Raw genomic sequence first — 494,214 nt, 5'->3', positions numbered from 1 at the left:
GTCTAGTATTGTCAACTCATGGCAATCATGAGTCTTGGAGTATTTGGTGATTTTCTTATAACCAGGTAATTTCATGAGAATTTGACTCTTTAAAAAAATCTAGCTCTCTTGATTGCAGAGAAAAGCTTGTAAAACTTATAGTTCAATAACCATAAGACAAATAAGATTAAGTTGTTCTGAGTTTCATGTTGCTGCCTGTCTCATGACTGAATGCTTGCTGTTAACAAAACCACATCTAAGATGGTTCATTAGCAGGACTACTTGGGTAGACTCTTTCTCCCCCAAACACACACACCCCAGGGGCCAAATCTCAACATGTTCTGAGCATCTGCAACTCCCTGCAGAGCAGACTGCAAGAGCAGACCTCCCTCAACCCTCTTTCAATGGGAGCAGAGGATGTATGGAAAAGCCACTCACCACCCAGAAGGCTCAGGTCCTCAGCAGTCAAAAGTAGGCAGACAACATCCCAGAGAAAAGAGATGTCTGCTCCTTGCCCATCCCAAGCTACATAAAGCGGAGTTCACAAAAAGTGTTGGGGGAGAAGGGATGGATAGAGAAATATAGCCCTAAAACTAGCACTTCTCTGTTGCATGACCCCCTATCCCTGCCAGCTGGGCTCCAAAGAGTTCTGTTACCTTTTGTTTTCATAAGCAATGGAGAGCATGGCTGTCATCTTCTCCTTCTCCCTTCCCCATCCCCCAAGGCCTTTCGGATTTAACTAACCATGAAGGAAAAAATAATCTGATATCTTTTCTTAGATTCAGCTATAGACAGGTGTGAGAGTATGGATGAATAAGTAAACTGCCAGCTGCTCTTATATAGTCTTCCGCAAGAAAGCTTTTGCATCAAGTTGCCAGTGAAAACCCATCTTTAAACAATACCAGTATAGCAGTCTAGGACAGATCTGAAAAATACAGAGTGCTATTTTACTCTATAGATGCAGTTTGCAAGCCTATACATGCCTTCCAGTTGAGTCAGTGCACACAAACTTTTCAGCACCATGTGCAAATTGGCAGGCCTTTCCCAGCTCCACCTAAACTTGTTACACTTCATATGCAGAGTACCTTTTGGCTTTACATTAGTTACTTCTCATAACTAAACAATTTGTATCCCCTTTTTACAGTGGACAAGTAGAAGCCTTGTTTCATCCTTGGTGGGACTCCACTGAACTCTGTGCAGATGTTACTTCACCCCAGGAAGCATTAATGGAAACCCAAGTAACTCCCTTACTCAAATGAGAATAATGGTTACAATCTAAAGGGCCAACAAAACACAGTTAGACATAGAAGGCCCATAGTTCTGGGGTAAGAATACTATCGTGGAGTAAGAAAAAGAAGAAAACTGTAAGGAAGGACTGACTATGTAATTAATACAAGGAGTATACCAGATCCCACAAGGTCACCTTCCCTCATTCCCCCACCCCAATGAATAAGTCTCTCTACAGAAGGGCCAACATAGTAGCTAGGATTACAGTACTTAATTATCCCATTTGGAAAAGAAGAGAGGGGTGCAGAAAACAAAAGCATAGAGATCCCTTCAAAACCATTGGGTTTCTGCACAAGGGAGGATTAAAAGTATACACATGAGGATGCCTTGACATTACCCAGATCACTCATTGTTTCTTTTCTTCTTAAGAACTTGGCTCCTGCTCTAGCAAGGAGCATCTCTGGCCTAGCATTCTCTTCTTTTCTCCTGCCCCGCAAATGTTTCCAAGGCAGTATGCAGAGTCTTGGGTGCCTGGTATGAGCAGAATCTGTCATTTACTGAGGATAAGCTGAGAGCTCTGGCTGAGCCCTCCATTTCCCCCCATCTGAAGATGGGAAGAGCCAGCAACACTTTTCCCCTCAGTTTTTTACACCATCTCCCTTTGGGGAAAAGATCCTTGGCTTTTTATTTGTTCAGAAGCTCTGACTTTTCCCCAGCTTCCATGGGCTGCTTTTTGGGGAGGTGGGCTTTCATTGCTCTGGTTAGCGTGGGTTATCCCTAAAGGACAAACAGAACTCGCTGATTATAAAAACCTCCATTACCTTTTAAATCCTAAGACTAACTCATTCATGTGTCTACATTCACTTGCTTTAGCCTTGTAAAAATTCTGTAATTTTCACTTCCTATTTAATAAATCTTCATATAATTTATTATAGGATTGGTTACAAGCTTTGTTCATGGTGTGAGATCTAAGGCACAACTGACTTTTAAAGCTTGGAGTAACCTGAATATTGCTGTGATTCTTTGTCTTAAGGGGCCATCTGTCACAGAGATACCCTCACATATCAAGATGGACTGGAGTATCCAAGAGGACTGTCTGTGACTCCATGTTAAGGCTGTTAAAATGCCTGAGGAGTTTGCACTTGCTGCAGCTAGTTGGTGAAATCTAAGTTCAGGGCACAAATCCCAAATTGGTTGTGAGTTCTGCTTTTTTAAACAGTCTGCCCTGAGGTTGGTACTCACACTTGTGCCACTGTTGGGAGTGTCACATCCTGTTATTAATGTGCTGACTAGCATGAGCCTCCTCAATGTTAGAGTATTATTGCAGCTTCTGAATACAGTATCTAGCATTTTTACCCATACAAACATGCATTCCCAGCTTGTGTGCATGCAAAGTTCTTGTGCAACCTACATTTTAAAAAGTAAATGATTTTGGGTAACCAACTTGAGTGCACTTGAAAGGGGGCTCCTTCAGAGTACCTCAGGTTAGTCACCAAAAGACTGACATACTCCCAGTCCTTAATTGTATTTGAAAACTTAGGCCTACATGTATACAAGGCAGCATCTCCCTCATTCAGTGCAAATGGTGCATTAGAACTACCTTAAAGCAAGATCACCCATCTTCAGATTAAGACAATACCCAACACTGAACAACAGATCAAATCCTTAATAAGATAGCCAAGTTTTGAAGACATTGCTATTATTAGAGCCAATAAATTGCAAGCTTGCCTTAGTCATCACACTGCCCACATGTGCAGGTACTTTATCAGGAAACAGCTAACAGGAACCACAGAAAAACTCAATTTAGAACAAGGTAGGAAAAAACTCCTATCAAAATAGTACTCTTAGGGAATCAACAGAAGATCAGCACCTTAAGCTAGATACAGAGTAGGGTATCGGTTTCAAAGGGACAAATATTCTTACATTCCTAGACTTGCCCAATTTCTCTGGGATGTCTTAACAGCCTCTCATATTTACTAGGCTTCTATACAGTTCCCTAGTGGGAGTGGGGGAGGGAGGAGGAGGGCATGAGGGAAATCAACTGATCTCTAGATTTTCCCTTGCCTTAGAGAGACTGGCCAGTCTTCCCCATTACCAAGTCCCTTTACCTCCTGGAAGCCCCACTGATTCTCTCCGTCCAGGAAAAAAATTATTTTCAAATACCTAATATATGTCCTCCCTGGCATAACAAGAGAATTATCCCACCACTTAGAAAGCCTGCTTCTTCCTTCTTATTTCTTATTCCCCCCTTGATCATTGATTCTAGTGGGCAGGCATTGATTTCTAGCAGATGTTAAAGGGAGGAGTCAACCACAGCTCCTCTCAGAGCATTAACCCCTTCTCTCCCTAACCCCATATAAAGTTTCTACATCCCAATACACCATGTCACTTTGCTCTTCAGTTTCCTCCACCCTTTCACATCAGCACAACTCTGAAGTCCTTTTTCCTCTGCTCTTTGTGCCTCATCACCTTTTTTGTAGCCTCTTCCCACTCTCATCTCTGTGACTTCTTCCATGCTCTCACCTCATGCCTAGACTTCACTTGTTTTCTAATACTGGAGATGTTTACAAACTCCTCTTTCAACTCTTGCCTCAAAACAGACTCTTTTCCCTGAAGCATTAGTAAGCCACACAAAGTACTAATATTTATTTAGAAATTAAACAATTTAAAAAAAACTTACTGCACTAACGTGATAAACCCACCTTCTGCTGACGTGTACGTTGTGTCAGAGTTTTATATTCTCTATTTAGTGCTTCATTAATTTAATCACACAGATCATTCCAATGATTTCAGTGGGACTACTTGCATGAGTCAGTGCTCCTCAATGTGAGTACAAGTTGCAGAATCAGGCCCTTTGATTGTAAGAATTTTGGGGAAGGGACAGCCTTCCTCTATATTCTGTAAAAGATTGAGCAGGCTGTTGCTGCTCAATAATTAATTTATGACCAGATATGGAAACTCTTTTTGAAACTGTATGGTGAAACAAGTATGATTTAGCATAGGAAAAATTGCTTATAAAACTCATTTCAGGACATTTCAGCTGCATTTTCTAATGGTTGCCTGCTGGATAACTTTTATTAGTGTCATGCTCCTTTGTCCGCTACCTTCCCTTTTCTATAGTCTTCCCAAACATTTCCCATACACTGGAAACATAAGTGATGTTTTGAAACATGGAAACATTTTGGAGATTGAACTAGATCAGTGGTTCCCAAACTGGGGTTCATGAACCCCTGGGGGTTCACAAAATGTTACAGGGGGTTCTCAGGGAAAAATTCCCTAATGGCGGACAGAGCTTCCCTAGGACCCCGGGCAGCAAGGGACAAGCAGCTAAGCAGATCAAAGCAAGCATCTCTATCACACTGAGGAGATTTAAACTTCAAGACTCCTTATAAGAAATGGAAAGGGAGGTGGATATTTTTTGCTGTTTTTAAAATTAAATAGGCAGCTAGTGTTGTTTTTAAAATTATTATGAAGAACAAGTTTAAGCTTTGTTGTAACGTGCGTTGTTTGCCTGGACTGCTCAAGCCCTGAATGCTTGTGTAGGAGGAACTCTTTGAGTTGGCTTCTTAAATATCTTCATGCTGTTTCACATCTGATACTCCTTGACGAAACATAGGAGCCTTGTCTTATAACAGGCTTATTCAAAGTGATACAAGCTACAAAAGTGAGAAGAATGTTGTAATTTTCATAATGTAATAAAAATACTGTAATGATAAATAATAATTAATAGTGTGTAATAAGCATGTCATAAAAACAAATTTTATATTTCCAAGATCACTGCTTTTATAATTTATACTCAGGTAAAGGAGAAAATACCTAGAAATATTCATTTTTGGGAGGGGGTTCACGAGACTTGACATTTCATTGAAAGGGGTTCACAGGTTGTTAAAGTTTGGGAACCACTGGACTAGATGACCTCCTGAGATCTCTTCCAATCCTAATATTCTATGATTTGTAAACACCAATTAGGATTTACATAGTCAAAGACAATCTTCACCTGGGATTAACCACAACCAGCCAACACCATTGCCTTTGTCTGCACTATGTACTATGTGGTGTTTAAAATTGTGTCAAATAGAACATATTAGCTAACACATTTTAAAACGCTACCGTGGCATAGCTACAGTGCCATAGTATGCTGCTGTATCCCTGTAGTGTAGACACAGATTACAACAATGGAAGGGGTTTTCCGTTACTGTAGGAATTCCACCTCTCAAGTGACTGTAAGTAGCTTGACAGAAGCATTCTTCCATCAACCTAGCTGCGTTACACTGGGGGTTAGGTAAGCATAGCTACAGCGTTCATGGTGTGGATTTTTCATTCTTCTGAGTACCGTAGCTATGTTAACCTAAGTCTGAGCGTAGACAAAGCCTAATTTTCCCACTGTAAACAAACTCTTATACAAGGCTACCAAACTGGGAAGAATAAACTCTGAAATTGTACTTTCTCATTTATTTGCAAAGGGGAGTAATAGGCTGGGGCCAACATAAATTAAAAATTCTGTCAAAATTGGCTTCAAATAGAACAAACTTCTGTGAGTTTTTTCACTGAGATTTCATTGTTGCTACAACGTAGAACTCAATTAAGATCTATTCCATCTGTTTGTAAATGATAATTTACCATACAAATCAGACTTCAGTCCTAATGGAATGCTATGGGACATTAGTGTCTGGGAAAGTGCAAGAACACTACACTCAAGCTGTTTTGTGGAGTAAATATCTTTTAAATAAATAAAAGTAAAATTACACTGCCCGTGCTGCCTTTTTTATTAATATTTGCAGCTAAGATACTGTCTCAAACACAATGATAAGGATAAGATTAGTACACCCCGCACACAATTCGAGGACATGGTTGAGACTCAAACACCTAGTAAGTGGCCAAGTTTAATTATTATTAATAATAATCATACTTACAAAGATAGTACCCAGAGACTCATCGATAATAGGGCCCCATTTCCCGAGCGCCGCAACTCCCCTTCTCCCCCCTCCCTCCCAGGCTCGCTGTGCAAAAGCGCTGGGAGGGAGGGAGAAGCGAGTAGCAGCGCGATCGGAGGAGGCGGAGCAAAGCTGAGCTGGGGCCGGCGGGCGCGGGGAGTGACTCTTGCGAGGTGGCGGCAGGGAACTGCTCCCTGCCCCAGCTCATCTCCACTCCACCACTGCCATCCCCCGAGTGCGGCACAACTCCCCTTTTCCCCCCTCCCTCCCAGGCCTACCGTGGGGGAGCAGAGGTGAGCTGGCAGGGGGTGGGGGCGGCAATTTTTTGAGGGCCTAGGGGCGCCAAATTTGTTAATCCGCCACTGGCGCAACACACAATAGCTGAAAATGACATTAATATAGATGCATAGAATTTAAGGCCAGAAAGGACCACTAGATCATCCAGTCTGACCTGTTGTAAAGTACAGGCCACCCAGCATTTGCACACTTATTCAACAACCAAGATGAAACCGAAGTATTACAACCCCCAGGAGAATATATGTTCTGAGTGTTTGTTTCAACCAGTTATTGAAAAACTACAAATATAAAAAGTAAACGTGATTTTACAGTTCTTTTTAAAAGGACACTATTTTTTAAAAATCAGTTAACATGCCATTAGGGATGTGGAAGACAAACATTGCCTCACTGTGCTAGTGCATGAGAATGTGAAATCGAAAAGATCTGAAAACAAATTATGAACAAATGTGAAGTGGACTACTGTAGTTACTCTTAACCTTTGTAAAATTCCCTCAGCTTGAAAAGCAGGTATATATTTACATTCTTACTTAATGACATAATATTTAATTAGTAACATGGTGGAACCATCCACTATTGCATACCTTATGTAGTCATTTACAGCTGCGCAAAGTGGGTGTAACACTAAGGGCACGTCTTCACTGGCAATGTTAAAGCGCTGCCATGGCTGGGAAGAATGCCTCTCGTGGAGGTGGTTTTTTAAGAGCTCTCCTAGCGCTGGTGTCTACACCGCAATGTTACAGCGCTGAAACTTGCAGTGATGAGTGGGGGGGGGGGTTCACACCCCTGAGAGAGAAAGTTGCAGTGTTGTAAAATGCCAGTGTAGACAAGCCCTAACACTTCAAAGTGTTTCATCACCATTCTGCACAGGAATGAAAGACTACATAAAGGGAAAGGCAGCAGAGAATGAGAATCCCTTTGATTCCCACTAGAAACTAATACTGGCCTTTCTCATGTGATGTTTTTATTAGCTTCATAAAAGGAAGAAGTTTATCTGCAAATTGTCTAGTGAGTAGAGTTGACAGGATCTTTAAAACAGCATATTTATTTCACTAAATCCTTTTCAGGTATGTTCCATGCTTGTCTTGTTGTACTGTTTGTATCAAAAGAAAATGAAATAAAGAAGAGGAAAACTAGGCTGACATCACCTGATGGGAATTTTCTGTATAGCACTTCCAAAAAGTAAAAATAATAATAATAAAATGTTTGAGAGGAAATAGCTATTTCATCTCTGCCTCCTGGTTTGGTTTTGTCCTCTCTCATATAGTATGTTTTGAACAGAGCAATCTGGGCAGATGGTTGCGCAGTCTCCCACATCACCAAGGAATGAAAATGCCTGAATGGAAACAAGACAATAAACAGCCCCAAAATTTCACATAAATGAAAAAATGTTCTACTTTCCATAATGGAATTACCATTAATCTCTATGGATATAACTTCCATGTTGTCAGTCAGGTGGCAATAGTATACAAATGGAGAATTTGTTGCCATAGGTTCGTAATTCATATTTTAGGAAGCCTGTTCCTTTTCATAAGGCTATTATTAATTTTTTAAGTGTTCCAAAATTCTCTGTTCAAATCTTACATATATTGAACATAAGCTTCTTGTAAACAAAGAAAATCCTGCAGAATGGATGTATGGGAGCATCTCTTACCAGATCATTTTTTTACCATTTTCAGAAGAGGCGACAGGCCTGATACCATCACATGCTCCTTGTGGGAGAGAGAGTGAAAACTCTGCCACTGGAGAAATATAGCAGTATCTGTGCTCTGAAGCCTCTGACAAGACCCATAAATACAAGACTGCATCAGGGGAACAGGATACAGCCCAGTGACTTAGATCCCGGGCTATGGAGCCAATCCAATGCATGTTCTCTGTCTGTACAAATGATAACATCATCTACCAATGAAAACTCTTGGTGCATGTGTACATTTCCCCACACGCCAATCTTTCATCAGAATTAATGATTCTACTTAAGAATGGCTTGAGCTGTTGTACCAGCCCTGACTAATTCTAACAGCTATAAACAACAATAATTGATAACTTTGCTTAATTACAACCTATTTTAAAATCACCTATTCAAATGATTTTCCATGAGTTTTAAATATATAGAAACGTTGATGGGTTAATATCAAGCCCTTTATTAGCTAGAAAGGTCGAGGGGTGTGTGTGGAAGAGACTCAAATACTAATTTCTTTGAAAATACACAGTTCAGGGCAACTATACTTGTATTTCCCTTCTGTCATTTAGCTAGGGTGCCTACTATCTGCTTCCATGTCCTCTAAGCTGTTGCCTTTCTGGACAGAGACATGCATTTCTCTCCCTTCTGACTGGGGTATTCCCAGGCTAAACAGTTCCCTGCCTTCACTGTGTATTGCTCAGCAAAGATACTCTGCCTAAACAGACCTGCTTGCTTTCTCTTCATTTTCAGAGTCTGATAACAGTGTGATTGTTACAGATTAAAGTTACCACACAGTTCTTTCTAAGCAAGCTGACTTTATTTGTAAGGTAAAAAGCACTAAACCTATTAAACATATTAAAAACAATAAAAGAACCTACATGCATTCTAATAAGCTTACCAGGCACCACTCCACCCAAGTGGTTTCTTTTGCGGTTACAAGCTTCAACTCAGAACAAGCACACAATCTTATGAGGCCTCAGTAGCCCAAGCCCTTTCCCCATAAGAAGTGTGGTCCTCCCTGGACCAGGATTCCTGTTCATTTGCTGTATCAGGAAGAAGGCCGTGTGTCAGTTTAAAACATCCAAAGTATTTTCTTTGCCTGTTGGTCTCTGGAGAATCCAGTTGGAACTAGTACATGCATATCTCCCCAAGCGGGTGGCTTCAAAGGCTGAAAACAGAGGAGGTTCATAAATGTTCCCCTTCCGTACGAGAGAAGGTACATGCAAATCCACAGCACATACACAGTTGCATTTTAATATACTTTACCACAAAGGCATTAACCCTAATTCAATAAGGTTTCACTTAATTCAATAAAGTTAAATGAGAACATAAGAATGACCATACTGGGTCAGACCAATGGTCCAGCTAGCCCAGCATTCTGTCTTCTGACAGTGGCTAGTGCCAGATACTTCAGAAGGAATGAACAGAACAGGGCAATTAACAAGTGATCCATCCCCTGCCATCCAAGCATCTGGCAGTCAGAGATTTAGGGACACCCAGAACATGGGATTGCATTCCTCACCATCTTGACTAATAGCCACTGATAGACCTATGCTCCTTTTTTGAACTGAGGCCTTGGCTACACTTGCAAATTTGTAGCGCTGCAGCAGGGTGTGAAAACACACCCTCTCCAGCGCTGCAAATTGCGGCGCTGCAAAGCGCCAGTGTGGTCAAAGCCCCAGCGCTCGCGCTCCCAGCGCTGTACGTTATTCCCCACAGGGAGGTGGAGTACGGACAGCGCTGGGAGAGCTCTCTCCCAGCGCTGGCGCTTTGACTACACTTAGCGCTTCAAAGCGCTGCCACGGCAGCACTGCTGCGGCAGCGCTTTGAAGTGCAAGTGTAGCCATAGCCTAAGTTATACTTTTGGTCTTCACAACGTCCACTGGCAATGAGTTCCACAGATTGACTGTGTATTGTGTGAGAAAGTATTTCCTTATGTTTGTTTTAAACCTGCTGCGTAATAACTTCATTGAGTGACCTTGTTATGCTGTCTGGAGTAATTCACAACTATGAGTGCCAAATTCAGAGCAGACTGTCAAAAAGCAGGGCAGAAACCGCAAACTAGTTGCATGTTCTATAATTAGATTACAGTAACAAATGTGAACTCCTAAAGCACTAGAATAGACAATCCCTTTGGGCATTCCAGTCTATCTTTTCACCTAGGCAAGCTGGACTGTGATAGTCACTTTACACCAAAAATCACAACATTATTCAGGTTACTCCCAGCCCCAAAGGACCAGTCACTTCCCCAGGTCAATTGTTCTCAGATCTCAAACCAAAGACAACGCCTGTAGCCAATCCTGTAATAAACTAAGGCTATGTCTACACTCCAGACCTTACAGTGGCACAGCTGTACTGCTGCAGCTGCAATGCTGTAAGGTCTCCTGTGTAGCCGCTTTATGCCAGGAGAGCTCTCCTGTCTGCATAATTAAACCACCCACAACAAGTGGCAGTAGCTATGTCGGTAGAAGAACATCTTCCGCTAACAGCACTGTCCACACCGGCATTTTTGTTGGTGAAACTTATGTCAGTCAGGGGGGTATCTTGAATACTGCGTGCAGATGTGGTCGCCCCAGCCCAAAAAAGATATATTAGAATTGGAAAAGGTTCAGAAAAGAGCAATAAAAATTATTAGGGGTATGGAAGAGCTTCCACATGAGGAGAGATTAATAAGACTGGGACTTTTCAGCTTGGAAAAGAGATGACGAAGGGGAGATATGATAGAGGTCTATAAAATCATGACTGATGTGGAGAAAGTAAATAAGGAAGTGTTATTTACTTCTTCTCATAACACACGAACTACGTGTCACCAAATGAAATTAATAGGCAGCAGGTTTAAAACAAACAAAAGCAAGTATTTTTTCACACAACGCACAATCAACCTGTGGAACTCCTTGCCAGAGGATGTTGTGAAGACCAAGACTATAACAGGGTTCAAAAAAGAACTAGATAAGTTCATGAAGGATAGATCTATCAATGGCTATTAGATGAGAAGGGATGGTGTTCCTACCCTGTTTGCCAGAAGCTGGAAATGGGTGACAGGGATCACTTGATGATTACCTGTTCTGTTCATTCCCTCTGGGCACCTGGCATTGGCCACTGTCAGAAGACAGAATACTGGGCTAGATGGACCTTTGGTCTGACCCAGTATGGCTGTTCTTATGTTCTTAAGTTCTTAATGGAGCACAGCAAACTTTGTAAGAGGATAGGGCACATAGTCTCTGCTGTGATGAGGCAAAGGGAGCCTGGAATGAATGTATATTTGCATGATATTGCCTATTAGTACCTTGCAAATCAATCAGTCAGGGATGCTCAGAAATGTTATCCAGCTGACAGACATGGAAAGCATTTTGGCATCTTATCACAGTTACTTCTATGTTAATTTTCTGCTCTCTTTCAAAGTTTTCAAGAAAGTATTGTGATAGAAATAGTCCAGTAATTCCACATGTCAGAGAGCATTTCCATTCCAATTTATACTAAATAACTTCCGTTGTTAATTTTTAAATGGCATTAACTCTCAGGATGAACATCCACAAGACATTCAGCATCTTGTGATTATTTAGGACAAATTAGTAACAGGACACGATATTTCACGTTCAGAAATATATTAGTTTAGTTACACTAACTGAAGTACCCCTAATATATAGCCTCCATAGAATTGCACTCTTGGGGAAAACCCTACTGCACCCTCTCCCATCTCTCACAAATCCATGGGTATTTTAAATACTGTTTATTTTATGTATATGGTTTCCTGTGGTCCTTGTGACCATAGTATCTGAACACTTTACATACTTTAATGCAGTGGTGGGCAACCTGCAGCCTGCGGGCCGCATGTGGCCCATCAGGGTAATCTGATTGTGGGCCGTGAGACATTTTGCTGATGTTGTCCGTCTACAGGCACTGCCCCCCACAGCTCCCAGTGGCCACAGTTCAAAACCTCTGAGAGCAGACTTATTATTACCCCCATTTTACAGACAGGGAAAGTGAAGCACAGGTTACCAGTAAGCGATTTTGAGCAAGCCGCACAAGAAGTCTGTGGCAGAGCAAGAAATAAAGACCCAATAATTCTGGTGCCTAATCCAGTTTCTTGACCATGGATGTATGGAAGACCAGATAAGCAGGGCCGGTGCAACCATTTAGGCGACCTAGGGCACTAGGATTTAGGGGGCGCCATTTTCTTTGGCAGCGACTGCGGCAGCCGGATCTTTGGCGGCCCGGGCGCCGACGGCATTTAGGCGGAGGGAGCTGGGGCAGGGGAACGCGGGGAGGGCCGCCTGCAGCAAGTAAGGGGGGGCAGCATGCAGGGGAACTCCCTGCCCCAGCTCACCCCCGCCCCACCTCCTCCCTGAGCACGCCATGGCTGCTTCACTTCTCCTGCCTCCCAGGCTTGCGGCGCCAATCAGCTTAGGCGCTGCAAGCCAGGAGGCGGGAGAAGTGAAGCAGCGATGGCGTGCTCGGGGTGCTCGTGCTCAGAGCAGGGGTGAGCTTGGGCAGGGGGGGGGGTGCCTCAGGGCGGAGGGTGAGGGTGGGGAGCTGCCGCAAGGGGGGCGCCTCAGGGCGGGGTGCAAGGTGGAAATTTTGCCTAGGGCACGAAACATCCTTGCACCGGCCCTGCAGATAAGCAGGAGAACAAGTGCCATGAGAAGAAGCAGGCTGTGGGAAGCTAGTGCAGGGATCCTCCATGCTCCCTGATGCCTCCGCCACACACACACATCCCAGGGCTGGCCCCAGGGGTTTTGCTGCCCTAAGCAGCCAAAAAAAAAAAAAAAAGCTGTGATCACGATCTGCGGCATTTCAGCGGGAGGTCCTTCGCTCCGAGTGGGAGTGAGGGACCCACCGCCAAATTGCCAAAGAATAGCTGGACCTGCCGTCCCTCTCTGGAGTGGCCGCCCCAAGCACCTGCTTACTAAGCTGGTGCCTGGAGCCGGCCCTGCCCAGAGCTGTGCTTCACCAGGGCTCCTTGTGTTATACAGGCAAAATTACACAGGATCTTTTCAGGGGGCAAGGCAAAGATGCCACATTTATTATGATAACAATTTGATTTATGACCAATAACTAATATCTTAATCCTTATACACACACATTATACCTAATACCTATACACACACACACACACACATTCTCACACACACACACATCCATTAGATGTTCTGCAGCTGCTGCATAGTTACCAGTCCTGAACATAGCTTGAGTTCGTGGCTTGATTTTGCAGCTTGGGTTCATAGCTTGTGGCGGCTAACTGGCCAGGAAAGCCGGGCACAAGGACGAGCTGGGTCTCTGTTGGGCATGCACCGATACCCTTTCATGTTGGCAGCAGAATGTTACCCTCCAAAGTGTTCCATTTCACCCATCCTTTTTGTAGGCTTTAGTTTGAATCCAGAGTCGATAGGTCTTGCTGTGTCACGCTGCCTCTGGGTTTGGTGATTGATCACCCGTCAATTGCAGGCGTGACTTTCAGCCTGGGACCTGGCTTTGATCTTCCTTCTATTGTACCTTTTCTTTTTAGGGTGGACTCTTCTTACTTTGTTAGGGCTCTTGTCTGCATCTTCAGCCTGTGTTGTTTGAACTCTATTTCATCAGGACAGGCTGGGGCTGGAGGCTGATTCCATAATCCATACATACCTCAGTCACACATCTAAACTAAACTAATAAGAGTACAGCAGGATTTGCAAAAATGAAGGTTGGAGGAAGCTTTTACAAAATGGAGTGAGCGTTTTAAAATGGGGTTTGAATTACAATATGGCAAACAATGAACAGAAGTTACAATATAGACAAGTGTAGTGGATGGCAAACAGTAAACAGAAGTTACAATGTAGGCAAGTGTAATAAATGGTGAACTGAAGTTACAATACTGAAACAGTGCAAGTGTCAGTGATTTAAGTAGGAATTGGACTGAAAGTGAAACTTACAAAGGCACTTGACTGAACAGTTATGGCTCTTAACAAGCATTTTTATTGTCAATTATCCAGTTATTGGGGTAACTGGTTTTATGAATGAACGTTGTTTCATTCATAAAACTTTACTTACGAAGTTACATTAATAAAATGAACAATTAAAAACAATTTCATTCATCAGTTCTACACTTGTGCACCAAAGAGGAGGAGAATAGATGTGGGACTCATGGTTCCCATGACTGGCCTAATCCACCAACCAAACCCTCTTGCCATGGAGGGTTGTGCAGCATCTATGAAGGTTACTGCACTTCCAAGGCTGCAGTAGAAGTTGCAAAGTCACTCTGCTTCTGTAGCCTGAGGAGATGCAGGGATTCCTTCATTCTTGCAACTATCATGGAACTCCCATCCGCTTGTGCCAAGTCTATTTACCCTGGCTTGGTACAGGGACCTGGGTTTGGCCCTTACAGGCAGGGCCATCCCTAGCTATTCTGTGGCCCCCCGCAGCTCCCCCGCAAGGGGTGGAAGTGGGGCCCCAGACCTCTGCGGGGGAGAGCGGGGGGGCTGGCCTCAGGCCTCCGCGGGATGGGGAGTGGGTCCCAGGCCTCCACGGGGGTGACAGGGCTGGCTTGGGGGGGGGCAGGGCAGGGCAGGGCCGCCGGTGAATGCAGCGCTCCAACCCTGCTGCAGAGCTCAGGGGAGTGGGGTTGGGGCTGGGCAGGGGTGGGAAGAAGTGGGGCAGGGGCAAGGGGCAGGGTGGGGGCGGAGCAGGGAAGGGGGCCCTGGGGAAGAGGTGGAGCAGGGGCGGGAGCAGCATGCAGCTGCACAGGGCACCAGGAAATGTGGCGCCACAAATTTCCTGGTGACCTACGCAGCTGTGTACTTTGCATGTGGGTAAGGATGGCTCTGCTTACAGGCTATACACCAGTAAAAGTCTCACAGGAGGGTGGCTGAGAAGTAACATTACTGGGAAAGAATTTGTAGCGCCACTTTCCCAAACAGGCACCCTCTCTCTACCCTCAGAATGTAAACAATAACACTAACTTTTACAGACTTATTGTGTTGCCTTACAAACAGCAAACGCTAGTACTATAACAGTGCCGGGGCACTAGGTTTGGTTTGCAGTTTCTATGAACACAGGCGCAGACTTTTCCTTGTCCCGGGGGCGGGGGGGGGGGGTGCTTAACCCACACGTCAGCCAAGGCCCTGCCCGCACTTCGCCCTTTCCCTCAAGGCTCCACCTTCATGCTGCCTCTTCCAGCCCCTGCTCTGTTCCCTCTCCCAAGGCCCTGCCCTCACTCCACTCCTGCCCTTGCTCCTCCTCTTCCTGCCCCCACTCCACCCCTTCCCCAAGGCTCTCCCCCATCAGCTGAGCCCCGGAGTACCCATGGAGTCGACATCTATGTCTATGAATCAAAACCAGGGACTTCAACTTGCAAGAGTTCACAAATCACAAACTCTCCTGTGCTTTGAGTTCTAGTTGCAATTTCAGCTTCTTGTGAACAAAAATTCCAAATGAAACTGGTGCTAAACTGTGAAACTTGTCTGTTTTGTATGGAAACTTCAGTGAACTTCGAACCCCCTTCCTATAGCAGTATCATTATGCCCATGTGTCTTGTGAGACCCTTCCATTCCCTCTTAAACACAACCACTTTCCTCTTCAGACCTTCTAAGACCTTCCATGCTGCTTCTATCCCCACTTATCTTCCTGTCAGCTTCAACTGTTGTGGTGATGGTGAGACAGATTAGACCAAGGGCTTGTCTACACTACCAGCCGGATCGGCGGGGTTGATTTATTGCATCTAGTATAGACGCAATAAATTGACTTCTGAGCGCCCTCCCGTCAACTCCAGTACTCCACCAGAACGAAGAGCACAAGCAGAGTCAACGTGAGAGCGTCAGCTGTCGACTTGATGATGATAGGCAATCACTCATTACCAAGTATGATCATCTTCCATGGGAGTTATGGGTCCTCAGGTGGTTAATAAGGCCAATCCTTCAACCACAAGTTCTATTACAATAATTTCCATAATCTACTTTATCCCCTTTCTTGAAGAGAGTGACAATCAAGGCATCCCTCATTTCACTGGGTATCTCCTCCTTTATCCAGATTTTAAGGATAAGCAGGTAAAGCTGCCGAATTAGCTCTGGTCCACCGTTTTTGAAGATTTCAGCGGGGATCCCATTAGATCTGCTGCCTTGTTGTTCATCTGCATGGTGGCATTGTGCACCTCATACAAATTGGGAGGGTCTCTGAGCTCATCCCTAAATGGTCGTTGAGGGATTTACTCAAGGACTTCATCTACAAACATAGAATTACAGTAAAGGAGATCTTCAAAATGTTCTTTCCAGCGAGAATTGATGGCTTTGTTGTCCTTCAGAAGTGTGGTTCCATCCTTAGAGCGAAGAGGATTCAGACCATGACAAACTGGCCCATAAACAGCCTTGATGGCACTAAAGATACCACATGTATTGTGGATGTCCGCGAGATGTTGGAGTTCTTGCACTTTCTCAGTCCACCATTTGTTCTTAAGTTCTCTGGTTGTACGTTGTACTTCCACCCTCACCTTGGCATGGGCTTCTCTCTTTATATTACAATTTATGTCATTCTGCAAAGCATGAAATGCCATTCTCTTCTCATTGATGAGTTACTCAATTTCAGCATCATTCTCATCAAACCAGTCCTGATGTTTTCTAGTGTGGTAGCCTATGGTTTCCTCACAGGCATTGATGATTACTGCTTTCAACTGGCTCCAATGTTCCTCAGTTTCTTCTGGAAACTCTGAAGGGAGCTTTTCTTCTAAGACTGCTTGGAAGTGGTCACACTTAATAGGGTCCCTCAAATCTTGAACCTTTAGTTTGAGTCTGATCTGCTTCTTTTGCAGCCTCCATTTGGGAGCGATCTTAATTTTTATTATGGATCGAATAAGGCGATGATCAGTCCAACAGTCATCAGCACTTGTCATTGCTCTTGTGAGAAGTACATCACTACGATCTCGGGTATGAACTATGATGTAAGTCAAGGAGATGCATTGACCATGGGTGTCTCCAAGATGTTTTGAACTTTTCCTTTTGTCGGAAAAGGGTGTTCGTAATAATAAGTTCAGGTTCAGCACACTTGGTCAGGAGCAGAATTCCATTTGAATTACTTTTACCAACTCCTTCTTTCCCAATTGTTCCTTTCACAGGTCTGAGTCTCGTCCAACACGTGCATTGAAATCCCCCAGAAGGATGATCTTGTCTGCTGCAGGGGTCTCTGATAAAATGGTTTCCAACTCAGAATAAAAATCTTCCTTTACATTCTGATTGGCATCCAGTGTTGGTGCATAGGTACTCACAATAGTTGTGATTTTTGGTGAGCCTCAGTCGGAGTGTCATAAACCGCTCATTGATGCCAACTGGTACCTCAGAGAGTCACCTTACAAGCTTGTTCTTAATAGCAAAGTCCACTCCATGCAATCAGGGTTCATCTATAGATTTTCCCTTCCAGAAGTAGGTGTATCTTCCTTTCTCCTCCCTCACCTGTCCTTCATAAGCTCTTCTAGTTTCGGACAAAACAGCAATATTGATGTTAAACCGACTCAATTCATGAGCAATAATGGTTGTACGCCACTCTAGTTGGTTGCTGTTTGAGTTGTCCATCAGGGTACGTACAATCCAAGTTCCAAAGTTGAAACGTTTCTTACATTTTCGACCGCTGAGATGGTGATCCCACTGGATGCAGCTATCCAGCCAGGAGAAAGAGAGGCAAGACTATTTTTAGAGTACCTTTTCTTACCTCCTCCCCATGTGAGGTGAGCAGAGTGGATCTTAAAAAGGACTGCTCGGTCGTGGGTGCAGCTGTCAAGATGCTCGACCCACCTCAATCCTCGAGCAAAACGATTGTATCACATACTCACTGCCTGTGTGTCAGTTTGTGACTAGGAACTTCCGGATTTCACTGTCCTGTTCCCGTTACCACTCGCCGACTGCCACCAGACTTTTGACTTGTGCAAATGTTATTGTCCCAAAAACTGGAAGATGCCTGTGCAGGACATCTTTTAAAGTGGGGAGACTGATGCACAACAGTCACCACACTACCCTTGACAGATAGAGGACTTGAACAATGGCATGGACACCATGATTGGAAATCCTCTATTTGCTGCAGCCTTCATCCCACCTTCACAGCCGTTGTAACATTATGCAACAGTTTCACCTCCATTGTGCAGTTATCCTCTGCCTGCTCTGCTGTTAGGGACTTCTTGGATCACACTTTGTCTGGAACCTCGCCCTTGACCGTTCTGCCATGGGTGACCCTAAAGGCACCATCGCTCTCGGGGTCATTGAGACACGCAAGCCTCTCCACCATCACAAGGTGGTGATCCATGGAGAGGAGCTGTCGACTTACCGCAGTGAAGACACCGCAGTAAGTCGATCTAAGTATGTTGACTTCAGCTATGCTATTTACGTAGTTGAAGTTGCGTATCTTAGATCGAACTAGGGTGACCAGATGTCCCGATTTTATAGGGACAGTCCTGATATTTGGGGCTTTTTCTTATATAGGTGCCTATTACCCCCCCACCCCATCCCGATTTTTTACACTTGCTATCTGGTCACCCTAGATCTACTCCACGCAGTAGTGTAGACAAGCCCCAAGTCTTGTCCCAGTTCACTGAATCTTGACAAGTTTGGGGAAGTTTTGCCGGCATCATGTTTCAAAATGGAAGTTTTCCCACATTCTTAATTGGAACTTAACCAGAAATGTGTTAGAAGCTCTTCCTCGTCCTAGGTAGATAGAATTAGAACTTTAAAGGTGATTGTATTTGTTCTACGTATTAGCTAGAGCTAGTATCAATGCCCTAGTTTCTGTTGAGACACTTATAAAATTTTTCTGCTGGGTCTGTCTTTAATGTTTTTTTCTTGCACAGCCTCTATAACAGTTCTTCCCTATACATTTTCTACATACATGGATGCTCAACTGGGTCTTTAATTGTCATACAGACCTAGATCTTGGTATGAGTAGCTGTGTCAAATGTGTTTCGCTAATGTACTCCTGTTTTTCTTCCTTTTCATGTCCTCTTTTTTAAAATGATGAATTCCAATTTCATATTATGCCAAAGAGAATGTCTTATCTTGATTATTTTATATTAGCTATAAATTAATACAGATTTATGGTCCAGCAAAAATATTATTTATACTTGGAACAAGCTTGGAGGATTTATTTTCCACAGTCACAAAGGCTATCTTCTGATAACTTGGGAATCAGCTGAGAGAGAGAGAAATAGAGAGGCATTGGTCGCCAGTATAGGAACGTATCACTTTATACATCCAAGGAATTCATGATTTTGCTTGTTTTTACACTTGCTTTTTGCCTGGCTATTCATAGTCTGATTATGTAATCTTGCTGGTGCAACAAAAGGTGTTTGAGTCAGCTAATAAATACTCCCTTAGTAGCATATTTTCCACTACAAATAATGCAAAGAAGGGTTTGAAATGTTTGCTCAGAGGATACTGCCAAGTTCATTAGACCCAAAATGTGAGCCACATAGACATTTATACCTAGAGTGAGTTCCTTTAAGGATGCAACCGATCTCTGCTGCTGGAGTGGGAAACGGATAAAATGCTTTGATTTTCAGTACAGCTTACAGACTAACACAAGTGGGTGAGTTCTTACTGTAAACACAGATGGCTGTGAGACACAATAGGTCACAGTGAAAAGTCAAGCATTTATGTGCTGGTTTCTTATTTCCCACTGAAGCAAGGATTAGCAAGAGGAGAAATATATGCTTATATATATAAAATAAGACCTTTTGGACTGGACCATTTTAAAAAATAGATTGAATTTTAGACCCAGCAAGGCAAATCTTAAGAGTGAGACTATGTTTGATCCTGTATCCCTTACTCACACCAGTCGTAAGAGTTGCAGGATCTGCATCCTGTAAAGCTAGGGTGACCAGATGTCCTGATTTTAAGGGACAGTCCCAATATTCGGGGCTTTAATCTTATATTGGCACTTATTATGCGCCACTGCCTGTCCCAATTTTTCCATACTTGCTATCTGGTTACTCAATTTAAATCTTGTATTTAAATGAAGAACATTATGATAGAGACAAAAGGCCAGATTAGTGTATGTGCAAATCTTGGTGCAAGATTTTATGCCTTTGTGGGCCAGCATAAGATAGGTCACCTATGGCAGAAAATAAAGCAGAGAACTACACTGCAGCAGCACAAATTGACTCCAGAGGGGAAGGATGGTTGGTGGTTAGGATGCTAGCTTGGGGCTTGAGAGATCTTGCTTTGATTCCCTGCTTAGCCTCTGTATCTCAATTCCTCATCTGTAAAATGAGGACAACAGAACTTCCCCACCTCACAGGAGTGAGGATAAATATATTAAAGGCTGTGATGTGCTCCATTAGTATGGTGACGGGGGCTATGTAATACCTAAGAGAGATAGAAACTACTTATATGGCATCTGTAAGGGGACGGCAGAGGCCGAAAAGTGGGAGGTCTTAGCAGCAGTGGGTTGCTGCCAGAGTGTAGATGCAGTTATTCTGTTCTGTGCTGTGGTTCCTGGAGCTGGAACTCCTACTGAGCCCTGGTCTATACCACAAACTTATGTCAGTATAACTACGTTGCTCAAAGGCGTGGATTTTCCACACCCCTGAGTGACCAAACCCTTGGCTTAGACAGTGCTATATCGATGGGAGGGCTTCTCCTGGGAACATAGCTACCGCCTCTCGCGGAGGTGGAGTACCTATGCCAACGGACGCAGCTCTACACAGCTGTATCGTAGGTAGCGTCTTCACTAAGTGCTAGAGCGATGCAGCTGCACCTCGGCAGTGCTGTACGTGTAGACAAGCCCTAAATCCCAGCAGAGATTAAAGCTGCCCCCACTACCACCCAGGAAAAAAAATTGAAACACAGAGATGGAAATAACTGCTACTTTCCAAAGAGGTGACACATATGTGGATAGCCCACCTAAAAGAGAGGCATTATTTCCCATACGCCAAAGCTGTGTTGTCAGATGATGGGAAGTTAAGGAAACAGGGAGACAGCTCGCAATGCAGCAGCTGCTCAATTGTTTCCTCCCCTTCCCTTTCTGAATTTGGGCACTGACTCAGAGGAGGCATCATTATATAAGGAGCCTTTGGTGACGCAGAACCAGTCAGGCAGCTAACTGCTGTACACAGGGCATGTTGCTATTGGGAACAGCAGGACAGATTCCAGAATGGAAGTAACTAGAGAGCTAGGAAGATCCAGACAGCCTGGGAGTTACAGACAACACTATAATGATTCAGCCAAGGAGTCCAGGATTCTGAGGGCACAGAGCAGTTCCCTGAGGACACAAACCCATCTACCATCAAGGGAACAAATCCATCTGCAGACCCCCAGAGCCTTACTCTAGCCCTCCAAGCACTAAGGATGGGTTTTTAGCAGAACAGCCAGTGCCATGAAGACATCTTCTAGGAATTCAGCTCAGAAAAGAACTGACTTTTCTTCATCAGAATTGTATGATTCTACCATTGTTCCATTATTTTATTTATTGAGACACTTAGATTTAGCAGGCACTTTAGTGAGGTGTGAAATCCTCTAAGGAAATATAATGACATTTAACACTGCTTAAGTGTAGGAATTTTTCTCAAGCTTATAAAAATTAGTAATATAGCCTATGAAAGTTAGGATACAAAGGACTCTGTCTATGTATGTGCATCATTTATAACATTACACAAAGTAAAACTATTTCCCCCATTCTAATTTTTCCCCTACTGTTACTCACACCTTCTTGTCAACTGGTGGAAATGGGCCATCCTACAAAAGTTTTTTTTCTCCTGCTGATAATAGCCCACCTTAATTGACTAGTCTCGTTATAGTTGGTATGGCTACACCCATTTTTTCATGTTCTCTGTGTATATATATATCTTCCTACTGTATTTTCCACTGCATGCATCTGATGAAGTGGGTTTTAGCCCACGAAAGCTGATGCCCAAATAAATTTGTTAGTCTCTAAGGTGCCACAAGGACTCCTCGTTCATTTGTAATGACTGTCTTAGCTAAGGACCTGATGAATTCTTAATTCTGTGTGTGTTTTTATGACTATGACCCTTTATTAATATTTAGTGTGAAATACTGTCCACAATAGTGTGTTGTCCAGGAACTCTAACCTTTGCATTTTAAATAGGGGAAATGAGTAAACTGTGTCTGTTGTCCTGCCCACTACAGGTATTAGCAAAAAAAGGGTACATACACAATGGCTTGGCTAGTGCAAGGGCAACCCTGGGAGTTGCTTTGCACCCCTCTTCACTAGTTTTGATTAATTTGGCCCAAAGTTGGAATTTGTTTAAACACAAATTAAGAAAATGTTGAAAATCAACCAGCTGAGAAATTTAAAACAATAATTTAATTTAATATGTTAGTGATCAAAAGGGTACATGTAGTTGGGTTCAGGGGAGAAATTCTCTACTGACACGACCAGCATCAGAGTGACCATGCTATGCTTTTATTATTTACTACTACTCTGTTGAAAAGCAGTGTGTGACAGACCTGCACAAAAATCACAGGATCTACACCATGGTGGCTCATCTGTTCATGGGAGACAATCAGGGTCCAGACATCCCAGGGGCAGAACAGGGGTTCTGAACCCCAAGAATAAGTAACTGAATTAATTGAGAAGGGGTTGGATGGGGTGGCAAGGGGCAGTCAGAGGACAGGGAAGGGGGGTGGATAGGGCACGGGTCCCGGGGGGTGGCTGTCAAGGAACATGGGGGGGTTGGATGGGGCAGGAGTCCCCGGGGGGGGGGTATGACCCCTCATGGGGTGAGGAGGAGGGATCCGGTTGTTAATATTTTGGCAGCTCATCACTGGGGGAGTCCAACCTGTCACAGTAACATTCCCTCAAACTGAAGTTCTGGAAATCAAAAGGCAGTTTGGCAAAAAGAAAATGGATTAAACATTTGAGTAGGACCTGACTGAATACGTATTAGGAAATCAATACTGAAGGGTGCCTAACACCTGGAGAATGTAGTCTGCCTAATCAGAGCACATCCTGAGTGAAAGGAAATCTTTAATCTATGAATCTCAGAAACAGTTCATATGTCCTAATTGGGGGTTCTCACAATGGAACATTGAAGCCAAATGTGTCCTAAGGCATCCAGCAGCTTCTTTCTACAGGTCACTGCAGAGTGAGGGTAAACATGATCAGCAGCACGGCGGAGCTCATGTACAAACAATAATCATGGTTATCTTTTTTTTGTTTTTGTTTTTCAATTTAAATATTCAAGTCTGCATAAATTAGGTGTTGCAATCAGGACTCTGGCATGTTACCAGTGCAGGCCTTAGTAATGTAAGGTTTGCACACACCTACTTCAACATACTCTTCAGATTGATTAGGACTATCACACATCTGAAAGAACAAAACAGAAATAAATCAACAATTGGGGCCCTTGCTCTTGATCTGACGCTTGATTTGAAACTAGTGTGGATTATGCATATTCTCATCTTCTTATTTCCTTTACTTGCCTTTTTATGTTTTCCTGTTCTTGCTGAAGCGCTATCTACTGTTCCAATATCCAGGAGGAGCAAACATATCTGTGAGACAGAACCTAGAGAGAAAATTGAACCTCTATCTCCCAAGTATTGTGATCTGAAACTATTTTCTGTACTTCAGGGGTATGGAGCCTCAATCTGTGTGTATGTGGGGCTCAATACTGGAAAGACAAGGCCAGATCCTCAACTGGTGTAATCAATATAGCTGCTTTGAAGACTTACATCAGCTGAGGGCCTAGCCATATGGCCTGTATCAAGTTGTGTGTGCCATCTCCAGTTCATTTTTTTTTCTGGTGGAAGAGAAGAAGAAGCTAATTTAAACACACAATTGCCTATTTTGCATGCCTATGTGACCATCTGTACATGCAAATATAGGATGTGCATGCATAATTTATGCAATCACTTTTGAAAACTGTTCCCATCCTGCAAAGATTTAAGACACTGAACATAATTAGGACCCACACATTAAGTTCCACGGATATCTTGTACTAGACTTATTCCCAATTCCGATATCTTTAGGGAAGGATGACATCTTCACAGGTTACCATTCCCTCTTCTAATCCTCAGGGAGATGCACAGGGCTTTTTTCTTGAGGTTCCTCCCCCCCGGCCTTCTCTGTCTCTTGCTTACCTTTGGTCTCCTATTACCTTTCTGAGTCTCTTACTATTGTTCTTCTCTCATGTTTCTTCTTTTAACAATCTGCACAATCATTTATACCTGCTCATTTTTAGCATTTTCTAAAAATATTAAATCTGATAAAGGATTTTTGCAACTCAGTTGCCAAAACAGGCCTTTGGGACAGCTGGTCAGGAGATCAGCCCAGTCAGAGTAGCCTCAAAATTGGGCAGCACGGACACTTTAGTGCCCCACACCCAGCTGCACCAAGTGCTCATTAGCCACAGCTAAGGACATGGCCCTTAATGTTTTAAGCCACTTTTGCCACAGATTAGAGCCCTGCCTCTGTGACTGCTTGTTATTTATGTAACGGTCCAAAGGGACTTTGTAGTGTGCAATGAGTAGATATCCAGTTCTAAATTATGATACAGAAGATAAGGGGAAAGCAAGAACCTATAATTAAATTGAAATGTGCATGCATGTGTGAAAGCACCCACCCTTCCTAGGAGCCTTCACCAACTCTCGCAGCCAGGAAGCCACTGCCAATCCTTCCCCAGACCTTGGTTCTGTGATGCTACCAGGGTGGATAAAAATCAATGATTAAAAAAAAAAATCAGATTTTTTTTAATTTAAATCGGATTTTTTTGACAAAATGATTTTTGAGGAAAAAACCTATCTAAAGATAGTTTTAATTAATATATATTATAGCTCAAAGATATCTCATCATGGAATAGGGATTATAAATTCTAATTCTATAGTATGAGGCAATATATTCATGTCATGTTTAAGAAAAGTTTTGTAAATGAGTTCCAATAGTTCATGGATTAGGGACCCAATTTTATGGGGTTCCAGGGGCTTCTGTATAGATTATTTAGGTTAATCTTTCTATCTACCCAGTAGGATTCAGTGCTCAGTCTAGAAGATACCATCAAAGATGCTTAGTTTTGCAGTTCTCAAACTGTGGATTTGTATCTCCAGAGATAACATGCTTGTTAGCAGCAAAAATGTTTTTAAACAAACAAATAAATAAATAATCGGTAAGAAATAAAAGACCTGAACCCTATTGTCCTTACCTCTCTCTCTAAGTTTCAAAAAGTTCAGTGAATAGAAGATTGTTGGGGGGCGGAATAGATCTGGGCAAGGAGAAGAAGTCTGGAGATAAATGTGAGAAGGGAGGGACAGTAGAAACAAAAGTGAAACTGTTTGAGCAGCATATTCTAGAAGTCTTGAGGTCTTTCTGAGTGTGGCCTTCTTGTTTTGAGATCTACACCATTTTCTCACTAGAAGGGAAAACCTATAATGGCAACAGGCTGTAAGAGAGACCCAGTTTGGGAATAAGAACCATCCAAGAAATATAAGTTTGCTGATGATGTGTTAAAGAAAGTCACACCAGTGAATTGGTGGAAGTCACTTAAGCACTTGGATTCAGAGACTGTTGAAGTGATAAACTCACTTTTAACAGCAGTAGCTTCTTCTGCCGGTGGGAAAGGATATTTTCTTCCTTTGGACTAATTCATTCCAATTTGAGAAATTGTTTGGGACCTGAAAAAGCAGGAAAGCTTGTTTTTCATTTTCCAGATTATGAACAAACAGGAAAACAAAGGTGAAGACGACTGAGTTAGCTGCGGAAGCTAATATTTTAAACTTCTCATGTTGACATAGTCAGTTTAATTTTTTTTTAATATTTAACAATTTTAGTTAAAACAATTTTTAAAAAACTGATTTTAAAAAATTTGAATGTTTAAGTAAATTCAAAAATTCATATGCTTCTTTTGTTAAAATATTATATAAGAAAAAAATCCAGAATACATAACGTTGTTGGTTTAGTTAAATAAAACAATTTAAATGTCTGAGTGGTGATATTCTCCTCCTAATACAACATGGCAAGAAAATCCTCCAAATATTAATGATTAACCTTTTGAACTGGAGATAGTTCATCTCCCAATGGCTTAATAAATATCCGCTTCACTTACCTTTGGTAAATGAAATAACCAAACAATCATTCGTTTTCTGATATAGCTGTAAAACTAATCTGAAAAGTTTTCAAAATAAATTACTTAAAAAATGTATAGTGTGTACCTTCTAAAAATGAAACCTACATCTATCTCTGAATTGTAAGAATATGTATTAAGGTTATAACAACCAACAAGAATGCACTTATATGTAGAAATCCATGATTAAATCGAGTCTTCCTGACTAGTCATCCATCCTGGATGCTACCCCATAAGAGCAGCCATATTGGGTCAGACCAAAGGTCCATCTAGCTCAGTATCCGATCTTCCAACAGTGGCCAATGCCAGGTGCCCCAGAGGGAATGAACAGAACAGACAATCATGAAGTGATCCATCCCCCAACACATTACTGTCATGATCTAGATAAATAACATACAGATGAGACCAAGTCCAACTCCCCTTACTGGGTCAGATCAATCTGCGACAGGATTCAAGTCAATCTCTAACTAATAGAAATTAGGAAAAGACTTGCTTCTCCCTCTGAAGTGGCTGATGCTGGCCATTGCTGGAGATAGGATACTAGACTGAATGGACAATGGGTCTGATCCAGTACAGCAATTCCTTTTATTCCCTCATTTTTACATATGAGACTCAAGGAGATAAAGGACCTGATTCGAAGCTCATTGAAGGTCATGGGAGTACTTCCGCTTACTCAAAGGGTTTTGGATCAGGTCTTACGTGACTTGCTCACAACAACATGGAAAGATGACAATGAACTTGTTCATTACCCTTACATCTCCAGTTCAAATAATCTCAATTCATTTCCTTGGCACTGTTAGTTTGTAATGGGTCTTGTGATTATATAAACAGAGCAATTAGTGTATCTAATAAGAAAAATGCAAATCAGAGACAGTAACAAGACACTCATGTGGCTTCTTGAGCTGTCGTCAACTGAGTCCTCACTTTAACTTTAGATTGAAAATGGTCTTATTCACAGTTCAAAGAAACTATATTAGTTACAACATAAATGAAAGTATTTTGGAAAATAATTAATTAAGCTTGTGATCATGTGGAATGTAGCCATGCCAGGATATGCTTTTAAATAACTTTTACACATTTGGTAAATATAAAATATCATGACACAAAAAGAAGAGATTAAACAAAAATATGGAAAACAGTTGAAGAAGATTGGTGAAATCATAACAAAAAAAATTGGGAAAGCTAAGGGACAAGTGAACAATGACAATTATTATACTAAAATTCTTGTACACTTAATTATTTGGACTTCTTCCACCTGAGAATCATGAAACAGATTACAATAATTAATTAAGCTTCAAAACACTACTCTAGAGTGGGAAAATATCATTATACATAATTTATGGATAAGTGACTTTTTCACAATCACAGAGTAACTAAGTCAGTGGTAGAGATGGGAATAAAACACATAGCTCCTGAGTAGCTAAGCTGCATATTTTAACCATAAAACTATTTCCTCCTGTTAAAAAATAATCTTGTACACTCTGAAATATTCCTACTTGCAAATCCCCTAACCAACATATATTTTTTTAAACTGCTAGCAATATTGGAATGAACAATAAGACATATTTATCAAACCACTAAGGGAAATTGGATTGCACACATCCATATTCTCACCTGTGACAGATAATAGGTAATATTCTTCATCTATGCTATAATTCAAGATCAAAATACGTAATCGAATAAAGGACATTAAAAACTGTCTTCAGTTTATTTAACAGTTTCTGAATATGCTGTGTGAGAACAGAACAGAAAGTGCTATGCTTTGGAAGTGTTGTCTTTTCGGGAGATGTAAGATAAAGGTCCAGACCACTTGTGGCTATCAAAAATCATATACAACTTTTCACAAGGATCAGTGTTAACCTTGGTATCCTGCCTAAATTGGCATCAGCACTGCCTAGCCTGCTTGATGGCCCATTAAGGACCATCAGCTATACAGTTGACCCATTAAGAGAAGGCAGATACACCTTATGACTCAGCAAGGCATGCAGGGAAATGCCTATGGAGAGAACTCTAGGCTTCCAAGCCACGTGCTGGGAAGCTTGTGTTTGAAACAAAGGGAGCACAGGCCGCATGGCAAGACTATAAAAGGCAGCTGCATCTTCTCCATTTAGTCTTCAATCTTGCTTCTTACCTCTGGAGGAACCTTGCTACCAACTGAAGCTCTGAACAATGGACTGCATGACCCATCCAAGCTGTGGATGGACTCCAGAGACTTGACTTAAGCCAGCAGTTTATTCCATCCCTGCTACAAGCCTGAGCCAAGAACTTTGCCATTACTGTATGTAACTGATTCCTTTAACCAGTTTTAACTCTCATCTTTCTTTCTTTTTATAAATAAACCTTTAGATTTTAGTTAATAAGAATTGGCTGTAGCGTGTATTTGGGTAAGATCGGAAACATTCGTTAACCTGGGAGGTAATGTGTCTGATTCTTTGGGATTGGTAGAACCTTTTCTTTTATATGATGAAATAAGATTTACAAAAATTTTCATCATATTTGAATGGATGAGGCTTGATCACTTAAAGGGAACTGTGTTGTTTGGATTTCTGAGCAACCAGTAAGATAATAAAGAAGATGTTTTATGCTGCATTGGTGAATCTAAGTATTGGAATATCCACCAGCTTTTGGGGGTTTAGCTGCCCCATTCTTTGCAGTTCACCCTAACTGAATGATCATAGCTGGTGCCCACTAGGTCACAGAAACTTATGAGAATATCAGAACAGACTGCAACAAAAGACACACTCAGGGTATATGACGGACTTTCCAGAGTGTTGGTAGAATAGGCTGGAGTGTTGCACATATGTGAAAACAGAGAAGTTGCAAACATTTGAGACAGGTGTTTGGGCTAATAAATCTGCTATAAATACCACCATTTGGGCTTTCAACAAAAAAAAGAACCAAGTGTGAGACCTGCTGCCATCAGCTTTCATGTACATTACTGTGTCGAAATCATCATTCATATCCCTGCCTTGACATGTAAAAGCCAAACAAAACAAAACAAAAAGTTGTTTACATTACAGGACTCAGGACTGAGCCAGTGATCAAAGATGGAGTTGGTTGTTAACTTGCATACGAATAACAATGCTTTGCACTCCTATAGTATTCCACCACAGAATCTTAACATGCTTTGTTAAAAACATTAATTAATATAGTTTTACAACACTCATGTGAACTATGTAAGTATTCTTAATCCAGTGTTACAGAGGAGGAAGTTGAGGTACTTAAAAATTTCCCAAGTTTAACAATGTGATTCAGAGATAGAAGTGGGAATATACTATAGGTTACATGATTTCCAGACTTATACCTTAACTACATTACCATCCCTTCACCAGCTGTAGCATGACAGTGTGCTGGGGCTCTGTGTCTAGGGGTCTATTGCAGGAGTGGTGGTTGAAGTTCTGTGGCCTGCAATGTGCAAGAGGCCAGACTAGATGATCATCATATTCCCTTCTGGCCTTAAAGTCTATAAGTCTATATTTTTAAGGACTTGTGCATCAACTGAGGAAGGATGATCTTGTGGTTAAGGCACTAGCCTGGAACTGAGGAGTTCAATTCCTGTCTCTGCCATAAACATCCTGAGTGTTCTTGGGTCAGTTACTTGGGACCTGGCTTATCAGTGTCTGAGCACCCAGAGCTTTTCTTAACTGCAAGTGGAGCTGTGGATACTCAACAGCTCTGAAAATCAGATCCTTAATTTCTCCATGCCTCAGCTTCCCATCTGGAAAATGGGGATAATACCAATGGTGCCAAATCAAATATTTCTTTGGAAGGAAGAGAATTTCAGCCTCCTCCCCTGGCTGGGATTCCATTCTGGTACTTGGTCTGCCTCCAGGAACCCCAGGTCTCCTTCAGCTGGAAAGTATTCCCTCTTTCTTACTCACAAAGTGCACAAGCTAGTGCCACCAGGAGTAGAGTTCTCAGCTGACTCCCTTATACTCCACTGTACAGGAACAGAATCCCTGTGTGGCAGATCACAACACCACTTGGGCCAGCTGCCTTAGGTCAAATCTGGGTGGTGTTGCAACCCTGGATGAGCCAGGCTGCAATGCCACTCACTGAAATTTGACCTGGTTACACCTCCATCTGTGCATTCCCACTGCCTCCCACTGCTCCTGGTTTTTATTCTTTGCTGTTGATACTGGTATTTTGCAACTCAGCTACTTCTTTGGCGGAGGCACAAAGAAACTCCACAATAAAAACAAGGTGTGGATGGAGACGGCTCCTAACATAGTGTGTGACCTCATGGTCTCTTTCTTGGTGGGTTAGCACAAAGCAGGCATGAGCCCAACAATGACAGAAGAGGGGACAGAGGCAGCTTCCCAACTGTTTCTGGGACTGTTGACTCCAGAACACTTTCATTCACTTTCCCTGAGCAGGAAGCACCCTCTCCCCTGACCTTCCTCCCAGTGTTACTTCCTGAGAACTTCCCATCTGGGAGGAGCAGTCTATTGATATGCCACGTGCACAGACCCAGTCAGCACAATAACTTGGTTACAGTTAGGGTTGCCAGCAGTCCTTTATTAGAAGAGATGTGCCATATTTTTTCATCTCTGTACAACAAGATGGAGAGTAGCTGAGTGCTACAAAAAGCAGCACGAAATACCCCTGGCGAATGTAGGTGAGTCTGCTTATTATTAACAACGATAATAAATAATTATAATAAAGACAAATAAGAATATCGGGAGGAGAGGTGGGGTGGGGTGGGGGTGCTAAAAAAACAGTCCCTTATTTTTTAAATACAATGTTGGCAACCCTAATTATAATACACTTGACTGAAACAACCCTCAAGGGAGCATTTCAACAGCAAGAATACTAGAGCACAGAAGGCTTCAGCCACAGATCTCATGTCTGGACAGCTCTGTCCCATCAGAGGAACCCTCATGGGCTGGCAAAGTCCTTGATGGCATTTCTCTTCACTTTAGGCTAGATTATACCCATTGAGTTCCATACCTCTTATTGTGTTGGGTCTTTCAGAGAACTTCAAAACCAATATCCTGTTTGCTCTGCATGGACTTTAAAGATCCAGGGAACCTTTTATAAGACATGGAGTTTACCCCAATTTCCTTGGCCAAAATTTCCCCTCTCTGCTCACCACAATATCATGCTATGTGTTGGTTTTATGCCAGGCCATCATCCTCAGTCCCAAAGATGGCTAAGTCTCAATGGTGCTGTGTTTTCAGTATGTAGATTATATTATTATTCATGTAGTGCTGGTGACGCACAATGTGTAATGTGTGTCCAACAGAGATAAATGATCTGCATCAAAGAGAGGTTACTACACAATAAAGAACAAAGAGTGAGGTGTGTTTTTTGAAACTGGAATGAATGACTCATGAAACATCTATATTTTTTGGGGGGAGGGGGCGTTTTAAACAGGGGGAGAAAGAGGTAACCTTTAATCAAGAGGCTGTTGCAAACCTAAAGAGTGGCACAAATGCAAGAGCAGGGGGATGATGCAGAGGGAGCAGTCAAAAGGAAATGATGAGCTATGAACACAGCATATAGAAAGAGGATGCAAAAGATGTAGGTGGAAATAGAATTTTGCAAAGCCTCAACAGTGAAGATGAGAGGCTTTAATTTGAGGCAAGAGAAGAGTCTTCTTCATCTGGCTGATGTAAATGTAGTGCAACAACTATAACTTTACATTTAGATGGTTAACCCAGATAATTGCAATTGAAGTAGCAGAGTGTATTACTGTGATGCCTCCTTCCTATTTGTGAATTGGACATTGAGTTGTTATATGTTCCATAGTCTGTTCTGGGTGGCCACTATCACACATTGGAGAGTCTTTACATTTTTCATTTATGCAGCAAGTAACCACCTCTGCCATGGCTTGTGTGGATATGGTTTGGGGCTGCCCATGAGCTTTGTGGGAGATCAAAGCCAGAGATCTTCTGCTTTGGGTCTTTCACAAGGTGTTTATTTTGACTTCTTGTGAACTCCATTCGGCTTTCCAAGCTTCATTGGGGTTGAAGTTGTATTGATGAAGGTTAAATATGTGGGTCCAAAAGGCCTTATGTGTCTTCAGGCAGTGGTAAGGGATGTTGTTAAGGTCCTGGTGGATGGGCAGCCGTTCATTTCCCACAATCCTATGGAATTCCCAAATGGTTGCAGCATCACAGCAAATGGATGGGGGAGCACTGGCAGCCAAGGTGTTGGGGTCGACTTGAGGGCTCCAGTGATGCACTGCATTGCAGTGTTCAGTTGGACATCAACAAGTTGAGTATGGCTACTTCTGGTCCATAATGGTGTACAGTACTCAGCTACGGAGTATACAAAGGCCATCGCTGATGTCCATAACACTTATGCTCCCCAGCTTGTGCTTGCCAGTTTCTGGACCAGGTTGACCCTTGCCTTCGTCTTGGCAGCTACCTTCTTCAGGTGGTCGTGGAAGGTTAGCGTGGGATCCTGCTTCATTCTGAGATAGGTTGGAATGGGGTCATGTCACACAGTGTTGCTGCAGAAGATCACATTTAGGGTGCACTTAGTCTTTCTGTTATCAAGATGGAATGCAGTGATTTTTGTTTTGTGAGGATTTGGTTTGAGCCTCCATTTCTGGAAATATTCCTCCATTGTGGTCCCTATTCAAGGTGGACTTGATGTTGCTGAAGGTGCTACTTGTGCTTCCAGGGCAAGATCATCCGCATATCCAAATTTGTGTGACTTCATTGGAGGCTAAATGAATCCCACAGTGGAACTTGGCCAGAGTCGACTGGGATTGCTATAAGGAAGCCATAGAAAAAGTGGTGATTTGAATCCCCATGACACCAGAATGTTATCAGATACGCTGGATTCCTTACTGCTGCCGCCAAGAAGAGTATCCCCCGGGGCTTCCACTCCCTGCTGGACAAAAGAGCACCAGCAGTACAACCAGTCAGGCAGCCGACAGGTTGCGAAGGCCCTGTTAAGAGTCTCAAGACTCAGCCAGATGCCAGAGGTGGATTGAATGTGTTGAAGGTTTGAACTTCACACACTCTAGTCACCATGCCTGAGCCTTACTACAACATCTTAGAGCTGCTAATCTGACAGAATACCGAACCTCAAAAGTTCAGCCCAATTTCATAGCCTCCAAATTGGGAAGAGCACAAAAGGACTACTCAACAAAAACACCAAGCGAGAGATCCATTGTCAACTACATCGGACAGTGACCTCAATCCTTCCACAAGACCCCATCGCCATCAGTACAGACAAAGTGAAAGACAGTTTAGCCACAATGAAGAAAGGAAAGATGACCAGTAGAGATATATCCCCTTGGAATTTCTTCATCAACTAGGCCACAGGAGAGTCCAATAGCTGGCAAAACTATACACCAAAACCATGGAATCCGGATGCATCCCAAAAGCGTGGTTGGAGGCAGTAGTTATTGCCCTACTCAAACCAGGAAAACCAACCAATAACCCAGGAAGTTATAGGCCGATATCACTCCTGTGCACTACCTACAAATTCCTGGAATGTATAATTCTCTGGAGAGTCAGTCCTCTCGTCGAGTCAGTGATCCCCCGAAGAACAAGCAGGATTTCAGACTAAATGCAGTTGTTGCAACCAAGTTTTGGCCCTTTGTAACACGTGTTGAGGCCGGATTCTGGAAGAAATTTAAGACTGGCACAGCCTTTGTAGACCTGTCATCAGTCATCGATACGGTCTGGATTAAAGGCCTGATGCGGAAGCTTGCAAGACCCGGCTGCAAAATCTTCGCCTGCTATGAAGAGAAGAGTAGAAGCCAGTGAAGGAATTGAGCACTGCTTTATAGCTTATAAAGGTTGTTTTTTTCCTGTCTTTCCTCTTTAGCCTCTTCCCTTTGCCAAAGCTGCAGGACAAACCTCACTGTGTGTCTCCTACACTCCATTCCTTGCCCCTATCACGTAGTAATCTCTGTATGGACCCACTTTCCTGACTCCTTTTGGTCATGTACTCTCCTCTTTCAAGCTGCACTCTAAAATATACTCTTTTCAAATGGCCTACAGTTCCTAGTTTTTTTCTCACGGAAATACTAAGGGTGGTTTGCTGAAGCATTCTGATGGAAGCTTGGGAGAAACTTCCCCTAGGTTATTCAATAATTGTCCACAATTGTCCACATCTTCCTCTGAAGCATCTGCTAGGAAACCACTCATCTCATATGGGAATGCCTAGGTTGTGAGGATGAGGGTGGAAGAGGTCAATAGAGAGAAATAGGCATTAGATTTTTTTTTTAAAGTATGCTAGCTTAACTGCTCAGTCCTTAGCTATTGTATCTCATCATTTGTTTATTGTCTACTAGGGCACCAACCCTAACCAGTAGGGCTGGTCAAAAATGCCAAATATAACATTTTCATTTTGTTCAAAAATGTCATGTAATTTTTCAACAAGACAAAACAAAATTCTTCATTTTGCCAATAAATACAGAGAAATTTGAAAGGAAATGAATGTATTGTGTGATATTTCATTCGAAACATTATTTTGACACACTCTAGTAAACCCATGCCACTGGAAGTAAATTTACTACTGCGCGTGGTCCCATTTGTACAACCTGCTCTGTGGGCCACAATCCTGCAATATGAGCCTCACAGCTGGGCCGTCACACTTGTGTGGTGCCCCACTGAAGTCAGTGGGGCTCTAAATGGGCACAAGAGTCCACTCACACGGATCAGGTTGCAGTTTGAGGGTTTTTGATTGTAACCTTTTCTAGGCAGGGGCCTTCTCTCTCTAACTCTCTGGAAAGCACCTCGCTTACTTTAGAAGCTAGCAAAATACATAGACTAATAATAAGGGTTTGGGGATTAAAGGCGTTTTAATAGAGGGAAGCTATTATTAAATCTACTCCTTCCAGTAGTAGTTTTCTTTAAAAATATTTACAAATGCAGCATTGTCTTGACATCCCACATCATTAGGGTGACCAGAGAGCAAGTGTGAAAAACTGGGGCAGGGATTGGGGGGTAATAGGAGCCTGTATAAGAAAAAAGACCCCAAAATCGGGACTGTCCCTATAAAATCGGGACATCTGGTCACCCTACACATCATGGCACATGAGAGCCCCTTGCGATCATCAATCACTTTGGTTCTACGGAGAGCCTGCAATCGGTGCTGTGCTCACTGTTAAGTGTTTTTACTAGGCAAGCAAAGAACCTTTAAAAAAAAGAGAGAGACAAATATTAAGTAGTTAAAAAGAAGTGAGTTTCTTACCAGACTATTTAATAGTCACACGGGTTTTGGCCTGAGAACTGTGCTTAGCTGGCTGGCGCTGCTGTGTGCAGACTGTGCGGCCCAGTGCAAGGAAACCAGGGGGCTGGGTTTGTGGGCAGTTGCTAAGAGACGGGAGAATGGGAAACTACAAATCCCAGAATGCAGCGGGCGCTCGCTTCCCAGCCCCCTCTCCCCCCGCCCCCGGGGTGCTGTAAACATGGCTGGAAGCAGCGGCAGCGGCAGTGCCGGCGGCGCGGTGCCGGAGTACGAGGTGCCCGAGTTGCACACGCGCGTGTTTCACGTGGGTTCCTTTGGCGCGCTCTGGAAGCAGAACCTGCACCGGGCAGACCTGGCGGTGCAGGGGGCGGTGGCCGAGGACGGGGCTGCCGCCGTGGCGGAGGAGTTGGGCTGCGGGCTGGAGACTGCAGCAGAGCTGAGGGCGGTGTGCAGGTAACTGCAACTAGTGCACGGGGGAAAATCCTGATCCCCCCTCCCCCCCGCCTCCGCAACGCACTCCCTTATTGTGTGGGTCACTCAGGGCAAGCAAAAGCCTTTGTACTGCATGGAAAGCATGAGGCTCTGGGAGAGAGGAAGGCGGGATCGGCGTGCTGCTGGGCTGACCCAGAGTGGTGGGAGGCGTTTATTTAGCCTCCGCAGAAGCAGCTCATTTTCGTAGGCCTGGTCTATATTTAAAAGCTTTGTTGGCATAGCTGTGTCAGTCAGGGAGGTGCCTTTGTTTTTGTACACCCCCAACTCCTGTCTGACGGAGCTGTGCCCTCTGTGTAGATGTGGTTATATTGGCAAAAAAAAGTTGGCTTGTGGCTATAACTTAATCTGCTTGGGGAGCTGGTTTAAGCTATGCTTGGTGGTGCAAGTTGTGTATCGATTAGGAAGGGCTCCAGAAAACCCTTTCAAGTGTAGACATGGTCTTAAAGTGCTTTTGTCAGTATAGCTTATGCTAGTTCCCTGAACTAAATAAGTTATAAAAACAAAACAAGCAAGGTTTTGCCAGTACAACAACTGTGCCTACACTAGGGCTCTATTTGGTCTGAAAATGTTATATTAAAAAAACCCACCTCTAACTGATAGAACAGTAGTGGCAAAAGTTTTAAGTGTAGATTTGGCCTTAGTCTGCCTTGCATCCAGGGCTGTCTTTAAGCACAAGCAACACAGCTGACTCTTTGGGGCATAGACTTGCAATGTGGGTGTGGGGGACGGTCTTACTTTCCCATCTCCATTGTTAAGACTGGTGAGGCTTCACTCCTTTGGGAGCCTCAGGCCTGCTTGCAGACCAGTAAATTGTAAGGCTGGGCACTAGTATCAAGGGAGAAAGTTGTCTAATGGCTAAAGCAACAGATTTGGAGTGAAAAGTTAATAGATTTTTTGCCCAAAAAGGACCACTATTATGACTCTGTAATGTACCCTCCTTCCTAAGAAAGGTCGCAGAATTTCATCCACTCACTGTTGCAGCAAGCCCATTAACTTGTGGTGAGCTAGAGTATATTTTGTAGAAGTGTACCTGAGTTCTGTTACTGACTTGATGTGTGGCCTTGGGCAAATGTTGTGCCTCAGTTTCCCTATTTGTAAAGTTAGGCTAATACTTATGGTGGGTGTTGCAAGGCTAAATGCATTTATATTTGCAAAGTGTTTTAACATCAGAGTGAAAGAAGTTGTAGTTCTCCAGAGTGTTTTTAATATGTACTGTGTAGAGAACTGGTGATAGTGGCTCAAGTTTATATGGTTTGATTTTAATTTTTTGGAGTTCTTTGCGAATGCTAGAAGGAAACCATTCACTTTTTCAAGCTACACACATTGGGCTAAATTCAGATCTGGTGTAAGTAGGCATGACTCCATTGAAGTCAATAGAGTTGCACCACCTTACCCCAAGTATTGCGTTTGGCTTGGTAAGTTTCCTTCAGCACCCAACTGCTCATGATAATTACAAGTAAAAAAGAAAGCACACATACGCTGAACAGCATGCTGTAGTAATAAAGGCTAATAAAGCTGTAATACAAAATTACCCCTGTACCCACCGCCATGATAGTGAACACAGTGTTTAACATTATTCATCATTTAACCAGTGCTAACAAAACTGTCATGAAATGACAGAACTCATTTGTTAATTGCAATATTTATTTCAAAATGTGTGCCTGAGTGGAAAGCCAAAGCTGTTCTGGCAGAGGAAAAGCTGCTGGAATGGGGTGACAAGAACATCTCTTGTTGCAGTTTGAAGACAGGAAGTAGTAACCATGAATACAGGGGGGAAACTATGAAGTACTAATCTAAGGGTCAGATCCATGTGTCAGATATTAGAGCTTAGTAAGCTATTGAGGAAGGAAGGCCTGCAAGGATAATTCAGATGCTGCAGGAAGGAGTGTCTGTGATTCAGTAGGTGGTGCTCTTCAAACTTGTCTTCGCTGGAAAAACATACCAAAAATTACCACCATTCTCTCACCAGTTGAATTGAACCAGTGCTTGCGCTGCTAGATGCTTTAATGTAGATAAGGTTTCAGTGCTAAAATCATTTTTTGACTGTTTTGATTGGACTTTGCTTTCCACAGGTCTATTGAAAAAGAGAAAAGGAGCTCAGACCACTGGAGCCTTGTCTACGTTAGGGCTCCTGTTTGTTTTAATACTGACTTAGCAGAACCAGAGGGAATTCTTTTGTAAGCCTTCCCAGTGTAGATACAGCCTCTGAGGTTATGTCTACACAGAAAAGAAACCCACGGCTAGCCTGTGCCAGTCAACTCAGGCTTGTGGGGATTGGGCTGATGGGGTATTTGATGGCTGTGTAGACTTCTGGGCTTGGGCTGGAGCCCAGGCTCTGGGACTCTCCCACGCCACAAGGTCTTAGAGCCTGGGCTCCAGCCTGAGCCTGGAGGTTTTCACAGCTGTGAAACAGCCCTGCAGCCCAAGCCCCATGAACCTGAGTTGGGTGGCACAGGCCAGCCATGGGTTTTTCTTTGCCGTATAGACATACCCTGTGTCACTGCATTGTGCTAGGTTGTACTATGCTACTAGAATTGTAATCTTCTGGATAAGACATACAGTGTAAGTCTTGAGCACTTGCAGTTAACTTTAACAGAAGCAGTGTCTCCCTGGCCAAATTCCAGTTTGTCATATTCTGCCTACCTAACATATCCTCTGTAATTTCAACTGGACACAGAGGTCTTCACTTCCTGCCTTAACTAGATAGTGTGTCTTTGTGCTGTCAAATAGCTTCTGTTTTTCATCCCAGGAGTGGCTGTGCCCTGGTTGCTGCTGAAAATGGTTCCTGTTTATATTTTGTGATGTGTTTTGGGATCTGTCAAAATGAAAGGTGCTTGTGATGCAGGGCCTGCAGTCTGTCAGTATATATTTCATAGCAAGGGAAATTGATAAATCCTTGCTACTTCTACGACCACTAAAAAAGAAACAGATCATGCCCTTACACTAGATTATCTTAACTCTTAAAGCCAAGAATGACAGACATGCAAATTTTGACCAGTGAGAAATATTTATGGAGGCTGAGATCACAATGGCCTGTGAATGGAGGAATTGCAGACAGGAATGCTGGGGCTAATGACAAGATGCTAATCCTTGTGTTGGTGACACAGACTACGTTATATGCTCCAGACCATGCTTCTTCATACACTTCTATGTGAAGCTGTTCATGTAACCTCACCGTGATATGATAATGAACTCTAACAATTGGGACTTGACAAGCAGGTTAGGTGAGGGATAGAGGCATGTTCTCTGCAGGCTGGGGAGAGGCTGTCAGGTTGACGAGGAATGGTCAGTAAGGAGACTTGACATCCAGAGATAAGATTTTATTTTCTTTCTTTAAGTATCTCACTGGGCTTTGCAGAGTATTTATTTGAGGTATGTTATTCAAACACTTTTATTACCAACAAAGAGAAAACAGGAGTAAAACAAGTCTTCAATTTAACAAAAAAATAGTTAAGACTACTGCTGTTGTACTGCGTAACTTCATGCAGAGTGCCCCAAGATAAGAATCTCCAACCTCTGTTTATCATTGTGGGCCACATCCAGTGCTACCTGCATGACCTTGAGGATGTCACATGGGCCACAGCTCTGTGATGATTGGGCCACAGGTTGAGAACCACTGCTCTAGAGAGAGGTGCTATGGGGTGGAGTTGTTGAGCCTGACCCCTTCTCCCTCCCAAGCTCATGGTCATATCCGGCATAGCCAGGTATCCTTCCCCATTAAAGTTTACCACAAACAGCTGCAGCCTGTGCCCACAGGGGAGAAGCCATATCCTTGGTAACAAGTTCCATGGGCTTTTTAATTTTTCAGCATCCTTCAGGTTCTACTTGTTTTTCTCTGTATCTTCTATGTGTTGAGTTTTCCTCCTGCAGATCTCTCCTCCTTTATTTTCTTTCCCCCCTGCAGTGTTGCCCCATGTGTTGTCCCCCCCAATGTTACAGAACAGCACTCCCTTCATGTTGTCTTGTGCACTGCAAAGAGCTGTGAACTCTAATGCCATCTAGGAGAAAGGAGTGGGAGAAAACATGGGGCAGGCATCAGCTGTCAAGGGTAGAGAACAAGTCACCTGACAGCAGCCTATTGGTTCCTGTAGCAGAAGGAAGGCAGGTGTGCATACCCAGGAATGGTCTGGCACTGCTGCAAATTGGCTCCCTAATCTCTCATGTGGTTGTTCTCCTCTCAAACTAAATAGCCCTAGTTTTCTGAATCTCACCTGATCTAGGCCTTCCCAACCCCTAAGACTACCTCTGATTACTTTCAATTCCTTCCCTTGTATTTTTTCTGTCCTTCTTTCTTTGGGATGAGGTGACAACTTGAATGCATCCTTCAGTCTGTATTAGAAGCAACAGGCCACATTCATCCCTGTTGTCACCCTGACTTCACAGGACTTCTACTTGAAGCAGATGTAATCACTTTCAGTTTTATCTACAATTACTGTTCTCGTAAACGAAACAGTGATTTCAATGAAAAGGTGAATTTATGCCCCATTAGACTAGTGTGTGAGGGAAAGAGGGAGAAAAACTCCTCCCACACCTCCTTTAAATAGCAACAAAAAAGATAATGAAAGAAGCCTGTTTATGATGGGCTGAAGGAACTTAGTTAAATCCTGTTAAAATACATTACATGGTTAAATGTCTATTCTTGACAATCTACCTTATCAAATTATCTGACATTAAGAAACAATGGAATAATATTTAACTTGGTGCATGTTCTAGCATCTATACCTATATTAAATCTCCTAAAAGACCTACCAAAGCAGACAAATTGGGGTATCCGGTTTCCATGCATGTATCTGGTTTTGATTTGTATATTAGTCAACTTTCACTTGCCTACCTACTAATCTTATCAGGTTGTATGTGGAACTGATTTTTATAGATCCTTCAGTTTCTCCTGGATTAGAAATTATATATATTATATAAAAAGCTATACTTATCCTACAGATGTCATCGGCAATTATTGTTTGCTTAGATAACCATTGTTATCGTACTTAGGTGGCTAGGTTCAAATCTCTAAGTGTTAAGAGATCAATTCATTAATTTAGAGATTAAATAGTTAATGTTGGTCAAGTGCTTTGAAGATGGAAAGTACTAAGCTTCATTATTCTAGTTCACCTGCTGAATTATTCATTGTGTAAATGTACAGCAGGCTTAGACTCAAAGATCAGTGTGGATTTTAGGTAGGTCAGGCGAGGTGCGGTTGCAGGTACCTTATTTCACTGCAGCCCCAATTAACCTTCTTGTTTTATTAGGAGGTGTAGTTGTAAGTATCTCCAGGCATGTGTTATAAAGCTGTATTAAGAAAGTATTAGTGTCTTAAAGTGTTAGTACTTAGTGTCATTAGTATTAGTGTCTCAAAGGTGATAAAAGTACTGTCTTGAAGAAAAAATATGTAATATAAAGGGCAATATCTTTGTATCCAATTACAAGGAATAAATCTGCTAAAATATTAAAATGTTCTAAATAACTTAAAAATTTAACAAGCGGAGTTTGCTGCTGTGGTCATCCAATGTAAGTAAGGCCACAGTGAAGGGATAGCTTAGTGGTCTTCTATTTCCAGGGACCGCAGGTCCAACTTTGTGCAAGTTTGACTCAGCTCTTTATCCCTAATAGTATTTATACAGCTCTAGAGTATCTTTCCAGAGGAGAGCAATTAAATTCCTGTCACAGACCTAGTCAAATGCCTCCTCTTGGGCACTTAGTGGCTGGATGCACTCACAGCAGTCTGAATCGCTGGGTGTTTTAAGACTCCAGCATCTGAACAGAGTCCAAGCACTACCCTGTCTTGGGGCACAGACCCTCTGTTTAGCACTCCCCTTTGAGAGCTGGATACCAAATCCCCAGACTCCGAACAAAGGTTAAACATGAGCTGTCCCAGAACTCCAGCTGTGTGGGTGTTCTGGGTCCACTCCACAGGTGACTCTTCAAGGGCATGTGTTAAGTGTAACACAAATCACAGACAGACTGCACAGGATTCTGAACCACCATTGCGCTGTGCTTACCATTGCACAAATACACAGATCTGTACAAAAATAATAAATCCTTCATGCATTTCCCTGTCTCACCACTTCTGAGCATTCTTTGGACTGGGTCAGAGTCCTCTGGGGCTTGGGAGAGTCCTTTCTGCTGGAGTACATGACTTGTCTTTCAGTTAGGGAACCTCTCTAGCCAGCTATTCTGACCATGGCTGGTCTGTGCCCTTTCTCTCTCCAGAATCCTATCCAGAGCTTCTTGTCTTGTCCCAACGGGATAATGCCTGTTCCTTTTTTCCCCCCCACATTCTCCACTTCCCTTGCCCCCAGGGAAGTTGGAGAAACTAGCTTCAGCCAACCTCTTTAACATACTCATTGTTTGATCAAAGTACAGTCGTTAAGATTAATCTTTCTCCATTTTATCTAGTCTGGGAGAGACCTATTTACAGTCTTGTCTGCAAAAGTGGCTGTATGTAGACATAGAGGCATTCTGATACAACAGTTTTCATAACCACTTCACAAGATCAACTTATGAATTCTGATTGTGCAAACTGATTCCACAAATCACCACAATTCCATGTAGATCGCTGCATTGTCTTTCAGATGAGACTGTCAACTGTTTGTTTTGCACTGGTGTTGAAGAGCTCATGGCACTGTTTGTAAAACAGTTTGTCCTGTTTTCTTCTGCTAGAATATTTCTCTGCAAGGATCATTAGTGTGCTGTGAACCAGCTGGCTGTTGCACTCCCATGTGTGAGGTAGCTCTGCATGCACCTGCTTGTCCAGCATTAGTATAGGATGACCATCTTTTTTGCAAATGGCAGAGTGAGTTACACCTCTGCATATGACACAAACGATATAGAAAAACTTGTTTTCAGAAATATTTCAAGTTTTTAAATGTTAGATACTACTTGATTATATACTCTACTCAAATAAATCCAGGCTCCCACGATACCATGGGCCTAATTATTCCTGTGTGACTCCACTGACTTTAATGAAGTTATATAGGGACAAATTTGATCCCAACTGTATGGGCCCATGCGGGAGAGGGAAATTATAACTAAGAAATAAAAAACATCTAAAAATGTGACTTCCATGGAAAGTGATGCAATTCTAATATCTGATATGTCTCAGACTACTAGATCTAGAAACGAAAGCATCACCCCTTTAGAAAATTAGTGTTCCTGGCTTTCTTATGTTATGATGCTTCTGTGTCAGTATCCTTTGACACAGTTGGCCATGCTCTTCTTTAAATCTTGTCCTACCTTGGCTTCTATAACTCCGTTCTCTTCTGGTTCTCCTCTGACCTCTCTAATTGCTTCTTCACAATGTCCTTCAGAGAGACTTCCTTATTCTGCCTCCCTTCCAGCTTTCTGTGGCGGGTTCCACAGCATTCTGTCCTTGGTCCTTTTCTCTTTGCCCAGAGATAAGGTGTAGAGGGAGATCTCATCCATGAACACAAGTTCATCTCCATGATGATGGTTCCCAGATCTACCTTTCTATTCCAGACTTGTCCTCGTCTGTCCAAATTAAAATCTCAGCCTTTTGTCTGACATCTTTGTGAGTGTCTAGCTGTCACCATGGCTAAAGAAGCACTTCTAATCTTCCTTCCTAAATCCTCCCCGTTACCTCCTTTCTAAATTAGTGAGGATAATACCACCATTCTGCCTGTCACTCAGGTCCATAATCTGAGCATCATCTTTGACTTGGACCTCTCTCTGGGCCTACCTCATGTAGGATAGTAGGATAGTGCTCACTGACAGTGTGAGCAATGCAGTGTGGGTACCTATCCCACAGTCCTGTTGCTAAGGGTTGTGGGAAGGTGTAGCAGATCGTGGTGCATTTTGGGACCGGGCTCTGTTCCGTGATGCATCGCTTTCTGTCCCAACACTCCATGGGCTTCCGGCTTTCTTTCGTGGCATTTTTTTTCAATGGCTCTTCTTTGTTGACCACCCTGGCATCTTTGTGAGAAGGGATGGATCCTGCACTGCTTTCCTATGCTCTGTTAACTGTCATGAAGACATGGCAGAGGGCAGTGCAGTTAATCGTGAAGTTCCTAACTGACAAAGACTTGCAGGCGCCCGACATTCTGCGCGATATGGATAGGAAAACTCATCTTTGCTGCAACACCTACTAAAACCTTGACACTTGTTAGGCTGCTGAGGTGCTGAGACTACTGCCTGTTATGCTGACCAATACTGTCTCATCGTTTACTTGTGCTCCCCCATCTGTCTGTATCCATCTGTTGTCTTTTGTCTTGCATTTAGATTGTAAGCTCCTTAGACATCTCTTTTTGTTCTGCGTTTGTACAGTGCCTAGCACAATGGAGTCTTGGGCTGTGGCTAGGGTTCCTAGATGCTACGGTAACACATATAATAAATAACTCGTTGCTGGTCTAGGACCGACTGTTGCTTCTCTTGGTCTGGTTCTGTGTTCATGGGGGGAAAGAAAGAAGCAATTTATGTGGCAGGATATTTTAAATGGCATCTGTTTGAAGCTGCTCAGGGGTTTGGAATGTTAGACATCTCCACAGGGAAGTAGATTAGTGTGCAGTGTGCAGATGGAACAGTCAAAAGGGCCTGACGAATACATTTTCTCATGGCTCTGCAGTTTGGCATGTAGATATCTCCCATCTCTTATGTGGGGAGTGTGGGTGAATATCGCTTTATTTCTGGAGTAGAAGTCTTGGATAGTCAGGATAAAAGATGTGATATACGTGTTAGATGTATTCTCCTTATTGGAGTGAATGGGAAACTGGAGACTTTCAAAGTTGCAAGATAAACTCTTTGAAGGGAGGGGAGAGGATATTGGTTGTGGGAAGGGAAATTTAAAAAATCTTTCAGCTTTCAGCAATTGCAAACATTTATTTTTATTCAGATACTCTCCTGTAGTGCTAGCTACTTCCCTCTAAAAAGTGCATTCTGAGGAAGAATTAGCAAAATGGCAGCTTTCAGAGAGATCCAGCTGCTATTCATTAAGTGGAAATACTGAGTACTGACCAGTAAACTGTCTAAGTATTTTTAATATAGATTTACCAGCTACCTAAGGGCTTAATTGTGAGCAGCGTTACTCACCCATTCAAGTGTCCTTTGATCCATATCACCAGTCTGTGTAGAGGAGCTGGGGAGCCACTTCTGTGGGGCCACTTATTCCTCGCTCCTGTGCAAGTAGGTGAGGAGGGGATACAGTTATGACTCGGTCCCCTTTCCAACACGCTAGCTCAGGGGTTCTCAAACTTCATTACACCGCGCCCCCTTCTGACAACAAAAACTACGACATGACCCCAGGATGGGAGACTGAAACCTGAGCTGCGCTGCCCGAGAGAGTCGAAGCCCAGGCAAAGGGCCTATAACTGAAACCCTCCGCCCAGGGCTAAAGTCCTCAGGCTTCGGCTTGGGCCCTGGGCAGTGGAGCTTGGTCCCTGGGCGGTGGGGCTCCGGCTTCAGCCCTGAGCCCTAGCAAGTCTAAGCCAGCCCTGGCGACCCCATTAAAACAGGGTTGCAACCCACAGTTTGAGAACCACTGCGCTAGCTGATACAGGTGAGTTGGTGCTGAGGGGGAAGTAATCTGCATCAGGTATAGAGTCAATATAGCTGCAAGCAAGGGGGGAACCAGGGACCAGATTGAGAGATTGAATCCCAGTCTTATTCCAAGACATTATAACTAATCACTGAACTTTTCTTTTCAAAAGGTGCTAGTAAATGAATCCCCCTGTCTTAAAGCTATTGCCATATTGTTGGATCATAAGAACCTCACGAGAATTTGTTACCTATGGTGAAGTAAACCAAAATCATCTCAAATTAATATAAAACACCATAAACTGGGTTATTACAATTAAGGCATCTGACCAGAACCAAAGTTTACTTCTATGGAAAGATGTTTCTACACAAGAGTCTTCATGTTTGATAACAATTGGATTTCTTTGTTGTGTATCGTTAGTAGTTAATCTCTTCCTAACAGCTGGGTTTATCAAAATGTATTGCAGCAGGAAGAAGCGAGTCTGATGTTGCAGCCAGCACTGACTAAAAGCTTACAGCCAGTGCTACTCCATTAAATAGAGGCTTTGCTAGCATAAATAACATGCACTCTGAAGTTTAAAGGGATACCATAAAGACTTTAATGTATGATTTTTCTCTGTGGTTAATAACTCAGTTCTTCATTTTTGTCAGTTTGTACAAGAAAACTAGACCAGTAAATTCCAATTTTTTATTTTATTTTATGTTACAATCTGTTAACGGTCAGTTTCACTTTGAGTCTCATGCCTTAGCCCTTGAACAAATAAGGAGAGTGCTGTATTATACAACATCTCACAGATACTTTCTATAATTTTAGGATCATACATGCTGAACTCAGCAGACTTCACACACAGCAAACAAAATAACAAATAACATCCTTAATCTAGCAGAGTCTCAGTCCTGGAGGACTGGGGATAGCATGGAGGTCAGTAACTCAATATGGAGCCTTTCACTTCTAAGATACTGGATCAAATCTGATCCAGATTAGTAATGACAGAGAGCCTTTGCTGTAAGACAGTTGTTCATTGGCCTATGTAAAACTTTGTGCCAATCAAAAGAAACTGCCCATAATAATTGTCCTCCTTTGCTGTGTCTACACTAGCCTTTTCTTTTTTTAATGTACTCCCTTTTCTACCACAGATGTAGTTCCATCACTGTAGCAAAGGTGGGAAAACTGTGGTCAAGTGGCTGTCGGTATTTTAACTACCATGTTGTGTCTCATGGTATGCATGGAGCAGATCAATGCGCCTGGTGGTTGCATTTCCAATAGTCACTTGTGGCTAGCGCCTGCGGTGAGTGGGAAATTTTTAGGACAAGGTGTATAGACTAGACTAATTATTGCCAGTTTTTGCAGAGGCACCAAAGATTGAATGGAATTGAGAACTGAATTACTTTTTCCCTTTTAGAGATGACCGCTCCTAGTCAAGTTTGAGGCATTCTAACAGGATAGGGAAACTTGCACGGTGACTACTGTACCTGTTGTATGGATAGAGAGCCACATGCTCCTCCATTTGTCAACCTGAACAGGACAGGAATAGTTCCTGAGCATAAAAGACTCTTATTAACTAAAAGAGACTATAAAGTGTAATGCTTTTAACTAATAATAATGGCAATGGTGAAGCCACCAGACAATTCCTACAGGTATCTTACACCTGCAAGTGCTTGAGCACTTAAACATTTTGAAAGGCAAACTTTCAAAGCGATCTTTATTCAGAAGAGTGTGCAAAATCCTTATCTTCACTGCTTATTAGCCTTAGGGTATGTCTGCACTGGCAGAGTTTCTTCACCAGCAGTTACATTGCCACTCAGAGCGCTGAAGGGAAACCACTGTTGTGTGTTCACACTTTCAGCTGCCTGCACAATAGTGTGTTCGGCACTTGCATCTGTATTCGGAATGGTGTACTCTGGGCAGCTATCCCACAGAGCATCTCTTCCTCTTCTGCCACTAACTATTGGGAAGGCAGAGGGGGTTGCCGGGCATACTGGGTCCTGTCCCAAAGCCCTGTGATGCATTGCGTCCCATCCCAGCAAACCCTGTGCTTCCGTCTGCATTTGGTGCCAACTCTCAATGGTTTGTGTATTGCACGCTCTGCCTCTTCTGTCTGCAGGAGTGGATCCCGAACTGATGACCAATATGCTGCTCGCTCTCACTAACACGTGAGAGGTAGTGGAGTTATTCCTTAAACTGCAAAGGCAAGAGGTGTCTGACGTTGATCTCGCCACATGTAGTAGCTACAACATGAGTGCTTGTAGCATTCACGGAGGTGCTGACAACAGTGGCACACTGCTTTTGGGCTTGGGAAACAAGCAGTGAGTGGTGGGATCACATCTTCATGCACATCTGGGATCACAAGCAGTGGCTGCAGAACCTTCAGATGAGGAAAGCCACTTTCATGGGACTGTGTGATGAGCTTGCCCGAGCTATGCAGTGCAAGGACATGAGAATGAGAGCTGCCCTGTCATTGGAGAAGTGCTTGGCGATTACACTGTGGAAAGTGGCTACTCCAGACTGCTACCAAACAGTCGCTAACCAGCTCAGAGTGGGGAAAGTCTACCATTGGACTTGTGTTGACAGAAGTGTGCAAGGCCATTAATCGCATCCTGCTGCAAAAGACCGTGACTCTGGGCAACGTGCGTGACATGGATGGCTTTGCACAAATGGGCTTCCCTAACTGCGGAGGGGCAATAGATGGCACACACATTCCAATTCTGGCACCAGACCACCTAGCCAATGAGTACATTGGAAGGGGTATTTCTCGATGGTTCTCCAGGCGCCTGTGGATCACCGTGGACATTTCACGGACATTAACACGGACTGGTCTGGAAAGGTGCATGACGCTTGCATCTTTTGGAACACTGGCCTGTTCAGAAGATGTAAGCAGGGACTTTCTTCCCAGACCAGAAGATCACCGTAGGGGAAGTCAAAATGCCCATTGTGACCCTGGGAGACCCTGCCTACCCCTTAATGCCATGGCTTATGAAGCCATACACGGGGAACCTTGACAGCAGCAAGGAACGGTTCAACAATAGGCTGAGCAAGTGCAGAATGACAGTTGAGTGTGCTTTTGGCCGTTTAAAGGCCCGCTGGCACTACCTATATGGGAGGCTGGACCTTGCCAATTACTATATTCCTATGCTTATAGCTGGATGCTGTACGCTCCATAATATTTGTGAAGGGAAGGGTGAAAGCTTCACTCAGGGCTCAGCCTGGATGCTGAATTTGAACAGCCAGAGACCAGGGCTGTTAGAGCAGTGCAGTGCAGGGTCATAAGGATCAGGGATGCCCTGAGGTAGCAATTTGAAGCTGAAAGACACTAGTATTTGTTGCTATGCTTGGGAGTGCAGTGCATGTAATGCTAGGTGATTGTGATTGGTGCAGATGATGCACTGTGAAGGTTTAAGAAAATTGTCTGTTGCTTTGCAGGGCTTTCTTTCCTTTCAGTTAATAGAATAAAGATTGCTTTCAAACCAAAACAGTTTTTATTAAAAAACAACAACCAGAAGGGAGAGACAAAAAATACAGCAGCACTGAGGGGGATGGGGGAAGGGAGGGTCCCAGGAGGAGGTGGGGTCCCAGGACGATTAAAGATTTGTGTATGTCCAGGTATCATATGCAACCTTCTCCTTTGGAGTACAGTGCAGTGGGTACTGTACTTCAGCAGGGCTAAACTGCAGAGGGATGGGTGTTAAGTGCAGTGGGCTGGACTGACGGGGCAGGTGTGGAATGCAGCGGGTACTGACTGGAGCAAGGATGTTGACAAGAGTGTGTTGGCGGTGTGTGTGGGGCACATGGGAGTTTTGTGACAGCAGCTTCATGGGAGGGCGGGCACAGAGCTGTTCGGTTTACAGTGCTAGGAGCGCCTGAAGCGTGTCCAGTTGGCGCTCCATAATGTTTAAGAGCTGCTCTGTGGCTTCGTTCCGGCGCACCACGTTCTCCTTTCGTTCTCTCTGCTCGCTGTCCCACTTCTCGTTCATTTCTTGTTTTTCCGCCACGGAGTGCAGCATGACATGGAGAAGATCCTCTCTACTTTTTCGTGGCTGCTTTCTAATCCTGTGCAGCCGTTCAGCTGGCGATAACAAAGAGGGAGGCTGGGCTCCCAAAGCCATATCTGTGAAGCCAAAATGCAACATTTTACAGAAGCAATATTGTTTGCAACACACAGACCACTGTATCAGTGTTTTAAAACACAACCACTGTTCACATACCTATCACTAAATGGCTGACCCCAGGCAAGCACGCATGACCCACAAGTCCCCCAAAATGGTGAGTAGCCGCAGGTGCATGGGAATTCAGTGTTCCCGGACAATACTGTGCACTGGGCATGTGGCTCTTGGGGAGAGCTAGCACTGTAGGGGGGGGAATAAAAATCATTCCTGTTCCCACATTTTGCACAGGCTGTATTCATTATGGAAGATATCTCGCTGCTGAGGGTGAGCAGGGAATCAAGGAGATGGTCTTTTCCAAGGGTGTCACTTCCACGGCTCGCCTGTGTGCAGCAATGGTCCGTCGCGCATGTCCCCCCGCCCCCCTCAAGTGACGGCAGAGTGGCGTGAGAAAGTTACCCTTAATGGGGCAAGAAACAAAGCAGCTCTGCCAAAAAAAACTGCGGGATTGGATTGCCCAGTATCTCCATGAGAGTTTCGTGAAGTGAGAGAGTCAATCAATACCCTGTTCCGCCACTCTAACTAGGCATGTGGTGGTACGTGCATCACACAGACACAAGCCTGCCTTCTGCAAATCCCTCCCCACAAGCTGAGCACATAGAAAACAAGCTGGCTTTCTGCAACCCTCCTTCCCCCAACAACTTGCTTCAGTGATTCCCAAAATCAGAGTCACTTACCAGGGGCCTCCTCTCCTGTTTGTGGTTTGCCAAGCTCCAACTGCTGTGACTGGCTAGCTGCTTCCAGGATGGAGAAGAGCTCCTGGCTGCATGCATCTCTGACCTCCAAGTGGTCCTCTGCCTCTGGGTCCCCCTCCACATCCCGTCCAAGATTTCCTCCTCCTGGCTCGGTCCAATCTCAACTGGCACACAAGCCCCCAAAGTATCCACGGGGCCCTTTGCAGTGGAGGTGGGGTTGCCACCAAGTATCGTGTCCAGCTCTTTGTAGAACCAGCAGCTCATGGGTGTGGCACTGGAGTGGCGGTTTGCCTCCCGCACCTTGTGGGGGGCGTTCCACAGTTCCTTCACTTTGACCTTGCACTGCAATGTCTCTGTCGTGCATTGTGAAATCTGTCCATAGGTATCATAATTGCTAACAGCTGGGACTGGACAGCCCTCGCTCCCCAAATGCTGATGAGGTCCAGCAGCTCGGCATTGCTCCAAGCAGGGGATCACCTGGTGCGCGAAGCAGCCATGGTCACCTGGAAAAATGCGCTGAGACCACTGCACGCGTTGCTGAGCAAACAGGAAGGGGACTTTCAAAATTCCCAAGGAATTTAAAGGTTGGTGCTGACAGTTGGTCACCTGAGAGCAGAGCAGTAGACTTCAAACCGATGACCAGAGAGGTGAAAACAGGCATTGTGGGACGTCTCCTGGAGGCCAATCGCAGCACTGTAATTGACCAGGGTGTCCATACTGGCACTGCGGCGCTGTAGCCCCGGTGCAGAAAGCTGTACACCTCTTGTTGGGGTGGTTGTTTTTTTTTTTAATAGCATTGCAACTGCGCAGTTTCTGCGCACAAAGTGGTTTCCCAGTGTGTACACTTGGGGAGTTTCATTGCAGAAAGCGCCTTTACTGCACAGAAACTTGCCAGTGTAGACAAAGACTTAATCTTGTCCAAATTTTTGCACAGATTTCCTGTCTCAAAACAGGGAAGCTTTATCATTTGTACTCTGTTCATATTTTAGTAAACTTTTGGAAGACTAACCTGGGGTTCAGGAGAACTAGGGTCTTTCCAGTATTCTACAGCTGACTCTCATAGAGCGGCCTTGACTCAATCATCTGTGTAAAGCACTAAGAGTTCCTCTGATGAAAGGCACAAAACCAAAGGAATATTTATTTTCACTTCCAATTTCAACACAACCTTAGAAGGAAAGCAGGAAACTGGTTGACTTGGCTAGGCATGACTCTAAACCAAATACTAAGGAACTACTATGAACTAATAAGCCTTTGCACTTCTGTAGCCTTTTTCCTCCCAGGAGCGCAAAACACTTCATAAGCAGTAACACATTTACCTTTGCAACACGCCTGTAAAATAGGTAAGTAGAACATCCCTTAGTTTACAGATTGGGAAACTGAGGCATAGATTAAACAACTTGCCCAGGTTTACATGTACAGTTTGTGGCAGAGCGAGGTGCAGATCCCAAATTTCTTGGCTTCCAGTCCTGTGTCTTGACCATAAACCATCCTTTTACCCTGTTTTAGCTGTTCATTTAGGTCTTTACAATATAAATATCTGTTTCCTGGTGTTTTGTCTATACAGGCAGTCCTCAGATTTACGACACGATTGGTTCCTTAAAATTGCTTTGTAAGTCGAAACGTCGTAACTCAGAACCGCAATTCACTCCATTGCGGGACCGAGCATCGTAAAGTCAAAACCAATTGTTGTAAGTCGAATCAGGGTGTCAATTCAGAAACGCCGTTAGTGCCGTTTGTCTTAAGCTGAACGTCATAAAGTCGAGGACTGCCTGTATATATTTTGTTGAATAGCTTAATTGATTTTTAATTATGAAAGAAGAATGAAAAAATATATAACAGCTGTTCTTATTTTCAGTATTGACATGTTAAAGTCCACTGATAAAGAAGAAGATCCAGAGATTATTTCTGAAGACAGCAGCCTAGTAACTCTTCGGTATGTTGAATTTTGATGCCATTATCAGAACCTGGATAAGATAAATTCTTTAATTGCTATAGTACCATATTGTGTGTGTCATTCAGGCAATAGTATATTTGCTGGGCATTTTCTAGTAATACATTAAAGATCTGGAAACCATCTTTGGGGAGCATAGGTTGCACCAACTCACTGCTTTATGTGCTTCAATAAATTCTGGAGCAAAAAAATATAGAGATTTTTTCATGCCATCTGCATTGAAGGATCTCATTTAATAAAGACTATCAGTTATAGTACATGAGATTCTGATATGGCTGCTGAGCTTTAACACCAGATGCTTTTGGACTTTTAGAGATGCTTAGAGTATGAGGCCAGAAAGGACCACCACATTATCTAGACTGACTTTCTGCAAATCACAGGCCATCAACACCACCCAGCAACCACATACTAAACCTAACCGCTAAAATTAGACCAAAATATTATAGGCCTCGGGAGGCTAAATTATTGTGTGCCATAAACAGAACAGGGGGACTGAGGTGTGACATTGCCTGAGGACCCTTCAATGACAGGGAATTAAATGAGCTATTCCCAGGTGAGCTTGTCAAGAGATCTACACCCCACTCTGCAGAGGAAGGCAAAAAACCCCAAGGTCATTGCCAGTCTCACCAGTTAGAGCCTGAGTGTGTGAGCAAGAGCCAGCCAACCAAGCACCGAAGAGAAAATCCTCAGTACCACTTCAGAGTACTGGCTTATTCCAGGGTTCCATCGACAACTGCGGCCATCTCTAATTCTATAGAGACAAAAAAACAAACCAACCACACCTACAGTGGGGGTCGAGGGGTAATCAGTCCCTTTCTGACTCCCGCAGGTGACCAGCTGAAGCCCTGAAGCATGAGATTTTAGGAACATCAAATGCTCAGGAAACGGGAAGTTAAATATGAATAATAAAGTGGACCTGACACAAAGGTGGGAGAAAGATTTCCCCAAAGTATGAGGTGGGTCTGAGGCATGCTGATCCCTGGTGATAGGATGGTTATGTTGCTATGTCCAAAGAAGCAGTTCCTAGGTTGTAACCAGATCACAACACTCTGAGCCCTAAATTGCTAAAACGCCATCGTGGTAGTAACAAACCCAGCACTTCTGGTCCACTTTAAACCTTGATTAAATTATCCCACACTTGGCCAACACACGCCTTGATTCATTGATGGTACTTGACATTCTTTTTTCCGGTCTAGAAAAAAGAAAATGCGATCTGTGGCTTAAAGTTAGAATTAGTGTTGGGGGGTCTTGCTACTGAAAATAACACATCTGGAAAAGCCTGCAGGTAAATAGACATGCATATATAATGAAAATTAATGTGTGTTAATATTAACTATGTGAACACGTATATTTAATATTGTTATGAGCTGGGTGAAACCTTGTTATGTGTTGTTAATACCTCTTTGAGATTGGATGTGAATGCATCTTTCAATTAACATAACAGAGAGACTGAGTTAATCAGAAATCCACCAAGTAAAACAAAAGGGGCTTGTGAACCCACCCAGAAGCTTTGGACTGAGTGGTTTTGCTGAGGGGTGCATGAGCGAAGGCAAAAGACACATATCAGAGAGTGGGCCTGGTGGATGGAGGTTAAAAACAAGCCAACCAGCAGCCTATAAGCACAGTGTGACCTGGAAAAAGCTAGACACAGCTTTTGGGTCTGGTGTTGAGGTTTGGGGCTGTACGCTAAGAGACTGCTTCATTTGTTCTTGGTTCCTCCTGATTTCAGACACGCGACTTTGTACATTCCTTGGAAATAAATAGGATTGCATCAAAGAAAATACCAGATTCCACATTTTCTACTTCCAACTGGAACATTGCAGGGCAACAGTATTATGCCGTACCTGAGATTTGTAGTTTCTTCTAGGAAGGGATTTACAGTATGCTTTGAAAGGAATTTGTTATACTTCTTTTTATTTTACACTTCCCTTTATATTCTTGTTTAAATGAGACTGAACAGAAGTAGTTTGGATTTCTATAACTATGAGAGAGAGAATGACTCTGTAGCCCAATGGTTAGGGCACCCACCTGGGAGGTGAGAGACCTGGCATCCAGTCCCCCTGCTCCAGTCATTCTTTCATTATTTATCCACAGTGGAACAGTTTCAACAGAGGAGACTGAGTGCCTCCACATCAGAATATTCTATAGCCCAGTGGTTAAAGCATCTTAAGAGATGTGAGACCCCTATTCAAATCCTTTCTCTCCCTATGGCAGAGGGGGGGAAATTGAATCTGGGTCTCTTGCATCCCAAGTGAATGCTCTAACCACTGGGCTAAAAGTTATAGGGTGGGCACAACCTCTTCTTCCTCCAGCTGTTTTGCATGGAACAAGGCAGCTGCCTAACTAATTCACTGGTTCAGGAAATATGTTAGGCATCTAAGTCACCTGACTCGAGGCAGCGGGTTCCCATTCATGGATCACTAGGAGAGGTAGGTATCTCCTTGCAGCCTGGATTTAGGTGCCTAACTCCAAGAGGTGGGGGGCTTAGCACATGCCCCTGTTGTCAGCATTGTTCTTCAGCTAGCTTTGGTGGCTCCCTGCCTGGTATGCTGGCTTTTATGGATCGCATTCATAGGCACCTCTCTCTTCCCTTTTATAGTATAGGGAGCTTAGGTACTTGGCCTTGTGGACCGCAGTGTTGGTCTTTTGATTTTCCAGGTGTTTGAAAGTTAGGTACTGTAATGCTCAGCATTGCAATGCCTAAGTCCCTTCCAGGCTTCCACCCTGGATCTTAACCTATTTAATGTTCTTTGTAAACTGCCAAATACGTTGATGGTTTGATATATAAAGATAAACATACATACATACAATGTTTGTTCTAGAAGATTTCAGCCAATCTAGATGCTCAACTTTCAATTAGTTTTTCTGAACAGGTGGCATTAGCATAAAGCCAAGTGAGTAATCAAGACATTTATGTAGGCTTATGACAGCATGATGTAATAAAAAAGATAGGCTGCTGCCTACATCAGAACTTTATTTCTGGAATATTTGACAATATCTGACCATGGTCAAATAACAGGTGGTCAACTGATTGGTCAGTTGATGTTATTCAACTGGTCAATTGACCAGTTGGCCAAGCCTCATCTCTCTGGAAGTGTTTAGGCTGTTCCATTTTAAACCAGCATTGCAGTTCCCATGTCGTTTTAAAATCTACCTAGTTACTCTAAACAGCAGGCTTTATAATGCCATTTTGCCTTGTCTCTCTCTCTTGTTGCCCTCTACCCTATCAAGAATTAGAAAGAAGGCCCTGGAGAGGCGAGAAGAAACCATAATTGTAGATCGCACTTGCAGACAAGAAACATTTACTTATGAGATGGTAAGATTTTCCCCTCTTCTCCTCCCAGACTCTCAAGACAATTGAACCCTGTCAAGAAAACCGCTCTCAAGGACTTCCTTTGCTTTGTGTTTTTGATTTGCTGGTGAAGCCAACTATATCATTCACACTGTTGTACTATGAGTTTGCAAACAATGACTAAGATGACATATGCTCCTATAAGTGGGTAGCCCACACTGCAACACTTTTGGGGCATGTGTTTGTAGAGTCCCTAACACAATGGGATTCCAAACTTGGCTGAGGCTTCTAAGCATTATCACAGGGGTAGGCAACCTATGGCACGTGTGCCGAAGGCGGCACGCGAGCTGATTTTTAGTGGCACTCACACTGCCCGGGTCCTGGCCACTGGTCCAGGGGGCTCTGCATTTTAATTTAATTTTAAATTACGCTTCTTAACCATTTAAAAAACCTTATTTACTTTACATACAACAATAGTTTAGTTATATATTATAGATTTATAGAAAGAGCCCTTCTAAAAACATTAAAATGTATGACTGGCATGCAAAACCTTAAATCAAAGTGAATAAATGAAGACTCGGCACACCACTTCTGAAAGGTTGCTGACTCCTGCATTATCATAATATTATGATGATGATAATAACATGGTTACTGTTTTATATGGGAGCCCCAATGTGCTGGGTGCTGTACAGACATAATACGATTAAGGCATAGGCACTATAGCAGGGGTTCTCAAACTGGGGGTCGGGACCCCTCAGGGAGTCACGAGGTTATTACATGGGGGGTTGCGAGCTGTCAGCCTCCACCCCAAACCCCACTTTGCCTCCAGCATTTATAATGGTGTTATAAATTAAAAACACTTTTTATATATTTTAGGGGGGGGGGAGGGGGTTGCACTCAGAAGCTTGCTATGTGAAAGGAGTCACCAGTACAAAAGTTTGAGAACCACTGCACTATAGGCAATGCCTAGAGCTCAGGAGTCATGGGATGGTGTCATGACCTCATCTTTAATTTAAAACAAAAATATCCACAACCATAATGGACAATTTTTTTAAAATGAAAGGTGAAATTATCCTAAATTTCCAGCTCCTGGAATCAATTGATTATACAAGGAAAAAGACCAAACATTATGAGAGCTAGGAATTGCCCTGTGTGGCCCTCCTGCACGTGCATGCACTTAACACTGCTGAGTCCCCTTGCCTTGTCCTGTGTGTGTGTGTTAACATTGTGTAGTATACATAAGAAACAAATAAAAAACAAATTGGGGGTAATGAGTTGGTACAGATATTTCCTAGAAAACAATGGGAGCTACTCAGCAGTCTTGCGAGCCAAGCTCTTTAAAAAGAAGGCATGTGTACGGCAATTGATGCTCTAATATGGCAATGTCAGTAGTTCCAATGGAATTTATTATTGAAGGTAAAACATACTAGACAGTCTGAGTTTTGTTTACATTAGCAAAAGAGACTCCAGTGATAGAGTCCAATTAGCTTGTACTTCAAGGACTAGCACTTATCTCTGCACAGGGCTACAGCAGCAGAAAGCATCTCTGCTATTAAAGCTAAAGAACACTTTGTGGTGGTCGGATTGCAGTGAAATCCTTTTTCAGCCAGAAGTCTGTTTTCATTTGGGGCAACGCTCCCCAACTGTTTGGGGAGACTGGTTGTTAGAGAAAGGAGAAATTACCTCCCTTATTCTGTTTGACAGCTGGGGTTTCATCTTAAGGAAAGAGCTTAACAAAAATGCTTTCAGCTCATATCCAGAACATGCTAGTTTGTACTATAGGAGGTAGTGCCTGAGGATAAGAGACATGGTGGGGCTGGATTCTTGGCTTGGATTTGCTTGACATTTGGATTGAGTAAAGAGGCCTCAAATCATGTACATCATTAGCAAGAGTCTCTTGTTTTCGGACACTTCTCCCATGTTTAGTTTCTGGACCATTGTACAGTTTGCAGTAGAATGCACTCGGACATATGTATTAACATTTTATCTTCCTAGGAGTCTCATGCAACTGGAAAGAGGCCAAAAGATCCAGCAAATCTAATTGAGGAAGGAGAACTTTTCCTAACTCTGAACATCTTCTATCCTGTCATATTTCAGAAGGTTGGTATTAAAAATTCTCTGGGTCAGAGTCTGATACATTTTCCCACCTTGAATAGTGTCTCACTCCACAAGCACTCTCACTGAAATCAGTGGGATCATACACGGAGTAAGATGCTGCACAAGACTGAGCATTCTTATTTCTCAGTTAGCCTGTAGGTGGTACTACAATTTATCCAAATTGGGGGTCCTAGACCCGGTATAAGTATACCATAAATCACACTCAAAGGCTGCCAGAGACTGGCTTTCTGTGGTTCAAGGTGGTAGTTGTAAAAGTTTCTTTTCTTAATGGTTCAGTAGTAACTTCGTAGTTTTACTGCAGATCAGAATGTGTAGCATTTAGAGCTAACATACTTTCTATGGGGCTGGCCAACAGCTGGACGAATTCCTGGAGATTTCATCACATGCCATAATCTTTAATTCCTGGAGACTCCAGGACAATCCTGGAGGGTTGGCAGCTCCAGTTACTTGCAATCATGAAAAGCTTAGGGTCTGTGCTTCAAATTAGTTCCTTTGCTCTAAAAACTGGAGGCAGCTTTACAGGGGCTGTGGAAAGCTGATGTCAGCCTTTTATGGGGAGGAGTTAGGCCTTGTGCTGCTAATGACCCCAGTTAGGCATTCTGTAGCGGTGCTGGTGGTAAAGACATTCTGGCCCTGTTATTAACTGAAGGCTGCTCACTGTTTCTTTTGTAGCATAAAGATCACAAACCTTATCAGACAGTGCTTGTGTTGGGCAGTCAAAAACTCACTGAGCTCAGAGACTCCCTTTCCTGTGTCAGCGACCTTCAGATGGGTGGTGAGTTCAGCAGCCACCCTGACCAGGCACCAGAGCACATTAGCAAGGTACAATCATCTAATGTAAAGGGGATGAAGGTGTATGTGTTTGTGCTTGGTTGGTTTTTTTCCCCACCAACAGTGAAATGTAATGGTGCAGTTGGATTACATAATTCTGTGAGTATCCAGATATCATGGTGGGAGGCCATATTTCATACCAGGATACATCTGTAATCAGAGAGATTTACTGACCTTTGCAGAATGCTTTTTGAGATGCATGGCTAGAAGATGCATTAGTATAAATTTCAGAATGCTCTGAAGATAAACAATGAGTGTTTAACTATTACTAGGGTCTATGAAATACCTCACATGTTTCTGAGCACTAGAATGTAACCATTACAGCTAAAAATATTTACCAGATGCTTGTCAGAGTGAGACATCAGTTCTTCTGTTTTACTTGGCAATTAAAATATGGAAAAACCACACATTCTGCACTTATTGTGACTTCTTAAAATTACAGTTAACACATGCATATACACACAAAGTATGCATACATTATTGTATTTTATATCTATGTACAATTACACATGTAACATATGTAAAACATTCCTGAACCACAACAAAATTATTTGAAGGGCTACATTCTTAAAATATGTTTCCATATAGAGTTCAGCTAACATCCCAAAGCAGCCTTCTGCTTTCTTTACAGAATTTTACCTTTGTAAATTAAAAAGGTATTAGTCTGAGAATGAATTGATCAGTGCTTAAAGTTTTGAATGTAGATAAACTACCTTTCTCTGTCCCCATTTAAATGATTATTTAAAAAATAACTCCAGCTTCTCCAAAAAGTAATCTATAATTTACTGTGGGATGTTCCTAAGGGGAAATTGGCATCTGCCTTATTTATGCAATGGTTTCCGCTGTTCCTTAGTTATACACCTCTACCCCGATATAACGCGGTCCTCGGGAGACAAAAAATCTCACCATGTTACAGGTGAGACTGTTATATTGAACTTGCTTTGGCCCTCCTTGTTCCCTGACCGCCCCTTCCAGAGACCCTCCCCGTCCCTAATCACCCCCAGAATCCAACCCCCCTTCTCCCTGTCCCCTGACTGCTCCAACCCCTATCCACACCCCCTGACAGGCACTCGCTGGCAGCGGTGGGAAGCAGAGCAGCCCGGCCCCAGCCCGCTCCACTCCGCCACCTCCCAGCCGCGGCGCTCCGCTTCCCGCCGTCGGTGAGTGTGGGGAGGTTGGGGAAAGGACATCCTCCACACTCACCTGCGGCGGGAAGCAGAGCGACGAGGCCCCAGCCCACTCCACTCCGCCACCTCCCAGCCGCGGCGCTCCGCTTCCCGCCGTCGGTGAGCATGGGGAGGTTGGGGAAAGGACGTCCTCCACACTCACCTGCGGCGGGAAGCAGAGCGACGAGGCCCCAGCCCACTCCACTCTGCCACATCCCAGCCGTGCTGCTCCGCTTCCCGCCGCAGGTGAGCGTGGGGAGGTTGGGGAAAGAACACCCCCCATACTCACCTGCGGTGGGAAGTGGAGCACCGCAGCTGGGAGCTGGTGGAGTGGAGCGGGCTGGGGCCGGGCTGCTCCGCTTCCGCCACTGCCGGTGAGTGCTGGGGGGGGATCCCTTCCCCCAAGCGACACGGCTGGGGCCGGGGCAAGGGAAGCAGAGTAGGCTGCTCCTGGCCCCCCGCTAATCCCCAGGGCCACTTTTGGACTGCGGGGCCCCCAAAAGCGTGCCCCCACCCCACAGCTCCTGCCTCCCAGACGATGGTGGGGTGGGGAGCCCAGGACCACCCCTGAGACCCTCTGCCCCTTATCCAACCCCTCAGCCACGGCCTGGCCCAGCACCCTTAACACGCTGGTCAGAGCAGCATGTCAGAGCTTTACCGCGTTGTATGCAAACCCGCGTTAATATCAGGGTAGAGGTGTATATATATAAACATCTCTATAGAGAGAGAGCCCTTGTGCAGGCTCTTCACTGACTTTAAGCTATATATTTGTGAGGTTAATCTATTTCCTTTTGTCTCCTTTCTATTGTTTTAAGTTCCCAAACCCATAATAAAAAAAATGCTTTATGATTTGACTGTATTTTCTATTCATATAAATACTACTCGCTGCTAATTTTAGCTTGTCCAAGTGTACAGCTCTCAGTGTATTGTAAAGCGCAGCTGATTAACAGAATAACCCATGGTTATTTTGCCAAATCGTTATTTCCTCTTTTTTTATTTGTTCCTTCCTAGTTGATATGAAAGAGCTTAGCAAAGAAGCTCACTCTTTTATATAAGAGTTAGTCTACACAGCCTTGTCACAGAACTTGTTGCATAAATAGTGGATACTCATTGGCTAGCCTCAGTAATTTCTGGTGATGCAGAATTCTGTGAGCCCCGTTAATGCTGATATGAATGGCATAAAACATTATCCTCTGTGAGAAAATGTGTGGTACAAATGGCCTGTCTGTGTGACAAATTGTGTAATTAAGAGAGCATTTTGAGGGATGCTGGATCTCTTCAGAGCACCCAAAAGGGGATGATTTTACCTTCCAGAACAGCACGTCTGTCTTGTTTATGGAGGTGTGAATAGTAACTATTACCACATGGCCACCTTTAATTTATGTTTTGGTGCAGGATTGCAATAGAGTTGATGACTTGTCTTGTGGCACAGCCTGCTCTGACCTGGCTAGTTTTTAGCACTTGAAGAGTTGTGCCTAAATTCTGTAAATGCTGCTCATAGATTTTTAGAAATCTGGGAATAGCAGAATGGGGAGATAATAAGAAAAGAAACATTATCTACTGAATGATCTATCAGCGTGATCAGTTTGCCATCAACAGAGTAACTCTCCCCTAATTTTTAGTTCTGTATTGTTTTAAAAAATCACACACTGTAGCCAGTGACTATGCAACAAGCCATATTGTGACATCAATATTTAAGCCGAACTCCCCAGTGAGGAGCTCTGCTTAAAAACTGATAGAATGATACCACCAAATGTAATGTAAGTACATAAAGTGCACCACAAATAAGCTTCATTTTGCAAGGTTTCTGTTGTTTAATCTATTTTTTTGTAGTACTAATGTTGTCTTTCTCTCTCTCTCTCTCTGTCCAAGGATCTCTACAAATCTGCTTTCTTTTATTTTGAAGGCGTTTTTTACAATGATAAAAGGCACCGAGAGTGCAGAGATCTGAGCAGGTACAGTATATACAGTCCCTCAGTGGGAGGAGATCCTTAGGGAAGAGAAGAGAAACTTGACTGATTCTGCTGCTGCTGTGTGATGTTTCTAGGAACAGGAACATTTAATGCCTGTGTGGAGCTAAAATACTCCCCCTCCCCCCCCCCCCCCCCGTTAATACATTTTAAAGCTTATCCTTCTTGCCTCCCTTATTCTTTATATTCACCTTTTCTCTCCATCTTAGAAAATACCCTAATTTCTCTCCCCTTCCATAACCATCCCCAGCACTGAACTGATCTTCCTGAAGATCTAAAACTGCTTCCTCTGTGTGAGCTGGGCCCACTTATTTCTTGGGAATGGGTTCTATGAAGGGAAAAGGATTGGCAGCTGCAGTTTTGCCTGGACTAGACTTTAAAATGCCCTGACTATTTACAAAGGGGTTGTCTACACAGTGCCATAGTGTGAATTGTAGAGCGCTCTGCCTGCCTCACGTAGACCCTGCCAGTGAAAACTCAAAGGTGGGCATTGATGTAATCCCATTTCAAACAGGACTACGTCAGCGTGCACTAGCTAACTTTCAGTTTATGCTAACACTGTCGATGTGGGGCAAGTTGGAGTGCTCTATATTTCATGCCCATGTAGAGCCTACCAGGGTGCCATGTAGACAAGCCCAAAGACTGTTAAAGGGCATCTTTAAAAAAAAAAAAAGGGGGGGGGGGCAATGGTCAGCTAGACTACAAATTAAAAATGTGCCTTTGTCAGGAGCTGAGCTATTATGGTGGGCAGTATAGAAATCCTCAGAGCTTGATTTGGTTCCTTACAGTGCCACAGCTTTACTGTGCAATGTTGGGCAAGACGCATAATCTCTGTGCCTCACTCTCTGCTCACAAAATGAGGATGATCATAGTTTCCTAGCTCAGAGAAGTGTGTATAAATGCTACTTGTGGTAGTGGAACACCTCATAGCGATGAGCATGTTCTAAAAAATCCAATAAATAAATACATGTGAGCTGAGTTCATAAATTAATGCAAAAGGTGATTGAGGCTTGGCATGCCACAAAACACATGACTTCCATGCATATCCAGGAAAGTCCTTAACTTGGATTTCTTTAGAAAAATTATTGGCATTGGATTCCGGGCAGTCTCAAGGCACAGTGTATAACTCTGTGAAAATGTGTTAGTCAACAAATCCCTGCACACTAATATAAGAAATGTTGGTGACTTTTTTTGTAATCAGTGCCCTGATGAAGAGTTTCAGACACACCTAAAATACAAAGTGTATAGATAACTTTCATACATTTTCAGCTTCTAATATAGCAATCCTAATATCTGTCCATGAAATTTCAGAACAATTATTGAGTGGTCAGAATCTCATGATAGAGGCTATGGGAACCTTCAGACTACTAAAATGGAGGACTACACGTTTAATGACTTGTCCATCAAAATTGGTTTTCCATACCTCTTCTGTCATCAAGGAGATTGTGAGCATATCATTATCATCACAGACATAAGGTAAATTATTACTATTTGGGAGTGCTCATGCAGTTACTATAAGTGCTTTGCTTTCTCTCTTACAAAGCCTGATGTCAGAGGGTGCTTGATAAACACCAGTATCAACACTACTTCAGAAAGCTGAAGTAGAATAATTTCTAGAGTATAATAGTGTAATTTTTATGCAGAATTGGCTTAGTAAAAAGGTTTTATTCTGTATGCACCTAATCCTCTGCAGCAAGAAAGGAGATAGAAGGGAAACGAGAGAACATCGTGTAGTAGAACAGCCATAAAACTAATATGGGATTGGCCCATGTCCTGCACTCCTTTGCTTTTTGTTAACAACCTGCTCCTGCAAGATGCTCAGTGTCTCCCATGAGTTGGTGAGCATTCCTGTTGTCCTCAGTAGGAACGCTCAATGTATGGCAGATAGGAATACTCCTTCAGTTCTCTCTCTTATAGAGGAAGCCAAAAAGCTTTTGTTCCCTTAAGCCTGCTATACCTCGGATTTGCACTGAGTATCTCTTAGGTGGCATTTGACATCTCCCAGGATAGGGCTGTACATGTCTAATGGAGATTGGCTCTACCACTGACCATACTAGTGAGTCTGTGATATGATGCGACTAGTATTCATGTCTTAAGATTTGTGTTAGTGTTCCACAATTCTGAATGTGACTTTTCCTGGTCAGCATTGTCCTCTAACCTGATTGTCCGTGATGGTATTCAGATACAATAAAATGATGAAATGTAGCCAAGCCCTTATTCTGTTCCTCTCTGTGCCAGGCTTGTTCATCAGGATGACTGCCTGGACAGAACCCTGTATCCTTTGCTAATCAAGAAGCATTGGTTATGGACTAGAAAATGCTTTGTATGCAAAATGTATACAGCCAGGTAAGTGACCAGTGCTATTTGGTTAGCTTGGTTTCTTCATGCATCTAAGACTTCTGTTAACAGAAATCTTTCTAGATGTCTTTTTTTTAATATAGTATTTTTTTTTTAAATCAACATCCTCTGTCCTTGTACTCCGGGTGTTTATATCCTTATGGAACTAATTCAAATTATTAGCCAGGCACAACACACTTTTTTGTTATACGCAAATCCTTGATTATTAAGTCTAATTTTCTGAAGAATGTCACTGTTGTGCCCATACTACAGACTGTTGAACAATACGGGAATCTCTTGTAGGACAACCAAAAGAGTGGAAATCTTCAGGGTGGCAAACTTCTAGATAGCTCTTATGTTTTGACACTTAGAATATGAGCACAGAAGCCAGATCTATTTATTTTAAGGTTTTTATAGCATTTATGCTAGATTAAAACAATGATTATAACAAGACAAAGTCAGTGTCTCTTTTTCAGGAGTCCATGTGTTGTATCTGTTTAAAAAAACAGTGTCTTCCTTAAAGTATAGATAGTAGAGGAATAGGAGTGAAGCTAAGACCCTGATTTTACTATGCTGCTTGAAGTATCTCAGTGCAATCATTTTAAAGGCTAAAAAGACAAAAAATATAGTTTCTCTTCCTCAACAGTTTAATGGGTTGTCTTTCCTCCTCTCCTCCTCCTCCCCCCCCGCATTGTCTCTTTAGGCTCTGTGTGCAGAAAAATACATCTGTGGCCATTTGTGCTAATCCACACCCAGGCTTTGCTAGCTGTTTATTCTAGTTAGAATAAACTCTCTGTCCCCTGCAGTACTTTACATCCTATTCATCTGGTCCTAGGAAAAGCCCATCTGCAGACATGGTAGAAATCTCTGTATTGGGAAAGTAAACCGATCCCAAAGGCTAGATATGACATCTCAGCGTTTCATGGAGTTTTGGCTAGGTCACTTCAAAACCAAGTTTTGGCCGCTTGCTCTAAGTGGTAGTTCATGCCCCTTATCCCAGTCTGATACATGGACTGTGGTCCTTTATCTTCAGTAGTTTGTCATAGACTCACTAAAGATAATCAGGCAGAATGTTTTTGGGACAGCTTATCTTGGCATTCTTAGCCAGTCCCCTGGGTGCCATCAGAAGTGGCCATAATCCATCTGAGTCGTGGGACCATAAGGGGAGGTGGAGCCAAAGGTTCAATGTCAGGGAAAGACAGGGTGGGGAATGCATTACCAGAGGTGATGGTCTCTAACTGCATTAAATTTAAAACCAGGATTAAGCATTAAGATTAAGTGGGGAGATTCTGAGCCATGGCTGACCAGAGCAGCTTTGGCTGGACATCTCTGCACATTCTAATCTGTGTTGGATAGCATCTTCAGTCACTGTTTTTTTTAATGAGTAGCAAAGGCCTTGTCTACAATGCAAATATTTGCACCAGTGTATCTATGCAGCTTTAGTTCACTAGTGCAACACCCCTAGTGTAGATGTGCTGCACTGGTGCAAATAGTGACTGGTAACAGTACAGATTACCTTTCTCTTTTGCAAGTCATTTCTTGCATTAGTGCAGTCCATCTACATTCAGGGTTTATACTATGTTCATATAATACTTCAGGGCACTGGGTGTGGGTGTCTTGATCTTTAAGTTCTCTAAGTGCTACTATATAATTATTTCACTGCACATCCACCATTCCTCATCTTGACAGCTGTATTGATGCTCTATACTTCTCAACAGGGGTGAAGTTATCAGCATCCTCCCTATTTAACCCAGTCTCCCCTGCCTCATTCAAGACTGATTGAAAGGAAAATATTGTGTCCCTGTATGTGTAGATGCACACGTGGAAACAAAATGTCATAAGTGACCAAACTGCATCAAAAACAATGCAAGATCTTAAATTAACATATATTTAAAACTGCCACTCGTCTGCTAAGAGACGACAGTAAGTAAGAGAATTTAGAACAGATGAAAAAATCAATTCTAATGACCGTGAGGAGAAGCACTAGACTTTGGATGGCAGTGTTCAGTGTCAATCCCAATGATCTCAACCTCTGTTTCTAACAAAGTGTGTCTCCCCACTCAGTTGATTCCCAATTCTCTGAACAGATCTGGTTGTTGCTCAAGCAGTTTGCATAATCGGGCATGCTATTATATATCTACATTCCTCCCCCTCCCCAGGCAGTTTGAATTTGTTACTTAAGTTGCCAGGCAATGAACAGGAGCTTCCTATTATAATTTGAGTACTCAAAAGTTTGCTAAGAGCTTCACAGAACAAGTAAGGACACAGCCCCTGCTAGATGTTGCTGCAGCAGCAAGTTTGTGGATGTGATTAAGGGAATGCGGTTCTTGGCAAACAGGTTTGGGAAGGAGCTGCCTCTGTAGGGAAATGGAGTAAGATGGCAAGGATAAGACTCACCCCATTGGGTTATTGTATCTTTCATATTTCACTGCATGTACAGGTGTTGAATGTAATGAATTTAAGAATAAGATTTTGATGGGGGTGTATCCTATACACATCAAATGTGTCAGTTTAAAGTGAAACACGTGTTTTAAAACCTGCAGGTGGGTGACTAATGAGGACAGTCTCGCTCCAGAGGACCCCTGTTTCTTCTGTGATGTTTGTTTTCGAATGCTCCATTATGATGCAGAAGGCAATAAACTGGGAGAGTTCCTTGCTTACCCTTACGTTGACCCAGGGACTTTCAACTAAGGCTTCAACAAGAATGAATTCAGTGAACTGGAACTATGAATCTGCTGCAGTGGCGGTTGGGTGGTTCTGAACAGATGTAGTCTGAAATACTGCTTAGGCCATCGTTTCTTTGTTCAGTAGCGAGGGTTCCTGTGCACATCAAGTTTTTGAATCTTGTTGGTAATCTAGAAAGGGAGCATTTACTTTTACACAATGGATTAGTGTGGAGGAAACAGCCTCAGCCATGCTTCATTTTAACTATGAAAATGTAAAAGTATTGTTTACTTAAAAAAAAAAAAAGTGCCTACAGTACATTAAATGTGGAACTATAGACTTCTAGGCAGAGAGACTAACACTTACAAATCTGGGTGTCCAAAGCTAGGGTCCTGAATAAAAGAAATCTGATCTTTAAAAGCTGTGCTCCTTTGGCTTCCATTAACTTCATAGTATACTCCATTGAAGGCACCCTGGTTTGAAAATTCTGGCCACAGTTGCCTCTGAACAAGGGCAGATGACTTTCATTAACTCTGATGGCAGTAATCCAAACCAATCAAGAGGAGAGAATACATCCTAAGAAACCAATCACAGAATGCTAGTTTATTTCCAGGTCTTGCTTCAAGCAATGGCTGCTTGTTGTTAATCAACACATTTTCCTTTCTTCTCTCTCTCTGAAGGAACAGGCATTTGTGAAGAGTAAAATATGTTGAGTTAGCAATGCACAGTGGCCTACATTTCAAATTAATTTCCTTTTTATTTCAATTCCTATGCTCCTGAGTTTATCAACTCAGTTAAAGTTCATAATGGGCATTATTGCAAGTGCATCGTTGCTATTTTAATATTACTTGACTTCTCTTTACTGAAACTTAATAAAGTCCTATAGTCTAATTAAAATGTGACCTGTCAGCCAAGTTTATTCTGCTCATGGAGTATTACATAAGTAAGAGTACCTCTGCTTGCTGAAATATATTTCAATCTTCCAGGGAGCCTAGATGTAGAGGGTTTTTTTTGTTTTTTAGTAGTCTGAAATTCTGGGAAGTTGAACAGAACCGACCTCTGCTGTTTAGTAAGAGTAACAGCATGAACTGCTCTTCTCTCATACATTTCAAAAAGTCCATCAGTTTAAAAAAAAAAATCAGCTTTGCTGGGCATGGAAGTGTATATATGAAAAGAGTTTGTCAGAACTGATTCTGTATTATTCAGGTTTTTATCCTGCCTCAATCCTGCCAACACTTACTCACAATAGTGAGGTTAAGCATATGTGTAATCCCACTGACTTAAAAAATTAAGTATCAGCAGGGGATCGGGGTCACACTGTGCCCATCACTATTGTATCTGAATGCCTTCTTGTGGCACATTAAGCATTGTGACTAGTATCAGTCACTGGTCCTTTCTCCTTTCCTCTACTGTGGGAAGAATTATTTGAAGTTTATTTTTATTTTACTCCTACATTTGCTGTGCTATATGTCCTTTGAAAATAAGGTCAAAGAAGTGCACCTTCCACTTGGGATAGAAGGTGGGGAGATTTGTGGTAGTTCTTAGTGTCTGCTAAGTGCGAGTTGTGGTACATTCAGTGATTGATCCACCAAACTCAAACAGTTATTATCTTAGACTGGGTAGTAGTAGTAGTAGTGGGGGAGAAACCAGTCAGGTGAAAGCAAGACTATAGGAAACATTTCACCAATATTCCAGCTTTGCAATTCATCTAATTTTTTTCTTAAAAGGTCTTAATAGAGGCAGAGAGACGTCATGGCTGGAATCTAGAATGTGGATGGGTGTGAGTAGAAAACACATTTGAAATATGCATGCTCTTCAGCCCTACCTAGTGTTCTGTCTCTTTTCACAGTAGGCTGGTTTGTGCTGCTATAACGGCTTTTCAAAAAATACCCTTTAGAATGCAACTTTCATGTTTCCTTCAAAGAGGAGCATTACAGTGATGCTTACCTTCCCCAAGCCCCTCTTCTTTGGCTGCCTTCTATTAACATATGGGCTTTCCAATCCTCTTTAGCACTGCAACTGTGATTAGATAGACAGCTGGTGTAATTTCTAAAGCTACTGTTTTGTTGTGTGATAGCTTATCCATCTGAATTCTAAGAGGCCAATCAGTACAGGTTTTCTTACTAGAAAGAATAGAGAAATTCTGAGATAAGGAAACCACAAATTTAAGTTTGGTCTATAGTTTTAATAATAAAACTCTTTCCTATCCTCTTAGCTCTAAATAACCTGACTAATTAACCACTTCACCCTCTCACCTCTGCAAGGCAAAGTCTCAGACAAACTTACCTTAAAATGACTGGTTTATATAGGTTTAAAAAAAACCAAAAAAACCAACTTGCTAGAGTTACAGCTCTGGTTGTGAGAATTTGCTATATTTATGTATTTTGAAGGGGAGATAGAGGAGTGCTACTTACCTTGTATGTGTTGTGTTCTGGCCCTATCACATGCCAACTGAAGTGACTTGAATGCTATATTGAGTAAAAATCACAATAAATTATATTTTGAAAAATCCTTTAATTCCTTGAGTCCCAGGAGCCGTCACAGGACAGCTGGGTCTGGTTTTGGTTTAGTGTTTTCTTCTGAATGAGCCCTCTGAGTCAAAGCCAGTAACTGCCCCAGCTGTCCATTTATAATTACATTTCTAAGATACCAGCTGGGTATTTGTATTTTGGCTACTTGTTTAATGATGTTAGCATTTAAATGGTCACAACTTCAACATCTCTAACACCCCGTGAAGATCATACCTGTTTATAGTCTCTGGCTTAGCCCCTCATCAAGAAGAGCAGAGTAACATTCTGAGATGGAATGAAGCTGACTTGTGGCTGTAGTGTAGACACAGCCTTACAGCAGCACAGCTGTAGCTCGGTAGTGTAGACACTTGCTACAGTGATGAAGGGGTTTTTCCATTGCTGTGGTGAATCCACCCCCTCAAGAGGCAGTAGCTAGGTTGACAGAAGAATTCTTTCTTTGACCTAGCTGCACCTGCAGTGGGGGTTCCTGTAGATGTACAAGTTGTGAAATTTTCATAGTCCTGAGTGAAGTAGCTAGGTCAACTTAAGTTTTACATGTAGACCAGGCCTTAGTACCTAGTGTTTTTAACTAGTAATACTTTGTTTCTTATGAATACCTCTTATATGAAAAAATGTTACACAGTTGGCACTAATTGCACTAGGGGCGGGAAATGCAGAATTAACCTTAATTGTGTCCTCTTGGTACCTAAACATTACAATAGGGCTTTTATTACTTGATCACACAACATACAGCCAGTGATACATATGAGCATCCAAAGCTTCCCATCAAACTACTGACAAGTTCTTAGAGCCTATATTATTATAAGTGCAGGCTTGCGACTTTTTTGGATAGTTGTATTAACTGAAGCCCTCAGAAAAATAGAAGCAAGAATTGAAAGCAGGGCTCTTGCACAGCATTGAAAAGCACTAGAACCATGTAAGCATGCAAGAAATGCACAGGTCTCTCATCCAAAAGGCTTACGGACTAAATAGAGTAGGTGAGCAAAGCCTGGAACTGGAAAAGGAGGCAGAGACTTGCTCAAGGTCACACAGCAAGTCACCTAAATAGCTGTGTAGAAAATTCAGCTCTCTTAAGTCCCACTTCAATGCCCAACCCACTGGACTGCAGTGTTAATTTTTATTATTTATATATTTAAAAAAATCTCCACCTGATACCAGTAGCTGTTGCCATGACACAGAAGTAAAAACTAGGCATTGTCAAGGTGGCATGTATCCAGACACACAGCCTCACTCCTACTCAATATCTAAAATTAGACCAGATTGGGCCTCTTCAAAACAATAGTCATCTGCTTTCAAGCATCGGTCACTGCCCCTGATATGACATGTGACTGTGACTCCTGCATGGAGTGCATCTTAAACCACCTTCCACAGGGCTGTGCCTCAGTTTAGGTTTGTTAGAGTTTTAGAACATAAGCTATGAGCAGATGTGAGCTCTGCATGTAGGTGACAAAGGGCAACATTAGGGCTTGTAGCTGAGCAATGGCTGTCCTGCCTAAAGCATTCAGAGTCTGGAGACCCCACTTAGTCTAGGAGATCTCCTTGCCTCCTCTCAGGAATAGAGTACATGCACAAGAGAGCTCTTGCAACTAGTTCTGCCTGGGATCAATCAGAGCAGTGGCTCTGAACCTTTCCAGAGTACTGTACCCCTTTCAGGAGTCTGATTTGTCATGCGTACCCCCAAGTTTCACCTCACTTAAGTTACCTGCTTACAAAATGAGACATAAAAATAGTGTCACAGCCACACTATTACCAAAAAACTGCTTACTGTCTCATTTTTACCATATAATTATAGAATCAATTGGAATACAAATATTGTACTTACATTTCAGTGGACCTGGACACATTTGGGGGAAGAGACCCCCTCATGGTGATCTGCCAGAGTATTTTGAACTCCCAGAAGGAGTTACATTTCAGTGTATAATATATAGAGCAGTATACACAAGTCATTGTCTGGATGAAATTTTAGTTTGTACTGACTTCGCTAGTGCTTTTTATGTAGCCTGTTGTAAAACTAGGTAAACATCTAGATGAGTTGATGAACCTCCTCAAAGATCTCTGGGTACATATACCCCTGGTTGAGAACCACTCAACTAGAAATTCATCAGGATGCTTTTTTTTAGCTTCTGAAGTTTAAAAAAACTAAAAGAGGAAAATCCACTAACATTATTCTTGTTGCTAGATCTCATGAATAAATCTCTAAATAGGTAAAATTTGTCTTACCTATAACAAAGTAGTCAAATGGGAACACAGTCTTGACCGTCTGCTGCCAAGCAGAACCCATTTGTATAATGGAAATCACAGACCAGAGATTGAGATACTGGCTAAGTCCTACTGTCTTCAGTTCCTGCAGGGAAATGCATGTACTATGAAAATGGCAACTGAGCCCAGGCATGGTACTGATACAGTGAGAGAGATTGCTAAAAAGTATTTAGAATGATCTTTTATCCATGTACTACAGTTTTCCTTTAAGGAAAAGAATATTTTGTGCTGATACAACATGTTTCACCCTGAACTTCTCAAGAACTTCACAAGCTAGCAAAACCTAGCTACACAATCTCAGTTCCTAGCTTGAGTGTTGTGAGGAAGAGGTAGAGGTTAGTCTATTAAACACCAACAACGCTTGTTTCTAAACCAAGTATTTTCAACCTTGCCAAATCTTTTGGCATTTCCCACCCCATAACATTTAGCACTTTGCCAGCACAATGGTGAGGTAGACCTTTGCTTCTCACATTGAGGGAAAGCAGGAAACCTAGAATACCTTAGTTCCTCCTTGATTTTACTAGTGCTGTACAATCTCACAGTAAAAAGTGACTTGAACAGATCAATGTTGCTTTCTAATCCTGCTCACGCACTTGAGTTTACATCACAAAAGCACCATTTTGCTTTACAAAACACCTAGTTACATGGCCCAATTGCATGAACCCTAGTAAACTTGTGGTTTGAAAAGTATGGCTGTAACTAAACTTATTCTGTATTCAATTGCACAAGTATAATTTGTGAGAAACCAAGAGCTATTGTTGCCTCTTGGTTATCTCACCTCCATTTCATGAAAAAGATTTGGAAATAATTTGTTCCTGGGAGAATAATAGAAGTTTAATGTCTTTCCCCCAATTCCCGGAATGCATTTTAAAATCTCCCACAAGACACTTAGGAGGGAGTTGTTCTTGGGGAGTTGTTCTTTTCCCCAAGAACAACTCCCTCCTAAGTGTCTTGTGGGAGATTTGAAAATGCATTCCGGGAATTGGGGGAAAGACATTAAACTTCTATTATTCTATTATCTTTCCATAACTGTTATTCTTCAAGATGTGCTGCAAATGTCCATTCCATTGTAGGTGTGTGCGCACACCTTGTGCACAGTTGGAGTTTTCCCCCTCAGCAGCACCTGTCAGAGTAGTGTGATTGGCCTCAATAGAGGACCATACTGCCTCTGACCCTTGTCTGTTCCTTTCTAAGAGACTCAGAGGGGAAGGAGGGTAGGTTGTGGAATGGGAATGTGCACCACCTCTCACAGAATGACAGTTACGGAAAGGTCGGTAACTGTTTTTCTTCTTCGAATGATTGCGCATGTCCATTCCTCTGAAGGTGACTCTCAAACACTTTGAACTGGAGGTGGGTTCGGTGTCTACTTAAACAGGGATTGTCCAAATCTGGCATCATCTCTAGATTGATGAGAGATGGCTTAGTGGGAGGCAAAGGTATGGAGTGATGATCACATTGCCATCTTACAAATGTCCAGGATGGACACATGAGCTGGAAAAGCTGCCTGTGACCTAGCTGAGTGAGCTACAACTTTACTTGAAGGAGCAATATCAGCCAATCAGTAGCATAAATGAATATAGCTGGAAATCCAAGCAGAGATCCTCTGAGTGGCTCTTTACTCTGAAACTGCAATGAAGAGCTGAAACACAAACCTGAATGGCCTAGTCTGATCCAGGTAAAAAGCCAAAGCTCTTCCGACATTTAGAGTATGGAGTTTTTCCTCCCATTTACTCAAATGAGGCTTTGGAAAGAAAGTTGGTAAGTAAATTGCTCAATTAATATGAAAATCAGAAACCACTTTAGTCAAGAATTTTGGGTGAGGCCTAAGGAAAACCTTATCCCTAAATAAAATTGTATAGGGAGGCTGTGATACTAAAGCTTATATCTCCCTTACTGTCCTGACCGAGGTTTTAACAACTAAGAGAGCCACCCTCATAGACAGGTTTAATAGAACAAGTTGCTAGCAGCTCACCGGAAGAACCCATTAACTTTGCTAGAACTAAATTTAAATTCCACTGTGGAACTGGGCTGTGAACCTGTGAGTATAATCTGTGCAAACCCTTTAAAAATCTGATGGACATAGGATTTGAAAAAATAGATTGGTTATTCATGGGAGGGTGGAATAGTTGTCTGGTGGAGTCAGATGGAACTAAGAGCTAACTCGTTTCAGAAACAAGATAGTCCAAGGTATGGTAAACTGGAGCTTGAACTAGGGCGACACCTCTTTTTGTGTAGACCCAACAGAGAATCTATTCCATTTTCAAGGTAAATAGACCTAGTGAAAGGCTTCCTGTTACTCAGCAGAACTTTCTGCACTCCCTTAGAGCAATCTCATTCTGAGTTTGTCAACCATGGAGCATCGACGATGTCAATTGTAGGGGCTGAAGGCTGGGATGAAGGAGGTGGTGTAGTCCTGGGAGGTCACATCTCTCAGGAACAACAGTGGAGGTCTGACTGACAGGTCTAGTAGAGTTGAAAACCAATATTGACTGGGCCATCCTGGGGGTGCTAGAATAAAGTGAGGAATCTTGCTTGACTTTGGCCAAGACTTGGGGCAGGAGCAGAACTGGAGGGAAGGCATACAACAGGCCTTTTGATCAAGGTAGGAGGAAAGCATCTGTCAGTGAACCCAGGCTGTGACTTGCTCAAGAACAAAACATGACATTTTGTTTGCTCTTACTGCAAAGAGGTCAACTCAGGAAGTTCCCCACTGCTGGGAAATGGACCTGGACACATTTAGGGGAAGAGCTGATGTGTGTGGACCTGCAAAAGACCTGCTCAGGTAGTCTGCTAGAGTGTTTTGAACTCCCAGAAGGTAAGCAGCTTTCAGGACGGAACTGGCAATGCAAAATTTCCAAAGGATTGCCTCCTGGCATAACTTCATCGATCGAGCCCTCCTTGTTTGTCTACAGAGAACATGGTTGCTGTGTTGTCTGAACATCAATAAATTCCACTCCAATATGTTGAAAGAACATCAGGCAGGCAAACAGATGGCCTGAAGCTCCCTGATATTCATATGGAGGCTTAGACCTGTGGAGACCAAAGCCCCTGAGTCTGAAGGGGACCTAAGTAGCTCCCCAACCTAGATTTGATGCATCTGTGACTGCAGTGTCTCTCTGCTGTGGAGGGTCAAAGGGAACTCCCATGCAAACATTCAAGGGTTTTATCTACTAGTCCAGGGAGGACAAGACCTGAGCAGGTTTTTGAACCACCATGTCCATATGGTGATGGGTCAGTGAACAAACCAACCAACCAACCAACCCTACAGTTCTGATGTGCAGTCTGGCATGATGCACCATGTAAGTGCATGCCTCATGTGAACCTAGACGTCTGTGGCAGAATCATAGTGCCAGGGTGCACTATTAGGTCTAGAGCAGTGACCTGCCTTATTTGTAATCTCTGCTCCAGTAGGAAAGCCCTGACCTTTGTAGAGTCCAAGACAGCCCAATGAATTCTGTTCTTTGAACCGGAGTCAGGATAGATTTCTTTGTACTGATTAGGAGACCCAGTGCATCGAAAGTGGACTGATTAGTCTATGCTGGAGAATACCTAAGACCTGAACTGGCCTCTTACTAGCCAGCTGTCTAGGTAATGGAATACGTAGACTCCCAACCTTCGCAAGAATGCTGCAACTACTGTGATGCATTTTGTAAATACACAAGGGGCTGCTGGCAGTCTGAAAGGCTGTACTGCAAATTGGCAGTAGGATCCATTGACCATGAAACTTTCTGATGAATCGCTACATGAAAATAAACATCCTTTAAGTCAAGAGCCAATACCAGTCCCCAGTAGCTAAGGAAGGGATAATAGATGCTAGAATAATCATCCAGAATTTTGTTTTCTTTACAAAGAAATGGGAGTAAAATCCCTTTGGTCTGAATGACATGGGAACTTCCTGTATGGCCCCCACAAGAAGGAGAGACAACATCTCATGAAAAGGCACACTCGTGAAAGTGGCCTGTGAAGAGGGACTGGAAAGGCAGATGGAAAGGGGGAACAGAAATAAACTGAAGGGTGTATCCCAGTTCCACCATGATTAACACCCACTGATCCATAGTGGTGTAGGTCCAAGCACTTAGGAAGCAGGATAGATGGTTGACCAAAATGGTATTCTGGGAAGTGGTAGACTGCTCTCAACCAACAGGTCGAAATGTTTGTTTAGAAGACCCGGTTTGCCTATAAGAACTGGCAGGTGCAGAAGAGGGGGAGAAATGGATGGTGCTTCTTGTAACTTCTGCCTCTTTTTGGACAGGTCCTGGGTATGTGGCAAGAAGGGATGAAACCGCTGGGACTGCTGTGGGTGAAACAGTTTTTTTTTTTTTTTTTTTTTTTTACACTAGTGCATAAATCACCAAGACTTAAGATTAAGCAACTCTGTGGCTGCCTCAACAGCCTTGGGTGTAGAGAGCACCAGAAAGGGCTCTTGAGTCTGCAGTACCAAAAGGTGCACTGGGCCTTCAAGAACTGGTCTGAACAGCTCCATTCTGGGCTCCAGAGTCAGCAATCCCTCCTGATTTACGGACTGCCTCTAGGGTTGTCTCTTCTTTGACCACACTTTCTGAGTCCTTACCTCCACTCAGTGCCTTCACCATAGATTTCAAAGGCACCTTTAGCCAATCTTTGGAAGACTTATGTAGCCTCTCCTTAGGTACTACTGAGAATCTGCCTCTTGCCTCAGTCGGATCAGGGAAGCACTCCTAACAGATGTGGACACACAGACTCCATAAGCAGGTACTTAAATCTGGCAGCCCCCCCCTTTTTTTTATTGGGGTTTGAACCATGTACAGATGGGACACTTGTCACTCACACGCACCTCTCCCAGACACTTAAGGCAGCTGAGGTGTGAGCTGCTCAATGGCATAGATTTGTTACATGAGCAACAGGCCTTGAAGCCCGGAGAAGAAGGCATTAGTCTGGTACTGAGCCTGGTACCCAAACAGGAACTGGTAACACCACTCTAGAAAAATACTACTCTAAATTTATTCTTGTATCTAACTGTGTATGAACACAATACAATAGACTGAAAACTAATACTATAGGTACTATGTACACTAAAAGAGGGAAGACTTGCAAATGCAAGGATCACAGCTCCAACAACAGTCACTGGCAGTAGGAAGGGACAGTGTGGCCCTTTATACCTGTGTGCAGTGGCACGAGGTACCAGAGGGCATTCACCCATGGGTACCACAGAGGGGAAAATCTGACAACTGCATCAGATGCACACACACTTACAGTGGAAGGGATATGTGCAGTCACTTGAAGCTGAACTGTGGGATCAATACCCAGAACACAGTGCAATACTGCACAGGTATAGGGACACATTGCAAAATTGCATGGGTAGACAGTGCAAAAATGTTTTCTTCAAAAATTTCCTGAGCAATAAAATACACTTCCTGACCAGCTCTAAGCATGTGGATGGTGTACACATCTCAGTATAAAGCCACCATCTACATGTATAAAGTGAGTGAGTTTTTTTGTTTGCAGATTTAGCTGCACAGCCATGCCTCTGTCCCATCAACATTTGACTGCTTTAGTGCACTCTACACAAGAGTGCATTTTGATATCACATAGAAGCTGAATGTGGTGACAGTTCGCTAATGGCACATCTGCACAGGGAATGATTCCAGAATAGCTGCTCCTGAGGAACTCCATGTGTTGATGCTCTTACTCCAGAGTAAGAGTGCCTTATTCTGAATTAGTTTAATCCACTTTGGAAAGAAACAAGTGGAAATAATAGTTTAGGGGAACCATGACTGTCTTTCATGGACTTGAAAGACAGAGATTAGAATGCAGTACAAGATGACTGACGAGGGAAGGATTTATACCTTCCCAGACTCTACCCCTGTTATTCAAGCAAAAGAAAATGATGTGAGAATTGTAGGACTGGAAGGGACCTCAAGAGATTATCTAGTCATGGCAGGACTAAGTATTATCTAGCCCATCCCCGACAGGTGTTTGTCTAACCTGTTCTTAAAAATCTCCAATGATGGAGATTCCACAACCTCCATAGGCAGTTTATTCCAGTGCTTAACTGCCCTGACAGGAAGTTTTTCCTAATGTCCAACCTAAACTGTCCTTGCTGCAATTTAAGTCCATTGCTTGTCCTATCCTCAGAGGAGAACAGTTTTTCTCCCTCCTCCTTGCAACAACCTTATATGTACTTGAACTTAAACAACTTTTATAGCCAAACTCTTACAGCTCTCTAATAAAGTACAGAGGCCAAAATTTTCATCTGTACACAATATCAAATTTTAGGCTGCAAAGAAGCCATTTGCAGCTCCCATGTTGGGGTTGATTGCAAGCCTGTTGCATAAAGTAGTTTAGTGTTACTCTACCCAGCTGCCTGTGATCACAAAGAACCAGCATGTAAGCCAGGGATTGCTGGAGCAAAGTGATGGTCCAGGTACTCCCTTTCACCTCACTACGGCCACTATGTTCTCTATTTTGAGGGCCAGATGGATAACAGCACAGGAGCTGAACCAACAGTTTATATTGGTATCTGCGTGGAGTACCTGTCTATTGCTTTAGAAACAAGTGAACTCCTAACCATCTCCCTTAATGCATTTGGCCAACTGTACAGTGTATACATTTCATATGAGGAAAATCTGTTTTAAATTCACACCTTACCTTATTCTGAATTAATTTTGATGTGTAGACAGTTGAGGGTTATACTGGGAGCAGCAGTGGCTACTGTTGAATTTGGTGGTGGAACTCAAGGTGGTGTTTTTAATATCCTGTAAGGAAGACATTTTTATTTTACTACACCTAGTACAAAATTTAATATTTTAATTCTATTAAAAAATCAGTATACAAAGATCAATGTTCAGTTCTGCAAATTGATGCATTGTTTAGTTCCTTAATCACTCATTCAGTGTCAACACTATGGATGCAAATTGTGTTTTCTATATATTTCTCATTAAGGGACAAAAACTGCTCCTGTATAGGAGCTATATATATGGATGTACTAAAATTTAGTACCTTAATAGGTTTCATATCTTCTAGTGATTATTTAAGTGGATTCTGGTATATGTAAATATACAGATCTTAGCGTTTATGTGATCAAACTTTTTAAAGCTCTATGTGGCTTGTGGACCTAGTACTACTACAACTTAATGGTTTTCATCACAACTTGGCCCCTGATCCTGCAAGTTACACTGAGTGGGTCCATGGTCCAATTATGCATCTTAATCTGCCCGACTGGGGCCTTTGATTGTAGGCTTCTCAAGGCAAGGATGCTATAATCTCTATTGTAAAGGGTCATGCACAGCTAGGGCACTATATAATTAATAAAAATGTGAAGCATAATAGACATGGTGTTATGCACCTTGACAACAGAAATGCTAAATTTAAACTCTAATACTTAAGGCTAAATATTAGTTTACTGAATATATACTACCTGTCTCCAGGTTTAAATGGAAAGACCCATCTACACTATGAAAACAATATAGTCTAGGAACGCACTTACAACACAATTAAGTTGTGCCTCACAATAAATGCAACAGGGTCAGATAACTGGACTAAATATTTAAGTGAGATTTAGCCCACTTTTGTGACCTAGTTACAACACTGCCTGTCCCCACTGCAAACTTTAACAATGTCTCCTGACTTGATGGCTTGTCCTTTTAAGTTACTAAGTATTTTCTAAAAGTTGAGATGGGGCATTCAGGAGCCCTCTCTACTTCACTTGTTCTAAACTCCTGATCAGGAAAAGAGTGGAGACTTTCCCTACATATTACATATAGCTATCCCTGTTTTGGTTGAAGGGGGTTGGGGGACCTAGGGAGAGACACTGCATCTGTATTATTTTTGATGCTAGGTTGTTTTATTACTTAGTCTTCATGAATATTGTTAGAGCATAAATATGATAGGGAAAACTACTAATGCAAAAGTTAATTTTTTCTGTGTAATAGATATGAGACAATACAGACATATCTCCATCTATACACATAGGTATCCACTTAAAATAAACATTGAGCTATCCAGGGACTCAATTTTAGTGCACATTAATTCAGATTATATACAAGGAGTTTTTTCCTTAAACATGTAGGAAAATAAACAAATTGCTTGCATCTATAGTTTAGACACTGTGTAATTAAGAGAAATTTAAAAAAATGGAGCATAAGTTTATAGAATTGTATGTTAACTAATTTGTAATAGAATATACTTGAGTGCTAGTGTAGATAAGTCTTGCTTACAAGACACAATAAAACTGAGTGATTCTGAAACTTTCTATCTACACCCTACAGACAGCTAGGAAAAAACACAGTGCTCTTGCTCTTCACATTAATACACCCTACACTGCTACTGTTATGAAGAATGACAAGAAGTTTGCTCCAAAAAGCTAAGTTTAGTGTAAGCATTGAAAAAATGTTAATTTCCATTTGACTCTCCACACTACATCACTCATTCTGTTAGTTAAGCTGTTTCACAGGCACATGATACTTTACATATTTTGTTAGGTGAGCAAGCAGCTGGCCACAAGGATTTATTTTTCATAAGTGTAACTCAAGTTTTTTGCCAGACCAATGTGAGAGTTCAGCTGGACATTGTTATTGACCTGCACTAAACAAAATGCCCTACTACAGATGCGCCCAACTAGAACGTACATTAAATTATCTTAAACTTTTTCTTAATGGCAGTGTGTTAGTATCATTTCTACAGTGTTGCATTTAAAGCCTGGCTGAAGGATCATGTTCAGGTTGTGGAAGGGACACATGAGGTTATAGCAATGCACAATGCGCACAAGACAAGAAAAATAAACCATGCCCCAATAGGTTTAACTACTAGTTTTGCCCAAAGCCAACAAGAATATAATAAGTTTACATAAAGACTCCCAATGCAATGAACCTCAGGGAATTGAGGCTCAACTACTTAAGGCATTCTCCCCTCCCCTTTCCCCCCATTTCTCCCAGTCACTCTTTTAGCCCTTCTCCTGAGCACCTAAGCAAGTAGAGGCAGAGACTGAGCAAGAGTTATAACCTTACAACCAGGCAGATCTACCACTTTCATTTCACGATTTGATCAGCAGCTGATCTTTAGTTCTTTGCAGAATGCAAGAAAATAGTGCCTACGGGGCCAACACCTTATAAGAACCTTTTACCTGAGGGTACATCTACATCAGAGCTGGAAGGTATAAATTCCATCTCAAGGAGACATACTCACGCTAGCACTGATCAAGGTAGCACACTAAAAAAGGATAGTGTGGCCACGGTGGCATGACTGGGGAGGGACTAGCCACCCTCAAGTACAATCCAGTCCAAGACCGTAAGTACATACCTAGGGAGGGGAGGAGGGATAGCTGGTCCCTACCATCATGGTTACATTTCTACTTTTAGCATGCTAGCTTGATTAGAATTAGCATAGCTGTCTCTCCTCAAGCTTGAATTTATACATTTGTGCTTCAGTGTAGACATACCTTAAGTTATTCAGGCCCTGCTCCTTGCTTGGGGGGCCGGGGGGAGGGGGAGGAGAAAGAGGAGTTAGTTTGAAGTTAGATCATTTTGGTGCTTGATTTCTGCATAGAAATGCTCTAACCGCAGAGCAGATCTGCCCTTTCTGGAAAACCTCCCTATTTTAAATAATTCTGAAGATGGGCTGTGCTATTTTAGATCAATATGACTACTAAAACTCTTACCTAAGACACTTTCCTATTGCTCCTGTATTGATATGGTAAATAAAGTGGTGTGTAGTATTTAAACTGTACCTTTTCCTTCTAACAATGGATGCATATGTAGTAGCTTTTTCTTAGAGTCGAAGGTTTTGTGATTATGTAATGAAATATGCTGTTGTAATGCATACAGATAATGGGTAAGAGGGGTAAAGCTGCTGTCTTATATCTCAAATATGATTTTACATTAGTGATTTCTTTTCCCTACATACAATACAGACTAAGATGTACTGAGACTAACAGTGTAGTATATCAATTCAAACAATATTTCATATTGCACTGCTCCTACAATTGTTAGAAAACATTTTTATACAATATCCAGAACAGTCAAATTAATTTGAGGGGTTGGTAACAGACTCATGACAAGTCAGGGAACATGGAATTAATCTCATCAGATTCAGTGATGAGACCAGTGCTTCTGGATACAGAAACTCAAAACTTCAATGACACAGCTATAGCATCTGCCTGACTGGATCAGTAGGTATATGTACCTAGTTATACAAATACCTTTGATTAGATTCACTCAAGTTTGAAAAGTTAGTGTCAATAATGCAGTTACTATGCTATTAAAAATGTATACTATAAAAAAACAATTCTGTACAACAAACTTCCTAAATGTTATCGGACGAGCATCTGTAATTTTTTTCTTTTGGGGCTGGCCAAATAAAAATTCCCTTCACCTGAACACCATAGTAGGCGGAAGGAAAGTTCTGCCCCGCTGGTAAACTTTCACAGTTTTGCAAGACTGTTGCACAACAGCGAACAACTTTAACTTTCCAGTACTAGAAACAACCTTCTGATAAAGTACTAATGGAACAGAATAGCCACACTTCTCTTAGTGATTTTGATGAAAGGATAACCTACTGCTTTCATACCTACATTTGTCTATCTAGCAGCTTTTGATATGGAAAAACATGACTGAATATTGGGTAAAAACACTGCAATCTATGAAGTAACTGGACACTATATACAGAACAAATCCCTGACACCTAAACATTTTCAGCCTCCCACAGATTATATATAATTATCAATTTGATGGGACACTGGCAGGCGCAATGCTGAGCTTGGATTTCTAAATTCACCAGTCTCCTCTCTCTGTCAAAGGAATACTACATTCATTTTCTTAAATTCAGTCTATGGGTATGTCTTCACTACCCGCCGTATCGGCGGGTAGCAATCGATTTCTCGGGGATCGATATATCGCGTCTCATCTAGACGCGATATATCGATCCCCGAACGCACTCCTGTCGACTCCGTAACTCCACCAACCCGAACGGCGGTAGCGGAGTCGACATGGGGAGCCGCGGACATCGATCCCGCGCCGTGAGGACGGTAGGTAAATCAATATAAGATACTTCGACTTCAGCTACGTTATTCACGTAGCTGAAGTTGCGTATCTTATATCGATTTTCCCCCGTAGTGTAGACCTGCCCTGACAAAGCTACATCCAAGTTCTGCAGTTTTGAAAATCTCAACTGTCTAGGTCTACTTCCCAAAATAAGTTTTAAAATAAGACAAAGGTGTCATTATAAGGTATGTTAATCTTTGTATTTCATGAAAAAAGGAGAGAAAAGGGGATATTTTCAAGGACACAAAGGAGAGTTCAGTAGGAGTTGGGTGCTTTGTCCCCTTTGTGGCTTTGAAAGTCTTCCTGATAGTGTTTCCTTGATGTATTTCAGGAAACTTAGGTCTTGCCTAAACTAATTCCAAGACAAACTCTTGGATCAATCTTCTTTCTTGTTCCTTTAGGTGTTCAAAATTAGACCTGGGGTTGGCAATGATACTTATGAACCATATGAACACCTGTTAATTTAAGCAACTCTCAACACAAAAAAATATGCACAATCACTTGCTTCTGTATCCATTTAAATTCTTTACTTTTTAGAAATTGTTCAAGACAATCTTTTCTGATCTATGTGCATCAATAGGTACAATAGAAATATCAGGTCAGTTTTTTCCTAGTATGACATCTATAATACCAAAAGCATACCACGGAAGGTCACCTAGCATTATATATTGGCACAATGAGGTTGCAAGAACAAAACTAAACTTTTGTTTAAAAAATGAGTGATTAAGTATACTTATACATTAACATTTTAATTGCTATAAAAATGCTTTCAACTCCTACAAAACACAGTGAAAAGACAAATCTGACAAACATCAGAGTTTTGAAAACTATGCACAAACGGGTCAGTATTTTAGGAAGAGGATAGGTTTATACAAATGAAGCAGACTGGCAGTTTAACAAGGTTATTTATACTTTTTCCTGCCATTAACTAGACATTAACATACAGCAGTCAGGTAAAAATACAGTTCCAACTCCTGTGACATACAAGCATTTTTTCAGTTTCCTAAATGGACATTCTTTTCACATTTGAACTGTGTATAGCCTGTATAATACTGGACACAACTATCAGCAAGAATGTTTAAATACTGTATATACTCATTCATTAGCCTGTTAATTTATAATTTGACCCCTCAAGATGGTTAGGTAAAAATAGCAAAAAGCCGACCCTAATATTTCAGGGGTTGGCAAACTTTGGCTCCTGGCCAGTCAGGGTGAACTGCTGGTGGGTCGGGATGTTTTGTTTACTTGGAGCATCTGCAGGCATGGAGCCCCTCAGCTCCCTGTGGCCGCGGTTTGCCGTTCCCAGCCACTTCCCACAGCTCCCATTGGCTGGGAAAAGCAAACCGCAGCCACAGGGAGCTGAGGGGCTCCATGCCTGCAGATGCTTTAAGTAAACAAAATGACAATGTATTAGATATTCAATTCAATGATTTCATAGAGGTTAAAATCATCAAATTTTGGTGTAGACCTGTTTATAAACCAATCCCCGCTCTTTGATGCGTCACTTTTTTTTTAACCAAAAATATTCGGCTTATGAATGAGTATAACAAAAATTAAAGGGGACTTTTATTCCACAAAAATTAAAGGGGACTTTTATTCCACAAAATTTTCAACATTAAAATACTATGCTTATAAAATTATTTAAAACTTTCAGCAGTCTACATTTGAAATCCAAAACTTAAACAATCCTCTTATTTATACTTCTAAAAAAATTCCAGTGGCATCATTTATTTTCAGAGGAAGAGTCCTTTGATGTTTTTTCAAGCTCTCTTTCTTCACCAGATGTTCTAGAGAAATAATAAAGTAGAAAGAGGTTAATACTCCCCTTACACCAAACGTGAAGTTACCCATGCAATAACAATAAGTAAAGATTACTAGATCCAGAGTAGTTTTATAGACTAAAAGCCTCAAAGTTATTCCCTCTTCCCAGCTAGTCATGCTCATTTAGTAACTAATCCTCTTTGAACAATTTGCTAAAGACCTTGAGACTTCTCTCATGTGAACATGATGCATCACATTGCTTTAACGTAAGTTACTAGTTGTAACTTAATATTGTCCCAGTGCACTAATTATTCAACGTGACCAGATTTTTTCCAAGATATTTTAGTTAAATGGTAAGTATGTCTATTAAACCAAACAGACCCCCGCCCCTCCCAAAAAAGTCCTCCTTAATCTGTCCCTATTGAACATATTTGGGAAAGATGCAACTTTCCACTGTTTTCTCAAATTCTTATAATACATCTTCAAAAGGTATGAAAACACAGATGTCACAGATTTTTCTAGCTAGCAGATGGGTTAAAGATGCATCTGTGATTACTTTGTATAGTAGTACAGAACTGTTTACACGAGCACTATCGTCCATTAGACTGCAGTGTAAATTTAGAAAAAAGTTTATGGACTGTTTGCTCAGATACATAACCTTGGGTGTTTTGTATAAAATAATGAGGAAATAAACATGTGAATATAGTAAACCAGGTGAATAGAAACAGATTAGTAAAGGTGATTAATACAAAGATTAAGTCATATGGTGCATAACACAATTCTTTCAGTTGTATTATTGTGAAAAACAACTGACAGTAAGAAAATTTCACTTCCCAGCTGGAGAGACAGCCTATTTGGTTGCCAAGACTGTATTGCATAAGTTTAAGGCTGGTTTTAGGACATCTAACCTGAGAATGTCATAGTTTTATCATGGAAAAGAATCAAGTTTGTAGTCTTAAGGGCTTCTCTACATGAGAAAGTTGTGCCAATTTAACAAAAGTTGTGAATTTAAAAACCGATTTAGTCTAATTCTAATCCTAAACTGATGCAAATGGATGTGTAGACTCTTATTTTGGTTTAAACCAGGTTTATTTCAGTTTAGCATAAATTGTTTGGGAACAGATTTAAGCTAAATCAAAATAAGTTTTTCCAGTTGCTCTTATTTCTTAAGAGTGTCCACACAAGGGTTTGCGTTGGTTTAACTAAATCTGCTAAAAATTACAAATTATATATTCTTAATTTGAACTTGTGTATACAAGGCAAAGAGCACCCTCTGCTAACCACAATTTACAAAGTTTCAGCCAATGCTCCCAGGATAACCAGTTTCATTCCTCTTCTCTACTCAAAAGAAATAAAAGTATCAGTGGGAATGCAGGTGTGTGCTGAAATAGTCATTCCACTCTTAAGGGAATCTTCCCATGTATTACAGAGAGATACAGAAAGCATGAAAGCCCTGTGAAACTCAAATGCCAAGAGCTAAGAATCTACATTTGAGAAAGTTAGCTTATTTTTATAAGCAGATACTTGCTTTCTCTCGTTTGAGTTTTAAAAGGGGAATTAGTGAAATATTAAAACAGTGCATCAACGAGTTTAAGTGCAAATGCCAAATAGCAGGTAACTGTGCTTCTTCCGCATGTGTCGTACATATATATTATATATTTTCCACTGTTGGTACACAGGTGCCCAATGAACTCAAGTTCATTCTGGCCAGCAGTATCCATTGGAAGGTGGGGCCTCCAAAGTATCCTTGTATCTTCAAAGGCATAAAGGGCAGGGCCAATCACCTGTTAGTTCCTTCACAGTACCAAAGCCAGGTGGTAGACTTCGTAGTAGCACGGAAGGGAGGCCAGTCATGGAATATATATGGAAAATACATCTCAAAGAACCACAGTTACTGCAAGGTTAGTAACAGTTTCTTCGAGTGTTTGTGCATACATATTCCACTGTTGGGGACTCTCGACCAGTGACCTAGTTTACAAGAGGTGGGTGCTAGGAGTCTACCTTAATAGTTGTAGGACAGACCTATTAAAATTAGCTTCAGATATTGATGCTTCCACTATGGCATAATGCTGGGACAAACATGTCCACTCAACCCCAAGGAGGTGCCCTACATATTTCCAGTGTGGGAATGTTTCTCAAAAAAACGAAATAGAATGGGCTGTCCCTCTCAATGATGGGTCTACACTGGTCAATTCATAGCATAGCTGAAGAAAAGCAGAAACTCCGTCTCTGTTGAAATTGCCTGGTCTCTATAGGCTCTGAACAGTCTCAGTATATTCTAACTGACTTGGTTCTATCTACGAAGAAAGAGCACCCTTAGAACATTTAGGGTGTGAAGCTTAGCCTTGCCTTTGTCTGAAAGTAGTTTTAGGAAAAAGTACATATAGGTATATAAGCTGATTAAAAAGAAACAAAGATTACTTTCAGTAAAATCTTAAGACACCATGTCTTAATGAGAAGACCTACATGGAGGCCCTGACACTAGCACTTGCATTTCTCCTATCTTTCTGGTCGATGTCATTACTACTAGCAAAGCTGTTCTGATGGAATAATGAAATAGGAACATTCAGTTAAATGGCTAGAAATATGGACTATTAACCCTGTCAATACAAATATTTAGATCCCAAGAAGATGGAGGTTCTTTAAGTGGGAGATATACTCTCATAAGGCCTTTTAGGAATCTGGCCACCATAAGTGTGAAGGTGTGGAGTACCCCTAAATTTGAGGTAGTGGGAATTGTCTGATACTGGTAGTGGGACTTGCCCACTTGATGTCTCAGATACCTTCTATGGCAAAGGTGAATTGCTATAAGGAAAAGATGGTCTTGGAAATAGAGATCTGTCTATTAGTCATGTGGATCTAAGGTTGGGACTAACGATGCTGGAGTCACCCTCTGAACTTCAGCTTGCAAATGAAAGTGTTCAGCAGTCTCAAGTCCAGAACAGGATTACGGCACTCCCCTTCTTTTTGAGAATCAGAAAATAAGTAAAACCCTTTTTCCCTATGATCTTGAGGCACTAACTCTACTGCTCTGAGATTAAAAAGTGATTGCATCTCCTGATGTAACATACTTTCAGGAGAGGGGATGGAGAAGATCTGGAACTGGATGCATTAGACCATCTCCACAATTTCCAACACGTCGTGGTCCGTAATGGTGGTGCTCCAGATTCCCCAAAAAATTAAAAACTGATTCCCAAATGAAGAGGATACAATAGGAGGATTCTATAGAATTTGTACATTGCTCCCATTAAGAAATCGTATCTGCTATCTTGAGGACAATGAGGGCTGATGATAACAGGGTGGTGGATAAAGTTGACTTCCTTCTGGGGAATTTTTGGCACGTCTTAAGTAGATCAGGTTGCCTGTATTGAGTGTGTAAAAATATTGACTTTGCTGTGCTTGAGGTGCTTACACTTGGAGGTCTACATTCCCGCATCAAAGGATCTCAACATAGCATGGGAGTTCTTCAAAGAGTGTAAGGCCTCAGCTGTTTTAGCACGGAAAAGCTCACATCTCTCAAGGAAGAGTCTCAGTTATAATTTATTCTTCTTTAGAAATCCCTGGTGATTGGAGCCATGACGACTTCCTCATATCAACTGAGATAATTTCTAGATCTATGGCTGTATCTGCAGCATCAAGCATTGCTTGGAAGAATGTATGCACCTTTGCCAATTAGCAACAAACTCCTTCACGTTGTGTTAAGGAAGTTTGTCTGCAAAGGTAGATATGCAGTCTCAATTAAAATAATCATATTTCACCAACAGAACCTGGTAATTGGCAATTCTAATTTAGAGATGATGTAGAATAGTTTTACATCCCAAGTAAATCTTTTTGGTTTTTTTTTTTTTTTGTCTTTTGATTGGCTCTGTCCTGATCTCTCATACACCACAGTAAATCACATAAGACCTGGGTGTGGGACGAATATAAAAAAAAAGTCTCAAACCCTGTGAAGGCACTTGGTAGTGATGTTCTGCTCTCTTTGATGTTGCAGGCATCTGCAAGAGCAACTTTGCCAGGTCTAAAACACTTTCACTGATGAGCATTGCAAGCAGTACTAGTACCAAGGGTCATAGGATGTCCAGGAACTTGTGTGTGTGTTATGGGTTTATTTTTTTTACTGGACTACCTCAGCTGGAATTGTCAGTGTGTCAGCCATTCTGTGTAACAAGTTGTGGAATATGTTGTAACCATCTGGGGTTGAGGTAAATGACACAAGAACCACCTCATCCAGGGATGACTAATGAGCTAGAACAGGGTGGTCCTCTGCTTATGACTACTAATCAGAGCTATATCCAGTCTGTTTAGCAGGCTGTAAGGCTCTCAAGTGAGGCAAAGAGGGATCTAGCCCTAGATTGAGAGGCAGACACTGGCCTTCCAGCATGATGCATTCCCCACAGAGTCCAATAAGGCCAAGGGGGAGGATTCTAGGTCTATGGTAATAAGACAGCTCTTGATCCCCTCTCTCTCTCTCTCTCTAGTGTATACTGGCCTGAATACTTTGGCTAATTCCATGGGGTCTATGAAACTTCCCTTAGAGCCTGAAGAGAAGAATGAATAGTCCTCCTAAGGAGAAGCAACTGTACCAGCTAGTGTATAGGAAGCACCCTCAGACTGTGCTCTGGCCAGCACTGCTGATGCGCTCAATAGTGGTGTAGGAGCAGCAGTCAGAACCAGAGAGATACCTTCACTACTGCTAATAATGGGAAACCCAGTACTGAATAAACCAGTAAGGATCTTCAAATAATGTATAGGCCTTTGGTACCAAATACACTGGTACAAGGCAGACAAGTAGATAGATGTCAGTACGAAGGTAGACAGTACTGTAGACATCAGTACCAGAGGCTTCATGCTAAGAGGTCAGTACTAGGCATTTTATGCAGTACTGAGGAAACTGGTCAAAGGTACAGTGACCAGTGCCTGACTGGGTGCCAGAGACACCGGTTTTTAGGCCTCATGCTACCCCTTTTTGTCTGAGGCTTGAGAGGGGGATCTGGTAAAGGATACCTAAATCTCCTCTTTCTGTGGAGTTGGTGCTCTTTCTTCCTCTGGCCTTGGAGATTTTACCAAGCATCTTTAGGAGCAGGAACTTCAGCTCCAAGCATAGAGGAGCCATCAGGAGAACTTTTAGATGACAAGTGCTCAAAAGTTTAGACTCTGATGAGGGATGCCTTAACTTCACTCAAAGGAGCTATTTTAAACAAGACTACCTCCCCAGCTCTCTGGGTTCTTTTAGAAAAACATTTACAGATTATATTGTTCTGTAAAGTGCCCCTTATCCAAACTCAATAAGCATCAACAAACTCAACAAGCATTACAACCCCACACAAAGGGCAATTTTTAAAGCCTGGAGATTCGCATTCAGTCATAGTGACTAATCCCAGTATTAGTGCTAATTCTTAGGCAAAAAACAAACAAGTGAGTCTTCTTCTGAAGGAAGAAAAACAATCAAACAAAACCTCTAGAACTAATCCTAAAGCCAAACTAATTACCAGGCACCTTACTCTCTATAACTATTTACATAAGAAGAAGCTGCATAGTAAGCAAAGATCTCCCGCTTCTACAAATTTAAACTTGAAAGTGATGAAATGGAAGAGAGAGGCAATTGAGGTTGCCCTGCCCTTTATGCCCTCTATTGGAGGCACAAGACACTCAGGTCACAGGCACGGCCCCCAACATGGGTCACCAAAAGAATATGAACTCAAGTGCACTGGGCACATTCACCACTAGTAGAATATAGTATATGGACAAGCACCTGAAGGAGGCAGCGTCAGCAAATAACTGATTTAAAGTTTCTTTCATCTTTTAAAACCCCATAATATAGCCAGTCTACTCCCCACACACCAGGTACTGCTGTCCCAGCACACAACATACTGCTGCCATCCTTGTCTATACGGCACCATATTGACGGACAATGTTGTGGAGGAGGTTTGGGGTGATAAGTAAGTATTAATTATTTTCCACCTATGTCATTTTACAAAGCTTTCTTTTTAAATATTTAGAGCATTAAGGAACACAAACAAGCAGAAAACAGCTTGATCATAACACAACACCTGAACCTCTCAAAACTTTTAATAAATCTGCCCCCCTTCACCACAGTACTTTGAGATTTCATAGTAAAACAGTTTGAATAAACTGATTGTATTCTGAAAATTTTATAATTAATTAGCAATTTAACAGGTTTATTAATCAGTGGATGTTACATGAATTACACATATTTTGTAAAAAAGTTTTATGGTAGAAATAAAGCAGTTTCACATAATTTTCTATGTCATATTTTCCCTTTGACCTAGGCTGCCTTTGCTTCCAGGTTTAAAACAGTTTCCACCTGTGTTTGTATTAGACAGCCTGAAATCTAGTAAATCAAGACTGTTTATTGCAGTGTCATTGTCATACCTGAAATGGTCTGTCCTCTACCTTTACTTTCTGTAAAATCAGCCCCGACCTTCTAGACTAAGAAATATCAAAATAAGAGTCCAAAGCATTTATTTTTATCCTACAGTTTTTTCCTCGCTTTAAGTTTGAACGTTGAGACAAATATTAACTTGGCGCTGTTTTTCCCTACAATCCTTAGGAAAAACCTTGTAAAATATCAGTCACATACCCAAAACATGACTAAAGTAGTAACTTAACAACATTGCTAATTTTTATTACTCATTTTTTTTTAAAAAAGCCTTCTAAAACAGAACTGTTCATTGTTACAAAGATTAAAACTACCCTCACTTTTTCTTAGTGCCGACTTCATGCTTGTCTCTTTTTTCTTCAGTGCTGTCTCCATTGTGCTGTGACTGGTTACTGTCTTGAGCATCAGGCCCTCCGTTCAGTATCTTTGAACCTTTGAAATTACAAAACTGTAAGTTACCACAGAATCCTTTTGTGGCTAGCATCAACTTCTGTGTTGTGGGAGTTTGTCATACTTAGTCCTGAAACTTTAAACTGAAATAGTATTTAAAAAGAAAAAGCTAGTATTGTGACATGTTTCATTAGGTTTTGGCCTATTTTATATACCCAATTCAGCCTCATAACTTCCTTGAATATTTAAATAAAAACCGCAAGCATTCCCCATTTTATAAAGAATACCTAAAATATCATAAACATTAGGTATATAAATTATTGCTGAAAACTACTTTCAGTAATCTTTGTTCTAGTACTTCACCACACACATAAATAAAAACTCAAGGAGGTTTGGAAAAAAGTCTCTAAGTTCAGAAGTAATAGATTTACAAAAGTTACATTGGAAATATCAAGAGAACAAATTTGAAGATTTCCAGTTCTTACTGGGTTTGGCCAGACTGGAGATACCAAGGACAACTATTTTTACTATGGAATTGCAGTAGGCTCCCCCTCCACTTGAAATGGAGGACAGTTTCTACAGGAGGGACAGGTATGTGGAGAGACTGCAGTGAGGAAGAAGAGTATGAAGCTGATTTACTGATGAAATTTCAAATATTAAAAAACTGTTATACCCTGAGAACCCTGTCATCCACGTCAGGGAGAGGGATAGCTGAGTGGTTTGAGCATTGGCCTGCTAAACCCAGGGTTGTGAGTTCAATCCTTGAGGGGGCCTCTTAGGGATCTGGAGCAAAAATTGGTCCTGCTTAGTGAAGGCAGGAGGCTACATTCAATGTCCTTTCCAGTTCTAGGAGATTAGTATATCTCCAATTATTATTATTATTTTTTATTATTTTTATCCTCTAAATAGTCTGTTGCTCCAGTATTTTGCTGGAAATTATGAGAAAGCAGAAATAAAAAGGTAAGCATGATAAAGAAACATGTGTTCTTTTGTGTTCTTTATTAGGATTGGTGGCCTAAACAGTGAGAATGTTAAGTACCTCCTCTGACTGGGTCAAGCCGTATTGAAAGTAGCTACTAATGAGGAAGATGGACATCTGTACCAAAAGTTTTGCCACAATTTGACTAAGTGGACAATATCAACCTAGTTGGTATTATTGAACCGGGCATTGGGGGCGGGGGGAGAGGAGGAGGAGGAGATGACCGTAATGACCCTATGATACATCCTGGAAGCTGCTTTTCTGAATGAATTCCTGATATCAGCTTGCTTACTTGTCTTCTTCCTCTTTTGCATAAAAGTAGAGTGCAGAATATGCAATCCTCCTGGGCAGTATGCTAGTCCCGGTTACTATATGGAAGATTTGTAGTGGAAGATATCAGAAATGATGGTTAATAGAGCTTTCTGGTTGATAAAGTACCGGATATCACAGCTTTTACTGTATTGTACACAATAGTTTCCTAATCAAAAAGTGTTGAATCCAACATGGGGGAATTCTGTATTAGATCTTATTTTGAGGGATAAAAAAGAATTGATATCACAACTAAAAATTAGTGGTGGCTTAGGTTCAAGTGATCATGATTTGATGGTACATTTTTATGTGAGCCCAGAATAAAGTCCAAACCAGTAATAAACACAATTGGTGCTTTAAAATGGCCAATGTCTCAAAGCTGAAAACAATTATGAGCCAAATCAGTTGCGAGAAAGAATTTAAATGGTAAAACGTGAATAATAACTGGGAACTGCTGAAAAACATTTACTACATGCTCAAAAAGCAACAATCCCAATAGCAAGAAGGAAGTTTCTAAGCCAGGTTGTTTTTAGAGAACATGAAAGCAAATTTTCACATGCCGACTCCCTATGGAAGAAAAGGGAAGTTAATAGTATGGAATATAAATCAGAAGTTAGGAATTGTAGAAAATAAATAATATCTATCTGTGGCCAGCAGAGTTAAAGAAAATAAGGAATATTTCAAATATATTAGGAACAAAATGAATTCTAACAATAAGATTGGCCCATTACTAGATGGAAATGGCAGAATTGTCCATTATAATGCAGAAAAAGTAAAAGTGTGCAATAAATATTACTGTTCTGTATTTGGGAAAGAGCCAGATGATGTAATCGTATATCATCATGATGATGAAAAATTTTCCATTTCACTAGTAACTCTGGAGAACATTAAACAGAAGCTATTAAAGCTAGACATTTTTAATTCAGTAGGTCCAGATACCTGCATCCAAGAGCTGTGAAAGTGCTGGCTGAGGAGCTAATGTAGATTTTCAGTAAGTCTGGAACTCTCCTAATATTCAAAGAGGACTGGAAAAAATCTGCTGTGCTAAAATTTAAAAAGGGTAAATGGGATGACCTGGCTAATTATAGATCTGTCAGCAATCCTGGGCTAATGGAACAATTAATATGGGACTTGATTAATAAAAGAGTTAAAGAAGGGAAATATTTATTAATGCCAATCAACATGGGTTTACGGAAAATAGAAACTATTTCCATATAACAGTTGACTGTCTGGGGTAATATTGTTAAGCTGTCCAGAGGGAAGTTTGAGGATACCACCACATACCTGTTTGCTCTTTTTCCATTTTCTTGTTTTGTCCTTTCTTCCACTGTTCTTTGGTTTTATTTGCTTCCTCATGCTGTTTTTGCTCAGCAAGTGATTTATTCAGCACTTGTGAGAGGACAGAATCTCCTTCCCCAACCAGAAACATGGTCTTGAACTTGTTGTACAGCATAGTGGATTTCTCCATGATAACCTGGCTAACTTTGAACTTCCGTATCTGAAGATACATGTGTGAGATGTAACAAAATAAATATAGGATGTGCACAAGGTTGGTTTTTTTGGTTTTATTTATTTTTTACACACAAATATTTGCTCATCCTTCATTAAACTAAGTGCAATTAAAATGCTTAACCCACTAACTATAATCAGACTTCTAAAGAAACAAAACAGGAACTTTCACAAGGTCCAATGAACTGAATCAGCTTAAATGGTAACTCAAGAGAATAGACAATACATTATACTTTTAGGATAAAGATGCATTATGCTGTTTAGAATGAAGTTGCAAACCTTACTTTCTTTAGTGTCAAGATCATCTCTGTGTGCTTCTGAGCTTGTTGCATTGTGACCTGAAGTGAAGATAGTTCATCTAGGGCCTCAATACATCTATTCACATCCTGTTAAACAAGAAGCCAATTTCAAGTGTTAACCTGAACTTAACTTTAGCTTTTTATATTTTTGTTTAAAATTTATAAAGCCTTGGTTTCTGATATTACTTATCAGCAGTACTAGAATATATATACACAGAATATTAGTTTAAAAGTCTTATCAGTAGTTTGGAATGTATAACAATGTACATAAACACAAACCCCTTAAATCTGTATACTCAAAAAAAAAAAAATCTACAAATGAGAAAATTAATGTTTGACACAAACTGAATTCCAAACTTTTCCCAAAGAGAGTACTTCATACGTTCATAGTACAAGAACATTCAGTAAAGTCTAACTCAAACTTAACCACTTGTTTCAACACAAAGCAGTTCGTGTCTCAAATCCTAACTTTTTTCCCTAAAAAGTTCCCTGTATCTTGGTACTACGAAAGTACTAAGAACAAAACTTCACTCTGCTTTCTGTTGCTTCCATGAATTCAATACTTCAATGCCTAAGTATGAAAATTTTGAGCTAAAGTTTCTCCCCAAGTTCAGCTTGTACTAAAGCTTCCCTGCAGGATCCCTGTGTCAGCCCTTTGTTTCCTTTTCCTCAGAGAGATACTCCAACTTTTTATATCTGAGAGTCCAAACCTATTAGGGCTATAGGATAATCTTGGGTGGGTCCTTCTCAATCTCTCTCTGTTGAAGCCACTCCACTTTCTATCAATTACTTGAATAGTCAATGGAGCAAGAGAGGGAGGAAGGGAGAGAAAAAAAGAAAAGAATGAATGTATAGCCTGTTGGTTAGGGCACTCACACAGGAGGGAGGAACACCCAAGTTCATGTCCCTGCTCCAATAAATTATACTATCAAACAGGTTCAACGGGACAGACTGAGAAAGAGTCACACCAGAATAGCCCACGGGCTAGGGCACTCTCCTGCAATGTAGGTGACCATTGCATTCTCTAGCCATTTTGTGACTATCACCTAAGTTCCCCCAAAAAAACATTGTGTGCCAAAAGTATTCAGCAAATTCATGTCAAATCTGCAAATAGTTTTGGGTCAGTCGAACCTGCTTTTTTGGCAAATAAGCTATTTATCAAAAACTTCTGTCCAGCTCTAGCTGGGAGGGAAAAAGTCAGGACTATTGTCTCTGCACAGTATACTATATTTCCCCATGTTTGCTTAATGATAAACATGATCAGTTAGATTATTATTATTATTCTGCAACCAACTTTCCTTGTCTTGATAAGAACATTGCCACCAAAAAAGGGTAAGAAAAAAGCCAGTTCAAGTTTATAACTCAATAATAAAAAGCCTCTGAAAATGTCTGTTTTTTATTGATTTGGAGTCAAACCAATGGTCTGCAGAATAAACCAAAGATTTAGATTTTGTAGAACTGGACATATTTTTTATAAACCTAATATCAGTGGAAGTATTTTAATTATTTTTACGTCAATTTCAATTAAAAATAGTCACTTCCCTTCTTGTAACTGTTATTCTTCAAGACGTGTTGCATATGTCCATTACAACTGAAGATGGGTGCAGCTTGACCCACCTCCTGGCTCCTCTTGCACAGAATGAGCGTGCAGCTGCCCTGCCCTTCCTTCAGTTCCTCTGCAGGGAAGCCAGTGATAGACTTCATCAGGGAAGAAGGGCAGATCACGTAATGGACATATGCAATGTATCTTGAACAACCGTTACAAGAAGGGGAGTAACCATTTTTCTTCAAGTGCTTGCATATGTCCATTACACTGTAGGTGACTCCCAAACTGCTAACCCCAGGTTATGGGATTTGAAGTCTCATCAGAAGAGGGACCACAGAACGGTTTTTCCTACATTTGCATCCTCCCTTGATGCAGTGGGCAAGTGTATATCTCAATGGAAGACCACATCATATGTCCACAATAGAGACATGCACCACAAATGTTGCTGAGACTGAAAGCACTCTGGTTGAGCATGTTATCAGCTTATCTGGAGGCGCTACACCTTTGGCAGTATAATACATAGCAATGAAGCTGCTAATCCATTTTGAGAGTCTCTGTGTTGTAACTGATTATCCTCTCATATGCTCTGCAAATGAAACAAAAAGCTGTGAAGAAACCTGAAAGGCTCTGTCCATTTCAGGTAAAAATCTGAAGCTCAAACATCTAAGGTGAGGAGCGCCTTCACTTGTCCTTGTCAGCATGCAGTTTGGCTTAAGCGGAACCTTTTTTGGTAAAAAACTGTGTAAGATAGATCATTCAGCTCTCTCGCTTGCCTAGTAGGGGTGAGGGCCAATAAGAAAGCCACTTTCACTGGAACACATATAAATGAGCACGACACTAAAGGCTTGAAAGGAGGATCCATTAGAGCCAACACCACTAAATTCAAATCTCAAGTTGGTACAGATCCCTGACAAACTGAAAATCTAGTTAGGCCTTTCAGGAACTTGGTCATGACAGACTGAATGAAAACTGTCTTACCGCTGATCTGAAGGTAACATGTTGAGATGATGGCCAGATGCACTCTAATGGAGCTGGGCAACAGGTGTTATGTCTTAAAATACAAGAGGTAGTCTAGGATTGAGTGTGTCTTTGCCTAAATAGGCGGCACGTTACCTGAGGCCACCCAGCTGAAGAACATTTCCACTTATTCAGGTGAGCAAATCTTGTAGAAGGTTTCCTATGATTAAGGAGGACATTCTGAACTGCTGCTGAGAGAGACCCTCCTGGGCACTTAACCACTGATGTACCATGCTGTGAGGTACAGCATCTGAGGATTTGGGTAAAATACCTGGCCATGGTTCTGTGCAATGAGGTCTCCGATTAATGGCAACACCCAGGGCTCTCAAGTGGAAACCCTGTGAAGGCTAGAATACAATGGGTGCCCCAGGCTTGGCCAGGCTGGAACTTTAAGTATTACTCTGTCTTGATCTTGCTTTAGCTTGAGAATGAACCTGGGAATCGGGGGGAACTGGTAGATATACATATAACAAGTCCTTCTCCCATGGGAATAGAAATGTGTCTGAAGTTGATCTGGAGCTATGGCCCACACTGTAACAGAATTGAGGAAAGAGACTGACTGATGAAAGACCTCCTGTGTGGAATACTGAAGCTAGATTGGTTGTGTTGAGAGACCATTCATGGTCTAAACTGAAGGATTGGCGTAGGCGTTCTGCCAAGCTGTTCTGAACCCCTGCAAGTAAGATGCTTCAGAATGATCGAGCTCTGAATGCAGATATTCCACAACTTGACAGCTTCCTGACAGGCTGTCTGACCTGGCATCTCCTCGTTTACATAAAACACTGCTGTGGTGCTGTCGGTTAGCACTTGGAGAGTTTTCCCCTGAATATGAGGCAGGAACCACTGACATGCACAAAAAAAAAAGTTTGCAATTCAAGAATGTTTATATGTAACCTTAGCCTTGTGGGCAGCCCACAACCTTTGGGCCTGAAGATTGCCCAGAAGTGCTCCCTAGACCATGGTTGAAGCATCCATTACCAGAGTCACAGAAGGGAGAGGTGGAGCAAAGGAAACTCCCATACAGATTTTGTCTTGACTCACCCACCAGCTCAGAGGTGACAAAACCCCATCCAGGATACACATACGATTGTCCAAGTTGTGAATGTGAGGGAAATATACTGATCTGCGTCATGCATGTAGCACTCTGAGGTGCAGCCTGATGTGAAGGATCATACTGGGTATGTCTATACTGCAATTAAAAACCTGCAGCTGGCCCATGCCAGCTGACTCAGGCTCAGACTAAAGGGCAGTTAAATTGAAGTGTACATGTTTGGGCTCAGAGAGAAAGGTTCCCTAGGACCTTCCGGCAGGTGGGTCGCAAATAGAATGTCTCCCATTTGGAATACTTGTACCTTGACAACAATGCCTGAAGACTGGCAATGTGGAGCTGTAAATTCACCGTAGAATAAATCTTTCTACCAAAAAGATCAAGATTATTGGCATCACTTTCTTTTGGGGAAGCTTTAGCCTAGCCTTAATGACCCCTTTCATTCACGACGGCCACTACTAGTGAGTTTGACATACGGCAAGGATCGGCAACCTTTGGCACGCAGCCCACCAAGGTAAGCACCCTGGCAGGCCGGACCGGTTTGTTTACCTGCTGCATCCACAGGTTCGGCCGATTGCGGCTCCCACTGGCCGAGGTTCGCCGTGCCAGGCCAATGGGAGCTGCAGGAAGTGGCTTAGGATGAGGGATGTGCTGGCTGCGGCTTCTCGCAGTCCCCATTGGCCTAGAGCAGTGAACCGCGGCCAGTGGGAGCCATGATCGGCTGAACCTGCATACCCTGGCGGACCGCGTGCCAAAGGTTGCCAATCCCTGGCATAAGGTGTAAATAAAACTGCTCAACTCCTTGGGACAGAACCTGATATTTATTTCCATTCATTTGGCCACAGGTGGGATAGAAGAAAGGATTTGCCACCATGTTTTACAGAGCAGTGTAACGGCATCATTTATAGGCAGGGGTACCTTTTGCACAAGGGTGCGATGTACAATGTCAACCAGCTTGTGGATGTTCTCCTCCACTAATTCCACCTGAATGCCAAGAGAAACTGCCATTCTCCTAAGTGATCTAGACCTACATCATGAATGCAGTGCCAGAGGCAGCATGAACGTCTTCCTAGATATGGAGGAGCTGGTGAGGTTGAAGAGGGTTGCACCTGGCTTGTAGCCAATGGGTCCAAAATAGAGTCCTGATGCAGACATCAGCACCTGCACGGACATTGGCCGACAGTCCTCACCCTAATGTAATGGCAACAGTGGTAATGACAAACATAAGTCCCTTGCTTTGCCACAAACTTCAGACACTGTTGGCACCGACATGGGTGGTTGTCCTGCTGTGATCAGAGAAGTCTGATCTGTCCCAGCCAAAGAAATAGCCCATTTCAATGGCCCAGAGAGGGCACCAGAGTCAATGGCTCAGGTCCCGCTGTATGAGCTGGTACCAGGGAGCAGAGAGTCCGAGGGTGCACTCTACCACCAGTACTGGACCAGCCCTCTCTGAAGGAATTCCAATTCCTGATCTTTGAGGAACCTGATGCCAACTTATTTTTGTTTCTGAGGCAAGAAACACTCTGAAGCCCTCGACCTAGAGAAGACAAGTCCCGGTGATGGGGACCTCATGTGGCCCCTATGTATAGAAACAGCTGGGGGAATGCTCTGGGAAGGAGTCATGAAACAGCTTCCCTTGGGCAATCTAGGAGGTTTGGATGCCAATCTAAGTGCCACCTCCATTAAGATGTAACGAAAGCACTCTTTCCTCAGAGTTTTCATCCTGGTCTTGAAACTGCAACAAATGGTGCACCTGTCTCTCAAGAGACTTTGCTTAAGCACTTGATATAGTGTTAACGAGGGTCTCTGTCAGACATGGGCTTCTGACAACCTGAGTAAAGTGCCAAGATATGGGGGATCTTGGCATAGACTTACCCAGCACTGGGTGAGGCCTGAAGACGGTGAACTGAAAAAAATTCAAACTAAAACAAAATTAGAATAAAGAAAAATCAAATGATGGGAAAAAAACAAAAGGAGTAACATTAGGTAAGTGACCAAAAAGCAATAAGTTTGTTCACTAGGAACAAGATGGTCCAACCACTGTCCATGGATGGTAAGAATGAACTGAAGGAGGGGCAGGGCAGCTATGCCTTTTCTGCCCTTGTATGGAGCACAAGGATCTAAGAAGTGGGTGGGGCCACCCCTACATGTACTACTAAGGAAAACTCTCCAGCACCAGTGTGTGGGACATGCACACACCTACAGTGTAGTGGACATATGCAAGCCCTTGAAGAAGCACCATTTATTTGGATTTCATGGTTGCCAATTCTTGAGATATTTTAACAAGTCCTGTGATTTTTGACTATTTTTACTTGTCTCTTGCAAAAAATTTCTGGCAGCCCAGGATTTCTGATTGATCTGAAATTCATGCTACATTTGTTGGTTCGAGCATAAGAACATAAGAAAGGCCGTACCGGGTCAGACCAAAGGTCCATTTAGCCCAGTATCTGTCTACCGACAGTGGCCAATGCCAGGTGCCCCTGAGGGAGTGAACCTAACAGGCAATGATCAAGTGATCTCTCTCCTGCCATCCATCTCCATCCTCTGATGAACAGAGGCTAGGGACACCATTCTTACCCATCCTGGCTAATAGCCATTTATGGACTTAGCCATCATGAATTTATCCAGTCCCCTTTTAAACATTGTTATAGTCCTAGCCTTCACAACCTCCTCAGGTAAGGAGTTCCACAAGTTGACTGTGCGCTGCGTGAAGAAGAACTTCCTTTTATTTGTTTTAAACCTGCTGCCTATTAATTTCATTTGGTGACCCCTAGTTCTTGTATTATGGGAATAAGTAAATAACTTTTCCTTATCCACTTTCTCAACATCACTCATAAGATACCAGTGTTGGCAGACTGAGCTTCAAATGCTGTACTGCAGCTCAGACTGCCACTAGCAAAGACCACTGAAGTGCTCGCTGCAGAGTCAGCTTCTCCACACAGCAGATCAGTGCTGGGCAACCTGTGGCCTGTCAGAGTAATCCACTGGTGGCCCGCCAGTTTGTTTACATTTGCACGGCCACTCGCAGCTCCCATTGCCCGCTGTTCCCGGCCAATGGGAGCTGCGGGAAGTGGCAGCCAGCACGTCCCTGCAGGCTGAGCCGCTTTCCACAGCTCCCATTGGCCAGGAACGACGAACAGCGGGCAATGGGAGCTGCGGGTGGCCGTGCAAATGTAAACCAACTGTCTGGTGGCCCACCAGTGGATTACCCACAGGTTGCCCACCACTGTTGCAGACTGTTCACGTGGGGCAAACTGAGCAATGAGGAGCAGGCACTGGGCTGGAGGCAACACCAGCTCTCCTACCCTTTCCCTTAATTCCCCAGATAGTGCTATGATGAGCAATGAGGAAAGGGCAGAGAAGGACCTCAAACCAACATGTCCACTCTCTAGCCCAACTGCACTCTCCCCCCTCCCACTGCTGCTGGAATATATAGTGACAACAGAAGGAGCATAGCATCTAGTGAGAAGGCAGCAGGGAAGCAACCTTCCCCATCAGTCACAAGAAGTGTAAGGAAGTTACACAAAGGGCCAGATTTTGGAAGGAAAGAAATAGGACAGAAGAAGTCAAAGTAATGTGGCTGACAAAAGTCACTGGTTCAAATACATATAGAGGATGAATGAAGAGCACCTGCACCTGTGAAGACAGCATTGCAGGAGGAGGAGGTAGGCGAGAGGCCAGGAGGAAAGCTGAGAATGCAGTGGATGGATTGCTTCAAAGAAGAGAGTAAGCAGTGAACCTTAGTGCCACTTTGGACAGATGAAGATGGATTCTCATGCAAGAATCTAACTCCAGTTGATGGGATAAGGAGATGGAGTAGTAATACTAGTTTAAATATTTTTTTAAATGGTTTTCACCCACCTCCCCCAGTGCTTCATGATTTTTGACCTTGTAAGTTGGTGACAGTAGGATTTAAACATCCCCTTGCATTCTGTGCAACCCAAATTTCACAGCATTATCCTGTACAAACTTCACAGTGCACCAGTTCCAAAAAGTGGACAGATAATAGAAAAATGTGAAAACAGGTTAGGTTTCTTTGTACAAGGTAAGTGAAGTGCATATTTTAAGAATTTAGATAAAATAATGAAAAGTAAGTTAGAATTTTAGAATTCAGTTTTAAAAATCTATTAGTATTAATCTTAAAGTCAAGGTTTATTTTTTTTAAGATGCAAGTTTATCTGATGGCATACCTTTAAGTGCAACAATCTGTAATATTTCAGAGGATTCCAAAACATTTTAGCTGACTGCATTGTAAATATACACGTGTTATTAAACAACATACTTACGAGATTGTCAATTTTGAGGGAATTTTTAATTTCTGCATGTATCCTTTGAAGCCGAGAATCCATTGATGTTTCTAAAGATTAAAAATAATTTTATTTGAATGATGTAGTGACTATCAAATCTATTAATGCAGAATATCTTTCAGAATAAGATTTCTACAAACATGAAATTGCTGATTGAATGAAGAAAAAAATGTATGTATGGATAAACAGCCATATCAGTTAACCATAAAGTACTCTATTTTGATCAAAACCATTAGTGTATTGGGTGCTGCAACACAATTATTTTTAAAAATTGGACAATATTTGGCAATCTATGCAATGTTCTCCGCAGCAGCATATGCTACACATTACAACAATTTTCCACACCTATGTCTAATTGTCAAAATACAATTGGAAATACAATATAATTGTTCACCCAGGCAAAAGAAGTCTGGATAATAAGATATAAGTATTTGAACAGCCTTTAGATAAGGTGCCTGGCACCCTACAAAGTAGAGGAAAAGAGGTGGCCAGACCCTCCTCCTACAAGAGTCACCCTGCCACAGGTGGTGCTTCTAGGCACTTGGGAGTAACCGGTCACTTAAAGTAGTTCAAATTTATCAAATAAGATGGCTGGCAAGCAGGCAATGCATGTGCTTTGCCATGGCAAGTTTATTAGTGATAAAAATTAAATGGAGGGGTTGGTTCTTTGACTAATCCATATGTGCTGAACTATCTTCTGTACTTTCCTCAGTTAGTATATGGTGTGTGTTTTGGATATACTACAGAAAAATGGAAAATTTGTTCTCTCTCACTTTTCTAGGACTCCCATCTCCCCTAATTCATAGATTCCCAGGCCAGAAGGGGCCATTATGATCATCTGATCTTCTATAACAGGTCACAGAGCTGCCAAAAAATAATTTCTAGAGCACAGATTTTAGAAGAACAACTAATTATGATTTTAAAAATTTCTAGTGATGGAGAATCCAATACTACCCTGAGTGAGTTGTTACAATAGTTCATTACTCTTACCATTAAAAATGTACACCTTATTTCCAGTCTGAATTGTCTAGCTTCAACTTCCAGACATTGGATCATGTTATACCTTTCTCTGCTAGACTGGAGAGCCCATTATTAAGTATATGTTCCCCATGTAGGTACTTAGAGACTAATCAAGGTACCCCTTAACCTCCTCTTTGTTAAGCTAAATAGATTGAGCTCCTTGAGTCTATCACTAAAAGGCATGTTTTCTAATCCTTTAATCATTCTTGCGGCTCTTCTCCAAACCCTCTTCAATTTATCAACATCCTTCTTAAATTGTGGACACCAGAACTTGACCTACTATTCCAACAGTAGTCACACCAGTGCCAAACACAAAAGTAAAATAACCTCTCTACTCTTACTTGAGATTCACGTTTATTCATCCAAGAGAGTCACATTAGCCCTTTTGGCCATAGCACTGCGTTTTGAGCTCCGTTAAGCTGATTATCGACCCGCAAATCTTTTTCAAAGTCACTGCTTCCCAGGAGAGTCCCCCTTCCTGTAAGTATGTTCTATATTATTTGTTCTTACATGTATACGTTTATATTCAGAGACATTTGGACAAAACAGCTTCCTATAAAATACTGGAGGAATCTCAGATTTGTCTTAGTCTCTGCAATATCACCATGCTCAAACCAGTACACCTATATTATTTTTGTTAAAAGCAGATCTTTAAACTGTAAAGCCTCACTCATCTGTATTAAGGGATCCTGAAGGGGCTACTGTAGAAGCATTGAAAGGCTTCTCATGGGGGTGTAGAAGAGTACAAGTGCAGGGGACCAATTCCAGAAAGGAAATAAAGCAACCAGTTTTCCATTATGGATTCTGAGCCCGCCTCCAATCATAGACAAATCAGGATGTAGCAAATATTAAAGAATTTTACTAAGGTGGGAGGGGAGATATTTGGACAGGCCCCCAAGAATTCCTTTTTTGTGAGGACAGTCAACTTTGCTGAGCCCCAAAGAATGAAAAGGAATGACCTTCCCTTGCAAAGGTGTCTGGGTTAGCGTGCAAGGATGTGGAGGCCCCAGTAAGCTGTCCAGAGCCTAAGCCCCTTCCCTTGGCAGAACAAGTATCTGTGAGTAGTTGTGATAGGGCTCCTGAGTGTGTCGTCTTAAAGATTAAAACGCCTTGTCAACTGCTCTGCTATGATGGGGCAGAAGAGAAAAAACAAATAGAGCACAGGAACTTCCTGAGTAGTCCAGTTCAGGGTACAGCGAATCAGACATTTCTCCTAAGAGATGGAGAAAGACACTGCTCCCTGCTACCCACATAAACAGCTTTAAAAATGGAATGACAATGGATAAAGCGGGAGTACTGGAGAGTGGCTTTGTTTGCACTGCTGAAGGCAGAGAAGCACATGGGAGGTAGGGATGTAGCAAAAGACTTGGAACAAAATGCACTGCCTAAAGTACTTGCAAGAAGCAGAGTCGCAGCCCAAATATCTTGGATTGTTTTAATCCAGAAACCCCTCACTAATGAAGTTTCAGTTTATAGATATGTTTCATTTAAAATTAAAGAGGCTAAAAATATTCTGTATATCTTCATTAAACTAACCTCGCTTCTTCTCCATCTTCTTTACTTCTGGTTTCTTGGTTTCCTCTTTACTCTGCCTATTAAAAATGTTAAACATTTTACAACATGTTTGTCTTCTTTTAAAGTCTGTAATTTCAACTTTTTAAAATGAGATATGCTGTTTCATGACTAAGGCAGTAACTCAAAACATTAGCACAAGAAAAGGACAAACACTGATCTTGCATAATGAAGTAGATGATTAATTTAATAACGACAGCATGGATAGCAGATTCTTCCAGATTAACAAATTGCTTTCAATAGCAATCGGCGTTTATACACAGCAAACCATTAAAGGAAGGATAAACAAATTAATCAAGTCACAAGGAATCGTACAGATTTATAAATTTTATTCTCTGTGCTTTTGTTGCACGTGAAAGTTAAAAAGAAAAATGCACTGTATGAAAGATTCACACAACAGAAAATTTTATGACTTCAAGAACACTTTAATGGCTCACATCAGACTTTAAAAGTGGCACTTGATTCTACACCAGCTACACATAGTAATGGGGGTGCAGGATTCTAACAGTCCCTATCATATGGCAACTTCCCCCACCCCAAAAACCACACAAACATTGCCCCCACCCCCAACAGTCAGCAGTGGAGGAGAGAAATCTACAGAAACACTGTAAGTGCCCTAATACAAATGGCCATATTATGTATTAATCACATTGAAACACCTTAATAAGCAGTGTAAATAATTTAATTCCTCCCCCCCAGTATTTTTACAAATCTCATGGCTCTTTCCCTTAGGATGAGTGAAAATACTAATACAATACAATAAAATGAAAATAAGGACTTAAAGGAAAAAACTTCAGGATAATGGCATGGCCACCCTTCAGTCACAGAAGGAGGAGAGAAAACATTACAAAGTCGCAGTGTCTTATTTTGGAACAAAATAGAAGTATTAAACTCTCAACCACAAAGTTCAGGAACCACTATAAATCCCTGTTTATCTAGTCTTTAGACCAGTGGTGGGCAACCTGCGGCCCGTCAGGGTAATCCACTGGCAGGCCATAAGACAATCTGTTTACATTGACTATCTGCAGGCACGGCCACCTACAGCTCTGAGTGGCTGTGTTTCCCTGCTCCCAGAACAATGAGAGCTGCGGGAAGCAGCAGCCAGCACGTCCCTGTGCCGCTTCCCGCAGCTCCCATTGGCCAGGAACAGCGAACTGTGGCTACTGGGAGCTGCGGATGGACAATGTAAACAAACGGCTTCACAGCCTGCCAGTGAATTACCCTGACGGGCCCGCCGCAGGTTGCCCACCACTGCTTTAGACTGTATTATTGTTGGTACTACTTCTACATATATACAAAGTCTTACTTTATGTTTGGAAATCCTAACATGCAGAGGAACCACATTTTCTGCAATGCATATTCAGTATATTTTTGATGCAGTTGACACAACAGATATCAAAATCTGTCCAAAAAAATCCATTAAAAAAATAAGTCATTAAGCATATCCTGGATGATCCTCTCATTCTAACCAATTACAGGTTCACAGATTTACAGGAACACAAAACAAATTTCATAGAGCATCTTTCATGACACCAGCAGCCCAGAACAAAATACAGTTTTAAATATAAAGGAATAATACAGAGGCACAGTAGAACAAATTTAAGATGCATAAGCAAGATTGTTCCGTCTGTTTAGACTATTAGTTCTGTGAGGAATAACAGACTTCCTTCTTATCAACGTGCAGGCAGAGAGTACTGCAGAAGTAAAGAGCACATTTAAAATTTTTTTTTTTGGTTCTAGGTTTATTGTTAACATTAGTCACTAGCTATAATAAAGGCCTGCATATTCCAGGAAACGCTGAATTCCAAGGCTGAAGCAAATGCTCTCCTACCTATTATAATTTAAATGCAACTATTTCTAGCTCCCCAGAAGCATAAAAGTAAACTTGAAAGATATTTAAAATGAGTTTATTTCATTAGTATTAAAATGAATAACCAAATCAATACATTACAATTTGTTGCAGAATTAGAAGTGTAGCACAGAATTAAGCATTAACAATACATTAAAACCAGCTGTTGAGGAATGGTAGGGACAGAGTCTAGTATCTTTGGGAGCTGGAGATGCTTGCAATTTGGCAGCTAGCAAAAAGGAATAAGTTTAGGCTGCCAGGAAAAGGGTGGTTGAGGAGGACAGAAAGATAGAGTTTGCGTTCTTGTTACTAGGCATGGAAAGGTTAGAGGGGAACCGGTATATGTTAGACGTTGTCATTATGTGGAGAGGGAGGGACTGTTTTCTCATCTCCTTTTCTCCCAGAGTTTTGTTACCTTGTTCTCCCTTTCTTCCTCCCTCCCACCAACTGTGGGGATGGGGACATCATGATCTCTTGGTGGTTCCTTCTTCACCCATTCCTGGAATTGCTCTCCAGAACAGGACAGAGATGTCTTCCTAGTGTCCTTCCCCCCACCCCCCCAACAAGTTTCTGGCAGCATCTTCTCTCCATGCTGATGCTTGGTTCTTTTGTGATAGTTTCTCTTCTGAGTGCAGACTGCTCTTGAAATCACTCAACTGGCTTTGCAGAGCCCGAGTAGCATAAGCCAGAACCTTTTCCTTGTTCTGTCTGACGGTGTGGGCTCCAGCTGCCAGACAGAGAAGGAAATGTTTTCCAAGGAACCCTATGCATTCTATAACCTGATCAGAATTCCACAGCCATGGAATTAATGAGCCCTAGCACTCTCTCAACCTCATATATTCAAGATTTAAGACCCGGTACATGGATCAGAGTTAAGTTCTCTTTCTTCATAAAGGTAAGCTTGAATATAGGAAGCATTAATAGTCACAATAATTCTAGACAGAACCTGTCAACTCTGCCCTGATATTGCGAAGCCTAAAATATTGCAAGATTGACAATACTTTTTATATTCTCTGAAGTCCAATTTTCTCCCACTGTCTCCCAAATTATATGCATCCCTTATATTAATCTATGTAAATTGAGGATATGTTACTAGGAAAGTTAGAAAAAAATATCACTAGAAAAGGGGAAACCACCACCAGATATTTCACACACTGAAAGGATTTTTCTTCGCTAAAGGAATTTTTCTTCAGATTTTGTCTCTTCATGTTATTCTCAGTCACTGCTATCAGCTTGCACAACCACTACATATTAAAGAATATACTCACGGCTCTGATTCCATCAGTTCTTCTTGCTTGCGTTTTCTTTCTCCTACATCTCGCTCGTGTTGGCCTTTTAGTATATTCCTCCTATGAGCACCCTGAAAGTTTCTTCCTCCTTTTCTCTTCTGTTTCGTTTAACAGAGTTTAAAGATTGGGTGGGAAGAGAGGAATACTTAGGTTACTACAAATCAAAAAAATGTCAGCAGTTAAAATTTCAGAACTAAATCACTACATTTGTTTGATAAGGGCACGTGGACAAGGTCTAGAATTCCCCACAACTACCTTTAATAAGTGAGTGGTAAGAGATTCTTGTGTATGTGATGGTAATAAATTTAAGTTTGCTGGCACTCATTTTCTTCTCTCAGATGGAGCAAGTCATCTGTTATCGCACATATAGGTGGTAGGTGGGTGGGGTACAAAATCCATAGAAGGAATCAACTCTGAAATGATCAGAGCATTCTAGTTTTTTCTTTCAAAATAAATCTCACAAAACCCTTACTATGCTCTACAAAAGCAATTCTAGAAAAAGCCCTATGCAGTCAAGGTTCTATTATACTTGCCTAAATGGCATTTTTTCGTATTAAAAGATGCTACTTGCCTAAGGGTGGATTTAAATTAAAGCCACTTAAAAAAATTACTCTTAGTTAATTCCAAGGATTGCCTTTTGGAAGAGAGAGTTCTGCAACTTCTCATTCCATAGCATGCCTCTGTATGGGAGTCTGAACACTAGACTGCAACTGTTAATGCCCAGGATTAAAGACCTGGAATTAGCTTCAGGACATATCTTCACTAAACCATTGTTTTTAGTGGATGTTTCCCCCCATTTTAGAAGAATAAATAAATCAACAGCCAAGATATAAACTAATCAAAGAAACATATCTTACCTTATCACCTTCCTGCTCTTCTCCATCCTCTTCAGAATCAGAGGCTGATGTAGAACCCACTTTAGTGGCACTTTTCCTTTTTGGTTCAGTCTCTTTTTTTCCTTCCTTTTTGTCAATATCTTTCCTTGGTTTGTCTTCTTCCTTCTGATCCTCCTCATCTTTTTTCAGCTGTTTTTTGGGTTGTTTTTCTTCTGGTACTTTTTTCTTGGTCTTATCCTCCTCATGAACACTAAAATATAATAAAAATTAGTTATCTTTCAGTCAGTGTCCATGCTTAGGCTTCATAATCCTTATCTATACTGAGTGTACAATGGAGCCAAGTACTCTCAATAGCCAAAGGAGAAATGAATGTTTACATAAATGGTTTTATTAAAAAGCGTGCTTCCTCACTTCATCTTTACAAAAAATAGGTCAATTCCCAAACCCTTTTGATTATGAAGATATCCTTTAGAAAGTGGGTTTATCCCCTGTTGTTTCTGAATTCACAGAGACAAATAACAGTAATGTTTAATACTTGGGCCCAGCAAACACTTATGCATGTGCTTAATTGTATGCATATATGTAGACCTACTGAAGTTAGTGCAAGGAGTCAGTGAGACTATTCACGTGCATAAAGTTAAACACGTGCTTAAGTATTTGTAAATTTAGGGCTCATGAGATGCAAACTCCCTCTTCTCATTTTAACTGACTTAAACCCCAATCCTGAAAACCCTTGCTCACATGATTAACTTTAAGCATGCGAGCAGTACCAATTACTTCAATGGACTGGCTTACACACTTAATACTAAGCACATGTATGTTTGCAGTAAATACTAACTTTTTAAATCAATTATACCAAGACATTTATTTAAGGCACATATCTAATGTAGATGCACATATGTCCTATAAACCTTCTAAAGAGAACAATGTAAGTTTAGAATATACAAATAGTTGACTATTCTTTCAATTTTTAGGATGGTTAAGAGCTAGTATGACCCTAATATAGGGCAAAAGGGATGTGTACATAGCACTATCCCATTTCAAACAGCACTTGGATTCCATGGTGTTCACTTGTGGGATTCTGGGATACAAACCTTAATAAAGCATCTGTAAAAGGTTAGTACAGGTTTTTTGCATGATCCTCCCTATTTCTTCATCACAAAAATGAATATCTGGTATTAAGATATAAATGTACAGACAAACTTAACAGAAAATAAGGCTCTTTGAAGAAATTTTTCAAATTAGGGAGAAAAAGTGCTTTCAATCATGCCTGAGTTTGAGCTACCTTGGCATACTTACAGCTGATTTAAGTCTTTAGTAACTGCTTCATCTACCAAAGCAAGCAACCACCTATATCAAGTATCCCAGGAAAAACAGTGCTCAGGCACTCAGTGACACAGTTATGCTAGCTTCTTGAAAACAGCCATTTGATTTACAATATATAAAGAGATTATATATTAAAATCCAACTCACATGTCACTTTCTGAAGGACAAGGTGGTTTCACCAATTTGGGTCTTCCTCTTGGTTTTGGAACCTTTACTTCTGTAGCTAATGTTCAAATAGAAAGATCAGGTTAGTCTACAGCCTCTACCTGTTTCTTATTTAAAATCAACTATTCTCATAGCAACATCAACTGATAAAACAACATCAGAGAGATAATACTGAATGGGATTGATATGCTGACTATCACCTTTTCAGAGATTAGGTTAATAAATGAAATGAGTTTGGTGGTTTCATCCTACAATATAGAAGATGATTTTCCTCATTATAGGCTATCAACAGGGCCAACTGCTATAGAACCATCAGGATGTTGTAAACAACAGATAAGATGGGTTGGTAAAGCAATACGAGGCTTACATAACATGTACTTGTTATGTATGGCTATTGCCAGAGCCGTCAGTCATACATTTAATGGGAATATCAATTCACAGTGTGTGACACTATAATGATACAGATATAGATGTATCTTGTTCAATTTTGGAGACTCTGGCACTCTCACATGTTTAAGTTACAGAGTATGAATTTTTATAATAGCAAAGTAGTGCAAAATGTCTGTTATGGAACTTTCAAAACTTCACTTGGGAGACTATTTCATACTGTACAGATCACTGTCAGGAAACTCCATTAGGCACCCAGAGATACACAGCACAAAGTTTTCTTAATTTCACCATATATTTACAATATGCTAAATAATTTCTCTACCTAAGTACCGCAAGATGAAAATATTGTGCACAGTACCACTTTAGATTAAAATCTGCAGGAGATGCTATCCTGCTGCCTCCACTGAACATGTTGCTAGGAAATGTACTTCCCAATATCTGAGATGCCACTGGAGTTAGTGTGCAGCATTGCTAAGCAATATATGTACATGACACACTAATGCCAGGGGATGCTGTGTTGCACATTGCCTAGCGATATGTTCCCCAGAGAAGGCCAGAAGGGTTTATTTAATTCCATCTGGCTTTTATATTGACTCCTTTTATTGCTTACATTCTATGTATAAGCATAACAGATAATATCTCTTATGTTCTAAACATTTTACAATTCATTTTAAGTTGCTAAAATTGTATGTTTTGCTAGGAGAGATTGAATTAATTTCTTAAGTCATCCGCACAAAGTGAAATATAACTTCCTAGCTTCCATACCAAAAAAACCCTAAAATCAGTTAAACTATGGCTGCATTTAAAAAACCCCTCAAAACTTATGTTTTCATAATGCCAGAAAATATAAATGAGTATCAGAAGCAACTTATCTGTTGTCCACACTATAAGCTAATATGATGTATATAATTGCTCAAAGAACTATTTTCTCATGTAGTATTAAATTGTGAATTTTAAAAAGCTTTTACTTACAAGTATATTTACACAGTAAATATGACTTTTCACAAATTAAAAACTGCAGTACATTAAATCTGGTTATTTTCAAAAATAGAGCAGAAGTGTTAGCAATATTTTCATATTATACAGATTTCATAGACAATTCTGTTCTCTCTTTCACTTGTTTACTAAACTTTTCACAATATTCACTGCTTTTAATCTTCCTAAAAAAAAATCCCTTCAGTCCCTCAATTGTTTTTCTTACTCTTTTCTGAGCTCCCTACAGGTTTTCTTGTGTTCAGGTATCCAGAAATGAATGCTTTATTCCAGGAACACTCTTATCTAAGCTGCACAAAGAAATTACCACCTACATAATGAAAAGATAAAGCTTGTCTGTGAAGGCGACAGAGCTTTCTCAAGGGCTTGCCCAACACTGCAGAATGAACTCCCGAAGGAACAAAGGACCATCACAAATTTCAACAACTTCTGATCTTAGTACAAGGCACATTTCCTTGACTTTGCTTTCCCTAACATACAGCAATGTGTGTGCGCGCATTATATATATCCAAAATAAAAACCAAACACTTCATTGCACCTACTTCTCCTTTGGGAAAGAAAATGAGAGACCAAACTCATGGCAGATATTAGTTACGCTGCTTAATTCACTACTCAAAGATGCTCAGACACTATGGTTATGAGTGTGGTATATACAGAACAGAATTACACATGCAGCTCCCTACTAGGTCTGAGATGCTTTTGCACATCACTCTTCCTTATTTCCTAACCTTTATATTTGATTCCCCATCTTTGGGATATTTCAGTTTTGTCTCTGAAAACCTTTTATAAATATAGGTGCATCTTTACTGATGGTAACTGACAAGTCCTAAGTATTCATTCATACTGTTTTTTGTATCTTTTTTTCAGTTTGGTAATTTATAACATTTAAGATACAACACAAGTGTTCCTTTTTTCCCAGCATAATAAAGCCTGGTGAACTTTAATGAAAGGTGAAATACATCTAGCAGCCATAAGTATACATGCTTTTATTAATAGTCAGATTAAAGAATCTACAGTAATAATATTAGGTATTATTATACAGGACAGCAATCAAATGTTTCTATCTCTTATGTAGCATTTTTCATCAGTAGCTGTCAAAGCACTTCACAATCTTTAGTGTATTTATTCTCACAGTGGCGCACGATATGAAACAATTGTACTATTCCACTGATGGCAAATCATTCCAGGTAGATATTTAGTTTGTTACATGTCTTCTTCTGGAATTACACAGACACACTGGGTCCTGCTGCAAGTAGCACCTCAGTATACCTTATGCTAGTACTCTCACAACTAAACACAGATCCCCAGTAACTGATAGTGCTCTCCTCACCGCCCCCCCAATCTTTTATTTTTTTAATTGTAGCCCACAGGTATGCGTTTGCAACCTGTTTTTTAAAAGTATCAGTTTTATAATCTTTGTGATAAAATATAAATCTTTGTAGCTATGCCACACGGCAATAACTAGTTCTTACCAGATACTCTATAGACAAGCAGGGTTCTGCAACAGTTGTGACATCAACAGCATGGGTGAGGGTGATATTTGTATCACAATGTAATAAATATATTAACTCAGAGGACATCACAAAGTCTAATAGTTGAAACTCTTATGTGCTGAACACTTCACCGTCTGATATTTGGGACATTCAGCACACAACCCGACAACTAAGCTGTTTTATACTTTGAGGTCACCTTTAGCATTAGGCTATGTCTACACTATCACTTATGTCACTCGGGGTGGGGTGGAATATTCACACCACTGAGCGACGTAAGTTACGCTGACATAAGTGGTAGTGTGCACAGTGCTATGTTGACGGGAGAGCTTCCCCTGCCAATACAGCTCATCACTCTGCTTGTAGGGGGTGGATTACTTATGTCAACGGGAGAGCTCTCTCTTTTCAGCATAGGGCGGATACATGAGAGATCTTACAGCAGCGCAGCTGCATTGGTACAGCTGTAACACTGTAAGCTCTCTAGTGTAGACATTGCCTTAGAGAGCAAATGTGTTGTAATACTTCTTGTCTACAGAAGTAAATTCTTTCATTCTCCATTAAAAAACTTAAATGAAAAAAAAATTAAGTCAGACTTATGGTGAGGTTACCTGCTGGTCTTCCTCTTTTAGGGCTCACTTTAGGAGCCGCAACTACTGCAGTTGTTGCTGCTGCCACTGTTGTAGCTGTTGCCACTGCTGCCTCCTCAGCTTCTGCTTGTTTTTCAGACTGTTTTAAAGGATACAATTCATATAATTAAAAATGATAATCTCCCTTCACCCCTGTTCTTCCAACTACTTCTCAGGGCTTGATTATACTTATGGCTAAATTGGCACTGCTGCAATCAATGCAGCGGTGTCCATTTAGTGGGTCTGGTGAAAACAAGCTAAGTCAATAGCACAACGCTCTCCTGTCGAGGTCTCTATTCCCCCTCCCTCAGAGGCAGAAGACAAGTTGACACAGCGCGGTGTAAACACCACTGTAAGTTATGTCAACTTCAATTATGTAACTTACAGCTTCAGTGTAGACCAGCCGTCATTTCTGCTCAGACGTAATATACACACCACTCAAAGAAGCTATAAATGCAGTAACTGTTAATGTTATTTCAACCATGACACACATGCACAAGCTGGGTATCATCTGAAAACACTTGTGATAAGTTTTAACAATTGAGGCTACACTTAAAATATAGTTGGTTTATCCATACTGCGATTACCAGACCATACAACCACCATTTTCAGATATAAACAAAAACTACACATACATGAACACACACAGAACATTAGCCACTATATCGCACATACTCAGATAATTTCAGAGCAATAAGAAAAAGAAACGAGACTCATTCTGTAAAAATTAAGTCTTTGAAAGATTACTTACAATATACATTCTTTTACCGTTAAAGACTGCTTTTGGCACTCAGAAGAAAAAATTATGGGTAGGTAACTGAACTTTACCTCTTATTCTTCTCTGAAGTGGGTACCCAATGCTCGGTGATCCATTACAACTCTGTAATTAATTCTCCCTTATCTTCCCTACAGACACTTCCTTTTAAAAAAATAAACCTCTCTCTAGTTTCACAATATAGTAACAATGGGTGGAGCTATTCAGAGAACTAAATGCATCCCTAGTTCCCCAACTAACAGCCCAAACTGAGAAGATATCTATACATTCAGATTAATAAACATCAACGTATCGTGCCTGGAGATAGTGAATCTATCTGCTTATTAATTATATAAAACAAATGAAAATAAAGATTTATGGCAAAGGAAGATCCTAATGTAAGGGAAACCCAGGATTTCTCCATCTCTCTCTGCACAAATACCCCATAAAGGTGAAAAAGAAAGACTGAGAGAATATCCCCTCCAGCTGGAACTTAATGCAAGTTAGGATGCCCTGAATGGAGTTTCAGGGAGCACGAGGAGTCCATTTCAGAGAAAGTAAGTTATAGAAAGGTAGGTAGATTTTACTTTTCTCTTTTGTGGGCACCTGGTGCTTTATAATCCACGTAGAGCTCGAATGTAATCATCTGTAAAACAAATCTCCACAAACAGGAGGGAAACTTAAAATAGCAAGGAAACAGAACCCAAAGGAAGAACAACCTACACAACTGAACCCTCAAATAAGAGTTGTTTGTTCATTCTGAAGGCCACATGCCTGACTGAGTGAGCCCTCACAGAAGGAAGGAAATCTCTGATGAACAATTTATAGACCTGACAAATTCCTGAATGTATCCATCTGGAAATAGTGGATATGGACACACTGTATCCCTTCTTAGGTCAACCACCTAATCTTAAAACGTGCCTGATTTTCTCCAAAGGTTAGTTTTGTGTAAAAAGACTGTCAGTCATGACTACATCTACGTTTGCAATCAATATCCTTGTGTGGAAGGGCTTAGAACACGAGAAAGACAAATAACAAAACGCAACATCAGAACAGCAGGTCACCTAATGAAATTAATAAGCAGCAGGTTTGAACAAACATAAGGAAGTACTTCTTCACACAATGCACAACCTGTGGAACTTGTTGCCAGGGGATGTTGTGAAAGCCAGAGGTATAACTGGGTTTAAAAAATAATTTGATACGTTCTTGGAGGATAGGTCCATTAATGGCTATTAGCCAAGATGGTCAGGGATGCAACATCATGCTCTGGGTGTCCACAAACCTCTGACCTCCAGAAGCTAGCACTGGATGACAGGGGATGGGTAACTCAACAATTGCCCTGTTCTGTTCACTCCTCACTATCAGAAGACATTGGGCTGGATGGACTATTGGTCTGACCCAGTTTAGCCATTCTTATGTTTAAATACATTGGTTCAAATTAACATCATAATTTTTGGAGACAGAAAATTTTGGTGAAGGTCTAAGAATCACATCTGGAAAAAGTTGCATGTAAGGATTCCAGATGAATAAGGCCTTCAAACTTATTAACACTCCTCACTGATGTAACTATTAATAGAAAAACATTCTAATAGGAAATATGGGGAAGACTCCACCATATATTAAAAAAACCCAACAACAAAAAAAACCAGGTTCAGCGATGCACATAATACACATAGACTCCAGATGTTGTCTCTGAAGAGATATAGGTTTAAAGGATTAGGAAGTGTGAGGCTAAAGGTGGAAGGAATATACCGCAAAGCTCCTAAACAGTGAGACTTGGACTTTCAGAAAGGTAGGACTCATGTCCAGTCAAGAGCCATGTCTAGAAGAAACTCCAGGTTATATAGCTCTGGTTGTCAGAAACAATGGGATTTTTGTTCTTTCAAACGCATCATGAGTACCAAGTTCTCAGAATGGATTTATGAACAGTTTCAAAATGTGAGCAACAAGTCTACATGCTCTACCAAGTATTCATGCTCTAGAAAGCAAAATATCTCAGGTTTCAGGCCAAGTGCCTCCAGTGCTGATGGTCTGGGAATTTGAGGGGGTCCTGGACTAGAAGTTCCTCCCAGACCAAGAGGTTCAAAATGCTGGATAGCTATAGGAATCAGTGTCTAAACCACTACATTTCTGTTAACTACTTTAGGATTCAATTATTTAGTTTTTATCTTATGGGTCCAATCACCATGTGTTTAATCATTGGATACAAAGGCTAATTTTTTGCTTAAACATAAGTGGTTTTAATCATTAGATGCTTTATATTGCAGGCTCCTCACATAAGGGACTGCACTTAATGAGGGCTTGGAAAGCACCCAGTAGACACTACTGAACACAAAAAATAAATCTACAAAACTTCCTGCTGTAGTAGCAGAGAGCTTCCCTTGCTTTATTCAGGATTTTTTAACTTTACTTTCTTGTTCCAACCTGAAGTGTCAGTATGCCACGGAGGTCCAATTGTTGCTTTTCAAGTAAACAGCAGTAAACCCAGAGGGAGTCTTAAGAAGAGAAAGTCAGAACCACCTTCTTAAGGGTTTGCAAATCTAGGAAGTTGTGATTAACTTCATAGGACAACCATTTGCCTGAACTAAATGGGGCCTATCTGAGTTTCCTCAGGTGATGCAGAAGATAATCTGCTTCCTGATTCTGGAAAGTCCATTATTAAAAAGGAAAATTTGTAGAGAAGTGCATCCCCACCATAGAAAAGTTTCCACTTCTGGTAACTGTCGTTCAAAATGAATGGAATCATCAGAGAAAGAAATTGTGAAATCTCTCCCTGGGCAACTAGAACCATAAATGTCTAATAGAATACCCAGAGGTAGACCAGATCTTGAGGAGGTACTAAGGGGCAACTCTGAAAACAGATGAGGCGGCTGCGGAACTCAAGTAAAGATTCTTCCCATTGCTTATTGACCGGTTACATCTCAGATGGGTATCAACAAGTCACCTGTTGTAGGTGGGGCTTCAGAGTTACCATCAGAGTTGTGAGAAAAACAAGGATCATGAGAGAAGCAAACAGTACTGCCAGGAACTGGTAATGCAATGTTGCAAAATGTATGTAGCATTGGTGGTCCAGGCAAACTGGTGCATGGAGATGGGATTCCTGGTAGGACAATGAAAATTATGAGGAAATTTTTTTGAGACATCTCTGTATCAGAAAGGCCTGGACTCCATAAAGAAATGGGCCTTGCACACTGTTAATCAGCCTGGACAGAACCAGCAGTGGCACAAACTAGTCTGTTCTCTTTCGTACCAAGACGACTCTTGAATGAAGACCTACAAAATAAATTCTCCAGAAAACATAGCTCCTTTTTCCCTCGAGAAATTAGAATGGCAACGCTATCCTTCAGTGTTTTTTTTTTTTTAACTGGCTCAGAGGAAGAATGGGTGACAGGATGGAAGATGATGGGGAACCTGAAAAACTTATTAAAAGACCCTGTGAGGTTTTTTTAAGCTTGATTTGGAAGGCTTAAACTTTGAAGAAAGCTCTGTTCTCAGTTCTTTTTTCTCTCTTCCTCTTTTGGAGGGCTTCTCTGGTCACAATACACAAAGGCATATTACTGAAAACTTCAACTAATGACCTCAGAAATGACAGAACAACCCTCAATCTACTAGGCTACATAGTCTCACAGATGTAAATACAGCTTTTTGCTTCTGCCCCTTTGAAGAGATGGGGAGTGCCTTTTAAAAACACTGGTAGAGACTAGGAATGATGAGGAGCAGAGGAAAGTAGAGCTGGTCATAAGCACTCATGACTGAAGCTCCCTGCTTGTGCAGTAATACTCTTTCAGGTTTAAGTCCTTATTTAAGTAGTTCTACAGCTGTACCACAAAATCGCACACTCAAAGACTACATCTATATTGCAAATAAAACGTGTTCTCAACTTGGATTAGCTAACCTGAGTTAGCTAACTTGGGTTAAAATAGCAAAGACGACACAAACTAAGTTAAAAGCCAAGTTGTTAACAGTTCAAGTTAAAGCCGGAGTTCAAAGCAGAGTTGCCATGTCTTCACTGCTATTATAACCTGAGTTAAGAATATACTTTTTTTTTTTGGCAGTGTAGAAATACCCTAAGAAGAGAGACTTGCACAGAAAACCTTAATTATGCGATTTAACTTTTGAGGGCTTGACTTAATAAAACCTTAAATACACTTTTAAAGAGTTGGGAATGTAATTTCCTAGGTTTTTTTTTTTTTTTCCTTCAGAAAAAAAATAAATTACATTTTGTGCAACAGCAACAGAAGTTTTATAATAGAAAGAATTACACAACTAGTGTTATACTCTACCCGTACAGAGAATAAAAAAAATAGAGCATTTGCAGAATTGAGTGAAAATATTATTTTCATTACTATAACCTTTCACTGTCTAAAGTTAGATGGTAAGAAAATTGACTGTGTTGTGTGAAGTGCCTACCACATTTTTGGCACTGTAAACATTTTTACCTTCCTGTTCTTGGTTACTCCACCCATGGAGTAGAGCTGAATTTCTAAAAATCAAACTGGACACAGCTTATACTATGCAGAATTAAAGCACATAACTGCTCAACAACTTGTTTTGAACAGCGAAGATCAAAATCCTCAATTTACACTGACTATAAACATGTCAACAAGCACCTAGCGCAAAGAACAGGCACTCTCTTTTATGGAATAACTAAACAAATCTTTAAAAGCATGATGAGATCAGTTGATTTGGGAAAGGGAGTAGAGAAATGGCACCTACTTACATGAAGCTATTAAGTATTAGCATCAGAACAATCTTTAATGAAACAGAGATGAAGAAAAAACCAAAACAGGGGAGGAGTTATCAGAGGAAATCAGTGGCATTCCATCACGTAAGAACAAATTGTGAGGCTCAAATTTTCGACTAGATTGTGAAACCCTTACTTTTATTGGTGACTGCTCACAAATAGTTTCATTGACTTTATCTGGTCTACTTGTACAAATAAGTGCTTACCAATATGAATTCAAATGACAAAAAACCTACATTCATGCATTAACACAGTTAAAGTTGCTTCATAGTATGTCGTCCCCTTGTACAACATTGAGTTGAGTAAAACTCAAACTTCTGAAAGCCAGGAAATACAGTTAAGGTTGCCCATGCAAACTAAATTGTTCCCTTTCAGTAATGCCCAATTAACACACATATTGATATTCTGCCAGCAGTTGCTGAAATGTACACGCTCTTCTCCACCTTTTACAGTCCATTCACTCTCACTCATAGGATTCCATCTTTCCACCTCACATTACTAAAGGACCACCAAAAAAAAAAAAAAAAAAGGAAGAGCTGGCCCATGCCCTCTTCGAGAAATGCCTCAATATGCACAAACTCATGTAAGATTCAAGAGGTTCCAGATCCTAGCATACACACACCCATACTTAGCCAACTACCCAGAAAGAATACCATGTGTACAATTTAAGAACGAATTCACAGACTTTTACAACCCCCTTAACACTTATAGGATACCATCTCAACCTACACTTTCACTTCACCATCATTAAAACATTTGAATTCTTCCATATTCCACCTCATTGCTGACAATACCCTTTGTAATAAAAGCCTTATGTCCTGCTACTGACATAACCTACACAATTCTGCATAGAAATAATGCCTAATGCAGCTTGAAGGTACACATGCAACTCTTCCTTTTCCTCCCACAAGACGAAAAACATCAGTGTCAGTGTGTTCATCAATAAAAACAGCATCAACACGATCCCTCCAACTACCCAGGCAAGCATAAAGTGGTTGCACAGAAACCCTCTCATTTATTTTTTCTTTACTGGAGAGTGTGCACTGTAATCCTTCCAGGCTGCATATTTACGCAAGCAAATAAGTGAACATGTTCTTAAATACTGTTCACAATTTGGGGTCCCCAAAGACTTAGTTGATCAGTTTTTACCCAAGGTAGTGCATGGCACCCAATGAGAGCATTTAGACATTTTGAGCATTAGCTTTGTGCAAAAAAAAAGGCCCACTAGAAACTTTTTGAAAAATGGCTAGTACTTCAGGACTTGTATTTCCACAATTCCTGGCTCAAATGACCCCAAATTTGGGTTGCTCACCCTAACCCAGAAGTCATGACACACCCTTAACTACAGTAGCACTGCCATGCCACTATGATAAAGGAGCCACAATGTAAAAAAAGATTAGTCAGTCTCATCTCTCTTGCTTTCTCTGATCTATGTCAATCCCAAGGAGATAGATACATATTGAAGACATTCCTTAGATCTAAAAAACTTAAATTTGGTACACTGTTTTTGTGTAAGCTTCCAATGAAAGGGGGCTTTTCTGGACTATGGGATTTACTGGCATTTTCATTGTATTCTAAAGGGATTTATTAAGTGAATGAATTGCTGACATACTGCTGTACAGTTTTGAATTTATTCAAAAAATCAAATGAAGATTAATTTTGATTGGAATATAATTTGTTATTGAAAAAATGTGAGAATCCAATAGGAAAGCCACCATCACAAAATGATTGATAGGTAGAGAAATTAAGTATATTGTTACCTTTCTTTTTCTCCCTCTTCTAGCAACTTTAGGAACAGGTACATCATTAGCTTTCACCACACCCTGAAAAAGTAACACTTAGAATGTTAACAAAACATAAAAGAGTTAGTTTAAGTTATGATGATGCTTGAAGGATCATTTTACCATAGCCTTTAGTATATACAATATTTTAGTAAAAGACTATGCACACATGAAGGTATCTGTTATCAAGTATCAATATTAGGCAATTTAAGTTTCTTTCTAAAACTGTAGTAGAGGATTAAGAATCAGTGACACACCTCTTCAAAGAGACAGATAAAGGTATCATGGCTTGTTCCGAACGTTAGTAAATTGCAAATTAAACACTAATTAGGATTTTGTTTAATATGTATGGCCATATTTTATTGAACTCACCAAGTTACATCTAGTACATTCAATTTCTAATGTGTTTGTTTCCCAGTGTGTATTAAGTGAGATACATACATTAGCTTAATTAACTTTACCCAACTTGTATAGGTGGCTTGATATTTACTCTAATAATTAAGGGCCAAAGTCCACAATCAGATACACGTTCTTAACTCCCACTGACTTCAGTTATATAAACATTTAAGCAGAACTTGACCTTACATTTTAATCCACTCCCCAGACATGGTCAGATGATTATTCTGTTAGTGACTGCAACAAATTTAGAATATTTGTACTTAGACTTAACAATGCATCTTTGTAGTACAGAATTAAATTGCTGAGTTTCTTCAGAATTTAATATTCTCCAACTGTGGTACACATACTACTCCACTTGTTGTCAGTGGTATGCCAAAAACTTTTTAAACTGAGACTTTTTTTTTTTAAACACAGTCATCACATTATTTGCGGGGAGTCAGAAAATGACCAAGCAACAAAATGCAATCTCTGGCCGCTTCCAGCCATAATGGTGAATAACACTTGGTTGACCATGCCAGCACTGCAGTTTTATTTAGCAGTGTGTTGTGTCATGCAGCTGGTCGCTGTACTCATTTGGTATACAGCTGGCTGGCTTTCTGATACACCTAGCTTTCAGCTTCTGCTGTGCTGCACAACTCAGGTGAATTTGCAAGGTTTTATACCACACCACCAAAGCTCATTTCATCTGAAAAGACACACACAATTCACACTAGCTGCAAAACCTGCAGACGCAAGGAGCCCAGTAGGGGGATCCACTGTGTAGTTTGCCCACAACTGCAGGCATCCATGGGCCAAAGCTGTCAAGTAACAAAAAGCCTCCTGGGGCCAAAGCTGCCTGATGCTCAGGTAAAGCCCACCACTTCCAGTCAAGACTCCCCCCACCTCTGCCACTTCCCTCTGAACCCCCTTGGGCCCTTTGACACACATGCACCTTTCTCATTAATGCCACTTTTTTTTTCATTTTCTCCAAGAGCTACTCAAAATGTTTTGTATTTTTCTTGATTTACATTTTGTAAAAAAAATTGTAAAAATTAAAAATCAAAGTGAACTTCAGCTTGTGTTCAATAATAATCCAGATAAAAATTAGTGGGAACTCTAAATTTAAATTAAACAGGTTAAAGAAAATATATCAAGTCACTGAATATATTTCAGCAGTACATCAAAATATATCAAGACCTCATTTATGACGTTTGTTCTTGTAATTTGAGTATCATAAAAGACAAATAATAATGGCTGCTTCATTGTGTTTCTTTTTGATATATTTGCTAAAAACCTGAGATGTTTAAAAGGATGCCATAATTAGAGCTGGCCAGAAACTTTTCAATTAAGTGTTTTTTGTTGGAAAATATAGATTTGTCCAAACAGAAATTTTGAAAGCATCTTATGTTTTGATTAAACTTTTGTCAGGAAGATTTCTCAGACCCAGCATGAAATTTCTGGTCAAATCAAGGGAGAGAAAGACCTCAAAACAGCCCACGGCCCAGTGGAATGCAGAAGAACCAGGTTCAAATCCCAAATCAGATGGAGCAGGAACCTGAATGTGGGTGTACCACATCCCAGGTGAGCACCCTAACCATCCGACTGCTGGCTATTCTGGGATGATGTGTGTGAGTTTCTCTCTCGGTTTTCAACACGTCTTGGTTTCCTTCTGTACTGAAACAAAACTTTTTTTATATAAACATTTTTTATAAATATTTTTTTATAAAATGGAATTCCTGTTTTCAAACCAGCCCTAGTTACAAATTAACATTTTAGGTTTCCTTATTAATTTATTTTACTGTAGTCTGGAAATACTTAAGCCTGTATTAGGGCCTAAAGCGTGTATAAAGAAGGATAAATGTGCATGTAGTATTTCAAACATCTGCTTTAGGCAGAAAGAAAAACATCCCACATACTTCACTACTGGGTTTTTCTGAAGGGATATCTTCTTCCTTTGCAGCATCCATCTCTTTTTCTTCTGTTTCAACTTCAGTGGATAAATTATCCTGTTTTGGAGATAACTGTAAATAGAAAAACCAAAGTCGCTAAATTTCACAATTTATATTAATCGAAATCTAAAAGAACCCAAAAGGACAGCAGCTGCAACAGACTCATTGCTATCAAGTTGCTTTCTACCTTTAGTTGAAATAATTTAATAAACAAGTTTCAGAGTGGTAGCCGTGTTGTTGTTTTTGCTGATACAGACTAAGGAGTCCTTGTAGCACTTTAGAGACCAACATATTTATTTGGGCATGAGCTTTCGTGGAATAAAACCCACTTCATCAGATGCATGGAGTGAAAAATACAGTAAGCAGAATATATATTATAGCACATGAAAAAAGGGGCATTGCCTTACCAAGTTGGGGGGTCACTGCTAATGAGCCAATTCAATTGTAACAAAAAGTTATTGAATTGGCTTGTTAGCATTGCCCCCCCAACTTGGTAAGGCAACTCCCCTTTTTTTGTGGGCTATAATATATATTCTGCTTACTGTATTTTTTCACTCCATGCATCTGATGAAGTGGGTTTTTAGCCCATGAAAGCTTATGCCCAAATAAACATGTTAGTCTCTAAGGTGCCACAAGGAGTCCTAGTTGTTTTTAATAAACAAGGTCAGTTTAATCTACATATAAACTTCCTCCATTTTTGAGGCATACCCTAAAACTGTTTGTTAAGATTGCTCTCCATCATTCCCTACAGTTTTCCAAGCCTAATTTTGTGGTTTTACACTCACCCCCCGCCCCCATTTTTTTTTAAAAAGCAACCTCTCCCTTTCTTCCATACAAAACATTCACGGAAACAAAGGAGACCAAACTTGACTATACAGGGGTGTGATGGGGTGCCTACTCCACAAGGCCTGGAGGGGTTAAAGTGGCTAGGCAGGCCAATTAACTGACTACACAAGTGATGTCAAATCCACAAACTAAATGAACTAGAAAACACTAATACTTTTCATCCCCAATATTAGACTGTATTTATAGCAGCAATTAAAGTAGAAATTTCAGAAAGGAATGTTTTCAAAAGTGAAGTGTATCCCTCTAAAAATCTAGTCAGTTTACTTAAAAGTCATTTATACTCTTATCCTTACATGTCAAAAATGAAGCCTCATCTATACTAGAAACTATACTATATTACTGATAGTAACACACTGATGCAAAGTAAATTAATATAAGTAAGGATTAAGTCAGTTTATAGGCATCCACATTAGAGGTTTGCACTGGTTTAACTAGACAGACTTTTTAAAGAAACAGACATAGGTCTTGACAATCATTTCTCCTTCCACTTATCTGAAATGTATCTTGAATCTCTGACTTGTTTAATATCGGACTTGTTTATTATTATTTTAAAAAAATTAAGTCTTGGTAGTTGTAAGAAATTGTTTCAAAATTATATACAACGGCTTAATACATAATAGTAATTACATAAGGACAAATGTCAGTGTTCATGCCTGAAAAAAGACGACTTAGTCACAACACCAATGCACTGTTCATTTAAACTAAATATGTAGAATTGTGTTGTTAAAATTTGTAACTGAAAAGATTTCCAAGCAGATACTAAAACAGTTAATTTATATAGTCACTTACTTTGGGAACTGTAGACTTTCTCCTTTTGGTTCCTACTTTTTCTTCACTTCCCTCAGTAGGCTCTTGACAGCTTTCTTCAACAGTCTCTTTAACAGTATTGTTAACAGTTGGATGAGACTTTAAGACAAAAATATTACCACATTTATGAAGTCAAATAATTTACTGAAGTAATGAATAATAAGGACATTAAAGTTGGATGGTTGGGTTTAAAATTAAAAATTAAAAATTTTCTTTACCTGTGTTTTAAGTAGTCCCATAGCTTATTAGAACTGATTTTTTTAAAAATCTAGTTTTTTCCCACTATAACTGATTTTAAAATTTCTCTCAGCTGAGACAATGAAAAAAACCCTTTCAAATATAACTTTCACGGTTCCCATGCACTAGCAATGTTTGTTGTCTAAATACAACTTACTGCAAGGGAAGATTTTAAAAAGTTTCCACTGAAATTTAATTAAAGACTGGAAAAGTTCTGAGCCACATATAACTGAGTAATATCCTTAGCACACCAGAACTCAATTCCACCATAGGGTGACATTTCCTAGGCCCTGCTGAACATAAGGCATACTCTACAAGCATTTTCTTACACATCCTTATGCATGCGATTGTGCCATTTAGTAATTCCTCAACAGATGCAAGAAACTGACAACCATTATTTAAAACTTCTTTGGCTACAACCTGATCCACTTCCAAGATTGGCTATCAACAGTAGGTGAATTATAAGCAAATGGTTATTTTTCAGGAAAGGCATATGAATCAAAAATATTCTTTGATGCAATGAAGGTTGAAAGGACAGCACTAGAACCATGAAAATATATAGAAGAAAAGGGAAAATCACTTACCTTTAATTTTGCTTTTCTGTAGAGAATATTGTGCATGAGTCTCACTTCTAGGACTCACACCCTCTGTATGAGAGTAGAATGCCCCTCTTAATTTCCCGCCCCCCATGAGGGCAGTGGTTTTGGATTAGAGCCCAGAGCTGCCATACTAGCGGCTGAAAGCTATCCCCAACTAAGGGTATGTCTACATTACGGGATTATTCCAATTTTACAGAAACCGGTTTTTTAAAACAGATTGTATAAAGTCGAGTGCACGTGGTCACACTAAGCACATTAAGTCGGCGGTGTGCATCCATGTACCGAGGCTAGCGTCGATTTCTGGAGCATTGCACTGTGGGTAGTTATCCTGTAGCTATCCCATAGTTCCCGCAGTCTCCCCTGCCCATTGGAATTCTGGGTTGAGATCCCAATGCACGATGGTGCAAAAACAATGTCGCGGGTGATACTGGGTAAATGTCATCACTCAATTCTTCCTCCGTGAAAGCAACGGCAGACAATCATTTTGCGCCCTTTTTCCCCTGGATTGCCCTGGCAGATGCCATAGCATGGCAACCATGGAGCCTGTTTTGCCTTTTGTCACTGTCACCGTATGTGTACTGGATGCTGCTGACAGAGGCGGTACTGCAGTGCTACACAGCAGCATTCATTTGCCTTTGCAAGGTAGCAGAGACGGTTACCCTCCCTATTGCATAGTCTGCCATTGTAAATTGGCGATGAGATGATGGTTATCAGTCATTTTGCACTGTTTGCATTTGGAAATTGGTGATGACGGATATCAATCCTTTTGTACCGTCTGCTGCTGTCATGGGTGCTCCTGGCTGGCCTCGCTGAGGTCGGCCAGGGGCGCATGGACAAAAATGGGAATGACTCCCTGGGTCATTCCCTTCTTTATGTCTTGTCTAAAAATAGAGTCAGTCCTGCCTAGAATATGGGGCAAGTGTACTAGAGAACCAGAGAGCACAGCCGCTCCATGTCAGAGCCCCAGAGATCCCGCAGAAATGATGAGCTGCATGCCATTCTAAAGGGTGCCCCTGCAACAACCCCACCCGTTGCTTCCCTCCTCCCCCAACCCTCCTGGGCTACCGTGGCAGTGTCCCCCCATTTGTGTGATGAAGTAATAAAGAACGCAGGAATAAGAAACACCGACTTTTTAGCGAGATAAAATGAGGGGGAGGCAGCCTCCAGCTGCTATGATAGTCCAGGGAGTACAGAATCTTTTCTTTAGACATGAAGGGGGGGGGGGGCGCTGATGGAGCTCAGTCTCCAGCTGCTATGATGAGGACAGTTACCAAGCCTTTTGTACCATCTGCCGGGAATGACCAGGAGTCATTCCCATTTTTACCCAGGCGCCCCCGGCCGACCTCACCGAGGCCAGCCAGGAGCACTCACGGGATGATGAGGACCGTTTTCCACCATTTTGTACCGTCTGCCATCAGGAAAGGAAGGGGAGGGGATGCTGCTGTTCAGCGCCGCGTCTACCAGCAGCATGCAGTAGACATACAGTGACACTGAAAAAAAGGCGAGAAACGATTTTCCCCCCTTTTCTTTCACGGGGGGGTGGGGGTGTGTGTTAAATTGACGAGATATACCCTGAACCACCCCGGACAATGTTTTTGACCCTTCAGGCATTGGGAGCTCAGCCAAGAATGCAAATGCTTTTCGGAGACTGCAGGGACTGTGGGATAGCTGGAGTCCTCAGTCCCGCCTCCCTCCCTCCATGAGCGTCCATTTGACCTGCTGTGGCCTCTGTCTATCCTAGCCTGGAGATTTTTTCAAATGCTTTGTCATTTCGTCTTCTGTAACGGAGCTCTGATAGAACAGATTTGTCTCCCCATACAGCGATCAGATCCAGTATCTCCCGTACGGTCCATGCTGGAGCTCTTTTTGGATTTGGGACTGCATCGCCACCCGTGCTGATCAGAGCGCCACGCTGGGCAAACAGGAAATTAAATTCAAACGTTCGCGGGGCTTTTCCTGTCAACCTGGCCAGTGCATCTGAGTTCAGATTGCTTTCCAGAGTGGTCACAATGGTGCACTGTGGGATGCCACCCGGAGGCCAATACCGTCGAATTGCGGCCACACTAACCCTAACCCGACATGGCAATACCGATTTCAGCGCTACTCCCCTCGTCGGGGAGGAGTACAGAAATCGGTTTAAAGAGCCCTTTATATCGATATAAAAGGCTTCGTTGTGTGGACGGGTGCAGGGTTAATTCGGTTTAACGCTGCTAAATTCGGTTTAAACGCGTAGTGTAGACCAGGCCTAAGTATAAATGCTGCCCTCTGAACATCCAAGCCAGTTTCTTCAATTGTAGCAGAGCGGCTGCTCTGCTATAGTAAGGTTAAGACTGGCTTTCTGCTTAAAACTCAACTCTGAGCTCTAAAATCCTACGGTTGCTTGGATTGCCTTGAGATTTTCATGGCCAAGAGGGGTGAAAACATTATCTAAGTTGTCTCAAAGGAGGCGTGGAATTGGTAGTTATCCAAATTTGGGGCCATTTGACCAAGGGGATCCTGAGATACAGCACTCTCAAAAAAGAAACCAGCTTTCCTTAAAGTTGACAAATTCTGCCAACCTATTTGTGCTCACAGATATAGATCAAACGAGGGCTCAGACCATTGTCCTATGATCTCAAATGCTCGAGGTTACCCCCAACAGAATTTATGGTCCTTTGAGGGAAACCAAGTTAAAATGTTATTTCAAAAAGAGTTTCCTTCTCCAGTTAGGTGCTTGCAAAGACGTTCAGGCCTGTTTGTATGATTAGTAGATTAATCTGAGCATATTCAGACAAAGGCTAACTATCTGGAAGACTACCCTTTTAATCACAGGACCTGGAAGGCTCTGAGGGAATATCACAATCCTTGAATCCAAACAGCACCCCACACACACAGCTCAAATCCAACCTAGTGCAGAAATCTGAAGTAAAAAAGCAGGTATAGTGCTCCAATCTACCTCTAGCAAAGGGGATTTTAAAGAGGGGGAGCAGATGTGATTTGAGTACAGCAGAATATTCAGAATACCTTGAACCTATTGTGAGAAAATACACCACACAAGAAAATTCTCACTGGGAAAAGTGATTAGTAGTGAAGAGTAGGTGTGAATAGGAGGAAAGGGTTTGGGGGAGGTCATGGTGATTAGAGGGAGGGTGTGACACAACTGGGAAGATGGATATGGCAGTGAATGACAGGAGGACTGGGCTGAAGAATAGAGGTAGGGGAGCCTGCCAGCCCCACATTCCCCTTCTGTGTGTGCACCACAACCTGAAGCCCCCACCCATCTATGGTGGTCTGTCCCCTGCTCACGTGAGCCAGGTTCTGGGGGTAGCTTTTCTGTGGGTATCTGAGCCATGCTCCCTACTCACTTCCTGTGATCCAGGGGTAACTGCCCACCTAGGGGTGTTTGAGCCCTGCTCCATGCCTCTACTGTGTGCCTGCCAGAATCTGGGGGCCCCTGCCCATCTATGAGAGTCTGACACTCACATCCCTGTCCTCCTCTCATGTCAGCCAGATTCGGGGTGGCAGAGCTTGCTTTTGATGGTGTCTGAGCTCCTCTCCCTACATGCATGTGAGCTGGGATCTGTAGAAGCCCTACTCTATCCCTCTGGGTGGGGAATTTAGACCAGATATGCTCAGAACAGGCATCAACAACACTGCTGAAACTAAGATGAAGAGCTGAGAATGGGTGTTTGACACACATCAGAAACTTTCCAGCCCTGGGTAGAGGGGAAGGGAACATTCACTGACTCTTGATGCCGTTCACACATCTCAGAGCTATTATTTCAGGCTGTATTCATCTCCAGTAGGTATTCTCTTTCATCTGAGAACATATCATTGAGATTAATGATAGACTCTTGGTTTCAAACTTTAAAAGTTGAAGTCTTACTCTGGTCAGAAATCTGAGAATGAACTGTAAATTATAGGGAAAAATCTACTTCCTCTGAGTTGTTCGTTTATGGGTTGTTTTTTTGTTTTTTTTTTTAAATGAGTACAGCAAAATATTCTGAAAGTGCTAAGCTTTCTGAAAAGAAAATAAATTTGTCATAGGTCTCACCCCCACTTAGAGCTGTTCGGTTCCAAAATGGGGACCTGCATGGACTCCTCTAAACTAAAATTCTAGTTTAGATCTGGTAAAAGCTGCCACCACCCAATAATGTACGTGTATTGGGACACAGTCCTTCCCCAAAATCCTTGGGGATCCCAAGAGCCCCAAATCCATGGAGTTCTTACACCTAGGAGAAATAAACCATTCCCCCCTGCTTCCTCCCCCCTCCCTTTTCCTAGGAGAGATACCGGGATCCAACTACAGAGGGATGCCGTCCTCCTCCCTCCTTCCCTTTCCCTGAGAATTCACCCAAGGAAAGATCAACCAAGTCCTTAACAGAAAAGATTTATTAAAGAATAAAAAGAAAGTAACTGTCTCTGTATTACCAGGATGCAAAAATACAGGGTCTAAACTTATCCATCTCTGGAGAGAATCCCCCCTCCTTTCTTTCTCAGTAAAAGCAATAACAGTACAGAAGTAAAGAAATTCTATAGCAAACACACAATTGCAAATGTAGAAATCAAATTATAAGACTAATCCGCCTTTCTAATTAATACTCACTATTGGATAGTAGGAACTACTCCAGGAGAACTTGGAGACATGTCTGGTCTCTCTTAGATCCAAAAAGAGAACGCAGAGCAAACAAGGAACACAGACAAAGGCTTCCCTCCACAGAGATTTGAAATTATCCTGTCCCTTGATTGGTCCTCTGGTCAGGTGTTTCTCAGGTTACTGAGCTTGTTAACCCTTTCCAGGTAAAAGAGACCTTAACCCTGATCTGTTTGTTTATGACAAAATTACATGAGTGCTCAATGGGAGGCAAGGAGTTATTGGAGTGCAGTAATGGGTGGTAATAAGGGGGAAAGGATTTGGGTCTGCAGCAAGGGTTGGGGGATAAATGGGAATAGGTGTAGGGGAGGAAGGGATTGGGATACAAGGGCTAGTAGGGGAAGTTGGGAGTTTATGAATGGAGAGGCCTGTCAGCCCTGAATTCTCCCCTTCTATGTGTGTGCTAAGAACTAGGGGAGCCCTATCCTCTGCAGGGGTCTGATCCCTCTCCCCTCTTGGGCAGCAGTTCTCAGGGGTTTGTGGCCCATTAGGGATCCATGAGATGTTTCAGGGGCTCGGCCAGCCAAGGCCGCTCAGAGCCCCCCAGGAGAAGCTTCCCCGTTGGGCTGAAGCCCAGCACCCCCCAGCCCTGTGAGACTAAAGCCCTGAGCCACCTCACCCTCCACAGGGGCAGAAGCCTTGAGCCTCCTATCCCATGGGGTTCCCAAGGCTCTTTCCCAGCCCTGCAGAACAGAAGCTCCCCATCCCCCACACAGCTGAAGCCTAGAATACTCTCCCTCCCCCACTGGGCCATGGAGTTTTTATAGCATGTTGGTGGTGGGAGGGGGCTCTGAAAGAAAAAGGTTGAGAACCCCTGTCTTTGTGTTTGAGCTCTTCTCTGCCTTTCCATGTGAGCCTGAATGGGGGGCTGGAGGGGGGCAGAAGGACATACAAAAATGTAAACATCTAAAAATCCAGAAAATAAAGAAAGATACACATCACCCCAGTGTGGGGAAGCAGTTTGGAGGAGGAGTGGACCCAGTGGACTTGGGGCATGGCTTGGAAAGCCTGGCTGAAGCAATCTAAATGTGCAGGTTGGACTACACAACCAAGGTAGCATGCAGCCCTCCAGTAAGCTGTGGCCTGTGATGTGTATGCAGAAGCATAAGGCAGATAGCAGGGAGCAAAGTCTTACACGTAAGCAGTTTCTATAGTGCCAATTAATGGCTCAATGCAGGGGTTCTCAAAGCGGGCATCGTGAGGTTTTTATGTGGGAGTGGCGAGCTGACAGCCTCCACCCCAAACCCCGCTTCACTTCCAGAATTTACAGTAGTGTTAAATATTAAAAAAAAATAATAAAGTGTTTTTCATTTATAAAGAGGGGTTGCATTCAGAAGGTTGCGGTGTGAAACGGGTCACCAATACAAAAGTTTGAGAACCACTGGCTTACTGGGATAGGAAGGGGAGTGAGGAGCTGGAAAAGGGCAAATATACTGCCCATCTATAAAAAGGGAAATAAGGACAACCCAGGGAATTACAAACCAGTCAGCTTAACTTCTGTTAATGGAGCAAATAATTAAGCAGTCAATTTGCAAACATCTAGAAGATAATAAGGTGATAAGTAACAGCCAGCATGGATTTGTCAAGAACAAATCATGTCAAACCAACCTGATAGCTTTCTTTGACAGGGTAACAAGCCTTGTGGATAGGGGGAAAAGCAGTAGACGTGGTATATCTTGAGTCTCATATGATCTTCTCATAAACAAACCAGGGAAATGCAACCTAGGCTAGATGGAGCTACTATAAGATGGGTGCATAACTGGTTGGAAAACCATTCCCAGAGAGTAGTTCTCAATGGTTCATAGTCATGCTGGAAGGACATAATGAGTGGGGTCCTGCAGGGATCAGTTCTGGGTCCAGTTCTGTTCAATATCTTCATCAGCGATTTAGATAATGGCATAGTGAGTACACTTATAAAGTTTGCGGACGATACCAAGCTGGGAGGGGTTGCAAGTGCTTTGAAGGATAGGATTAAAATTCAAAATTATCTGGACAAAGTAGAGAAATGGTCTGAAGTAAATAGGATGAAATTCAATAAGGACAAATGCAAAGTACTCCATTTAGGAAGGAAAAATCAGTTGCACACATACAAAATGAGAAATGACTGCCTTGGAAGGAGTACTGTGGAAAAGTATTGGAGGTCATAGGGGACTACAAGCTAAATATGAGTCAACAGTGTAATGCTGTTGCAAAAAAAAACACCCACGAACATCATTCTGGGATGTATTAGCAGGAGTGTTGTCAGCATGACACAAGAAGTAGTTCTTCCGCTCTACTCCATGCTAATTAGGCCTCAACTGGAGTATTGTGTCCAGTTCTGGGCGCCGCATTTCAGGAAAGAAGTGGACAAATTGGAGAGCGTCCAGAGAAGTGCAACAAAAATGATTAAAGGTCTAGAAAACATGACCTATGAGGGAAGTTTGAAAAAATTGGGTTTGTTTAGTCTGGAAAAAAGAAGACTGAGAGGGGACATGATAACAGTTTTCAAGTACGTAAAAGGTTGTTACAAGGAAGAGGAAGTAAATTTGTTTTTCTTAACCTGAGGACAGAACAAGAAGCAATGGGCTTAAATTGCAGCAATGAAGGTTTAGGTTGGACATAAGGAAAAACTTCCTAACTGTCAGGGTGGTTAAGCACTTGAATAAATTGTTTAAGGAGGTGGAATCTCCATCATTGGAGATTTTTAAGAGCAGGTTAGACAAACACATCAGGAATAGTCAAGATAATACTTAGTCCTGCCATGAGTGCAGGGGACTGGACTAGATGACCTCTCAAGGTCCCTTCCAGTCCTATCGCTCACTCACTCATGCCCATCACCCCAATCGGGGTATGGGCCGCCAACCACAGATCTCCAGAGTCCTCTATCCTGGGCCATTCGCTCTAGCTGGTTCCAGGTATAGCCCATTTTTTTGCTATCAGCCTGAAGGTCGCGTCGCCAGGTATTTCTTGGACGGCCTCTTTTCCGCTTGCCTTGGGGGTTCCACCGCAGTGCCTGTCTGGTGATGTTGGTTGGCTGCTTGCGTAGTGTATGTCCTATCCAGCCCCACCTTCTCCTTCTAATTTCTTCCTCTGCTGGGAGTTGACAGGTCCTCTCCAAGAGGTGGATGTTACTGATGGTGTCTGGCCAGCGGATCTGGAGAATCCTTCTGAGGCAGCTATTAATGAAGGTCTGGATCTTCCTGGTGGTTGTTTTGGTTGTCCTCCAGGTTTCAGCTCCATACAGTAGGACTGATTTCACGTTGGAGTTGAACAGTCGAATCTTTATTGCCAAAGACAGCTCTCTGGAGCTCCAGATGTTCTTGAGCTGTAAGAAGGCTGCTCCTGCCTTACCAATCCTTACTTTGATGGATCTACTAATGAAAAGCACTATATAAAAGCTAGCTCTTTTGATCACTACCTAGCCATGGGAGCACATCAGTTGCAAACTTAGCTGAGAACTACAACTGCCTTAATGACCATTAAACTTCCACCAACAAATATTTTTATTTAAAAAAAAAAACCCTAGGAAATTATGAGGCAAAAAACTTGATTAATGCAGAGTTAAGGTTGCCCGGTGATAGTTTGTGCCTTTCCAGAGCATCAAGTACAGCAAAATTCAAACTTCTGAAAACCAGGTAATATAGAGAGCAAATAAAGATTTATACAACATACTTTCTTGCACTCCGCCTTTTCACTCTAATGGACAGGAATTACTTCATTTGCCGTACACTCAAACACTGAGTCCACTCCCCTGACAGAATACCACATTTGTAAAATTTAACGATTTCATATATTTTTTTTAAGGCCCATTCACACTTGCACACCGGATAGTACCTAACCCTGTACTTTTTCCTATTCATCATTAAATCAACAGACTGCTTTCATGCCATGGGTATTGTCAATAGTGGTAAGAGGATCCCAGTGCCCTGCTACTGACACAATCCTGTGTTGAAATGATGGAGACTGGAATCTCAAGGTGTATATATCTCTTTCCTTTGATAAACACATGGGGAGAATCCAATGCAGATCTCCTCCTACCACAATCACAGCTCTTTCAACCTATTCCAACTTATTCCACCACCATTCAGCAGTTACACTTAACAGTGAAAACAGCTGGAATGCATGCCATTCCAATGGCTACTGACAGTTCCAGGGGGACAGAGTTAAGGTTCCAGAGGTGTTTACCTTAACTCTATTTCCTTGTTTTAAGAAGTCTGAGTTTTGCTGAATTTGATGTTCTGGAAGGGTAAGACCTATCACCTGGCAACCTGAACTCTGCATTAAGTTTTCTGCCATTTAGCATAGCACAAAGTAAAGCTTCCAGGAAAAAAAAAAAAAAGTGCTTCAGGGAAAAGTACAATAGAGACATCTCTGAACATCAAACAAATTCAACTATCATCTCTATGTGACAACTCACAGATCTGCCTCAATACTCTGTACTCATCTCCTCTGCAAACTAAAATCTCAGTCTTTCGGACATCTCTTTTTGGATGTCTGTCATCTTAAGCTCACAATGACCAAAGCAGAATGCATAATCCTCCCACCCCTTCCCAGTAAGAGTGCACACCACCACAACCAACAACCTCCCTGTCATCGATCTGTAACCTGGTGTTATTTTTTACTTGGCCCTCTAGATCCTCATATCTAAATCTTGCTGGTTTTTCCTGCTTAACATCTTTTAAGATGCTTCTTCTCCATCCACACAGCTAAAACTTCATTCACTCCCTCATCTCCTCACATCTTGACTACTGCAATATCATCTCTGGCCTTGACAAATGCAGTCTTACCCCACTTCAGCACATTGCTACAAAATCACTCTCTTGGCTGGTCACTTTGACCATATCACCTCTCTTTGCATCTCTCCCCTGGCTCCCCACTATCTCAAATACCTCAAATACAAACTACTTGTGTCTTTATTTCAAGGCCCTTCACTGCCTATCCCCACCCTCAGTATCATTGCTCATAAGCTATCAAGAGCTCCCACCTCTGTTCTGCCAATGTTTACAGCCTTCAACACCCACTTGTAACATTTTCAAACAAGTACTTTCATGCTTTCTCCTAAAGCATGGGAAGAGTGCTCCATAAACATCAAGAAAGCCACCTGATAACCCCCTTCAACTCCCTCCCTGAGATTCTCTTCTGCCAAGATGCCTACAAAAAAACCCTTAACGTTAGGCAGTTGGTGTGCTGAAACCACTGACTTCCAGCTTTGTGCCCCCTCATGAGTCTGTACCCATCTATTGTCGCTTATCTCAGATTGTCAGCTCTTTGGGGACAAAGATGTTTGTATTATAGTGTGTGCTTGTAGTAGAACGGGACCCTAGTCCTTAACTGCTTTCGGAGGTGCTACTGCAATACAAATAAATGAAAATAAAAAATTAACTCTGCGTGGTAAGTGGCTAAGTGAATATCCAATAAGATGATCTCGTCAGAGAATCAGGATAAGAAGGTAACAGCTTTTTCTTTACTAAAGATACCATCTGCCCTGGATTCTCTCTCTTGTAGAGTAAGCTAGAGCAGTGATTCTCAAACTGCGGATTGTGACCCCAAAGTGGGGCATGACCCATTTGAATGGGGTCACCAGGGCAGGCTTTAGACTTGCGGGGGCCCAAGTCCGGAGCTGAAGCCAAAGCCTGAGGGCTTCAGCCCTGAGCAACTGGGCTCAGGCTTTGGCTTCAGGCCCGGGTTGGTGGGGCTTGGGCTTTGGCTTCACCCCTGCATGGGGTCCTGTAGTAATTTTTGTTGTCAAAAAGGGGTCGCAGTGTAATGAATTTTAAGAACCGCTGAGCTAGAGGAACATCCTCAAAAGGGAGAACTGCTGCAGTGCGATGCAGAGAAGCATATATAGATCAACAGATATAAGGTACCTCTGTAAGCTCATAATGCACAGCATGCCATCCAGCTGAATAAGCCCAGAACCAGAGAAACAATAATACGCAGAAATTGATCAATAAATAATGAGCACATCCTGAAGTAAAAAACCTCTCTTTTTGTAGAGTGAAAGAATCCATCTTGCAAATGAGTTCTGGAGTATGGAGAGATCAACACAGAATTCCTCCCTGGAGGCTGAATCCAAGCAAGAGTGCTTTGTGAAAATGTGAAGGACAACATGGCAGCTTTATAAATGTCTACAATGGAAATGTGAAATCTACAAGAGACTGCAAAATCTACAGGGAGGAATACACTGCAGGAGGCTGTCCAGTTTATGAAGGTTAATCAAAGGACTATTTTGATATATCAGAGGTTGCAAACAGAGACAGTATTCTTTATCTAAAGGACAAGGTGGCAATGTGTTTCGTTTAAGGAAAAAAGGATCACAGCCAGGCCTGGCTGAAAGATCTGTGGGATGAACTTTGCTTTATAAGACATGAAATTATTGAAGTCTAAGTACTAGAATGCATATTATAATTTTATTGTATATGTAACCATTTGTTCCCTATATTTCTATTTACTATCATTTGAATCTCCCCTCTTTTTTAAAATCAACTTGTTTTTACTATATCAAACGCATCTAAGTTCTGTGTATTAAATGGAGCAGTGATCATAGGCTAATCTAGTAAATTGGAGTGTATAACTTCTTTGAGAACAGTGTATCTGTGAATATTGGGAGCGTACAGTGGAACAGGGGCTGGACACTCAAGGAGATGCTCAGAGGTTAGAGTTTGACTATTGCTAGCCTGCAGAACGACAGAGGAGCCTGCGCAGACTGAGTTGTGTTGCCCATTAATAGTGGAGTCAGGGACTGACCCATGTCAGGCACAGACAAGGCTACCTCACATTAAGGGGAGGTGGTAGTGAGGTGCCTCACAACCTGGGTACCTCCAGGAAGCATCACAATATCCCATAATAAAAAGGGTTTTTTAATTAACTAATGGGGGAGGAGAGGAAGGAGTGATTAAGAGCATCTAGCCCCATGTAATCCAGATGGCAAAGGTCTACAAAGACAGTAGCTGTCCAGTTCATCAAAGGCTAAAACAGCTATTAAAATGTACCCTGATGCACTCAGTCTTTAACACATACTCAGGAAGATGCATACAGCAGCTTTCGAACAGGGCAAGTAACGGAGTCCATACGTCCCGACTGCATCAAACTTCAGGTCTTTCCATTTGGAATTGTAGGCCTCTCAGGAAGGTTTTTTGAGATGCTAGGAAAATGTTCCACCTGCTCAAAGTGACCATACCTCTGGTCAGGAGACAATGTCAGGGAGAGTTCCTGGTTTGGCATTATCAAAGGCCAGACTCCCAGCCCATCTGCAATCATGTTGTTCTTCCTTGCTAGACATATAGAATCAAGAGATGTCTTATGGGGCAGAGCCCACTCCCACACATGCAGGGCTTCCTGATGTAGGAAGTGGCAAGCTGGTGCTTCCCTGCTTGCTTGTTTGAAAATTGATTCACAATAGTACCTAGGGGTTCCAATTATGGCTCAGGCTTCACTGTCCTAGCCACTGTCTACACAAACAGAAGATGGTGCCTGCTCTCACAGCTTACAAGTGATATATCTGGATATAAAGTAACCCTGCGTGGGCTTCCAATCCCAGCCTAGTCACAATTTGGACAGCAGAAATTTGTACAGAAGTCAAGAGAAGAGGAATCTCTGACACATACAAGGGACTGTATCAGTAGGCTTATGTGATGGCTTTTGGAAGAGAGGCAGGGATAAAAGAGAGATGCCACATTGCTCCCAGCCCCTGGAGCAGGACAGCACAAGATAATAAGGTAAAGGAAAACATGTGCCAAGAGATCACTTGTTGAAATGTTAAGATAATATCTGTAGAGCAAAAGTGCTTGGGCATAAAAATTGAATTATGTAAATGGAAAGAAGGCCAGTAAGCTAAGGTTCCATCAGATCACTGACGATACCATGAAGCTTAATTCTTAAAAATTAATAAATTTAGAAGCTGAGACCTGCAATGTTAACCTGAAAACAATCACAAGAAAACTTGTTCAACATAATGATTTCTGCGATACCCATGAAACCATTACCAGGACTGCTTCTAAAATTCGCCACAGTAAACTGACATCACTGATCATACCAAAAAATTTCCTCACTCCTACTTATTACTGAAAGCCTTAAAGACCAATTCTAAACTACAACATTACTGTCAGTCTGATCTGCCATTGAATGAAATTGAGCCATGATTTAGCTCAGATGACATAGGTGGGATAACACTCTACTTTTTCACAACAGCAGGACAATGCAAGGTATTTGACCAAATTGATTAGAACACCAATAATGCTTACAAGTTTGTTAGCAATGCATACAAAGATCATTTACCTGTTGATGAGAGAATTTTACTTTGGGGTTGTTGTCAATTTCCCATAATCCTTCATTAAAGCCTTTTCTTTTATTTGGTTTACCGTATTTATCTTTATTTTCAGAATATGGGAATATGTCCTTTGGTCCCAAAAATGCCCTGTAAGAAGTGAAAAAGAAAAAATTAACAGGTAATTTTTTCTACTCCAACAATTTGTTTTAAATTCTTAATATTGTCATATGAGAGAGAGAGAGAGAGAGAGAGAGAGAGAGAGAGAAACTAGATATGTATAAACCAAACTCAGTACTTAAGTATCTGAAGTGATGGAAGCAGTAAGGAAGTAAAGAAAAAGAAAATAGAGGGAACAGTCCTTAAATCTTGAAAATGTCTTCAGATAGTTTCCTTAGCCTGAAGCCATAATCTCCTATACTATCTTGCAGCAATAAGACGTTTCTGCTCTAAGAAAATGTAATTAAAGACTCATGATATTTAAGATGCATATACTGCTTTCAGTGTATTCTGTTGTAGTTGCCTTAATTATATTACACAGACAGTCCATATGCAGTTTCCACTGTCTGTATACATTTTGCACTAGTACAACCCTCTTTCAGTACAAAGAGGCACACAAAAATTTTAATTTGTGCTAACTTAAAATAAAAAAAAAAAATGTTCTCAACACCTGTGCCTTTAGTGCATAATACATAAGAATAGGAATCTTATCTAGGAAAATCAAAATGAAAAAACAGGTTGCAAGATCATTATACTTTTAAAAAGTGTGAAAAGCATTTTTTACTTTTAAATGATAGTAGCTAAGAAAAGTCAGAGTATGGGGCTATAAAAAGATACACGTTATCTGATGTACTCATATCCTGGCCAGACAGTAAACTTTTCTACTTTAGATATCCAGAAATACTTACTCATAGATTTTACCCAAACCAATAGTGATTTCCTTAATTAGCAGCTGAATGTTAAAAAAAAAAAAAAGAGTAAGAAGCAGTTTTTTGGTTGTTTTTTGGTTGTTTGTTTGTTGCTGGAGAGACCAAAAAGAATCAGTATTTCCTCACTATCTACCTCCCAATATTTGTTGTTTTAAAATAATTTTTTTCAGTCATGTAGCTTTTTGTTATCTCTAAGAACTGGTCTCCCCAGAGTTAACCAGCAAATACAAAGGGCATTAGAAGTAGCCTCTTCAGAGGTAGACATCAAATATAAAGGGCATTATTGGTGCTTCAGATGCACAACTACATCTCCTTTTCCTTTTAGTATATTTCCTGTTACATCAAAATCAGAGTATCTACAGTGTTCCTTTTTCCAAAGGGGACCTGGGAGAATAAGATTTAAAAATAAGTACTCAATACTAGTATTTCACTTGACACTGAAGAACACCAAGACACAGTAAACTTCTCTTTGTATTCCTAGGTTTCCATGTTAGAATTTCATAATGCCAATGAATGTGTTCATAATAGCACAATTTAAGAACTCAGTGGTATTTTCTCATGTTCAAACCTGTGCCTACAACCCGCTCAGTTCAAAGTATAAACCCAAGACTCAATCACTTAAAACAAGGCGATTTCTTTTTTTTTTTTAAATGAAGCAGTGGTTCATACCAAGGTTCAATACATAAATTCCAATAAGCTCCACTTTCTCTCTTTTCCACCATCTACGGGCAAGTCTCATCTTACACGGGGGTTCCGTTCCACGGTTAGCGTGTAAAGCGAAAACCGCATATAGTCAAAATTACATTGAGTTGAATGGCAGGCAGAATCACCTGCACTACAGGTACAGTATTAAAATTGTTATTTTTCTCTTTTTGTTTTTTTGTTTTTGCCAACCGCGTAAAGCTGAAATCGAGCATGTTAAATGTGCGTAAGATGCGACAGACCTGTATAACAAGATCTCTTTGACACGGATGTCCTACTCATCTAGGTCAGTGGTTCTCAAAGCTGGTCCGCCGCTTGTACAGGGAAAGCCCCTGGTGGGCTGGGCCAGTTTGTTTACCTGCCATGTCTGCAGATTCGGCCAATCGCAGTTCCCACTGGCCGCGGTTCGCCACTCCAGGCGAATGGAGGCTGTGGGAAGGACCGCCAGCACATCCCTCGGCCTGTGCCACTTCCCGCAGCTCCCATTGGCCTGGAGCCATACTGGTGGGTCTACTCTTTCTTATGTTTATTCGACACCCTCTGCCTATAATATAGGCAGAGATGCAATAAGAAGGAAGAAAACAGACCAAGCAGTATCAGAGTTGCACTTGCCACTAATTAAATGTTCAGGAGTAGGAATGAAGAACTCTGGGTTAGGAATAAAGGTTAGAAGGAGAGAAATGGTGGGGAGAAGGGAAACATATTGCACACTGCAACACTGTAAGGTATGAGAGCATATGAGAAATTTGTAATAATGTAACAGTGAATTTACCATACTACCAAACATAGCGTTGACCATATTTTAATTTTGTAACAGAATTTTTTTTTAAAAGGCGCCTAAATTAGGAGCCTAAATCACATTTTAAAATGGAACTTTTGCTTTTGAAAATTTTGCCCAAGATCTTTGAATGTTATTTATGTAGGCTCATGCAAATTTCTTACTGCTCTACACGTGATCTGTGTCCCTAGAATCAGTATGCAGGTGCATTCTGGAATACTAATGAAAAGCAGCAAGTGGTGGAATCAAGAACAGCATTTCATCAGTGTGGGAAGGAACAGATGGGTGGTATTCTTATTCATATTGCTGTAGTGCCAAAACAAACCAAAAAGGGTTGGGCTCCATTGTATAGAACTTAGCTCACACAGATAGGAAGACATGGTCCCTGCCCTGAAGAGCTTTCAATCAAATTTAAGGCAAGATACAATAAGCGTAAACAAACCTGATCCTGCAGAGAGCTGTGAGGGAGGATAGGATAGTGATAGGAATTGGATAAAATGAACCAAATATACACACAACATATCAGTTCTAACATTTTTTTTTAAATGAGTATAAAGTGGAAACCAAGTGGGGATTGCTGCCATTTTTGTTTATTTAGATCCTATAATTTAAGCATTACAATTTTCTTTTCTTCCCTAACAAAATAAAGAACGAGGATGACCAAGGCCAAAATTAATACTATAGTTCAGCAATTCTCAAACTGTGGATTGGGATCCCAAAGTGGGTCATGACCCTATTTTAATGGGGATGCCGGGGCTGGCCTGGCTAAGACTTGCTGGGGCCCAGGGCCAAACCCCAAGGGCTTCAGCCCTGGATGACAGGTCTCAGGTTACAGGCCCCCTGCCTGGGACTAAAGCCCTTGGGCTTTGGCCCTCCTGCCTGGGGAGGTGGGCCTTGGGCAGGCTCAGGCTTCAGTTACCCCTCCGGGGATCCTGTAGTAATTTTTGTTGTCAGAAGGGGGTCATATTGCAATGAAGTTTGAGAACCCCCGCTATAGTTTAAAAAAAGGGGGGGGGGGAAGCAGTCACTCAAGTCATAATAACTCTGTTTTTATTGACTAGGAAAAGAGCTCCCTGACATCTTATGGAATGGTTACAGTCGACAGCTCCCCTCAGTATTTCATGGTAGATGTGAAAACCAAGCAGACTTATTTTAAGCTGCCTATCTTTTTGATAAAGTTTAGGTGAGGAAAATTTTGCCTATCTCTGAATATCATTTGTGAATGCCTCACATACAGGTAGGCTGTGAAATTACTGTTAAGAAATTCTGCAATGAAAGTGATGTGCTCTTTAGTCTAAATAACTTACGTCTCATGTGTTCCAAAAAAGAAAATAGGCATTTTATTTGTAGGAGGTTTCACTGCTCCATCAGGAACTTCATCCACCTAAGGGAAAAAAATTACATTATGATAAAATATTTAGTAACAACCAAAAACAGTGTGGGGGGGGCATTTAAAAATATCATTAAATCTGAAAAAACACAAATGCTGCAATTTTTTTTTAATCATACAGAAATCTCAAAGATATGTTTCTTACAATGTAACAGAATGCAGATATCAAGTATGACTTTCAGATTGATGTTAGCAATCCTTGTATCAGAGGTTCTCAAACTGTGGTCCGCAGACTGAGCTCCCTTCAGGTGGTCCACGGATAGTTCCCTCTAAGGTGCGCGCCTGGGCAGCCGCACACAAGAGAATGAAGAGCCACCCACCTAATTAGTGGAACCGTGCAGGCGTGGATCCACTAATTAGGTGCCTGGACCCTGGAGAAGACACATGTAAGGTGAGGTGGTGGCCTTGGGGGCAATAGGGGGCTAGGTGGGAGGGGCCAGTAGGGTGAAAAGAGGGTGTAGGGGGGAATTTGGGACATGCAGGGCTGTGGCAGCCAGAGAAAGAGGTGACTTTCCCCAGCTCCAGGGCTGCGGCTGCTGGGGAGAGACAGCCCTCCTTCCCAGCCCAGCTCTGTGGCTGCTGTGGTAGGGGAGAGACCGCCCCCCCTCCTTCCCAGCCTGAGCTCGGGGGCTGCTGCAGCTGGGGAAGAGACCCCCCTCCTTCCTAGTCCCAGCTCTGGGCAGGGGCGGCTCCAGGCCCCAGCACGCCAAACGCGTGCTTGGGGCGGCAAGCCACTGGGGGCACTCTGCCAGTCACCGCGAGGGCGGCAGGCAGGTTGCCTTCGGCGGCATGCCTGCGGAGGGTCCGCTGGTCCCGCGGCTTCGGAGCTGCGGGACCAGCGGACCCTCCGCAGGCAAGCCGCCGAAGGCAGCCTGCCTGCCGTGCTTGGGGCGGCAAAATGCCTAGAGCCACCCCTGGCTCTGGGGCTGCCACGGCAGGGGAGAGAGGGCACATCCAACGCATTAGAAAGGTAAGACTACTAATATTATGAGTTGTGTACTTTTATTTGTAGAACAAAAAATATATATATTAAGGTTTTTTTCATATAACACTTTTATCCAAAGCGCTTTATAATAGTTAGCTAACAGTACAAACGACTTTTGGAAAGATCATTAAATGGTCCATCGAGACTCTCAGCAATTTTCAAGTGGTCCATGGAAAAAAAAGTTTGAGAACCACTGCCTTATATATCAAAAAGTCCAATAAATGTCAATATACTTCAAAATTAGCGTGTGCTTAAAAAAAGTACACACTATGGTAAGTAGTATTATTGGCTCCCTCAGACACAGTATCTGCTCTTCCATCTGCCAACTCTTCCACAACCATAGCAATGCTTCTCACCCCATTGAACTGATGACTTGCACTAGCACAATGCATTACATTTAAGAATGAGATAGGACACTAAAAAAAATCCTTTACAGTTCTTAATCCAGCACTACATAAATATAAATTGTACACTAATCTTTCATCTGTAATCTCAAAACCACCAACTGAAGTATGGCAGTCTCAAAAACTTCCATCCTTTTAAAGGCTCCTATTAAGGCTGGTGGAGAAAGCAGACTGGCTTACTGTTCAACAGTGAACAGAATACTTAGTGGTAATGTTGCTCCAGCAGGTTTCAGAGCATAACGCATACCTTCACAGCAGTATTTTTTGTCAAATAAGGCCCCAGCTATTTGGGAGGAGTACTTGGTGTCATCCAGGCCCTTGCATACTCCCACAACTTGTTACACTACCATACTGTAAAAGCAGCAAAGAGTTCTGTGGCACCTTATAAACTAACAGACGTACTGGAGCATGAGCTTTCGTGGGTGAATACCCACTTCGTCGGATGCATGTACCATACTATAGTCTTCATTACTAACGTCTAACTTGAGGGTCACCTACTTAATACAACAATGCAGTGCCACTTGATCACAATAAAATGGTAAAAAATTGAATACTTTGTTTTGTCTGTAAATATCTGCACTCTTTCCACCCCCAAAAAATGCTATGTAGAAAAAGTTTTAGATGACTGAATGTAACACTGAAGGAAGTTCACTAAGAGATGTTTGCTGCTTCAACATCCTCTCTCAGTAAACTCAATTTAAAAAATTGGTGTATCATAGAAAATCTCCCATTGGACTTTGGCAAAAAGTCACAGAAAGCTAGAGAAACTAATGAGAGCTGATGAAAATACTGCCATGTATGTTACAAGTAGAGAACACCCCGGGGGGAGAGCCGGGAACAGAGTAAAAACCACAAGAGAGCCAGTTACTTCCAGCAGCACCCCCAGGCCGGCCCCTCCACATGAGGGAAACCTGCTCATGTGCCGTATACATCTACAGATACACACCCGTTAATGTGGGAAACAAAAACTGCACCACACAATCCCCCACCCCAAGACTAACGTTTATCTGCCCTGGAGCGATGGACTGAAATGAGGATGGAGGGACACGTAGGGAAATGGAGAGGAGGAGGACGCGCAGGTGAGAGGAGAAGGCGGCGGCGGGGGGCCTTACCCTGGCTGGCCAATGGGGATAACCTTTCATCTTGGCAAAGATCAAGTCTCCGGGTTTGAAATCTCGGCTCATGTTTTCCGACCGATGTGGCGGTGGCGGCGGCGGCTGCTGCTGCTGAGGCGAATGGCAGAAGCGCTCCCAGCCGCGCTGAGATCCCGCTGCAGAGGTGGACAAGGCGAGTCAAGGGAGCTGGGTCTCCCCTCAGGGCAGCCCCGCACCCCGGCTGGGGGCGGGGGGCTCATAGGAAAACAAACCCTCTCCCCCACCACATCCCGCCTGCCCCCTCCCCTGTGCGCGCAGCCCCCCTCCCTTCCAGTGCGCGCGCCCACCTCCCCATGCGCGCAGCCCCCCGCCCCCGCCTCGCGCGCAGGCTCCTTCCCGTGCGCATCGCCCCCCTCCCCTCACCGGCTTCGCCTCCGCGCAGCCCTCCCCTAGTCACCCCGCCACCCCCCTCTCCGGCTGCCCCAGGCCAGCGCTGCTCCCGTCCCCGCGCGCGCAGAGGAAAATCCGCCTCCATCTCACCCGCCGAGCTGGGGAGCCGCCGCGAAACGGCCGCCCGCGCCCTCTTACCTGGCGCGGCCCCGCAGCCCGCTTCCTCCAGCCCACAGCGGCCGCCGCGCTGCCTCCCGCCAGCCCGGCCCGCACCACTTCACACGGGCCGGAGGGGGCGCGGAGCCCTCAGATCTCTTGGGCGGGGAGGGGAAAACGACAGAATTGGTTCAACCCTACCCGTGCGAGAGAGCCGGGGGAAGCACGAGCCCAACCACCTCCCCCGGGAACGGGCCCCGACAAGCGAGGCGGCGGGGATTGGGAGACGCTCACGCACCTACCGCCCCCTCCCCACGGACGTGGAATGGTGCGCTCCTCCCGCGGCGGCGGCGGCGGCTGCTGCTGCTAGGTAGGGAGGCGGGGCTTGGGTGTCTGGTGCTGCTGCAGCTCGCACACTGACTGGAGGAAGGGGAGGGGGAAGCGGGGTATCTGATGCTGCTGCTGCTGCTCACTGGGGAGGGTGGTCTGGTCCCTGAGGTACAGGGAGCTGCTGGCACAGGTAAGGCAGCAGGCTCCAGGCTCTGCAAGGCTAGTCCTGAAAACTGCCCTCGTGCAGATCCTGTACCGTGCCTGAGCACCTCTTATGTAAGAAGGCAGCCTTGGCACACGCAGTGAATGACAAAACTACATGACCCAAGGGCTGGTGGTAGGAGCCAGGGCCCTCTCTTGGGCTATCTCATAGCAGAGCCCCTCTTTCCCAATCAAGTCATTTATGCTATTTAAATCATAAACTATTAAAAGCAGCTCGGGTACTAAGCAATTCAGCGGATTTTATTTTAGGAATGGCTCGCACACAGTATGGGACATAAAGATACCACATGCTGCAGATAAACCCAAAGTCATCTGCAAATATAACAGCCTGTCGAATAATCGGAGTTCACTCACGCAATGAACTCAAAATTAATCATGATTTAAAAAATCACAATTAATCACAGTTTTAATCATACTGTTAACCAATAGACTACTAATTGAAATTTCTTAAATATTTTTGGATGATTTTCAAATATATGGATTTCAATTACAACACAGAATACAAAGTGTACACTGATCACTTTATATTATTATTTTTATGACAAATATTTGCACTGTAAAAATGATAAAAGAAATAATAATTTTCAGTTCACCTCATACAAGTACTTTACCACAATCTCTTTATTGTTAAAGTATAACTTACCAATGTTGGATTTTTTTTTGTTACATAACTGCACTCAAAACCAAAACAATGTAAAACTTTAGAACCTACAAGTCCACTCAGTCCTACTTCTTGTTCAGCCAATCGCTAAGACAAACAAGTTTGTCTACATTTATGTGAGATGATGCTGCCCACTTCTTATTTATGTCACCAGACACTGAGAACACGTGTTTGCATGGGACTTTTGTAGCTGGCATTACAAGGTATTTATATGCCAGATACGCTACACATTTGTACGCTTCATGCTTTGGCCACCATTCCATAGGACATGCTTCCATGCTGATGACACTTGTTAAAAAAAGTAATGCCTTAGTTAAATTTGTGACAACTCCTTGGGGGAGAATTGTGTGTCTCTGGCCCTGTTTTTACTCACATTCTGCCATATATTTCATGTTATAGTAGTCTCAGATCATGACTCAGCAGGTGTTGTTCATTTTAAGAACACTTTTGCTGCAGATTTGACAATATGCAAAGGTTTTGACCCAAGGTTTAAGAATCTGAAGTGTCTTCCAAAATTTGAGAGGGATGAGGTGCGGAGCATGCTTTCAGAAGTCTTAAAAGAGCAACACTCCAATGCAGAAACTACAGAACGTGAACCACCAAAAAGGAAAATGAACCTTCTGCTGGTGGCATCTGACTCAGAGGATGAAAATGAACATACATTGGTCCACACTGCTTTGGATTGTTATCGAGCAGAACCTGTCATCAGCATGGACACGTCTTCTGGAATGCTGGTTGAAGCATGAAGGCACATATGAATAAGTAGTGCATCTGGCATGTAAATATCTTGCAACGTCAGCTACGACAGTGCCAAGTGAATGCCTGTTCTCACTTTCAGGTAACAATGTGAACAAGAAGTGGACAGCATTATCTCCTGCAAATGTAAACAAACTTGTTTTTCTGAGCAATTTGGCTGAACAAAAAATAAGACTGAGTGGACTTGTAGGATCTAGTTTTACATTGTTTTATTTTTAAATGCAGGGTCTTTTTTGTACATAATTCTACATTTGTAAGTTCAACTTTCATGATAAAGAGATTGCAGTACAGTACTAGTATTAGGTGAATTGAAAAATATTATTTATTTTTTTACAGTACAAATATTTGTAATAAAAATAAACTGAGCACTGTACATTTTGTATTTTGTATTGTAATTGAAATCAATATATTTGAAAATGTAGAAAACATCCAAAAATATTTAAATAAATGGCATTATTGTTTAACAGTGCAATTAATTGCATGATTAATCACAATTTTTTTAATTGCATGATTAATTGCAATTGATTTTTTAAATCACTTAGCCCTAAATATAACATTTAGGAGACAGGTGTGAGGGCATTCCATTATGCTTGGATGTTTGGCACTCTGCACTCAGTTACAATTCTGGGCCTGATTTCCAATAGGTCCTTAAGTGAGCAAGTATGTAGACTTATAGATGTGCTTGCTAACACTTTAGATTCTCATGCATATAGCTAGGAAGATAATGTGGAAGTTACATCCATTAGGTCCACACCTTTGAATGCTTCCTACTTTTTTTTTACAGCATGTCTCTATACTCCATTATCTAACAATCAAGATCAGTTGGTTCAGGAGCCACATTATATGCATTGTCTGGTAGGAGCCATGTGAAATGCTATACCAGAACAAAGTAATGTTCTTCCAGACCAGTGTTGTGTCTGATCGTGACTGATACCAGGTGCTCCAGAAAAAAATGCAGAATCTACATAGTTTAAACAAACAAAGGTGGAAGAATTAAGGTGTCATATTCAATCTTGACTTTAGAATCACCTGATACTTGAACGTTTAACTCTTCAGCTTTAACATTCACATAATAAGACGTTGCACTTTTCATAGCACTCAAAGTGCTACTCCTGGGGGAATTCTGCACCACTGCATGTGCACAGAATTCATGTCCCCTGCAGATTTCTTTGCTTCCCTGCAGAAAAAGGACTTTCTGACAGAGAAGCAAAGAGAAGCTGCAAGAGGAGTCACACACCACTCCCTAGCTCTGCAGGTACATCATTTCAAGCAGCCAGTTGAGAGGTAAACCACTGCAGGGCTTGCAACACCCCAGCCAGTGGCTCCTACCTTGAGCCGGGATCAGCTGCTAGTCCTGGCTGGGCTGGAGGAAGGAGAGGACGGAACTGCCTCTTCCCCAGCAAGGAGTGGATGGGGCTGTGTCAGACCCACTCTCAGAAACCTCCCTCAGCTGCAGGAAGCTCAGCATCCTCCCCTGCTTCCTGCCTCCATTGCTCCTCAGCTGCAGAGCGAGGGGTCACTGTACAGGGAGCTGTCCCCACATCCTCCTCTTCACATCTGAAGACACCCTCGACAGTCATACACACAAAAGAACATTAAGGTTGCAAAATCAAGCACTGAAAAGCTAGGAAATGTCAGAATTTAAGGTTGCCGGTGAAACCTTAATTTGGCCTTTCTGAACATATAACTTAATATAGTCTCCTTGCTGGGCCAGCCAGTCCAATTCCTGCCCCTCCCTGTCCCAGCTTTCCTCTCCCCACTACAAGCCTCACAATTCCAATCCCCCATGTCCCAGATTCCTTATCCCAATCAAATTCCCCAGCTCCATCTTTCATCTCCTCTGGAATTTTGAACAAGGCAGTTTGCTCCTCCATGCTGCCTAGGCCCGGCTGTGGAGGCATTGACAGCACAGGAGAGAAAGGATCCCTGTTCTCAGTTCTGGTGCCCAGATCCAGCCGGGTCCACAGCAGCCCAGAACTACAAGTGCAGGAAAGTCCTTCTCTCATGCAACAGCAATTTCAGGGATTTTTAGCTCTTAGGCCCTAGAAAGACTACTGAGCATGTTAATAAGTTCACTTTTTAGTTTTGATATCATGCTTTTGGGGTCTTTAGAACAGTGGTTCTCAACTTGCGGCCCGCATGCAGCCCAATTAGCACACAGTGGGGGTCCAGCTCAGCAATGTGCTAAAGGTTCCAGGCTCTCAGTTGCCCTGATGTTGCAGTGGGCTCCAGACTGCCGGCCTCTCTGCACTGCGGGGTCCGGGTTGCTGCCCGGCCCCACACAACAGGCTCGAGATCCAGGCTGCTGTCCAGCCTCACACAACAGGCTTGGGGTTCGGGCTGCTGGCTGGCCCCCGAACAGTGGGGTCCAGGGTTGCGGCGGAGATTGGGGGCGGGGTCCTGGCTGCCCCACAGCCCTGCACAACAGGGTCCAGGGTCAGGGTCCCTTCCCCCCACCCGGCTTTCTGCTCCTGGCCCCGCTCTGTGGAGAGGTCTCTGGGTAGAGGGCACTGGGCATACGGGTTTGTAGGGGGCACTGTGGTTCTCAACCTGCAGCCCAGATAACACTTTGTGAGCCGCATATGCGGTCCACAATGATAAATAGGTTGAGAATCACTGCTGTAGAGAACATTACCGCTTTCTCAGTCTTTGGAAGTAGTCTTTTGAAATCTGTCATCTCTTAGAAATTTGAATTGTAGGACTTTTTCTCTACAACCTTGCATCTTGTGTAGTGGTTCATAGCTGTGCAAATTTAGCACAGAGTGGGTGTAAATTTTTTCTTTTATTTCTGACTAAAAAACTGACTAGACATATTCCAGCTGCAGGCAAAGTGTCTTCAAAAGAGGTCAAAAACCGAGTTACTTTAAATGTGAAAACATCAAATACTTCTTGGCATCTGAAAGGATTAAAGAATTTGGTTTTGTTTGTGAACAGGCTCACAATTTTGTTGTGAGTTAAAACTGGTAAGCCATTCAAAATGTGTCCAGCTATTATGCCTAGAGTATGATATTTATGCATTCTTAGGTAAATAAAATAAAAAGACAAATAAACCAAACACATTACAACATTATTCTAATATAGCCAGAGTTAACAGTTCCATATACGGTACTATACTAAGACAGATAGATGATATAGCCCACAAGGCAATTATCATATTTTAAACTTCTATGTGCACTATAAAAAACTCTGTAAAGAGCACATGCCCCAAAAGAAAATTAATATTGCAATTCAGCATTCATTATAAACTTATTTTTATTTGATTCCATCTTTCTCAAGGAAATCTCTGGGCTGAAGGCTGAAGCATTCCTCGAACCAGCACAGCAAGCTCCTGCAAAGGGCTTTTCTACAGGGAAATGCCCCTCCCCCGCCCGCCCCCATTATACAGTTATACTAAATTGAAAGACATTGGGATTGTAGCTATTCTCCATATCTTGAGGGGTGGAATGGTATGGGAATTGTCTATCCTTTGAAGTCAGGAGAGCATAACGTGTCTCCCAGTATCCTGTGTTCACAACAGGCTACTTGCATGGGGTTAAGCTGGTGTGTTACATGTAAGGCTAAGATTTTGTCATGGATATTTTTAGTAAAGGTCACGGACAGGTCATGGGCAAAAAAGAAAATTTAACGGGAAGCCGTGATCTGTCCCTGACTTTTGCTAAACATATGCTTGGCAAAACGGGGATGTGCAGATCCCCACACCACCTGAAGCAGCTTGGAGCCCCTAGGAGCTGCCTGCAGCAGCTGCCCTGCCACCTGCAGCTCCGGGATTCCCTCGCTGCCCATGGGGGCTGAGACCTGTGGGGTGCCCCCGCCTCCCATGTTGCCTGGGAGCTGCAGGGTACCCCCATAAGCAGTGGCTGGGAGCTGTGGGGTTCCCCCACCATAACCAGGGACTCGGGGATTCCCCTGCTGCTGCCAGCAGCCGGGGGCTCGGGAGTTTCCCTGCTCAGGGCTCCGGTGTCCTCTGCCGGGCAGGGGCTCAGGGATTCCCCTGTTGCCGCCGGTCAGAGGCTCGGGGATTCCCCTTGTTGGTGCCATTAGGCATATTCCTAGATAATTCAGGAGGGTAGAAAACCACAGTATTAATGAAGTCTTTCTGTACTAGGCCTGAATTGAACCAAAGTTATTTTATGCTGGTCTAAGAGTCCCTTTATGTTAAACTCTAGTTGAATTCCCAAGTTAGAAGTGAGAATGGAATGTGTAACTGCTTCTTATCAGTACAACACGGACAGCAGGAGATAGTAAAAAGAGGCCCCTTTTATTACTTGTGTTTAGTTTATAAAGAGGGGAGACAAGATAATAAATTCCGAAGTGAACCAGGCTAACAGCCTTGAAAAGTTACTAGCAGATAGATTGTTTGCTATCAAGAATGATTTAACCTGTTAATGTAAACGCTAGCTATACAATGTGTCTACTATATGGGAGGAGGAAGGGGGGGGGTAGTAAGGGGAGGAGTGTGGGGGGTAATAGAGATGTGTAACTGAAATCATGTATAAGAAGAGACACACAGCTTCTATCTGTGTGCAGGATTTGAGATGGTAAATATCTCCCTGGCACCTTACTTGAGCTCAAATAAACTTTTTCTGCATTCTCCACCCTGGTGTGATAATTAGTGCGACGCACACCGGGCAACGAACCACTGTTTGCTGCCTCAGGCCTTTTTGGGCCGGCAACAGTCTTGGCGTCCCTGGGTGGGCTCGAGGCAAAATTATGCCTTGCCCGGACTCCTCCAATGGCCGGTGGACGACAGTCACAGCCGATGCCAGCGCGCACCGGTGCTTTTACCGGGGGCCTCGGCAGGGACGTGTCAGACCGACCTTGGAAGGCACAACGGTGCAACGCACTCAGATAGTGGAGAAGCAGCTGCGGGCGACGGTGAGGAACCGGTCCTGTGGAAAAGGTAGGAACAGTTCAGTGCTGTTAACCTTTTGTTTGCCTGTTAAGACCTGGGGACGCCCAGTGTCTTCCCATAGGTATGGGGCAGGGATAGAGTACAGGCAGGGCACGGTGTATGCCCCCAGAATGCATTCTAGCAAATTGGAAAGTGTTTGGTTTGGATCCAATGATTAAGGGTAAATTAAAAAGGTTCTGTACAGTAGACTGGCCTCAATATCAACTAGAGAGCCAGGAAAGGTGGCCACCAGAAGGATCACTTAATTACAACATGATCCTTCAATTACTTTTGTTTTGTTAGCGAATGGGTAGCTTTTGAAACTCTTTGTATAAAGAGCTCTTGTAAAAATCCCCCATCATATGCCCCAGAGCTGCACTGGGAGGAGAACTGTCCCTGGGGATGTCTGTCTCTGTTGGGCTCATGCCATCTGAATTTATTGACTGTGCAGCAAGATAAGATGCATCGTGGTAATAGGAAATAATGGCTTTGGGGTGTGTGTGTGTGTGTGTGTGTGTGTGTGTGTGTGCACCCCCCCCCATTACTGGAAGACGCCCAGATTACCCTGTGAAGCAAATGCTAATGATCAGGAGTAGTCTAACGCAAGCCCAGTAACTAGTGGATCTTTAGGAGATCCGACCCACGGTGGGCTGACTCAGCCTGGCATCGTCCGGCGAGGAAGCTGCCTGGGTCTAGGAATGTGTGAACCCATCTTCCCTCCCCCCACTTCCTTTCCGTGTGGGCTACTGACAGTCTGATCATCTCACTGAATGCAATTAGAGTAAGCGGCTCCTCTCCCAGAGACTAGCCGAAGCTCTTTGCTGAAAGGAGATGTAGAAGAGTCAGTCATCCTCGTTAATCTCTCCTGTGTGAGTGTCCTGTAGGGAGAGATTCTTAGTTTATGAGCCGCTAGCGCGGACAGGGCCCCCTCTCTGTGTGTGTAAGTGGAAAAGGGGGGAAGGGACAGTCTAAACGTTCTACCTCACCCCCTAAGGGTACCCCAGTATAGTACATGTACGTACATTATGGTTCTGAAACCTGCAGGTATTTAGAGAATTGGAATCTTTACACGCGTGAAAATCCATCTAAACAATGTCCATTAGAAGGTACCTTCAATCTAGATAAGATCATATATCTCAGAGGAGCTTTTAATCACCAAAAGAAAAGCCTCTGACACAGTGTGAGCAATCTGTCTAGGAATGGGTTAATTTGAAACTCGCCCAGAGATAAAGAGAGAGCTGCTCTGAGTCAACACAGGCTATGTTAAGTACAAAGGAAAACTGCTTTTAGCCCCAGCTGGCTGTGGGAAAATATAGACAGAGGTAAATTAAAGGTAATATAAGTTACAGAACTGAGATTGCATTTGCAAAGCTTAACTGTTCAGTGAGATTTAACAGTCTTTGGAATCCCAGAGTTGGTATGGCTTGGTGACCTGAACTGAAATCTCTGAAAGAGACACTGCAGGAGATTCCAGGGTGTAAAAGAACAGCTCTCCCAAGAGTGGAAGCATGTTGGAAATACTGGATAAGCTGTATACAGAATAATTTCCTGTCCACCTATTCCCCTTCTCTGAATGTTATACACAGACGTGGTCAGTCTGGATATGTGTGAGTATTAAAGTGGCTTAAGGCTTGGGGAAGCTTTGGGGTTTGGTTATATGGTGTGTTTTGTCCTCCCCCAACGTCCTGCAGTAGATAAATTGGTAACAGATTTGTCAGAGTTTGGTGAGTAATTGAGAATGGGGGAAGCCCTATAGAATTTACACCATCTATTTGTTTTACCTTTGTTATGTTGTGTTTCTTTTGTTTGGAACTGTTGGTGTTATATGTTGAGGATTGCATGATTAAAGGTGAGCCTACTCTCAGCTGCAGTAAGTCTGAGAACTAGAAAGGGGTTCTACCCCCAGTTGCAGCAGGACTGGGCAATAGAGTAGTTGGAGAAAAAGAACAAATATGTACTTGATAACTAGGATTGAGCAATTAAGAGCATAGATCATGACCCAGACAGCAACTCAAACCTGCGCTCAGGGCAAGTTGCAGGCTTTGAGACAGGATTTCCAGTTAGAAAAGGAAGCCCTGGTTAAGCAAGTACCAGTCCTTCAGGGACTTGCCAAAATTTAACTATTTGTGCTCAGCATACGCCGTAATAGCAGTGTGTTTGCTACAAGGGGAAATTAAATAATTAAACACCAGTGGGCCATGTGTTTTGCCCAGGTGGCAAGCCTCACAAGGGAAGACTCAGGTAGTCTTGTGAGTTAAAATGTTTTAGGGAAAAAGACCAGAAGGGTGGGGGCTAGTTGAGAAGCCAACCCCCCCCTTAGTTAAAACTGGCAGTGGAGCAAATTGGTGTCTAGGGAAAGAATGGTTCAGCTAGAAAAGAAGGATCGGGCCCAGGCAGGCAGGCAATAGACGGAGAGATTGAAAAATAGGTTGGAAACTTTTGAGGGTCTAGTGGAAGAAAGGAGTAAATAGGTATAAACATGGGAATTTCAAATATCCAGGAGGATACTTGTAATAGTGATTTAAGTTGAGAAAAATGGTTGTTGAAGAAAACAAGTGAGTGATTTTAAGGCAGTGTGAAAAGTTAACTCCATAGTTGCTGGAGGGAACAGCAGTTGAACTTTGTAAAAATGCTAAAGAGACAAATTCTTGGTGTTTTGGAAATGTTTGTAAATAAATTCAGGCAAAGAAATTATTAGATTGCAATCATTTGGTTATGACCCATTTAGTTGAATTATCTAAAGAATGTATATAGTGCTATGTAATTGAAATCTTATTAGGTCCTAAAGGCACTATAAGTGGTGATGTTTTCTTTCAGTGTTTAAAAGCAGGAATTAAAAGTACAAAGCAAGTCAGGAAGCATCTGTATTGATGCAAGTTATCTAACTGATAAAGTAGAAGTCACTGAGACCTAAGCTGCCTATGAAACATATATATGAAAATATGGGGTAATTCCCCTGTTTTGCCTGAAATCAACGAAGGTATTTGTATATTTTCAGTGATGATTGACTACCCAGAAAGGGTAGACTTCTGTTTTTGTCTTTCAGATAATCAGAGAAAACTGATGCTAGCTGAATAGCATTCAACATACCATGCCTTTGATGGCACAGCAAAATTATGTTTTGTGTTTTATGTTCTGTCTTGTGGTGTTCGTCTCGTGGCCAAAATTATTTTGTTTATGGGATGGTCTGGATTGGAATACAGATACTTGTTTTGTTCAACTTGGAATACAAAGTGCTTGGATAAATTGGGAAAAATGTGATATACTAAAGTCTAATACATCTCCTTAAGTAAGAGAAAGAGAAACTTTATTGGCCAAATCTTTTAATTGAAAATTGTTAATAAAACTTGCATACTAATAGTTTTTGGAAGCAAAGACATGGAAAGTTAACCCACTCCCCATATTGTATTTGGATCCTTCTGGCTATCTCAGATTTCTAGCCAGAGGGCTGAGGATGGTGGGAAACTATTGGACTAGAGGTTGTATGAAATAAACTCGTCAAAGTGGGTGTGCTTGTCCTAACTTGTTGTCCCAAAGCTCTGGAAAAAGTTATTTTAGTGAAAGGATAGATGTGACAAACTTTAAATAATAAGACTAATGTACTGTATAAAGGCAATGTATATGTGTTCATTGTTAGAAAAAGATGTATAAGTGAAGACTAAGTTTCTTTTGTAGGTTAAAAGAAGCCAAAAAGGAAAAAGGAAGGACGAGTTAACTGAGGGAAAATAGCTAACATGCTCCGTTTAAAAATAGGGCATTAACCCTATTCAAAGACACTGCACTCAGCTAAGACTTAGCTAACAACCAAGACAAGGGAGGCTTAAATGTGTCCACACAGCTGTAGAGTCTGCAAATCGCTGACAGGCACTAATGCAATGTGTTAGGTTTCTTTTTTCACAGGTAAAGACAAACTACACAAAGACCCTAGGAGTCCTGCCACCCTTGGAACCAGGAAACTGGATCGATGTAAAGCTCCACCAGCGAAAGACTGCTTTGGCTCTATGCTGGAAAGACCCTTATTAAGTCCTGGTGACCACCAACAGCGTTGTGAAGTGTCAGAATCCAGGATTTCCTGACCAAAATGGACATTAAGGACTGACCCTGGTGTAGAAACCAAGAATTATACACTGGCAGGAGGAAATTTGTGTGACCCCTGTTTGAGACTGTGGTATTGATTAGATTTTGGGGTTTATTCTACAGGCTGCGCCCTGTGGTTTGGATAAATCCTCCAGCATGTATTGCTCCCAAGGGGCTGCCATTAGATTAGTACAACAGAAAGCCTGGGTTGTTTCCTCTGCAAGAAGAGGGAATTGACCAGATCTCTGTGGACTCAGACCAATAATACAGCAGCCATTTGAAATATTTTTAAAAGCTGGGAACATGATAAGAAATTGGGCCAACTAGAAAAGGCCACTAGCCTTATTTTTAAAGCTCAGCTATCCCAAATACAGGCTGGAGTTGGTGGGTTACATGTCATTTCCACCCTTAGTTCTATGACCCAGAAGTTGCTGACAGAGATGGTATTGACAATCACTGAGACTGGGAAGGTATTGCAGTGGGATCTGGTATATTTAGATGGATCTTGAGCACCGGACTTGGCCCACTGCCCTTACAGACTATCAGGAACCATCTGATCTGTGGTCAGGGGGATGACATACTTGGACACTTTCTGGATGGAAGTATGGACATTCACAATGCTCCTTCCAGGCATGAGGACCGGTTAGGGTGGGTGTGGGCTTCCACATACCGAATCCTACCGGGTGCATAGGGAGGATGAATGTGGGACTGAATACCCCAGCTCCCTAGAGTTTAATTGTTTTTTGTCTTCAAAGTATGAGAAAACTCAACCAAATGTTTGTTGAGTATTCTCAAAGGGGGGAATTGTTGGTGCCATTAGGCATATTCCTAGATAATTCAGGAGGGTAGAAAACCACAGTATTAATGAAGTCTTTCTGTACTAGGCCTGAATTGAACCAAAGTTATTTTATGCTGGTCTAAGAGTCCCTTTATGTTAAACTCTAGTTGAATTCCCAAGTTAGAAGTGAGAATGGAATGTGTAACTGCTTCTTATCAGTACAACACGGACAGCAGGAGATAGTAAAAAGAGGCCCCTTTTATTACTTGTGTTTAGTTTATAAAGAGGGGAGACAAGATAATAAATTCCGAAGTGAACCAGGCTAACAGCCTTGAAAAGTTACTAGCAGATAGATTGTTTGCTATCAAGAATGATTTAACCTGTTAATGTAAACGCTAGCTATACAATGTGTCTACTATATGGGAGGAGGAAGGGGGGGGGTAGTAAGGGGAGGAGTGTGGGGGGTAATAGAGATGTGTAACTGAAATCATGTATAAGAAGAGACACACAGCTTCTATCTGTGTGCAGGATTTGAGATGGTAAATATCTCCCTGGCACCTTACTTGAGCTCAAATAAACTTTTTCTGCATTCTCCACCCTGGTGTGATAATTAGTGCGACGCACACCGGGCAACGAACCACTGTTTGCTGCCTCAGGCCTTTTTGGGCCGGCAACACCCTGCCACTGGCGGCTGGGGGCTCAGAGGTTCGGGGGCTCAGGAGTCCTCTGCTGGTGGGGGCTCAGGGATTCCCCTGTCCATGGCTGGGGTTTGGGGGTCCTCTACCAGCAGGGGTTTGGGGATTCCCCCATTGCCCGCCAGCATCCAGAGGCTCCCCCACCAGTGGCTTGGGGGTCCTCTGCCGGCAGGGGCTCGAGGATTCCCACACAGCAGCTGGGGTCTTGGGGATTCCACTGCAGCTGCTGGGGACTCGGGGATTCTGCCGCCAGCAGCTGGGGGCTGAGGTTCTCCCATTGGTGGCCAGGACTTGGGGTCCTCTGCCAGCACTGGTTTCCCCTGCTGCCACTGGTAGCCAGGGGTCTCAGGGATTCCCCTGCTACCACCAGTAGCTAGGAGGCAGGGGCGGGGCTCAGGGATTCCCCTGCTGACCACAGCGGCCTGGAGCTGCAGGGTACGTTACCCTCAAAGCAGCTTGGAGCTCCGGGGCCACCAGAGGCAATGGGGGAACCCCGCCACTTCCTGCCCTCGCTGGTGGAGCGGGACCTGAAGCTCCCGACCACCACAGAGGGTGACCAGATGTCCCGATTTTATAGGGACAGTCCTGATTTTTGGGTCTTTTTCTTATATAGGTTCCTATAACCCCCCCCCCACACACACACACACACTCCCGTACCCAATTTTTCACACTTGCTCTCTGGTCACCCTACTACAAACTGAAGTCACGGATTCCATGACTTCTGTTACAGCCATGACTAAACTGTAGCCTATGTGAGCACATTACAACAGTGTTCTCCAGAAATCTTATCCAGCGGTGCTGGAAAATTTTTTATAATGGCCATGCTGATGATGGAAACCATGTATTTGGTGTTTGCTATTACTACTTCAGTGGGGGCAAGGCATCAACACCCCTAGTTCCAGCACCACTGGACTTGTGGCTTCTGCATCATGTCAAGATCCTTTCCTGTATTTCTTTGTCCAATGGCTTCAGTCTTTCCCTTGACAATATCTCAGCATTTTCCTTCCCCCCCCCCCTATTCTTCTCCTACAACATGACCCCCTTCCTCCCTTCCTGAGCCTAACGCATGAGGCCGGCAAACATCTTCTCCGTGTCCTCTTCCTGCCCTTCCTCGCAAGGCGAGCGGGAGTTACAGAGCTCAGCGCGGGAGGAGAACTCACCCCCTCCCGGCCCGGGCCCCCCTCCCTTATAGTCTCTCCAACAGCACCCAGTGCGCAAGCCGCCTTCCCCCAGGACCTCAAGCGGCACCTTACTGCGCATGCGTACCTCTCTCCTGTCGGGCCGAGACCGAGGCCGTTCGTTCTGTCTTCAGCCATTGGGAGCGTGATGCGTCACAATGCTCTGTCCTTCCAATCGGAAGCACCGCTGTGGGGTAGAGGGGTGGGACAAGGCCGCCTTGGTGGTGTTACCGGAAGTGGCCGTTGTAAATTTCTCCTCGAGCTGAGGGCGGGGCGGCGTGGGGTTTTTTGGTCATCTCTGGGTCCTAACGCCTAGCCCATCCCATCGTCCGTTCCCACCTAGCCCGGGCTCCGCTCTTCCTGCCGGCCGGCCGGCCCGGTGCTGCCAGCCACTGCTCCCCGGCAGGGCTGCCCCGCAGAGGTGGGAGGTAGCGGGGAGACTGGGGAGGGGTTGGGCGAGCAGGGGAGGGCTGATGGCTTTGGGGGTGGGGCTGATGGAGCTGGGTCGGGAGGCAGATGGGGCAGGAAGAGAAGGGGGCTGATGGGAGAGGTGGGGCTGAGGGGCCGGCAGCTTATGGGGGAAACGGGGGTGCAGGGGACTAATGGGGCCAGATGGAGCAGGGGGCGAGGACATATGTGGGAGCAGGGGAGGAGCGGAGGGTGAGAGGGGAGCATCATTATTATCTATGAACATGCAGTTTCTTTTTAATGTCCTTGTGGCTGAGAATCCTGCTCCCCAGAGCCTCTTTTTCTTGTCACAAATATTTAGGATTTGGTAACATTTTAGACGTAGACACCTCTCATCCTGAGTAATTCCAATGTGCTTTACTAGTTGTAAACATATTGCCCTGTTCAAATGTAGCCATTTCTGGGGTGTAAGGCAACAAGTTGGTGCATAGTGCAGTGAAGGAAGCAGAAAATAGGAGTGGGTGAACTTGTGTTTTCAGGGAGTTGTGGTTTGGGATTCTAATGCTTAGACTACTGAGCACTCAGGTGGAGATTTCTCTGGAGGGAGGGTAGTTTGTAATTGGATTATAAACAAAATCAGTAAAATGCTGGGTGTATATTAGTTCAGAACTTTGTTTTCTTAAAATGTTACTGTACAGAATAGAAAACAAAATAGCTAGTTCTAATCAGTGTAGATCCAGGGGCTGCTTCTTGTGGTGGGTTTTGTATACACAACAAATGTTCCTAAAAAATAAAATCATGGTAATTCTTAGAATGTTCACTGCATATTTGCAGAGCACTGATGTTCTCATTTTGTATGGTTTTGTATCCTAATGCTTACTGATCAGGCTATCTGAGGGTCAGAAAATGACAAGGCAGAGCTGACTTACAGGTGTGACATTGATATGCTCTTGCTCAAGTATACACAGAAGTAGCAAAAGTTTTATTCATTTATATGTATGTTTGGTTAAAAAATGTGTAGATCTTATTTTTATCACGTTGTATCTAGATATTGATGATGTGGCATTTTGAACAATTTCTAAAATCCAGAAGATCTTTAGTCATTTTCCTTTATTTAAAGGGATTCTGTTATTAACATTGTAACAAAAAATTCCTTACCTTTTGTAAATTACCTTTGGATTATTAACAGATTCATTTAAATAATATTTCAGTAAGATATATAACTTCAGTGGCCTCCTTTATAGATTTCAAAGCAAAATATGATTTGCAATAATAAAAGTCTATAGATAGTTTTGGCAGAATCTGCTGATTGGATGTTCAAGTTTGTAATTTAAATATACTAATAACACCTATTCCAATATTATAAGGCTGCAATCCTGCAAAGACTTATGTATATGCTTAACTTTACTGAAATCAATGAGACTATATGCAGTGCATAAAGTTAAGCATGTGCTCAAGTCTTTGCAGGATCGGGACCTAGTACTGTATACAGATGTAAATCACAAGAAAAAATAATCATAGATATATATTAACTTACTAAATTGAACTTTTTTGTTGCTACTTGAACAAGTATTTTACTGGAATCCCAAGAGATTCCAACAGTTCATGCTGCCATCAATTAAATACCATGTTTGTTTGTTTGTTTATTTACAGCAGTGTAGTAGTAAATCAGGCAGTCATTTAAATAAACTAAAGAATACTGCATATTCAAAACTAGTAGCTTTCTACTGAAACATACTTCATGCTTCCTCTTAACTTTTTTTCAAACTAAATTCAGGAACATTTTCACACTGCCTCAACTTTAGTATGATTCCAATTACTAAAGCGATTTCTAAAAATTACTAGTTATCTGGACAATGTGATTGGGACAAAATGCGTTAGAACCAAACTTAAGCCTGCCTGAGGTTCTGGCTTAAGCTACCACGTTGCCTAAGCCCTAGTTCAACAGTTGTTTGGTGGTGGTATGTGACTCCATGCTTGAGAAAAAGCAGTTCAGGTTGGGAGCCATTTAGTACTATTATTATTTATTATGTGTATTACTGTAGTGCCTAGGACCAGTGTTCCCTCTAATTTTTTATGTCCATGTGGAGAATGAATTTTGTTATGTGCACCAATATGGAGGTGATGTGGGGCTGAGGAGTTTGGAGTGTGTGTGCTGGGGCAGAGGGTTGAAGTGCGGGGGATGAGGGGTTTGGGGTGCAGGCTGCCCTGGGGCTGCAGCTGGGAGAGAGGACACCCCCCAGACTTCTCTTGATGCAGCAGTTCGGGGTCAGGGCGGGGCTGGGCTGGGGGAGGAGGCTGAGGCACCTCTCCCCTGCTGCAGCAACTCTGGCTTGGGCTGGGGGAGGGGTGCCTCTGCCTAGCTGTGGCTGCTCCGGCAGGACCAGGTAGGGGGAGGGTCGCCTCTCCCCACCTGCACAAACCTTGATAGCCTACTGCGTGGCTGTGTAGCTTAGAGGGAACTTAGCCTAGGACCCTGTAGTGCTAGGTGCTGTACAAACCCAGAACAAAAAGATAGTTCCTGTCTCCAAAGGGCACACAAACTAATTATAAGACAAGAGACCGATGAATTTAGACAGATGGGGGAGTACAAGTAAACAATGAGACAATATTGGTCAGCATCATATGCAGTCATCTCAGCACACCAGCAGTCTAACTGTTGTCAAATTTTGTGTAGTATCCTTGCCAAGGAAAGTTTTGAGGAGGAATTTGGAAGTGGATAATGAGGTTGATATATGGACATCTATGGGGAACATATTTATGGGCAGTATCGGACAATGCACAAAGGTCTTTGTTTGAAAATGTAATAAGTGAGCGATGGAGGATAACCTCATTGGCTAATCAGAGGCAGGAGCTGACAGCTTGATAGCAAATGAGAGAGGATAAGTAGGATGGGAATTGATAATGAACGGTCTTGAAAGTGAACACAAGCATCTTTTGTTTGATTCGATAAAGATGCGGGAGCTAGTGGAGGGAGTGAAAGAGAAGGGTGACATGGTCAAAGTGACGGGCTAGGAAAATGATCTTAGCAGTAGTAGAATGGATATGAGTGGAGCAAGATTGTATTTGACAAAGCCAAAGAGAAGGATGTTGCAGTAATTGAGATGCGAGATGATGAGAGTTTGAGCTGTGGAGTCTGTATCTTGCTGGAGCAGAAATAATTTGCAAGATTTAGACATAGCCTGGATATGAGGACCTAGAGAAAGGTCCAAACCAAAGATGATGCCCAGGTTACAGGCCTGAATGACAGGCAGGATGGTGGCACACAGTGTTAGATAAAAGATGCAGTGGAAGGTATTGGAGAGGGAGAGGGGAGGATTAGGAGCCATGTTTAGTACTACCATTTCTGAGTTCCCTAAGTTCAGGATGGTAGCTTTGACCTCAGAGTTGGTTGAACATCCTGATTCAGGGCCCAAGAAGCAGTTTCTGCCTCTGATGTTGCAAAAGATGCTAACCTTGCAATTTAAGAGGACTTCTTCCATTGAGCAGTCATACCCACTCACTCGAAGGTGACCAGATGATTACCCTGATGTCTATCTTGGAGAAGAGACTGTGCTTGATAGCAACCTGGGCAGTGTTCCTGGGTCGACAAACTCCTGAACTGTGTTTGCAAGGAGCAGATGGAGGCAGGAAACCCATCCTCCATGCGCTGGCCAGTATTGTTGGCTGGATGTGAGGTGTCATCTAAAAAGGTGATTTAGTATATGCCCTTTTCCTCCCTGAAGCAATACAAAGGGCATGCTGCAGGGAATGTGCCTCTCTGTATCAGGGCTGTGTCTTAAGGGCTAGTTTGCACTTTAATAAGAGCCTAGTTTCTCAAACACTTACTACTGTTTACTATGAGAAGCAATCCTATTGACTTCACTGGGACTGCTTCTGTTATTTAGCATTTTTGAAGGATTGAATAGTTATACAACTTTACAAGGTTTAGAGACAAGTGACTCAATGACCTTGTCTATCATAGAATGTGAGGGTTGGAAGAGATCTCATCTAGTCCAACCCCCTGCTCATAGAGGACCAATCCCCGGACAGATTTTTTGCCCCAGATCCCTAAATGCCCCCCTCAAGGATTGAATTTACAACCCTGGGTTTAGCAGGCCAGTGCTCAAACCACTGAGCTGTCCCTCCCCTATACTGTAGTTGCTGATGTAACAATTGTCTAGCAACTGTATCAGAGTGTGTTATAGTTTTAAAAACATTTATTACATATTTAGCTATTTTTTCAGGTGGGATGGAAGGACGGCTTTAATCTGTAGAGGGAGCCTTCTTGTCAGTGACAGTTGTACATCAGTTACGTATTTGAGTTTTAAATGCATGTACTTGCTTAGAAATAATTTTTGTGGGCACAACTTATAAATCAGAAATAAATAAACTAGCATAGCTTGAAATGTTTGATTAAAGCAACTGGAGCCAAATTAATAAATTAAAAGTCAATTTCTGTTCTCATTTGCTTTAGATTTACACCCAAGTAATTCCAATGTATTTAACTTAGTTACTTTAGATTGGCCTTAAATTATTATTAATCAGTATAATAAAGAATGAATAAATAAAGGTAATAGGATTTTTTTTGTGGGGGCAGGGAGGAGTAGATTCTGTCTTCTGGAGACAAACTGCAGAATGTGGTTGAATTAAAAATAAAGACAAGAAAACACATACAGTTTTTTAAAACCTTCAGAAATAGTATAATATAAAGTGATTAAATAGTCCAATTTTGTTAATGCTGAAGACTGCTACGTTAGGTCAGATGGAAATAGATTATGGCAAACATGTGGCTGCAACATTTAGATGGTAAAGATGGCCTGCAGGCTAGGTCCTAGGCATGGGAGTCCATCTAACATGGCATGTAGAAATCTTCATGGTTAATTAATCGTTTTGCTGAATCTAGCCTGTGCTGACCGTTTTCTCTCAGGCTGTCTTGTAACAATTTGCCAACAGAACTGTAAACGAATTTATTCTGCAAGCTGAAATAAATGTTGGCTTTTTCAGATTGAGTGGTGATATTTTAATACTTGTTTTGTAAATATGCTTGATGTATTAAGTGTATTAAGAGAATAAACCTGGATTTCTTCTATGCAGAATTTTTGCTAAAGGAGGCTTCATGTTAATCAAATTTATGTTTGATGCTATAATCCATGATACTTTATAGTGATTAATTACCTCAGCGCAATAATTGGTAGAAAATGTCAGGTTTCTATGTTATCTAATGGCAGGAGGACTTGCTAAGTTAAGGGTCACTATCACACAGTGAAGGCCCAAATATTGAACTACCTTAAAATTGTTCTACCATGGGGCCTATTATCTGTATTGTGACTTTAAAACCAAAACACCCCAAACCCACAGATGAATGAGTCATCAGGGAAATGGAGGGATACAACCTACAAAGAGACAATTTTATGTTTCACTCTCCTTCTATTATCAGAGAGGTAGCCGTGTTAGTCTGGATCGGTAAAAGCAGCAAAGAGTCCTGTCGTACCTTATAGACTAACAGACATATTGGAGCATGAGCTTTCGTGGGTGAATACCCACTTCGTCGTCGTTGACATGCATCCAATGAAGTGGGTATTCACCCACAAAAGCTCATGCTCCAATACGTCTGTTAGTCTATAAGATGCCACAGAACTCTTTGCTGCTTCTCCTTCTATTGTAAATTTAGAATCAAATATTTTCCTCAAAAACATGCATTTTCAGCTCCAGGGTTCAGGTTCAGTGCCTGATCTTGCAAATGCTTACTAGGGGGTATAGTTCTTTTTGCTGTCTCTGATTGGCTTCAGTGGAGCTATATCACGTGTTAACATGACTGAGCCTAAAGTAAATACAATTGATTCCTTTTGTTACAATGAGAAATAAACTGCCCTTTTTATGTTATAGGTTTTAATAGATCCATATGATGCAAAGAGAAGAGTTATCTCTGAAGTGTCTCAGTTTCTGTAAAAGAATATAATTGAAGTTCGTTATCCAGACACTATAAATTAAAAAGTTGGAGATTTGTCATCATGAATTCTACCCCTCCAATCAGTTACACTATTCCTGAAATCAAACGGTGAGCTTCAGTTCCTTATTTTAAAATCTGGTAATTTATATTGTCTTTCTGTGAGAATTTACATATCATTTGTGCTAATCTGATACAACTTGTTTGACAACAGCTAGGCCTGAGGGCATAAACGATATCTCCAATTAAGTGTAAGAAATGCTAGGAAAGCACAGAAGGTATTTATTTAAAAGGAAAAAAGGCAGTGAGGCAGAAGGGGTCATCAAATACAGTTAGGCGCATTTGCACTGAGTTACAGAAGTCTTTCCTTTGCCAGACAAGATGGCATTTGGTTACACTTTCTATAAAATTCAGCTATAGTACTAGTCCTAGATACTTGGGGACTGGGAAAAATCTGTTCAGGAAGATTGTGTATTGAAATGAAACTTTGACTGTCTTTCTGAAAACCTTGAGGCATGTCCCATGGGACTGAGGGTCCTCAAATTCAGACAAGTAATTCTCTGTCAGCATCCTTGCAGTGGACTGTCATGCAGGGGAGAGAATCAAACAGTTGGCATAAAAGCTCTAAAAAAACAGTTGAAAAATTAGGCTATGGTATATCTGTCATTCGTCACAGTTCTGTACCTAGACAAATTTTGTACCTAATTTTCAGAAGTAATGAGCACTACCTCCTAAACATTTCTGCCTTTAGTTTATAGTTAAGTAAATGATGTGGATTGCCCTCTGGAAAACCAAATAGTTTATTGGTTTCTCAAGTACTTTCAGTTGGTTTATTAGAACGAGTGGGATGCACAATCACTTTTTTTTTTTTAATGCACACCATGGAAGGGAGAGAGGAAGGATGCATTTGCAGATTTATGGTCATGGATATGGCCCTTATCATTCACATGAATATTTTTGTTTTGTTGAGTATACATTGTCTTGAAACAATAGCACCATTAGCGAGAACCTTGGTTCATAATAATAATATTGATCCTAAGTACTAGCTGTTGTCATTTAAATCATGATGGTACAGGACTCCCAACTGCTTTGGCAGTGGTAGCAGAATTCTGTGGTAGATCCTTTTTCCTAGAAACATGATCTTTGGCCTGGTCTACACTACACGTTTAAACTGGTTTTAGGAGCGTTAAACCGATTTAACGCCACACCCGTCCACACTAAGAGGCCCTTTAAATCGATATAAAGGGCTCTTTAAACCGGTTTCTGTACTCCTCCCCAATGAGAGGAGTAGTGCTAATATCGGTATTGCCATATCGGATTAGGGTTAGTGTGGCTGCAAATCGACGGTATTGGCCTCTGGGCGGTATCCCACGGTGCACCACTGACCGCTCTGGACAGCAATCAGATCAGAACTCGGATGCAGTGGCCAGGTAGACAGGAAAAGCCCTGTGAACTTTTGAATCTCATTTCCTGTTTGTCCAGCCTGGAGCTCCGATCAGCACGGGTGGCGATGCAGTCCGAAATCCAAATCCAAAAAGAGCTCCAGCATGGACCGTACGGATGTGATCGCTGTATGGGCAGGCAAATCTGTTCTATCAGAAGACGAAATTCCAAAGCATTTTTAAAAAATCTCCAGACAGAGGGCACAGCAGGGACTCAGCACGCTGCTGCGTGACAAACGTAACGGAAAGCCAAAGAATCAAATGGACGCTCATGGAGAGAGGGATGGGGGACTGAGGACTCAAGCTATCCCACAGTTCCTGCAGTCTCCGAAAAGCATTTGCATTCTTGGCTGAGATCCCAATGGCTGTAGTGTCAAACACATTGTCCGCGGTGGTTCAGGGCATAGCTCATCAATTTACCCCCTCACCCACCCACAGAAGTAAAAGGGGAAAAAAATCCTCTCTTGACTCTTTTAAATGTCACCCTCTGTTTACTGAATGCTGCTGATAGACACGATGCTGCAGCCATCAACAGCAGCATCCCCGCCCCCATGGGTGGCTGATGGTACAATATGGCTGATATCCATTGTCATCATCAGCCTTGTGGCCGATGGTGCAGTGCAAAATGACTGGTATCTGTCATCATCAGCCCGTGAGTGCTCCTGTCTGGCCTCCAGTGAGGTTGGCCGGGGGTGCCTGGGTAAAAAACTCCTGATTATTCCTGGTAGATGGTGCAGTATGACTAGTAACCGTCTTCATCATAGCAACAGGGGGCTGAGCTCCATCAGCCCCCACCCTTCATGTGTAAAGAAAAGATTCTGTTCTGCCTGGACTATCATAGCAGCAGGAGTCTGGGCTCCTCTCCCCCACACTGCTTAATGTCCTGTCTGGACTATCATAGCAGCTGGAGGCTGTCTTCCCCTCATATCTCACTAACAAGTCACTGTTTCTTATTCCTGCATTCTTTATTACTTCATCACACAAATGGGGGACACTGCAACGGTAGCCCGGGAAGGCTGGGGGAGGAGGGAATCAACAGGTGGGGTTGTTGCAGGGGCACCCCCTGTGAATGGCATGCAGCTCATCATTCCTGCATGATCTGACACGGAGCTGCTGTGCTCTCAGGCTCTCTGATACACTGGTTCTCTAGTACACTTTCCCCATATTCTAGGCAGAACTGATTCTATTTTTAGATACCATAAAGGAGGGATTGACTCGGGGAGTCATTCCCATTTTTGTCTTTTGTGCCCCCGGCCGATCTCAGCCAGGGGCATCTATGACAGCAGCAGATGGTGTAGTGCAAAAGGACTGGTAGCCATCATCTCATTGCCAATTTACAATGGCATGGTAGATGGTACAGTACGGCTGATAACCATCTCTGCTATCATGCAAAAGCAAACGAATGCTGCTGTGTAGCGCTGCTGAATCGCCTCTGTCAGCGGCATCTAGTACACATACGGTGACAGTGACAAAAGGCAAAACAGGCTCCATGGTTGCCATGATATGGCGTCTGCCAGAGCAATCCAGGGAAAAAGGGCGCAAAATGATTGTCTGCCGTTGCTTTCCCAGAGGAAGGAATGACTGCCGACATTTACCCAGAACCACCCGCGACAATGATTTTTGCCCCATCAGGCACTGGGATCACAATCCAGAATTCCAAGGGGTGGGGGAGACTGCGGAAACTATGGGATAACTATGGAATAGCTACCCACAGTGCAACGCTCCAGAAATCGACGCTAGCCTCGGACCGTGGACGCACACCACCGATTTAATGTGCTTAGTGTGGCCGCGTGCACTCGATTTTATACAATCTGTTGTACTAAACCGGTTTATGTAAATTCGTAATAATCCCATAGTGTAGACGTACCCTTTGGTTAGGATAGATATGCAGAATCCCCTTTTGGCTATACGAGTTTAGAAAAATCCCATAGCTAATTAACAAGTGGAAGAAAAAATCAATCTCTTAGTTGTGACAGATATGATTACTCTACTTTTTGTCAGGTGTGAAGAAACCCCACTAAGACAACTTTTACAATATTGTAACCAATATGATAGCAGTACACAACTGAACTTTCAAGTCAACTTATTGATTTACTGAGTTGCCTATGTTAAATTCTCATTACCCTGCAATGTAGTATTCAATAGCTATTTCATTTGCTCTTGTTTTTCTTAAAGAATTTTAGTGTGTGTGTGAAGGATGGCATTTTGTATATGATTTTGGTAAAAGCATTTTTTCTAAATATGATTATCAGGAATATTAAATAATGCAAGAACACTTTGAACAAGGCTGTACAGTCATGTCACAGTTACTTTTTATAATAGAAACAAACAGCTTCTGTTTGTTCTTATAAAAATCCATTTGTATGTATGTTTGTTCAGCCTTACCACTTTCATTCTCTTTAGTTATCTCATCTAGTTATCATTGTCATTGCTTTAGTTAGAATCCTCTGTTCATCATTATATATAATGTATGTGCAAGGAATAGCTCCCACACAGGGTGCATGGAAGGTGTAAAATATTAGCAAGTCTTGTGTGTTGGACACTCTGCCATTGTTGTTGTGATTTATTGCATAGCTGAGGCATATGCTCTTCTGTATCTGCACAACTTCTCCTGTTACTCTATTTATTTAAAAAAAAATCCATTTCAGTGTTAATAGGTTGTTTGACTTCATTACACTTTTTGGCTTCCGCCGCTCTTCGGTGGTCAGCGGCCACCCCCTCCACCCACCAGGCGGAGCCGGTAGTGTGGCCCTGCCCCGACTGCAGAGGATGGGCCGTTTCTCCTCGGCTTGTTCGCGCCACTCTCCCGCGGTCAGCGGCCACCCCACCCCTATCCCCACCCCCGAGGCGGAGCCGGTAGCGCGGCCCTGCCCCAGCTGCAGAGGACGGGCCACTTCTCAGCTTACAGCGGCGGGGACAAGACGAGGAGGAGTGGCCCGTCCTCTGCAGCTGGGGCAGGGCTGCGCTACCGGCTCCTGCCTTAGGGGTGGAGGGTGGCTGCTGACCATGGGAGAGCGGTGGGGCCATGTTCCCCACTTAGCCGGCTCCCTGCCCCGCCGCACTCGGCGGCAGAACAACAGGATCCAGCCCAGGACGCTGCTTGAGGTATGAGCTGGGGCCCCAGCATTATGCCGCCCCATATATTTTGCCGCCCTAGGCACCTGCTTGTTTAGCTGGTGACTAGAGCCGCCCCTGAGGGGAATAGCTCTACTATTTCTCTTCTTCGCCTTACAAATCTCTTGGCTACTTATTCATCTCCACTCTTCACCATCTCAGGGCACTTTACACTCCTCACACCAGTACATAGAGTACATACACTGCATAGCCCCTAGCTGGGTATAAGCAGCAGTATAGACAGCAAATCACTGCTTAGGTGAGTAAAGACACAGCAGAACTTACGCTATGTACCCTACACAGCTCTCTACGCACCCAAGCAGAGCCTCCCACTACGTTTAGCAGTGTAGTGTCATGCTATCTTAGCCTTTTCCCTGCAGCACGAGGGAAAGTCTGCGAGACACATACCCTACATGTTGCTGCTGCCATGAGAGAGCTTCAGAAGTGCAGGGTACTTCACGTGCTGTTCTTCATAACTCCTCTGTATGTGCCATGGTTACTTCACTTTGAAACAGTATACATGGGTAATAATGCAGCCTGATGTTCCTGCTCTTGACAGCCTTGTCTTAATGCTTCATTTGGATTATATTCACTGGATTATAGTCTTTGGGGGCAGGAATGAATGATTCCCTGATACAGACTGGGGCCTCTAGCACTGTTGTAATACAATTAATGGCTCTTTGTACACACACCGATGATTCCACTGACCCCTTGTGGTAGAGTGAGCCTCTACAGCACCCCCTTGTGGCAGTATTGAGTCTGCCTCACATTCCCCTTTCCCAGGGAAACTCTCCTAACAGTTTTCTCTCTCTCTCTCGGCACCCCCCAGCAAGGTGCTAGTTACAAACTTAGAGAACAGTCTCAAATGCAACATAAAAAGGGCCTTCTGCCTCCTGGTTCAGCTCATTTATTTCCTGCTCTCCTACAGAGGTCCAACTCATAAGGCTTTTTCCATCAGGAGGTGTCTCCCTTCTTCCGGGACCTGTCACAGGAGCCAGCATTTCTCATCCAAGTGCTCTATCTGAGAGTTATCCTTCTCTAGGGCCTACCATCTCCCACCAGAGGTCTTGCAGCCTTTGTAGAAATCCCATGACCCAAATCCAGCTGGGCCTAATAATTAAACAAGGCCATCTGATCTGCTTCACATCAGGATCAGCTGGGGAGGGGATTTGTGAGGGGGAAGGTGATCCATCACGGGTGAGCCTGAGCCTGACTTGCCTTAAAGGCCTTTGACACCCCTTTTGTAAGATTTCTGCTGGATTCACATCCGTCAGTATTTGCTATAAAATCATTCTCCTCATCTTCAAAGCTCTTAGAGCTATGCTGTTATCTAACTTGTTCCCTTCTTTCCCTTTATGACATACTTTTTTAGCTTCCTATATTTTCTGGTCTCCTCTCAGTCCCACACTCCCTCTTTCTCTTAGTTGGAGGCTGATCCCTTGTGCTGCTGCCCCAGAGATGGTCTGCCTCCCTACCATCTCTGATTTCCCCCCCCATCCATTTTAGAAACATCAAAAGCCCAATTGTTCTATGCTGCCTACAGCCATGGAGGTTTTGCAGTGTTCCTCCCAGTAGCTCTCACTAATTCTAGCCCTCCATACCGCTATCTGATTTTCCTCCACACTCCTAGCTTATTGTAATGGCTGTGAAATGTGAGATATTTGTGTATAATACATTATATTTTAAGTTATTTCATTTTTAGCTACATTATGAATTTCTTGTCACTGTGCTTTTGCCTCAACTATTTTTTACCTCCTCCTCTCTGTTGATTCCTTTGGGGATAGCTCCCATAGTAACACTATATAGCTGTTGTGGTTCTGTTGCACTGAATCCAGGTGCAGTTTTGCAAATGTTCATTATCTCCCATATTTATTAAGTACCGTACATTTCACCCAGAGGAATAATTATCTGTGACACAAGCAATTGGCCTGATTTCTTATAAAAACAATGGACACTGTGATATGAAAGTAGCCACAGTATAAATATTGGATCTTAAAATATATATGGGACACTGTCAAGACAATTAGATGCTTAAAATAATAGATTTTTGCCTAAATTACTAGTAACACCTGGAAACAATTAAAGTTGACAACATTTTAAAAAACAAACGTAGTGTTTAGCTATTATGCTGGGTTTTTTTTTCTTCATGTTATCAGATTGGACAGCAACGTTAGACCAGTAAATATCTCTCTCTTGTTCTCATTCACTGGAAACTGTAGTAGTGTTTGGTAAATAGGATAATGTTTATTTTTATATTTAAAATTACAGCAGTTTTTGGTAATATTTTTAATACTTTGTTTAGGCCAAAATACACAAAACATCAGTGTTGCTAATTGTATGGAAAATCATGCAAACTTTTGTAGGTCACTTAAGGTTGCCAACTTCCTAATCGTACAAACCCCAACACCCCTTCCCTGCAGCCCCGCCCTTGCCCTGCCCCTTCTCCAAGGCCCCGCCCCTGCTTGCTCCAACCCCCTTCCTCCGTCGCTCACTCTCCCCTACCCTCACTCACTTTCACTGGGCTGAGGTTGGGGTACAGGAGGGGGGTGAGGGCTCCGGTTGGGGGTGCGCGATCTGGGATGGGGCCGGGGATGAGAGGTTACGGGTGCGGGAGAGGGCTCTGGACTGGGGCAGGTGGTTGGAGTGCGGGGGCGGGAGGGTATGGGCTCCTGCTGGGGGTGTGTGGTCAGGGTGAGGGGTTTGGGGTGCAGGAGGTGGTTCAGGGTTGGGGTGTTGGGGGTGTGTGTGGGGGGGGGCTCCGGGAGGGAGTTTGGGTGCGGGAGGAGACTCTGGGCAGGGTTGTGGGTGCGGGGTCTTAGCGGCGCTTATCACCTTTCCTGGAAGCAGCTGCCAGGTCCTTGCGGCTCCTAGACACATGGGCAGCCAGGGAAGCGCCGCTTGCTTCCCTCGCGCCTGCAGGCGCCACCCCCACAGCTCCCATTGGTTGCAGTACGCGGCCAATGGGAGCTGTGGAGCTGGCATTCAGGGCAAGGGCAGTGCACAGAGCCTCCCTGGCCACCTATGCATGTAGGGGATGCAAGGACCCGGTGGCCACTTCCAGGAGCTGCACGGAACTAGGGAAGGCAGGGAGGCTGCCTTAGCCCCAGGCCACTGTTGTGCTGCAGACCAGACTTTTAACAGTCTGATCGGCTGTGGCAACCAGAGCCGCCAGGGTCCCTTTTTGACTGGGTGTTTTTGTGGGAATGCAAGTATGCAAAATATCCCCTCCCCCCCTTTAAAAGGAAGAGTCACAGAAAGGAATGATGGTTGCAAATGTGTGGTGTAGTATGATAGAGGAAGGTGCATGATGTAACAAACATTTTATAGTTGGTGATATAGTATTGTATGGTAAACAGAAAAATAAGTTTGAATCTCAGTGAAACAAAATAACGGAGATCTGCTGGACATCTTTTTAAAATGGTAGGGTTTATGCCTTTGCAGTGTCCTAAGATTTAATCAAATCAGTAACAACGAAAGTTGATATAATCAGGGAAGCAATGATAGTTAAAATATACTTCTGTTTTGCAGCCTACACTGTATCCAGAGTGAGTTGAGGCTACTGCAAAATAGTAGTCAGTTAGAGCTGGATGTTACTGAAGATCTGAGAAGGAAACTTCATCAAGCCAAAAAAGAAAAACTGGACATAACCACTAAACATAACCAAGATGTAAGTTTTTATTCCTAGAAAAAAAAATCAATGTTTTTAATTAAAATACTCTTAGCACTACTGCCTGCACTTTAGAGACTTCACTGACTTATTTAAAAAAAAAAGTCAAAGGAAATTGCATAGTGGTGCCCACTTCATGTCTCTTGAACATTTGACCCTGATTCTGCATGTGCTGACAGTCTCACTGATTTCAGAGGACTTGTGTGTGTGTGTGTGTGTGTGCGCGCGCAGGGGCTTACATGTCAGTCTTGCAATGAACTCCATGTGGGTAAGTGAGGAAATCTTATTTAACCAGTAAGGGATCACTCCTTTCTCTCCTCCTCAAACCCCCTTGCTGTGTGGTAGTGCTGGTCTGCTCTGTTTTGTGCTTTGCTAGTAGTGCAAGCAAAGTGAATTGTGGAGACCTGATGGTGCGTGATCCTGAAACATGAGGTTTGAGCCATGCACCCAGAAAACATGTACACCTGAAGCAGGGTCATGCTGACAGGTTTCAGACTATCCACACCATTCAGCTTGCTCCCAGTACCATCCCTCTCTTTCAAGTTTAAATGGTACGATTATCTACTGTAGATAAGGCTTTGGCCAGATCAGTGCAACCTGGTGAAATTAGAAGCACCTGTGCAACAAAATTACCACAATAGAATGAAATGCTGACTACATGAATTGTTGTTTTGTATGAAAATGCATCCTGAAGAAAATCCTTACTGGGATCAGAGGAAATTGTTATTTACCTATATCAACAAACCCTGTATGGAATGTTTCACTTTATTTAATAACGGCTCTGACAACAGCTGTAATGGGTAGTAATAAGTGTCATCGAATGAAGTGTCACTTTCCAGGTGGATGAGGGTAGAGGATTGCTGCTTCCAATAATTCACTGACTGGGATTGCTTAATAGTATACATGATTACAAGATACAACTCAAGTCAGTCTTCTTAATAAGCTATTTGTTATTTTGCAGGCTATTAGAATTTGAATGCAGGTTATGTTTTTAATCCAGCTGGAAGTCAATTGTAACTTAATTTACAAAAATCTCCAAATTGCTTGCAACTGCTCAGCTTGTGTAGTTTTGTAATTCCACATAACTAATATTTTAATAATAAAGTGTATAGAAGAATATTATGATGTTTGTCAACTTACTTGCATGTGCTATTTAATGAATATTTCCTTTTAGTGATTTCACTTTTATCGTATCTTAAAATCTTATGCTTGAAAAATGTTTTACAATCTAAGTATTGAAATAAAGGAACAGTAGAGAAATTGAGAAGATTTAAAAAAAAAATCTATTAAAATGAACTTGAACATCAAGCTTAGCAGTATAAAGCATGTATATTAAAAAGTAAACTTGACAGTCAGTATAGAAACAATGGTAATCAACTTTGGACCCGTCTACACTAAAAAAAGTTTTCTAAAAGTGTCCCACTATTGCTATCACTTAGTTCAGCCCCACAAATGGTCAAAATGTAGGGAATCCTAGTAAACATGTTAGCAGCTGCCAGAGGTCTGTTGGTTGATTAGCCTGAGAAGTTTGTGCTACTTTTTTGAAAACCTTGGTGATGGCTAGCAACCCATCTATTTTGGGGCTCCCAATGTTGCTAATGCTAGTATAGGTGAAGTGGTGTCAGGGATGGTGGGAAGTGTTTGCAAAATTTCCCCAGTGTTCATGAGTATATCCCCTGCCTCCCAAACTTTTTTTGCAAAATATCTCAGTATGAAAGGAATTCCAAGGTCCTGGGTGCACTAGGTGGTGAACCATATTTCAAAACTGAGCTTGAATTTGGATCTGTTCCAGCTAAAATATATTTCAAGTACAGCTTGGCTGAACATTTTACGCCTCCTCCCCATGGTCACTACCAATCTGACCTGGGAAAAAAAAATCCCTCTCTTTATTAGTGTTTCTTTGAAAAGTTAATACACAAGTTTTATAATTAATGATAGATACATTAATAGTTTCTAAAACTGATTCCTCTTCTAGCTGTCCAACTATGAAAGCCAGATTGCTAGGTTGCGATCTGAAGTTGAGAAAGGAGAGGCCATTCGACAAAGTCTGGAGTATGAACTTGTCATTGCCAGAAAAGATGCTGGTCTTGAAAGATACTCCGCAGAGGAAAAATTATGTGAAGCTAGCAATCGATTTCAGCAGCTGCAAGGTATGTTTCAAAAACTTTAAACACCCAACAGTGACTAAGTTGGTTAGTCCAGAGCCTCTGTATTATGAGTCAAGCAGACAACTGGGATGCAGTGACTTAATTTGGTTCTTTAGTCGTCACTGGTTTGGGTTGGTTTGGTTTTAGCTTTATCTTATATTTCCAGCCTCCTCTCCAACTCCCTTTGTGAAACTATCCTGGATATCCCATTGCCAAATTAAAATCAACATACTAAAACTCCCATCTCCTCTTCTTCAGCTCTCCATTCCCCACTCACGACCAACTCTTCTCTTGATCTATCCTTTATATCACAGTCAAATTCCACTATCATCCTTGTTGTCCAGGTACATAACCTTGGTGGTATTTGACTCCTTTGTCCTTCTCTCCCCACATCTAGGTTGTTACTATATTTTGTAGTTCTTCCTTTCTTCTCCATTTCTATTGTAGAAACCTTTGCCCATGCCTGGTCACTTCTCATCTGGTCATTTCTCTGGTCTACATGTATCTCATTTTTAACTCTTATAAAACTGCTTCTCTTTCTTCCCTGCAACTCTAATAATGAGTTACAGTTCTGGTAAAGCTCCTCCAAGTAAATACAACAACTTGATGAGTTCTCTAAGTTTCAGCATGCTAGGCCTGTGTGCTGTAAGCTGCCTGAACCTGAATAGGCTACAGAGTGGCCTAGAGCATACTTCCTAAGCACAGGCTGTCACCCCTTCACGGAAGTGGGACCTCACAGTGCTCCTGCCCTAATCTCCCAGAACTAGTGCTGACCCCTCCATGGGCCATCCAGTACCTTAAGCACTCCCAGAGCTCCAAGTTTGTGGGCACCATAGGTTACAGTTTACTTGTCCAGTGACACCTAATAGTCAAAGTATACAACACACAGACATCGTAAGAGGTTCTAAAACCAATCACTCTTTACTTTAGAGAGCACAAGATATATACATATTTAGACAAAACAATGAAGTGCCTTTTTATATTTCCCTTTCTCAGTTTCCTCACCACTTTTGAGATGTTCTTTGGGATTAAGTCAGAGTCTTTTAAGGAGTCTAGGGTTCTTTCTCTCCCCTTCCCACCTGCACATGGCTTCACTTCTGGAATATGGAGTCTAGACTAGCCATCGTTAGCATCCTCATCTTCTTCTCCCACCACCCCCTTTTAAATGGCTGATGGGAGATTTTTTTTTATTACCTCCTGTCCCCTTTGCCAAGTGACCCATTGATCAGCTTCATCCGATGACCATAGTCTCCCAGCAATTGATCCATTCCTTAGTTACCAGCCCACCTGGAGTTCAGACTTGAAAAACTGGTTTGCTCTGGGCGATAGCCATTGTAACAGGGTGCACTCACCTCCTGCTGGCTATCTTGGGAATTAGCTCTGCATGTTAGTGCACCCTCTTCAGGTAGTGCTTCACTACTGTCACTCCTGCTCTAGGACCCATGCATCTCCAAGGGCTGCAGCATCCTCTTCAGCAACACCTCCCTCCGGCCATGCCACACACTGTCCTCCCCCACCCCCTTCCGGGGGACCTGCAGTCCGCTGTTCAGCCACTTTCCTTAGTGGCTACTGCAGCTAATAATTCCTTGTGGCCCCAGCATCCTCTTTGCCCTTACCTCAGGCCTCCACCTGCAAACCTGTCTCTCGCTCCCCTGGTCCCTGCTCTGTCCAGGGGGCTGGCAGGTCTCTCAGCCCTCCAGAGACACAGTCTTTACTTCTTGGGCTTCCAGCAGAGAACTGCCTTCCTCTGTCCTGCAGCTCCCTTTTTACATGTGCCTGCTTGGCCCTGATTGGGTTCTCCCTTCAGCCTTCTCTGATTGGCTGCCTCCTGCACAGCCTCCCTAAGGCTCTGTTAATCCCTTAGAGCCCAGTGTGGGGCAGACGCCCCATCACAGCCATCTTTTTGTCTGAGTGCTCTATATCAGGGGTTCTCAACCTTTTGCTTTCTGAGGCCCCCTCATCATGCTATAAAAACTCCATGTTCTGCCTGCCACGACAACTGTTTTTCTGCATATAAAAGCCCCCTAACACTGGCCCTGGTAGCAAACAGGGAAGTTGCCCAGGGCCCCGCACCACAGGGGGCTCCCACGAAGTTACATTGCTCAGGCTTCAGCTTCAGCCCCGAGTGATGGGGTTCAGGGCCCTGGGCTTCAAACCCATGCAGTGGGGCTTTCGCTTTCCATCCTGAGCCTCAGTGAGTCTAATGCTGGCCCTGCTTGGCAGACCCCCTGAAGCCCATTCACGGGCCTGCACAGCGCCCCGGACCCCTGGTTGAGAACCACTGCTCTATTTGAATGGCTCATCATCAAGATTTAGCTCCATTTTTAGCCTGGTGTAACCACCACTTGAAATTTCATCCAGAAATGGAGGTAAAAAACAGCAGAGAAAACAGAGACTAGCTGTACCATCAAAATGGAGTTTGTAATTTGATATAGATACACCCAGAGTTCATAATATCAAACATCCTCTGTATATACATTTCCCAAAGCAGCACATAACACTGCTCTCTTTGAATCTTTCTTCTGACTTCTGCAAGAAGTTTAAGCTTCTTCTGCTCAGTCTACCTCTCAGCTGTCATTTTCAACTTCTTTTTCTCCCATTCTTTATTCTCCTTCCATGCAACATTCCTTACATTACAAGTAACCTGCAAAGTTTTTTTTTTTAGAAATGAGTTTTGTGCTCTTTTTCTATACTTGTAACGTGTGAAGGAGGATTGAGAATGGTGTTTGCGTGTTGTTTTTAATGAAGCTTTTTTCTACTTGTCTTTTATGTGGTCTAATATACTTTGAAAGACTGAGTGGATGAGTGGAGAACTGGTAGGTTTATGACTGAAAAGAGAAGTGATTTGTTTTTGTTAAAAAACACCACCTTTTTAGTTTAAAAAGTTAGGATAAAATATATCTATGTTAAGGATTCAACAACCCCACTCATTCAATTAAGGATCTAGAATGCTCTTAATACATATTTTTGAGTTTTCCAAGAAAGAGCACTGGATTTGACATGGCAATTACCTTAGAAATACCAGCCAAGTTGATCTTCTACTTCCTTGAAATAATTAAAAATCCTTTGGCTTTCAGGGATGCCATATACATTGTAAGGAGAAGGGGTGGGGGGCACAAATTCAATATGGTTTCTTTTGCAAGCTATCATTAAACACTGCAAGTTAAAGACTTAGTTGTTAGTTTCCTATTTATAGAAATGTTCTCTATGTTCCTTCCTATACCTACTAATCAGCATTCTTTGAAATATCAGCTTTACAGCATCTCCTATTTAATCATTGAACATTGTAAGACACAGTCTACCCAAAGTGCCAGCTGTCAAAATCTTGTTTTGTGACTTATTTCTAGGTTTAAGGAACTAATTAGCTGATGAAAAGAGTCAAATCAGGATTATGTTGCTTCTCTGTTCTCTATCAGTTTATGGCTTAACATTCATTCTCCCCAGGGGTTTGGAACCTTCTCTAGTCTTGTCTTGGTTGCTTTCTGCTTTAATGGCCAACATCTCAGTGGTTTGCTGCTTTATTAGATGGGCCCCTCTGTGAGCTTGCAGTCTTCTTAAGATTGCCAAGTGTCTGGTTTTTGACAGGAACACCCAGTCGACAAGGGACCGTGGCAGCTCCGGCCAACACCGTTAACCGAGCCGTTAAAAATCTGGTTGCACCCCAAAAATGATGACATGTCCCTTTGCTCCTAGGTGGAGGCTCAGCCGGGGGGGCTCCATGCGCTACCCCTTTGCCCTGAGTGCCGGCTCTTCAGCTCCCATTGGCTGGGAATCGTGGCCAATGGGAGCTGCAGGGGCGGCACTTGTGGGCAGAGGCAGCACATAGAGCCACCTGGCCGCACCTCCACCTAGGAGCCGAGAGACATGTCACCATCTCCAGGAGCTGCCTGAAGTAAGTGCCGCCCGCACCCTACACCCCCTCCCTTACCTCAATCTCTTGCCCCAGCCCTGAGCCCCGTCCCACACCTAAATTCCCTCCCGGAGCCCACACCCCAAACACCCTCCTGCACCCCAACACACTACCCCAATTCTGAACCCTCTCCTTCATTCCAAAGCCATTGGCCCCAGCCCAGAGTCTCCCCTCCTGTACTCCAAACGCCTCATCCCCAGTCCTACCCCAGAGTCCACCCCTCCACCCCCTGTCTCAGCGTGGAGCCCCCTCCCACACTCTGAACTCCTTGGCCCTAGTCTGGAGCCTCATCCTGCACCTCAAACCCCTCATCCCTGGCCCCACCCAGAGCCCTCATCCCCCGCCCGTGCCCCAACCCCTTGTCTGAGTCCCCTCCCACACCCTGAACTCCTCATTTCTGGCCCTACCCTGGAGCCCACATCCTCAGCCAGAGCCCTCACAGCCCCCCCCCATCTCAACCACCAGCCCCAGTCCAGTGAAAATGAGCCAGTGAGCGAGGGTGGTGGGGAGTGAGCAACAGAGGGAGGGGGGGATGGAGTGAGCAGGGGGAGGGGCCTCAGAGAAGGGAAGACACCCCAGGGAAGGGGCGTGAAGGGGGTGGGGCAAGGGTATTTGGTTTTGGGCGATTAGAAAGTTGGCAACCCTAAGTCTTCTCCAGTCTTTCCTATGGATTCTCCTTTCTCCTCTGGCAACCTTTGGTTTGTGCCATTCATGATCTTTTCACCTTAGTTTATCCTGTCTGTAACCTTTTTTAGAAAATCTTTTCTTTTGCACTTTTAAAATTTAGAAGAAAGCAGAAAATGATAGTGGAAGGGAGGAACTTGTGAAGATCTCTGTATCTGAACGTTGTGCTCACCTCTCAGTACCACAGTGTGCATTAAGTAAAATGAGAAACTGAAATAATGTAAAGTTCGCTTAATATGAAATCCACATCTGAAAAATGAACCACTACTTCGTAGCTGATCAGCCATATACATAAAATAGTAATAGTAACATGGGTTTCAACAAACCATACTGACAGCGTCTTTAGTTTAGTTTAGGGCAGGAGTACAAACACAGATACATACAATCTTGACTCTTAGGAAATCCCATGCAGGATATGATGGTATATTATATCATGTAGGTTGAGCTTCCTTTAACAACAGAGAGTTTCTTTAGAAAATGTATTCCTTTTCCGTCCAGTCTAACTTATATTTCAGGATCTTCAATAGCTCCTGCACATGCATACCCCAGTGCGAATCTTCACTGAAGTCACTGAGGCTCTGGGTCAGTGTAAAGGGGCCCAATCACTTGCATGCAGTTGTAGTGTTGGGGTCAAAATGTTTCCTGCAGAATAAGAAGATTTTTAAAGAGGCTAAATTAGGACAGGGAAGACTGCATACGGGGCAACAAAGAAGCTCAGAATAATTTAGGATTTTTTTTTTAAGTGGGTTAAAATTTAGTCAGGTAGAAGAGTTGGGTCCTGTGATGGGATTTTAAGAAAATCAAGTGAAATATAGAGAGTCTATTCACAGTTATGGGAAGGGAGAGAGATCTATTATACCCAATGTGAAGGGGCTGGAGAAAGAGACAGAAGAAAGTCTGGTATTCAGAGAGTATATAAAATTGTTAGAAAAGGGTGTTGAGATTAGTTAAGGGAATTGATCCTTCGATTAATTTTATACTGGATTTTGAACTAAATGAGAAACTAATTAAGATTTGGGGATACAGAGACTATGTGTTCTCCCTATTGGACATAGTGATCTTTAGAGAGCTGGGAATTACAGTAGTTGGAGACAGGAGAAGGCAGTATGAATCATGGTTGAAAGGAAGAGTGCTAGAGTATTGGGCGGGGCAGTGTTACAGTTATACATGTGACAGAAGGCAGATGTGGTGAATTCCTAGCTTCTAGATGGTATGTAATGGATACCGGGATGCCCAATTTAGAAGGGAGATATAGTTGGTAGAGCTTTCGTCGAAGGATACTCTTATATGTTAGCAGACTATCAATATTGAACTGGGTTGAAGGAAGTTAAGGTGAAGACAGGAGTTGAAGCTGAAGAAAGAAAGCCAAGTAAAAAGACATAGTGAAGGAGATACAAAAAGTTATATCTGTCTACAAGCGATACCCAGAACAAAACATAGAACTCAGTTGGGCAAGGGGAATGAACTATATGGAAATTTGAAGTTAACTACTCCATGTTTCAGTCTCTTTTTACAAATGGAGGTAATTCTTAACTATTCCTAGAGGTGTTGTGAGGTTCAATTTATTAAAGTCTGTAAAGCATTTTGAGATCTCTGTATGAAAGATGCTACAGAACTTCAAAATATTGATGATATTGCTACAGTATAGATCAAAAGTAATTTACAGGTCCGGAATCATTACTATTCTGACCCTTTTTCTGTTATATGCTTAAAGGATCAGAATATATAGGCGAGCTAACTCTGGTTTTACCTTCTTTAAAAAAATAACTTAACAGATGATGTTTCTCTTTTAAATAATAGCCATGAATGCAGAGCTTCAGCAGAAATTGGCTGAGACTGAGAAAGTGTTTCATATTTCTCAGCAGAATTGGAAGGAACAGCAGCAAAGACTTACAAATGACTTAGAGGAGAAAGATAACATCCTCAAGACCTGTAATAGTGAATATGAGTTACTTCTGAAGGAGAGGACTAAACTGGAAAACGTTATACAGGTATAATGTTTAAATACAAGTAATGAACGGGGTGACGTAATAATGTCTGGACTTTTATCTGTGCGTGAATAATTTCTTTCTGAACAAAAGAAACAATTCAGACAACGTTCCATAGAATGTGAAATATTTCAGCATAGGCTTACAAAAGTACAATCTTTCTTCCTTTTGAGGGTTATACTGTAGCAATATACAACTCCCGAGTCACTGATTCTTATATAAAAATGTCTCCAAAGTTACTTACACAATTCATTTTTTTAAAAGTATCTGGCCTGTATGAAATGGTGAGAAGCTCCACTGGTGGTTACAGTGGAAACACTAATGTAGAGAGGGCTCGAGTTAGTTGCTGGTGATCTAAACACTCAGAGCAGGATGACACAGTGGTTAAGACACTGATGCCTTTCAGTGCCTTGTCTATGTTGGCATTTCTGCAGGTGGTGGTTAACTGCTGGTGTCAAAATGTCCTGCCATTTGGCAAAAACGCCTCGTACATCAAGACAGATTGTCAGGATTCTTCTTATATTGCAGTTGCATGCTGCTCTTCAAATAAGTCTTTGCATTAATTTGTATTCCAAAACAACAACAAAATATGTTAAAATGGAGTTAAGATTGAGAGTATGTATAAGCGATGTAAGGGTAAAAAAAAAAAAAAACAAGGATGTAATTATTCCATACCCAGTCAGCTCCTGCACATGTATACCCCCAGTGCGAATATGGGGAAATGAAACCCTGGAAATGAAAATTTAAGGTTATGCTTAACAGATATCCAAACACAAATGAAAATACACAATTAAGGCACCCGAACAACTTTATTGTGCCCTGTGGTGACATCTTGCAACTGTGCAACAGGGTACATCTACATTTGAACTGGAGCTGTGAGTCCCAGCTTGTGTAGATATACCAGCATTAGGTCTTCTCAAGCTAGTGCACTAAAAATAGCAGTGTAGCTGGGGTAACAGGGGTGGCAGCTCAGCTAAATCATATCTCCCAGTTCAAATGTAGACATGCCTGATAATTAAGGCATTTTAGTGTTTGTGGTCCCAAATTACATAAAACTGATGTATCGACATATTAGATCCTTTCCCCTCAAATGTTGTTGTTTATATTTGAATACATAAATGTTCTTTATGCTTTTAAGGAATGGAGCCACAGGGGTTCTTGTGAAGTGAAGAAGTGACTGTCAACAAACATGACATAGCCAGAGAGAAAAAGAGCAGATCACTCCTTTAAAGCCCATCTTTGTGTGTTTAGACAAGAGGGGAAAATGTTGGATATTCCCATTTTCCTCTTTTATTTCTCCCTTTTAGACTTCACATTTAACTGAGAACAGGTGCGCATGGTTTCTTCCAATCCAATCAACTCCATTCCTGAGCTAGCAGTAGGGGGCTCTGAGAAGTAACATGAAGCATTCTTGGTCTTGAGTAGCATGGATGCTAAATTCCAATCCTTGCAAGACACTAGTCATGGAAGTGAATTTTTAAATATACTTTCAGCCAAGGTCTATATGTCTGTAAGGCTAGACAGCAAGGATTAAATGGTTCTTTGAGGCACAGTAGATTTGATATTATTATATGTAACACTTTTAAATAGGATTTTTTAACTTTTTATGAGTTTTAATAATAAAACAAGACTATCTACATCAAGGAGACTCTGGAGCATCACAAGGAGCAGAGGGATATGATGGAATTGCAAATCAGAGAGACAGCAGTAAAGGAGTTCAGGTTTCAGTTAGAGCAGTGTGAAGCAGAAAGAAGAGAGTTCCAGTTTATGTTGCAGGTATTTTAGTTATAGTAAAGCACTAACTAAAAAAAATGCCTATTATGTACATAGTATAAGCCAAGCTTAATACCATCACTTAATTTATTTTATTAATAAGGAGATCATTTAATAGCTGTCAAGGCTTTAGTTAATTTTAAAAATCTTGTGAATGTAGTAATTTTGAAAGGTGGTGGCCTGTTTGATCCCTGGAGATTGAAGTCCACGATTTGTCCACAGATCAGGTAAGAATGGGCAGCAGTACCTTTCTTCTGTGCAGGAGAAAGTCCACAGATCCAGTACAGTGGGTCTTCCCCTTTAAAGGAAGAAAATTAATTTTTCATCTCCATTTGAACCCAGGCCATTCTTCTGAGACTGTCAACAAGCATGCTGGTTGTGTAATTGACTTTGAAGTGGACATTGTCTCTGACCACTACAATTAGTTTTGCATAGGTCACTGAAGAGCCATCAGATAAATCTTGGTCACTACTCACCTGAGCTGAATACAGATCGGTTAAGCTAGTGGTGAGAAGTTCAGTCATATCACTAAATCACTGGTCCCCCAAACATTCAGACCCCTATTTTTGAGGCTTTAGTTATAACAACAGTGATATTTAGTTACACATTATATTATGCATTTAACAAATGTCTGCAGTGTCCCGATGGAACAATTACTATGTCCCTATTTGTATCAGAAGATGTATTAAGAAGTGTTCTGATTCAACAAGTAGGAGGACTACAAAGCCAGTCTGAGTAGTTACATTAGACAAATGCTGGATGAAATGCCCCATAATGAAACTTTATTTACTCTACCTCTCTAACTTTATTAAAAATGCTGAATCTTCTTCTGTGTAACTTTAGAACATGGTTATTGACCCATACCACTCTTTGTAAATAAGTCCAGAAGTATTTGAGGAGTGGGTTTTTTTTGTTTGTTTTAATTTACCTAACCCCCCCCAAACTTTTAACTAAATGGTTTAAATTTAGACCCTGGGTCAGATTTTTGCTGTGACTTCAGGAGCAATGTACAGGGGATGGAACAGGGAGAATCACTACCCATATTTTGATTCCCAGAACTACCTTTACTTTCTGTTTGAAGGAAGGACCTAGAAATGATGCTGTGCTGCTAAAATGATGATGAGCAGAAATCAAGTAATATGCTGGTGCTGTGTGCAGTGTATGTGGGTCTTTCCTGGGTAGCATTCATTTCTTTTTTCTACCTCTGAAGGTCCTGTATAGAGGTTATCCATAAGTTACATAAAACTTTTTGGGGGATTTTCAGGACCCACCCAGCTGTCCCTTGTAAAACTGTCTAATACTGAACACACACAATTAAGGACCCACCTACCCCTTAATGTGTTATGTAATTTATGGATAGCCCCTTAGTCGTAGTAGTGGTAGTAGTAGTAGCAGTAATAATAGCAGTAGGAGCATGGACACTAGTCATCCTGTTGGTATCCAGGAAGTGGGCGGGCAAAGCCCGCCCACTGCGAAAGAACCTCCCCCCAGCGTAAGGGGAGGATCCACACACTAGTCATGGATCAGGACCTGTGATGGGGTGTTCGTTAACCCCTTCTACTCTTGTATGGGGTAAATAGAGGCCTCATGAGCCTTCCACACTCTGTCCCATAAGAGAGCAGTGGAAGTGAGTCCTCCAAGCAGCCTAGAGAGGCTGTGCAGGAAGCAGCCAATAGGAAAGAGGCTGTACAGAGCAGCCAATCAGGGCCCAGTGGGCTAGTACAAAAGGAGCTGCAGGGTAGAGCAAGGGTCTGTTGCAGCTGGGAGCCCAAGGAGTGAGGATTGTGTTCTTGGTAACCTGCAGCAAGGATAGCACCTTGGACAGAGCAGTTGCTGGCAGGGACCTGGGGACCTGGCCGGCTGCTGGGACTTGCTAGCTTGAAAGTCCTGAGGAAAGGGTGAAGGAGGTGCTGCTGCTGTGGGAAGGTGGCTAGGGAATTGAAGCAGCATTGAAGGAAGTTAAGGAGACTCAGCAGGAGGCTGCTATCTACAGGCTCCCTGCATTGGGACCTGGAGTAGTGGGCGGGCCTGAGTCCCCTCCATTAGCCATGGGGGAAGTCTCTAGAATAATTGACTGAAACCTGGAAGGGAAAATATAGATGATGATTTGCCTGAGGGCTGAGTCATAAAGAGGATGCAGCAGTACTTGAATTGAGGCAGGTCTGCAGGTGTAGATGATGATGGGAGAGGCACTACCAGGAGAGGGCAAACTGGCTGGCAGAGCTAATCCCTGTGACAGCCACCAGGAAGTGCCGCCATGGTGAGTGGACCCTGTGATAAGACCCTGTTAGGCTAGATGCTGTACAAACACAGAACAAAATGGTCCATGCCCCAAAGAGCTTACAAGTTCAATATGAGACAAGAGACAACATTTGAAGACAGACAGATTGGTGAGTACAAGAAGACGATGAAATTATATTTGTCAGCATAGAGGCAGTGGTATTGGTGCACCAGTGGCCCAACTGTTATGATTTTTGTAGGCATCATGGCAAAGGAGAGTTTTAAGGAGGAGTTTTAAAAAAGATGATGCCCAGGTTATGGACCTGAATGGCTGGCAGGATTGCGGTGTTGTCCACAGTGATTGAGAAAGGAAGATCAAGGCAGATGGGGAGGAACCTCCACAGGATATGCAGAAGGAATAATTAGAGAGATGAAAGAGAACCAGGACAGGTCAGAGTTATGGAAGTGAAGACAGGACAAGATTTCAAGAGGAGCATGGTTGACTATGCCAAAGGGGTTGACAGGTCAAGAAGGATGAGGATGGAGTACTGGTTCTGAGCTTTGTGTAGGAAAAAAGGTCATCAGAGACTATGGTAAGAGCAGTTAGTCAAGTGCAAGGAGTAGAAATCTGATTGGAGAAGGTCTAAGATGGAATTGGAGGAGAAGAACTCTAAACATGCCATCTATAATCCAATTATAGGGATATGGTGGAATAAAGATATGGGGCTGGTTGGGAAGGGTCCACCATATTAAATGTACAGAGGTCAAGGAGGTAGGGTTGTTAATCAGCTGGAGTAAAGATGATAGCTCCGCATTCCTAGAATAGCCCTGAGCTTCAGTGTCTTTACCCAGTAGCACCAGCAGGCTCCTTTCCTCACAGGGTGGCTGTGTTCTCTCCATATTACTCCACTACTTTGATTTGAATCTGCATTTTCCCTCATGGGCTTTCTATTCTTCCTAAGATACCATGTAAATATGGATTTTATTAAATATATACTGTCTCTGTTACTAGTTGATAGTAATTATCTGTGGTTTAGTTTTATAGCCAGATTTGACAAGGAGTAAAAAAATCAGCAAGCAGCCACAATCATGGAAGTTGACCTCAGAAGTGTGCCAGTCTCTCTGACACTGAGCACTTGCAGCTACATTTAAAATACTGATCTCTAGTTGTGTTCACAGTTATATTTGGGTGTGAATTGTTGAGGTTGAGGTTCCTTTTAAAAATGTGGGCCTTAATCTGTATATTGAAAGCTAGAGGCACAATGTACTGCATAAACTCTTGAAGACAGGCTTGGAGTTAATGTCCATAACAGGATACAGAAATGAATCCCGCTTAAACTATTGAAGTGTGTCTCTAGGAGACAGAGGGAGAATAATCTGCTTTCTAACATACTGCAGTGTGGCTCTCCCTAGTGTACTTGGAATGCTGGCTGGTTTACAACTAAGCATAAATTCAGTAATAAGTGCAATAGCATCACCTTGTGGTTAACCTAGAAAATACTTTCCCAGTGAGTACTATAGGGTTTTTTGTGTAAGCATGCCTGCACCTTCTACATAGTTAAATTATTGTTGTACCTTTTGAGTATACATGCTACCGTTACTCATTTAAGAGTTGATTCTGCAAGGTGTGGAGCCCTCCTGTGAGCTACTGAGAGCCCTGAACTCCCACTAACTTCAATGGGAACTTGCAGGATAGCTCAGTAACCTTCAGGATCAAGTCCATAATGTGTGAATAAAAAAGTCAACTGTATTTATGGCTCTTGCACTATAGAATATTCTTAAAATAACATTGTAATTGAACTTTTCATCAAACTTCCCTCCTCCTTAGTGTTCTCTGTACTATATTGTGAATATAAGGGATGTTTGTTCAAAGGGAGCAATATCACTATATATCTTCCCCACAGTGGAGATAATACTATATCTATTAGTTTATGCACAGCTAATATAGACGCAGCACAAGTTGAGAGATCAGTTTTCCTCCATTTCTCATAATTATCACCTGTTCCAAAAAACATCTCCTAACATACTGATAAACATGCAGTTGCTAACTTCAGTGTCACAAGAGTAGAAAATAGGATTTTAGCTCAAACTTTCTCTAGTGTAGTGTTTTGGATTATTTTTAGCAGTGCCATAATGCCTTGTCCCAATTGCTCATATTTTTGCACATGCATTTTACACTAATGGTCATCTTTCCAGGGGACACTAATGAAACCATGGCATGCTGCCTATGAATAACCTAACTGAAAGAGAGACTAAACTAATTTTTGATTGTTAGTAGCTCACTACATTTGGTGGATCTCAATCTTTTAGGTCATGATAAAATTTTTGTAGTTTTGTTACATTCTTGTGGCTCAATTTTTTGACTGAGGTTTCTAAAACACTCAGTTGGAACTGGTTTCAGGAAATCCATTTTAAGCTTTAACAAAGGGCTTGTGTTTCCTCAACCATTGCACATGGGTAAGGTCTTGTCAGTTTCACTTTCTGCTAAAGGCTTGTGTAAATAGTTCTCTCTCTCCCACTCCCCACTTTGGAAATGCTCTATAATTAGTAATTTCTAGCTATAAGTGTACATGACACAGCAGTAGTAGCAGAATTTGAACACCAAGTGCATATCTCTCTGGTAACTTTTTTTTGTTTTTACTAAGTGTCTCTTCTGTTGGTGTTGAATCGGAGTAAATGGACAGGAGGGTTTATTGCGTCGGTGCTGTTTTCTGCACAGAAAACCATTTTGACAAATTGTGTCTCCAAAGATCCTCTATCTAAATCACTGGATTTATGTCTTGCTTCTGATACTAGTTATGGAAAAGCTTAGAGCTGCCCTCCAAACCACAGCTATTCTTTCTGGCACTTTTGGGAGCTCCTGCTTAGCTATGTGCAAGGGATATTGGGGGCTCATTACTTGGATGGTCTTTTTTTTTTTTTTTTTTTTTATCATTAGTGGGTTCTATAGATGTAACTCCACAGAACTGCTGAGTGTCTGCAGCTAGATTAATAATAATCCCAGTGGTAGTTTAGTGTGGTAGTGCATTCACCATACATGGAAATTTAAACAATGGCAGCTTGGTTAATTTATAGTACTATAAACTTTAATTATTTATAGTTCACCTAGACTGTTTTGTAAAATAGTTCAATCAGTTTCTAAACAGAAAACTATTCCGACTCAGAATCTCCAGAAACCTGAATTATTTACAACCTGTGGAGACAATATTTATAAACAGTTGAATCAGTTTCCAGTAGAAATATATGTATTTTTTTCCTTTCCAATCTCATCAGCTGGGATTTGGAAACACACTACATACAGTTCACTTAGGAAATGATTTCAAATTTCAGATAAACTCTTATCTTGTTCTTTATTAACTATATAAATGAATATCCCAGAGTAGACAGACATTTTACAATTTTTCTAGCTGTACCTAGGCAGTATATTTGCTCAGTATGATCCACTTGTTGCTGCCTTAAAATGCCATTTAAAAAAGTCTGCCTCTAGACTATGGGTGAAATTCTGTCTCTTGCTCCAAGCTTATCTTGGCATAGGAGGAAAGAAGATTAAAAGGTACCATCAGGAAGCTGGTTACAGCTCCCTGAGTCTCAGGTTGCCTCAACTCAGATGCACAATAGCATAGAGCAGCTAGCTAGGGGCCCTAAAGAGGGAAGAGCCCCTTCACCTGTGTCATTACCCCCTGCTCACTTCCCCTAACCATACCCGGCTAAGCTGGAGGGGAGAGGAGACTGACTTAGGAGCGACTCTGCAAGCTTTACACATTTTGAGAATTCCCCTCTACCTGGGAGACTGGATTTGGCTTAGAATGTGCGTAAAAGATGTGTGCATGATACAGTGTTAGAAATATGTGTGTGTTTTTCATTTGATTTAAACTTATTCCCTAATCTTACCTAGTTTGGTATAACCTTTGTTCAATCTCTGTAATGATAATAAAGTGGTTATCAGAAGAACAAATATATAGCAGATTTTGGGGACACTGAAGCAATATTTAGGAAGAATCATCTTGTTTCTTGACCAATTTGGAAACAGTTGGAAATAAAGAAATTGAGCAAGAGAATAAATTCTTCAATTTAGCCTCTTTTGTAAAAGGACAAACTGTTTGTTAAACCTTGATGAAGTTAACTTGATTGCACATTTGCTGCTTGAAATATTTGAAGTCTGTTTTGAGACAGAAGGATAGATATACAGAATGAATACGGCAAATTATGCAGCTATTTTAGTACAGTTATTCTCACCTTTTGCTAGCTCATGACCCCATATCCACAGTATCCATCTTAAATTTTGCTTTTTTTCTGAGGGAGTGAGGGGAGCAGAAAAGACCCAAAATACTACTTCCCTATTCTTATTGGTTTGTCTTGGTTTTTGTAAAAAGAACAGGAATACTTGTGGCACCTTAGAGACTAACAAATTTATTTGAGCATAAGCTTTCGTGGGCTACAGCCCACTTCATTGGTTTTTGTGTTACAGTATCACAAGTATTCAACATATTTGTACATTTGTCTCATGCTGTATTGTGATACATATTTTGTGATTTTTTTTTTCCATAAAACATGCTCACTTCAACTTTTCTGGCTCCCTTTTATCCCCACTCCGACTTTGCAGCATCTCTTTCCACCCACCCACCCAGACAGACAGCCAAGTTTCTCACACTCCTATCTAGGGTGATACTTGAGCGTAAGGAAAAGGTGGTCCTGAGGCCTAAAAAGGAGCCGCAACTCTGGATACTGGGCGGAGAGAGGAGCCGAAAGGAGGCAACTCTCTCTAGGTGTTGAGTGAGCCCTGTTGGCTGAAGAGTTCTGTGTGCTGAAGTGGAGGTCAAACTCCCTGTATCAGTGGAGAAGCGGATGGCAGGGGTGGGAGAGTAAAGGCTTGGGGAGTTAGTGCAGCAGCTCAGCACTAATAGGCAGAAAACCAATTTTATCTTCTTTCTAAAGATTGATTCTGACCCTGACCCCTCCTTGACCCATCTTGAGCTTATGACATAGCCGTTGAGAAACAGGGATGTAGCGAAAACAACACCAATTAACAGCTACTAAGCACAGTTTTAAATATTCTGAACTTGCAGCTGAATTGTTGTCAAGCAAACTAGCTAATCAGTCCTCTTCTCACAGAGGAGCTATATGCGTTTGTTACAAAATGCCTTTAGAAATTAATGAAGGAAAAAGCTTTATATAGGACAGTTGAATTACAGCAATAATCACACACAGAGGTTACTTTAGCTGAAGTAACAAAGCAGTGTGCTGTGCACACTTTCAAATCTAATGTGCAATAATCAGTTTTCTAAATTGATTGTAATATGCAATAGTCATTTACCTTTATAATAACTCGCAGATCTGAAACTGTTCTCCAGAGAATCTAAAATCGCACAACAGTTTTGGTTTTAGGTTTTTTAATACAAACTTGGGTCTTGAATTGTGCTCTGCACCCATGTTGTGGGGCAGGAGAAAATGGTAGAAGGCAAAGTAGTATTTACACTGCACACTCCCTGACATTCTGCAGAAAAAGGGTTTAAAGTGTGAGTCTACTTTGAAGAGTCACTTTGTTTAAAAAAAAAGGGGGGGGGGAGGGGTACCTTCTTACCCCATACATCTGCATTGCTTGACTTTAGTGACAAAATAAACTTTTGCTGCTCTTCACTCTGTTAGCCCGACAGAGGCAAGACAACTACAGGAGACTAAGCTGGAGTCTGTGCCTTTTTATTTATCATAAACCAAATTATTTATTAGATTTCAATCAGTTTTACTTGTACTAACCTGTGAAGAGGTGCACAGGAATAAATGAGGAAATAATTTTGCCCTCAGAATCTTTTGTCATTGGTGGTATGTGAGAAGGAAAGAGCCCAGTCTGACTTTCAGATCTCAGAGTCAGTTTTCAGGGCCTGAAGTTAGGAAAAAAAACAAAACAAAAACCAGTTCAGGGCAACTGCATTTATATTCCCCCTCTATGATCCAGCAAGGGCACCCACACCAGGCTTCTGGTTCTTCTGGCAATCATCCCCAACCCCCTTGAGTGGAGATGTTTCATTCCATTTAGACCAGGATACTTCCAGGCTGCACAGGGTCCTGACTATACTGTAATATCTCATCAAGAGACTCTGCCTAAGCAGGCCTGCTTACTTTCTCTTCAGAGACTAATAACTAAGTAAGGTACCAGACAGCACCTCCTGTGCAAGCCTTTTTTATTCAGAAGGTAAAAAACACTACAGAGAAAACGTATTAAAAACTGTAAGAGAATCTATGTGCATGCTAATAAGCATACCAGAGATCACCTCAACCCTAACATGGGCTCTGGCCGGAGCAATCCTTCAGAACCCCCACCCCAAAGGGTTTTCTTGCGGTTCCAAATTCATCAGAGCTTCAGCTCAGAACAAGCACAAAATTTAATCCATCATTTATATAGTCCAGGGATCTTTGATCTGGAATTTCCAGTAGTAGGTAATAGTAGACAATGGGTCTCTTCCCCAGGGTTTAGCTTCTCCCAACTACCTCCTAGGAAACCCACTTCACATATATTGTGAAATAGTTATTTGAAATTCTTAACATTTACATTAGTCACATCCCTAGAAAAGTTACAAACAATCTACAATAATACATTGCTTTTTTTAATGCAATGAGACCAAAGGTATTCAACCTAATTCAGTAAAGTTTATCTTCCATAAGGTTTGTCCAGGATATTGTCAGTCTGTCCCGCCCTTTTTACTTGTAAACTGAGCAAATTTGAGCTTCAGACAGTGAAAGATAAACATGGAACCTTTTACAGTAACTTTTCGGAATAGAACCACACTTTAACTTATAGCTGGTATTCTATAGGAGCCCCTCCATTGGAGTCTACCTTGGTGACGTGCTGAATTAGCCCATATTTCAGGTGCCCTGTCCGTGCCTTTCTCTAACTAGCACCACTTTTTGGACAGTGGTGACCATTTCCAGATCCCCAGGTTGATTGGGGTGTTGTGGCAGCTTGCATCATTGGTATCTTTTATCCTCTGCTTCAGGTGGACTTCTTGCCATTGGGGGGCCTATACAGAGACTCCCGCTGGCAGAACCTGGAAACAAATGTATCCATCAGTCTTTACCTCCTATGGTACTTCTCTTTGTTGACTATGCTTACTGAAATAAAGTATTGTAGTAAAATGCACATTGTTTTCAGGAACGGAACAATGCACTGCAGAATATGCATAAGAAAATACAAGATCTGGAATTGGAACATAATGACTGCACTGACATTCTCCGGCGACAGGCCAGTGAACTTGAATACAGTACTGAACGAGAGGAGAGACTTAAAAAAGATCTTGAGGTAAATACTTTTCATCTGTTCAGATTCAGTGGTTTTGTGTGTGTGTTTTCTCCATTTAATGAGATTACATTAATCCTGGAATTCTATACAGGGGCAATTTCTCAAGTTAATGTTATATCTTTTTGAATAACTTGTGAATTGTTCATGCTTGACTTTCATTTAAGATGGAACATGACCTGTCTGTTTTGTAACTTATTGAAAAGCCCAGTAAACCAACACAACTAACTTGTTGTTTAGTCAGAGTCTAGTCTGCTGTGGGACTGGAACACTGGATGGAAAAGGGCTCGAAGGGGTAGTGTAAGGAATGAGCTCAGTGCACTGAATAATAAATAATCATCTATTTTGGTATTATTTTAAGAAAAGCATGCAAATGTTATTCACCCACTGATGGCTCTAACTCACACAGTATCTTGCTGAACCTTATCATCATTATATTCGCAGAAATCATGGGCTGTTGAACAATATCTATAACGTGTTGAATGGGAGGGGCGGTAAGAGTTTCCAGTGGATGTGACAGACTGCTTCCCCTTACTGAGTTCCCTAACCAGTGAAGTGCCAACTGTGCCAGATGGCTCCATGGAGGTGAAGGCCTCAGGGCTTTTGCTGGCTTGGATGGTAGAGGAGCAGCATCAGTGGTTCTGTACAGGGCTGGCTCCAGGGTTTTTGCAGCCCCAAGCGATGGGGGGGAGGAAGAGGGGGAGAAGCTGTGATCGCAATCGGCGGCAGCTCCACCGTGCAGTTTTCTTATTCGGCGGCAATTCAGCAGTCGGTCCTTCCCTCCGAGAGGGACCGAGGGACCCGCCACCAAAGAGCCTGACGTGCCTCCCCTTCCCCTTGGCTGCCCCAAGCACCTGCTTGCTGGGCTGGTGCCTGGAGCCGGCCCTGGTTCTGTAGGACTCTGACTTGGACAAAGGCAGCAGTGTTTCTCTTCCTCTTTTCCCCGCCCCCCACCTCTTCAAGCCAGCAAGTGCCCCAATCCTGTATCTCCTTCACCAAGCAATTAACTAAAAGGTCTACAAGCCCATCAGTCTCTTCCTATGTACAAACTAACAAAAATAGCACCCTACTCCTGCCTGATCAGATATCAGTGTTCCAGCATTCAGGATAGAATACTTGCTTTATTGTGCCTGCTGGACGTCCTGCCCTCTTATATGGAGTGGCGTTGTCTTATCCATCATTAGTAAAATGAAAGGGATCCTGCTATGTAGCCAGAAGTGAAGCGGAGACCTCTGAAGAAAGAAATCAGAGGTAAATTTACATTACAGCTTAGAAGATCAACATAGGCTATTATATGTATTATAATAAAAGTATAGCAGGAGCTGGGTAGTGATACTGATATTTTGGTTGTTTCTATTATAAAAGTTTCTTGTGACTTCTTCTAGAGACACTGTAACACCATCATTGTTTGCAGCAAGTATTTGAAATTCATAAAGGAGAAGTGCCTTTTCTTTGTCCCATGAAATTCCATTCCAGTTTGGCTGTGATAAAAGCTTTTGAAAATTGCTACCTCCCTTCTGTCATCAGTGTTGTCAGCAAAATTTTGGTAGCATACAGCATGCACGTATTAAGTTGTTCTAATTAGGGCTGTCAAACAATTAAAAAAATTAATAGCAATTAATCATGAGATTAAAACAGGTTATTAATTGCACTGTTAAACAATAATAGAATACCATTTATTTAAATATATTTGGATGTTTTCTACATTTTCAGTTATATTGATTTCAATTATAACACAGAATACAAAGTGTACAATGCTCCTTTATATTATTTTCTATTACAAATATTTGCACTGTAAAAAGGAAATAGTATTTTTCAGTTCACCTCATACAAGTACTGCAGTGCAATCTCTTTATTGTGAAAATGCAACTTACAAATGTAGATTTTTTTATTACATAATTGCACTCAAAAATCAAACAATGTAAAACTTTAGAGCCTACAAGTCCACTCAATCCTATTTCTTGTTCAGCCAATCGCTAAGATAAACAAATTTGTTAAAATTTACGGGAGATAATGCTGCCCGCTTCTTATTTACAGTGTCACTGGAAAGTGAGAACAGCTTCCATGCTGAGGACGTGTTCTGCTCAATAACAGTCCAAAGCAGTGCGGATTCACACATGTTTATTTTCATTGTATCAGTCAGATGCCACCACCATCAGAAGACTGATTTTCTGATTTTGGGGGGGATGGGGTGGGGGTGGGGTGGAGGGGTTCAGGTTCTGTAGTTTCCGAATTGGAATGTTGGTCTTTTAAGACTTCTGACAGAATGTTCCACGCCACATGCATCTCAGATTTTTGGAAGGCACTTCAGATTCTTTAACCTTGGGTCAAGTGCTGAAGCTATCTTTAGAAATCTCATACTCATACTTTCTTTGCATTTTGTCAGATCTGCAATGAAAGTGTTCTTAAATCGAACAACATATGTTGGGTCATCATCCAAGAATGCCATAACATAATATATATGGCAGAATGCAGATAAAACCACGGAGCAGGAGATATACAATTCTCCTTCAGGGAGTTCAGTTACAAATTTAATTAATGCGTTATTTATTTAACAAGCATCATCAGCATGGAACCATGTCCTCTGGAATAGTGGCTGAAGCATGAAAGGATATATGAATGTTTAGCATATCTGGCACGTAAATACCTTGCAACACCGACTACAAAAGTGCCATGTGAATGCCTGATTTCACTTTCAGGTGACATTGTAAATAAGAAGCAAGCAGCAGTATCTCCTATAAAAGTAAATCTTGTTCATCTTAGCAACTGGTTGAACAAGAAGTAGGACTGAATGGACTTGTAGGTGCTAAAGTTTTACATTGTTTTGGTTTTGAGTGCAGTTATGTAATAAAAAAAATCTACATTTGTAAATTGCACTTTCATGATAGAGATTGCACTATAGTACTTGTATGAGGTGAATTGAAAAATACTATTAGAAAATAATGGCGCATTGTATACTTTGTATTCTGTGTTATAATTGAAATTAATATAATTGAAATGTAAAAAAAATCCACAAATATTTTATAATAAATTTAAATTAGTATTTTATTATTGTTTAACAGTGTGATTAAAATTGCGATTAATTTTTTTAATTGAGTTAATTTGTTTTGAATTAATCGCTTGAGCTAACTGCAATTAATTGACAGCCCTAACTCTAATCTAAGGCTGGACCAAGGCCACTATCAAAGCAGCATCAGCATCCCTCGCTGCACTGGAAATGCCCTCCCACTTTTTACTGGCCATAAGGGTGAACAAGGGGTTGGGGGAGAGTGGGTGGAGAAGAGCAAGTGGGGGACCAGATGTTCAGAGGAGGGGACGGTGCGATGGTGGGGCCTCAGGAAAGGGGCGGTGCAGGTGGATGGGACCTCTGTTCGGGCACCAGTGGCCCCCACACATACTTGGAGGAAGCTTCCGCCGCTCCTGCCTCAAAACCCCCAACTAACCCTGTAGGCACCTAAAATCCCACCTCTTGGCTTGTACACTTCCATCTAAGTTCTGATGCCTAGATGCCCTGCTCTCGCCTAAGCCCTAGAGGGATCCTCAAACTAGGTGTTAGTCTGCCTATCTCACCTGTTAACTTGGGCATCTCCTCCGCTTAGCTTGCTGGCTTCTGTGAATCCCATTCTTAGGATCCTAACTTTCCCCATGCATTGTATAGAGAGCCTGGGTGCCTAACGCAGGGCTGTGGATACCACTAGGCAACAGGGTGCCTGGATGTTAGGTGTCGGAATGCTGAGTTGAAGTTCCTATTTTGGATCTAGCCCTAAGAGCTTGTCTACACACAGTTTCTGTATTGCTTTAACTATGTTAGTTTGAAAACCCTAAATGTATGGGAATAAGCTATACCAGTATAGGCACCTTTATACTGGTAAACTGCATCCACACTGGGAGCTGTACTAGTTAATGTATTTTGGTTTAAAAAGAAATCACTCTCTAAACCAAAATAGTTACATTGGTACATAAACTGTGGATCTTAGGGTCTGCTCTATCTACATGAACATATCCCTGTACCCTTGTGGAGCCCCCATTGACTTCAGTGCTGCAAGCAGAGATCTGCTGGTGCATAGCTCATAGCTGGATTAAAACCTAAGTGGAAGCAATAGAGCCAGAAAAGGGGGAAATCATTCTTGGTTTCTACATATTACTTTAACTAATCTGTTGCTTCTCCATCTGTATTCAGTGATTCTACATTCCATAGAAGTTACTGTGATTTTTTTTTCTCCAGTAAGTGAATTATGGTATCTCTGAATGAATTAAACAAGCGGGAATAGGTTGTTCATAAAAGCGAGAGCAATTATTTACTTATAGCTCTCTTTGTAATTTGCAATGTTGTTGAAGGAAATGCTAGAAATAAAGAAAAGTATCTCACTTTAATGAGCATTTGGCAAATTGTATATTTGAGGGAAAAGGGCCTGATTATGGCAGTAGCTTTTAAAACTGCTTTTATATAGTGGGTTAAAATGTAAATAAGAGAGACTTTCAACCTATTTCTATTTTATTATTTTTGGAATGCAGTGAGGACTTTTTTTTTGTTTTTTTTTTGGATTGCATATGAGTGTTCCTTTAGTGCCCTCTGCTGGATATGTGGCAGACAGTCAGTTAGAAAATAGCAAGCATAATCTAACAGACAGCTTTGCAATTATTTTTGTAGTTTGTTTGAAAAACTTTTTTTTTCCTGTTTGTGGTATACATTTGTGCTTTAATGATTCATTTTTCATTGAAAATGATTGATAGATTACATTGAGTTTACTGTGTTTTATCAATTTGTTATATTCTCATAGACTTTAAGGTCAGAAGGGGCCATCGTAATCATCTAGTCTGACTTCCTGCACATTGCAGACCAGAGAATCTCACCCACCCACTCCTGTAATAGACCCCTAACCTCTGGCTGAGTTACGGAAGTCCTCAAATCATGATTTAAAGACTTTTTAAGTTACAGAGAATTCACAATTTACATTAGTTTAAACCTGCAAGTGACCCATGCCCCATGCTGCAGAGGAAGGCGAACCTCTCCTCTCCACAGCGTCTCTGCCAATCTGACCAGAGGAAAATTCCTTCCTGACCCCAGATATGGCGATCAGTTAGACCCTAAGCACATGGGCAAGACCCACCAGGCAGATACGTAGGAAAATTCTCTGTAGTAACTCAGAGCCCTCCCCATCTAGTGTCCCGTCTCTGTCCGTTGGGGATTTTTGCTACTGGTAGTCGCCGATGGGCCACATGCCATTGTAGGCAGTCCCATTACACCATCCCCTCCATAAACTTATCAGGTTCAGTCTTGAAACCAGTTAGGTATTTTGTCCCCACTGTTCCAGAACTTCATTCCTCTGATGGTTAGAAACCTTTGCCTAATTTCGAGCCTAAACTTATTGATGGCCAGTTTATATCTGTTTGTTCTTGTGTTCACATTGTTACTTAACTTAAATAACTCCTCTCCCTCTTTGGTATTTGTCCCTCTGATGAATTTATAGAGAGTAATTGTATCTCTCCTCAGTCTTCTTTTGGTTGGGCTAAAAAACCCAAGCTCTTTCAGTCTCCTGTCATAAGGTAGGTTTTCCATTCCTTGGATCACCCTAGTAGCCCTTCTCCGCACTGATTCCAGTTTAAATCCATCTTTCTAAAACATGGGACACCAGAACTGCACACAGTATTCAGAGGTCTCACCAGTGCCTTGTATAATGGTACTAACACTTTCCTTTTTCTACTGGAAATACCCCTTCTGATGCATTAGCCTTTTTCACAGCCGTATCACATTGACAGCTCATAGTCATCCTGTGATCAACCAATATGCCCAGGTCTTTCTCCTTCTCTATCGCTTCCCACTGATAAATCCCCAGCTTACAGCAAAATTCTTGTTGGTGGTCCCTAAATATATGACTTTGCGCTATTAAATTTCATCCCTTTTCTATTACTCCAGTTTACAAGGTCATCCAGATCTTCTTGTATGATATTCCAGTCCTCCTCTGTATTAACAATACCTCCCAACTTAGTGCACTAATAAAATTTGCAGATGACACAATCATTTTGTGTGTCAAGTTCAGTAATAAAAACGTTAAATAAGATTGGTCCCAGGACCGATGGCTGAAGAACTGCACTAGTAACCTGCCAATTCACCTTTCAGTATGACCTGTGGTAGTTGTCACTTTAAGCAGTTCGTCCTCCACCTTTCAATTTTCATATTTATCCCCATCTTCTCCAATTTAACTAATTTCCCATGTGGAATTGTATCAAATGCCTTACTGAAATCGAAGTTGATTAGATCTGCTGCATGTCCTTTGTCTAAATAATCAGTTATCTTCTCAAAAGAAATCAGGTTGGTCTGGCACAATCTACCTTTTAAAACCATGTTGTATTTTATCCCAGTTACTATTCATCTCTATGTCCTTAACTACTTTCTCTTTCAAAATTTGTTCCAAGACCTTGCATACAATTGAAGTCAAACTAACAGGCCTGTAGTTTCCTGGATCCTTTTTTCCCCTCTTTCTTAAGAATAGGAAGTATATTAGCAATTCTCCAGTCATAGGATATGACCACTGAATTTACAGATTCATTAAAAATCCTTGCTATTGGTCTTGCAATTTCATGTGCCACTTCTTTTAATATTCTCAGATGGAGATTATCTGGGGCCCCTGATTTAGTCTCATGAAGCTGTTTGAGTTTGACTTCCACTTCAGATGTGGTAATTTCTAAATGGGATTTCAACTAATAGCCATATTTTAAACATGATTCTAAAACAGAGGTTCATCATTCTGTGGAGAGGCCTAATTATGTATTTTTTAATTGTAGTTCATGGGTAGGGACAACAAAATGAGATCTCCTACTAAAAACAAAGGAAAGATTGTAGAAGATCAATGATAAAAAATAGCCTTTTATACAGAACTACATTTTTAGGCCCCTATCCTGAAATGAGTTCTGTGTGGTGGATCTTTGCACCTACCTGGAGTCCTACTGAAGTCAAGTGCATGAAGTGGCCACCAAAAATTTAAATAGAAAACTTGGCTGATGCTCATTTCTGTTCTAAAATTTGTGTGTATCTTGAGACACACTGTGATTGCATGCCTGGGATAGGCCACACTGAAAATGCCACACTCAGGGAAGATAGTCCCCCAAACTGGTGATTTATTGTGTAATTAGATTCACCAATCCAGTAACAATCTAGTTTCTGCAGTACCACACTGAACCAGAAGCCAAAAACAGTCCCCCTTAGGCTTTCCAGCCCTTGGTTCTCATCCAGGAAACCCAATCTGATACAGTGATAGGTTATTAACAATCTATTTCACCATATGTGAGATTCTTTCTAACCCCAAGGGATCAGACACATTTACCCAGGTTAATATATATTTCAGATCTTACCCAAATATATCATTGTTAGCCAATCCTCCATCAGCTAACTAAAGACTTATTAATAGAAGAAAAGAGTTATAAATGGTTAAGGAATCATATACATAAAAGTGATTTGCAAAGTCCTTATATCAGGTTTGTAGGAGTGATGGAATAAACTGCTGGTTTGGAAAAGTCTCTGTGGAATCACCCAAACAGATTGGGGGTCATCACTCCTTGTTTAAAGCTTCCTTGTTAGAAATCCAGTCCAGAGCAATGAAGCAGAAAATGAAGACAAAATGGAGATGTTTCAGGTGCCTTTTTATATCCTCTGCCATGTGCATGGAAATTTACTGTCCCAAACAAAGCCCACAGCTCATGTGCATTGACAGATACTGTCCCAAGAGGGAGTCCAGAGTCACGTGAGTATGGATAATTACTGGGAGAAGGTGGAGTCTCAGGTCACATGTTCTTATGTGCTTTGCTGACTCATAGAGGCGGCCATTGGTCTCTGGGTGTGTGAGGCATCCTCAGGAAGGGCTGTCTGGACGGGATGAGTTTCTTCAATGGACCTTTATGCAAGCTGAGTGTCTTTGATGGGCCATCAACACATAGCTGTCTAGCCTTGATGTAAATCCTGTCTCGGGGGTGTCACCCAGGAATACATCATATGCATAAGGTACAAGTACATAGCCAATATTCATAACTTCAGTACAAAGATGATACATACATATAAACCAGATAAACATACTTAGCAAATCATAACTTTTCCATTGACACCCTACATGACATACGGTACTTTGTACAAGATTTGTTGTAATTGTGGCAGCAATAATAATACCAAATGGTCATTCTTATACATATATTAAGCAAATTAATTACACCAGGGATCTGTTTGGCCCAGAAAGTTTTTCTGGAATTGTGCCTTTTTATTTCCGTTTCGACTTAGCAGTGTTTGGTCTGGAAAGGAGACAGCAGTCTGTGAATAAAGTCTAATGATGTGTACAGGTGCTAAAAAACTGGGTGGGAATGCTGTTTGTCAAACAGTCGTGGTGGGAAATGTGTATTTACTCTTGTATGAGAAACAGAATTGTCAGTTCATAAATTTCAGGATATTTGGTTTTTACACAAAAGTATGGTGAATCCCCAATATTTCATGTGTTGGAGGCTGCCAAATCATAGTTAGCTGAACTATGGGGGTCTCTTATAAGGTTAAAAAAATATCCCATGACATGGCCATTAGATGCTGAGACTCCTCCAGGAGTATGGGCTGTAAATGGAAATATCCCTCCAGCTTTCATGATTTTTTTTTTTTTTTTTTTTAATCTGACCTAATTACATTGACTTTTACATATCCTATCAAATAGATTATCATGCATTGGCTTGGCAGGCTTGATACCCTGTGGGTGGTGATGATTTGTGAGAATTCTTCAGGGTTTTTTTTTTTTTTTTGCGTCACACAAGGGCTAAAAATATACATACAATTCACCTCCCTCTTCCTCCCCGCTATATATCTATGTTCCTTTTAAAGGTCATTTTCCCTGCCCCCCCACACCCCTGTCTCCCAGGAAGCTACATAAATTTGAAAGTAGAAATTTGGTATGGACATAGTTAATAATGAGTTGTATGTGCCTTGCTAAATATTGGGAGGAAATTTATTAGAAATAAAGTCGTGAACATTTGAAATTGTACTCAGGCACTAGTGCAGTAGAAAATCACATTAACACTTGAACTATAACATTCAGCATAGATGTGCTGCTCATTTGTGCACAGGTTCAATTGCAAAGTGAGATAGTTAATCAAAATGGCTTTAAACCAGCCAGGATATTTGCTAAACAAGTTATCCACTTCCTCTTCTCCCCACTAAAGCCTAGGAAAATGATCAACAAGGACCCAAGCCCTAATAATACTTTACAGTTAGATAGCACTTTAGAAATATTATATAGGCTTCATAACATCCCAAGGCAAAGAAGTTATGTGATTTGTCGGTAATCACATAGCAGTTTATTTATAGCATCTTGATTAGCACCAAAGTCTCTTTTCTGTCGACCCAGACATTAACCATAGTCCCTCCCAAACAAATCATAGTCTCTTAACGATCTCATCACTGAAATGAAGACTGTACATTCTATACTGCAATTCTCTGTCTGGACTGTATTATATTGTGTTCAATTGGCAATTTCTTAGTACACCTTTACCTCGATATAACGTGACCTGATATAACACGAATTGCTCCGGGGGAGGTGGGGTTGTGCATTCCAGTGGATCAAAGCATGTTCGATATAATGCAGTTTCACTTATAGTGCAGTAAGATTTTTTAGTTCCCGAGGACAGTGTTATATCGAGGTAGAAGTGTAATACAGCTTTCAGTCTTATCTGCTCATTATTTGACTTCTGAGTGCCTCATTTCTCAATATTAATATTGCATTAATAATAGGTTTTTTTTGTATGGAACACAGTAATTAAATAGAAAAATAATAATTTATCATTACTGGGTGTGAGTTTTTTAGTTGTGTTTTGTGAATTTGGCTAAATTCCATTCTTTTGATATCTGTGTGTGTGTGTATATATATGTGTGTATATATATGTGTGTATATATATGTGTGTATATATATGTATATGTATATATATATATTTTAAATAAACATGTAGCAGGGATAAAAACCAAAATAGCCTAGCAACAGCAGGGAGTGTGGATTCCTAGTCATCTGTACTAGTATAATAAAATAGTGTTTACCTAAATAGGACTATGATTTTAAAAAGGATTTTCAAGGTGTAGGATTCTTTAAGTTAATATCTGTCTTTTGGGAATATAAATATTTTTCATATTTTTAGGCAGCTACTGTGAGAGTGAAGAAATTGGAAGAAAATATTGAGGCAGAGAGAGCAGCACATCTGGAATCCAAATTTAATTCTGAAATTATCCAGGTAAACCAGTGTCAAATATTTGTGGAATTTCCACAGTTTATGATGGAGCAGCTAGTAGATCTGTAAGGCCCCAATCCTGAAAAGATTTATGCCTGTGTTTACATTTATATATGTGAGTAGTCCCAATTCAGTAGGACTATGTATACTGGCAGCCTATGGAGAGTTTTTTGCAGAAACAGGGCCTAAATGCATACTAGTTATTGCATGACTGTAGGGGAAATTTTAAAAAAATTGTGGCAAAACTGTCAAAAGGAAATGTCCTATTAAAACATTCCTTTACTGTCAAAATACCCAATAATTATGTTTTTGCCAGGATTGCTGATGGAACTGAACGAAGATGTAAAGCACATATGCAACTGTTTCATGGGAGCAACAAACTATGTAACTCAGTCGGTAGTTCTCTCTAAAACTAATGTTTAAATATAATTTTCAATGAGCAGATTTGTATTTCAAAGAAAATGGTAGTACAGTATTGGCAGGTAATAAATGTGAGCAAGCTTACTACATATTCATCAAAATTCAAATGTTCTATTATTGTCAGCTTACTCTAGATGGTCTTTCAAATAAATAGTTAATCACAGTTTACTTTAAAGAACAAACAAGGAAAAAGATGCTGAACTCATTTTCAAAATTTATGCTTTTCATTATTTGTGCTCTTTTTGCATTCAGACTAACTAGTGTCATTTTGTAGCCCATTTTATTTTCTTGTTCTTGTACCCTCTAGTTCTCACTGGAAACACTTTTTTAAATGACAATTACACTAATATAAAAAATAATAAAGAAAAAATATATTAGATTTTCCTCCTTTACAAAATATAACTGACTTGGGAGGGCAAATTTATTTGGTATTAGAGGATCTGTTTTACAAACAGAAGACTGGTAAGATTTTCTGTTAGTAGTTGATGCACATGGAGTTGTCACATTTCTGCTCTCCATTGTATGGAACTCTAATCTTCACTATCAGTCCTGTGCTTTAAGTTTTAATGGAACTGGATTCATGTACAAAAAATAGAAAACCTCTGACAAACCTTACCAGTGTACTTAAATTAATTAATAAAATCTAAATTCCACCGAAGTATAGTAGTCTGAGCAAAAGCACCTTATATCTTTTTATTTTTCTCTGCTCTTTATAGTATGTATTCATATCCCTTCATGTGCTCAGCGCTCCCTCACTCACACACAGACACAGCAAAAGAGAACACTGCTGAAGATTAATGATAGCTTTCCCTAACTTGCTTTAATTGCTTTCTTATCATTTGGTAGTTAAGGATTCGAGACCTTGAAGGAGCTTTGCAGGTAGAAAAAGCCAGCCAAGCAGAAGCTCTTTCTGATTTGGAAATGATCAAGAAAGAGTTCAAAGAGGTGGAAAACGCATATGAGAGAGAGAAACGTAATGCCCAAGAGAGCTTGGAAAAACTCAATATGTAAGTTTATTTATCTACTAAATGTATTGTAAGCCAGCGGTAACAGTGTGTGTAGTATTATTTACATCCTTCTTAGGTAGCAGTCACTAGAAGATGACATGATCACACACACTTGAACAGGCCTGACATTCTATCAGTGCTGGTACATATACACACTCTCGGAAGATAGAGAAATGTAACCTATTGTTATAGGGATCATTTGCAAAACATTCATATTGGGACGTTTGCTAGCAGTGTTCCATGTGACAACATTTTTTTTCATCTTAGCAAGTTAATATGGATTTATTTTTGTTAGGGAAACTCTAATTTACAGACTTTCATAGAGAAGCTGCAGATTATTCATGGCGAGGAATGCCTTTTAGCTTTTTGTATGCAGTGTTGTTGTAGCCATGTTGGTTCCAGGATGTTAGAGAGACTAGGTGGGTGAACTAATATTTTTTTTATTGGACCAACTTCTGTTGGTGAGAGAGAGAAGCTTTTGAGCTTACACGGAGCTCTTCAGGTCTGGGAAACTTGAAGCAGGTTTTCTCGGGGTATTTGGATTGCTCATTCCAAGATGCAAGAACTCTTTCCCCTTTCAGCCTATAATTTTGTTAGAGCTTCTCTAATGGTCCATTATGGTTCTGTGTGGCTCAGAATCTCAAAATTAGTAAAATCTCAACTTGTGAGTGGTTAGAAAACTTTGATCCCAAGGTATGATTTCTTTCCTTTTTGGAAAAAGAGTGAGTGTGTACAGACATGAGGTTGGGATTAGTAAAGTATCTTTTATTTACAGTATGTACAGTTACTACAGAAAATAGCTTTGAACAGTTGCTAAAAGAAACATATTCAGTGTTTATAATCAGCACAAACAGACTGTCAGTGCTTATACACTTATTTTGATTGCATCCTGTGCTTAGTTTCTAATTAGTGTATGCTTGAATTCCTCTTCACAATACACCTTTTTGTTTGATATGATTGCATGCTCCAGGTGTCACTTAAAATGAGGAATGAGCCTCCCTGTTTGGTGCTTGCCCACTTTAGAATATCTTGGGGGGGGGGGGGGTCAGTACAAAAGGGGCTCCCTTTCTTAAACACAAATGACCACATTTATCCCTGGTGTATCTTTGGTGGAGTTAACCAAGGAACTCAACTATCCCAAGAATCTGCTCTCTGCTGTTAACTTCCATGCAAGCATGAAGATTTTGCAAAAAATTCATTGTTCTACAAATGGCGACCCCTCCTAGATACACTGTAGTATTGATTTGTCTCCGTGACTTCCTACGTGAGCTAATTTGTTTTTATTTGGGAGATTTCTGCAATATTTTAACTTGTTTTGATGCTTTCTTTTTCACCTTGTGTAAAACTTCATTAAATGTATGAATTTGATAGTTTTACAATTTATGGCATAATATATTTGGGATGAGAAGTAGAATGCGTACTCTTGACCTTACAGTCTTTGGTCTAAATATTGATTAACTTTGTGCTGTGCATTAACCTTCCTTTATGAGATAACCCATTTATAAACATATGTGATTGCTTTAGTCAAAGGTTATGTTAATTAGTTTATCTTTCAATGCTACTTTGCTCTTATTCTCCCCGTTAATTTATCCTTGTATGTGGTATCAAGTCTGTGAATCCAACTCCTGGATTATTTCAGTCAAGATCTTGGAATCAACCAAGAAAGTGATTTTTGAGGCTGGAGATTGGTAAAGCTACATGGCAGAGACTTTAGGCTCCTAATGTTTTAACTTGAGTAATTCATCTTCCAGTCCCTAGTCGTCCTCCCTCTTGGTAGCTAGAACACTGTAGAATCCACTGAAGTCCACTAAACTTAGTAAACCAATTATCTCTTATTGTTTTACCTGTCCTAATATGACTGTTAAAGGGAAATATTTTACTGCTTTAGTAAAAATTTCCAGAGGCTTTCTCTTTCCACTATCCTTTCCTTAAGTATTTTTTTATTTCTCCCAGGAAATATTTACTCTTTCAATACAATTTTCCTACCAGCTTTGTACTGTTCTGTTTTCTTAAAAATGTCATACTCTTCTAGTATGCACTTTTTCCCCCCCCGCTGTTTTCAAATTGCACAAATATTGTGTTTGATCAGAGGTTCCTAAGCTGTGATCTGTGGAACGCTTGCAGATGGTCACATGTTGCCTGTTCCGTTTCCATGCTTTCATCTGTTAAATCTTACGAAAAGATATCTAAAAATACATAAATATTTTTTCATTTAAGAAACTCCTGTAATTGCCACAGGGAACTTATATAATTACAGATGTGTAGGGGTGGTGGTTCATGCAACTGTCTCATGAACCTCCTTTCTCCCATTCACAGCCTTTTTATATAAACATGGTTCCCACCATGAAAGTATGTGATTTTTTTGGTAATCAGTAGGTCCGGAGTTATCAAAAGGGAATATTTAGAAAATGAAGACAGGAGGCAAGCAAAGTAGTACCCTTGCATTAGAATGCTCTTTAATTATCCGTAACAGCCTAATTTGTTGCCATCAGGTTTGCCCACTGACTATGGTCATCTGTTTTCTCTCTCCCCCCCCCCCCCGCCCAATGCTACAATTCTTCCGTTTTTTTTGGTTTGTCCTCTTCACCACCATTTTACATCAGAAGTCTATTGAGACCAAGCAAACATCCAAAAGTAAAATGAAATGCTTACCTCTGGAATGTTTCCTAATCTTGGACTCTGGCATGACTTCAGAAGGGTATGGGGTGGTGTAGAGAAAGGACTCTGTATCCCTGGCTTCCTCAGCATGCTTCACTGCAAAGAGGAACAAAAAGGGAAGGCCAGTATCGGATCTAGGTCATTTGAAAGAGGTCCCATCTGCTATTTGCTATACCTCTGTTTTTTCTCTTCACCTTTAGTGTTCCAAACTATCAGATCTCTTGCGTTAAAACAGGATGCAAAAAAATAGTTATGGACCTTGCTTTACCAATCTAGAAGCAAAAGTTGGTTGATGGGAAAAAAATTCACAGGCGCTTTTATTTTTTTAAACGAAAAAGGGGTTAAGATCACTAAATTGTTCCACACATAAAATTGGGTGCTGAGAATAAAATAAAAAGTGGTTTGGATACAGTACTGTTTAACTTTCCATGAATTTTGTTTTATTAAAGTAACTCGGTGGGTTCTGCCTTGGTAGTTATTGTTAGTAGGGACATGCACCTGCAAGTGCTGTGCACACTCAGCTCCTGTTGTCTTTACTGGGACCCAAGGCATCTCAGAGCCTTGCAAGATCAGACCATATATATATGTTTATTCATAGATTTTTGTGGACATAGTACGATAGCATTATTTGATCAGATGTGAATATGGAATGTCTAGTGATTACAGCATAGGGCTTGACATTCAAAATCTGGGTTTCATTGACTTCCTTAGTGGCCTTGAGCAGTCACTTAACTTGTCTGTGCCTCTATTTACACCTTTGTGAAATGGGAATAATACATACCAATGTAACAGTGATGTTAAGTCTTAATATTTTAATTGCTTTGATATTTGAATGTGCTCTGGAAACACAAATTATAATAATGATTTAAGAATAAAAATTAAACCTTATAGAATTAGACCACATTTTCATGATTGTTTGAACATCTTTTTGAAATTTTGCAAATAGTTCAAACTACAACACACAACTTAGAATAGCATACAACCATATTTAATATACAGTATATGGATAATTTGGGTGCTACTATTGCACATTAATTTAATAATGGTTAAAACCGGCAACTTTGGAGCTAATGGAAGTGGTACATTTTTTGTTTGTCAAATGTAATCTACTCCATAACAAGGCCTAAGTTATTTTTAAATTTATAATTTACACTAAATCATAATATAAAATATTTACAAATTATAAAAAAAATCATAACCATGTTTTTAGCTGTTTTTCACAGTATCTTTAGCAAAAACAGTTTTACACAAATCTCAGTGTTCTGTTATATTGTAATTGTTCATAAGAATAATTAAATATTAAATTGCATTCAACTGTCTCGGATCTAATAATCTGTTGGATCAATATCAGAATCATTATCTAGGTTAAGAGACCTGCTTTTCTTTAAATTGAAAAACAAAGGTTTTTGCATAACCATAATAAAAGTATAATTTTTTTGGCCTTAAACCTAAGCTTGGAAATAAATTAGAAAAACAGGAAAAAATGAATAGCCAGTTTTTCCTTAGGGAGCAGCAATTTTTTATGTCTAGAATTACTTTTAGAAATATATTTTGACTATGGCTAATAATCAGCTTATTTTGATAAACTAACACTGGATTGTGAGAGGACATAACTGTTACAGTTATGATACCACTAGAATTAGATATATTGATTTATAGATTTAGGACTAAACTCTGTTAATAATTATATATTTATATTGTAAAAAAAATACCTGCTGGGAGGATTGAAATATTAGAAAACCAAAATAAAATAGCCAGATATAAATGGCATAACCATTTTAGAGCTTAATTAACATACTTGGTTAGTACATTAGACATAGAGAAAGGATTATCGACTCTAGCATCAGAACTAAACAGTGGTGTTCTACTATTTCACCTCTATTGCTGATCTGGGCAATTTTATTAGCTGCTTGAGTATCAGCATGACTTTGCCAATTGAGTATTTTACAAACACAAAGAGCCCTCCCTAGGGTTGGGAAGGTGAGTTCTTCCTCCAGAGAACCCCAACTGACTCCAGAGAAGTGCCAGTTTGAAGTCAAACAGACAAACAGCAAGTCTTGTAATAAAGTTTAAAAGAAACAGACCCTCACCAGAGTTCTTTCCTCCCAACTATTCCTGAGTTTCCAGACTCTCCCCAAAGATCTGGTGATTAAAGTCAAAAGCAAACAAATAGTTCTTCCTCACTCAGAGGGGCGGCTGGCATCTTCAACCTCCCTTTTATAAGGGAGCAGATGAGTGCTACTATCTTGCCACCCCCTTTCCCATTATGCTTTGCTGTGGAGGCCTACCAATCTCGTCATCCTCTGGGACTTGGGACTGCATTTCCCAGGATTTCCTCTGACCAAAAGTGCAGAGAGCCCTGACTCTCTCACACTTCAAGGCTGTGGTCCTCTGCCCTAGACAGTCTGGGTTCTCTCCCAAGCCACAAACTGCCACCACGGAACAACTTCCCTTTTCTCAGTGATGTTTTCCCTTGTCTCACAAGTCTGTCTTGGATGGCTCAAAAAGCATAAACCTTCTTTACAGCAAATAGACAAACAAATAAATTCAGGGGAAGATCCCACTGTTAAAATTCTAAAAACAAGGAATACGATGGGATTTTTCACTCCGAGCTCCTGGACATCACCTCTGGTGACAGTGAGTAATGAGGGTAATAATTTCCCTAGCATTTAGAATTCAGCCATTGTTAGATGATTGTTTGAACATCTGTTTGACATTAAAATCCTATGCCACACAATTTAGAATAGAACATAACCAGATTTCATATAGACACTGTGGGTGCTACTGTTACGTTTTAATTCAAAGCTGGTTAGGCAAGACTTGCCTGGAGACTGAATAAGAGTCAATTTCTGAGGTAATTGAACTGTGGTGAATTTTGTTCATTAAATGTAATCTAGAGGCCACATCAAGACCACTAAACCTATTTTACTTATGACTGCAGGCATAGTAGACACACTTGGTTATCTTAAGGGGAGGTACTATTTCTTTATAGCCTTTCATTTAAGGAGTGGATTTTTTATGAAAAAAAGTAAAAGCAAGTTTTAAAGCCTTATGGCATGAAAACACGAGATATAGTACAGCTGTCAATTGTGTTTAAAAGTATATAATGTTGGTTGACAAAAATATATTTGAAAAACCTGTTCTAACACTGAAACTTTTCAGATTCGAAAAAGAGTATTTTTCTACAAACAAGCAACTAAATGAAGAGATTGAGGAAAAGAAGAAAGTAATTACAGACCTCTCTGAGAGACTCCAGGATAATGAAAAAAGTTGCAAAGAATTACAGGAGGAACTTGCAAAGGTAAGAGAGAAACCCTGTGGCACTTGCTTTATTGGGCCAGCAGATGACGTTGTATATTTTACTATATAAAAAGCTGAAGAATGTTATGAAAATGATTTGATTGCACTGTAGGTCTAATCTAAGGGTATGTCTACATTTAAACTGCTAGAGAGGCACAGCTGCAATGGTGCAGCTGCATGGCTATAGCACTTCAGCCTGGATGCTATCTACACCTACCCCCATTAGCATAGTTAATCCACCTTCTTCAGAGGTACATCAATGGAAAAACTCTTCCATCATCCTAGTGCTGTCAACAGCGGAGGTTAGGTTGACATAGCTATATGTCTTAGGAGAGTGGGTTTTTCACACCCTAAGAGATGTAGGTGTGCCGATTGTAAGTTCCCCGGTATAGACCAGCCCATAAGCTCTGCCACTGTCTTGCTAGTATGGCTTTGGGCAAGTTACTTCACCTCTATGTCTTAGGCTATGTTTACACTATACATAGCAGGGATGGTGCCATCTGCTTCTTGCTGCTGAGAGGAATCATGCTAGTCAGTGAGCTACAGCAAGAGTCTGCATCAGAAGGATCAGCAGGCTTGTTGCAGTCAATTAAAGAAAAGGGAAACTTGGTAGGAGGAACATTATATACATCCAGCCATGAGGAACATGGTCCCAATTTGATTACTTTCCCCACCCCAGCTTTTATCTCAGACCTTTTCAAGCATAAAGTCATAGAACAGGACTTTACTATAACAGGGTTTAAAAGAGAACTAGATAAATTCATGGAGGTTGAGTCCATTAATGGCTATTAACCAGGATGGGAAAGGAATGGTGTCCCTAGCCTCTGTTTGTCAGAGGGTAGAGATGGATGGCAGGAGAGAGATCACTTGATCATTACCTGTTAGGTTCACTCCCTCTGGGGCACTTGGCATTGGGCACTGTCGGTAGACAGGCTACTGGACGGTCTGACCTAGTATGGCCGTTCTTATGTTCTTATGACTTCCACCACTCATTCAAATCTTTGGATTTCTTGCATTGCTCTCTTGGCTGCTCATTCCAATGCTTAATACTTTACTTCTATCGTGACTTCTCCCTTGTCTTTCTCCCACTTGTGTCAAAATTGTATTAGTAGGCCCCTGCAGGTACAACTGCAAGAGCTCATAAGGGGACGGGAATGGCAAATTACTCATCATTTCACTTTTGCCTAACCCCAGCAAACAAACTGGTCAGAAGTATCTTTGTTTTTTTTTTAATAAACCAAGTGGTTGATGATCCCTGGGTTTGTATTTATTTAGATTATTTAATGACTCAAATAAAACATAGTATTGCTGAGTCACATTTCTTATTCAGACTGCTAACAATGCCCCTTCAAAAACTGGTAAGCTAATAAACCTGTTTCAGCAAAAACTTGACTCTGTACCCTCCTGGACTGGCTGTTTCAATGGAGTGTTTCCTCCCAGCTCCTCTCTTTCTGGAGAAGAGACCAACTTCTTCCATCTAAGGTCAAGGTACTAAGGGACACTTGCTCTAAATTAAGCCATCCTCTCTAAACCCCACAGAACCCGTAAGACAGGAATGCAACAGTGCCTCCTTGACCACTGCCAATAGCTGGATGATGTTTATTAGTGTAAAATTAGAGATGGTGAGCTGCTGGCTGTGACGATTCTCAGTGGAACCTGGATGAGTACATACGCTCGCCATGTCATATCTCTTGCTCTTTTTTCCTCCTCCTGTCTCTTTTTTTTATACTTTGCTTAGGAGGGTGTAAATTACACATATATGCTTTTTGTCACTTGAGAGGTTAAGGCTTCGGAAGAAAATCCTATATAGTTTATGGTAAAGCAGAAAGGAGCCCTCAAAACTAGCATTGCAGTATGACTGAAAGGTACATATTGGGTAGGTGGAAAAAGCTGCTGAGTGACTTAAAACCTCAAGACTGCCTTGAAGAGGCAAAAATATGCAAGCCACTTTTTAAAAGGCTTGTTCAGGAGAGGTATTCAAAGCCCCTTTCTGGATTAGATTTTTTTTTTTAAACTCATCTTAGTATTTTTCTCTGAAGACTTTTTTGTTTTTTATTGGACAAGCTGGAATAGGTAGAGTGTGGTTTTGTTTTTTCACACTGAAGAGTTATCATTTTTATTGTTAAAGCAGAAAGCTCTGGCTAAAAACTGAAATATATATGATATATTGTATTACCAAGCTCCCCTTTTTCTGAACTGAAATTGTCAGTGGGAGAAATGTTAATACTTTTATTCTCTTGTATAATAATTACCGGTACTTTCATTCTTTTGTTTTAAAGTTAGACCTTCTCAATGTCTATTTTTTTCAGACTCAGATAATCTCATTTTATGGTTTCCCACTGATCTGCTCTAATACAATGATTTTGTTTTAAAACATTTAAGGAAATATTACCAAACATTTAAAATATTTTAAGGACAAACTCTTGTTTTTTGAAATAACTTGTGTTGGGACCAAGCTCATTTTTTGGAAACTTGTTATATTAAAAAGAACATTTGTCTTTATGGCTCCACTGCATATAAAGTAAAGCATTTATGCTGCTTTTAATTTAAAAGTTCAGCATGTTGAAAAAGTTTGCCACAAATCTGCATGGATCAAGTGTGATAGAATCTGTTAGTACCAGACAGGATTGCCTGGGCAATATTCAGTATGGGCAAGATCTCAAGATTTCCTTTTGTTATTGTTAAGGAAACTGTTTTCAGGCTTGTTATTCTTTCCAACTAGTGTTTTAAGAATTTAGAGTTTGAAGAATAAGAATTTGGAAGAATGGGTATATACATTGTGGTTCAGAACTGGCTTTAAATCGAAATGGCTCCATCTCTATACTTGGCCTCTAAAAAAATAAGTTGTGGCTAGAATTGTTTTTTTTAAAGATGCTTTTGGATTTCGATTCCTGCCGTCTAGCACCAGATAAACCCTAACTTTTAGTTGTTGAAGAGAAGGAGAAGTTGAAGCTTTTTATTTTGTGTGGACGGAGTTATGAAAATATATAGTGAAGGTTCTGGGAATTTATCATTTTATTAATAAAGTATATTAGGAAACAGAATGAACTTTATTTTCTAGTGCAAACTTACTTTAATGAGAATATTTAAACATATATGTTCCTAGATTTTTCAAATTCCTCACTAAAATGTCGATATTATTTCAATAAACATTTTTTCCCGTGTTGGTATGTCAGCCATATATAATATTTGGAGATGCTGAAAGAATGCTTAGCTGCTTCTAGACTATTAAGAATTGAAGGTCATAGCATAAGTCACTGCAAAGGTACTTCCTGTAGATTGGCAATATCTCAGATTCTGTAACAATTAAGTCAGATATGTTGATACGCAGAGTATAAAACATGATTAGTTAGTGTTTGTACTGCGTTTTGAAGAGGTGAAGTGCTATATAAATGCAAAGGAACAGTAATGCTGATGTTAATCCAGAAAAAAAATTACTTAATCTATTTTTGTTTGTTTGTTTGTCCCATTGAGGTTAAGTACATGCCTAAGTGCTGTCCTGCATAGGACAGACTTCAATGCTTGCTTAAGTGCTTTTCTGAATTGAAGCCTTAGTGAAAAACAGAGGTCTCTCAAACAGAGGTTGTCAAATTTTCGAAGTTGTGCATCTAAATTGCACCTGAAAAAATATAGGTAATTGCATGTACAAATGGTTATTTATTCAGGTAAAAAATTGCATGTGCAGATGTGGGACTTGTACCTGTAATTTGTACACATGAAATGTTAAGCGGTAAAACATAAGGAGCCACTTTTGGAAAATTTTGCTATATAAAACCAATTTTAATGTAGTGATTTCTTCTATCATACTGTTCTTCCCCACAGGTGTATCTTGGGTTTCCCTGAGACCCCTGCTCACTCTAGCCCCACTCCCTCCATCTCTTGCTCTTCCTCATTCTCACTCACTTTCACTGGACTGGGGCAGGGGTTTGGGGTGTGGGAAGGGATTGTGGGCTCCGGGTGCAGACTCTGGGGTGGGGCTGGGCATGACAGGTTTGGGGTGAGGAGAGGGCTCTGTGCTGGGATAGGGTGTGTGGGGGAATGAGGGCTCCAGCTGGGGTTGTGGGCTCTGGGGTGGGGCCAGGGATGAGGAGATTGGGGAGCAGGACGGAGTCCAGGGCTAGGGCAGGGGGTTGGGATGTGTGTGGGGAGGAGCAGGGTGCAGACTCCCGGAGGGGGTTTGCAGGGTGTGTGAGGAGACTCTGGGCTGGAGTAGGTGGTTGGGGTGTGGGAGTGGGTCTGGGACGTGGGGTCCCGGCAGCACTTACTGCAGCTCCCAGGGAGCAGCCACCAGGTCCCTGCATCCCCTAAGCTCGTGGGCAGCCAGGGAGGCTCCACACGCTACCTTCATGCTGCAGACACAGCTCCCATTGGTTACAGTTCCTGACAAATGAGAGCTTCAGAGCCGACACTGGGGGTGGGAGCATTGTGCAGAGCCTCCTTGGCCACTCATGCGCCTACGGGCCACAGAGGGACCCACACGGAACCAAGGCAGGTAGGGAGCCTGTCTTAGTCGCGGGTCCCCAATACACCACCGACCAGAGTTTTGATGGCCCAGTCAGCGGTGCCAACCAGAGCCGCAACCGTGCCTTTTTGACCAGGCATTCCAGTCGAAAACTGGAACCCTACTGGCAACCCTACTTTCAGACTCAGTACTCAGAAAAATATTTTTACAAGCATAAGGACTAGAAACATTCTAAAGAATGTAAATGAAAGCTTAGATCTTGCAAAAACTGGTGGCGGCACCATGAATACACCCGGCCTGACCTCTAGTGTAGAACCTTACTCATTCTCATTAAGTACATGCATTAGGAAACTGAGAAACCCTTTGGTATATTCTCTGCAGTGCACATTCACATCTATGCTTAGGTTTTCCACTTTGCAAATTTAAGGAAAAAATCATAGGCTGCAATGATGGGGGAGAGGGAACTGTAACAGGAGTTAGAAAGGAAGGAAACTAAATTGTTTGTGGGTAAAATATAGAAGATCTGGCTAGTTTAAGGAATTTCCTTTTGATCTTTACTGCAATTGAAAAATAGATACTGAAATTGGCATGGAGACTTATGGACACAGTTAGCAAATGTGAGTACAGAGAAACGAAGGCCAAATAAACTAGAATGTACTGACTAAAATGTGGTGAATTAAAAAAAATGGAAGGCCGAGGGGAAAAAAGTACATTTGTTTAGGCGTGCTTATAAAAAGACTTTTCTGTGGGATATATTCGGTATGACCTTGTCTGTACTAGAGTGGCTTACATTAAAAAGAAAGCCTTTCTCTTACTGTGATATTGACCATACTGTTATATTTTCCTATTGATAGTATGCACTGTAAGGTAAATCCTTCTAATGTATTTGCATCCTGTGGAAAAGATAATCCTTTACAATATATTTGTATTGGTGTTCTGCAAATACAAGCACTTGTGTGTATATATGGATTTCAGTTGTGTTGGAAATTCTTTGTGAAGTGTAGTACAAACTATCACATAGGGAAACCCATGTAAATGCTACAGGGGACCTAACACTGAAACACACATGAATTATATATTAGTAGATATACAGCACATATAATTAAAATTGAAACAGTAAAACACATTTTATAAAATATTTAAACTGAATAGCGGAGAACACAGCAGAAAATCGCATACATTTGTCCTTGTTTGCCAATGATATGCTATCAGCTCATAAGAGAGCTTTTTGGGGGATGACATTTCCCACTTTGGAAAAACTGATTGGATCCTTGGATAAGTAGTGGTGTGTTTGTCTGTACGTAATAGACAATATAGTAGAATTTTCTTGGGGCTATGGAGAGTAAATTTCCTGTGCTATGATCAAATAAGAAGGAAAATGTATTCAAATAGCGAATTATAATTTTAGATCAGAAGATAAATAATGAGTAACAAGTCAGGATCAGAAATAGGAGATATGGACCTTCTTTCTTCACCACCCCTCCATTACATTGATGTTACGAAAAGGGTACTTTTAATTATTGCTTACTTCTGACCTAATCCTTTCCCACTTGTTGTCTAGACAGATGTCATTTTTTGACTATGGACTTCTTTAATTGTAAACTCTTTGGCAGAGACCATGTCTACATATTCATTTGGACAGGGACTAGCACAATGGCCCCACCCCTGATGAGGTCTCTGGGTGCTACCATAATATAAATATTTGATTATAGTAATCTGGAAGCTTCAGTAGCTTTCAGAAGTATTCCTGTGCACCTGAAACTCCCATTGGATACAGCTACACTGCAGTAAAAGACCTGCAGCATAGCCACAGCTCTGAGACCCTCCTCCCTTGTGAAGTCTCAGAGCCTGGGCTTGGGCTGAAGTCCAGATGCTGACCCAGCACCTGTGTCAGCTGACCCAGGCTCTGAGACTTGGTGCCACAGGTTTTTTAATCGCAGTGCAGAAATACCCATTGTTTCTCATGTCAGACTGAGCTCTTAAATGCTACTATATGCATATGTAGCATATGTTTTAAAAATTAAGTAACTAAAGCTAGAGGGTTCCTTTGGCAGATTAATATTTAACAGAATACTAATATAATATACTCAGGGAATGTCTACATTACAGAGCCTTGACTGGTATAGTTATGCTGATATAGCAGTGCTGACAAGAGCCCCCTAATGTGGAAAACAGGCGTTCTTCTGCCAGCAAAGCTAAACCACCTCTCCAAATGACACTAGCTACGTCAACAGAAGCACTCTTATGTTGTCATAGTTGCATCTATGGGGTTTTTGTCAGCATAGCTGTGTCAGCTAGCAGTGTGATTTCCCCCCACCCCCTCAGCACTCCTAGCTTACATAGCTGGGCCAGCAAAACTTGTTAGTATAGGCTAGGCCTTATATTCTACTCAATCTGGATGTACCAGAGTGAAGTACGTGAGATGTGCTTAAAGTTAAGTGCATCCTCAAATGCTTTGCTGGATTGAGGCCTTAGTATTCCTGTGAATATCCCAATATAGCCTAGTGACAGTGAGTGGCCATGGCTCTTGCTTAAGTTGTACAGTATTAACAAATTTAAGCTTAATTGTCAGAGATCGGGACATGGGTGGTCATGCCTAGTGGTTGGAGTAGGAGTCGATAGCCAGTAATGGGTGTCTGGAGTCAGAGTCCAAATACCAGAGCCGAGGGTCAGAGCCAAAGTCAGAATTCAGAAATTGGAGTTGAGAATCAGAGCTGGGTTACCTTGAGTTAGACAAAGCTGGGGTAGGATAAGGCCCGAGGCAAGAGCAGGACTGGGTGTATTAAAAGTAGGACTGGAGCAGGACTGGAACAAGGTGGGAGCAAGGCTGGGGCAATCAGGCTCAGGAACTATCACAGCCATATGCAAATGCTTTGAGCAGCTGCAGAACTGCTGCTGCTGGGCTTAAGAGCTAGTCAGCTGACTCTTCCCGCCAATGAGGTGGTGCAGCCAAGCAAGCAGCCTAGGACAGGCCAGCTACTCTTGTTAAGCTGCCCAGAGACTTGCTGTGCTGCGGGCTCTGAATCATTCCTGACATTACTGAGTGCATATTTGGCCAGTGTCAAGTGCTTAATGTGCTCCTGAACTAAGAGTGAAATATTAAGCTCACATTTTATTAATATTCTTTAAAATATTTTTCATATGAAAAGAAAACATGTCATATGCTACCTCAATATTTGTAACTATATACTAAGTTTACTTATCTACACTCTTGCAATTACAAATTTAGCCCCTCCTTCATGACTGCAGGGTCTGCTGCACAGAGGAGGGAGAAGTGTGATGTGAGGTGTGGATGGAGTGTGTGGCCACAGGACCTACTGCTGTGCTGATCCTCCTACTCTACCCCAATGATAGTGGAGTATGGAGCTAAATCAGCTGATGGGCTGAAGCAGCCTTTGTGGATTGTCTGTGCAACTGTTAGACTGGCTTGTGGGAAGGGTGCCTCTCCCATTGATCTGCCCACTGCCCAGCCTGTCTACTCAAGTTGGATGCAGGGCTGCCCTTTGAAGAAGAAACAATAATCGATGTGACATAACTATTTGAAATTTTATTTCATTCCAAATCTTTTCAGACACTTTAATATTAAGAGGTTTCAGAGTAGCAGCCGTGTTAGTCTGTATCCGCAAAAAAAACAGGAGTACTTGTGGCACCTTAAAGACTAACAAATTTATTGTAGCATGAGCTTTTAGCTCACGAAAGCTCATGCTACAATAAATTTGTTAGTCTTTAAGGTGCCACAAGTACTCCTGTTTTTTTTTAATATTAAGCTGTCCCTCGAAATAGGACCAGCCCTGTAGTTTGAACAACAGCTTACACACAAGGTCCCCCAGTGAAAAGCTTATTGAAAGAAAATCCAGTGCTGGGAGTTGAAGTGTTCTCCATTATTCTGTTGCTTCTGGGACATTAACTAGAAAGCAGAGTTTTTGAGATTGAAGAAACCACTATCTAGCATGGAAAATATAGCTAACAATTGCACTTGGCAGGTTGCAACTACAGTAGGTATGGGCTTTTCCAGAGCAGCAGATCCTTGATTTCCATCCCATCTTGTCAGAAGCATTGTGCCTTTTCAGATGTCCTTGCAGGGTGCAACAGTTAAACTTTGTTGTTTGTATACATAGGCAGCAGATGACTATTTTTATGGCAAGAAGAGAAAATTACAATACTCTTAGAACATTTACTAATTCTGACTGCTTGAAGGGCCCCCACACACCCTCCCCCGGTTTTTTATCCCAAATGCATGTTAAGTCCACACTGAAACACTGTTTTAGCTGTTTGTACTGTCATATTGTACCCGCTTGGTTTCAGGAAAACGTAATGATGTGCAATGTGTCTTTTTATATAATTTGTCCTACAGTAAAAATGTTAATTGTAACACGAGGCTTTTTTTTTTTGTTTACCACTTTAATATTTTTTTTCCTTCACCCATCCCCCTGTCAAATAAAGGCCAAGAAACGCCAGGCCTTCCTAACAGAGATGTGTGAAAACAACGTGAGAGAACTGGAGTTACTCTTGGACAGCTTTACTATGTCAAGCCAGCGGACAGCAGGTTAGTTGAAGGTATAAAATGACAGATGCATCTGTCAATGTTCCAAAGTCACTACATTGTGGGAATTCTGCAGATGCCTCTCGCATTCTCTCTTCTCAACATGCTTTGATTTGATGACATGATAAGAGCAGTTCTCACAGCAGTCAAGTGGCCTCGCTAGCTGAGAAAGGGTGACGGAATGTGGACCTGCTGTTGTCAGCCCAGAACTTGATTTACAAGTGCTGGGATCTATCTGATCGGTCAGAAAAGGGCTCACTTGCTGTGCTCTAAATCCAACTGAGAAAAAAGTCCTTACAGTCTACCTGCAAAGGGAACAGATGTTTTGACTGAACTGAGCCAAATTCTGAGGCAACCTTCAGCAACTTAAAAGTCACATATTCACAAAGGTTATGTAGGACACAGGATGTTACACAGTTCTCTTTATAGCAGTACTTTGTACTCTGAGTTGCATTCATTTAATTTCAAACAGCATACTGGTAAATATTTTTCCGATTAGTATATAAATCTGAAATTGAAGATTTAATGTCACTCTACCATATACATTATATGGTATTGTCTGTAACATACTACTCTACAATTGAGATGGGGACTGAGATAAACAGTAATTATCGAGACACCATTAATCTGAAATCTAGTAAATTTATTTTAAAAAAGGGGGTAAAAGTAGTTTTAGGTACTACAGCTGACCGTTAATTTCCCTTGTCAGTTTTTGTGATTTTTACAATCTTATGTTCTTAGAAAAACTTTTTTTTTTTTATAATTTCTCTTTGGTGCATGGAACATGCACATACCTATACAAGGGAACCAATCAAACAAAGTATTCACAAAGTGCTGTCAACACACACAGGAAATGAACTGAATACATAAAGAATATTTTCCTCTAATCTTTGTTATAATAAATTTAGGAATTACTTTTTATAAAAATAGGTAAAACATGTTCAGAAAAGGGGTTTATTTGTTTTTAAGTTCATGTTAAACCTAGTGTGCTATGTGATGCTATATAAATTATATCTGCATTTCTGCAATATCTAGCAACAAGATACATTGAGGGATGATGTGGCAGCCTTTCATTGATTTCCCCCCGCCCCCTTTTACTTTCTCTGCATTTTTGGCCAAATAATGTTGTGACAGACTGATAATTTCCTGAAATATCCTGAATGAACTTTACTGAATTAACTTAAACCTTAATGAATTAGTTTTAACATCTTTGGAGTTCATTAAATGAAAAATGCAATTGTGTATTGTATTGTGGAATTGTATGTATTTCCATCTGAAGGACAACGGGGTGATTAGGCAAATTGACTCAGGTTGTAACATCTTCAGAGAAGCCACCCCCCCGGAAAGGTGTGCATATACTATTTCAAAGTGGATTCTCCAGGAACCACCGATTTTGAGAAAGGGGTTTTAGATAAATAGCCTGGCTCCAAACTAGCGTATGGCCTTCTTCCTGATCCGCAAATCCCTGGTCCACAGAGGGCCCCAATCCTTAGGGTAAGGCCGGAAGGACCGGGCCAGCCAGAATCCATGTTATGGTTGTGATTAATTCTAGTAATCTTATTAGCATGAGTGTAGGTTCTTTTATTGTTTTTAGTGCTTTCTCTGTAGTGCTTTTTACCTGAAGAATTAAGTAGGATTGCATAGACATCTGTATGGTAATTTATATCTGTAATAGTTACACTTGTATCCCTCTCTAAAGAGAAAGCAAGCAGGTGTCCTTGGGCAACCTGTCTGTGCTGGGAAATACACAGTGAAGGCAGGGAACTGTGCAGCCTAGAAATACACCAGTCAGAAAGGAGAGAAACATGTATTTCCACCCAGAAAGGCAATGGCTGGGGAGCTGGAATCCCTGAGAGTGAGCACCCTTGCTGAACCACTATGGGGAAATACAGGTGCAGTTGCCCTGAACTGTGACAAATGTCATTCCAGATAAAAAGCTTTGGACAGGCAAAGTTGAGTGGAAGAGCACTAGACCTCTTTCTGATATTTCTGGGGATTCCCCTGTTTCCCATAAAAGCATGGCTTCATCTGAAACTGTGATACTATGACCTCCTCACCTGCACTTGGGCCAGATAAATCCTCACAGCCAGTTTCCAGGTGCATAGTGGGAACCGTGAGAACTAATGCCGAAAGCATCAACATTAACTCCTATGGGTATTTCCCCATAGGTTCACTGGGATTTTGTGCCATTTAGAGCAGCCTTTCCCAGTCTCCTCTCAAGCCTATGGCGCCTCTCTTGCACAAAGGAGCTTTTGCAGGGTTAAAGGGAGGGGGCGGTCTGCTGCTGCTACTAAGGGGCAATTCCTAAGTAATTTATAGTACTTTGAACAGGTTTTCCATTCTTCTCATCCCCTTGATGGTAAGTATCACAAGGAGTGATCTGATCCCGTGTTTCCCGCTTAGTGAGAATTCAATAGTTTATGTTTTTAATGCACTTTATTGACTACCACCTTTTAAAAATAAGACATCTAAAAATAAAAATATTTAAAGCTTCAAAAGCAGATGTAGAGAGTTGCTCCTCTGCAGAATGTCTGATTTGCTGCTGCAAGTGGGTCCTCATAGCAAACACTGAAACCTCAAAAGTGCTGCTCCAGTTTGAGGGGAGACAAACAGTAAAATTCTACAGTTTGTCTTGCAGGTTCGCTGTACTTTTCAATTGATCGTGTTGTAGTATTTTCAAAGATGGTTTGTTTTCTTCTTACGTGCTTCTTCTTGTATATGTTTGTCTAATATTGCTGCTTCTATTATTTCTTTCATGCCCACAAAGAGACACTATTGCTCTGTGAAGTGGATTTGCAGAAAATCTAGGACCAATAAAAAAAAAAAGTTGGAGCTTTTAATACTTCCTTATGGTCTAACGTAGAAACCAACTGGAAATTAGGAGAGCTAGCACGATGTTATCTGACTACTCTGCACAAATCAACAGCAAGGGCTTCATGGGGCACCAGTGATCCATGGATCATATTTTGGGAACTGCAGCATAACATCAACAAGTATGGAAGAACAAAGTCCTCAGGGACATAGGTGCTGGAACTAGGGGTGTTCGGGGTCTATCACACCCCCTGCTTGAAGTGGTTCCCATTATATACAGGGCTTACAGTTTGGTTCAAGGCTCCCAGCATCCCCACTGTAAAAATTGTTTCAGCACCCCTGCTCAAGGATTGAGAGTTGGCATAGTCCTACTAGATGTTCCTAGTGGCCAGTTACATAGCAGGGAAGGAGAATCAGCTGCAGACCTAATCAGTTGATGATAAACTCCCAATGGTTGACTCCTGGAAGTGGTGCATCAGATCTTCCTCACGTGGACCATACCTGAGAGAGACTGATTTTATCACATTTCTGCACCAGCTATGACTGTTCTGTGTCAGAACATGAGAAAAAAATGTTGCTGGAATGGATGCTTGCTCTTTTAAAGATGACCTGTGAAGGGGAAAAGAATGTGTTGTTTCTGTTTCTTTATGATGTAAAAAGAAAGGCCTCAAGGAATTTTGGTTTCTAAAGGGTATTTTAAAGACCACTTTTTAACAATATAAAAGTGTCAAACATTGAGTTCTCTCTTTGTGTTGGAGAACTTGAGAAGCAGTGGGGTTCTGACATATTGAAACTTGAACAGAAGGGAAGAGAGTCTGAGGCTTTATCTACCTGGCAAAGTTTTACCAGTTATACAGGTATAGTTATCCCAGTATAACCACCCAGGTGGACACTTACTCCACTATAAGAGTAATTTTTTTTTGTTTAACTTAACCCCCTTCCCAAGTGACATAACTGTAATATTATTAATAATAACAATAATATAATATCAATTTAAATTAAGACCTTACCTTATACTAGTATAACTTTCCTGTGATGACAAACTGTTTTAAAATGTCTTTTCTGTTTTGCTTTTAAACATCTGTTTTAATTCAAACATCTGTCAACTAGTTGAAAGAAATGCTGTTTTGTTAAAGGTTCATCAGTCCTGTCCTTTCACTTAAGGGCTGAGAGGAGAGAGCTTCCAGTCTCTTTGGGTTCTTCATGTGACTTCTCTAGCAAAACAAGAGAAGATTTGACACTCCTGATATTTCTAAAGTAAAAACAAGCAGGGAAACGTAAACAATTTTTCATAAAGCAAAAAAGGTCAGACACACACACGCGCGGTCACTTTTAAAGCCATGAAATTTAGCTGATAATTTTTCATCAGTTCATCTTGTTATAGTTCTTGTACCATCTGTGGGATACTTTGGAGGGGATATAGTCTGTGATTTCAGTCACAGAATTGTACTCCAGAATATTAGCTTTCATTTAAAAAATAATTTTTAGCCCATAAGGTTTTAGTGATGAACCTGTGTAGACTGATCTATAGATTATGTATTAATTATATTGATTGATTAAAAATTCCCAGTTATCATTTTGAGGGTTGGCATGAACAAGTGTAAACTCATGGAGTATTGCCCACCTGAGTCAGCAGAGAGCCTGAAACAATAGCTTTACACAGTGTGAACTGACCCATTCATCTCAATAAGAGCACTGTAGAATTTGGCATTTTTCTAAGATGTCATAGTATTCCGCACATTGCTACAGTCAAGCACCTGATTTTGTTTTCTGTCTCATGGCCCAACTGGGACCTGCCTGCAGCTTTCCCCACAAAGGGGTGATAATTGGTTTATGTTGTGTGCTCCCTGCACTGTTCCATGGAACCAGACAGCAGGGAATCAGAGTTAGGTCTTATTTAAGTTGAGGTGGCCTCTAGGTGTTACAGTAATACAAATAATGGAGCAAGGATGGCATATCTAGTCCATAATTTATTTTTAGTGTATTTTTTTTCTTAATGTTGAAAGTGACCAAAATAGACTGTGATAACAATAACCTTAGAACAGAATTATGCCCTGGGATATGCATGAACAGTTCCCATCCCATTGAATTAACTGGAAAATTTTGTGTTGATCATAGTGCAGAATTTGGCCCTAGAATAGCATTCTCACCAACTTCCGGAAACAGAGGATAAAGCAATTTGCACTCTAAGCCCTAACGCAAATCAGCATGTGTTTTAACACAAAGTGTGACTATGGTAATAAAGATGGACTAAGAAATAAAAGTGAAAAGTTAGTGTGTCCAACAGTGAAATACCTCTTAAGCCCTATTCTGTACTTCCTGAAGTGATTAAAAGAGGGAAATTACTCTTCAAATTTCAATTTTAAAGTGGTTGTCGGCAATATTCTGATTTTGCATGCATGTGTGATGTTTCCATTGACTGCAATTGGTGCTCCATGTGAGTATCCAAAGCCAGGCTTTGTTTAATGCTTCACAGTTGGTTAAGTGATACTTACCTTTCCATTTTTTATTAGAAAAAATAAACTAAGATTTTAAAATAGTCAAAAGATAGGGTGCTCCTGTAACTATAGTTTTATAGAAAGTTGTGCCTGGTCTGATGGATAGCTTTAGAATACAAGACACAGTCTGTGTCCTGACTTGCTGTGTTATGCTGGCAAAGTTGCTCAGGGTCTGATTTTTTTTCAGAAATGCTGAGCAACTGTAGCTTCTATTGCTTAGCATCTCTGAAAATCATGTTCTTTAACCTCTTTGTTTCTCAGTGTCTCCTGTAAAATAAGGGCAATACTAGGGATTGAGGGCTTTTTCATGTTTATAAAGGGAGTTTAGATCTCTGGAAAGAGGTGATATGCAAATGATATAATTATTGTTATTGTTGCTGTTATTCAGTTGGCAACTTATGAATACGTGATCAATATAAAATTGTTCTTTGTTTTCAGAAATCATTTTGAAGGCAACAGTGTAATCTACTCTTGTGCATATGACCCCAGTTAAGTCAACTAGAGCAGAAGTTGTAGCTTAAGGGTTTAATAAATACATATGATGTACATATAATGGATATATCAGCTTTAAGATTTGTAATTGAAACATTATGTAGGAATGCATAGACAGATAATAAAAAATCTGTTTCCTTTTGGACTGGAATTCAAGAACATTTAAAGAGTTTTAAGACCTTTCCAAGCATAACAACGTCATGTGATCTTTGGCTCAGCAAAGGTTTGTTGAGTAAGTGATGTATTACTACATTACAAAATGCACGCTTGGTCAGAAGATACCAAAATAATGCAGGAAAAGTGCAATCTACTTAACTTAATACAAGATGTTTTTGCAAAGTGTGTCCCTGTGCAGTGTAAATGGTTGGTGATCTGACTGAATGACATATAGACCTAATAATCGCTAAGCAACATACCTCAAACTGGATATAGAGTTCATTAGTTGGATGATAACTGCAAGTATTAACTGGAGATTGCAACTTTGTTGTACAACAGCTCTCGTACAAGCAGTTATTTAGCTATATTTGACATGAAACTGTATGCCGTAGGGAGAACAAGGCTGCTGTTCAGTGTTCTGTATTGTCATTGTAGCAGCCTTAACTAATTTTAATATCTCTGTTCCAGTTTGAGCAGTTTTCTGTCTCTCTGTGACTTTAAGGGCTTTATTTTCATTCTGTAATTTTTCTTCAGGCAGTCACAAGGACAAAGATAAACCTCCAAGCCTCTCTGTTGTCCTTGAGACTTTGAGGAATACCTTGACAGATTACCAGAACAAGCTGGAAGATACATCTAATGAGGTAACATTTGCACTGTTTGGCTCCATAAATATAGCCTTCGGCCTGCAACAGTACGTATTCCTCACTTGTTACAAAGGTCAAAAGATTGGGAATGTTGAGTTGACAGCTACATGGATACTAAAAAGAAATAATCTCTGTCACTACTCTTCCTAAGCTTACCCTACAGTAATGTTCCACGTAAAAATATATAAACTATTTTTTATATTTATTTTGAGCTGTTTTCAGTAAACTTACACAGAAATATGACACTTTCCATCCTCCATCCAGGGCTTTAGGTAAAAGATGGCGTAAGTATTTTAAAAATGCAATGTAGTACTTGAATTTTAACATGCATTGGTATCAGTTGTGTAAATGTGAGTACCCCCACAAGAAAAGTGACAACGTTTTCAGAGATCAGTTGTGTTATTGATGAAGATTTGTTAAATTTCATGGTTTGGGTTTTTTTTAATGTCATACAGAGGAAGAGATATCTGCATTATACTTTTCTGAAGGTAAAAAAGAACAGTAACAAATATTTCTATTTTTAAAAAATATATATTTTTCATGCAGTCCTTGAGGCTTTTAGCCACTGGTTGCAAAGTCTGTCTTGTATTTGTTTTTCTTATTTATATTGCTCATGTGATTTGGTTAATCCTCTTGGGTTTAAAATGTTTTATGAATTTGTAGGTTTAAGCCAGAAGAGAGCAGTTAACTAGATCTTCTCAAAGTCCTTTAATTGTACATAAAATTGGCAAAGCACTGAAATGTGTCAGTATTTTATTTTTTTCTATTCCTAAGCTTTCTTTTGTTTGATAAACATATTGTTTATCCAGTCACTCATTACTTTTGAAATAAATCGTATTCACTCTACTGTTTTTATGGGGAAAAATAATCTCCTTCAAGTCCTCTGAGATTTGTTCAAGGGGCACAAGAATAAGTGACCACAGAAACAATTATACTTCTGTAAACAGCAAGCACTGTTAAGTCTCTGCAGTGAGATAAGATAACCAGTGTGTTTAGTAGTTTATGAATCTCTTATGAGGCCCAGGTCTGGAAGCTGAAGAATAACTAGGAGCATATTACCCGCAGTGAATTGTTACTTGGGAGGATGAATGTCACATGATTCTCAGCACAGTTGAAAAGTCTACTCAGCAGGCTTTGGCTTAGTAATGTGCTTTGTTGTGAAACAGTGCCAGAGACAGCAGTGGGGAGGCCAAGGGGGTGGCTGCTAAGAAAGCAAAGAGAGTACTCTGACAGAAAGAAGAATGAACTGTCAAGGAAAATAAATCGCAAGCTGATGACCTGCCACAAGACTTCCCAGTAGGACTGCATGTGACAGACCCTGAAGTTGTCATGCGGAGCCAGAGACCACGGAATGCCCTCGTGGTACACAGAAAGGGCAGTGTTCTCTCCTTCTTGATTTTCCCCATAGATGCCGCTGCTTCTGGCTTTTTGTGCATTTTGTCCTTAGACGTGTTTTGTAATAAAACTCTTTTAATATTAGAATAAAACTCTCAGGGATTATCAAGAACACCATCCAATAAAAATAACTTGTTCTTGTATGCAGCGCTATGGTTTTAGGCTTGTTTAATTCTGTTAAGTTTTGTAGGATATAGACTTATGACAGGACCCCACACACAGATGGATGTAACTAATTATTTGGCTTTACATATATGTCTGGACCTGTTTGAACTTGTGACATTATATTAGCTCTAATTTACTAAATAAACATAAGAGCTAATAACTCAATTTCTGTAGAGCTAGTAAATATTAAAATTAGAGCATTCACTTTCACGTGTCTATATGAGTTCAGGGGATGAGTAGATGAGGTCTGGCTGGCTGAAACACAATATGGAAAAGATAGAAATAATTTTGGTAAATTGGGGGAAAGCAACTAATAGAGTAGGCAAGGATTATATTAGCACCCCTGATTGAGGGAGACATGCAGTGGCCTTTTGTGAAGTGTTTACAATTTAGATGTACTATAGAGTTCTGTGCAGCTCCTGGCTGGTTAGGTAGCAGCAATGACCAAGATTGTTGTTTTCTGCCTATCTCTTTGTATCTTTCGCATACAAATGTGGCTACTATTATTTGTGCCTTTTGACACTCGGGATTAGATTACCGTTAAACTGCTATGTTGGTCTCTACACTGACACTGGAAAATGAAGCTAGCGCATATTGTGGCCACCAGTTTATCAGAAAAGTGCATCTGGAAGAGGGCACATAACTTCAGTGCTCCAAGATCATCTGTAGTTGCTTGTAATACCCTGAATAGTTTGGGATTAGGTGATTTGAGAGACTATGCCTCTCCTTGAGTTATGCTCCTGTTGTTGCAATCAGCAAAAATGCATGAGCTGGAGTCCCCTCAGTTTAAGAGGGAGGATGCTGCTTTTAGGGCATTTTCTGGGAGAGGCCATTAACTTCGAAACTTGCTTCCTGAAAGTCATTAGGAGCTGGATTTCTTAAATTTTCTGGCACACTTCAAAGACTTTTTCCCCCCCAGATATTTGCGAGTTCATGGACAAAAGCAATAGTGAATTTGGTTTGGAGTTATTGCTGCTGCTATTTATTTGTAATATCATTATTAATATTTCATATATCAAACTTGTTTAGTGGTAATCTGTTGCATTGTTTACAATTGATGTCTGAGGAGTTTTCTAATACATTCTGGTTTTACGTTTGTATAGGCAATATTATTTTACGTTTAAGTACCTACATAGCCTCTGCAACTCCCAACTGTTTTTTTTTCTTTTTTCTCAGCTAAAGAAAATGAAAGCTTCACGTGAGAAGATGACAAAAGAGATTGACTCATCCAAACAAAAAATATGGTCTCAAAGTCAAGACCTTAAGGTATATTTTTATGAACTGTAACTTCTTAACATACTACATATATTTCTGGTATGTCTCACTTAGATTGTATCTGCATGATAATATGTTATCTCAAAATAAGTGTTTGTATCACTTCTCTTTACTGAGTAGAATGTCAAACCTCAAGTTTGTGCAAGGTCATATTTCCTTATAGTGGTTGTAGCCTACAGATGTTATAAGCCTACCTATGTGAACATTTCAAAGGTTGCATTAGTGAAGTAATATCTGTTTAAACAGATGATCTGATCCTTGAGTAGTCCTCTTACTTCATCATTTCGTGCTTGCTTGTTTGGCAAGGGTAGCTCTTCTGTGTTGAAGTCATCCTCAACATTTTTTTCTGCTAGCTTTTAGTTTTTCATATTTTGTTCTATATGCATAAAATGTGCATATGAAATTTATCCTCAAATATTTTTTGGTTCAACTGTCAATTTTTCACATTTTTCACTTAATTACTCATTCACTTATTTATGAAAATACAATTCAGTTTTAAAATATTCACTTTTCTTTTTCTTGTAATGGTCAGATTTGTTTCAGAATAAAGTTTTCTAGTATTACTAGGGAAAATACAGTGTTTCAGCCACATGTTAAAAAACTAACAGACAAACAGGAATGAGAATATATTAATTCCACAACCTTACTGAAGGGGATATAAACAGATCTATAGAAAGCTGAGGATGGACCTCTGGTCATCTCAGTGGCTGCATCTGTGGGAAATTTGATCACATACATTTAGATTATGTATATGGATCTCATCTGAAAGCATTTGGAAGGTTTCAGTTACAGATCTGTAAAGTTTAAAGTCATGGTATGAAATGTGCAAAACTTACAGTAAAGACAGATATCAGTGAAATTATTATGGATATTATGGCCAAATTTTGTGTATAATCCTGCCAAATATTAGGTAGTCCTGACATTTGGAGAAATCTATAGGCCTAAATTACTTCTAGTAAGAAATTGCTGATCTCTAAGCCAAGCACTTCTCATGGATAGCTGGAGTTCTGGTTTTATAGCATTTTTCAAATTAGAGTTTGTTTTTGTCTCTCTTTTGTAATGTGTCATGTCTGGGTACATCAGGGACCGAGGGAAGTCCTAAGGTCACTGTTAAACTCTGTCTTCCAACTGGCAGCATTTTGTATTACTGCCAAATTTGAGTGTGGCCACTCCCAAGGTTTCTCAAATTCTTTTACTGGAGATACACTGTGTTTCATTGTTTCAATTTATTATTGAGAGACTGTTAGCATTCATTGGTAGTAACACAGTGGCCTTCCATTTTATGAACTGAACTTGTCTAACGTGAATTAATTTTGATTCAGAACACCCCTGTGAAGTAAAGTACTACTTTCCTGATTTGAGTAGAGGAGGATACTAATGAACAATAAGATTCTGTGAGGTGTTGAGTACCAACTTCTCCCCTTGAAGTCATTAGAAGTTGAGACTGCTCAGTACCCTAGAGGATTAGGGCCCAAATGACTTGCCCTGGAATATACAGGAAATTGGTGGCAGACCTGACAATAGAGCCCTGATTTCTGCCTCCTAGACTCTTGCTTCAGCCACAATGCTTTTTTTTTAAAGCATCCTAAAGGATTTTGCAGGTTTTTTTTATAATGCAAATGTCTACTCTATATGAGACCTATTCTACCAACTATATATATATATTTTTAAATAGGCACTCTTTTGAGATAGTGAACCAGTTTCTGATCAGAGTTACACTGGTGTAAATCTGCAGAAACTCAATTTAATGTGTAACTCAGCACATAACCTGGCCCAGTATTTCTTCATGGTAGAGCTTGCTTAAAGAAAGTTGCCCTAATCTTGGATTTGAATATTTTTATTAAGAAATTATATGAAAATACAATTGTGATGAGTACCTTTAGTAAACAACTGATACTACACTTCACAATTAGACAAACGTGATTTTATGATCTAAAAATCTATAGGCAAACATTTCAACTAAATGCTTTCAATATTCAGTATTAAGTTGATTTGGTCTTATGAACTTGGTGGTCATGAAAGGTGTCAGATTACCAGCCCTGGAAATAGAAGTTCTCTGCTCCCAGAAGAGGTAGAGCATGTGTGTCTATTCTCGCCTAGCAGGCAACCTCTTGCTGTAAAAGTCTTCTGAGTTTTAGTGCTGGTTGGTGCATTTGTACCAACTGGTACCATTTCTGATTTCACGTTGACCACTAAATATGAAACAAGATGATAACAGTCTTTGGTTGCTACCAGTCAAGGCTGCATTGGAACCAGTGATCTACAGAAGAAAAGTACTGTATCCTTTTACCAGAGCCACCCAGTTCCTTATATCTATAGGAGGCTGTATCTTTATATTGTCAGATTTTTCAACGGAAGTAACACTGTATACTCTCTCTGTAAGGAGACAAACCCAGCTCTAAAAGGAAGGCAGTTGTATTATGGAGACTTTGACCTTGGAGATGGATTAAAAAGGGAGAAAACAGAGGAAAACAGTGTCAAGTTTTAATTTCAGTCTATCATTAGAAGTAAGCAGATGGATTCTTTTAGGTTGTTTTGAAAATATCTCTCTATATAGCTCTTTGCTTCCAAGGATACTGAACATTGGCTGAGGTAATGCTGTATGGTGTAAAACTATTGCTAACCTTTCAGTTTGTGTGTCTATTCTGTAGGAAGCTCAGGATAACCTGGCTGATGCCAATGAAGAGTTAAATCATCTACGCACTAAGTATGCAGACAGAGAGGCTTTAATAGGCACTTTAAAAATGGAACTGCAGAATGTACTTCACTGCTGGGAGAAAGAGAAAGTCCGTGCCACAGAATCAGAAAATGAAATCCAGAAGCTTACCAGGGCTTACCAGAAGGATACTGAGGTATTACCAGAGACCAGATGACTGTCAAAAAGAGCCTTTATTTAATCTTAGCTTTGTACATTTACATACATCAGATGGTTGCTTTATGTCTTAACAGATTTATCTGCAAAATATGATTTTAAGATACGTATTTTGAAATGTGTATTTAGTATCTACAAAATTTTCAAGTGTCTTAATTCTCTTTCATTCCATTTTATAAAATGAGTTAACAGTTTAACCTTTCTGGGCATTTCCATTTTAAAATATCTGTCTCTTAGCAAGTATTGTTTAGGGCAAATGCATTTATTTAAAGAATTATGCCTGGAGTACTGGGTTTTTTTTTGTTTGATTGTTTTTTTTTGTTACTTAGTTGTAAGTAAATATGTACATTTTGTATTTAGAATCTCTTGGTGTTAATTACTGATTCAAATAGCAACTCCTCCCCCCTCCAAAAATAGCAAACATGGAATTGATGTCATTTTGCTCACCCACTACCAAACTAGTGTTTCCTGTGCTTCTTTGGAGTGATTGCATCTGTCCATTCCATTTCAGGTATGTGTGTGCCCAGTGCAGCAGGGCTGGAGACTTTCTCTTAGCAGTACCCATTAGGGAGGCACATACATCCTTAGCACTCTTGCACCACTGCACAAGGGTATAAAGGGAAGCTGCTTAGTCCCTCCCTTAATTCCTTCTTATCACCCATGATCGGTAGTTGGAGTGTGTCAGGTTGCAGTCCGAGGTTTCTCCTACTTCATGGATTTTTATCTTCCTCCTGCAAATAGTAGTACTTGTTAGTGTACGTTTTCTTTATTTTCTATTACAGCTTTGAGCATCTGATTCCTAGTATACAAAGGGAATTGGTACCGGGATATTTTTTGGTCTCTGGGCTATAAGTCTTGTGCAGCTTCAAAAAATCTGTGCTGGTGAGTGACTCTCATTCCAGGTACCTAAGGTGCCTCAGAGACGGTCACATTTGAGATCATTGCAAGATTTGCAGGGACTTCAGATCCCAGACAAAAAAGGACAGAGATGAGACTGCATTACCTCCTTATGGAGGCCACCTGCATCCACCTGCTGAACGTTCCCTCTTGGGGCAGGCCCTGAGTATTTCTACCTCAGTTAGGAGTGTTCCTCTGGACATTGCATCTTATAGTAGGCACCATTCCCTTTCTCTGGTCCTGAAGAAGATGCACAGAACATCAGAATAGCATTCCCCAAAGAAACCAAGTTCCTCTAGAAGTTTGAGGTTCCCTGTACTGTCCACTAATAAGCCACTGGGAGATAGAGTATTATCTGGAAAGAGGTACTCCCTGATATTGATTTCTTCTCATCAAGAATTGTCAACTCCAGCTCATTGAGGATTGTCAACCCCCACTGCAGTTCTGACCCCTTTGATGCAATAACAGCAGCATCATGGAAATATCTTGATATGGAAGGCACTGGAATTATATATAGCACCGTGGGACCTGTTCTTCCTCTTGATGCTGGATTCTCTAGAAGTGTCTGAGGTTTCTTCACCTGTTCAGGATCACTACCAGGGGTTACTAACGAGAGTAGCTGCCTCGATACTCAGGAAAGTTCCCATAGGCTGGTGGACATACAGGGTTGGCTCTACCTATAAACAGAGTCATTCTAGAATCTACAAAATATTTGTAGCAAATGCCATCCTCTCTTCCTCAGACAGCTAAGAGGACAGAGAGAAAGTACTATATCCCTTCTCAGGCTATGAACATTTTTACACCCAACCTTCTCCAGGCTCCTTAGTTGTCTTGGCAGTGAATGAAAGAGTGTGTCAGTAATGACCTTCTATCCCAAAGGACAAAATTGCAAAGAGACTAGACCTTTTCAGTAGAAAGATTTATTCCACAGCTGGCCTACAGTTTTTTAATGCTAAGTAGCAAGCCTTACTGGCCAGATACAACTTCTCCTTCTGAGACAATGTAATGAAGTTCTGAGACAAATTGCCAGATTATGCCAGGCAGGAATTCTAGGTTATTTTAGAAGAGGGCAAACTGGTGGCTAGGACCTCCCTGCAAGCTGCCTTTGATGGGGGCAGATTCAGCAGCCAGAGCATGGCATCTATAGTAACCATGTACAAATGTTCATGGTTTCAATTGTCTGTGCTCCCGCAGGAGGTCCAGCAGACTATCCAGCATCTCCCTTTTGAAGGTCCTACCCTGTTCTCATAGAAGACAGATGATAAGCCCCACAGTCTCTAGGATTTGAGGGCCATGCTGAAATCATTGGGAATTTACATTCCTTTCCTTAAAAGAAAGCAAATTCTATAGTCTATGGAAAAGATTCCCCCTTTCCATGGAGGGAAAGGTTTCTGTTCACAAGGAGGTCTCAGAACTATCCTAGACTTGCAAATTTTAAACAAATATATACAGAAAATAATTTTTTCATGGTCAGCCTAACCTAACCTCCATCCACCCTGGATCCTGACAACTGGTACACTGCTCTCAGTTTGAAGGATGCATTTCCATGTGGCTATCCATTAAAGCCACAGGAGACTCCTAAGACTTCTGATCAACAACACCCATTACCAGTTTATGGTCCTGTCCTTTGGCCTGGCTGCTGCCTCATGAGTATTTACAAAATGCATGGTAGTGGTGGCTTCATTCTTAAGGAAAGCAGGGATGCAAATATTTCCTTACTTGGACAACTTGCTGGCAAGAGGTTGAGCCAAGCTCCTGTCTATACAGGATCCAATCCCGCTTCAGTATTCTGAGTCTGTTGATCAATGAGGACAAGTCCGTCTACTTCCCAGTTCAGAGCAATCCTGGATTCTACAGTAGCCTGGATGTTCCTACCTCAAGACATTTCCACACAATATTAAACTTTTCCTCAGATCTCAAAGTCCATACAGTCACAACAGTAAGAAACTGCCTCAGACTACTGGGACACATGGCCACCTGCATGTATGTGTTTCAGCATGCCAGACATTATCTCAGAAAGATGCAGAACTGATGAAAGTCAGTGTACTCTCTGGCTTGTCACCTGTTGGACATGCTGATTTGAGTACCTGCAGGAGTACAAGCCTCATTGGTCTGGTAGATAGGCCCCTCCCTTACCCACAGATGCTTCTTCTGTAAGCTGGGGAGTTCACTTAGGAAACTTACAAACTCAACATCTGTGGTCTCATCAAGATTTGGCTGACCACATAAACATGTGGGAATTGTGGGCTATTCATCTGGTCTGTTGAGCTTTTCCTCCCTCATGTCAAGGGAGAAACCCAAGATCTCCTGGACAAGACTGGCGATGTACTGTGCAACAGGGAGGGGCCAGATCAGACCATCTCTGTCAAGAGGTGATCTATCTGGGGGAGTTTGTGGCACCAGTGCAATACATCTCTAAGCTTCCCATCTTCCTGGTGTTCAGAACAGTCTGGCAGATCACCTGAGCAGTTCATTCATCAGAGATCACAAGTTATCTCTCAGGTTGGATATTGTCAGATTCGTTTTTCAAATGCGTGTGGAGGGGTCCCTCACAGAGACCTGTTAGCTGCTCGTCTCAACAGAAAGTGCTAATTCTTTTTGTTCAAGGGCAGGTCACGGGCAGGGCTCTCTGATTGATAAACTGCTGTTTGTACCTACCCTTCTATTCCACCCCACAATCCATGTGCGGGCAGTCCCCCTTCTTGTGTCCCTGTCATCCACACCGCCAGCAGATAACTGGTCTGGACCCTGTGGGAGCCCCTTGGGTGTCCTCCCGTTTGTTCTCCTGGCCCTTCCCTGGGCCTTCTCCATGTCCCTGCTCAGTCATTCCTGCTTCCTGGGGAAGTCCGCCTCTGTGTACCCGTAAGCTTTATAGCTGACTCGACCATAATCTCTTGGTGCCTCCTCACCCACATCTTTATGTTCTCAGGGAGACTGTTAAAACTGCTTTAGGACAAGCATGTCCATAATCTCCCCCGCTGTCTGGGCATCCGGCCTCAGCCAGTGGGTGGCCCAGTCCATTAACTTTTGGGCAAATGCCTGAAGCCGCAACTCCTCCCCCCACTACCCATCCACCTCACTGACTGGAACTTTTGGTGGTACTTCTCTGCAGACAGCCCCACCCAATACAGGACAGCTGCCTTTACTGCCTTATAACTCCTGGCTTGCTTTTAACTTAGGGCCATGTAGGCTGCCTAGGCTTTGCTGGCTGGTAGGGAGCTAGTCGCAGAGCCAAGGTTACCCTGTCTCATCCAGCCCCAGAGGCTACCCTCTCAAATGTGCTTAGGAAGGCGTCGGGGTCATCTGTCGGGCCCATTTTACACAGTCCTAAGCCCGGCGCCCAAACGCCATCCCCTCCCGCGGGACTCACCATTTTCTGCAAGACCTGTTGTTGGGTTCCGTCCTGCTCCCGAATGAAGTCTTGCAGGCTCTTCTGCTGTTTTGCCTGCCAGGTGAGCGAGGCCTCTCTCTCCAGCTGGTGGGCTTGCTGAAAACTCTGCATTGCCTTCTGCACCTCCTCCTGCTGCTTGACCAGCCATTGCAGGGTCTCCTCCGTCTTCAGGCTGCCAAACACTTGCTCTGGCACAGGATCCCGGACAAGCCCCCACATGTAGCAGAGTGTGGCAAGTCCCTCCTGCCACAAAGTCACTCTGAGACCTTGGGGTTAGCAACCACTGGTGCAGGTTATTCACAGACTTGTTTCCACCACCGTTTCACCATGTACAGTTGTCCCTTCACTGTCTGCAGGCAGCAGGGAGGGAGGGAGGGAAGAGCTACCTCCCTGCTTCCACTCCCTGCCTTTTCACTTTCTTTCTACTCTCCGCTCTCCTGGTTTCCTTCCTCTGAGGCTTTTATACAGCCTCAGGCTAGTTAGTCGGCAGCTGTTTCTGCTTCCCAAATTAGGGCCAGGTTACATCTAGCCAGCTCTAATTTATTGCCCTAAATTGGAGCTGGGTGACAGGGGGCTGAATCAGCAAGCCTTTGCCCAGCATCCTGTCACACTGGACTAGTAGTTCTTCAGTCCTTGTTCTGAAACTCACCTCCAGTTTGAACTGCTTGTGAGTCACATGGCATGGAATGGACATGTGCAATCAGGGCCAGCTCCTGGGTTTTTGCTGCCCCAAGCATCGTGCGGGGGGGGGAATTGGCAGCAGCTCCACCACGCCGCTTTCTTCTTCAGCGGCAATTCGGCGGCAGGTCCTTCCCTCTGAGAGGGACCGAGGGACCTGCCGCCGAAGAGTCCGATGTGCCGCCCCTTCCCCTTGGCCGCCCCAAGCACCTGCTTGCTGGACTGGTGCCTGGAGCCGGCCCTGTGTGCAATCAGTTGAAGAAAGAGTTATTAATCTCTCCTGTAACGGTTGTTCTTTGAGATGTGTTGCACAAATCCATTCTGCGACTCACCCTCCTTTCCCTCTATATTGGAGTTTCTATGTGGGCAGATGGAATTAAGGAGGGTTGGGGGTGGCCTCGTCCCTTTTTTACCATCATGCAGCAGCGTGAAAGCCCTAAGGGCTCATGTGCTGCCCCAATAGGTATCACTAAGGGGAAAATCTCTGATTCTGGTTCACTGGGCACGCAAGGATCTGAAGTAGAATGGACATGTGCAACGTATCTCGAAGAACAACAGTTACAGGACAGGTTAGTACCTTGTGTATTAGCTGATTGTGGTATGCTATATGTGGTAATTGCTTCATGAAGCTTTACTTCAAAACTAGATTTCCTCTTTTGGTGGTTTACTGATCTTAATAATTGCTTCCTTTTAATTTCCTCCACATAAAATAGTTCTGCATTAGCTATATCAATCATATTCTTTATCTCAATTGTTCTACATATTGAGCTCATTACTCCAGCAACTATGGTCACAAATGCCAAACTGAGTAAAAAGGAAACATTCTTTCCACTCTTCTTACAGTCTGGGATTTAAATTGTGTCCACATGAAGCAGTTGGAATTGTTCTACACATCAGATAGTGATTAAAGGAAAGGAAACTAGAAGCCTGACTGTATTGTAAAGTCAGCATGTCTACTTGTGGTTGAGATCAACATGTGTGAGTTGATTCTGGGACTTGGGATTTCTTTTTCTCACCAAAGGGCTGATTATCATGCTTGGTTTATCACAGCCGAAGCAAAAAGGAAACAATGGTGACATGGTTAAACTGTTCCCAGGGCAGTAGAAGATTAGGTTGTAACAGTTTATAAAATGTTTTATTGCTTAAAAATCTTATGAATTAGAAAGAACAAAATGTACCCAAATGTAGTTGGAGAAGACACAGTATTAATTGCAGTTGCACTGGAAGTGGGGTTGGGGGGAGATGGGGAGAGTCCTTAATACCTTCATGAAGTCTCATGATTTCTTGACTTAGTACCCGATCCAATATCCATTGCTTTCAGTGGGCATTGTTCCATTGGTTGAATGGGCTTTGGATCAGAGCCCTAGTTGTGGTGTTGGAATCATCTTTGATTTGTCATAATTTTAAGTTGCTAGACTTCATAGATGGACTAAATAGATGCATAAACCGATTCTGATCTCACTCTGGTGTGAATAAGTACTAACACTACTGAAGTCCATTCAGTATGCTGTAGTGTAAAATCCAATGTAAATGAGATCAGGATCAGGCTTGTAGAGTTTAACTGATGCTCATAAAAACCTGTTTTGTACAGTTAGGTGTTCACATATAATCCATGAAAAGAACAAACATCAAATCAAATTATTTAAAAAATGTGCTTCTGTTTTAAAAATAATCTAATTTGGTGTTTGTATAGTCAAATTTTGTGCTGCCATGCTAATTAACTTTTTTTGTTAATATATACTGTACATGTTATGTTATGCTATATACTGGAAGCAGGTATAATTTGTATAGAACTTCAGTCCAGTGGAATAAGTGTGTGTGGTGGTGGGGAGAGATTTTAAACATTAGTTACCTGTAAAATGACACAATAATTTCATATACTTAGTTAAAGAAATGAAGGAATCAATTCTGTAAATATTTATTACAGGCATGGTATTTACTATCATGAGGATTGTAGGGAAATACGTATTTCTACATTATATCTAGTTAAACTCAGTTTACAAAATCTTTTTCTCTTCTGATTTTGTTAATGAATTTGGACACATTAAGAATGGTTCTCTTGAAATTGAAATAGAATTTCAGAATATGAGTAATTCTGTCTTTTCAGATGTGTACAGAACACACAAGACTTGTGTGCATGGTGTATCTCTGTAGAGTCTAATATTAGAGTCAAAAGCTAGTCTAATATTTATATACAACAGTTATTTTTTCTTTTTGTGTCTCACAGGAGAAGCTAACTTTCCTCCATACTTTATATCAGCATTTGGTAGCAGGCTGTGTGCTTATAAAACAACCAGAAGGCATCCTGGATAAATTCTCCTGGCCTGAGCTTTGTGCAATCTTGCAGGAGAATGTTGATGCCCTGATCTTAGACCTCAGCAGGGCTAATGAGAAGGTAACTGTCCTCAGGCGCCAGATACCTCTATTAAATTCAGTGACATTTGTCCACATCACAGTATCATTAAAAGGGACTGACATTCATCTTATTTCAAAAAGAATTTGGATGTTAATAATTCAATACCAGTAATTATGGCTTGTCTACAACTCAGTTTGATGCCATTGCTGTGGGCATGTAAATGTGACTGAAGTCTGTATGAAGTCTCTAAGCTCCACTTTCTGTGCAGGACATGCTAATACTACTAGCCAGTATTAGCCACAGGGACCTAATTAAAAGAAAATAAATTAATCTTACTGATGAAGCAATTCAAAGAACTTAGTCATTTATACTAATAAACCAACTCTTTATCTTAGCATAAAAGAGAAACAAAATACAGGAGCATCATCTTAAAACCATTTGCTTGTGAATCAAAATCCTGTTTTTAAAAAATATAATTATTTGGTTATGGCATTTATAGTCTGAAATATAATTCATTTAGAACCAGCATTATGAATTTAAAAACTATAAAAAAAAATTGTTTTGGGGGGGACACAATACTTTTATGGGTGATTTCATATTTCATAAGGCTAAGTCTGTTCAAAAGAAACATATTTTTCAGAAATCTGTTTTGTTACAATAAATTAAACTGGCTCAGCAGACATATGCTGCTCCTAAGGATTTCCATTCATGTTCTGGCTCCATTGATCGGGTCAGCACTATGTTTCTGTGGTCTAGAAGAAAGATTCCAGATCTTGGTTATGCTGACATTTGCTCTTGAGGGACAAGAAGGGAAAAACTTTCATGAGTTTTTCATCTGTTGGACTTATGAACACTCTCTCTTGGCTCAAGTTCAAGAACAGGGTTGCTTACAGTTAATCATTTTGACTCTGCCACTATTAGTAAATATCCCAGCAGTCAATGGAAAACATAAACAGGGTTTGGTTAGACAAAGATGTGGATCATGCAGATTAAATGTGGAGGAAACACCTCCTTTGTCCTTTCAGAGAAAACAGAACAACAACAACAAAATTACTGGTAGTTTTTAAGTACAGACGCCCCCCGGGTTACGCAAACCCGTCTTACGCAAATCCGCACTTATGGAAAAAGTTTCATAAGCTAGAAATAGGAGGGTTTTTTATTTGTTTGCATAATTCTTGGGTATACGTTTCTGACTTACACAAAATTCAAGTTACGCAAGGCGTTCCGCAATGGAATGCTTGTGTAAATCGGGGAGCGTCTGTACAGTAGCTGAGATGGGCCAGCAAGTGTTTTCAGTGATATTTCAGGCACATCAGCTTCTTAGAATTTAACAGGCAGTGTTGTCTGCTGCATCTCTTAGCAGAGATTTTTCACCTGCAATTCTGTACAATGTATAGAAAAGAATATTGACCATACGTTTAAATTCAGTATTGAAAAATGCAGGCATGCCTATTTGAGATACATTCTTGAATGAAAACACAGTTCCATTTAGCTTTAATAGAAGTTGCACAGCTAAAGCATCGATCGCTAAGTTATACCCCTTAATCTGCTCATGGAAATGCATCATAAAATTAACAAACTTGCCTGTGAAAAGAGGCATCATGTGTACAGTAAAGCTCTCTTAAATTGTTTTAATACTCAGAAAATACAAGTAATGCTTTGGTTTTCAAATAAAACATTACATAAAAATGCAACCTCTGATTTTTCATTATCACTTAACTTGCTGTATGATTATTGTGCTAGGATTATTAATTATATAGCACCATAAATGTTCTCTGCACATTTCAAAACAAATAAGGTTCCTGTCCAGAAGAATTCTGACACAGACCCAAATGAAACCTGGGCATCTGTTCAGCTACAGGAGTGTATAGAGATGACAACATTGATGAGATCACCATAGGTTGGATTTTTTTGGAAGAAGTGGGTTTTAAAGACAGATATGAAGCAGGAGATCTATGACATGCTTAGCTTTTTACTTCTGTGCTGTCTGAAGAAAATGCATTCAAGGTCTTCTGCCAAAAGAATCTTTCATTAAAGTAGGATTTAAATCAAACGCAAAGGGGCATTTTTGTTTAATAAATCTTTTTTAAAATTCCTATGATGCAGATATCTCATCTAGAATATATTTGCAAGAACAAGTCTGATACCATGAGGGAACTTCAACAGACCCAGGAAGACACTTTTAACAAAGTGGCTGAGCAGATGAAAGCACAGGAAAGCTGTTGGCAGAAACAGAAAAAGGAGTTGGAGCAGCAGTACTCAGGACTCCTTGGGGAAGTTCATGCAAGGGCACAGGTACTGTACTTGTTCCAGAAAGCTCTAAATGTCTACATTTTTCTTTAAACTGGTTTGGAACTCTAAATACAGAAATAATATACTAAATATTTAAAGTTGCTTAGGAATTTGGTATATATTTTTTTTATTTTAAGTATTCTTTTACTATTAACTTTTACTTACTTTAGGAAATGAATGACTTTCTGTTAAAACATTCCTGAAATGCATTGCTTAATTAGATCCTGCAGTTGGATTTCCTTTTTTTTTTTTTGGAAGAGATTAAAGCTATACCGTGAAAAGATAGATTTCTTTGTAGAATTACATAGAGCCCCAGTTGCTTTTTCCAATATGACCCCCCCCCCCCTTCTGAGAGTTTGTAGAATAACAGTGATTTGAATTCACTGTGGAATGAAATTAAGTATATAAATTCTGAACCCAGGAGCAAATTAGTAGTAGCGGTAACAATGTTAAACAGTGAAATAGTCCCCTTTGTTTCAGGCACTACAGTGAAACAAATAACTGTGACTTTAGTTATGTTCACTGAGCTTGAAGTTTAGTGTTTTTATGAAAGGTTGAAGATGGTCAGCTCTGGAAACTCAAGTTCTCTCTGGGCAGATGAAAGCTACACACGCTGACCTGCCAGTGTGCCTCAACCCTCACCAGGATGGTCCACTTCGTGTTGAGAAGATGGTTCTTTGCTCTTTTAGCTTTTTACTTCTCTATTGAGACTGAAGTGTTAGGGTTTTTTTTCCTCTTTTCTTTACCAACTTGGATGGGACTCAAGTCAATTACTTATAGGTAGAGGTTCCTATATCTCAGTGCCAATGCAGTCCCTGACTCACCCCCCTCAACTGTCCTGCTGATGTGGTATGATTGAAAGGGGACCTGATTAATTGAACTTTCCTGAGAGGGAGTTCAGCTTTCAAAAGTTTGGGAAATGCTGTGTTATGCCAAATTCAGGATGTCGTCTTCAATTTATGAATAGGACCCTACCAAATTCATTGCAATGAAAAACGCATCACGGACCATAAAATCTGGTCTCTTATGTGCTTTTACCCTGCACTACACAGATTTCATGGGGGAGCCCAGGGTTTCTCAAATTGGGAGTCCTGACCCAAAGGGAGTTGCAGGAGGGTCGCAAGGTTATTTTAGGGGGATCGGGATATTGCCACCCTTACTTCTACACTGCCTTTAGTGCTGGGTGGCTGGAGAGCAGCAGCTGTTGGCCAGGCACCCAGCTCTAAAGGCAGTGCCCCACCAGCAGAAGCGCAGAAGTAAGGGTGGCAATACCATACCATGTCGCCATTACTTCAACACTGCTGTCTTCAGAGCTGGGTGGCCAGAGAGTGGTGGCTGCTGACTGAGGGCCCAGCTCTGCAGGCAGCAGCACAGAAATAAGGGTGGCAATACCATACTTGCCATCCTTAATTCTGCGTTGCTGCTGGTGGTGGCTCTTCCTTCAGAGCCGGTCTCCTGGCCAGCAGCCGCCACTCTCCTGCTGCCCAGCTCTGAAGGCAGCGCCACCACCAGCAGCGCAGAAGTAAGGGTAGCAGTACCACAAGCCCTTCCACAATAACCTTGCCCCCCCCCCAACTCCTCTTTGGGTCAGGACCCCTACAATTACAACACTGTGAAATTTCAGGTTTAAATAGCTGAAATAATGAAATTTACTATTTTTTAAACTCCTATAACCATGAAATTGACCAAAATGGATTGTAAATTTGGTAAGGCCCTATTTATGAATGAGCAGGACAAGAGGTAAATGCAGGGTGTGAATTCTTGTTCCTGAGCCCTGTTTTTCCTTCTTCTCCATCCTGTGTAGTCACACCTGTCTGGAGTGGGTTTAAACCTCTATCATAGCAGAATGGTTGCTTATTTTACACACACTTTGTGCAGATATAAATGACTACAAGGTGTAAGGCAGCAGAGAACCAGACCATGGTCTACAGTTCTCAGGGTTCTCCATGACTGTATCCTTGGACATTGACAATGCAGGGTTGCTCTTAGCCATGTTTTTGCACCATTGCTTTTGCATTTTTAGGGAAATTGGTGCTGGATCTGAATTTGACCCAACATGTTTGGGAATCAGGCCTTTTTAAAATATGATTTTTGTATATATTCTCCTGTGTATCTCAGTGATGAATGCTAGACTCTTAACATTTTCTTTTGCATGGAGAAAAATGATGACTGTTTTTGATTTATTTTTTCAAGTAAAGAAATAAACACTGTTAAGTAGTAATGGCACAAAATGAGAATACTGCTGACACCAGCAGAAAAATATTATAATATTTTGCTCTTGTATAGTGTCTTCCACCCCAGGATCTTAAAGTGCCTTACAAACATTAATGAATTAAGCCTTGCAAGACCGCTTTGAGATAGGAAATTATCATTAAGCTCATTTGATATTCACCCTGCTTCCTTCCAGACATTCACTGCTGAAGATTATTTAAAAGTTTAAATAAGGGACTTACAAGCTGTGTTTAATTTTGCAGGCAGTATCAGTATTAGTATATAACATTGTGAACTGTCTCTGCACAGAGGTACACCTTGGAAATCTTTTGATGAGGTCATCAGATTAATTGACAGCTGTGGCTGTATAGCAACATGAGTAATGCTACTTTGAGACTTTTGGATGGTTAGTATTGCATTGGTGCAGGAAGCCTTTCAAAGTGCAATGTAAGATTTCAAGAACTGGCTTTTTAAAATACAACAGTGCAATTTGGAAGCTTTGTGCCAGTATTGTAATAACACCTGGCAGTGCTGCTGTCCTCATCCTGTAGCATTCAGGGCCCCTGATCCCAACTGGGGTCTTTGGGTGCTGCTAGATAATACTCTACAACTGTTGCTCTCAGTTAATTAGATGATGTAATTAGAAAGCAGGTTAGGGTTGCCAACTTTCTACTCACACAAAACTGAACACCCTCGCCTTGCCCCCTGGCCTGCCCCACTCCTCCTCCAAAGCCCCGCTCCTGCCCCGCCCCTTTTCTGAGGCCCCACCCCCACTCACTCCATCACCCCTCCCTCCGTTGCTCACTCTCCCCACCCTCACTTACTTGCTCGTTTTCACTGGGCTGGGGCAGGGGCTTGGGGTGCGGGAGGGGGTGAGGGCTCTGGGGTGGGGCCAGGGATGAGGGCTTTGGGGTGCAGGAGGGGTGCTCCGGGCTGGGGCCCCCTGGCTGCCACAAGGTGTAGCAGCTGGAGCAGGGACATGCCACTGCTTCCGGGAGCCGCACGGAGCCACGACAGGCAGCCTTAGCCCCACTGTACCATGGACCGGACTTTTAATGGCCCGGTGAGCGGTTCTGACTGGACCCACCAGGGTCCCTTTTCAACCAAGCGTTCCGATAAAAAACGGACACCTGGCAACCCTAAAGAAGGGTCAGTGTTCTTCTGCGGAGCAGAACCTCTCGAAGTGGCCTTGTCACAGAGTACTAGCAAACAGGGATGGCTGTAGATGTGTTAGAGGATGCCTCAGGCTCCTCATTGGTAGCTGGACTTAAAATGAATGTAACTTCCAGTGCTTTTGTGGGAAGAGTAAGGTCCTCCATTTTGATGTTCATAGGGTCACCTCTGACCTTGAGCAGGGTCTGCCAATAAATTCCTTCAATCTGAAATTAAAATATACATTTGGAAATGTCTGTTTTGAGAAACCTAATGAATATGTGGAATGTACTCCCTTGTCTCAGAAATGTCATTTCTTCAGAATGTGTGCAGACTTGTAAGAAATATCCTGTGATTTCCTAATATCCATTACTGTGAGTAATTAACTGTGTTTGCTTTTGTTTTTTCCCCACTATTTTAGTGGGCTCCACTACAACTAATATATGTTATGGCTTTAGATGCATTGATATCTGCGAAGATATTGGGATAGAAACAAAAACCTAAAGCTATTAACAAAAAGAGGAATCTTAATTTCAGCTCTATTAGAAATATAACAAGGTTTGCAAAATAAGAAAGGAAAAAAAATCCTCTAGGGAGAGAAAATATTTCCTTGTTGGTTTGGCATGTTTTATTAAGAAGCGTGATTTTTACAGAAGAAGCAGGTGAACTAGCTGAGGACTTTGCTATATTGCAATTGTATCAAAAGTAACTTTTGTAAGATATAAAAATAAAATAGTTGAAATACAATGAAACCTTTTGAAGTCCAAGTGTCATTAAGTCTCTAGTTTGCAATCTGTCTTCTTGCCAACATAAAGGATAAGGACCCAGCAAGAAATAGGATAAAATAGAGTTCTACTCTCCAGGGGAGTGTCTAATTTTTGTTAATGAACTTGAAGTTCACAGAGTTCTTTAACCCAGTAAGGCATCCCTCAAAGCTCATACGCTCCAGGAAGTCAGCCCGCCGCTCTTAAAGGAGCTAACCCTGCTATTTCTCTCAAAAAAAATGTACTTTTAAGTTTCTAAGAAGATATTAGAAACAATGTAGAGTAAGAGAGAAACAATTAAAAATCATTGTAAAAGTGAAAACAGATGTAGCTTCATTTTTTAAACCAGTGCTTATGGTTAAAGAATAATTTCTATACTTCTACAATATATTTGAAAGATTTTAGGTTTTGTTCCTTTTCTCATCTTGAAAAATTTTAAAAATAAGTTTTAAACAGAGTACACGATTCCAGTGCTGGTATTTCATAGACCTATAGGGATTGCACTTTAAATGTGCTTACTTAAAGGCTGGCCTGTCAGCTCTGAGGGTTAGGAACCATAAATTGATTTCCAAATCCAAATTACCTTTTTAGTGCCTTCCTGACACACTATCAGCTAGTATTTGGTTCTTGCAGAATAAGTCCTGTAAATAATGCAGTAGTCCCAAAAGACTTCGTAGATGAACAAACTTCCTTTTAAAGTAGAATACTGATGCAATAAATCCTGTAAATTAAATTATAAAATTAATCCAGTTAATGCATTTCTACATAGTAGAAATACTAAAATAAGTGTTTCTTCTCATTTAACTTGTCTTTTACTTTGAAGAGCAACATAGTTGTTCTTTCTAAAAATTGGACCTAGTGTTGCTCGCAGATAAGCTGATTGAGGATACTATGCTATCTTCTATCACAATAACGAGAATTAAAAATTGGAGTCCATATTCTTGTTGGAGAAGCATGGTAAATTATGGCTATAACACTGTTGTGCTTCCATAGTTACTGAATGATTGTCCTCCAAAGATAGAGAAAAGTTAAACTAATTCTGTTGACATACCTGAATATGATCATTTCTATTGTGATTCTTTTATTTAAATCACTGCCATATTCGATCTGAACAGAAGAGGAAAAAAATGGAATAAATAAGCCTTTTCTTTCACCTTTAGTTAGTGGAGAGTTCAGTAGATATTTCTCTATTTTAAAAATTATGCTCTAGTTTAAATCCACTTTTATCTTTACAGAAATATCAAGAAACTGCAGAAAAAGCCAAGGAAAGATGTTCTGTCATTGAAAAAGCACGAGAGCAGTTGGTCCATGAAAATTCACAGTTGAAAAGTATATTAATACAGACACAAAAGGAACATACATCTCTGCTGGCTGCCTGTGCACTCATGAGTGGTGCCTTATATCCTCTGTACAGCCGATTATGTGCCTTATCTACACAAAGAGACTTTCTCCAGGATCAGGTCCACACCTATGAAGTACTCAAACAGGAAATTAGGACTCTGGTCTATGCTATGTCTGATGTAGAGGAAAAGAGGCAGGATGAAGCGAAGATAAAGAAAAAGCATTTCAAAGGCATGATACATGTATTCCGGAAAGGTGTTATTGCAGTTCTGGCAGCACACAGACTTCAAATTTTGGGACAGTCAAGTAGCTCTCTTTTCTCCTGGGTAGATGGTTTCAAAGAAGGCATAGGAATCCTAGTTTGCATAGGAGAGGCCAAGGGGAAACATAATCTATCAAGTAAGATAATTGATTTGTTCTTTTATAATGTTATATCAGATTGCACTGTTGGTGCTTAACTTATTATGTATTATTTGTTTATCTGTTTAATAATAACGTGTAAAGACAAATATAATGCTGACTTGACTTGAAAAAATATTTGTATGCACATATTGAATGTGAGGCTCCCCCAAATACAAATATTTTCTGTTTATTGAATAGCTGAAAAAGAAGGTGGTGCTGCGTGTGTATATATATATAATATCAGAGATCTGTGATAGATTTATATTCCCTTTCCAGAAAAAGAAGTTGCAAACATTTCAGTATTATGCTACCTGGTTCACTGCCCTGTGAAGTCTCCAAACAAATAGAGATCCAGAGAAAAGGTCCTGATTAAAAAGCCAAAGTGCTAATCTACGTTATGTGTATTTCCTATTAAAAATAAAATAGTATTAGTATGGGATTATTAAATCTTCATTTGCAGAGTACAGTAACTGTAAAGACATTGTACATTTACTGTAGTATGAAGGTAAACAAAAACATATTTACTCATTTTATGGTTTCTCCGAGTCAGAGGGAGTGATAAACAAAAGAACAAATAATTATTTTCCTATTTAACAGCTGAAGGTGGCATAGTGCATGTGAACACCATCTAAAATTTCTTGAAAGAAAAGTGGAATCCTGGCATGAATTTTGTGTAAACTTTATTTTGATCCATTTCTTAAACAACTGAAGATTGTAGTGTACCATCTAACTCATCCAATGTTACTTTTTATTACATTTTGTTTCACAGAACACCAAAAGGAACAAATCCACTGTCTTCAAGCACTCAACTGGTTTACTAGTTCTGACCTTCTTGCTGCAATAATCAGTTCCGTGGCTGAATTACAGGAAGTTGTTAGCAAAACAGGTAATTGTTAAATATATTGTTGTAGTAGAGAATATAAAAAGTGGTATGTTATGTGATTTCCTACTGAGGATTTTATATCTTCAGATGTCTTCTCTTCTGGCTCAAATTTCTGGAGGTAGAAAGTTGTTAGGGGAGTCAAATTTTCTTTATCTTTATTGGTAGTTGTGCTTGTGTTTTTCCTTTTGGATGCTTTTGCATCTACATATCCACACCACATATACATGCTCACAGGGCCGGTTCCAGGCACCAGCTTAGCAAGCAGGAGCTTGGGGCGGCCACTCCTGAGTGGGGCGGCCACTCCTGAGTGGGGCGGCACGTTCAGGTATTCGGCGGCAATTCGGCAAATGGTCCCTCACTCGGAGCGAAGGACCTCCCGCTGAATTGCCACGGATCGCGATCGTGGCTTTTTTTTTTTTTGGCCGCTTGGGGCGGCCAAACCCCTGGAGCCAGCCCTGCATGCTCACATGTGGTAGTATGTAAATAATAACCCTATGTCACATGTGGTCAGTACTTCTGAATACTTAATAGCAAAAGCAGTAGTTACTTAAGATTGTATCACAAAATGAAGCTGTGAATATGATAGGGTTAACTTTAATATATAACGCATATTTAATGTTTCCTGTCCTTTTAGCATTAGTTTAAATCTGGCTTCTATATGTTTTGTTTGTTTGCCTAACAATGCAGTAATTGCTTACTTAGGCCTGGTCTACCCTGGGGGGGATCGATCTAAGTTATGCAGTTTCAAATTAGGGAGTAGTTCTGAAATTCTTTCTGTAATATTAAAGAGATAAAGTGACCACTTTCCCTAATATTAGTGAGGTACAAGTGCATGAGACTCACAAGTAGTAGCTTGCTACTTTGGTAGATGCTCTCAACTGCACTAAACATTTGTTAATTAAAGATGATCGTAAGACAACTCCTTAAATCTCATTAATTGTAGAATGGTCAAAAGCAGCCAACGTTTACTACTGGCCTATTCAGAGAAACTAATCTTGTGTATAGAAAGCCAGTAATTCCTGAGTTCAATCCCACCTCTCCTACTGACTCAGAGTGTGGTTTTGGGCAAGTTACTTCACCTTCCTTCCTGTGCCTCATCTATTTTCAATGGCTCAGACACAGGTTTGATACGGGAGTGGGTGGGTGAGATTCTGTGGCCTGCATTGTGCAGGAGGTCAGACTAGATGATTATAATGGTCCCTTCTGACCTTAAAGTCTATGATTCTATGATTCTATCTGTGTACATGGGAATAACAACATTTCACAGCCTCATAAGAAGGTTCTGAAAATTAATTTGATTGTATTTAAACTACTTTTAAAAAGTTGTAGATATAGCCTGATAGTCTGGGAGCAAATCTCATTCCGTGAACAGCTAGCTATAGAAAGGTAATTTGTGTTGGAAAAATCTACAGAATCATAATTTCAATGGTGTTCACCCTCTGTGGTGTGGTAAGAGGGGACTTGCTGCCTACCCAGCCCTGGGTCTTCTGGTTGGTGGACATTTTGATGATGCATCATTGGAAATGGGTCAAGTTAGGTATTATCCAAAAGCCCCATCTCCCATGACCACAATGGTACCAAACATGACAAACCTGAAACAACTATGAAGATATATGTTTGAGAAAATGTTTAAAAATCAAAGTTTTTTTTAAATTATACTCGAACCCAGAGATGCATTGCTTACATAAAAAAAGACATTGATCTTTGGTAATCCTGGGTAAATTACTGTTGACATATAAGACTGAAAACATTTATTCATCAAAGTCATCATAACTGTTGTCTCTATCTAGGGCATCAAACCACTGCTAGACATACTGTCACACTGATCCTCATCAGTGCTCCAATAGCACATCTTTGTACAAGGCAGGTTGCTAGCCAAATATTTTCAGGGTGATGAGCTTCTGGTCTTTGCACAAAAACATTTGATTGGCTAAAGGATTAATCTGGGAGCTCATGGTATTTCACACATAACTGGTGTGACTGGTCCTTCCTCCCAGACCCATCCATGCTCAACAGGGGAAGGTAGGCTTGAATGTGCTCAATCATTCCTGAGCCATTCCATTGCTTGACAGTTTTCTCTCTTGATAGCAGGTATAAATGCTCCCCTCGTTGGTGGTAATTTTTTCTGTCTGCTTCTTGGAAAATATCCACCAGCATAGCTCTGCAAGTATCTTAATGTTGTCTTCTAATGATGAACTATCCATATGAATGTCTCCAGTGCATTTGTGACCTCATCAGTGACTATCTCAGCCATTCCAAGCAGCTTCAGAGTGAGGAAATAGTCTTTAGAGGCTGAATCAAATGCCTTCCAGTAAGGTAATTTGGCCTTTTCAGCCAACATTCGAGCAGTGTCACATTCTGAACAGGGGTGCTGGAACAGTTTGTATAGTGGGAGTGCTGAAAGCCATTGAACCAAACTGTAAACCCTGTGTATAATGGAAACCACCTCAAGCCAGGAGGTGCTCCCGTACCCCCAGCATCTCTAGTTCCAGCACCTATGATCCTGAAAGGGCATGGATTCCTAATAGCTTTTCATGGTCCGTGTCACAGGAATACATCTCTGAAGGATATACAAGTCATTCTGTTCCCCAGCAGCAGGCACAAAAACAGAATCTTGCAGAAGTCTTGGGTAGCATCACACAGAGAACACTAGAACCTGTGTTTTGTGCAAAAATCTGGAGTTTAATAGACCTTCTCTCTCTCTGTAGCATTGATGGCATGCAAAATAATGTTAGTGTCAGTGTCATAGGTCTTCTCCCCAACTTGGAGCTGTTGGGTTCCAAGATGGGGACCTGCATGGACTCCTCTAAACTAAAATCCTAGTTTAGATCTGGTTTTCGCTGCCACCAGTTACGTTTAAAGTGGATAACACACTGCCTGTCCCCCAAGCTTCCCCTGGGGAACCCAGATTCAAACCCCTTGAATCTCACCAGAGAGAGAGAGAAAGCCAGTTCCCCTCCCCCCTTCCCTCTCTCCAGCCTGCTCCGGAGAGATTACACACCGAGTCAAATCCTTGACTCAACACAAAGAGGGACTCACCTCCCCCTCCCCTTCCGTAGTCCTGGAGAGAGATACCTTGATTCAAACTCCTTGAATCAAACAAAGAGGGATTCACTTTTCCCCCCTCCCCTTCCCCTGAAAATCCAAACAAGGGAAGAAATCAATCAAGTTCTAAAAAAGAAAAGATTTTATTAATGAAAGAAAAAAGTACACTATCTCTGTATTACCAGGATGCAAAAATACAGGGTCTAACTTATAAAAACTGGAGAGACTTCCCCCTCCCTCCTCCTCAGAATAATCAGTAACAGCAACAGAAATAAAGAATTTCCTTCAGCAAACACACAATTGCAAATGTAGAAATTAAATTATAAGATTAATTCGCCTTTCTAATACTCACTATACTGGATAGTAGGAAATACTCCAGGAGAACTTGAAGACATGTCTGGCCTCTCTTAGATCCAAAGAGAGCACACAACTCAAACAAAGAACACAGACAAAGCCTTCCCTCCACACGGATTTGAAATTATCCTGTCCCTTGATTGGTCCTCTGGTCAGGTGTTCCTCAGGTTACTGAGCTTGTTAACCCTTTACAGGTAAAAGAGACTTTAACCCTTAACTATCTGTTTATGACAGTCAGTCTCCTCTTGGAAACGGCTAAGAAACTCCACTGAACAGTGTGAGGCAGCAGCTTTATTAAGCTATGCGACAATGAAATTCTTTAGAGTTGTTCATATGCTGGAACATTTTTCCTGCAAAGTATGTGGTTAACTCATCCTTCATGTGAGTATGAGACATTGTGACATTGAAGATGTTTGTGGAATTGGTGATTTTGTATTGGACAGGTGCAATACCATGGAGTCTCTTCTTCTGGTAATATTTTAATTGATTTCTGTGCATACGTGTCAAACACAAGGTGGACTTCATCATAGGTCCAGTATTTATTTTCTCTGTAGCCTCATAATGAAGCCTACAGCCAAGTGATAGTTTTTGGTTTGTTGAAAGCTTGTACCTCAGACATACAATCTGTGATTGCTATGTTGAAAGGCCTCTGCTGGTATAAGAACCAGTCACATTGTCAGTCAGCGCTGGCTTAGAAGACCACACAAGATGTGCATAAGTTAGCTTTTCACCTGGCACATAATTGTTCCGTTGCATTTGATCATCGGTCATGGTACTACGGAGCAGGTGTACTTATTCAAAGTCTCACTTAGATTAATATAACGCTGAGAGCTGGACATAACTAAGAGACATGCAAACAATGACCTGTCTGTTCAGAGCACACCCTGAATGAACACCTAATTCTTCCTGAATGCTCTAACCAATGCTGATTGAAAGGCTACATTTCCAAATGAGCTATGTGCCTAAGCCATTCTCCGGCCACTACACTGTTTCACCAGTGCAAAGTGGTCCTAAACCAGTCACGTCCAACTTTGGAGGGTCTCTCTTGAATGGTGGAATCTCAAGAAGAATAGAGATACCGTGGTGGCTGCTACCTACCTCCCTGCCATCAGAGAAAAGAGGTCATGGTCAGAGTGTCCGTACATCCTGTAGAGCACTGACTGTTATAATAGCAGCCTTCAGGCTGCTTCAAATTTGTGTTAGGCACTGGACTGCTGCAGAACACAGCCAAGATTAGAGGAATACAAAGGCCACTTCCATTTCTGAGTTGTGCCTAGGGCCTTCCAACCACAGCTGAGGACCTTGGGTCCCATGGTGCTGTGCCCAGCTGTGCTTTGCAAACAATGAGCTGAAAGTTCTTAATCACCAGAGGCTTTAATATTTGATGTGTTCGGCATGGGAACGTAGGAATTGCCATAGCATGTCTGGCCCAGCGTTTGTGTAATCCCGTGTCATGTCTTTGACAGTGGACAGCACCAGTTGCTTCTAGAGGAAGGTACAGAAATCCCTGTAATGAACAATTTTGGAATAACCTGTCATCAAGGGAAGTTTCTTACTTACCCTGGAAAGTTAGTATTTTGCTAATGACCTAAAGCATGATGGTTTCTGTATCCCTTATATTTTAACATTTTTAGTGTACTCTGTATGTTCTCATTAATCAGATAAATGTTTAATCTTTTTTTAATCCTGGGGAACTCTTGACTTCACTGATATTTTGTGGCATGGAGTTACACAAATTAATTGTTTTGCATATGCAAGGAAACATTAGACTCTTTGCAATGTTCTTATGCTCCTTCATTGCTCTTTTCTCCCTGGTAGTCCTATAGTCACAAATGTTCTTTGACAGAAATTAAATATATCAGAAGTGAGGAAGCAGGACTGCAAGAAAGTAAAGAAAATTGAGGAGTAGAGACGTGATATACCCAAGATCAAACAGCAAATGGGCTCTAGAGAGCCAGGAACAGAACCAAGTCTCCTCACTTCCAGTTCTATGCCCTGTCCACCAGATCATCCTGATATCCAGTAATTCAAATTCACATCCCAACACTGCCAATTCAAGCCTTTTGGATTGCACTGTATGTCAAAATGCATAGGAGCCGTTTACACAGGAGTGCATGCATTCCTGTATCTGGACAATTGGCTGATCAATGACTGCACTTTAAAAAGGATTTCAAAGATAAATCGTATCAGCATTGAGGTGCTGAAATCACTAACTTTCTTATACTACTCAAATCCCTGGAATATATAGGAGTCCTGCTAGCAATTGTTTAGATAAAATCCTTTTTGTTTAAGAGTCAGACACTGTAGAATTCATGGGCAGAATAAAAGAGGCATGAGAAGGCCTCAGCGAAGAACCATGTGGAAATATTTGGTCTCATGGTCACAACAGCTTTTCTGATTCCCATCACATGTGTCTACTGAATTTGCCCTCAGAGTATCCTGACATCTAGCTGCTCATGTGTGACTCAGACTTTTGATCTTATCTAAGTGAAAGAAACCTTTCAAGAAACTTTGGCATGGTAAAAAAAAAAAAAAAGTAAATAAATTAAAATCAGAGGTAACATTTCAAAAGCACCTAAATGATGCAGCTTAAGAGCCTATCTCTCATTTTAAAAAGAGAACATAGGCATCTATGAGCCTAATTCTCATTAACAGTCAAAGGGATTTATGCTCCTAAATGCTTAAGACTCTTAAGTCACTTAGGAACTTTTGAAACTTTGAATCTAGTTGGTCAACCTATTTATATTTATAGCAGCGGCTCATTTGATATCTTTATGCACTTCTGGGTTTCCTCTTCCAAATATACTTCAGGGTACACTGCAAAGGGGAAAGTCACAGAAGTATTCAAAACTTCATTGAAGCAGCCAGACATACACAGGAGACAGGAGAAATGTGCAGGGTCTCTTTAAGAAACTTGTAAGTATGGACAAGTCAAAAAGACGGCAACATTGGGAATTGCAGTCATTTGGGAGGGGTTGAGGTAAAGGAAATGGACTGAATCCAAAGCTTTCAGGCAACACTGAGATTTTTTTGGAGGTGTGCTTTTTAGTTTGTTTTTGGTTTTGTTTTGTTTTTGTGTGTGTGGGAAAGGAAGGCAAACTGATGTGTGCTTTTGTTTTATTTTTAAATTTGAATTTTGGAGTTTTTCTCCTTTATAAACATTTCCCTATAAAACCTGTTTTCCTAATAGATTTGTCCTTATTTAGTCATGTAGTCTTAACAGTATAGGGTTGGAATGGTTTATCTTTAGATTTACTTAAAAAGGCCGGTAAAGTGCATTTTCTCTTTTTTTGTTTTTTTTTGTTTTTTTAATACAAATTGTACTTCATTAGCACTCAGAGGAACCAAGCAACAAATACAGATATTGTCTGCTGTAACATAAACTGAATTGCTGAAGCTTAATACGAATATTTCAGTTCCTCTATAGTATTAATCAGTTTATTCTTTCCTTTATTCTATTTCACTCAAAACAAAACAGAATTCTCCCTCCACCTGTCACGAGAGGAAGGTTTGCCGCTTTTCATTGCCTTTTGCTTCATTTGTTTAATAAAGAATTGATTGCTCTTTGTACTGTAACTTTATTTGTGGAAGCCATTTCTTACATGCTCATCACAACATAAATTATTTATTGCTTTTACTGTAATTCCCTGATAGTCTGTGGCCAGGTACTTAAAGTGTATATGTTCTTTTTCCACTTGTTATAGACATAGAAGAATACAATACCTTATGGAATTACACTGTATTCTCTTTTCTCCTTGCAAAACAGTCAGTAAATCACGCCAAAACATTTCTGTGTTTTAGTCAAAACCATTATTCATTAAAAATTAACTAGAGGTGATTGTGATGGGTTGGACTCCTTGGGAAGTCACCTGATGTGCTGAGGTACCACTGAGTCTACCTGTTCTGCTAACATGGGCCCCCTTTAACTTGTCTTGCTGAGCCAGGCTCTTAAAACCTCCTCTAACATACACACAGGCAGGGCCACACCCAGCTGCGGATCAGCTCTGGGAAGACTCAGCTTCAGGGATTTGCTCCAGCACTCAGATGTCCACCTCCCTTGGAGTGCAGACCCAAAGATATATTATGAAATTTGCCCCCTCCCTCAATGTGGAGAGAGGTGTGCACACTTGTTACCTCCCGTCCCCCCCCCCCCAGTTAGAAATTACAGAAACTGGGTTTAATAATAAACAAAACAATTTTTTAAACTATAAAAGGCAGATTTTAAGTGGTAAAAAGGGGTAACAAACAGAACAAAGCAGATTACTAAGCAAATAAAATCAAACACACAAATTAAGCTAGTTTCACTAAAGAAATTGGTTACAAATAGTATTTCTCACCCTAGATATTGTTGCAGGCAGTTTGCAAAGTTTCTGTGATTCAGAGTTCCAGTTATATTCCTTTTCAGACTAGACCCCTGTTTCAGTCTGGACTCCCCCCTTGCCTTCCTTTTTGCAGTCTTTCTTCTTGGGCAGACAGGCCATGGACAGGATTAGTCCTGTTTACCTTCCTGCCCACCCTTAAATAGGATTTACATAAGGCGGGAATCCTTTGTTTCCCAAACTTGCCCCCCCTTCCCTTACATTGGACAGTTACAGGAAGTCCCAGGTAATGTTTTAGTATCAGGTGACAAAACCACCCGACTCTGTAGGATCACAGCGTCCATGAGTCAGTGGCAGTATGGAGCGACCACAGGAAGGCCAAGCTTTTCCCAGTCTATTGTCCTCGCTGATGGGCCGTCCGCCCTGTCTGGCTTTTCCATTGTTGTTCCTGAAGTGTTAGCAGTGGGTGTCACCCAAAGTAGCATAATTGAAATACAGATACATAGTCAATATTCCTAACTTCAGATACAGAAATGATACTGGCATACAAATTGGATAATCACATTCACTAATTCATAACCTTTCCAATGATATATCACATAGCGATCTTGCATAAAATATATTTCAGGTATGTCATATTCATATCATAAGCATAAAGAATATGGAACGACATGTCACAGTGATGCTTTGATAGTTTGGGGAGCATAAAAACAAAGTTTCTCTGTGCTAATCTTCAAAATCAAAAGTCTACATATTCAGTCTGATGGCATACAAAATCTTTATTTTTTAAAGTGAAACCATCATTTCAAATTGCTACAATACATATGACGACAGAATATGGTGCAATGTAGATACATTATCATGCAAAGGGTATTTTGATTTGATCACGTGCTATAATATTCTTTGTTCACTTATGGTTGATTCTACCTGTATAATTTCGATAATGCTCTGGTACCCATTGTAAAGAATGCTCTAAAAGTCTTCATGTTCTATGTGTTTGAACCTTTTGATTTGATCCTTATAGTGTAAAGAAGAATTCTTTGTTTTAAAGAAGCTGTTTTGTTTTTTCTGCTTGTGCTTTAAAGAAAATATTTTAATTCACTACAGCAACAGGAGATCTGGTGTACTATTGAATGTAAATAAGTTCCTCCATGCTTGTCATCTTACACTGATAGTATCATAAGACAAGTAATGACAGATTAAGACCTGCCTAGCAGAGGGAAAACTAAATTACAAGACTTTTATTAAGGCATAAATAAACCTATTAACCGTTATCTGGAATACCAATTAGTAGAAGGAGCACTGACAATTTTATTTATCAACATTAAACACAATTATTAATTACAGACCTGACGAATCTAGCAGTAAGCAGGACATGTTGGGTGTGCTGGGGCCTTAAGTCCATTATATGAGAAGGATGATTACCAAAATCCTGTGGGAAAATAAGTAATTGTAGCTGTAAAATTTTAATTGCCTTGGAATAAGGTAAATTATATTCTCTTGTCTCAGAATATAAATAGTATGGCATTAAGGTACCAAGCCTCACTAGTTTTAAACAGCAAATTATTTAGACAACTATGCTGGAAAAAAAGAAGAAAATCAGTTATACATTTGCATTTTAAATATTGCAATAAAGTTATTTACCTTCTGCTGTCAAATGTGTGAACACATGCAAAGATATTTGTCATACAGTATGTAATTTGTGTGCATCAGAAACATTTGCATTTTATTAATCCAAAGGTTGGACTATACAAGAAAAAGGACTTAAAATACAGTATTGGAGGAGAACATAGAATTATTTGAAAAATTATATATTAACAAAACAGTTATTTTTGTTGGGCCAAGTTCTGCCCTCATGTTGGTACATATAACTCCAGTGGTAGTCAGTAGAAGCAGCACTTCCTATCTGAAGGTAGAATTTGGGCCAAATTCTCTACTTGGGGAAGACTCCTTTTGATTGGAATAAGAGCATTGTCTGAGTGCTAACATAATTCTTTTTTTTTTAAAAATGTATATAAATGTATATAAATGTAAAAGATTTAAGGCTCAAGCCCAGTGAGTTGAGTCTTCCTCCCTTAGGTCAATGGCAACATTCCCAACAATCTTATTCAGACATGTATGTTTTTATAAAATGAGAATAAGAAAGAACTTACTTTTAAAATATGTATTTCTCTCTTCTTTTTTTTTTTTTCTTAAAGATCCAAATTCCTGGCTTTGTGGACACTTACTCATAAGTGCAGCCAGGAATTCTTTTTCAAAACTCATGGACAAACTGAATGTACTAATGGAGACTATAGCAGTGGATAGCAGCAGGACCATCACATATGTAGAGAAGGACTCCTTGGTTCAAAGACTGGCTCGTGGACTTCATAAAATAAATGCACAGGCACTAAAAGCTGGACTAGGTGATAGAATACCCATTACAGTATGTGTATTTCTTGCTGATTTATATATATAAAATTTCACAGAATAATTATAGTAGAGCTTTCAAAATAGTTATGATGCTAATTTCATTTTCAGGTTGAGCTTCACAGCTGACTTTAATTTAACTAACTTGTATACAAATTAAATGACGATTTACACCTGAAAAGATTTGGCCCTGAATCGGTTACATCTTTCAATATAAAATTAAAGAATTATAAGGCATGAGATTTGGTTGTATTAAGCTTGAAATAATTTTTCTGTTCTAAATTCTGTCAAAATTGAATTTTCTTTGTAAGAACATCTTGTAACCCCTTTTGAAGTTAAGATTAATGATTTTGTTAAAAAATTTTTTTTGCCTTCTCTTCTTCCAGTGTACTTTGGTAATACAAAATACATGTTATGTTTTTGCAGAAACTCAGTTAAACTTCTTCTCCCCAAATATCTACTCTATGTATGTATGTATTTAGGAATTTTTCAATGACCCACAACAGCAGGTGAAATAGTGCTCTTTGTGTGTTAGTGTGTTGGTGGATGCATGCAGAATGAAAGCTTCATTTAATTTGCTTGGATATTAAATACTATTGATTTATTGCTAAAATAGCACATTTTATAGCACATAAAATTATTTCCGTTTACTAACAGAAAAGCATAGCGTCCTTGCAGAAGCAAATATTTGAATTTACACAAAGGCTGCATACAGCAGAAGTGGAACGCCGTTCACTACGCTTAGAACTCACAGAATTCAAACGGAATTTGAATGAGATGAAAAAAGAGGCTGACAAAGCCCAGAGCCTGCAAGAGCAATTAAATGCATTTAAGCAATCTGTAAGTATATTTAATTTAGAAAAGACTGGCTTAAAGGAAAGCCTCCTTTTACATATTTTTTATTTGTATTTTTTAGAAAAATAAGTATAAATCCAATTATTAACAGAATTTTCCAGAAAACTTGCTCCGTGAATGTCACCAAGCTGCAAGCCAGATGTATTAAAAAGTGACTCTTTTCCATAGGAGTTTCTTTTTATTTTGCAGAATGAGATATTTTGGGTGAATTACACGATTTGCTCTTTGACAGACCCAATTTTTCTTTCACATGCTGAAAATGTTCATTTCTGATTTACACACCATACAGAACATATATAGTCCCTCAAATAGGGCAGTCATGAATTTTTAATAAGTACGGTACATTCATGACAACATTGTACAGCATAAACACAATATTTTAAGCTCTGTTTTACTCTTGCTCCATATTCTGACACACCTCTTTACTGTATCTTTTTTTATGGGTCAAGTCCTGAAGCTAGTTTGTGTCAATAAGTGCAATCTTGAGAATAGTTTGTCTCTTGTGGGAGAGAATTTATGAAGATGATTTTACCACATCCCCAGCAGCCTGTATTTGCCAAACCCTCTCTCTGTGCCTCTTCCTGGAGCCACTGGATTTACTACAGCCATAAGGCTGTGTTGATCACTGTGGAGCTACAGCTGGTAGGGATGAAAGGGAGGGACTAAAAACAGGTCCCTTTATCTTTTAAAAAAACCCAAACTGTTTAGCACAGGATCAGTGGAATTACTTCAAGGGCTGTATCCTCCATCGTCTCTTGACTGTGCAGGGAGTGGAGGTTTTTTCAGACTGATGCGTCCTCATTGCAGATCAGAGACTGTTCTCCATTGTAACCACGTGACACTCTCCACAGCTGTCAGGGGGTAATTCATTCTCCTCTAGGAGGTTGGAGATGTACTGGGCATCTTCACCACCTCCCCTAACAGAACTCTGAGCTTGTTTCTGTAGAGGGCATTCAGATCAAGTCAATCTTCCTCCAGGAAAAGGGAATGAACAGTTATGAGTGCTCTGTAGCTTCCCTGGTGTGTTTAGAAACATCCTGTTTTTGGGATGTGTAGTAGTTTCCACAAATTGTGATGGATTTATTTTCTGAGGACCCGTCGACACCTAACAATCATGTGCACTAGGGGGGTATGATTTCTTAAGCACACCAATGTGTCGTGCACTAAGTGGGCTGTGTGGACCATGCTGTCACTAACTAAAAGTTCCCTATTGTATATTAATGTTGTGCTGCATCAAACAGTGGAGATAGGAGATCAAAGTGTTCTGTAACCTAATTTTCCCGCATCAAGGGTCTGTCCATTGTGCTTATTGTCTCCAGCAGGTAGAACAGCTGAACAAGTGTGTCTCACGTCTTCAGTTTTGTTTTTAACAGGCTTTTTTCCATTACACTTTTTTAAATTGTTAGATTAAATTGTCACTTTTTAGATTGTCAGTTAAGTGCTGTCCCTCAGGAGACACTTCCTTTCTTTGTCTTCAGGAGCGCTCTGTGAGAATCAGGTCCACACAGGAATTTATAAGGGTTTAACAGGGTGTGTACTGAAATGCAGAAATACTTATCTGCATTTAGTAAACACTTTTTTTTTTAACAATTGATATATGTCCTCTTTGATCTGTTTTGGAATCACACAAAAAAAATTTCAGTATACTTTGTAAATACACTACAGATTTGCTTGAGAAAATACAACAAATAAAGTAATTTAACAATGTTTTGCAATGAGCTTCACTTTAGGGAAAAAAAGGGTCTCTTGGGCAGATATTGAGCATTTTAAAAACTTTTTGCATTAGAATGTTGTGTATTAGTAAGTGGAATTCTAAAAGTGAAGTGTATAAACAATGGAGTTATTCCATGATAGAACACAATTTATTTCCTTTATCAGAAATTGATCACCCATGAGAGGTTTGAAAGTGCATGTGAAGAACTGAATAATGCATTACATCGAGAGCAGCAGGCACAAATGCTTTTGAATGAGCAGGCACAACAGCTACAGGAGTTAAATTATAAACTGGAATTGCACTCAAGTGAAGAAGCGGACAAAAACCAAACCCTAAGTGAAGCTGTAAAGGTAGGACAATATTGCTTCTAAATAGAGAACAGAAGTTGTGTTTGCCTCTCAAGTGCATGGGCCAATACTGGCAGCCCTCACAAGTACTCTCATGAATAATCCCATGAAAGTAAATGGGACTGTTTGCAGGAATAAGGATTACTCAATCCAATGAGAGTTGAGGGCGATCAGGAGATACTTATTACCTTTTATGATGAGGTCTTGTGGGTGTAGCATCCATTTTTAATATTGGGAGTGGCATATGTGCGCTGGAAAATATGATCACTATTTATTTGTTAAGCACTGACAATTAATTTGTTCCTGTACAAGATACAAATCAAGACAGTCCCTGTCTTGAGTTTATAATCTAAAAGATAGAGGATATGACACTGAGGGCTTGGCTACACTTGCAAGTTAGAGTGCATTAAAGCAGCCCCAGGCGCCCTAACTCACGACCCATCCACACTGGACTCTGCAGCTGGAGCTCCTGGACTCTGCAGCTGGAGCACTCCTGGAATCCACCTCCATGAGAAGCATAATGCTTGCTGCGCCTCGGCTGAAACGCCCCGGTGTCAGTATGAACGGGGTATTGCATTACTGTGCTTTACTCTGCCTCTGGAAACGTCCCATAATCCCCTTAATTCAAGTGGCCACTCTTGTTTTTGTTTTTTGTTTTTTTAACTTATCTGTAGGAATGCGGATATGCCCTTTCGAAGCTTCATTTCTGACAGCCGGCATGCTTATTTGCCATTAGTGTGGAATGTTGCTTGCTGTGAGTGTGTGTGTGAGAGAGAGAGAGCTGTCTGAACTTACAAGACAGCATGCTGACATGCTTTCAGCTCCCCCCCCCCAAAACCCACTCACTTTCCCCCCCACATACACACAACACACTCTCTGTCACACTCCACCCCATCCCCCCCCCATTTGAAAAGCACGTTGCAGCCACTTGCATGCTGGGATAGCTACCACAATGTGCTGCTCTCTGTGGCATTGCAAGAGCTGCTAATGTGACCATGCAAGTGCGCTTGAATCTGACAGTGTGAACACACGGCAGCGCTTTCCCTACTGCACTCTCTGAGGGCTGGTTTAACTTACAGCACTCTTCATCTGCAAGTGTAGCCATGCCCCCAGACAGGTAGTCAGTATAGACTTTTAAAAAGTAGTTATTCTGATCTCATTCTCTCCTCAAATGTAACTTTGGGCGGAGAAAGCATTTGACTCAGTTTAGCATACACTGGAGTGAGTAAAAGGAGTAGGGGGCCCTGTCTCATTAGGATTTAGAAGCTGTCCCTTGCATAAGGGATAACAAGGGGAAAAGGAAATGAAGTGAACGTCAAGACTACAATTTTGCCAAAATGAAGGAGTGGAGAACGAATATGATCAGAAATCAGAATAATAGATTAAAGCCAAAAGAGACCATTGTGGTGATCTAGTCTGACCTCCTGCATATCACAAAACATAACCTTTCTCCAAATAATTCCTGCATCAAGCCAAATAGCTTGTGGTCAAACTAGAGCATATTTTTTAGAAAGGGATCCAATCTTGATTTAAATGTGATGGAGAATTTACCACTACCTTATATTGTATATAGGCTAGAATGGAGCTGAACAGGTATTTTAAGATAAGGGGATGAAGTTTAAACTTGATGTGAACTAGTAAAAGCTAGTAGAGGTATTCAGAGAAGTGTCATAATCTAATTTTTGCCATTACATTTTGGACAAGCCAAAAGGTAGCAGAGCATGGACAACTATTATACCTTCAGGTCAGAAAGAAAGGGTTGGTTCTTCAATACGTTGTGGAGAAAGACGTAATACAATGTTGCAAATGTGAGTGAGAGGGAAAATAGAGGTGTCACATATGACAGAGTGATGAAGTGGGAGAGGTTTAGGAAGAAAAATAGAGCTCAGTGTTGGATGTGTTAATCTTGAGCTGACAGCAAACAAGCCAGGATATTTTGGAGAGACGGTTATGTATTTGGAACTGGACAAAAAAAGAGTTGAGGTATGCAGATATAGATTTGAGAGTCATTGGCATAATGCATATGTGATTAACCATGAGATTGCTCAGTGATGGGGTGAAAAGGAGGGGGCCAACAACAGAGTATTGTGAGAATCCAACAAAGAGGGGAGGAAGATGAACTGTGAAAGAAGAGAAGTCAAGAGGTTGGAAGAAAACCAATAATATAGGCTACAAAAACCAATAGAATACAGGGTGCTGATGAGAGAGAAATCAACAATATCAGTGGTGGTAAGGGGGTCAAAGAGGATGAAGATGGAACAGAAGGCATTGGATTTTTTTATATATTTATATACACTATTAAAACCGTTCTATTACTCTTGGGGTTTATAAAGGCTTTTTTAAAGAAATGGACCAAATATAAATAGATAATGTCATTTAAAGCAGCAGTTATAAATGGCCTAGTCAAGAGTTTAGAGGTGAAAGGGGGGAATGGAGATGGTAGTTAAGGAGATGTGTCAGGTCAAGAATGTCGGGTTTTCTTTAGAGTAGTGGATGCTACGGAAGTGGCCAGAAGAGAAGTAGTAGTTCACAGCAGGAGATAGTTGTTGTTATTATAATTTGAAGTCTTCATTGGAATTAGTTGCAATTTGCCTTATATACTCCTACATGGTATGTAACCAAACTTAATAGATTACTTCCTAGCTTTTTATAGTAAGGAAGCAATTAAAATGTCCTCTTTCTAAGATCTGTTCACTACAATGGAGGATTTCGTTTTCTAGTCTTCAGAAATGAAGATGGCCCTTTCCTTTAGAATAATGTATTATATTAGTTGGAGGATACCACTTCCTATTTCTAAGCTTGTTTTTTTTATTGAGAAAAAATTCAGATAACCCTTTCCACTGTAGAACACCTTATTGTCATATTTTTGCTGTTTACACCTCCAACAGTTGTTGGCTATTGGGAGATTATGATTTATTCTGGCTAGATTGCATAAATATAATCCACTGGAACAGGCTGAGATTTTACCCTCTCATGATAGGGTGAAATCCAAGAATGTGGAGGAAATGGATCTTTGAAAGATTGCATGCCACATTTCACATTTGTATTAATAATCACTTTTGAGAAACTATGCAGAAAATAGAATGGACAACATCCTCAGTTCTGACAATGTTGATATTTTCTTTGGCTTGTTTGGCCCAAGGACAACTACTGCGCTCAAAACGCCTCCATTGATAACTTTTTTGAAGGGAATACGGCCAACTAAGTGTCCAGCCTTGACTATTTAGTCCTTTTTAGTATTGGCTACTGAGATTATTTTAGAACCACTGAGGGAAGATAATATTTAAAAAAATCAACGAAGTGGTGGGTTAGCATAGATATTAATGTTCACCAGTTTTTTCTTAACCTTTGGCTTTGTTTGAATCTATAAAATATTATATTCTATTTACAAATCATCCTCTACTCTACACCTTGCTCTTTTCTTTCCAATAGCGTTCACTCCTCTTCAGATTATTGTTGTTCTGAAAATCAATAAAACAATCCAAAGAATAGTTGCATATTTAAATATTTCTTGGATTTGGGGAGTAAGAATTTTCATGTAGGATGATACAGAACTATTGCGATAAAAAGTGATAGAAATATTTTGTATTAAGAACTCATGTTACTTTTCAAATTTTAAAAAATTAAATATCTATTTTGTTTATCAAAAGCTTTTGTTGCTAGTTGCCTGAATCTTACATCTATTCAGGATTAATGTCACAGGCAAAAGAATAATTTGTACTTGTGTCCCACATATTTTAACTGGCAGGTAGTCTCTCTTCAGCTGCTTAGATTCAGACAATCCCTTTTTTGTGACCTGCAAGATCATTCTTTTCATTAAAGATATATAACTGAAAAATCATGTCCTGTCACACTCTCTAAATACATATAATTTATAAATGAACGCAACACAAAAGCATGTATAAAATGAGAGAGTAGTACATTGTATAAAAAGTGACACATTTTAAAATGAACTTTTAACTGAATTTGACAAAGGAATAATCTTGATGAAATTTTAACAGCTGACGCTAAAATAGTATACATTGAAATCTTTTTTAAAAACGTGATTACCTTAAAATATCAATTTGTCATAATTTTCTAACAAAGAATAAAATGAAGAAATTGTTCAGCATTTTGAAATTTGATTCCCTGCTTTGAAATTTATACACACTTCAGTAGTAATCAGTAAGAAGATATCTCAGCTTTCACTTACTTTCATAAAGTAGGTTTATTGAAGCAGTGTTGCTTAATTTCTTAGCCTTATCAGTTTAGATTTTAATCCCATATATTTTTATCTTCCTAAAGGCATTTACCACTGAGACACATATGGTAGCCAATTACATTTCAAGGTCACATGGAACTAAGCAACAATTTTAATAAAACAAGTCGTGTAAGATTAGGTAAATTACTAGCTCTGATCCCAACTGTCTGTGTAGAAAAAGAAAGACTTTTTATGCTTGCTAACCAGGTATCCAAAGCACAAAGTATAGAATTTTACTTCTGCTGAAAGCATGTTTTAATTCCAAACAGTAAAATCCTCATTTTACCTACTTACAGGCACTATATATATAGATATCTCCAATTCATTTTAGAGATGGATGTTAGTACTATAAAATATAATTAAAAGAATAAAGAACTTTATTTCACAGTAATTTATGAAAGGATTCCTTGTAAATTGATAATGAACAGGGCAATATCTTGCATACATCTTTGGTTTTGAGTTCTCAGTGCCATGTTGCGACCTGTAACTTATTACTGATCTAGTCCAAAAGAATTAAACATTATTTAAAGGGGAATAACATCCGGGGCTAGACTCTGATCTCATTTATGTTGTCATTAACCCTGAGTGGCTCTGTTGATTTCAGTGAAGTTACTCTTGATTTATAGCTGTGCAAGAGCAGAGTTCAATCCTGGAGTTTTGAAAACATATTTACTGTAGCAGTCCCATCTAGATTGGAGTTGAGATGAGCCATTTGGGTTTTTTAGATATTTCTAAATCATTATATATAGATAGCCATAACTATACCCTCCTTTTAAAAAGCATAGTGTTCTTTAACTAAATTGAATCATAGAGACCCAAATTTACATCTGCTGGAGGGGATGTTGCAGGTACCTTGCGCCATTGCAATTGTACCTGTACTCTAAAATAGTACCTGCTGCTGGAGCCCTTTAGTGGTGCACACCTTAGGGAGAATATGGTCCAGAATTTGTTGCTTAGATTGGGTGGCTTTGTTGTTTTTGTACTAATAGTGTAAATGTTTTCATTAGAGAAATATTTTAATTATTTGTTTTCTTTTATTTGCATCATTGCACAGACTTAGAGAATGCCACCAAGTCGTTTTGATACATGGCAAAGGCAGTCTCTGTAGATGATACAGTGTTTTAACTTTTATAGAAAAAAAAGTCACCCATCATACTCAATAGACTTTGTATATGACATCCTCCTCAAAGAGAATCACTAAGGATACACGCACTATAAAAACAGAAAATTAATTTTTTGAGTTTTTGTTTTTAATCACTTCCCATGAGCTTTGTTACTAGAGTGACATTCAAGCTTTAGGATGTTCTCTGGGATGCAGTTGATTCCCAGTAACTTGTATGTCACATTGGCAAGAAGGGGCAGTTCTACACATTGTCTCTATTAAATTAAAAGCTGTTCATTAAAGAATGTAATGTAGCTGATTATTCATTAGTGTACAACTTAATAGGAAACTATATTAATCAAATTTAGCATGTTAAAGAGAGCGTGTTCCCTTCTGAATTGGTTGGAGACTAAAATTCATAATTCATTAATTAGTTAAATGTTTTAGTTGTTTAAAAGTTTCTATATATTGTATGTTCTCAGCACCTAAATAATTTATAAAGTAGCTAAGAATAGATTTTAAATTAGGATTTCCACCTGCCCTATTCTCAGTAGGGAAAGTCGTGGCTTCCCCCCTCCCCCATGCCATAATGAGCCACAGGTTAGACACTCTGTCCTGTATTTAAATTCTTGATTATTATCACTACCTTTGTTCACCTGTAAAATAAAGGAGGTAAATTATAGAAAAAGCACATGGTATCTCCACTGATCCTCCACCTTCCCCCTCATCCAGTCTCCACAACTGACTGTTTTCTAGCTGGTCTTCCTTCAAAAGCTTTTGTGAGCCAATGACCCACCCCCTAGTCTGGCCCTTCTGTCCTCAGCCCATCCATATCTCTGCACCATAGAACACCCTCCGTGGGATCCACAGGAGGAGAGGGATGCTGCCACAGAGGCAGATGACCTCCCTTCCATGTGGCAGGGGAGATCCATGCATTTTACGTGGTTCTGTGGGGCCGCACACCTTCCTCCTTGAATATTTGTGATAGGAAGTGGATTGCACTCCATCTCTTCATCTCTGTTTGCCATTGTAGCGGTATCAACACAGTGTCTCTCAAAACATGAATGTGAGTCAATTAAAAAAGTAATTTAAATGTAAGTTTCAGCTTTCATCTTTGGACTGTTGTAGGCTGTCCATAAAATATGCATTGTTACTAATGTTTTAGAAAATTACAAACACATGCAAACAATAAAGTTTCTCTTTTCAAGAATTGTAGTTTTATATATAACTCTATTCAGCATCTGTAAAAACAACTGTTAATTATATTATACTGTTCTGTAATTATTGCAGTAGTTCACTGGTTATTGAGGATCTAAGAATGATTTTCTCCATTCCAGTGATCACATCATTTGAAAAAGAAAACTAGTGCTTTTACCTCCCTCACTTGAATTACTTTATAGTCAAATTTTTGTGGCCATATATTTCCTTCACTCTGTGTATGGAATTCTTATTGATATCAATGGGAGTTGGTTGCTGGGATAGAGGGAAGCACATGACCTTCAGAAAATAATGGAGTCACACCATAGTTATTGACAAAAAGGGTGTCTCCCAGTAGCAAATAAGTTGCTAAAGGTCTTTCTAGATACTCTTTCATATGAGCCTTTCTGGACATATATTAGCAATGAGCAGAATAAAAGAGAAAAGGCAGAAAAATTATATTCCTGGGCTATGGAATACAGTATTTCTTACTCTTTGTTTTAAATGACAGACTATATTTACATTCAGTAGTTTTTGATTCCCAGATTTTGTTCTAAACCTGCAAAAAGTAAAATCATAACAATTTGCATTGCAGAATTGAGTTTGATATTATCTGAAGAGTTGTAGCATCACTTGTAATTTTAGTGTTTTTTTTTCATTCCTCTGGGGTTTTATTCATGCACAGTGTGGTCACAGTTTCACAAATTGCCTTAAAAACGTTTAAATTTACTGGAAGAACTATCCAGGTACCAGCTTCAAATACCCCACATGTCTTTCAGTATGTTTGCATAAAATTAGTTCCCCTTAATTGCTAGTCCTTATGTATCTTCAAGAATTGGTCTTTTTAATTATTGTGTAGAGTAAGTTAATGAGGTACTGTGTACTTAAAAGGCCACCCATCTGCATCAATGTGCAGGTGAAACAGGAGCAGTCCCAGTGGCAAGGGAGGGAGATACTCCTTCCCGGGAGTCTCTGGCGCCCATTGGCCAGCTGCAGTGTTCATTGGCCAGCATTCCGCAGCTCCAAGGATGTAGCTCAGCGCAGATGCCATTTGAAGTGTCTTTCAGCTCCTTTCCAGCAACTCACCCTATCCACTCTAACTAGGAATGGGAACCCAACCTGACAGATGCTGTGGGTCTAGCGAACTGCCTGTTTAGGGGCTCAGGAAATATTTTTTTCTCCCATGTACCAAATTGGCAGATGACCAGAGTGTTTTTTGCCTTCCTTGCAGCACCTGCAAGACACATCGGGTTAAGTAGGAATGTGCTTAGTGCCTAACTGGGGTGGAGTTGTTTATTTGTCACAACTTGCGGCCAGTTTCCAGTGTGGTTAAGAGAATAAAATGAACTGTTCCTAGAGGTAAAAGAACTGGGGTATTTGTGGTGGGCCTTGGTTTCAGTTTTGTAAATTAATCCCATAGTAGTAATTTGCTAAAAGTGCAATGTGAAGTGCTAGTAAAGTTCAAAGCATTGTTAAAGTTTTTACTTTTTTCACATTAAGTAAAATAGTACCCAAATTCCAAGGTAAATGTCCTATTTGTATTTTTTTCTTCTGCGTGCTACAAGTAATTGTTTTATTGGCCAAGAGTAGGAATGTTACTCGAGCCCTTTTTAGACAAGTTAATACCATGTTCATTTCTTAAAAAATAATAAATCTGATAAAAGGGAAACAGTTTAACTGAAATTACATCCAACTTTATATAAAAAAAGAGAGACTGGTCAGGGTACCACTTCATTATCTTGGGTAGCTGAGGTTTCCATTTGATCAACTGTCCTTTAAATGTAATAAAAATGGCATATGTTAATAATTTTTTAAAAATAGAGAAGTCAAGTTCTGCTTGTCAAAGGATTTAAGGCAAGTGAAACAAATTCTGCTTTTATTTACACCAGTGCAAATCTGGAGTAACTACATTGAACTCATAGCTCATGATTACCCCAGAGTAATTGAGAGTAAACATGGTCTAGTGTCTTTGAATAGCTGCCATTAATGGGATAAGATCCTGATGCCCCAACTAAGAATAGGGGTTTCTGTCAAAGAAAAGCAGAGGTAATGGATTAAGAGCTTGATCGTTCAAAGTGCTGAGCATTCTGGCCCTATCCAGCAAAGTACTTTAAGTACACACTTAACTTTAAGCATATGCGTAATCTTACTACTCACATCTATAAATGTGCTTAAATCCTTTGGTGGATTGGGGTTGAACTTTCAGCACTTTGAAGGATTGAACCCTAAAGAAGATTGGCTACTAAGAGAAGTATAGCATGAGAGTGCCTAGGAAGGCTGGGACATGTTTGCAAAGAACAGCGGCATGAGAGTCAATAGTTTAGGCTGCAATTTTAGCTCTCCGTAGCTGATTAAAAGGTCAGAACTCTATGGCACTTCTTATTACATCAGTTAATGATTGGCACATGCATATAAAGCATTCTGATTTTACCGTGTTTAAAATAGGGTGATATTACTTACCTTCTTCACAAAATGCTTGGACGTTTTTGTTCACTGCACTCTACTGTTAAATAAATAAATACATTGACTTTATATTCAAAGATTAAATAAAAACAAAATTTAAAAGAATAACACTTTAACAAATAGATGACATGAAAACGGGGAGTTTTATGGTCTCTTTTTAAAAAAAGTACAAAAATCACATTGGATGCTTGCTTAATCTTCTGCTTCTAGGATCTTAAAAAAATAAAAATCTGGAACTGAAGGCTTAATGGTATTATTGGTACATTGTAATTATACTAATAAACACCTCTATCCATGACCTTGGAATTTATAGTGCAGTGGGAAAGATTTATTGACATGTACTTTGGAAGAAAAATGGGATTATTGCATAAGTGTAATGCCTAGTTGTTGAGCACATATACTTGCATACCATTTATCCCAGTTAGTTTAAAGCTTTAGACGATCTTTAAGTTTTCATTCAAAAAATACAGGAAGGCTTTTTGTTAAATCCAAAGTCCTGAGAGATCTTTGTTATATTATTGAATCAACTACAAAGTAACCATGTTACCTTGAGATGTGCAGAGGGAATCAATAGACCTATAAAACTGCATGTGATTTTTTTTTTTAATGTTCTAAACCCCATTTTTTCTAGTAGCTTGAATATCAATGCATAGGACTTTTCTGGTGCTCCTGATATACAAGCCCCTTATACTTAGTAGTTTTTTGTTTAAAACTAAGGAATGCTGCTTATAGGACATATCCTGAGGGTGTCTTTATTTTTCACCTTAATCAACTTTTCCCATGATCTCCCCTTTCCTTTTGTGTGAAGTTTAAGGGTATAAAGATTTTTTTTATCTTATGGTTGTGAAACCCATAGATAAACCAACACTAAAATGTCGGTTCCAATGGAATTCGTAATTCATATCTCATTGGCATGAAGTAAGAGAGAAATTCTATCCTACCTTCGTTTGACCTTGCTCAACTAAGCAAACGTTTGCATCTGTGACCAGCTTTGTTTGTGGTTTTCCAATAACTTTTCTTACTTGCAGATAAGTTCTTGGCTGTTTTTTCTACTTGATGTTATTTGTTTTCAAGCGTATCGTATTTCAAACTTGTACCATTCCCAGCCTACAGAAACTATGTCAGGATTTTCACTTTTTTACCATTAAATAATAATATGGTCATATGCAGGATAACCAATGGAAAAGAGAAATTTCAATTTCCCAAGGACAGGTTGTATGAGGAACACTTCCTGATAAGTCTTATGATAAAATGGCTCAAGTCTGTCTGTCTAATTTTGACAGCAAGATTGCCCTGTGTTTTGGGGAAATAGAGGTACACAGACAAGAAATCGTTTTAAAAAAATTGCCTACCAAAACATATCAGTTTTAACTTGCATTCATACATAAAGTAGTACCTATAATCTGTATAGCAGAAGAATGTTATATTTGGGATTCTGAAGCTCTAAGATCTCTAAAGGTTTTACATTTGTAAATAATATATTTTCACTGAGACTCTTGAGCACTGATGCACTTGCCAAAATAAATTACACAACTATGTAGCTTCCTTTGCTGGAAGTTTTTAATTAATGTTGGATCATTGGAGGAATCATTGGTTTTATGGCCTCACCAAAGTCTGTTGAATGTAGTAGATCACTTATTGTTGCTATAGTTGAGTTAGCATCATTGGGGTAAAAAAGCCAAATAAAACCCCAATGTACTTAATGCCAATTTATCTTGCAGTACTAGGAGAAACATATTTAATCTCTAATCTCATTTTACACCTTAGGTATAACAGTTGCAGTGATTCATTGCTTTCTGTGATTTTAACATGTCTGCTTCAGGTCCAAGTAGTGCCGTGCTCAGAACATGTCTTGCCTCTACGAATTGTACTGTGTTGGCATTTGGTATGCCACAAAGCACATCCAGAGGGAAGGGAGATGCTCAGTCAATATGCCTTTATAGCCTTTTGATCTCCTTGTAGAATGCTGGTATGTAATGTATCTCTGAAAATTCTTCTGCAGAATGAGTTAGACATTGCTTCTTAGACTAGTTAAATTTTGTTTTACTGTGTTTGCACCTTGTGCTAAAAAGATTACACTGTCTAGTCTTAATTTAATATGAGGAATAGTATTAACCTGCATAGAAGCAGAGTGGCTGAAACTTTACAGTACAAAACATTTATCAAATAATTCTTTTATTTGGTTTAAAGAGAGTAAAAGAGGGAATAAAAATATGTATGAATATTTCACCCCCTGCAGATATTTAATGCAGCAAGATGTGGTTGGCATAGTATTTAGTGTATGCATATTTTAGTTTAACAGAATTTTGGGCAGACTTTGGAAGCACATGTACCTGAATACAAATTTCAGATTTGGTCAGCACTATTCCTTGTAAGTAGGAGAACTCAGTGTTAGAATGTAGAGTGTAAACCGGTAAAACAACCTAAGCTTGCTTTAATACAGAGTAATATTCAGAAGATTTCTCATGTTCTGTATTCAATAAAATTGATAAACTGATAACGCTAATATTGAAGCAGGGTGGAAACTCTGGGCCAGATCCTCTACTCATGTGAACTGACGTAGCTGGATCTGTCCTTGACTTCAACTGGCTTCTCATATTACAGTGTGTCACTGTTCAGCAAGATGGCTGCCAGGAATAGGCTCAGAAATGGCAACACAAATATCACAGCTGTATATTTTTACACTAAAGATCAATGGAATTCAATAGTAGCATTATTCAAAGTTCCATTTTAAACATACTGTTCAATAGTAAATTGATGTACAGTAAAAGCTTTGTTATCTGGCATGTTGGGGGAAATGGCTGTGCTGATTAATCAAATATTCTGGTTAATTAAGAGTTATACTTTCCAATGGCATACTAATTTTCAAAGAATTAGACCACGATAAAATGAATAAAGTATAAAGTAGTATACAGGTACTCACCAATCCAGTATTAGTGCTGCACTTCAGAATGGTTGGTTTCTTGAAGCACTTAGGTGTATACAGGTAAAGTTCTATACAGTAAGTTATCTTATGACACTACATATCACTATGGGCAGCACATGGCGTACACCCAGATCACTAAAATACACTTAACGCTAAAACTATACTGAACATAATTTAATCTTTGATTCAGAAGGCACTTCAGGATCTTGCAGTGCCTCAGGATCATCATTATCAACATCAATTATCATTGAAGGTATAGGAGATTGGGCTGAATCTGTAATGACCCTATGACACACCCTGGAAGTTGCTTTTTTTGAATAAATACCTGATATCAGTTTACTTACTTGTCTTCTGCCTCTTTTGCATAGAAGTGACATGCAGAATGTGCAATTGCATAACCTCTTGGGCAGTATACTGTACTAGGCCTGGTTACTAGATTGAAGATTTGTATTGGGAGATATCAGAAATGCCAGTTAATAGAGCTTTCCAGTTGATAAAGTGCTGGATAACACCGCTTTTACTGTATTATTTGAGACAGACTCAATCTATTTAACACAAGAATGCTAACACGCATACAAAGTTGGAATTGAATCTTCATTATTTCTATTGAGACAACTCCTTAAAAACTTTGTAAGGATTTAAGTGAGGACTTTATCAACCTTGACAGATTTGAACCAATGACTTAAAGGTGAAAATACTCTATGCAATAGCCTGCTTATTCTAATACTGATTCCCTAAGCACCCAGTATTCTATTTTAGGACCTGCTCCTCTTTCCATTGAAATATATGGCAAACTCTCACTAACTTCAAATGAGACAGATCAGGCCCTTATTTAGTATTCCTTTTAAAGAAGTAGTGATAGGACTAAAATTGTTACTTTTTCCGCTTCATGTTTCAAAGTAACATGGGCCCTTGCCCTTGGCTCATTCCAGTAATTCTGAGTTCTCATATCTCAGAAGTAACCCAACCAAATCAACAAGTGACTCAGAAGAACATCTGTGAAGAGTCACAATTGGTCTGTCCTATGACTTGGAGATGTCACTGAGAATGCTAGACCAGTCCAATGAAATCCTTTTGATTAATATATCTTCCAGGAAAGGAGAACATCATCAACCAGTTTGCATTCCACATAAATCAAATGTTAGAATAAACCATGAAAAATGGATTACTGGGAAGAGGTCAAAGGTGAATGAGAACTAAACTGATAATATAGCTATGACATTTATCATATTATTCCAGTAGTTTGTGTATGTATTTACACACCGTGATTGCTCCTAAAAACTTCCTAAGTTTGCCTTTGACTAGTTTATATTACTGTGATATTATCTCTAATTAGTATTTAATATTCCTCAAGTTTTCCCTATGTTATGAATACTAATGTTATCTACTTACCAAAGACAAATAGCTTTTAGGGTACTGTGGATGTGTGTATTTTACACCTTATGTATATAATAGCAAAATGATTTTTCAGAACAATTTCAAGACATACTGCCACTCATTTATAACTGGAATCTCACTCAATAAGGCTATTCTTGACAGTCAAAAATTGAGTTGGCTCAACATTATTGAAAAATCCATTTCAGTGCTACAATACTGCCAGCTAACTTGCCCTTAAACATGTCTGTGTCTTAAGGAACATTTAGAATGTTTGTTTTTCAATCATGTAAAGCTAACTCATTTGAGCTTAACCCAATTTTTGCTCATTAAAAGATGGCCATAATGCAGACATTTTGCTTCTGTTTTAATCAGACTAGATTTTCTGCTGGGAAGTAGGTTAAGACATGGGAAATTAAGATCACTTTTGAAATGTAGAAGAGACAGGACCAAGTAGACTAGACCATTCTTGGCAGGTGTTTGTCTAATCTATTCATAAAAACCTCCAATGATGGGGATTTCACAACCTCTTTTGGTAACCTATTCCAGTCCTTACCTATCCTTATAGTTAGTGTTTTCTCATATCTAACATAAATCTCCCTGGCTTCAGATTAAGCTGGTTACTACTTATACTTGGCCTGACATGGAGAACAAACTGATCACTGTCCTCTTTTTATAAAAGCCCTTAACATATTTAAAGATTACCAGGTCTTCTCTGAGTATTCTTTTCTCAAAACTATACATTCCCAGTTTTTTTAACCTTTCATCATAGGTTACATTTGCTAAACCTTTTATTATTTTTGTTGCTCTCTTTTGGACTATCCAATTTGTCAACATCTTTTTTTAAAGAGTGGCACCCAAAACTGGACATAATACTCTAGCTGAGACCTCACCAGTACTGAAAAGTGTAGAACAACTACCTCCTGTGTCTTACATATGACACAGTGACTAATACACCCTCTTTTCTTTTTGAAGTGCTTGCTCATGTCCATTCCATGCTAGGTGTGTGCACACCATGTGCATCCCCTCAGTGATATCTGTAGGACTGGTTCTAGTGCCCTCTGGAGCCGCATGTATATGCACTGGTATAAGGGGTGCTGCCGGCCCCGCTCCCTCTTAGTTCCTTCTGACTGCCCATGATGGTTGCCTGGAACAATCCTTCTTGCTCTTGCAAGGCTTCTTTCCCATTTTGGACTTTTCTGTCATATATTGTATAGTCATTGTAGTTAATATATATAGTTCTCAATGTAAGTGTATATAGTAGTGTAAATAGGTGTCCCTGTCATCAAGGGACTTTCACCCCAGGGGCTGGGCATGCCCCAGTCCGTGGGCTTCAAGCCGTGTACCTCCTGCAGAAAGCCAATGCCAGTGAGTGACCTGCACGCTAGCTGTATAACTGCCTCAGGGAAACTCATGTTAAAGAGACATGCCAGATCTGCAGCGCTTCAGACCGCGCACTCAAAAGGAGAGAGACATTCGTCTGGAGGCCTTACTCATGGAGGCAGCCCTCAGACCAGTCTCAGTGCCAAGTGCTTTGTCTTCCATGCGAAGTGTTCCACTGGTACCATGCTCTGCTCAACACTGTTCTCCATCCCTAGTGCTAAGGAAGAAGTATATGGCAGACTCCTCCTTCTCTGCCCGCCACCTCAAGAGGACAGAGAAGTACTATGTCCAAGCCAGTGGGTTTGAGTACCTTTACTCATACCCTCCCACCGGGGGTCCCTGATAGTGTTGACACCGAATGAACAGGACAGATGGGGGCAGTCGAGTGCTACCCCCAAAAATAAAGAGGCCAAGAGACTGGACTTACTCAGACACAAGTTTTATTCGACTGGCAGCCTCCAGTTGTGTATCTCCAACCAGCATGCTCTGCTGGGAAGGTATGATTTTAATCTGTGGGACTCATTGCCTAAATTTAAGGATTCCCTGCTGCAGGAGTCAAGGCAGGAATTCACAGCCATCCTAGAGGAGGGCAAGGCAGTAGCCATGACCTCCCTCCAGGCAGCCCTGGATACAGCTGATTTGGCAGTCAGGACTATGGCACCAGCAGTCACTGTGAGGCGCTGTGCGTGGCTCCACTTATCAGGTCTCCCTCACAAAGTGCAGCAGTCCGTCCAGGACCTCTCCTTTCAGGGTACCTTGCTGTTCTCCAAGCTTCATGGCCTCAAGGACTCGAGGGCCACCCTTCACTCCTCAGACTTTTTACACCTCCTGCCTCAAGGAATCATTTTAGGCCCCAGCAGCCTCCCAGGTTCACTGCACCTCCCAGGCAGGAGCCCTACAAGAGAAAGGGAAAGGCTTATAAGTGTTGCCAACCCCTACCTCGGGTCGGCAACTTTTCAGAAGTGGTGTGCTGAGTTTTCATTTATTCACTCTAATTTAAGGTTTCGCGTGCCAGTAATACATTTTAACGTTTTTAGAAGGTCTGTTTCTATAAGTCTATAATATATAACTAAACTATCGTATGTAAAGTAAATAAGGTTTTTTAAATGTTTTAAGAAGCTTCATTTAAAATTAAATTAAAATGCAGAGCCCCCAGGACCAGTGGCCAGGACCCAGGCAGTGTGAGTGCCACTGAAAATCAACTCGCATGCCGCCTTTGGCACGTGTGCCATAGGTTGCCTACCCCTGCCCTACTTTCTACCTCATCCTCCCAGTTGGGCTCACATAGATATCCCAGCAGGGCCAGGCAGGCCTTTTGAGGGTATGCCTGAGGACGGAATATCAGTCTCGATGCCAGATCCACCCCCCGCCTTTTGTTTTGGACCGCCTGTTGCCCTTCAGCTCAGCATGGCCATATATAGCATTGGACTGGTGGGTACTCAGCACTGTAACAGTCAGTTACACCCTCCAATTTTCATCGATCCTTTACTCTCATCTCCATTCCCCATTCATCTTCAGGGACTCTTCTCACAAGCAGTTTCTCATGCAGGAGGTACAAACCTTCCTCTGGGTGGGAGCCATAGAGGAGGTTCCTCGAGAGGGAATGGGTTTTACTCTTAATATTTCCTAATCTTGAAGGCCAAAGGGGGGGTCTACGGCCCATCCAGGACCTGCATAACCTAAACAAATATCTATAGAAACTTGAGGTTCTGCGTGGTCTCCCTGGCCTCCATTATTCCAGGAGACTGATATGCTGCCCTCAATTTAAAGGACACTTATTTCCACATCTCCATCTTCCACAATCACAGGAGATTTCTCATGTTTGTGGTGTCTCACTGCCACTTCCAATTCACTGCACTTCCCTTTGGTCTGTCGGCAGCCCCATGAGCTGATCAAAGGTTGCTTGCAGGCTCAGGTCCAGCACAGCATTGGTACAGAAAGGGCCACCTTTCAGGCACTTGGTCTGTTGATAAATGTGAAGAAGTCAACTCTGGTCCAGGTTCAGAGGATAGAATTCACTGGGGCAGTGCTCGACCCAAGTCAGGCCAAGGCCTACCTACTGGAGACCAGATTCTGAGGATCACGATTCTCCAGGATCACTAACAACTGCTTGGGTCTGCCTCAAAATGTTGGGTCATGTGGCACATGTACATAGGGCTGTATGCAAGGCTATGTCTCAGACCCCTAGAGGCGTGGCTGGCGTCAGTCTACTCCCCAAGCAGACGCCGTTTGAGCTCAACACTCACAATTCCACCTCGGGTCCTCGCTTTGCTGACCTGGTGGAGAGACCCAGGATCCGTAATGAAAGGGGTGCCCTTTGCTGCCCCTCACCCATTGGTAATCATAGTCTTGGATGCGTCAGATCTGAGGAGCCACCTTCAACAGACTCAGGGCCTCTGGTCCCAGGAAGAACACTCCCTGCATATAAACATCAGGGAACTCAGTACGCTACAGTTGGCTTGCCAGGTGTTCCTTCCCCAGATCTCAGGCAAGGTGACAGCATTGCATCAATGTTTCAGCCCCTCCCTGCTTGTTGATGTAAATCTTCAGTCCTGTGCCAGGAGGCTCTGGCTATTCTGGGCCTCTCTCACACTCTCTTGTTGGAGCTCCTGTTGTTTGTATGAATAATTAAATATTGATTGGGCCAGAGAGCAAAAGAGAGAGTGACTCTATAGCCTAGTGGTTAAGGTGCTTGCTTTGAGGATGAATAAAGTGCTTTCCCACATGTAGGATAGCAGAGTTAAACTTTGAATTCTGTTAACAACTTCTTATAAAAAAGTTTCCTAACTACAAAGAACCTAAGCTGTGTAGGAACAAAATTATGCACAGATCTTCTAACTCAACCTACGTGCTGCCCGAGAGATTTTTCTCCTATGCTATTAGTTACTTTGCTGTTTCCACCAGCAAATTACTGTTCATGCTCAGCTTAGGGGAAAAAACAGCTAGATTCAAGTACCTTCCTCTGAGGAATCTGATGGAAACTCAGCTTATGTATGAGATTTTTGGTGGGCTACAGATGAATGAACATGATTGTCTGGTGAATGAGCATAAGAATACCTAAACATCTAAACTAATTAGATCAAATGACTGCTTATTAAATGTAAACAAAATGGAGTTCAGTTTTTAAAAGTTGGTGTGTTCCTTTGTTCTTGAAACTGAAAACTCAGCATCTTTGTAAAACTACGTGCAGGCATAATAGTGTGTTTTTGGTTTTTTTTAATCTTACTTTCTTTTTATCATATTTAGCCTTAACTTTCTAAAAATTGAAATTGTCCACAGCAACATTTCAAGATAAATGCAGTATCAGGCTTGGAAATTTTCTTATTTTTGTAAACATTAAGACCCAGGGAACAAAATAAGGGCTATAGTGTGGATTAAGTGAAATATCTCAAGGCTGTGCTTTTCTGATAACTGAACCTGAAGTGACCTTTCTCAGACACAATTACAGAGCTGTATGTTTTTCCTTTAATTTCATCAGGGGTTTAATTAGTATACAAATAAAACTTCCCTTATCTTCCTTTCTACCTAATTGGCTTGTCTTAGCTTATATATGAAATATGTGAAAGTGGGCTGTAATTAGGGTGACCGTGTTAACCTTTTTTTCTCAAATGTACTGTTGCCTAAAGGCCTCAAGGCCTAGAAACAGCGCTTGGATTATTGCTTTGCAATCACTATGACTGTCCCATAGGTTTTCTCATGAGCAGAAGGGCTTTGGGTGCTGCAGGTTCCCACTGCTTAACGGGATCTTCATTCTTCTCCCCACTAAATGTTTATTGATTATCTCACTGTTCCACACTCAGCCTCCAACAACTTAATATCAGGTGACAGTCAGGAGAGTTCTCCAAGTAATTAGAGTTGAGCATTGGGGGAACAATTAGGAGCAGAGTTATTAAACTTGATTTATCCTATTCTCTCCTGAACAGTTTCTTGGCTATCTGAACATCACACTTTCACAATCTACCCTGGTTGAGAAATTACTGGCTAACCTGCTGCTTATCATTGTTGCCTTGCTGCCTTGAGGCACACCCTCTTGGTTTCAGTCACTCAGCTGGAAATATTAGAGTCCATAAAGTTTATCAAGGGTTTTAATTAGATCAATCTGAGGAAAGGGGGGAAAAAAGGCTTAGCAGCCCTTCCTTTAAAGCAGTATAAATGGTGTTCAAACAGTTTAAAAGGTTTGACTTTAAGCCACAGTGGCAAGGAATTTCAAACATAAGGCTGAAACTTTTGTCTTTAAATCACTCATTGTGCCTAAGCGTGGGAGCTTTTGTGGCAAATACAGTTGGAGAATGTTTGAAGACCTCTGAAAATTGTTCCCCAACTGTTTAAAATAATATAGCATCAGTGCATTAAGAGCTTTCATTTTGCCATGTTCAATTTTCACATTGTCACCAGCTAGCAAAGATTGTACATGATTGTAACACCTGTCGCAGGTCAGGACTAGCTCCACCTTTGTCCCTCTTATGGTCTCTTCTGAGTGCACCCCTTGAGCCTTCACCTCTCCCAGTAAGAATCCTGCCACTCTCCACTAAGGCCTGGTCTAAACTATGGGGTTAGGTCTAATTTAGCCACGTTAGGTCGATTAAAAAGGAATGTGTCCACACAACTAACCCCGTTCCGTTGACCTAAAGGGCTCTTAAAATCGACTTCTGTACTCCTCCCTGGCGAGGGAAGTAGTGCTAAAATCAACTTTGCTGGGTCGAGTTTGGGGTAGTGAGGATGCAAATCGACAGTATTGGCCTTCAGGAGCTATCCTAGAGTGTGCCATTGTGACTGCTCTGGACAGCATTTTGAATTCCAATGAACTAGCCAGGTACACAGGAAAAGCTCCGGGAACTTTTGAATTTAATTTCCTGTTTGGTCAGCATGGCAAACTCAGCAGCACAGGTGACCATGCAGTCCCCCCAGAATCGTAGAGCGTAGAATGTTTCTACGCTCCCCCTATCATATCTGTCCCAGATTAGAAGGCAAAAAAACCCCCGCACTTGTGATGACATGTTTTCCAAGCTCATGCAGTCCTCCCGCATTGATAGGGCACAGCTTAATGCATGGAGGCATTCAGTGGCAGAGGCCAGGAAAGGACATGATGAAGTATCTGTTGGGGGAGCAAATGGACATGATGATGAAGCATCTGTTGGAGCTGCAGGAAAGCCAGCCAGACCACAGACCCCCGCTGCATCTATTGTATAACCGCCTACCTGCATCCCCATGTCCCATAGCCTCCTCACCCAGATGGCTAAGAACACCGGTGGGGGGAGGGAGAGGCTCCAGGCACCCAGCCACTCCACTGCAGAGGATGGCCAAAGCAAAAGAAGGCTGTTATTCAAACAATTTGATTTTTAGTGTGGCTACAATAAGCAATGTGGCCTTGTCCTTCCCTTCTCCCTCACCCCACCCGGGCTACCTTGTCCGTTATCTCATTTTTTAAAACTAATAAAGAAAGAATGCATGGTTTCCAAATAATAGTTACTTTATTTCGAAGGGGGAGCGTGATTGGCTTGCAGGGAATTAAAATAAAGGGGGTGGGTTTGCATCAAGGAGAAACGCACACAATTGTCACACCGAAGCCTGGCCAGTCATGACACTGGTTTTCAAAGCCTCTCTGATGTGAGCACGCCTTGCTGTGCTCTTCTAATCGCCCTCGTGTCTGGTGCAAAATGATTGTCTGCCGTTGCTTTCACGGAGGGAGAGGCCACTGACGAAATGTACCCCAACCACCCGCCACAATGTTTTTTGTCCTATCAGGCATTGGGAGCTTAACCCAGAATTCCAATGGGCGGCGGAGACTGCGGGAACTGTGGGATAGCTACCCACAGTGCACCACTCCGTAAGTCGATGGTAGGCATGGTAGTGAGGACGCACTCCTCCGACTTAATGCACTTAGTGTGGACATACGCAATTGACTGTATAAAATCGATCTTTAAAAATTGACTTCTATAAAATCGACCTAATTTCATAGTGTAGACATACCCTTAGATTGGACCCAAGGCTACGGTACCCTGTGTATCAGCTGTGATTACTCAGCAGGTTTAACTGGGTTTGGATACTTGCAGTTCTTCCCTTTGGGAGCTGTGACCAGCAGTGAATACATTTACCCAAAACAGCCTTTTTAAAACAAAATCTTGTTTAATATTAACAGTAGGAGCCCAGCATAACAAGACAGAAGGATTTTTAAAACAATAAAACAGTCTATGTGCATATATCTTACCTAAAGACTGAAGCCTATCTTACCTAAAACACCCTAACCTCTGAACTCTGGCGGGTCAGACTGCTCCCCAACAGTGTCGTTCTCTGCTTCCCCCTTAACTATCTAACATTGTCACAAGAGAGTCAGTGTCGTTAAACACCTCTGAGGCTTTTCAACCTTCTCCACCCCCTCACAAAGGCTGAGCCCTCCTGTGGAAAACATGCCTAACAAGCCCTGTAGGGGGCTGAGGGTATGCCATCACTGGAAAGAAAAACCTGCTGCACCAAGGTCACTTAACTCAAACTCAAACTCAAATTACTGAGCTAAAAATAGCAGTGTAGACATTCCCACTTAGCCCCGGTCACTTGACTGGAACTCAAATTACTGAGCTAAAAATAGCTGTGTAGACATTCCCACTTAGCCCGGGTCACTTGACTGGAACTCAAATTACTGAGCTAAAAATAGCAGTGTAGACATTCCCACTTAGCCCAGGTCACTTGACTCGAACTCAAATTACTGAGCTAAAAATAGCAGTGTAGACATTCCCACTTAGGTTGGCGTACTCCCTACTCTTATAAAGAATTCCCTGGGATTTTTAATAACCACATGTGATCTGAGCTTGGAATCTGGATCTTATGTAAAAGAGGGCTTCTCTGGCAATGCAATACATTTTGGCTCAATACTGAAACATTGGCTTGGTAGTACTGACTTTGAGAGAAGGTTTCATAAAACAGTGTAGCAGGATTCTACAGTACCTAGGCATTGACAAAATTAAATGGATTTGGTGTGACATTTTAGTTTTAAATGCTGAATTTTATTTCTTTTGCAGATGGACATTATTTCAATATAGTTTTATATTCTTTAATTTCCTTTTTCTGGGTCAGTTGTGTCTGGCTGTATTTAGAAAGATATAAGTGCTATTGACTTTTAGCAAGCCTGAGATATCTTCAGATTGGTTATATTCTCAGTGCCCTGTAAATGTTTACCAGACTTTTGTGTATACTTAACACACAGTCATAGTATGTTATGAATGCATGTTCGTGGCACTCCACATTCAATATTATGGATACAGAATATAAACTACACAGAACATTCTTAATACGAAGTTACAAAATACACTTACAAGCCCTTTTGAAAAGTTTGCAAGGTATGGATCATTATTATCAAATGTTTAGTTAAAATTATATTTGAAAGATAAATATTATACATCTGTAGTAGCAATTTTTAAAACCTCTTTATCTCGGCCAATATACATGATTCCTTTTTTTAATTTCAAAAGGGATTAGTCCACAATGGAGGCAAAAGTTACAAAACATTTCTTTTTCAAATGTCTGATTACCTTCCAGAAATTCAAAAATAGAACTCTAGAGCAATACATTTGTCTATTTATTTATTGATTGATTGATTGCTCAGGAAGATATTCTTCTAACTTGAAGATCAAACAATTTGACGAAGTGGATTTTCTTTTTTAGGAGAAGCAGAATCTTACTATTTACAGGCATCAGAAGATCTAGGTTCTGCTCCCAGCTCTGCTACAGATTTGCTATGTCACCTTTGGCAAAAAACTTAACCTCTCTGATCATCAGCTTCCCATCTGTAAGATGGAAGTTGCCTACTTTCCAACATGTCTGGGGCCTGATTGTCAGAGGTGCTGAGTGTCCCCAGTTCCCACTAACTTGAGCTGGAATTGTGGGTTCTCAGTGACTCTGAAAAGCAGACCCTTAACTCATTAAAGTTTCTAGAACATTGAAATCCTCAGACAGAAGTAACTATAGAAATGTAATTTACTATACAAATATAAAAACTCTTGGCTCCAGATGTGAGAATATATCCCCTAAATTTGCAAAGCCCGCATGCAAGGACTTAGCCCTGCAACTGCACAGCTAAATCCCACTACATTGTTTTGAAAATTTTATGGTAAATTTTCTATTTAACATAAAAGTAAACTTATAGCCAACTCCTTTTAAAATTATATTTTACATACTGAAGAGACAAAATAGATGGTCATAAGCAAAAATACAGAAAAAATATATTGCCAGATTGTGAACATGTTACTAACACTCCTGTTTGTAACGTTAAAGATCCCTCCAAACAAAAGGGAGAAGGAGAATTGGAGCAATGAATTGAAAGATGTTATGATCATTATATTACATTATAGCAGAAACAGTGAAAAAACCTTGACTGAAGTTTTGCTAGTCAGGTTTCTTATTGTTCAGCTTACAGTGTTATTTGACATCTATTGAATTAATCTGAATTAATTTTAAACGCTAAGCTTTAATGCTAAGTATGAGATTGTTGGGTATACATTAGGGAACAGAAACATGCAAAATATATTGGAGATCAGAAAAGTCATAAAATAGTTGATGTACTATAATGTGATGTGTTAGACATAACTTGCTGTGTAGTTACCACTGATTTTGCCCATAAGAAAAACTGTTGGTTGGTTCTTTATTTTTATATTGGACTCTCTCCTTTCTGTTGATATCTGTAAGGTGGGTAGTATTGCTCAGTATTTAAATGAACAATACCTTGCATTTTTCTTTTTCTTTTATCTGTAAGTTGCTTTATTGTGAAGTATTTTTACTTAATATTTATTTGGGGTTTTTAAAAATATGATATTCCTAATATTTTCATGTGCCCAGAATATGGTTTTTAAGTATTGTACCTGTAGCATTAGTCTTCCATTCAGCAGATCATTTTGACTGTTTATAAAACATTTATAAATGTATGATGCACTAAAAAAATTAGATTTCTGTAGTGTTAGTAAATAAATAATACTTTTGGTAGAAAAATAGTAAAACCTTGGTTTGTAATGGCCCAAATCTACTTCACAGTCAGTCTGTATTCCTCTTTGTTTAATAGCCTATGGCATAAATTGAAGTTAATTATCAGGGCTGACAAGTAACTCTGCTTTCTGTCTGCTGGCAGTCTCTCTCCGAGGCAAAGATGGAGCTGAGAAGAAAAGATCAATCTCTGCGTCAGCTCAATAGACATCTTACCCAGCTGGAGCAGGACAAGCGTCGACTGGAAGAGAGCATCCATGATGCAGAGAGTGCCCTCCGCATGGCAGCAAAGTGAGCACTGGGACCTTAGGGAGATCACTTAAAACAGACAAAAGATCAATTCTTACTTTCATGCGCAGGGTTTTAGCCCTAGATAAAGCAGTGGTAGAAAACAAAAGTATAGTGCTCTCGCTCTTTGAAATTCAGTGATATATCCTCTAAAAAGAAAACTTAGTTCAGTCTACTAAGTGTATATTTTATATAATAATCCTAGACAAGTGCTCCACTATCTGTGTCCTGTAATAGTGTGAGTATTTTTGTTTGCCTGTTACAAGTTGGAGAATGTATCTTCTTCTTCAAGTAGTGTCCCTATGGGTGCTCCACTTCAGTGCATGTGCACCCCTGCACCTTTGATTGGAGATTTTCAGTAGGAGTGCCCATTTGGCCTGTGAATGTGCCCTATACATCCTCATGCCCCGTACTGAGGATATACAGAACTGCTTGGGCGACCTACCCTCAGTTCCTTCTCTACTGCGTTTGGCCTGAGGTAAAATGTTGAGCATGCTCCCTTACTCAAGCCTAGCTCCTAGTGTAGTTAGTGTTAGTTTAGTTTATTAGTAGTTTGTTAGGGTCATTATTTTCCCTTCTTGTTCATTTTTCCCTGATTGAGGGGTTATTCTAGACTTCTGTTCTGGAGTATGCCATGATCCTGAGGCTTTAAAAGGTGTCTTTCCTGTTGGGAAGCTACGCCCATCAATGGACGTTCTCAGTATCTCCACTGTTTAGGAGACACTCATGTCCCCATATGTGTACGAGATCTTCCTTTAAAAGCAGATCTCGAAAAAACAGGAGATCAAATTTGCATTACTGATGATGGAGAAAGCCCCAAGACTGGCTTCCAACCCAGGCTCTGAGAACCCCTCTGTAAACAAGCTGTCGAGTTCTGCTAATGCCCTGTCCACTTCAAGATCCCGGTCACCAAGAGTCTTGAGAGATACAAGTGCTGCTTCCCCATCCACCTCCAGGTCTTGGTCATTGAAGGCCTCAGGAGAGGCAGCATCTGTATCAGTGCCTGTGGTAAAGAGAGAATCACACTCTGAGTCTTGGGGTACTGACAAGAAAAGTAGGTGTACTAGATCTAAGAAATCCCAGTCACAGAGTCAGAAGAAGGCTCTGGAGACCTCAGGTCCAAGAGAGAGTTCCACTGAGGCTCCGAGTGGCTCCAGCACTGTCAGAGTATCTAAAATGTCCTCTACAACCCTACTTTGAAAAAAGATTTGGTACTTTGGTAGTAAAGGTTCTGCCTCAAACCGGTCTGTGACATTGGACCCTGCTGTATCCCTGGTACCTACCTATACTATCATCTCTTATCTCTGCATTGATACCAACAGAGTCAGACCCTGGACATTCTCATATTGAGCGGTCAGTATCTGTGGCACCAGTGCTGAATCTGGCCTTCACAGGATCTCATCTAACTCCAGTCTATGTACTTCCGGTACTGCATGAGTTTTGACACTCAAAAGACCTCCTTGTCTCCAATGAGCCAGAATCCCCGTTACTTTATTTTGGGGGTGAAAAGGTCGGGAGGAATCTAAGAATAATACTTTCTGGATTGTTTAAAAAAATTTATAATATGAAATTGTTGATAAGATATTTGGATTGGCAGAAAATTAACCTGTCTTTACTAAAACCTCTGTTTTACTAAGGCTTAATTTTTCCTTCTTTTAATAGAGATAAAGAATTAATTGCCAGTCATATGAAATCTGTGGAAGCCACCCTACAGAAGGTGATGTATTTAGCACTTTCATCTCAGTTGCATTTGTATTTCAAGTCATACCAATTATATCCAATTGGAATTATTTATTTTCAAGAAGGCTGATGGTGGGAGTGGTTATTCATAATTTTAATTAAAGTATCAAAAGATCTCCCCCTTCAACTTCTTTCACCTCCAGAAAGCATTCAGATCAGCAAGCCAAATGTTGTAATATTGTAGTCGACTGGTATGTTCCTTTTATTTTTTTTAATATGAAAGTTGTTACAAACCCTTCCCCCTGAGTACTCTTTAGGCTTGCTAAAGTAAATTAGGATGCTACTGATCATCCCAAAGTATGTGTAATTGCTCTTGAATGATCAGTGTATTCACTGAGTGAGGCAGAGGTCATTCAACAGGGGCCCATATCAAGTGGTCATAAAGCGTTTGACTTCTCATGCTCTACTTTAATCCTTGGTAATAATTAAATAGAATTAGAAAAATGGGTAAACTCTGATGCACACTCTAAAACATCATAGTGATTTTAAACCATTTTTTAAATTGAATAGCAATCTAAAATTGACCCTTTGGCTTGTATTATTTTGCTGCATTGCAGTGTCATCTTGAATACCAGCAAGACTGAATATATGAAGTGTATCTCATTTTTTAAAATTACAAATGCCATTGACATTTTCTAGGTGTTTTTCCTTACGACCCAGTGAAAATCAGATATATTTCTACTATCTTATGATGTTAGTTTTCCGCGTCACAAATTGTAAAAACCCCAAACAGCAATGTACACACATTTTTTAAATTTTATTTTTTGTAACAACATTCAAAAGCTGCTGTTTACTTATTTTTCACTTAAAATAAATTACTCTCTCCATAGAGAATTGCCTCTGAATATCTCCAGTGTTGGGAGTTTGTTTCTGCACCACAAGTCCCAAAATCTAGGAAGCGTGCAATGTTCCCATTCTTTCACTGTTCCAAATGTTTAGTGCAGGGTGACATAAGTGATCGCATATGCCTTCAGTTCTTTTCCTGATGCTATAGAAAACAGGTCTTGGAAACATGGCTTCCCTTTCAGGAGAGAAGTAGCAGTACCTTTTCTTATTTCTTTCCTGTTAAGTTAGTTATAGTTGTATACAACTTAGCTGGCAGGACACTGTGCTTTGCACCACAGGAGAACAAGAAGTCAAACTTCTGCTGCTGCTTGACCTCCTAAATTCCTAATTATCAAGTAGTAATAGGTTTCTTCCCCTTCTGGGCCACCTGCCTGATAGAGTAGAAAGAAATCATGTGTGTCCTAATGAAGATTGAGAATGAGTGAGAACATTACCAGTTTACGATGTAGCGGTCACAGCAGCAAATCATAGTAATGGCTGTAAATAATTCATAATTTAAGTCCTTTGGCCTGTCCCAGAAAACCCAAGCCAAAGTATTGGACCTATCTCTGGAAATCTATGAAATGTAGTAGCCCTCATCACTTGTGGTGTCTGAACACCTCACAAACATTTATAAATCTGTCAGTACAGCATACCCATGAGGTGTATAAATGTTTATCCCCATTTTGCAGATGAAGAAATGAGGAAGACAGAATACAAATCAAGCTACAGAAGCAAGCAGTCCTTATATTCCTACTATTATCAGGGCACTCAAAAGGGCGTTCTTCTACAAGTAGAGGAAGAATGTGGAATTAGCACTAGGGAGAGGTGGTCTCTCTTCTCTACACATTTCCATCCATCTTTCCTACAGGGAATGATCTGGGTTTTCAGACCTGGTTTCTCTGTTCAGTGCACCATTATCTTACCTCTTGATCAAGCGGGACCTTCTGAGCCAGGGAGATATTAATTGTTTCCAGACACCCACCTATGCAACAGCTGCAGATCCATGCATCAAAAAAAATTTTTTTTTGAACATGTAGAACGCCATATCTGTAGAAAACCATGTATCTATGGGCTTGTTTACACTTCACTAGCAGCATCGATCCTCTGATAAGAACCGCTAAATCAACCGCCAATCGCTCTCCCGTCGACTCCTGTACTCCACCTGATCGAGAAGAGTAAGGGGAGTCGATGGGAGAGCGTCTCCCATATACATTGCGTAGCATGGATCCTGTGGTAAGTAAATCTAAGCTACGTCGATTTGAGTTACGCTATTCACGTAACTCAAATTGCATAGCTTAGATTGACTTTTCTCTTTAATGTAGACAAGGCTTCAGACACCAAGCTTTTCTGCAAGGTGGAGTAGGTGTGGACTTGAGGCCAGTAATGTTGATTTAAGCATGCATGGTTCAGCCATCAAGTGTTCAGTATTCAGGCTCCAAATTGTCACTAATTGATCACTCACAAAAGTCGAACTCATAGGTCTAATTTCTGGATGAGCGAGCTTATTTTTCTCAAATGGGAACTCTTAATAGTTCTGTAGGCACTAATTGAACTTATATCTAATTATTAGGGTTGCCAGGTGCCGGTTTTCAACCGGAATACCCAGTTGAACAGGGACCCTGGTGGCTCTGGTCAGCATTGCTGACTGGGTCGTTAAAAGTTCGTGGTGCAGCGGGGAAAAGGCAGGCTCCCTACCTGACTCCACGTGGCTCCCCAGAAGTAGCAACATGTCTCTCTCGGCTCCTAGGTGGAGGCATGGCATGGGGGGTTCCATGTGCTGCCCCCACCCCAAGTGCTGGCTCCGCAGCTCCTATTGGCCGGGAACCATAGCCAATGGGAGCTGCGGGGGCGGTACCTGCAAGCAGAGGCATCATGCACCGCACAGAGCCTCCTTGCTGTGCCTCTGCCTCTGAGCCGAGGGACATAGTACCTCTTCTGGGGAGCTGCCTGAGGTGAGCGCTGCCCAGAGTCCGAACTCCAAACCTCCTCCTGCATCCCAACCCCCTGCCCCAGTCCTGAGCTCCCTTCCACACTCAAACTCCCTCCAGGAGCCTGCACCCCGCACCCTCTCCCACACTCTGAACCATTCGTCCCCAGCCTGGAACCCACACTCCCATCCAGAGCCATCACCCCCACCACACCCCTGCCCCAGCCCAGACCCCCCTCCCGCAACCTGAACCCCTGGAGCCTGCACCCCCTGCCGGAGCCCTCAGCTCCTCCCTTGCCCTAACCCCCTGCCCCAGCCCAGTGAAAATGATCATGCAAGTGAGGGTGGAACAGAGGAGGGGGAACGGCGTGAGCAGGGGGTGGGGCAGGGGTGGAGCCTTGGGGAAGCGTGTGGGGCAAGGGTGTTCGGTTTTGTGTACTTAGAAAGTTGGCAACCCTACTAATTATACACACAGATCCCTATGTTAAGAGAAGATTATTATGATTGGAAAGTCAAGCACTCAAAAGTTAGAAAACAACAGAATTAAGGTTACATTTTGGCCCCCTTGTGTATAAGCATTATGACAGTCTTTGTTTACATTGTCACACATTATTTTTCACAGGATTTCTGCCTCTATCGGTATGCAGTTTTGCATTATCCTCATTGTTCACTGTGTGGCCCCATATCTTATTTTCTGCACAGTATTCAATCCCTGCTCTGAAGATAGAATTATAAATTTCCTTATGGGCTTTTCTGTGGCACTCACCAAAATAGTTTATAAAAAAACATTAATTCATTATTACAATGCTCCCCTAAGGTGAGGGGGCAGTAGTAGTATCCCCATTTTACAGATGAGGAGCTGAGGCACAGAAAGTAAAGTTAAGTTTCCACTAATTTTGGATGCCCAATTTGAGACACCTAGGACCTGATTTTTTCACGGCTTAGCATTATACAGAACTTCATATGTTCAAAGCGTAGCTCCTATATGACTCCATTTACAGCTGTGAATACTCAGCACTTCTGCAAATCAGACCCAAATGTATCAAGTTGGTTGCAGAACTCATGGTATCATAGTCCATATAACAGTAATCAGAAAGGCCCCCTGGCCGCCTTCTTCAGGTTAGGAGGTATCTTTGGAGGCTCTGGATAAGGCTGCTTTTATTAGGTTAGTGTTTGGTCTCAGTGCAGTTGTCTGTTCATCCTCCCAGTGGAAGGTAAATTATTTGGAGGGTCGGGAAATGGGTTAGAGTTTTATGAGCTCTGAGGTGAGCAAATTTCAGTTTTGTGGACTGGTTTCTTTGTGTGGATTATGGTTGGTTGGCTACTGTTTGTGTTTGTGTTGGTTTGCATTTTTAATTATTTGTCAAGGGCACCGTGAGCCTGAGGTAGCTGTTCTTTTATGTTTCATATGCTGAAATGATTATTTTTATTTATACTGGATAGCAGCTATCTTGCACAGTCAATTGGAAAATTAGAGCAGAACCATCATTGTTTAATGTAAAATATTCATGACCTATTATACTGTTTACCTTTTTAATTACATAAAAAAGCTTTCAGTCCAAAATGAGGACTGATTCTTTTTGACTGGAGTGTCACAACAAAGTGGAAGATCCAGAGAATTTACACTAAAGTCAATGTTACCATCTCTCATAAGTTTACCATGCGACTCCTGATATTTGCTGTTTTTCTTTAAACTCCCACTTGTGGACTGGAAATAAGTGAGTTACATGATAATCTTGGGTTTCATTTAATAAAAAAAAGGCAATATTTTTAGCCCTCATGGATGTGGAAAAAAGTTTGAAAACATGGTCTGAGTGTACCCCAAACATATGAAAAGCAGAAAGCAAATAAAAGGAAGCTATTTTTTAAAATCTCGTGATTTTAAGCCAATCACATGACTTTGAGGCCTTACTCATAATTTTTGAATGCTTGGGATTGGAAATACTGTAAGCCATTCCATACTGGGAACAAAATAGCATTAACCACAACTGTATTTACAGTGGTCATCTATACCAGGGCTCAATTAACCCATTTTTCATTTAAATACATAAACTATAGAAAAAAAGGGACTAGCACAGTTTTTAAAGAAAAATCTTTAACTGCACTGATCAGCAAAATTCTCCTAGAACTCTAATTTCAACTTCAATTCTTTGTTGTAAATATTAAAATACCAGAGTGAAGTGTACGCTACAATAATCAAGTTTTTCATAGGTTATTCTTAGCACTAGCTCTTCTCTTCAAATGTAATTGTTCATACTTTTCTTGACAAAAACTTTTTTAAGAAGTTTGTTTAAAAATCTAACAGTATATTAAAAATTGTATTATAAAAAACTTGAAAAATTCTCAAACATCATAAATATGTGAGCATAATTATGCATGCTGTATTTATGTTGACAAACCATATTTCATTAATACTTTATATATTTCCTAGTAATAGTAATATATTTGTTTATCACATTACCGCACATGCTAAATCTGTTCTTTTTTCTGACTAGCTTTATAAACACAGTACTTGTGAATTACCAGTTATAATCATATAGCCAGCCAAAGCAATAGCTGAACTTCAACTCTTCTGAAATCCTCAGCCTTGATTTCACATTTCCTCTCAACATGACTGTTGTAGCTCCCTTGTCTGAGGCTTCCGTAAATCCCAACTCTCCACACTTCTTCATATGCGCAATCCTGCCTTGGCAAATCATCCCAATGAGTCCATTCATGGCCATAAAATTGTGAACACTCCCTTTATGCTCTTAACTGTTTTAACCCAGATGCACCTTGTAAGTTGGTGGTGTTCTGACCCTCATCCAACATCACTCGCTATTGGCAGCGTAGGCTCAAAAACTTGCCCTCTTCCTGATGTTTATCTTTGTTAATGAATTAACACAAAATAAACAACTCGTGCTCAAGCCCAGACCCTACGTTTCTCTGCCTAGAGAAGCCACTCCTTTAGTCCTGATGGGTTAATGAGCTGCACCTGTCACAGTGAGTTAGCAGAAATCATTTAGCATCTCCCAGCAAGGTTCCAACACCTGTTAACAGAATAACCCAGCTGCCCTTCCTAAAGTGTCATGTTGAGAACAGTTCAGAGATCAAACACGGGTCACCAGTGCGAACAAGGGAACACAGGGAGTTAGGCTGTAAGCAACTCATTCATATATACAGAGCAGTTCACAGGTTTAATAAAGTTCTGCTTGTTCAACTTAACCTGCATTCAGCTTCACCCTGTGCTAATGAAACACTCAGGAACAATTCTCCTCCCACCCCAAAATCCCTTTCTGCGTTACATTTTCAATTCATAATCACATTCATACAAATTTCTTCTTAACACAGTCACGCTCAATTGCCACGTGTAAGAACCAAAGGCTGGGCTGTCTCCAGGATTTTTGCTGCCCCAAGTGTGTGTGTGTGTGGGGGGGAGGCGTGATTGGTGGCAGCTCCACCATGCCACTTTCTTCTTTGGCGGCAATTCAGCTGCAGGTCCTTCCCTCCGAGAGGGATCGAGGGAGCTGCCACCGAATTGCCGCCGAAGAGCCCGAGGTCCCGCTCCTTCCCCTTAGCCGCTCCAGGCACCTGCTTGCTGAGCTGGTGCCTGGAGCCGGCCCTGACCAAAGGACCAGTGTTGGAATCCCCTGCTCTATACCCATCAACTATCTTTTTTCAAATCTGTCTTGAAAACATCTCTCCTCACCTGGTCCTCTACTCCTAATTTCAATTTCTCTTTGCTGGCTTTTAATTTTAACTTTAACTGTATTATTTATTTTTATAATGCATTTGGGGGTTACAATTTGTCTGAAAGAATGGTAAAAAAAATAAAAATATAGCAGCTACTCTGTACAACTGGTCTGCATCTTTGTGTATATGGAAAGTAGATTATTTTAGATTATTAACAGGATATTTTTTCTTCTCATTCCTTATATTTGTGGTTTAGTGTGTAAAAGTGTACTGTTGTCTAAAGATTAAAGGTCTATAGATGAGAACTTACAGAGAAGACTAAATGACAAATTTATTGGCTTACTGGGCTGTTTCACATGAGCGTAACTGAGAACAAGATTTGATCCTTCGGTTGTAATAATTTTTTTTTAAAAAAAGAGTCACTGTGAAAGTTGGGAGGCTTGAATTAACCCTTTCTTGTTTTTCTCCTCAGAAAATCAATGTAACTATGTGTGTGTAGGGGTGAGATTTTACTATATGTTTTAATGCTAAATTATTTTTTTGAATATAGAACAGTGGTTCCCAAACTTGTTCCGCTGCTTGTGCAGGGAAAGCCCCTGGCGGGCTGGGCCAGTCTGTTTACCTGCCGTGTCTGCAGGTTCAGCCAATCGCGGCTCCCAGTGGCTGTGGTTCGCTGCTCCAGGCCAATGGGAGCTGCTTGAAGCGGCACGGGCCTCGGGACGTACTGGCTGCTGCTTCCAGCAGCTCCCATTGGCCTGGAGCAGCGAACTGCGGCCACTGGGAGCCGCGATTGGCCGAACCTGTGGACGGGGCAGGTAAACAGACTGGCCCGGCCCGCCAGGGGCTTTCCCTGCACGAGCGGTGGAACAAGTTGGGGAACCACTGATAGAGAACACTGGGATAGAAGGAGTTGAGGTGGGACTGTGGATAGCTTTAAGAATTACTAATGTGATAGCAAGTCTTGCACCCTCAATGCTAGGCTGCTACCTCAAGTGTAGTCTATAGTGAAAAATTCATTTACTTTATGGCGGTTGTTTTATGGCCTGTAAGAAATCAGTTTACAGCAAGGTTTCAATCCAGCTTCCAGTGTCCATTTCTCTAACACCCATTGCAAGTGACAGTCACTGGTATTGTCTGGGTATACCAAAAGGAGGACAGGAGACACTTGATATGGATTTTAATCAGGCCACAACTTTATTATATAGATACCTGAGACTACCTGGCAGATAAAGTGTACAGTGCAGGCAAATCCATGTTTATTCAAATCGTTACCTGGGGCTTTCACCAGCCCCCCTTCATTTTCCATCCAGATCCCCCATCCAGATCCCCCCAGCCAACCCATGGCTTGGACCTTATTATCCACCCCCCTCATAGGAGAGTTAAGGTGGGCTGTGAGAATGGGGGGTGGGGTTGGCTCCCTGCTGTACCAATCATAGGAGTCCTCAACCCCCTCCCTCATTCTGTTCCTTTATCCGGCACCTTCTTTTAAGTCCTTTACCAGGCCATTTACCTGGTCATTGGATGCCTTCCGTATGGAGTACCTGCACTGGACATCTGCCACAAGGAGGTGCCAGCAATTTGCTTGGCTGCCTCCTCACCCACTCTATATTTGGTTTCTAAATAAAAGTGGCCTGATGTTCAGAAGAGCTTGAGCACACCATCTCCCTCTGACTTAAATGAAATCCATGGTGCTTAGCACATTTGGAAATCAGCCACATTATTTAGAAGTCTAAGTATTGATTTTAGGTGTCTAATTTTAGGAATTCAAGTTTCAAAATTTTTGCCTTAACTAACTTCACCCCCCGGAAGGTAGCTATTTCTGGACAGGGTTGAGAGACACTGGCTGGAAAATGTGGGGAAATAGGAACTGTGGGTGCAGTGTCTGTTCTTTACTTCAGTCTCCAGTAATGTTAATCTGACACCTATTGCAAAGAAGTGTGCATGTGCATGTGAAACAAACAAATTACAAAGGAATTAAATTTTAAAGCTTCCAAATGGCTTTTGAAAGGAATTATAGTAAGAAACAAGCTATCATATTTTGTATCTGATCATATTAAATACAAAATATTTTCTTCTCTTTCCCCTTCCTTCAAATTAACACCTCTCCCCCTTAATTTTAACATTTTGTAAATAGCTTTTGTTTCTCCTCCACACACTAATCTGTCTTTCTTGATCCTTGTTCCTAAAGATCAGTTGTGCAGGACATACAGGTGTTAGCACAGCTGGTTTGCTGATGACAACTCTGTCCATATAGCTGTCTAGTGTGTCATCATTCATATTGTTCAGTGTCATTCTGACCTAGCCAAGCTAAAAATGGTACTCCAGCTCAAGAGGGATTTAAAAACCTTGACAAACTAAAGATAAGACATTGCAGAATGTCATATCCATGTGCTTAAGTGTTTTCAGTTTAGACTTATCTAAATAACCAATTCCAGAGCTTGACTATCTTCATTCTTTTGGAAGTCTGAAGATTTTTGTGTAGTTTGCCTTAAGTAAGGAAATATCCTTGTGTGGAGGACTGTGAAATTAGTTAATGCGTTAGCCATTATTTTCTCCAGACATGGGTTCATTTCAAGCCCAAGGTCATTGAAATCTGTTCATAGGGGACATATTATAGTACACAGCCCACAACTACAGCATAGCTTTGGCACAATGGTTAGTGTTTGCTAAAGAGGGTCTGGATCAAATTAACATCTTATCCAACAGAGCATGGATTTTTTTGTGGGGTAGTGTGCACTGTAATTCTAGTTAAGCACAGGATTGTACTCTTTAACTCTGACAATTAATCCTATGACTTTGCCTAGCTTTTAAAAAAGTTCATCAGTTTTATATGAGCCATGTCTCATCACATAACTACTGTTTATCCAGCAGTTCATGTTGTTTAACAACTTGTAAGATTTGCTTTAATATTGTATTGTGACTATATATGTGTTTGCCATGCAAAAACTACTGTTCCAATAACATGAAAAAGAGCCTCTTAATTGGCATAATATACAGCAATTTTTAACAAGTTTTCAGTTAAGAAGATTCATTTGTTTCAGATGTTAATTTTGAAATTATGTTGTTATTTTAACACATCTTTCCTCTGAGTATTGTCAATGTGGCCCCTACTTCAGGGGATGTGCATGCACCCTCTATGCCAAGTAAAAAATCTCCAGAAACCAGCCCCTCTTGGAGTTGTGTGCATACTCCTTGGTTTGGTGAGTGGTTACGTAAGGAGCTGTGCACTCAGATACCATTGTGATAATAAATACCCAAATAACTGTAGCAGTGAGATCAGAAACATCTTCTCTTTCTCCCTATTGCATGGCACCATTTTGTCAAGTTAGGATTTCTTGCATTTTAGTGTAGTTTGTTTGTTTATTTTATTAGGCTCCGTTCCACTGTGTAGCTTGGCTGGCTCCATTCCCAACACCGGTTCCAATCTGATTAGCTCCCTTTACCTGTTGTTTATCTTGTAGTTTTGGTGGACTTAAATTGCTCAAAATTTAAGAAGTGCAGGCCTGTCCTAGACAGTCCCAGCTGATTGCCTCAGCACCAGCGGCGACCTTATCAGCCTCTGCACGCAGCGGCGTTGAGGGAAGTTGCTCAGATCTGTCATAAGGTCTGGTCTGAAATCTGCATTGAAGAAGCAAATGGAAAAGGGTGTTGCTGACTGTGTGGGCTTGGAAGATCTGAAGGCTGTATGGCATCAAGGGAAGAGAGAGCACAGCTGATGCAAATAATCCTTCTATTCTCATCCAAATGTGAAGACTCACAGTAGGCATGAATTCAGGGAGGAGTTTGCACCAAGATGAGTCTGGAAGTCTGTCTGTGCAGCAGCACTAAGGAGACTTAGAGCTGCTGAGGATTCGTGTTGTAGACAGTTCTATGTTCCCCACCCCAGTGGGGGGCTGCGGCATGGAAGGGACAGTGCTTGCCTAGCCGGTGAGCTTGCCCAGCACAGCAGCTCCTTGGAATTGTCTAACCACTGGCTCAAGTTAGAGCAGATCTGGAGCTGGTTTGGTCCCCAGCAGCAGTCCGAATTGGAGATGTCATAAAGCACATTTGGAACCTGTATGGATTCAAACAGAGGATTTTGTACGACCCTAATTAATTGTGTGTCTATGGGTGTTGTTTTTTCTCTGTCTTCTGTGCAGCTTCCTCACCCCTTGCAGCTTTGGCATCTTCAAGCCGCAGATCACCCTTGAATGTGAGGTTAATTTCTCAAAGTCAATCTCGCTGTTATCAGGGCTGAAGTGCAAAGTTCATTCTGAGGGCTCTGCCTGTCGTTATGTATAGACTATATTAGGGCATCATAGATATCTCTTATGCCATTGGGCTCAGCCTGCTGTGCTGCCAGATTTTACTTGTGTTCTTTGCCTGAACCTGATGGGGGTGAAGGGTAATTTTAAGTTGTTGGATGCCAAGTAATTTTGTTGTAAAAGTTACTTAAAATATTTAGTTTGGAGAAACAAGAAATGGTAGGCCAGCTCTTACCAACAGTGTCTCTTACTGCCAACTTGGAAATGTGGCTCCCACTGTTTAGTCATTGTTTAGGGTATTTTTACATGCCTTAGGGGACATCGTCATCAAGACCAAGCAAAAATAAACACAATTATTAAGCCTGGCTATTTTATTATTAAAGAAAGAAAAAGAAAACATGCAACAACACAAATGATAAACTGATAACTTCTGTTCCAATCCTCTGTATGTCTCTCTGCCTTTAACAGGGATTATACTCCTAAATGGGAACACTTTGACGTGTGCTTTCCTCTTGGTAAATTGAGACCTAAGTACAGTAACTTCTCACGTAAAGTCGTCCCAGTTAACATTGGTTCGTTGTTACGTTGCTGATCAGTTAGAGAACATGCTCGTTTAAAGTTGCGCAATGCTCCCTTATAATGTCATTTGGCAGCCGCCTGCTTTGTCCACTGCTTGCAGAAAGAGCAGCCATTGGAGCTAGCTGGTGGGGGCTTGGAACCAGGGTGGACCAGCAGCCCCCCCATCAGCTCCCCACTCCCCTAAGTTCCCTGTGCGGCAACCGCCCAGCAGGCTAACAATTGCTGGTAGTTCACTGTCCCTCCCATCACTGCCATGTGTCTGCTCCTACCCTCTGCCTTGGAGCTGCTCCTGGGAGCCTCCTGCTTGCTGTGCGGGAGTGGGAGAGGGAAGCTAATGTCAGGATGTGTGTCCCCCCCTTGCTTACCCCATCTCTGTAGAGCGGTGGTGGGGGGGATATGACAGGGCTGAGGATGGAGGGAGCTTGCTGGTAGCAGCTGCTGTCTCCACTTGCTGATCTACTTAAAAAGGCAATGTATTTAGAGTGGAGTCGATGTACTTAAAGGGGCAATGCACATCTCTCTCTCTCTCTCTCTCTCTCTCTCTCACACACACACACACACACACACACACACACACACACACACACACACACTGTATGTCTCTCTCTCTCTGCCATGCTGTCTCGCCGCCCTCCATTTGTGCTGCCTTGTAGAGTGTGAGGCTACATTAACAACAGTGTGTTAACCCTTGAGGGCTCAGCCGAGTACTAGTTCATCATTTAGCAGTAAGGCATTCCCTGGGAAATATCCCTCTCTCTGACTTCACCACCTCAACCAAGCTTCACAATCATCATTGCGGTATATAGTATTAAACTGTTTGTTTAAAACTTATTGTGTGTGTGTGTGTAAATATACACAGTGTTTTGTCTGGTGAAAAAGATTTCCCTGGAACCTAATCCCCCCTATTTACATTAATTCTTACGGGGATATTGGATTCGCTTAACATTGTTTCGCTTAAAGTCACATTTTTCAGGATCATAACTACAATGTTAAGTGAGGAGTTACTGTATATTGTTTCCCCAAATTATTGTGAATGCCAAAGATAATGTTCATATAATCTTAACTCTGTTCACCAATCCATGTACATTACAATATCCTCTTTAATTGCATGATCACTTGCTAGTCCTCAAATAATATATATGTATATTTTAGAACCTTAAGTGCATGCATAGAATCTTCTAGTACAGTGTGTATGCTAAATACACATTCCAATCATTTATAAGCAAGACATGCGATTAGTAAGGCAATGGTTCCACACACAATACAGTATCCACAGTAAATGAAGTGGGCTTGTCCCACACAATGTGCACCTCATTCAGTGTGGACTTTGGGAGATATGGACATTCTCCCATGCAGCTAAATTGATTGCATGGTTGTGAACGCTGTGGTTAAGGTTGAGATTTTTTTTTAAATTTTAACTGCCACTTGCTATTTTAAAAAGTGTCAAGAAATGTTTGTTAATTATATGTCATGTACAGAAGACATGATGTTGTGGTATAACTTCTTTCTTGGCACTCATTTGGAATGACCTGCACAAGTCTCTCATTGCTTCCAAACTACTGAGTAGCATGAGCATCTCTCAGTTGCACAGACCATATTATGATCTATACAATTAATTGAAAACAAAACAGAGAACAAAAAGTTTTACAGCACACTGGCATTACTTTTAAACATTGAAGGTGAATTTAGTACTTATAAAAGGACCAGTTCTGCAGGCCTTCTGCAGAGTAGCACTTACTCCTGTAAGACAGTGTTGACGAATCAGGCCAAAAGTAAGGGACTAAAATCTCTAACTTACCATATTTACTGAGTGGCACTAAAGCCCACAGATAGACAAGTGCACCTTAACCTTGACTTTAAACACCCTTGAACATAGTCTTGTGTCTGTCTTAAGCAGATATTGCTAGTTATATCAGATTGTGTGGTGGGGAGACAAATGTGTGATGTAGATAAATGGGAACTAGGATGCAGCCAAAACTATTTCCACTTGTAACCAGCACAATATTTTAACCTCTAGACATGAAAGATTAGTGCATTGAACTCTGTGTTTCATCTACGCACCTAACCTACCTTTTAATGTCAAGTTATATTCTTGGTATTATCTTTTGATCTTAATTCATCAGTGCTTTATTGATTTAAAATTGAGTGGGTATAGTATCCAATTCGTTAAAAAGTTAATCAGACTGACATAAATCCTTATGTTCCACGGTTTCAAAATGTCTGTTGTTTTCATGGAGCTTTACGGATCCATTACGTTTTAGCCCATTTTCTGGCACCATTTAAAAAAAAAAATCCCAGATCGTGCAAAACTACACATGTACTTAACTTATCCACTCTACCAATGGGAATCTTCACAGTACGTAAAGTTAAGCATGCCTATAAGTCTTTGCAGGATCCACATTTATGACACTGTTTTTTCGGATCCGGAAACCTATCCAAAGTTCCTGAAGCAATTTAGCATAAATGCATATGAGTATTTTTGCTTTTGAGGTCTTCCCCTCTAAATCCCTTTCCTCGTATAGGATGGTGAAAGCAGTTTTGCAAACTGTTAGTCATTGTAATAAATCTATTGGTGTGGACTTTTTGGGGGGTTTTTTTTGGTTTTTTTTAAGGACTCAGTCCTACAGTTCTTTCCCAGGCAAAACCTCTGTACTTGTGTTTTCACTTATATCACAGCTGACTTGGATCTGTGTTTTGTGATACTTTTGCTATGAAAGAGTGTATACAAAAATAAATTGTATACTATTTGCTTTTTCTCTGCTGCACTCTGTGAGTAAAAATATCTTCATTGTTTTGTACAATTTTGTATCAGCACAACACTTTATTCCACAACTTTAGTTTTTCTTAAAGTTTCACTTTGCAAACATTCTACTAACTTCCTCATGGCAATAAAAAACACCACCTCCTCCTGAGTACAGATCCATCATTCTAGCACTCAAAAAGTCTTCAAGGTTTAGAAAACAGTTTTTACTTTCAACTTAAAATCTTGAAAGGGAAGTCAGTGGGATTCGACATAAATGCATAAAATTTTAGCTACAGAATTGGGGCCATAATGACTTGTCACACCTTGACTGGGTGGTCAATTGAAAGACTGTGCTGACTTTATGGTGAAGCAGCATAAGGATGTTTGCACAGTATGTGGCCTGTAAATAAATAAGACTTCAGTTTTCTGCATTTCAATTAAATCTTGACAAATACAATATATACGACTCTTGACTTCTCAAAAGGAAAGCTCTAAATATCTTATCTAAGCAAAGTGTCCAAGCGGTTTGAAAATAAGATACATCCTTTTATATCTAAAAGATTAAAAAAATTATGAAATATTTTAATTGGGAATCTTGGTATCAGGTGTCATACATTTAAGGAACTAATACGTTCCTTTCTGATGTGGTGGTGGTGGTAATGATTTACATTTACTACATTTTGAAAAAATGACTTATTGTCCAGTGAGTGTCAGACTGCAGTAGTGAAACATAGCGCCTGACACTAATAGGGTTAAAAGGATCTCCGTTATGTGTACTATGCTGTGCATTATACCTACATTGCTTATACATTGTTTCCCCCGCCCTCTTCCCCCAGTATTAGCAATCTGCTTTTGTACTTTGACATCAGGGATTTCCCTAGTGAATTTTGTCACAGAAAAAAGAGAATCATCAATATCGCAGTTAAACTTGACTTTCAAAGCTAATAGTATCTCATTTGGGGGCTCAAATTTAATAAATTTTCTTTGATTCTGGGTGAGTTTTTAAACATCAAACAATGAATTGGCCAGGGTGCAGTAAAATATTTAGATCTATTGACTATGGTTCAGAAGGGTAGAAGGCAAAACACTGGTGGTTTGATGTTGATAAATTCTTAGTACCTTAATCCACATTAATGTTTTCTTTTATCTGTGTGCATATTGGCAACTAAAAGAGCCTGAAAAGTTGATATATATATATATAAACTATAAAAATTTAAGTCAAATATATGTTTAAAATAAGGGGTTTGTGTTATATTAAGCACGGTTAATATCTGAACAGCATTACGCATTCTGACAGAAGACCCAGGAGAATATATTTGTTCCACAGGACTGTATATCCTGAACCTAGTACACTATGTGTGAAAAAAACGTGTGGCCTATACTGTTATTAAAATTGCATTATAGTGCATATGTTTGGCAGCCACAGGTATTGACAGGAATTCTTTAGGTCAGCCTGGGAAATGTAGAGCTCCCTATTCCTGTAGATGATAGCAGAGAATGAAAAAATAATGTATTTGTAGTCCTGTATATCTATAAAATTACACAAACACACTTGTTTAATCACAGTAGATTTCAATTGTTGTGACGCTACATGGAGTACGTTCTGAAGTATAATCAATAGCATTTCAAAAAGTAGAAGCCATTAAAAGGAGACAAATGCCATCTAGAATCTTAAATCAGTTGGAATATAGTTTAATTTAGGATTGATTGGATATTTTAGAAGCAGCCCAAATTTATATTTGTAAATAATGTTGGTAAATTGTATGTTCTGTCATTTTATTATTCCCTTCTAAAACTATGCATTAACAATAAAAGTCAATAATGATCTTTGCCGTGGTAGATAATCTTATGTAACAGATAGAATGTATATCATATTAGTGTATAATATAATTCAATTCAGTTTAACTACTGGAATTTTATTTTGCAAGATCCAAAAATTGTGCAAGATTAGGAAAAGGGCAAATTGATAATTACCTTTTGTATCAAATAAAAATGGAAAAATTGGGTGTGTATAGTTTTTACATGTGTTCTATGTGTAATATACACTTACAAAATATAATTATACTTTTAGTATGTGGGGAAAATCTTTTTTTAGTTAATGAAAGTATTTCATATTAATGTGACACAGTAACATGTTTGGATATTTAAAGGGGAAAATATTCATCGTATTTATATAGCTGAGAGTTCTACTTATGTATTTTTGTCATTTTCATGGCATATGTTTGTATAATGTATTAAAAGCAGTTTTTTGCTTAGCCAGCAGATGGCAGTGTGATACCAACTGCATATGGGTACATTTGTCAACATAAGTAAGACTCTTTCACATGTATATTTGGGGGGGGGGGGGAAGGTTGGTTATTTTGTTTAATTTTTACCTTTCACAATCCTTAAAAAAATCAAACTATTTAGGCTTTGTACAAATGCTACTGGTTTCCTTTTGCTTGTTTAGAAGGTGTACAGCTAAGTTAGCTAATACTAATATGCATTAGTTCCTTTATGTGAATCTGCTGTAAGAAATCTAACAGGCTGTGCAATTAACAGAAGAAAAAAATCCTGCTACAGGTAGATTTTTATTTTTGTTTTAGGAAGGATTTTAAATATTATTCTGGGGCTTAATTAAATTTGTACTATTGAACCCCTCTACGATGTGAATATGATCTCTACACAGCAGTCAAAACTCATTTATCATCTCTTTCTTGTGTTGTTGCACAGTACTTTATTAATAGTTGATGATTGTTGGATGGAAAGTGTAATTACTGCCTACAATTTGTTTTCTTTTGTGTTAGGTGTTTTAGGAGGGATGGATCTGTAAAATTTGTCCACCAGTTGGAGTGAAGCCCTCAGTGACTCTTCTTCCCTTCTCATTTCAGTCCAGAGGAGGATGCTTTTTCTTCTTAGCATTCTCTCCCAGCACTCTGAATTAGAGATTTATTTGCAACGAAAAATCAATTAGTCCTAAATTTATTCATGGATTTCAGGTCCAGCGATCAATGCAAGTCCACTCAGTGGGCTCAAGGGGACCCAGTTCATCCCAGTTAATGTGTCTGAAGGGGAATTACCATTGATGCTGGGTTTTTTTCCCTTTAGGTCAGAGATCAGATCTCGCTGTCACGGACTGCGGCAACCAGGAATGACTTCACCCTGCAGCTACCCAAACTGCACCTGGAGACCTTTGCAATGGAAGGGCTGAAGGGCGGGCCAGAGGTTGTAGCATTTCAGGTTAGAGTCTAAATAACCTTTTTTTTTTTTTTTTTTTTTTTTGGCAACTGAGACGTAGAGAGAAACAAAACTGCTTTAAGTGGAGAGAATAAAAGCTTCAAAAATGTTGTAGTCAACAGCTAAAAAGAAAAACAAACTAATCTCCTTACATATCTTTGAATGATATAATTCAGAGACTGTTAGGATCTTTTAATATTGGAGATGAAATATTAAATAATTGGGAAAAAACAATTACCACAGAAAAAGATGTAAAATGTTATATTTGATTGAAAAGTAATGTTGGGAAAAGCTGCTTTCCTATTTAATTTAACTGGAACATGACAGAAGAATAAAGAAAAGAAACAATATTTCCCTGCTTCTTATAACAACCTGTTTAAGATTTTTTTTCTCTAAAAATTAACAGAGATTACTGGAGGTTTAAACTGTCAAAGAATCAACATTTTTAGAGCAATACTACCGGTAATTTAAGTAGAATTGCAGTTTAGAATAATCAGGCACAGAAAATATTTTGTTCTTGTAATCCCTGGTTTTAAAGACTGGCATGTTTCCATGTCTACAGAGTATTCATTCATTGGAGGGGAACAGTGGGGGAAAAATTGGTTTGAACTAAAGAAGGATTCCACATTCAACTCAAAAAAATAGACTCCGTGTGTGTTTTAGCTTATGTCTATTTATGCGCACATTATCCCTTGCTCTTTTTATAGCCATTCAAAATGACTTCATTCTTGTGCCACAGTATTGCTAAGGGCAGAACATTTTTTGGTTTTGATTCAGAGGATGGAGAAGACAGTGAATAAATATTTCTTTCACCGTGCTCTTGCTATGTACGGAAAACTGAAGTGTGTTAACTTGTGTGCAAATCGTAGGAATTTTCACTTCATATGTCACACAGTGGATGTACGCTTCCATTTTATTCATTTTTAAAACAAAATGAACTGTGTATTCCATAAAAGGTATGCCTCTGAAGTGTGAGGGTTGCACACCTAATCACATACATTCAGGAACCACAGAATTAAAGTTGAACACTCATTCTAATATCTGTCCTCTTGCACACGTATTATGATATGATGCAGATTTTAATCATGCAAAATATATAATATATTTTTTGAATAATACAGTGCAAAGTTAAATTCAAATTGATATGTATTTACTCATTGAAAGGAAGTGGGGAGAGGATAGAGCTGTAGAATAACCTCTCCCTAACTCAGTGGTGGTCATTCTTATTCACTCCTGTGGCTAAGAGTGAGATTCCAGAGGTAATGTGTCCTAGAAGAGAGACCACGTAAAAACAAAACGGCAAGGCTGCTGCCTTTCTAAAGCTGCTTCCTCATGGCTCTCTAATCTGGTAGCCTGGTGTGAGGCCACCTGTCTTTTCCTTTTCCCTCCCGTGGCCCTGGTAATGTTGCAGAAGCTCTTGCAAGACAGCCTGTCCCTTTGTCCTCTTTAGGGGATGAGGATGAATAGGAATGTAAGAAACTGTATTTCAGGACTTCACTGAGTGCCAGGAAACTGGACTAGAGCACAACATGGCTGAGTTCCCTGAGTGGCTAACTAGTGGTGTGATTTCACACATGTACATTGCTTCTGCCCTTGACAGCAGCAGTAGCATCTGGTTACTTTGCATATAGGTAAACAGCAGACATGGTCTATGGTTTATCTTGAATGAATTTCCGAGGATTTTCTTTGTTGTGTTTATTCTGAAACAACTACTTATAGCAGTACTTGAATAGAGCATATTATCAATTATATTTTCCAGATATTTACTTTATTTAAGCATTTCCTTTTTATGTTGGGTGCCTGTTTAGCTTAGTTTTAATTTCATCATATGGAGTAAAAAGTATGCAAAATGTGCATCTAAGGACCCCGTCCTATGGTCTTGAATTATGAAGTAGCTTTACTCATGCACGTAGTCCTATATGGTATTCAAATCAGTGGGCTTATTTGCATGAGTTAAAATTCCATGATTGGTCCCTATCACTATTCTAAATATATTTTACAGTGTATTATTAGGTAAATATGCAATCGTGTAACTAAAGAGTGCATTATATGCAAATGTTAAAAATGAGCATTCAGCCTCAACTCTAAATGCATTGGGTTTTGTGCGTTTAATTTCTTGCACAGAATTTTCATTTTGTTTTAAATTCAAAACAGGAAAAAAACAAATGGGTGACAGGTATAGCTGTAGCCATTGGAATCGGTGAATACTGACCCCTGATATGTGATGGGGAACTAAAATTTTTTAAATCTGATCTATATCAAGTGACTGGGATCCACAAATAAAGTTTAGTCTCTAGCCAGCACTCCAGTGTGTTTCCCCTGTATTACATGTTGTGAGAAGAAAACAAAATCTTTGCAATAAAGTAGCAAATGCATCGACCTGAATCCCTCACTCTGTAAGGGAACCTAACAGAGAGCTAGGGGAGTTGGTCATAGTTCTTCCAAATTTCCCTGAAAGCAAGTGGTACTGCAGAGGAATCGGAGAGGATGAAATCCTCCATGCTTGATATATGTGGTGGGCCCAGAGGCATTAGAGATCTATAATGCATTCCAGCGGGAGTATGAAAGAACTGCAAATGCTAGACAAAGTCATTCAGAAATTTCAAGAATACTGTGCACATATGAACATCACTTGGAAAAGGTACATTTTCTTTACAAGAAATCAACTGCCAGGTGAGACGCTCAAGCATTATGTTACATGCCTACATAGTAAAGCTAAGTTGCTTGAATTTGAACAGTTAACTGATGAACTAATTAGAAACCTAGTTATTTCTGGCATAACTGATAACCAAGTCAAAACCAGAAGAAATTTCTTGAAAGAAAATGGACTGAGCTTGCAAAGAACAGTGGATATTTACAGGGCTAATGAAAATCTGTGTTTCCCAACGGAAAGTATTGTTAAAGTGTGTGAGAACTGAAGCGCATCTAATAAAAAATGCATACCATGGCGTAAAGACAAAATCCATGCGTAAACAAACAGCAGCGACCAAAGGACCTGTGTTCCTCAACCTGAGAATACATTAAATGATTAATGAATTGCAAAAATACGTATTAAATGTGCAAGCTTAACAAGTTGCTTCTTACACTTGACGAGCTTTCTAAAATACCCAAAACAAGGGAAAATAAGGTGATACATTAAGAGGAGTCTGCAGTAATTATGGCTACCCATTTCTTGAACAAAACTTGGCAAGCTTAAAAAAGAATGACAATATGAACCCATCATTACAACAGCTTGAGAGAGGTATTCAAGATGGGTGGTCAGTGGAAAAAGCAGAGTTACTTCAGCAGCCATGGAAGATAAGAAGAGATCCAAATGTGAAACTTGCAATGAATACAGGAAACAAGATGCAAAAGGCCCATTGAAACAACGTAATAGCCCTAGCCAAGACTTTACCAAGGTCTATTTGAATTAAACTGGAAATATAATCTTTTGCTAGGGGCTACTACTCACTTTTTTTTTAATTGAGTTGTTGCACTACACATCAAGTAGCAATGTAATAACCTATCATAAATCACAGTTTTCTGAGTTAATAACACACATTGGCCCGCAATGAAAAGTGACTCGTTTCACCAGTTCTTTATGATGTATCAGATCAAGCATACCATGTGCAGGTGTTAATATGCAGAGTCAGTACTTAGAGCACGGCCTTGACTTTAGAAAATCGAAACCATCCTTGTCACATCAAAAGTATACATTTATAGCATTGTCTCAGCACATCTCACAATACTTCATTATGATCATGAGTTCAGAAACTCACATGCAGAAGGACAAAGCCAATATCAAACAAACCAAAGTCAGTTGAACCAAAGTTATTCCAGACATAGTTAGAAAAGAGCTGTATGCCAAAAAGGTAGAACAGGAGAAATACAACAAGAAGTCAAACATTTCCTCCCAGTCACAATTGGGATAAATATTAGATCCCAAATAGAAAGTGCCTGACAACTTGCCACATTAATAGCTTTGCTACATTGAGGTTATATGTCCTAGCCACCCTGAGAGATTGGCCCTACCAGAGGAATACAATAGAGGAACTCCTCACTTAACAGTGTAGTTATGTTCCTGAAAAATGCAACTTTAAGCAAAACGATGTTAAGTGAATCCAATTTCCCCATAAGAATTAATGTAAATGAAGGGGTTAGATTCCAGAGAATTTTTTTTCATCAGGCAAAAGACACACAAACACACATATTCTCTCTCTCTCTCTCTCTCTCTGTGTATATATATGTGTATATATACACATACACACACACTCGCAGTATAAGTTTTAAACAAACAATTTAATACTGGTACACAGTGATGATGATTGTGAAGCTTGGTTGAGGTGGAGGAGTCAAAGGGTGGGATATTTCCCAGGGAATGCCTTACTGCTAAATGAACTAGCAATAGACTGAGCCCTCAAGGGTTAACTCTCTCTACACTCTACAAAGGAGGGAGGGCAGACAGAGATGCACACTGTGTGTGAGGGAGAAAAAATGCCCATTTCCCCTTTAAGTAGCTGACCCCAGGCTTAAGTACACTGCCTTGTTAATTAAATCAGCTTGCTGAGACCTGAGATGGCAGCTGCTGCCTAGAAGCTCCCTCCCTCTGTCGTGTGTCTCCCCGCTCTATGGAAGATGGGGTAAGCGGGGTACAGGAGCAGGAGCAAGGGGGAGACACCCTGAAATTAGCCCCCTGCTTCCTCCCTCCCCCCGTACAGCAAGCAGGAGTCTCTGAGAGCAGCTCCAAGGCAGAGGGCAGGAGCAGCACGTGGCAGTGGGGGGAGGGAATTTAGGGGTGTGGGGGGCTGCTGGTCCACTCTGGTTCCAACCACCCACCAGCTAGCTGCAATGGGCTGTGCTTCCTGCAAGCAGCGGACAAAACAGGCGGCTGCCAAACAACATTAGAAGGGAGCATTTCACAACTTTAAACAAGCATGTTTCCTAATTGATCAGCAACTTAACATCAAAACAACATTAACCGGGACAACTTTAAGTGAGGAGTTCCTGTACATTTAAACAAAACCAAGGACGATTGTGGCTTTGTTTATTGAGAACATCCTGAGTGCTAATGACACTGTTCCTCTGCAGACTAAGGTAAAACATGTTCACCCAGTCACCGACAACAAACATGGACTGCAGTTGTCAGATCCACGTTAACTGCCGAAAACTTCACTGCAGAAGAAACTAGTGGTGTATGGCCATGGGGTTAGACTGCCATTGAGGTTCAGAGAATGGTAGTTGCTGACAGATGTGCAATTAGAGACAGACTAATCCTCTCATCTGTCAGGGGATCTATGTTGACCTCCATCTTAGAAGTCAGCATGTGCATGTTTTTGTAATTAGTTCTATTAATTTGTGGCTGTTGTTTTTATTTGGTATTCTATTTTATTTGCGTTTTGATTTTTTTTTTTAAAGAGAAGTGTCATTGGCCACTGAAGTCAGATACTGCTGTCTGTCATGTCATAGTGGCAGGAGTTTTTTGTAACCCTACCTCATGCTAAGTGTTTAGATCTAGGAAAAGCCATTCAATCTCTTATCGTGACTCCTATGTATAACCCTTTTATTACAAGGAGAGTAAAAATATTAGACAGAAAGAGAAATGGAGAAAATGTGGCAAATGCATGAATGTTTCCATATAGATTTGGATATTTAGATATGCTTTATATAATGTATATACATTTTATAAGCAGCAAAGAGTCCTGTGGCACCTTTATAGACTAACAGACGTATTGGAGCATGAGCTTTCGTGGGTGAAAACCCACTTCGTCGGATGCATGACATTCACCCACGAAAGCTCATGTTCCAATACGTCTGTTAGTCTATAAGGTGCCATGGGACTCTTTGCTGCTTTTACAGCTCCAGACTAACACGGCTACCCCTCTGATACTTGATACATTTTATACTTTCCAAAGTACTATGAAGTTCTTTGGAATGAAAAGTGCTGTATAAACACAATGTGGTATTATAGTTATTAGTATTATTAGTAGTAATGTCAGTACTCAACTATATCTATTCTCAGCGATAGAGTATAGTCATTATAAATTTATAAGGAAATTATGTCCTTCCATTTATTTTATGTAAATTATGCATCCATGTATGATGTAGTCATGGCTTATCATACTGTACTGTAGGTAGAAGTAAAACCCATTTTTCTAATCAATTGGACAAACATAAATGTAGTTTAAATGTTGAAATGTTGCCTTTATTTTCACTTTCCTGTTTTCCTCAATAGATTTAGATTCATTTCTGAATAAATTAGAAGCTAAGAGATTTTACCTAAAAATTAGGTTTATTGTATTTATCAAACAATAAAAACATTGTTTTCATTCACACATTTATGTTTAGTTGCTGACGATGTTGTGGTCAAACATTTAGTTGCTGATGAAGTTGTGGTCAAACTGAAACAAGCAAATGATTTCAAAGTAAACGCTGAGTCTTCATTCCTCCAACCATCCTGCTGTGCCAAGTTATTGTAGTGTATATAGTACTAGAAATCACACCCTGGATGAGCTAAGGGTACAGTAGTAGTTTGAGCTCTGAATCTCTTGGCCTTGTAAATTTATGTTTTTAAGTAATTTTTTGTTTGTTTTGTTCTTAGTAACATTTGAAGCACAGAGAAGGCTGTTTTAGGTGATATCTTGTACACGTATGCTCTCTTTATTTTACTTGCTCCACCCTCAGTAACCTAGCATTGCAGTGACCACCCATTTGTCAAGAATGCCTGAGTACAGCTCCCTTGAGAACCTGTGACTGGATTGAACTACTCCATTGGGGGGCATGATGATCCTTCAAACAACAGGAAGCATTCCCTTCTGGAATTCTGCATGTTGTCTCAACAGCATTCCTGCCCCGAAAATGTAGGATGAGCTCAAAACCTGAACTCTCATCACCCATTTAGCAGCATATAGTGCTGCTGCTGGACTGAGTGCTTTTTAATATATCTTTTGAAGAGAAAAACAATTCTTTATAATAATACTTTGCTCTTCCACCTTGAACTGAATTTGTTCATAACTAAGTAAATATGTTAATCTTCATTAAACTGGAAGAACACTTCCTCAGGATGCTGAATTCCCCATGTGAACCTGGCCTGTTGCAAACTTAAATTTACCAAAAATACACTAAAATACACATTGGTGCAGGGCTACAGAAACAATATTGGCCAGTTATATAAAAATCTGGATGAGCAACAAGAAGACCTTTACTGGATTTTATCAGAATTACTTGCCTCATTCTATTCCAAGCATCCTTGGATCTAGCCTCCCATATTACTTACCTTTTCCGGTTTGCTCCCACAGACTGCCATGAGTTTGAAAATTTTGGCTTACATATCTTGTCCAAGGTTATATGGCAAGTCTATAGCAGTTCTGGAAATAGAACCTGTGATAGAACGCAAATGTGTTTTGCACTGTCCAACCCTCTCCTGGTCAGTCCTGATATATTGTGTCTGTTGCCCCTCTAAGGCAAGGGCATCAACATACAACAGTCTGCTACCTTAAGTGAAGTTACCCAAACAATTCAGAACACTGAAATAGTTTTAATTAAAGAATAAAACATGCTTACTTAACTATAAAGAGAGATTTTAAGCAAGTACATTGAAGACACTGAAGTCATAAATTGTTACAAGAGAAATAAAGATAAAAAGCTTTCTAAACTTAACAACCTAGATTTGGTTCAAGGTGACATTCTTACCACCTGCTTCCAGCAACAGGGCTCTCCAAATTTCAGGTTAGGATCTGATCCCAAAGTCCCCAGGCTGTTTCTTTTGTCATCTTAGGTGGAAAAGAGAGATGGATAAGGAGAGAGAACTGGGGAGTGTTTGCCCCTCACTTTTATATAGTTCAGTTACCCTTTGAAATGCATTTTCCTGAGGGTTGCCCATAGTTAAAATTCATTCACAGTAAAAAAGGCTAGTGGTGAAAGAAGGTCCGTGCTATTTCTTCTCACCTCTGTTTGCTGAAAGGCAGATTTTCCTTGTCTCCTGTCTTCCCCTTCTTGCTGCCTGAGGATCCTGTTATAATTTACATGTAAACTGAGGTAAACACACATTCCTTTGTTTGAGACCTCGTTGACTAGTTCTGCCCAATTGGGGCTACTTGGGTTTGAACATGTGCCACCAACATCATTCGAGAGGGAAGTCATAATTTTACATATAATGTTGCTACATACATTCAACCATGGTATTATTGACCAGCATGGTATTCGTTTTAAAATGATACCTTACAAGGCATATTTTGTACAAAGATTATTACAATAATGTGTAGGGTATGAATACTCTTTAAATATAGTAATCCCTGCAAGTCCAGTTTTCAGAATGGAGAGAGGTAAACAGTGGTGTCCCCTAGGAGTCTGTACTGGGACCAGTCCTATTCAACATATTCATAAATGATCTGGAAACAGTGAGGTGGCAAAATTTACAGATGATACAAAACTACTCAAGATAGTTAAATCCCAAGCAGACTGCGAAGAGCTACAAAAGGATCTCACAAAACTGGGTGACTGGGCAACAAAATGGCAGATGAAATTCAGTGTTGATAAATGCAAAGTAATACACTTTGGAAAACATAATCACAACTATCTATAAAATGATGGGGTCTAAATTAGCTTTTACCACTCAAGAAAGAGATCTTGGAGTCATTGTGGATAGATTTCTGAAAACATCCACTCAATGTGCAGCTGCAGTCAAAAAAGCAAACAGAATGTTGGGCATCATTAAGAAAGGGATATATCATATTGCCTCTATATAAATCAGAAAAGATCATATTGCCTCTGTATAAATCCTTGATACGCCCACGTCTTGAATACTGCATGCAGATGTGGTCGCCCCATCTCTAAAAAGATCTATTGGAATTGGAAAAAGTTCAGAAAAGGGGAACAAAATTGATTAGGGGTATGGAACAGCTTCTATATGAGGAGAGATTAATAGGACTGGGACTTTTCAGCTTGGAAAAGAGATGATTAAGGTGGGATATGATAGAGGTCTATAAAATTACTGGTGTGAAGAAAGTAAATAAAGAAGTGTTATTTACTCCTCATAACACACAAACTGGGGTCACCAAATGAAATTAATAGGCAGCGGGTTTAAAACAAAAGGAAGTATTTTTTTCACACAATGCATAGTCAACCTCTGGAACTCCTTGTGAGAGGATGTTGTGAAGGCCAAGACTATAACAGGACTCAAAAAGGAAATAGATACGTTCATGGAGGATAGGTCCATCAGTGGATATTAGCCAGGATGGGCAGGGATGGTGTACCTAGTCTCTGTTTGCCAGAAGCTGGGCGACAGGGGATGGATCACTTGATGATTACCTGTTCTGTTCATTCCCTCTGGGGCACCTGGCATTGGCCACTTTCAGAAGATTGGATATTGGGCTAGATGGACCTTTATTCTGACCCAGTATGCCTGTTCTTAAGTTGTTATAGCTGGTTGTGTAGTTACATACTTCTGAAATGTTCTGACCTGAGTAGAAAGTAAAGGTGGTTCTTTGAGTGTTGGTTTCTGTGTGTTTTCCACACATAGGTACGCATGTGCTCCATGCACCTGAGACTGGAGATTTCTAGCAAATAGTGTCCATTGGTCTGTAGCTGCACATTTGCCCTCCTTGTGCTCTGAATGGAGGATGCAGACGGTGTCACAGACCAATGTCTCTCCAATTCCTTCATATTGATGTATGGCCTGAGTCAGAATCTTCTCTGTCCATAGCTACCTCCATGTTTCTTCTTCTTCAGAACCTGGAAATATAATTGTTCATAGTTTTTAGTGTGGTTAATTAAAATTTTAGTGTCATAATATAATAAGTATAGCTTAATTTCTCTCCATCTTGAGGAGCCTCTCCCCAAAGTTTATACCCAGATTCCCAGGGTTTAAGAACTCTATCTCTTGCCTCTGCTTTTTATCCATGAGTGAAGAAAATCAGTGCTACTTTGATTGCCTTGGAGAGGCTCACATATCTGCTAAGTACAGCATCTGCCGTTCCTTCCCTCCTTGAACCCATGAGGGACAAGAGCTCCCATTGAGGAAATGTCTCTTAGCCTTCTCAGATCTAGGCCAGGGAGACCCCCTGTACATCAGCCTCAGGCAATGAGCAGCACTCCTCTGAGAATGAGCTCAGGAGCTGAGGCCAGAGCTTCTAAGGCCAAGGAATCATTAACTAAGGCTTTTCATGAGAATAAGCGGCACTCTCACAAATGCAAGGACAGATCTCTCCTTCCACGTCTGCCTTTAAAAAAGGGATCCCTCCCTGATTCCATCCAAGTCAGGTGAGTCCTCATGCATGGATCCTAAGTATTTAGGTCTGCTACCTGAACATGAGAGTAAGGCACAAAGGAGAAAGAATCCACCAGTACCTACTAAGGCTCTGGTTCACAAGCCAAAGGATCAGCACCCACTGATGCCACATAAGAACTGCAGGCTAGTCTCTTCTACGGTATGGAACCACCCCCAGAAGGATCCACCATAACCACGGATGTGCCGGATCCATGGGTCCAGACCACTGGAACACCTCACACTCTGGGATGAACTGAAACCTATACCACCTCCCTAGAGGATATCATCAGCCATCCCTACCCTCAATGTCCTCTCCTTTCACGACCAGCCCTCCTGAGGGACATAAAATAGGGTTGGAAGAGACCTCAGGAGGCATCTGGTCCAATCCCCTGCTCAAAGCAGGACCAACACCAACTAAATCATCCCAGCCAGGGCTTTGTCAAGCCGGGCCTTAAAAACCTCTAAGGATGGAGATTCCACCACCTCCCTAGGTTAGAGGTTAGATAGGTTAGAGGACCTCACTGTCCACGGTAGCCCTTGAGTGTAGACTTGCCATAACTGGTCAGGGAATATGTGTAGTATCTTTTGGAAGGAACTCGTTTTATCAGTTCTTTCCCCTGCCCTAGCTTGAGTGTACTGTAATCTTTTTCCTATTGTTTGATATTGCTGTATGCAGCATATAATACCATTTTGTGGATGAGTCCATTCAGGAGATTAGATATTATGCTACTGAGAGCCATATGAGTACCTAAATAAATGGATAGACTCATGAATAACACAGTATAAAGTGAAAGGTCAGAGAAGTTGAAGCTCTGGTGTCTGTTTTGTGGTGCTGGTTCTTTTAATTTCAAAACAAAGCAAAAAAAGTAGAAGAATGTTGAGAGAGTGAATCTGTTGAATAGCAGAGAAAAAATGTACTGGGCTTTATCATACTGTGATTGAAGTCTGAGGGTATGTCTACACTACCAGAGAAGTTCGATTCTACTTAAATCGAATTTGTGGAACCGATATTACAAAGTCGAACTTGTGTATCCACACTAAGGACAGTAATTCGACTTTGAGTCCACACTAACGGGGCAAGCGTCGACATTGGAAGCGGTGCTCTATGGGCAGCTATCCCACAGTCCCCGCAGTCCCCGCTGCCCATTGGAATTCTGGGTTGAGCCCCCAATGCCTGCTAGGGGAAAAATGTGTCGAGGGTGGTTTTGGGTAACTGTCGTCATTCAACCGTCACTTCCGCCCTCCCTCCCTGAAAGTGCCGGCGGGCAATCAGTTTGCGCACTTTTCTGGTGAGTGACAGCGCGGACGCCACAGCACTGCGAGCATGGAGCCTGCTGCGATCATCGCTGCACTTATGGCCGTTGTCAACTCCTTGCACCTTATCGTCCACCTTTTTCACAGGCAGATGCTGAGAAATCGGGCGAGGAGGCTCCGGCAGCGCGGTGAGGACATGAAGTGTGAGAGTGGCACAGACCTCTCACAGAGCACGGGACCCCACGCCGTGGACATCATGGTGGCAATGGGTCATGTTCATGCTGTGGAACGGCGATTCTGGGCCCGGGAAACAAGCACGGACTGGTGGGACCGCATAGTGCTGCAGGTCTGGGATGAATCACAGTGGCTGCGAAACTTCAGGATGTGTAAGGGAACTTTCCTTGAACTGTGTGAGTTGCTGTCCCCTGCCCTGAAGCGCCAGGACACCCGGATGCGAGCAGCCCTGACTGTGCAGAAGTGAGTGGCCATAGCCCTCTGGAAACTTGCAACGCCAGACAGCTACCGGTCAGTAGCGAACCACTTTGGCGTGGGCAAATCTACCGTGGGGGTTGCTGTGATGCAAGTAGCCAACGCAATCGTCGAGCTACTGCTCTCAAAGGTAGTGACCCTGGGAAACTGCAGTGGGGCTCTGTCCTCCTGCCTCCGGTCCTGCAGAACATCCACAAGGCGCCGGAGCGTGTCCGTTTGCTCCCTCAGTAGTCCAAGCAGCGTTTGAGTCGCCTGCTGGTCTTCCTGCCGCCACCTGTCCTCCCGTTCGCTGTGTGAGCGCTGGTACTGCGACATGTTCTCCCTCCACTGGGTCTGCTGGGCCGCCTCGGCTCGGGAGCAGCCCATAAGTTCTGAGAACATCTCGTCCTGTGTCCTTTTCTTTCGTCGCCTAATCTGCGCCAGCCTCCGTGAGGGGGATGCCGGGGTAGGTCGGGAGACAGTCGCAGCTGTGTGATGGGGAAAAGGGAGTGAATTCCTTACAAAGATACATTTTTGCGAACAATGAACATAGTCTAGTCTGTCTCTGTGAACAAGACCATGCACAGCACCTCTCTCATGCGCACTCAGGACAAGTTCGAATTTTCGGCCTTCGCATTCAGTGCCTGGGGTCTTGCAGTGGAGATCAGACAAGCGGGGCAGGACAGCAGAATTCGTGTAGCAGGCAGACATGGTAAGCCGTAAACTTTTGGCTGCTTAAAACTTAATTTATAGCAGTGCCCTCCTTTCACGGTCAAAGCAATGCTTCTAGCGTTGGCCAGTTCCTGCTGCCGGCAATCGGGAAAGCATGAACTCTGACCCTGTCCCACCCCCTCACGGCTGTCCCCGGGAAAGATCCCTGTATGCTGCCCCTGTCCTGCCTCCACCGCGTGGCTGTAAACCGCAGGTTACAGTTATGTAAAGGAACAGGCAAGCAGTCCCAATACTAACATTCCCCTAATTCAAAGCAGGCCACCATGAGCGAAATCACCCTGATGAGGATCAGTGATGCAGAGAAAGACCGCATGCTGCGTGAAAGCCAGCAAAAACCAGGGCCCTATGCCGCCATGCTCTGCGAGGCAATGATACCAGAGTACCTGAGGATAGCCTGGCGCGGAAAAGTGTGCTACCACGGAGGACGCAATAAGGCCGCTCTCCCCAGGAACCTCGTGCGGAGGCTTTTCGATTACCTCCAGGAGAGCTTTGTGGAGATCTCCCAAGAGAATTTCTGTTCTATCTCCGTTCATATTGACCTTCTTTTCAGATAGTTAATATTCCTGTTCTGTTAAAAATAAATGTTTACATGTTTAAAGCACTTACCGAGTGATCCTTCCCCTGATTCAGGGTCCGGGTTAACGGCTGGGGAGGGTTTGTAGGGGATCTCCGTGAGGGTGATGAAGAGATCCTGGCTGTCGGGGAAATCAGAGTTGTAAGTGCTGTCGACTGCCTCGTCCTCCTCATCTCCTTCCTCATCTTCCCCGTCCACGAACATCTCCGAGGAACCATCCGTCGACACTATCCCATCGTCAGAGTCCATGGTCAGTGGTGGGGTAGTGGTGGCAGCCGCACCTAGAATGGAATGTAGTGCCTCGTAGAAGCGGCATGTCTGGGGCTGGGATCCGGAGCGTCCATTTGCTGCTTTGGTCTTCTGGTAGCCTTGTCTCAGGTCCTTGATTTTCACGCGGCACTGCGTTGCATCCCGGCTGTATACTCTCTCTGCCATGGCTTTGGAGATCTTCTCGTAGATCTTCGCAATCCGTTTTTTGGAGCGCAGCTCCGAAAGCACAGACTCATCGCCCCACACAGCGATCAGATCCAAGACTTCCCGATCAGTCCATGCTGGGGCCCTCTTTCTATTCTGAGATTGCATGGACACCTCTGCTGGAGAGCTCTGCATCGCTGCCAGTGCTGCTGAGCTCGCCACGATGTCCAAACAGGAAATGAGATTCAAACTGGCCAGACAGGAAAAGGAATTCAAATTTTCCCGGGGCTTTTCCTGTGTGGCTGGTCAGAGCATCCGAGCTCGGACTGCTGTCCAGAGCGTCAACTGAGTGGTGCACTGTGGGATAGCTCCCGGAGCTATTAGCGTCGAATTCCATCCACACCTACCCTAATTCGACATGGCCATGTCGAATTTAGCGCTACTCCCCTCGTCGGGGAGGAGTACAGAAATCGAACTAAAGAGACCTGTATGTCGAACTAAATAGCTTCGTTGTGTGGACGGGTGCATGGTTAATTTGATTTAATGCTGCTAAATTCGATATAACCTCCTAGTGTAGACCAGGCCTGAGAGTGTTCCCAGTGACTTCATTAGGAGCAGGAGCAAGTCCTATTCAATTTTTAGCTACATGATTAGTAGTCAACTTAAAAAGTCTATCCAAATCTTGACTCTTTTTTTTGTTTTTCATTTAACAGCCTACTATTTCATCATTATAAACCAACCTCATTTATCTTTGCTTATCGTTATTGATAATTTGAAAGTAATGAGCATGTAAGCAGTTTTACACTATATTACTGCTAAGATTTTGTAACAGAATTGATGGGATTTTTGGTCAAAGGCAGCATTTGATGGGCTGTTTAGGTAAAGGCCTGGAAAAGGAAGGGTTATCTACAACTTGAGCGAGTTTATTATGGCTTAGTGATTTGCTGATTGATTTAGTTTGCTGTCAGTTAAGGCTCTCTTAATGTCAGTTTTCTTTGCATAATGCCTTGAAATAAAGACTGATGAAGTTTCTCAGATTGATGCCGCTTACATAAACTGACCCCGATTTGCCCTGTTCTGCATGACAATTTAAGTGACAGCAGTTAGAGGAAATATAGCAATGAATATGCAACTTAAGGATTAAGGAAAACTCAAGTAAACCTTTCAGAATGTAAAACTAGGCATAAAAGCTAGAAGCTGTTCTGTTAATTCCACAGTTGTCTTGTGTTTAAGAAATAGGCTGATGTTGTGTCCCAAGTGGCGTACTGATGAAGTGAAATTGAAGGAGAAAAGTTTAGGAAGGATTAAAAATTAAATGATATATTTTTGAGTTATACTAAATTTTCTCTTATCTTTATCCTATTTGAAAGTGCAGTTCTAGAGTGTGTGTTTTGTAAATATGTGAATTTCAGATGCATGAAGTGTTACAATTTGAAATGCATCTGTTCTCTCTTTGTACTCCCGTATTGCATTTGTAACTTAAACTGTTGTCTTGGTTATTGGGTGTGACATACCGGGGTACAGTCCACACCAGTGGGGAGCTGTCACCTCTGCCCTGTAACCTGGGATGCTCTGTAATGCCTTGCTGTTGTAGCCTCCAACCTGGACTGCTCACAACCAGCCACCAGCATTCAGGTCTCTTCCAGATGTGTTTTGTGTGTAACTGCAGCCTGCCATTTACACCCTGGCTCTCACTAGCCTTGCTTATACTGCAGGGTGATCCCAACACACTCCAGATTTCCCCCCAGAAATGTTTCCTGTATTGCACAGCCATTTCCTGGACTGTCCAAATATATTAAGACCATTATTCCTTTAAGTGAATAATATACTAGTTTGTTATCCTAAGTAGTGTTGCCCAGCTACCTTAACTTAAACACACTGGATTAGATAAAACAAGTTTATTAACTACAGAGAGATTCTGAACGAGTACAAATAAGGCATAAAAGTTAGAGGTGGTTACAAGAAAAATAAATATAAAATGCTTTCTGGTACCTAACTTAACAAACTATATTAGAATCCAGCAAAGCTTCTCACCACATGCTTCTAACATCATTATTGATCAAACTCTTCAGGCCAGGACCTTCTCTGGCCCAGCAGAGTCCCACAGCTGTTTCCTTTGTCTTCTCAAGTGCAGCAAATGAGGTCAGCGAGGGGACAGAAAGCGGTGTTTGGGGGTGTTTGCCCCTCCTTTTTATAGTTTCAGTTCCTCACTGAAAATCATTTCCAGCTAAGAACCAAGAGACATGGGGTGTGGTGCAGGAAGGAGACCTTATGTTGTTTCTTTGCTAAGATGTTGATCTCTTTGTCCCTGCCTCCCATTCTTGCCAAACAATGGCCACTTGATATGACTGTTTACTGCTTAAATGTAAATCAAGGCACCAGGACTGGTGCCAGGCACCAGCGCAGGAAGCAGGTGCTTGGGGCGGCTAATGGAGAGGGGCGGCACGTACAGCTCTTTGGTGGCAATTCAGCGGCAGGTCCCTCAGTCTGTGTTGGAGGGAACAACCTGCTGCCGAAGTGCCGCTGATCACGGCTTTTTTATGGCGGCAAAAACTCTGGAGCCAGCCTTGCAAGGCACACAGATTACTTTGTTTAGGACAGACCTGCTGATTTCTGCCTGAGCAGGGCTGTGGGTTTGGAACACGTGTTGTTAACATCATACAGGGGAATCTTATAACTTCACATATAATGTTGCTACCTATATTTCACCATAACAATACTGACCTGCAAGTTATGAGTTTTAAAATGATACCTCGCAAGGCATACCTTGTACAAAGATATTACAATAGTGTATAGGGTGTAACCACAGGACTGCATGCGTATGTTTAACCTTGCTTATTGGGTTACCAAATTGATTAAAGGATAGTGGAACATGCTGCTAAAGAGTTACAATAGTCAAGTCCAAACACTGTTTACTGGACTGAAAACAGCATCAGTTTTTAGGGTTCAAAATTTCCATTGCTTTTCAGGGCAAGTATATTTTGAGTGGGGCAGGGGCACTTACTTTTGAAAAGTATGGGTGTGGTACCTGAGTTTGTGATATTAACAGAGAAAGGCAAGGGTGAAAGTCAAAGGAGAAACCACCAAGATTGGAAAGGAGGTGGGAAGGGGGAGAGAAGAAGCATCTAATAGATGGGTAGATGAATTGAATAATTTTGTGAGTCTGAATGATTAGGGATGCATATCAAATATCAAGTTGGCCTGTGGATGGGTGCAACTTTCATAGGTTCAGATAAACATTCAATCCAAACCTCCCTCCTTTTTTTGCCCTGGGAAACTGACAAACCCCTTCTCAAAGTAGAAAAATGTTTAAGAACGTTTTTCAAAAACTCTCTCAAGACATAGGTGACCTGTCCACACTAGGTAGATGCTGCCAGAACAAAAACATTGACTAGAACCCTTTTTAAAACTGGTTGTCTAAAACAATTTCAGAGTAGTGTCAGTTTCCCAGTGAGAAATTTTTCTGCTTGAGACATATAATGTATGTTAGACAGTGCAACAGAATGAAAACTGTTCATACAATTCCATTAAAAATATATTTAATATATTGAGGTTGCATGATTAAGCATTCAAAGCACTTAATTCTGGCCCATTCATTGTATGCATATGCTTTATGGTAGGCTCTTTACCTATGAGGTCACATTCTGTAATCTCTAGTAAATACAATATCATCTTTTTTTCCTACATTAGATACACATGTAACACTTTGTACCTTTTTTCTTATCTGTTTACACAAACTGCTTTGTCAAAATAATCCTGATTAAACTTGAATTAGAGTTTTATATAAGCTCTCTGTGGTATTTATGTAAATAATTTTGTCAGCCCCTTATTCTTGTAATTTTTTTCAGCCATCAGCACAGTTTTTCTTTGGCACTGCAGTCGGAGTTGGATCAGGCTCTAAACTACTAAGCTAATGTACCTGTGCGCACATACATTTTGCTGTATTTCTTAGGTGTACGTCACTTAACCATGAAGCTGACTTAACAGCAAAGTAACATACTCCCAGTACCTTTAGGCTCTTACGGAGTCTTGCTGCTCCTTCCCCCACAATATCTTGGAAATCTAATATTAATTTCCCCATTTTGCTCCCTTCTGATCATTCCAAAACGTAGTCTCTAAAATTGTCTTCCTTGGCAGTTCATCAGGCAATATCATTCCCTTTTCAAGTCACTTCATTAGCTTTCCCTTCCCCACCATATCAAGTTTAATCAGCTCATCTGCCCCTTAAAAGCCCAGCCTAAATATCTAAATCTCTGTAGTTTCTTGTTGTTCCCTCAGTGGTGTTAGTCTTGGTGTCTCTTGTCATTTTCTCCTCCCACTCCATCTTCATGCCCTCTTCATGATGCTCTCCGATTCATGGAATGACTTTCCAATACTGTGCCCTTCTTTTGCTGACACACAAGCCTTCCAAAGACTCCCTTTCTCCATGAGACCCACAAATACTAACCCACAGTAAAATGACCAATATTGCTTAAGAGGAAAAGAGAAAGAAAATGGGAGAGAGGAGGAAGGGAATAGTTTTAACATCTTCCTCTGTGTCTGTTGCTTAAACTGTAAGCTGTCTGGGGCAATGACTGCCTTTATTTTTCATCTTGTACACTACCACGCATAAATAATGAAAATAATATTCCAAGCATCAGCAAGATCCTCCTCCTTAAATGGTAGCTTGCTTCAATAATTAGAAGAAAGTTTGGAGTCCCCAGAGCCTGAATTTATCAACAAACTCCCCCCTAATGGTCTTAATTTATAAATTATTTTCTATAGGATCAATAATTATTCTTTATAATAATTTCCATGACTATTGTTTTATGTCCATTTGCTGTGGTTTCCAGAAGAAGCACTTTCCCTTCAGTCTCTGTCAATTTCAATGCTCTCTTTTCAGTTTTCTTGTAGGAAGTCATGTCATTACCTCTGACAGAGAATATAGCCTTTTATTTCAAGCTTCCTTCCCTTGGGCTATCCTCCGAGACCTTTGGGGGAACATAATTATTATCGGAACAAAGGGGATAGAGTTAGGCCCCAAGTGTGGCCCTGAGTCAGCTTTGGTTGAAAAAAGTTGTAACAGGACTGGTTTGATTTTTGGCACGTTTAAATTGTACGTGCCACGGTTGAATGGAGCCCAACAAAAAGTTTACTGTTGAAACAAGATACCAGGAGAACAGATCATTAAAAAAGTGCCAAACAGCTGCAAAAGTGCAATTTTGCTGAATGTTGTCTCCCATGAGGCCTTTTCTGATGCCTGAGAAGCTGCTATGTTTACATCCTCTACTGATGTTGCCACTAGACATTTTGGGCGATGGGACAAGGCAGCCAGAGTGAATTTTCAAATGCTAAAATGAGGGGGGAAATTAATCCCTCTACCCACAAAAACAGCCTCCACAGGCTTCTAATAAATATCATAAAATCACTCGGGGTTGGCCTTCTCAAAGCCAAAATTAATTGGTATATGTTTGTTTTTGTGAACCTGTTAAACTAATCTTATTTATGTAATATTAGGGCCAGACATAAACTAGGGTTGCAGTAATAAAAGGCATACTGTACGTTATCCATTAAACACACAGAACTCCAATCTTTTGAGTTTTATTTCCACACGTCAGCCAAACTTCACACTATACATAAAATTTGTAGTCTCTTCAGATTTTTATCTAAGTGCTTTGTTATACTAAAGTTAGGCTCTCATTTTTCTGCAGTCCATTTATTATTCTTTCTTTTGTTCTTTTTATCTCTTTCTATATATTGCCCCTAGGTACATTTTACTACCTACTAATATTCTTTCTAGTTCAGGATTTTCTGAAGGGGGAAAACCTAACAGGGGAATGTTAATTTTGATTTTTCTTTTTTTCATACTTTAAAAATAAAGGTGCAATATGTGAAGTACTTGGTTCTTGATTTTTTTGACTGCTGTATTATACGGTACACATTTGAGGCTTATGCTGCCTGTCTGGTCTGTTTATGACACATTCTTTGATTTGCATTAGCTCATAATAGGTTGCCTATGGTTATTTATTTCCTTTCTTTTCCTTTCTTCTAAATAGGAGATAAAATCATTTCTAGGTATGTAATTGCTGTACACTCAGCTGGTGTAAATGAAATGGAAGTCAGTAGCACTACATTGATTTACAGGCTGAGGATCTGGTCCTTAATGCAATTTGTTTTACATTTGGTATTTATTGGCAGCTATGAAGGCATTAGATAATATTTTAATCTTTTGTTATCTGCAAATCAAAACACAGAAAGTACAATTGCAGAAAAAAATAAAGTTCTTATTGGATTGTATTTACTCTCACTAGGTTACATTAACCTAATAATCGGGAAAGGGGTATCTCACTGACAGAGTATTTCCACATGGAATAAATAACTGATTTTCCTTTCCTCATGAAGTATAATAAATACATTAGTACTTTGACAAGAAATCATTTAATAATTTGTGCACTCTGATCTATGTGTTTCCTAAAATATTTTTCCACCAAAGTTTTCAACTTGGTAATACTTTGAGTGACCTTTGATCTAGTTAATTAAATTTAAAGGATATGCGTTAGCCCTCATTTTGTACTTTAATCTTCATGTCTCTTGACCATTGCTGCATAATTTATCAGTGCCAGCTAACAGAATGCCATATTTTACTATACTTTATAAAAAAAATCCCCAAAGATTAGTCTTCTAGCTGACAAATTTCTAGCCAATATAATGAAAAAGATATTTACAAGCATAATGTTGCACTGTACATCTTAGAATTGCTGTTTCTGAATAACAGTGAGCACATAGAGATGATCAGTCAGTCATATCACTGAAGGGAGGGAATATATCTATAATTTCTGCATGTGCTGTAGAAAGGGGCCTTCCGTGAAAACTCTTGTTCTATTCTAAGGTTGATTGGAGGGGGACAATATGATGATTTTAAAATTGCACTTTTGCTCCATAGTTCATTGTGTTGTTAAAAAAAAAAATCATATAAGGCTTGAAGTAGTTTGCCTCACTGGCAATTTGTCAGAGTAAGATGCTCAACTTCATAGATCTATAGCCCAAACCATAACTATTTGTGAGAAACTCTGTAGTACAAATAGGCCATCCTCAAACTTAGTAGTGTTTGAGCAGGGTTCAGCTTACCTATTAGGTTAAATAGATTTTTCTTGTTCTTGTTTTTCCAGTGTTTTATTATGTTTTTGACTAATCCTTACCTTGATCTGTTTTAATTTAAAACAGAGAGTGTCACCTTTCAATGTCCATTTTAACCAAAATTAGGAAAGTGGAAGGATAAGTACTATCTTATCTATCTCCCCACTCCATTGTTATAGTAACTGAGTGCATCACAGACATTAACACATTTATTCTCACAATGCCCCCTTTTACTGATTGGGAATAGACGCAAAAAGAAATTAAGAATAACATATTCAAAGGTACCTAAGTCCCATTTTCAAAAGTAATTTAGGGCCAGGTGTTTAAAAGTATTTAGGCATCTAAAGATGCAGATAGGCACCTTGTGGACTTTTCAAAATACCTCTGAACCTAACTCCCTTTGCAATCAATGGGAGTTAGGCACCTAGACACTTTGGAAAATCCCACTAGCCATACACCTGCATCTTTAAGCCTCTAAAAATCTGGCCTTTAGGCTCTTAAATTTCATTGAACATCACATTTTAAAATGGGATTTAAGTTCTTCTTAACATTTACCCCAGTCCATCACCTTAACTGCAAGACCTTTCTCCATGCTACTCTCTTCAGTACCCTTTTTGTGTCATTAGTTGCAGCCAGTTTAGCATGTTGCTTTTCCATTTTCATGAAGCTGACAGGTCTTGAGCAGTAGTGTTGGAACATGGGTATGTTCTCACGGTGATAACTCCTTTTGGCATTATAATATGCTTCTGCCATGTCAATAGCACTATAAGATATATGTTTTTAAAAAAATAACTACATCTCCTATGAAATGGAGGCATAGAGAAGGGAAAAGGAAGGGGACTCTGACTACTTACTCTGAACTAACCAAAAAAAGGAATTCATTACCATTTGTGCTCTAAAACTGGCAGTATTATGCAAGTTTCAGCCTTTCTTAACTCACATCCTATATTCCAGCTGGCTTTTTTAATGTTTAAAATTAATATTCTTCAGCCCTCAGAATTGCTGTGGCCTCTTTAGTTAAGTCTGCTGCCCCACTGACATTCCTACAATACTCGTCAGTCTGAAAGGGGTTTTAGCTTTTAAAGTGAATGTGTGAAAATATATGTGTGAGTTGCAAAAATTGCTTCCTATAATATTCAGGGATCACTATGACTGGCTTTTCTGAATGAAAATCAATGTTTAATATGTATTTTAAAAATCATTCTTACTTGTAATGAAAGATGATTTGTTACTTGTTTCAGATGTTCTATTCCCAGTTTGCATGTCACGCTATTACCAGTGTATTCAAAAAACAGAAGGGCTCACTAAAATGTGGTTCCCACAGACATGTCTGAATGTCAAATTTAGTGCTATAAAAATATATCCGGAAGGCTACAAAAGTATCTGTACTTGTCATTGTTGTATCTGTTTTTTAAAATCTGGCATGCTGGTGGAAGCGGGGGGCTGTGAAGCTCTGTTTCTGGAAGATACCTGATCTCCAATTCTGTTAACAACACTGTTGATCAATGAATAAACCTTATTTCTAGAGTGATTGCAGATGTTATATCTGTAGTATACAAATAAGGATAAAAACAAAAAATGTTAAATTCCAATAGAAACGAGTGAAATCACTGTTTGACCAACTTTAAAATGAGCAAATAGGAAAGATTTCTCCCTCCCCCACCAATGATTCAAATAAGGGATGCTTAGGTACTGTAGGAAGCAATGTTAGTGACTCTCCATGTGATTTTCTTTGTGTTGACTCAACAATAAATCAGTGTCTTGATTGATGCTAAGCACATTTTACTGCTGGGGGGTGCTGTCTTCCAGATTAGATTTACAACTGAAGTTCTGGATATTTGTTGTTGAAGATCTCCTGGTACCTTTTGGAGGCGTAGAGTGTGTTGACCTCCATGTCTTGTCTGATTTCAAATCTAGGTTGCCCTGTCAAAATTCCTCTGGGAGTTTAAACCTTCTTAAGGTTGCATAAATGCTTCCATTCCAGCTGCTTGTTTTGTTAATAACTTTGTGAAATTTCTGCCTTTCAATCGGGATGTTGTTTTTTTCCCCTGAAAGTTTGAGCATAAGAAGAGTTGAGAGGAAAATACACTATCCCTGTGATTTAAAAAATAAGTAAGTCTTTCCAACCTTTTAAAACTGAAACAACTGGGGTTGGAAAGTTCATGGTTGATAGGGAAATGGTGAAATGGGACGCACAGCACCTTTTCAGTAGGTGCTTCAATAACACCTTGATTCTACAACGTCCTATACATGGGCAGAGCCCTGTTTTCACTAATGGGACTGCATTGGCACAAAGGTGCACCTGCACATGCGAGCTAGCAGGATCAGGTCCTCAGCTCAAAGGGTGGGCAGCTAAGAAAAGTCAGGCTCCACATTTTAATTTTAGCTGTGACCTTAAATATGTACTTTAGGTATGCATGCTTGCAAGTCACATATTGGTGACTAAATAGTTACAGAAATGGAGTTTTATTTCGAAGAAAAGTCAGCAAATGCCAGAGTCCAAATTGCACCTGCAGCCTAAACCCTGTTCCCTTCTGTGTATTCATCTGTAAGTTACACAACAGCATACAATTTCTCAAATAATAGAATGGGGCAAGATTGTTTTCTCTACATCTTGAGATACACGTTTAGCATCTTGAAATATATTTTCAATTTGATATACTTAACCTTATTGTCATTATCGTAAAAGTTGAGAGTATAATATATTGAAGGACTCTATCTTAATACTTATATAGAAGGGGTCAGAGGTAAGATGAGCATGTAACCTCCGCTTTGATATTTCCTGATTTATGAGTGCTCAGTCACAGGCCCTGTTGCATCAAGGTACTTCAGCACATGCCTAACTTTAAGCCCATGAGCAATCTCATTGAGGTGAACATCATAGTGTTTTGTATGGAACATGCTAGTCTTTGTTTTGTTCTAAACCATTGTGTAATATTTTTTGTAAATGGCTGCCATATTCTACTCAAGACCAGATGCATTTGGTAGGTATCAACATAGGCAAGCCCTTACGCTGGCTTGGATATCTTTCCTGGAGTGGGGCCATAATGTGTAAAGCACTTTGGGATTCTTCTTACTGAGAAAAGCTACCATATATGTGATGTAAGTAATTTATTAGTAATATTTGGCCGTATTCACCCCTGGTGTAATACATTTGACTTCAGCCCTGTTACTTTAATTTTATTTTCACAAACAGTAGAAAATGTATAAAACAAAAACTTGAAAAGATCTTGGGAGTTTCCTTTAGTGCTAGTGAATTTATTTTAGCCTACAGATTTCATATTAACCTTAAAGCTGTTCTTACATTAGAAAACTCACTACAGGTCACTTCAGAAGAGAAAACTGTAACCTATAAAATGTGATTAACCTGTTGTAAAGAAGAGCAATAATCCCAACAGCGTTATACTATTTAGGGTAGATCTAAAGTTACTAGGACTGCCAAATCATTTTTATTCTCTTTTGCTGTTAACTTTATCATCAGTCTGATCAATATTACACAGCTGGAACATTCTTCCATATACACAAAGCACAATTATATTTTCCCAGCTATATTGTAAACAGGTTACTTACTTTAAGAGGGCTGGAAGTTTACTTGATTTCTTTTGTTGCATGCCAAATTAAATCTGTGGGGTTTTTTTTAATGTGAGTTGAGAGAGTGAGTGTCTCATTTCAATTTGAAAATGTGCATTTTTACCTCAAACTGTGTTTGAGGTAAACTTCCCTGCAGATAGAAATTGACCTTACACTGAAACTTGTATTTAAGTACAGTGAAAAATAGTGTCAGCTGTTGAATGCAGTAATCCGTATTTGAAAGTATCTCCTAATTTAAGTGCAGGGTTGTGTGCTTTCTGTAATGCTATCAGCCATTTACAATATTGGTAGGGTTACATAAACCTTTGCTATGTCTTTTCATTGTTAATTACTGCTGCTGAACTTTAGAAAATCTTCCAATCTTTGTTTTCTTTATTAATAAAAGTTAGCTAGTGTGATTCTATTAATGAATTTGGCTGTATGCAAGCTGGCATTTATGTAAGGTCCACACGGTATTGATTATTTATTTTACTTTTTAAAGGCTCTGATTATAAGTTTTATGGATGTCTACCAACTCGCAAGCTCCAGAGTTGCTACACTAGAGAGAGAAATAGCATCTCATCGACATCACATTGCAGCCCTGAAATCAGAACTCCAAACAGCTTGTCTTCGTGAAAATGAAAGCTTACAATCAGTAAGTCTGCTTTCCATACTTTAATTTGATTTTATAATTTGGATATTCAGATTAGTAGGCTGTATCTACTCTCACATTGTGTAGTTCTGATAGGAATGTTTGATCATATTTCTTCAATATAGCTAATTTCATATCACAGTTTAGCACAGTAATACAATATTACCAGTATAAAAATGCTATTGTGATGCTTGATACGTGGCTAAGGGGAGGGTGGTGGATGGAGAGCAATGAGAGGATTAATTTTACTACAATGTCTTGTATAAAGATTTGTTCATTGTTGCCAAAGCTAAAAACACAGTATCATGGCTTCTTTGTCTTTGGCAATGCAGCTGACAGTTGGATTTTGGACCTGAAGCATGCGACTGTCTATAGATGCAGCATGTCCTATTAAGCCAGAATGTTATTAATTATGCGTATAACCAAAATGGTAATTAGAACATGTGATTATTCTCCGTAGGCAACTATACTTATTCATAATACATGTCTAGTGAAAGAGAAATATTATGATTAATCATCTATAAAGTTAAAATCCTATTTCAAGAATCATTTGATGTCTAAAATATTGTTGTCCACGACAAAATTTGGGTTAATTTAAGGCTAATAAGGTGATTCTCCAGATCTGAGAACGGTCTTTAGGGGGATTATTGAATGCAGATATATTTGTGTCACACAGGCATCAGGCAGACATATAAACTGTCACAAATATGTAGCTAAATATGTCTTTAGTGAGACTGTGTAGGTAAGTTGCATATAATTAATACATTTTTCCAATTCTTTCTTTCTTTTTCCTTATTGTATAAAGGGATGAGCGTTTTTTTGTCTTGGGTTTTTTTCTTTCTCCCTTTTCACCCTGGATACAGCAAAGGATAGTAAGGAAAACCGAGGTAATATTTTATACTGAGTGTCAAGTAGGAAGAGGGGAGTCATTAAAACAAACCAAGTAAACATATCAGCAAAGCATTATTCAGGGACTGTGCTTGTGACTTTAGCTCCATAAGAGCTTGCATTAATTTCTCATGGACTCATTTCTACATTGGATCAGCACAGAGGGAGATATTTCCCTCAGTGCTGAACTTAAACTTTAAGATCTTTGGAGGAAAGGTTGAATGTGTGATCTAATATCATCACATAAGTGCAAAGCTGTGTTGATACATTTGTGACTCTAGACAACCTAAGAGGCCTATTGAAATTTTCTTTTCTTTTCTAACCAATTTTCCTTTATCTTTTGGGTACTACTAGGTTTACATGTGTACTGCTGAGCTGCTTCAGTCTTACTAGGTTGCTCCTTTGTCTTTTTATTGTTGAGGGTTTCAATCAAGATGACCACTTGTGTAGCTAAGAGTGGGAAGCCTGCCAAGATTACTGCAGTGAGGTTTGCTTGCCTTTGGATATAGAGAGTTTTGAGTTAAGATTATGCTATTACAGTTTTTGAAGCGCTATTCTATGGTTTGAAATGGCACTATAAAAAGCTATGATGCCTGTGATTAAACTTGACACTTATTGTAAATTATATAATTCTATATACATCATCAGTGCAAAAACTATGTTGTTGTTGTTTGTTATTTGTACGGCAGTGGCATCTGTAGGCTCCAATCACAGATCAGTACCTTATTATGCTAGGTGCTACATGAACAAAAAAGACAACCCCTCTCCTTGGGAGTTTTCAGTCTACTGACAGCCTAAGTATAAGTATTCATGCAAAATTATGGTTTAGAATTTAAACATAACAAAGACAGGAGATTCAAAGTTATTTTTTCTAAAACACCTTAACTCAACTCACTTGTATGTATGTAGTATTTTGTAATATTTGTATATTTTTAAGCTCTGCCCATTAATATTTGCAGTGATTTCAGAAAGCCTGAATTTTAACAAATGTAGCAGTCATAAATTTGAACTTTCAGACTGTTCTGTGTTTTAAATTCTCAACCTTAACACTCCAATAATCTAAATTGTTTGGGATGTTTTTGCATTGAATTTTCTTTCTCAGATTTTAATAAGAAGGCAGTGTGATTGCTTGCTGAAATAGATATATGGATAGATAGTACATGGGAGCTATCCCCTGACATCCCAAAGGTAAGGAGGGATAGGTCCAGTGGCCTATTCTTAGGCTAGCTGCTTTGGCCCGGTATTTCAGATTTCATGCATACTATATAGCACAAAACCACTCTATTCATGAAGCCTTGGAGCACACAATAGTGGAACTGAATGTGTGATCTAATGATATCACATTTAGCCCCCACCCCTTTACCAAAACCGTAAGATAGGAGGGCTTTATCCAGAGAGATTATCCAGTGCATTTATCCAGACTAACTGGTCAAGCTCAATTAGTTTACACAGTTTTTCAGGGTGCAGAGCTTTCGTATGTGCTCGTCATGTACATGTCAATCTGGAACACCAAATCATAGTTTATTGCTAAAATTAATTGTCTGGGAAGTACACTTTCTGTGTGTGTCTAGTATTTACTTAAAACGGTAATTACTAAATCAGATTTCAGTTCTCCATTCTACTCTTTCTACCATCCTGTGAGTAGTTCCAAACTGATGTTGGTTTTAACTTCATCCTATTTTTGGTATTTTTCTTCTTTTGCTTACCACCCTCTGGCTGTCTCTTTCACCTGTTGGTGTACCTCAGTTCTCACCTCCAGTTCCATTCTCTCACAGACATTTTCCATTGTAACTTAGTTTGATCCTCTTTCTTCCACACTGTTTTCTCACATGCTTAAGCAATGTTACTTCTCTGATAGACTTCTTCTAAAACCTGCTACCTAGGCCCCATCTTCCCCTCTCTCTCTGCCCAAGATTTTGCTGATTACTGCCAGAACGGGTGCAAGGATGTTTTGCGCCCTAGGCAAAACTTCCACCTTGCGCCCCCTCAGCCCTGTGGCAACTCTCCGCCCCCCCCGCCCTAAGGTGCCCCCCTGCCCTGAGATGCCCCTCCCCCCTATGGCAGCTCCCCCTGGCCCGGGGAGCCATGCAGCAGCTCCCCGCCCCAGCTCACCTCTGCTCCGCCTCCTCCCCGAGCACACCGTCGCTGCACCACTTCTCCCACCTCCCAGGCTTGCAGCGCCAAACAGCTGAGGGAGAGAAGCAGAGCGGGGCAGCGTGCTCAGGGGAGGAGGTGGAGCAGAGGTGAGCTGGGGCGGGGAGCGGTTCCCCTGCGTGCCACAACCCCCTTTACTTGCTGCAGGCGGCCCTCCCCATGACACCCTGACCCAGGTCCCTCCACCTAAATGCTGATGACAGCCGGGGCAGCTGAAGATCCAGCTGCTGCAGTCGCCACCAAAGGACCCGAAATGCCGCCCCCCCAAATGCTAGTGCCCTAGGCGACTGCCTAGGTTGCCTAAGGGGTTGCATCGGCCCTGATTACTGCAAAAACAAAACTGACACCTTATAGCAAGATGCGTTTATTCTCACTTTTTCCTTTCCATCTTCTCATTTTTCAACTTAGTCTCTGAATCAACATCTCCATTCTCCACTCCACTTCCAGCCCAACTACTTTTCCTCTTGGCAATGAGACACATGGTTATCCTACTTATTTAGTTATATCCAGAGATTGTGGTGTTCATTCACATTCATGCAGAGTGGAATGTGATCAAGGTAGATAAGAGTCAGCTATCAATATTTGTTTTGTGGGGGATAATGAGAGAGGAGTCAATTATTTGGCAAAGGGTGGGAGCAGGGAACATAAGTGGCAGAATGGTTCACAGACCTAACAAAAAATACAAAGTCTGGCCCTGTCTACTAGTCCCCAGAGTATCTTAATCCTTTTTTCCCATTTCTTTCTCCCTCTGTACCGTCTCCCAGGGTGATCTCATTTCCTCCCATGTTTTTTATCTCTCACATCTATGTTGATGATTCACAAATATATTTCTGAGTCCCTGGCCATTCTCCCTTTGTGCAGGCCTGCATCTCTGCCTTTCTCTAATGTATTTTTTCTTGCAACTACCTAAGACTCAGTATGGCTAAAACAGTGCTTATTATTTTTCCATCTAGAGTCTTTTTATACCTTTTTCTGTCATCCTTACTTCCACTGTTCTCTTGGTCTCCTGTGCTTGCAAGCTTGATTTAATTTTTGAGTCCTCTCTGTCCATCTCCCATCTTATCTATGCTCTCTCCAAATTCTGCTGCACCTTACTTTATCAACTTTTTTTCTTGCCCTCCATCTCTGGTACCAAAACATTACGAAATAGTAGAGTAACTACTGTCATTTCCAAGATGTAGGCCTCCCCTTCTGTTTCCCCCACCCAAAATGTATTTGTGAAGACCCTGTTCCTTTTTTCAGCACTCTAACCAGGTTGTCCACCTGCTGGAATCACTTAGCTGTTGTAAATGGTTGTAGCTCCATTTAAGTCAGCAAAGCTACATTGACTTAGCCATCTTTGGATGTGACCATCAGGTTTTAATAGATCCATTGACTTTTAAGAACAGAAGAGACCAGTATGCTCATCTAGTCCATCCTTCTGCATAATACAGGTGAGAAAATTTCACCCAGTTATTTCTGCTATGAACATCTTCCAAGGCCTGCATGCCACATTCCTGCCACAGTCTCCTCCCATGAAGTTCAAAGTTCAATATCTCATATACAAAGTTCTCCATAATTCCTCCCTGTCTTCTGCCCTTATCTCTTCTTATACCTCACCCACTCCCTTTAAGAAAGTTTAGTGCCTCTGAAAATATGTGCTTTATAATGAAAGTATCCTGATCAATGATAACTAATGTAATGCACATTGGAAAACATAATCCCAACTAACATATAAAATGAAGGGTCTAAATTAGCTGTTACCACTCAAGAAAGAGATCTTGGAGTCATTGTGAATAGTTCTCTGAAAACATCCACTCAATGTGCAGCGGCAGTCAAAAAAGCAAACAGAATGTTGGGCATCATTAAGAAAGGGATAGATAATAAGCCAGAAAATATCATATTGCTGCTATATAAATCCACGGGTACACCCGCATCTTGAATACTGCATTCAAATGTGGTCCAAAATAAAAAAAAATATATTGGAATTTGAAAAGGTTCAGAATCGGGCAACAAAACCAATTAGGGGTATGGAATGGCTTCCGTATGATGAGTGATTAATAAGACTGGGACTTTTCAGCTTGGAAAAGAGACGACTAAGGGGGGATATGATTGAGGTCTAAAAAACCGTGACTGGTGTGGAGATAGTAAATAAGGGTTATTTACTCCTTCTCATAACACAAGAACTAGGGGCCACCAAATGAAATTAATAGGCAGCAGGTTTAAAACAAATACAAGGAAGTATTTCTTCACACAACGCACAGTCAACCTGTGGAACTCTGCCCAAGGATGTTGTGAAGGCCAAGACTATAACAGGATTCAAAAAAGAAATAGATAAATTCATGGAGGATAGGTCCATCAATGGCTATCAGCCAGGGTGGACAGGGATGGTGTCTTTAGCCTCCTTTGCCAGAAGCTGGGAATGAGTGACAGGGAATGGATCACTTGATGATTACCTGTTCTGTTCATTCCCTTTGGGGCACCTGGCATTGGCCGCTATCAGAAGACAGGATACCGGGCTAGATGGACCTTTGGTCTGACCCAGCATGGCCGTTTTTATGTTCTTATAACTGTATAACATAATTTGTGACTCTGTAATGGTTTATATATTAAGACCCTTACTGAGGCATACAACTGGAAAAGGTATAATTTAAAATGTATTTATACACAGTCTCATTACTTGCTTATTTCTTGTTCAGCCGTATCTAGCTGTAATAACAGAGTTTGGACTTTGCTTCCAGGTTTCCCATTAAATGAACTCTTATTACTTTACAGTTACTTTAACAGTAGAGGGCTTTGCGTCTTTGATTCATTTTACTCCTCCTTCAAACACATTAGCTTACTACAGTACTTGCACTTTCATTCTGAGTTAGAGTTAACAGTAAGCTTTGAACGGAGAGCTTTGAGTGCTGTACAGTACAGTAGTGGCAAGTCCTAAGCAAGTACTTTTTGGGTGCTTTGGGGCAGGAGCAACCATAGCTTTGGGCAACACATGGCACCACAGATGTCCATGGCAAGCATGTGAATCCATGGTACATATACTGCCAAATGAAAGTCTCTTGTGAGTCCAGTACTGCAGTGAGCTGTTTTAGCGACATGGCATTTTCCACTGTGCTTTCAAACATATTCTAGAAAGTGATAAAAAAACAATTTAGAGCAAAGTTTGCGTTACCTGTAAAAGATGGTATATTTATTCATATGATGTCAGTTCTCCAGAGCCTCTGACCTTCATAGCTTCCAGCCTTGTGCTTTTTGCACGGATGTCAGCATGCCGTGTTTTGTAGAAGTGTTGAATATTTGAAAAATGTTAATAGTGATGACAGAAATTTGGAGCCACAGTTGTGGTGGGCCAGGTAATTGAGTGTTTATCTGAACCTGAATGTGCTCACAGCACTCTGTGGCTTGCTCTGTTCTGCTGCATGGTTCAGGACAGGGCAGGTCAGTATACGGGATGAGATGGGCACCTAGTACAGCACCACAGTGCATCTACCTGGCTGAGGGCAGAAGCATTGAGTAGGTGGCAGTGGTTATCCCTACTCCTCCTCCATCCCATTGGAGTCCAAATTATAGGGGGAAGGGAAGGAGACAGAAAGGGTAGAGACAGAGAATAATGGACAGAGAAAGAGAAATGGGTGCAAAGGAAATGGAAATTTGGTAGGGATAAAGGTGAGGCGTAAGGAGCTCAACATATTCAGTTTATCAGAGAGAAGGTTGAGAGATGACTTGACACATGGAGAAGACACCTGATAGTGTAGAAAATGTTCAGCTTTGCTGACAGAGGTTTAACAACATCCAGTGGCTGGAATATGAAATTAGACAAATTTAGCCTTGAAATAAAATACAATTTTCTTGCTGTGAGGGTAATTAAACATTAGAACAGCTTGCCAAGGGGAGGAGGTGGACTCGCCATCACTTGAAGTCTTTAAGACAAGATTAGATATCATTTTAAAAGATATGCTTTAATCCAGCTTCAGGGAGAAATTCTGCAGTCTGTAGGGGTGGAATGGGGCTGGTGATCATGTTGGTTACTTCTGGCCTTGGAGTTTGAGTCTGTGGGTCCTTCTGTTCTTCCCTTTCATTCATGGGCATAGGGGGAATGAGATTCCCTCCATAGCCCTCAACAGGCACATAACATGTGCAGCTATAATCTGCACATGACTATAATCAAACCTCATGCTTCAGCTGGTTGCCTACAGGGGTCAGGAAGGATTTTTTCCCTAATGCACAATTGACTAGATGTATTCAGTGGAGTGGGAGGTGTTTTGCCTTTCTCTGAAGCATCATAGATTGGCCAGACTTGAAGATGGTACACTGGATAAGATGGACTAGTGCTGTGAGGGGTATAGAGAATCCTTTTTTTAGATGCCTGGTTGGTGAGTCTTGCTGCTCAGAGTCATACTGATTGGGGTTGGGGGAAGAAATTTCCCCCAAAGTCAGAGTGGCAAGAAACTTGGGGTGTTTTTGCTTTCCTCTGTAGCATGGGACATTGTTCACCTGCTGAGATCATCTGGCTATAGCTCACCTAATCAATTCCCTGCCATTTGCAAGAGCCTTGGTGTCGCCTTAGTCTCTCCTGGTCTCTGCCTGTGGCACACAGTTTAGTTTCCTGATGACTGAAATGTTTTTGTCTAACTAAATTATTTGAACTTTATATGTGAGTATCTAGGTGAAATGTAATGGCCTGTGATATACAGGTGGTCACACGTGGTGATCTGATGGTCCCTTTTGGCCTTGAACTCTGTGAAACTGAAAAATGTCAGAGGAAGGGGAGAGAAGTGTGACCCTCAGGAGAGGAGAGAGGCAGATGAAGACTGGAGGAGGGAGTGGGGATTTCATCTTGTCCTTGGAAACAATAAAAGCTGTTGTTTTTTTTGGATGTTTATGCTAACTGATGTTGAAACCCAAATCACTTAGGGTTCCCCCAACTTGCTGTTATTGTGGTTCTGTATTATCTATACTTAATTTTTTTTTGCACTGTTTGGGTGGTGGTGTGTGTTAAGTTTTTGCAAACATGGGTCAACATTATGAAACATCACATAGTGATGCAATATGCAGGGCAGAGAATACAGGAGTTAGAGGGTTTTTGATTAAGCAGGAGACGCAAGTTTGAAGAACAGTCTTGTCCGACAGCTATCTGTTTTTAAGACTCTGATAAACGATGCTTACTTTAAAAAATAAGCTAAATTTCAGTAGAATATTCACTCAGTCTTTCCATTTGGTGGACCAGCAACCAGACCCACCCCCCTTATATGCAAAACCTTCCTTTAAAAAATTTAAAATATTGTATAATGAAAATGTATCATGTAACCTCAGAGCAACCGCTTTCTTTACACTCCAATCTAGCTGCTTAAGGGCAGAGTGCATGTGCTTTGTCTCTCTTGTTCTCTCTTTCACCCTCACTTCACCTGAATCAGTCAGTGTATCAGGATTATGGGGCCTGTAGCTGCCAATGCATGAATGGACTTTGGCCTACACTGCTGAATTGTAATCATTTTTATTGTTCCTCCACTCCTCCTTATTTGGCCTTTTGATTTTGTATGTATGGAAGAAAGGCAGCCCATCTGTTTTAAAAATGCTGGCGGAATATGTCCCTCCTTGGTAGGCATGACTGCCATATCCTGTGCCTTGGAATGTACCTTGACTGGCATATCAGAGAGAATTCTTCCCAGGTGTCACTAAGCATACACAGGTCGTGGCTGGAGCATCTGAAAACTCTTCTTGTCTTTTCCACTACTTCACATTAGTGTGATTCAAAGTTGATTTAGGTAGCATTGAAGGCTTTGGCACTGGGGGTGGTGGTGGTCGGGTGTTGAGATGCATTTGTTTCTAAATACAATGGTTTGTAAAAATGCATTGAAACTTAATATTATCATTGGTGCCTTATTCTTGCAGTGCTTTTTGGTCACTAGTCCAGGAGTAAATATACTATTTCATTCCCTGGTATTAATGACCGTTATATTGTGCTTCATAGTAGAGTATAGAAGAATATTTTTAAAGTAATAAAAAAGAAAAGAATCTGATGAGCCACAAGGGTTCCACATTATTCAGGTATGCTGTATGCATGCAGGACTAAATATCAGTATGGGCAGGACTAAATAATACTTTGAAAATAAATTATATCTAAAAAGCAATAGCTCCATTCAAAAAGTGAAGTTTTACTGAAATACTTGCATTTTGTAGGTAATTATAAGGAATTGGCCATCAGCTAAGTGCCTTACAACACACACCTGAGGCATGCAGGCATCCTAATCTAAACACACATCTTGTCATGTAGTGTTGCTTATATAAGTAATAGTCATAACCAAACAGTATAAATCATGTCATTTAAACTGTTTGGTTATTATATAGCACTAATAAGAAGTATAATAATATGAAACCAGTATTATAAATCACATAACATGACTTGGGGCAAGGTGTTCAAAAAAGTTTGAGTAATCCAACCACATATATTTGCCTTTTTGTAAAGAACACTTCCTTTTCTATGGAAAGCTTTTTTGATATTCAATATGCTAGGTATGTGAACTTTTAACTTGTCAAACTATTTTAACATATTTGAAAATTATAGTAATTTGATTATAATGTTGCCTATAGGCAAAAGGTTCAGTTAATAGAATCCATATGTAATTAAAATGCAGAACTAAATATAATCAGACCCGAGTGACTATTGCCTTCATATTGATAGTTTTACAATGGCCTCTGGGGTTGAGAGTTTGTTAAAGTTACCAAATGCAGCAGAGCTACAGAAAGTGAACAAGATGACAGTTTATCCATTTTAAATTCAACAACATAGTTAAGTGAGAGGCATACAATAACAAGTCTCTGGATCCTCAGAGTTTTAGGAATAGCTCCCATTGGCAGGTGGTAGACGCAGGAGACGTGTGTGCTAGTTGAAGATCTGCACTCAGCAGCAGCACTGTTATATAAACACCCTGAGATGAAGGGTCCTGCTGTGAGCTAGTGATGGCTTTTTTTAAAAAAAGATAATACGGTAACTTAATTTGTCTGAATTCATGTTTGAATCATCTGAAAGTTATAGACATAACACTATGTACCAAGCCACAAAACAAGTTTAAAAAAATTTCCTGAACTTAAAAAAAAAAAAATTAAAAAAAATTATTTTCTCTGGACAGTTTTAAGAGTCGACATCCTGTGTTAGAGTTCTCTAATCATCACCAGCACAATTTACAATCAGAACACACAGAGAGCCAGTTCAGACCAGCTCATCTGTTGACTTTGGCAGAGGCCCTTAATCTCACTGTGTGCAGCTGCCACTGGAGAGATGGGGACTCGGCAGAGAGCCGAAGGAGGGTGGGATACGAGGTTGGTCAAGGCATGAACACATAGGCCTGCTTCATTTCAACAGTCATACACTGCCTTTTTTATAGTCTTTTCATTTTACTGCTTTTTTTTTTAACCTGAAATTAAATGAGGACCTCTCATGAGCCACTGCGCTCCAGGCATAAGAAATTGTAATGTCTGGCTTCCAGAAACTGTCCCGTCAAAATGTGCTTCTGATTAGGTGGCTTAATTACAGCTGTGAAAACAATGTTGATTTAGGCCTCAAGATTCCAGTGCATGTCACCCGTTATTAGCTAGCCTTGGACTGAAGCCACCATTTTAAAACTCTGTACCACTAAAGTCACACACTGCCTGACAACTTTTTAGTTAGGCAGAAAGGTTGCCAGAAGCAACACATTTTATGCAAAATATTTTTCATTGTGCAAATTTCCATTGTGACACTCTTGATAGACACAAAATGGATAGTTACGATTGAGCTTCACCAAGTCCAAAGCCCAAACTTTTGCAGGAAAACTGTTTAAAATAGTTTTTATAAAGTTTGACTGACATAATGCTTAATTTTAATTCCTTTAATTCAGTTTTATTCCAAATCCAGCATGTTGGTTTAACCACCCAATTTTATTGCATCTAAATTTTCCTGACAGTTTCATTTGCTGTCGGGAAATAAAATTGCCATTTTTGCAACATGGGAAATAATGGCTAGCTTCAAAACCAATATGTTTGAAACTTCCTTTGCCTGAAGCAGGTTAAGGCACACACTCAATTTACTTTAGGGGGAAAAAGCTCATTAAATAGTTTTTAATATTTTAATATAATTTAAGTAACCACTTTCACAGTGGGAAAGCTTATTAGGCCCAATGTATTTACATCTGTAGAGAAGTAAATGTTTGGATAATTAGATGGTTTGCAATACTTCCATTTTTCAATACAGTTAATGTTATGAAGATTGTAAATGAACATGATGCATTCATTGCATTTAAATGTTGCATTTCCAATGGCAATAGTTTGTTTTGAATCACTTCCACTTTTTTTCTTAAGTAATTAAAATGTTTCTTGTTTTGTCTGAGTTTAAAAATCTCCTTATTGAAATGAACTGGCTGGTATGTGTGTACGTTCGCTCAAGGTAGACCTGTGCTTTTGGAACAGTAGGATCTAAATTCTAATCCCACTGTTGTCATGAAATTCAAAACTTGCATGCTGTGCTGCTTAATGGAAACCATGACTTTCCTCAATGGCCACAGGTTTCTTCCAATATTAAACACAAAACAAATCTTTCAAGCTATTGGCTGAGCTGCAAAAAGGGAGGATTATGTTTTCAGGAAGCTAATCTGTCTCGTCCCTTTTGTGTTAATATTTTGCATTTCTCTGGCAGTAATTATTAGAGGGAAGTTTTTCTATGGAAGTATATGAATGGAGAGCTCAAAAACAAAGGTACTCAACTTTCCTTTAAATTGAGAAATCTGATTCCAAGATCAGAGATCAGATAGGCATTGAGTCCTCAAAATGTCTCTCTTCCTTCTGTCTTAAATGCTCAGGACAGTACAACAGTGGTATATCCAAGAGTAATTAATGGAAAACTACAGTTTGGAGAGAGAACTGATTTGGATGAGGAGACATGTCCAAAATGTAGATTCAGTTTTGCCCCTTTGGGGAAAAACTTATCCACACTGTACACTGCATTAATAGAGGAAATGCAAGTAAATACATACACTGCATGTTGTCCATCTACCAAAGGAGAATATAATCTAACCCTTTTCTGTGAAAAATGGCACTTGGCATGACTGAAGTTTAACGTTAAGGAAGGGCTCACTTTATGCTGAGAGCACCTTCACATTATAAGGAAGTGGTTTTATGTTCCTGAATAATGTACGCTTAGTTTTATTCGCCAACCACAGTACAGCAGCATGCATTTGCTTTCTGCCCCCAGTATTCTTTGCTTCCTCTTTGCCCCTCATCCCATTCCTCTTAAAGCTACAGTGTCCATCACATCCGAATAGAAAGAATTTTTTAATATAACTAACAATACTGCCAACACTGTGGTAGGAATAAAAGCACTGTGAGTGCTTGACAGGCTGTTTTTTTGAGAACTGGATATTATAGACCAGGACACTTAACCCTCAAGTAAAAAAAATTTTTTTTACAAAAGAACTGAGCCAAGGACATAATTTTACTGGTTTTACAGAAGAAAAGGAATATTCTATACAAAGGAAGCCAAATTCACTTCTTTCCAGACTTAGGGACTTTTATTCAGGCTAGGAGGTGCTTCCTCCTTCCTTTTGAAGAAGTTGTTTCAAGATAGAGGGCTAGAAGTGTCTATTATTCCCTGTTAAACTGTGGGTTAAACATAAAGGGAAAGTATGTTTGTTCTGGGGCTATGAATCAGCCAAGACATTTTTGGAGGGGATTAAAGAATAGCTGAGCCTGAATTACTCTGGCTCAGAGACTTAGATGGGACCTGGATTGAGGGACTCCAAACTGTCATTCTTACTGTTGTTCATTTGACATATTTAAGTAACATCATGTACAATATACTGTTGTGAATCATGATTTTCTTGTTCCTGCATTTGTTTTGTTTTCTGTTTCTGGGTATTTCTGGTTACGAATAAAAATATGGTAGCATTTATAATGATAAAATTCAGTAGTGATCGTCCTTCATTAGTATATACAGTAAGATGTTTTGCATGTGGTTAAAGCAGATCAAAATAACAGTGCTTTTGGTGGCTTTCATCATGTTTCTCAGTATTGCTTTGTGATGCCACTTTACGTCTTTCTGAGGTGATAGGATACAGGGAGCACCAGAGAATGGGAACTACAGAAGAAAAAAAGAAATCCAAAATGTGTTCATGTCTCTAATCATTCCTTAGACTAGGGGTTCTTAGGACAAATTATTTGGTGGCCTCAGAGTGTGGCCACCAACTCTTGCTGGTGGCCACTCTTACACTTTTTCCTAAAATAGTTGGTTATCTTTAGGAAAACCAAATAAATATGCACATATACACGTCCAAATGATTGTAATTTATTTATTGCTAACTAATAAGTCTGTTGTGAAAAGTGATATTAATAAACATACGGGTATCACTTTTCACAGCAGATTTACTTGGTCCTGGCAAGCCTGGGGACAAATTAAGCCCTGGATGGAGGTTGGGGGAGACAGTGGGAGCCAGAGGAGATGGGGTGGGGGCCTGGAGCCTGAACCCCTGCGGCCAGAGCCCGGAACCCCGTGGCCGGAGGACAGGGTCCAGGGATGGAGCCTGAAGCCATGTGGCCAGCCCCTGGGGGTCTGCCACTGCACAGGCAGAGCCCAGGGCTGGAGCCCGAAACCCCACAACAAGAGCCTGCTGCCCCGCCACCCCAGGGCTGAAGCCCAAAGCCTGAGCTCCACCATCCCTCGGAAGGTGGGGAACTCACTGGCTGCCTGCTCCTCCAGCATTGTGCCCCAAGTGTCTCCAAAGGGGGGCAGGGCCCGACCCCTGCTTCTGGCCCCACCATTCAGGAGCAACAAAGAGGGGGAGGGGGCTCTACTTTGCCCCTCCCCTCTCCCCCTATCACAGCCCAGGAGGCTGTAGCCGCGGTGGCCGCATTTGAGAAATGCTACCTTACCAAGACAGCCAGTCAAAGTGTGGAGTCGGTGCTTCTCACCCCAATTTGTTATAAATGTTGCTGTTTAGATTTGACCAGGATTGAGAATCTATATTGATTAGAAACAGATAAAAAAGGAGGATCCATTTTTTCTCATCAGGGCATTTGAAACGCTTGATGCTATTTCCTGTACATTTGAAGATTTTAAGTCCTTTCAAAAGAATTTTTTATGCAGAATCTCATGTATTATGATTGATTATCTGTACTTCCCTCTGGATTGGAGCGGGAGCTGGGTGATCTATTTACTTGCTCTCTCCCCTTAGAGGAGAGTGGAGCTAGTAGGGTGGCAGATCTTCCTATAGAGGGAGGTAGCTGGGGTACTTCTGCTTCTCCTGTCAGGTACTGCTGCTGCTCCACCTGCTGTTGGGAAAAGCCTGGGAACCACAGAAACTCCCCAGCTAGATATCAGTGGCTAAGGTTGCTCCCACTTCAGATTCCCCTGTACTACCTACCGAGTCCTCACCTCACTAGTAAAGGAGCAGCGATTTGGCGTAGCAGCACTCGCCTGAGCCCAGGAGAGGAGATGAGTGGGAGCAAAAGAGAGGGAGAGCTGCAGTTCCTAGCAGTTCCTCTTACTTTAGCTACAGGTGGAACCAGTAATGCTTTTTTGGATAGGGGTATATCCCCACAGTTTGACGAGAAATAGCAGCTTTGCTTTTTCTGTTGCACCCTTGTAAAATGCATGCCTTTACTTTGATATTTTTACTAGGGAGAAATATATTTATGCAGAAAGACCTTTGTTAATATGCTTCAACTGCTTGATTGTTTGCATTTTATACTTTAAAATTTCTTTTGTATATCTTTTTACTTAGTTTTACATTTTAAAGTATGTTAAAAGGTCTGACATACACAGATAAAAGATAGGAAGTTCAAAGTTAGGGCATAAAAAATTAACACTGTTCTTAACTCATAATTGTGTTCCTTTTAACATTGACATGACTTAAGGGCATACTGTCAGCAAATAACATCTTAACATTTATTTTTATTGGGTGGTATACATTTAAGTCACACCTCTTTATATTAACTAAACATATGTTTATTTGCTTTTGGGGTATTTTAATTAAATATATAACTCTTTCATAGCAGGCTGTGAAATCCACATCACTTAGTGATGGTACAGCTGTTCCAGTTGATCTGGTAAAGACTTATTTACTCTATAGATCAGGAGGGTTCCCTGGAGCAATTCAGATCTGTTGAGTAAGTGGATATTTAAACAAGTTTTAAAATATGGACTTTGTACCCAATAGACTAGATAGCTTCATTCTGTCAGAGGAAAAGATGTTGTCATGGTAATTTTCTTAATTTAAAACAAATATTTACTATAGTGTACTGTCTCTTAAAAGTAAAATTTGTTTCCTTGCTAGTGTTTTTCTTTCCTTCATTGTGCAGGCATTAGTTTGTTGTTACTGTTGTTGGGTTGTTCAGGAGTGCTGGATTGCTGACATCAGTTTTTTTTTGTTTTAAAAAAAGCCAAAGCATTTTTTTAGGAGGAAAAGTGGTTACCTTTTAGTGTGCAATAAGTATGTATACACAATTTTTAAATAATGAAGTTTAGTATTGATAGCAGCTAGAGAACTGTTCTGCTCTGCTTAATACTGCTACGACTTTGAGTATATACAAAGTGACACTAACATAGTTGCAGTGATTTCCAAGATCCCATTTCATCCTCTTCAAATGGCGCAATTGATCCAATTGGTATACTCTGTTAAATAGGGTCACTTGGAATCTTCAATGCCATGTATTGCTTTGGGGATCCAACACTTTTGAGTCTGAGAGCCAATATAGAACTGTGAAGTTGGGGTTCATAATAAGAACACTCGAACATACAGGTAATATCACAAAATGTCCTAGTGCTAAAACTAATATGCTCACTCATCCATGCCATACATGGGTGTGGTTATTATAAATACAGTCAGATTGGTTAAGGAAGCAAGCCCTTAGTGGCCAGAGGCAACACAATGGAAAAGTTTTGGAATGCTCACTGATTCTCCAACCTTTGAAACAGTGGTTTCTAGGACCTTGTTTGTCTTCCCAATTGCATAGCTGTCCGGGCAGATGTACACCATTGGACAGGGTCACCATCAGGCTTTCAAACTGTCTGGTTTCCAGGCTTCTTCACTTGGGATTTTGGAAACAAAGCACTCAAAAGTAAGTGAAATTGAGCATATATTGTCATTTAACCAAGACTTTGCCAAGCTTCCTGGTGCCAAATACCTATCAATGCCATATTTATTAGAACAATTGAAAAATCTATCACTAACTATTACTAGCAGAAGTGGTTTATATTTAATTACTGATCCCTGTGAGCCAGAGGGATATGAACTTCAGATATAAAGTTTACTATCTTCTGTATGCAAAATGTGACAATCAGAGTTCAAGTATATTGGCTGGGAGGTGTGGAGAAGCCTTAAGTGTTGTACTTGTTCATTTTCCAGTGCTGCCAATTCAGGACTTTGAAAAACCCTAAATTCATTCATTAAATAATGTTTAAAAATCAGACTGCAAGATTATGTTTGTTAAAGTAGAGGATCTAATGTGGAGTCCTGATTAATAACATGAGATTGAAGTTATGCCATTTTGGAACAAAAAACACCAAATTATAGAATTATCTCTTTGTAAAGAGCTAACAAAATATATCAAATATTCCACAACTTGTATGGTAAACAAAGTAAAAAGAATATATAGGAATGTAGGAGAGCATATAGGAAAAATATATAGGAATTGCATTTATAATCCTGCGATAACTGCATTTATTTATTATATCAAAGTTTTCAGGGCTTTTAAAAATATTTTCAAAATCTCCTTACATGTTCCTTATGAAAATGTCTTCTGATTAAAATTTTACATGCCTGACTTCAGTCTGTAATGTTATATGGTTTTTAAAAACTCCACTGAGCTTTCAGAACACACATTTGGCTTATATACTAAAGGATGAAATTCCATTAACAATTTGTTTAAAATGTTGATTTTCATACGATGTGATCGGTATGCAAAAAAATATTAGTTCCATTTGCTTACGGCATTGAAACTGAATGTTTAGCCTCATATAAAGTGATATTCCAGTACCTGAACTAGCAGCTGAACTTAGAAATTGATTGTGCTCTTGAATCAAATAAGTATACAAGGTTCTGTTGAACTAATTATTAGGCTTTTATTTAATCACAGTCTGAAGTATAACTGTATATATGAACGGGCCAAAAACAATAGAGACAGTAACCCTAGTTCACCCACACTCAAATTGTTTATAACTGATAAGCTTGATTCCTTGCCCAGTTAGTATAATTTGGGTCTTGCATTTACAAAAGACCTACATGTTAGACATTAAATGAAACTGAGCCTAAAACATATGACTATTTATTTTAAACTATTCAGATTTTAACTGGTATTTTCTGAGCAATGTCTCAGAAAGGCCAGTTCTTTTCTTAGGCTAGTTTCTGATTTAAACAACCCACAAGTGGCTGATTCTACTCTCAGGGTACATCAGCAGGGTACATCAGGAATAACTGCATTAAAATCAGTGCCATTACATTGGTATAGAACCAGTGCAAGTGAGACCAGGATCAAGCCTGGCTGTTTAATGCAACACACTTTTATGTTTGACAGCATTCTCAAGTGTACCATAGTCTGCTAATAATGCAGTTTTCTTTTTTACTCTAAATCATCTCCTCAGTCCTGAATTAAATCTTTTTACTGTTAGGCTTGTTCCACAGTCATCCTTCAGGTTATTTCATTTAGGTGATTTCTTTCTTAAAAAATACTTGTTTTCTAAGTTACCTGAACTTTATAAGAGCAAAGCTCCCCTCCCAGCTATTCACTGGATATAACCTCTTTCAGATACAATAAATAAGACTGTCCTTAAGTTAGCTAGATAAAGCATTACAGGAGGTGGGTGAAACTCAAAATGTTTAGCTTGGAGAAGCATGAAAAGTTTGCATGTCTATATGAAGAATATCCTGAACCTTTTGGGATCCCACAAGGTACAGCTTCCTCTCTGATCCAACATGATCAATGCAATGCAACAACAAACAGTCCTCTCTCTGTCATGATGATATGCTGCTTACAACAATAGTTAACTTGGAGAACTGCAGTATAATGTTTTTGTTCCTTCCTGTCTTCAAAAGGGTCTTTAGCAAAACAGTGTGGTTCTAAACTAAAAATCATAGCTAAAATTAGCTCAGATGAGCTGAGTTACAGAGCTGTAACTTAAAGCTAATGAAGTTGTCCTTCCTGTACTTGCATGCATGTGTGTGCTCTCTGTACAGTGGGCTAGAATTGGTCTATTCTTTAAGCATGTGGAGATAGATTCATTGCCCAAGACTATAAAAGCTCTGTGGCCCAGATTCTCTTGGTTTCTCACAGCCCAACCCCCACCAGCAGTCTGTCATTGGATCCTAAAGAGAATGGGATCTATCAATTTAGTATTTACCTTCCTTTTTCAGGGTTAAGGAGAACACTGTTATGGGGTTCCTGGGATGCAACCTGGATTATGGGACCACTGAGCCCTCTAAACCCACCCACCTGGGTAGTCCCTCACACTGTAATGCTAATGTCAAGCTACAAGCCTCTGACAGGCACTGCGCTTACACAGGTATCCACAGGCAGGGACACACCCAACTGATCTCCCAGCCACTCATGAACCATCATCAGAGATGTGCCAGCCAGTTTCCCACAACTCCTAGCCTTGCACCCCAGAACTTTCCTATCTTGCACTGCTCAAGGCTCCCTTGGGCAGTGAAAGTTCATGAATTAGTTCGCCATTCCCTCAGTGTGGAATAGACGAGCACCTGCCTTTGTAATCTGAGCTGAGATTTCCCAAGCACTTCAACCAAAACACACTGGTTTAGGTAAAATATAAAACAGGTTTATTAACTACAGAAAGATAGATTTTAAGTGATTGTAAATAGCAGGCTTGGAGATCAGAGTTAGTTACTTAAGAAACAAAAATAAATACGCAGTCTTAATCCTAACTTAAACAGACTAAGCAAGATTTGAATCAAGCAGTGTCTCCCCTAGCATATGGTACAAGCAGTTTATAGTTCCTCAGTACAAGACTGGACCTCCTTCCAGCCTGGGACCAAACTCCCAAGTCCAAAGTCTCTGTCTTTCAGTTGGTCTTCCAGGTGTTGAAATGGGAGGTGGGGAAGAGGTCAAGTGATGATGTCACTGTATCTCTTTTTATACCTTCTTCCATCTTCTAGAAAGACCCTTGCTGTGATGTGGGTTGATTTCCTCCATGGTGTAGGTGCCTTCTCTGAGATCACTCTGAGATAGTGGATTCTTTTTTTCATGGGTCGTCAATGCCCGTCTGGCCAGTGGGCATTTCCCAGCCTCACAACATATTTCAATAGCACATATAGCAATACTTCATAACTTCACATACAATAATAGTACATACAATCCAACAGGATATTAATGTTCAACAGATAAAGACTTTTAAAATGATACCTCACAAGGTATACTTTGTACAAAACATATAATGATATGACAGTGGTGAATATGGGAGTACCAGGGTGTTCCTTTGAACACTAATGTGTATTTTCACAACCAAGTAGAGGAAAAAGCCCTCTTTGCTCATCCAAAGGAAAAGAGTTTTTAGAAAGGCTCTATCTATGTCCTGCATTGAAGGCCCCCAGGACCGCCTAGAATCTCACTGTAACTCTGAGTAATATTATTTCATTACCTGAAACTTTTAGGGAAATGCTTGTTACATTTTATTTCTTGAAAAGTAGCCATATTAGCAGCAAATAGCTCTGGCAGAATTATGCAAGTACAGAGCTATTACAGCTTACTCTTACCTTTGCCATCTTTCATAAAGATGAGTTGGTTCTGTGTCCTTGCCATAAATTTCAATTGAAAGTGGTGTCCAGTTTCCACCTCAATCAGTACATTTCTCTTTTGGTTTTCTTCCCTCATCCTCATGACTCCCCTAGAAGCTGCAGCACTGCACAAGAGGGATGTCTAGTGCTCACTGCTTCCATCAGTAAAGAACAAAGAAAAATCTCTTGTTTTTTCATCGCTTATAGAGGGAAAAAATCTAACGGAGGAGTCCATTTCCATTCAGCACCTGTCCAAATGGACTGTGGAATGTATCCAAACTTGCTATAGTGAGGCATATGCTCAGGTGTTGGAGGGGCTCTTACCTTTCCCGAGTTGCTATAACCCACAGGGCAGCTACACAGAATTCACTGCAGACATTCTCTTAGCTCTGTTGTCCAGATTCCCAGGCTAGTGTTCAGATTCTCTCTCTGGGAGGCTGTTCCACAGTCCTGTTTAAACTTACTGCTCCCCCATCCCTCCTGGAAAGTGTGTTATAATTAGAGAATCTTCAGAAACGAAGGGTTGGTAGAGATAATTTAACAAAAGGCAGCTTAGTTTTCTCTATCAGTAGCTGGAATTTACAGAACAAATTGCCTACACAGAGCCATACCCCCTTTCCCCGTCTTCTCTAATTTTTGGAATCACTAAAATATGATTAGATAGACAGACAGGAACTGAGAGAATTAGTTTCATAGATTCCAAGGACAGAAGGGACCGTAATGATTATCTAGTCTGACATGCTGTATAACACAGGCCATAGAACTTCCCTAAAATAATTTCTAGAGCAGATCTTTTAGAAAAACATCCACTCCTGATTTAAAAATTGCCAGTGATGGGAAAATCCACCACAACCCTTGGTAAATTGTTCCAATGAATAATTACCTTCACTGTTATTTCCTATCTAAATTTGACTAGCTTCAACATTCAGACACTGGGTTGTGTTATACCCTTCTCTGCTAAATTGAAGAGTCCATTATCAAATTGTTTGCTATGTGTGTACTGTGATAAGTCACCCTTAACCATCTTCTTGTTAAGCTAATTAGATTGAGCTCCTTGAGTCTATCATTATAAAACATGTTTTCTAATCCTTTAATCATTCATATGGCTCTTCTCTGAACCCTTTCTATTTTATCAGTGTCCTTCTTGAATTGAGGACACCAGAACTAGACGCAGTATTCCAACAGTGGTCACTCCAATGCAAAATATAGAGGTAAAACAGCCTCCTGGATTCATGAGGCCCTTCATATCCAGTCTCAACACCTATCAGCATACTTAATGCCCCATCCTATCAAACTGCTTTCAACAGATGTAGGGTCTGCATTGTATGGCTCATGATTTGAAAAGTATGTATCTATAGAGGCAATCAAAGGTGCTGAGCACCCACATGTACTGATTGCAAATAGGAGTTGAAAGGGCTCAGGACATTGCCAGGTTAACCCAGACATTTAGTGAAAACCACTAGTGAGAAGTGTTAAGTAACCTGGATTTTTCTGAATTCATCCACTTGCAAAAGAATGATAAGTGAGTCCCAGATATATTCTCAGATTCCATTGTCCAGAAAACATGTGGAGAGTGGACACTTAAAATCTTTTTAAGAAAAAGATTTACAATTCATTTGTTTTCTTGGATATATAGATTTATGGATACTAAATATTTTTACTTGTAAGTACTACATACTTAACCAAAATATATAGAAATGTTGATTTTTCTAAATGTCTAAAGATTTTTATAATGCAAGAAAACTGAATCATAGGACTAGGAACAAATTGAAGTGTCTTTTTCTCCTCTACATCATAAAATCTTAGTTAGAAATAATGTCTTTTACCTAATTTTTCATCCTGTATCCATCTTGCTAATACACTATATATATCTTTATTAATTAGAAAGTGATCAAAACATTTTACTGAACTTCTGTAATTTTTTAACTAAAAGGCTTCTGGTAACTGGGTCCAAGGATCTGCTTTAAAATTAAACTTTTGTAAAAGATAGCTTAATGCACCACTGCCATATCTCAGCTTCTCCTGTCCAGTTTAGTAAATAGGATGACTAAATCGTAGTCGCACCAGTTCTGAGCAAAGAGGCAAGAAGGAGGATAGTTAAACATCTTGCTGTGCATGAGCAGTTAGAGGGCAGGCAGACACCATGCACCTTGACCACCTATTATGAAGCTTTTTGCTGCAATGTCAAGTGAAAGCGAGTTAATTGGGTGAAGCTGTAGAGCATGTTAGGGGCATGGTAAAGGGTTGCTGTCTGACAGTTGAATGTCAGCAAAAGCTAGTCAAGTGTGGCTGCGAGACAGAGACCTGTCACAAAGTTCATATGGACTATAGCTGAGCTGAAATATGGTTCAGTCTCACTTTCTCCCTCATTGCATTCAAGCACCTTAAGATTTCACACTGTATGTGTCAACCCTTGTTCTCTAAGCTGTTTTCTCCTAACCCTTCTGCATTCAAATGATTGAACAAAAGATGCTAATGTTTGGCAAAGTGAATGTAAATATACCTTTTTCCTCCTTTTCCGCTGGAGCGTCAATGTACATCCATCTCAAAAAGAAACTGTGGAGGGTTACAGCAAACAATTAGACTGCTTGGTAGTTCAGCTGATAGCTGAATACATTTCTCAAGAAGAGTACGAGACTTGACAATTAAAACTGTTGAATAGGCAATGCTTTCTCGCCAGCACAGGGAAAAAAAGGTTCAGTGGCAAGGACTTCTATACTATGGGCTCCCTGAGACTGCGTGTATTTCTGAGGTCACACACATTCAGTCTCCTCTCACATGCCCACTGACTTGAGGTAAAGTGCTGTGGAGGCAGCTATTAGAAGTACAGATACAAGGAAGATAAACAGTGAAAAGTTGTAGGGAAAACTCACCTATTGGGGAGGGCTTGCCTGGAACTGAGGGAAGCAATCAATTACACATAGTAACAATATTATATACCGAAAAAATGTTCAGAGAAACAGCAAAACAGTTTAATAAGAGTACCGGGTGCCCCTAAGATTGTAAGTTTCAATACAGAACACAAAATAAATCGATAACAATTAAGGTTTGCTAGTCAGATAAAAAATAAAAAGTGTATTTACTCTTGAGAAGGTATAGGGACACTGATAAATAAATAGCGTAAGTGAAAAGTTTCTTTCTATGATGAGAACGTATTCCGTTAGTAAAGAATTAGAAATTTGGGGTTAAATCAATGCATGCTGAGTATTACACTGTGAAAATAGCACCTTATGCGATTAGCCTGAGGTTTCAATATCATTATAGAGCAGTGTAAAACAATGCAGTTTGAAAACTGGGATCTACTAGGACAACGTTTAAAGTGCTATGGCTTAGAAAGAATCTTGAAAGACAGTATAGATTGTGGATTTTAGCTAAGCTATTTAGAAATTATTGAAATTAACAATGCAAAAGACCTAGACCGTCTCCCTGCCTACAAGATACAGTTTACACATTGTGCTTATTAGATATTAAACTGATAATCATGGTTCTAGTCCTACAGGTTCTTCACAGGTACGAAAGTCTTGTAGATTGGCATAGGTATGCCTTAGGCTGTGAATATAGTTCAGAAAAAAATTCTATTCAAGAGCTTTATAGGAAAATGTATGAAATATATTGTCTATTATAATATTAAATCTTATTTTTTATATATATATTTTTAAGCATAGTCTATAGTTGGTGATTCCACTCAGCATATAAAATGCTAGAGCATGCTGGGGGTAGGATAAGAATTATTGTTTCCAGATAATTACCTAATCATTTGGTTACATTCAAACTTTTCCAGTAATAGAAAAGCTATTTAGAAACTATTGGCTAGCAGTTCCGAAAGAAGAAAGTGTGATGTGTACCTTTCTAATATGTAGTGAGTTGGCAGTCTACTGAATAGTTGTCTCTGACAACAACTTGTTTGTTGGATCCAGGAAGAAATGCTGACAATGAAGATTTATACTGCATGTTACTATGTTACTACTTTGTTTGTTACAGAACACCAATTTGAGACCTAGTGCATCAGCACATACAGTTGTGAAACCATTGAGATGGGAAAGAAACAGTTATTCTTGGCTGCTGTACTTTCTTGCTCTGGAAAAGTTTGCTAACGCTCATTACGTTACAGTGGCACCCAGTAGTAGCGCTTTCCCATTTTAAGCACCAGATTTTAGACTTTTCATCATTCTTATGTTTTATTTATTTCATCCAGAGTGAAAATGGCTCCTTCAAGCTACTTCTAACAGCAAAGAGACTCATAGCAGCATCCTGGAAGCATAGAATGATTTCCAACATGTAGCAAATAGGCAACTCCATGCTGGAAACAGCTGTGTTTGAAAGTAGTTTTGCATGATCTAAAACCTTGGAACCCTTTAGTGGGGCCAAATTCTGCCTCGCAACAGAAATGCTCCCAAAAGGATTCACAAATAGGGACTGTCCACATTAGACTTTTTTTTTTTTCCTTCTCTCTTCCTATAAAATTTCCCATTGTTGGTAGGAGCAATGGCATAAATGCCAGTGAGACCCGCCTCTCCAGTATTTTAACCACCATGTCATCTTTCTCAGAGATTTTATTAACAACACTGTAGTTAAAATGCCAGTGAAAGCCACTACACTACCATAGAACTCCTGCTGTTTTTACCACTGGTCGAGCTGTCCATGATGGTAGCAAAAATGGGAAATCTTGAAGAGAAAATGTCCAGTATAGATAAAGCCAGACTGTGTGCTGCTAAAGTAGTGCTGTTGCATGTCATCCCCCCCACCATAGTCTACCCAGTAATGGCCTGTCCCCTACTCTAGATTATGTCTCTGCATGAGGGTGGAATAAATCTAGTTACCATTGCCAAGTCAGGCATAAACTGTGCACAAATATGTAGACTACATCCTATGACTCCTAGACCCTGCCCTGTAACACCCTGCTTTTCCTCCTGGTGGTTGCAGCCTCTCCACAGATATTTGGAGAATCTGGAATCAGTGCAAGAAGTTTTTGCCCAGTGCTACCCCACTACCTTTGACTGTTCCTGGCAGACACCTTTGTATACCAGGCATCCCATAATTTGCACCTTAATCTCTTTTTCCAGGAAGATGTGACTCTATGACTGAGCAAGTTCCATAAAATCTACCTTGTGATTTAATGTTGGGCATATCAGTTACATCTCCATCACTCACCTAGCACAGACAGGACACCAGACCTTAACTAATTCTTATATTGTTTTATGTACTTATAACTTTGGTATCAGTCTTCCTCCCCGCCCCCCACCCATCTCACCCCTAACTCTAACTCTAATCTTCTTTCTTTCTGCATGCCTTGGTGTCATTTGCTGTTTTTCCAGTGTTAAAGATAAATATTTTGAGGACTTATCTTCTGAGTGGTTCATGATATAATGATGTATTGTGCACTTACCTCGGACTTTATAATTACTTGCGCTGGTGGTTGTGCATGCTGAGCTGTTGAAAATTTATTAACATGAAATAAAAACGTGCCTTATTTTCAGAGGTGCTGGGTAGTCACATCTCCCATCAAACTCAGTCACAGCTGTGGGTGCTCAGGACCTTTGAAAATCAGGCCTGTTACTTATGATTCAACAGTCCTAAATCATGGAGAATCGGGCAAATGGGATTTTTAATGGTGTTTTAGTGTTCCTATTTTTATTTCATCTCATTACTGGATTGTAATTATTGCCTTTTCAAAGAGGAAATTTCTACAGCAGTTTTGGACACTGAAAATTAATGATACAAAATCAAATATTAGAAGGAAGTATTGGTGTAACACATTGCGGAAGAATGGAAAGAAATGAAAAAGTACAGGGTGGTATAAAAGCAATGCGTAAGGATGGGGATTGTGGTACAGTAAAATTATCCTTGCATAGACTTCGAAGGTTGAAACCATCCTGACTGATTTGTGAGCTCACTGTAGTTATAGATTTTACTGTTACAATTGAAGATAAACAATATACTGTACAACATGCTTCACTATAATAGTAGGTATTCGTTAGTTATCCATCTGTACAACCAACACATACACATACTCCACCAATCCCAACTATGTGTGTATTATTCCACAAATATTTAAATATTAAAACCTGATCTCAGTGTGATGCCATTGCATATGCTGACATTACTAAATAATTTCATACATAAGAATGTCACACATGACAGTATTATCATGTTCCCACACAATGTCATATGTAGTAATATCAATTTTGTAAAAAAAATATTTTAAACATTGGGAAAATCAACTAATTTTTCATGGGGCAATCTCTAAAATAGGATCAAAGCCTAATCACAGAGGAGTTATGAAAGATAATCAATTTAATGTCATTGTTTTAGAAGCCTTTTTCCTTGTGTATGACTAAAATATGGCTTTGATTTAAGTATAGTTTACAATGCAGTTATTTTATAATATGGACTAATTTAATATTTTCTTGTTTAGAAGAAGATATTTTAAAAAGTTGGGCTTTCAAACTTTGAAAAATGGCCCAGGGACATGCCTAATTACTATGTTTCAAAAGCATTTTGAATTAATATTTTTCTTAGGCACATTGTGTCCTAAATATATATTTACCTGATCGTGTGTGACATTTTACATGGAATCATTTACAATTGATTGAGTAAATAAAAGTGCTATGCTAAAGATTTACCTGAACAGACCCCTTATTTCAGGTAAGTAATTCCCTTTCTAAAAATTACCTACACATATATTTACATGATAGATTATCATCATAGCTCCTGCCCAGCCATTTCAGTTTGTCATCTTAATAACACACAATTTTAAAAAGTGCCTAAATACATATAGACTGCAATAGTTTCAAAAGAGGTTTATTGGGAAAATAACTAGCTTTAAATTTCGTGCATTTGTACACAGTGGTATTTCATAATGGTTTTAATTTATGTCAGTTTAATTTTTTTACAGTTCTGTGAAGTACTAGTTTCTTATTTGTTGTAAATTTATATAATAATATAGATCCAAACCAGTTCAATAGTAGTGAAGATTTTTTTACATCAGTCAAGCTACTATAAAATTTTATTTCCACCCCATTCTGTGAATATAATTCTGCACTAGTTTTGTATGAAGTGTAGCATAGGAACTGGATAACTAAAACAGATCTTCCTCCCACAACGTTGAAGCTTTTACTGTAACATAGTCTATTGACTTGCTGCCAATCATTGTTTCATACATTTTTTGTGCATCTCTCAAAGGAAACCTGATTTCCCAACTCCTTACTTGGGATTTAGATCTTAAATAAATAAATAAATAAAAAGTCTGGGGGGGGGGGGGAAACAACGGTGAGAATGTGACTGTAGCACGTGATTTTTAATCAATATGATAGTTCCATTAATTGAGACATGGAAAACAGTGCAAACTGATATGTTAAACAGGCCCTTCTTCAATATTTGTTATCCATTGGGCAACTTGATTAGTTTATTTTTTAGTGATTTCATTACTTTAAACACAGAAAACTGTCTTTTCAGAATTACACAGTTTATTCTTATTCTTTGTACTGGCAAAAACGCTTTATCAAAACAAATAACAGAATCTCTACAAAGAACATGAAGAATTCTGCTTTTGGATTTCATATACATTTTATTTTCTATTTTGATTTATGTGTTAAGCTAATTAAAAAATCTTAAAATGTAAAACTGCTAATTGGTACAATAGATTGAAATTATACCTCCATAAAGGCATCAGATTGTTAGTTACAAATACAATAAAGTCTTATTATGGCCTCAGTCCTACAAAACCTGAGCAAAATGGGACTGAAATGCCAGGGGTGGTGCAGATCAGTATTTGCTAGTGCTTTCAGTTAACTCACCTTCATAACCACAACAGTTTAGCAAAACGTAAACTACTACTGTACTTCATTTTAAATATCTCCTTGTATTGGAAGGAGATTTGAATCTGCTGCCATGTTGGTTCTCCTTGAAGGTCCAGCATAAACCTTGCTGATTTCAGTCAGCCATAAGATAGCTTGTAGAGTATCTGGAAATCAAAAGAATCAACATCAAAGAAAATTGCTGAACTAGGTGTTAGATGCAACCATTGATTTTTCTTCAACAGTAGTAACGGGGGAGTAGGAGGGGGGAAGAGATCTCTCTCTCTCTCTCTCTCATATATATAAATATATATAAAAATAAATCTCAGGACCAAAAAACTTTGTGCATCAGATTTTGAAAGCTTATGGATCATGGAAGTATAGTAACATTAACCATTAGAACTCTGGCATTTTTTCAAAATGCTAATCATGGATATTTAGGAGAACACAAACACCTTTTTCTAAAAGAAAAAAGTTAAGAAAACTCAGTAGCATATTGCACTTTTGTCCTTTAATGGGCTATTTTAACCACTGTCTATAATGCTGTGGACCATGCAATGGCTAATTTCAGTATGCTTTAAGCGTACGATACATGGAATCTTTGACGTGCAGAAATGGGAAGAGGGAAAACAATGAAAGTTGCTTTAAGGGAATATTTGGAATTCTACTGTTGTACACTACAGTTTATATAGATATGAATGAGCTCTAATGGTAAAGTTACCTTTTATCCATATTCCATAAACTGTCAAGATATGATGCACAATTATGTGACCCTGGGATTTTCTCAAGGCTAAATATTAACTCGTACGTACAATTGTAACTAATTGACTAAATGCCTAGATTTGTTCAAACATGGATCACATTTCCAAGTATGGCACTTTGAGAGTGTGTTTTATGATGATTCTATGATCCAACAAATGTTAAAAGAATAATAAGAAAAGTTTGATTAAGTTACAATAAAACACAGTTAAAAATGAAAAAGCACAAATGGACAAAAATGAGGATTCTTCCCAATACAGTGACAGGGAGAGAGTAAGTTAAGCTATTTATCAAGAAAAAATACCTCTTAATGTCATTTCTAATGTAAGATTTCCAGCATTACAAATGGTAAATATGTATTGTACACATGCAAAATTCTTTAGACTGTGGAAGCTGATGTTTCCTAACGATCAGTACTAGTGCAAAATGCTTCATATGAAGCTCTTTGCTGCTGATTACCTAGGGTTGAACTGCCTGGCAAACTAATATGCATTTTTAATAAATTAATAAAACAAAAAAGAACTTGAACATAAATGCGTGACGGACAAATTTAAATTATTTCTACTGTATTTATTGATTTTATTGATTGATCCACAATAAGTGTGTGTGGTTTTTGTTTTTTTAAACTTTATTCCAGGAATCACGAGACAGTTCAAACGTCCCCGTGGCTTCAAGATCAGCACTTCAGCCCGACCAGAGCTGTATCCCAGATTTTTTGCCATTGCAAGCTGAGGCAGATACATCTTACAGTTTTATACACAATAGACCCCATTCTCAGTCTTCATCCTATTCCTCTGCCCTCAACATCTCAGCCAGCACCAAAAGAACAATACAAAATGGCTTTTAAGACTTTGTATTAATTTTATGAGGAAAAAACTGTATACATTTTAAATGATGCAATTAAAATGATATTTTATTGGGCTATCTTACTTTTGAATTGTGCTCTAACGTGTATTTTTTGGCACTAATTTTTACATTTGTTTGAAAACGGTGAGTGTCTGTTCATACGTCCATGTTTCTATACTTCTCACTCCCGGTGTAGTGAAACAGTCCAGTTTTTAGTTTTATTTATCACAGTTGCTCATTTTTATGTAATATATTTTTAAATGTTAAAGAGTGACACATTTTGGGTAATTTTCTTCAGACTTAAAAAAAATCAATAAGCCATTTTAGTCTCTATCTATCAAAGTTGTTTCATACTTGTCTATTTTAAATCAGGACTGCAATACTTTAATAGGATTGAGAGAGCTATTTGAAATGTATGCCAATGATTCCTGTCATTTCATGGCAGCCCTGCCATGGTTCACTGAGCCCCCTCTTCTCTCTTGTCAGCTCAACTGAAGACAAGCATTTAGTTGCAAACTTTAAGCAGGTTGTGCAAAACAGAAATGATGTGACTGCTTCTCCTCCTGCACAATAATGTCACTCCTGGTCAATGTGAGAAGGTCAGGTTGCTCCTACATGATACCACTTGCCCATTTGAACAAGTTAAGTTAACTGCTGAATCTGGTCCCTGCAGGCGTTGAAAACTCATCCTTTTATCAAGTCTGCATTTGATGAGAAAGTAGAACAATTGTGCAGGGAGGATTTCTGATGACATGTTTATGTACTTTATAAGGACACTTCCCATACCAGTGTTGCAGGAAATATATTTAGTTTAAGCTGAAATACTTTAAAGTAATGGCAGTTTTGACCTTCAAAATAGACTCCTTTTTTGTTGTTGTTGGTAGGACCCAAGAGTGACGCCCATCTTTGATGCTGACAGAATTTAAAGCAAAGCCATTGCCCTGCATTTTCTGCCTTGTAGCACACAAAAGTAAAATTGTATGTCAGGCCGAGATGTCGGGGAGCTGACAAGATGCCCCAGTGACATTTCAGCTGGAAAGAGCAAGTGTCTTGCAACCAAGTGGTCAAATATCAAATAATAGGTCAAGCAGGAAGGAGCTGAGTTCTAACCACAAAGAGGTTTCTGGTAACTTACTTGACAAGCTTTTGGGTGCTTTGTGGCTTGACAAAGTGATGTTCTGTTGGGTATCGCTAGACAGACTGTTCTTTATCGCCTTCAGAAGATCAGACATTGACATTGATTAAACTCTTTAACCCTTAAAGGTTACATCCTAGCATCTTGCATCATTGTGAGTGAAGAACAAAAGAAAATTTATAATATACCATTTGTTTTTGTATTAATCACTGAACTCCCTAGTGCTATTAACGTTTGATGTGCTATGTAGTTTTTGACAAAGATTGAATGCAAAATCTATATATTAGATTGTTTCTTATTGTGGACCAGTGATACATTATAAAAATAACATTGTGGAATTTGTCTTTCTTGTACTATGTTAAAAGTAACATTTGATTCTAAGAATTCTGACTACTGAAATGTTCTTTATTTTGCCTGGAAGATATTTGCATACATAATACATACATTATAAGAAAAATCATGCAAATTCCCATTTTCCCTTCTACCAAGGACTCTACTATCAATATTAGGTTATAGAACCTTGAAACCTACTAGCAAGTTTTCAAGTATTTTTGATTTTTCAGGTCCCTTATTTATATGTGCATCTGCAGGCTTTTTGGTGTAGATCCACACAAACATAATATTTGAGCTATTTTTATTTTCAAAAGTACTGATACAAAAAGTAAAAATACTCTTTTCTTTATGATGTGTTTGGTTTAGATCGCTTAAGACAGACTTTTCTATTTACTTCCTAAGACAGCTTCCCTCCTTCCTAACAATGACTATTCCTAGTAAAAGTATTGAAAATGCCATACATTTTTCTCACATATGTAATGTCAAAGGTCTTTTATACTTGCATGTAGAGTGACATAATACATTTCACTGAGCATTTGTTATATCTATTGTGTACGTGGTTTATATGTGTATGCTTACTTTCAAAAATAGTACCATTTGAGAGGTGTCAGTCTGAGATATACTGTGCATACACTTTGGTACACGAACTCATTAATGGCTCAATAATCAATAATCTGGATCATCAACAGGAAAATGCTGCTGCATTGCTCTTCAGGTTTATAAAAAACTTTCATGGCCAAGTGAAAAATTATAAAGGAGCAGAGAAGATCCTGCTTGGGCAGATCTCACCTAAGAGGGTTTAAAAAAGAGAAGGTGCCTCCATGGCATTCCCTTCTTCCCCTCTTTGGGAACACTTTGGAGCCCATTGTATTGGGACTCCATGCATTTAGAGGCAGTGGGTGGGAGGGGGAATTGCTCAAGCACGTCCGTCCATAGCCAATATCCTAGGTCTATCTCAAGCTGATTGTAGGCAGAATATAGGTCAGAAATGGCCCAGGATAGTGGTGGATAAATGCTTGTTTGCCACCACAACTTTCCTCTAAAAGCTTCATTCCTACTATTTGATTCACTATTTATATGAAACTGCTAGGAGAGATTATGAGCCTGTGTGGTCTCAAATGCTAGCAATATGTAGATGTCACCCCTCCCTTGTTTATTGTTCGCATCATATGCAAACACCAACACCGCCCATTTATCCTGACATCTGGGTGAGGAGGAGCCGGCTGAAGCAAAAATGAGGTTATGCTGGTAGGCACAGGGAAACATTTTAAAGTGCTTCTCATCACTGTTCATATTTCTTCCAGTTGAGGATGCTAGTTCCCAAATCATTGAAGTAGGATGTAGCATAGGAGTCTTTCTGTATTTCTCGCTGATGCTAGACTTCACATAACACTGGCTGGAAAAAAACAACCCAGAGATTAAATAATTAAAACTCCATAAACCTTGGCTTAAAAGCAGGAGCCTTGGAAAAGGCTACTTGTGCTACTGGTAGTCCATGTTGCTCTGGAGGCGTGCTGCCACATTTTATACATCGCCTTTATAATATGTACTTACTTACAAAGCCCTCTGAGGTCTGGGCCCAAGATGTTCAAAAGGACTGCTTCATTCTTGGGACTTTAACTGCCCTCAATAGCTCTGTTCCATGAGAACACTGGAACCTGTCTACCTGGAGCTGGCTCTTTCTCAGAGCTGTTCTGGAACTTTGGAACTTACATCCACAGGAACAAAGAATGATCCCAGACCTCCCCAGTTGCAGGTCTCAAATGCTAAGCTTGCTTCTTTGAACTTATTTTCACACAAAGCAACTGGACTCTGATTACAATTTACATAAGGATAATTTATTATTGTCCTTATGGAAATTGCAATCATTTACACCCTCACAATGGAAAGGAACATTTTAAATTGTTAATGTACATTATGTATGTGTATTCTCTGGCAATGTGCTCAGGTAGCATGATGATGGGTATGGTATAAGAAACTGATCAGAAATATCTTCTGCACTCTAACCCCTCACATTTTGCAAAGGATCCAGGTGATTGCTAATGGCAGCATAGCTTCTGCAGCAGCCATGTGCCTATGGGGAGGAGCAGCACAGATGGGTTGACATTTTCCTACCCAGGATAGCCCCAGGATCCATTTGCTCCCAGACCATAAAGAAGCAATTTGAAGGACACTCAGCAAGGCTCATCTCACAGAATTTCACAGTCCATGCAATTGTATGCAGGTATTGCCCTAGAAAGATGCAATTTACCCCCGAGTGCTTCTATGCCATCTTTTTTTCTGGGTTTTTACGCCCCCCCTTTATTTATTTATAAATTTACACTTGCCAGTTCAGCACAGGCTTTACTATAAGTCAAGATGATATATACTAATAATGGGAGTTCTCGCCAATGCTGGAAAGGACCTTGGAGCTCCTCACCAAGTCAGATCCTTAAATAGTGAACTTGAGGTCACTCTCTTGTCTCAAGGGCTCTCAACTCTAAACTTTGTGAAAGCCCTGCCTGAGTAAATTGAAATACATTGTCATATGCAACGTCTTCATGAATTAGGTCAGTTTGTGCAGTTGATCACTTGTATCAGCAGTTGATCATGTTGCTATCCTATAGTTTACATTCTGTCAGTGTTTTCCATATGAACCTTTATGTTTAGTGGTATAACTTAGTACACAGAAAATTATTTTATCTGACTTTTAAAGTATGAAATCGCTTCATAGTTGTCAGTTATTTAGCTGTAAACAAGCCAGGTGTACTAGATTTTTTGCACTTTATGAACTTCTGAATGTTGAAGCCTTTGTGTGATATTTCCATATAAAACTGAAGTTTTATTTACAAGAATCTGTCTGATACCCTTTTAATACCCCAACCCTGCAACAGGATCTGCACAAGTGAATCTTTGTAACTGAATGGAGTTCTGTCGAACTCAGTGCACTTTGCCATGGATTCCAGGGTCCTACATGGATCTGCTTGCAATATCCAGAACCATGGGGAACATGGTTCAAGGAATATTCTGTTTTATACAGTGTTATCTACTGTAGTCAAAGATCCCAATTTTTTTTTAAAAAGTTTTATTACTTTAGTCTTTAAACCAGTTCTTTATTGGTAGTTCACTGTGACGTTTCTGAAGTTCATTAGGCTACCATTTTTTATTTCAAGTGCTGTATTACATAAAATGGCACAAGAAAATAAGAAGCTGTGTAGAAATTCCTTTAGAATTAGGCATCTCTCAAGAAGATGATTCTAAGAGAGATGAGTCTGGATACAGGAGACAATTTTCATGTTCCCACTGTTTATTCACTGCTTGTATGTTTCCCCCTTCCCCTTGCTTTTCTATAATTCTGTGGAATAGGTGTTAAATTGGCATTTTCTGTATTACATCTTCAGCATTTGTGTAGCTCTGTTATGTCTGTGATCCAGGGGTGGTTTGTTTGAAGTCCAATAAAAATCATAAATCATGAAATAACATACTTCAGATGTAGTGTTTTTATATCATTTTTTAAACAATATTCAGCCATTTCAATTTTTTTTACCATTACATGGTAAAACCATGGTGATACCATGATTATTACAGCTGCAAATTAACAATAAGCAGTACCAGAGGAAGCCTGATCCTGCAAACCCTTATGTAATGGGGTCAGCACCCACCTCTCATGGGCACCCCCCTTTCTCTGGCTGGCATACCTGCAATCAGTCTTTTCACGGTGTGACACCCACCACTCATGGGCAGCCCCCAGTGGTTGGTTGGTTGTGAGCCTGCTTTTGCTTTTAGTTCTTATACTGGGGGTGGCACCCACCTCTCGCAAGCACTCCCGCCCCCCACCCCCAGCTGATAGTTCTCTTGGTGAATCTTCAGCGTCTCAGCCCTCTGGCCAAGCCGCGTACTCTGTCCCCCCTTCCAGGGTATACAGTCTCGAGTTTTTTATCACGGCCTTGGTATGGGGCCATAGTTCTTAGGCTTCTTCCAGAGGCACTGCCTTCTTCAACCACCCAGCCAGGGCCTATCTCTGTACCCACAACTAGTGGTGTTTCAGCAGGCCTCCCTGGGCTCAGTCTTCAACCAGACCAACAGGGCCCATCTCGGTACCCTCACTGGCCTGCACAGGTTCAGTGCTAAGTCCCCTGGGCTTAACCTTCCCCCTCTCTGACCTTCCGCTGGTCCTGCTGTCCTTCCCACCCACCAGGCACCCAGTCTTCAGCAGCCTTCCCTGGGCTTCAGTCCTGTCCACAATGAGCTGCCTACAGTATTGCTGCTCCATCAGTCCATCCTCAATCTCCACACTGCCACTGAACTCACCTCCTCTGCAGTCATGCTAGGCTGCCTGGAGGACTTCTTGCTGCTCTTTTCTGGGACAGGATGATGAAGGGGCCCTCTGGACCTAGTCCACCCTGCCACACCTTACCCACATGAGTAGTGTATGCTGATGCAAATGAAGACTTGCAGGAAAAGGCACATGGATTGCATACTTTTAAAAAAACATGCCTTTGGATCAAAGAAACAATTGTGGGGATGCATATTCATCTGAATCCCACCAAGTGCTCATGCTGGCTAGTCACATGCTTAAAGTTAAGCAAATGCTTTCCTGGATTGAAGGTGCAGTGCTCAGCACTTGGCAGGACTCAGCCCATTATGATTAATGCACAAAGTTCTATAACATTGTAGGATTCTGTTGGCACAAATTGAGGGCCAATGCACTACCTGATTTCATAATATGCCGATGGCACATTTTTTTAACAAAGATCCAGCTATAATCACCAATCTTACATTCTTGTAATAGTTACAAATCCGAAAACTCCAAAGCAAAGAAATTCAGAGTTAAGTTTGAAACTCTGTTCTTCTTACCTCTTACTGGCATGTGGAGGTCCACAATGGTAGATTGACCTCATAAACATTATATTTGTATGTGTTGCAACATGTGAGCAACACTAAGTGAATCTTGCTTTTAGTCTTCACTCTGAACTGATGTGCTGATGTGGGCTTAAGTCAAATGCTTAGAGGTATACATTTTTAAAACTGACTTTAATGAGTGTCATGCAGCTAAAATCCTGTAGTTGTTTTAAAATGTCAGGGGTTAATGTTATTTGAATGCAGTATTTGGTGATTTAATTGAGTCATGCTTCATTGTCTTTTACTGCACATTAATGCCAATGAAACAATGATTGTTGACAGAGCGTCCTCTTCGGTGAAGCATCCACTGACACATTGTGCTTCTATAGAACAATACTGCAGGAAAGCAAATGGTCTTACGCTGCTTGAAGAAGAATCTGATACAGTCTAAGTGATAACTAGTTTCACTATATTTTGTGAGGAGCTATAGAGTAGGCTGTGCTTTCTACATAGCTCTTGACTCTGTGTTTTCAGTCTGCCTTTTGAGCTGGTGATGGAGTTCACAGGATAATATCGGTGGGTTTTTATATATGTACATTAACCCAGAGACTTAGTGAGGAGTGTGGTTGATACATTAATAAATAAACTTTGAAAAGTGAAAAGCAAACTTGGAATTCAGGTTGAATATAGGAGCGCCTTCTTGTAGCTTTTGTAAATTTGCCTTAGGTCATGCCTGTGGCCTTTCATCTTGCTTTTTTAATGGAGACACAGAATAATTTGTCTTCTTTTTGCTGTCATCCTCCAATGCATAACTTATTTTTATCTACCATAACACCCTCACATGACATGGCAATGGAAGCTGCTATGGTTACGAAAGGTACTGAGAACGCCACAATTTGGACACTTACTGAAAAATCATTAGGAATTTTGTGTATAATTTTCAAAACCTTAGGAGCCTGAGTCTCATTTTTTAAATGATTTAGGCACTTGCAGGCCTAAGTCACCTTGACTTTCAATGTGAGAGGTTCCTTAGTGCCTAGGTCACTTTTTAAAAATGGGACAGGCTCCTAAGTCACTTTGAAAATGTTATACTGGATTGGCAGAGGCTTCGCAGTCACCTGACGCGTGTTGACTGGTTGCTCAGTTGTGGCTTTGCCACAAATCCTGACCAAGAGTAAGCGCATAGTTGTGTTGCCCTGAGGAGCACAGGGTCAGATCAGGGACAAAATCTCTGATCTGGTCTCTCGGCCCACGTTTGCTCCAGGGTGGATGTAATCTATGCCAGCTCTGTACTTGGCACAGCATGCTTCCCCTCCATGCCACCTCCGCTTTGCTGGTCGACATATTGGGTGTGTATGTGATGGGGGAAACAAGGCTCCATCCACTTCCTGCCCACCTGAACAGGAGGGAATAAGTGACCTCATTGAGGCTGCTCACCGCATTAAATATAGACTGGTGATGCAAGCAGGCCTATGCAGGGGGCTGACTGCACATAAAGTGTCTCACAGATGAGCTCTCTGTGAACATCCAGAGCTAATGAGGGAGTCAAGAATGGTCTAGCAATTAGAACTTGGGGTCTTTTCCTGGTTCAGTTACTATCGCACCGGGAGACCTCAGGCAAGTCCCTTAGGCTGAAATTTTCAAATGTGGGTGTCTTAAGTTAGTTAACTAATAAGTGGCCTGATTTTTCAGAAATGTTGGCCTCCCAGAACTTCCACTGGAGCAATGGGAGCTGAAGGTGCTCAGCAGCTCTGAAAATCCATCTGCCTGTGGATTTAGGTAGCAAAGTTTGAAACTTTGGTCTTAACCTCTCTGCCTCAGTAAACGGAGGATAAATAATCCTCACTCTTCTAAAGGCCATTGAGATGCTTGAATGAAAGTTATTGTAAAAGTGCAAAGTGCTGTCATTTCACATACCAATGTGACTGTGTGGAATGACATGTTATGATACTTATATGTAAATTCTATGACTGTATGAAAGTCTTTCTACAAGGCACATACAAGCTATTCTAAATGTTTGCTCTGGATGGCTGAGGTACTGTGAATATATTTTAAATTGGGTTAGCTCCTTTTAAACTGTAGATATGAAATGAGTTCTGCAGACTAATGCCTTTCTTTTGGAGAAGAAAAGACATCATTGCTGCTGAGATTTGGGCCAACTGAGAATAGTGTTGTCCAGTAGATAAGGTGCTGAATTCTGAGCTGAGAGAACTGGGTTCCACTCCCATTTCTGCCACTGGCAGAATACCTTGCAAGGCTGGCTGCAAACCCCCGTTCTCACTTTCTGTTGACATTGTAAATAAGAAATGGGCAGCATGATCTCCTGTAAATGTAAACAAACTTGTTTGTCTTAGCGATTGGCTGAACAAGAAGTAGGACTGAGTGGACTTGTAGGCTCTAAGTTTTACATGTTTTTGTTTTTGAATGCAGTTATGTAATGAAAAAATCTACATTTGTAAGTTGCACTGTCACAAGAAAAGATTGCACTACAGTACCTGTGTGAGGTGAATTGAAAAATAATATTTATTTTATCATTTTTACAGTGCAAATATTTGTAACAAAAAATAATAGACACTGATTTCAATTACAAGACAGAATACAATATATATGAAAATGCAGAAAAACATCCAAAATGTTTAATACATTTCAATTGGTATTCTGTTGTTTAACAGTGTGATTAAAATAGGATTAAAATTAAAAATAGGATTAATCATGATTAATTTTTGAGTTAATCATGTGAGTTAACTGTGATTAATCGACAGCCCTACAAATAATGTATTCCTACCGAAAAAAAACCCCTCAAGAATGATATTCTCTAGTCCGTTCTCCTGCAAACTACTAAATGCAAGAAACCTAATCAAATGGGAATAATTTATCCAGTTTTCCAAAGCACTTTTTGAGATCCTCAGATGAAAAGTGGTATATGTCTGCAAAGATTAACATCATCGTTGTTGTTATTATTATTCTTGAATGCTCTGCAGTCAGTGAATACATTCTGGTTTCGTTGAAAATGCAAATTGTCTCTAGTGTGAAACATTCCTGTGCACAATGGTGACTACATCAAATGTCTTCATCAAGTATTTCTGGAGTATTTATGTCATTTGGGCTTGCACTTCTGCATCTGAATGATTGGCTGATCAGAGCACTGGAAAAGGTAGGGAAATTGATAAACATTATTACTAGTAATGGGATGTTAGATCTGCTAGGATTCTAAACAAATTTCTTAAAACCTAAGGGAGAATGCCCTGACTGATCTGATTTTAGATCTGTTTGCTATCAATTAAGATCAAAAGCTTCCAGTTTTCTACTTAAGTAAAAATTCATTACCGTGTGTGATGCTTGGAGATCACCCAGACCAGTAAGGGGTTTTGTCACCACCAGCCCTGTAACATTGTGCAGTTTTGGTTCAGATCCCAGACCCCAGTAGCCTGTCCACAAGGTTATCACCCTGGCTTCCCCTGGACTAGTTACTCCTTGCAGGATGACATCAGCAGCCCTTCCAGTCCAGAGTATTCCCAAATCCATCCTTCTGAGTTCTTAACTATCAGACACCCAGCCATTGTCCCTCTGGTTCTGCACCCCAAAGGCAGGAAACCATCAGCTCCCTTTGGTTCCTATACGCCACGTAGTTTGCACAACAGAGACCTGCTTGGGTTTAAAATAAACCAAAGGCTTAGTAAATAGAAAAACTACAGATTCCAAGATGAAGTAGTCAGGGAAAGCAAACAGATACAAGTTACGCAAAAAATAAACATAAAGACGCAACCTCAGGCATTACACTTCTATATTGGATAAAATCCGTTATCTAATACAAGTCACCTATTGCCTTTGATCGGTTTCCCAACTTACCCCTAGCCATAGGAGGGACCCAGCGTTTCACAGACAGCCACCGCCAATAGCTGTCCCTCAGTTTCTGGATGCAAAACTTCAGACACAAGCCTGCTTTTAAAAGGCTTTTTCTCTTCCCCTGCCCCTGCCTTAGTCCATATTGACTCATGTTTATACAAAGTGTGGAAACCTTTTGATTGGAGAGCTGGGATGTCACAATATCTTTCCATTAACTTTAATGGTCCACCATTATCTCTTCCTGCTGGACAGTAGCGTGTTACTTGGAGCTAGTTTCGTGTAGCTGTCTGGGGATGTGTCCCCCCCCTGCTGTGTGGTATACAGGTTATGGGCCCAGTTTTCCATATACATAAATACATAGATTCACAACCACAATCTGTATGCGCAGCTCCAAATGACCATCCAGTTCAGAACATTACAATATTTCATAAAAGACCTTGTCAGTTTCATTTTTTATAGTACCATAATACAGTGTGCAAACAATTGGTCCAACTATTCATATTTGAGGTTTAAACCTTTTGTTCTCCCTTTGGGCGTGTGGACCGTGATATGTTAACTGATGCACTCTCCATTTATTTTGCAGTAGGAATTTGTGTGCATCTTTCTCCAACAGTCCCCTGTGGATGAAAGGTCCTGACCAGGCTGTGAAAGGATAAAGCTTCATGAGCCATGTAATGCCATTCTCTTCAAAAGGAAAATTAGGTCCCTTCCACTCACAGAGACAGCTAGTTTTACAGTGGGCCGAGCAGAACCAGAAGATTCTTCCTATTTCAAAAAAGCTGTTTCTCTCTCACGTACACACACAGCATGACTTCCCAAAGGGTACGGATTAAACAGTTGGGGTTATTTGAAAAAGTGTCTGAAGTCCTCCTCCTAGCCAGAAAGAATTGCACTATAAAGATTTATAATTTGAAAGGGAGGAGTTTCTCCTTTTGGCGCTGAACAAAAAGACTTAGATTCTTTTAATAACTGAAATGGCTCCTACCTATGTCTGAGTCTGTGAGAACCTCTCAAAAAGTTCACAGTAGTTACAGTTCACCACATGAACTAGTAGAATACAAACTTATTTCTTTGAGCAGCTGCTACTTATCTTTCACGTTCATTAAAACATTTGGGCACTTGAAATCCAATTTAGAGATGGCGAATGTTATAGACATATCCTGGGCCTCTCTTTAGATCAACTTAGGAAGGCTAGTTGTGAATCTTGGTGCCACCAAGCTGAGATGAATGGAGTAACTTTGGTTCAACTGTGGTGTAACTGACACTAGAATTTGGGCCATTCTCCTCAAGAAAGTGTTCACAGAAATGTCTGCCAAATTTTCATGCTGCTTTCCTTATTCTCTGTTATCTGTTTAGTTTCCCACTTCTTCTTTTCTTCCTATCTGCTCCATTCCTTTCTCTCCCTCTCCACATTTCTCTTCTTTTCACTCTCAGGCCTTTGCCTCTGCTTCCTCTTCCTTTCCCCTCACTCTTCATTTTTTCTCTTCCCTCTATTCCAAAATGAACACTACTTTAGTGAGAAGAGAGAAAGAGAGAAAATAGTTCCAATGTGTGAATCCTTCCACATTCTCCAAACCGATCCTATCCCAGAGGAGAGGTTGAAATATCCTGTGAGGAGTGTGATCTTGCCAAAACATATCATATAACTTATTCCCTAAGGGTTCACGTTCTCACTGGCATATAATAAATCAAATCTAAGTAATCTTTTAATATATTTTTCCACCTGAGCTGCCTCATTTGAAATTTAAACTCTTAGCTGGGTTTCAGCTACAAGATCCAAGTTGCATTTGTTTGGCCAAATTTTGCTCTTAGTTACCTCACTGTAAACCCATTTACTTCAAATAGCTGTCTGATAATGTTGTAATAGAATTTCAGATTGGATGAACTTTTGGTAACTTGTCTAAACTCACTACTAGGCAAGTGGTCTATTTGTTGATATTGTGAAGTACCTAGCTGAAAAGATTTATGTTCTTCCTCAGAAGATACCATTACTCCTCCATCATTACACGTTAATTTAAATATATATATACCATTTGTATATGAACCAGAAATTGAAAAAAATAGGTGTCTAGATTTAAGTGAAAGTGTTAGAAAAATGTAAATAATAAATTCAGTTCATGGAGTTGACAGAGTATTGTATACAGCAGAGGTTCTCAGACTTTTTTTTTTACGGACCACTTGAAAATTGGTGAGGGTCTCAGTGGACCACTTAATGATCTTTCCAAATGTTGTTTGTACTGTTAGCTAACTATTGTAAAGCACTTTGGATAAAACTTTATAATTAAACTTTTTTGTTCTACAAATAAAAGCACACAGCTCATGTTTGAATAGCAGTAGTCTTACCTTTCTAATGCGATGGATGTGCTCTCTCTCCCCCGCCATGGCAGCCCCCGAACTAGGGCTGAGAAAGGCGGGGAGGGGGTCTCTCCCCGGCAGCTGCAGCCCTGGAACTGGGGAACGTCGCCTCTTTCTCTGGCCGCTGCAGCCCTGCACATCCCAAATTCCCCCCCCACCCCCTATTTTCACCCCACTGCCCCTCCCATCCACCCTCTATTCCCCCCAAGACCACGACCTCACCTTACAAGTGCATCTTCTCCAGGGTCCAGGCACCCAATTAGTGGAGCCACGCCTGCGCAGCTCCACTAATTAGGTGGGTGGCCCTTCATTCTGTCATGTGCGGCCACCCAGGCGCGCACCTTAGAGGGAACTATCCACAGACCACCTGAATGGAGCTCGGTCCACGGACCACAGTTTGAGAGCCTCTGGTATTCAGTATGTGATGCTAGAGGTATGACAATCAGTCAAATAAGAAATTATAAAGGGAACCAAGAGATTTTAAAATATGAGGTCTACATGCATAGCCAAATATAATGCTCTTTCTTTTGGAAAAGTGGACATGGAAAGGATTGAAATGTCCTGAAATTCCATCAGTCTCTCCCTAGAGTGATTATTCTCCCTGAGGGAATCAAAGACTTTAAAGGATTTTAGGCACTGCTCCTGATTTATAAAGATTAGCTCGTCCATTTGGGGAACTGTAACAATACCATGGGACTGTCAGCAGTCCTGTGGCTCAAGTGCCAAATCACAGGCATCAAGTAATAAAATTAATAGTTGCAGCAAACGGTTTGCAAAGAAGCCGGGAGCTAAAATTTTAACAAATGATTCATCAAACAATTATGAACAGCAAACAAATCTGCAGCATCTTTAACCTGTTTATAGATAATTTGTGAATATAAAGAGGTACTAAATTAGCCAAATAAATGATTCACCAGGGATCGTTTTCTTAGCTGTACCTATGACCTTGCATATTTAATTTAATACAAAGGATGAAGTGGAAATATTTAGCTAAAGTACAGGAGCAACAACCTATGCCACATATGTAGGAATAGGAGCTAGGGCTATTTGTGGACTATTAACTCTGAGTTTCAGACTTTCAAACATATGTTTTTTGGTAGATTTCTATCATTTAGAATTTCCTGGCTTTTAAACATTTTTGCTAATAAGGTTGATAGCAGAGACATTTGATACATCTTCACAAGCTTAAAGACATATTAAAAAAGATTTTTTTTCTGGGAATAGAATCCTTTGGGTAGTTAAGAATTAGTATTGTATTCATCTCCTTTCCTTTTCAAAGTCAAAAGTAAAAGAACAACAGGGACATTTTTTAAAAAAATTATCTTCACATTATTGGCTAAATGGGATGTCTCTACACTTGTTAGAAAGACACTCTAGAAGTAAGTGGTGAACAAGAATGGATAATTTAACACATGGATAAAAGTGGAATTTATAGAAACTGCTGATGTTCAGAAAATGAAAGGGCTGATAATAGCAATTAATGATCGTGAAGTCTGCTACTTGGTTCTGTGAGACTTTAAAACCATTTCTAAAAAGGGGAGAAGATTAAAATACGTATTGATTGGCTGATGGGCAAAAGGTAAGGTTTAAAAGCAAAGAATTGACCAATATGTATTATATTAATTAAGTTCTTCTCATCATTGTGAATAAACAAGAGCTGATAACCTGTATCTGTAAATTCCTGAATTGATTCCAGATGGAGTGTACTTCAAAGATCTAATGCCATGTAAGCTGGAAATCTCCTTCAGAAGGAGATTTTCTGCTGCACACTTTACTTCCTAATTTTGCTTTGTTTTGTTTTACTTAGTTAGCACGTATGTGGTGCATTGTGGCAGAAGTGATGTGATATAATAGCAGGTTTAGAAATGTGAAAGTTTGCCCGAAAAATCCGCTTGCTAACCAACTTCACTCCCATGAACACGTATGAAAAGGAAAAGCCACAGCTGCTGGAAGTCAGATATGAAAAGGTGAAGATGGGTGAGGGATAAGCCTGCAGATGTGGAGTCAGCAAGGAATTTCTGAGATTTGGGGGTAGGGTAGGGCTCCAGAGTCAGGACTCATAAAATATCTTAGATAGGAAAGAGAGAGTCACTTCATGGGTGAAATCCTGGCCCCATTGAAGTGAATGGGAGTTTTGCCTTTGACTTCATTGGGGCCAGTATTAAAACCTATGACTATTAGGAGACTGAACTGATGACCTGTCTGGTAGAATGCTCAGTGCTTTAAGATATGTTACTGAGTCAACAGTTGCTTCTCAACATTTCTCCTCTTCTGGGAGTGAGTAGTACTCATGATTTTATTATTAGCCAGAGCCCAATTATAAGAATGAGGGAACCATGGCATGAAAAAGTTTTACATGACTTGTCTGAGATCAAATACCTGTGACAATGTGATGAAAAGAAAACAGGTCTCCTGCCTTTCAGCCTCCTGCTTCTAATCACTGGTCCCCAACTGCTCCTATTCAGAACGATCTATCTTTAGATGTAAAAATAGTACCAGGAAAATACGATGGGGAGTGGCATATTGGCTGCCTCATGTGAGGTCACTGCTCCAGGGCTATTTGGAGCCCACTGCTTATAAAACTCGCTGGGGGGCAGGTAACGTTGTAATTCTTCCCCCCTTCCCTTCTTTCCGCCCTCTCTCTTTGCTGCTGTTGTTCCTGGGGGGCTGATGTTTGAGTCTTTCCTGTTGTGTGGCAATGTGCCAGCAGAAAAGATGCTGCTGAAGAAGTGGCAAAGCCAGCAGGAGGGAATGGATTTCTTCTTGTAGCCAGACGAAGGCACCAAAAGAGGATGCCTGGACTCTGAAAACTCAGGCTATGGCCCAAGCAGCTGGACGCCTTTAAATTCAGCCCATGTCTAAGATTTAGTCCATTCAAAACTGCATAGGTGAGTCATTAGTAATGCACACCCCTTATCTACACCAGGGAAATTTTTTCCCACTTTTGCTATCACCAGTTCAGTTCTTCATTTACCAACACAGGGAGATCTAGTGTAGATGGCCCGTCGGCTGCCACCAGCATTAAAAGCACTGTGAGACTTAAGCCTATTCAGTGCAGAGGTAATAGGAATGTAGATTATAATGCTGGTAATGGTAAAGACAAGGCTACAGATGCTCCTTTCAACATATTTTCTCTCTGCCTCCCGTGGTGGAATGGGTTGCAGGTGTACAGAACTCTAAGCTTGAACTTTCTGTGGTAGCTGGTGCATGGGATAGATATGATATAGCAGATACTTTACCTTGGAGCACTGGCCTCTTTACCCTCTACTTCTGGGTGAGGTACTGATCTGGTCATCCCTTCTGCCTCACCCAGAAACTTTTCTGGTTAGGCCTTGGCCAGTTTTGCAATCTTCAGTGCATTGAGACAGCTTCCCACTTAAGTAAAACATCCGTCTCATTCAGCTAGAGTCTTGCACATCTCCCCTCTACTCTCTGAAATGCTGTCTCTGATTACCCCGGCTCTTATTGCTGTGGTAATGGTGAGGCCAAAATGAACAGACGCCCTAGCTAACTGGCTAGTCATTTCTTGCATTCCTATCACATTTTCAGACAGCAGTGCTATATCAGCTACGTAGTCTCTCACTTGTTTCCCTTTGTTCCCATCTGAAGCCCTCATTAGAGTGTTCAATTGATTTCTGCTGCTGCATCACCCAGTCAATTGCAACATTGCACAGTGCGAGGTAAAAAGATGCTGTCCTGGTTGTACTCTAGCTTCTCTGTAAACCATTCAGGATTCCCTGCTGTTTGTTTTCACACAACATTCAATGCTGTTTTGCAGGCTCCTGGTGAAGCTGATACTCTCCATAGCAAAGTTGCACTGGTAGAGAAATCTCCACAGTGATGCTTTGTGCATCCTGTCCAAGCTCTATGGAAAATTGATGAAGTTGATTTTCATGCTATTTTCACTACTTAGCACTGCTCAGTAATACGTCAGAATATATCCAGGAAGAGAGACTCATATAGCATGTGCTCAGAACTGTATTCTCAAATGCCTCACTTCACAAATTAGCATTCCTACTTCCAGGTGCGGCTCTATGTATGTTGCAGCCCCAAGCACGCCAGTCAGGCAGCCTTCGGCGGCTTGCCTGCTGGCGGTCCACTGCTAACGCAGATTCGGCGGTGTTTCTGCAGGAGGTCTGAATTGCTGCCGAAGCTGTGGGACTGGCGGACCTCCCGCAGGCATGCCGCCAAAGGCTGCTTGACTGCCACCCTCTCAGCGACCGGCAGGCCGCCCCCCGTGGTTTGCCACCCCAGGCATGTGCTTGCTGCGCTGGTGCCTGGAGCCGCCCCTGCCTACTTCATAAGAAAAGGCAGATTGTATTATTGATAAAATAACCTGCGTTAAACAGTGCCTTTCACCAATAGAGCCAAATATCAGTATTCACTGAGCCTTACAAACCCAATGTGAGATAGAGAAGTACTAATATCCCCATTATACAGACAGGGAAACTGAGGTGCAGAGAGGGTAAGTGACTTGCCCAAGAAGTTAGTCAGTGGCAGAGTTGATAATAGAACCTAGGGGTCCTGACTTGCAGTTCCTTTTTCAAGGCACTCATCCAAATTTTTCTTCTCTATTATTATATAATATGTTGTGTGCTTACTAGTATAATTTATCTGTCTCTATCTGGAGTTCACCATCTCTGGCTGGGGTTTTCAAAGCAGTCTAAGGAAGTTAAATTTCCAAAATCCATTTAATTTCAATGGGAACTGAGTGTGTAACTCTATTACACTCTTTTGAAAATCCCAGTTTAGGTGCCAAATAAAACTTAGGACCCTGTCCTGGTAACCTTTGTAAATTCATACAGTTTCACTTACTTCAGTGGTACCAGCTATGTGATAAGAGTTATAGGGTCAGGTTCTTAAACTTGTGTTATGTCTGAAAATGGACCAGATTCTCTATTACTGCTTCCTTCTAAGCTACTTTTTAAGTGGGGTCATTCTTGATGTGTCCTTTCCATTGCTGCAGTACAGGGGATTTCCTGTCAAGCTCATCAGCAGGCATTGGTGGAAAACCCATACATAATTTAACTTGTATGATAAACTGCCTGAAAATGATGACTGGATAAATATTTTTGCTTGTGAGCAAAATGCATATACTTGCCCTTTAAATCCACTTATAAAATTGGCACCATTTCTCCTTTTTGTTTTGTTTTTTTTCTTTCTGTCACATTAAGAAGTGTCCTGTGCTGGGAGTGTCTGTCATGTTTCCCCTCGTAGTGGAAACATGCTGCAACTTGTGCCACTGGAGACATTTAGGTGTATTGTATCCAAATCTCACTTTCACTGAAGATGTATAACTGCAGCGCTTCAGCCTAATGCAATGAATAATTAGGAGCAATTACAAGGAAATCTAGCAAATTACTAAAACCAACCAGGAGTAGAAATCAGTGCTCATGATTTATTTATTTATTTGGTACCTTGCCATTTGAAGGACATGATACCTGGGGCTAAATCCTCTTGGTGGCTAGGTACGTGCATAAATCAGGGAAATGAAACAGAGTGCAAAATGCAGGGATCAGTCATGACAGTTACAGGCTGCTCTGCTTTGGAACAGGTCGGGCTGTGCTGAATCAAGGGGACTTCTGAGAGAGATTGTGCTTCAGGGAAACTATAGCCACTCATCATCATGTTTGCTTTCTGCTGCCTGGCTAGCTCCCATGGTCTCATCTCCCCCATCCTCTAGGGTGGTTTGCTCTAGGACAGAGAATATCCATGCAGCAGCCAGACACAAACTGATCCTTAGTGTGTATGCAGAGTGCCCGCACGCCTTGAGTGCATGCAGTAGTGCGCTTGCGACGGTGCACCAAGAGTGTATTAGCCCATGCAGATTGAGCACAAGGAGTGTGGTTTGAACAGAAAGAGGGGCACTGATCCAGAATCCAGTGAGCGCACACATTGTCATCCATTACAAAAGCAAGATGGCACCAAAAGCACCAAGCACTTTGCTCCAAAAGAAAACAACATTAACAAGTTTTTGGCAGTAAAGTGCAGTGGCTTCCCAGATGACTGTACCGCTTTCAGGAGTCTGATTCATCTTGTGTACCCTCCCAAGTTTCACCTCACATTAAAACTGCTTGCTTACAAAATCAGACATAAAAAAACAAAAGTTTCACAGCCGCACTATTGCTGAAAAATTGTTGACTTTCTCATTTTTATCATATAATTATAAAATAAAATCCATTGGAATATAAATATTGTACCTACATTTCAGTGTATAGTATATAGAACAGTTGACCAGGGCGTCTTTCGCGTCTTGCTGGGCTCTTAGCGTACCACGTCGCTTGCAGAAACCGCCTTCATGACCGTTGGTCCTATTCACATGCTCGGGATAGACAAGGCCCTATCTCAGCGAAGGTCTATGCCCGACAGCTACCCTCAACCTGGTTTAGCCAGCCTGTCGAAGCTGTTGCCCGGGGGTGTGGCCGCTGCGCATGCTACAGCTACTAGGAGCCACAGGTGAGAGCTGAGTGACAGGTGGGGACCAAAGGTGGATGAGCTGCCCTGGAAGGGACACGACATGCCCCTACACCAGAGGTGCTACCCCTCCCTGAACACCCCATACACCCTGGTCAACCACTGCACCCAGCCCATCTCCAACCGTCTCGACTTTTGTCCTGCCATTGGAGCAAGATGGAATCTGGGAAGAGAGAGTGAGGCTGACTATGCGCACCTCTCCCTCACTTTAATCCAAGTCACGCGCAAGTCTTGACATCCCTTCAGTTCCCGTAAACTTTAAAGTCCTGTGGCGATGGGCGAGCGACGAAGCAGCAGGTGTGGATACACTGGGAGCTGTAGCCGCGGACCTGCACACAGGCAGCTCAGGTCTAATGGTCGTCTTCTTGCTGACTGAAGCAACAGCTGGATTCGGCGTCTACCTGAGTGACTGAGCAGCCCTCTTTAGGACCGCACTGCTCACCTCCGTAGTAAGAGGAAGGGGCTAGAAAAGGTGCCCTAAACATTGTTTGCTTCATAGAACCCTGGCCAGCTTACCGCGGCTGGAGGGGATCCCATCTTATGCGGTCGAATAACAAAATTTCAAACAACAAAATGCAAGGTGACACCACTCATTATTGGTACATGGAATGTACGCACACTTCAAGACAACCCCTCAGCAGATCAACCAGAAAGAACAGCTCTGGTCGCCAGAGAGCTCGCAAGATTTAACATCGATATTGTGACCCTGTGTGAAACTTGTCTAGCCAACGAAGGTCAGCTCACAGAAATAGGAGGTGGTTACACATTCTTCTGGTGTGGACGCATCAGTGACGAACGTTGTGAATCTGGAGTTGGCTTCGCGGTTAAGAATCATCTTGTCCGCAAACTTGCCAGTCTTCCCAAGGGCGTGAACGATCGACTCATGACACTGCATCTTCCACTACCAAGAGGAAAGCGAGTTATACTAATCAGTGCTTACGCACCCACAATGACGAATTCGGATGAAGTAAAGGACAAGTTTTATGAAGATCTCGATGCCCTACTTTCATCCGTGAAGCGTACCGACAGGCTGATTCTACTTGGCAATTTTAACGCGAGAGTAGGATCCGATCACTCTGCCTGGGATGGCGTCATTGGAAAAAATGGAATCGGCAAATGCAACAGCAATGGCCTACTACTATTGAAGACATGCGCGGCTCATGATCTGATCATCACTAATACCATCTTCCGCCTGCCCGCTCGCAAAAAGACGTCCTGGATGCACCCACGCTCCAAGCACTGGCATCTCATTGATTATGTCATCGTGCAGAGGAAATACAGACAGGATGTAAGGGTGACCAAGGCCATGCCGAGAGCTGACTGTTGGACTGATCATAGACTTATCTCTAAATTAAGCCTTCACATCAAGCCAAAGAGACGTCCGCAGGGAAACAAAGCTGTGATGAAAAAGATCAACGTCAGTTAACTGAGGAACCCCAACACAGCAGCTTCACTAGTAGAAGATCTCGACAACCAACTCTCAGAGCTGCAATTAGAGGAAAATGTTGAGAGGAACTGGGAACGCTTCCGAAATATTGTGCACTTTTCTGCACTAAAGGTTCTTGGACCCTCACACAGGAAACAGCAGGACTGGTTTGATGAAAATGACCAAGAGATCAAGGCTTTACTTGCTGAAAAGCACCACCTTCACCGTGCTCATCAGAACGATCCATCGTCAACAGCTAAGAAAAATGCCTTCAACAACATTCGCAGGACCGTACAGAGCAAGCTTTGCAAGATGCAGGACTCCTGGTTGAGTGCCAAAGCAGATGAAATCCAGACGTTTGCTGATAGAAACGATGCTAAACAGTTCTACGAAGCCCTTAGATCCTTGTAAGGACCTCGGCCTTCAGGGAGTTCCCCTCTACTGGACTTAAATGGTGTAACTCTCATTACTGAGAAGACTCTGATTCTACAGCGTTGGGCTGAGCATTTCCAATCCGTACTGAACCGCCCATCTTCCATCAATAACGAGGCGATTGACAGAATGCCCCAGGCGGATATTAACTACAGCCTGGACATTCCACCATCAGAGACTGAAACCCTACAGGCCATCAGTCAGCTGTCCAGTGGCAAGGCCTCAGGATCTGATGCGATTCCAGCAGAAATCTATAAGGATGGTGGTGCAATGCTTGTTGACAAACTCACTCAGCTGTTCCAGTCCTTCTGGAATCAAGGGTCCATTCCTCAGGAATTGAAAGACACATCCATCGTACACCTCTACAAGAGGAAAGGAAATCAAAAAGTCTGCGATAGTCATAGAGGAATCTCACTGCTTTCTAGCGCAGGTAAGATCCTTGCACGAGTGTTGCTGAATCGCCTGATTGACCACCTGGAACAGGGTTTACTACCCGAGACACAGTGCGGCTTCCGCAAAGAGCGTGGCACTGTGGACATGATCTTCGCAGTCCGACAGCTCCAAGAGAAGTGTCAAGAGCAGAATCGTGAACTGTACACCATCTTCGTGGATCTTACCAAGGCTTTTGACGCTGTCAGTCGTGAAGGTCTGTGGCGCATCATGTTGAAGTTTGGGTGCCCTGACAGATTCATCCTGATGGTACGTCAGTTCCACGACGGCATGACGGCTCGTGTTCTGGACGACGGAGAAGCTTCAGAGGCCTTTCCCATCACAAACGGCGTCAAGCAAGGGTGTGTGTTGGCACCGACCCTGTTCAGCATAATGTTCTCAGCCATGCTGTCAGACACCTTTCAGAACAGTTCCTTGGGAATCAGCCTGAGATACAGGACTGATGGGAAACTGTTCAACCTGCGAAGACTCCAGGCTGTCACCAAAATAAAGGAGACTGTGTTACGAGACCTCCTTTTTGCTGATGACTGTGCCCTGAATGCTGGATCAGAGCAGGAAATGCAAGCTAGCATGGATAAATTCGCAGCAGCATGCGATAACTTCGGCCTCCTTATCAACATAAAGAAAACTGAAGTGATGCACCAGCCAGCTCCGAAAGCCCAACACCAAGAGCCCACCATCACAGTGAAGGGACAAAAGCTGCAAGCAGTGGACCAATTTACTTACCTTGGCAGCACCCTTTCTCGCGCAGTGACAATTGACATCGAGGTCAACTGCAGAATCGCCAAGGCAAGCTCTGCATTTGGCGGACTGCTGACCAACGTGTGGGACCGCCGTGGAATAAGCCTTGCTACAAAGCTTAAAGTCTACCGAGCAGTAGTGCTAACTACCCTGATGTATGCCAGTGAGACTTGGACTGTATACAGGAGGCACGCTAGGCAACTGAACCATTTCCACGTGACTTGCCTCCGCAGACTTCTGAGGATCCGGTGGCAGGATAAGGTGCCAGATACAGAAGTCCTCTCTAGAGCAGGCCTACCGTCAGTTTACACTCTGCTTATGAAAGCCCAGACACGCTGGGCAGGCCATGTTGCAAGGATGCCAGACCACTGCATCCCCAAACAGCTCTTCTATGGTGAGCTGTCTCAAGGAAAGCGATCGCACGGGGGACAAAAGAAGCGATACAAAGACACGCTGAAAGCCTCTCTTAAGTCCCTGGATATTGACATCACCTCCTGGGAAACCCTGGCACAAGACCGATCGACATGGCATACGCTGATCCACCAAGGCTGCCAGACATCTGAAGCCAGAAGGATAACCATAGCACAAGAGAAGCGAGCACTCCATAAAGCCAGAGCTATAAATGCTGTGACGGTGCCCACACATGTCTGCCCGACATGTGGCAGAACATTCCGTGCCCGTATTGGCCTTACCAGCCACCTGCGGACGCACTGTGGACAGCTCACAACCTGCTAGATGTCAAGGTCTTCTTCGAATACGATGGACGAACATCATCATCATATAGAGCAGTATAAACAAGTCATGGTCTGTATGAAATTTTATTTTGTACTGAATTTGCTAGTGCTTTTTATGTAGCCTGTTGTAAAACTGGGCAAATACCTAGATGAGTTGATGTGCCCCCAGGGATACCTTTGCAAACCCCCAGGGGTACATGTACTGGGGTAGTGAACCAGCTCAACGTGTGTCATTTCAGCATCCGATGGCAGGATTTCCATGGCACTGGATGCATCTGACAACATATTTGGGCACATACTATACTGCTGGCCTCATTGCACAGTGGGATTTGGCTCACAGTGTGTTTATAGCCACACTTATACAGAAGAACTGAGCAGAAAATTTCAATTCTAGGGCCCTAATTCCTACGTATCTTTATAGAGGTACCTCTATGGCCCTTATCACCATAATATCTGTGTGCCTTTGAGTCTTTTCACATTTACAGTGGGTTTACACTGCTGTAGGTCCGTTGACTTGAATTGAGCTACAGTACTTCTTGGTTTACATTGATATAAGAGCAAAGAGAATTGGATCCTCAGTACTTTGAGTGGGATTTTCAAAAGTGCTCAAGGTTGGAACAACTGTGCTCCTGTTGGAGTCAAGGGAAGAAGAAAACTGAGTGCTTCTGAGTTTATTCAAAGATGAGAATCTACAGACAGAGATACGGGTAATGCACCCTACTCCTGAAAATGTACTCATGAAGGTGGATTTTCTTCATCTGTATTAGATTCTCCATTTCTCCTGTAGGTGAATTATGGATGCTCTTGGAGGGACCTGCTACAGCCAGTACCATCCAGGTAATCAGTATTTTCAGAATAAGACAGAGAATATATTATTGCCCTTATATAAATCGATCGTACGCCCACATCTTGAATATGGCGTTCAGATGTGGTCGCCTCTTCTCAAAAAAGATGTACTGGCACTAGAAAAGGTGCAGAGAAGGGCAACTAAAATTATTAGAGATGAAAGAGGCTAGGACTTTTCAGCTTGGAAAAGAGGAGACTACGGGGGGGATATGATAGAGGTATATAAAATTATGAGTGATATGAAGAAAGTAGATAAGGAAAAGTTATTTACTTATTCCCATACTACAAGAGCTAGGGGTCACCAAATGAAATTAATAGGCAGCAGGTTTAAACAAATAAAAGGAAGTTCTTCTTCACACAGCGCACAGTCAACTTGTGGAACTCCTTACCTGAGGAGGTTGTGAAGGCCAGGACTATAACAGCATTTAAAAAAGAACTGGATAAATTCATGGAGATTGAGTCCATTAACGGCTATTAGCCAGGATGGGTAAAGAATGGTGTCCCTAGACTCTGTTTGTCAGAGGGTGGAGATGGATGGTAGGAGAGAGATCACTTGATCATTACCTGTTAGGTTCACTCCCTCTGGGGCACCTAGCATTGGCCACTGTCAGTAGACAGGATACTGGACTAGATGGACCTTCAGTCTGACCCAGTACGGCCGTTCTTATGTAATATCAGGGCTATATATAGTTCTCTCAATTCCAGCCAGCCTTGCTCACCCTTTTCAGGAAGCCACTGAGAGAAAAACAAGGAGCTCCACAATGTCATTTTTACAACAGCTTTTCAGAGCAGAACCACACTCTGACTACTGGGCATTATACAGTGGCCATTATTTTCAGATAATTTGACAGAATTCAACATTTATATTACAGTAGCACTTAAGACACCTTAGCCAGGTTGGGGTCCCCTCATGTTAGTCACTGTACAAACAAGGCAAAAGACTGTCCCTGCCCCAAAGAACTTACCATGCTTAAAAAGTTTCCAGTTTTCCTTTAGATAAAGAGTCCTAGGGAGGATTGCAAATACTGAGGTAATGTTAATGAGTTATCTAAGGCAACTGAAAAGTTTTGAAGTGTAACCACTGTATCATAGAGCCCTCCCCGCAAAACATTTCAGATTAAAAAAACTCTATTTGTATGAAATCATCTGGGCTGTGTATTGCTTGGATAGATTTGGGAGATAAGATAATATTAAATTCCACTTGCAAACAGAATTCCATAAGTATGCTACATAATCATCCAAAACACTAAAACTTGAAACAGTAGATACCTACCAATTAGGATTATCTGGAGCATTAGACTGATTCAGTGTGTCAGTGTCTGAGACTGCCTCTGGGAGAGAAGTGGCCAGGAACATATGACCAGAATTTCAGACTGAAATCCAAACTCAGGCGCAAGAGGGCAGGGCTGGCTCCAGGCACCAGCGTAGGAAGCAGGTGCCTGGGGCGGCCAATAGAAAGGGGCGGCATGTCCATCCATTGTTGAGATGGCACATCCGGGTCTGCAGCGGCAATTCGGCAACGGGTCCCTCAGTCCTTCACTTCCTCTTTGGTGGCCGCTCAATTGTTGTTTTTTTTGTTTGTTTGTTTTTTCTTCGCTGCCATTTGGGGCGGCAAAAAAGCTGGAGCCGGCCCTGCAGGAGGGAGAGTTCTTTGAGCTTGTGAAGAAAACACTGAGGTGTCTCAGTTCTCAGGCTGCTGTCCATTGTTCTGCCTGAGAGCCGAAGTAGGTTTAATTTGGGGGAGGGGCGGGGTTGTGGCCCAGTGTAGAGTAAACAGGTGTCCGCAAGATGATTCACCCAACTGTAGCTAAGCACAGCGCATATGTTTAATTAATCAAGCCTCTTGTCCTTATTATCCCTACACTGGGTTTCACTGATAATGACCCAAAGGAACATTCTGCTTCTGTGTGTGAATTATATTTTATTTACAAGGTTGTCACTTGTTCATCTGATTTTCCTTTCCTAGCCGGGAGAAAAATATTCCTGGTGTCCTTTTATAATAAAAAAATGCCCAAAACTCTAAATCAGAGATGGTTAAAAAGGTTTCCTTGTGCAAATAATTCCTTTAATCTCTTAAATTAGAATAACTTAAAACCCAGTGCCTCCCTAGCCTTGCATTATACATGGTACACAAATATTTATCTAGACTCTTATCATTAAAACTAATGAGCTTTATGGATCAGAAAAAAGAACAAAGGCAGGCCCAGCCAGTTATAAAGGGTTAAATTTTGGAACAACGCCTAGAGTACAACAGTGGCATTCAGGCCTAATTCATTGACAATGATACAGCTACCCCCAAAGCCAATCTATGAAAAGAGAGTGTTAAGTAGGATATTGTTTGCATTAAGGGGCTGAATTTTCCACTGGGTAATCATCAGTGAAACCCAGCGAAGGGCAAATGAGGATGGCAGGCCTGATTAATTAAACATGTGCTCCAGTGCTAAAAGCAAGACTTGTGCTATTGGTTTTACAAGAGTCATTGATATTAATACCGCTGGCAGAAATTGTGAACTGCTGTTTACTGAATCCATTTTTCACAGCAAAACTGGTGTTAAATGTACCAGTCGGGTTGCAGAAATACTACTGTATCTCTCCAAATGTTACCCATTTTATACGGTAGTGAGCTGCTATTACATGTTCAACTGTCATAATTTCCATTATAAGCTCCAATTTCTAAGGCTTTTTAATTTGGCTATAAATTCAATTTGGACGGAAACTTGGCATATACAGATCTCAATTCAAGATGTTTGTTATTTGTGTGTGTGTAGTCTTTTTAAATAAGTCAAAAGAAATATAAAACAGTTCAGGAGCTTGCAAGTTACTACAAAATGTAAACATAGGTCATAGTAGCTTGTGAGGCTTTATGCTCATCTATATGTTATGTTTTGCTAAATTGAAATGCTGCAGAAAAGTGCCTGTGAGCATGAGGACTGGGACAAGCTGAAATTGGGGGAAAATGGCTACTGCACCTGGACACTTCCTTTTATAAGCAACAAGTGTTATTTGAGAAATATAAGCAGTTTTCAAAATCATTACCACACAGGTGTCAAAAATGCAATATTAACAATTACAAAAATGAACATATTACTTTTGGTTTGAGAGAAACTTAATGCAAAGATGTAGACGAGTGGTTATCTATTGGCAGTGGTATACTCATGGTAGAGAATGAAAATCATTGCATCAACCAGACCTAGTTGTTTCTGGGCTTTATCTAAAATCAATTCTGTCTTTGCTCGTTAACAAATCACAGCAGAGCAATTTAACCACTAAGAAACAGATTTTTTGTTGTTTTTTGTGGGCCAGTGCATTTGGTGTGAGTACTGTATGAATGGTAACCAAATATCTAAGTATCTGTTGGTCTTCTGTCAATTTTGAAATGTACTTGGTGTGTTAATTTTTCCATAGCTATGACCTACATTTTTTGACCCATTCCTCCAACTTTGGGAGGGGGTTGTTCCAATGAAAAGCTCCTAATACTCTAGCGACCACTAGTAAATGAAAATTACTTAATTCTTCTTTCTTTGAGTGTTATTGTTTCTGCTAGGAAGATCTAGGAGAATGTAGTAAATTTTCCAACGTTGGTAGCACCTGCACTGAAATGATAATCCAGCTAGGGTTTTCTGGAGCAGCAATTTCCCAGATCCATCTTGACATGACAGATAGTAAGTTACCATGCTGAAGGAAAACACATAATAAGACATGTATTTAAATATAGAACAAGCTGAGCCACTAACCTCAGAGAGGCATGTCTCTTATTTTACCCCCAGGAAGTCCTGAGATGTTCAGTCAGAGACCTCTCAGAAATCTGGCCAAGCTAAAAGTGCTGAGCTAATTTTCAACAGGCTCAGCAGCTCTAGTGTGCTGGTCTGGTGTCAAGGCCGAGAGCGTTTATGAAGTTACTGACTCAGCACCTTTATCTTGCTGGCTTCTAGGCACAGGCCTCCATGAGGTCTCTTGCTCAGCTCCACTAGTTTTCTGCAAAGTGGAAGCCTCTGTGAGGTTACTGGCCCACCACCTCTGGTTTACTCTGACGTCAAGGCACAGGCCTCGGTAACATCCCAACACCACTAGCGTGCTGAGTTGCTACCAAGCCAGAGGACTCTGTGAAGTCACTAGCTCAATAATTTTTTAAGACCTCTTACCATAGACTGGGACGTTGCATCCTTTTATTGCTTGTGTCACATTTGATTTATTGAAATGACTTTAACAGGGGACTTTAAATCATGTGGCAATGATTTGCATTTTTTCATGGGAATAACATGAAGCCAATCTGGCAACAAGACATAAATAAACATTCAAAACACAGGGCTTCCTTTACATACTCACTTTTCACTTTTAGCAGTGGCGTGGTAATAAGTCAAAAAATCTGGTGGACAGATGCTACTTTGAGTTATAGAACAGAGTTCAGCATTTAGAGCTGACAGACCAGGGATTTAATCTCATTGAATTTGTAGTATCAGGCCAGGACCATTAACAAGCTGCATCCTTCCCTTCCTCACAGTCACTTTCATTTGTAAAATGTAAAAGGAGTTTTGGAGCACAGTGCCCTTGTCTACATTTGGGTTCTAGATGCTGGATTAACTGCACCAAGTGCAGTATAAAGCCCTGCTGCAAGTCACTGTTTGACTCAATGTGGTAGGTCTACACTAGGATTTGCATCACTAAATTATATCAATGGCTAAACCCCCCTACTGTACACAAGTCCTGAGTTTAAAAAGAAACAGTAATGGTATGGCGTGGGTGAATTAGCATTACTTATAGTGACGTGCTAAATTACCTGAAACGGGTGTTCCCAAATTGTCTATTTTAGAAATCAAGCTATTCACAGCTACATAGCTGCTCTTTCAGCTGTATCTGTATGGGACACTGGGGAAATCCAGCATCTCGTTGGATTAGTCACAGGTGTGAATTTCTTACGGGTACCCTGAGGATATACTTCTCTCCAAGTTTCATACGTAAAAGCAGTCGTCTGGATCCAAATACGTTACCAGCACCCAGCTAAGAGACAACTTGGATTGCTTTTCAGGTACTGTCAAATTAGGTGAGACTTCTTTATGTAGAAGAGTAATATTACCATAATATGTCCCTGATGTATGTGCTAAGGAGTTTACCACACTCTGCATCCTGTACAGTTAAATGCAGTGTGAATTTGCTATCCATCCACTGAGGAAAGCAGGACTCTGGGCTCTACTTTTGGCTTTGTCACTTGTTGTGTGACTTTGAATGGGTCAGTTAACCTCTTTTCCCCAGTTTACTTGTGAAACAAATACTTGCTTGATTCACAGGAGTATGGTGCTTAATTAATGCTTGCAAAGAACGTTTAGGTTCTTGACTGAAACTTGCTATATATTGCTACATTTATCTATATATAGATATATATATACAAAGTAAAGTTGCATAGGTGGTGTCGATTCTTTAGGACAACTCTGCACCATGCATATAGATGTGGTAGCTAATGACAGCAGTTACGTCTGACAAACCAACTTCAAGAAAACAAAAAATAGCCTGATCCTTGGCCCTAATGTGCACCACACTGTGCTCAAGCTATTATTATTTATTTCTATGCTTTGTTTCTTTAAAAAATGTTTGTGCAGTCACATATCCTGGCTTCAGCCAGAGTCAGAACTGGAAACCCCCAAGAGACCACAAGGGAGGAAGATCTTCTAGCCCAAACAAGGGCCTATCCCACAACGCTTGGCATGGGTCCCTAGTGCTGGTGCACATTTGCAAAACTAGTTGCCTAAAATTAGGTTCCTAAGTCCAAATTTTGGCACCTTAAATAAAAGGATCCTAGTTTTCAGAGTTGCTGGCAACTCCTATTGACTTCGCTGAAAGTTGTGAGTGTGCAGGATGTCTGAAAATCAGCTTAACTATAGGTACCCAGGTTTGAAAGTTTTGTTCATAATGCCTGTGGTGTATATATTTGTACCCATCTACGGTTTTGGTTTGTTCATATTAATGCTGTGAAGGGTTCTGTCATGCACAGGAATTTATGTGTGCATTGTGAGGATGAGCGGTAGATGCTGCTATGTAGAAGTCTTTGAAATTTTTTGATGAAAAGTTTTTTTCAGAGGAAAAATTGTCCTGTTTTTGAAATCAGAAATTTTCAGTAAAACTGTTTTAAAAATAAAAATGAAATTAGAAAAGGCAAAAAAATGTTGCTTTTTTTCAGTTTCTGGCTTATTGATTTTCCTTTTTTAACACTCTCTTTTTTCTCCTTTTCCTTCCTCTTCTTCTCCTTTAAGTGGCAAATGGGTGGGGGGGAAGACAGAGGAAAAGGGGGGAATCAAAACCCCAACTAATTAACCAACCAAAAGCTTTCTATAAACCTTTTCATGAAAATTTTTGAATAAATGTTCCCTTTTCAAACCCATCAAACAAAAATATCTTCAGTATTTTGAAAATATTTTGCAATTTTCCCCTCACCATTTTTCTCCTACGTTCTAACTCCGTGCCTTGTGTGTGCTATGCTGGGCTTCAGGTTGTGCCTTGCAGTGCTGACATCGCCTTGGCGCTTCTCATGGTCGCCAGCCTGGTGTTCTCGCCGCTGGTGCCAGAGGCTCGGGTGTTTTAGGGAGCCAGCACTGAGTATCATTTGCAGCGATCTCTGCTGAAGGTGAACAAAGTCCCTACCATAACCTAAAAGCTTCTCCAGTAAACTCAAGGTATGTGACTGTACTGTGTATCTATACTTAAACTCAAAGAAAGAGCGCCAAAATACAAGTTCACCCAAGGGCTGTCCCTGTCAGGAAAGCGTGGCTATTCAGGAAAGGGGCTTAAGCACTTGCTTAAATCCTATTGAAGTCAATACGGCTTACGCTTGTGATTAAATTTAGGTACGTTCTTAAGCGCTTACTTGAATAGGGATGGGCTTAAACAATCGCTTAAATTATTTCCAGAAATGAGGCCTCAGTTTGTATTCCCTTTCCCTCTGTGGGTAGCACATATAGTGCTCGAATTGTGCATTGATTTCTTTTATAACAGTATCCTTGCTTAGCTGAATTTCACGATGAGGTTTAAATGGATGCATTCCTTAGGGCTGTGTATCACATTCCGGGGTGCACTCCATACCAGTGCGGGTTTATGTCACCACCTGCCCTGCAACCTTGGGTGCCTCAGTGCTTTGCTGTTGAAGCTCTCAACCTGGGTCATGCACAAACAGCCAAACAGCAGGCAGCTCACATCCTGAGTGTCTGGGTATAGCTGCAGCCCTAATCCAGCACTTCTGACCCCTGCAGCCTGTCAGCAACACACAAGCCACACGCTGGTTCCCAGCAGCTGTGGTTACTACTGCAGGGTGACCCCCACACTCCAAATCCCAAATTTCCTCCCAAAACATGTGCTCTGCACAGTCCAGACCTTTCTTGGACAGTCCAGATATTAGAGGGCCCCTACCCTTGTCAGGGGTCAATACACAACAGTTTGCTACTTTACCAAACAGTTCAGTTTAAACATAACACTGGATTAATTTTGATTAAAAAATAAAATAAAACAAGTTTATTTGACAATAAAGAGATTTTAAATGAGTACAAGTAGAATGTATTAAAGTCAGAAGTAGTTACAAGGCAAATAAACATAAAATGCTGTCTTGTAGCTAAAACGTAACAAACTAGACTTGATTCAAGGTCAAATCCTTACCATGTGTTCCCAGCAACATTGCTGACCAAATTCTCAGGTCTGGATGCCCTCCCTCCCCCCGCAAAAAAAAATAATAAAAAATCAAAGGCTGGTTCCTTTGTCTTTTTAGGTGAAAGAGAGTGAGAGAGAGAGAGAGAGAGAATCTCTGGGGTGTTTTTGCACCTCACTTTTATAGTCCAGTCACACTTCAAAATGCATTTTCCTGAGGGTTACCCCTAGATAAAGTTCCTTTCCACTGTGAGGATGGAGACATGGAGTCTCATGGTGACAGAGGTTCCATATTGTCATGTGTTAAAATGCCGACTGACTGTTTCTGCCCTTCTCGTTGCCAAAATATGGCCACTTGACTGGTGATTGCCAATCAGCTTTGATGACACCTGGCTAGCATGTCCTTTGTCTTTGAGAAACAGGTTTACCCCCCTCGCCAGACTTGTCTGGTAAACACATTTCAGTCATAATTTCAGTTTATGTTCATAACTTTACATATAATGTTCCTACACACATTTCACCATGAAATTATTGACCAGCAAGTTATTAGTTGACATATTTTGTACAAAGACTATTACAATGGTGTGTTGGGTGTGAATAACGGGAGCCTAAGAATGCCTATGCTTCTTAAGCAAAACAGAGAGGAGTGACTTAACCAACTACCATTCAAGGGTTCATTTTTTATTTAAATATTTTGTTCTAATCTCACACTTCCTCTTTAACTTGGCAAAATGACTGAAGGAAAAACAATGGCCTTCCATTCCCCAGTTTACAACCTGTCAGAGTGAGGGATTTGGTTACCTTTTCCAAACGGTGGGTGCTGGGTTGTTGTTTTTTAATCTGAGGTCATATACTTAGGGGTTCTTTTTAATGACATGACAAAACTGACTATGGTGAAAAACCACAGAAGACTAAAAACCAGAATGAAATATGGAGATTGAATTTGTGCAGATAATTAATACTATTTTTTTGGCATTCTGAGCATGCTATGGAAGAAATTCTCTGCAAGTGATATTTCCTGTAGCATTAGGTACATATAATCCCCTAACTAGGAGCCTTGTGACTCTCCGAATTACAGTGTCAGTGATATTTTGTCAAAGCAGCACCCGCCTTGTTCATCACGGCATTCTGCAAGTCTGCTTGGAGAGCAGCATTCATCGTGTTGGTATGAAGTGTTAAAGCAGCTCTGCTTTAACAATTAGAAGAACTTTATCTTCGAACAACTGGCTGAATTCAGGCCTGGTGAAATGCCACGATTCAGGAGAACATCTCTATGCAGAACAGCACTTAAGCACATGCTTTTCTTTCAGCATATGTTTAAAGCTAAGCGTGAGCTTAAGTCTTGACTAGGCATGGACAATATACTTCAATACTTTCCTAATTAGGGCCTGGATAGGTACAACTCAGCTGAAGTCACCCATTTACACTAGGCCTGAATGTGATCTATATTGTATTACGTTTGAACAGTAATGTTCCTGCAAGGTTAAACTGAGAATGAAGCAGGATGAGAAATAGTATATATTCTCCGGCGCTGAGGTCCCATATCACAATTGTCACACATCTCAAAATAAATGGTAGTGCAATCACCTTGAATTTGTTGGGGATATTGCATAGTTTTCCCTTCTATAGGCTTATCTGACAGGACAAACTCTTCAGTTGTCCCATTGTGGTGATAGTTGCACTGTCATTAATGGGCAGCAGGTTTAAAACAAATAAAAGGAAGTTCTTCTTCACACAGCGCACAGTCAACTTGTGGAACTCCTTGCCTGAAGAGGTTGTGAAGGCTAGGACTATAACAGGGTTTAAAAGAGAACTGGATACATTCATGGAGGTTAAGTCAATTAATGGCTATTAGCCAGGATGGAATGGTGTCCCTAGCCTCTGTTTGTCAGAGGGTGGTTATGGATGGCACGAGAGAGATCAGTTTATCATTACCTGTTAGGTTCACTCCCTCTGGGGCACCTGGCATTGGCCACTGTTGGTAGACAGGATACTGGGCTGGATATACCTTTGGTCTGACCCAGTATGGCCATTCTTATGTTCTTATGTTTTTGTGTATTGTAGATGTGACCACTCCATCGTACAATATCATGGGAATGTAAATCTGGAAGGAACCTCTGCACAGAGGCAGGATTAAGTATACCTAGACCATCCCTAACAGATGTTTGTTGAACCTGTTTTTAAAACTCCCAATGGGTGTTCCAGTGCTTCATTTCAACCTCTGCATATTGTAATGCTGTTTTGGAATGTGGTGATATTTTGTGGGCTTTAACGGGGTTTCACAACATGCCAAAGTCTTACAAGTAATGACTGCAGCGAGGGAATGGGAAATTGCCTTAGCGATTGGGGATATCTCAGAAATATTTGTTGGACTTGAAGTCTAGCATCGCAATGATCTGTTTAATTTGTTTTACAAGGCACATACAAAGTAGATGGGAGCCCTCCTATTCCATTTAGATGATCAGCCACAAAGTTCATTTTCTGTACTAGAAAACGGAGCTGATAGTTGCAGCAGTTTTTTTCTGAGAGAGAAATGGTAGTAAATGGTAGAGCCATCAGGGTTTTTATGGTTCTATAGTTTCATTCCCCCTGGTTTCTGTGAACAGTAAAGGATCTGCTGAGAAGAATCTGCCACACTTTTATGCAAAGACCTCCCATTCAACCGCAGAATATTTACATTCATGAGGCTAAGGGCAAGAAACCCATATGCTCCTGGGGTCTCAATTCCAGGGTGTGATGGCAGGATCATTGCTTTAGGGCTACCATAGATGCAGTACAGTTGATCAAGGTGGGGTGTCCGCAACAAAGTGAGAATAGGGGCTGATATTTTCCTGCGCTGAAGGGCTTGGACAGCCTGTGTGCAAGCAGTGTTCCAGAAGCAAGGGGAGTCCTTTACCAATCCTTGCAAAGCAGCAGAGACGCCATATTGGGAAGGAATAAACCTAAGATAATGTGATGTAATAAGGGGAGTTGTGGGCGGGTTCTCTGAGGTGGGAAGGTCAGAACAGCTTGGACTTGGAAAGCTGGGCTTTTGGTTCAGTAACCAAACCACGTACACCAACAAAATCAGTTCTGAGTGTTCCAAAACACTGCTTGGGGTTAAGGGTAGTGTGATGATATCACAGCTGTTGAAATGCTCACTGTTAGTCATGAGCAGCTATAGCGGGGCCATATCTGGCAATGTCATGAAGATATGCATGCACTTCATATTGTCAGCTGGAATACATGCAGTAATTTTCTTAAAGGGAAAAACTCAATTTAAAAGGGCATTTATTTGTAACAAAAGACCGTCATAAGACTGTTCTTAGCAAGAGGGATCTGTAGGTATCGCTGTGACTCATACAAATTAGAAAAGCAGACAATCAATCAAATTAGAAGTCAATGCTACTGCTATTCACTGGAGCTATTTTTTTCTGGGATTATGAATGTATTAACTGTTCAGAGATCAGTGCAAATCTGAATTCCTGATTGGGTCACACCAGATTCAAATCCTGAATTGGTTCCTTGTTGTTGACTACCTGAAGACATTGACTCCTTGGATATTGGGGTAAATTCCCTTGCACCTTTCATAAAGAGCTGAGCCAGAATACAGCTAATTTTTCAGAGAAGTTGGGGTGAAGAAACTTATGCCTTGTCCACACGACGGGGATAAGTCGACCTAAGTTACACAATAAGCCTTACACTTATCGTTCTGGTGGAGTACTGAAGTCAACGGGAGAACGATCTGTGGTCGATTTAGCGGTCCTTCACTAGACCCACTAAACCGACCCCCAGTAGATTGATCGCTGCAGCATCGATCCCCAGGAAGAGTAGACATGACCTTATAGTGAGGTGGTAATAACCATTAGTTCCCGGTAATGTACATTGTAGAAACATTTACATCCCTTTTCACTAATTATAAGGCTTCCTACACATTTTTGTAAATGAACTCATGCATGGCCATGTTAAAAATGGGAAAAATCCTGGAAATAAGCTGATATCTAGAGACTAAAACAATGAGGTACAGCAGAAACATCTGAGAGAGAGAGAGAGATCCAATTAAATAATATCAAATGAGGCTGAGTTCTTTGTTTTGTTGTTTTTAAACTGCAAGTAACTAACTTGGTGCAAACAACTAGAATTAGACTCTCACTAGAAATTTTTGTTCTCAGTGCTACATAGGACAATGAATAAATAAAATAAACAACATGGGCAGAGTTGATCATTATGGTTGCCGTGCCATAGCTAACCTTTGAACCCAACCTAATGCCCCCCACCCCCAAAAAATATTTTCCTTGGGAATGGGAGTAATCCCATTACTCCTGGAGGTCTCACTGAGAGGTCACTATACGGGGACTTGGTGTCACTGTAGTGTTATTACTGAGCTCCTGCTCTTTTTCATATTCCATTGCAGACCTGGATTTAACTTGACAGCACTAAATGTTTTCTCTGAAACTGATTCAGCTGTTTAGTATCACATCCACCCATCCACATGCAAAAAGTCCCCAAGTGTCAGCAGTCATGGATAGTTTTCTGAAAAACATAAATTCCATGACTCCTGTCACAGCTGTGACAAAAATGCAGCTTTAGCTATGACTCATCCATTGAAAGTCTGTTTTGTATAGTGGTTATTTTATTTGTTCCCTCCTTTTTGGTACTTCCTTTTTCTTTTTAGTGGACAAAACTCCAAGCCTTTCCACAGCATGGCATGCTCAAGTCCATACATCATAGCTAAGCAATTGCCTCCTTCTAATAAGCCATCACCTTTTTGGTAAAAAAAAATTACAAGCTTCCAAAATCAAAAGGCTTCCCACTATCGTTTACTGATGTGCCCTCTGAAACGTCATCTAACAGGAAGAGAGAGGAGGGACATTTCTTTTCTTCTGGAATGGTGGGAACCTGGGTGATGTGAACACATGTAGGTCATATGTGTTGCAGTTAGATTGACTTATGCACATCACTGCTCCCTTACGAAACCCCAGTGGACTCAATATCTGTACCTTAAGGTCAATGGAGCTTCACATGGGCACTGGGCTTGACCTGATTGCTGACCACCATATAGATATAATGTGAAGAAAGTCAATCCCTCACCCACCCTAACCATGTCCTGCAAAAAGGAGATACCAATTCTTCTCTCCTGGCCAATCTACACATTGGTGGGGAGCAAAGACTAAATTTATTGTTGAAAGGAAAGTTCTAGGTAAAATTATAGTACTGACCAAAGGAAACTTGCCAGTCAAATGAATACTAATGAGCGAGAGAGATGCCATATTCATCTGCCCTGTATATATGAGAGACAGAGAGCATGAGAGAGAAGACTACCAAGTGTATCTTGGGATCAATAGGTTATGTGTGTGACAGAATGTGTGGGTATAAGGAAATGAGAATACGTTTAGCAGAGAATGAGTGAGAATATGTGAGTGAGTTAACATATGGTGGAACAATTGACGAGCTGCAAGGACATACAAGTCCAGGCCAGTGATGGCAGGGAATAGAACTTTACATCATCCTACTGAAGTGAGACCAGAAGCCAGGGCTGACTGTGGAGGGAATCCTTACTGTCTATCATGTGGCAATGTAAATTCATTTCAAGAGTCCTGGGAAGGGAAATGACTCCTAATAACTGAAGTTTCTGTCCACTTGGTTAAGGACACTAATCAAAATTTCCAAGTTTTAGGGAAAATAAAATAAAATAGAATAAAAGAAAAGAAAATCACAGACTACATCCTCCTTCTTTGTTGTGTGTTTTAAAATAGATCCCGGGTGATGAATTTGCTGGAATCTGACTACATACATGGCCTAATGGCCCAGTGCTGACTTAAAAAACAATTGTTTAGACACAAAGTCAATGACTGGTAGTAGCAACATTAATTTAAGAGAACCAACCCAAGCTTTGGGCAGAATTCCTCACTTAGTTTTTACTCAGGCAACCTCTGATTTAAGTCAATAGGTGCTTGCCTGAGTAAGGTCTGAGTAAATAATATAAGTTAGTGGCAAACTGCATTAAAGATGCATCGGGGTGCTGAGTGGTGTCAGGTGCTTGGTCAAACTGGGTATTATGAGCTTCCTTTACAGGACTCCTGAACCACTATTTAATACTTCCATAAGCAGAGGATCCAGATCAACAGCCTCCAGCCCCTTTGCAGTTTCCATAAGTAGGACAAACTAGACCGGTTGGTTGCTCCCTGAAGATGTATGAATACTAGGGATGAGGAGCACATACCCAGAGTGGAAGAGGAGCTGGCTGCTTGTCTGTCTCCTCTCCTTACTACAAGACTTTGCAGGGTGGGTATGACATACTGATTGGGAGCTGTGGTTCACTAAACTTTTTCAAACCTTAGATTCTTTTCCATTGAGTACTGGGAGGTGATGGTTCAGTGTGATTCTTATTTTATCTGAACTAATTTGCTTTTCTCTTGATGCCACTCAGATGGAGAGATATCCCCTCTCTGCAACAGGATTGTATGTTCCCCTCCTACAGGAAGAAGACCAGAATCCATGGAAAATCCTGTGTTAGCTTTGTTGATCCCTGGCCAGATGCACAGATGGACCACCCCCACCCCTCCCCTGCTGCAACAGCAGGGTAATGCCTGAGAGAAGTAGTTATGCTTCCTTTGCCACTCAGCCCTTTAATGGGTCTCAGACAGTGAGGGAAAGTTAATTCTGTTCTGATCATTATTCATGAGTCTCTTTAGTACATGTTTTTTTGGGCCACATAAGAGGGAGAATATTGTTTGGAAGATGCCTCTTCTCTGACTCCTTCCCCATCATCCTCGCCATGCCCCCTTTGCCCACATCACAAGTGGATTGTGTATAGATTATGCAGACAAGCTGGTGGTGGTGAGTGTCTGTGTGGTCTGGCTGCCATTCACCTTCATGCCGCTGCTTGCTCCTTTTCCCCTGGATTGCTGTGGTTTGGTTCTCTCCTGCCCGCTATTGCAGAGATGAAGATAAGAACCTAGCATATGTTTCTAATTTAAACTCTGCCAGTTGTAGGTATTTGGGATTTCAGAACCGTGCTGTGGAAGTGGGTGCATGCTCTGCAGTCTGTGAGCTTATTTCTAAACATTCAACCACAGTCTCACACTGCTAGTTCTTCACAAAGGTTTTGTTTTGTTTTGTTTTTAACAGTGAATTCTGCCATGTGGGTTGCTCAACAGACTCACAACACAGCCCATAATGGTCCCTCATTGTTTCAGAACATCCTGTCATGTTCTTTTTAAAATACAAAACAAAACCTGGTCCCAGTTTTCCACAGAAACCCTGTGACTTTACACATGATTCCTTTAACTCTGTTAATGTTGGGCCATCTCCCAGTTGAAGGAAGTTCCCATATTCTAAATGAGAAGATCCTGCTGAGTCAGCTACTTCCTGAACAAACAACAGAAGCAGACGTGTTAGGTATTGTCTCACAGACAGGCAAATCTTCCAATGATTTTAATTTTTATCAAGAGTTTTTCACATTAGGTTTGTCACATTTTCTCTGTTAGTTCCAGTCTTCTTAGGTGACTGAAATCCTTTCCTTCAATGAAGACGACCAAATTCTGTTAGAAGTGAATTGGTGCAATGCTACACTTCAGAAAAGGCCTATACATGTTATAGAGAACAAGAACCTTCCTGTAGTGTTTTAAACCAACCTAGAGAATTCCAGAGCTTGGATGAAATTATTCCAGTCTACGTAGGGTGACCAGATGTCCTGATTTTATAGGGTCAGTCCTAATATTTGGGCCTTTGTCTTATATAGGCGCCTATTACCCCACAACCCCGTCCCAATTTTTCACACTTGCTATCTGGTCACCCTAAGTCTACGGGACTTCACCAGACGGATATTGACCAAAAGGGAGTTATACCAGCAATAAGGCTTGGTCCACCGAGTGACACTAAGTGGTTCCTATGAGGTGCAGAATATTATGAACTCCCATTGACCATAGTGGAAATTGAGAGCACTCTGAACTTTGCAGGATTGGACCCTAACTCAGTCGAATATGGTCCAGAGAGTCTGAGAGTGAGGGAGAACTTGATGAAATGTAGTGTGACCAAAAGACAGATTGTAAAAAAGAAGTTTGGCATTTTGTTGTATTTGTGTGTGTGTGAGAGTGAGAGGAAAAAAGAGAAGGGCAAACTAAGCAATACAACCCCATGATTACTAGGATTATAATTTGGCTGCTATAGCAGCAGCCTGCGTGGCATTCTTCATCAACTGTCACATCTCATCTCATTCACTTTTGCAAAAGATCTTTGTGTCACTGCTTTTGTGAAGAGATTAGACAACTCTCAAAGAATTTCCTTGGCTGCTACCTGATATGCCATTATTCGCCTCTTATCATTTTAGCAAAGCAGTTACGCTGCTGTCAGAGGTAATGGAGACTGTGCCACTAAGAAAATTGGCTGTAATTTATTTATCAATTGTTTCTACATACCACAAAAGAGACCATCTACTTTACGGCTGGGTCTAAGGTATTTGAGAGCCCCTGAAGTTCATGGTTTTCCGGTATTCTAAGTTCTACTTATGGCTTTTCCTGTATATGACACACAACACCACCCCTGTGGTCTTGAAGGCCGATTTCTTCTTTACTTTCTTTAGTCACAAATCATTCTGAGGCATCCCTTAAGTGCATTTGTATTGTTAAGTGCACCGGCCTGATTTGGTGTTAATTCAATTTGAGTGCCCTTAATATCTTGTGGGGGTGATGCAATGCATGCAAGCTGTACCTTGTAAAAACAGGTTCCAGGTCTGCCTGAGAGCAAAGCACCTTTCCCATAGCAATTTACCAAAGTTGCTGATAAAATTTTCATAAGGAAACCTTTTTAGTCTGACCCTATTGTGTTATTCTACCATTAAGACTCGGGGAATTGAGACTGTCTTCTGGTGACAGTTTATCGCATTCTCCATTATTGCTGCATACACACAACCTACTGATGGGTCACAGCTTAAACCCTCTCTCCTTAAACCATGGAAACAACTTGCAGGGCCAGAACCTAGGAGCTGTCTGCTGCCAGTTTCTCTGTATGTGTGTCAATCTAAATGAACTGCACTCTTGGTAAACCAGTCCCCTCTAACCTTTGAATGATGGGAGATTGTGGGACATTTTAGTGCATTTGGGGCCAAGGGGAATGGTTAGAAAGAGAGAGGAAAGGGGAGAGAAACCAACGGAAAGAAAGCGACAGCTGTAGAAAATGTAGAAAGAAGCCAGGGCAGCATTTTGATTAAAAGAAAAACTATTTAACCAAAATTGAAGATGAAAAGAAAACAATCACTTTTATCCCCAGCGCCTTTATTTGGAATAAGCAAACACTAACTCCCTACTTGTTATATGCTGGGGGCCAAATTCTGCTCTGAATTAGGCCACTGTAATCGTGAACAATTCCAATCCTTTAGGTGCAATTCCTTCAGATTTTAACTGAGAGCAGAACTTAGACCTACATATCTGAGCTCACTCTGACCAGAGAACAAGACCAAGGAGAACAAGGGCCTACACAGATGTTAGACTCTGGTAGACTGTCTTCTCCTTCCTTCCTCTCCCGACCCAATGCCCACTGACCTAGAGTTTCTAGTAATGCTGTAGTATTTGCCAAAGAAGTTGGATTTAAATACACAGATATCACTCAAGTGTGGTCTGTATGTCTGACACTGCGTACTGTGACGTCTATATCGGTCAGTTCCTTATTTAAAACCTGGTATTGAATGTTCTGGGCACATGCCCTCCCGATTTCAGGCCATAATTTTGGAACAACTGAAGACATGACCACTACCTCCAAAAATAATCCCAAGTTTTACATTGAGTCCAGTGCAGGCTGCAACATGACTTTAACAACTGCTATATGACTATTCTTACAATACAGGCCCAGTGTATGCATGTGGCGGGGTGACGACTCACCGGCGCGGTGCTTCCTGCTGGTTGTCCAGGGAATTAGCTCTTTTCCAGCTCTGGAGCACCCTCTGCTGGCTGATGTCTCGCCTGCCACTGGCCCCCGTGTCCCTCCTGGATCCCGGTGCCCTTTGCCCAGGGGTTCTGCTCACTGCAGCAACCCACAATCTGGGTTTCCCCACCCAGGGGAACCCCCAACCCTCTATCCCCAGCCTTGCCTCAGTGGCTACTGCCAGTCACCATTTAGCCCCCGCTCACTGGGGCTGACGACAGTCTGTAACCACTCATCATCGGCAAGGGGGGGTTGGACCAGCTGCCTCTGCCTATATCTGGGCTGCCCCTCTGCAGCCCTAGTACCCTTTTGTGGTCCCTTAGCTTGGCCTGCAGCGTGGGGCTTTGCTAGGCTGGAGCTCCCCAGCTCCCTCTGCCATTCCCCAGTACTGCTCTACACTAGGTACCCTCCTCAGCGTCCCAGGCAGCCAGGCCCTCCTCTCTCTCGCTCCCTAGAGAGAGGGTCTGTCCTTCCTTCTGGTCCACCGCCCTCTTATAAGGGCCAGCTGGGCCCTGATTGCACTGGCTGCAGCTGTGGCTGCTTTCCCCATCAGCCCAGCTTTTCCTGGGCCACAGCCCTCTCCCAGGGCTGTTTTAAGCCCTTCAAGGCATGGCGGGGTGACCACCCCACCAGAATGCACCTCAATATTGAGTCCCTGTGGGTTGATGATAAGGCAGTTCTTATGTCTCATCGCCCACCCTGGAAAATTTGCTCCACTCCAGATTGTCGGGAGGGACTCTCCTCACCCACATGACTCATCTTGCAAGTGTCTAGTGAGCATCCAAGGTTTGACTCTGCACCCACTGAAGTCTGTTGGAGTGTCACCATTGACACCAGTGAGTGCAGGATCAGACTCCAGATGAAAAATGATCAGTTCAAGTCCAGCTGGGCCAGACAAATAAATAAATCAGAGCCTCATGTGTGGAGTTAGTGTTTGTTGGTAGGGAGTGTGTGTGTTCTGGGGGCGATGTGCAATGCGAGTGTGTGTGACCAAGGCAAACTGATTAATTATTGGATAAAGCTGGAGGCAAACCAGGGCAGATTCACGGGTCAAAGAATGGTGCTACAGTGGAATATATAATATGTTAGTCTATCAGCCTCTTGATCTTTGAGAGTATTCAAGGAAGATGGAGATGAGGCAATTCTTTCTTCATGGTTTCAATAGGGAAAAGAAACAGCAAGCATTTACAGGCTTTTCCTCTCTGGTGCCCAGGGCAGTGTACATTGGAAATATACACCAGTGTCAGTCATTGTAGAAGAAGTTTGAAAGCTGATTTTAAAATAATCAAACAAACAAAACCTCTTCAAATTACCAACTCACAAAGGGATGCCACTCGAGCTCTGGCACTGTCCAGCCTGCATCTAGGGGCTGAGAACAGCCTGCACAGGGCTGGGGGAGAATTTCTCTAGGGCAGGCATTGCACTGAGCCCCCGTGGACAGCTCTCTACTGGCTCCCTGCAACCCCTAGCCTGGAGGTAGGAGGGCCCTGAGTGTTGGAGATTCTGGGCTGCTCCGGACTGTAGCAACACTGAGGGAGGCTGTGATAAAAAAGAATAGCCCCTGGCTATTTTGTTTTATTTGAGGTCTGTTTTGGTCCGTGGAGCCATCCAAAATCCCATGGGTAAAAGCCACCTTTGTGCTCCCTCTTTGTGGACTCTGGCTGCTGTGCTGCTCCTTCCAACTCAGATTTTGGAGGGGAAGATGTCTGACCGGCTTATAGTATCTTAAATTCTGGAAGCCTTCCCTTCCTCCCCAACCCACCTATACTTTTTAGAAAAAGGGAAAGGTACTAGAGGGAGCTCATCAGGATATTCCAGATGAGCGGCTGCCCACTATGTTGCTTCAAACTCCAATGAGCTGAAGCGCCTAGAAAGAAGGGGCATGAAGGTAAAGCAGCTGGTGTGATGTCCCATTGCACTGACACATACAGCAGGTGACCCTTGGAAGTGCACAGATAAATCCCACCACAGCACCACCAGCTGCATTCGGTGCTGTGAACAAGTGAATTATGGGGCCCTTCTTGACGGGCAGTTGGTGGAAAGGCATGGAGGAAGGAGTATTCTTGTTACCTGCTGGGAAAGAAGAAACTGTACAGTGTGTGTAATGGAGAAATCCTGGCAGGATGAACATGGCTCTTGCACTCCTAGGCTGTGGTGGGGAAGCAGAAGATTATAATTATTGCAACATATTTTGTATTCAGAAGGGTGAACCGGTGAGGGAGGTTACTTACAATGCATTTCAGAGGAGTATAAGTTGCACTGGTCATATAGAAATGCATTATATGCTATTCTTCAAGCAATAAATAGAGTAATTATGTGAGAGCTAGGATATCAAGTAGTAGACTATGCTCCAGAGTCTTCGGTCTTTGTATTCTCTCCCCCAAGAGCTAGCAAATGCTTAAGTCTATGATGCGAGACAGAAAAATTAAGCACAACCAGTGGGAGGGGAGCTGTCTAAAGGTCTTTGGTACCTGAATCTAGGGAGAAATGAATAGAAACTCTCTCCTCCTGCTCCATGACCAGCTAGATTGTGTATATCAGCATCAGATCTCAAGTGTTTCAGTGTGAGTGTTGTCTGGGCAGCATTTTCTATAAACACTTTGAGCCCCATCACATATCTTACACACCCAGCTCTATAAACATCCACATGAAAAAAAGTCACTACAGCTTGCTCTCTGGCCATGAGCTGTGTGTGGTCAAAAGAAGTTTAGCCCCAGTAGGGGCTAGGGCAGTGTTTCTCAAACTTGGGACACGCTTGTGCAGGGAAAGCCCCTGGCGGGCCGGGCCGGTTTGTTTACCTGCCCCGTCCGCAGCTCCGGCCGATCGCGGCTCCCACTGGCCGTGGTTCGCTGCTGCAGGCCAATGGGAGCTGCTGGAAGCGGTGGCCAGTATGTCTCTTGGCCCATGCCGCTTCCAGCAGCTCCCGTTGGCCCAGAGCAGTGAACCACAGCCAGTGGGAGCCGCGATCGGCTGGACCTGCGGACAGGGCAGGTAAACAAACCAGCCTGGCCTGTCAGGGGCTTTCCCTACACAAGCGGCAACCCCAGTTTGAGAAACACTGGGCTAGAGCCCATATTAACAGAAATATTGGTGATTCCCTTGACTGTACTTGGGTTCTGCTGTAAAATGAACCCTGAGCCAAGCCTCTTCCCCAAGAATTTAAGTGGACATGCATCTGATTGCTCAAAATGCTAGAATATCTGGGTGGTTTTTGGACCTTAAACATGCAGTACTTCCTCATGGAATCACACACAACCACAAAGGATAGTGTGTCACCTTCTGCGTGCAACATAATTAAAGTGTTTATGTATCATACATTTTAAACTATATATGGTGCTGCGTGGAGCTCCTGATCACTTTCAAACTTTTGTGGCAGCACAGTTTGTGGGCATCATAGGCTTCCTCCTAAATCTCCACACATCCCCTAAGAACCATCCATTGTGTGTGAGTTCTACCTTGAATCCCTGCCTGTGATTATTGGAAAGCTCAGGACCTTGCCAGCAGGAAAATTTACAACTCAACAATTACATTGTTGAAACTCTGACAAATCCCCCCCAGTTTATGGCTTTGAAAATAAGGGATAAGTGTGAGCAACTGAATATATTACACACCGTACTGAGGCCTCGTGGGGGTTATATTATGGAATCTGTTTACTTTGACTGACATTTTTCATTTTTCTTTTCTTCCAGACATTATTACTGTGATATCTGTGCTCGATATGGATTTGCTACTCAAAGAACAGCCCGGATATTTGGATAATCATTTTCTAAACAGGCTTTTTTTATTATGATTTTTGGAAGCATTCCAGTAATAATGCAACAGGCAGGCAATGGATTGAGAAAAAGCAAACAGAACTTGTATTACATTAGTACATCACATTACAGCACATTAGATGCAGGTGGGCTTTCCAAAACTTCTCTGCAATGCAAAACCGTGCTAAAAACTCCATACTCAGACACAAAAGAGAGTTGACTTTTCCATCATTTTCTGCAAACAAAAGCTGAAAGCCCCAGTGACGAAGATGGGACTGTCTGCGGAAGGTGGAATAAATTCCACTCAGAGGCTGAGTAACATTGGCTTTGCTGTGCTCACACTTGTGACCTGAACAAATCTGTGCGTACAGTATTACAAAATACAGCTATGGAGAGCAAAACAAGACCCAAAGACAGCCAATCAAAGAAGAACTCCCAATCAAAGAAAGACTCAAACTGAGCAATGGAAATGGCAGAATCTTTCTCTGTTATGTTTGAACAAGACACTGGAAATGTCAGTGAGAATTCTCCAGATACTTCCGAAGTTCCCTTTTGAAAGCTCACTGTGCAGATTGGTGTAAATGAGTAAGCATCTATCAAGTACAGGAGAATTAATTAGAATCGAGGTATATTTCTGCTGTTTCTTTGTAGGGGAGAAAGAGGACGACCAGGGTTACTCTACCATAGCATTAAATGCATGGCAAAAATTACATTACGTGTGTGTGTGTGTGTGTGTGTATGTGTGACAATTTGTACATTAAAAAGAACAGGAGTACTTGTGGCACCTTAAAGACTAACAAATTTATTGAAGCATGAGCTTTCGTGAGCTACAGCTCACTTCTTCGGATGCATAGAATGGAACACACAGACAGGAGATATTTATACATACAGAGAACATGAAATGGTGGAAGTATGCATACCAACAGGCAGAGTCTAATCAATTGAGATATCTCCTGTCTGTGTGTTCCATTCTATGCATCCGAAGAAGTGAGCTGTAGCTCACGAAAGCTCATGCTTCAATAAATTTGTTAGTCTTTAAGGTGCCACAAGTACTCCTGTTCTTTTTGCGGATACAGACTAACACGGCTGCTACTCTGAAACCTGTCAATTTGTACATTGTTACTACTAATTATTTGTATTATGATAGCTCCTAGGAGACATAGTCATGGACCAGGATTCTGCTCTCCAAACTTTGTATTTATTAATGTTCTGGAATATCCCAAATACTCTCTTTCTCAGTGTACCCCTTTGCAGTTCTTTTTCTTCAGCACCTGGTGATAATACCTCTTCTGGAGAAAAATGGTGCTTATGATGTTGACATGTCTTGCTTTGTGCTTGAAGATATGGGTTTCAGTGCTTTGTAACAACATATGAAGGAGAGAGATAATTCCACCAGCTCCTAACTGAGCTGATTCAAGGAAGGCTGATTTGTTAGTTCCTGAAAGGTGTGAGGAACTATGAAGCAACAGCTCAAGTGACTGCAGAGCTTACGTTTGAATGGGTAGACTGTTTCCTATGCTAAGGCCAAATTTTCCTGGTTCTTTTGTGACAGCAGAAGGCCTAAAATACAGTGGAATGGCAACAATTTTGCTGTGCAGGCAGGTCAGAAAGTGGAAACACGGTGCAGGGAGACTCACTGACCCTTTGTGCACTGTAGGGCTGAGCTCTGTGATGACTTTGTCTGAGGGAACACACAAGGGAGTTTAGGTTAGACTAAAGGTGGTAACAGTGCAGTCAGTGGGTCTATGATATAAGAGGATTCACTGGTCACACACTCCATGGGGCTGGGGACAGGAGGCTATGTAGTACTACAGCAATCCACAGCATGTCTGTTCAAGTCCCCAGTGTCCTGCCTCCAGAATGAGGGAGGATTCCATACCCAGGGTATCCTGGCTTTGTGTGGATACCAGTGCTTCCCCTTTGCATGGAAATCTACAGAAACCAAAACAGGGCAGTGTCATTGCAAATATGATACATGGGAAAATTGCACATTTTAAATCATATGGTTCGTTCCTCAGCGTCTCCCTTTACTTACATTTTAGTGATGTAAAGGGTAACCAGCAACTTAGGCAATGGGTTGCATGTTACAAATAAAAATAAGTAATCATGAGAGACAAGGTGGGCGAGGTCGTATCTTTTGAATCAGACTGAGCTCTTCTTCAGGTCTGGGAAAGGTATTCCCAGCGTCACAGCAAAACGCAGGGTGGAACAGATTGTTTAACATAAGTAGTTAGCACATATTGTAAGGGACCATGCAAGGTAGAGTGGCCCATTAACATCTCTACAGTTATAGGACAAAATGAGGGGGATAGTGGTTTACAGCCATAAATCCAATGTTTTTGTTCAGCCCATGATTTTTAGTGTCTAGCAGAGTAATGAATTTAAGCTCCCAGGCTCATCTTTGGAAAGTATTGTGCAGATTTCCTTTGAGTATGAGGACTGATAGGCCAGATATAGAGTGATCACTTTGTAAATAATACACGATCACTCATGTGAATAATACTCATGTAAATAAATACACAGGTAAATAATCATGTCACGCACACAACCACATTTTCCCCTTTATTAGAGACCATAAACCTTGGGAAGACAGAACAAGGGGTAAGTCACTCAGTGATCCTTTCATGCAGCTTCTTCAACATATTTTCAGCCGCATGAGAATTTCCAAGGCTGGTCATGCATTCAGAGCTGTCCCTACTGGTGATCAGTGCATGAGAAGTCTAACTGACTCTTTGCTGAAGAATGAAAAGAAAAAGGCACTGAGTGGCTTCCTAGATTTGGTTTAAAGCCAGATCAAATTAAAACAAAGAATTTCTAGTAATTATCTATTTCACCAAAAGTGTCCCAGGAAGGTCATTGGCTCAGCAGGTTCACCACACTCCCAGCACCAGTGTAAGCGCCACTTGTGGTTGATTTTACACTGGGAAGCAATGCAAAGCTGATGGGGCACAGAAAATTTGCCAGATATGAGAGAGAGAGAGACAGCTGGTTTCATGGCCAGCCCAATGTTTCTTTCTGAAAGATGAAGACTTGTACCGGAAAAATAGTAAATGTACTCTGTAATGTTTTCACTTGCCACTTCCCCATAGTTCTTACCATGTTTTTTCCACCTGGGAGCAGTGGGGAAAAAAGAAGTAAGAACATGTCAAAATTGTGTGTCACCCCCAATGTCCATAGTATACAATGGCCTGGGAATGGTTAGTGAATGGGTTGGAGAAGGGGAGTCTAATCTAGAGCTGTGTGAATAACTGATGTCTGGACAGAACCCAAAACAAACATTTTACAGTAAAACAAAAAAGAAAAAAAATAGTTTGGGGTCAAACACAACAGTGTGTTAAACCCAAAACTAAATGTTTTGTTACCTTTTTGGTTTTTTAACCCCCCTTTAAAAAATAAGATTGAAATGAAAAGACATTTCAGATTGAAACATTCACGCTATAAATGCTGAAACTAAACAGTTTTGATTTCTTTTTGAGGTGGTGTTTTTTTTGACTGAAACAAATAGATGAATTTCCAAAATATTTCAGTTGACCTGAATCTGCATTTTTCAGCTGAAAAATTTTGCCCAACTCTAGGCTGATCACTGAGCAACAATTTTGCATTCTGCATATGTAACTAAAGGTCACGCTTAAGAGATGGCTCTTTAAGATGATATAATGAGTAGACTTATGAAGGTTGCCTTGTTCTGAGTATGAGTCAGAGCAAGGGGATTAGGAGAAGTGAAGTGAGAGCTTAGACAACACTTAAACCTGGTCATTGATCCATGAATACCTCCTCGGCTTTGACATCTGTTGTCAACTCCTTAAATCAAGCCCCTAAGAGTGAACTAAATAAATTATAAGTTTTATTGACCATATCTGTGCTGCACGAGTATCTCATAGAACTAATTAAGACTTCCAAAGTGCTGTCCCAAGATGCACTGGGCTCAGTTTAAAATCCAAAATGGCTTCTCAAGTAGGACGAAATGGTCTCTTCTTTGGTTGTTCCATTGTTTTGGGCAGCTCTGGTAAGGATTATGTCCCTAAGACATTACAACATCCGCATTGTCAGGAAAGAATAAGCTGGAGTGTTTTGCTGGAGGACAGCTCTGGTTTTCACATTGGACTTAGGCCCAAAGTGAATTATTCTTTTTGGCCAGCTAACTAAATCAGTGATTTCTCTTAGTGCCCCTTCAGGTCTAAAATGTTGGGCACCTTTATTGATTTCAAAAATCAAGACTCTGATTCTCTTCTCACTTAAACTACTTTTACACAGGTGTAACTCCACTGCTGTCAGAGGAATTACTTCTGATTTGACCTGGGGTAAGTGGGGGTAAATCAGGCCTCAAGCCTTTTGCTCCACTCAGTTTTGCATTATTTTGGGAGGAATGCAGGTGGGGGTGGGGGAAGGTTGTTGCTGATGCTGTTGTTTTTCCCCCCTCTAAAACAAAGAGATGTGGTCATCAGGGGGTAAATCACATATATCTTTCCCATGAGTGGGAGATAATAAATCATTCTTCACAGGTGAAATATTTTATTTATGCTGTGGGATTCCATTTTATTGAAGAAAGGTGTGTTCTTTTGGCTTCAGCTACTCTGCACTTTAGCAAGTGATTCAAATCAAGCTGACATTTATTAGCAAGGATGTTGAACACTCTGCCCTTATGCACATGACTCTGCTGCTGCTTTAGCTATAAGTGTTTGCTCTCTTTTGGTTTTGTTGTGGAGCAAAATCGTGGCCTGCTCCTGATATCAATGGAAAGTGAACTGTGATGGCTATTGCTTAAAAAAATAATGGTGGTAGTGGGGTAATAACTGTCCCCCATGTTATGCATTGAATACACCTAATTACTGCAACTGTTTATATTCAGAAGCTTATCTCTGCAAGCAAAAGGGCTGGAAGTGTAATTTTAAAAAAAATGTATCCTCTGTTCAAAATGTAATGATCCTCAGAACTATTGGACTAAATTGAAGTCCAGTTGCAAAGCTTTGAAGATATTTCAGAATGACACACATTGCTGCAATGTGAAAACCAAAGCTGTCTTCCAGAAAAACATCCCACCTTATTCTTTCCTGACAATGCGGATGTTGTAATGTCCTAGGGAAATAACCCTTACCAGAGCTGACCAAAACAATGGAACAACCAAAGAAGAGACCGTCTCTTCCTACTTGAGAAGCCATTTTGGATTTTAAACTGAGCCCAGTGCATCTTGGAACAGCACTTTGGAAGTCTTAATAAGTTCTATGAGATACTCGTGCAGCGCAGATATGGTCAATAAAATGTATAATTTATTTAGTTCGCTTTTAATTTGTAAAAATTACTACAGGATTCCACAGTAATGGCCACAAGCACTGCCCAGTGGCCATGTTATTTTAAGTGCTGCTAATGTTCTTGGCAATCACTGTAGAAAGTTTATAATTTTTATAAGGGTGTATAACAGGGCTGGGCTACTCTTCTATTGTTAAGGCTTCAGCTGGAGTTAAAGTGTTTCCAGAAATGAGCAGAGCATATATAAGAGATAATATGATGGCGTACAGCTAAAATCCCCGTCCCCCTCCATTCCAAGGCCTGAGGTAGGTCAGTTCTGCCAGAGTGTCCCCTTCTCCTCCTGCCTCTTCACTGGTGGGTGAAATGAGGATTCATCAGGTGGGAGAGTCTGAAGTCAGAGCAGCAGCAGCAGGAGATGATGCCTCATTCAGGAGTATATGGAGCTCCAAGTCTTCCTTCCATCAGATAGAGCCCCACCAGTACCTAATGGGAGAATTGACCAAGCTGGGAGTCCCCTATCTGCCACTTTTGTCCTCCAGAAAGATCAGTTCCCTGGCTGGATCCCTTTCTGCCCAGGGAGGCAAAGAGGGAAAGAAAACCTTGCTTCCTCCAGCTCTCCTTCTCCTCCAGCAGAAAAGCAAGACCCTGCCCCCAGCTGAAATCCCTGAGAAACAGAATGACCCTGTTGATAGCCTATCCTCTCCTGACACTCCATAGTGTAGCTAAGGCAAAGGTGTTTGCAAGCATATGGGAAATTCCACTACACAGCTCCATGCCTGAATATGTACACAAAACTTTTGTTTGGCTGGCTATGGTGCTGCATGGGGAACTTGGACTCCTTTCATATACATTTATTCCACTTATCCCTAGGTTCTTCCCTGTGCCATGTCCTATTGCACAAGATTTTGCAATGACATTAACACCCATGGTGACGTACAAACACCCAAAATGGGCTACTTCTCCTATCCTGAGCTAGCACAATCGCTGGAAATGAGTTGTAGATAACTAGTATTGGGCATTGCAATGTCATGATGATGCTTTGCTACATGGAGAGGGGTTTCTCTGTATTTGTTTTGTTGCACGTATACCGTAGGCACCTTCCCTCACTAAAGGAGGGTGGGGACTAAAATCTCCAAAAGGAAAACTTTGGCATCACAGACAAAATGGAATGTCTAATGAATGGAAACAAGCTCTAGCTTTAACATGAGTTACATCAGTATACTGGAGGCTGAACACACACATCATATTTATACACAAAGAGGAATTATACAAAGTTAATGACATGGAAAGGTGACTCTGCCATTTAAGCAGTTACACATGGCTAATAAAGGATGAAGGTAAAAATCTCCCCCTAAAAAGCTAGTTTCTGTTCATTTAACATTATAATAATCATAAAAATGAAACCACTTCAAAGTCAAGGTTTATGTCCTGGTCCCCCATTTCTTTCTTGGTAAAAATATTACTTTGTTTCTATTTCAATTTATCGAGTGTCTGCCTAATATTCCAAGTGCTTTAAGATGTTAATGTACATACAAAATTCATGCAGACCAATATAACTAAACCCCCAAGTAAACTCCTTCTAAATAACCCCAAATAAACTCCTCTCCCTTTTAGCCACGTACCTCATTCAACTCCCTCAGGAAACATCAAGGAAGTAGATAAGCCTTAGCACGAGAGTCAGCAAATCTAGGCACTGTCGGAACCAAGGACGAAGTAGTTCCAGAATCAAGGAATCCTTCAGAAGAATGCCCTACCACCAAGTTCTCTCCCATTTAAACCCTGGGGCTTTTTGCCCAAGCACCCCAGCGGATTGCAGCTGCCATGGTACTACACCGGAAAATATATCATGTTGTAACACACTAGATAACAAGATGTTAAACATGACTTAGTGTTCAGTGTAGATAGCTGCAAACTGATCTGGGATCCTCCCAAAAAGTGAAGGCCCTGCCTGCATTCCAGTGGTCTGCCCTGGCTAGCTTTAGGGGGGATGGAATAATCCATGATCTTTGTCACTGATTTTTTCTAATCTTCCAACCCTCCCAATCAGTTTTCATGGGTTTACATTTCCATGGATCTCTTTGTAAGGCAAAGAGCTAGGAAGTTTTCCTAAAAAAGTGAGAGCTGACATTTCTAGGTGCATCAGGAAGGGGCAGTTTCAGGCTTGTTGGCTGATTTTAGAAAAAAGTCCTGATAGTTATGGGAGCATGAGAGACCGCTTTTTACTGTTGCGAGATGTCTTCCTTCAATAGCCCTATATCACAACATCCTGTTAACTCGCTTGCTGCTTGGCTTCTCCTCCCATTGTCTGCACTGCCATCATTTTGACAGCATCCCTTTGGAGTCAGTGGATGGTAAGGATGTACCGTGTCCTGACAGATTCAGCAGCAAAGAAGGCACATCCCACTGGGACCGGTATAGAAAACCCGGCCACTGGAGTTTAAAAAATCAGAGTAGAAAATGGATGCCTGGCTGACTACTTCATTGTGAGGCCACTCCCTACCCCCACCCACCAGCCGTTTATCTTTTAGTTCATACGTCTCAATATGCAACATTTTGTTCATACTTTAGCATTAGTAGCAAGTGCTGCATATATGACTGTGATCATAGTAAAACTATTTGATAAGGGATTTTTATTACCCAGTATCAATATAGTATTTGTTTTATTTAATTACATGGGGCATTTAATGAAGTGATACATTATTAAATGAGGGCATTGATTGTTCCCATGATGCCACAGTAAAATAATCTAGTATGCATTAAAAATAACTAGTTAAATAGCAGAAGCTGTCTAAAATAATAAAGTGAAATAAAGACAGAAAAGTGGGAAAAAGTAAAATTGTTTTTATGCTGATAGTACAATTATATTCAGAGTTTGAGATTGAATTTTTTTTAAACTAGTTAGCAGTTGCTGATAATAATATCAGGACTCACCAGTGAATAAGAGTGGGCTTTTCAAGCATCCAAGTGACTTAGGGACACAAATCCAATTGGATTTAGGCACTTTTGAAAATCACATCATATCTCTCTAATCTCCCATACCTCCTACAAAAACAGAAATTAGAATTTTTCCCATGCCACCTCCATTCTTCTATTTCAGGGTGTCAACTTCCCACAGCTCCCAGTCCATGTGACACTAAAGGCTTGTCTGCATTGAGGGTTTACTGTGTACAAGCTTTGGTTTGTGCGCGTTAAAATGATCTGTGTGCACGACACAATTCTTAAAGCATACTAGCCTTCCAGTTAATAAATATTGTATAATCCACTTTGAAAGTGGATTAAGTTCACTGCATAGTGAGTTAGTGCAGTGTGTGTGGACCCATGGGCTTGATCCTGCAATCAATCTTCACAAGCAAGCCTCCACTAAATGTTGTTCCACCTGGCTACAAGTGTTCACCCACGTGGATGTGATTGCAGGGCTGGGTCTGAAGAAGTTTGTGGTGAGTGGACAGTCAGGTGTTCATAAAGCCCTAATGTCTAATACAGGTCTATGGTTTCTAAGTAAACACAGTGCCTCTAAAATACCCTACCACAAAACATTTTTAGTAGATAAATGCTAAAACCCAAATGCCTCAAAGAGACACAGGTAAATAATCATATATATTAAAAATCAAAATAACGAAGACCATCAACAATGATTTCTTTACCTGTGCTTTTATCTTATATCGGGGGGCTTCAACAGTGCTTCTATCATAGACCATGATTTAAGACTCTTTCTCACAGGCCAGCTTTTTTTCTGTTCATGATCAGATAACATCCCTGTGGTAACTACAGCCATTTCTTACATGGAAAATGAATATTAGGAAATGTATTTTTTGCTGTCTTAACACAACTGAGCTGCTGGAGACAAGGAGAAAAAACAGCTCCATGTGACCAGCCAGCTATCTGCAGACCATGTGGATAACACCTGACAGCTCATTGAAAACAGCTCTGCTTGGTGCAGAGCAGCAAAGGAGCTCAAACAGGGGCCAGAATCCAGCCCAAGATGAATAAGAAAGGACACGAAAGAGGACTGCACAGTCAGGATTGGCAAAGAGAAGGTAAATTGGATGCTCCCATTTACCTTTTGTCATAAACCAATGACAAATGGTTCAATGGTTCAACTCAGTCCCAATGTTGCCTGGGAGAGGGCTCCTGAAACCCGTTATTAAATTTTGCCACCAAACCTAAGGGAAAGATAGAGCATTTTCCTTTCCCTTGATGCTGTTCCTTGCATACTGTTACATCATCTCTGACAGAGATGTCTTATCCCTGACACTTATACAAGTATTTTGCCTTAGAAATGGCCAGATTGCATCAAATGGCAGAGAATGTCAAAAAATGTCCTGTGGGACAATATCTCTGTATAGTGAGGCAGAGTGGCCTTCCTTTAAGCCAGAGGGGGAGGAACCAGGCTGGGCCCACCCCTTACACTGGAAGTTGAGAGGCGGGACAGGAAGTATAAAAGGTGGGGCCTCCAGCTCGGTTAGGCACTTCCCACCTGCTGCTGGAGTGGAAGCCCGGAGAAGACCTCTGCAGCACTGAGGGCTCATCAGACCTGCCAGAGCTACCAGCTGACCAGGATGCCGAGAAGCTACCAGGACTGCCACTGGCAGTGTATCCCAGGGAGATGGAGGACAACCCCAAGACACAGGTACATCACGAGGGGAGTGTAGGAAGTAGCTCATGGACACCAGATAGTAGTTTGGTTGTGTTGTGGCCTGAACCCCGGTCAGCGTGTTTCTGTTGGATCCCTGCTGACCCAGTATTTAAGGTCCTGTGCTGGCACCTGATGGAGTAGGGTGGGCCCGGGGCCCCCTACCCTTTGCTGCCAAACCCATTACTGGGGTGGCAGCTTCCCCACATTAGGCCAAGAGGCCTATGTTTGTTTGCTGTCTGCCTGAGCTAAGATTACAGGTGATACTGTTGGTTAGCTCTGCCCTGCCTAAGGGTCTGAGCCCTAAGACTGTTCCCCCCCGCCCCCAGCCTGAGGGCCTGGGCTCCTAGATTGATTGGTGCTCGGCTGTTCCTGAAGGCCCCAGCCCCTAGACAGTTTGGTGCTCTGCCCCAACCTGCTTGAGGACTGGGCCTCCTAGATCTTGATTCACTAACTTCCCCTGTGCAATGGCGCTGCCCTCACAGTGGCACAGCAAGGTGGAGTAGTCTCCCTTTGAGCCAGAGGGAGAGGGATGACCAATACCACACTACACTCTGTAATTTCACAAGGTCTCCATGCCCACCTGCACTTCAAATTATCTGTGCTGAACAAAGTGCCATGCTCTCAGTACACTCAATGTTGTTTTCAGGAAAATGTATAAGCATTTGTAGCAATGTGTAGCTTCATAAAAAAGGTGTTGCCTTCTTCCTTGGTTATAGTTATGAGCAAATTTTTTCCTTGAATGTAGAAACAAAGAAATATATTCCATAATTCCTCATCCTTCCTCAATGTGGGCACATGCACAGTTTAGATAAGGGGATTCACTACAGACTAAGGGGATTTTTTTGTGGAATTTATTTGTTAAAATGTTGAGAGATCATGGCTGAGTTCAACAATTCTGAGTGGACATCCCTGCAGTCCTGAAGTAGCTGAGAACAGTGATCCGGTCTCAGGAGTAAACAGGGACTACTCTGTCTTGACGGATTCTTTTCAGATCACATGTCTGTTGTCAGGGAATCACTGCAGATTGCAGGAGCAGAATGTCAAACTTCTCTTTTCAGGCTGTAAAAATGGAACACATCGATACCAAATCTATAGTATAGTAGGGACTTTGTTTTGTACATAAATCAAAGCTGGGAAATGAAAATTACTTTTCAAAAAGGTTCCCTTTTAGAACTAGAGTGTTTATAGCTCTCTTGAAAGATGGTTGTGGGGAGGATAGTCTTGTGGTTAAGGCACAGGGTTGGGAGTTGGAGGACCTGGCTTTCATTTTTGGATCTGCCTCAGGTGTCCTATGGGATCCTGAGTACCACTGAGAGAGCTGCTTTTTGTTAGGGGGAGAAAGACTGCCTATGTCCTTGAGCATCTTCAGTGCACAGGGTAGAATTTAGCCCTACATTTCCAGTACAGTTGGATAATCTGGGTAACAGAATATTAAGTATAACTTTTTTTTAAAAAAAATTCTTTTGTTTTTGTACAGGGGAAAAAAAGCTATCCTATCATATTTTTGTAGACAAGACCCTAGGATCTTGCAACGCCACATATATTTCAACTATTTACATACACTGAGCTGAGAACAGGCTCCAGCTCTCAAGAGAATTTTACTGCTTGATGACATCTTCATTGTTATTATTACTCATTACAAACAGATTTCTGGGAATGAGGTCATTCAATGGCAAGCCCATCACAAGCATTTCCCATTTCCTGGAGTAATCTTGCAGACATATTTTTCTTGGGTGTTAAGTTTGGAATCTACTTTCCTTATGTGAGAAAGGGAGAACTCATCATCTTACAGTTAGAACCTTCTCAGGAACCCTGGGTTCTAGACTGAGAACAGAATTTAGGACCTTTGTGGATCATGTTCAGTGGGACTAATTCTTGGCTGCTGCATGTTTTATTTAATTTTATTTCTCTGGTATTAGTAAAAGCAGAACAAGAATTACTTTCAAGCAAAAATCTCCATTGTTTGTCTAGCACAAGGTTCGCTTCTAGTAGAAATAAATGTCTGATTTTAAATTAAACTCACAAGAGTCTCAGTAAACCCAAAAGGGTTCTTGTTTTGATGGTTTTCTTTTTGTTTATTTGTTTGTTTTGTAAATTCATAGGTTTTGCAAAACCTGAAGCAGAACCCATGCTTCTACCTCGAGTGTCTTCCCATTCCATTCTTCCCAGAAACTGAATACATTGTCTCAATAATGCTTCATGAAAAACACCAAGTATCATGAGACTCATGACACAATTAAGAAAGTTGGTCACTCAGTTATCCACCCCACTCTCTTCCCCTCCACCCCCTAGCATGCAAGTCAGTGGCTCTTCACTATTGGAGTCTGGCCATTCATTTCAAATTTCATTCTTTAAACAAAAACATTTCAGTTTTGTGGGGCTTATCGGAATAGGGTGACCAGATGTCCTGATTTTATAGGGACAGTCCTGATTTTGGGGTCTTTTTCTTATATAGGCTCCTATTACCCCCTATCCCCTGTCCCGATTTTTCACATTTGCTGTCTGGTCACCCTATATCGGAAGTAGCCTCTCCACTCTGAAAGTTGCTCCCAAAGAAAGCCAGCCCATTACAACTCCTGCATGGGTTAAGAGACTTCTGCATTTAGCCACTTTTTGAACACTTGCTGCCTAGGAGTTTCAACCATCTGATCTGGAGAACAGAAGAGACAGTCTAGGCTGAGACAAGGGCCACTCTAGGCTGGATCTCTATGGGTAAGCCTAACCCTAGAGGCTTAGCTTAGGGCAAACAACTCATCCATGGGAGAGACATTCGACAGTGCTCTAGTATGGAGCAGTGATCACTGAGCAGCAGTCAGAGCCAGAGTCCACCCAACCAGGGAGCAAGAGACAAGGAGCAGTGAAAGCCAGGCACCCAGCTAGGGACCAGCAGCCCAGTCACAACGTCCCTCAGCTGATGGCAGGAAGCAGCCAGTTCCTCCTCACAGCTCAGGACAAGCAGCAGCCAACAACAGTACTAAGAGTATTGCCAGCTCCAAGCATTCACAACTCCTGAGTTAAGTCCCCCCCACAACTGAGATTGGTTTACAAATTAATAATCAGTAATAATAATTAATACTTTTGGGTAGTTTTGTTTGTTTTCTGTTTTTTTCAATCCTGAAAGGCTCACGTTTCAAGCTTTTTTTCTGCCATCACAAGGTTTTTTTTTGTTTTTTTTAAATGAGGTTCTCACATAAAAACTTGAGTCCAGGAGTCTGGAGCTTTAAAAACCATAAAATATTGCAAGAGTCATGCAAGATCATTGCAAGACAGTGAGAGCTGGCAACATTGCATTTGTAATCAAACCACAGCCCTTTCCCTGGTTCCAGGACACTCAGCAGCCAGAGGCAGGGCATCAAAGAGCTGCCGGAGTTACCTGGACACCAGTCCAGGGAGATGCCAGAGCCAGCTGAGAGCACAGTGATTCCTATGTTCCTAAAGCTCGTTCTATGCTAAAGCCTTGCCCAGGCTTAAGTTCCAGTCATCAAGATATGTGCAGTTGTTCATATAAACAAGGTAATGTATATTCATCAAATATGCAAATTATGCCTTTACGTTATTAGTGTTAAATTTACAGACTACAGAACCTTCAGAACATAAAAGGATAAGGATATGGAAAATGTTTTACAAGGCTTTTTTCTGCTATTTTAAATTTATTATATTTATTTACTTAATATTTCCCAATGTAGTTTTTACACTAGAAAGTGAGTCAGAGGCAGGAGCGCCTCCAGCTGTTTTGCCGCCCTATGCGGCTGAAGGTCCCGCCCCGAAATGCCGCCCTTGACAGAGGTGGCAGAAGGTCCCGCCCCCGAAATGCTGCCCCTGACAGAGGCGGCGGAAGGTCTGGCCACCGCGGTCGCTGCCCCCCAAATATTAGCGCCCTAGGCAACCACCTAGGTCGCCTAATGGGTTGCAACGGCCCTGGTTAGAGGTACCCATTCTCTAACCCACAAGATCCTCACTACACCCCAACCCCACCATGGGTATCATCTGTGTTCTTCCCCATCTATATTACTCAGCACCGCCACCCCATTTACTGTAATGCCACGTGCAGGTAGTATTGTATGTTTCAGTCATGAAGTTTCAGTTGTGTAGTGTCAAGAGTTTCTGCAGAACTCTAACATCAGCCAAAAGGCCTAACCCTATAATCAGAATATGGCTTTGGGATATCAGTGTCCCCTGTCAGACTCTAAATAATAACTATATATAGCATTCCAAAGATCTCAAGAAGTACTCTACAATAGCTACCTCTACACTTAGAACTGGGGGAATGATTCCCAGCTCACATGGCTATACTTGTGGCACTCTTATCAAGCTAACACACTAAATATAGTAGCATAGCTGTGGTAGCATGAAGAGCAGAGGCACGGGCTAGCTGCTCTAAGTATGTACTCCTGGGGTCCAGGTGGGTTTGTACTTGGCGTGGCTAGCCCTTGCCACTACTTGCCTCTTCCCACGCTACCGTGGTTACATTACTATTTTTAGCATGCTTACTTGATGAGAGGTAGTACAAGTCCATCTATGTGAGTGGGAAACCACATCCCCAGCTCCAGATGTAGACATATTAATTGTGGGTATAATTACCCCGATTTTACACATGAAGATCAAAGAGACTAACCCATGACTTGCCCAAAGTCAGAAAGCAATCCAAGGAGCTAACCCACATCGTCTGTCTCTAAATCCCACACTCTAACCACTCTCCCTATTTGACATCTAATATGTGTGAGAAGGCTAGACCATCAAAAGGAGCCGGGGAAAGGAGGCAAGTAGTATGAGTGACCTGACTTCAAACTCCCCGCTCAGCCAGACTACCTTAAATGGAGAGCACTGAATGAATGCTGAACCTGGCATGAGACCTAAAATAGAGAGAACCACTGTGACTTTAAAAAAAAAAAGTGACAGTTGTGACATTAGAATGGGTTTGTAATTCCACAGGACTTGTACTTACTACCATTCCTTATATCAATGGAGTAAAACTCACAAGACTTACACTGCTTTATGTCATCATAATTGTTGTTGGAACTGGCATTGAACGAACTCATCCAATGGCAAACCTGTCAAGCATTTTTGCTGACAGGCTTTTTCCTAAGTGAAGGTATTAGAAATCAAGACTGTGATTGAAAAAAAAATATGGATATACTACTTTTAGTTTTGAAAAATAAATGCTCAGTCTATTCATTGGAATTCTGCTCAAAATTAATCACTAGCTGGTTGTTAAATAACACAATTTTCATCCAGAACCATGTTGACATTGGCGTCTAGTGTGATACAAGCTGTTTGTGTGATGTTGAGGATTCTGTGTATGTTATAAGCTCCAAAATTTTTGGACTTGATGTTTCATGCTTATTTTAAATATATTTTATGCCAAGATAATGGGCAACTTGCATGCTGAAAACTAAACATGTGCATGGAAACCTCAGACATTCCCTATCTTTTAATATTAATTAAACCAGCGACATCAGTTTGCCTGACACACCCTGATGTTATGTTATACTCCATTAGAAATGAGTGCATTCTAGGACAAGCATTCTAGGCAGCTTGCTGTTGGGGGTGGGAAGTTGTTTTCTTATGTTCTTCACTTTCCATTTAAACCTCTTGTGAAGTATTACTATGTGCCATTAAACAGTTGCCTTGTTTTACCAAAGGGGAGGTTGCTTTTCAGTGGTGACCCTTTTACAAACATGTCTTAAGCAACTTGCTGGTCAAGGGACCAGCAAGTTGCCTGCATGAGGTAGTCTTCAATAAAGATTGAACCAGATTATACTTGGAAACCTTGGGGATGCTGTAAAGTGGTCACTGGAAGTGGTTCCTGGGGCTTAATCTTGCAGGATGGTGCTGAATGCCCTCAACTCCCATTGACATCGGGGTGCTGGAACAAGGATGGCCAGGGGGCCATGGCCCATCACTTTTAAAAGTGGGAGGCTATGACCTCCTACTTTTTACTGGCTGTAAGGGCCAGTGATGGGGTGGTGGTGGAGAGGAGTGAGCTGCGGGTGGGACGGGACCTCAGGGAGAAGAGGCAGCATGGGGCTGGGGCCTCAGGGGGAAGGGGCCACAATTTGGGCCCCAGTGGTCCTGCTCCCACTTTCAGGGAGCTTCCACCTCTCCTGATTGACATCAGTAAGGAATGAAGGTGCACAGCATGTCTCAGGGTACTCAGCACATTGCAGGACTGAGCCATTCATGAAAGTTTGTTAGTCCTTTGTTAACGTTTGTAAGGCATTTCCAGATCTCTATAAATATAAGAGGTCACATTTTTTACCTGAATTTATCCTGCACAGAGCCCCAGCAGTGGAAAGGCTGCCAGAAAGAGAGATTGATGCAATGAAAAATGGTTCCAACCCCTGCTCTGCTGGGATTCCTACAGGGGTTCAGTGTAACCCCCAAAGTAGCTAATGCTGACTCAGGAGGGAGTGTGGCTACCTCAGCCAGAGATGTGCTGATTTAGCATATTCCTGCGGAAACCTCCACTGACAAGGTTCTCTGGAGACCTTGGTAGAACTTAAAGCTTCTAGGCCTCCCTTAAGACTAGTCTCTCTAGGATGTGGTAGCTCTTGCTGCCAGGGTTGTGGAAATTAAACTACTCTGTATCAGCAGGGATGAATAAATATGGCCCAAGATGATTATCTTGTAGCAAACAAAGAAATTATCACAGGTTAGGCTGTAAATAGGGCTGTGTGACAACAGTGGTGAGAAAGGAAATTGTTCATTCTTGTTTCAGATTACTTTGCAAAAATGTGGGGAAATGTCAATTATGGCAAAGAAAATTATGTTTTTACTGTGAAATTGCTGGTTTTATTTCTGTGGACATGAATGGCTTAGTTCTCAACTGCACTGAGGAGAGGAAAAGGTGACTCCAAGTCCTGAGAAGGACTCTGCTCTCATTCAGTGGTTTTCAAACTGCGGGTCGCGCTCCAATACTGGGTTGCGGAGTGGAAAGCACTGCGTCGCAGCGGCTCTGGTCAGTACCGCTGACCGGGCTGTTAAAAGTTCCATTGGCACTGCTGCCCGGCTAAGGCAGGCTAGTCCCTACCTGTTCTGACACCGTGCTGCGCCCCGGAAATGACCAGCAGCAGGTCCGGCTTCTAGGCAGGGGGACCACGGGGCTCCGCACACTGCCCCCACCCTGAGCACATTTCCAGCCAATGGGAGCTGGGTGGGATGGTTGTGCCTGCGGGCGAGAACCACACAAAGCTGCTTGCGCACCTCCACCTAGGAGCTGGACCTGCTGCTGGCCACTTCCGGGGCACAGCACGGTCCACGGTGCCAGGACAGGCAGGAAGCCTGCCTTAGCATTCCTGCTGCGCCGCTGACCAGGAACTGCCTGAGGTAAGCCTGCACCCCAACCCCATGCCCCAATCCCTGCCCCAGCCCAAAGCCCTCTACCACATCCTGAACCCCTCATTCCCAGCCCTACCCCGCAGCCCTCACCCCTGCACCCCAACCCTCTGCCCCAGAGCTGAGCCCCTCCCACACCCCGTACCCCCAGCTCTGTTGGGTCATGGGCATCAACAATTTTCTTCAACTGGGTTGCCAGAAAGAAAGTTTGAAAACCACTGCTCTAACTTATAGTAGGTGAAACGGACCCTTTAAGGGACTGTTTTGCTGGTAACATGTTCTGGCTACTGCTGGTTTTCAAATGAGCCCTAAGTCTCATATTAAAACCTATTTTAAACAGCTGAACTTCTCCTGGTTTAATGTCCTCAATCATAAATTCACTTGAAAATGGACCTAGGTTAACAAAACTTTTGATGAACCTAAGCTAACCATTGAGATTGAAAAGGAACCAGACCATTTCCAAATGTCTTTGTTTTGAGTCTTTTGCACAGCTTCTTAACTACCTTGACATTATTCCTTTATATCAGACACAAGGCCCTTCAGGTATGCTAGGAGACTCACACCTGTGGCTACCGCAAGTTAGCATCATTCAGCTGAAATGGCAGTTTGTACACAGAGTAAGACGTAAAGAAGCCCTTTGTATAATGATGCTGTAGTTTCAACTATTTCACACATTTTCATATGATCGAGTTCCTGGAATAAAATTCAGTGGTTTAAATTATTTACTAGACTTCCCACTAAAGAGCCAGCCAGGGAGAAATAAATGCAGGAACTTGTGTATTCCCATTTCTTTCCTGTCACCTTTAAGCAGTTTCACTGCTGCCTCTATGATGAATTTTGACCCTGGTTATTACACAGTACCTCCTAGAGACACAATTTTAAAGCTTTAAGACCAGTATTGAGCAAGAGTTAACAAGAGTCAAGGGTTCTTCACTAACACATTTCTTTAAAAACCTTTTTTTTTTCTTTTGGTTTACAAAGTCTAGATTCAGAATTAAAGGCTCTCACTCCCAAAGTAGATAAGCTTTTTTCCTCCTGAGTAATTGTTCGGTACACACTTCTTAGTTAAACTCCACCTCCTGACCATGGTGCTCACTCACCACTAAATGTTGTGCCTTATGCGAAGGGAGAAGGCAAGCTTTTTAGGAAAAAGGTGTGGCTTCATTTACGTGGATCATATACTGGATTTTCCAAGAGCACATTTGGCTTAAAGTGTTTACACTTCCCTGAGGTGGGAAATTTGATGCCTGTGTCAGCAAATAGGTTCATGGACTATTAGCGCCTCTCCCCCCCCTTTTTTTCAGTTTAATTTCATTTTAATGGAAAGGGGAACAACTTCAGGCGCTTCATATTGAAAGGTTGTCCAATTTCACTGTCACTTCTGTACCTCGGAATCCCTTGTTGTATTGTTACATTATAACTTACTGTAGCAGTGCTCGGTAAATGATAACGGATGTCCCTGCCATATCCCTACAGCATCAGTACTAGACAGGGACTATTTTTTTCCCTTCTAGCAGTGGAAGGACACTATTGTACAAAGCTGTTAAATTAGGACAGCAGCATATGGGAACGCCAGTCTACTGTGTAACTTATTTCACAGAAAAATTATTTCAGAAATGTTTAAAAGTTGAGAGAGAAAAATTCTAAATAATAAATTTTAGAAACCTCAAAAAATTACCTATCACTTTTCTATGCATATTAATTTCATGCAAGAAGGACATTATTATTTGTATTTCAATAGTGTTTAGAGGCCTCATCTGAGATTAGAGCTCCCAGGGTACGAGGTGCTGTGCAAACAGATAGTAAGAGGCAGTCTTTCCCCTAATGAGTTTGCAGTCTGAATGATGAGACAGACAAAGGGAGTATTACTATCTTCATTTTAGAGAGGGGAAATTGAGGCACAGAGTGATTACATGACTTGCCCAAGCTTCACATGGGAAGTCTGTAGCTGAGGTTGGAATTGAACCCATATCTCTTGAGACCCAGTCAAATACACTAGTCAGAAGCCCATTCTTGTTTTCTGTAGCACTGGAAACAGTATTATTGTTTTATTTCTCATTCTTAGAGACTATATGTATTGCAGGAGTGCCTAGGAGCCCTACCCATGGAGCAGGACCCCATTGTGCTAGGTGCTGTACAAACACAGAACAAAAAGATGGCCCTTGCTCCAGAGAGTTTACTGTCACTACTTTTGCCAAGAATGGGCAATAATAACACAGTTTCCAGCATTACCTAGAGTTCATTCTTTTGATTCCAGTCAAAAATCCCTGGAAAGACAACTTTATTCACTAAATTCACAGATCAATACAGCCAGAAGGTTTACATACAGACGAGTATATAAATTCTGCTTTGCGGTGTATTTCCCCTCTCTTGCCTTGTGAGTTTTTAAAGTGATTTTCATGTTTGTGAAAGTCAGTACCTGACAGCACGACAGAATAAAGCCTTCAGTTTATCCACAGGACAAGTACAGCACATGCAGGAGCAGTGCAAACTTCCTCAAGCTCCTCCCATCTGTCAGGACAACTTTTTGGAATAAGTCCTTACATTTATTCAGTTCTTGGTCTTTTTTTCCAGCAAAGGTGCAGTATTTTTAACACCAAGAGCTCAAAAATCATGAGTCAGCCCCCCCAAAATCATGGGATTAAAACACAACAACAATTACATAGTTTGAGTCTCTTTCTGTGTCTTCTGGTTTCTGAGCCTTTAGGGTGCATGTGAGTCACATTTTCAAGCTTTTCTCTGCAACCATGAAAGGTTCAAAACTTATTTTATTGTTAAGATGAAAGCTGAGAGTCTCACCTACTCACACCCAGCCAAGAGGCGGGACTTTATGAAAAATGTCAAATATTGCAAGAAAATTCTGAGAGTTGGAGATACTGATTTGTAGTCTGGAACTTTTCCTTGAGGAGCTGGACTGAGACCAGCAGATTTATTACACTTAGGTCAGAAGGACAATAGAAACAACTCTTGATCACAGCAAGTTGAACTGAATTAGAACAAGGCCTACCAAGTGAGATGTTGTTCTGTCGCATTCATTGCTAGTCCCCTGAATGATGCAGTCATTCCATTTCCCCATCTCCAGACACTTGCATTCTAAAGGGACATAAAAATACTCCATTTTCTCTCTCCTAATCTTGTATTCTGTTGGTGCTTACGGAGTCATCACTCTCTCCCTTCCTGAGGACCTGCAAAATCAGTTGTCTTAGTCAAAAATATATGCAGTTACTCTCCTGATCTATCCTATTCCGAAAAGGAGTCTGGTTAATTAACATTGATTACAATCCACCAGCTGCAAGTAAAAATTGATCGCCAAGGTTCCTAATTTGAATGCCTCAGCCTCTCTGTCCTGATTTCACTGTTTCTCTGCCTGCGCAGAGAAAAAGAAAGAGAGGCTGAACCCACTCTTTTTAAGTACCAGTTATTTCCAGGTTCCCCAGTGTATGACACCAGTGATACTTCTGGTCCTGTTTTATCACCCTCGGGATGGCCATTTGTTAGCACTGCATCTAATTGCTGCAAATTGTCAGTGTGCACATTTGGACCCTATTCAACACTCCATTTTTTATGGAGAGAGGAGCAATGGTATTGATTTTGGATAGCCAGAGAGAATGCCAGGGATATTAGCAAGGAGCTGAAAGAACACAGCACATAAACTTTTATGACATGATGTCAAACTGGATTGTGCAGACATAAATGAAAAGGACAACATGTTCTGTAATTACTGCAAACACACACCGTTCATCTATTAGCAAAAGGGTGCGTTTGAATGAAGTAGAGCGTACACAAATAGAAACACCCTGATGGAGCAATGCAGTGTGATGTAGATGATAGAAGGAGGCAGTACTTCCCAGTGGTTAGAGCAGGGAACTAGGCATAAGGAAACATGAGTTCTATTCCTGCTGCTGCTGGTGGTTCACTGTGAGGGAAATTCTTCCTTGTATAGAGATGTATCGCAAGGCCTGTGTCCAGCTTGTGTCCTACTTTGAATTTCACTCTGTGTAACCATGGGCAAGTCACTTGATCTCTCCAGGTGAAAATCACTCTAGTGTAGAGGGACAGCACAAAGTCTGTGCATCACTTAAACCTAGGGAGACCAGATGTCATAATTTTATAGGGATATTCCCAAGATTTGGGTTTTTTTCTTATATAGGCACCTATTACCCCCCACCCCCTGTCCCAATTTTTTACATTTGGTATCTGGTCACACTACTTAAACCCTCAAAATAAGCCCCATCCTGTTTCCATCTGTGCCTAAGCTTCCTCATCTGTAAAATGGAGATTGCACTTACTGACCTTCTAAAGCACTCTGAGATCCTTGGATGAAAGCGCAAAGTATTATTATTTAGTGATAGGAATGATTTTGATACCGCCCACAAAACAAAATAAACTGACAAAATATCACAAGTGGAACAGTTTAATTTTGGTTTCAAAGCTCCAGACAGGAATTAATGAAGCTGCACTTAGGAGATCTTTCTCTTCTACCTCTTCCAAATCCTCCTCTGTCATCCTGGGTGATTTACATGGGCAATGGGGATTGGTAGGGAGAACAGAACTGAGGTTAAGACAATATTTCTTTAAAAAAAACCAACAAGGTGATGCACAAAAAGGAACAATACGCAGGTGTCATTCTGAATGCATTGTAAATAATAATACTTTGCATGTCTTCACGTGCTTGAAAGTTCACCGATCATTGTGGCATCTGGGCACATTTCACATAAAAATTACCATCAATTAATAAACAATGACAATAGGAAAAGAAATGGCTTAGATTAAATAGAAGATTGACTGTAAAAATGAGCATTGGATCAGTCTCAGAAAGAAAACAAAATTGAGAGACCACAGAGCAGCAGAAACAGCTACACACTCAGGCACCCTCTACTGAAACCACTTTTCTTCCAATCCCCGAAGTCCACATCGAGGGACTGTCAACAGAAGCAGCTCAGCTGATCTCAGCAGTCCCAGTGGGACTGAGCTAAAAAGGCTGCCTCGAAAGTACACACATTCCAATTTATATATAGCTTTACAGAGCCTCAACTGACCTAATTTGCCATAGCTCTGTCGTCTTTCATGACAATTTTCACCTACTGGAGATCTATCCCTTAATTCTTGACTTGTATCTGCTCTACACAAAGCAGAAGTATAATGTGCTTTTTTTTGAGCAGATACACCACAACATTCTGTTCTGGTGGACCCTATGATGGGAAAAAATACTCTTCTAGTCTCTACCACAGCCATGACACAGAAATGTAAAAATGCCACAAACCACAATCGGGTAGCGTTGGAATGAGTTTTCTGCCACCAATACATTAGTCTCCTCCCTTGCCCATTCATTTGTCTCCAGTTGTCTGTATGTTCTCAGAGAAAATTAATCTGAAACCCTAATGACACGGTCAGTGTCTAAGAGTGGACCAATGAAATCAGGTCTCTGTCCATATGCCCATCTAAAAGTGATGGGAGGATCATGCCCCTGCTGGTGAGGGCGGGCCAGGGGAAAGCAGCTAGTGGCATTCTCCGCCATTAGAGGAGGTCAGCCGTTACTGCTGGTGTATTTGGCTGCCTCCCACTATTCGGAGAGAAGGGCGAGTTCCTTGTGGTGATGGATTCTTTCCAACATCTTTCAGTTATGTCTTCATCATGGCAGCCAGTCAGTAGCAGCTGCACTGTGCCAGCAGCTGGGCATTTGTGCTTCCCCGCTCCTGGGAACATTGGTGTACAGCTGGCCAGACAGAGGAGTGAACATGGCTTTGACAGGGCTGAGAGGCTGCCAGAGGCTCAGGCCTGTTATGGCTCTCCTTCCACCCTGAAGGTGATGGGGCTGGCAGCAATGAAAGCAGCCAACTGAAATGGCTATGGTAGTTACAGACAGTCTTACTGTTTCTGCCTGGCTGCCTCTGGGACATAGAGAGGAAGAGCACAGGGAAGAGAGGATAGTGGATCCCACTGACTAAAAGAAAGAGCTGGTGGTTAGATCTGCTCCAGGTTCCTACTGCTACCTTCTGCTGCTGGCTGCCCTGGCCCAAAACTAGAGGTAGATCCCCTGGAAGAGGTAATGGCATTACCCATTGGCCACACTAGCCACTTCTATTCTGCTTTACATCCAAGGATCTGATGGTGTCTTACATCCATTAATGAATTAAGCCTCACCATTTAGATATTATCCCCATTGTAGAGATGTGGAAAGTGAGGCACTGAAGGATAACTGACTTGCCTTAGGTAACTTACTTGTGCAAATAAATGGCAAAGCCATGATGAGGACTCAGGAGTCCTGACTCCCAGTGTCTAGCACTAGCCACTGGACAGTTGAGTTTAATGTTATCTTGGGCTTCACCACATTTTGTATTTTAAATGAACTTTACAGGTTATTGGGCTTTTCAGTACACTGCAGTACGCTGTTAACATATTTTGTATTATGACTAGTGGGACGTGTTCTCGGTCTACTAGAAAATGAAATCTTCACCAGATGAGGCTGAACAAGATCAGAATGTGTTGTGTATTTTACTACCAGAACCATCCCTTATTTTATCTAGGTGCTAAAATACTTTGTAGCCCATTGGGTGTCTATCTTGTGTGGTGTCAGGAGTTTGCACATGCTGTGTTAGTCAGTCTGGAAGGTAGAATGCTAGTTATAAGGACCCAGCTGTTACTATCAGCTTGTTGCGACAAGCTAAACAAAAATTACTTTTAGATACACTGCAACTGAGGCATGTGTCTATAATACTTTATGAGAGTGCTAGAGGTGCGGCAGTGTTCTCCTTATCAATGAACGTTACAATTCTCAGAAGTTTTGCCACAAAAATGGGAACTATATGTAGTAGGGATGACCCTGCAGAATCTGAAATGCTGATTGGCAGCAAGGAGCCAGCCTATTAGAAGTAATCTTTTTGGGGAGCCAGTACTCCATCAATGAGATCACTATGGTTGAGATTCCTGAATTGTGACTACAGGTGGCTAGTGTGTTCTGAAGGTAAATGTGGATAGTGAATACTTGGATCCTAGCCCAACTACAGCCATCATGTCTAGCAGGATATTGGTGGTTCACTACATTTTGGAAAACAAGCAATTCTATATCTCGTTCCGCAGGTACTTTGAGGGTACCCAGTAGCCCTGCAGGTATTGTCTGGTTCTGTTGCTATTTAAGAGTACATGCATTCAGATTTTATTTGGATTCTGAGCAGCATGACTCTTTTGAGTGAGAAGTTTGATGTTGAATATACATATGGCTACTGAGTGGCATTCTTAGCAGGGAATCGGTCATCTGCTGAAATAGGGAAAGAGTGCAGGCATTTCCAGAGAAATCCCCCAAGCAATTGACCAAACCTTCCCCAGACTTTGAAATGCAGCTTATGCACAGCCTAAAGCTCTAAACAGCAGTAGATGAATGGTGAAGGCTGAAATGATGTCAACTACTTGCACAGAGGCCAAAGAAAATACTAAGGGGCCCTCAATGGCTTTATCCCTGAATTTGCTGCAATACAGCTGTAAGTAATAAGTTTTCTTTCTTTTTACAACCACAGTACAGTACAGTACATCTGAAATAGGTTCTGAACTTAGCACACAGTTTCCTGACCGTCTATTTGTTTCCTTTGGGATCAGGAGTCTTTCAAGCATTACGCCGAAGAGCATGGGCTGAACACACAGTACAGTAAGGGTGATGGGTGGTGGTCTGGTGTTGTGACTTCTGAGGCTGCACGTCCAGGAGAAGTCACTTTATAGTCGATTCTATCATTTATTTTGAATCATATGAGCAGTAGCCATGCTGTAGTATTTTGAGCACGTGTGCAATGCATTTATGAAACACATGATGAAACTATATGATTTTTCTGGATGGGTGGGTTCAGAATCAAACCCCCCAGTGGATTACAGGGATACATGAAATCTCTCTTCCATCCACAAAGGCTATGAAGATTTTAAGTTTGTAGTGAGTGTACCATTTCATAAGGCAGTGAATATGATCACCAGAAAAGTTTCCTCTAGTCCCCATTCCTCACCTGCACCAAATACTGTGCTTGCTCTTCAGTAGGATGTGCGTGGAGTGTAGTACAGGATTTGTATTTCAAATCATTGTATTTATTTGTATTTGTATTTACATTCTTCACTGTTTTTACTGTCTCCTGGAGACATGTAAGGAGCTAAAATAATACCCCTTTGATGTAGTTTACGTGAAATGAGTCCAGAGTATGATATTAAAATTAAACCTAATTGGACCTAAGAAGGAACAAACTGAACAACAATGTGATCTTAAAACTGTAACCCTTGTCTTTCCTTACCCAGTCCTTCCCTATGTTTGTTACTCTGTCCCATTCGTCCAAATTTTAGGGCCCAATCCTGCCAACCCTTACTGCAGAACATAGCACTTACTACCCTTAATGTCAAAGGGAACAAGACAGTTATTGGACTACTCACAGTAGCTAGTATTGTGTTCAGTAGTAAGTGTTGGCAGGATTGGGACCTTGGATTGCAAGATCTTCATGATAGGGGCATATGTTTAAACTTGTGCTGTAATGTGCCTAGCATACTGTAGGGTGCTACATAAATAATACTGATAAAAAATTATACAAGTGGACTGACTGATTTCATTAAACAGAATCAGTCAGGAGGAACTTTCTTGAATGCAGTGGCATTTAAGTGTGAGATCAAAATCAGGCCCAGGATCTGCGCCTCTCTCCCAAGGTTCTCCTGTTAGTGTCCATGACCGTGGTATCTGAGTGCCTCCCAAGGATCTCTTTGAGGTGCACATACCCTGAGAATACTAAGTTTAGATTATTTTGGCTCCATAAATGACTTTCCAAGGCATATAAAAGCCTGTTTAAAACATTAATATTAATACCAATGTGTTTAGCTTTAGTTAGGCTTTTGTGGAACTGGAGTTCAAAGACCCATTGTACTGCTTTCTATGCAATCCTGTTGCTATGTTTGAAATAATAATAATTAGGAGTCTGCAGGTGAATTAGAAAAGTAACTTTATTAAGAAGCTTAATTTCTCTGCATTGGGGGGCTAGAGAGAAGGGCTATTCTCTTTCATTCCCGAAGTCCATCTGCACAGCTCCCCTGCAGGATACAGAGTGACAGCATACTCAGCTGATGACACACATTGCATCATTACAATAAACCCCACTGCTTGATCAATGATCCTCAGGGCAGGATTCTGTTACCTAGCAACTTCTGAGAACTATTTAACCCTTTCATGGAAGTCACATACAGCAAACCCATGAGCTCAGTGTCACAGGAGAAGCAGCATGGTCCAATGGACAGGGCACTGGACTGGGAGCTCTGCCCTGATCTGCCCTGTGACCTTTGACAAGTCATTCCACCACTCCATGCCTCTCACTCTTTGCTGATCTTGTCTATTCAGATTGTAAGCTCTTCAGGACAACGGGTGTGTCTTATTGTGTGTATGTACCGCACCCAACACAATGGGACCCTAGTATCAGTAACTTAAGTAATAAATACTGATTTTAAAAAAAAAGGACTCTTACCTGAATTGTCACTTGACAACAGCAAGAGCCACTCTAAATAGTTCCATCGACACAAGTAAAGCAGAAAGAGGAGCAGCAGCAGTAGTAATGTTTGCGTTGAATTGACAGCAGTGGCAATAGCGCTAGAAAAACAGCAGCAAGCTGCTTGGGGAGTGACTGAGAAAGTGAAACCAATTGCAAGCAATGCCTCCACTCTAGGGAACACAGAGGGAGGCCATTGCTGCTAACATTTTAATGCATAAAGATCTCCCTCCTCCTCCTCCTTCCCCTCTGGGTATTGCAACAGCAGTCAGAAGAATGAAATCCTCTGTCCTATGTCAGCTGCTAGTACAACTGTCATATTAATCCAATGGTTTCAATGATCTAGTAATGGTAAGGGATTAAGAGACTCTGAAGAGTCTCTTAATTCTATGCATTCTATGCATCCAAAGAAGTGAGCTGCAGCTCACGAAAGCTCATGCTAAAATAAATTTGTTAGTCTTTAAGGTGCCACAAGTACTCCTGTTCTTTTTGCGGATACAGACTAACACGGCTGCTACTCTGAAACCTGAAGAAAAACAAAGTTTTTTGAGGGGGTGGGGGAATGGCTTGCTGGGAACCTGGGTGATAGAGGGAAATAAGGACTACAACCAGAGGTCAGAGAAAACATCTGGAGGAGTGGGAGAAGACAGCAGGAACTATCCCCTTCTTGCATTACCAAGGAGCCTGGAAGGGAAAGCATCACCTTGGGTGTGGGGCAAAGGGACAGCAGTGATGCAGATGTGCCGTTGGTTGTAGAAAAGGCTTAGAGAGGACAGTACGTATGTCGGATGTGGAAAATAATTGTGCGACATCTGAGCTGAGAGAAAGACCTACTCATTGCCATGCAGTAAGTGTGGGGGTGGGGCGGGGGGTGGAACCAGCAGCAGGGAACATGAAGATTCAGAATCAAAGGCAGGTGAAAATCAAGACTAGGCACTAAGGCTGTATGAAATCCTTCAGGAGTTGGTTTGCATGAGTTTGGTGAACCTTACCTCTGGGTTTGTTGGGCTGTGAACTTCAGGGCACTTGAACCTGAAACTCAAAGCCAAACTGCACAAACCTAACTGATTTTTATTAGAACTGATAAAACCCACTGAGATCCTGATAGCCCCCAACCCCTGAACAGGCTCCCGGAACCTTATCTCCTGATCTCAACCCAGTGGCCTGATATTCTTACTTCCAGGCACCTTTGAGGAGGACAGCTGGAACTCGCCTCCTCTAGGATTTTCTGAGAACAGCCAGCTTGCCTGTTCTTCCCAAATGCATATACTTCTCTACTGTTCTTTAAACTCGTGCACATGAAAGAGTTGAAGGTAATTTACTTATACAGTAGTGGAGGTTCCTTTCACAAAGTTATTATTTCAGGCATCCAAATTTGAGCATTTTGGCCGTGTATGCTTTGACATAATGTTAATGAACAAACATAGTTGTGTTGTGATGGGGACACAAATAAGTAGATAGATGACTCTGTCTTCAAAAAAAGTGGCTAACAAACAAAACTGAAAGTGTATTTTGATATACTTTAAATCAGCTACCGTGTATTGTGATTTGTGACACCTTCACATCAAAGAAAAGGTAGAAATAAACTGGTTGCTAAACACACCAAACATTTTCCTCTGGAGACACGGCTCTAGGAAATCACTTCAACAGGTAGATCAAAAAAAGGGCAAACTGATATGACACTGAGCTAACTCTCCTCATAAGAATTTAAGAATTCCTATAGCAGATCAGACCAATAGTCCACTTGACTCCAGGAGTGGCCACTATTGGATGCTTCTAAGGAAAGTGTAATCTCCCTCCCAGTCCCACGCCTCCATTTGCAGTTATAGAATGACATGTCTGGCAGTATTTGCCTGAAACAGCAGATGTTGATACTCCTGGGAAATGTTAAGGGGGTGAGGGATTGCTGACTTACTGAGGCAGGTGACTCATTACTCCTAGCTATATAAAATGGAGTTGGGAGTGGCTGTCTTGAGAATGAGAGGATCTCGAGTGTGGGCTGAGCAGTCTGGAGAGGAAAGCCCTAGGTTCTGCTAAGTCTGAGGAGAAGTTTTGAGACGACCTTTTTGCTGCATTATTGTTAATTTCTGTGTTAAGAAAGCCAAACTCTATGAGGGGGTGAGTTAGGACTCTACATAATATATTAATGGTTTCTGAGAGCAGATTGGGAATGCAACCCAAAATGGAATTTTCTGCCTAATCGCAAGCAGTTAATGGCTTGTTTATATGTTAAAGCATGAGGGTTGATATTGCTTATAATTTTATCCTAGCTGCTACAACTGCAAATATTCTCATTTTTCATATAAATGTTCCTTTTTATTAGTCTCCTTTATAAACAAAATATTATTTTTTCAGTCTCTCCTCAAATTAAATGTTGATTGTCCTTCTCTAGGCCTCTTCTATTTCTACTAGATCCTCTTTATATCAGCCTTAAGTTCTTTCCTATGGAGTGGGCCTGAGTCCACAGGATCCTGTATGCTGTTCAAACACAACTCTTATAGCCGTCTCAAAACCCCTTGTGCACTATAAAGCTGTGTTTCATCTTGCTTCTTGCAGTGGGTAATTTTGGAGGAGCAGGAACCCAGGCAAGACTCCATAACTAAACAGATCCAGTAAATGGAGCTGAAGTAAGAATGAAGGCTACTGGAGCTTCCATCAAGACCTAAAAAACTTCTGCAGCACACACCTCATGGACTCCCCATGAGAATGAGTTTCCTAAGGGTCTAAGTACTTTTTGAAAATAGGACTCAGGCTCCTAAATCACTTAGATGTTTTTTAAAAGATTACCCACATTCTGTAACTAGATCATCCATCTTTGCACTGAATGAGACAGGGATCCTGTGGAAAAATTGTATGTGATTATATCTATGATAATAGACAACCTTAATTCTGGCATTTGTAAATTCTGAGTGGTTGACTTTACAACCTTAATGTTTCTTTAATGTAACCTTTTGTGTATAATATTGTTTCTACAGCTTCAGAAAATGAAAGGGTGTGAAGCCTCCAAATTGAAAATTGTACATTTGTTGGCTGATCTGTTTCTCCCACTGTCCTGCCAAGATGGTTCTGTAATCAGTCAGGATGGGGACAGCATTTTAAATACAACATAATCACTATCAGATCAATATCTAGGGGCCTGTCTACACTATAAAATTAAGCCAACCTAACTTATGTGGGCATGCGGCTGCTGCAGTAATTACATTGTTTGTGTGTGTCTACACTTTGCTCCTTGTGTTGGCACTGTGCGTTCTCACTAGGAGCAGTTGCACTGGTTGAACCATCAGTGGGGGGCATTGTGGGACAGCTTCTGAAAGCCAGCAACAGTCGATGTAAGCAACGCAGTGTCTACACTCACACTGCGTCAACCTAATTGCATTGATATTGACTCTATGCCTCCCATGGTGGTGGAGTTATTAAGTCGATGTAGTGGGCAAGTTACATGGGAGTGAAATTTTAGTGTACACACTTACAGAGGTAGGTTGATGTAAGCTGCCTTGTGTCAACCTAACTTCGTAGCGTAGACCAGGGCTGAGTGTGTGTTAGCACAATGTCTGGTATCATTCCACAATATGCATGTGTGTCACTGACCTACAGCAGATAATTGACTTCAGTGACACAACCAGGTGAAAACTCCAGACCTCCCTAGGGTGTTTCCACCATGGGAGGATGACTCCTGGACCAAAAAGTTGCTTACTGACTTTTCACTAACTTCAAGTCAGTTTTCTTTGACTTCAGCTGCTCTTTTCTTCTGCAGGGATTGAATAAAAGCTGGGATTTGTCCATGTATGTGATGATATGAATGGTGTTTAGTTATGCGTATGAGCACGGACACCATAGTGATGAGTTGGCTATAAGTACCTAAATAGAATCGAATAGACAAGATTGTAATGAATAAATCTTAATGAAAACAATTTAGTTTAAACAAACAAGCAAACTAATTCACCACTCTGGGACTGGCTCACAGACTTCAGGCTGATGAAGGTGACAGAGCAGGGTGTTATATCTGCATCTGACTTTCTTTCTACACAGTTTCTGCTTTGATCTCTGTCTCTCTGAACATAATTATGAAGTCTGAATCAGATCCATGCCCTTATTTCTGCTGTCCCAACTTGCCCTTCTCCCCAATGCCTAAGGAAGAGAGTGATTTTCAAACACTTGGCTTTTATTTTTAGTCCAATAAAAGGGACCACCTGCAACTTCAGGTTGCTTTTTTCTTTTTATTACTTACTTTTTATTATGTATCCAACATCCCCCAAGAGTATCCAATAAGTGAGTATAAAATATAATTAAGCTACTGAAATGTTCTTATCTACTGTACCTAAAATCAGTATGCCAGCTCCTCAGATGATGTACATTGGCATAGCTCCATTTACAGCAACTAAGAGTCTGGCCCACCGAGTTTCCTTAAAAGGACAACAGCACATTGAACCAGATCTTCAGCTGATGTAATTTACTGTAGCTCCATTGACCTCAGTAGAACTATGTTGATTTCCATCAGTTGAGGATCTGGCCCATTGTATGTATTATTTATTTATTTCAAATTTTAAAACATAACTACTGTGGAGCAAATCAAAGCCTATCAGATCAGTAGGACGCTTTGCGTTGGACTTCAGTGCGCATTGGATCAGGCTCTCTGAGCCCCACCCCCAGCTCTGGATGGCCCTTCCCAAATTTTAAAATAGTGCAATAATTGCTATAATCACTGTATCAAAGTATAATCACTATTTTCCAACAGCCTGGAAAATAACAAAAACAAATCATCACCAATCACACAGAAAACTGTCCTTAGATGCACTGGCTGGCAAAGATTTGACTTGCTTTCTTTGTTTAGATTTTTCAGTTTTAGAAGGATTAAGATTAATTCATGAGAAATGGTTCATTTGCTATTCATGCTCATACCTGTCTCTAATTATGGCACCTATACCTACAGTTCTCAGGCAGTAGGTCTGATCCTTCTCTCATTTACCCTAGTGTAATCAGGACTAACTCCATTGTAGCAAGTGGAGCATAAAACCAGTGTAAATGACAGCAGAATCAGGCCTAGTACCTCTGACTTCATAGCTTTGGTTTCGTTAAAAGAATTGTCAAGTTCGCCCCAGACACATCTGTTGACAAAGAGCTTAGTATTTCATCCTTTTATTAGCCAGAACATTTCACTCAAGTCGATTTCATGTTACCATCCCAAACAGTACACATGTCAACTGCTTGTGCCTAGTGAATGTTGTAATTCCACTGGGAGAGTTAAGGTTGTAAATTCTTCTGGGAGAGTTAAGGTTGTAAAACAAGAACATTAAGTGCATGCTTAAAAAGCACAAAGGCAACTGTTTACAGTTATGTTTCCTTTATTTCTTAATAGGAAGTTACAAGGCAAAGGTCAAGTACCCACCAATTGCTAGCCATTCTGACTATTGAACCACAACAAACAAATTTTACTTAATCCCTGTTCCTATTTATTAGAGGGGAGAAAATAGGCGAATCAACCAGCTACTTGTTACACAATATTAGAACAGGTCAGATGCTGGAAGCCTGGGGCCTAATTCTGATCTCAATCACACTACTACTCTGGTGTAGACTTCTGTGGTATTACTGCTGATTTACACTGGTATGAATCAGAGGAAAATCAGGCCTGTGATATTTATGCCTGGATTGGTTTGTGTTGCCTAAAGTATGTTTACACAGCAAAAAAAATCCTGTGGCAGTGAGTCTTAAAAACCCCCGGTCAGCTGGTTTGGGTTTGCAGGGCTAAACATAGGAGTGTGGATGTTCAGGCTTGGGCTGGAGCCTGGGCTCTGAAAGCCAATGAGGGGGATGGGGTCTTGGAGTCTGGGCTCCAGTTGGAGCCCAAACGTCTACGCTGCTCTTTTAGCCCAACAGCATGAGCTGTGCACCCAAGTCAGTTGACCTGGACTCTGAGACTTGAAGCTGCATTTTTTTTTCTTTGCTGTGTAAATACACCCTAAATCACCAGCAACAGTTGCATTGACTATTATATGGCATTCTTAAATATATAAGGCTTGATTCTCCACTCCTTGGCCTCTTTAACCCACACACAGCTCCATTAAATAGTTAAGCACAGAGTAAAAGGCAAAACATGTCAATTACTTTTTTTTTTTTTCTGGAGTGGAGAACTTTGAAGTTTTGTAGTGTAAAAGATACAGTCTATAGTGGAATCAAATACTCACCACAGGAACTGCTGCCCCTTCAAAAGAAGAGAGTGTGTTACAACGAAGATTTCTTGAATACACAGCCTTGGTGGACACGGTCAATACACGGTATTCAAGTAACAAGTTGAGCTCTTTCCTGCTGGAGCCATCCTTTAGAACCTTTATTACAGGAACTAGTACAGAAGAGTTTCAGTGAAACAAGGTAATTCTGTCAACAGATGTGGTAACAATAATTATATTTTCCTTTTCACTACGTAGCTTTTGCTTTTAGTTCACATTTTTGTATCAAGGCGTTTTTGATCCTCCTACTAGAATTTTCTTGTAAGTTGGGACCACTTCTGACAGAAATACCAGAAAGCATGTGAGATATAATACATTGTGCTTCTGGAATGCATTTCACCCAAGGATCTCAAAGCATTTTAGCAACCTTAATTAGAGGTGGTAGGCACACCTGTTCAATATTCCAATTTGACTGGGAGATTCCCAGTTTTGAGCACCTTGAGCTGTGCTCCTGAGCAGCTGTTGAATCTCCTCAACTGGGAGCGCTAAGAAGCTGAGAGAGAAGTGCTCAGGCAGTGTCTTTCTAGCTGTGGCTCTATGGCTCGGGGCATGTTGGGTCTATGCTTTAGATGGGGGGCAGAAAGTGGGAATGGGGGGAACTCAAAGGGGAACTTGGAGAGATAGAGACTGTGATGAGGGAAGGAGGATGTAGGGGAAATCAGAACTGGGGACAAGGGAAATTCATAGGAGGAAATGTGAGAGAATGAGATGAGACAGGGTGGGGGTAAGGGGTAAATATAAAGGGGAACCAGCGATAGAAAGAGGGAATGGGAAGACACTTGAAGGAGGAGTTCAAGGAGCTGGAGGGATGGGGAAGAAATGTGAATAAGGAAATTACAGGCTTGACAGGGAGAATGTATTAATTTTACAGGTTGGAGGAACGAGGAATCTCTGAATTGAAGGGTTTGATAGTGGAGGGAATTGATTTAAATATAAATTTATATAATACATATAAATTGAATATGTAAAGTGTGGTATTGCAGCATTTTCCTACAATCTGCAGCTTTTGGAACTGCTTGAAAAATTTCAAATGTTGAAACTACTGGATGAAAAACAGTGATACATTTTTTTGCAAAAATATTTGCAAAAAATCAACCCCATTTTGTGACCAGCTCTATTCAGAACTCACAGCCTTACCAAAGGTGACAAAGCAGCAACTGCAGAGACTGCCTTCAAACATATGTATGTGTCATCACCTATGGGTATGGATAAGATTTTGTTATGGTAAAATTAAGCAAAATTCACAGAAGAGTCCTGGTAACAATTTACAAAATCAAAGTGTGGTGGTGGGTGGGGGGTTGAAGCTGAAGTCCAAGGGAAGCGGGCTGACAGCCCGAGCTTTGCCGGCCACCCCACCATGGTGAAGGATTGACAGCGTGAGCCCCACCACCTTGGGCTGGAGTTGACAGCCAGTGCCTCGCCTCCCAGCAGGGCTGACAGTGTGAGCCCGGCCTCCCCAGGGCACTGACAGCCTGAGCCGAAGAAATCAGAGGTCTGTTAAAGTCATGGAACCTGTGACCTCCGTGACCAAATCATATCCTCACATATGGGTGACTATTATTTATGTAAGTTCATTAGCCAGAGTTTGCTCTTTCCCTTGGTGGAGAGATTAGGTAGGTAGGTAGATAGATAGTACAGACTTGATATCCTTGACCTTCTCCACGGTGTTCAGGGATAATTAAGTTCAGCCCCATCAGTGTCCAAGTCTTCCAACGTTTTTGCCCAAGCCCTCTAACAAATGGAGAGAGGTAAATACTAGATATCCTTGATGCTTTTAGTGTAAGAACATGCAATTATCCTTTGAAACCATCATTACAGATCATTCATTTAATTAGGATCTGCAAAGGGCAAAAACAATTTAATTTTAATTTTATTCTGCTTTCCAGTATCTCACTGAGCCTCACAACATCCTAGAGAGTCAGGTAAGTACAGTCATATTATCCACATTTTACAGATGGATAAACTGAGATTCTGAGAGGTGAAGTGAGTTGCCCAAGATCATCCAGGGAATCCGCAAGAGAGTCCTGATTTACAGGCCCCTACTCTAACCACCTGGTCACATTCCGTTCCTAATTCTGGAGAAGTAGAACCAACAGCACCACGGGAAAACACACGAGATGGCTAATGAAGAGAAATTACATCAATAATAGCCACCTATAGAAGAAACTATACAGTTGCTACCCATTATTTTAATGGAGACAAATTAGGTATAATAATGTAAAGTTACTTAGTATCAGCTGCAAAAACAAAACAAAACAAAAGAAAAAAAGAGAGAGAGAAATAACATGCAATTGCTATCCATTACTCTAATAGCATGAAGACTAAAGGTGAGAGAAAAGCATGACTAAGAGCTAATGCTCTCCAGCAGAGAAGTGTTTTGGCCAGGAAGGTTGACTTACACTATCTCTTGCTTTGTTCCACCAGTTGTGATAACTACTTACAGTCAACAGAAGGAATACGGACAAATGGCAAACCATGAAATAGCATTTCCAATAGCTTTTTGTTTGTTTGGCTTGGTTTGGTTGTTTATTTAAGCCTCTCTCATTCCTCTCTTTCATACATCACAAGCTCTAATTTCTATTTCTATTTCACAAGTATGTAACACTTCTGCTTCATCCTATTAAATGCCCTCTTAAAGAGAGAGAGGACCCAGTTAAAAAAAAAAAAGACTATCATTCCCCTCTGTGCAGTGAGTAACCATATCACTGCTCTGGAAATTTAAATGATGGTTCAAACAACCTATACAAAGTTTAATATTGTCAATTACATTTGAATCTATAGCATGTTAGCGCAATATCTATTGAACTCTATTTAAATGTCTATAGAACCCTATTGGTTTAATCCATATGGTCTTTTCTATAAAGGGAGGCAAGTAGACTTCTTAGTAATGACTGTACAAAGGGAGGGCCCAATCCATGCATTCCTTGTGTACCCCAAACTACCACAGGGAAAAGAATGGGTCCATAGACTCTGTTTCCAAATGTGAGAGTGTAGTGTTTAGTGGCGCTTTTTGGTAACACTGAAGAAACTAACACAAATCCGTACACAATTATCTAGACTTCAGAGTTGCTTATACAGAATGAATTAGTGAGGTTATTTTTTTTTCCTGTGAAACATGCTTTCTTAGGACACAGCTCTCTTTGCAAAATGCATGGTGGAATTTGACTACATATTTTCCCATCTCCCTAATGGGGATCCAGGCAAGAAAGCAGAGCCAAATATAAGAGTCAAATTCCATCAGGCAGTTTTGATGATATACTTCTATGAAATCAGTTTAACTTTATATTTGTTTTCCAGTTAAAATATATTTTATATTATATATATTAGATCCACACGCGCACACTCTCTCTCTCTCTCTCTCTCTCTCTCTCTCTCTCAAGGAAAGTTGCCAGTTATCAAAGCATAACATTAGAACCAAGAGCAGTACCTAAATTCCAGATCTTCTTGCCCTAATTTACCAAACAAACATAGCTAATTAATATCTAGACACAGAATGATATATACAACCAAATTATCAATTTATTTAGGTAATTAGAAAATAATACCCATTAGAGATTATTTTCAATTCACACTGATTGCCAAGAAATACTATTGTTATCATTTCATAGATTTTTGAAATGGTTCAAAATTAGATAATTTTGAAAATGCTAGATTAGAAAACTCACAGGATACGATTAGTCTAAATACTGATGTCCTGATGTAAAATTATTTCTGCAAAATGAGATTAAGAGACCTTGCATTCTGGTTGGAAGACACTTAATTTCTGATTAGATGACTGGAAGAAACTGTTAGGTTCTGAATGGTTATCTGGAAGAAACTGTCAGACCGTTGATATTTTCCAGTGGTTATGGCTCCTGTACACACAGTAATTCTATTTGGTTCTGTGATAAAACATGTGGGTCCTGTGTTCTCCTTCAGGAATACAGGAGGTTTACTTGTGATTTTATAGCTGGCTTTAAAAATAAGTAAGTAAAAAGTAAATCTGCCATTAGACTACATAGGGTCTGATTTCAGTCAAGGGTGCACAGTACCTCTGACAATCAGGCTCCCTGACTTCATTTCTCCTGAAGGAAAAATTAGAATACAGAGGCATAAAGCAACAGCTCTCAACATCTGAGTCATGACCTTGAGAAGAAGTTACCAGTTTCTGTTCTACCACCCTGTCTCTGGTCTTCCACTGGTGTGATTTGTTCAGTCCCTTCCAAATGGCCCACAAGTGTCAGCACTGCTCCATAAACCATGGCACCAGTTCCTGGGGGGACTCCTTTGAAGTTCCTTTGGACCTCTCCATCCCCTTTGAAAGAATATGAAAACTGGCATGAAGCGTTCCAAGGTGCATCTGAGTGGCTGAATGTAAATTTGTAGTATGAAAAAGGACAGAAACGACTGAGATAAAGGTGCCCTGGCTATATAGGATGCCAGCTGCTGAATAGAGAAGCAATTAGAAATGTGCCCAAACCAAAACCACGCCAGGTCCCCCAAATGCCCAAACTCTGAAATGTTTGAAATCCAGATACTAATGATGCAGCTCAGGTAGAATCTATTCTAGGAGATGAGAAGAGGAAACAATCTTCAAGGATCAATGTGAGATACCAAACCATTTCTGCTTGGGGTCAGGGGCTTGGCTATTCAGTACAAATCAGCAACTCATGCATTGACTGCATCTAGTTTATACAGCATCTGAGAGAAAGGGAGAGGGAGATTGGTGTGTTATATGTAGATGTGTTTCTACTAAGAAAACACCAAGTGAACTGCAGTATTAGAGTCTTATAGCTCAAAGGATTGGTGTTACGTTAAGGTCCAGATTGTACCTGCCTTTGTATGAGTGCACAGGATGGGGGAGTATGGTCCAGAGAGTGTCCTGTGGCAGAAAGCGAACTCAAAGGGAGCCAAGAAGGGTTGGGAAGGAAGGGTCATGCCCTCAGCCCCCCTCCACAGTAGACAGCTTAGCTAGCCAGTCACAGACCAGGGAGTGCACCACAGGGCCGCCCAAAGGGGGGGGGGGGGCAATTTGCCGCAGGCCCTGGGCCCCACAGGGGCCCCCACAAGACTTTTTTTGGGTCCTGGAGTGGGGTCCTTCACTCACTCCGGGGGCCCCGGAAAACTCTCACAGGTCCCGGGTCCCCGGAGCTTCTTCCGCTCCAGGTCTTCAGCGGCAATTCGGTGGCTTGTGGTCCTTCCACCCCAGGACCCGCCGCCCCTGCTGCTGAAGACCCCAGGCCCCCTGAATCCTCTGGGTGGCTCTGGTGCACCAATCCAGGAGATGGAGCAGCATTGCTGCAGAGCTCCAAGAGGGTTTACAACCCAAAGACCCAGTCCCTCCTGGAACTCTCATTGGAGTGATGCTAAATTCCTTACTGCTATCATTATGGGTCAGTGTGTACAATTTAGCCCTTGATGCACTAAAGTATTGGACAGTATCAGAACTGGCTAGACCCTGCCATAATGTCCTGTTACTTTGAAACATTTTTAAAAAACCTCATTCATAATTGTTTGCTTCCTTCCGTGCTTCCAATAATCAGAGCTGCTGCAAAGTATGTGTTCTTTCCATAATTACCTTGACAGCAAGAGCATTCAGAAAAAAGCAGGGTCTTTTGCAGAGTTTTGCTCTCCACGGCTGGTACTTAAGTGCACAAATTGAGTGAGTGGTTTGGGTACTCCTCGGACAAGAGGTACATGCTAAAAAATGTGTTCACAGCTGGAAAGATCTGCACCATGAAAAAGCTGGTTTCAGAGAGCGATGAATTCGGTTCTAAAGGAATCACTTATGAAGGGGTTCACTGTAGCTTTGAGCTAGACCACAGGATGTTAACCTTATAATAGGTCTTATGAGAGGGTTTAGTACTAATATTTGATATAAAAACCCCTTTCCATTCTAAGTAAGGATTTGAGTTTCAGTCTGTACAATCAAATTCTTTGCTGGTGTAAGCCCTTTGAAATCAATGGATTTATATCGAGCATGGAGATGGCCCTCATTCCCTGGGCTGGTGTGATGGGGTCTATCAGGCCTTCTCTGCCCCCTGCTGGAGGTATTAATGCCCTGATATTCCCTGCCCAAGAAAAATCCACTCAGATCAGGCAACCACAAGACAGTCCTCCTGAGACCTAGGAGGGCCTTAAGGAAATACTAACCAATCAAGAACCAGTAGGCCAGTTAAAAAGGCTCCATGCTTTTGCTTAGAGCTGGAGTTGGGTGAGACTGGGACAGAGAGCTGGAGCTCCTCAAGGCTAACCCAGAACCATGTCAGGCCCCTGTCCTTAGTGCTTTCATTTGAAGATATGCAGTACTGTTGTAGCCATGATGGTCCCAGTATATGAGAGAGACAAGGTGGGTGAGGTAATATTTGTTATTGGACCAACTTCTCTTGGTGAGAAAGACAAGCTTTTGAGCTACACAGAGCTATTCTGTAGGCCTTGAAGAAGAGCTGACCTGAAAAAGAGCTCTGTGTAGCTTGAGAGCTTGCCTCTCTCACCAACAGAAGTTGGTCCCATGGAAGATATTACTTCATTTGAAGGGTCTCCCCCTCTTAGTTTAAAAGTATAGACAGTCAAATCATGAGTTGCTATTTTGCTACATGATGGTTTAGAGCAGGGATCGGCAACCTTTGGCACGCGGCACACCAGGGTAAGCACCCTGGCGGGCTGGGCCGGTTTGTTTACCTGCCGCGTCCGCAGGTTCAGCTGATCACGGCTCCCACTGGCAGCAGTTCGCCGCTCCAGGCCACTGTGGGTGTCGGGAAGTGGTGTCCAGCACATCCCTTGGCCTGCGCCACTTCCCGCAGCCCCCATTGGCCTGGGACAGTGAACCTCGGCCAGTGGGAGCCACGATCAGCCAATCTTTCGGACATGGCAGGTAAACAAACTGGCCCAGCCACGTGCCAAAGGTTGCCAATCCCTGGTTTAGAGATTGATGCCAAACTTACAACATAGACTACCCTGCCTCAAGCAGGTGACCAACCTTGCAGACTAAGGTGGGCAGTGCCTGCCATACCATGTGTGGCCCTGACAGGGGCACTGCGGAGCAGTCCTGCCTCCCACAGCTGGAAGCAGCTTGCTTGGTGTTTTCAGGAAGGCCCTCTGTTGTTCTTGAGTGTGCCTTTGTGGCAGATGCTTGGAACACCACAGAGGAAGGGAAGCAAAGGGGAGGAAATAATGATAGGTAAGAGCAACTGCACTGCTGACCTCTTCTCCCAAAGCACACCATATAACCATTTCTGGTACAAAGTTTTCAGTGTTAAAACCTTTAGATCTAAAGTGAGGCTAACCCCATAAGGAAATCCTGCAGCAGTCTAAAAACAATCCTTCAAACTCTGAAAAAACTCCCAAGTGACCAACAAATGCGTGCAAAAAAAAGCAAGCAAGCAAGCAAGCTAGGAGTAGCTTTTTAAAGAAAATAAGGCAGCTGGGGGCCATATTTTCAAAAACACCCACCAGCTCCAATAGAGAACAATGGCGGATCCCTTCCACTTCCATTATTGAGAACTAGGTGCTGAGTGCTTTTGAAAATCAGTGCTAGCTGCTCAAATATCACTGACATTTAATGGAATTTGGGTGCCTTTATGCTCCTTTGAAAATACCAGCCCTTGCTTAGACTCTTGCAAACACCTTGTTGCATCCCTTCCTCCTAAATCCTATGAACTGCTCAGTTCCCCAGAACCTCTCCACATAAACCAGGTTAGAGCTGATCAACATTTCGTGGTTAATGTTCCATCTTGTCCAGGTCCCAGCTGGTATGCATGTAAAGTAAGATTACTAGAGCCTGGAAATTCAGAGTGAATTCACAGACTAGTGAGGGACATGAAACTAGCACAATGACTGGTCTGAAGAATGGAGGGGTAGAGGTGCTAGTCTCACTACTAAAATACTTGGATTTTGATGGTTATTCTACAAACTCTTGTTTTTTTTTAACTATTTACAAACATATCTTCTGGGCCAGATACTCAGCTGATATAAACTTGGATAGTTCCATTGAATTAAATGGAGCTATGCTGATTTATACCAGCTAAGGAGCTGATCTTCTTTGCTTTATTTGTTTTAAATGGTGGAAGTGTCTGATTCTTCACTCATTTGTATCATGTTTTATTCTGGTGAAACTCATTGACTTCAGTAGAGTTACTTTCTGGTTTATACTGATGTGAGAACAAAATCAAATACTAAATCTTTTCTGGTAGGTTATGCATTGCGCGTCACAGACTCTCCCACTCTCTCTTTTGTTTACCTAGTGGAAGCCTTACCTGAGGACTATGGGGGATCTGGTTAAGTCTCAGCTGTGGTGGTGAGCATAGAGAAGCAAGTACTATGAACACAGCTACTGTATGGGAGCGTCTACTAACAGGCTATGGTCACTTTGACTGTGTCACTTGGCCTCTGTTTGACAGACGCCATAGTCTCTTGGGTAAGTGTTTCAGAGAATCATAGAAGATTAGGGTTGGAAGAGACCGCAGGAGGTCATCTTGTCCAACCTCCTGCTCACAGCAGGACCAATCCCAATGAATCATTCCAACCAGGGCTTTGTCAAGCAGAGCCTTAAAAACCTCTAAGGATGGATATTTGGTTCATTTACATATAGTATATGTTTATTTGGCTCATTTACATATATTCTTTCAAAAGATCTATTTGTATATTCTTATTGATATCCAGACTATTGGTGAGGAAATCCTCAGAGATCCTACTATTTCCCCACCTCCTTCCTCACACCTTCAGGTTTGCATGCCATTAATCATCCATCTGGCTAGGAGAACAGGAGTCTGTCAACATTGCCCATGAGTAAAGCAGCCTAGAGGGGTCTCCTCAAGCTAAGCTAAGGGGGTGTTAGAAGGTAACTTAATGCCAGGCAGATTATGAAGCCTGAATTCTTTGCCATAATTGCCTACGGGGAGTTAATGTGGATGGGAAGCCCTGTGGAGCTAGAATTTCTCTCCCCCTGCTAGGTGGAACTTAGTACTGGAACGTCTTCTGAGAACGCTTGTCATGGGAATAAAATTCTCAAGGCATCCCACCCCTCGCAATCTCAGGACTCACCGAGCTGTTTCTTATTGTTACCGTTATTTTATGTGTGCTGGTCACAGGCCCCCATTGGTTGTCTCCTTGAAATCACAGGCTTGCCAGCTGCCTCAGCTTCCCTCAGCTTGGGCCCTTGATGCTGCTCCTGGGGATGGAGGTGTGTGTGCAGAGGCTGCTCAGATTCTTTGGCACTTGCCGAATAGAGCACTGAGAAGGCAGCCTGAGAGCATCATGCTTTGATCTTGGCTCTATTCTGTACTGTCATTGGAAGGAGGATGGAGGCATGGAGAATCAACAACCCCGAATGCCCCTCCATCCCAGTCTGCACTCTATGGTGCTTCTGTATTGAGATTCCAGCCCCTCTCCCTGTAATGCCACCTACCCCCTGCTGCTCTCTCCTTTATGCTGTGGGAGAGAAGGAAATAAAAAAGGCATCTATTATAAAGGGGATTTGTTTGCTGACAGAAAGGAAAGGAGATTTAACAGATGGGGCATAGCCCCATGAATCCTTCATTGCCGGTCTTTGGCTAGGTACATCTCAGGTACCAGGTGCATCTCAGGTACATAACTTAAAATCACTTACACTCATCTTTTGGCAAAGAAAAAGAAATGGCTCCTGGATGAAGACTCTTTGATCTAAATTTTCAAACATAGATGATCAAACTGAACCTGCAAAATTACATGCTAATATGTGCAAACTGTTAAATGAGCATGCAAATACATATTTTCATACATAATTAGATGTTTGTACATGTCTTTTTGTATTTTGCCGGCACAATTTAGGATTTTTTTTTAATTTGGCCCTCTGTTTCTATGTGGACTAATATTGTACAGGTGAGTCAGAAGCCTCTGAAAAATGGGGTTAGTTACAGTGGAAATATTGATGCAACATTAGCTAACATGGTAAGGTCTATATTATGATAATAACACTGGGAGGAATGAGATTTCAATAACCAGAGTCTTTCTAAGCTGGGATGTTGGCGAAATCTTTCTGAAGTGTAATTAATTTGTAAATGCCTGATTTGTGCAAGTTAGATCTGTCCAATTATCAGACGCAGACCTACTCATGCATGCTTTGCTTTCATGACAATATTTATACAGAAAACTATTATATGATCAACCTACACCTCTATCTTCCAATCAGATTGCTACTGCTGTGCCAAACAAAGACAAATGGAAACCCACATTCCTAGCAGAGGGAAGGGGTTTAAGTGAATTATTCTTTGACATTAATAGAATACGTCCGCCTTGTAACAACCAGCAAGTTTGGGAGAAATTCTGTCTCTGTTAGTGTGGTGTAGACTGGTTGCTAATATCATCAGCATTCAGTCTGAGATCCCAACTTGCAGATAAATATTCTTGAAGTGGACCGCTAGAGTTTGACTGGGAGAGATCTGGGCTTTATCTAGCACTTTTAATAAAAAGTAATAACACGAAAAACCAAAACAAACAAAACCACAGATTTTCGTGAGCGTGGTTGACAGTCATAAGGCCTGATGTTGCTCCCATTGAAGTTCACGGCAAAATTCCCATTCACTTCAACTGAGCAAAAGTGAACTCATAAAAAGCCCTTTACTTATTTACTATTCTAGTTCCCTCTCCCCCGTTCTCTCCAACTTACTTCCTCCCCTTCTCTCCAGGTATAGGACTGCAGAGGACTATTCCATTATTACCAGGGAGATCAGGTTTCTCTATCTGGGTGGATCCGAAGGAAAAAAACCGTTCTTCTGAAGATAAGAAAAACCTTCAATAAGAACTGTGGACATGTCTATACTGGGAAAATAGGTCATGTTTAAAAATGTCTTAGCAAACACATTTTAACTCACCTGTTTTGAAACTTTTGTAGATAGGATTTAACACTGTTCTTCAGCATTTGTTCAGGCAAAATTCCCAGACTAGTCAAAGAGAGAAAATAACTTCAAATGTGAAGTCAACGGCCTTATCATGACTAGGATTTAAGGCACCATGATGTTAGATCATGTTAGCTAGCTTGATCTGACTACATCTTCTAAAATTCTATGGAAGACAACTTCCACAAGGGTACTATCTACAATAGTGTTTAAAAACATGTTTAGTTAAAGAGCATTAGTTAACACATTTTAAAATGTGACCTATTTTCCTAGCCTAGACAGGGTTTAGGTGTGAATGTGTAGGCTCCCCTAGCTTTAACTTCAACCAACCAAAGAACAACTTGCCTGGTCTTCAATGGAGTTTTAGAAGATGTAGTCAGATCAAGCTAGCTGATATGTTCTAACATCATCATGTCGTCTTAACTTCCTATTTGAAGTTATTTTCTCCCTTTAATTAGTCTTGGAGTTTTGCTTGAACAAATACTGAAGAACTTGTGTGCACGGATAGGGCTCTATGAATTTTTACAACTCTACAGCCATGTTATTTGTCACAAAATGAACTTTTTCTGCAGAATTTTACTACCCATATAAGATTTAATTTAAAAATAATTATATTTCTAGATCTTACTGTTGCTAAGAAAACTTTGCCTAACATGAATTGAATGTAAATTAAACAAATTGAGTGTTGCCTTCTTGAATTTGCAGACAGCCTGAAACAATAGCTCTGGGATACATGAAAGGCTCCATTCGGCTAAATAGATTGTTCACTCTGAAACCTAATGATAAATTTAAAAAGTTAACTGCTAACTTTTTTTCATTGCTAATGATTTTAGCAGAATTTTCCCAAACTGCCTCTCATGACTTTTTGAGTGCCAAAAGCCCCAGTTGTCCCCTACTCAGCTGCCAAAAGCTCCTGAAAACCACTGAAAACTTTACAGTAAGGTTGTATTTTCCTAGTCCAAAACTCTGTGGCACCCTGAAAAGTGAAAATATAAGGGTTAAGTAAATTAAATTAAATTTAATATCACATTAAATAACACAGGGATTACAGTACTAATTGTATTCTTTATGTTCACATTTAATTCAATAAAAACTCTCTTTATTACCTGACTTGAATCTGCCACGGGATTTCTAGTCTTCTGCACCGGCATGCCACAGAAACCAAGAGGTCTTGCAGCTTGCGCCGAGTATATGGGCCATATAAATGGGCATATACTCTCTGTATCTATACACACACTGTATACACACTCACAAAGAGAGAGGGAGAGCATGTCTCTGCTTTATTTGGCTGCTCATCACTGTGAAAATTCATATAAAGTACCAAGAAAAGCAAGAATACAAGAACCTCAAACCATAGTTCTCAGGTTCATCATTATTCATTGAGGTGGATCTGATAGCTGGATAGAGCCATATTTTTCTTTTCTGCATGAGGAATACACTTTGGCTCAGAGCATGGGGACAGCATGAAAGGCAACAGAGAAAGCCTCAAAATTCACATCAATTGGTTTATAGTTTTTGCACTTATATACTGAGCTGGGACAATGACATAGACAATATCCATGCAGTTGAGAATAAAGTTGGGCTGCATGGTCTATTTGGGTTGAAAACTGCTATTTTATGTTGTTTTCATTTTTGAACTGTGTGTGTGTGTGTGAAGAATTCTTTTTTTTAAAAATTATTATTCAAGCGCATGCTGAAATGGAATCTTGCTATTCTTACATCATTTTTCATTGGATTGTTGCAACCCATAAAGAAATCCAATTAAATTTTCCTTGCAGGCAGAGAGATTCATTCAGTGGGCCTTTATAAAGCTGGCTTGTTGTATTGTATGTCATGTCTATGAATTGAGAAGCATAGAGGCCCTGTCCCATTCGTTGTCCCGTGTGACAAGATGTAGAGAGAGAGAGAGTCCGCCAGCAGTGTTTCAAAGAGCTGTATTATCAGATAACATAAAGGCTTTGCCATCATTTCTGCTGCTGTGGTTTAGAATATGCACACACCAGTGCATCTACTGAACAGTTTTGAACACTGTATGGTTAACATATTACCCTCTGGATCTTTGAGTTTTCACTGTCATTATTTTGGGGACATCTGATTCAGGGTTTTATGCCATGTTGAAGGTAAATAAATAATGTTCACAGAGGCTTTTTTTAAGGTTAATATACTATACCCACAGACTACATGAAAGGAGAACATTATTTTACTACCTTAGAAAGAAAAATACAAAATGTTGTGGAATTAGATTGTAGTGCATTAATCTCTCTATTGTCAGTGTCTATTTGCATTGTTTGTTTGTGTTTCCTGTTACTTACTTAAATAGCATAAGGGAATCTAGATTATTGTTAACATGTGGGACCTGTTACATGTGGGACCTCCTCACACTGATAGCAATGGCTAAATCTGCAGTATAATTGGGATCAGACCCACAATGCTTGCTTTTTCCATATCCATATCATATAAACACACACACAGAGTGAGTTTCATTAAAAATTGGAGATTTCTCCATCCACAGTAGTAAAATATTTGCTTTCTAAGTGTAGGGAATATTCCAAATACCTTAATAAATCCGTTTTAACTCACTTGGTGTTCTTTGTGGTTATAAGTGCCAAGAAAGAAAGGCATGCAGCAAATAATATTCTATAGACTCACTGTAAGTTCCACCTCAAAGATTATTGGCTATGTTAAAGAATCACAGCATATGATCCAAATGCGTAAGAGAGAGAACTGACATCTCAAAAGTAAGTGCTGTCTCTCACCTCCTAGCCCTTCCTCCCTTCCCTGTCCTGAAACTGGAAAATGGTCCGTAGGAACAAAATAATGGCATCAGAGACTCTGGGGATGTTAAAAGCCTAGTTAGGCAATCTAGTAATGCATCTCTCAGCTAGTGCAGTATTGATTCCTATTTTATATTTATTAATGTTTTGTCTAGTCTAGTTTTAAATGTGCCAAGTGATCACTTCCCTTGGGAGATTATTGCACAGTCTAATATTGTGGTGATGGGCACGTTATAGCCCGAACCAGCCAAAGACCGTAAGCACACGTGTGACTTTAAGTACATGACTAGCACCATTCACATGCTTAAAATTACACATATGCTTAAGTACTTTGTGGGATCAGGGCCCACAAGATAGATAGATCTCACTGCCTGGAATCTTCTCCTGACATTCAATCTAACTTTTTCTTTTCTTCATTTCATCTAATTACTTCTAGTTATACATCCTTTTTAACAAAGCTAAATAATTAATTGAAATTTTCATTGACTTAATGGAAGCCATGCACACACATTAAAGGACAAATTTTGTCCTTTAATAAAAAAAATAAGCTATTGTTTCACCAAGAAGACCCCAGAAATGTCAGCCTATAAACTTGCTTTCACACGGAAGCTGGAAATAGATTTGTTTGTAATGATGATTTGTCCCAAGAGACTCCTGTAAGGATGGAACGTAGGGATGGTACTGAATTTGTATTGTTTCTTTACTAACTCAGTAAAAAAGAATATTTAAAAAGAAAGAAATTCAGAGAGTGACGCTAGACCGGTCATCACACAATGGTTGAGACCATCCTAGCAAGAACTGTGTTTAAACACAAGTTTTGTTGTCACAGTTCTAGCATAATTAATGAGGACATGATCTGTTTTTTCTGGTTTGGTGAGTTGTAGACTGTCTGTATCATGGTTTTATAACATAAAAATCTCAGTCCATGCTGATCAGGTGAGATACCAGGTGTGAACGGTTTGTTTGTAGAAAGGTTTCACAGTTGTGTGGATTGGTCCTAAATGTTCACTTTTCTCCTTGGGAAGAGATTGTCAGAAAGGGGTTGTGCCAGGGATTGGTTTGAAGACTTTTTTTTGAGTATAATATCTATAAATGAGTTGGATGTAATTTAGCAAATGATGAGAAACATACTAGTAGATTGAGAGCTTTTGAGATCAATGACAAGGCCAATAAATGGATAATATAGCTTAATGTAGATTAATGTAACATAGTATGTCAGGTGGCAACAAAAAAAAGTATTTAGCACATATTACAGGGAAAAGACTCAGTGAAATGAATAAAAAGGCATTTCAAGTTTGGGTGGAAAATATCCTTGGTTTTAGCCACTGTCCCATTGGAAAAAGGGAAATGAGAGACACTAGGATTCAGTCCATGAACAGAAGGATGCAATATACATCAAAATAAATTGCCACTGTAGATGATTATGATCAGATGTCATCCAGAGCACTGTGTTTTGTTTAGGTCACTTTTTCATATTCAGAGGAACATTTCCCTGGAAAGAATATAGCCAAGGACGAACATGACTGATTACAGGTTTTAATAATATTTGAGATGGAATGTTTCCTCAGTGGACAGAGTCAGTATTAAATAAAGTCTCTATGCCTTTCTCTGACCTTTACTAGGTATGGTGAGAGAGAGAGAATAGTAAAACACATATAAAAGAAGCAGCATAGTTTAGTGTACTGCTCACAGGACTGGAATCCTGCCATTCCTGAGTTCTTGGTCCATCTTCCACTGGCTCATTTTTTGACCTTGGACCAGTTTTCAAACTTGGGCTCAAACTAAGGTTACGTACCCAAATCCGTATAAATAACATGGGCTGGATTTTAAGATATGTTGATCTTTTGGCCTATCAGACTCTTCTGTCCCAGCCAACAGCTTGGTTTCACATATGTCAGTAGCTTTTCAGCTGGGGGAGGGCACTTGTCCTCTTTTCTCTCACTGACTACGCTGAGGAGATCACTGGGCTGGACTGATCCCACTGGCCTGATCCCAGCATCATTCCTCATTGCTTCTGCTGCATTATGTGTCAGTGACGAAGCATCCAATTCAATCTTGAGTGGTGAGTGTGGAGCCTGGTGGCTGCAGCTGAGGTAGGTTTCCCTGCACTTCAGGATTTTACTGCCCCTCAGTGATCATGGAGCCAGGAGTCTAAACCCTGTGTGGTAGAGAAGGTATAGGTCAAGAATTGGTCCTCCACCAGCTGCCTCCTTAGACAGAGAGAAGGGAATTGCATTTGTGAGAACACATATGGAACAGAGAAAACTATTGTGCCTTCTAATATATGGAAGCCATTTACTTCAGACTAGTTTGTATAACCCAGTAAAATGGTACCAAGTCACTTCAATAGAGTATTGAACTCTCTAACTTAACCTGCCTGCAGCATAATACAATAAAAGAACTAATTTGGGGCAGATACATTGTTTTTTCTTCTCCAGAGTGCTACAATCATTACTGAGAAGGTGTGAAGTTAGACTCAGTAACCCACAGGAAAGTGCTCTGAAATCCACCTGGGAATCAATCCCAGCCTCAAACCCTTATATCTCCCAGGGGCAGAAATTGTGGTGCTCTCAGTTCCAAGGAGATAGGACAAGCCTTGTGTCATTCAACACTGACACTTCCTGGCAGGACAGGAGAGCTTAGCTTTCCAGAGCTCAGCTTAGACCCTCCGGCACAAAGGTACATTTGCAGTGACACATGGCCGGTATTCCAGGAGATGTGTAGATAGGAGAAGCAAAAGAAGACTGTCATGAAGTGGCAGGTTTGACCCAAGCTCCCCTGTTGCAAGATCTGGATTTCAAGATCCAAGCAGGTTCCTCAGCTGGAAAAATATCTAGCCTGCATGACATGGTTCCCCAGAGAGCATGGACAAATGGTGGCTGTGTAGGGGTAAGACTGGAGAAGGAAGAGACTGGCAAAAAATAAATCAAAAAGAGAATCTTAGGGGAAAAAATTACATTGGATCGAATATCTGATCTGTTTAATTGCTGGATGCTGGCCAGGATCTTGCTTAATTTCTGATGCCAATCAGTACTACAGGGAGCTTTGATTAAGAGCACATCTATATCCATGTAAATATTCCATGCCATTGCTAAAAACTGGGCTGAGGTTCAGCTGTAACCGTAGCTTGACAAACATACATGAGTGAAATGAACAGAGTAAACAGCTAGCTGAGTGTATGCCTTTTTGACTCCGCAGAAAGATTTAGAGATAACATGTAGCAGTTGGAATCCAGACGGTTAAGCGATACCGAGGGCTCCAGAAGAAGAAAGAAAGGAAAAAGCAGGGCTGGGCGGATTTTCTCTGAAATGTATTTTACATACTCAAAAAGAAAAATGTGTGTAATTTGGACCCCAAATGCAGGCCGAAGTGACAACTTCTAATAGAGGAAACATGATTTAATGGTGGGTTTATAAACTAAACAAATTTACTGTAGTCTCTAAATGAGTCCCATGACAAGATCCAAACATTTTTTTAAAGCTGAATAACAAATACTGTATGTTAAGGAGGGAAATTGAGATAGTTTTTAAGCTGATGGTCCTTAGAAATATATATATGGTCTTTTTTTATAGCCATTGGCATATAAAATAAGTCATTATTCTAAATAGAAAAATATTGATGATGTCATAGGAGCCATTGAAGGACACATCAAGCCAATCTGATGAACTGGGAAATCAATAGATATTTTCCAAACGAGATGGCATGTCTTTTAATTGGTTGTGTGAACATGATATACTGCAGAGTGCAAATGTTCAAAGTTAATTTTCATTTGGCTTGGAGTTTTTGTGTGTGTTTCCATTATTTCTTTATATATCAGGGTTTTTTGTTTTGTTTTTTGCTTGCATATAAACATCACATGAGTACAGATAATAACAACTTTGCATTTTAGGCACTCAAATACTACAATATTGGGAGACATATAAGTACCTACAAAGACAGGGAGATACAGTACATTTCACCCCAATAGCTCTACAAATGCATTAAGTAGGCATCTCAACACCTGTCTGAGTCAGGCAGGTATCCCCATTTCATCCATTTTACAGATGGGTAAGGGACTGGTCTAATGTCGCTCCACAAGAGAGTGGCAGAAACCAGACTGGAACGCAGAGTCCTGACTCCTACACCCTTACTCTAAGCACTAGATCACACCAGTGCCACATACAGCTGAAGCATCACACCAATATATAATCCAGGTATTATAAATACAGCTCCCTCAAAATCCTTATTACAATAGAAATTAATCAGTGCAGGATGAGTGGGGTGGGGAGGGGGCCTTCATATACAGAACGCTTTAGTTGTCTCGTTTCAAGTTTAAATAGATTTTAAAAGAAGAGATGCTGGTAAATGTTAGTTTATTCTGAACACAGTTGGCATTATTTCATAAGCTTGACCTTGCATCAACTTTCCAACCCTCCTAATGGATTTTATGGCAGGGAATGGCACAGAACTGACACTTGGTGTGGGACGGGGGAGGAGGCCTACACATGCATGAAATATTGGCATTTTCGCCTGTAGTTATATTTATTTATTTATTTAAAAACGTTTTGTGTGGCCTTTGTATTAGTAAAAGGTGCTGTCTTAACTAAAATCTTCTGTTTATCTATCAAACCGGCACAGTACAGCTTTTCCACTGCCCTAACCAATGTGCTCCAGTGTTGGTTTGGAGGGTTGGGAGGGGATTTTGGCTTCAGTGTATGATCCACCTTTGGCCTCTTCACTGAGACTGTTATGAAAGGTGGCAACTATCGCTAGTTATGATTGTGGTTTTGTGAAGAAGGCCTCTACCTTAGTCCTGCCATGAGTGCAGAGGACTGGACTAGATGACCTCTTAAGGTCCCTTCCAGTGCTATGATTCTATGATTCTACCTATGTCCACTGGGAACTGTACTGTGACCACTAAACTCACTTTCTGTAGGCCACATAGAACAGCTTTACATTTACGTGCCATAAACCTCCTGCAGTTTGCCCCCTAAAACTGTTCACTGAGGCCCAGATGGTGAACCCCTTACACAATGCTCCCAGTGGGACTACACATTTCAGGAAATGCTCACCAGGGCTAGTAAGTGATTCACAGCCTGGCTCTACGAGACACCATTTCATCCACTGCTTGGTTATAGTTCACTTTCCCCTTAGCTAGAAATACTGCAGAATCAGTAAGGAAAAGAAATGCAGGTCTCTTCTCTACCTCCGTCTCTCCATTTGGCACTATAGGTTGGGTCATAGTTTATTTTCATTGTAACAATTGCAGATGCTTTGAGAACGTTTACATGTCAATTTTAAAATGTGCTTCTTAAACCTATGTGCATTCCAGAAGTATCCAGCTCTTCAACTCAGTTGTCTGTGTCCTGTAATCATGAACCTCAGTTTGCCTGTCTTATACCATGTAGCTGGAACTGCTTCTAGCATTTAATATAGGTCTGTATAGGATGCCCTTTATTATAGTATCTAAAATGCTGATATTTGCCAGTTTCCTATGGGAAATATTGTTTGTAAACCACATTTTCACCTCATGAGGATGTGCGACCAAAAGTACAATACAACCTGTCATCTCCCGACTAGTCGAAGTTAGAGATGGACATGGTGCAACTTTCATAGATCTCAGATTTCTTCCAATTCTACATCTCCATTTTCCCCACAGTTAAGAGTGTCAAAACAAGCCAGTAGCCACAATAGGAGCCAAGTTATTAAAAGTGGCTGCTAAACTTTGCACCCATAAAACTGTGCATCAACACATTTGCTTGCAGAAAATGTGCATGTATGCCCCTTAATTGGGCAGTTTACTGTATAAATCAAGCCACTTCACAACTAACTAAGGAAATTCCATGTGCAAATGTCTATTAGAATGAACTGATGTGGTCTTTGCACTTGTACCATTCAGATGTGTGAGTTTTTAAGCTGTGGTTTGAAAAGTTGCCTTCCCATTTCAAAAGTAAGAAAAGAAAAAGGCCTGTAAGAAGCAAGCCATTGGACACAGAGAGGACAGCTGCTTCTGCATCCACACATGCAATCGCTAACAGATAAATGTAACGTTCATTACCTTCAGCAGTTGGGAAGGCTCTTTGCAAACTGTAAATGTAAAGTGTTTTTTTTTTAAAAAACCATCTTAACTATAATCCCCTGAAAGAGTAATAGCTGAATTCCTTTCTTATCTCTTGTTTATTTTTAATGTACCTTGGCTGCATTTCGTTAGGGATGTTGCTTTCTGCTTGTTGAACAGAGATTTAATATCATTTTTTGAATCTTTAACACCATTCCTCTGGAAGGAAACCTATTCTCTGTACTGTTTTGAAAAAATGCAACAGACTCTTTAATCACCAAGTGGTTCTGAATATAGCTAGTAAAACTACTGAGTTGTTTCACCAGGGAACATATGGTGGGGGGGAAACAGCATTTTCTTGTAATAAATAGTGATGAACAAGTATTTTTTGTTCATAAAATAATAGTGATGGGTGAACCTCCAAATATATTGTTCAGTTTGGTTGAAAATGCCAAAATTAGAAAGCATATCTAGGCTTTATCTGAGCCTGTTTTTTCTGGTGATCTCATGAGCTCAGTGATTTCCTTAATCTTAAATAATGACAGGTTTCAGAGTAGCAGCCGTGTTAGTCTGTATCCGCAAAAAGAACAGGAGTACTTGTGGCACCTTAGAGACTAACATTATGCTCAAATAAATTTGTTAATCTCTAAGGTGCCACAAGTACTCCTGTTCTTAATCTTAAAGTTAGGCCTAGATTGGGATTCAGGCGATTTTAATTCAATTTATGATTCTGCCACAAAGTTAGTGTGTGGACTGAGCAGATCACTTAATCTTTGTACTACAGTTCCCCTATCCTAAAAACAGGAATGATTTGTCCATCTTGTGTATTTAGGTTGTGAACTTTTCAGGGCAGAGACTGTCTTTAACTATGTGCTTCCCCAGTGCTGTGTACAGCTCACTGAAAAATGGGTTTATTTTCCACAGAAAATTTTGATTTCTTCAGTGGAAATTCAAATATTAGAAAATTTTGGCCAAAAACCAAACGATTTTGATTTGGAGAGGGATGCAGTGCATCACGGGAGATATAGGCTGAGCCTGAACCATAGAGGAGAATGGGGACATGAGGCAACTGAACTATAACTCCAATAAGGCACTATGGCAGCATACCCAACTCGAAATATTTTCAGATCAAATATTTTGGTTTTGAGACATTACTTTTTTTTATGAAAAAATGAATTTTTCTGGGGCAAGCAGACCCTTTTTGTGAAAAATTTCATTTAGTTGAAAACCTGATTTTTCCATTGAAAAGCAGTTTTAACATAATTTTTTTAATCTGTCCTAGAGCTATGATCTGTGTTGAGACATTTAGGCACTCCTGTATTATTATTGTTTATTATTAATAGTAATAATAATTAATAACGAGAAGGAAAGACTATAACAACATTTCTCTGAGATGTCATAGGACTTTGAACAAAGTATATAGAGGCCTGGGTTGCAGACACAGCCATAAGTTATATAGACATCTGAGGTGCTTTGGCCACGAGTGAGTCATGTGTTTTGGAGGCATTAAAAAAAGTTCTTTGAATGAATCCTAAGATAATGTTACAAATTAATGAAATGACATTATTAGGCAACTTCTAATCAAGTCTGATTCCTTATGAATGGAGGAGCCAGCCAACATGCTTGGGAAATGCTGCACTCCAGAGTGTGTCTTTTCCAAGCCTGATGTCTGACACCCTTCAGGAAACAGCAAATGGTCTGAATTCCCAATCTCCAAGCACAGAGAAAGAAATGTCAGTTAGATTTGAAGACTATCTGGCTTTAAAAGGACTATGCAATATAGTACTCAAAGGATGTGACAAAGCTGGCTTGACAAGAAGTTTCAGTTAATCAGAGAAAGTCTTTTTCCTGGTATTTTCATATTTCAACTACTAGTCAAAATCAGGAAGTAAAGAAATGTGAACAAATTAAAAAAAAAACTTTAAAAAAGTCATGAGCTAGATTGTGCAACCCTTATGCATATTGGTGATCACTTATTCACATGAATACTCAAAATAAATTCGAAATATATTTCAAGTTTATTTTGGGGTAAAGTTTTTAGTTGGTTCTTAGTTTATCTGGAACATTGAATACTATAAAATAGCTCCATTTCCTTATGAGAGAAATGTGCTATTTGCTCAGAATATCATTATTTAAAGAATTGAGAATCTATTTAAGAACTGGGCCAAGACTGCTATCTCAATTACATTGTTATAACCAAGATCAGAATCAGATCTACATTATACCAAAGTCGATAAAATCTGCCTTCTTTGCCTGCCCTTGGGACATTGCCTTTTTCCTAGTGACCATATTACAACCGATCAAACTGTTTGTTGCAGTTAAATTATCTGAAAAGTTTTGTTTTGTTAATTGTTCATGAACTACTCCTGATGTGGCGGAGTGGGAATGGTCATTATCTATAAATATTCATCAAACAATTTACTGTGATTTGTTTGCAAGCTGTTCATATAAGGCTAGATTGCAGCCTTACATTACAGCCTGTGTAAGGGCCAGTGCATGGTTACCCTGCCCCTGGAGCAGGGCAGGAACCAGACTGCCATTCGGAGAATCGCAATTTAGTCCCTGCTTTCCCCATGATCTAGGCAGAATTTGTATGTTCCAGCCTTTTTGCTCCCTCTGAGCCAACACTGCTGTGCGAACCTGCACATTGGGTGGGCAGAGCCAGCGCGTCACCTGTCCATGCCCCTGCCTGCCACCGCTCAGGTGGTGGATGATCAAGCTGTGGAGGTGTGGATAGTACATGCAGAGGAGTAAGTTTGTTCCTCTCTGTGTGAGGAAGTTGGGCTCACAACTGAGCCATCATTCACTGTGTGAGACTGCTCACCTAAATAACATGATATTGTTACCGCTCTCCAATTGGACACCTGAAATATTTTCAACAAGAGAACAGGATGCAGCAAATAATTAATACGACCCTTTGTATACCAACTGTGAATGATGATTCTTGCTGAAAGTGGTGAAACTTTGGGGATCTGTGAAATTTTTAAACCGGAAATCCAAATACTCACCAAGTACAACTTGTGACCCCATGAATAACAACAGGATGAACTTACTGCATCCATTTACAAAATTCTTTGTGATTCACTATTTGATCAACCCTAGACCAGGTCAACTTTTGCAACTGGGACAACCACTTTAGGCATTCCCAATCAAAGGAGACTCCCACCAATGTCCATCAGCACAGGCCATCTTCAACATGTGCCTCTAACCTCCACTTCCTCAAGGAGAAAGTGCTCTTAAATTCATGCACTGTCTGAAACACTGGAACACAACTGTGCTGGGAATCAAACAACCATCTTTCATGTGCAACAGGCAGTACATGCAAGTACTTTACTATAATACTGACGAGACTAAGTGGTCTTATTGACTGATTCTCAAATCTTACAATGGGCTAGTATGATTTTGTTAATCTTGCTAATATTTCCAAAGTGTAAAGATCATTTTCTTTGGTTTCTTTTATTAAAAACACATTTATTTAACATTTATTCAGGATTGTCTTATCAAAAGAATATTAATTAGATAGTGGTTTAAGGATATTAGGTCTCATTTCATTTTTTTCCTCAAATATTTATGAGACATGCATATTCATGAAAACTTTCATTTTGTAATCTTTGAATCTACTTTTTGAGTTTAATCTTGCCAGATTTTTACAAAGTCCTATTGCTAAATCTGACCTAAATCTGTTAAATATTGACTCCAGACTTCTCAGGCAGAAATGTTATTCTGGTAATAAAACAACTCTATTAAAGATCATTGATACTATAAGTGAGATAACTTCACAATGAGTGTATCAGTATTTACTTTAATGAAAGGGATTTCCTGGCACATTGTCAGCTAAATGTTTTATACCAAGAGCACTTTGGGAAAAAAAAATTAAATTAGAGTCAGTCTGTAGGTTTTTTAAATTCCTTGTAACTAAAAGTGCATAAGTAGAACTGCATTAAATAAAGCACAATAATTTGTTCTAGAAATTAGCAAGCCTATGTTTCACCCATAAACCCATTGTTCTGCGATGTGTTACTGGTTTCCATTTCAGTGGCCTTGAGTTATAGTTTGGGTTTGTTTTATTTTTGAAGGGGTGGAGACTGGGGAGCAGCAAGAAAAATCTATTAAAGCTGTTAGCCAGAGCAAATTTTCAGAGATTGGTTAATTCTTAGAGTCTAAGCCAATGAACTGATTTTTTTTTAATATGAGAAATGCCTTTTCCAAAAAGGGGTTGTTAGTTTTTTGAGTCAGGTGGATATATACAAGACAAACCAAAACATCTTGGTGTTTTTGTGTGAACGCTGACCAATGAGGTTTAGCCATGCTCTCACTTGTTAAGATTTGTAAAAACTAGGGCCCAGATATAGCCCTAGTGGAACTCCACGGCTGTTGATGAATTTGGCCTTAGATCTTTCTTGATGCTATTACCGTTGCCTGACTCAGATACAGAGAGAGCCCAGTTTGTTGCAGTGCATAGCATAGGAAAAGAAATACATCCTGTGTAACTTAATTTAGATGGACTTACATCTAGCAGGCAACACAAATGTCATTTGAAAAATAAACACAGATGTATTCAAATAAGGTAGCTTGAGATCTGGTTTTTTGTGGGCTATTATTTATTGTTGTGGTTCCCCTCTAAAACTACTTTAGTTAAAGGGTCTGTCAGTATTTCCATTACAAACCTCTATTTTTAGGGGGTTATGACCTGATGGTTCAAATTACTTCCAGGCTGCTGTTTAGCATAAAGAGGTGCAGGAGTCGCCAGCAGTAGAAACCAGTACACTCAGCTACCAGGAGAGGGAAAATTTTGGAGCAATTTCATATTACACTCTGTAGTGGTGCATGGAGAGAAGGTTGCCAAGGTGCAGGTCTCAAAGAATACTGATGATAACTCTGTTTCTGCTTTTGTATTGCATTGTTTTGTGTTGTACCATCTCATGTCCTTAGGCAAAATATGCAGATCTATGTATAAAACAGGTATTGTTTACATGGGAATGAATCATCGTGTGTGCAAAGACTATTTGTGCATCTGTGTGAATACCTGTGCATTTGCTGTTACCTGTTGATGGATATTTTGCATGCACAGCTTTGACAGCAAAGGCCAAATTCTGCCTGTAGTTATATTGGTTGGGAAATATATTCTTATATTTAAGTCCCTAAGGAGAAACCCAGGAGATCTGTGTTTACTTTCTAGCTCTGCTAGGGACTTTCTGTGTGACTTTGGGCAAGTCACTTAGTACTTTCTCTGGGGTTCAGTCCCACATCTGTAAAATGAGGATAATAATGCTCCCTTAGTCTGTAGATTGAGGTGGGCAAACTTGCTGGCCCAAGGGCCATATCTGGGAATGGAAATTCTATGATGGGCCATGAATGCTCACAAAATTGGGAGCTGGGGTGCGGGCTCTGGGGTGGGGCCAGGAATGAGGAGTTCAGCATGCGGGAGGGGGCTCCTGGCTGGGGCAGGGGTGCAGGTGGAGGGGTGAGGGATCCAGTTAGTGGTGTGGGCTCTGGGGTGCAGGAGGGTGGGGGGGGATCAGGCTGGGCATGGGGTTGGGGTGTTGGAAGGGGTCGGGGTGCAGACTCCAGCTGGCACTTACCTCAAGCAGCTCCCGGAAGCAGAGGCATTGCCCGTCTCTGGCTCCTACGTGGAGGTGCGGCCAGGCAGCTCTGCATGCTGCCCCATCCATAGATGCCATCCCTGCCGCTCCCATTGGTTGCATTTGCCAACCAATGGGAGCTGTGGGGGCAGCGCTTGGGGTGGGGACAGTGTGTGGAGCCCCCTTGCTGCCCCTACATGTAGGCGACGGAGAAGGAACATACTGGTGCTTCTGGGAGCCATGTGGAGCCACAGCACGTGCAGAGCGGGGCAATCCCTGGACCCCACTCCCCAGCAGGAGCTCGAGGGCCAGGTTAAAACATCTGAAGGGTTGGATGTGGCCCCCAGGCTGTAGTTTGCCCACCCCTGCTGTAGATTGTAGATTAGATTGTAAAATCTTCAGAGCAAGGATTGTATGTGTGTATATATATGTGTGTATATGCAGTGACTAGCCTAGTCCTTCATCTTGGTTGGGTCTCTAGGTGCCACAGTAATTAAAATTATTAATAATGCTAATTGGTTGTGCCACCCCATTCATTTCAGTGAGGTGTCATGGGTATAACTGAGGGCCAACTACAATTCCACTGTGTAGGGGAATCCTCCAGTGTTGCAGAGCCAGCGTAACTGGCCCATAAGCCATTCCCTCTCACAGATCCCACACGGGGCCATGATAGGGCATGGCCAGGGTGCTGTTGCACTCCAGTGATACTCAGCTCTAATAGCAGTTCCTTGAGGCCATTTGCATCCAGGCCTGAACTAAAGCAGCCCACACGTGTCTATAAAATATAAAGTGCTAAACTGAAGTACTGGATCAGAAAAACTCCTGAAGTTCTGGATGCTTTAAAGCCAGAGTAAGGTCTCAATTCTGCAGCTTGGGCCCATCTCTTCTTCTGAAGTTGATGTAATAAAAAATTGGGTTTTATCATTTCCGTTTAAAAGACAGTGAGGTTTACGTATGGGGACCCAAACAAACAAGCGAACAAACAAAAAAAGCATCTGTTTATTCTGCTTCTCTACAAAACAGCATTATATTAGAATCAGGGTTGTTGTACCTTAATCGCACTTAGAAATATGCTTCAATTATAGCTGTCTTGCAATAACACACCTGGACATGTAAGTAACTGAAATCTTAATTTGTGCTTCGCATAGGCACTGACCACTTGATAGTGAAAAGCAAGGAGCAGAGCCTCTGGTGCATTAGGACACATTTGTGCTACTCCACTGATGCAAAACTGTGCCAAAGCCAGTTGGTGAAGGGGCATCCAGTGGTGACATAGTGGCTTCTAGGCCAGCACCTCCCTAGGGGAAAGGCAGTAGTGCCAACCCCAAGCATTCAAAAACCATGAGTCAGGTGCCCCTAAAATCATGCAATTGGCTTAAAAGCCATATGATTTTTCAAAATAATAATTTTGTGGTTTCTTATGCCTTCTGGTTTCTGAGCCTTTAGGTTGTACTCGGCTCACATTCTCAAACTTGTCTCCACAACTATGAAGTCCAGAAACTTTGTTTTAAAATGAAAGCTGAGGTTCTCCAGACATGGCTCCAGGAGCTGGGGCTTTAAGAAAATAACATTTTGCGAGATTCTGAATAAAAACACAAGAGTTGGCAACATCAAGTGTGACATGGGCAAATGGGTCGTGATTGGCAATAACCACATGCTCAAACACCCCTGGGGACCCATAGGCAGCCTGGACAGTCCAAGCAATCTTCAGATGGGATTGGCAAGGAAAGGTTCTAGGGTTGGTTGAGCATAGGACTGGCTTAAACCACACTCTCCCTTGGTAACTCCTCCCTGTCAGATGAGCTGAGTGTCCTTTGTCATAGCTGGGGTCTGGGCCATATACTTTGAATGGTAGGATAACTGCAGGGACATGTATCTAATGATATTTTTGATGGGTCTATCCTCCGGGACACCCAGGACCACCCTGGCAGTTTACATGGAGTGCAAGGGCTATATCCAAGCCTGATTCTTCTCCCACTGAAGTTACTGTCCAAACAGCTATTGACTGTAAAGGGTATGGGAGCAGACTCCTAATTGACAGGTACCTCTACATAACTTTCAGAATTCAAAACAAAAGCACAGTACCATAATATAGGCTTGCTCAGTAGCTTCCTTTGGTAGAGAATACAGATGGCTTATTGTTTCAGTTCTCCAGCAATAAGAAGCTGGTGTTGAAGAGCGTTGTCCCTACCCTGCAGCTACATGGAGACGGTGGTAATGGATTTCATTGTGATTCCAATCCTGATAGGTGCTCAGCATCCTCAGCTCCCACTGAGGCTGGACATGTTGGGACTTCAGTGGGAATTGAGGGTGCTCAGCACCACATCGGATCCTACCCCGTCTGACTGTCTGAGCTGGATTTGGCCTGTGGTTATGTTGTGATTTCTGAAGAGTGCAAGGGACATGTCAGTGGGGATGCAGCCACTGGAACAGCCCTGAGTAGTTAACAATGAATCCGACACAAAGGGAAGAAGTCAGAATTTGCTAGTTAAGGGTATCACAATCATCAGGCAGTTTTGGAGGTGGAAGGTGAGGTGGAAAATACTCGTATGTTAGTGATGCTTCAGCAGGCAGAATCCTTCTGCAGCTTGGTAAAATACTGTAAAAACATCATTGCAAGTGGACTCTGTGTGCAGAGTGACGTTTACCAGACCCCTTTCCTGGGGAATGTGTCTGAGCACTTCAGAGTTTTCAGCAAAACTCCCAGATGCCTTAAGATTTCCTTGAGGAGTCCTCACGCTGACTTGAAGAGAAGACGGGTGTAAGGATTGAAATGACTTCTATCTTTTTCCTTACCCTAGTTAAGCCTTTCTGATTCTGCCTTTCTGAGGTACTTGATGCTGTAGCTAGTAGTATTACTGTGCACTACCTTACAGGAACAGGGTCATACTTTAGGTTCAAGAGATACAGCCTCTCCCAGCAAAGTCTTGTGTATAGGTTCAAAGCTTGGGATGTTAAAATCCACCCACACCTTCCTTTGATTGGGCTAACAGAGAGTGAAATTAAAAAAAAGAACCTAACGTGAGTGAGGTAAACTCACTCACAATCAACCCTTTCTCCATCATGAAGTCATATCCGCACAGGCGAGGCCTCCGGATGACGGGATCATATTTTCCCTTTGGTATGTACAGAAAAATCCACCCCATGAACGTACAGACTCTCCCTGTGTGAGATTAATGACTTTGCCTATGGTGATTTCAGTCTGTCCAGGTATTAATCACATGGCAAAGGAAACAGAAGCACGAATAAGATTCTGTGTAGTTTAAATTTTGTGTAGTCTTTTAACTTAATCCCCTCACCTCACCCCACCCTCAAACCAGCAACAGCAAGAGAGCTTTTCTGGTTAGCTGGGATGCCTGTGACGGGCTGCTTTGCAGAAAGCAGAACATTAGAGCACTTTGTTATGACAAGCAAGAAACATGTCTGTCTGTGCAGCTCTTTGTGACTGTGGCTGTGTGATTTCATGCCTTTGTTGTGGTGTGGTGGCTGGGATAGAATTACACAAGGAAAAGTTAAAAGAGTGAAAGAGACTCCGGGATTGTTTGGTTTATGGCTTACGCAGGATCCTGAAGCCTGAATGAGCTGAGGGCCCAGAAGAGGGTGCCACAGCTCTGGGTCTGACTTATACGCCATCATGGTTGCTATAAAGCAAGATCCCCTATAAGGCAAATGTTTGATTGATTCAACTGCGCTCTCCCTCTCTCCCTCTCTCTCCGACCTCGAAACGGCACACTCCGGAGGGAAGCTGAAGTCTAGTAACTGAGTGTTAATTATGTCTGAGTGGATTCTAGAGAAAAAGAAAACCATATACTGTATCAGCAGAGAAATGGTTTCGCTGTGAGGAAACTAATGATGCTTTTATCAGGAACAATATAAAGATTGCTTTTTTACTAGTGTGTGTCCCATAGGGTTTGGACTATGAGATATTTCTGTATCTGGCTTTAGGTTCCTCTGAGCTTTTACATAATCAAATCAATATAGCTATGATTCACCCTCTGGCAACAACTGCTTCTTGCCAGTTGCTGCTGCTTCTTTAGTGACTGAAGAGAAAATAAATAAATAAGTAGAAAGAAACTTATTACAAATCTGTAAACATTGATTTGTTCAGTCTTAGATTTTACTTTCTTTAATTGCCAGGGAAAAAGAAGAAGAATATATGAGTTTGTGGTCAGTGGGGCAGGCTGCTTGGTTGATGGTCTAAAAATAGATAAATAAAGGGGTCGATGGGATTGCATGAACCACCTGAAGTATTGTCCAGGCACAGAGTGAAGGGCATGCTGAGCAAGCAAAGGGCAGAGGCTGAGACAGCTAGGGCAGGTACAGAGTCGAGGGATAGGATGATTTGATTTTTCATTAGTAACTCCAGGTTGTGTGCATCTGTAACTTTTCTTGTATGTTGTTTAGTGGGAAATTCCAAACCTGGGATCTCTGCAAAACTATCTTTAGTTTCCAATTGAGCGTGCATGCGCACACGCACACACAGCTGTCTTGCCCAGATGGGTTTCTTTATATTCCTCCATCTGCCCATTCCCTCTTCCCTCACTGTCCCAGCCAGTTCCCTACATTCCAGAGATAAGCTCTCTCTTTTTGTGTCATATTGTTTTGTTGTAATTTTTTTCCCCTTACAGTTTCCAGTGCAGTATAAAAATTCGCTTCATACTAAAAACTCTTTATAGATGACACCCCCAAGGATCTTGTTGTGTTTTTCCCTGGGGTGATAGCCCTGTCATGCTCAGAGAGATGGGGAGAGTGCAAAATGATCACTAGCTTTACTCTGAAAGCAAATCTCAGTTTTTAAACAGATTCCTTTGTATTTTCAAAGGTTTCCACCTTCACCCAGCACTGCCTAGGAAGGAGTCCAAACTAGTTGTTGTTGTGAGAACAGGGGAATGCTCCTGGATTCTATTCTCAACCCTTCCACTCACTTGCTGTGTGATGCTGGGTTTCAATATGCCAATTAACCTCCCAGGGCTGGCGTTTACCCTGATGTAAGGTGCGGTTAATAATATTTACCTGTCTCATGTGAGTGTCGTGAGGCTGAATTAATGTTTGTAAAGTGCTTTGGGATCCTTGGATGGAAACTGCTGGGAGGGAGCTAAGTATTATTATCCCTGAGGTTTTGCCCATGGCCTCATGATAAAAGAAAGAAAAAGTATAACTGCTTGACTTGCTTTTCTGTCTTCCTTTTTAATATTCCTCTTGCTTTCCCCCATTTATTTTTAAACAAATGAAAGAGTCTTTTCTGTAATAAAACACAGGGGAGGAGTTTGATGTCACAGCACTGTCATATGCCTTTCATACATAAATCAAGGCCGTAAAAATCAATGTGACAGATGTCTTGTAACATCACAGGCCAAATTCACCCTGGATGTAAGTTCTGTTGCTTTCCACAGAGCTAACAGCAAAGATTAATTTGGCCCCATGTGTCCCTCGAGACGGTGTTTCTTTGGGCAGAAAGGAAATCAGATAAGTGCACTGATACAGCAGGAGAGCTCTGTAGTCCATAAACACTGGAGTTGGCCAAATAATATCCAGAATGATTGGCAAATCATTCATTGAACATGGATGCAAAATCGTCAGTGAATACATTATTCCATATATAGTCTCTGACCAGCTTATGGAGATGGTCAAACAGCATGGAAAAAGATTCATTCAGTAATTTAAGTGACAAACAGCTGTTCAATGATTATTGTTCACCCAACTCTGATAAACATCTTGTGCTATAGGTAAGGGCAGCCCCACACAGTCAGTCTGTAGTTTTCCTTATAGAATACTGCGCTAGATGCTTTGAGAGCAGCAGTGTATTCTACTGAAAGATTTATGCTCTGCCTTAGTTTCCAGTTTCAGATGATCGAAATTCATGGACAAGGCTCTTCCCTTCCCTCCTCTTGAAAGCTCATGGAAGACTTTTTGTGTTCAGTGGTGCTGTTGCCCCAGAAGCCCTGTGAGTTGCATTTACTCGAAAATAAAATGAACTCCTAATTTTTGCAGTTGTCTTTAATTCCCCACACCCTGTAATGCTAGCAATTAAACCTCATAATGTCTGCTGATAGCATAGCACAATGGATCCAGATGAATCTTTACCAACAAAACACTTCCTTTTGCCTTATATGGGGTTCTATCCTGATCTCCATCCACCCACAGCAATGGGATTGCATGAATGGCAGTTTTTGTCAATTGAATCTAATTGTCTCTGTTTTATCTGATAATATTTTACCTTTGTTTTCCAGATTTTTTTTCTAATCCAGGGACATCTGTAACCTGTATGCTACAGAAGATTCCACAGATGCTAAAAGCTAAATGTAACATGAACTTAGTCTCTGTGTTCACTCAAATTAACACAGAGCTGGGGTTTCATCTTGCAAAGGGACAGTGTGGGGGTAGATCCTCCACTGATTTGGTGACAATTTGCACCAGCTGATGAGCTGGCCATGAATGTGTGAGAATACGCCTTCCTCCAACACTCACTCTCTCTCATATACACAGTCAGAAAATACACTTAAAAAATCTAATAATACTTACTTGAGGCTTTTAAACTCCTTGGGGGTAGATAGATACAAGGCAGTAAACCAGTAGAGGGAAAGAAAAATAGTTAAAAAAAACTAATAAAAAAATCCCATAGGAAGGAAATGAACCCCCCTCCCTCCCCCCTGCCACTCCACCTCTGAAGGAAAATTTTTTAAAAGGGAGCTAAATTGTTGTGCTTGCCTGGAAATTAGTCTAAAGTTGAAGGCATATGGTGCTTATGTTGGAATTATTTTCTAAAAAGATTTTTTGGTATGGGTATTTTTCACCCCTCTCAAACATACTGTGCCAAAAGCAGTGAAAATGTTGCAACTATTGAACTTAAATCTGGGGTTTAGGTCTGCAAAGAACCTCCATTGTTGAGGGGGTGGTCGGTTGGTGTTAGGGAGGAAATGAAGGAGACCTACCATCATAGCGGTCTAAGATGTTTTTATGGAGGCTATTCAGCCAGGTCCTGCCTTTAAGCTAGTTACACCAACATAAAACATTGGAAGAATTAAAGCAATTAAGGGACGCATGCTGTACCTAGGAAAGTTGGATACAATGAAATTTGTTAAATATTAATATGTAAGAAGCAATTAAAATAATATGTTATGGATTTTTTTTTGTAGGGAAAGTGAGAGGATAAAGGAAAAGACCATATCAGCATCCAAACAGTAGGCCAGCAGTCAAAAACTATTTCTGAATAGTCTCATGCAAAAACAGCTACTCTTCCAAGTTACCACAAATTCAGCACTGGGAGAAGCTGCGCCATTTGCTCCAGCAAACATGGTTGTCTGAAGCCAAAAAAATATACATTTTTGAGAATTTGTCCCAAATGTTGCCATTTTTTCATAAAATGATATTCTCCCCAACTGAAAACCACAGCTGTGTTCCCTCAGCCTGGGATCTCATCAGATCCTGCAAGCATAAACATGGATGTGCCTGGTCCTTACTTGAATGAGTAATTGCAAATGAAAACCAAAGGTGCTGTAGGAAGTGGTATTGATAATTCAGAAAGTGGAACCTGTTATACTGAGAAAGCAATGAACCAATGCTCCCATCTTATTTTAGGGAGGAATTCTGCTGTCAGATGGGACCATTCTTTGGGGTCAACATATACCCTAGGTGCTCACCACTTGTGGTCATCAAATGTTCTGTGGCACTTATTTCCGTGAGTAAGGATGTTAACTCTGGTGTCCTAACCAAATTTCCCTTCCCATTCTACTTGCTCAATTTCCCCCTGCAGTATCCATGTGAGAGACAAGTTACCTCCTGTTCTACCTTGTACTATTGAACCGTACTGTCAAAGAGTGACTGTATTTCTATAGTGCGCAATATAATGTGACCTATATATATAAAGAGCTTGAATGTCACCTCTGCTTTTGCACAATGAAGGGAACCCAGATCTTGCAGCTCTGAGACCAAGTGTCATGTCTCTGCAGCATAATCTGCCCCTTTTCCCCAATTCTGCAGGGGAGCATCATGGGGATCATCATGTTTCATGGTCTGTTGATGAACCGATCTTGGTGCAGTGACACTCTCTAAAACACTGTCCCTCTCAGGAGTGAGAGTTCATCTTGCATGAGATAATGCTGATCTGGTTAACGTTTCTTCTCCAGGATTTTCCACCGCATCACTGTGCCTCAAGGGTGGGTGCGTGGGGCGCTCATATGCAGCAGCACCCAGCAGAGACTACATAGGCGCATAGCTACACAGGGAGCTATGTTGCAGTCGAGTTAGTGTGACCAGATAGCAAGTGTGAAAAATCGGGACAGCGGTGGAGGGGTAATAGGTGCTTATATAAGAAAAAGCCCCAAATATCAGGATTGTCCCTATAAAATTGGGCCATCTGGTCACCCTAAATCGAGGCCAAAAAGAAGCACTGCAGAGACCCTCATGTAGATCACAGGACATCCATAGGTTTAAGAGTTAATACCCGCTGCCCACTCCATGGGGAGCAAAGCCCAGCACTCAACAGAACAGCTGGGTGAAAACTGTAATACCAAACGGTTAGCGTTTCCTGTCTCCAAAGTGGATTTTTTTCAGTGTGAGGGAGAATTGGACCCTTAGGGCCAGATCTTGCAAGTGGAGCCACATGGGAAGATCCTTGCATGTGTGGGGCCTCACTGAAGTGAATGGGGCTCTGCACAGGCCCAAGGGCCTGACTGCAAGAATCAGGGACATAGTTTACAAAGTACTTTTTGGTCCTAAGGCTGAGGTGTCCTACCCAACCCTGGTAAGGTAAGTTGTTATTATTATAATAAGAAAACTGCTGCAATTTTTCTTTTGGCAACAAAATGCAAGGGCAGAATAAACCCTTTTATTTGCTTGTTTTACAAACCAGAAAAAAGTATTTTTCCCCCCACAGGTGGGAAGAAATTTGTCTTCTGCTTTGAGTTACAGGGGAAAGAAATATATAGAGAGCTGAATGGCTAATGTATTCTTACCACAAATATTAGGCAGACTATAGCTCCTAAGGGATCTGACCTAATTGTCTAATAAAACTGAAATCATTTCAAGCCAAATAGGACATGCTATGTCTGTTAAGGGGACATGATGACTGCCGCTTCTCCTGGAAATTGTTAGTAGAGAAATGCTTGAAGGGAGATCTGGCTAGTTGGAGCAATGTGGGACCATAAAGATATCCTGAAACTAATACTGTCTTGTTTCACAGGCAGTTTCGTCACTAGCTGCAGTATGGCCTGGTGTCACAAGCACATCTGGGAACCATGACTGCCAGTGTATTAATCCCAGTGCTGACACTGACTTGCTGTGTAGCACTGGGCAAGTCACTTAGTCTCCCAGAGGCTGATTCATGGTTGCCCTGCAGCCTGGTGGAAAGAGGTTACAAGGCAATTGTATAGGCTCTACAGGGAATAAATTTAGTGCAGGAAACATTCCCCCACCGAACACATAGATTGCTCTGGGCCCCACCTCAGGAGCCCCCAGTGGAGTAGGCAGGGGCAACCTGTGCAAAGGAAGGGTGGGGCCAGTGCAGTCCTATGAGCCGCTGCAAGGCCCCCCCGGGGCAGAGAATTTATTGTAGCGAGGGTGCAAATTAAGGTCCCCAAGGCTGTCCTACCCAACCCTGGCAGCCAGTCAGGCTCTGCACCAGCACCGAGGTGAATTTGACCCTTTGCCAAATTCAGTTATGTCAGTTGTGAAATAGGGATAGTGATGCTCTGCTTTCCTGTCTCATCAAGGTGTTGTGGGATCTGCTAGCAGAGGAGACACAGAGTAAGTTCTGTATATAATGTTGTCAGGTACTAGTCTCTGTCAAAACATCTCGCCTTCCTTTCACAACGCCACACTCCTGCTCTGCAAAAGTCCTGCTCCTGCATGCGATTGACTTCAGCGAGACCAGGATCTGGCCCAAAGAGAGTTACTGAGCCAACTGCATGCCTATTATAAGGCACTGCTGGATTAGAGAAGTACCAGATGGGTGGTTTGGAGAGGGTTTGTACCCTGCAGTTTGTCTTTTCTGTTGCCTGTTCCTGACCTTTCCAAAAGTATGTTAAAATGACTACAATCCAAGAAGGCATATTGCATATAAAATGAATGACAGCTCCTAGCGCCACCAAGAAAATCAAACCCTATGTTTATTTAAGTTTTAAAAAAAATACATCTGGGAGGAGAAGTCACTGGGTTATAAATGAGCTCCCTGGCCACCACCAAAAAATAATAATTATAATAAAAATAATTGTACCATATTCCCTGATAAAGCAGTGCCAGAAAAGCTCTTGGGGATCAAGTTTTTGTCAGTCCCCAGCTTTTACCAATTTAAATTCTTGGCAGCATATTAAAAAAAAATGTATAAGGTATTTGAGACTGCAATCCCTCAGGTACTAAATCTAGTGTTTCCTGGCAATAGATGAATGTTGCTGGAGTTAAAATCTAGCACCAGAGCACCAGATCTCCATAGCTGTTCATATTTATACTTAACAGACAAATATGTCATTCTTTCAATATTCCTTTACACAGCCAATTTTTTCTCACATATTTTTTTCTGATAAAAACAGAGGTTAGAAAGTTCTTAACAGTGACTGACATCTTCCTGTTTTGTTTGCTTTTCAAGTTGCCGGGATGCACCTTTTCTACTTGGAAATCCCTGCTATACAGTGCAGTTTAATTACAGACCAGGTTAGTAGCAAAGAAGGAGATTAGAGTACAGAGTCCTCCAGATGTAAAACTATCCTATCAGTCAGTCTGCTTCAGCAATGTACACCAGTAGTTCCCCTGCAGACCCTTGGCTCTAAACATAACTTTATGCCATTGGCTCGAAAGAGGAGCCTGATTCAAACCCCCAGATCTGAGTACTCTTGAGTTTTGCAGGGAGTTCAAAACTTGAACCCAAATCTGGAGCTAAATTTGGCAGCTGGCCCTTATCTACACAATAGACCAAACCAAAACTAATAACCCAAATATTCCTTCACCCCAACCTCACTCCCTTCCCTGAACTTTAGTGTTTTCCAAATTGGGATCCAGCTCAAGTGTTGTAGCTTAAAGCCATCCCTAATAGGGACATGATAGGTTAATATACTGCACCTACAGGTCTAGGTGCCTCTTGCTTGTGCCAAGTAAAGCCCTTTCTTTTAAAATGTATTTGTTAAACCATAACAGGTCAATAAACTGTATTTCACTGCATGTGATAAATGCATTACTTGTTTGCAAAGGGCAGAGATAATGGCCCAGATTCTTTCCTGCACTGAGATCCACTCAGTGTATGAGGGGGTGGAGAACTAGCAGGGAGTGAGTTACAGCTCCCTTATATATTGGGGCAGTTTTTACTGGCTCCCATCCTGGGACCATGTGCCAGGTGAGAGTCACACTCCAGCCACACCTCCTTTGTGCTCTTCTCTATCCTCCGGCCACTCTACAGCAAGACTGCACGGGGGACTGTCTGGTGTAAGAGCCAGCTATGCCAGTTCTAAGCTTACTGAGAACTGCCCCATGCCCAGCGCCTCTCCAGATGGAGAGAGACAGCATCTTTCCACTCCCTTTGCATCACAGAGTCTGTACAGAGGATGGCGTCAGTCCAGAGGCTCTAGACCCTGCAAGGGAATGGGAGTATTGCAATATACTTACATGTGCTCTTGATCAGATCCAGGATGCATTAGATAAGAAATGCACTAGTTTTGCCACAACCTTCTCGCATAGCCCAGTGAACCAAACATCCTCCATAGTTGTGTTTTAATATTGGTGCACGGGCTTACTCTTCTGTGTTAAAACTGCTTACACACACACACACACACACACACAATTAATTACCCTTTGTGCCTGCAAATTCCTGTATTTTTAAAGGTTCAAACTCATTTTTTTTTCCTGCTGTAACTCAGTGACTTCACTCAACTGATACCAGCGATGAATTTGGCTCTCAATGCGAAATGACTGCTTCAACCAAAAAAAAAAAAATGTATATGCACCAACATCATGTGGAGAGAGTCTTCCCTAGCTTTGAGGGCAGTAGTTAACGTTACCTATTCATGCAGGGCATTAAGTTCTCCCTGTAAAAAATAATTAATTCAACTCACTCAGCTTCAGTGTGTTAACAATAATTAAACAACTAAATAAATGAGAAGAGGCAGCAGCTACAGTGTGCAAAATCATTCATACGTTTTTGCTACATAGCTACTAAAGCGCCAAATTCTGCTCTGATGCACACCCTAGTGACGTCAGTAGTGTTATCCAAGACAAGTCAGGGCAGAAAGTGACTCAGAGTGTAATTCATGTCCCTTCAGCAGAAAATATTATCCAGCCTTCCATGCTGCTTGAGATTCCCAGCACTAAATAAATGTGGTCTGCTGGGGCCTCCAAAGGTGGGGAAATAGAAGCAGAAGGGTTATTCCCTTTCTCTCAGAGACACCTCAGGCCAATATTTGCCTTGAAATCACACAGCCCCCTCCCTCCCATTGACTTCAATGGGAACAGCACATGAGCATCTGAATGCAGAATTTGGCTTTTTGCATGTTTTTTCCCTCCTGATCCTTTTATTGTTTTGATAGAGACCTGTTTTTACAATGTCAAATAGGCGAGAGGATACATGTATGAAATTGAGCTGGGGTGAAGGGTGGAGATGAAGAGAGGTTGGGTAGGAGGGGGGAGGTATGTGTATATGATATTCATCTCCTTATCGATAAAACCCATTTGGTGGATTGAACATGAACCTAATAATCAGATCCTGCTTAAGCGTGTGCTTCCCCGGTAATTGACTCTCGCATATTGATTAAGATGTTGATGTGTCCCAGGATTTCTCAGTGGTAATGCAGCTGAGACTGGGCCTCCTCTCCCGGCAGTTCTCAGCACTCACTGTACTGCTGTCACCACACTCACTTTAATGGATAAAGCTGTCATCCTAAAGCTAGAATGTCTTGCAGGCACACAGACGAAATTAACTGTTCAATAATTTATGGGACATGGAAAAAACTTTACCCAACAACTTCAATTGATTGCTCTAAGTGTTTTGACTGCACTCGCCTGTTTTGCATAAAGTCAGCTACTTTGGAGACCCTGATTTCCACTTACAGTAACTTCTTGGCCCTTTCCATCATAAAAGTTTTTAAGAGCTTTAGTTTGCTGAAAGGGATTTTCCTGTACATTTTGTACATGACATTTTGACTTTCCCTCATAGGTTCATGAGAAATCCAGCCCCTTCAATGAAATTAGACTGGTGGGCTCAGCACACGGGCAGAGTAGACAGTACAGAATTCTTGTTACAGAAATATCACACTAATTGGATTAGTTTTAAGATACCTTTTGTTCCAAATCAGGTACCATTAAATGCAGACTAGCCAGGGACTGGCCTATTCATGGCATGAATATTGAGCTTAGAACCTTTCATCTCTAGGCTATTGGTTCAAATCCAGTTCAGGCTGGTAATGACTGAAATATATTGTCATTTGGAGGCTGTTTGTTGCCCTAAATGAAATGAGCCAGTGGTCTTTGTCCACTTCCTACATGTCCTATATCACAAAGAACACGGCCGCTAAACAGAAAGGTCATGGCTTGACTAGGCCCAGATACTAAATTACACTCTTAGGGTGGCATTATTAGATTGGAAGGGAAGTTAGCTGTATTTTATATTAATTAGTTGCATAAACAACTTCATTCTGTGGGGCTGTCAGTCTGCACCTTTCGGTAGTTCCAGATACACTAAAAACAAAGCAATCACCACTATCTGCCTGCTTGCTGGTACTGTTAAGTATTTTTTCTAATTTTCTTGTCTTTTGCAATCACCATTTCTTGTTATTACTTTTTTTCCCCAATGAATTTGATGCTCATGAAAGTGGGGGACTGGTTCATTGGCTAGAATCAGGCACAGTAGGAACAAGTCCTATCACATTTCTCTAATACTACTTTGCCAGTGCATTTAGGGGGAGGGATAGCTCAGTGATTTGAGCATTGTCCTGCTCAACCCAGGGTGGTGAGTTCAATCCTTGAGGGAGCCGCTTAGAGATCTGGGGCAAAATCAGTAATTGGTCCTGCTAGTGAAGGCAGGGGGCTGGACTCAATGACCTTTCAGGGGCCCTTCCAGCTCCATGAGATAGGTGTGTGTGTGTGTATATATATATAAAGCATTTCAGACCTGACCTACAATATCCTCTACATTAATAATTAGCATTTCCATAGTGCTTTATACATTCAGCACTGGAAAATGTCTCATTTTGACATGGGGAAAATGTTTACAGATCCTTTTTGGAGCAAAAGTGCAGACTGGCCAATCCAAAGGATGCCCTCTTAATCCGCCACAGCAAGTGGGATGATTCAGGCAATTTCCAAGCATTGCAAAAATTACAGGGTGACATAGAAATGAGCAGTGAATATTTATCCCCAGTTTCTTATTTTGGGGGCTCAGCCAGAGTGCTGTGTGGCCAGGTCCGGCACTGAGCACAATTCATAATGCTGTCAAATCCATTTATGTCAAGCCATAGTTATCCAAAACCTCTCTGTTAACCAAAGCGTAGTCACATTCTTACACAGGCACGCACAGTGTTCAGTGATCTCCTGTTTCTCTAAAGCTCTGTTTTCCCCAAACTTTCAAATATTCAATGAACCTTTCAGCTCAGCAGGGTGGTACTGTAAATAGAGTAATGAACTCTATGTGTGGGGCAACATGTATCACTATCCTATGCAGGATAGAACTAGAAATGCTCAAGTGTTTGCCAAAACCCCCACACTGCTAACAGTTAGCAGACTTTCTCCTTTAGCTCAAATGGTGGAGCCTTGGGAAAGGAGGATGTGAGTTCTAGTCTTACTGTCACAATAAAACAATAAGTGGCCCATCTGCAAAGTACGCAGCTGTGTAGGGCACCAGGAAATTTGGGGCACCAAATTTCCCAGTGCCCCGCAGAGCTGCGTGCAGCTCCAGCCCCTGCCCCACCTCTTCCCCATGGCCCCCACCCCTGCTCTGCCCCTGCCCTGCCTCAGCCCCACCCCCAATCCCCTGAGCTTTGCAGCATGGCTGGGCCTGCACTCAGCAGTGGTGGGAAGTTCAGACCCCGACCCAGCTGCGCTGCTGGTGAGTGGTTCCCCGTAGCCAGCCCCCCCACCCCTTATGGAGGCCTGGGGACAGCCCCCCCCCCCGCCGCTTGCCCCCTGCAGAGGCTGCGTAGGGCCCCAGAATAGCTAGGGACAGCCCTGTAAGTGGCCACACCGTAGAAATGTTGGACTGGAAGAGACTTTGAAAAGTCATCTAGTTTGTCCCCCCACCCCTGCTCTGAGGCAGAGCCAGGTATACCTAGATCATCCCTGACAGGTGTTTGTCTAACCTGTTCTTAAAAACCTCCAGTGACAGGGATTTAATGACTTCCCTGGGTAACCGGTTTCAATACTTAACTAGCCTTACAATTAGAAAGTTTTTCCTAATACCTAATCCAAATCTCCCTTGCTGCAAACTAAACCAATTACTTCTTGTCCTGCCCATGGGGAACAACTGGTGCATTCTTTTGAAGACTGTTAATATGTCCCCGCTCAATATTCTCTTCTCTAAACTAAACATGCCCAATTTTTTAATCAAAGTGACAACTATAAAGTCCCAAATGGCTTCACATTTGTTACAGGAAAAGAAACTCTCTTTCTAATTTGTTTTATTTCAGTCAGCATCTGAAGAGTTAACCTGTAGTTTTATAGGGCCACATCTAGAAGAAAAGCAACCATGGCACATGCAATGTGAAGAGAAAATCAAAACAGAAAAAAAAAATGAAACCATACATAGTCATGTTTATTTGCTTTTCTCCCTCAAGGTGTTAATCCTATGTTACTGAGAATATTCCCAGAATGTTTCCCAGATGGAAACACAAGTGCACCAGCATTTCCTGCCTTTATATACTGTGTTTTCATTTGCTCTCCTTTGAGAAGCTCCTTCTATCCGATCTCACAGAGCGGGAGAGGATGTGTTGATTTCCAGTTTATTGTAACGCACAGTAGTTTAGCACGAGCCGTCAGAATTTGCAGTAGTCTAGGCTGCTGTTTGCTGCAGTGTGTGGTATCTGTTCGAAGTCCAGACCTCTGAAAGGATCCCCAAGAGTGCTAGAGCTGGGACTGTTTGGATATCAAAGTCCAAATTAAAAATTTATTCCACTGTTTGAAAAATATCTGACCAAATCTTGGTATGGATTAAATCTCCCTTGCCTCGCAAGCATTGCCAATTGAGAAATGAGTATTTATTTCTAAAGAGAAAAAAGGCCCAAATTGCTGTGTAAACTGATGCAGGTCAGATGTTTGATTCCTAAATCATCACTGGAAAAGAGACCTGCTAGACCTCTCAGGGAGGCTACAAAGCTCCTGGCCTTTTTTTTTTCCTACCACCTAAGTCAATCTCCTCTTCACACCACACAGTAGATCAATCCTCCAGTTATTACAGTATAAGGAGAACCGCCCCACTGGGAAATCAGTATGCGAGAAGGCAACCCCAGGACCCCTCCGGCATTGAACTGCACTGTTGGCACTCAAAAAATGCAGCATGTCTAGTAATAATGAGTGTAGTGCATGTAGCTATGTAACTGTTCTGATTTCAATTTCTGTGTCTTGCACCTTACAATTATTAGGATCCTACTATCTGCAGAAGTCAGCTACCATTTTGTGACAAAGAGCTGATGCTGCATGTTACAGAGCAGTCATATGGGGCTCTCTCAGGAAGACTTTATTTTCGTTCTTTCCCCCCCCCTGCAATATAAAATAAAAGTCAATCACAATGTATTGACATAACATAAGAATGACTTGGCAGCATTACCCAAATGGGGATTTATTGAGATCAGAAGGACGTTTCATTTGCCTCAGCCTTGTGTGGAGCAGTCACTCTGTGATTATGTTCTTCCCCTTGTGTTCTTACCCTTTTTGGGGAAAGTTATTAAAAAAGTAGTAGGAAAAAAGCTTCAGCAAGACCAACCTTTCATCAATCTCAAGGAAGCCTCCCATTCATATGCCCTTAAGAACATAAGAACGGCCGTACTGGGTCAGACCAAAGGTCCATCTAGCCCAGTATCTGTCTACCGACAGTGGCCAATGCCAGGTGCCCCAGAGGGAGTGAACCTAACAGGCAATGATCAAGTGATCTCTCTCCTGCCATCCATCTCCACCCTCTGACGAACAGAGGCTAGGGACACCATTGTTACCCATCCTGGCTAATAGCCATTTATGGACTTAGCCACCATGAATTTATCCAGTTCCCTTTTAAACATTGTTATAGTCCTAGCCTTCACAACCTCCTCAGGTAAGGAGTTCCACAAGTTGACTGTGCGCTGCGTGAAGAAGAACTTCCTTTTATTTGTTTTAAACCTGTTGCCTATTAATTTCATTTGGTGACCTCTAGTTCTTGTATTATGGGAATAAGTAAATAACTTTTCCTTATCCACTTTCTCCACATCACTCATGATTTTATATACCTCTATCATATCCCCCCCCCTTAGTCTTCTCTTTTCCAAGCTGAAGATTCCTAGCCTCTTTAATCTTTCCTCATATGGGACCCTCTCCAAACCCCTAATCATTTTAGTTGCCCTTTTCTGAACCTTTTCTAGTGCTAGAATATCTTTTTTGAGGTGAGGAGACCACATCTGTACACAGTATTCGAGATGTGGGGGTACCATGGATTTATATAAGGGCAATAATATATTCTCAGTCTTATTCTCTATCCCCTTTTTAATGATTCCTAACATCCTGTTTGCTTTTTTGACCGCCACTGCACACTGCGTGGACATCTTCAGAGAACTATCCATGATGACTTCAAGATCTTTTTCCTGACTCGTTGTAGCTAAATTAGCCCCCATCATATTGTATGTATAGTTGGGGTTATTTTTTCCAATGTGCATTACTTTACATTTATCTACATTAAATTTCATTTGCCATTTTGTTGCCCAATCGCTTAGTTTTGTGAGATCTTTTTGAAGTTCTTCACAATCTGCTTTGGTCTTAACTATCTTGAGTAGTTTAGTATCATCTGCAAACTTTGCCACCTCACTGTTTACCCCTTTCTCCAGATCATTTATGAATAAATTGAATAGGATTGGTCCTAGGACTGACCCTTGGGGAACACCACTAGTTACCCCTCTCCATTCTGAGAATTTACCATTAATTCCTACCCTTTGTTCCCTGTCTTTTAACCAGTTCTCAGTCCATGAAAGGACCTTCCCTTTTATCCCATGACAGCTTAATTTACATAACAGCCTTTGGTGAGGGACCTTGTCAAAGGCTTTCTGGAAATCTAAGTACACTATGTCCACTGGATCCCCCTTGTCCACATGTTTGTTGACCCCTTCAAAGAACTCTAATAGATTAGTAAGACACGATTTCCCTTTACAGAAACCATGTTGACTATTGCTCAACAGTTTGTTTTTTTATGTGTCTGACAATTTTATTCTTAACTATTGTTGCAACTAATTTGCCCGGTACCAACGTTAGGCTTACCGGTCTGTAATTGCCGGGATCACCTCTAGAGCCCTTTTTAAATATTGGCGTTACATTAGCTAACTTTCAGTCATTGGGTACCGAAGCCGATTTAAAAGACAGGTTACAAACCTTAGTTAATAGTTCCGCAACTTCACATTTGAGTTCTTTCAGAACTCTTGGGTGAATGCCATCTGGCCCCGGTGACTTGTTAATGTTGAGTTTATCAATTAATTCCAAAACCTCCTCTAGTGACACTTCAATCTGTGACAGTTCCTCAGATTTGTCACCTACAAAAGCCAGCTCAGGTTTGGGAATCTCCCTAACATCCTCAGCCGTGAAGACTGAAGCAAAGAATCCATTTAGTTTCTCCGCAATGACTTTATCGTCTTTAAGAGCTCCTTTTGTATTTCGATCGTCAAGGGGCCCCACTGGTGGTTTAGCAGGCTTCCTGCTTCTGATGTACTTAAAAAACATTTTGTTATTATCTTTGGAGTTTTTGGCTAGCCGTTCTTCAAACTCCTCTTTGGCTTTTCTTATTACACTCTTGCACTTAAGTTGGCAGTGTTTGTGCTCCTTTCTATTTGCCTCACTAGGATTTGACTTCCACTTTTTAAAGGAAGTCTTTTTATCTCTCACTGCTTCTTTTACATGGTTGTTAAGCCATGGTGGCTCTTTTTTAGTTCTTTTACTGTGTTTTAGTTCTTTTACTGTTAGATCTACCAGTGGCCTCCCAACATGTCACCTATCAAGAATAGATGGGGGTACTTAATCTGATTTCCTTCTTTCCTTTCGAAGAAAGCCAAAGAAGGGTAACTCTTTCATCACCCAAAGGCTTACATGGGCAGACTCCCCACAGGATCAATCCTATCCCCTCTTCTATGTCAGATTACTACGAGAAATTGTAAAAGTTCAAATGTCAACAATAGGCTGATGACACAGTCCTCCAGCTTCCTTTCTCCTTGGGAACAAACAGTGCAGTGATCCAGCCACATGGCTGGTTCAGACAAAGCTGCCAAACGTGCAGTTGCAAAGGACCTAGCTGATGCTATCATGATGGTTATTGCTTATACTTCAGTGCCGTGTGGTGTTTACTACAAGCTGCTGCAACCTTTGTGAGCTCTATAATAATGTGACACCCCTAGAGTATGAGCATGCCACCTTTTTATTAAAGCTCTGGCTGAGACACGTTGCCACCTCTTGCTCCTATTTAACATGAAACATCCATCCACAGTTCTCCTGATAGTAGGGTTACCATATTTGAACATTCAAAAGAGAGGACACTCTGGGGGGCGGGAGAGTATTTGCACCAGTATCTACCAACTTGCGTTGTATTAATGTGTTATTATACTGCTATATATATGCTGTGTGCTACATTTCGTCTATATTAAGTATATATAAGAAAAAGTGATATGGCCTCCTCACTCTCCCACCCGCTGCTGGCTTCCTCACCGATCGCCTCTTCACCGCCCCCAACCCATCGCTGGCTCCCTGCTTGCCTCTTCACCCTCCCTGCCTGCCACTTGCCTCCTCACTCCCCGCCTGCCAGCCAGCCACTGGCTCCCTCGCTGCTCGCCTCTTCGCCGCTACCCCCTGCTCGCCTACTCATCCCCACACCCACTGCTGGCTCACCGCTCGCCTCTTCACTCCACTCTGCTCACCAACTCACCCCTCCTGCTGCAGGTCCCTCTGGCTCCTAGGATCAGGGGCAGCCGAGGGGGTCTCCATGCGTTATGTCCACCACAAGCACAAGCTCCATGGCTCTCATTGGCTGGGAAGAGCACCAATGGGAGCTGCCAGAGCCACGGAGTGGGGCTTGCAGGCGCCGGCAGCATGAAGTGAGCCCTCCTTCCTGCCCTGACTCAACCCTAAGAGCCAGAGGGACCTGCTGAGGGGTGAGATGGGGAGTTCTGGCAGTGCTTACCTGGGGCGGCTCCGCCCTCGCAGCTCTGATTGGGCAGGAGGGAGCCAGTGCAGCACGCGGAGACCCCCTCCACTTCTGTGCCTAGGGGCTGCCCACACTGCAGGCTCCTGCCAGTGATTGGGCACCGGGAGCTTCCCCAGGAAGTGTCGCCAGCCCCAGGACTTTGGTGCATGCGGTGAGGTGAGCAGTCCCTGATATTGGGACAAAGGGCATCCTAACTGATGTGGCAAAATCCCAGATGTTTTTAGATATTTAAAAATTCCTCCCAGATGGCGATTTAAAAACCAAAAAGCCAGACACGTCCGGGAAAATATGGACGTAATATGGACGTATGGTAACCCTACCTGGTAGCCTCAGGAAACAGATGCATCAGTTATGGACTGGTGGGGACTGAACCACTTACCCTTCCCTGTTTTGCATGGGATTGGCGTTTGCAGCAGGTGGAAGGAGTAGGTCACAAGCTGAATCTTGAGGTTTGCAAATGTGAGTCCTAATTAAATGGCTTTTCAGGGGCCCCACATATTTTGGAATTGATCAGTCCATCTGCCCAAGTATCTAAATGAAACACTTGGTTGAAGGGTAGCTGGCTAAAGCTGTAAACAGCTATGACTAAGCTCATGCAGGCAGGGAGAAGAAAGTAAATCTTAGGCTAGTGCAATAGTTTATGGTTGCTATTGTTGTGCGAAAAGTACTAGGTATATTCACTGCAAGGAAGAATTGCCTTTGTTTGGGATCTTAAGGATAGCTCCACTCCCCGTTGAGCATGCCCCACTCTTCCCGGCTGCACAAGATTTTTGACGATAAGACTTGCAGCTTCTCCCAAGCTGTTGGTTATTTCTTGGGAGCACCTGGGATCTTAAAAACTCATTACTTTGACTTCTTTTTCAGAGGAGGAAAGAGAAGTCATTATCCACTTGAAAAGCTGGAGGAAGCCTTGACTTTTCCACTTAACCTTCTCCTCTTTGCAATGGTGCCAGAGTGTGTTGCATCACTGGTCAGAGGTACTAAATTAAGCAAGTAATGAAAAATAAGTTAGGAACTCCCTATGTTGCATCCTGTACAGACATCCATTCCATTCCGTTCAGCACTGTCTGACCCCTGAGGGGGGAGAGTTATAACTCAGATGGGGGCTAGGGAAGGAAGAGGGGCAATCCTTTCTATGCCTTCTTACTTCTCGGTAGTGCAGTGGCATGTGAAAGTGCAGAAGAGCATGATTTTCTAGGGACATTGTAGTTTTACTGTTTGGTCGACTGGTTTGTTGTTGTCCTGTGAAATATTAGGTACTGGTCACTGATTCTGGACTTGCAGGATGTATAATGGTTTTTTCCATGCACACAAAGCAGGCGTGTATACTCTTGGTAACAATGGCTTTTATTTTTAGATGAAGAGAAGCATAAAAGAGCAAAAGTAAAGTCTCCAGGCGAGAGAGCACACAGAGTGTGTCACCACTGACAATTTGTACTGAGCCCTGCACACCTGCAGAGTGCTTAGAAATTTAAATGTGCACTACACAGGAAACAAAAGGGACTGACTGTTTCACACACCTCTGGATGGATAAATAGACTAGTGGGGGAGCAAAATTTCTTTAAAATGTTTTGATGTTGCTCTACTGTCAGGAATTTTCCCAGTTACTGTGCAAGGCTCAGAGAATCTACAAAAACGAGTAACCCAAGGTTTACCAAGCAGACAGGCTTTGCAATCATACTAGTATCCTAGTCCTGTTCTTTTTAGCATAGCTGTCAAGTGTGACTGCCAGTGAGGGATCATGGGCCAGTTTCTGATCTCAGTTACACCCCTGTAAATCCAGGGTAAGCCCATTGATTCCAGAATCTGGACCCAAATCCAAATCTGGGGTCTGATTCCAATTTCACACTGTTTCAGATGGGCAAATTCTTTTGACATCAGTGGAGCGTGTCTTGATTTATACTAGTGTGAGTGATAGCAGAATCAGGCCTGTATAATCTGGGGTGAACAGCTGATAATGAATTAGAATCATCCTGAAGCAAGGCCCAAGCACCAGCCTGAACTGTTCTGAAATTTAGGATAAATGTAGTCTCTTTCTCTACCTACCAACAGTCTCCCATCCCCGGTCCCACTCAGTTTATTTTTGACTCTACAAAATCCCTGGTGAGATTTTGGCAGGTCAGATGTTAGGCTGGATGCTCCCTTCAGTTTTTACATAAAAGGCTTAGGGTATGCAAAACATTATGAGGTACATCTGACCTCCTCTAAGGGATCCCTCTAGGACATCATGGACTATAATCAGGGCTGATGAGTAAGGTGGTATTAAACTTTCTTACACCTCTCTCCCAATGTATGAAGGAGTCTACCTGGATGTAACACATGCAGAGGAGCTGGAAGAAATCCCCAATCCTACTTTACCTTATATCATCTTCCAGCTCCTCAGTGTGTAAGTTAAACCAAGCTATACTCCCTTACACATCAGTAGAGTGGGGGCAAAGGACTCTGAAAGAGCTTAACTGAGTCTTACACACAGCACCCTATATAACACCGCTGATTTGGCCCTCTGGATCTAGTCTGGGAAGATCAGCCCAAGAGTTGATTGTATTTGGATAAGGAGAGCAGAAGAATCATGTAGCAAGTCAAAGAAAGGGGTGGAGGAGGATGAAGAATCTAGAGTTCTCTTGGGGATATGAAGGAGGAAAAAGGCTGGGTCACAAGGGTAAGACATAGAGGAGGGAGAAGACCTCTCTGAGGTCAGATATATTCTGATGAGTTTGAATAAGGCTCTACACTCTTGAAGGTATTTTCTAAACTTCCTAATCTTGTTACATTTTCCCATCACTAGTCCCAAGGTGAAGTGATTTATGAATATACATATCCACACTGTTCAGTGTGAGCATCTTGATAAGGTAAATATATCACACAGCGGGAGCCTCTACTGCATACCACCCTTGTTCCTTAGAGAAAAATTCAGTGGTGTGGGCCCCAGCAATCCCTCTCTGGCACATACAGGTTGTGCAGTTTAGTTCTTCATTAAAAAAGCCCCACTGAGATGTTTAAACACAGATTTCCCTGTAAGAGTGAATACACTGAATTTCCCTCCATCCAATACTCTTCCATTTAATTGGTATAAAGCAGTTTCCCCTTGGCTACATACTCCCTTGAAATTGCACAAGAAGCCTCGCTAAAAAGCCATAGGTAAATATTTTACATAGTGGATTAGGAGCACAGCTGTCATTAACCAGAACCGGAATTGCGCAGTTGATTTACCCCTCTCACCGTGCTGGAAATGTACCCAATGGAATGCAAAGACCTGGCTCCCAAGTGCCACCTTATGAAGAAGGTGTAGTACAATTTCATTTAATATCGTGTATGTTTCCATTAGCATGAATCAATTGCTCTCCATCCTCAGTTTAAGACTCTCTGTTTCTCTAGATTACAATTCTGTTTCCAAGCGTCTGCCAATCCTCACTAGTCCTTCCATACAAACCTGCAATGTTTCAATTATATAAGATACAGCACCTTGGCTTTCATTTTGTTTATACCTTGTATTCATAATTACAGATGTGCTGGAGGTGAAGTGCCTTTCTCTACCATTGCCAAGAAAATGGACCTCTGTACTCTATAGGGAAAGCCCAGACCACTGTTAATTTGTGACCTAAGATATGTCATGGGAGCTGGTGGCCAGTGTTGTCTGAAAATTGTGCAGCTGAAACGAGAGAGTCAAAATGATTCATTTTGACTTTTTCCCATCAAAAATGTCACTGACATCAACAGGTTCCTACAAAACATTTTGATTTTGACAAAACTGCATTTTTGATGGAAATCTGTGCTGCTGAAAATTTTTCAATCAGCTTTGTTCACAACACAGCAGCTATAAAAGTCTGTCTATGACCAGCCTTCAACATGTAAATCTGTGCTTCCTCCTAACTGATCCTGTCTTTTGTTTTGAGTTCTTTGCTAATAAGTAATGAAAACCTTACAGCCTTACAGCTTGTTTTGTGGTTGCAATTACGTAAGCATTATTAATAAAGAAACAATGTCAAAACTGTGTGAAACCAAACACACATTTAACCACTTGCAATAAACAGATATAAAACAACAGATGTCTCAGTTTTTGTTCTCTAATGATTTCATCCCTTGTTAAAAATAAATGTCTAGTTTAAAAAAGAAAAGGGCTTTTCTCCGCTCTTACAAATTAATTGAATCCAGAGTCTGGTACTGCAACTAAGGACTTATTTTTTTAAGTTTACTGCAAAGTAAGCCAAGAATTCAAGGTAGTAAATGGAGTAGCACTTATTTACGCCAGATGAAGCCCTGGCCCCTAATATCAATCTGTGGTGGGGCCAAGATACCACATTTGTATCCAGATCCAATCTTCCTCAAAGTTTGGGGAAAAGAGGTGATTTTCCATCTGAGGTTTTTGGTTCAGCCCATTATACTGATACAAGCAATTTACAAAATTTGGATCAGAACTTTACGAAGGCACAGTGAGGTCTTTTAAGTCTGGAGTTTTGGTTTGAACCCATCTTTTATACCAATAACTGTGTAACTAAAATGAATCTAACCAATGACATAATAACTAGTGATGGGGGGGGCAGCCTCAAAGAGGCAGCGTTTGGGTTCATGCAAACATCCAAAGTGCAGATGATTATCTGAAGGCTGTGCTGCAAATAGTGGCAGAGCTAATAGGAGGTGGGGGACGGTAGGGGAGGGAGTGACCACCTCCCCCCTGCAGCAGCTTTTAAGTGCATGTGTGGCACCTTTCCAAGCATATTATGCAATTGACAAAAGGAGGTGCCTGACTTGGATTTTCACAACCAAGTGCTAGTTAGTGAACCTGCCTGCACTCACTTGGCAGTGGTAGCTCCTGTCCTGCAGACTGGGCTCAGCTCCCTGCTCCGGGCACCACAGCATGAAGAGGGGAGCTGGACCCAGCCCCACGGGACTGGAGCTGCTGCTGCCAGGTGAGTGGAGCTCCTGCTGCCAGGCTTGCTCTCTTGACTCTTGCCCATTGTCCTCCCAAGTCCACCAATGGCTGGAAATCTTACTATGCAATATTATTTTAATACGCTTTCCTGCAAGATTCCATACATTTCTTGGTTCCACTCTTGGCCAGAAATACCAGGGCACGTCCTGTGGAATCTGAGTACTTCTTATTCCAGTGCTGACAGGCAGTGTAAAGCTTACTGAAAACGGAGGGGGGAAATAAGTCAGACATTTAAAAAGATTTAGGTCTAAAAGAGGGCAAGGCTTGATGGCGCTGAGGTTAGGGAGAAGTTATTATTTAAGCAAAGCATCCTAAGTAAGAATATCAGGCATTCACTGAAAAGAGTCTCTGACATTAGCTCCACAATATCATAGAAGTTCAATACATTTTTGATTTACCTAAAGGGTAAAATATAGTCTTCTGTCTACAACTAGAAAACCATTTTGTAAGTCATCTTATTTATTGGCCCCTATTGTCAAACAACAAAACATCCAATAATTGAAGCAGGTGTTCAAAGTATTGCAATTTCCTGCTTTTTTTTAACTTTAAAAAAAGAACCCTCATAGTGACTACATGTTAATATTGTCATCTTGGAGCAGATTTTAGCTACTGTTTCTTTGCCTGTGCTGAATATGATGTGTCCCTGTTTAAAATGGCATTATCCTCAATGGGCCAAAAGGTTATAGGTTTGAGTTCCCCACCAGGGACTTGGCTCAGACGTACTGCCAATATTATCGTATAGTGAAGGGGTTGGGGTGTTTAGAAAAGAAACTAAACTCAAAACTCTCATGCCCAACTCTGGTTCAGGTAGAAGCTGAAGACCACACAGCAAATATATATATTTATAAATATAGATTATATACATATAAAATAATCCCCGTCTCTTTGCCAACATTACATGCTCTGGAACACACTAATGTTCAAGGTTATGTGTGAGCAAGATGGCTGCCATGTTCACCTGACTGTAGTCACTTCATTGTCAATACATGACCAGCACTACTCACTATTTTAATGCATTTTATGAGTATGAAAGATGCTAATAAAACCAAATTCTAGTGTGTTCTACCTGGCACATTTAAAACATTGCTATGGAAACACATAGAATAGGCCAGAAGTACCAAGAGCTTTTCCCCCCATGCAGCCACTATTAAACGCAGAATAAGTCTGCACACTGTGCAAAGACCCTCACATTCATACTTACACTATTAAATCCCAGGTACTACCACTCTTTTCTCTGCTTAGTTAATTTATAACACTTGCTTCACTGCAAAGCTGAATTTTCATCATTTGGTTTGGGACTAAAGGTCAAAGTTTAAATCTATATTTAATACCACTTCTTGAAACTGGATTTGTGGGTCCCTTTATGTGGATATTACCTATCTTAAGGGATTTCATATGAAAAAAAACCCCCAACCCTTGAAAGCCCAGCAACTGAGACTGACCTTGTCCTTTAACCTTCAGCAAACATGTAAATAGGTGGTTGTTGTGCTTCTGTTTTTCAAACATTGTAATTATACTTCCAAAAATATTCCTTGACAGCATGTATTGTGTTGCGCGAAGGCATGCAAATGACTTTGATCTAAGAAACTTTGATCTTTGACAATGGCCTACAGGGCAAAGGTTAAAATAACACGCTTTGTTGTCCTGTTTGCAACAATTTATTTTGAAGCTTTATGCCTTCAGCTAACGTGATCTACTGTAATATTTTTAATATGCAAATCTCAGGGTCTTTGATTGTCATAGCAAAGGGCAAAGTTCACAGGTTTACTTACTTTGGTATTTGATGAAGTTTTTGTAGACACCATTAATAAAAAATTCTGCTTGTATTTTTTGCGTGTCTGTGTGTGTGGGCGCAGACAGATGTGTGCACTTGTGCAGACATGGAAGGTAGCTGGATATCTGCAGCATTATGAAAGAAAATTTGAGTTTTGTCTACACAGCCATTTGTATGTGCAAAACAGGAGACTCAGCATGAGAAACCAGGCTGGAAAATTCGGGCTCTGTAATTCTACTGGGTGACAGTTATTTTATAATATGTTTCAAGTTTATTAAAAATCAGTCAAAAATAAAAAGCCGTATTAATTATTATAAAGGATGTCCGGTTCAAGGAGACTAGACCTTGGAATGGATGACATATTTTTATATTACCTTTTACATAAACATTTTAAGTGTGCTGAAAGAATTTACTGAGATATTATAGTATGAAAATACCAGGGACTTGGCCTGCCTTAGCAAAGGGGAAAGTTCGCATTTATTTGACGCTAAATGCTGGCAGCCATGCGGACATGGTTGCAGGACAGAGTGCTTAATTTGGTATCTGATGAACATGCTTCAGGCCTGCAAGATACACAACAGTAGAATCACATGCTCATGGGTGGTGGGGTCTCATGCGGAAGGGGCAGGACCATGGGGCTAGCCTCCCCGAAGTGAGTGGGGGTGGGGTCCACCTGCGGCCTATGTGCTGTGCTATCAATTTGCAGTATTCTAGTTTACATGTAGCTAAAGAACCACGGCTGTTTCATACATCAGAGAGTAAACAAACAAAGCGAACAACTCCCCCACCCCGTCCCTGTAGGACCCTAATTATCCTATCTCTGGCCACATGTAACTCCCATTAACTTCAGTGAGTCTTCTGCTGTTGCAACTATTGGGCCAATCAAACCTCAGAGCAAATTCAGTTGTGACATGAGTAGTGGCCTAAAATGAACTCGGAGTGTAAGCTGATCAGAAAAAATATGTAAATAGTAAAGTAATGCAGCCCACATTGATTTGCCCTACACCCTACTTTATCTAGCATCCTCCTAGTTGCTTATTATACTACTGACCTTTCTTCCCTTTCAGCATGTAAGCTGCACACACTGAATGCCAAATCAATGCAAATCTTTTACCCTGGCACAACCATTTTCTGACCAGTTTACATCAACATTTATGTTCACTGCTGAATTTGGCCAAGAGACACCTATGGGAAATGCACCTGCTTACCCCAGGTATGGACTTGGCCCTGTGTTTTTAACCTATTTTTTCTCTTTTTGATAGCTGGATGCCGCTAACAGGAACCCTTTGTAGTAGAGAGCCCTTCCCTACAAACTCCAATGGAAAAAATCCAAGTTACCTCCTACATACTTTAAAATAACACTTTCTAATGATTCCTGATGATGTTGACACATTTACAATGTTGATTTAAGGAGAATGGGGAGCGTAGTTCTGCCTGACACCAGGGATATAAAGTTATTGGCCTGCTGTTTAGCCACACTGAAATGAGCGTCAATAGTGCCAAAATGCTAGGTATTCATAACTTAGACAACAGGCAAAATAGCCTCTGAGGGAGTGAGAACCCCTTTTGAAGGCTCCCTCTTACTGCTCCTCCAAGACTGGATTGAACTGGGTAGTGGGTACGGCATACTGTAGTTATTAATATATTTGGCTTTACAGTGCCTGAACTTTTTGTGAACCATTTTAGCACAACTTTAGATTCTGTACCATAATACCTGCTAAAGATTTTTCTTTCTTCCTTCCTTCCTTATTCTGGGCTGGATCTAATCTGACTGTAAATGTTTGTCAGTCTTCAGATGTTCTACGTTCTTGATAACGTGGTCTGACATGATCCTGATTTTTTTCAATATCTCTTTTTTCCACCCTGGGGAAATTTAGATCTGTTTCTGGCATGTGGTCTCCCATCTTCCTTTGTGAACACAGAAGGAAAAAAATCATTTCTTTTTTTTTTAAACAAAGCCTTCTTCTGTCAATAAATTACTTCTGCCATCTTTTAAAGGCCCTATTGTCTCTTTCACTGACACCCATGTTTCTTATGCACTGGAAAAATTCCATTTAAATTATAATTTCAGTGGTAAATTCTTTCCATTCTTCACCTTTGTTCTTTTAATTTTGTTTTTGCACTTCCGTGCTATTCTTTCTCCAGCTCATTTTAGATTCAATATTTTAAACTTTTCATGTATCCTTTCCTCACCTCTGGTTACTTTGTCTTTTTCCCTTCCTTGCTCTTTATTAAATGTTGGCAATTCAGTAGGTGGCATTCTTACCCCTGAGTCAGTGCTGAATCATGGCCCCAGAATGAAGTCAGGAGGGCACTGTGACACCTTTCAGATGAGATGGGAAACTGGGGTTCTGACCGCTTGTGCTCATTAAAAATCTCATGATACATTCTGCAAGAATAGGTGTGTTAACTCCTGTCTCCCAGCCAAATTCCAGACTGAGTGATTACAGTCTGCTTACCTAAATTCTCTTTGTAGTTTCAATTGGATATATTAATCTTTACTGCGGATCCTAATCTGTTATTCATCGGCCGTTAAATAGGTGCCATATTCTATCCTAAAAGCAACAGGATGAAGAGATTTTTGTATATATGGTCTGTATATTGGTTTTTCTACTTCATTTTTAAAACACTTTAGGATGAAAGGCACTAATTGTAAGTTATTGTTTTTTGCTTTGTACCAATGATTCATTGCTAGAATTCATACATAACCCTTGCACACCCATTAATTTACTTGTAGACACTTTCCATTTCTCCTTCTCCCTTGCCCATGGTTGCTGTACCTCAGCACTTCTTGTATTCTTTCAAATTTTGTGCACTGTTGACATTTGCCATCTTTACTTTGCCCTTTTCATTCTCATGGTAGTCATATTACAAACCTAACCATATTACAAACCACCATTGCTTAGCTCTCTCGTCAGACCAAAAGCTTCAGCCAGGACTTCTAATAATCCCCACTTGCATGTGCCTAGAAGGGTTAGGGCAGGCTGGTACAGAGACATAGAAGTGATGCTATTGGTCCACATAGTCAGGATAAACATATCAGGCTATTGCTGGGATCAGCTCTGTGGATTATATGAACCAGTGGGAAAACATTTCCATGAGTCCAGGCAGGTTGAAACTGAAAGTCTAATAAGAAGTCAGTTTATTAGGGTTCAACTCTCATAACAGCCTTTGTGACTTTTGCAATCTTCATTATTACCCCAAAATTAATTGATGACAGTTCCTTTTCTAAATTCCTATCATTACACAGAGCCAAGTCCCACCCTTATATGTCCCCACACATATGTCCTGTTGTGCAAATAGGGCAGAATGTGGTTCATGCTGAATGAGGAAATGGTCCTTTATCATATGGACAAATTCATTGTCCAGTTTTTGCTTTCTTTCAGTGCGCAGTCATTTAAGATGCTGAATACTTCCTTCCCTACTAGTTTACAAACCTTGCTCATGTCTCTTAATATTGCCTCATTTGGTTGCTTCTTCCATTCAGGATAGTCTAACGCAATGGTTCTCAAACGTATTTGATCACGCCAGGGCCAGCTTTATGAACTGCGGGGCCCGATTCGAATACCCGGCGGCACTTCAGGGCTTCGGCGGCGGGGGGGGGTCTGTTCCGAGTCTTCCGCGGCACCAAAGGATCCCCTGCCACTGAAATGTCACCAAAGACCCCCCTGGAGTAGACCCCCTCGCCACAGAAATGCCGCCGAAGACCCCCGGAGCGGACCGCCACCGGGTGAGTAAAAAAAATAAATTAAAAAGGCACCTAAGGCGCGGGGCCCTCTTAGGCGCGGGCGTGGGGCCTGATTCTAGGGAATCAGGAGAATTGGCCTAAAGCCGGCCCTGGATCATGCCCCCCCCTTCATTGTGTCTGTAGTAGTTTCTGCCTCCATCCCGCTACACGAGTACATAATACTGATAAAAAAAAATCAACTTGCAACTCTCACTAAATATTAGAAACAGTAAGGCATTGATTCACTCAGAGCCAAATATCCATTGTAATAAGAGCAAAAGCAAAGCTGTGATTGTGGTCCACACTTACAATGAAGCATGCACACTGCATTGTAACAAAAGAATTAACGTACAGATGGCAACGACTTTATATAATGCTGTGCAAGCTTAACCAAAGACCCCCCCCCCGGAGCAGACCCCCTCGCCACAGAAATGCCGCCGAAGACCCCCGGAGCGGACCGCCACCGGGTGAGTAAAAAAAATAAATTAAAAAGGCGCTGGGCCTTCTTAGGCGCAGGCATGAAGCAAAATCCATCAAAATGCATAGCACCATCGGGCGTCAGATGCACAGCACCATCTGAGGACTGGATATAGCTGGAAGAATCATCTTTACTAGTTATTCATTGCTATGGGTAAAATGTGTGGATATTTTCAGTCCTTATTGAAGGAGCAAGATGATATTGATGACAATCCAGAAGTCAACATCTTAGATTTGGAGAATAACCTTGCACCTTTACTCACACCTACTGCAGAATGCAGCATCAGGAAGGCCCTTTGCCACAGTACAGGATAAGATCTGTACCAGGCGTAAGTACCTGTTTTTCAGCCCTTGGTGTCTGTTTTCTGGCAAAGTTTTTACTGGGTATGGTGTAATCAGATGTTTCCCTTACATAGCTGCACTGTCTCGACTTGTTTTACATCACAAAGACTAATGTTACACTCAGTGACGTAGCCAGGTTCTAAGAGCAGGGGGAGTGAACACATAAAAAAAAGGCACCACCCACTGCGAAGCAGTGAAGAAAAAGAAGAAAAACCCAAGTCTTGCCACTGAAGACTGAAGTACCCGCTGCTGAATTACCCACCACCGAATTGCCGCCGAAGACCTGGAGTGACTGAAGCACCCGCCGCTGAATTGCCGCCAAAGACCCGGAGTGACTGAAGAAACCTGCTGCTGAAGTGAGTGCCTGAGTGCCGCTGAAGACTCAGACGTGATGGGAAGCGCCCCTGAGTGAGTGCTCAGGGGAGCAGCAGCTCCCCCTGCTCCCTCCCTAGCTACGCTACTGGCTACACTGTGTCTCATCATGTTGTTGGCAAACATGACACACAATATTGAAAATGGCACATGATAGCTAAATGATAAATGGGAATAATTATTTTTAGATCAAGAGTTTATTACTTTGACTAGCACATTATCAGGACATTGACCTACAGAGCTACATGTTAAAAGATGTTGGGCCAAATTCTGCCTTTACTTGCAACCATGCAAAATTTACAGAACTGTACTATATCGGCCGAGAGCTACATTTTTGTCCATTGGGTTATGTTTGTAAGTTGCAGACAAAATCTGTTACACCCCCCCCCTCCAAAGTAATATGGGAGAAGGTGGGACATGGC

General features: G+C 41.2%; 3 protein-coding genes and 4 long non-coding RNA genes across 12 annotated transcripts; 4 read left to right on the top strand and 3 right to left on the bottom strand.

Annotated features, from left to right (window-relative positions):
• Positions 1 to 8,998: 8,998 nt before the first annotated feature.
• On the bottom strand, positions 8,999 to 35,522 carry LOC123372817. Its single transcript, XR_006580465.1, has 3 exons — positions 35,294 to 35,522; positions 25,597 to 25,685; positions 8,999 to 9,283 (listed from the first exon to the last, which is right to left on the bottom strand). It is a non-coding gene; the product is annotated as an uncharacterized LOC123372817 (long non-coding RNA).
• Positions 35,492 to 66,872, top strand: SNAPC3 (small nuclear RNA activating complex polypeptide 3). The gene is made up of 9 exons (XM_045021306.1): positions 35,492 to 35,743; positions 51,977 to 52,054; positions 55,304 to 55,388; positions 57,360 to 57,464; positions 58,155 to 58,304; positions 61,352 to 61,434; positions 62,761 to 62,925; positions 63,688 to 63,795; positions 66,330 to 66,872. The coding sequence occupies exons 1-9, from the start codon at positions 35,511 to 35,513 to the stop codon at positions 66,475 to 66,477; spliced, it is 1,155 nt and encodes a 384-aa protein (XP_044877241.1). The 5' UTR covers positions 35,492 to 35,510; the 3' UTR covers positions 66,478 to 66,872.
• An 8,778-nt stretch (positions 66,873 to 75,650) lies between these two features.
• On the top strand, positions 75,651 to 93,383 carry LOC123372740. The gene is made up of 3 exons (XR_006580432.1): positions 75,651 to 75,971; positions 89,861 to 90,866; positions 91,812 to 93,383. It is a non-coding gene; the product is annotated as an uncharacterized LOC123372740 (long non-coding RNA).
• PSIP1 (PC4 and SFRS1 interacting protein 1) lies at positions 83,685 to 145,383 on the bottom strand. Of its 2 annotated transcripts, XM_045021116.1 has the most exons (17): positions 145,220 to 145,382; positions 144,650 to 144,807; positions 142,066 to 142,142; positions 138,361 to 138,499; positions 124,618 to 124,734; positions 122,950 to 123,054; positions 120,635 to 120,697; positions 113,359 to 113,476; positions 109,860 to 109,935; positions 108,408 to 108,636; positions 107,530 to 107,648; positions 104,377 to 104,432; positions 101,800 to 101,870; positions 93,888 to 93,989; positions 93,379 to 93,592; positions 90,737 to 90,848; positions 83,685 to 84,042 (listed from the first exon to the last, which is right to left on the bottom strand). In XM_045021116.1, the coding sequence occupies exons 2-17, from the start codon at positions 144,719 to 144,721 to the stop codon at positions 83,979 to 83,981; spliced, it is 1,734 nt and encodes a 577-aa protein (XP_044877051.1). In that variant the 5' UTR covers positions 144,722 to 144,807; positions 145,220 to 145,382; the 3' UTR covers positions 83,685 to 83,978. The 2 variants fall into 2 exon arrangements, with proteins under 2 accessions (XP_044877051.1, XP_044877052.1); XM_045021117.1 differs by lacking the exons at positions 83,685 to 84,042; positions 90,737 to 90,848; positions 93,379 to 93,592; ... (1 more) ...; positions 101,800 to 101,870; positions 104,377 to 104,432 and adding an exon at positions 104,582 to 106,988 and having other exon boundaries at positions 145,220 to 145,383.
• Positions 145,384 to 158,966: 13,583 nt separating this feature from the next.
• CCDC171 (coiled-coil domain containing 171) lies at positions 158,967 to 363,679 on the top strand. 5 transcript variants are annotated; one of them, XM_045021613.1, is made up of 28 exons: positions 158,967 to 159,186; positions 160,061 to 160,104; positions 165,042 to 165,213; positions 173,187 to 173,325; positions 175,301 to 175,475; positions 181,867 to 182,057; positions 183,699 to 183,830; positions 193,195 to 193,341; positions 203,494 to 203,586; positions 204,850 to 205,010; positions 210,831 to 210,969; positions 219,874 to 219,976; positions 226,465 to 226,571; positions 229,311 to 229,400; positions 232,061 to 232,261; positions 239,475 to 239,642; positions 241,710 to 241,898; positions 247,258 to 247,762; positions 248,535 to 248,651; positions 258,565 to 258,791; positions 259,433 to 259,615; positions 261,509 to 261,694; positions 285,492 to 285,637; positions 287,297 to 287,351; positions 304,455 to 304,586; positions 329,457 to 329,609; positions 345,609 to 345,713; positions 358,574 to 363,679. In XM_045021613.1, exons 3-28 carry the CDS (start codon positions 165,167 to 165,169, stop codon positions 358,781 to 358,783), a joined length of 4,101 nt encoding a protein of 1,366 aa, XP_044877548.1. In that variant the 5' UTR covers positions 158,967 to 159,186; positions 160,061 to 160,104; positions 165,042 to 165,166; the 3' UTR covers positions 358,784 to 363,679. The 5 variants fall into 5 exon arrangements, with proteins under 5 accessions (XP_044877548.1, XP_044877547.1, XP_044877551.1 ...); XM_045021612.1 differs by lacking the exon at positions 160,061 to 160,104; XM_045021616.1 differs by lacking the exons at positions 160,061 to 160,104; positions 183,699 to 183,830 and having other exon boundaries at positions 158,968 to 159,186.
• Positions 363,680 to 443,688: 80,009 nt separating this feature from the next.
• LOC123372601 lies at positions 443,689 to 447,456 on the top strand. The gene is made up of 3 exons (XR_006580365.1): positions 443,689 to 443,751; positions 444,815 to 444,987; positions 447,236 to 447,456. It is a non-coding gene; the product is annotated as an uncharacterized LOC123372601 (long non-coding RNA).
• A 30,369-nt stretch (positions 447,457 to 477,825) lies between these two features.
• Positions 477,826 to 493,485, bottom strand: LOC123373211. Its single transcript, XR_006580616.1, has 4 exons — positions 493,416 to 493,485; positions 491,334 to 491,429; positions 490,589 to 490,782; positions 477,826 to 477,882 (listed from the first exon to the last, which is right to left on the bottom strand). It is a non-coding gene; the product is annotated as an uncharacterized LOC123373211 (long non-coding RNA).
• Between the last annotated feature and the right edge of the window lie 729 nt (positions 493,486 to 494,214).

Source organism: Mauremys mutica, chromosome 6 (genome assembly GCF_020497125.1).
Source record: "Mauremys mutica isolate MM-2020 ecotype Southern chromosome 6, ASM2049712v1, whole genome shotgun sequence".
NCBI classification, from domain to species: Eukaryota; Metazoa; Chordata; order Testudines; family Geoemydidae; genus Mauremys; species Mauremys mutica.
The sequence above is the reverse complement of the archived record's forward strand: the minus strand, read 5'-3'. Positions and strand labels throughout refer to the sequence as shown.

Coding starts and splice junctions, on each gene's coding strand:
- SNAPC3 (XM_045021306.1), top strand. CDS start 35,511: ATGGCTGGAAGCAGCGGCAGCGGCAGTGCCGGCGGCGCGGTGCCGGAG. Junction 35,744..51,976: donor GAGCTGAGGGCGGTGTGCAG/GTAACTGCAACT, acceptor TCTTATTTTCAG/TATTGACATGTTAAAGTCCA. Junction 57,465..58,154: donor ATCCTGTCATATTTCAGAAG/GTTGGTATTAAA, acceptor TTTCTTTTGTAG/CATAAAGATCACAAACCTTA.
- PSIP1 (XM_045021116.1), bottom strand. CDS start 144,721: ATGAGCCGAGATTTCAAACCCGGAGACTTGATCTTTGCCAAGATGAAA. Junction 93,593..93,887: donor TGATCTTGACACTAAAGAAA/GTAAGGTTTGCA, acceptor ATGTATCTTCAG/ATACGGAAGTTCAAAGTTAG. Junction 84,043..90,736: donor GAAGTCGGCACTAAGAAAAA/GTGAGGGTAGTT, acceptor TTATTTCTCTAG/AACATCTGGTGAAGAAAGAG.
- CCDC171 (XM_045021612.1), top strand. CDS start 165,167: ATGAATTCTACCCCTCCAATCAGTTACACTATTCCTGAAATCAAACG. Junction 193,342..203,493: donor GACTTAAAAAAGATCTTGAG/GTAAATACTTTT, acceptor TCATATTTTTAG/GCAGCTACTGTGAGAGTGAA. Junction 205,011..210,830: donor AGCTTGGAAAAACTCAATAT/GTAAGTTTATTT, acceptor GAAACTTTTCAG/ATTCGAAAAAGAGTATTTTT.